General features: G+C 45.1%; 8 protein-coding genes across 23 annotated transcripts; 4 read left to right on the plus strand and 4 right to left on the minus strand.

Annotated features, from left to right (window-relative positions):
• Positions 1-833: 833 nt before the first annotated feature.
• SYNM (synemin) lies at positions 834-22839 on the plus strand. The gene is made up of 4 exons (XM_050309000.1): positions 834-1657; positions 7023-7147; positions 13272-13345; positions 14834-22839. Exons 1-4 carry the CDS (start codon positions 872-874, stop codon positions 18454-18456), a joined length of 4608 nt encoding a protein of 1535 aa, XP_050164957.1. The 5' UTR covers positions 834-871; the 3' UTR covers positions 18457-22839.
• Positions 22840-40063: 17224 nt separating this feature from the next.
• LRRC28 (leucine rich repeat containing 28) lies at positions 40064-90712 on the plus strand. Of its 4 annotated transcripts, none has more exons than XM_050309024.1 (10): positions 40064-40133; positions 42539-42756; positions 46657-46697; positions 49263-49300; positions 50022-50159; positions 71676-71882; positions 78111-78213; positions 81629-81804; positions 83971-84130; positions 86290-90712. In XM_050309024.1, exons 2-10 carry the CDS (start codon positions 42574-42576, stop codon positions 86360-86362), a joined length of 1119 nt encoding a protein of 372 aa, XP_050164981.1. In that variant the 5' UTR covers positions 40064-40133; positions 42539-42573; the 3' UTR covers positions 86363-90712. The 4 variants fall into 4 exon arrangements, with proteins under 4 accessions (XP_050164981.1, XP_050164980.1, XP_050164982.1 ...); XM_050309023.1 differs by lacking the exon at positions 40064-40133 and adding an exon at positions 40958-41363; XM_050309025.1 differs by lacking the exon at positions 40064-40133 and adding an exon at positions 67643-67691 and having other exon boundaries at positions 42687-42756.
• Positions 90713-167948: 77236 nt separating this feature from the next.
• Positions 167949-212515, plus strand: MEF2A (myocyte enhancer factor 2A). 6 transcript variants are annotated; one of them, XM_050309018.1, is made up of 11 exons: positions 167949-168147; positions 171252-171455; positions 188315-188446; positions 188512-188649; positions 191472-191691; positions 191842-191901; positions 200799-200989; positions 202601-202624; positions 206088-206214; positions 208315-208441; positions 208833-212515. In XM_050309018.1, exons 1-11 carry the CDS (start codon positions 168094-168096, stop codon positions 209179-209181), a joined length of 1626 nt encoding a protein of 541 aa, XP_050164975.1. In that variant the 5' UTR covers positions 167949-168093; the 3' UTR covers positions 209182-212515. The 6 variants fall into 6 exon arrangements, with proteins under 6 accessions (XP_050164975.1, XP_050164976.1, XP_050164972.1 ...); XM_050309019.1 differs by lacking the exon at positions 202601-202624; XM_050309015.1 differs by lacking the exon at positions 188512-188649.
• LYSMD4 (LysM domain containing 4) lies at positions 210653-221103 on the minus strand. 3 transcript variants are annotated; one of them, XM_050309033.1, is made up of 3 exons: positions 221058-221103; positions 218321-218605; positions 210653-214839 (listed from the first exon to the last, which is right to left on the minus strand). In XM_050309033.1, the coding sequence occupies exons 2-3, from the start codon at positions 218588-218590 to the stop codon at positions 214297-214299; spliced, it is 813 nt and encodes a 270-aa protein (XP_050164990.1). In that variant the 5' UTR covers positions 218591-218605; positions 221058-221103; the 3' UTR covers positions 210653-214296. The 3 variants fall into 3 exon arrangements, with proteins under 3 accessions (XP_050164990.1, XP_050164991.1, XP_050164989.1); XM_050309034.1 differs by lacking the exon at positions 221058-221103 and adding an exon at positions 219942-219963; XM_050309032.1 differs by lacking the exon at positions 221058-221103 and adding an exon at positions 219917-219936.
• A 14690-nt stretch (positions 221104-235793) lies between these two features.
• ADAMTS17 (ADAM metallopeptidase with thrombospondin type 1 motif 17) lies at positions 235794-393394 on the minus strand. The gene is made up of 25 exons (XM_050309744.1): positions 393325-393394; positions 390194-390310; positions 389703-390020; positions 388761-389242; positions 380599-380764; positions 370395-370567; positions 361687-361770; positions 361009-361166; positions 355068-355111; positions 336129-336234; positions 317875-318015; positions 316644-316794; positions 305094-305195; positions 303691-303836; positions 301254-301420; positions 299439-299566; positions 290121-290241; positions 283242-283322; positions 278717-278874; positions 274677-274836; positions 272693-272828; positions 260722-260926; positions 256587-256739; positions 242717-242894; positions 235794-240514 (listed from the first exon to the last, which is right to left on the minus strand). The coding sequence occupies exons 1-25, from the start codon at positions 393392-393394 to the stop codon at positions 240363-240365; spliced, it is 3897 nt and encodes a 1298-aa protein (XP_050165701.1). The 3' UTR covers positions 235794-240362.
• A 10191-nt stretch (positions 393395-403585) lies between these two features.
• Positions 403586-443579, minus strand: CERS3 (ceramide synthase 3). Of its 2 annotated transcripts, XM_050309022.1 has the most exons (12): positions 443473-443579; positions 442553-442801; positions 428702-428884; positions 427160-427277; positions 425004-425122; positions 421316-421373; positions 420387-420437; positions 419380-419472; positions 419020-419148; positions 417501-417607; positions 415986-416142; positions 403586-404831 (listed from the first exon to the last, which is right to left on the minus strand). In XM_050309022.1, exons 3-12 carry the CDS (start codon positions 428881-428883, stop codon positions 404700-404702), a joined length of 1146 nt encoding a protein of 381 aa, XP_050164979.1. In that variant the 5' UTR covers position 428884; positions 442553-442801; positions 443473-443579; the 3' UTR covers positions 403586-404699. The 2 variants fall into 2 exon arrangements, with proteins under 2 accessions (XP_050164979.1, XP_050164977.1); XM_050309020.1 differs by lacking the exon at positions 442553-442801 and having other exon boundaries at positions 443473-443507.
• LINS1 (lines homolog 1) lies at positions 442984-454317 on the minus strand. Its single transcript, XM_050309010.1, is given in 9 exon segments — positions 442984-444565; positions 445498-445678; positions 448144-448204; positions 448206-448735; positions 448981-449122; positions 449933-450022; positions 450118-450625; positions 451529-451752; positions 454238-454317. Coding segments are annotated over 7 exon segments (2343 nt in total). The 5' UTR covers positions 450568-450625; positions 451529-451752; positions 454238-454317; the 3' UTR covers positions 442984-443676.
• A 429-nt stretch (positions 454318-454746) lies between these two features.
• On the plus strand, positions 454747-485282 carry ASB7 (ankyrin repeat and SOCS box containing 7). Of its 5 annotated transcripts, XM_050309028.1 has the most exons (6): positions 454751-454768; positions 455418-455521; positions 460866-460964; positions 464450-464710; positions 471462-472067; positions 481989-485282. In XM_050309028.1, exons 4-6 carry the CDS (start codon positions 464500-464502, stop codon positions 482126-482128), a joined length of 957 nt encoding a protein of 318 aa, XP_050164985.1. In that variant the 5' UTR covers positions 454751-454768; positions 455418-455521; positions 460866-460964; positions 464450-464499; the 3' UTR covers positions 482129-485282. The 5 variants fall into 5 exon arrangements, with proteins under 5 accessions (XP_050164987.1, XP_050164985.1, XP_050164988.1 ...); XM_050309030.1 differs by lacking the exon at positions 455418-455521 and having other exon boundaries at positions 454747-454768; XM_050309031.1 differs by lacking the exons at positions 454751-454768; positions 481989-485282 and adding an exon at positions 478957-481884 and having other exon boundaries at positions 455160-455521.
• The last annotated feature ends 2305 nt before the right edge of the window (positions 485283-487587 follow it).

The raw sequence follows: 487587 nt of genomic DNA on the forward strand, positions 1-487587 counted from the left end.
GCCTTGGGAAGAGGGCACAGGGAGCTCTGGCTGCAGGCGCCTCGGCCCCGCGTGGAGCCCAGAGCTGGGATGCTTTTCTGTTGGGAAAAGGTTTAGGAGTGCGACACAAGGTCAAACTTGGAGGTGTTCCACTTAAAGGTGGTGCTATGAAGTGGCTTTTGACACTAACATAAAGTTAAGCCCAGCCTCGCTGCAGTGTCAGCAGCAGGTGGTCACAGACCGGGTGAAGACACGAATCCCTCCTGGGGAGCAGAGCAGGGGCTGCGGTGGGAGCACAGGGTGAGCCTTGGGGGGAGGACAAGGATGCCAAGGAAGGGGGCCACGAGAGCAATGCTGGGCGCTCCCTGAGCGCGACTTGGCTGCCCGAGTGGGGCTTGGCTCTGTCAGTGGGGCTTGGCTTCTCTTTAAGCAGGGTTTTGCTCCCCAAGTGGAACTTGGCTCCCCGAGCCCCTTTTGCTAACCCAAATGGGACTTGACTCCCTCAGCCCATCTCTGCTCCCTCAGCCCATCTCTGTTCCCTCAGCCCATCTCTGCTCCCTCAGCCCATCTCTGCTCTTTCAGCCCGGCTCTGCTCCCTCAGCCCATCTCTGTTCCCTCAGCCCATCTCTGTCCCCTCAGCCCGGCTCTGGTTCCCGCTCAGCGGAGGGTGGCGGGAGGCGCAGGGTGCCCGCCAGGGGGCGCCGCAGGGCAGCGGCGCGGGCCGGGGCGGGGCCTGTGCCGGTGGGCGGGATCGTAGCTCAGTGGGCGTGGTCTGTCGCGGGCGGGGCCGCGCTCGCCGCGCAGATCCCGCCGATCCCGCCGATCCCGCAGATCCCGCGCAGCTCCCGCAGCCCCGGGGCCACCGCGGCCCCGACCCCGCCAACCCGGCAAGATGTGGCGGCGCTGGGAAGCGGGATGGGACGAGAAGAGGGAGCTGCAGGAGCTCAACTCCCGGCTGCGGGTGTTCGTGACCCGCGTGCGGGAGCTGGAGGAGGAGAACCGCTTTCTGGCGCGGGAGCTGGCGGAGCTGCGCGAGCAGGAGCTGATCGGGCTGCGGGTGCCGGAGCAGGAGCTCGCCTGGCTGCGGATGCAGCTGGAGGAGCTGAGCCGGGCGAAGCTGGAGGCGGAGCTGGAGCGGGACGGGCTGCGGCGGGAGCTGGAGGAGCTGCGGGCGCTGGGCGCGGAGGTGCTGGGGATGCGGCGGCGCCTGGAGCCCGAGCTGGCCGGGCAGCGGGCGCTGCTGGAGCGGCTGCGGGGCGAGTGCGTGGCCCTGGAGGAGCTGCTGCTGGAGCTGCAGGCCGAGCACGGGCACATGGCGGAGCGGCAGCGGCGGGAGGCGGTGGAGATGCGGGAGCTGCGGCTGAACCTGGCGGCGCTGCCGCCGCCCTTGGCCGGGCTGAGCCTGGAGGAGCTGGAGGAGACCTACGAGATGCTGCTCGGCCAGTGCTGCCAGGAGACCCTGCTGCGCTACCAGGAGCAGATCCAGATGCTGCAGGAGCAGGAGGCGGAGCGGAGCCGGGAGAACGTGGAGCTGCTGCGGGAGGAGAGCCGGCAGTGCCGGCAGCACCTGGAGGATCTGCACCGCCAGGGCCAGGAGCTGTGCGCGCTGCGGGAGCGGCTGGAGCAGGAGATGCTGGCCCTGCAGGACCGCCACGGCGCCGAGGTGGAGGAGTACCAGGTGGGTGGCGGTGCCCGGGCGATGTCCCCCGGTCCCGGGCCTCTCCCGCTTCCTTCCCGCCCTCCCGGTGCCTGTTTTAGGGCTCCCCTGGGACTCTTTCTGCCCTCGCTTTTCCCTTCAGTTTTGGCCCATCCTGCTATGTGAGCCCGGTTTCCCATGACCCTGGCACTCCCTCCCGCTCCCTCTGCTCCGGGAGGTGCCAGGCCCCTCTAGCTCTGCGTGGTCTAGGGCTTACCCACCCCGCTTTTCCCCCTCGCAGCAGGTTTTCCCCAAGCTGGAAGAGGAGATGGCCGAGCAGGAACGTTTTGCTGCTGAGTCCCTCTCAGTGTGGAGCGGGGATTCCCTTGGAACCCCCTGGGGGTTTAGGGAGGGCTGGGTGCGAAGGGTGGGGACCAGAAGGGGACAGTGACCCCGAGGACATCATCTTGGTGACAGGTGCTCCCTTCCCAACCCGCCCTCGGCAAGTGCCCAAGAGCATGGAGCTGGCACACGGGGCTTGCCAGGGCTCCTGCTGGGCTTGGCATGAGCACATGGGACACGGAGCAGTCCCTGGGAGCAGAGGAACCGAGTCCCTGTGCGGTGGGACACGGCCCATCCCATCCAGGCTGGGGCTTGAGGGCGGCCCGTCCCAGTCAGAGAAATGGTCTGAGTTTTCTTCCCGTTTTACACACACATTCCTGTGTGCCTTGAGCCTCGGGGGAAACTTGTGGCCCCCAGACTAGTGATGGAAACTTAGTTGTTTAAAGACAGGAAGACTGTGCTGAGGGCGCTGAGCAGTGAGAATCGTTCTGAAATAAAACTTGAAGGCTGCAGGTGACAGGTACCTGTTGGAGGTGTCGGTGTGGTTAAACAGCACCTGCAGCCCAGGATTTGTTTGCTCTCAGGGTGACTTTCGGTGTCATGATGTGCGTGGGAAAGGATCAGCGGCTGCCGGAACGGTGAAATATCCGCTCATCAAGCTCCGAGTGGGGAGCACGTACTGGATAGTGCAGCCCATCCATCCCTTTCCCCAGGGCTACGCTGCTTTTGTTCGTTGTTAGACCCTTTATTAACACCCTGCTGTTTGCCTGGACCCCGCGTGCCAACGGGGGCTTTGTGTCCAGCAGCCCCAGTAGATTATGGATGTGTTGGCAACTGGGAAGGGACTGGGACCTGTTGCTGTGAGCGTGTCTGGTTTTTGTACCCTGCTGGATTGTTTGGAAGTTGCATAGTTTGCAGATGCTGTGAACTGAGACAGATTAGGTATGTGAGAAGTAATCCCAAAGGCTCTTAACTTTTAAATAGGGTGGGTTTTTTCCATCTTTGACAGGACGATTCATTCCTCCAATCGTGTATGTAAACATTTCCAAAGCTTTAGAAGAAGGTGTCATATCTAAATCTCTCATTAATTAAGTCTGTCCAACAGCCAAAGCCAGGTGAAAATGTCAGGAAGAAAAAAAAAACTCTTCATTTTTACCCCCTGTCTTTTTAGGTGCATAAGTTTACATAAATATACACAAGCCAACAATATTTAAAGTTTCTTTGATTTCCAAAATACGGTCTACTTGCTGCCTCTATTTGATATTAGGGATTTATAATGGAAATGTCGTTGATCTTCAGTCATTATTGCTCCATCTGAAAACCTTTGAATATGGAGTTGAGAGCATTTTGTACAGCTCACTGTCCACACTACCAATGTTTCTTCTAAAGCCAGTTAGAATGGCTCTTATTTAACTCTTTCAGGTGTTTTTATAGCAGCTGTGTCTGTATCTGGTTGTATTTTGAAGAATTTTATTCAGAAGAGCAAGTGGTGCAACCTGTTGTAGAAGGCAGATAATCAAAATCAATGGATGCCCTTGAATTGTCCTGATTCAATGCTCCAAAATGGATTATTTTGATACCAACACAACAAACTTCTCTTTTATTCTCACAACTATTTGGTGTGCTTTGGATATTGCAGGAAAAAATGGCTTTAAATCTTAGTAATACAAGAAGAGCAAAAAAGTGCTTTGAAAACATGAAAACGTGTGAGCTGTCTTGCCATTTCCACTAGAAATTAAATATTATCTAGATATATATGCAAAGATGCCATAAGGTTTATTTCTTTTGAGTGGTTTTGTATCTAAGATGTTCAGTTTCTAATGAGAAAGGCCTTTTTCAGTGGCCAGTCTCCTGTACATGAGAAATAAAATCTTCTGCTCACATCCAAGAAGAAAAGTTACAGAATGTGCACAGGCAGCTGTTCCTGGTTTCGTTTTTGTGATCAAAGCCTTTTTTTCCCCCTCACTCATTTCTTTTACTGGTTAAAGGATGTTCAGCATGGGTTTAAACCACTCTTTAAAGAGCATCTATTCCATGCTTATTTATTGTAGAGTGTCACAGAGAAATGATATGTATGTGCAGATTAGAGTCAAGTGATTGTTCTTCATTGCAGCTGCAATGGCAATTAGATTTATTCATATTTTCCATATATCATTTGGTTGCCTTATATGTCCATCTTTGCCTCCTGCACTGCCCTCGTCCTCACTGATCTTTCAGCAATGTTAAATAGAAATAAAAGTGTTTGGAGTTACAATTCAGCTGAACCAGGCAAGCTGTAAATCATGCACTGGAAAAAGTTCACAGGTCCTGAGTGCTAAAGGGATGAACTCAGTAGGTCTCTTACTTCCATAATTTTAGCTGTGTGCTGGGAGAAAACTCTTGCAAAAACTCCTGCTGATTTCGAAAGCCCCATACTTTTGGGATGTGAAAACATCCACGGCTCATCCTGCTGCTCTGAAACCAGTCAGGTATTTTTCAGTGATGCACTGGGTTTAGATCAGTTCCTGTGTCCAGTGTTGGGAGCTCCAGAGAAGAAGAAAAGCATCTTGTCAAACAAACATTTAATGTCATCGTGTCACGTGCATTTTCCTGTGCACCAGTTCCTTGCCAGCCAAGTGCAGTGTCGGTCCCTCCCCTGCTGAGCCACTGAACGAGCTTTGGGATCACTAAATAGGACCAGATGGAAAGGGCTGGAGCCTGGAATCCTCTCTTGATTCCCTCAGTAGGTACAGCTTGGACAACCCAAGTAAATTCTTTCCCCCCTACTGCCCTTCTAAAATTTCCCACTGCTGCCTGGAAAGGAACATCTGAAGGGTCAGAAAATAGTTTCTATTCTGTTATTTAGTTCTAGCAGGACATCACTGGGATTTGGGGGGCTGGGATTGATGGGGCTGAGAAGCCCTTCCCAAGGGAGTCCTGCATGAAGCCAACGCTGCTGCCACAGCACAGGTTTCCTTTTGCAGAGTGAGTTGGTTGGATTGCAGCCTCCTGAGCTTTGCCAAAGTGGTTTATGTACCTTTTGGCACGCTTGGAAACAGGACTGGAGACCAGTTGCCCTCTGCTTTGTGTTTAAGCATCAGTGAGTGGAGGGCTGGGTGACTGGCTGTCTGCCTTCCAGTCTATGCAGTGTCTGCTCCTGGTGGAATGAATTCCTTTGGAACTACTGCTCAGCTGGCTGAGTTATGTAGCCCCTTATGGTAATCATTAACTCAAAGTTCTGGATCCCCAGTGCTCTCCAAATCCAGTGGGTAGAATCTAAGTGGCTTTTCCAACCCAGCCTGCAGAATATGGGGCTGAGGGGCTGAAGTTCCTGTGTTTTCAGATAGGTTTGAACATCCCCAGAACTTCAGAGCTCCACACACTCTGCAGTCCAGCCTACAGATTTCCCATATGGATTTTTCTGGGACTGCAGCACTGGGAAGTTCTTTTTAACACATGCATGCACATGTGTAGGTTAACCTCTGTGTTTAATCTGGGAGGCAAGAAACACCCCTGAATCACTTAATTTTTGTATCAGAGCTCTTAAGGGTCGGTCCCACAGAGACCCAGTCTGTTGTCTTTGCTCCTTTTGCTGACTCCTGGTTCTGTCAGCACCTTGTCCAGAATAGAATTTTCCTTTCAAATACAGAATTTTCAGTACAGAATTTTCCTTTCAAAAGCAGGGGCTGGTCCTTTTCTTCCCTTCTCACCTTGGGATTTTCCATTGTGTCAGTTGTTGAGCACGGTTGTGACCTCAGAGCTCCAAAGGTCGATGGCTCTGCCTGTGTGGCTGTACAGGGTGGTACCTCCACTGGGGCTTTTTCAGACATGCAGATGGGATTTGTCTTCTGCCATAAAAAGGGAGGTTTGTCTTGTCAAGCAAAACAGCAGTGAAATAATTAAACAACAGCTGCAAATACAAATGAAGAAATAGATTAATGTGTTATATAGAGCTGTACCCACATGTGTATGAAGATACAGGCAGCTTCCTTCATAGAGCTTTCTTTTACTTTTACTTTAAAAAAACACCCAAAATACTATTAATGTTTGAGTGCCAGCACTTGATAGTTCTTAGTTCTTAGACCTTACTTCTGCCTTGCCCATCATGCTGGCATTAACTGATCTGGGGAGTCCTTGCTGTATCTTCATTTTTATGCTATTGCTTCTGTGGTGGTACTTGAGCACTTGCTGCATATCAATTATATATTTTGAATTTTTTAAAACTAGGCTATCAGTGCCTTGGTTTTTCCAGTTTGTACTGGAGCATCAAAATGCAGAGCACTTATTAGGATGCAAACTGAAATTCTGAACACGAGATGTTGCTCTTCATGGGAGAGGTAGCACTGCTGATTGAAGCACTTTCTACAATTCTTTTTCCTTCTTATGCCATTTAGTATAGATATACATAACCTCATGTATTTAGTTGTATTGTACAGGGTCATATTTAGTTATCAGGATGAAAATGAGCAATCCCTTCTCTGCCTTCTGAGTAGCAGCAGTTCAGACAGAGGTGAGTGGACCTCAAAGCACGTGTCCAAATACTCTAGAAAAATTTAAGGAACCACTGGAGGTTCTTCCTTCACCTTCTGGGCACTCTGAATGTCTCCAGGTATTAGAATTCCAAAACTGGTTTGGACCCACCTGTCTGTGGAACTGAAAATACTGATAAGCTTCTTATGGCAAAGCAGCCGCTGAAATTTCTGATCTGAAGTATGATCTCAAATAAGATCTTAAAGTGACAAAAGGAGTCACATTTAAGTCCCACTGATAAAGGAGCATATTTTCCTTGCTGTGGATACTTAATAACTTTTGTGCAGGCCATCTGAATGGGTTTTACTGAAGTATTTAACTGCCTTATTAAGGCATAAAATTAACTTGCAGCATAAAGCTCTGCTTCAGTAGCACTGTATTTCAGCTGGTATATGGGGAAGGTTATAGAGATGATTTGCTCTGGTTTTTAGAGGGATAGAACATTTTGTTGCTCTTTCAGGTTACACTTTTTTAATTAAAGGTTTTAAGTTATTAGGCATTAAAGTGTACAGATTTCTGTGTTGATTCAAAACTAAAAATCAGTGTTTCTGTTTAGAGAATAATTGATGCCCTGGAAGAAGAAAAGCAGTTCCTGACCATGTCGATCACGGATTACCTGAAGGACTACCAAGAACTACTGCAGGTGAAAGCAGGACTCATCCTTGAAATTGAAACCTACAGGTAAGAGTTGTGGTCACCCTCTGTTGTCTAAGTGAAGGATAATTTAAATCCCTTTTGTAGATACAGGAGACCCATCCATGCTCTTCCCAGCCTCTCCAATACAGACAGGTACTTGGAGAGCCTCAGGGCTCTAAAGCCAATATAATCCATGTGAATCCCATTAACTTTGTACAAATATAGTGATGAGTAAGAAACCTCTGTGGTCCTGGTCAAGTGGATATCAAATTGATGGGAATTGTTGGTGCCGTGTTTGATTACGAGCTGAGGAGCCAATATCCCTAAATTGCAATCAGTAAAACCTGAGATACCATCTTTCAACTCACCAGGAGCCTTTCATTGTTTAATTATGCTGATTAGTGAGCACCTGCAGCAGTGAGTTCCCCATCCTTGTTTCAGCTGTAGGACAGTGGGAAGATGACAGAAAAGCCTGTTTATTAAATCCTGGCTTTCTCCATTCTTGTTTTGTTATGGAAACATGTCTGGCATAAAACTGGTTTGGAAGGAAAAAAATCCCAAACAACCCAAAGCTGATGAACTGGAGAAAGATCCTTATTGCAAAGATCATGTGGGGTTTTTTTCTACAACAAATAGCACAGTATTTTCAACAAATTTCATTGAGATACTGATCTTCAAATGCAGAGGTGTGCAATTCTTACTGAGCCAAGGAATAATTTGCAAAAATTTCATGTCAGACTACCTCTGTATTTTTTAAGGAGACTACCTCAGTCTTTAGCTTGTGTACATGGGGTGCATTATTCAAATTGAACCTGCATGGGCAGGGGTATCTGTGGTTATAAATGATACATGCTGCTGTGTCCTACAGTATGAATTCTGTGCTCTGAGTGTGCAAGGTTCCTGTGAACCAATAGTAAGCACCAAGTCTGGATGAAGATGACCAGCTGGGTTATGGGTGAGGTGTGCAGACTAAAGCAATCCACACATGAAATTCAGTTGTAGTTGCATAACTAAAACCATGAGAAATTCGAAACAGTGACTTCTGAGTAGCCTGATCAAGATTAGTGAGCCAGGAGTGTCTGCCATTCATCCAAGAGCAGCAGTGTCTGTTCAAGATGCCTTGAGAGTTGTCTGCTGGGAGACAGAGGCCAAGGCTGCTTTCTGGATGAGGGAAGATCACAAGCAGCCTGTGGGACAAGGGATTTGCAGTCACTTGGTGGGCAACAGCACCGAGATGTTGTTGGTGGAGTGGGATCCCTGTGATCCTTGAAAAGCCAGCAGTGTCTGGAGCGTTCCTTGTGGAAGAGAAATGGTGGCCAGCTGAGATCCTTTATTAACTTTGCTAAAACATACGATTCTTTAACTTTAATCCCAGCTCTGTTGTTGACTTTTACTGTTGTTGTTCAGCTTTCTCCCTCGGTTTATTCGTCTGTGAAATGGGATTAGCACTGTCACAATAACAGAATTATCAGAGTGGTTTTGATGATTGGTGTTCATCCAGCACTAGGAATGATAATGCCCAGATAGTCAGTTGTTTGAAATCCTTGTAAGCCCATGAAATTCTGGAACTTCTCCAGAGCTATATCACTGATTATCTGAGCATTATTGGTTTGTTTAAGGATTCCCTGCCCTGCTTAGTGACAGGACAGTTCAGCATCACCCACAGCATGTTTTTGTTGTCTAAATAAGAAGCTCCTGTAGGGTTTCTTCATCTGATGGCAGTGATGGCAAGGCAGATGTCAGCAGACAGATGAGCATCATCCTACTGAAAAAGATCTAGAGGCAAACAGAGAATGGGCCTTGCTCCAGATCAGAAAACATGTTGTGTAATGCCTGCAGACAACATTCTTTTAACATATCAGAAGCTGCAAAGTGAATGTTTTGTGTTTTTACATTTATGCTGTCTTAGCTATTCCTCTTTCCTGCTTACTCTCCCTTCCTTAAAGAAAACAATTCCTTCCTTACTGTGTGCCTTTATCAGCCCTGCTGTGGGAGGGAATCACTAAGCTTTGTAGCAGAACAATTCTGGACAGCTCATCCATGTACATTTTCAAATCCTGTTCCTCTCCCAGGTCTTTTCACCTGTGAAGAGCAGGGCATGTGAACTCACCCAGCTCTTCAGTTTGTTCTCACTGAGGATGCTGCCATGTAGCCTTCTTCATGCATTCTGGACACAGAGGGCACCTGTTCACACTAGTTCAACATCCTGAACCTTCCATGGAGGCCCTGGCATCTCCCCTCCTCCTGTGGCATTATAGGCTAAGGGTGTGGTGGTAGCTGGTCCTCTTGGAGCTTTTTGTCCCTCCCACCCTGTGTTTTCTCTTTGTTTTACAGCTCTCACAGTTAGTTCTGTTATAAAGTCAGTTCTTTCCATTAGTCACCATTGCTCTTGGAGTGGGAATAAAGATCATTGTTGCAAGGAACACCCTTCCCTAAGGTCCGAGTGTGCTTCCTCTCTGACTCTGCTCACCCTTCCTGCTCTGGGAGCTGGGACTCACTGAGGAAGGGAAAAACGTCTCTTATGTGTCTTTGTAAAGTTACACCTTATGGGAATCTTCATCCCTAATCCCCTTTCACCACTGTTGAAGTAAATATTTATCAAGTGCCTTGCACTTTTGTTCTGAGTTCTTGGAACCCTGCAAAGCCGCAGCTACTTGGACTGTGCTTGAGTTTTATTTCCGAAGAGAAGTGGTGAATTAGTCACTGTCTAAGACTCTTGATTTTAAAAGGAGATAGATAGAAAATCTGCCTGGGATTAGAATTACTCTCAGGTCTTTCTTCTTAGTTATCAGAAACTTCTTTTCACGTAGCAGAGGCTTCACAGAGACTCATTCAATAGGTTAAGTAGGTTTCCTGTTAAAAGGTTTTACTTTGAGATCCTTGTGTCACACAAGTGTTCTGTCCTAGTTACCACCCTGCATTCTGAAGCACAAGTTTGGTTTTTCCATTTTATTTCTTTTCCCCCTTTTATTTTTCACTGAGGTCATTTGTCAGGATCTCTGAATGCACTTGCCAACACATTTCCAATCCTCCAGTTGTGTTCCTCCATCAGCACTTCTTCTGACCCTTTCCGTGCCTCCCTTCTCACAAAATCATCACCACCATTAAGGCCTCCTCAGCTCCTCACCTCAGCTTTTCCACTCAGTTTCATTATTTCCTCTTCATAATTTGTGCCATCCAAAATGTCCTATTCCTGCATTGGTTTTATTTTGAAAGCACCCTGAGTTTTCCACACCCAGGGAATTTAAAATGCAGTTACCTGCTGTTCTTCACGCTCCTTGACCTCCCATTCTGTGATGGAAAAAAAGATGTGGAGTGGCCTTGACCCCTAAAAATGCTTCTTCCATTCCACTTCCTGGAGAGGTGGGGTTTTGTTGTAACTCCTTAGCAAATACCCAGGATGGAGAGGATGAATTTTTACAGCCTGCTGGCCAACTGCTGCCATCTGAGATTTTGGGTTTCTGTAGCTGTGACGAAGCCACTGTGTTGGTGAATAACCCCAATAACATTTGCACTGTATCCTTTTGTTTTGCTGAGTTCTCTCTCTCCACCCCAGCCAGTTTATCTCCTCCTCCTGCTTTCACGGGGTGGTTATTTCTGTTGTCATCCAGCACAGGCTGACGAGTGTGTCACTGCTAACTTTAGATAAATGACATTAATAATGAGATGAGTTAAAGGTGCAGTCGGATTATTTACTGGTAACACTTAAACTAAGTGCTACCAGAATATATTTCATTGGGATCTGATTTCCAGGAAGTAGCTGACATGGTTATTTTTCAGAAGAGTGCTGCTTGAAGGAATGTTTTGGGGTGTTTTTTTTTGCTGTTACTGTGAGTACTTAAGAGTTCCTACACTTGAGATTTTCACCCTGTCCTTCAGGCAGTTTAAATCAAGTTTAAAAGCAGACCTCACCACCAAGAGGTTACAGTTTAAATCATTAGTATTGAGAAAGGATACAAAGGCACAGAGAAGCAAAATGACTTGCAAAAAGTCAAGTTATGGTCAAGCTGGGGAACACAGCCTGAGTTTTCTGGCTGCCGAGCCAGTGCTCAGTACAATTACACTGCCCTTTCTCGTGCCAGGTGATTGAGCCAAACTCAGTGAAACGTTTTCTTGGTTTTCTGATAAGCCTGAGAACTGTTACAGTCAAACACTGACTCCCTGTCCAGCTTTACAGAGGTTTCAGGGAGCTTTGCCTTTCACTTTCAGTAGCAATATTTCAGCTGTGGCTTTTCTGTGGGCTGTTGCCCTTTGCCATATACAGTTACCTCCTGGAACTTATTTTTAGTGACTTCATAGGTTGCTGCAGCAACTGAACAACTGTTGTTTTAACAGCAGCCAGAAATCCTTAGCCAAACTACCCCCACATTCCTGGTTTCCTTCATCATGGTTAACGCTTCCACTGCCAGCTCCTGGCTGTGTTTCTGCAGCGTCACCACCAGCTCCTCTGGTGTGTCTGTCAGAGGGATTTGTTTGGCACTCACTGGATTCAGCAGATCAGATGTTTGGTCTTGGGAACTTTATACGTGTTGAAGTCATCTAGTTCCTAACAGCCTCTCTTAATGTGGAGGAAGATAAATTGCTTTTACTGTTTTGTTTGGTGTTTTTTTTGACTAAGGAGATAGAAGGAAGGGTGCCCAGCCGAGCCTGGTTTAAGGGAGAAGTGACCTGTAAATATGTCAAGATAATTCTAACCTGTCTTTTCTTCTGAATCCAAACAAATCCATGGCGGCAGAGAAAACCTTGCTGGTGATATTTTGCTGATGTAGTGCTGTCCCACTGAGCCCTGAGGCAGTGAGAAACCCAGAGAAGCCATAAAATTTCCAAAGTGATGAGTCACGGGGAGCGTGAAATGTGCAGGTGGTATTTAAAACACCTGCTTTACTTGTGCCAGGAGTGCCCAGTGGTTGTGTTTATACCCCAGCCCTAAAGTGCTTCCAGCTGCCCCTGCAGGGAGTCAGAAGCCTTGGCTATCACGGTCCTCCAGCCTCACTCTTGACAGCTCTGATGTTGCAGCTGTGTGTTTATCAGTGCAGAACATCTGGCCCTCCCAAAACCGGGTATGATGCCAGTACAAGTGAACACAAACCCACCAGAGTTACTGTGCTGATTACAACGTTCCCTTGCCCGTGGAGAGACCCTGACCTGGAATTTCTCAGCTGCTGCACCGGTGCTGCCTTGCTGGGATTGCAGAAGCTGCTGGAGCGTTGCTGTGGAGAAGGGGGAGGGCTGAGGAACAGAGGGGACAAACAGAGATGTCACCAAAAGAAACCAAAGAAGTTTCTGTCAGAGAGAGTTTTCCTAGGCCTTTGGTGTCAAATGTGTTGTGCTGATTTCCTGTGGAACAGGAGTTAATTTACTGCTGTCAGTTGTTTCCTCCAGCACTAGACGGGGTTTGGCAGTACAAGCAATGCTTTCCTTCACTCCTCCTTTGAAAAGGGTAGAACTTGCAAATCCTGGCTGTACCTGTTCCTTCACATCACACTGAAACACCACCTTGTACACTCTGTTATGAGCAGGAAGGCTCTGCTTGCAAATATTTTATCTAATTTTTGCCTTTTCTTTTATAAAACATCTTGTACGGAGAAGCTGTGACTGCCCCATCCCTGGAAGTATTCCAGGCCAGGTTGGCCAGGGCTTGGAGCAACCTGGGATAGGGGGGTTGGAACAGGATAATTTGAAGGTCCCTCCCAACCCAAACCATTCTGTGATTCCATGATCTCCATGTGTGTCTCTGAGAAAGCTTTACTGAATATCTGTCAGATTTTGTGTGGCTTTGTTTTTTTTTTCATGGCTGTGTTATAAGACCATCATTCTGGAAAAAGTTACCATCTTGTATGGTCCCATAGTGGAAATCAGTGGGTCTTGTCCATGCCAGAAGCAACACGTTGGCTGATGTGGAAGATTTGATGTAAAATTGCCCTGTGTGTGCTGTTGTCACCTGCTGTAAGATCATTGCTCCGCTCTCACAAACTGAACTCTGCAAACTGAGAGCCTGGAAGATGCCAAGGATTTCTCATTCCCAGTAATAAAACCACAGGGTGTGAAAAACACTCAGGATCTGACCTCGCTGCAGGATAATTGTTCCAGTTTCTAAGACTAATAAATATTAAATATTGTGCTTATCCTTCCCTGTATTTTAATGGAATGCCCTTTGTGTGTTTTGCAGAGCTTTGTTAGAAGGGGAGAGCAACCAATGGATTATTACATGGAGAGAACAGCTTGCAGGGAAACTGCCTCAAGGTAAAATAGGAATTTTAAAAAAATTAATTTTGAGTGAAATGAAATATAACTGGAAATGATTGTGTTATAGTTTTCCTGAAGAATACTTTTATGAGTGTATTGCAGAGTGAATGTTGAATTAGTTTTGAGTGTTAATATTTTAAATGAACATACTGCCATCCTATATGAGATCACTTATAAAAATTATGAGTGGAGAAAGTAAGTAGGGAGTGATGTTTTATGGCTCTAAAGAACTTCTGGATGCCCACAGGTCTTAAGAGAGTTTTGAAGTATAAAGCAAGAGGTGTTTAACAAAACCTGTAGTTAAAACCCTGGAATTCATCATGCTGAAGCATTTTGAGTGTTAAAAAGGGGGTTTAAAGAGATATTTTAGCAGAGTAATGAAAGACAAATCAAAGGCTTACTAAACATAAAGATACCATTTCTATCTTAGGAGCTGCAAATCTCTGGAGGCTGTGAGAGTATGCAAGGGAAGTATCACTATTTACTTGCCCTGTTCTTACACTCTTCCCTGTGTATCTACTCCTGGTCACTGTGAACAGATTTCTGGATAAGATGGACCTTCAATCTGACTGCTCTGGCCGTTGTTATTAGTAACAAAGTTAGTCCCAGTAATACTGCTGGTCCTAAAATCATCAGAGTAGCACAGATACTACCCCTTGAAGTGACTTTAAGGCTGTGTCTTTAGTGGTAAGTTAAAAAAACCTCAGGCCTAGGCACAAAGATTTGCCTGTGCTGTTAAACTGTAAGCAAGGTTTGTCCTGGCACAGTTGGGATCTGGACTAGCCAGTACTGCTGCAGACAGGGCTCGAGCATATTCACGGAATGTGGAAGGAATTACAGGAATAATTACCAGAAATCATACAGGAAAGGCTCCCAAAAGTCAGAGGAGATGTGGCCAGCTTTTTAGGAGTAGGGGTTGTGAGTGGTGTGGTACTGGTTGGTCTTAGTCAGACATTCCTGGTACCTTTTAGGTTTTAGGTTCTTTATTTCTCTCCCTTGTTGTATCTTGTGGCTGTGAAGGGTTGTGTTTGCTGTCTCCAGTGTGTGGTGGCAGATGTGCCATTAATTCTCAACAGGAACTGAGAAACTTCAGACCATTTATGGTAATGAAGCAAAAAAACCCAGCCTAGGCTATCAGCATACATTATTTCATATGGAGCTGTAAGTGAACATCAGGATAAATATGAAAGGTGTAAATTCTTAAGTAAATGGCACAATACCCAGTAGTTCACAACAGGTAAAATTAGCAAGGTCTTGCAACTCAGCAAAAAGCTTTGCTTTCTTTCTAATGTAATTTATGCATAAACTTAATTATCATGAAAACCTACAGGAATGCCTTTACAAAGCTCCACTGAAAACGAAGACACTATTTCTTTCAAAAAATGTAGTGCAACTTTTCTCAGTTCAATGCCCTCTGTTTGACATTTATTTTAGATCCAAGCCGTTATTTTAACATTTGGCCGCCTGTGCTCTCTCTTTTTGCAGATATTATAAACACTTCATATAACTACACTGATATTTACTCTACTTATCAAGAAAGAAATAGAAATAAAGCTCCCCCAGCTCCCAGGGTCACTGACACGAGGCACAGAATGGCAGTGACAGACACGAGCAGCTCTGCACGTTACTCCACGCGGGTTGGATCGCAGACAAGGACCGGTGGAAGAACTTTGGGAAGAGATGTGCTTGGTTCAACGTACCGCCCTTCAGCAACTGTGACAAAGGATGAAAGGATTATAACAGACCACAAGGAATTAAGAACATTCACTCCATCCTACAGTAGCTGGAAAAAGACTGAAACGCAGCAAAAGACAATTCCAGAAAGAAAGAAAATAGAGGTTACAACTTCTTCCACGGTGTCAACACACACCGAAAGATCAGACAAGGACCACAAGACTGATGCTGAAAATACAAGAACAAAACCAGGCTTCACTAGATTTCCAGCTTATGAGCTGATTACTGATGCCAAACCGTCTAAATATGAAGAAACTATAACTGAGACTCGGACCATATTCAGAGATAAAAGAGGAGGCAGCAGCAAACCAGCGGAAGAGAAAACATCTCTGCCGAAAGAAAAAGATAAGCTGGAGAAACAAACAAAGGATGAGATAAAGAAAACAGATGAGAGATCTTTTATAGAAGATAGTGTTGGTTTTGGGAGGAAGACCGAGCAGAAGACATACATCCGTGAGGAAGTTAACCAGAAGGTATCAGGGAGTGACATTTCTAATGCAAGAAGTTTGAGGAGTGAATCAACCAAAAAAGGTACCAGCGTGACCTCAGAATCGAGAAGCAACGACGTCATTGAGATACCAATCACTCTTGAAAGGCCTGCTCCTGACAGAGGGTCTCAGAGAAATAAAGACATAAGGGTGCACGGTGTTAAAACATCCACAGGAGGAGAAGCAGATGACCACCTAACCGAGTCATCTGAAGCTCACCGAGTGAGGATTTCAGAGGCAGAGTCCAGTCTGGAAGGTGAGGAGAGAATTAGTGATGGAAGTCATAAAATGGGAACTCTGCCAACTGAAAATATAGCAGAGAACATTGTGGCCGACATCCTTAAAAGTTTCACGCAGTCTTCCAGTTCACAGACATCAACAGACACCAAAGTGACCTATTTTAGTAAGGAAGAACAGCCAGATGATGGGAGAATAAAGACCAAGATCACAGTGCAATCCCAAGTTCAAGAGGACATAGATATTTCTGATGAAGGTGACTTGGGACGTCTGTCAAACGAGGATGTCAGAAAAGTGATTCGAGAGGGTGTTGAGGGAACTCCTTCCAAAGAGGAGATAGAGGACATTGTACATCACGGCCTGAAAGGAAGCGAGGGGGGAAAGAACGTGTCTGTTAACGTCGAGATTGTAGAGGAGCCACTGGATTATGCCACGGATGAAAGGAGTGATTTTTCAACACCCTTTGAAGTGGAAGAAGTGGAGGACTCGTTCCCTGAGAGGGAGAGGCGTTACGGTGAAGAGGAACAGAACGTCACGTTCACTTATGAAGATGTCAAAAAGAAGAAACCACGCCACGAGAGTTTCACTCATGTGGAGGAAGTAACTGAGGACGATGACTCGCCCATTGAACAGAAATATTTTGTGTCTGTTCCTGATGATCATCCTATTATTAGTGAAAAAGATGATGACTCAGTATATGGGCAAATTCATATTGAAGAAGAATCAACCATTAAATATTCCTGGCAGGATGAATTTTTGCAAGGCACGCAAAGTAAGAGAGAGGAAGGTGTGAGCTCTCCAGAGGAAACCTATAAAGTGGTAGGGGAGGAAGCAAGTGCCCATATTTTAAAAGAGCATCCCGATGGTGAAACATCCCATGTTGAATCTGTTGTTATTGAAAAAGAAATCAAAATTCCCCCTGAATTTCAGACTTCCATAAAAGGGCTCTTGTCCAAGGAAACGAAGGACCCTAAACATCAGCTGAAGGAAGCTCTGGAGCAGTTGGAGGGCAGTCTCCCAGACAGCGTGAAAGAGGAGCTGTTTGCGTTAACAAAAGAGAACAAAGTTGATGCCAGTAACTTAGAATTTGATATCAAAAAAGTTGATCAAAAGGAGGAGGGTGGCTTGGTGACAATTGTTGCTGAAGTCAATCTGTCCCAGACCCTCAATACTGATGAATTTGACGAATCTCAGCTGGGTGAAGTAATTAAAAGCGAGAAGGAGAAGGCGACAATACAGTCCCTGAAAAAAGAGAGCTCGGAGAGAGTTGTTGATGGTAGAAGCAACATAGAAGTAGATGCTTCTTCTCCCACTTCGTTGGCTGATCAAGAAATCTACAACTTCTCCACGACGAGGCGGAGTGGTGGCACAGGGTATCACACCACGGAAAGAGTCGTTTATGACGGTTCGGTTTTGGAAACAGCGGATTACGGAGAAGTCTCTCACTCACCACAATCAGCTGAGGAGACCACATCCACCAGGCGAGTCAGGGTTGGCCCAGCAGAGGTTCAGAGCTTCGAGCAGGTCGTATACGAAGGGCCTGGTTCGCAGACGCTGGAGGTCAGCGCTGCGGAAGGTCTCGTTCACACAGAGGGCTCGTCAGAATTCAGCCAGTCTGTGAAGCATTTTAAACTGGGCCCAAAGGAAATCCAAACCACAGAGCAAGTGGTTTATTCAGGCCCTTTTACTACAACCATAGAAGAGATTGATTCTGGAAACCTTTCCCAGAACTTCTCAACGGACTTCAGCAGGTCCACGAGACGTGTCACGGTAGGATCGAGGCAAATAACTGAAGAAGTCTCTTTCGAAGGGTCTCTTTCGGACTCTCTGGCACTGAACAGCTCAGAGGACCTTTCTCAGGCAGAAGGGTCTGAGGGTGTCAGCAGTACAATAAGGCACTTCAGGTTAGGCCCAAGAGAGGTTCGTACTGAGCAAGTCATCTTCGAAGGGCCCATCTCCGGGAAGGTGGAGGTCAGCGGCGCCAGGGACTTCTCGCAGACAGAGAGTTCAGTCAGGCACGTTCAGTTGGGTCCCCAAGAGTTTATGACAGCTGAGAAGATCATCTACCACGGGCCTGGCTCTGAGCACACCGAAATCAGTGAACTGGAAGACCACAGTCTTTCAGGAGGCTCGAGGTCTTTCAGGCACGTTAAAATAAGCCCTGTAGAAACTCACACCAAGCAAATGGTCTTTACAAGACCCGTTTCTGGAACGCTGGAGGATCTGTCGCAGACAGAAGGGTCATCTGAGAGCAACAAGTCCGTAAAGCATATTAAAGTAGGATCCACGGAAACATCTTACACTTTCCAAATGGACGTTTCCAAAATGGGTGGAGTATCTACAGTGAGGAGCGGAGAACAAGCAGTGCTGATATCCAACCAGCAAGAGCCTGCTGCCAGTCAGTCACACGTCATAGTTCAGAGTGACCAGACTTCAGCAAATGAAAACACAAGAAGTGGCTACGTTCTCTCCAGTTTTTCCCAAGATCACGGTGGAAAGGTGGTGGAACAGTCCTATTTTGACAAAACTGTGCAGTTGCAAAGAACGGTCGACCAAAGGTCAGATGTTGCTGAAGAAAAGAAAGTCGCTCTTCTCTACCTGGACCATGAGGAGGAGGAAGATGACGATAATGATGGACAGTGGTTCTGAAAGGACTCTTTAATGAAGCCTACTTAGCAATTTGTTTATACATATTTTTTATTATCCTTTTTTTTTTTTTTTAAAGAGAGAAAAAAAAGGGATGGGGAAACAGTCGAGCTATTAGATTATTAATAGTGGACTGAGAAGTATTGAATCAAAGCCTCTATTCAGCACACTATTTTATTGGAAATTTTATTTTTGGGAGAGATCGTGCTATTAATATTTTTTTTTCCTCAGAGATCTGTGTCTAATATTTTCAGATTTTTCCACCTGTAGAAAGAGGAATTTGCTCCTGGGGAATTGAAAAGATTCTATTTTTTTGTTTATTTTTTAGCACATCAGTTATTAAGTGTGTGCTCGAATAGGACTTTTCAAATTAATTTTTTTCTTAATACTGTATTGTACTTGGTTACTAAAATATTATTATGCAATTCTATTTAAAGCTCGAGCTACTAACCACAAATTTAACAGAATGTGAGACTAATAAGAGTGGTAGTAGCTGATTTTTCAGTTCCATTTCTGTGTGCTTATATGCAATACTTAATGAATACGTTTTAAGAGACAGTTATTACAGCTATAAAATTAAATCATGTCCTGTAGGATCAAACTAAGCATAGCAAGAATTGACTGAAGTGATATTATTTGTACAGCTGGAATGCAGTGCAGAAAGGAAAGAGGTAACTCTGAAGCAAGAGTTTCTCTCAGTATTTCCTCGTGAGAAATAGTGAATTTGATGGTTAGACAGTAGTACATTTAATATCTCTAAAAAGAAAACAGATCTAAACAATAGACTGGATAGAATTCCCACTGAGGTAGGGAGAACTCCTTACAGGCTCAGTGGCTGTGTACATTAGTAACCTCAAGTTATTTTGCAGTAAATGGGGTACCTTGATCTGAGGTATTGCTCGAGGTGAGTGTGAAGTGTCACACCTGATGACACAGTGCCTAATTTCTGGACACAGTGAAATTACCTGATCTGTGTCCTGTTAGAAGGAAACTTGTCCAAAAGGCGTTGATGACACTTATGATCATTGTGTGTCAGCTCATTCCCAGATGATCCTTTCTTTGTTTACAAATGAGATGCCCTTTTCAATCCCTTGCCCTGCAAGCCTAACCTGAGATTTGAGTTTATTTTTTCCTTCTTTTCTTTTCTGAATGTAACATGTGCCTCAGGCCAAAGTTGCCTTCTACTTAAATCATTTGAAAATAAGCTAATTTCACTCGGATTGCACATTGGGTGAATGAAGGACATCATTTAACTTTGTAATCCAGTGACTTCAAAGCTCAGCTCAGAACCCAGCCCTGACCTGGGCAGTGCTGGCAGGAGCAAAAACAGCAGCTGAAATGTTTTTGTCACTGGGGTAAGAAATGCCATACTGGACACATGTGAGAAGTAACATGCACAGATGAGAAGCTGCTGTTTCTGCACACACACACACACACACACATACACACACACAAACACACATTTCACTCCCTGTCCCCCACCTTCCCTGCAGAGCAGACCCTCACCTGGATCCGGGTGGCTTTGCTGTGCCAGCCTGGTGGGGAGTTCACTCCCAAGACTTTTTTTCCCCCCTGTGGTTATGTAAGCCCATTTTTGTGTGTGCTGATCCATATTAGAATCCAGTTAAACTATCTTAGTCTGGCATGACTGGTCACTTTTCGGATGCCTTGCTATTAACAGAGCTAGATTTTCCAAACCTGACTGCTGCTTTCTGTATGAATGTCAATGCCCAGCCAAGGAGCAGCTCGTGCTGACTGACATACCCTGCTGTTTCAGAGATGGGACAGCTTAATCCCTATGTGCCTTAGGAACTAAGTTTGAAACTGTGCAAGTGTATTAATCTTCCAAAGATTAACTCAAGTTTGCCTGCACTGCAAAACCTTCTGAATGTTTCCCTCATCCTGTATGAAATCATTTGTTGAAATTGAAGTGCCGCCAACGGCTGGAAAATGAACAGGAAGCTGAATTGTGTAGAAGCCCTAAAATCATGTATCTAAGCTTATTTATACTGTTCACTGTGTGACAGGTAATATTTTTTTCAAAATTGTTCATATATGCTCAAGATCTCGTGTTTTCAATTATTATAAATAGGATGTTACTGATTGTAATGCTTCGAGTCTCATCCTATACTTGTGTTTCCTTAGTTGACCCCGTATGATTTTAAAGATGGCAACATCTGTGTGTTTAATAATCATGTCTAAGCCAGAATTTTCCAGCTAGATGCCTGACTGCAAGCAAGCAGGTTTTATACTTCAAGTATTAAGTAACTGCATAAAGGAAGAAGTCAGGTCTACAGTAAGCAATAGAGGTAAAAATAATCAGTGTTAGTTTTTTTTGAATTTTATTCTTGGCTGAAATGGTAAATTCTCCATGGAGAATTTACCATTCTCTGTAAAGCAGATATAAAAATATCTGCAGAAAATACATTTAGCAACCAACAAAAAGCTACTTATGCCAAACCCATTTATTGGTATGTTATGGAATATTTGACAGACGTGGTCCTTAGGAACAACAATACCAAAACTCTGTTCTGTTTATCTTCACCTGCTCAGAGGACTGTAATGTCACCAATAAACCACTGAGGAGCAAGTGAATCATAAAATGTAGGTGGCCTTAGCACTGAGGGATAAAAAAAATTAATATAAAAATAAGTAATTGTTTCCACTGAGGCAACAACAGCTCTAGAAATTCCTTTGCACATCACTGTCAGATGCAGTAGGTTATAACCAGATATATTTCTATTTTGATTGTCTGGAGGGAAGAACTCGTTCAGTGTACTTTAGTTCTATTTAAGATCAGCATTTTAATCAGTTTTTGGAAAGCTGATTTATTGTAGAGAACTGGAGATGTGCATTAGCATGACATTAAAGGAATATGCACAGTTCCTTTGCATGGACCCTTTCAGGCTGTGAGAACAAAGTTGTCTCACTTATAAAGGGCTTAAGTTTTAAAAATGTTTTACAATAAGCAGCCCATTTTCCACTTAGCTCTCATTAACCTGAGACCTCTTGGTGTGATGACTTTTGGATAATTCGACCTCCAGGCAACAAAAGGTATTTAAGTGAACAGTCACATCCTGCAGGCCCAGTGGGTGCTCACATTACCACTAAGAGCAACTATAACCTACTACCTGGAGTACTAACTCACCCTGCACCACCACCTTGGCATAGGAATTCTGTCCTGTGGCTGAAGGGGTGGGTGCCACACCCTCAGTCAGCATGCACTTCTGAAGCTTCCTCATATCAGTTATGCTTTTCATTAAACATAAATAAGAATTTCGCTGCGTTTGGATTAAACAAAATGCTTTTAAATCATTAATTAGTAATTTTTGGGGGGGTGGTGGCTAAAAACTATATGCTGGTATAGATCAGAAGTGGAGCACTGCTTTCCAAAGTGTGTAAACCACTGGTCTAGAGAGCAAATAGAGCATGAAGGACGATGTGTGAGATACCAAGAGCTCTGTACTGGCTGATGTTTGTGAGTAGCAGGTGTTTCAGAAGACGGTCAGAATGTTGAACCTGGGGTGGTGGTTGTTGTTGTCAGCCGTGTGAAACTTTGCAGGCAAGTTGTGTTTTGGTCATTTGCAATGAAACTGCATTTTTTGTGGTGGTACAAGCTTTGTGATTTTACACTTTTTCACTCTTGAGTATTAAACAATCAAAATCAACGCAGATGTTTGGCTTTCTTCCTTGTCTGATGTTTTCAAGGCTGCAATCTCAAAGAAAAAGGACTTAATGTCTATAAATATCTTGCTCAAAGGCCTCTCGGAGTGATGAGTTAATTTTGGTTCAAAGAATGATTTTTTAGAAATTATGGCAAAACATGGCATATTCTTTATTGCAACCACAGCCAGGCAGTGGTTCTTGAGTGCAACAAAAGGCAGTGGGAGAGGCAGAGTATAAAGCAGCAGAAGGTGGAATTCCTGGAATTGTCAGCATCAGAGCTCTCCTTGGATCCTGGGATCTGACCAAGGTAAGACTCAACTTCTACCCTTTTCTAGCAAAGACAACCATTTTATGCACTCTTAAGACTGTTAATGGAAAAGGATATTTATGTATGTATATATTTAAATGATACCTCTCTAGTACTGAGAAGTTTATTTTTCTCTTTAACCCCACGCTGTATTTATAAACAAGAAAATATCATGCCTTTAACCCAGTTTTCTCTTAATTAAAGAAATGGGTCGGAATGAGTCAATGTGAAAGGGTGAGACTTTCTGAAGAAAATAAAGACTTTCTGAAGATATCCTCCATTTTTAACACACTGAGGAGAAAAAAACCCACAGTCCTCCATTTCTTGCAAAACAGGGGAAAAAGTATCTGCAGCTACTGGCTAAATCACAGCATATTCTGCAGGTGTTTAAATGATCAGCAAAATAGTTTCCACTGAAACTGGCCTCTATCAGAAAAATATGTGTTCAGAATTCACCCACTAAGCAAGGCAGTGTTTCTGTTGCAGCTCTCGGTGCTGAAGATCTGGTTTCTCTGAAACCTGAAGCGTTTCCCTGAGCAGCAAGGAATGGACTCCCAGTGGGTGGGTGGGCAATACACTGAGATTTCTCTCCGGTTTCCTGCTTTTCACACACTTGCCAGTCGTGATAACTTTTTTAAGGTGCAGCCAAAATGCAGGGGTTTCTCAGTGTTACATTCTAGAAAGGAATGTTTAAAGTTAAATAGGAATAAAAGGGGTTTACTCATGCTCCAAATTTAAATAGTTTCCAAGTTGAAACTCTTTTCCTGATGTGTCTCTGCAACCAAATTTGAGCAAAATAACAAGCAGCCTGCCTAACAAACAGAAGTTTTTCTTCAGCAAGGAAAAACTCTGGTTTTTGAGAATGGTACCTCTGGCTGTTGGGTTGTCACAAAGCACTAGTACTGGCTTTGATTTTTCATTTCCAAATCTCAGTGTGAAGTAGGCGTGGCAGGAACTTACAGCTGGAATCAAGCCTGCTTGTTAAGCTACAGATTAATTTCCCAGAAAGTTAAGAGATGCTGAACCCTAACAGTAGGTGGAATTTGCTTTATGTTTTATAAACCTGATAGGAAAAGCAAGGCACTTCAGCCAAAATGTCTCTGACAAGCTGGAATTTCTGCTTTCATTTCTCATGGTGTGATTTGGGTGAGCAGTCAGAAAGAGGCTCGTGATGGGTCGATGTTTCAGTGTGTTGCTCTGTCTGATTTGGTGTATGTTTTGCCAGCTTTTTTGGAGTGCTGAGAAACGGGAGTTACAGGTGGTTGTTTAATATCAGGTCAACGTTGTTTGCCATTTTAGTTTTGTGTTGCAAAGAGCATGTGCCTGCAAGACACTCACCTATTTCACACAGCCTTATAAAATGGCAAATTATCTTATTATTTGGAAACTGCTGCTTTTGACTGGTTGATTTTTTTTTTCCCCTCTTAATTTTGTCTTAATCAATGCCATTGTGTCATCCTGTGAAAGCACCAAGATGCTGTATGACCACCTCTGTCACTATTTGCTGTGGTCACTTCAGCAGAGGAGTTAACCAGGAAAATTACTGATTTTCTTCCTCTGGCTTGGGAATGACGTTGAAGGTGACCATATCCTCTTACTTTTCATTTGCTGCTTTGGTTAATCAAGGGGGGGTGATGGTGGCTCGTAATCAAATCTCTGCAGGCACTGGCTGTTAAATCAGTGACACATCTGACATTTAGTGGAGGGAAAAGCCTGGGGATTGAGTTTGCAGTGTGAGCTGCTGCCCTGGGAACTTCCCAACAGTTTGACTCATCCGTCTTTTCCGTCAGGCATTTGTGTGACTCCTGTGCCTGAATATCTCTGAGGAGTGCAGGGGAATATGGATTCTAACAAGATGCAAAGAGATGCTCAGCCAAGGAGAGATCTAATTAAAACCTCACTCTGGATATGTCAGTGGTTTCTTGAATTGGCATCAGGCCTTTTTTTTGTTGTGGGTGCCAAGGGAGATTTGGCAATGAAGGCAGTCCAATGTATAATCCTGTGATATACATTTCTTAGACTCTCACTGGAGAAAACTGATAGAGAAAACTCAAATACATCTATTTTCCACTAGTATATATGTACAGATATATATATACTGTTACTCTGAGTAATACAGCTGGCCCTGGGACAGGCTAATTAAGGATACAGCTAATTTCATTAAACCTCTCCTGAAATCTTTGCCCCTGGAGCTGTGCCTTGTGGCAGGAGTGGGATTAAAGTAACTTTTGATTTGCTACCACGTTACTGGGAAGTGAAGTGCATTTATTGTAGATGCTTTGACTGTAAAGGGGTGAACACTTACATAAATACTGGTTGTTCCTTAGCTCTGAACCACAGTGCAGAGCAGGTCCTGTTCAGCAAGGGGGGTTGGTGACAGCTTGGCCAAAGGCTTCTATATTTTGTTCCAGGTGAAGGAAATTGCTTTTACAGCAGAGTCCTATAAATTTGCAATAGGATTTTTTAAAAGAAATTATTCTAAAATCCTCGAATTACCAGCCAAAGCCAGGAAAAATCTTGCAGCATCCTGCAGTGGTTTGGGGAGGGAGAAAGAGAGGAAGCAGGAAGGGGAAAAGGAGGGTCTGGAAACTGGTACTGTAAAAATATGCTACAGAACACCAGAGAATACAGAGATATCCCCTTGCCTTGAATCCTCCTCTAATAACAGAATCCCAGATTAGGGAAGAGAACTGAAAAGCTGGAACTTTTTCAGATCAGTATTTTAAGCTACTCCTCTAGTTCAGCAGTTGCCACACAAGAATAGAATAGAATAGAATAATCTCCAATGGCAGACTGTACTCAACCAAAATTCAGATATTTGTAAGGTATTGCCCTGAGATGGATCTTGGCTAAACAACTGCATTTCTTTGAAGAGGGGAAGAGTTAAAGTTTGGAATTCCTGTAACTTCAGAGCTACCAGCATTATAAAGATGCTCCTCTGCTGGGTAAGTTGTGTCTTTGCATCATTTATTTATCCCATTAGAGCCCATCTCATTGCATAGTAAATAATTTGGTAGGTTGGATAGCTGGTCATCTTTCCTTGTGCGAGAGAGTGTTTATAGTGGATATTTTTTCTTTATTATGGGTATAAAATAATTTTTTTCCTGAAACCTTATTAGAAATCATTCTAACTTTAGGCAGATTATTGGACAATTTGTATCCTGAGAGGGGGGAAAAGAAAAACTTGGGGAGGAGGGGGAAAGAAGACTTGGCCTCATTTTTATACCACTCTCCAAATGAAGCCCCGTGGAACCACCCCGGTGTTTCAGAGCAGATTCTTTGAGCTGAAAGCTCCAGGCTCGGCTTCCAGTTTGCTTTTTATCCTGAAGAGCCACTTGGCTCGAGCTCTGAACCTACATCTGCAAAAGCTTCTATTGAAATGGTTTTCCAAAGAGCTCTGCTGGAATCTCCCCCAGCAGCTGCTGTGATGATGCAGAATGGGCTGTTCAAAGGCCACAAACCCAGCCCGAGCTGAGAGACCCCTGGCCTGGCTGTTTGAGGGCTGAACCGAGCAGTTCTGGGGTTTGCTTTTAAAGAGAGAAAATAAGCAAGATATAAAACATTATCCTAATTCCTTGAAGGGAAATGTACCACCACCCAATTTTTCTTTCATAACTAACTATCCACCTTCATTTTCCATCGTGGTTCGATTAAGATTAATTAACATAGCAATGGGTTAAACTGGTGTTATAAAATCTAAAGTGAAGGTCTGCTGTTTATTCTTTGTGACCCGAATATGGCTTTGCTTACTTGTAGCTGAAAACAGCTGAACCTCCTCTGAAGGATGAGCTTCGCTTTAAATGTGCATTAACAGCAGGGAAAAAGAAAAGGCAGTAAAACTTGTGCTAGCATTCCTGAGTGGACACAGTTCTCTGTCAGGACAAAAACATAGGGTTCTGTAATAAATGTATTAGTTTGTCTTTTTTGGGAACCTAGAAAGGACATGCTAATTTTTAAAATCAACCCACTGAGTTGCTAAATTAGAGTAAAATCATTACATGCAAAGCAGTCGATATATTGATGATTTACTGATCCCTCTTATCCTGACATAAACACCTTTCAGCCTGGGGCAGAAGACAAAACATGGGGTTTAGCAATTATTTTTAAACGGTATGATTAGCAAAGAATGGCTGATCCTTGGGCCCTGGTCTCATGGCATTAAAATAAACAGTAAGTGGGACATTAACTTCACTCAGGAGATGATCAAAGCCATCACCAGGTAACCCAGTGACTCCCTTTTAGGACTCGAATAAAGTTGAAAAGATTATTTTTGGAAAGCAAGCAGAGACATCTCCTCTCCTTTTGTCTTGAAACAGAGCAAATATTATGTGATATCATAAATAAAACACTTCCTGCCGGCAAGAGCGGGGGAGGAACCTCCCATTATCCCATTATCAGTGCCTGTGATCCAGCAGCCAAATTCCCAGGAGTGTAGGAGGCCTCTGGCACATGGGCCCTGTCACTTGAGGAGATTATTGCCTCCAGTCCTCTGCCAGAAACCATCACTGTGTCAAGGACAACAGGAGGGGAGAGGTACAACTCCTCCTGCTTGTGGAGTTCTCAGACACGAGGGTCAGGGTCAGGTGAGGCTGAGTAGGGTTAAATTTCCCTTCAAGCCACAGAGCTGTGAGTTCTGGATGTGCCCTGGGCACTGATGCTCTGAGTGGTGCCTGCTTGTTGCCCCAGTGCCATAACCCCCAGCAGTGTCCCCTGGGGACAGGAGTTCCTGCCTCCTCCCACACTGCTCTTTCCCAAGTGCTGACAGAGCAGCTTAATATCAGATCCAGAGCTGAAAAGTGTAGCTTTTTCCATGAGTTATGGCCTGCAGATGCCAGGGTCGGGTCCTCCAGCAGAGTCAGCAGCAGCTACAAATATGGGATTTATCTGCAGTTCTTGCTTTTGCACCTCCCTGGTTCTGGGGGGTGACTCGGACGAGCCAAGTTCCTGTTACCGAGATGAAGAGGTTCATTACAGAGCCAGCCAGAACAGGATCTGCCAGGGGATGAAATGCCTATCTGAAAAGCATCTTTATAACCCTGCCAGCTCTTCAGCTAATGGTTGTACCTGCTTAGGTTTCATGTGTGCTCTATTTGTGTGCCCTTTCAGCCATTCAGTCACTTCCAGGCGCCCCTCTGTCTTGGTTCCCTCTGGGCTGAGATTCCCGTGCGAATTCCTGGCCCTTCTTTCAGCAGCCCAGTTCCTTCTTTGTGAGAGAAGTGACCAAAACATTTGAGAACTGGTGGTCAGAGAAGAGAGGGGGGGGGAAAAAAATATCAGCTCTTGCTCGAGCTGTTTGGCTTCAGTTTTTCTGATGAAAATAAATCCTGCTTATTACAAAGTCCAAATGTTCCCTGTGTGTGGCCTAATCTTAAATGCTTTTAGTTGAGACAGGACACGAGCACCTAAAGCAGATGTGCAGGACAACATCAGGTGTTGCCCCCCTCAATTTTATTTTTTTTTCATTTTAACACAGAGGAACCATTAAAAAAGGCAAGGGAAAAAAAAAAGTTGACTTTCTGGGATTGAAGTAGGATAGGGAATAGTTGCCTGTGTTTCTGCCAACTTGCTTTTGGAAATGGCCTGAAGAGAGTGAAGAGCCTGCCATTGTCTTCTGAGTTCAAGTTTGGGACTGTAATTATTATCCTTACATGTAATCCAAATGTATTGACCAGAGTTTTTGTCTTTAAATCCCCTGTGCACATATTTACAAAATACAGAACGTTGAAAAATGCAACTAAAGGTCTCTATTAGTGACAATCAGAGAAGTAAATTGTGGCTGAGAAAGCAAATTCTGGTTGTGAAACTTTTCCACTGTGGAAGGGCTCTCCCAGCAATTCAGGGTGAGGAAAAAGACCAAATGATTACCTAAGTTTCTCCTTTTTTTCTTGTATTTTCTTTCTTTCTGTTCATAGTAAGCTGAGTAGGAACTTGGCATATTCCATGGAAAGGCTATTTAAAAAGAGTTTATGGATAGCTTAGTTCTTGATATATAAAAAAAGCATTGATTAGTAATGAACTAAATATCACTTAATATATTTTTAATTATAAAAAAGGCTTTTTTTCCCAAATACATTTTTCAACAAACTTAGTAAAAGAAAGCCTATTTCCAATAATCTAGTTTCCAGTTTTACTTTGGATTTGATTTGAATTTTAATGGAATTGTAAATTCAGATGTTGTTTACAACCAGCTTTGCTAGGAATCTGAGTGAAACCTAGTGTAGCTCTTCACAACAGAGAAAAATAGAGCAATTTGCTGTTCTTCAATATAAATGGTATAAATTGCCTATTGCAAAGGAAAAAAAGAAAGTGCAGAGGTTTAGCTTTTAATAATAAATCTATAAGTAAACAGTAAGAGGAGCAAGTTAAAAATATTTAAGAATTTCTGAATACTGAATGATTTCATTGGATCAAGGTATTAGATAATGCAGAATTCTTTATTTCTACTGGAATGTTTTTGCCATGCTGCTTGAAAATGAGCTCGGGATGGAAAAACAGTTACTGATTTCTTTGCTGTGAAGTGAAAGAATCACAGAAATTTCCCATATAAATTCTTCAGGGTTTTATTGAACAATTGTCCCATTAAAGAACACGTTTCAGGGTTTTTCCTTTCTGCTGTGTGCTGTCCCTGTGCCCTCAAAACTGTGGATATGTTATGTTTTCTCTGCTGTGTTAAATGCTTTGTTTACCTTTCAGCACACTTCAGACAAGCTTTTCACTTGCTTCCAGGGAAGTTTAAGTGCAGCAGATGGGTAAGGACAGATCTTTGAAAGAGATATCTGTAAATTCTGTGCTTCATTTGCTGAAACACAAACAAAATTAAATAACCTGTGCATGTACCTCTGATATCCTTATTTTTTTTTCCCAGCAGAAAATGAAGCTAAGAAACATTTAACTTGGTCCTGTTCAAAAGTAAGGATTCAAGTGATTGCTGAGCATTAAATTCTGTTCTTGGCTCATCAGTTACCTCATAAGTTATATAAGATTTATGGTCTTGTTTGGAGCATTAGCTCACTTTGTAAGCCCTTGGCATTTGGGCCAGGCTGTAACTGGTACCTCGGGGGTGGGGGGGCTATTTTAATCTTTCCTGTAATCCCTGCTGGCCACCTGGGGAACTTAAGGAGCTCTTTCCCTAATTTTGTGAGAGCTGCTGTGCAGGTGGAAGGAAATGGAACTCCTGCAGCTCCTTGGAGTTATTTAAATTCCGTCCATGGCAACCCTGCCCCTTGAGGAAGGGCTTGGTCCCTATTTCCACAGATCTGTGCCATTTACTGGTGCACACAAATGAGACATCAGAAGTGCCTTCCTAGCTTGTGGTACTCAGGCACAGGCTATTTTAGGCTGACATTTTCCAACCAGGCCTGAGGGAGCGAGATGGCTGAATTAGATTCAGTTTGACTGATTTGGACCTTGAACATCTCTGAACTGAGATCGTGGTCACAGACAGTGGGGCTGGGCTAAAACAACATTGTCAGCTCTTCGTTAATGCAAAAAATTGACATATTTTTCCATTTTTTTTTCCCCACAAAATGTCCATAGAAGTGAATTATGAGTGCAAATATAGGACTTGAAGCCTGGGATAATCTTTTATTAGGTGAATGTGCAAGACATAAACATGCTGGAAGTGAAGCTTCCATAGTGTTAAAGCCCCTCAGCTGTTTTAATTTGGAGATTATGTGAGCACTTCCTGTGAAAACACTATACTGTTGTTGATTTAAATAAGTAGATGTGTCTTTTACTGAGTGACAAGCAAGTAATTCATTGTTGCTGCTTCTCTCGTGCAAAAGAATTGGTTTAGATCATCACACCAAAAGTATAAAATTGTAATACCCTAATTTCTATAATAAACGCTCAGGAAAGTACTGGTGTGTTTTGCACAGCATAAGGGACGAGATATATAAGCAGGAAATACAAATTGTGGAAGTTTTTACAGCAAACAGATCTGATTCCAGCATGACTGTGATCTGCTATGGAAATCCAGCACAGTTTGCCTGGTACTGAACTGGGGCATCATCAACCTGGGCAAAGAACAGCAGAGTTAAAGAGCTGTGTCCCTGCCTGGTGCCTGCTGTGCTGTGCACGCTCTGTGTGCAGATGCTCTTTAAAGAACACGGCCTGGAAGTGGCTCAAGGGTTGAGAAGCAAAGAGGGAAACAATTCCTAACAAGGCTGGCTGTGTGCAGCTCTGCTCTGCTATCACCCTGGGAAGGTTTACACTGAAGTGCTCTTCGCCTCACCAGCTACTTCAGACTAATATCATTTATGGGAAGAGCTATAAACAAGAGGGAAATGTCTTGAATGCTTTTCAGTGCTGGGGAGGAGTGTTATTATAGAAGTCTGACACCAGCTGACACTGCCCACCCTGGCAAGGCCATTCTGCCTCAGGTCATCATCATTTTGCCACCCAGCACAGCAGAAAACAACTCCAAGGCTGTAAATCCATGGACTTCCCCTCTCCAAATTTATAGTGCGTCCAGAAGTGTTGAAATGAAAAAAATACACCAACATTTGCCTGATAGAGCTGTTTCTGCAGTCATCTAAAGCAGTATGAGCAGTTACCCAACACGGTCTGTAAAACCTGGAACTTATGTTCCAATAAGGGAGAAAATGTCCTTGTATTCTGAAGGCTTTGGGAAGATGATTGTGGTCTGTGTGTCTCTGGAGTATTGGGAAGTCTAATAAATGTTAGTCACAGTGATAACACAAGAATTGGTAAGTGACCTCAGAATGGATATTTATGCCCTTCTTTTGAAATGAGCTGAAATTTAGGATGGGTGAGGTTGCCCACATATTCTACCCCAGTGTGCTCTCCCAATCTGCTTTCAGAGCAATTCAGTCACAGTTTCTGAACCCTTGGTGTTTTGAGAGCTGGTTTTTACCTGTGTGATCCCCTCTCATCAGCAACAGCATGAAAGTCAGGACACATTCCTTTACATTTGATGTCATCTACAACTGTCTGTCTTCTGGAATTGATGATGGGAGTCTTGGCAGAAAGTTCTCACCTCTGGGCACGATAGTCCAGAACATTCTTAATGTTTTCATCCTCTTTGTCCAATCAGCCCAGGAACAGAAGGATGATCTGACTGTCAGGACTTTTCTGGCTGCAAGAAGAGAAGTGGCTTTTCTTACCCTTTTAAGGAAGTTCTCCCTGTGGTCTCCAAGACTTGTAAATAGCTGCAGGAAATTAAAGCTACCTAATGAAGGGACAGCCCCAATTACAAAGAAATACCTTGCAGGAAGGCTCTAGGTGTGAAAAAAAGAGGTCAAAGCTATTGTTGTTCACAGTCAAAGCTCTTTTCACTACCACAATGCTCAGCCAAAATTGAGAATTTTTTGCTTTGGAGTCATTGCTGTGTTTCTTCTGAATTTCTTGGAGCAAGAAAGCAAAGCTAATAATGTAACTGCTAAGTCAAAATGAGGAGGCAAATACAGAGAAGCACGAGGGAAATCAAATGGTTTATTGGCTAAAATACTGATAGGATTCATGTAAACTTAGATATGAGAGTAAGTTTGCTTTTCTGATTAGTACATACTTCTGTTTCTGGAATTTCACTGGACTTTATATTTAAGCCTTTTGAAGATAACTTATCTCTGGGTCTCCAAGGGACCTGAAAACAGTGGGGACCATGTCCAAGTGCCATGAACAAAATGAGAAGTTTGCTTTTGTCTGTCATGTGGGTTGGCAAAGTCAAATTCCCAGAAATAAGCAGAGTTTCTTCCTTGCCCCAGCATTCACTGGAGTTTGCTCTCATTGGACAGCTGAGTCTGTACAACCCCTTGGACATTCCATGTTATGGGAGCTGTAACGTGGAATGCAAATTACAGAGCAAATTGCAGAGTTATCTGCATTGGGCTGAATTTCAGTCTTACCAATTCATGGGGATTTTTTTTTTTTCCCCAAAAAAGATCCTTCCTTATTCCAGCTTTGTATAAATAACAACACAGAGAAATATTACTCGCTTTTGAGGCGTGCTGCAATGTTCTCTTTTCGGTATTTCAGGAGGAAAGATAACACTAAAAAATCCAAATGAAATAAATCAAATAGGACAACATGCTGTAAATAAGTTAACAGAGTGCCTGAGGACAAATGCTCACTGCCAGCTCTCTGAAAGGTGGTGCTGCTGCCTGAATATCACGTGGGGTGAGGGGCTGGGGAGGAAACACCTGCAAAGGGAAGGAGGAAAAATTTCTCTGCACCAGGGATGGCCAAAGTCACTGAGAGCTGAGCCCTCTCACCAGGGAAATACAACATACCCTGTCATCAACCCATGCACACTTGACATATGTGTTAAAGGCTGGCATAAGGGACCACATCCATCTTCCAGGGAAGTGGGCCTCTCCATTTCATAATATCAGTTTCCTCTTTCTCCCTTTATTGAAGGGCATATTGAGGCTATTTAGACTGATTTTTTTTTTAAAACATAAAGTAGAGGCCAAACCACGGTGTGTTTTTCCACCTGTTTACCCAAATAAAATAAGGAAAGTATTTCAAAATTTAAAAAAAAATAAATAAATAAAATTCATAGCTGTATGGATTTAACAGGTACAGGATAAACCAGCAACAAAATCCAAGTGAAAGCAGGGTTCATCTAAGCTGTATTCTTCATTTCCTAGCTCTTCCATCCTTCCCTGCATTTTCCTGTACATCATTAAAGATGTACATGTTAAAACACCTGTCATGTTTTATGCCAGAGTAAAATCTGTGAAGGTCAGGAGTGACATTACAGATCAGTCACCTCCAAGGACAAGATATACACAGAGAATACCCATTTTCCAAAAATATAAACCACACAAAACATCTGGTATATATTTCTCCTTTGGTTTTAGATGTTTTTTCAAACATCTAAAGAAAATTCATGTGAAATATTGGTGGTTTTTTCCCCTGATAGCAGCGTGCCAAGGGATGTCTCCCCACAGCCCCACCCAGTCATGCAGCACTCAGCACTGGCAGGGCTGTATTCTCCCAACAGGCAGATTTTGTGCTTTGGAAGTGTTTGTCTGGTAGGGTTCTATTTTATGAAAGAAACACATATTAATTTCAGGATTGTAATGAAATTGTAGCTGGTAGGACTGTCTCTAATTTGTATCTCTGTGTGTCTCTGGATTACCACTGTAAAGGTGCCATCACTCACTGGAGGAGAGCTGTTTTAAGTATATAATGTGTATTTAAGAAGCTTGAAGTCATTGAGTGTGTCTTCACTAGGTCACTAAAAGGGTTTAACAGACCTAATTACTTCCCTGTCCCAGAATTATGGGGTATTAATCTCTGGAAGAGGGCACAAGGCACACAGCTTGTGATAAAAAGCCTTTGGTAAAAAGGGAAAACAAGTTACACTGTGAGGGTCTGGTTGTATCTGTAGAAATGACTCTGAATTCTCCCTTTCTGGTTTTGAATGAAGGCTGAACGAGCTCCTTTTGTCAGAGAGAACATTATCCCACTCCAGACACATGGCCTGGAATAGTTCCTTAGGGGCAGGGTTGGTGCCAGACACAAGTCCATGTTGTCCCAAACACTCCTTACATCAAGGAAAATGGGAGCTGGGCACTAATGCTGTGCCATGACTTTATAATCCAGAACAGTCTTTGTCGGTGTTGTGTTGGAAATGTGACAAAACCGGGAAGGAGGGAAGGACTTGGAAAAAAGTACCTGCACTGAGCGGGCACTGCTGCAAGACTGTTACCTGAGCACCACCTCAGAGCCTCCCCAAGCCAGGTATCCTGCCTTTTTTTACCTGTTTCAGCTCCAATTTTGGCTATTAGACAGTAACAAAGTGCTCAAGAATTCACAGGAAGAGTTTCTGAGAGGATATGCAGGGCACAGTAAGAAAAGGAAGATCTTTGACTTTCCTGGTTTGCTCCGGAGAACTAAAAACCCTGCATTTATGGAGTGTCTCCCCAGCACGTGGGACATCCTGCCAGGTGTTTCAGCTGTTCCTTGTGTGCTCAATAAAATCAAAGGTCAGGTCCCAGCTGTGACCAGATGGATGGTTTACATGAAAAGGAGAAACCCTGCAAGCTCTCTAAAAGCAAATCTCCCACTGGTCCCAGGAAGAGAAGATTTCTATATCTGACTGCACTCCCAACAGGTTCCACAATATGGTTGCATAAATCAAAGAGCTGTGTGTGTGCACCACGCTGCCCCCCTTCACTATTTATATACACTTGGAAAGAAAAATAGCTCACCACCTGCCTCATTTCTGTCAGAATGTAACAGGTCGCAGAGTTAACGCCCTTCTGAGATGAATGGTGGAATAAAATTACAAAAGCGGTCACCTCACCCAGCCAAAATATTTGGCACCTCACTTGGAACTTTCCCATGAGAAATACAAACATCTCATAAATACATAAAATGTTATTTCAGGTATGTGTATTGTCACTAGAAGTTCATTTCAAGCTTAGGTGTGCTAAAAGTATGAAGGAGCGGATGAGAGTAGGAGGATTTAATATTTTATGGAAGTTTTAAAGTAAATTTATGGCAACAACGGAGCTTTGCTGATGGTGTGAAGTCTCTCTACAAGATATAACTTTCTTTTGACACCAGAAGAGCATGAGATCTCTCTCTCTCAGAAAAAATAAATGGCTAAGAGAGGAGAAAGAAAATTACATTAGACAACAATAGATATGGATTAAATAATTGGAGTAAATTTGGTACCTGGAAGAAGGAATAACTTCAGAATAATTAATATTTAATGTTAAAGCATTTCAGTTGAATGGTTTATTTAGATCCAACGAGTCATTAGAAATACTCAGGACTCTTTTGACAATTACTGTGAACTCAGCAAATCTGTCAATTGAACTGAGGGGAAATGAAGATGAAAAGAAAGCAAACCCTGGGCCAGGCAGAAAGATGGGGAAATAACCACCACACAGCTTCAGTGGCAGCAGAGGGTGGTAGTAAAAAATAATATTAGTGGGGTCATATAAAAATAGACCCAAGAACGTTTCGTGCTGTTTGCTGCCTGAAGTTAATCAGCATCCATGTGCTGTCTAAATTAGCATTTTAAGTTTTATTACTTTACTGGTTTGAAGTGAAGCAAAACTGGAGATAATTCTAAGTGGCTTTAATTGAACAAAATCAGTCAAGTCTAAGGAGTTTCATAAAGTGAATTCCAAACAATAACAACATTTTATTCCTTAATGCATTTGTGACATACAGCAATGCTGATAAATTGAAAAATAATACTTGGTTAATCAAAATTAATTTGAAAGTCGTGATTAACTTGTCAACAAGAGGTAACACAAAGTATCTCCACATCAGCCACGTGGCCCTTTCTCAGTCTGTAAAGGACCAACAGCTGAAAAGCCATGGAGAGCTGGCTGGTTTGTCACCTTTGCCATATTGAGCTTTTCCAATGGAGCAGAGGCAGAAATGTTGATTCTGCCCATTGTTATATTTGCTTAACACATTAACAGAGGAATTTGGATTCTGGGGCAGTCAGTGAGGCATTGTTCTTTTTCCAATTGAGATTAATTAGATCAGTGGGAATTCAGAATGAGCAGAAACTGCATGATCAGGGACAAAATCCACTGCTGGCTTGTTCCATGTTAGGGTTGTTCCATTCAAAATGCAGCTCGACCAAATGACTGGTACTTTCCATTACTTCCTAGGAAATCTATAACACAGCAAAATCAATGTGATTACCAGGAAATTTCCCTAAAAAAAAAAAAAAAAACCAGCAAGAAACTGTTTTAAAAGCTTCTATTTCGAGCAATGCTGATCTGAACCCTACCAGGCAGTACAAAGAACTTCCTTTGAAATCAGCTTTTTCATTAGCATTACTGTGCCACTGAAAAGGGAGTCAGTTCAAGTTTAACAAATACAATAGGAAATAAACCGAAATTAAAAAGTCCTAAGCCAAAGGTGGACGACGCCTAAACGTTAAATACTGGCATGCTGGCACTTGGCAGGCAGGAGCTCCATCTGCCTTCCAGCTTTTGGTACTGCTGCAGGAGCCAGACTTAAAAGTAAATTGTTCGTGGAATCAAAGTTAGCAGTGCTGTGATGAGACACTGTAACTTTATTCCGCTCAAAAAAGGCAGCTTTGTCTTTGTACTAAACCAGAATTACTAACTGGAAGTTATGAAAGATTTCCTAAGAAGAGCCAGGGCTTTCTGGAGGATGGATTCTTTCTCCATGAGTAAAAACCGAACATTTTAGAGGGTTTATTTCTTTCTGCTGTGAGAGGCAAATCAATCTTTTGCAAAGGCAAAAAACCCTCCTGTGCAGAGAATAGATGCAAAATTCTTGAAATTGATACCAATTGAATCTTTGATCGTTGTCTATATGAAACACCCTTTTCTTATCATGTATCAGTCACAGTAAAGCTTCCTGCTGCTAAAAACTGACCTTTAATTGCTCACTGGATATTTTGATCATATTCTAAACTTGCAAAGTCTAATTTAATGCACATGATTCAATGTAAGTGGTATCCACAGCACTGGGTGGAAAAGATTCAGCCAGGTTCAGGGAGGCTGAACCTGAGTGTTCAGAACTCAAACTCTAAAGCTCAGTAAGATACTTTCTTTGCATCTCCTCGGTCTGTGGCACTGAGAGCAGGAATCCTGTCACAAAAAACCTCAATAACAATAATTTCTCCGTGTTTCACTTGGCAAAATAAGAGGAAATGTTTGCATAAAGCTTAACTATACAAAGGTATTTCCAACTGCATCTTCCCGAAGTTGTTAAGCCTCAGGGAGCTGCCTTGTGTAATAAATCTGATAACACATCTCTTTTTATTCACACTACATTCATCTGGCTTGTGTGATTTCGGCACAAACAAGGGATCAGCAGTGAAGCTGAGCCCATTTGATCCAATTACTGGATTTGCTCCAGTAAACCACGGGATGGTGGTGGGTCTTGAAGTCACCGACAAATGCAAACGACTCGCACAGATCTTCAAAGTGGTGTTTCAAAGCAAGTTTTTTTAGTTTCTATATGTGGGCACAGATAAGATCAGTCATCCTTCTGAGCAAGATGGAAATTTCAAGCCCCTTTGTTCCTCGCTCTCAGAAGCACAAAACTAAGACTTAAATTAGGGTAAGGAAACAGTAAAAATCTACCTAGCAAAGAGATCCCACTAGCCTGACTGGCTGGATGGGAATGCCTTGGCAACTGTGAGGCAAACCCTGAGATTCCAATGTGCCCTGCTCTGCTCATCGTTTTTAGCCTTGTGACTCCACAGGCAGGACCGTCCACCTGTGCTGGGCAGGATCAGAGCTCTGGAGATCAGCTTTCAGCTCGGAGAGAGCAGAGCTTTCCAGAGATCATCACGGCACTGGTCGAGGGGAAAAACTGAGAATGAATGAGGGTGAAGGGACAATAAAGAGAGAATCCTGAGTGATTGTTTCAGGGGGAAAGACACAAGATGGCTTGATGTGTGGTGATGTGAGCAGAAGAGAACAAACAGACAAAGGTTTGCTCTCAAAAATACCAGAGTGCGGTAATCTTATCTCCTACCTGTTACTGTCTCAAAAAATCTCCAACCAAAAAACCCAAACCATCACAACATACGTGTCAATAAGCACATTAAGTGTCCTGGCTCTGTTAGGAGCAAGTCTCCCAAGGAAAAAAGCTTCATCTTTCCTGTTAGTGTTTCAGTAGAAGACAGAAACACAGCTTCTGTCCTGATCAATGATTCAATATCCCGGAGAAGTACATTTGGTTTGACACATCACTGAATTCTCTCCGAGGAACGTGTTGCTAACCGTGCTCGTATTCAGCTTCTACTTTGGTCTGAAATATGCTTAACTTTTAATTTCTCGGCTATTTATAACGTGAGACCGAAGTGACATTAAGAAGTGTGATGTAATTGCTGTTTTTAAAAGCGTGGTGGTACACAAGCAGGCCACTTCCTGGCATGCAACATCCAGCTGGGAAAAACAGACAAGTACTGTCAACCACAGTAAGAAGCAATGTGTGCAGTATGATATGATAAATATGGAGGATGTTGAATTTGGAACGGTAAATTATTTCATCTCAAGTTATTTCAACAAAATCCAATCTATTTTTCTGAAAAAAACCCAACTCCAACAGGACTGCAACTGGCAAGTAAGATGGAGCAAATGTACTTGTCACAATCAATTATTGCCTTTCAAGTGCAGGAAAATGACAAATGAGCCATTAAGGATTTGCTATTCCTGATTTAGAACTGAAAAGGAGAGAAATGAGTCTCCAAGAAAAAAAACATCTTAAGCTTTTTTGCATGTTGCTTTATTTAAAGAGAAAGTTCTGTGAATATATAGAAGAAATGCCTTCTGCAAGGTATTCATCCTCTTGGTTCCCCTGCAGACCTGTTATACGAATTTTGTTAGGACAAGTGTATGTTAATTAGTCCGTGGAAACTAGAAAGAGGATTTCTGCACCTGGGATTCCTTTTTTAGGCAGCTGTAAGGGCTAATCTTCAGCAAAGAACAACTTTTTAATCCCCAGAGATGTTAAATACCCAGAGCATGAGGGAATTTGCTGTCACCAGAGTAGCGACAGAACACAAGCCTTTCTCTGGGATGGGATTTCCGTGTTGGGTCATTTTAGTGTGCATGGGGACGTGTCAGCAGCAGGGGTTGTGTGAACACATGGGGAAGCAAGTGCAGCCAATGCATTGGAGCAGGAATGGTGTGGCCAGCAGGACCAGGGAAGGGATTCTGGCCCTGTCCTCGGCACTGGTGAGGCCACACATCGAGTGCTGTGTCCAGTTCTGGGCCCCTCAGTTCAGGAAGGATATTGAAGTGCTGGAGCGTGTCCAGAGAAGAGCAACGAGGCTGGTGAAGGGACTGGAGCACAAATCCTGTGAGGAGCAGCTGCGGGAGCTGGGGGGGCTCAGCCTGGAGAGGAGGAGGGGACTTTCTCTCCCTCTACAACTCCCTTGGCTGGAGCTAAGTGGGGGTCAGACTCCTGTCCCAGGCAACCAGCAGTGGGACAAGGGGGCACGGTCTTAAGTTCTGCCAAGGGAGGTTTGGGTTGGACATTAGGAAGAAGTTCTTTGCACAGAGAGTAATCAGACATTGGAATGGGCTGCCCAGGGAGGTGCTTTCTAAAAAGAGACTGGATGAGGCACTGAGTGCCATGGTCTGGGTGACAAGGTGGTGTTGGGTCACAGGTTGGAGTCGATGATCTGAGACGTCTTTTCCGACCCCGCTGATCCTGTGATTCCCTCACGGAGAGGGGAGGGGACACCGGGACACGGGGAATACCGGGATCACCGGAGAAGGAAAGGGACACCGGGACACGGGGAACACCGGGATCACCGGAGAAGGAAGGGGACACCGGGACACGGGGAACACCGGGATCACCGGAGAAGGGACACCGGGACACGGGGAACACCGGGATCACCAGAGAAGGAAGGGGACACCGGGACACGGGGAACACCGGGATCACCAGAGAAGGAAAGGGACAGCGGGACGCGGTGAACACCGGGATCACCGGAGAAGGAAGGGGACACCGGGACACGGCGAACACTGGGATCCCCGCGCCCCCCTCACCCCGCCGCCTGAGGCGGGCGAGGCGCTGCGGGGGCGCCGCGCTCCCATTGGCTGGCGGCGGGGAGGCGGGAAACGGGGCGGGTTTGCGATTGGCCGGTGGCCGCGGCGGGGCGGGGCGCGGCGTCTCGCGAGAGGCGCGCGGTGGCCGCGGTCTCGCGCGGTTCGGCTCGCCCCCCTTTCCCCCCCTCCCACTCGGGTCCCTCGGCCGGCGGCGCCGCTCCCGCTGCGGCCCGGTGAGTGAGACGGACGGAGGGAGCGAGGGAGGGACGGACAGACAGACAGGGTGATCGGGTCCTGGCGGCTGGGATGGTGTGTGGGGGTGTCTCTGGTGCTCTGCCCCTGCTCTCTGCCCGCCGGTCTCCGTGAGGGGGAGCTCCATGGCCGCCCTTACCCCCTGTCCCGCTTTACCCCTCTCTCCCCGTGTCCCCCTTTTCCCCCGTGCCCCTCTCTCTCCCCGTTCCCCCTCGCCCCCTGCCTCCCTTTCCCCCCCCCTTCCCCCGTGTCTTCCCCTCTCTCCCCTCCTGTTAACCCCTCTTTCCCTCCCATGCTCCCATCTCTTCTCCGCGCCCTCTTCCGCAGTCCCTCCCTTCTCTTCCCCGTTCCCCCCCGCCCCTCTCTCCCCCTTTTGCCCCTTCTGTCGCCCTGTTTTCGCCCCCTCTCCCCTCCTGTTCCCCCTTTCTCCCTCCCGTACCCCCTTCTCCCCCAGTCTCTCCCTCCTCCTCCGCCCTTTCCTCCCCTGAGTGTCCCCACTCCTGACAAGGCCATCCCTGGCTGTTATCACCCCTCACCCTCCCCTCTCACCCCCCTTAAAGGCCGTGGTTGTGGCTGTTCCTCTTTGCCAAGGCTGTGTCTCATCCCTGGAAGAAGATTTTTTGACAGAAAAAGTTGGGCTGGAGGCGGAAGGGAGTAGGAGGGGTTCGCTTTGAAGTCAGAGCCAAAGTGGAGCAGGTTGTGACTGGACTTTGCATCCGTGGGGTTGTGTCCCCGAGTGTGCCATGGCTAAATGTGCACATTTTATGTGGAGTCACAGCTCTGGAGAGAAGCCCACAAGTGCAGAACAGCTAAAAGGCACCTCTGGACAAAGTGGAAGCCTGTTGGGTGTTTGTGTGTGTGTTTTGTGACTTCTCCACCTTTTCATTAAAAAAATAAATGCAGGTCAAGATGAGCTTTCCTTTACCACTTCTTACATTGTAGCAGTTAAGGCACAAATACTGAGTACTCAGGTTATGCACCTTAAAAATGTTAATGCTTTACCTTGAACTGTTTTAATGCTGATCACAGGAGTGGAGTTGGGAATTGCATTGGCTTAATTTCCTTGATCTCCTGAGCTAAGGGAGCTTTACTGTTGCCAGTGCCAGAGTGTATGCCCCGTCCCCCAAGACAGTCAAGGAAGGCAACTGTTAAAAACTCCTAAAACAACCAAAACCAAATGCTGTATTCTTCCAGAAGGACACAGGTCACCGGTAAGAGCCGCTTATCAGCAAATCAAGGGAATTAGAGGAACTGAAGAGCAGTTTGATTTACAGGGATTTACAGGTTGTGGGTCTTCAGCTGGAGTTTTGTTTACAATTACTATTAATAAGGTGGAATTCTTGATTCAGGACCTTCACTTCCAATATCTGTTAGGATTAGAAAACTCCTTCAGTGAGAAAATGAACTAAGAGAGTGTTTTTGGTGCAAAGCAGTTACAAATCCTTGCCTTTCGTTAACGCTCCTTAATTTGTACACACGAGTCGGTGGCAAATTGGTAACTTTAAATTAGCAAAATAGCCTGGATTTATTGTGTTCTGAGGCAGTTGAAAAGGTGCAGCATTGCTGCTGTTACCTAAATCTACACAAACACAATAACAACTGGAACTTTGGTTGTACACGACAAACGAGCTGAATAAAGCCAGCTTTGCCATACAAGTTAATTTTTAATTTGTCTTCCTGCATTTGTTTTGTGGTTTTGAAATTGTCAGTTAAAGCTTGACACTTTGTTCTTCCTGGGTTTGTTTTTAGTAAAGAGATGAAAATCTGTCATATTTTGCTCTTTCTAAATTTTCTCGCTGTAAGTCTCGGGTTTCTCATATGTTAATTTATTATTTTTAAATGGCCTTTGTGGCTCTCCATCCCCAGTATCTTTTCCAACTGGTAAATTCTCCCAGTAGTTTTATATGGGCAAGCTTAACAAACTTGAATTGCCTTTTGTCCTTCTGGCTTAAAAGATACATAACAGTGTATTTTACTCTAAGAAGTCCTTTATGAATTGTGCGTTTTTCTTATCTGTGTGTTCTGTTTTTAGCACATGTGACAGAACAGATGTAGGACATCAGTAATGGTTAAGAGAGGGTGCTTTTTTTTTTTTCCTTTGTGGTGGCAACTTAGACAAAATTATCTGAAAGGTCCACTGACCATGGATGAAGCACAAGATATTATATAGGACTAAAGATTTTATTTCAGGTCCTGTAACACACTAAAACTTGATTCAGAAAATAGTCAAAGACTTGCTTCTGGTGTGGGTGTTCTGGGTACTTTGTATATTAACTGGAACAAGTGTGTTTAGATAAATTATCAGATAATGAGTAACTCTTCCTGCAAAAGAATGCATGGCACACACCTTGATAAAGTTGGGTTTTTTCCTCTTTTTGTCTCCTAGAAATGGGTCTGCTTCCAGAAGATGAGATGCACTAGATGTGGTGCTTAGTCATGGCATCAGAACTGTGTAAAACAATCTCTGAGGCAAAGCTGGAAAGGCACAAGAACTTGTTCTTAAATTACCGGAACCTCCATCACTTCCCCCTGGAGCTACTGAAGGATGAGGGGCTGCAGTACTTGGAGAGACTTTACATGAAAAGAAATTCCCTGACCACATTGGTATGACAACCTCTTTATTGCAATGTTTATTGTCTGTATGTTTAGGAATTCTGAGTTTGGGAAGAGAGAAAACAAGATAAAAAAAAAAGAAAAGAAAAATCTTAGAGAAAATCTGCCCCTGAATGATGTCATAACTGTGAGAGATGAGTAGTTGGGTTGTACTGTGGTTGAACTTGCATAGGTAATGTAGAGAATAGGAAATGAAAGTTTATGGTATTTTATGGTCACCCTTTGGAAGCTCTGAAGATCTGCTGGGGGTTTTCTTGTCAGGCTTGTTGTTCTGTTGGGGGGATTTTAACTGCTGTAAATTTTACTCACTCCGTGGTCAGGCCTTTCTCCTTTTAAGTGGTACTGTGTAGTTTAATCTACATCCCTTCATTAGGCTGAACAGCTTTTCCCTTGGATGTGTGCCTAATTCCAAAGGTATTGTCAATCCCAGGGTCTAATTCCAAGCAAGGTGCCAGTAAAAACTTGGATCTCTGGGCTGCTGTTGATGGAACACAGTTCACATCAGGGTTGTGGGAATTCTCCTTTGAGATCTCTTGTTTCAGTTTTTCCCTGAACTGAAGGAGTTCTCTCCCTGAGTGAATGTTGTGACCTCAGCATTCAGTGTGGGGCAGTTCAGTGACTGTGTGAGCTGTTCTGAGCTCATAAGGCTGTAGAGAACAGAGTCAAAACTTGCCACTGTCAACAGGCTCAAGTCTTCAAGGCTTCATTTTGTTCTTGTTGTTGTTTTTTGTTTGTTTTTTCTCGGGCTCTTCCACGGTATTAGAGGTAAAATAATAGCCAGGGCAGAGGTGCTGGAGGGCCTGACCAAAAAAATCAGCCAAATTATATGTTTTTAAGTGTTTCCTAGTGGAAGTCCACTACTCCATTTTAAGAAATGGTGTCTAAAGCTTTTGCAATGATGCAAGAGAAACCCTCAATAAAGGTTTCCCTCAGTGGGCCAAAAGCTGAAAGGATTCTGAAGATTTTATGCCTTTTCTTTGTCTTGAATGAATCACTTAGGTTGACATGTGCTGTGGAGAATTATTTTAGTGCTCTGGTTTTGAGCAGTAATTTATTAATGTGTATTAACTGTAATGGGAGGACAGGATTCATGATTACCAGTTAAAGCTGCTATCAAGTCAGACTGTAAACAGTTCTACCTTGACACTCTGTGACATGCAGTGATAATTTAGTGGTGGAAGGTTCATCAAGTTTGCACTGCTCAAAAGATGGAACAATAAGGAGAGTTTTACATCTCACTCTTCTCCATGTCAGTGTTAAGGGCCTGGATGAAGGAACTGGAAAAAAAAATGCAGATCATACTTGGACAAAATGACTTCAAACAGAGTGAAGTAGAGCATGATTAGATTGACAACAATCAGGATAACTTGCTCATAATGTGACTTGTTGGAATCTCATTCAAGTGCTCAGCACTATAGTTGGAACAAGGCAATTAAAATTGGGTCTCATTCAGTGAGCATCTGTTCAGCACAAGAGATGTTGGAAGTTGTAGTGGACCAAAATAGATCGAGTCAGCAGCGTGTTACAAAAAAAGGCAGATGTCTTTTTGGCACATGGAAAGTTTCACAATCTCCATTAAAAGCAGAAGGAAGTAATTACTGGATACTGTCAGAGGATAAGCTGGAGTGGAGAGTTTCATACTTGAGATCAGCTGGGGTGACTTGGAGAGAACCTGGAGAGCAGCAGTGAGGGGGTTCAGAGAACTCCTGTGCCCTGTGAGAGAGGGTTGAGATTGAGGTTAATTCCTCTGGCAAAAAGAGAAGATAGAGAGGGAGAAAATCTGAGGAATGGGGGAGAGCAGAAATCATCAGTGTTTTCACAAAGCAGTATTTTCATAATGAGTTTGGTTTGTGTCCACAAGTAATGCTCTCACGTTAGTAAAGGAGTAGTTAATTGTGTACATTGGGTGGGGCAGAAATCTCACCTGAGAATAGTTGAAAACAAGTTACTGAAGGAGGAGGTCTCTTCCTTACTCCTTTGATTCCATGCAAGGTGATGAGCATTAGTTAATCAATAAACATTTTAAATTGTATGAGGATTATGAGCAATCATCAAAACTAATCCTGCACCATATTTCTTTAAAGTTAGGTGATACTTCTGTCCCATCAGTTCATTCCTTCAGAATTCTGAAAACTAATTCAGCTCTTGTTCTTTGCAACTCTGAAATGACTCCTGTCCTTGACAGATGAGTCCTGTGAAAATGTCTGCAGTGGTAACACTGACAGAATTTACCTTGCCTAAGAATAATTTCATTTTTGTCTTCATTGGCAAGATGGAAATGATGGAGGGCTGTGACATAATGAATGGCTCAAGAAGCCATAAAGCACACCTGTGTATCCCAGGGTCAGGTCTTCCCACTCCTCAGCTAATACTGACTGATACCAGGAACCTTCCAGTACCCAATTTCCCCTTCTATCAAAAGGAAATAGCTGTTTGTCAGAGGCAGGATGTGACCATAGCAAAGAACAATTTGTTCTTAATTTATTAACTCAGAACACGCAGTGCTGACCCGTTCTGACAGAGCAGCTGATGAAACAGTGACAGCACTTTGTGGTTCAAATTGGCATCCTGAGCGTGATAAAGAGGGAAAGGGAATTTTTGTGTTGTTTTTTTTTTTTCACGCTTCATTTTTGCAATTGAAGCTTGAATTTTTTTGCAATTTCGCCCAGTTTCAGGTTCTCGCATAAATCCCGTGTGCCGGGGAGGCAAACGCGCTGTGGCGAAGCTGCCACGAGGTGGCAGCGCCGGATCAGGGACAGCCCGGGGCTGGGTTATGACGTCACCTCAGGCACTTCTTGACGTCACCTGTCAGTTCTTGACCTGACCCATCATTTGCTAATCCGGAGTTTACCCTGAAACAGTAATGTAATGATATTCTCATGTAGCAAACATCCACCATTGGTGGATGTTTGCTACATGAGAATATCATTACATTACTGAGAATACATGAGAATATCATTACATTACTGCTTCAGGGTAGCATATCAAGTTAGGAACACAAATTTCTGTATTTTGGATAATGGTACACCAATTTAAGGTATCACATGTCACACAGTTCACATGAAATTGCTAATTTTATCAGGAAAACGATCGTGTGGTTGAGCTGCTTTTAAAACCCGTTTGTTTCTGCGTGTTACCTGTATTGAAAAACCCCCCTTTCAGTAAAACATAGCTATGTTTAAAGCAGGTTTCTCAAGCAATAAAACCCTCTTAACCTTGAATCATTTTGAGTACAGTTCCCAACATGACATCTGAAACTTGTGAAGTCAGTTTTGTGATACGTGTTCGCGGTTGTAAATGCCGTCAAGGCAAAGAATGACTGCCAGTTAGCAGTTAGAGAACGATATGCATGTTAATATGGAAATATGGAAATCTAGATTGATGGATTCAGCAGTTCTGGCTCGGTGGTAATTGATTAAAGCTACACAAAGATTGTAGGTCATTTCCCAGTTTAGCAGCATTGTAAAATACACATTATGGTTACACATCTTGTGTAGTTCTTGTTCTGCTCTAAGTCTTTAAAGGCTGCAGCTTCTCAGCAGTCTCTTGCCTTCAACAAACTCATTTATTTGAATGTATTTTCAAAAGTAAGATTTTGGTAATCCATCCTTGCAGCCTCAGAAATCTGACTCCCATTTTGCTGGGGACCACATTAATGTCACCTCCAGACTGCAGCTTTGTTTCGGCAGTGAATTGCTCACCCTTGACACATCCCACATTGCCCTGATGGAGAATGTTTGGGGAGGTGGAAATAGCCTCATACAGAGGCTGCTTGTTGCCATTTTTCCTGCTGACACGTTTTAGTGTGGTTATTAAAACGACTTGGGTACTCAATATGTGTGTCTTGTTTCTTGTTTTGAAACCTAAAAAAAATCTCTAACTCTCTTTCAGCCAGAAAACCTTGCACAGAAGCTTCCAAACCTCGTGGAATTGTGAGTTTGTGTAGGAGTTCTAATATATTTTTATTGTTATATTTTTATTATGCTGATCCATCTTATGTTAAAATCTAGAATGTATTAATTGCACATAAGCTGCATTTAAAGTGTGAAGGGTTTTCTTGAAAGGCAAGAAGGGGTCATTTTAGGAGGTATAACCAGATATATTCAGTCCCTTTTGAATTTTATTTTTTTTAAACTTATACAATAACAAGAACCTTTATACAAGTGTCTGTGCTGCTGAGGGAAAAGATACCCCGTTGTCACACTGGAACCTCCCAGTGCAGTGGTCAGAGGGTTGTGACAGAGCCAGAGGAACAGGTTACTGCCTCCAGCCCATCCCTAGTTGCTCATTCCCACCCCAGCTCCCAGGGGTTTTATGATCTCAGCCTTGCTGATTGTGGTAATCAGTTTTTTTGGATCCAAGTCCCAGATTGTCAAATAGGAGCAGGGATGAGCATGTCGGGGTAGGAACTGTGGAATGATGATTGCTGTAGGCAGAGCAGTTTATCCAGTCATGTCCAAAAAATGGATGTCCCACGAACTGTATTATTTTGACAATTAATTTGTGAGCCCCTGAGACAACGTTTTCTTCCCTCTGCTTTTTCTACGGCTGTGATTTCCCTGTGTGACAGCGTTGGCAGAGGGGGGTTAAAAGCCTCGTCCTCTTTTCCCCTTCTGACTCCTTTGGCTCAGTGTCAGCTGTGGAAGTGCTGGAGCATCGATCCTGTTTGTTTAATGGGAAGCTCCAAACGGGAGGTGTTTATGTGAGGAGTCAAATCCCTCAGCTGTCTCATCTTGTCATCTTCCTGTGGCCCTGAACCCCCACCTTTGTGCTGCACGTGGCCACAGAGTGACTGAACTGCTTTGTAGGTCACTGCAGCCTCCAACTTGCCTTAAGAGCCAGTCCTGCCTCATCACGCCCCAGCCTTGAGAGTGTGTTTATGCTCTCAAGCAGTAAAATAAATATTGTTGTATTTGATATAATGATTTGCCCCGGGGCACCAGGAAATCTCAGGGTTAGTTGATGGTGCCTTTAGGAAAACCTGTCTAAATTACAGCTTGAAATAATTTCTTACAGACAGTGATTTGTAGGAGTTAAACCTCATTATTTGGTGCTCAGAGAGCTCAGTTGCACCACCACGACCCCACTCACTCTGGGGGTCCAGAGGGGGCTGCAGTGGGCCTGTGGTTGGTGTAGCTCTAAGTGGACAAGTCCATTTTTGATCAGACAATAACAGGTGCTTTGTTGACAAAGAAGAGACCACAAGATAAAGATTTACTTATAAAAAATAATTTGTTACAGTAGCCTTCAATTTTGAAAGACAAACTTAACTGATATTTATTTTCCTAAAAGTTGCATCCTCAGTAATTTCTCTGGTTCTTTGTCTGTCATTCCCCCTCGTGCTGGGATAGCAGCTGTAGATCCTCATCCTGTGTACTTTTCTAGGTTGAATGAAATAGTTCACAAATACTTTCAGGAACTGCAGCTAAAATCAGTAGGAGAATTCTCATCCCGAGGTTATATCTAAGCATTTCTACATATCTGCCATTCTTATGCTTGTTGTTAAGTTTTTAGCAAATATCTGCAATTTTTAAAGAAAAAGAGAGGGCTCAGATGCTCGATGCAGTTGAAATGTTCATCTCTGTGTGTTTTCTTGTTCTGTCTCTGTATCCCTGAAAAGACAGGCTCCTACTTTTTAGGAAATGCTTGTGGAATAGAGTGGGAAAAAAATGACCCTGTGCAAATAATTCCATGTGTGCCTAAGCTGTTGGACACCGAGTGCTCAGTATCCCTTTACAATTCAATATCAATCCTGGACAGTTTTGTTACTCTTATTTTCTACAAGATCCAACTGTTTATTTGCAGCAATGATGATGATAAAGGCTGAAATGTGTAAAATCTAAGATCAGTTTCTGTGTTACCAGTAGTACTGGAAGTGCTCCATCAGAGGGTGCTGAATATTCTCAGTGAGAGATCTGACCACCCTCTGTAACTACAGAAATATCCATGTGTCAGATTGGGTTTCTCTTTTGAAAACATGTACTTTAAGTTTGAAAAACTCCCTTGCAGGGAGTATATAATGTGCTTGTTTCTTCAGTCTTTAAAGGTGGGAGAGTTCATGTGCAGGGGAAGGTGTTTGTAAGTGTGTAATTTGGGTGGGTGTGGGTGTTTTCCTTTTCTTGGCTGGCATTGAGTGCCAAATAACCTGGAGATCCAGTGTGGTTCACTCTGGCTCTTCTGTCTGCTTTATTCTCTCTCCATTTTGTTTCCTCTTGTGACTCTCAAAACTAAAGCCCATTATTGCTGTAACTGTGAGTGGTTTGTTTTACATAATTGTATGTAATTTTCCTTTATGTTAATCATTGAATAGTCTGAGTGAGACTTAAGTACCTGTCCACTGCCATTTTATGCAGTTTCCACAGCTTTTGTGCTAATGGGGAGGAATGGCTTTGAGGGGGCTCTTTCAGTCTGAAATTGGATATTTTGCAAACTGATTATGCAGCAGAAGTCCTTGAGGGTAACAGGTGGTGTCCTCTGCTTTTCTCTCCTCCCCCCAGGTACCTCCATTCAAACAACATAGTTGTTGTACCTGAAGGTAAGTAATCCACCAGCTCACAATAAGTGGCAGAAATCATAAAATATTCATTTTTCTTCTTTGAAGAGGCCTATTTGTCCTTTATTTTCCTATAAAACATTAAAGATTTTCATACAAAATATACCAGCGTAGCTCTTAGTCAATAATATCCTTGTTTCTGCTATGTTAAATTCTTTTAATGATCCTCAAATGCACCTAAATGCTGTTTGCTCCAGTTCTAATTGCAGAAAGTGAAAAGGCTAAATGGCCCTCATCTGCAGAACAGAAATCCAGAGTGTCTGCTGCTTTCAGGCAGTCCCCACACGATGCTCTGCTGGTTTAGATCGTGACAGATTTGAAACCTAAAGGAGCAAGAACTTGTACTGGTTTTTCTCAGTAACTGCAGAGTTACGTGCCCAACTAGAGGAAATTAAACTCTGGGTCTATAAATTGGATAGACCCAGAGCAGAGGAGTGGGGAAAGTGATTTCAGAGCAGAATTGTCTGAGGAAAATCTAGAAAGTGTTCTTGTGTTTGTTATCTCCCTGTCTCGCTGCCAGCAGAACTATTTGTTAGTAAGATAAACATTTCCACAACTGACGTCTGGGTTGTGAGAATGACTTTTAACACCTCTCGCTGTGCTCAGACATGGGGTACTGAGGCTTCTTTACTCTCACAGCCCTGTTAGGACTTTAAGGTTTCTTTTGGGTCACATTCCTGTTTCAAATGTGTTCTCTCACAAGCCATTGGCTCCCTGGTTAAGCTGCAGTTCCTGGACCTCAGTGACAATGCCCTGGAAATCGTGTGTCCGGAGATCGGCCGCCTCAGGTCTCTGCGCCACCTTCGCCTGGCCAACAACCAGCTCAAGTATCTGCCTGCAGGTGAGTGATGGGTGAGGGCTCACAGCAGTGACCAAGTCATTTCACCTTCATTTACCAAGTGCTTTGGGTTTATTGGTACTGTACAGTTGGGACAACTTGCACTGAAAGCCCAGGCAGGGACTGACACCGTTAAATGTGCTCTGGGTACTGGCAGAGTCCTGGAAAATGCTGCTGAAGTGGGGAAAATGTGTTTATTTAACAGCCTTTGCCATCGTATCAAGAAAATATTGAACTTCCCTGAGAAGACACAAAATGCCAATGACAACTGTCATTATGATAAAATGATGTTGCTTCCAGTTTTCCACAATATAAAGGATTCCAGTCCTTCCTTCCCTTCTCTTCACCCAACAGCCCTGTTCTCGTTTTTTTCTAAAAAGACACATGTCTGGTAGGTTTGCCTGTGGCAGTTCTATCTCATTGTGACAGTAGATAACAAATGTTTGTCTTGCTAGTTTATAGTACAAAAGCAAAATTTATTCAAAGTAAATGTGACACAAAGTCAGAAGAAGTTGGCCATAGGCAGATTTTGAATGATTTTTTTTTTCCTTCTAAATACTTTGATAAGCAGACGTAACATTATCTTCCAGATAAGATGATGGTGATTCTCAAATATTTTTAATTTTATTTTTAGTTTTTCTCTGGTGTATTTGTGTTTTCTGCTCTTCAGAGATGATAAAAATCTAAGGCTGTGGTTTCAAAAGCCTGGTCTAACTTAATCTAACAGGATTAGCTTTTGGCTCTAATTTTAACTAACTTCTCAATGTGACCTTCATGTGTTTGTAAGTTCACATTGTTTATTCCCAAGAAATACATTGCAAATGCTCCTTGAAGTTTTGGGTGCAGAAATCTCGCTGTCCTTTCTTTGACTTTTCTTATTAAGCCTGGAAAAGTGAAAAGGCTGATTATGATTAGAAAGAAAAAAAATGTATACGACTATGTAAATGCTCTGGAATGAAATTAGATAAACCTGTTAAACATTATGACCCAAGGCCAATAAAATTTCCATCAATTTTCAGATGTCCTACATTCAAAAGAAAGGAGTGACTTGAGTGTGCTTTATGTTCCTCAAAGATAATTTACCTTATGGTGCTGTACCATGAAAGAAAGACTTGTTCAAAGAGAAAGTGACACATTTTCTGCAAAACTTCACACATTAACTTAAAAAGGTTCCAAAAAAGACTTTCAAAAGGATAATTTACATTACTGAAGAGCTGATTTGGAGTCTACCACATTTGATTAGGAACTGGTATCAGCTGAGGCTTTGCTGCCTTTCATTCCTCCTGAAGTTTGTACAAAAATTTGGTGCTGGGCATTGTCCCCAGGCGTGTTTAGTTTTGTGTGCCTGGCAAATTTGCATGCTTGGGAATAATACAAGTGTTGAATTGGAGAATCCAGTGGTGTGTGGTGTCTCTGTTTGCTGGTGGAGTGCCATGTGCCGGAGCTGCTGTCGGTGTTAATCCTGTCACTGTCACTGTGGCTGGATGTCACACAGCTCCAGTGCCACCAGTCTGAGCAGGATTAGCCTTTCACTCACACTGAATAGTTTTGCCCTCTGGAGAGTTAATCTGCTGCATTGAGTGTTTCCTAAACATAACAATTCACAAAGAGGGCCTCCAAGCGTGTTTTCACAGTTGTTGTTTGTGGAATTGAAAAGATTTCAAAGACTTTGTGAGGAAAAAAAAAATTGAGTTTCAAAGTAACACATATGTTCAACAATTGAAAAAGTGGAGCAAAATGGTAAGTTATGATGAATTGTTTTATCCTTAATTATCCTGGTAGCATGAATCTTCGTAATAGTGTTAAATAATGGTCTGTCAGGAGAGCTGGCAAAGTTAACAGGATTAACTGGGGTGGGATTTCACTGCAGTGCATCATTTCACTGTGTGTGCACTGCTGTCCTTGCAGCAGGTCCTGCATTGCAATGCATTCCTAGGGAAAGACAGCTCCTAATGGCTTTAAATTTATAATAAGTAACCATTCAAGATATAATTTAGCTTCTACTAGTGCAGCTTGTGTGGAATGTAAAGATGTGCACTAAAAATAGCTTTTGGGTTTAGATGACACATTTCTGGAAGTAACTTCAGAGTGGTTGCCCTGTCATTCCTGTTGGATCTCCATGCCCAGTGTCTGGTCTTACAAATACCCTCAGTTTTTTTAGAAACTCCATGGATATCTAGGAGGATACTCTTAGAAATATCCTAAACCAACTGCTAAAAATGTCTTCAGCACAACTGCAGAACAGTTGGATGGTAAATGTTTGTCATTAGATGTTCAAACACCCCCACTGTTCTATTGCATTTTAATTTTTAAGAATGATTCTCTGTTGTGTCTTCCTTAATTGTGATTAAGAGCTGCAAGAAACAATGCAATTAATAGCATATGTTGATTCATTATCCATTTTTAATTGTTTTGTTCCACAGTTGTGCTCTTAACATTCATTCATTAGTGTTTAAGATTTGCCTTGTAGAAATCAAATTTTAAAACAATTGAAGGAGTAGCATTTAAGATTTAGATTTAAGCCACTAGTCTGATTGTGGACATTCTTCAGACCCTGATAGAGGTTGGGCTGTGGTTTATCTTCCATGGGATGGGCAAGATTTTAGTCTCTCTGTTTCCATAAAACTTGTGAGAGTTTAATAACAAAGAGCACTCTGCTTCTGTCAGGATTCGGTCACGATTGTCCAACGAGTTTTAAAAAGTGATTTTAAGGGAGGGATTGAGGGAGAATGATAAAAGTATGTGCAGCCAGTGTGAATCCATGAGCTGGAGTTTCCTGAAGAAATCAGGAGGAGGAAATGTGGGCATCAGGTGCAGCAGGGAATTGTGTCCCTCGGAGGGGAGAAGGTGCTTTGTGTGTGGTGTAAATGCTGATCCTTCCCCCGTGCTCAGCAGACACTCCCAGTCGGTGTCACCCCAGGTGAGATCCTGTGCTTTGGCCTCAGGGTGTGAAACTTGGGCATCCTCTGGCTGTGGGAGCTGCAAAGATGACCCTGCTGAAATGGAAATATAATAGAAAAGAGCTGGAAGAAAATGCTGTATAAAATTCTCCTCATGTCATAATTTGAATATACTTGAAAGAGTGGACCAGCTTCTGCCTAAAGGAGAGTCATCAGTGTCTAAGATGATTTGCTGGTAATCACGATCCCTAAGAGGTTCTGCCTTTCAAAGGAGGGCTGATTAAAAGAGTTGCAGACAAGTAATATGAGATTTAACGTTACAAAGTTCTCTTGAGGACTTGCTTTCATTTAAATGCACTTTTTTTTTTTTTTTTTGTAAATCTTGTAGCTTCTGTCTTTAGCAGTCTCTTGGTTTGTTTATTTGGCTCTGGTATATGTAATTCTTGAGCATGAAGTCAAGTTCTGTGAAGTTTTCTGCTGTTTAACACTTGAATAATCTTAAATTCTTGAGGGCCATTTGGAAATGTGTAACAGCAGAGATCTTACTGAAAAAAATCAGCATAAACAAAAGATGGTTACTTCATATTATTTCATTAGTTCATGTGTAAGCTTGACTTAGAGCTGACATTGTGTTTTCACAGTAGCTTAACTTTTTTCTTTTTAGAGATTTCTCCTTTTATGCAGTGAATTGATGTTTCATTTTAATTTAGAATTGTAGAGTTATCCTATGTGAATGTGCTGTCAGAAGTAAATTTTCTGAATCTTCTCACTTATGAATGATTAATTAGAAAGCTCCCCTTTGTTTCTGATGTTTATAATGCATATGATATTTCATCTCCTTTCATTCTTGAGAAGTGATATTTATTTTCTCTTTGTGTGAGAACTACAGCATCATTTGCATAGAAAAAAGGAAAAAAATCCAGTGAAATGTACTATAAAAATTACTTTTGAGGAGTCCCAAAGCCAAGGTTATCCCAGTTTTCCAGTGTTACTGTTTAGATTTGGGTTGATTTGGAAACTTTTGATGTGCAGAGGGGGCTCCTCAGGTTCACATTTTGGTCTCGTAGTTGGTGAGTGCATGTTTGGAGAACAGATGGCTTAAAAGAGGGTGGGTTATGCTCAGATTTGGACTTAAGTTTCTTATTTGACAAGGATTAGATTTTTTTTTTTTTTTTATTGCACGTTACTTGAGAGGTACTTCTCCTTAGAAATGGCAAGTTGTAGCATCTTGTTCGAAGATTTAATTAAAAATGAGGTTATGTTTACTCAGCACATGCTGGAGTTAATTATAGATTTACTAAAATGAAAAGCTTCATGTTTTGCCAAGTCAAGAGCAAAAGCTAAGTAATTAAAGAAGAGGGTATGGTTTATGGTCCCAGCCCATCTTTTGGCAAAATTCCCTTTAAGAAGGGTGGGGAAAAAAAAATCAGCAGTTGTCTTTCCATGGGCTGGAGCAAAGTTCCCTTTGTGTTTGCTGTCAGGGAGCTTTAAAAATCAGGAGTTGAGTGCATGGATCGAGCAAAAAAAAAAAACCCAAAAAGTGGTCAAATGATTTAAAAACTTGCTGTAAAGTGTGGGGTGGTGTTTCTGGAGGGGCTTTGCAGGGGAGGGGGGGCAGCAGCAGCTGCTGAGGGGGTTCAGCTCTGAGAGACAAAGGCAGGTTCAGCGAGTGCCCCAGAGAGGGAATGTGTGGCCTCCAGTTCAGTTCCTGTGGTGTTCCCTGAGAATTCTGCACCTTTCCTCCGCTTGTTGCCATTTTGCTTCCTTTAGGTAGAGTCTGAAGGAAAATGTCTCCTACTTTTGATGTCTTTAAAAGTGCAAACTTCAGCAATATCAGGGAGGTGACAGCACATGGACTCGTCCTTTCGTTTCTCCTCAAATCCTTGCCCTTTTTAAGTAAAGCAAATTGTTTTAGAAATACAGCCACTGCAAGACTCATTAAAATACATTTGTAGGCTTATAAAACTTCATCTTCAAAGCATTTGAGAAAGATCCTGTGAAGCTGATAAGGGAGTGTTATCCTCATTTTACAGAGTGGAAAAAAGTGTTTTTAACAGAAGTGATTTGCTCCAGGCCACAGCAGGAGTCAGTGTTAGCCAGAAATAGAACCTGGGTGTTCCCATTCCATTTGTTAAGACCACACCTTTTTTGAGGCTGATCATGTTTAATATTGGGGAGGATTGAGTCTCTCCACCCATTATTAGGAAATTAATAATTATCTCTCCCTAATGAATAACCCTCGAGTTAATAGGAAATTAATAGCGGGAAGATCAGTGAGCCTTTGTAACTGAAACTACTTGAGCTTCCAGGAGGCTGGAAGAGGCCAGGAAAATGAATTTTGAAATATATAACTTAGAGATAAATCCTAGATAATTTTCTCATGCATAGGTAACTTCAGTGGTAGTGTCAAGAAAGGTGCAATCGTTATTCAAATTATAAATGGAGTGATAATTGTTGATTGCTGCTTTGTTTATACAGTAACTCTCAGAATGTTGAGTGATTATTGCAAAGCTTTGGAATTTGCTTTACTGATTGGGGGCAAGGGAAACTTTCAGACATGCAAACTGCATATTCACTTCTCTCACTTTTTCAATGTTGCTGTAAAAGTACAATATCTGTATTTACTATTCATAACCAACATTTCACTGGTAAAGGCTTCTTGAATACCCAACTGAGTAATTCTGAATAGAGCTCAATATAAGGGATTTCAGTAAATCTTAATTAAGGGCATATAAACATGACTTCTTCCCTCCCTCCTTTCCACAGTAGATTTCCACTGATCATGGGCACAGCATGCCAATAATTCTATTCTTACTCTAGACCCTGGCATGAAAATGCGTCGTCCGAACTCATTTTGTTAAATCAAACTGTGGAACACAAGTTTAGAGCCTTCAAAATGGAGGGGGAGCAGATCCCTTGTTTCTTCCCTGCTCCCCCCAGATCTCCCTTCTGCTTTTATTACCGTCTCAAATTTTTTTTTTTTTTTTTGGTGATGATTGTGACTTTAAAAGCAAAGGCACAAACCGATGCAGACCCTGTTCTTTTTTTCCAAGTTGGCATAACCTTAGTCCACTCTGCTTTCCTAATTTAGTAACAGGGATAAAAATATGCACGACGGGCCAGGTTTGGTTCTCCAGGCACCCATCCAGGAGCGTGGTGTTTTTGAGTAAATGGACTTGTGGGGATTTGAGGAAAACACAGATTAGGTTACATGAGCTCTGCACTCTGGAAATAGGGGACTATTTAAAGCAGCATGGACTCCTAAATAAAAATATGTTAATTATTATAATAATATGTTGTTTTCCTTGAAGTAGTTGATGCCTAATTATTAAAAATAAGGTTTTATTTGCACAGATCTGTAAAATATGTGTTTTTTAATAATTAATTTCTAGCTTCAATTTACTGTATAAACTCCAGAGTCAGCATACTAAGGTTTACATTACCTCTTAGGTTCAGCACCAGGTAATTATTATTTTTTTTACCTACATTCATATAAAACTTCCCCACACTTGCCTGTTACTGAATCATGTTTTTCACTTCAGGATTAGTATGGCTCAGTAATTACACTGTATTAATGCAGGAGCCCAGTAAAAATACCTGATAGTATCTCTAAGACATTCTTTGGATTTCTAGGAGGAAAAGTTTTTTTCAGTGTTTTGATCTTGTATAAACTCCAGCGCAGCCCAATCCAGGCAGCCTGGAAGGAGTGAGTTTTCTGTGGGACAGATGAAATTACAGCACAGAGGAGTGGGGAACAAAATGGCAGTGGTTGGGATTGGACTTTGTGACCTGAGGAGAGGTGACCAAAGCACAGGGCAGTGCTTTGTACAGTTGGTATTCCCGATGGATTCACTTCCACGCCCGTCCGAGCCCAGCGGTACCCACGGAACGAAAGGGTGTTGGTTGCGTGAGATTTTGTGACAAGTCTGCCTCGCTCACACATTTGGTTTGGGTTAAAATCTCAGGAGGACCACTAGTACTTCGGAGTGCTTTAAATTTATGAGGAGGGAAGTGAAGACAGAGAATAAAAAAATTTCCACTAAATTCCTGGAAATTTTTGTTAACTGAAGTTTTTCCTGTGTCCCCTCACCTGTATCGTGTGTCAGAGTGAGTCATCTGGGCACGGAGCTGCTCCCTCTTCTCTCTTTGTCTGCTTGCCCCTTTATTTTTCTTCCCCTTTCCCCCCCACTGAGGGGGTTTTAAAAGCCCCTTTGTTGCTGTCATCCCACATTTTTTCAGTATAATTCGTAATGTCACTGGATGCTGGTAACAAATACAGTATAAACATACAGTCAGAAAAATTCTAGACCTATATTTTCTGCTTAAAATGTTCTTCCAATATATGCCTTTGTTCCAACACTTCTTCCAGATGGTCTGTTGGGCTCGCTGGAACTGAAATATTTCCCGTAACTGCAGCAGAAATGACGTTAAGAAACGCAAAAAACCCCACCAAAGTGTCTCTTTCAACAATGGCCTGTGGTATTGCTCATTCTGGGGTCTCACAGCAGGTCCTCAGCAATGCATGTGCTGAGCATGTATGTGTTGTAATTCATTAATCTGCAGACTAATAGGAACCAGTTGGAAGGAGCCATCAGTGTCTTTCCTTGCAGCATTTGAATTATGGATTCAAATCTCGCTTTGTGTCTCCCAGGCTCGTTGGACTCGAAAATTCCATCTTAAAATCTGCTATTCTGATTTAGCACAATCACTGGGAAAAAGTATTTGGAAATTAAGCGCCTTTAATGAGCATGTTTTTAGTTAAAAAAAAAAAAAAAGTAAAATGGGTTCAGTGCATTATATTTCCCAGTACGTGCAGTTTTCTAAAACAGATTTTAACTTTTGTGGTCATCACATATCAGGAAAACAAATCAGGGACAAACTGAACCTGGCACCGAGGCTTCACAACAGTAAATTGATGGCTAAAATCCTATTGTAGCACAAGCTGTTTGAGTTTTCCTAATTAGTTTTATAATATTTAAAGGTGGCTCAGAATTGTAACATAACTGTACTGATTTCGGGTTTTTTTCTTATTTCTTGCATATTGGCAAAATGATAATGATTTTGCATCGATCACACCTTTTTTTAAAGCCTCCTCTAGTTTTGGTGATGCTTTAACATGGAAAAAAATCTGTGCCTGGTTGAGTTTTGACTGTATTTTAAACACGAGCAGATGTAATTCCTGAGTTCATTAACAGATCTGGGAGTGTCTGGGAGCAGGCTGCTGTCCATCTCAGACCATCCTGGTTTGGTTGGAATTCTGACCTGTAAAGATTCCCTTTTTAAGGTGACAATTCTTACTGGCCACCAAATTTTCGTGAGAGTTCCAGTGTAGAATGAAGGTGGTTGTAGAGGGTCAGACTGTGCCAGGCTGCCTGTGACCTGTTGCCCAGTTTCTTCATTCCCAGTTCTGAATCCCGGATCCCTATGGTTTTAGCTTTGAAACTGGAATCTGAGACTGGGTCAGTGTTGCCACTTGTTCCCTGCTGTTCCATGTGAAATCCTAGGGAAAGCTTCCATGCACTAAACTCGAAGAATTACCCCCTGCGGTCCCTCCCGGTTCCTTTCCTCCTTGGACGAGGAGTTGCTAAGAAACCTGGTGAGGTGTAGGTGAAATCAGGATGCAGCAGGAAGAGCCCAGCCAGTTATTCCCAGTGGTGCTCCTGGCCCTGCAGTGCTGGTGGAAATGGGAATCCTTGCAGGGACACGTCTGTTTGGAGCTCTGGGCCATGGGCTTTCCCCCATAGCTGTTCCCCTCCAGGGCTCTGAGATAGGAGATAAAGGACTTTGAGCTGCTTCTAATGGAGGGTGCTTGGATGGTTCCCGCATTCCTGAGAGGATGGGAGCAGATTTAACTGGATTCTCTATTGTTGAGGGTTTGGTGGTGCCTCTCTAATCCCGGCTCATTCTTCTGCCCGGCAGTCCTTGATTTCTCTCCTGACTGTAAACCCTGTTTCTCCAGGGGTTTTCCTCTTGTTTGTGGAGAGGAGACAGGAATTTTGAAGCTGTTTAGAGTGCTCTGACAAACATCCATCTGAAGCTTAAAACTGAGATGTTGGATAACTGTAGAAATGTGGTAGTCATGATGCATTTTTATGCCTTTTTATTAAATAAGGAGTCCTAAGTACATTTCTCATTTCCACACAGTTCATTAAACATAAAATTGCATAACATTTTTCTAGTAAACTCCATTTGAGATTTCTCAGTGAATTGTTAAAATACAGATTTTTTTTTTTCTTGCATGTCTTAAGTAACTTTGAAACTTTGTTTTTAAAAGCCAATCATGTGGCATATGCAAAATAATAAATTGAAAGGAATTTAAAATGAAATATTTTAATAGTAGAGTGAGAAATAGTGTTTAGATGATAATAAAGTGAGTAATAGGGGAATGTGGAAGTGCTGCTACCACACACAAATAGTTCATGGATTAACATACCACGCAGTCATTCAAACAAACCTCTGCCAGAAGAAATGACAACCTGAAGTTTCTGGGGTGTTTGAGAACAGAGCCCTGATGGAATTATCCCCCCTTGCTCTACTCCCAACTCCTGCCAGGGTTGGAGCTGCCACTTGGGAACTGAGGGCTTTGGAAAGAAAGTCTGACCTTTGAATAGACTCCCAATGACAAGGGGAGCCAGAGGCCATGAGACAAAAGTGGGAAGTTTATGCAGCAATATATAACTTTAAAGAACATTAAGTTGTCATTGCTGCTTTGATCAGTGATAGGGTACACTTTGATAAAACTCAGATAAAGGGCTGCAGGCTGTAGCATCAAAACAATGCATTCTGTTCCTTTTAGTTTGAGAAATGTATTTCTACAGTCTGTTTTTTAAGAAGTGGAATGCGCTCGTGAGAGCTGATTAGACCTGGCACACAGACCTAAATAATGAAGGTCAACTAGAATTATTTGGGGTTTGTGTTTTGATTGTTTGAAAACTAGGGTTTGAGGTTTATGGAGAGGACTCATTGTGACACAGTTATGTACTACAGGAAAAAAAAATCACTGTGTAAGTGGCCACAGTTGTGTTTGCATTCAGTCATTATTCCATTTGTGGTGTTTGTTTTATGCAGGTTTATTGACTGCAGAGGAGAGAAAAGAGAAATGGAGGGTCTCTGGTTGCTTTTGGTCAACCTTATTCTTCTGGAGTTGAATCTAAGATGTAGAAAAGCAGATTACCAGGAATTTAATTTTGTAGGGATGCAGTTCTGTGGTGTTTTCTTGCTTGGGAGTGTTGGAAGGTTTTAATTATATAAATGTATCTGGAAATCCATAAAGACTATAAAACCTAACATTCCTTATTACCTGCCTGGGCTCTAAAGCTCTGTAGATCATTACTCTGTCCATAGCTTTGGCAAATCCCCTTCCACCCCCAAAATTGCTCGTGTCCCCTTTGATAATCTTCATGGATGAGAAGGTGTGATGGCTCCTTGCTTGTCTGCCTGGTTTGCTGTACAACTGTCAGCAGGACTGCTGGAAATTCATGTGATCACCCTTGTGTATGTTGTGATAGAATGCTTGGATCTGTGCTAAGATATCGTGGAGAGGGTTTTTTTGCTTAACCCAAAAAGGAATCTTTAGGATCTTTTAACTTTATTCTTGTGTTCAAAAAAATCTAGAGCAAAACAAAATTCACATAAATTGCTGTAACTTCTTTTAAGGTGTAATATTCACGTTAAGTTGCTGTGACTTCTGTTACGGTGCCATTCCCCTCCTTTTGAAACTTCTTCCCTCAACATGCTGAATCCTTTACTGAGAGCACAGCAAAGCCTCATCTTTGGAATTTAATCCAGGGGTTTTTCCGTGTGAGGGCTGGCAGGAGTCACGTTCTGAGCAACCCCAACACAGCCTGGGGCCCTCATGAGGTGGATTCTCCTCGAGTACCAGCTTGTCTGCCCTTGGGAGAGGAGGGGTGCTGGACTTCTAGCAAGGCTCTTCCCTTTGACTCTTCTTACAAAAGTCATCACTTCTTATTGAGGGCATATTCCCCCAAATTAACCTCAAATAATCATACAGTGCCTCATATCAGGCTGGCTCCCTGAGTGAAGGAATTGCAGAAAAAGTTGGTTTCTAACTCATCTGTCGGCACTGAATTCTTGATGTTGATGATCTGATAGTAAAGATAAGGCTTTCCTGGTTACACATGTGAGATACATGAACTCACTCCTGCAACTTCAAAACAGATGCTCTTTAAAATACTTGTAAAAGTCTTTGGTTTAGAGCTGTTACCCAAAAGTAAAACTGAACTTAAAAGGAGTTTTAAGGGTGTCTCTCGTAAACGTTTGCCAAGAGCTGTTCACATGGGTGAAGACAGATGTGTATTGATAAGGCTGAGACTAAACCTCCAGAGCTGTGGATGTATTTTGAGAGAGATGTTTCATCTACAGATGGTGTTTGTGTTTCTGTAGTATGAGAACTTCTTTAATACCGACAATCTGTTCAGTGGTGTTTAGTCAGGCGTTCAGAGAACCTCAGCTCTGAACAGATATTAAACTGCAGCTCTTTTTTTCTCTGGCATTTCTCAGCAGTTTGTAAATGTGTGTAGTGACTGCTTGGCAAAGGCCAGGTGTACCTTAGGAAGGCCTTACTGAAGTCAAGTGTGCTCTGCTGCCAAAGGGCTCTAACTTTGCTTTGCTGCACTGACTTATTTTGGGAGGGTCCTAAGCTGAGATCAAGTAAGCTATACAAGCAAAACCAGCCTTTCAGGGGGTTATGTCCATGTTTACTGCCTTTACTGACATTGTCTTAAAATAAATAAAGAAATGGTGAAAACTCTGGTTCACTGTATCATTCACCACCAAACCAAGGTTGGTGGCAGTTAAACAGTGTGTATTTGCTGCAAACTTGCTCATGAATTTCAGTAGTGGTTAATTCATAGAGCCCACTGAGCTATTTAGTTTTCAGAAGATAATTACCTGTTAACTAATTTGCCAGTCATTTTTTATGTAAAACCTCTTACTAATTCCTAATTTTTGAGATCTTCATTACACCAAATTAACCTTTGTGAGAGTTAAAAATCAGCTCTTGAAGCTTAGTTTTTGCAGTTTTTAGGATTGGGTGTTAAAAGTTAACTTGTTTTCCCCCTAAACTCTCTAGTCTTGATAAATAAAGTTATCTAAGAAGGTGCTTTTGTCTCTTGGTTTCCTTGGGGGTTTTATCTTTCCCTGAGCTCTCTCTAACCTATGTGCAGTGATTAGCTGTATTAACAGGTAGTTGATTTTACTTGTGCATTAAGCAAATGCAATTTAGTAGTAGGGATTGAGTGCTCAGGGGAGCTTGGAGAACAAAGTCATCCAGTCTTTGCAAGTGAACAAACACAAACTGTTAGTGCTGTGCAACAGAAGAAATTTTACAATGTATCAATTTCCACTTTGACCTTGTTGATCAAGTATAATTTTCTTTTTTACGTCCCATTGTGAGAGAGTTAAATTACTCCTTGTTATTGACATCCTTGTTTCTACTCAGCTGGTCTGTTGAATGAATTGAGGCAAAATAAAACGCGTCATTTACTGACTCTAAATCTAAATGGAAAAGGCCTGTGAAGGGAGTGTGTGGAACTGGAGGTACGAGGTGGGATTAACCTTCCTGTGGTTCATGTCACACACACAGAGTCTGATACCTGTGTTTCAGTTCTCTTAATGTTATTGCAGTGACATTGTCCAAATCTGCATCAAATTGTCATTCTGCATGAAAGGCTTTGATACCAAGTGTACTCCAGTTGGTAATTATTTAACATTTGAGAGCTTTATGAACTAAGACTACTTATTTGTGTAGCTAAAGGAATGCAATTCGGGATGACTCGATGGGGGGTTTGGAGTGTCATTGCGAGCCTTTCTTGTCTACTTTGTGCTGATTTGAAACACTGAACAGCTGAAAGTGCCACTGATTAACACAAGGCTTGCAGTTGTTCTCAGCATTTATAAAATGCAGAGACGTTGCTAGTGTTGTTTGAAGTCATAATGTGTTCTTTTTATTGATAATCTCAGATAGAAACTGTTAGTAGTTGGTCCATACCGTTTTTCTCGGTAGTAACCACGTCCTTAAAGCAGCTGCTGCCTCATCAGCCAAGCTGCTGGTTCAGCACAGGCTGGACAAGTGAGGAGGGGCAAGAGCATCTCCTGCTGCTGCTAGGAAAGGACATCTGGACCCATAGTTTTCACCTCTGTTATATTGGGAATATTTCCTGTGAACATTTAATCAGTCCCTCCCCTGTAATTACTGTTGCAATTTGTAGTAGTGACCTGGAAGAACTCTTATTTTCATAGGACTTCAGACAGTCCCATCCATTAGCATTCATTTAAAAAACAAATATGGTGACTCCACTGCCTTAAACATGGTTCCAAGCTAAAGCTCTTCTTTTGAATCTTTTCCTTGCCCTCATCCCACACAAATTTGTTGCTTTTTTTTTTTTTTTGTTCTGAAGGCAGAGTTTGACCCGAGTGTTGTGTGGTATTTCCCAGTAGTACAATAATCAACCCATAACATGGCTTGATACTAATGTTCTGCTTTTCCACTGAAAGATGAAACTTGAACCTGCACCTATTGCTTTTGTTATGCTTTTAGTGGAGAAGAATTAAAAGGAGTAATCCTAAGTAACTTGAAGGAAAGGAAGAAAGCTGTGTGTGTTGTGAGTTGGTTGGAAACGGTTGATAGCAACAGTCACAACAGAAGGGTCTTTGCCTGGATTATTTAGACACCACTGTAGGAACGGGGTGGGAGCCACTGATCTGTGTTTGTCAGAGAGACCACTCTGTTGTGTTGAGCTGAAGTTTTTCCTTGGAAGAAGAAAGGGAAAAGCTGTCCTAGAATTTACAGCCAGGACTGGCCCTGTGTCTGTGATTTCCTGAGCTCTCCCTGCTCTCTCCTTAGGATACTCCTTCGGTTTGCCTCAGTTCTAGCTGAGCACTGGTTTGTTGTGCTGTAGTGGCCATCTCTGATGTCCAGCAGCTTGAGTTCAAATCAGCAGCTCTGTCTTTTGAGCACAAAGTTTTTCTGGAGGGCTTTCCCTCCCCCCCCTTTCCATATTAGTGCACAGTGAATGGTAGATGATGTGCAACAGTAAAGATAGTCAGACATAAACAAAACAAGAGGATATAACAGGTCTCATGCTTTATTCATGTCACATTTGTTTATGTTCATACCACCCAGGAACACCCAGAGAAAGGGAAACAGCTGCTCCTCGAAGGAAAGACAACAACAAAAATACATCACTCCCTAAAGAAGAGACTTTTTTCTGTAAGGTGCTGGAAGAATTTTTCATGCCCATATATTTGACAAAGTACCATTCTGTCTCTTTACACTTCATTTTGGCTGCTCTAGTGAAAAATTGGGATATCAATTAATAAAACCATAGAAGAAGAATAATATATTTCACATCTCTAACTTGTTTGTGCAGCAGCAGTACCTTGCTGTGGGGCAGTCAAGTTCTAGGCAGAGCACATTAGAACAAAATGAAAGGATAGGTTGTCTTCTGGAAAAAAACAAACCAAACAAACAAACAAAAAACCCAGGACCAAACCAAAAAAACAGCCAACCTGATCATTTCATGGCCTTGAGTTACCTTTGTGAATAAACAAATTTTTCTCTCCCTATCACCCACCTTCTCCACCTTTCTCATCTAGGATAATTTCTGGTATTTTTATCACCTGATTTGTTCTAACTGTTCCCATTGAGACCATCAAATTGTGGGCAGAAATGGAATTCCAAACCCGCCCTGAGGGGAAATAGGGAGCACAGGCTAATAACCACTGTGGATCTGTGCTCTCTGTGTGGTGCTGAGGGGAGCACAGAGCCCAGGACATACAAACAGCTGCCACTGGTGTTTAATTGTGGTGCAAGATGGGGAACCACTGACCTTTAGAAGGGTTTGACTTAATGAGACCCTCATGCCTGATGTCTATTTTCAGCCATTTTTAGCTGCCCTAAAATTACTGTTTAGCAAGATTGGACTTCAGGGAGCCACTTTTCTCACCTTTGCTTGTGAATGATGGCACCAAATAAATAAGGATTGGTACTAAATTGGCGTGTGACATTTAGCAGGGTTGAAAGGGGGAAAAAAGATTCTATTTGGAGTCTATTGAGTAGAAGTGTGTGTATTTTTCATTTGGTTTTGGGCTTTGTCTGCTGGTGAAGTGTTTTGGAGAAGAGTCAATGTAGTTTATGGCTGAAGGAGGTGAAACCACGAATTGGGAACAGCTTTGAGGGGTGTTGCATGACTATGGTCTGTTCACAAAGACTATCCTGCCCCAGAAAAAAAATCTTTTTCCCCTGTTCTTTCCAGCCAGAATATTTGTGTGAAATGCAGCTGTAAGTATTGCTTTAAAATTAATAGATTCAAGTTTGATCATCTGGGATAGAGGCATTTTTCTTCCATAGAATTTTTATGGGTTTGAACTCATTCGGCACCTTATTTAAAAATGAGTTATTCATAAAAGAGTTGCAGTATCACAAGATCTCTTCCAGTACCTCTTCTTTTTTGTTCTTAAAATACTAAGGAAATACTGGGCTTTATGAGAAAAAAAGACAAGGAAAATAATCTTCAGGTCTATTAGACTTGAGAAACAGAACATTTTTCAAGCTCTCTCACCCAACACAGAAAAAGAGCTGCATAGAGTAGTGTTAAAATGTAAATGGGATTTGATTTGCCTGCCCCTTTCACTGTCCTTAAATCTAATGATACCAGTTTTCAGTTATGGCCAAACTTCCTTGCTTGAAGATGGCACAGGTCTACCTTAAGTGTCAATTTGTGCTAGAAAATTTAATTTTTATAGGCTATGAAATGTGAGCTGTGTGGTAGGATGGTAAATGTAATGTAATATATAATAGGCTATTTAATTTGTTTTAACCATCTTAAAGTCTCTTTAAGTCCTCCTGAGACATCCTGGAGCAGATCTAAAGGAGATCTTTTCCATCACACTCTCAGCAATATAAATTTATATCTCCTGTCTGTTACAGTTTTAAATTGATAATAGAATCCACTTCAGATTCTTGGGAATGTAGAGACTTGGATTTTTTTTTTCTAGTGGGACAGGTTGTGAGCTTTGTGAGTATGAAAGACTTCAAACACCTTTTTCTCATCAGCACGTGATTTTACAGGTCTGAGAGGAAAATGCATCTTGTGCTCAGGCTCACGGAGGTTGATAAAAACATCATTTCAAGGGTCAAGGAGGGGGAGCCAATTTTAGCACCTTCTGTTCCTATCCTGGAGCAACCAACATCCATTTTAGAACCCAGGAAAGGGAGGGATCACTGGGTGCACGGAGTTCACAGTCACAGCCACTCCCCACAGAGCTCCATTTTGTCAGGATTCATAAGGATGTGTCCCTGTGGGTAACACAAGCTGGAAACCATCCCTGCATGGTGTGTAGCAAGGATTTGTTAGCACAGAGTGCTGCAGCCCTGGAACAGGCAGTGCAGGGTGGATCCATCACCTCCTGTAGAACCCTTTGGTTGCAGGGTGTTTGTATGATCACAGCAAGCCCATCATTATTCCCTGCAATAAAAAGGAATTCACATACTTCCTTGCTCCTGATGTAATGCTGTGTGTAGAAATTGCCTTATTTTAACTAGGGCTTGTTGCTCTTAGGTCGTGAACAAGTAGACTTAGTCCCTCTCTTCACTATTTCAAGCAGAGCCCTGACTTGCAGCCCCTTCTTATCAAGCTGATTTTGTGTTCTTTATCTTTCCATTTCTACTACTTAAGTCTTAAAGTTGTTGCTCTTCTTCCTCTGTGACAATTTTTTGCTATTTATTACTTTAAGTGCTTGTGTGATAGCAACTCAAAAGTTAATATTGATTTTTACCCAGCTGCAAAATGGAGGGTCTGAACAAAGCAGAGCCTGGAGGAACACCACCACTAGTAATATTTTCTCCATCCCAGTAATTTGCCATGAGATGTGATACTCATGTGTTACCAGTAACCAGGAAATTTCATCAAAGAACAGTGAGCCAGTGTGACATGATTTACATTTGAGAAGATCTGGGTTGCATTTTCATTCTGCTCCCTGTTTACCTTCCAGTCACTGGTTGCTCTTTCCCCTTAGCACAGTTGTTGTGAGATGCTGGGGAGAGCTGAGCTCGCATTTACAGGGCTTTTTGAACACAGGTTCTACATTCCTTCTCCAGCCCTAGGCTGCTATCCCAGAAAATGTCCTGTTCATTGAGAATCCTCGTGCCTGAGTCTGCAATTTTGATATATAACCCTTTTTTTTTTTTTTTTTTTTTTCCAGTATTCTGGGATGGAATTTTTTTAAGCAGCCTCATTTCATTTTAGTAATGGATGTGGTAATTTGCAGTGCTTTGTCCTTGTTCCCATGAGGTATTCCGTCTCTGTCCTCATACACAGCATTATTCTTACAGGAAAAAATGATGCAAAAAGCTAATTTAATATTACATTTGTCCTCCTCATTTCTACCCCTTGTTGACACCAGTTCTTCTTTTCTTGCTCTTTTATTTCTGGTTGAGAAACCTTTTGTCTGTCTGTGGGTCCCCATTTTCCTGGCCTCCTGGCAGTTTGCATTGAACTTGTGCAGCCTGACCTCCAAGTGCCAGAGCTCTCTTTGCTGATCAGTCCCTTTTTCCATTCCTTGTAGGTTCTCTGCTTTCTCTTAATATCCTGCTTTGAGGTGCATTCTCATGCAGGTAGGTCTGTAGCCCTTTCCTGTCCCCCTTTTTTTAACTTTACTGCGATATAAAGACTCAGATTTAAAGTAAACCCATGCCTTCCATACACCCCAATCCAACTGTGTATGTGTTTCATATATCTTTGGATGAAATTCTGGTTTATGGCCCATCAGGGAAAGGTGGGATTACTCTTGAAATGTAGAGAAAACTGTTAGTTATTTTTGGGTCGTGCAGCTGGTGAGGCCTGTACCCCCAGAAAGATTAAGGAAGTTTGAGTTGCCTTTGGCAATTATTCTATTTTGTATAGGCTGCTTATTTCCAGATGGGTTTTTTGTGTTTCTTTCACATAAAGCCAGGGGAATTAATTTTAAAAGCTGGCATTTGAACCCCCTGAATGAGACATGGATTTTTTTTTTTTTCTTGTTTCTGGGTATGTTTACACAAACACAATCAGTTTTCTTAGAAGGTTAGTCATTTTGGAAATTTCCTGAAATTCTTTCCAGGTTTTATGTTAAAAAAAAAAAAAAAAGAAAAAAGGTATACTGATGTTTCTTTGCTGATGTTTTTTGGGGGTGGGGACAGACCTATCAGGCAGTTTTCTGTTGAAAACCCAAGTGCACGACATGACAGTTCACTTGTCCTTTTTCCAAGTCGTTGGGAAAACTCCTCACAACAAATGCCAAGGCTGCTTTTTGGGAGCCTCCAGAAATCACTTCTGAAAATCTGCACCTTATCAGGGATGCAAAAGGTGGAATTTATTACTCCCGGGCTGACAGTTCTAGAATAGATCCTGCAGGGTTTCTGTGTGCCTCAGACTCCCCTCAGGGGGCAGCGTGAGGGCACCGGCCCGGCGTGTCGGGGAGATGGGGCCGGGTGTGGATTCACAGCCTGTCAGCCCTCTGTGTGTGCCCCACGAACACGTTGGTGCCAGATGGAATTGCCTGTGGAATCGCCCAGCCCCGTGTGATGGCAGGAATCCATGCACATGGACACGGGTGAAACGCAGGGCCAGGAGCCCACACGGGAAGGTCGTGCTGGGGCTCTGCCTCCACAGGGCTGGGTCTGCGGCTCAGCTGAGGATTCTTCGCTGCCTTCTGACACCAGAGTGGGGGCTCAGCGCTCTGCTGGGCTGGGTCTGATGGTGTTAATTCTGGAGCTGATGGAAATTTTAAATTACACCTCTATTAATCTGTTTAAATGCAGTTGGAGGTCCTCAATGGGGTTTAAGGGTGATGTGTAATTCTTGTCTCTTTCTTATCCTTGGGGAGGTGGGGGGAATCTCTGCAAGTCCCCTCATCAACTCTTTTTCCATTTTCCTTTCTGGATCTGCTGGAAATTTCCAAAGTTCACTTCTTGTGTATCTTTGTGCTTGATGAGGTGACAGCAAGGGAGGGATTTGCAAATCTTTCACTGTGTTTGTTAGCCAAGGCTTCCTCCAGTATTTATGTTGCAAGGCTTTTAAAGCATGGATAATAGTATTTAGTAACTAAAAGCTTGAAAAACCTTATTAATGGACTGTTTATATTTTGTGTTATTCCTCTTTATTGTTTTCCTTTGCTTTCATGAGACGGAAGCCAATTTAGTGTCATTAGTAAATGTCTGAGCACGTTCTTCAAAAAGAGCTTTGAGCACTGGAGTGGAGAGTCTGGGGGTTATTGCTTTAATGTGAGGGTTATATTTTTAATATGATGGCACTTGGTGTTGTTTGGTTTACTCTTTAGCTTCACTGTGGGTCGGGGGTGTTTCTGCAACATGTGGCACTGTGTGTTGAAAGTGGATGTTTACATCTGGTATGCATTGGAAGATTAAGGTAGAGAGGATGAAGTTTTGGGCAAGTATGTGTTTTTTGGATGAAGGATAAAGTGAGAATACTTTTATTTCCTCTTAGATTTGAAACATATCATTCTAGCAATGCCTTTGAAACTCTGCCAGCTTTGCCAACCGTAACATTTATGGGATTTTGGACCTAAAGTGAACTAGAGAACTGTTTTTAGTGGCAGAGAAAAAGGTTAGTGCATGAAAATAGCTGGGCCTATTATTGACTGCATGTGGTCAGTGGTTTGGCTGAATGTAGGTGGCTCTTTTCCTGTCACTGTTTTCAAGCATATGGCTTTGTGATGAATATAAAACTCTTTCAAAATGAGATCTGCTGCAGTTCTTTGCACGGTAGTTTTGTGCTATTTAGTAGCCATTATTTTGCTTTTGTCATTTATTTTCAATCTTGTTAAAAAAAAAAAAAAACAAACCAACTTTTTGAGTAAAGCTTATTATTCCTGATGACATAAAAACTGGGAGGTTTGAAGAATGTGGTCATCTGTCTTCAGCAGCTGCTTCTGTCAGTAATATTTATAAAGGGATGCATATACTGTGTTGTTGAGTATTGTAGTTAATGCTGGGATTGTTTGCAGCGGGCAGAAACTCCTTTTAAATGTGCACACACATTTTGTTTAATTACTGTGTGAAAATCTCTAATGCTGAATTACAGCTTCCCTTTGTTGCCTTTTCATTCTTCCAGTCTTGAAAGTAACGTTTAGAGCTGCTTTTTCCAAAGTCAGCTTCTTTTCCTCATTGTGTAGAAGGCAGCTTGGAGTTAACCTGGTGTTTTGTTTCCTTCTCTGGGTGTAGTATATACAAGGTGCTACCTCAGAGCTCGGGGAACAGTGAATTTTCGAGTTCCTGCTGCAAAGAGCTCAAGGGCACAACAGGTTCTGTTTCGCTTTAACTTAAACAGCGTTACCCCTATTTATATCTCTGTAAGAAAATCTGGGAGATGGAGCTGTAAATTGTACAGATTGTGGAGATTGTCTGGTGTTTTCAGTGCAGAAAATTCGAGTGAATCTTGTTTTTAGCAGCTCTCAGATGCAAGAGCTGGTTCCACTCAGCTGAGAAGCAAAGTACATTTGGGTCTGCAAGATGCTGAGAACTGCAGGGAGGATTAGGGGGCACTGAGCACGTGGTGAGTTGGTTCCACTGCTGTGAAGTATTGAAAAAACAAAGGCAAACTGTTCCCCATGTTTTGGGGAAATAATTTATAGAATTATGCAGTATGTAAAAGAATAACTAAATGAGCAATTAGATAACCTGTAGGTCTGCTTAATATATTTTAAATGTATTTGTCAGGCAGTCCTGCATCCCGGTTCCACAGGCCAGGCACAGGGAAAATCACTGTTGCACAAGTGAAAGTACTTTCGTGATCACATCTTGCAGACTTCTAAGAATGCAATTTGTTGCCTGCGTTAAAAAAAATTATACAATGCTCTTTAAAACAGAAAATGTACTTTTAAATTCTTCAACCAATAAAAACAATCTCTAGAAGCTGTGGTTACTGCAACTGTAGCTTGGAACTTAGTGAAGTATCTTCCTACAATATAACTTTTGTAACATTATAACTGGTTTCAAGAAATTTCATTTCTAATTTAAAACAGGTCTTCTGAATTGTATTATGAAGACAGAGGTGGTGCTCCTGGGGGGAAAGGCTGTCAGTGAGCAAGAAGTGCTGTGCATGTGTTTGTAACTCTCAGTGGAAGAGAATCTTAATAATCCCTCAATGCATCATCCTCAGTGGTCGAAAAACCCACTCATTTCACTTGAATTTGCGTGACTTTGGGGTCCTGCAAAACACCCTCAATATTAGCAAGCTTTTTGTAATATGTTTTGTGTATTTTGGGTTTGTTTTGGGTGGTTTTTTCTAGTTCTGATTTAGGACTAGAAAGATGCTTAATATTTTTGATGGTAGGAATTGCCACAACTCAGGAATGCTCTGTGAATGATCTCATTTTTGAACACACAGCCTAACTGATAAGTGTTCCTCATCAGAAAGGTTTGAAATACGAAGATGATGGAGATTTTTAGTGTCAGTTCTCAACATGGATTGATAGAACAGTATTTTAAGAAAACGAAAAGCAGCACAGCTCGCTGATGAACTTTTTTTCAGTTTGAGATATTTTCTTGTGGTGGTCTTGTTGAAAATATGTAATCATTAACGCCTGTTTGGATTTGCAGAGGTTGGAGACCTGAGGGAGCTGCAGACCCTGGACATCTCCACCAACAGGCTGATGACTCTCCCGGAGCGGCTGCACATGTGCCTGTCCCTGCAGTACCTGACGGCGGACAGGAACCACCTGTGGTACGTGCCCCGCCACCTGTGCCAGCTGCCGAGCCTCAACGAGCTGTCCATGGCCGGGAACCGCCTGGCATTCCTGCCCCTGGGTGAGTCACCCCCTCCCCGCGCCGGGGGCGGCCGGAAAACAAACTTTCTGTCCCCAGTAATTAAAAAAAAAACCCAAAAACCACACCAACCCAACAAGTGAGTCTCTTCGGTGGTCCCCCCGCAAACTCTGTTTGTGAAGTTGTCACCGCCGGTGGCGTTGTTGGAAAATATGTTAATTTTAAAAATGCAGGTTAAGGTTTCGTGGCTTTTTTCAAGCAATAAGGCAGCTATCAAATTTGCTTTATTTTTAGCTAGCTGAGGGGAAAAAAGTTGAAATGATGCTGTGCTTAAATATAGTAGTGTGTAATCTGAGTTCCACCACTTTGGGGAATGATCTGTTTCTGTTTGCTGGATCTGAGGATTTAACCAAGATCCTTCAGCAAGGGTTTAAAACTTGCTGTGGAATCCCAGTAACTCCCTATAAACTGTGTTTCAGCATTAGGAACATCAGCACCACATAATCCAGCACAGGCTGAGTTTGTGCTGTGTACAGGCATCCATCAAAACTTCCCCACAGTAGTATCCCAGGGAAGAATTCCTGTGCCTTTTTCTCAACCCTGCCAAAGTTTGGAAGTGTGGAAGCAGGTCAGGAGCAGGAGGTGCAGTCAGTGTGTGGGGTTTGCTCTGGGCAGTCCCTGTGTCTTCCTTTGGGAAAGACAAGTCCTCTTCCCTGGATTTGTCACTTCTCAGCCCTGCCAGGGGCCAGAACGCTGGAATTCTCTGCTGGAATACAGACACACATGCAGCTCTGTCCTGTCATTTGAATAGCCAGCAGTAGTTTTGCTAGAATACAGAGTTTGGTGTTAATTATGTGCAGATGAAATTACGATAATCATGTTGGAAAGAAGCTGGAAATTGAGGTGGCTGAAAATGAGATCGTGATTTCCAAATTAATTACATTGTATAGCTTTGACTTAATCTTTTCAGTACTAGCAGTTTTAGTCTTTGAAGAGCTTCATGATCTTCCTGATTTTCCTATCACCTTAGTTTGTATTACTGGAAACCAAGTGCAGATAATGTCTCCAGACACAGTGTTTCAGTTGTGTCCCAGCGTGTGTCACTGTATAAATGAGAATATGAGTCCCGGGATGCACCATCCAGATTCCACACTACTCATTAAAACAAGCAAAGTAACTTCCCCTATTTTAGCACGTATTTCTACCTCCATGAGACAGGAAGTTGAATATTTTCAATGTTGCAAAAATAAGATGCTGTTCAGTATGATGAGATGTGAAATATGAAAGGATAAAAGTTTTTGCTACTTTTGCACTGGTAGGTTATCTGTGAGTGAACCATGACCTGGATGAGCCACAGATCTGCTGAACTGTTTTAAGTTCAAAAGGAGGAAATAAATCTCTAATGTAATGACACACCTTCTTTTTTCTTTATTTTTAGAGTCAAATTCAAAACATTCGAAAGGAACTTTTAAAATAACGGGAAACATCAAAGACTGTCAATTGACCTTGTTCAGTAGTTCTTAATAGTGACTCACTGGTGAACATTTGGAGATAATTTGCTATCTGTGGATATGAAACTGAATCATAAATCCTAGAGTTCAGAGGAAAAGCAGCACAGTATAAATGTAAATGTTTAATCCTTCCTCTGAAGAATCAGAAGGCTTCAGAGTGGTCAAGATGTGCTGAAATAAAGTAGAAGAGAGAGTGCATTGAAAAGCAAAAAGATTAAATCTGTCTTCTGTTGCATGGGAAAATATTTTTCTTGGAGTATTGCTGGAGTTAAGGCATAATTGTGGCATTATTTCTGCTTACTGGCTAATGGGGGGGTTTGTGGGTATTCTTACCTCCAACTCCACTTCATGAGTTAATGGCTGAGTAAGGACCTTAAGTGACAGTGGAAGGTACTGCAGAAATATCTGCAAGTCATACTCGAGTGAGTATTGTCACAACAGTTCTTTGCAATTGGGGAGTTGTGTTGAAAAGCAGATAATTTATTCATCTCCTGACAGAATGGTTGGGGTTCTTTCTCTTGTTTTTATTAGACATATCCATGTTAGAAGAGTTATGTTTGGAACAAATGGCTTAATGCTTTTTAAGGCGTGATTTACTTTATTTATTTCACGTGCTGGTTGGCATCTGCTTATGCCAAGGAATCCGTTTTTCCTTGTCTGAGTATGTCCCTTGTAGAACCTCTTGTTAAGGGTGATGGAAATCTGCATTTTCCTGTTCCTGGACTGATAAATTAGATTTATTCCAGTGGTAGCACTGCACTGCAGGACAGGGACTAGGGAGGTTTTTTTGCTCTCTACATTCTTGTAAGTTTGCAGCCACTTGTGTCTTAAGAAAAACAGTGTAATACTGTTAATTAATTTTACAAAATGCAGTAAAAATACCTGATCCCACTCTCTGACTTGCAGAACTGGTACATAAACAAGAAGGTGGGTAAACAATAGTGAATTAGTAATTTGTCTTGCAGAATACATTTAATTGCTGGATATGCCAGTAGTTTATGAAAATTATTCTTTTTCAGCTCTGAATATTTCAGTTTATATTCAAAGAAATGAGACACTGTGGATCTGAGCCTTTGTGGGCCTTCCTAGGAAACTTAATTTTTAAAAACAACCCCACAAATGGTGTGTGTAAGTTGAACTGGAAGCTGCATCCTGGACAGTCCTGTGATTGTCATGGTAACTTCGTGCTGCCCCAGTAAAAGGTCTGAGGAAATCTGCTGATCATTTTATCTCAATCTGCTTACAGTATAAATTAGCCTTTGACAGAAAATTAACTTAAAATTTCTTAGCTTTAAGAGATGCTCCAGTGCCTGAAAACAAATTCCTCTGCAAGCAGAAATGTGAATCTGATGACGTCGCAAAAAGAAAAAATGATTTATGTAATTAAGTACAAATATAATTAAAATAGGCCATAAATTCTCAAGTGTACTGACAGTACAGGAGGGGTGTTATGACAGCAGATATTCAGTGTTATATCACTTTATTGAGGGCTTATGTGCACTTTTTGTTTAGAAAATGGGTCCAGTAATTATCAGTGCCCAGTAAACAAAGGTCTTATTCTACCTCAGTATATGGTGCTTTTGTGTCCTTGCCCTCACAGTATGGTTAAAAGAGCATCAGTGCAGCCACACAAGAGCTTTTGTTCCATCTTCAGCCATGTGGAATGCATATGCCAGGGCCCTGAGGTTAGAGGGGAAAAAAAAAAAAAAGGAAAAAAAAAAAAAGAGGGAGAAAAAAGAAAAAAAAAAAAAGAATTGGGGTTTGTTCAGGACTCATGGCATTTGGTCATTTCTGGGAGAAAGGTCTTTGATCTGGGGGAGCCTGGAAGGAGGAAAGTGGAAATGTTTTAGACACAGTACAGTGCTTGCAAAAGCCACATGAAAACCTCCTTTGTAGCTTTAGCCTTTTCAGAGCCGGGCAGCTTCCTCATTGCACAGAGTCCTTCAGAAGCGTGGCTTTTAGAGAACTTTTAACAATATTTGTTGACTGATATAAGACATAAAAATTAATGTGGAGGGGATACAAAGAGCTTTTCAAAGTGATGATTTATTTGAATTTCAACTTCATGGGTAGTGTTTGAAACTGGAGGGGGGGGAGAATCTTTTGGAGTGTAGAAGATGCTTGGTTATTTAATGCAAAGAAACTATATCAAAGGAACATTTATAGTTACAGGCTATTTGGCTTTGGGAATTGAATTTTTCCTACTGAGATATTTTGTCTAACATCCAAAAATTTGCTTTAATTACCTAGGAAATGCAGTCAACTCAGAACTTCGAATCTAAACATAGCCTAAGATAAAGACAGAGGGAAGAGATGAGATGCAGCCTCACTCCCCCCTCTCAGTGCATATGAAAAGAACAGCTTTAGGGCTTTTTTTGACTTGCCTGATTTTCAGCCCATTTGCATACATCTGTGTAGGAACCAGCAAGATGAGCCTCTTTTAAACATTTTCTGCCATTCTCTAAATTAATAAGTTCAACTGTAGCACATTCAAGCTGCCCCAGCAACCCATAGTTTTCTGCTGTTTTGGGGGCTAATTTGGTTCTGCAGCACGAGGGGACTTTCTCTGAGCATTTTATGTCCCATCCACCTGCTACCTGCTATAAATTTTATTGGCTGGTTCCTCACCAGCCTTACAGTAATTTTATGGTGTTGCAATATTTTATTTGTTGTAGGATAACAATGTGGGTTGTTGTTTTTTTTTGTTTCATCTCAAAATATCCCAGAACTTTACTATTTACTATTTTGAGCCCTGCAATACTGAGCCCAAAATAAACCATCTTTTTGAGGTGCATCTCTCAGCAGTGCCCATCAGTCAGCAGAGGGATTTGTGCTCCCTTCTTGGGGCAGGACAGTTGATGGAAGCAGCAGATTTTTCTGTGAACTAGAAAGTCTTTGGGACGGGCTCAAAGCACCATGTGGTGGTCAAATTGTGCCCCTTGATGTCCAGTGATTCTGGTTTAAACAAATCCCAAATTGTGGTCCCTGAAACCTCCACAGACTGTTGCAGAGCAAGGGGCCTGTATTCAAAGTCAAAAAAAAAAACCCTCCAAAACTTATTTTTTCTCTGTCTTTATTTCAGAAAAGGAATCTATCCATTTTCTCTTGGTTTCATCACTTGTTCTCTCTATCAAAGCTTTGATAATGTGTCACTCCTCAGCGTGAGCTTTTAAGGTTTCTGGTGCTCACAGCTGCCACTCAAGTGGGTGACAGCTGAAGACATTCAGTGTATTTTAGGATGGCCACACATTTGGGGAGGGATCACTCAAAATATCTGCACTGGGTGGTGTCCAGAGATCTTGTGTGCAAGAAAACTATTCAGTAATAAAGGGCTTGTATTACCTGTTGTCACAGTAGGGAATTAGAAGAGATGGTTGTTCCAAATGGAATTTCTGAATAGAAATATCATGGGAATTGTTTTCATTTTTGTTCTGTTCTTGCCCACAATTCCAAAGGGAACAGGAGCTGTGCCCATCCCTCTGGTTACCCCTATCCTTCTGCCAGCTGAGGGAGCTGACAGTGGATAAAGATGGAAAGTCAGTCAATATGAGTATTCACTTGGCTGATCCAGCCAAATGCTTGTTTGTCTTAGTTTCTCTAAGGTACCCATCGAAGTTTTTTTTATTTGTATACAGATTTTTGATTTGTGTTTTTCCCTGATGCAGTTTGTCTGCTCTCAGCTCTCCCCTCCCGGGCAGAGGCTTTAAACACTGTTCAGTGGCTTGTGCTTTGCATTGAACACAGATGTCTCTTCCTGAGCCACAGATGAGATGGGCTGCCCAGATGATCCCACACATCAGTCCCAAACTCTTTTACGCTCTTCTTTTTAGTTCAGTTTGGTGTCTTTTTAAACATCTCGTATTACTATGTTTGTCACGTCTTTTAATAGCAGGTGGTTTTACCACTGACTCGTTCTTGTTGACAAGCAAAGTTATTATTTCTCAGAATTCTTCCAAGAAGCCTAAATTTAATTTTCTAAACAAAACAAAATTCATTCCATACCTATCTGCTCCTATCTCGAGGTATGTTAATAGATTTCTGGTCTGTGAAGGCACCACTTAATCACGCTGTTCTGGCTCCTTTTGACTACCAGCCATGAATATTTTAGCAGCAGTAATGCAAGCAGCACACCTTCAGAAATATCGACCACTTACTGCACCACAGCTTTGCGTGGAGAACATCCAGCAGTTTAATGCCTTTTGTTACCTCGTGTTCTTTAATTTACTGCATCACACGGACTTGTTTCTGGGTGTTTGCAGTGCTGCTTGGTTAAGGCTGATGAACCCAAAAGGATCCTCATGGAGAAGTGAGAGTGGGCCAAACACATTCCTGCTTTTGTCTTTACCACTTTCCCCAAGCTGTGATTCCAGTGCCACGAGGCCAGTTGAGGAAAGCAGGTTTGACCTTGTGAACTTGAAGGATGCACTGAGGATTTGAGATCAATTGTCCCTTTGCTTCTTCAAACTGACTTCAGGGTTCGTCGATGTTGAAATTTAATTACTTATAATGGGATTTTTTCAGGGCTCCTGAAAGGGGGCTTTGTTTTGTTTTAGTGATTTTTAAATGCTTTCCTCTAAACAGCTTTTCAGCTCATCCATAATGAAACCATTGGCTGAAATTTTACTACTGAGGAGAGCTAATTTATGTTTGCTTGCATTGAGGCTGATTAGCTTATTTATAATTAAAGGGAATTGCTTTACTTATGATTGTTACTGTGTCATCCCTTCTCCTCCTGACTTTTTTTGTTTTCTAAACCCAGATTTAGGTCGTTCTCGAGAGCTTCAATATGTTTATGTGGATAACAATATTCACCTGAAAGGCCTCCCATCCTATCTGTATAATAAAGTCATTGGTTGCAGTGGGTAGGTATGAATTAATTCAGATGTCTTGTGTACCTGTTCCTTGTAAAAAATCTCCTATATTATACCACTGATTATTGTTTTGTGTGTCTGTGATTGATCCAGCACTGATGTTACCTTGGGGGATTAGTGCAACTCCCAGTTCTGTTTTACTTGGTGTAAATTGCTGATTTCCAGTATTTTGGTGTTGAGTTGTAGCAGTCAGTGCAGTTACTCCAAGGGAATTTGTAATGATAATCTGAGACCTAAAACTGAATTTAAAGGTTGGCCAAAAGTGTAGCCTTCACAGTTTCCAGAAGTAAAGACTGAACAAAATATATTTTAATGTGTTGCAGCATGTTTGGTCCTGACATTTCTGTAAGTTATGGGCCATCTCTTGGAGTGCCACGTGCAGCTCCTTCACTCATTTTACATCCCAGCATCAGCTTCTTGTAGGTCTTGGTACCTACTAACTAACCTTTTTTAGGAGTTATGGATTGACAGGTTTATTTTTAACATGTGGATTTTAAAAATATCCCAGCCTGTCTCATGTTTGTGGTTAGGATGCAAGAAAAAAGTGGTGTGTGCAGGACACTGGCTCAATTCTTTCTGCCCTGACAGTGGCATAAATAAGGAGCAGCCCCACTGATGAATGGAGCCTTACTGGTGTAAAACTGATCAGAAGAGGATTGTCCCCATTACCCTCTAATTATAAATTTCTGGTATGCTCCCCCTCAGCAGATCTTGCATTAAATATAAATTCCCTCTCTGCACTCTGCTGCAATATGGGAGATGCTGAGTCTTGGCATTTTCAGGTTTTTCTAATATTCCCGTGTCAGCTGGTAGGTGATATTTAAATCCTTGCAGTTGGATTACACTTCTGAACTGGCTGCACTCTCGAGCTTCTACCAGTTTGGTTTTTCAGGAAAAAGAAATTCTACCCTTTGTTCTTTCAGAACTGATTGTAAATTGTAAGACAGACATGAAATTAAACTTAAATGGGACAGAGCTGTATTGACTGTGACCAGAAACACTAATGACAGTGCAGGAAATGTTCCAACAGGTTTGGTCCAACCAACCTGCCTGTTTCAGGTGATTTCATACAACCATGTCCTTTATTTTATTTTATTTTTTAAACCTTTTAAGATATCATTTTATACTTAGTCAAAATAATTTTATCTTTGCACTGACCTTTTGTGAAGATCCTACCCGTTCTCCTTCTGTCATTACATGTGCACTGCTGGTGAGGCCAACTGCAGTATCTCTGAGATTATAAATCTAATATAGAATCACACAATCTGGTATTTTAAATCCAGCATGGAAGAGACTAAAAAAGTTGCAAGTGTTGCAATTAAATTAATTCTTGTAGTGCTTCTGTGGAAGAAATTGGTTTCCCCTTAATAAGAAAGAAAAGAGGTTATTTTTAGTAAGAAAAATAATATTTTATTTGTGCACCAAACAGATATTTGTCTTTGTTGGGAAACCACCTTCAAACATTGTAGATTTCTTTTAAGAAAAATTTTCAACATAGGAAGAGCACTTATATATGTATTCAGAAAAACCCAAGGGTTTTATTTGATAATGTGCTGAGTGACTTTAAAATTGTGTAATAATGGTGATGTGAAGAATTTCTGTGTTCTTTCCAAGAAGGCATTAGTAACCAGGCTGAGGTTTGCATGGGTCAGGCAAGAGCTGACAATCCAGGCTTTAGTGCTCTGTCTGGTCATCCACTGGAGAATAAAATCTGACAAGCTGCTGTTACTAACATAAAGCTTGATTTCTGAAAATAGAATATAAATGGCATTGTGGAAGTAATGGATCTCTGTCTGGGCATCCTGCAGTCAGACTGACTGACAAAAAAAAAAGTCTTTTATATGAGAGGTGATGATCTCAGCACTCAAAATAAATTTTGATCTTATTTTTTGCAGATTGGATTTCATAGGCCCCAGTCAGGGATCTGTCAGTCTTAGAGAAGGCAGCCAATAGGTGGTCACAGCTTTTTATGCCCCAGTTATTTATTCACCAGGGTTCTTCTGCAGCTCATTTTTTTCCCCAGCTGTTTAGTCCATTCTCTGTTCCACTTTCTAACCTCCCTGGATTTTGTGTCTGGCATTAACAGCCTCACCCCTTACTTAAAGTAGACAAATGGCCCAGCTCTGAACTGCAGAAACTGCAGGGACTACATTTATGGGTTTGTTCCCTTGTGAGGGTGGTAAGGGGTTAATCAGCTTGAAAATAAAACATTATAGGTCCATTTGTTGTGATTGATAACTCACTGGATCTGGATTGCTGGGCAATGGACTGTTGGGACAGTGGATCTCCGAATTCCCAATTATATTTTAATCCCACTAATGGCTTGTAGGAAAGTATTAAATATTTAACAAGGGGCATATTGACTTGCAGTTTGATGCTGCTTTTTTTTGGTTGTTCCTCTGGGCTGTTCCTCCTTTAACCAGAGGGGATGAGGCTTGATTTTGTCAGGGACATACCGTGAGATTTCTTTCACATCTGATAAGGTCGAGAGTCGTTACCTCACTTTTAGGTCCAATATCTGGGAAGGCTGACAAATCTGTGTTTCTGTTCCATTTGTTAGGACTGGCCCTAACAAGTTGCTCTTGGCTTCACATTTCAGTTGTCATAAACAATTCCAATTCCCCTGTTGACTTCCCCAAGCTCTGAGTCGAATTTTCCTCTGCGTCTCTCTGCTCTGATCACTCACAACAGGCGTCACGTAAAGAGTCATTATTTTTACTACAAGCTAACTTTCTCTCCTTGGATCCAAATAACCTTCCCTTTCCATATATGATTTAGGAAGGGCAAGGCTGGTAGATTTACTAGGATATCTTCCCCCTGTTGTTGTTTTTCCTTCACCTCCAAGGGGGCTCTGTGGATGGGGAAAGGTGTAGAACAGAATCACCCAGTGGCACTTCAAATGTATTTCTTTGAGGTTGGAGTTTGCCTTGTGTGTTAAAAATGAGAAATCCATGACTGTTGTCAACTGGTTGATCCAAGACACGGGAAACAAAGTTGGGTATGAAAGGCTCCACTACATTAAATGTTTAATAACAGTGGAATTCAGAGGCTAAAAGATTAGCACAAAGTAAGGGGCACAGAGTGCATTTGGTTCACCCCCTTGGGATTGGGTTCTCATTGCTGTGTGTTATTTGATAAGTAATTCCTCCAGATGTCCCATGACTAGCACATCACAGAAGGTGATAAAATGTATGTCAGCATAGAAACACAGAATAGTCTGGGCTGGAAGGGACCTTTAAAAAGTCCAACCCCAACGTGTCCTGCCCTCTGCAAGGAATCCTTGAGGGCTGCACTGGAGAGCAGTGTCAGGCATACTTTGGGTTGGTCATCTGGGTTTCCCCATAAAGTTACTTTTATGATTTTTTTTTATTTCTAACCACTTTCTAAATGTCTTGTGTCCTTCTAGTTGTGGTTCTCCAATTCAAGTTTCAGAGGTGAAACTGCTCTCTTTTTCATCAGGCCAGTTAACTGTGTTCCTGCCAGCAGAGGTGAAATCTATAGGGACAGAAACAGATCATGTGCTGCCTTTGCAAGAACTGGCCATGAGGACCCTCTATAACACCTACTACAGGTTTCTGAAAGGTATGACATTTCTGCATTCCTCACATTACAGAAACAGTGAAAGTGCTTTTCTGGCAGTGGGAGGAACGTTTCAAACAGTCCTTCAAAGAGTTGGGCGAGGATTTGTATTTTAAAAGATGCATTTAATCAAATTACATTTGAAATGCTGTGTTAGAACAAAAACGTCCAATATCAAAAATCAAAGATCCAAAGACTATTTCTGAGGTCAAGTGGTGCTTATAAATTAGTTGAAGGATGTATAAAGAAGGATGCTTTTTTTTTGCAGGAGAAACTCTTTAGTGGAAATAGGAGATGAGAAATACAGTTCCCGAGGCAAGATCAGATGCATCAGCCAACAATGCAACTCCTTGCCAGGCAGCACAATCCTAAACTGGCAGACTTGTTATACATAAGGCAAAAGAAATGTGAGCAGCCCTGGGCCATTTGAGCACAGCCTGACAGCTGAGCTGCTTTAGTTCTGCCCCAGTTCAGGCTCAGCTCTAAAGTGGCCCTTGGCTCATCTGGGTCTGCATCCTGCAACCACATGAGTTAGCAATATCTGATGGTAACCTGCAGATTCTGTCAGGTTTACATGTGCTGGGACTCCCCCCTGTTGATGCCATCTTGGGAATTCTCAGCTTTAAAGGTCAAAAAGAAAGCAGAAGGGTGGAGAGCTACAGTGGGAAGATTAGAGGGTTTATGGTAGGGGGTCACTGCTGAACCACTGCTTTGCCAGGAAAGGTGTGCAGGGAGGTCTTTTCTTTCCTCACCCAGTTGTGACTTACACAATGATTTTTGGGGTCCAGCTGTGTGAATGTGGTTCCTGAAGATGCTGGTGAAGTTTGGGATGGGAATAGCAAGGTAGGATTGCAAAACCAGGTTAGGAGATGGTTTCTAGGTGGTCTTTACAAGGCTGGGAGGATTATACCTATTTGCAGGCAAGGTGCAGATCCTGAAAAAGATGGATTTAAATATACATGCATACAAACACATATATGTCCTATTCTGAGTGACCTTCCTAAAGACTGGGGGTGTTGCCACTGGAACACCCCCATTTTGGGGAGGCAGGAGAAGTGCCTGGTTCAGACAGGTGGAGTGCTGGGGAGGCAGGTGGCACTGTGTGATTAAAGCAGCAGATTTGATCTGTCACTGCTTAAATTTGCAGTTTCAAGGGTGCTGTTAAATGCTTGGTGGCTGCTGGGGAAGTGACAGAAGTGACTGGACTCCTTTTCCTCAGCCTTTGCTTGGCTACAGAGTGTGACCTTTTCTTTCTGACGCAAATGTCCTGTTTGTCACCTCGCTGGAGCTCTTTGGTACATTTTGTCTGGGGTTAAACCTTACAGGGTTTGAAAGCTGAAACCAGTGTGATACCTAAAACTGATTTATCAGGTACTGCATCTTGTCCTGATTATTCAGCACCTAAACTCATTCACCTGCCTTGGCTGTCTCTCAGGTTCTAGATGGAGATTAGCATGTGGGGTTTAATTTCTGAAACACTCTGTGGCTTGGGCCAAGCCTGGGAAAATGATGGCTCTTTCCCAAGAAATGACCCTGGAGTTCCATTTGGTGAAAATGATGGCATCTTGTAAGCTGTGGGGGTTACATTTAACAGATTAGGAATGTATTGATCTTTTTAGAGTGGTCTCTGTGGTTGGGCCTGTGAGAATTATGCTGGGCTAGGCTGTATTTCAAGTCATTCCAAATATTGCAGATCCCTTTTTGCTGATGGTGGAGTTTGGGCTTTGTAGTGGGTTTAGCTATCCTGCTGGATGGCTTGTTGAAACATTTTAGTAAAATACTACTGTTGTCCTTTCCAGAACGTTGTATTAGTTACTAAACACCTTTCTGTGTCTAAAAAATCCTTTATGATCTGTTACTGTTTTCTGTTATTTGCTCCTGCTGTAATATTTTCAGCTGGATATTTTGGCCCAGTCAGTCTCACTCCCACAGATGCCAAACTTGTGCATTTAACTTCAACTTTTTGAACTTGCACACGGAAAGCACCGTGTGCTTCACCCTAATTGTGGTATTTTGTATTAACCTCGTTGTTGTTTTGACAAGGCCCTAAGAATGTGAGGCAGCTGTTTCCTGAACTGCTCATGGATTGTGCTTGTTGTGTCTGACTTTATCATGCAATCCTTTTGTTACAAATATGTTGGGGTTTGTTTTTTTTCTTTTCTCCTCCAGATTTGAACTTTCTGACTCCAATCTCGCTACCCAAAAGCCTCTTGGAATTGCTGCACTGTCCCCTGGGACACTGTCACCGCTGCAGCCAGCCTATGTTTACCATTGTCTACCCAAAGCTCTTTCCCTTGAGGGAAACTCCAATGGCAGGATTGCATCAAGGGTAATTATACAGGAAATTACACTGGGGTTTCATTTGGGAAGAAAAACACCTTATGGAACAAAGCATATTCTTAAGGATTTTTTTTTTTTTTTTTAAACTTAGCAGCATTTCAGATCTAAAGGCCCTGGGCTGTGGTTGCATGTAATAGTTGAGAATTATTTCATTCACAAGACAGCCAGAATACTCCTCTTGAACTGTTAAAAAGCATCATCAGAGAATTTTCAGCTGGTTCTACTTCTACTGTTTGAAAAGTAATAAAGGTTTAAAGCTAACTCACTTAGAGTTAAACAAGCAAATGTGATGTTAGTTCTTGTTAGAGAGTTCAAGTCAAGCCATTAAGTTACAAAGCATGTACCTAAAGATGGGGAGCAGAAAAGAGAGGGGCTTTAAAAAGAAATGTTTCTGATGGTTGGTGTATATAATGCACCAGAACACCACCTGGCCCCTATCCTGCTGAAATCCATTGATTTGATAGTTGGCTTCCATAAAAACAAAAGACTGCTTTTCAATAGGAAGATCTTTAAGAAATCAGACTAATTGGTGATGCAGGGTGGTGGTACCTGTTTCACTCTGTGACATAAGAGTATTCTGATCTGTCAGCACTTCAGCTTTATGAAATCAAAGCAACCTAGGTATGCCAGATCTGGGCAGCAGCCAGAAGGCTGCATAAATGCTATTTTGGAAAAGCCATCTTTCCTAGAAAGATCTGATTGCAGAGCTTGTGTTCTTCGACTTGCCACTCTGTTACACGTCAGTCAAACTCAACGCGTTTCACGGTGAGTGAAATAAATTGCTTCCACATTACAGTCATAATATTCATAGGGGCATAAAATGCTATAATCATGCCATCAAGAATTTCTTTCAAGCATTAAGTGGTGTTATTTTCTAAGGAATGATGGATCCTGCTTGCTGGTCACTAAATCTGTGTGTTACCCAAAATAATCCAACAACGTGAGAGTTTGGAGTATTTTTTAATTAATTGCTAAGCATTGCTCGTTGTAGAACTTTCAGTTATGAGATGATAGACATATCAGTAGGCATCCTTTGGAATTATTACAACTCAATAGAATCATCCTTTAGGGCTATTTTGGAAGAACACTGTATTAACATTCTAAAATGTAATAATTGAAAATACACATTTCTGCATGGTTTTCACTTGTTTGAAAAATGGTTCTCATTCCTTCCCCGAGACAAGAATGTAGTGTGTTCTGCAAAATGCCTTAATGGATACAGTCTTAAGTAGCTGACATTTGATGCAAATCCACAGAAAATGAGATCTAAACAGGGCAGCCTGTCATCCTTATCTCCGTAGCTCGTGCACTTGTCATGGTAAGATTATGTGGAATTGTGGAGGTGTGATAGCTGCTTTAGAGAGATGTGAAGGACGGGGTTTCTGTTCTAAAGAGCTTAAAGTGACCATGAAAACACGCAGGGTAGGGATCCTGATTAGCACATGCCACATCCATGCCAGTAACTTCTGCTGGATTTCCGTAGCACGTCCTGTATCCTCTTAGAGGAGAGGATAGTGAAGTGTTGAACTGGATTTCTGGATCTGAAAAAGCACAGATGCCAGGGGTGAGGTGTGATTTCTGGGTTAGTCGAAAACAGATCTTTGTATTTCTGAGGCAGATCTGTAGGTTCCTGCCAGGATGGGGCAGAAAGGGGGGTCACTGTGAGGCTCATGTCACACTGCCCCGCTGCCATCCCTGCCGTGGGACGTGACACGGAGTGACAGCACTGCCTGTCCATCATCCTCTCTGAAGATCTGGGCCCAGGGAGGACACTGGACTGCAGCTATTTCATGCCTGCAAGCACTAATTTAAGAACCACATGAGCAGGGCTGAAGCTGCCCAGCTATTTTCCTGTCAGCTGTTAAACCTGCTGGCTGTGACACCGAGCCACACCCTGCACCGAGACACAAACCACACGCTGCTGCTTTAAACCCCATGCAGGAGAAACCAGGAAGGTCTTGAGAACCCCTGCAGTGTTTCCCTGCACTCAGAGAGCGCAGATGAACCTGCTTTTTCTGGAGGGTGGAGATGTGCTGATCCCACATTTCACAACCCAGCCCATTGTCTATGTGGAATGGAGCCAGGAGCTTTAATCTTTACTGACAACTGTTCCCCCCCTCCCCTGTTTTTTTTTTTCTTCCCTTCTAGGAGGACAACTGTTAGTTTTGTGGCATACTGCTGCTCCACCCAGTGTCTGCAGACTTTTGACCTACTGAGTTGATAAACATTTCAAACCACTCAGGAGTGCTGCCAGTGTAAAGCTGCATTAGATGTCATATCCATTGGTACTGGAATACCCTGCGTGTGCTCGTGTGCCAAAGCAGCAGAAGTGCCCAGTCAGGAACACTCTGAGGCACTTGAGTCCTGCCCTATCAAATTTGGATGAGCTGCAGGAACTTTTCAGAAGTGTAAATACCAAGCTTTTAAAAGTATTAACTTCTCTCTCTCCTCCAAGGCAGCACACAAACCAAACACATTCACAAGCTCTGACTTCAGGATTTCCAGTATTTTTCAAATGTGTCTGTCTTCGGGTTGACCCATTGCATCACTTGGGGCAGTTTCATTCCTCTAACAGGGGAAAAAAAAAAATTGTTTAATTTATGGCAAATAAGTTTTCAGTTACTCATCCCAATCCTCTTCACCTCTGCAGCCAGAATCAGGTGTACAGCTCTAAACCTACAGAAACCTTTGATGGGATCCCAGTGACTTTTCCATAGATTTCAGCTTTATTTCCTCCCTCTCGTGTCAGCATTTCCCCCAGCAGATCTATCCCAGTTGTGTACCACGTCTTTGACAGTTATTTGTGGTATTCAAATCCACGTTCTAAAAGCAGATCTCTCTTTCCAGCATCATTAAATGCCACACTTGATTTAATTGGAGTAACCAGGATATGTCTGGAGACTGAAGATGCTGTTTCAGTGAAGGCTGGTGCTGGTGCCTGCACTAAGGGCTCTTGCTCCAGCCTTTTGAGGGTGCATTTTCTTTATTTTCAATGTTTGAATTTTTTTTTATTTTTTTAAAAAGAGTTCCCCTTTCGTTTCTTTGACTTCTTCAGGAAGGAGATGACTTTTAAGTAGCAATTTCCCTTGGGGGAAAAAACCCTAGCAATATGATGGTAAATGTTTATATTTATTGTATTTTTACGGTTGCAGAGTGTTGATCTGCAAAGAGCTGGTCTTGGATCTTTTTTTAAATTCAGCATTTGGCTGAGTTGTCCAGGTGTGTCAGTGGATTGTGTGCCTTGGAGAAGGCTGGAAATCCAGGGGCAGGTGTGTATCTCCACTCACAGGGATAATCCTTACCCAGATACCTGCTCAGAAGGGCTGTAACACTTGTTTTCATGTACCAAGGGCAGATTGGGTGCAAATTCCCACTCACTGTCCCACTTGTGGGAATCCTTCTTTGTTAGATCTTGTTCATTTTAAATAAAGAACAAAGGATGGAGAAAAAGGCTCAAATTGCCTACTTGACTTAAAAATTTGATTTTATACTGAAACGGTTTATAGAAAATTAGCCCCTCTTGACTTGTTTTTGAATATACAATATTTTTTTAACATCATGTGTTGGGCTTTTTTTTTTTTAATTTCTATTTCTTAGGTATAAACTACTTGTTGATTTAGCACAGTGTGCTACTCTGTGCAGTAGGTAATTACAAGCTGAAATAGATATGAATGAAACAGTTTGTTATAAAAATGGCAAGATAAAGAGACTTATTTGGTAGGGTATTAGCATATGTTGTGGTGAGGTGTGTGGACTTTGAAGGCAGGAGGCATTAAAATGTTTTCCTTTTGCCAAAGAAGCATTTGTTCCCTCTGCAGGCTTCCTGGCATCTCTTCAATAAATAGAGCATCTTAAGAGCTTAAAAGTGTACCAAAAAGGCAGTTTTGAGGGTGGAATTTTTAGGTTGTGCATGTTACTTGTAAAATCTTTGCTGGTTTTACTGGGTTGGTTTTTAAGAGAGTTGAATTAGCAGTAAGAAATGTAGAACTTAATCCTTCAGGAATGCAAGTATCATCTACTGTTTAAGAATTGTGAAACTTTCTAAAATAAATCCCATTTATTAACTCTGCTTTGCAGCAGGAGCCGTGGCCAGGCAGCCTCGGTGCTATTGGATTTCTGACTGGGTTTGGATGTGGCTGTCCCAGCAGACCTGCCCACCCCACAGGGTTCACTGCTGAGGCAGCAAAAAATCCATCCTCAGCTTTGTCCTTTTCCTCCAGCACCCAGAGCTGAGGTGGAAATTGCCCAGGTACAGTTAGAGCTGAATCACAGACAGAATCCACTTTTCCCAGTCAGGCGATAAGAGAGCTGTGGTTTTGTTACAAATATCGATTTTGATACAATAGTCTTGATCAGGAATTTTCAGTATTATTTTTACTGTGGCTTCCTCTGTCTGTGAAGGAGATTTTTATCTTGCGGGTTTTTATAGCAAGCTGTAGACTTTAAATCACAGTTCATATCACAATTCGGTCTGTAAATATTGTTTTGGAGTTAAATCTTGTGATCACCTAAAAGGCATTAATGTTTGTTTTATTAGGAGTCAGATAGGAAGAGTGGAGCTTGATTTTATTATTATTATTATTATCATTATTTATTTATTATTTTCTTTCTTCTTCCCACAACCTAATTATTTCTTATTGAGTCCATATCAGTCTCTTTATTGTTGTCTACAAGTGCAGTTCAGAAGAAATTTAGCCTGTTCTATAAGCAGGATGAATCTTAACTAACACTTTGATAGATGATATTTCAAGGATGGAATGTTCAATGAATAAATGACTTAAACATGCAATTGAAGCTGAAATGTCATACCCTATTTTTATAAAACAAGGAAGAGGAAAGCCAATATATAGACTGAAAATGCAGCTTAAATTCGTGTTTCTCTGATGTTTTTTTGGTACAAACAGTGTTTGTATTCATCTGTATCTTTGGGTGATATTGTTCTAGATTAAAATAACTCCATTCTCACTTGTCCAAATTTTTCTAAAGTTGTTCTACTGTAAGAGTATTTCATAACCAGCAAACATGAGAGCCAGCTATGCAAATTGCAGAGGGGAGAGGGAGCTTCTTGGTGAGTGGTGTCACAATGCTTGGACTTCTCTTTAATGTTTGGGGTTTTTTTCTAGGTAATTTTTGATTGGTCTCGTTTGTCAGGTTAGTTCCCACCCAGATAAATTTTCCTTTGTACTACAAAAAATCTGGTTCCAGCAGTTGAAAAAAATGAGCATTTAAAAAGACTATTTTTTGTCATAAAAGTAGATCTTAACTCTTCACTTGGTTGGGAGCAGGAAAAGTTTCTGTTGTTTTGTTTTTTCTAGGCATAACAAAGAGGTGCAGGAGAGAAATGAGATAAAAAGTCTTTAACCCATTGATATTGTTACAAAATTTTTCTGAGTAAAGATTAGCTCCTATTATAATTAGGGAGCACAGGCATCATTTTTGTTTAGGTTGTGATAACAAGCACCATGTTCATAAAATTGGAGCCCTATACAGAGGTAACTTTTTGTTCTGGCACGGAGGAAGTGGAGGAGTCTCTGGCTTCGTCTAAAAATGCTACTGGAGTGGTTCTGGCACTGTTAGATTTGCAGCACTGTTCTTGGGAACCTGCCTGTTCATCCCCCAGAGGAGCAGGAATGCAGGTGTCCTTTCCTGTGTGAAGAACAAGGTCTGACATCAAGAAATGTGGATTCCTCTGTTTTGACCCGATGCTTCTCTTGGGCTCCTACCGAAGTTCATTTACAACCCTTCTATTTACTTGGTGAGGTTGAGATGTTGCTGTGAGCAGAGCAGAGCTCTTCATTGCCAAGTTGGCTTCAATTCTTCCAGATCAAATTCTGCTGAATCCCTTGTTCTGGCCTGGAGGGAGGACAGGACTGTGCTAACACGCGGGTGGCAGCGGCGTGTCAGGTTTTACTGACATCACAGCCGAGCTGGAGACTCGAGAGTGACAGCCCTTTCCCCGGAGAGGATGACCAGAGTACCACTGACAACACACCAACTTTTGCCTTGATGTCAGTGGCGGATGGATCACCTTTAACTGATGAGAGAGGAGAACGTTTTACCGTCTTTGCATTTCTTGCAAAAACTGGGACAGCAACACCAGAGCCCAAGGCAGCCTCTGTCTGCAGCTGGACTTGGATAATTCCAACTAACTTTGCCTCTTACCTCCCTCTTAATACTACCCATGTTGTTGCAAAATGTTATAGTTAACTTGTGATGGAAGAGGCTGAGTAAATTGAATCCAGAGGTTTTTATTACTTTTTGTATTAACAGACCTATTTTGTAAGAGACCAAAGGTCTGGTGGAAAGAAGTGGCAACGCTCATGTGAAGTCTTCATTGCTTTTGCTTTTATGTGCCCTTTTTCTTTTTTTCCTCTTTTTCTTTGGATTATAACGAACTTGGTTTGCCACTGAGCCCGTTCTGTGTCTGTGGGAAGCACATGTGAACTGCTTTCTTGCTCTGTATTAACCAAATGTCACTCAGTGTGAAGGTGAGCTTGCTAGATGGTTTATTTAAAGTTAGTGGTGCGATTTATTGTATGTGCCTGTTAATAAACTATATTTTTGGATAGAATTACAGTCCATTACAGTGAACTAAATTCTTGCTCCTGGGGCTGTTAAGCTATGTTAGAATGTAACGTTTAATTTACATTTCGCTTCATTTGCATAGTAATTAGCTAATAAGTCTCTTGTCCCAAGGCTGAAGAGGTGGGGTGACAACACTTAAAACACTGCCAAGTCCAAAACACCACTTCATTTCACTTAATCCTTTTGTCTCAGACAATGCAGCTCATCAGATCTTGCATAATGGCAACAAAAGCCATATGGAAACTCCAGACCCTTCCACGGACTGATCAAAAGAAAAATAAGCTTCTGTAGGACTGTTTTGCCACCCTGATAGTCCAGAGGCGTGGCTGTGGTTCATGGATTACGTCCTAAGCAGCATTCAGCAGCTTTTCTCCCTCAATCTAACAGATATCATAGGAACAAGGCTGCCAAAAATAGGTAGAAATTAAGCATCTGTTTCTCGAGTTATTTCCCTCCTTGCTCTGCAGCACTTTGCTTCAGTCAGAGCTGCTGCTCTCCACGGTGTGATGAGGTCTTTGAGCTGGATGCTGTTTGAGTTACTGTATGGGGTGAGTACCTGCAAATCCATTACGGAATGGGACCTGTGCTGGTCAAGGTGACACACCAGTTGTAAACCTTGCAGGGTTTAGGGACCATTCAGACTCCCCTGATGCCTGGTTTGTAGTTACTTTACAGTGACTTGCCTTTTTAGTGTTTTACAGGTGACAGTGTGGGTTTTCCTCCCCTTGTGATGGAGGTAACCTCAGTTTACCCACCGCAGGAGGAGGATGAGTCCCTTAATGAGTGAGATGGGGGGAGAACAGCCCTCAACCTCTAACTTTTACCAACCACTGCTGCGTCCCTTATGAATTAGAAAGAAAGAAATGGGAGAGCTTAACATCCTTTTCCTTTGCAATTAAAAGTACTTGGCATAAGTGCAAGCTAAGTGGAAACTTCAGTGGCTGAATAATGCTATTGTATGCAGGAAATGAGAGGAGCCGAGATCTCACTTGGAAAGGCACTGGATGTTTTGTGACTTCCAAGCCAAGATTTAGGGCTGTTCTATGTGGTGACATTTTGGGAACTTGAGAGCAGAATTGAACCACTGCATCTGTGTCCCTCAACTTCAGCAATCTGAATGGTCCAGCAGAGTGTTCTGCACTGAAGAATCCTCCTGGTATTCCCTGGAGCTGGCTCTGGAATATCAGATTGGTGTCTGCTACTTCAGCAAGAAAGAGGGCAAGAGTTGACCAAATCCTTTCTTTGTGTTTTCACATTTTAAGTAATAAAACCCTCATGTCAGGCTTTTCCAGCACCCGTTGTGCCCTTCAGACACCTCCAGCTCCCAGGGAAAGACCTTGACACATCTGGGACTCGTTCCTGGAGCCTCAGGAGCGAAAGCAGTTCTGTTGTTGGAGGTGCTGAAGTGATTTGACTTTCTGATGATGCCTTCCAAGTGGCAATCAAGGGCTAATTTCTCAAGTACCCTGATGCTCTTTTGTATGTTCACGAGGAATGTAAATATTGACTGGCTCTTTCTGCCAGAGAAAGCTGTCACTCAGGGGTGCCTGTCCTGTTGCTAAACACGACTGTGGGATGGTGCTGTGAAGGTGTTCTGTCATCTGTGAGCCTCACCAAGTTATGTCTAAATTGTTTTCTTCAGGTGAGTTGAGACAGCTTTCTTGTAATGAAAAATGTAGTTTATGTGTTTATTGGTTGTTGCACTATGAATGTTCTCCAAGTGTGCTCTTGTAACAGCAAATTGAACCGTTTTATTAAGGAAGCAAAAAATGCATTGTTAAATCCCCTTTTGGTGCAGGCAAGGTCCACTGGAACGTTAACATTTTGTTTAAGAATGAGAGCACACAATTCATCATAAAATGCAGATACAGCCTGAAGATGCTGATGACATTGCCTGAATCTCATGGAAAAAAAAATGTGTAAAAAGATCACCAGTATTTCTTCTACAGGTAAATATTAACCCATGGTGGTATCAAATGTGCCCCATTCTGCTTTTGTTCTGCTGCTGGATCCTAAAATTCTGCACTTGTAGCTATTACATCAATCTTATTAGGTTTCCTTTATGCTACAGAGTTGCAACCATTGATTTTTGTTGTCAGAGCAATTAGAGGAATCAAGCTGAATATTCTTGGGTCAGTTTGTGATAACTGTGATTGCTTCCCTGGCACTGGAGTTTCAGAGCAGTCTGAGCAGGGACCTGGATTTGGCTGCCTTTGCCTTGTCTCTGTTGGCTCTCTGGTTTCATTTTGCAAAAAGCCAAATCAATGTAGATGATACATGAAGAGAAGAATTACCAAGAAAAGCAGCTTTAACTTTCTTCAGAAAGCCTGCCTTGGAATAGGGCTGGCAAGGTCTCCTATCTGAATTCCAGGTAAGTGTTCCTTTTAAAGCAGGATGAAAAGCAGGGAGTTGTCCAGGCAATGGGTAACCCCATGTCTAAAAGTACCAGGATTAATTATTCTGTATAGTCACAACTTACTGTTATATATTTTTGTTTCTATAAAAACTGAGCAGCTGCCACGACAAGGAGTTATTTGTATCTTGCCTCTTTGTAGAACTGAGATTTGAATTTATAGTTTTGCTGAGGCACTCGTTGCTCTCACAGTGTAATTAATGCCTCTCCTGTTTCTCTGCCTCCATGGTTGCAGATAACAGCCCTTCTTTCCCCTCTCAGTCCTGACCAGAAGATGATGTTCCCCTCTCTGGTCAGTCCAAACCCCTGATGTGGTCCCATTGTCACCAATATTAAAGCAGTTTGTTACCTGCACAGTGACACAGGTCTGTGCTGCACCTGACAGCACCACCTCATCCCATTTCTGCACAGTCACCCCCCTCACAAATCCATGTTCTGGCTGCAGGTGAACTGAGGAGATCTCACCTCAAGTAATGAATTCATTTATAATAAATCAGTACTTTGTATCAGGTTTTTGATCTAGCACTATGTAATCCTGGCTCTAAAGCCTCCACTATGAAACAGGGGGGCTCAGATTTCTCCAGTAGCTCGATCTAAACTGTAGCCAAACTTGTGTCTGATCCCAAGAGAGATTATTTGCGAGGTTTGAATTGAAAACCTCTGATTATCTCCTTTTTCCCTCCTTCCTCCAGGAAGCTCAAATGGTGCAGGAACTGATACCTACTGGCTAGAAATGTCTTCCCAAGCCAGTGCTGCTCCATCCCCTTCCCGTGCCAGTGGCTGTCCCTGCCCAAGCTCCTGCTCTCTGGCCCCAAGCTGCCAAGATGAAAAATATTGATTCCAGTCCATCTCATTGAAGTATTGTCATGAGGTGCTCACAGACATGCTGGGACTAGTCATTTACTTACAGGCACGTTTATCCAGGCCGATCTGGTGTGTTATGTAGCAAGAAACTGCAAGAGGCAGAATGAATTTACTGTTTTCACTTACAGTCGGTAGCCTGAGACCCTACTGTGGCTTTAGCTATTCTTGATTAATTTCATATGTGGATGCTCCTATTCCAGAATAAAAGTGCCTTGTTATGAAAGAATTTAATTCCCTTAATTTCGTTTGGGAATAAGCACATCCACACACCTGCTATTTAAATCCGAGATAACTATTTTTTTTTATGCATTTACACCCTGCTCTGTTCTGAATCAGATCTCCTGTGTAGGTAAATCCTTGTATTTATTTAACCAGATCTGATGTATTGCTAAAAAAAAAAAAAATTTCTTTTGGGAAGTACCTGGTTGGAAAATAGAAATTCTGCTTACAAAGGTAAGATTGGGCTGGGGGAGGCAAATTAAAAATTCTGAAAACAATCGTTTTGGAAGCACTGCATTGGAAAACGTTGTTGCATGTCAGGTCTTATTCTGCTGTTTTATTCTAAAACATCTGGCTTTTGACACTTCAAAAAACATTTATTTTGATATCTCTCAAACTGAGAAACACAGCTTCGAAACATGGCTTGGAATATTTACATTTCCTGCCATGAAAATGTCTTTTATGTCTCCATCCCCATATTTTCTGAAGCAAACACAGCTGGCAGGAATGGTTGGGACTGGCTTTGCATTGCCCACGTGTCAAGGTAAGGAGCTGCCCTCACAAGTCCCTCTCTCTCCCAGCCCTCCTTGCTGGATGTGTGGTTTGAGTTCCCCGGACACCACCCGAGGCAGCTGCTTGTGTGTCCCTTGTGAGGGAGGAACCGAGGAGGGGATGATTTTCCTCTCTGGCCTGTGCTGCTCATGGTGTCCTCGGGCCTGCTGAGTGGCAGGGGGGTGATGGGAGCGTGTTCCCCTTGCTGTCTGTGCCCCAGTGTGACTTGATGCTCCTCTTTCTGCGTTTCAGCTGCTCTGGTTTCTGTGTTTTGGCTGCCGGAGGGGTCTCGTCGTCAGTGGCAGGATGTGCACTCTGGATGCACAATGCACATGCACAAGGGGAGAGCTTTCCTCAAGATGTATTACTAAGCTCTTTAAGATTTAATACTCTCTTGAAGTTCAAACCAGTGTAAGGGAAGGCTTAAGCAGCTTAATGGGTTAAAATGATCCATGACTGTGTCCTTCAGACGGTTTAAAGACCCTGCAGCAACCCAAGCGGGCCACCTGTTCCTCTCCCAGACAAACAGGTTCCCCCCGCTTGACCTTTATTCTGCCACCCTTCAGTTTTGCCTGGCCTGGCTCCATGTGTGGAGTGATTGTTCTGAAGTTTGTCATTGTTTAAAATGCCACTTGCCAAAGTTTAATGTGCACAGCTGCAACCTGAGCCGCCGCCGTGTGTTAATAAGACTAAAACCATTGGACTGCCACCAAAAGATCTGCTTGCATTTGGCATGTCATAAATTAATATCATTCTTACCTGCCAGGGATGATTCACTGCTGGCCCAAAGCATACTTAAACTTCAGAGGATGCCAGCAAACTGGGCGGTGGTTTGACCTGCCACGTGGCCCGGGACTGCTGCTTTTCCCTGCCTGCGCCTTCCCGCTGTTGCAGAGTGTCGGGAAACAGAAGCTCTTTATGGCTTTATGAGAGCTTGTGTTTGTGTGCTGCCCTGGCCCTCCTGCCCCCTCCTGCCAAAGGGCTGGCCTGTTTGTGGGAAGATCTCACTGCCTTTCAAATTCCAAACTGGACTCTTGCTGCCGGCTTTGGGAGCGGTCCTGGGGGTTAATGCTTGGCTGGACTGTAGCCTGTGGTTGCAGCCGCTCCAGAAAGCTTTCATCCCACTGATCCTGCCCATCCTAGGCAGGCAGGTTGGGATAGCCTCTCAGCATCCCAGAAACTGCAGATAAATTCCATGTTAGGGGAGCACACTTGACCAACTAACAGCTCAGAGCAGGTGGGTTAAGCTGGTGCCCAAGGCTGGGGAGGGCCGGAGGTGGGAAGGGATGGCCCTGTGGAAAGGATGGAGATCGGATTGCAGGGTTATATGTCAGAGGTTGAACGTGCTCCCCGGAGCCCAGACTGTCGGGCTCCAGTGTGACACAGAGTGCCCAGCAGGGAGGTCCTGGTCTGTCCCCAGGGACGTGCAGAGAGGGACACGGTGCTGCTCTGGCATTTGTTCCCTCACTGCCCTGCTGCATCCAGGGAACTGCGGGGTTGGATACTGCAGTGCAGCCCTGGGATCGGGAATGGTGTCCCTGGGCTCTTGTGGGGCAGAGAGAAATAGGAGATAAGAAGGGATGGGAGACAGTTCAACGTGTTTTGCCCTTCCTCACTTAATTCCATGGATGGGGAGAGGTGGGTGTCTCTGGTGGACTGGGGAGATACACATAGATCTCTTTTATATAACGACTTGAGATTTGTCTCAGTTTTCCCTCAGGGCCGATGTGTTCCTCATAAAATAACGTGAGGGTGTAATGTGTTCCCTCAGCTCAAACTGCTCCCTTCCTTTCCACGGTGTCCCCACTGCCTGTTTACCTTGGCTCGGCCAAACCATTTGTTAAATACCAGGTTTGCACAAGCAGTCCCCTCTGGACTTGGGACCCTCAAAGCCCCACTACAGACATCAGGAGGGGCAGAAACACAGCCTGAGTGAGATGTGTTTCAGTCTGGAAATCCAAGTGTTGTACAGAACAGGGTGTAGCCATGATTTGGTTAAGGGGTAATTATGGTCGGCGATGCCAACAGCAGCCTGCAGTCCTCTTCCTGTTCCCCACCACAACTGCACACAGCTTTAACCCTGCTGTGACTGTTGCATTATCCTCACCATTGTATCCACTGGCTCTTGTTTCCTTTTCCAGCAAGGAAAAAAATAAATGACAAGGTGCCCACTGTGTCTGGATAAACAGTGAGGAATCCTGGAACAGCAGGAGAGGAGACCCAGCTTACCTACTGACACGACTGTGGTCACCTCCTGAAGCGCCCTCAGAGCTGGAGCAGAGGTTAGACAGTGTCTAGCACAAGGATTGCAGCTCTGCTCTGCTCAGCTTGCAGACACGTGGTGCCTGAGCTGCATAAAGGCTGATGCTGTCTATATTTTATTTTGTGGGTAGTGTGGGCTGTTGGGTTTTATTATTTTCTCTTTATGCAGGGCTGACATGGAGCTGGTTGCTGGGCAGTGGGGACTGCAGTTGGTAATAAAGGTCTGTTTTCTCACTTCCTCTATTTTTGTCTCTGGGCAGGATGAGGCACATCAGGGGAAAATGTGACTTGAAACAGAAGCTCAATTTTTAAGCTGGAGTTAGACAGTCCTGCTGGGAGAGGTTTGCTCACACCACAGCTGTCTGTCATCTCGGGGCACACGCTGTGGCTGCTCACGCAACAGCAGCCCCAGGGGGTGCCACGTCCCTCCTGGACAGGTCTAGGAGGGGGCAGTGTTACTCCAATCCCCTCGTTAGTTTGCCAAGTGACATTTCGATGCCTTGGGCAGGATGTCTGCCTGGTTGTTCCCAACCTCCTACAGGTCTTGTGAACGTACTGAAAAGGTGACATACATCCTCCTGTAAGGAGGGAATGGTCTTTAGCAGGCACTGGAGTCAGGACTCCTGGGTCTTACACCTCTTCTTCCCCTCTCCAGCACCTATGGAAATTCTGTGTATCCTGTCAGCACAGAGATGTCTCCCTGTGTGTGTGTGTGACCCTGCTGGTGGTCTGTTATTTGCAGGAGGACTTTTGCAATCACCAAGTGCAAACTGCTCTTGGGAAGAACTCTGATCTTGGTACGAACCTCTGAATCTCTCCAGGTGAGTCTGTTTTCAGCAAGGTCACCGGATATCCTCACATCTGCTCAGATGAGGAGATGAGTGAATCCAGCTGAGCTGCACTTAGTGTGTGCCCTCTCTAAAATAAACTGCAGAGCTGATAAATCCTTAACCCCTCGCCCCTGCCAGCTCTGCAAACTGCAGCTTCTTCCAAAGCTCAAGTGAAAAGTGCCGGGGTGCCATGGCACCACTGCAAGTGTCAGCTGAGGGCCAGGCTGCAGCAAGCCTAGACATGTCCCAGAGCCACTGCCCAGCCTGGGAGGGGGAATGCCAGTCCCTCTGCTCCAGGGACAGCACTGGGATGTGGGTTTTTTGGTGGAACTTGAGTTTGAAGCAACGGAGAATCAGCGCTCGGCACTGCTGGAGGCAGAAGGGAAGGGCCCGTCCCCTCGGAATTGCTGGTCAGTGGTTGTTGCAGCAAGAGCCTGCAGCTGATATTAGTGGAGTTGGGGTTTTGCTGTATAAAGGAAGATCAGAATCTGGCCTGGGGTGAGGGTGTTTGTGCTTTGGCAGTGGGTGTGAAAGGAGAAACTCCAGAGGGTTGGGCGGCAACACGCTGGTTCTGTTCTCTTCCGTAGATGGCCTTCCGGAGACACGCTGGGTGAGTGGAAAATGTAATGAAATTCCCAGAGCCTCCTGGTGCACTACCAAGGTATTCCTGCCAGCTTTCCAGCCCGAGATGTTGGTGCAGCTGTAGGGGCCAGGGCTGCAGATAGAGCTGATTGCAGATTAACCCCCCGCCCAGAGCAGGGTTTCTGAGGAAGAGGTTTTCTTCACCTGTGAAACAGCCCACACTGGAGCCACAGTTACCTTTGGGGTAAAATGAGCTGAATCAAGGGCCCACAGTAGATCAAGCTCCTTTCAAACTGCCTTTATTTTTTTTTTTTAAAGCTCATTTGTTTATTCTGGTTCACAAACTGAGCAGTACAAACAACAGTAAAAATGTGATGCGTCCCAAATTCTAGCTGCGAGTATGGGTTTCGTGACCACTGCAGCCTGCACAAGGTCCTTAGATCCAAACCATCTGTGGGGCTCAGAGTATGCAAACTATTCATGTTGTCTTAAAAGATTTACCAGGGAGCAGGGCCTCAGTGTGCCAGAATCTGTAAGAAAACAGAGACCTGCACCACTGATGGTCCTGAGGGTCTTGTTTTAAGCTTCTGTTGAATAGATTGATCATTGTCCTGCAGCACTTAGCGGTGGAGAGAGAAGCAGGGAGGGGATTTAACAAGTGTCTCATATGGTTTGTGTTGTCTCAGCTATGCTGAACCTTTCTTTCTGCTCACACAGTGGGGTTTTGCTTTGCCTCTGTTTCCTTTGTGCAGATGGTAGCAATAGGTTTCGTTTCCCCCCCGAGCCGTCAAATTAACAGCCTTGGCGAGCTCTCCTCTGCTGGCTGGTTTTGGGTGGTGCTGGAGGATTGCTCCACTCAGTACATTTCCAAGTCTGGCTTTTTAAGCCAAGCTCTATAAAAACAAACTTTTTGTTGTTGTTGTTGTTGTTGTTGCTTGTTTGTTTGTTTGAGAGAAGGGACCTTGGGAAGGCAGATATGAAATTTGCTCGGAGTGTATTCTGTCCGCTGAAGGAGTTGGCTCTGAGTTGCTCTGGAATAGCAGATTGGCTTCTTGCATAAATCTCCCACAGGCAACGGGCTGAATTGGGAAAAGCTGGTGGGCAGAGGTACTGGAAACAATCCTCTGAGTTAAAGCATCTGCAGGAGGGACTAATGAAAACTCTGGCCTCCTATCTCCAGACTCCACAGTGAAGCTTTTCCATCCGCCCTGTGGTACTGATCAGCTTCAGAATATCACAATATCCTGAGCTTGTGAATTTGCAGTGTGATTTTCTCTTTTTCCCAAGACGATGTCAAGGAGCAGTTGCAGAATGGCAGCCCCTCACTATCTCCAGTGGCATTAATAGCAATACTTAGCTTGCAGAGAAATTAATGATCTGAACTGCCCCATCAATACTGATGCTGATGCAAGTGGGTCCTAACCAGAAACAGGTGAAGAATTAACTTCTTTGTTTCATAAATGTAACAACCCAACCCAAAGGGAGACAGGAGCAGTAGGTTTCCTAAACCTTTACAGAAAGCCTCTGGGAGGGACATAAACCTGAGTCCAGTGCTCCTGAGTCCTTGTGCCTTTGCTACATGTAAATAAATCGTGTGTATATTTATAGTATATATAGTTTATGTGCTAAGGGAACTTAGCACACATCTGAAGTTCTTTCATTGCCTGCCTGCATGCCTTTCTAACTCCAAAAGCTCTGCTCTTGGCATCTTTCTGTAGTACAGCAGCATGTGTGGGCACATCAGGGTTGGAAGCTTTGTGCATACTTGGTGCATCTTCACCTTTGAGGGTTTGCTTTGTGGCAGAGACCTGCAATGTGCCAGAGACTGCAGGACCCAGGCTTTTGGCCATTTCCTCTGTCTTGAGGATGTAGTTTGAAATATTCACTCATCAGGTGTTTCATTTAAACTTGGTTCTGCTTGAAAAAGAACCTGTGTATCCAACATACTGCCATGCCAGGAACAACAAAAGATACAGAGCCCCTGCTCAGCCTCACATTTGTTCCTCACATGTGTTCCAGGACTGCTCTCCTCAAACCTCCTCACTGCTTGTTTTCCTCTGTTGCTAGAGCCTTATGTCTCTGAAGGAAGGACCAGCTCTGCCATTTGAACAATCCTCCTCCATCTGCTGCTGCTGCTCCTGTTGCTGGAGCTGTGTGTGAAGTGGCAGCTCGGTGACGCCAGGCCTGCAGACACCTCATCCCTCTCTCTGTCACTGCTGGGGTGTTCCCAACGAGCTGTGCTGGCTGAGGTCATCACCAACCTGCATTTCGGTGCTGGCCTTCAGTGGTTTCAGTTTGTCAGCAATAGGGGCACTGCCACCAGCAACGGGGCTGGCTGGGTAAAAATTCCCTGCTGCTCCTGCTGCTGCTGTGAGTTCCCTCCCAAGTGTCTTTACAATCCTGCCCTCATTGTGAGGAATAAGAGCAGGGACAAAATCCTGTCAGAGCTATTGCATAGTTTCAGTTCTCTGTAGGCTCAACCCATGCTCCAGGTTTGGTTCCTACCTCTAGCTGGACTTTTGTACCAGTGGGAAGTACAGTCTGCACTCTGATCTCATGGGGGTTATGCAAAAAGGAGTCAGAGACGCTTCAGAAGTTTTCTGTCCTTATTAATGGGCAATATTAAGGGTAAAACCAGGCATCTTGTAGAACATCCCAGAGGCCAAAAGGTCTCCTTTGCTCTGTGTGGGGTTTTGTGGAGATGGATGTGGACTGCACAGCCTGGAATGCAAGCTGCTTGTTTTCATTTCCAAATTAAAAATAAAACCATGTTTGTCTGCATCAGTTGAGGGGGTCTTTTGCTCACAGCTGCCTGAACAGTGGGCTCTAGCTGCCAGGTAAAATGAAGTTTAATGTTACAACGTGCACTGGGAAGGGCAGAACTGAGGATTACTCTGCCAGCAGCAAGGCACGAGGAGGTACAACCATAGAAATCCATGGCAGTGCAGAACTCGGCTGTGGGTTGTGACAGATGCAGGACTGAGGTGCAGGAAGGTGCTGCAGAGTGTCAGGCACCTGCAGGGAGTAACCCTGAGGCTGTGTGGGTGAGGGAGCCATGTCCTCAGGGAGGCCCTGAGGAGCAGCTCTCTCTTGCCACACACCAGCTGCCAACCCCTGCCTGGCATTCCCATTGCAGATCACTGGTCAGAGGGTGGCTGGTTTCCCTGCAGTCCTCTCTTGTCAAGCTTTGTGCTCTGGTGAACTGCTGTGTTGGGCAGTGGTTTGCTCCTAAAAATTGATGAGGAGAAAGCTCATCTTCTGCTTTCTCCTCTGGCCGTGTGGACGTGTCCGGTGTCTGTGAGGTCTGTGGGAGCTGGGCACCCACAAGGCTGCAGGCAGGACACTTGTCAGGGGGGCATCTGGTTTTTTTTCATGTCTGTTTGATGCTGATGAAGTGGTTTGTGGGGCAGTGATGGCTGGTGTGGTCTGATCTGACTCATCTGGTACAGTGGAATAAGTGAGCAGGATCTAAATGCTGCTTTACTGTGGCTGAATCTGAGAGCCTGACTATCAGTGCAGGCAGTGTGGGGTTAGGCACTGCGTGTATTTACAGACTTCCCCTGCCTTTAGGGGATAAATGCAGGGAAAAAGAGAGGAGGCAAAGCAGAGAGAGGCTGAGAGAGGCTGACCTGTTTGACAGCTACACGCAGGGGCAGAAGTTCAAGTCAGATCCTTTGACACCTCCCAGAAAGACTGTCTTTCCTCTCGTTAATGACAAGGAAACATGGAGGAGTGTGGCTGGTGGATAGCCCAGCTCAGATGGAGGCAGTGTCCTCTCGCAGCCGGCTCTGTGTTGCCTGACCTGAAGGAGGGACGAGTCCTGCCGAGCAGCGCTGTCATTACCTGCCCCCTGTGGCACGGCGAGGCTTGTGCCTGCTTTGTGCTGGTGCAGCCTTTTGTGGCCGGCCCTCCTCAGCTCTGCGCTGCTTTGTGACCGTCATTTAACAAGGCACTTTGCAGTGGCTCTGACACCATTTGGGTAGATGAAGTTGGCTCAGAAATCATCCACCCACTTGCTAAACAATGCCTCAGGCTCCGAACGCATTAAACTTGCTCTGCTCTGCTGCCTACATGCAGCTTTCCAGGTGGAGTTTGTTTTTGATGTTATCCATCCCCACTGATGGCTGGTGAGCTGGCTGACTCTCACCCCACCTCCCATCTCTCCTGCCCGTAATTTGTTTTCTCATTTTTGGGAGCCTGCTCGTTGCAAAGCCTTGCACAAGCGAAGAATGGTCTTTGCTTCAGAAATTCTCTCTTCCCTTTCGGCTGGTTGGTGAGGGCAAGACCAGAATTAAGACTTTAGTGAAAAATCAAGGGACGCTCCACTGTATATCTGTTGTAAAACTCTGAGCCCAGTTAAGCACTCATCTCACAGGGATGACAAAATGCCCTGGGTTATTGCAAATTCTATCCCTGTTTTGTTTGAGAATCGGTGACTTGGTGCTGAATTTGACTTACTGGAACTGCAGGGACATGAAATTGTTGAGAAACCTTGATTTAAGTTCAGTTGGATGTGACAGAGGCTCCAGTTCTGAGTCAAGCTTTAAAAAAACCCCAACAATCATCCCACCAACAACCAGTTTCTTTTTTTAACCAGAAGCATATAATCTTCCTTGGAACTTTCCTGAAGCACCAGGAGGGCAAAGAGGTGGATGCTGTGAGCTAGAACAACTGGTGGCAAGGATCGTGCTTTTTTGGACTTTGCTAATGCAGGTCAGCGTGTGTAAATGTCGAAACTCACAGTGAGTAAAGAACAAACAGCTGTCTGCCATCCTGCCAGAGATGGCTGGGAAATGGCCCAAACATAGAACAGCCTTAAAAAAAAAAATAAAAAAAAAAAAAAAGGAGGAAAAAAGGGGAAAGAGGAAAGTCTCTGTCTTCAAGTATGTTTGAAATAATGAAAGGAACTGATGTGCAAAGCGATTAAGAGATCTTTGAGGATCAAAAGCCTTGATTCAGTTTTGCCAATGGAACAAAACTTTTCATCTGTTCTTATGTGGACCTTAAAGTAGGGCAGAAGGGTGTAGTTTTTAAATTATTTCATTTCAGGATTTACTTTGGGCCGAGGGGAAAGGGTTCTTTCTGTTTGTTCTTGCTCTTGTTATTCAGTGTCCTTAACACAAAAGGCCAGCCTGGCTCTGAAATGAAGAGCAGGGTCGTTCTATGAACTGGTGGTTCATTAGTCTCCTTTTGATATGTCAGAACAGTAAGGGACCCTTTTATTTTTCCTTCCCTTTCTAGTAATGTCTGTGTTCTCAAAGCAAGACATCTTCCCTCATCACACTGCAGTGGCTGAATCTTTTGCAGAGATTTCCTGAGTGGGCTGTGCCAGTAACACTAATCTCGTGCACGCAGAGCAGGGAGTCAAAAGCTTGATGCATAAGGAAGCCAAACCCAAAGGTTTTCAGTGCTCTGTGCGGTAAATCCTACCCCCAGCTCTGTGTTCACCCCCCACCAGGTTATCTCTGTGCTTGTGTTCCCTGGCAGCCTCTTGCCAGCAGGACCGTGGAGCAAGGGGAGCCTTGGGAAGGTGGGTGAGGGAGTGCAAATTCCTGGATTCCAGCACTGCCAGCTTGGGATCAAAGGCGCCCCTTCTTGGGGAAGGGGTGCTGGAAGTAGCAGCAAAAGAAGATGAAGGGATCTGGGGCTGTGAGAGCAAAGACAAGAGGTTGGGAAGGAGAGGACAAAGCTCAGGAATGTCCTTGTGTTTGGGTTTCTGCTGGGGACAGTGGAAGAGCTCCCTCTTCCTGCTCCAGCCTGCTGTAGCCATTGTGGGAAAAGCCTCCCTTTGCAGGCTGGAGTGTCTCCATGGTCCCAGCAGCCATGAGATGGTGTATTCCTCCCAGCATGGATTGTCAGAGTGGAGGATCCCCAGGACAGTGGGGTTTTGCTCTGCAGGTTCACCACACACCACCAGGGATGGGCTGGTTTCCAGAGCGCAGCTGCAGGTTCGTTGGGTTCAGTGGCAGGAGGCAGCTCAGTGGTGGAGGTTGTGTGCTGGTCCTGCCTCACTGCAGAAGAATTGGAGGGAGCAGAGGGGCTGAGTTCCTGTTGCCACTGCAGATACTCGGGAGTTGGCATCTGGCGCCACAGGTGCTTCCTGTGACCTGGAGCCGAGGCACTGCTGAACTGTGGTTTCCTGCTCTGTCCTGACCAGGGCCAGGTGGGAGCTGTGCTCTAACCCCTTCCCTGGGGCAGCTGTGGTGAGGACACCATCACCACGAGCCGTGTTCTGTCCCCACGGGTGCAGCGGGGATGGCACCTCCCGTTCCTGCTGCTGCGGGAGCCACATCCGAGCGCTTGCACAGGCTCTGCCACGCTCTGGTGACAGCCCAGCAGCAGGAGTGGAGCCCTGAAAACAACCCCAGCAGAAGCTGAGAACTGCGTGTGACAGAGCCAACGCTGTTGGTTGGTTGCAGGCTGGAAAAGTTTTGCTGGTAACATTTTCTAGCAAGGTGTGGGGACTGCAGGATGAATTAATCTGCTTTCTTCTTCGACCTGCTTCTAGATGAGCTCCCTCTGTCTGATCCAGCGCTCCTGTATCCATATCCGTGGCAGGAATTAAATGCCACCATTGATACAAGCCTGGTGTAAAAGTCTGTAATTACAAGCCTATTTTGTGAGCAATGTGATGGGTGAAAAAATGACCTCCTATGGGCTGGTGATCTCCACCCTCTTGGCCTTGAAAGCAGGCATACATTAATTTACCGCATACATTAATTTACTGCATAATTTTTATGCTGCTCTAACACCATCATAAGCATGTGTCATTTCAGCATATTATCAATTCTAATACAGCTGTGAGCAGCAAAAGGGAGTGAAGAGAGTCTTGGTGCCTGCCTTTGGGGCTGAGGGTGGAGATTAGGTTGCCCATGTATTATGTTTCAACAGTAGCTTCTCCCTCGGTGTTCACGTAAATAGTTATTTTTAGGAAGATCATATATTTCCCAGTAATTGTTTTAAATGCATCAAAGAGCTCCCTGATATACAGCCTGTGATTTATGGGTTCCCGCTACTTTTTAATAGCTGAACTTAAATCCTGGATTCACTGAAGCCATTTGGAAAATTGGGATTATTCCAAGCTGGAGCAAAGGGAGGGAGGCTGGTATTTTGCCAAGATCAGCAGTGATTCATTCCTACATTCGTGCTCAGCATCCAGTGAAGGGCAGGAGCTGGGAATGCTGTAAGGAGAGCTAGCAGGAGATTATCATGTTGAAGGTGAATCTGCCCTCCCTGCTGCCTCTGCTGCTGGGTAAGGTCATTTGAATGAGAAGGACCGAATTCTGTCACGTTTTTCTTTCATCCCCTCCGAAAGCTGATTTATTCATAGAAGCTCCAAGCCAACCAAGTCGCCTCCTGACCATAAGGCACAGAGAGAACTGAATTTTGGCCGTCCCAAGGATGTCCCCAGCGGGGTGAAGGACTGGAGAACACCTCGGGATAAATATCCTTTGGAAATCCCTTACAAAGAGATGTTTCAGTGCCTGCTTGGAATGAAGCAATGCCTGTATCAGGTTAGCCCAGCAGGCTGGGGCAGCGTGAGCTGGGGCCCTCAGGGCCCTGTGAAGGGACAGGGTGGACCCAGCACTCACTGCTGGCACATTCTGTCACGCTCCAGCGGTATTTGGCCCCTGAACACCCCGAGTGAGAGGTGATCACAGAATAAATTAGATTGGTGATAGTGTCATTTAGGTTAGGAGATAAATCTTGGAGTAGTAGAAAAAATGGAAACTTGCTGCGGGTCTAAGATTCACTGGGTTTTGTTTTGCCTGAGGGCATTTATGCTTTCAGTGCCTGCACCAGGGTTCAGACTCCATCTCTAGGACACACAGCCAGGCAAATACTCCCAGATGCTCACTAGGACAGGGGTGTGAGGGATGAAAGGGGCTGTCTGTCCATCCAGGAGCCAGCCCTTGTCTGTGTGTGCAGCTCACAGGGGCTGAGCTCCAGCTGCACATCCAGTAGCCGGGGCCGTGCTTATGGGGAGGGCAGAGCGTTCACAGCTGAAATACTTCCCAGTTGTGAGCCCCTGGGGAACTGCCTGCCCTCAAAGGGTTCTGTCCTCCTTGTCCTCGGGCCAGCTGACGCTGGAGTAAAATTTCTCATCGTGTTTTTGCTCTCCCAGCCCTGGGAGAGAAGCGCAGGGAGACGGTGAAGTAAATGGACCAAGTACCCCAGTGTGGTTCAGTCCCTGCAGAAAGGAAAGGACTTTGTCTCTTCAGTCTTGCAGAGCAGGGGCACAGCCAAAACTGTGTTTTCTTCTTTTCCTGACCTGGTCGTTCCTGTTGTGTATTTTTGGAATGTAACAGCTCTGAGAGAACTGCTGTTGTGATCAGGAGACGCAAAAATAAGCGAATTTATGTTTGCAGATAAAAGGCAGTAATAAACCCCTGGACTTCCAAACTCATAGAGGAGCATTGACATCTAAATACCAGGAATTCTAAGCCCTTACCTTGCTAATTCATGTGGTATTTGGAGGGGCTGTGGATTTTTATTTCATCCTGGCATTTGTGGTATTTCCTGACATTAGTATAGGAAAACCCTTGTGTGGTAAATGCCGGCTTCTTTCCTCCGCTGGTGGCGGCCACTGAGACTTGGGTTCATGAAAGGCAAACCATCCTTTTCAATACTGAAGGATCTCTGAGGTACCTGGGAAGGAAAAAACTCACTGGGGTTGAATAAGGCTGTTGGCACCGTGACCAGGCTGCCAGCTGAACCGCTCCGAGCAGAGTCACGTCTCGCCTGCAAGATCCAAGAGTCTGGGGCCTGAGGTCCATTGGGTGCTTTCAAAAGCTGTAGCTTGGAAATAGCACTGGGAGCCGTTTTATCACAGCCTCTTGAAAGTGATCTGTGCATAAAGGTTCTGGGTACAAGTGCTGACCCTGAGTCAGTAACCCGGCCTTCAGAAATTGCTGTTTTTATTGCAGATTAAACTGTAGATTTGGGTCGTTTGGGTTTGTAATGGAAAAATATTAGCCAACGTACTTTCCTCCCCTCCACCCTCTATCATCAGGGCATATATCAGATTGCACTGTCTGGCAGGGACTTCCAAATGTTATTTGAGAAGAGAGAGGAATGCGAGCGATGTCAGCAGAAAACAGCTGAGTAGCGGTTAAATTTCTTTGGCCTGAACCTGCTCCACGGGGAAAAAGAAACGCAACAACTGGACTTGTCTCATTTCACCCCAGCACAAACCACCCTTTGGAAACAGATGATGTTTGTGAGCAGCTTCTCCTCAGGAGCTGGGGTTTGGGGATGCTGCTGGGCGGACAAATCCTGCTCCGCTGTGGACGTGGCAGGTCGAGCTCAGCGGGGCCGGGACCTGGCAGGGCACCGGCTGTTACTGCTCCTCGTGCAGCTGGAGCCTGTTACTTTAGAGGGGCAGCTTTGGGTTGCATCTCCGTGGCCTCTTGAACTTTTTATCTGCACTGGCTTTAAAGATAAAAGCCTTAAGAGCCGGCTCAAGTGAACTTGCTCGGCGCTGCGAAAGAGCAGTGGAGGTGCGTGCGAGGATACTGTTAGCTGAGAACTTGGGCTGAGTTAAATGGTACCCTTAATCCCCTTGATACGGGCAGAGTCAAGTTAAAAGGTCTTCCCCACTTGGGGTGAAGGCTTTGCACGTGCTGGTTCACGTAAGGGCAGCCCTGTCTCTGCAGGGAGAGCCCTCTGCTCTGCCGGCGTTCACTTTGCTGCCGAGGGAAGGAGTTGCTTCTGCAGGGTCTCAGTCACAAGCGTGGCATTTTTGGCCCATGGAGGCTTTTAAAATAAGCAGCAATCAGCTAGAAATGGGATGGCTAAACAGGAGAACATGAAGTAAATACAGCCCTTCTTTCAATTCTGCCAGTCAGCCTGCAGTGTGACCTGGTGTCTTTGCCTTGCACTCCCCATTTTAGCTGCATTTTGCCTGGTTATTCACAGAGCTGAGACCCACGTTTTGCTTCTCATCCTCACAGCTGTTGGAGACAACAGAGTTGCAGTCCCCTGACATGGTCTTTCTTGGGATCCTCCTTGTCTGACTGGGGTTTAAGGTCCCTTCCCTTGCTGTTTTCCTTAGTTTGTCCCATTTCCTGCCTCTGGGCTGCTCCAGTGGGACAGTTTGGTCTCCTCTCTGATGAAAACCCAAGTGAGCAGGAGAACAGGAGACAGCTTTGCTTGGATCCCTCCCCAGCTTTGTTAAGGCTCCCAGAGGGAGATTTTTCAGCAAGGGCTGAGATACCTGAGTCAGGTTTTTAAGTAGCCCCTGGTCTTCAGGGTTGTCTCCAGCCTAAAGCATGGGCTGTGCTTCACAAATGTTTCACACTGAAATATTTTCCAGGTGTAGTGTCCAAAATGCATCAGGTACTTGGGCCTAATTCCCATTGACTTCAGCAGGAGTTCTGCCACTCTCACTGCAGGAAGTGTGGACAGGTGTTAAAAGTCAATTTGGGGGAATTTATTTTTCTTGCCAGCGTAGAATAATTTCTTAAACTGAGGAACTATTCCTGATAGTTGAGATCTTCATTCTACACTAGAAACACTGGGGCTAATAATTCATATTGTATAGGAAATTAAATTCTTTAAAAAATACGTATGACCAGTTTTTCATTAGGGACTGCAGGAATGGCACCGATGCATTGAAACGGTACCTGCAAGATCTCACACAAAATCCTGCTCTGAATCTTCTGCCTTTGAACGTGTTTTCCTCCCCTCCTCACCCCAGTTGCTGGAGCGCTGGTTGTGTTGCCGAGAATGGCCTTTTAAATGGAATACATTTGTATTTGCATGCAAATTGGTAGGAGGCAGCTCGCCTGTAAATACTGTGCTAATCACTGCAGGTTCATCAGGACTCTGATGCCTAATTGGCTGCGGGATCGGTGTAACCCTCCGTAGCCTGATCCAGAGCACGAGGAATTGTTGCATCTCCATAACAAAGCGGCTGAGCTGGAAGGTGAGCGAGCAGCTACTTGGGATGTGTGTTATCGTTCTCATCAAGGTCAGAGACGGGTTTTTTTCCCCCCTTCCAGATATACATATTCATGGCACCTGTGCACAGCTAATGAGTCGGAAGATTAAATGGCCGTGGATTAAGAACAAACCCTCCTGTTCTGCTAATTAGATTGGAAGTTACTTGGTTCATCTGATTAGAATTCTGAATTCAGACCCGCTCCCCACACAGGACACAGCCTCCTCAGCCACCTGCAAACTCTGAGCATGAGAGTCGGGCTCAGGGATGGGTTAAGCGTTTCATGCAGTCCCCACAGATCTCAGGGATCTGCAGGATCACTGGAATACCCCCAGAACTCCCACAGGGAGAGGCTGACCCGGGGCAGAGGGGCTGTGCCACCAGGGTTCGCTCCCACACAACATCTCCAGCCGGGATTGATTTCATGTCAGGGGTTTTTTTAATATTACAGCAGGGCCATCCCTTCTGGTCCCTGATAAAGCACATACCACCTGAGATACTGAGAGAAGTCTTTGCTCTGAACTGCCCTGCGTTAAAATATCTGTTCTTTCAGCATATACTGAGTTATATAATGAGCAGCCATGACTCCAAGGAGTCCTTGCCCCGAGTGTCACTGCTTTTCCCTAAGCTTGGAAGCAGTTGTGCTGTTCCCAGGGCTTGGAAAAGGCCTGCAGCATCGTGGGGCTTGGAGAACCTTGGGAGACAAATGGCCAGGCCTAACAATGGGTGTGAGTCAGCCCCCCTTTGCCATCAGGTGATTTGGTTTCCTGTTTCTCTGCTGTCTGGGCTGCTTGTTTTGGGGAACAAATCCTTACTAAGGATTTATCTGTAACATCCTCACTTCCACCAAAGGATCCCTCTGTGCGTTGTTTTCCTGGCTGGTGCCTGCAGCACTTCCTCCTGCTCCCCAGCTGCTCCTGCTCCAGCTGCCTGTGCAGGGCTCTTGGCACAGCTCCTTCACGGATCCTGCTCCAAGATGCTTGGCTTGACTTCATGGCACCCAGGAACATTTGTCCCTTCCCTCTAATCTCCTGAATTGCAGGAACACTGGGGATTTGGGCTTCAGATCCTGCCTGGTTTTGTTAAGGTGTGTAAGAGGGGGGAAGAGAGGCTGTTTAAATATATAGGAAAAAGCCAATGTTTTGGGGCTACACTGTCCTAGTTATTTTTTTCCCTTTTTTTTTTTTTTTTTTTTTGTATGCATGAATTTATTTTAACTTCTCCGTTTGAAGGGTCTGACCTGTGTGTTTAACAAAAAGAGGGCACTGAGTGAGAGGATTTCAAGAAGTTTTCACAGGTGTATTAAAACAGTATAAGATTCCTGTTTCCTTAATGAGAATGGGAGCAATGTGTGTCTTTTTCCACCACAGATATGAAACAAAGGGAACTAAGAAATGTGTTGGCATTCAAAAGAACAGGAAAGTAACACTGTTCCTGTCACTGTTAGAAGGTTAAAATCCTGCTTGGCAGCCTATAAACTATTTAAATGATCCTACAGAAATTCCACTGACTGAATCATTTTTGGGATTTATAGCTAAATCCTTCACCCCAATTGAAGACACAATGTACTCAACAGCCCTGCCGGAAAATACACCTTAATGAGGGGAAATTGTAAAACAGGACTGAAAAAAAAACCCCAAAAACCAACAAAAAACCACCACCCTCTTCAGCAGAGGTCCTTGCTGCAGTCCTCACTTCACATGGCCATTGAGATGATGGCAGCTGTGCTGCTGTGATCATATGTGACCTAGATTTTGCTCACAGTAGTCCTGTGCTCTCCCTGATCTTGTGTAGGCCTGAATGAATTGAATGGGAACATTTCTGGATGCTTTCAGAGAGCAGTGATATCCTTTTCTCCCTCTGTCTCTCTTCCTCTTCAAACCACAGCATCTGTTCCCCTTGTGGTTCGCTCCCTTTGCTCTCAGGGCTTGTGAAAGAGGACGGGGCCGGTGTGGCTTTAATTTGGGGCAATGGTGGATGGGGAAATCAGGGCAGGTGTGATTCCTCTGTGGTGTGCTGAGACTCAAATCTGTGGATTTTAGCACTGAATGTGCACAAAGGGGGGAGAAGGGCCCTTGGGAAGGTCAGGGGTGAGACCTGCAGCATCAGGGAGCCCTGAGGTTCTGCAGGTGTTTTCAAGAATGCTTTTAGGTACCATTCACATTAAGCTCTTCTTCCTGGGCTCAGAAATGACCCTATGCAAGCTCCTCATTCTCTGTGGGAGAGAAGTTGGAGAGGCTCAGCTCCTCAGTGCATGCCCAGGGTCTTGTTAATGCTGTTGGGCTGGATTAGGTGTGGGCAGGAATGAGCTCTTTGCATTACAGTGTCCAGCAGAATGTCTGGGACCATCCCTGGCTGCTGGACTGGGACCTGCTGCTCCTTGGAGCCTCTCTCCTCCTGGACATGGCTTCTGACTCCTCCATCCCCAGCTCTGGCACCAGCACTGCCCCTGGAGGTGAAGGACACCAAACAGATGGGGTTTGATTTCCCCTGGGGGGGGAGTGCAGGGTCCTGCAGCAAAAGAGGCTGAAGCAATTTGTAGGGCAGTTCCTTCCTTCCCTTCCTTCCCTTCCTTCCTTTCCTTCTTGCCTCCCTCCCTTTTGAAAATTCAGCTCTTCAGGAGCAGATGCAAACTTTTTTAAACCGAAGCAAGTAGCACTTACAGTCAGAGTCCAATGGAGACTTCAGGATACTGTTCTGGTGGGAATAAAAATAAACACTCATTCTCTGCCTCAGTTCATGTGTAAAATGAATTGTAATGATCCCATCATCTGCTCTGCAGAAGGCCCCGAGGATGACTCCTCTGTGGTGCTGTCTTCAGTTACAGAGCTGTTCTGACAGTGGCGAGTGAGTGTTACAGGTGGTGGGTGGGGGTTCCTTCCGAAATTTTATATAACTCCAATATTATCTGTTCCTGTGATTGACTTGACACATGAATTCAAAACAGTTGGAGCTTCTCTCCCACTCTGGTGTAGCAAACTGGATGTGAAAATGACACTTCCCCCCCCACCCCGGGAGCTGATAGTTTGCTGTTCCATGCATGGTGTTGGGTTCCTTTGTTCGCTCAATGTGGCACTTGGCAAGTGGTTTTTGCCACTTCAGGGTTGTCAGTTCTGTCTGCTACAGGCCAAGATAAAGCTTCGCAAAAAGCCTTTCAATCCAAACAAATCTTCTCTGTAATGCACTGACTCGATGACAAAGGGACAGGGAGCCTAGAGGTGGTTTGGATTTCTCTGCACCCCGAAGTGTGCGCTCTTCCCTTGTCACGCTTTTTATTTTAATGTGGTATTTCCTACCCTGCTGCAAACACCGGGGTGGTTTTTGTCTTGTGACTCGGCAGCGCTTTGCCGTGACATTCCTTTGGTAAGGAGTCGCTGATAGCGCTGGATGTGCTGCTGCTGCTCCCAAGCCTTATCGGGGGGTTGTACCCAGAGCGCTCAGATAATCCCGAGGGGATGCATGAGCAGCAGGAGACCCGTGTGAAGCACTGCTGGGACACATCGGGGACAGAAAACACGGGAACAAACCCGCGGTCCTCTGGAAGGCTGGGGTTTCAGTGCAGCAGGGTGTGAGGCAACGTGTAAAGAGTGGCCTGGTCCACAGTGGGAATGTTCCATCCACGAAGAGACCTCAGTTATTACCCACAGCACAACAAGGGAGCAGAGCTGGGCAGCAGCATCTGTGCTGAGCCCACTGTGCCCTGGCCATTGTTCCTGACAAATGTGACTCGTGAGAAATGTTCATGCCAATGGAGCTTGTTCGGGTCTTGATTTTAGTTGGAGAAAACAGATCAGATTTGTCATGGGGTTCACAAAGGTGCCTGAATACTGAGATGCTCAGCAGCCATGGAGCCATCTTAGTGGAATTTGTAGCTTTGTTGCTGTGAAGCCTCATTTTTCCTTGGATTTTACTCCGTTGTGTTATCCCTTCCACAACAACAGCATAAGGGATCAGACATGGATTCAGAATTACTGTCCTTTCAGATTGTATGCAAATGGTCTGATTGAAATAATGCATGGATATTCTGGATTGTTTTTACTGGCTCCTGTAACACAGAATGCAAATCCCAAACCATCCAAAGGTACTGGATCCTGTTCTGTGCTCCAGGCTTTTTCCATGCAGTTTGGCATTGTCTGAAGGCTCAGCTCCCAGTGAGGGAGTGAGGGTGATACACACGGAGGGACAAGGCAAAAGCCATAATTCATGGTCAGACAGGCCTGAAAGGAAACTTTTCTACTGGAAGGACCTCTCCTGTGTGCTGTGTCAGGACTGTCACAACCTCCAGGTGCCAGAACATCCTCCAGGGCAGTGGGATAAGGATCCAAATGCAGGAAGACAGCAGTAGTGGGCAATGAATCTGCAAAGTACACGCAGTCCAACTGCAGAGCCAATTATAATCAATGTAGGTTGTTTTAAGGGACTTTGCAGAAACCAGGATTTGACTTCACAAGATGAAATGAGAAATTTAACAGGGATGAAGAAAGGCGTTACCACGCTATTCATAACACTCCTTGTTAGAGGCTGCCAGCTCCTTCCTGCAGAAAATGAAGGAAGCTACAGGTGATGGAAAAATAAATTGGTCCCTGTGGGCACAGTGATTTTGACTGTACATGTGTATTGGAGATGAGGTCGATGTGCTGGGAGCTGCAGGTGAAATGGCACCTGGAAACCTGCCCTGCGTCAGCGGCGCCGGGGGAGCTGCTCGGGGATGGTCAGGGGGTAATGCTGTGTTTTTGTCCAGGCTGAGGCTAAAATAAACCTTCCCAAGAACGCAGGGATTGCTTGCTGGAAGGAGTAAATGGCAGGTTGTGTGAATGCTTCTGGGTTTTCTGTCCTCCTCTCACAGTTGCGCTTTGCCACGGGGGGCTTGACGAGGCTGCGGGAGGACATCGTGGTTTCAAGGAAAAATTGGATGTGGTTTTCCTGCAGGTCGAGCCGGATCCTCGTTGCTGGCTCGTCTCCTCGTGTGCACTTTGGAAGCACTGGGTTGTGTATGGTCCTGAAAAACATCTGCAGCTTTTAAAATCCCCCCTCCCCATCCAGGTTTGGCTTCAGTCTGGAGCAGTTACGTGGGCAGGGAGAAAATGCTCTCTGAGTGAATCCCTCACAAACAGAGCGCCTGTCCTGTAATGGTTGGCACTGGAGAACAACACCCTAATAAACCAAAGTCTTTTATTTCTCCCCTTCTTGTAGATCATGTGCTGAAGGCTTTCAAAGTGCTTCTGTCTCCCAGCCCTGAGCCTGTAGCAGAGACCACAAACTGCATTAGCCAGGGGTGCTGAAGGACAAGGATTTGCTGGCTTTGCCTGCACGCTCACAGCCAGGGGAGGTTTGGAATCTAATTGGGTGAGTCCAAAGGTTTTCAGCAGCTTTTCTTGTCTAGAATAGGAATATCTGACCCAGGATGCTTCTGACCACCCCCTGAGGCTCTCTAGTCTCAGGAGGGGTTTCTGCTCTGTGTTTTTCCCTGGATATTTAGCAGTTCCATGTAACATCCCAGAGCTGCTGCCGTGCCCATGGGGCCACAGAGAGCAGCTGTGACAGGACTGTGGGTGCTGGGCCTGCCTGGTTTTGTCTGAACTTGGCTGAGGTGGGTGAATGCTGACAGGGAGGGAACAGCCTTGTCTGGAGGACCTGGCTTTGCTTCCCAAGATGTGGAAGTCCAAGGAAAGTCCAAGAGATCTGACAGCTGCTTTCACCTCTGCTTGTTCTGCCCAGAGAGAACTGAGAGTGGCCAGATCTTGTTCCCACTGCAAGTTTCCCAGTGAGGCACTTTCCTCAGCCCAGTCCCACCAGGAATGTGCATGATGATGGTGTCCTCTTATCTTTCCTGTGGCCACTTTTGAGCTGACAGTTTCACATCCAAGAGCTCTCTTGTGATCCATGGACAGTTTTGTGAAGCTTCTCTCAGCTGTGTCACAAACATGAAGGTTCTCTCTTATGGTTCAGGTGCACGAAGCTAAAGAGGAGAATTGGACTTAGGGGGTTAATTTAGTGCCTCTTGTCACAGCACATGATGCTGTCCTTCAGAAATGGGAATCCAGGCTCACCTGGTGTAGTCTGTGCTCCTCCTGATGACAGTCTGTAGGCTCAAACTAGTTTAAGGGGTAAAATATCCCCTTCCAAGGGAGCCCAACATATATTCATGGTGCTGGAAATCACCTGGATGCTAAAGCAGTGCTGGAATTATGACAAGAAAGACTCAAAATTATGCACTGGGTATTCAGGTTCATTTTCTGCCATTTTCTCCAGGCTGATTTGGTTTTGTTGTTTATTGTATTAATTGTGCTCTATACCCCCAGATTAATGGCAAATTGGCTGTGCAGTGAGTTGCTGTTCCATTCATGAGATCCATGGTTGTGTTGAATTTTGGCAGTACCAGACTCTTCTTCCCTGGCCTCTGAACTCCTGCCTGGCTTTCCCCAGCCTTTATAAAACCATCCACTTGTCCTGCTGGCCAAGAGCTCCTCTGATCCCTGAGGAGCTGACACATTCCCTTCAAGTTGCTCTCCCATCTCTCTCCATCTCTTTTCCTCCTCACCGTCCTTGCTCTGCACAAGTTGCACCCAGAGTGGAGCAGCAGGTTTTGCCCAGGGGAGAGATCACACAGGACACATCCACAGAGCCTCTTCCTCTGTCCCCTTCCTCCACAAACCTTCTCTGGTCTCCACAGACAGAGAGAGCAGGAAAATTCTGCCTCCCATTAGTTTTCTCTGCAGTTCTTTCCCTGTATCTCCACACTTTGTCTGGATTATTGCATTTTTTTTTAATAACGTGCAGATAATATGGTGGTGAAATACAACATTTGGTAAGTGGACCACCTATAATCTTGTCTTCACAGCTCTTTTTCCTGTGCTTACATCTTGACTGTGAGATTTGGGTTTGCACATTTTCCTCCCTCCTCAGCTCAGCCACCCTGGTACAAAGCGTTGGCTTTATTGGATGTAACAGGTCCTAGAGAGTTGCTTAGATCTTGATTTCTGAGCCTGGCACAAATAATGTGGAATGAGCATTTTCAGGGCTGCTCTTGTTACGAAGGGAGAACTTTTCCCTGGCACTCTACAATAATTTTTAGAAAAGAATTGGGAGCAATAGGAGTGAGTGACAGCTCTCCCCCCCCCCAACCTTTCCTATTAGCTGACAGGAAGGATGCCATTTGCTTCCTTTGGAAATAAAATGAACAAAATAGTGAGAGCAATACCTGAAAATACCAGGTAAAAAGGGGTAGTGAAAGGCAGCCCTGGTGTCTCTTGAGAAGGGACATTGTTCTTATTCAGCCTCAGCCTGATGAGAAAATCACCTTCCAGACCCAACTGCATGACAGGCTATTTTGAGGAGAAAGGCTGTCTACCCATTGCCTGACTGTACTAGGCTTTTAAAAAATATATATTAAATGTAGGCAAAAGGATTCCAGTCCAAAAAGTCATGCATGTAAATGAAAGCTCCTCGAATCTTTGAAAAATCTTCCCTAATATTATATAATAAGAAATACATAACCGGGCCTATTTTTACCATCATTTTCTTTCATTTGATGACATTCAATAGTAAGATTTATTATTACCCACATGGAAAATATCCTGCCTGGGGGTGGTTGAAATAGATCCTGCAGACAAGTCATCAATCAGCTCGTGTTTATCTCTTCGGAGATCAGTGCTATCAGTGGCAGGAACAATTTCAACCAATTCAAGAGTATTTACTGATAATAAAGGGAAATGTTCCTGTGGATTTACACTGCATCTCTCTCTCTCTCTCTCTCCAGAGGTCACAGGGTGTTTTTGCAGGAGGGTTGATTTGCTGAGCCCTCATTTAAGGATGGGGCAGGGCCGGCTCTGAGGTGTCCCAGCCCTGCTCAGCCCGACACCGGCTCTGGCCGTGGCTCTGTCCCTGTCCAGAAGGTCTGACTCCCCTTGCAGAGGGTGGCACACAAAGGGCTTTAAGATAATACTGGCCTCCCTGTCCCCTCTGCTAATGAGTTCAGCTAAAAGGATTTAAGGCTAAGGCAGGCAAAAAGATCTTTTACCTCAGCTGAATTGCATGCAAAATGATCATCTTCCTTTTCTACCAGGTGAATTGTTGCCTCTGCCTGAGCTCTGCCATAACTCCAAGGCAGAAGGTCTCGTGGCTGTGTCCCTGATGCAGAGGTTTTTCAAAATTGTATGACAACATTTGGAATATTTATAGGTATTGACTGCAGGGTTCAGGACAAAGATCTGTTGTCCTTGAGGCAGAATAACAACCCTGACTTTACCTAGTCTTTGCCTCTCAGGGTAATCAGGCTGGAACTAAGACTGCAATTGGTACTTAACCCGTGTATGGCACAAGTTTTCTGTCTCTCACTTTTGCTTTTTTTCTTTGTAAAGCTCTGTATTTATACTCACTGAAACAAAGAGCACTTTGAATCACAACATGAAGAGTAACTTTTTAAAAAAAGTTATAAAGGGGGTCTTTTTTTTTGTTTGTTTGTTTGATTTCTGTGTTTTTGTCTAAGGACATTTACTGGAACATTCATTTCTGTTTGAGAGGAAACTTGCTCTGTGTGGACAATAAAGATGTTAAGATTAGGATGAATGTCTATGGCAGATAATAATAATGAATGAAAAAATGCACCAGTCCAGCACTCACATTTTCCAGGAACTGCAAGAACTCAGTTCTGGGCTGTGTTTTAAATCTGAGCCCCATTGTTCCTGACTGGGTTCCGAGTCTGTCGGAAAGACTCCTTCTTTGTTCCTTTGAGCCAGAGCATTTGGACCAGTTTCATATTTTAAGCGAAATCTTTAATCTGTACGTTGTATTTTCATTCTTCCAGCTTCGGGATGCAAAGCAAAGCATCTTTGCCCCGTTTCCTGCTGAGCATGAGCAGGGAACGTCGACACCGGTGAGAGTAATTCGACCTGCGGAGAGCCCGCGTGGGGACAGCCAGCAGCCCTCCAGGGACGTGACATGTGCCACTAATCCACTGCTCCTCCTGTGCAGGGAACATGCCTTGTGAGGCAGCAGGGCCAGAGCTTCACCCTGGGCACCCCCGAGCCCAACGTGCGCTGTGTGATCCCGACTGACACGATCTGTGCTCCCGGGAGACGCAAGGTGGGCGAGAACATTTTTTTCCCCTGTTGATGCTGTGGCACTTGGCAGCATTAATCACACACTCGTGTGGTGTCAGGGCCAGGATTTGGCTGTGCCCTTTCACAGGTGAATGCCCCAGCCTGGTGGCACGGAGGGATTTTTCTTCCTCTCTTCTCTTTCTCGGTCGATATGGAATTTTTTACGGAGCAAATGGTGCTTCAGCCGTGAAGCGCTGAGGGTGACCCACCCTGGGACACTCTGGCCCTCTCCCTGGTTCTGTGCAGCAGGAGCCTGGGAGCTGCTTCCCCTTCATGAGCAGCAGGATTTGTGAGTGGGTCAAGTTACTCTCCCTGTAAGATCAGTTCTCTGGAACCGCTGTCCCTCACCCTTTTAACGCCCACCACTCAAACTCCTTCCCTTTCAAAATGCCCACATAAGGATTCCTGGCCCAGCCCAGCACCCACCTTTCACCCCCGTGGCCCTGCTGCTTCTCCAGTGTCACACCATGTCACATCACGAGTGAAACAGCCTTTCAGAGCAGGAACTCCAGGAGCCCCACATTCCGTGTCTCGCTGCCTTTGTGAGCCCGGCTCTGCCATCCGCAGATTGCCGGTCTGTGAGGCGGCTCTGACAATACAACCTGGCAAGCACGAGCCTGCAAAACACTCAGGAGCTCGCTGCCATCAGCAAACCTGGGGTCCCCAGGGGTCGTTGTCAGCGTGGGGGTGAAGCCATCCAGGGGGGGATGGTGTTGGTGCCAGCACGGGGCACGAACTCCAAAGAGAGGGGACGTGGCACTGGCTGATGCTCAAGGGCGATTGTTGGAGCAGCCTGTGAACAGGCAGCCTGCCAGGGAGATGGGCATAGCTGTGGACAGCTAAGAGAGTGTCTGTGTGTGTGTGTGTGTGCAGGGCAGGCAGGATGCACAGCTGGGAAACGGGAGAGAGATTTCTATAAACTTCTGCTCCGAGGGGTGAGAGCACATTCAGGCGATGCCAATCCGTGGAGGAGGAAAGAAATGATTTCTGGCAGCTAAGACAGGTTTTTGGTCTGGCTGAATCTGACAGAATGCTGTGGGGGAGAGCTGGAGATGTCATGGTTAATGAGTATGGAAATTATATCAGTAGCTTGGCCATCTAGGTTTTAAATGTTGTCAATCTATAACAGGCAGTGCTTCAGTCTAACATTTTCTGGCTGCCTGGTTTAAGGCAGAAAGGCAGGCAGCCTCTCAGTAATGAGTCAGTATCTATAGACAGCAAGCTGTTGATAGCAAAGCAGAAATCTTGGCTTCTCATCTCAACAAGTTTAAATTAATCAAAAAAGATGGTGGGCAGGAGAAGAAGAGGGGTTGTTTTCTTTTGTTTTCACATTTTTGACGCACCTGACAAATTGAATTCCCCATGATTTTTCTGCCTCCCTGCTCAGCCCACAGGAGCACTGTCTTCACTCCCGTCTCAGCTGTGTGGACTCCAGCCCGTGAGCTACACAGTGACCCTCTTGCCCAGCTCATCTTGGCATCCTGGAATGAGAATCTGCACCGAATGCTGGGATAAGGCAAAACCTATTTACTGTAAGCGCATTCCACCCAGCACTTCAGTCCAGCAAGGGATAATTCCCAAAACTCCCGGACAAAGGTGTTGTGTCTCTCTTTGCTGGTGGAGGGAAAGGATCCTCTTCAAGTCTAATGAGCCTGTGGCTCTTGCAGACATCCAAGTGGGCCTTGCTGTCTCCAGAAGAGACAGAAAGTAACTCTGGGAAGGCAGAGTGTGGAATCTGACACTACTGTGTAATTGAGGAAAAAGAGGTATATGCATTATTTATGAGCAGAAGGCTGGGCCTAATGTTAACAAGTGAGAAGAAAGTGCCTCCAAAACACTGGCTTTTCTGCTCTTCCCTGTAAGAAAGGCTTCTGATTTAAATTGCTTGCATTTCAGAGCAGGAGGGGAGACAGAATGATATAACCCAGTATTTATAACCCAGCTGGATTTCATGTGTGTGTGTGGAGTTGTACAAGACCGAGGGAGAGGCAGGGCTTGCCCCAGGAGTGCACTCTGCTCACCCAGGCTGTGGGGATGTGTCATTCCTGCTGCCCTGTAACAAGCTAATCCCAATCTGCTCCAGGCAAAAGATTTCACTGCCAGGCAGAAACAAGCAGAGTTGCTCCTCCTTTGGCATTTCCATTGGGCACAGAGGGTTTTAAAAAGCTGAGGAATTTTCTCTGAATCACTCTGTCCACCCCATGCCCTCTCTTGGCAACCACTGCCCAGTGTTGGCGTTGGGTGGGTTGATTTTGTGGCTTTTGTCCTCCTGGGGGTCCCCCTGCGTGGGTCTGTCCTGCCTGGTGTTGTGGTAGGTGCTGGAAGTGGCTCGAGCAGCCCAGCTCAGGCTGCCACAGAGCCTCGCTGTGGAGTCACACAGATGTGCTGGGGGGTTGTGTTTTAGCTGCTTGCTGATGATTTTCTGAAGGAACCAGGCCCGGCTGGATAACGAAGTTTTTGCTCTTTGTGATGACAACGTGTGATTATGACACATTAACAAAAGGTAATGTGTTCCAAAGAGTCCAGGACGCTGAGCTGCCTTTTTTCCTAGGAAAACACAGCGTGGGCAGGGGCAGGGCAAGGCCCTCCCTGTGGAGAGATCACCTTCCCTACCCAGCAAATCATCACCATCATCACTGTCAGCCTGGCAGTCCCACCTGGAGGCCACAAGCAGGGCCTGGACTCTCCCTGCCCCTTCTTCCAGCCCGGCACATCCATGAAGGACCCCACCACAAAGGGAGAAGGGCTCTTCCTGCCGCTCCACCCAGCAGATGTAGGTGGCACTTGCTGCTGGTGCCCTGCCGACTGCAGCCCTGCTCGGGTTGGGGTCCATGGCTGGCATGTTCGTGCTGCAAATCTGGCACCCAGCACTAGTCCACGAGCTTGTGTTTCAATGCTTTGGCTTCCTGCAGGTTCCAAAATGTAAAAGAACCCCCCATTTCTTCCCTTTTTAAAGGTCACCAGCTTCTCCTGTCTCCATTTCTGTGCTACAGCCAGCATCCTTCCCATTGGTAGAAAGTACTTTTTTGCCTCCTGACTCCTCCCTGCTGTGATCCCCAGCAGCCAATACTTTGTTTCTGGGAGGAAAATGAGCCCTGTGGGGCAAGATGAGAATAACTAGGCCTCTGTAAAAGTCAGGAAGCAAGAAGTGAGCAGCACTGCAGTGGAACTGATGGGGGGAAAAGTACTCTGTTCCTTGATTTCTAACACTGCCTCATTGATTCTTCTCGTGGTTCAATCAGCAGTTACTGCTCCTCCTTAATCCAGGTTCATAACTTCTTAGTGGAGCGGGTTCTTAACAGAAATACCCCTGAGAATTCCTAACTGGCTGGAGGGGAAGCTGAGGAACACTGGGATCTTACCTGCAGCCCAGAGTGAGTGTATTTGAGTGGGGAATTGCTGTTTCTGATGGGCTTCCCTTGAAACTCCGGGGGGGTCAGGAGACCTCGAGCCAAGCGGTGAAAATGGGCAGAACCTTTTTCTGACATGAAAACGGGGAAATTGTTAAGTTTTCCCTGTCCCCAAGCCTGTTACAGCAAAGGAGGTAATGGCAGGAAGGAGCAATGAATAAAGATGACTTTTGTAAAGGTGGGATTGGAATAAGAGAGGCTGGAGGTGAGGCACAGCGGTGGGGGAGGAGGGAGGCAGCCCGTGTGGGGACTGGTGAGTCACACATCCTCCAGCAAGCACTGACTCACTGGGAAGATGATCACTCTGCTGTTCCCTTTCTGCTAGGGCTGAGGAATAGTCAATTGACACTCAACTTTACTCGGCAAGCTCCCTGGTTAGAGAGTGAGATGGAGCAGGGAGGAAGCTGGAGGCCGTGAAACGCTGGAGTGGGAGGCAGGGGTGAGCCCTGGAGCACAGCCTGTGTGGAGCATCCCTGCAGCAGATCCTGCAGCAGCCAGAGGGGAGAAATCCCTGGTGCAGGGGCTGGATGTGGAACAGCAGTTCAGCTCCTACAGCCAGGGTGTGCAGCAGAGTCCTCAGGACCTGTTTGTGTTCCCTTTGCTGCAGGCTCAAGGCTCAGGTGCTGTCAGCGCTGCTGCTCCCAACGAGGCACACGGACCCCTGGGAGCCAGACCTGGAGTGGGACACCTGGGACAGGTGCCACCCTGCCCAGCTGGGGCCTACAGCCCAGGACAGTCACTGGGGCTGCAGTTCTGATGCTTCTTGTCTCCTGACCAGCTCCTCATGCTTGAGAGGTGAGCAGAGCCAGCGCTGAACCTGCAGTACTTGTGGATTGCTAAAAGGAAATATATCTTTTTCCTACTTGTGTACCCGGGAGAGTGATCCTGCAGGGCTGAGGAGAGGGACCAGAGGGCCATGTGGTTTCTTCCTCGGTGAGAAAAGAGGAAAGAAAATGCCTAAAAGGAATCCAAAATGACCCTGAAAGCCGATTCATGCTCGGGTTGCTACAGCTCAGAAGAGATTCTCCTGAGCAAAGTGCAGAGAGCCCTGACACAAAACACATTGCTACCTTGAGTTCAGAGCAGGGGATGGCTCTGGGTGTGTTTCTGCAGCCAGAACTGAGGGAAAGGGCTGGAGCTGCCAGGACAGCCCATCCCAGCTCCAGGATCAGAACATGGCAGAGCAGTTGCAAGTCAGAGCTGCGATTTTCTTTCGCTTTACAAAGTTTTATGTTGGAAATGTAAAGTAATTAATGAACCAGAGCAGTGCTGTAGAGGGGGGATAATTTTAATACTGTTTTTAAAGAGGCTACTAAATCAATGGGGCAGTTTAAAAAGGAATGATAGCCTGGAGATTAGGGAGCTTAATGCGAGAAATTAGGCAGGGTTTTGAGAGCGATCGAATCTCAAGCTGCCAGGTACTTTGTGATCTGCTGCTTGGGCATTTGCATGTTCAGCACTCACCGGCAAAGGCAGAGCTTGCTGACTTTTTGGGCCTGACTGGCCAGACTGGGCGATCCTGGTCAGCAGTGAAGGTCCCCAGGACTCAGAAAAGACACGAGGAGACGGCAAAGCACGAGCGACGCTCCCGCTTTCCCCGGGGCAGGAGCAGTATTTTTCCACTCCTGTCATGGGTCTTCTGACTCCCAGCTACCCCAGCGATGTCTACATGGTCCTTTGAAGGCAGATCCGAGCTTACTCTGGCTGCTGGCCAAGGGAACCAGAAGCCACGGAGCTGCAGCTAATGCGCTCCATGCCCAAATTGCTGTGGCCTGCTGAGAGGCAGGATATGAGCTTGAGCTCGGGGCTCTGGCCAGCTCAGACCAGCAGTGAAATAAGTGTCCCTCTGCATGCAGAAAAGCATGGAGACCAGGATAACCAGCTTGTATAGGACACACAGAGACATTTTTATGATCAGTGAGGGCAGGTTAGCTGGCCCCACAAAGATCAGGCAGGCACAACTCGCTGTCCCCCTGCCCCAAGCGCGAGGAGCGGCACTGCAGGGTTGGCCTCAGAGCCAGCCTGCTCCTCTGTGGCCAAAGAAAACTGCTCTGGGAGCTGCATCCAAGTTCTGTGGGCCTCCAGTTGGCTATGCCTGGTGCAGGCATACCCAGCATTTCTCTTGTGTTTGGGATGGCAGTGACTCACCGTGGACAGGGAGGGTTTGAATCCGTCCCCAACCCCGGCTCTGTGAGTTCCTGCAGGAGCTGCACAATGTGACACCTGGTTGTCCCTGTTGAATTCTGAGCTGGGAAGGTGTGCAGGCACATCCATGTGTGTGTGCAGTCCAACTGGTAACAGAGGAAAGGCTGTCTCCATTTCTCATGGATATCTTTGCTGGTTTGTTTCTTATTTTCCCCCCCTAAAATTTTTTATTGTCTCAATTTTGGAGACTGATTTGTTTAAGAAATGTCACCATGTATTAATATTTAATATTAATGAGGGAAGCACTGTGTCTGTTTACATACATGTGCAGATGTAGATGCTGGTGCAAGGAAACAGGTATGTTTATATGCAAGTGCAGACTTAAAATTCAGTCTTTGTTGTCTTAGAATGATAAAGATATGAGGGATCCACAGCAAAAACTGTGCTAGGCAGCATCAGGGTGCAGTGAATCAGGGACCTCTTTTACCTGTCACTCAAAACGTAGCCCCCCACACACACTCCTGCTCTTATGTTTTCCCATCTGCAACATTCCTGGAACGTTAAAGCATTTTAAAAGCAGGAATTTGAGTAACTGTCTCAGTGAGAGAGGATAGAACCCGAGTCTGAACGGGAAGAATCTTTAATTAAAACAGACCCATCAGGTGAAATCCTGGCTCTGTCAGGGTCAATGGCACAACCCTGATCCTCCCCAGAGTCGGGATTTTGCTCGGATCTTGGAACATTTGCCTTTTCTGAAGCTGAGGCATTAGTCCTCACACAGAGTATATAAGCTAAAAATGGAAAACTGCCTGACCTAAAATAGTTTGACATCCATATCATAGTGCTTATTGTCTGGGAGAACATCTAAATGACATGTTGATTAATCCCGAAGTGAGGAAAATGCGATTCGTGGGAAAGAACTGGGATTGTACCAATAATTCAGTACCAGAAGCTACACAGCCATCAGCTCAGTGTGCAGTGTTTCCAGTAAAACTTTATTTGCAAGCTGTCAGATTCATCTGCCATTTTCCCAGCTACTTACTTTGCTTCCCTTCTGAGTGGCCCAGACAAAATAGTCCAGCCCAGCTCGTCTGGGCTATCAGCTACTTCACCAGAGCAACTTTTCCCCTGCCTTTTACTGCAAACAAAACCGTCACATCGAGTCAGGTTGCTGTGAGTGGCTTTTAAGAGCGATGTCGGCTGCACTTAGTGCACAGCTGGGGCCAGAGCAAAGCTGGGTAAGTGCCTGAGCTGTTCAGCTGGAAACTACATCTTGTGCAGGAACCTAAATGTCAAGTTCCCCAGTGCCCCTCACAGCCAGAACTCCAGCAACTCCCCTTTTTCCCATGACTCTTCTTCACTTTCCTGCAGATGCAGCCGGGCTTTCCTTCAGATGGGATAAATCTTCCATGGGAATGCCACAATCGAAGGGAAAAGGAGCTGTCACCCAGGACTTCAGATGACACTTAGCCACGTTAACGAGTAAACAGAGCCCACAGGAAAGATGCCTTTTGAAATGCACTGTTTGTGTCAGCAGTGCTAAAACTAACGAACCAAAACAATGAGGGGGGAAAAAAAGGGCATCATCAGATGCACCTAAAGCTGTAGGCTATGAAGTCAGATCGGTTGAGAGCAGCTCAAATATGGGCAAATCTTTGGGACAGTGCATAAATTATCATTTCCATAAGCAGTAAGACAGCGAACACTCCCGGCCCTGTGGTGAGAGGAGAGCACTGAAAGAAAGGCTAAATGTAACCATGTGAAGGGAAGGGAGCAGGAATGAATGCGTTTCTTATTTTGGAACCTTCTCATGGCAAACAAGCAAGGCTGGAGCCAAAATCTTCAGGACACAGAAGGAAGTTGGAACCGCTACCCCGGCTCGTGGCTCACGAGCGAGCTGGCACGGGGAGAGGGATCAGCTCTGCATTGTTCAGGAGCCACACAGAGCATGCAGGAGAACATGCATCCCCCAGGGCCTCTCAACACTCAGTGGAATCAGTCCAAGCTTCTAGAAATGTGGCTGAAAGATAATTTCACTCTTGGTGGCGGAGGAGCAAAAATGTGCACCAGAAAAAAAAAGAAAGAAAGAAAGAAAGAAAGAAACCGGTGGCAGGGTATAGAAATTGTGGTGGGGAAATGGCTTTGCTTCGGTTGCCATAGCTAGTTACTCTTGCATGGAACCACTTCTTAGACAATAATCCTCTGAAGGAACCTTTCAGGTCACTGGCACGATGAGACGAAACCAGGATTAGCTGCAGTTCTGCTGTTCGTGGTTGCTTCGTGTTGATACAAACAAAAGCGCTCGGTCTCGCGTTAACAATAGCTGTGGTTTAGGTTTGCTTCCCTCAGTGATCCCCAAATTATGCCTGTGTGCATAATTTGGTACTAGAGGCAGAATAAACATCAGCTCTAATAGCTGGATTTTTAAGGTTAATATTGAGGCTAAGTACGTAACATTTATCTTCTTCTGAGGAAAGCACTGTGCTCTGGTCGAGGGGGAAGATGAAAACCACGTCTGTGAGAGCAAGGGCCGAGGGCTTAGTTCTGCATGATAAAATAAATAACTTCGATTAACTTCAAGCTCCAGTACCTCAGATGTTTGTTGTCACAGAGGAGCAGCTTGGCTGATTGGCAGCTCTGGTTTAGTCGACATGTGTTAACAGAAATTGCTCAATTTACATGGAGTACTTCAATCTGCTGTTTTAGAAGTTTCTGTCTCACATAGACTGGCATTTCAGCTTTTGAATAGATGGAGGACTTGTAAGGGTCATTAAAGAAATTGTTAAAGCTTCTGCAAATGCTGGGGCCAGATTGCTGACTGAGATGCAGAGCATGCACGTGTCACTGCAGATACTTCCCAGATAATGGTGCTGATTGAGATTTTAATCTGGACAGAGTGCTGGAGGCAACTTTCCTTCCAACACTCAATTATCCTGATAATAATATGCTTATTTTTTTTCCCCCGTGTTCCAAATGTGTGGTCTGCTGCAACTGTGCAGGGTGTGAGCACAGTGTTGTGTGGAGGGGGGAAATCAGGGAACAAAACTGGTGCCAGGGCAAAGGGCTCTCCCAGCACAGCCCCACGGGGTGCAGCACAACGAGTGACCCCCCTGAGAATGCATTCCTTCCCACAGGCTGCAGGACAGCTCCTTGCTGGTTCTCAGCAGCCACGCAGGAATAAATGTGGAGCACTGCCCACTGCCAGGACTACCCAGGATGTTGCAGGGGCAAGACTATCATTTTATTGTGCATATACATCTTGTATCCTCCCTGGTGGGATGCTGATCCATAGCAGAGTCTTCTAAAATCTCACACAGCACAAAGAATTCAGAGTAGTTTCCCACGGACCTTCTCCTCAAAAGAATTTCTTAGAAGAGATAACTCATCCAGGAAACGGGAACTTGGGGGCCAAATTCCTTCATTCAGCTCCATCTCCCATTGGTAAAGGATTTAAAAGATTGTCCCTGTAGGACTAATCCCAGCTATGCTTCCCTAATTTCTGCAGCAGTTTCTAGAGATGAAGGGTAAAGCCATTTAGAGAAAATCAAGCTTTATTTGCTTTTTATTAATTAGAGATTTCTCTTCTAGATTGAGTTACTAATAACACTGTGGTTATTAAAATATATGAACCCTTGGTTTACTTTCCAGTATCTATATCATCTTCTCATCCTTAGTACTTTTCATGGAGCTCAAGGAAGGAAAACAAACTCAGCTGTTTCATGTTTGTTCAGAACTGACTTTTACCGGGGCTGTGTTAGTGTTGTCACATACTTGTTATTAAATGATGGCAGGGACAACACAGAATACTCACCCTCACCTTCAGCAGGTTACAGCTGAAAATGAGAGTGTCCCAAACCTTCCAGGAGAGCCAGAGAAGGTTCTGCTGCTTCCACAGCTGCCTCTGTCCCTCCCTCTGCAGGGATAGCTGTGAATTTGACTCTCTTTGTGTTGTATTTGTTGTTGGAAGTGAATGCACAAGCCCTCGGCAAGGCACAGAAGAAGATTTTTGGCTTTTCCTGGCTAGTTGAAAGTCTTTTCCATTTGTGTTAGATTAAGCTGTATTGGATTTAGTTAAGCTGGTGCTGGGTAGCCACTCTTATTCCGGCCTAGGAGTGATTTGTTAATTTACCTTAAATCCATCCCTAATTGACTTGCGCTGAACTGAACTAACACCTGATTTATGCCCTCAATTATCCCATTTTAACCAGCCTGCTCTCGGGTTCGGCCCCGCAGCGAGTCACCACACACCAGCTGGGGCCCGGGAGCTGCATTTCCCTCTCCTCACCCTGCAGCAAACGTGGGGCTGGATGTGTCAGCCCGACCTCGGGGCAGCCAAAAGAGGAGTCTGAACTGGCTCCTTCCTCCCGGATCGCCGGGGGCTGGGAGCGAACACTTCCCACACCCCACACCCCACACCCGGTCCATTCCCGGGGCTCCGCTGACGAGCGGGGACTTGTCAGGCGTGTCAGGACCTGAATGGGATCGCTCATTCGTGGCTTTCAGCCCCTGGAAGTGTCCTTTTCAGCCGGTGTTATGTAAACAAGTGTAACTATGGCTCTGGACACGCGGGACAAATTAGTGTGGGGATAACGAGGCTTTGTGTGTCAGCCTCCTCCATATGCATGAAGCGCTGGGTGATCTGAGGCAGCCTCGGCCTCTCTTGCCCAGGGGGAAGGTAGAGCTCAGGCACGGCAGATCCAGAGCCTGGCTCCCCTTGCAGTGCTGGGTTTAGCCTGGTTTTCAACAGTTCAGCTTGGCTGAAGTGTGGTGAAATGGATTTCAACCACTTCAGCATCAGGTAAATTGTACCTACTGTGAGTTTTACTCCTTGCTTAGGTGGTGCAGTTTTGCAGGTCAGATCTTCAATTAATAAGAGGCTTTCCATTGACTTTACAGAGCAGTGTTTTAGGGAGGAGTTGGAAGACCCTTCATTTCAGAGTCTCATTTTAGGATGAACTTGCACCTTTCTTAAGAAACACTGAAAAACAGACCCCAAGACAACAACAAAAAAGCCAAACCCAACAATCCCAAACTTTCAGCTTTCCTCTCAGACGACATCAGATTTCTTACTCTGCGCTGTGGGAGAGGGTCGTGGTTTCTAAGCAGAAATTTGCTTCTTTGAAGTGAGAAACACAACAGGATTTGCTAAAACAAAATTAAAGATACAAAATTAAAGATACAAAATTAAAGATACAAAATTAAAGATACAAGCCCTGGGTGAGTCTGGACCCTTTGGAACTGTGACTGAGGCCAAGGAGACAACAAGACTCCGTGTACTTTTCCTTTTAACTCGACGGCTTGAGCTCAATCTCGGTTAATCTTTCCCTACTCCCCTATGATGGAAGGAAAGCCGGGTCTGTGAGATCACGTGGATGGATCCACCACATGGCTGCAGGACCAGGCATTATTATCTTGGACACATTTTGAACGCTGCTTCTCACTCTGCTATCAGCCACCGCCACCTCTGCAGCAATGTGACAGCAAGAGAGGAGGGATGGGAAGGCGATAAAGTTTGCCCACGCAAGGAGAAGAGAACTTTCTGTCCAAAGCCAGCTGGCTTGGCTTGGGAATGAAGTGGCACTTTAGCACCAGGTGACCTGTTTGCACGTGCCCCAGGGCTCTGCCTCGGAACACTCGTCCTGGGTGCCACAGCAGGGGCTGTGGAGTGGTTTCCCGACAAAGCAGCCCCGGAGAACAGGTGAGCTGTCTCCCTGCCAGTTCGCCTTCTACACTGTTTGACAGATAAGAAACCATCCTCAGAGATTGCAACAAATGTGCTGCCGCGTTTCATGGGTAGAGCTGAGCGTATTTTTAGTAAAGGGTTGAGAAAGTATGCAATAATCCTAAATCACAGCCAAGAAAACCACAAACCCCGTAACAAATGCCTGCTCGGATTCAGAACTCGGAAATGTGCACCAGTTGATCCACGGGAAGGCTCCGCTTACATTCCTAGGGCTTGTTTTCCAAACTAAAGCAAGGCTCCAGCAGGGGATCTGTGGCAGTTTTGCATTCACCTGGAAGGGCCAGCGGGAGCAGGAAGGCTGGTGCTGTTGTATCCTGTGGGAGCACGGACCAATCATCCCCCAAAAATCAGTGGAATACACACCGTGTTTGTACTGAGGACTCTGGACACCTTTACAGAAGACCCAAAATGCTCCTTTAAACTGCCCAATTCCGTAAGTTAACTGCTTTAGGAGTTTCTCTGCTGTGCACAGTCCATCAGAGCAGGCCATGAAGAGCCACTGTGGGCTCTGGACGTGAAGGTTACAAATGTGCCTTTTCCCATGGCAGTGTAGTCAGTGAATTTATAGTGAAGCAAATAAAATGCAGGATAAATGACACTTAAACTTAGATTTTTAAGAGCAGATTGCAGTGGGAGCTGAGGGTGCTCTAAGTCAGAGCAACTCATCTGCCTTTTAAGAGTTCCACAAGTCTTTTGTTGCTTGAAGAGGGCCCATCAACTTCAAACCTACTTTAAAAAGTAGTTCAAAGACGTTTCAGGTATTATGGTCTCCTCTATCTATTTCTGTCCCTTTTGTTTCCTAACAGCATGAGATACTGACCACACATGCTGCTGTCAAATATAGAAATTAAACTTACAGGGGAAAAAAAGGAGCCATTTTCTTTTTAATCTCTCGGAAAAATTTCCAGTCTAAAGCGTAGCTCTTAAATTGATAATATCCCTTTAAGAATTTATTTGCCAGGTAATGTTAGAAGAAAAAAAATGATTTTAAGATCAGTCTGAACATTAAAAAGACCCCCTTTAAAATAAATTTCAAATCTTTATATTAGGGATAACGGCAGGCAGCATTTGAACAGGTCTCCAAATTGTGAAATATATTCTACACCTTAAAAACACAAAGGACTTCAGGATCCTTTTTTAAGTGATTTTCTAGCTCCTTGGCGAAAGGGCAGGATTTATCCATCAACAGATGAAGGCCCGTAGGCTTTGGACAGCGCGGTAAATACGGCTCCTTTTTCGGGGGGGGTGAAACAACACCAGCCCATCAGAAGGGGGAGATTCCACTTTAATCACGAAAACATCGAGCATAACTATTTTCCCTTCGGATCTGCTGAACAATCTGCGTGTTCTCCACGAGATGTCAAAGCCCCCCGGTGCAATGTGCACGCTTTGCTCTCTGTAAATACCCACGTGCACCACACATTGCTCAGCGCAGCGAACGAGCGCTGGGGAAACACGGCCACAATGAGGTTTCCTAAGAGAGGCTTATTTTCATTATTATTATTATTTTTCTTTTTTTTTTTTTCTCTTTCCAAGTTATTAAAAGAAGGTGGCAAGTGTTCACGAGGATATGAAAAATTTAAAGCCGTCTGCAGGAAACGCCGAAAAACCTCTGGTCGAGGCCGCTGCCAAAAAAATCTCAGCTATGTTATGTCAGAATGTTTAATTGCAAGCTGCAGTTTTTAATGAATGGAAAGATATGGCAAAAGCAGGAAGTTTCTGAAGCAACATGAAAATAAAATCCCGGAGGCTGGAATGCCGAGTGCTGTTGGAAGCAGGAATTTCCATCCACGCTCCGAGTCCCTTTTCCTACTGCCTGGATAAAGGGAGAGGTGCTCTGGGTATCATCTGCTCTCATCCAGGCAGCTCTTGTTGTGTCCACGTGGAGAGCTCAGCGTTTGCCACGATGGGTGTTTACAGAAATGCAGCCCAGCAAGAAGGGGAGGAAAGGCAAATGTCAGAGTGCACGGAATAAGGGATTTTCCTTACTTTCCAAGAAGCTTGCTCGCAGCAGGACGGTGCTATTTACATCAGATCTCCCAAACCCAGCTGTTGGTTCACGTTAACAGGCAGGAGGGTGAGAAAATCCCGGCAGAAGAGCGTGAATCCCAGGGAGACCTGTGGGGACCTATAAAATATCCCAAGTTTTGCTGAGGTCCAGCCTCCAGTGAGGCAATTCCAGCGTTTCCCGTGTTGATCCTGCAGCGTTAGAGGAGCAGGAGCAAAGCAAAACGAAAAGTGCCAAGTGCTGCAGCAGGAAACTCCGGGGAACTGAGCTCCCACCCCTGGCTGGAAGAGTTTGAAAGGGAACTTTTACCTGTAACTCAAAACTAGCAAATATACTGTACACCCACAGAACAGCATTCTTAGACAAGCTGTGTCTGATCTAATCTTATGTACCTTGGCCACAAGTTTTGGAAAAACAAATATTCCCAAGGCAATCAGATTACTGAGTGCACCATATAACGATGTGGAAATGCTGGTGGTTGACAGAGGGCACTTCATGGAGTGGAGTGAGGGAGTTTAATTCATGCATTGTCAGGCAAGCTGGACTTGGCTAAAATAAGGAAATCTTTACTTGATTTTATCTCTCTGGAGTGGAAGTCCAGAGCCAAAGAGTGTAACAGCAGCACTCCCCAGCACGGGCAGGGAGCTCAGGGGAGTTTGTTCCCAGCCAGTTTTCCAGGAGGACAGGCTGTGTCTGTGCTCAGGTGACCGTGGGGTTAACAGGGTTATATTAATGGCAAGGAACCATTGTCTGCTCCTCCCTGAGTTCCTGCCCCCTAGGTGGGACTCCCCCCTGCCCCCTGCCCTTTGTTTCTGGTTTGAGTTCCCATCCTGAAGTGCTGTGAGCACAATTTAGTTTTGTTGCAATCACCGGTCCTTCACAAAAATCTTCATTCATGGAGTATTTCCCCCTTTGTAAGTGAAACAATGTTAGGAATTAATCTGGCCTGTGATTTGTAGAAACCTTGTCCTGAAAACCTCGCTCTTAGACCCTCCTTCCCTTTGAAGGATAACTGAATTGTCTGGCAAACATGCAAAACCTACTTAACATCCCCTCCTCTTCTTATCTATGATTTTAGAAGTCCTGCATTTTGTTTTTAGGTAACATTCACCTCCAAAATCGAGAGGCTGAGATTTTTTTTTCTGCAGGACACAAGCTGAAAAATCTGATTTCGGGAACATAAGGAGCATTTGAAAGGAGACCTGAGGAACAGTCATGGTACATCTCTGGAGTGTTTTGTGAGAAGGTCCTAAAACGTAAGTTGAAAATTAGTGGAGATGTGATTTTGGTTGGTAGTGCCTCCAAAATACCTTGAATGGGTGGGTGGAAATGCACTGGAATAGAGATGCAAGGGAAAGCTTTATTGCCATAACAACTGCTGGATGATGGCTCTGTTCGACTGTGAGGCCATTTAGTTAAAATTAAGAACACTGGTATCTTCCTGTCGTATTTCTCTTTATATTTGCCGTTGCTCTGAGTTTATTTCTCCTTGGATCTCATGGAAATTACGGTGCCTGCAATTTGGCCGAGGGAAGAGATTTCAGGGGGTTCTTTTCAGTCTCTGGCTCGTACAGAAGATGGGCACAAACACATCCAAGTGGTTGTTCTCTTATCTCTCAGGAGTGATCCCAGCAGATGCTTGTGAGAATTTTCCCCTGGTCACACTGACACTCCAGTCTGATGTTCTCCAGGGCTTTGGTTGTGTTGCCGCTTCCACATCTCACCAAGGTTGTGATTTTCTCTCTGCAGCGTGGATTTCTCTTAATCACCCACAGCTTTGCTCCCCCTGGATTATCCAGGTGAATTCGGCCTTTGCAGCTGTCCTGGAAGTCAAACCTTACCCAGGACGGGGTCAGTCAAGCCAGGTGCTGGTTTTGGTCACTCGGATCCGTGAATTCCTCGGTGGTTTCATCCCTGTCACCCCGAGGGGTGATGTTTCCCACTGCTGCCACTGTGACACGTGAGAACAGCTGAGATGTGGCAGCACATGGAGAACATCTGGAATTTCAACGGGACGCCGAATTTCGCGCTTCCTTTTCCCGATCGTTACGCGGGGCAGCGTTTCCATTCCGGTGGGGAAGGCCCCGCTCTGCACCCCCTGCACTGCTGTTTGCAAGGCACACGTGGAAATCCCTCGAGCAGCACTCTCTGCTTATTCTTGTAGCGCCACTGAAAAGGACAGATTAGAACCAATTATTTATCTCTCTGGCTTCCTGCTCTATTTTTGCCAGCTTGGAATAATATGTGCTGAAAATAATTAATGAGTCTATCCAGAAGTCCTTGCTCAGGCCTTGCTTCGGTGTCTTACTCAGATTCCCACCGAGTTTTATAAGTTAAATATTCAGTGTTTGATCTAACACCTTCCCAGGGTGTCGATGCCAGGAGAGGATTTCATGGTATCAATCACTGGATTTTAGTAGCAGACCTTACAGATATTATGGCCAACAGGTATAGTGAGGAAGAAGAGAATAAATCACATTCATATAAAAATCGATGGTGTTTGGACTGCTCTTGTTGAGAATTGTAAGGGAAACTGTGTGGATTTAAATCTCATCCTGATTATTGTAGTTCAGTGACGGATGGAACAGATGATGGAAAAGCTTTGTGTTTGGCATTGTTTGTCTTTCTCACTGATTATAAAGCTTTTTCCCAGATCCACAGCAAGGAAGTGCCCAGCCTTGCACCTCTGTTTTGGACAAAAGATGGACGTTTCAGGAGTTGCTCAACTTATTTACTGGCCGTATTTTTAAATCCCAAGTAAAGTGGACGTGCAAAGCCCAGAATTTCTGAGAGCTGTGAATTCCTGCTGCTGTTTGAGCTGAGGAAACAGGCAATAAAAAATTAGGAAAAAAAATCATTTTTTGGGAATGGTCACGGAGGACCTGCCTGTTTCCATCCAGTGGTGTGGTTCTCACACCGTGAGATGGGAGGCTCTGTCACCTTTTCTCTCATCCTGTTTTCCCACCCTTTGTGGAGCTCCTTTTCGGCTCTCGGTGAACGGTAACATTTCCAAATAAAAAGAACACCTTTTTGATCCCTGTTTTTTCAGAGAAGGCCCCTTTGGCCCTCGTGTCCTGGAGCAGAGAATGTGCCCTCAGCACCAGTGATTTAGTGCTGTGAAATGGCTCCTGTCATTCCCCTCCCAGGCTGCGGGAATCGTGCAGGATAAATCTGGAGGAGCCGCAGAGAGCAGATGATTTTTTGGCAAGTATCATTTTTATCATCAAAATTTTTATTTTTGGGTCACTCTTCAGCTGCCGCCTTCTGTGAGGGAGAGAGACGCCAATTTTCTGCCTTTCATGATGTATTCCCGAGGAGTCTTTTCTTCTTGGAGCAAAATTAATGGGAGCTCTGACAGGGATAATGGGAGGTGGGGATGGATGGAGAGGGAGTCAGGGTGGACTGTCACCTCAGCCTGAACAAGGAGACAGAGCTCATGTCCTCAGAGAGCTGGGACTGGCACAGAAAGCCAGTCAGAAAAATATTAATAATAAAAAATTAAATATAATATATACTATATATAGACTATACATAGCATATATATATACACACACTATAACATATATATCCACATATACAGTATATATACACACACTATAAAATACACACTATATATATACAATATAAAATATACTCCCTATATCCCGTGCACACGTGTATTTTTATTTAGAGAGTGTAACATTTCACAGAATGTTCTGAGCTGGAGGGGACCCCCGAGGATCATCGAGCCCAGCCCTGAAGTGAATGGCCCATACAGGGACCAAACCCACAGCCTGGGTGTTGTTGGCACCCCGCTCTAACCGACTGTGTAATTATATACATAAAACCGTGTATTTATATATATGTGTGTAATATAGTGTATGTATTTATGTAGTATACATATTACATACGGTATATATGTGTATATATATAATAGTGTATATATATATACAGTATATATACACACTATACAGTATTTATATATTTATATAGATACAGTATAGTGCGTGTATATATGTATATATGTATATATTTGGGAGGTGGTGGTTTCTGAGGGTGCCGGGGGCAGCTGGGCTGTTCACGGGGGTAACCCTTGTAGTCTCCCGCTGCACCCTGAGGGCCGGGCTTCCAGGACGATGCGGGACCCCTCAACGAGGGTTATTTCAGTAAACCCAAAGGGGGGCCAATTAACGAGGGTTGGGTTAATTACCCCCCCTTTCCCCGCGCTGCGCATGCGTCGCTCGGGGCGGGCCCGGCCCGTTGCGTCACCGCCGGCGCACGCGGCGCAGCGCTCTGCGCACGCGCGGCCGCCCAGCTCGAGGAGGCGGGGCGCGACCCTCGCGACGAGCCCGCCCCCTCTCTGCTCTGATTGGTCTTTGCTTCCCTCTTCGCCTTTCCGATTGGGTACTTCGCTGTCACTCAAACCCTCCACGTTTCTCTGTGCACCGCCCACCAACTGCTCCGCGATTGGCGGGCTGTGCCGTGCGCGCTCTGTGATTGGCTGTGCGCGCCGTCACTCGCGGGCCGGCCGGGGGCAGCAATGTAGGCCCGGCCGCTCCCCGGACGCGCCAAATAATCCCGCGGCGTCGCCAGCGCCGAGCGCGGCCGTGCCCGCCCCACCGCGGGGCCGCCGCGCCCCTCCCCGCCATCCCCGCCACTCCCGGCGCTCCCGCCCCGGCCCCGCCAGCGCCCGCGAGAAACGCGCGGAGGGATACTGTGGGCAGCGAGAGTGTGACGGCGACAGAGGAAGTAGTTCCGGCCGCGGCCGGGCCTCGTTTCCCAAAAATAGCTTGGCGCGTATCCGTGCGCGGTGTCAGTGTCTCCGGAGGAGCCGCGGCGGGAGCGCAGCGGCAGCGGCAGCGGCAGCGGAAGCGGGCGGTGAGCGGCGGGGCCGGGCCCTGCGCCCCTCCTGCCCCGGCCCCGGGGCCGCGGCGGGGCGTGTCCCCTCACCCGGGGGCCGCGCCGGGTCGGGGCAGCGGCCGAGGGGCGGCTGAGGGTGGAGGGGCGGGGAGGGAAGCGAAGCGAAGGGAAGCGGAGCAGGGAGGGTCCCCCCGCCGCCCCCATCCCGCGCTGAGGGAGCGCCCCGGGGAGGGGGGTGCGAGGCGGGCGAGTTCCCGCGGCCTCCCCAGAACTTCCTGAGGGAGGAGATGGCCGTGGCCGGGCCGGGCCGGGCCGGGCTGGCGGCGCTGCCCGGGGGCCGTGAGGGGAGGGCGGGGTGGCGGCCCCGGGGGCGCGGGCGAGGGGCGCTTTGTGCCGGGGGAAGGAGAGCGGCGGAGCCGCAGGAAGAGCCTCGCCGGGAGCCCGTCCCTGGAATGCGGCGGCGGGAGCGGCCGGGGGTCGGGCGGGGGCAGCTGGGAACGGCTCGGGAGTTTGGGCGCCGCAGGAAGGTGCGCTGGGAATGGGAGGAGGGAGAGGGAAGCGAGCCGGGGTGTGCGAACCGAGCGCGGGGTGTTGTGTCCGGGGGGGACAGGGCGGGAGGTGCAGCCCGGAGGGGTTTTGTGCCCAGCGGCTGAAGTCGTGAGGAAAAAGGGACTGCTCCGTTTCTGGCTGGAAACACAGGAAATTTTCTTTCTTTTTTTTTTTTTTAAGTTTATGGAGCTCTGGTTTGCGGTAGATTTTTTTACCTGCTTTTGAGATGCTGAGCGGAATTGCTTAGGGAAAACTGACCCTAGCGCCTTGTTTGACAGGTGATTAATTCCGGAGTTGAGAAACTGGAGTTCTGTAAGGGGAGGAAAAAGATAACCCAGAAAGACTCTTCCTAAATTTTTTTAATGCTTAGTGTCAAATCAGTTTGTGCCGTAATCGTACAGCGACTAAATTTATTCTGACCCCTGAAGGAAAAGGGGTTCTGGGAGGTACAAAGGAGCAACGGAAAGGAATAATTTGTAAACAGTAGTAAGGAAAAAAAAAAGTGGTTTGGTGTGGAATTGGTGATGTGTTTTAAACCTTCTTCACAGTCTGGGAAATTTTTATGCAGCATAAGGAAGCCTATAAGCTTTCAGGCTTAATTATGTTGACTGTCTGTACATAATTGTTCCTTATACAAGTTTTCCCCCCATTTTTAGGAAATACCTGTCTGTATTTGGGTAGATATTTCTGCTGTGCTCTTACTGCTATCTAGAATTTGAACAACCTGTGCAAAAGGCGTCAGAGCAACATTCCTGTCATCTGTTCTGTCTTTAAAACCGTTTAAAACGTTTGCCTCTACCTTTTACACCTAAGAATGTAATATTTGGAGGTTTTTCCTCCTGTCGAACAAGTGATTTGCATTTGGGGGAGAAGTGTGAGGTTTCTCTTTTAAACTAATTTTTTTCCCATTGAGGTGTTGGAATATGTGCAGAATGACATGTCTTTTAGTTACATAATTGAGGGGAATTGCAACAAAGGACGTAATGTTGGCACTTTTGTTCACTAAAGGGTGTAATTATTGAACGATATTTTAAAATGCTGTGCTCGTTAAGCCAGCAAAACAAAAATGAGGGAGTGGAACAAATTGTCTTGGTGTTAAGGGATTATAATGGTGCTGGGCAGCTGGAGAGGAGCCCTTCTGGATTGAGGGCATTCAGTCTGGAATTTCAGAGGGAAAATAACCCAGTGCCCTGGGCAGTTCTTTTCCTCCTCCGTAATTCACCTCTAAATCTGTAGTTGTGGTCCAGCAGCAGAGGAGGATCATCGGGAAAGGAGGAGAACAGTGACAGGGACAGCTCTGGTGCACATGGAACCCCCTGTCTGCCCCTGCAGCTCATCTGAACCAGTCCTAATGTGCCAGCATTGCCGTGATTTATTTGCGAGCAGGCATTTACAGGTTACAGTGGGAATAAATCAGCCTTCAGCTTGTTCTGCTCCATTTTCAAGTGTGCCTTTGAACCCGTGTGGTCAGTGCTCCCCTCCTGAGTGACAGGGCCTGTGGAACGCCTTGCACAGGAGCAGATTATGGATTTATGAAGTCCTATATTAGGAGTTTCTTTGAAAGCACGGATGGAGAAATAAGTGAATGTTGAATTTCAGATAAATTCAGCTCCAGAACCGAGTCCTGTTGGACCAGAACGATGAGGAGGACGTGGCCGAAGGAAAGTTTGAAATAATTCCGGAGGATAAACCAGGTTATTATGGCAGAGGACTCATCTTCCTCAGAAACCCTCTCTGAGCCTCAGTGTGTGTGGTTTACCTGAAACCAGTCAGTGTGGGCAGCAAGGATTTTCTGGGTTTGTTTCGGAGTGTTGGCCGAGTTTCTCAGAGGACTTGTTGATGTCACTGCGTGTGTGCCGGGCCCTGGTGCTGCCTGGAGGCACCTCTGCTGTGTGAGCAGGGCTGTGCTGCTTGGGCTGCACCAAAACACAGCTCATTCATTCTCCAGCAGCAGCAGAGTGGTATGGTGTGGTGTAATGCTGGGTGGTAGTTTGGGAACTCAAGTGCTCTTCCTAAATAAGAAATATTTCCAATTAGTAATACAATTTTGTGTAGTAATAAAGATTTTCTTGTGCCTTGCTTGGGAGAGCTCTGTGGGTTTTCTTTAAATTAAAAAAAATATATTTTTTCTAAAAATTACCATTACCACATTTTATTCACCTTGCCAAATTCCTAATTTTTGTTTTAAAGGCCACAGGATTAAATACTCTGTGTAGAACTCAGGCTTTGGGCCTGTTCAGCCATGACAGCAGCCTGGGAAATGTGTGCAAAGCACCAGGAGCTGCTTTTCCTCCTCACTGAAGCAAATCTTACTTGGAATTAATTGGAACATCATGTGGCAGAGTATGTGCTGTGGAACTTCTCGATGCACAGCTCACCTGAAATTTCTCATTTCTGGTATTGGGAGGGCATTATTTCCCACGGCTGATAATGTTGATGGAATAGAACAAAATCAAAATTTCTGTGTGTGGCAATAGGGGTGAATTTGGTGCCCCTTGTCTTGAGCTGAGATTTGATTCCTTCAGCTCAGGTGGAGTAACCAGGGGAAATAAATGCACCATTCCCTTTTTTCCTGTGTGCTTTGCCCTGCCCTGGATGCCACAATCACCTGAATGGACTTGTCACTGTGTCACTGAGGTGGTGCCAGCGTGGGATTGGTTTAACTCCTTCTCCTGCCAGTGGAATGAGTAAAGACTTGGAAGGTGCAGTCAGGTCTGACATAACACAGCCCTGGCTCTTCCCCTGGATGTTGGGGAGGTATTTTGGGTGTCTTGGGAAGTTTGTAATGTGACAACAAGACCTTCTTTTGCTTTTTCCCCCCCAGATCAGTTTTGTTGACCTTACAGTAAAAAACCTCGGGAGTTTTTTTTTGACAGCTGATCAAAATAATTCCGGGTCATTGATACAGTGCCCAGTAACAAAACAAAACAGTAACAAACCAGGAAGTTTACTAAGAGTTAACCCCAGCCTTGAGCTGTGTAACAGGACAGTTTCCATCCCCCCCAGCATGTGGAGCACGGGCTAATAAAGAACGAGTTCGTAAGCTGCAATAATGTATTTGGCTTTGTTTATTTGAAAGTGAGCATCTGATCTGTGTTTCTACCTCTGGCCACCCCCCTCATATGGTGCATTCTTATTTTAACACTTGATCTTTCAAGTTGTTGCTGAGGGAGTTGAAGGGATTTTTTTTACATATTAAGGGACTATTTTTTTTTTTTTTTAGCAATGCATTGTTTTGGCTTCTGTTTGATGGTTCTGCAAGAGTTTTTTTAAGATTTTCTTTATGTTTAATGTATAACTCTTTCTTTAGGGAAATAAACCTCTGTACCCTATACTGTCATTTCCATTTGACACTGAAGAGGAGTTAATATCTTGCAAGACAACTCTGTTCCTGAGATGTCACCCCTGCCCCTCCAGGACAGTCACTGAGTTGGAATATTTTCAATTGTATATGTGGGGGTGTATATATATATCTATATCTATATATATATCTATCTTTTCCCTTTTATCTTTCATCTGAGGCTGCAGTGAAGAATTAGGCAGGGATTTCATTAGAATCAGGCTAAATTTTGACAGCAGTCTTTTACTAAAATTTGGATGCAGGGGCATATAGAGCCTTTTCCATGGAGAGCACTCTGCTTTCTGTTCCCTGAGTGTTGCAGCAGCACAGAGCTGCCTCCATGACGAGAAGAAAATACATCCTTCTTAATAAGAGTGTGATTAATTGAATTATTTTTCAGGGAATTAACTACTTTATATTCAAAATGTTAGTGATGCTTAATTAGGTAGGTCTCCCACTTATATTTGTCTCTGTCCCTGGGGAGCTTTTGAATTCTGCCAAAGTCCTTGTGGGCCAACCTGGAGACTTCAAAACGCGTCGTGATTTCTCCAGGAGTTCCTCAGTGTTGTTGCATTCCTATTTTAAGTGTGGTGAGATAAAAAGTGAGTGGTGGGGGTTATCAGCCCAGCAGGGTTGTGGAAAGGTGCCTGCTCTGAGTGCCTGTGCACCAGCCATTGATGACAAAGCATCTTTTACTTTTTTTCCTAAGCAAGAGCTAATTGACTCGGAGAAGAATGTGCTGTGGCCAGAGATCACCTCAGAGGGGGGTAGGAATGGATGGGTTTGTGCTCCTGATAATTTTATGATGATAATTCAGGGGAAGAAGGATTTTTTTTTTTTCCCATTTACTTCAAACCCTTTTGAGTGGTTTTTGAAATCTGTTTCATTTGAAAATCACATTGCATCTGACACTGTAATTTAGGATTTCATGGGCTGGACTAATGTAATTTTTGTTGTTTGAAAGCTGACCTGTGAGAATATGTGAAGCAGGTGTGCCTTTGTTACTGCAGTGACACTGGCAGGCTGTGGTTGGTGTCAGTGGTGGGTGCTGGGCCAACCCACATGATCTTGTCGTGTTCTGTCATCACTGACAGGGTTGGGAAGGTCAGGGGGGTTCAGTTATTAAACTTTGAGCTCTGTAGTTGTGTAAGCACATCTGTCACTGAGCAGTGCTCTGAAACAGTCCTGAACACACCAGCCTAGAGAGTTGGGAGAATTCAGAGGAGAGTATTTTAATATATCTCCTGATATGGCAGAGTTACAAACAGTTGGAAGAGGAGAGCAAGTGAGTGGCTGAACCTTGAGATGCACACTAAAGATGAGGGGTCACAAAGGGCAGAGCAGCCTTGTCTTGGCAGTGTCCATTAGAGAAACCACTGCAAGGTGTCAGGATGATGTGACTTCACCCCTGTATCACCCAAAACCTGCAATACTTGAGGCAAGAGCTGAGAAAGAACTGAAATTTTTTTTCCCCCTTCAGATACCCAAAAAAGCGACAGTGTTTTTAAGCACACCCTTCTGCAGATGTTTTGACTTGGATTTAACTGACCATCTTACTGTGCAGAGCTTGTGTGGTGGAGCTCAGAAACGCTGCGAGGTTTATCGGCGTTGGGGACATCTTGTTTTTGGTGTCATTCTTTCACAGCAACTGCCTCTTCCTGATATGAGTGAGTGCATCCTGTTTGAGAGGCTGTGAGCTGACGAGAGCAGCTCAGGGGTTGGTGTACAGAGCAATTAAAAAGTGTTGCTTTTTGCAGTGTGAGCTTTCAAAGCAATGAGCCTTCTGAGAGTATCTGAGAGAAATGGGATGTTCCATCGTCGTTTTGCTTGTGTTATCCTGGCAGGCACTGGGGGTGATGAGCTGAATTTGTCAGAGTTTTTATTTTTCTTCCGAGCTGTTAAAATTATTGTGTAATGATACGAGGTTTTGATTATGATTCAGGTGTCTTAAATTTATGCTGAGAAGCCCCTTGGTTTCAGGGTAAAAGAGGGGAAAGTCAAAGGTAGGGCACGAGATACCTTGTTTTACTTGATGCCTACAAAAAGGGAAAGCACTTTGTTGCTGGAATTTTGGAGCTTACAGGCTGTCAAATTATGTTTGTTAGTCTGAGTTTAATAATACACATATTTACTTGGATGGTTGGCTTTTGGGATTTGAAACTTCTGAGTGCAGAAGGAGGATTTCCTCTGAGGGACTTCCTTAATATCCTCCCGTGTTTCTTTTGAAGTGTTGGGGTTTTTGTGGTTTGTGTGTTGTTGGGTTTTTGTTACGTTTTGTCCTCTTGTTCTCCTTATCTTTGTTCGTAACATCCCAAATTATGTCTTTAACTTTCTGTCCCTGAGATCTTTGCTTTGAGGGCTGTTTGGCTCGACTGTGAAAGAAGTGGCAGCAGTAAAAACATTCCTGGTTTCCATTAAATTAGAACTCCTCCTCCAGGGGAAGGAGAGAAAATCTGAAGAGAGATCAGTAGACAGGCAGGAATTCACTGAATATTTGGGATATGGAATATGGGTGTGTATTCAGAAATTGTAGTTATTAACACAAATCCCTGAAAATCCCTGAGGAGTGTGTAGAGCGTGGAACGGCTTTGTTGGATATCACAGAATAATACTGAGTTTTAAGTAGGTGCTTGTTGTTTTCATTGTCACAAATATGAAAACTGCTGTCAAAAAGTAATGGGGAACTATCAGCTGAATTAACTGAGGTTTAAAACCTCTTTTATCCCTTGCTCTCAGTGAAGGGCAGGGAAATCCAAGAAGACTCCCAGACTTTATCATGGGTTTACTAAGAGATGAAATTTGAGGGGAGGGCAGAAACAACAATCATAAGATAATTGTTAAATGATTTTTTTTTCCCCCTGAAGAGAAAAAACTCATAGTCAGTGTTTCTATTTGTCATTGCTAATGCAGCATCTTCAAGGAACTAGGAAACTGTGGTGTTCAAATGATTGCAGGTTCTGGATTTCAAAACATAAGTGGATAATGTTCCTGAATACTGGAGTCATTTAGATGCTTTATGCAAAACAGGAGGGAAGTACCTTAAAAGACTTAATGATTTGTTGAGGAGGTGAAACGGGGCTATGGGAGAGTTGGGAATTTCAACTCCCGCTTGTGTTCCTGGCATTCTGATGCTCCTGCTGACTCCCGGTTGAATTTTTTCCTGGGCTTATCTGCACCGGAGCCTTGGATTCGGGGCAGGATGACTGGAACCTGATATCCCCCGTTATTCCACAAGCTGCTCTGCAGTAAATCTTTCTGGGCTCCTTTGCCCTCCACGGGAAGCCTCTCCCGTTCAGTGGGTGCCGTCCCTTCCTCCTCTATCTGCAGGTTCCCCGGTTGTGTTCGCTGACGAGTTGGACTCCTGGCCCGGCGAGTTAAGCCCGGTGGTGACGTGCTTGTTTTCCTGGTTCCTTTGGAGGATGCCCTGGGATTAGCCCCGCACCCCGGTGTTGTCGCCATTCCCGGATTTACAAGCAGCACATGTGAGCACAAGGTGCTTGTGTAAAACCTGCACGAGGAAATGAGAGTCATTCCCTTGGGAAGCGGCGATGGGAGAGGGGATCCAGACGTTCGGGTGCTGACAGACCCGAGTAAAACCCCGCTCCTTTTCCAAGCTGCGGGAAGGGCTCGCCCCGGGCGAGGAGGTTTTGCTGCAGCCCCCGATCCCCCGCTCGTCCCGTCGGAGCCCCTGCAGCTCCCTCTGCCGATCCCGCCGAGCCCGCGCAGCGCTCGGGGGCTCCTTGGGCCGAGCGAAACCACCGGGTCCTGCCACAGCACCCCAAAAACACGACCAGCTGAAACTTCGGCCAGCCTGGTGTTACTCATGGGGGATTCGAGGCTTTGGTGCCTTTTTTTTTTTTTTTTCTCCCTTTTCACCGTCTGATTTTTGTCTCGGGGGAGATGGGGAGTCACGGAGGGATCTGTCCTGTTAACACGGGCTCCAGGCAGCAGAACCTGTGTGATTGCAGGAGATAAAAGGATTCCAGCTCCATGGCTGGGTTGCTGAGGAGCAAGTGAAGCATCGTAGGGGGAAGGGTGAAGAACAAAGACAGGGTGTGTATGAAAATTTTCTATTCTGTGTACTATAGCCCTTTTTATTTAGGATATTAAAATATGGCTTGGAGAAAGTGTGGAAGTAAATTTAAAAATAGCCTGAACAGTAACAGTAAAGTAGTTTTGTATATAGTACAATTTACAGAATTTCCACTTGCTTTTTTCCCCATCTCTACTGCCATTCCCTGATCTTTCAGAGTATCCCATCTATTCATTTGATTTCCTTTCAGTTCTGGAGGTATCTTAAATGTTGTGCCAGCTGTGGGTGGACTGAGTGCAGGTACCTGCTGCCTCTCTGGTCACTGCAGGGCACTGCTTTGCTCTGGGGGGCTCTGCAATTGCCAGGGCAAAGATTCTGCAGCACTTTTATAAAATCTCAAAAATAATTGATGCGTTTGTTACGGCAGCTGGTTGAAACTGGCCAATTTAATCAGGAGCTGTTAATGAGGGAGAATAGGCTGTGGTCACATAAGCCTCATTTTAACAGAAAAGGAAGTTTAGAAAGCTGTGGGAATAGACAGTTCTCTCTCCAGGATTTTAGTGCCATCATTGATAATGCCCAAATCTTACATCAGAAAACTGTTAATTTCGTATTTAATTTTATGACAATAAAGATAGGATGATTTGAAACTCTACATTCAGTTTCTTAATTTGCTCTACTTTTAATTTTTTTTTTTGTTTGTTTGTTGGGTTTTTTGTGTGTTTTTTTTTGTTTGTTTGTTTTGTTTTTTGATCTGAAGGTCATACTGGGCTGGGATTCATTCATTTAGCAAAATAAATGTGTCTTCATCTCAATGATGCCTGTTTTGTAAGTGTATGGGAAGATGGTTGTGTGGAGCATTTGGGATTTCCTCCTGCCCAGAGAGTCTGGTCAGGAAGCTGTTGGCAAAATTAAGTGATAGTTTGGGGATTTTTGCAGGGAACTGACTGTCCAGCAGCATTTGTACTAAGGATTAGGTTCTTGTGGTCTAGAATGGGAGCTCAGTGTGTTGTCATTGCAGCTGACTGTCCTGCTTTTCCCTTCCCATTCTTCTGTAATAAAATATATTATTTTCTTCCACAATATACCTGAAGATACAGACTGACTAGTTCTCAAAAGAGGTTTCTACCTGCTTTTCCATCATGCAGCCCTTTAATGAAATGTTAATGAGAAGATGATCTGACAAACTTCTTGAAAACTTTCAGTGCACCAAACTCCTGACTGAGGATTTTTCTTCAGATCTGTTTCTTTTCAGACACCCGAGTTGGTTTCTGGAGCTGTCTGTCTTGCCTGGATAATGCCTAAGAGCAAGGCACAGAGATTTTGGTGGGTTGTTTTTCTAAGGCTTGAATGACTAATTTTCTGAAGGTGGAAGGAACAACAGCCTTTCATGTGAAGTTCCTTTTGTGCTTGTTACAAGTGTTAAAAGCAGGAGAAAGTTAAACACAGGCTGAAATGCCGAGTTTTGCAGCCTGGTGAGGAATCCTCCAGGCTTCTTATCTGCAACAGCTGAGATCATAATTGTTGCTTCTGTCTTACCTGCACTTTGCTGCCTTTAATTCTTCGTGGTCTCTTCTGCTTAATCTTAGTGGCTTAGAAGATTCTTCAGTGGCGTAATTGGCTTATCCTAAAATAGTCTGATCTGTTGGGACAGTGAGGGGACAGCCAGCCCAGCCCTGCCTCGCAGGTGTTGGCCCCCAGGGATGTGTCTGTTTGGCCCCTGGGGAGGAAGGAAGGAGTAGGTGAGAGTTGTTTTTTTTTTTTTTTTTTTTTTTTTTTTTTTGCAACTTTAACTGGATTTTGAACATGAATCCTTCAGCTCACCTGTGCTGGGATTTACAGATGTTTTCCTTCAGGAATTTGACAACAGCCAAATAAAGAGAAGGCAGCTTCTGCTTTGTTTCAGCCAAGACACGAGTGGAATGAGGATCCAAAATTCAGTTCCTCTGCTGAGATTGTTTTTTGTATTTGTAGCTTTAGTGTGTCTGGCTCTACTTTTATTCAACCCTTGTGCTTGGGGGAGTGTGAACCTCCTCATCTTAACTCAGACTCCTTGTTTCCAACTCATCCAGGACGTTACTTGGGATGTGATTTGTTCCGTACTTTCTGGAAGATGCCTTTTTATTGGAATTTATGTAGAAGAGCACTTCTTTTTCTGAAGTCAGTAAAAACCTGAAAGTTGTGTGCTAAGTTGCCATGCTTTTTGTTGATTAAAAATGGATTTCAGCATTTTATTTGCAATTAGCTATGTGGTGAAATAGCAGCTCAGTGGCTAATGCGGGGCACACTGATACTGCTGCTGACTCCAGGGAGAAAATGGAGTTCTTTTATTTCAACATGTAAAATCTTCTTTTATTTCCACATGTACAATGCTTTTTTGGGGGGAAAGTTTGTTCTATTTTTGGATTGATAGCTCTGCTCATTCTGGGGTTTTATTAAACTTCTACGTTGATGCTTTTAAGTCCTGTGTTTTCATTTCTCAAACCCTCCCAAAAAAACCCCTTGTAAGACCTGCTTTGGTCATGTAGTGTTTGCAGGCCTTCACTGAAAAACTGATTTGGACTCTGCAAGACAATGAAAAATTCCTCCTGGTAGTGTCTGAGTTCTACTTCCAGGTGGATTTGATGTCCTACCTGAGTGCAGGAAGTGAGAAAAGGAGTTTTAACTGTACATGAATATCTTGCCTACACTGCAAGATTCCTTGGGCAGTCACCAGGCAAGTCCTACGTGTAGTTTAATGTTTAACCTCAGTTTTATTTTGCTGGTATGGCTGGGACTCTTACTCATACAGATAGAGCTGCCCTGTAACTGAGATTGGGAGGTGGAACTTGCCTCTCTTCCTGTTACATTTTAGTCCAGTTCAGTTTGTTACAACAAAATCATTTGGGTGAAACTTCACCCCCGCTGGGATGAACTCACCTTTCAACGGGGTTTGTGACATTTCTTGCAGCACTTGGTTCTTTGTGCTGTGAGTAGAGTTGGGTTTTTTTCCCCCCTTTTCTTTTTTTCCTGGTTTCTCCCACATTCATTAACTGAGCCTGCAATGAGCTTGCAGTGAATTAGTGTCAGTGTTCCAGTGAAATCCTTGGCTGGATTGATGACGTGAGCGGTGGGATCTTACTCTGGCTCCTCGTGTCTGTTAGACCTCTTTAGATGCAAATGCTGCAAGCTTGACATTGCCTCTGTGCTTCTTCCCTGCTCTAATATTAATATTTATGTCTTAGAAGTATTAGTGGAGAAATTATTAGGAGAGGAAGTTTAGCACAGAAAGGCTTCCTGTGGATGACTTGCAGTAGTGGTGAATTCTGACAGGGTTCCCATGGCAGTGAATGTGTTTTCTTTAATACACATTAGTCAGATCTTGCTATTGTCTTCTTTATAATACAGCACTTTGGCTCTATTGTTGTCAATACACAAGTTGTCTGAGCAAAACCTTTTGGAGCACAATAAAAAAAGATGTAAAACCATGTTGGGCAAAAAAATGCTGAAGGGTTCTAATGAGTGTGCAGGGAACAGTCGTTTTCTCTTTTGGCATTTACATCGACTTTCTAATCCAAGTCTTTGTCTCTTTCTCCTCTGCTGTATTCCCATACAAAATTCAACTATTTAACTTTTATTTTAGCAATAGGAGACAATTTGAGCATAATTAATGTATCTGTCTAAATGAGTGATACCTAATTGGATTGTCAGTGTTTGGAGAACCTTCACAGTCATTCATGGCAATCTGTACATTTCTCTTTTAGAGCTACAATAAATATTGAAGTCTCACTGTTCAATCTGATGAATGTAGCTTTACATTTGCATTTTCACTGCCACTCTCAAGTTCCAGGGTGCTCCAGTGGGTTGAGATGCTGCTCTGGAATTCCTGATGGCAGCCTGACTGCCCTGGGTTCATGCTCTGCTTGTGGAAGATGCCCTGGATCCAGAGAGGCTGGATGATGAGTGCAGATAACTCCCATATAGGTTTTTATTAGAAGTGTTTGAGTTCTAGTGCTGTTTTGCTGGTCTGAGGCAATTGATGTATGAAATCTCCTAAACCCAGGAGGTTCTTTACCCAAACCTCAGACCTGTGTATCCAAAAGGTGTGTGCAGAGTGCTGAGCTCTGGTACAGCCTCATGTACAGGCTTCACAGTTCCTGTACAGCAACATCAGTGGTAAATCTCAGTTTTGATAAATGCATGCAGACAGATGAATACAGGGCACCTTTAAACTAGTTTCATGTCTCTCTGTGTCACTCAGGGGCACGTGGGGAAGCCACACAGAGAGAAAAACTTTGTTTTTTTAATCCCTCCTGCTTAAAAATGCAGTGTTTCTCACGAACTGCTCTTTAACTGTGGCACCTAAATGGGGCAGACCTGCTCCTTAATGGAGAGCACGTCTGCAGATGAAATTTGTCATCATCAGGGCTTTGGGAAGTGGGTTAATGTGTTCAGTCCTGACTCTTCGGCAGCCAGATGTGCGTGGCAGTGCACCTGCACTTCGGGGTGGATCTGTCTCTTCACGTGCTCTCGTGTGGTTTGGAGCTGTGAATTCCTGTCTCAGCTCTTCTCTGTGTCTTTAGCAGAGCAGAACTGGAACTGTTTGATATGTTCCAGTAAAACAAATGACAGCCCCCCACATCCCCCCCCAGCTTTTATTTGTTTCTTTATTAGATGTGGTTTGGTCACTTCTTGTGTGTTGTGAGAATGTTTTTTTTGAATTAGCAAGTGTTGCTGCGTGAAATGCCCTTCAAAAGTAGACTTCTGTGGCCAATTTAAATCAGTCATCCTTAAAAAAAAAACCAAACTTGTTTGTGTGTTTAATTGAGGTGATTAGACTACAGTGATTGTGGCTTTCAGTAAAACTGACTGTTCTGAAACTCAGCTGTGGTTCAGATTGATGCCTCTGTTCTGAGAGGAAAAGTTTGCCTTGTGTGGCCTTTCACAAATCAGGAAAGCTGGGGAGGCAATAATTTTATTTCATTTTGGTCTGTCTGTGTGACAGAGGCTTCTGAACTGCCCAGGTACAGGTCTTGTGGTGTGATAATGGTGGGATGGTGATGGTGGTAGTTTCTACCTGTTGTAGTTTGTAATTCCATCAGCTCTTGCTGGTTGTAAGTGTGGAAGGTAAAAAAATTAGAAATAACTTTCTATTGCAGGTGCCTTTTTGCCTTTGTTTTCAGTTCTCCAGTTGATACCTGTAAATTAAATTGTGACCTGGAGAACTTTTGTGCCTCAGGCTTATCTGCTAATCCGTTACTTCAACAGCAAATGTTATTTTTATTGGCAGACCTTGCCTTGTTTTGAGGGTTTTGCTGTTGAGGAAATTTAAGATTGGTGCCTTGCCTTTGAATTAGTTGGTGCAGATGCCTTAATCTTTGTGTCCCTGCCCGGGTGGAGCTGAACAATCTCTCCTGTTCCCTGTCAGTGTGACAGGGCAGGGCAGTGTTGTGTGCAGGAGGAATGGCCTGGCTGAGGTGCTGTAAACTGTTGGTGTGAGGAGCTGCAAGAGTCAACGTGTCAGGCTCCAGCTGTTTATTCTCTGTAATTTTTTGGGAGGTAGTTGCAAGTAAACAAATATTTCTACCACGCCCAGCCCTTGTCTTCCTCTGCTATTTTTTTTGAACTTTCATTCATTTCACTTCCTAGTGGGTAGATGGTGAGATTTGTCAGATTTATCTACTCAAGTGCAAGTGGGGTTTCTCCTGAGAAAGCCTCGTGAATTCTACTCTCAGCAAGTATCTCTTTTTTTTTTACTTATCAAAAAATCTTTCCTTCCATTTCTGATTTGTTTTCTGATGCTCTCATAAATAAAGTTCCAGATCACTCAGCTGGGTTTGTTGCATGAACATATTTTTATTTCTTGTGTTGTTTTTTTTTTTCTCACATAGAATCTTGAAAAGCAGCTGCTCCAAAACAGTCCCATTATGTCCCAACACTTTTAAGAAACAAAACAATTACTCTCTGCTCTACCAGTCAGAGCATCTGCATAACTTTACATTATGCAAGCTCAGCTTTCATAGATAATCGTGCTGGGGAGGTTTTGATTTCTGTTGATGCTGGGTTTTGTTTGCCTCTGGAATAAGAGCAACCTGTAGCACATCACACTTGCAGATAATTTAATTCCAAGTCTGTCACCAAGGTCAGTGGTTTGGTTGTTTTTTTTTTTTTTTTTTTGTGCTTTGAGCATTAATTGTTCTTACTCCAAACTCAGTCATGTGATCTGTGAGAACTTTTCCCTGTAACCCCTTAATATTATTTGCTTGCAGTAGAAACACAATTCGCTGAGTTTTTACTGTGTTGATAACACTTGGAAGCTGCATTTTTGGCCGGTGCAGTCAGAAACATGCTCTTTAGAAAGGTGAAAAACACGTTTTCCCAACACAAGTCGTGTTTGTGGATTCCACTCCCTAGTTTTGTCTTCATATTGAAGTTTATTGGTTCAGTTATTTCTTTCCTTTTCTGTGGTTTTTTTTTTTAATCAGTGTAGCTCTTGTTTTTAGTTCTGTGTTTGTTCTCTTTACAAGAGGAGTCTGGTGTGTGTGTGTGTACTGTTGAGCACTTCTAATTGTTAATTATTTTTAATATGCTGGGACTTTGCTAATAGCAGGTCAGAATGGTTTGCAACTCTTAAGTCATCAAATATGGAAAAAAAGGTTCTGTCAGTGTATTATTTGATAAATGCTGGTGTGCTCTGCAGACTAATTAAGGAATGACTCTGGATAATGGTCTAGTTGAAAGGATCATCTCAAAATCCAAGTATATCTGTCCTTTGCCTCTCTCTGTTCTCTGGATGTGCCTGTGGCATATCTCTGTGGTGGATAACTTGGTTACTTGATGGTAGCTGTGGTTTCCAGGTGTCCCCAGCCGCTGGAGGGGGAGGACCAGGGGTTCAGGAACCACCTCCTGAAGTTGTTTTAGAGGAACAGTGTCAGGATGAGCTTATGGGATGCAGCAAAGGTGCAGTAGCAGTTTAAGGAGGTGTAGGAGAACTTAGGTGTGGCCCCTGTGGATGTGGCTGCACTGGAGCAGCAGCAGCAGAGATTTTGATGTGAGTTCTCTGCCTAAATATTTACCCAAGGTCAGGGTGATTTCCTTGCCTCCAGCCCCTGTGCTGAAGCTGATTGTGATTTCAGCCCTGCTGATGAGTGTGTGAGGTGGGCTTTCCTCCGTGCTTAGGCAAAGAAAAGGGTTAATATGTATTCTTCCAGCAGAATACAGATAATTTTCTCATCTCCTGACCTCTGTGATGGAGTCTATTCTCCTTTTATCTTCATTCTCCAAGTCACCAATCTGAAGCCACGAAACACATGATCTGAAACATCCCCCTGTGTTCATCCAGAGGCAACTTTTAGGAGACTTTTCCTTCCTTCCCACACGAGGCTGGAATTCTCTGGAGTGTGCCCTCTCTTGTAGTGTGACAGAGGAGGATAAAATATTTTTAGAGTGTGGTCCGTTAATTTTGACAACTCAGATTTGTTTGCACTTTCCCTGTGCCAGCGTGTGTATTTCTAGATATGTCAATATATGTAGAGACAATGTGGGGGGATTTTTAATGATGTGTCACTGTCTTTTATGGAGAACATCTGCTGTGAGATTGTTGGAACAATAGGCAATGATGCTTATTTAAAATGTGTTCTAGGAGTTACCCTGTGCCCAGGCTGTTTAATAAACCAGTAAAAGATACCAAATACAGTTGAATGTCCTCCCCAGTTAATAATTCTACTTGGAATTTCATCAGTCTTGCACGTCACATACGACAGACCATAATTCTTGTGACCTTTTCCTTAAATTTTCATAGCAAGAGACTCGCTCTGGAGTTCTGAATCTTAAAAATTCATAATCCAGAGAACACAAATGCAGGGCTGGCCGTGTGTGTGTGAAAATAGTAAATGGGTTAAAGTGGCCCAGGCACGCTCAGGACCGTGCTGGCACAGTTCTCCCTTCAGATGGCAGTTGGGAATGTGAAGCCTCTTCCTCTCTCTGTGCTGTAGCAGAGCTAAACTCTAATGTCACTTATAGGAGAAATTTAATACAAGCAGCTTGTGCAGAGCTGACCTGCTGCCATGGCAGCGTGGAATATATTTAGCATGCGTCTGGTAACCACGAGGGGATAAAACACTGGAACTCGCCAAAGTTAACGTTTCTCTGAAGGTTTGCAGAGTTCCTTTGGTCAAATCAAACCTTAGCCAACTGTTTGAAGAGATTCAAAATTCAGAATTGGATTTTTTTAATCTACCATAATTTTTTTTTTTTTTTCCCTGCTGCCACGATGACTGGAGATTAAAGTGGAAATGAAATCTGAAAATAGCAATCTGATCCTCAGGTCCTCCATCTCGAAGAAAAGCCACGGATGCGAGTTTTTTGGCAGCGCTGTTATGTTGTCAGAGTTTCTTGGTATCATCTGTGCTTAAAAGCTGAAGTGTCAGTTATGTGCCTTCTGCAGCTTTAATGGGACACCATTTGGAAGCTGATAAGCAGGGAAAAGTGCCACACATAAGTCTGCTCCCAAGACAACGTTAAAAAGTGGATAATCTCTTTAATGGAATATAATCTCGCTTATGCAAAATCCTAATAAAAGTTGAATATTTTCTGCACAGCAAATGTGATGTTGATGTTGGTTTACACTGTAAGGGGGGTTTTTTTTTGATGTCTTGTGCTGAGCAGGAGTGGGATGACTTGCTCATCTCCTGTTAGTGGCAGGATCCCGTTTTCCGTGGTGGTTCTTGCACAGCTGTGGGTCCAGACAAGGAAAAACCTCCTGGCTTGGACCTGAGCACCAGATGCAGCTTTAGTGCTGATTATGGTGTTTCCAGCAGCGCAGTGCTCAGGGATTTACTTAGTCTCAGACTAAGGCTGCATTCCTTAGGGTGGAAGATTCCAGTGGGTTCTGGATGCTTTGGGAGTTCCCATCTTTCCCAGGTCAGGTGGTCACATGTTGTCACCAGTGAGTCTGGGCTGAAGGAGAGGAGGGAAGGGTTCCACCTTCCCCCAGCTGTCACTTGAACTCTTGCATCCTCCAGCTGGGGGCTTTACCCACCTCTTCCCTTTGGGAACTCTATGTAGGTGGGCCATCATGGACCACTGAGCTCCTTCTAACATGGGAGATGCTTTCCATCAAATTCAGTAGTTTTGGGAGATGCTGCTCTTGCAGGGAAATTGCAAGACAGCCCAGTGAGTTTTCTTTGGAGTACTTTAAGGACACCCATAGTAAGGCAGCATTAAAATAACATCAACCATAAGAGAAGTGGCTTTAATCCCATAAAGCTTGAGGGTGTGGGGTGCTCAGAGCTCTGCACCTCAGCACATGTGCCACTTCCTACACCTGCATGGTCCTTTCAGGTGTTTCAAAATATCAATAATCCTCTTGCCCAAGCTCCTGAATTAGTAACACAGGAAAACAACAGGTTCCATTTAGAATTCCCATTTTGTTTTTCCGTGGCAGGGCTGGACATGAGACACTGCAGAACCACCAGTGGAAACTCAGACCTCTAGGAAAAGCTGCAGCCTGTTTGTCGTGGGTTTGTCAGTGCTATTGGCAGCTATTTATTAATTCCAGCTTCAGGATTTACCTTTCTTTTCCTTATGGCTCTTCTAAGCAAAGTTTTGTTGCAAGAACCCAGTCTTGTGCTTGATTGATTTCTCTTTCAGAAGGCCAGAGAATTCCATGTGCATCCTTGAAAGACCTTCCCTTGAGGTGAAATCCTCAAAAGTGAACCAGAACCTGTTTTAATCTACTAAATTTAAAAAGCCAGGTCTGTGTCTTTGTTCTACACTGTGTGGCATCAAACTGGATAAAATGCCACAGAGAAAAACTCCCTACATATAAACTTATTGTTAACTCTTCCTGCTGCTGTCCTCTGTCACACTTTTTGCTCTGCTTTTGGGGACTTGCTCTTCTTCCAGCTGCGTGGGGTGAGCACTTCACTGAAAAGGAACTGGACTCCTTCAAAAAAGAACTAACAGTGAGACTTGAGAGCATCATATGTGGAAAGATTTCAGGGAATGCTACCATCCTGTTCAGGAACATTTTGGCTTCAGTTCCACCTACTGAAAGAATTAGGCAAGGGCACCCATTTGACTGCAACATTTTGAGTCAGGAGTCAGTAGATGGATCAAATCCTCCTTCCTTTCCATGGGCTTTGGCAGTGTTGGGATGTGGGAGCAGAATCCCTGGTTTCCTGTGTTTAAACCCAAAGTGTTGTTGTTCCTGAGCAAAGACCCGGCTCATGCATCTCTGACTGAACTCTGCAGTTGTGGTGGCCTTCAAATTTCCTGTGGTGATGTGGAATATTAAAGGGTTTGTGCTTGTTCAGGTTTGTACTGCATTCAAAGGGGAGCCACCCCTGAAGGATTCTGAGGTTGTTAATCAGATATTACCATCAGAATGAAGCCCATTCAGGGGCAGAGGAAGAGGAAGGAAATCCAGCCGAAGCTCGAAGGAAGAATCCCCACAAGTGTGGGGTTGATGTGAGGTGCTGGAAGTGCAGGGTGAGCTCGTTTCGCTGCCGATCTTCCTCTGAGAGCAGGAGTGTTTACAGTGTGGAGTGTCCCCGCCCCCCGTGCAGCCGAGAAAACGATACCACTGGATGTTGGGGAACTCTTACAAATCTAAACATAGCCCACACTCACAGGTGTGTCTGTGCAGGGTGAAGATGTGTGAGCTCCACAGGGAACCACGAGCTGCAGTTTTGACTGCGAGGTCCAACTCAGTGCTCAGCATTCCGGATCACACTAAGAAGTCTTTGTTTCAGATCTCAGTTTAAAAATCTGTTGGCTTGGCAGCAGGATGGAGCCTGCTAAAAAACCAGCTAGTCTGTCTGGATGCAGAGGGAATTGCTGGAAAGTTCCTTTCTCCCAGTGGGAAGACAGAATTTCGTAGTCTTAATATTTTGTTTTCAGTTTTCCTTAAACAAGTCTGAATGCATTTCCTTACAGCTTCTGTACCCTACCTCAAAGCAGGGGAGAACTGAGAGAAGTAGAACTCAAATCATCAATAGAGCTTCCTAATTAAAATCCAGTTCACTAATCCTTGCTTCCATTTCTCCTGTGCTGCCAGGAGTATCTCAGATTTTGGCATCCAGCTGTTGCAGCGTTTGCTCTGACTGCTTAGTTTTTCTTAAGCAACGTGTGGCCTCATGTGCAAGACTTGCAGAGCATCCTGTGAGAGCCTGGCAGGATGGAACTGGCTGCTGAGAGGCCTTGCAGCGTGATTTGTGGAGCTGTGTTAATTTATACCTGTGTTGCAATGCGGTTCAGCAGAGAATTCAAATTTTCAGGGCGGTCTAGGAAAGCAGAAGTGCTCAGAGGTGTGTTTGAGGGGAAAACAGACTCCCAGTGCAGGCAAAAGCAGCAATATTAGAGCTGATCAGGCCTGGTTCTGCTGCCCCTTGCAGGCTGTGCCTGTGCTGAGGAGGTGAAAGCAGAGCTGGATCTCTGGGATGTGCTGTTTGCCAGCTCCCTGTCAATATTTATTGCTTCAGCTGCTGTGGGGCCTCCAGTCAGCAGGGAGAGGCTTTCATGTCCTGAAGGCCCCGAGTGCCCAACAATGGAGGTTTCCAAGGGGAGTTAGGATTTCTTGCAGGTGCAGCAAAGCTTCTCAGCAGGCTCTTGAGGGCTGTGTGTGAACTGTGTGCCAGTTTTGTTCATGTAACTCCACGTGATCGTGGTCATAGGTTATTTACCCAGAATGAATAAAATGAGGTAATGTAAAATAGTTGTTCAAATTGCTCTAGTGTGCAGAATCCACCTTCAGGAATGTATTTAATATCTAATATTTCAGTGGTGTTTTTCTTAGGGAAGGAAGTACATAGGCTTTTTTTTTTTTTCAGGAAGACAGAATGCTCCATTGCCATACCAGAAAGGAATGGAAAAGGTTGCAGATTCTTCCTCGTGTTCTCAAGTGATGCTGTTAGATAAAGAAAATAATTGCCGTGCCTAAATAAGTCTATCACTTGCCGTGAGGGAGTTTAACACTGATTTTAACCACTCACCTCCAAGCTCAAGGGTTGACTGAGGTCTTCTGAGGCAGTTTCAGAGCTGCTTCTTGGTATTTCTGGCAGTTTCTTTGATAGAGTGAGGATAATTGTTTTTCCTTTCTTTTTCTTCCCCCCCCCCCATTTTTAATGCATAATTGCAGGTCTGGATGGGCAGCTGTATTTGTAGTGTCTGATTCCTGGTGGATCCTGGTTATTGTCAGGTCTAGGCAGTCGTGGCATCAGATAGTCCTTGACTGACTCAGTAGAGAAGATGAAGATGTTCCCTTGCACTTTTCAAACAGCTCCAATTTGCATCTAATGTTTCATGTCAAAGGTAAACCAATATACTTGTTTAAATGTAAGAGATTTTCAGGAGGGGAAGTCTGCAGTGATCTGAGCCTGTCTGGGCTTTTGCTTCAGCTTCCTGGCTACTTAATGCAATTGAAAATAGGCCAGCTGCCCTTTGGATCCACTCAGATCCAACTTCTGCATTATCTTGCTTTTCTCAGTACTCCTGGCTCTTGTTGGGCTGCTCACTGATCACTTCATCTGTGCAGTGTTCCAGAGGGGCTTTGTGTATTTGTGAGTGGGTCACTGACTGCCCCTTGCTTGGGACCTTGATTAAAGTTTCTTTGGGCCTTCACTCAAGCCTCTGTCAGCTGCCTCTCCCCACCCAGACCTTCCTGGTGCCTCTGCTGCTGTAACGTGTTTGTCAGGGTTTGTTGACAGGAAGAGAAATTGAGATGTTTTTTTGAAGGATTTTGAGGATTCCTGTTTGTCATACAATAATGGGAACAAACGGATGAGAACACTCTCTTCTATTTATAGCCATCGAGTCTTTCACTCCAGAAGCTGTTAAATGAGATATTTTGATACATCTTGCTCTCCACCACTTGAATCAGGGGCTTTGCCGTGAAGCAGTGATGTCACTTAGGGTCAAACAGCTTCATTTTCTATTTGCAGCAATCTGCAAGAAAGGTGAAACAATTAGATCTTATCATTTGCTCTCTCTTGCAGGTATGGCAGGTAATTGAGTTACTGTAGCAGCCTGAATTTCCACTTACCAACTAAACCATATTAACTGGGTATGCTCTTTTCTTGCCATTGCTAAGGAAAAAAATAGTTTTAAAAGTTAACTTTTAGAATTAAGTGTCTATTCAGATTCAGGTTCTTACCTGAAGAAGTCAATGTGCTGTTACCAGGGTAGTGTGGGTGACATTTTTGCAAGAGAATCCCAAGTTGGCTGGGTTAATGTTAATGACATGTGAATGCCCAGACTACCACACGTCACCTGCCAAGAGAGAAAAAGACTTATATGCAGAAGCAGAAAACATCCTGAATAATATTCTCCCTTCTTTTCTCAGCAGAAATTCAGTTTACCACACTAAGTTTAAGTGTTGGGGTATTTATATTAATGTACTAAACTTCTGGTGGTGATGGCCTGCTCTGTGCTTGATTGGGACAGCTTGTGATTGATTTTCAGAATACAGACGTCCAAATGGAGGGCAGTGACACCTTTGAGGGGAGGGTTATGGGGTACCTGGATCAGTAAAATGTTTTGGATCATAAGGAAGTTCCCCCCCAGGTTGCTTTTTAAAGTGGCAGCTGACACTGGAGAGCTGGTGGGGGTCAGACACGAGCTCTGCTCAGCACCCTCTGCCCCAGCCCACTGGTGTCTGAGTTCTGCCTGTGGAACACATCCAGTTTTTCAGTAGAGCACAGCTGAGGTGTGGCTGAGCGGATTCATCTCACTGGGACATCATTTTAGTGTTTGCCACTTGTCTGCCTTGGGTTCTGAAACCTTTGGATTGTTCAGAAACTCTCTCCATGGATGTCTGGAGAGAACCTGCCCTTGGATCTGCTGTGGCTCCCCCACCAGCAGTAATGGGGGGTTATTTTACTTAAATATAACAGGACTATTTGCCTAAAAGGATTCAGGGAAGGGAGTAACCCCTTGAAATTTGGTTTGAATATCTTACAAATAGTCCTTTTTTTTTTTTTTTAATTATTTAGAAGTTTGAACTGGTGGTGTATCTGAGTTTTAACAGCAGAGATTGAGTTCTGAACAAAGGCTGTGGCAGCTCCAGAGAGAGAAACTTGCCACTGATCTCGGTTAGAAACACGTGGGCGTCTTTCTGGTTTGCTGAGTGTCTTTGTGAGCCTTGCAGGCTGTTTGAAGCATTCTGTTGTCGTGTCTGTCTGGTTTATAATTGTTGCACTTCAACAATATGACTGCGTGCTGTCATTTAATCAGACATGGCATAAATTATCAAGAAAGCTTTCTGGATAATTGTTCAGTGATTTAAAGCTTCTTATAGATTCTTTGATGTGTGATATCTCTTTTGTTTTTCTCGGTTTTCCTGTCCTGCTCCTTTTAAAAGGTGGGGGGGGAGGGGGGTGCCTGTGTTCTGTGGAATCCTCTGGAATACTGGAAATGTGTATTTGGAAAGGAGGAGAAATGGTGTGGAGAGTAACCTGTCACAGCAGGTAAATAAAAAAAAAAAACCCAAACAGAAAAACCACAAATGGGAGTTGGGCAAGAACGTTGGAGCCTGTGGGTTGTGCAGGGCAGAGGGAAAGCTGATCCGGAGGATCAGGAAGAGGCAGATAAGTGAGGGTGAGCAGAACCTTGGCAAGAGGTTTCCCAAGTGCAGAGCAGGAGCACACGATGCTCTGCGTCACAGAGCCCAAACTTGGAAGCCCAAACCCTTCTCGTGAGGGCAGAGCGTGCACGAGGAAGAATCTTGTTTATTATCCTTCGGTTTTCCATTCTCTCATCTCCTCACACTTGTCCCCTGCCGAGAACTTCACTAAAATCTGGCCTGAGGACGAGGTGTGAGCACAGAGCTGTGGCTGCCTTTGTGTCCCAGCCCATTCCTGCTTGCCCAGGAACACGAGCTGCAGTTGCTGTCCTGCATTTCCTCAGCAGTTTGTACTTTGGGGACAGAGGACTCTTGGTGAAAAGTAAGGAATAATTACTGGAAGTTTAGTCCCTATAAGTGTTCAGAACTTGGGGGAGTTTTAGAACTCCTGCTGCACATCCAAAAAAATCAGTTTGCTGAGGTACCAAGCTTTCTGCACTGGGTGAACTCTGTGTCAAATAAGATTCCCTCATAATTAATGTTCTATGTTTGGGTGACTTTTGGTTTTTTTCATTAGGAGAAACTAAAAAACAGAGGCTAAAAAAAACCATTCCTTTTCTGTACATCTTTCCTAAAGAGAAATCTGCTGGGGTTTCAACTCAGCTAATTCCACACCAGTCAGTTCTAATAGAGAACAGACACTGTTTTACCTGACTGGAGAATTTGGTTTGGGGTTTTTTTGCAAGCTAATGTAGCTGTGAGATGGGGTTATGGTGAAATCAGAATTTATATAGAAAGGGATATTTTTGTCTGGTTTTGGTTTATGAATGTTCAGTTCTTTACATTTAGGTTATTTGTTGAGGTTCTTAATGGTTGTAAAATAAATATCTACCCAAAAAAGCACACAGGGAAAACTTCAGGACTCCCCAGAAAAGATAATCTGCTGAAATCATGTTCTCAGAGACCAAAAGAAGGACAGTGCTCCTTATGGAAAAGGATGACCATGTAGAAATGGAACCTGGATTAAGGCTTAATCCTGAATTAAGGTCTAGATCCTGGACTCAGTAACCTGGATCGAGTTGACTTTGACATTTTGCTGCTGATGTTTAAAGTGCTGCTCCCACTGGGTTACAAAAAAAAAAAAAATCAGAGCAAAACTTTAAATTGAATTATCTGTGAGATGATGCAAACGATGAGTCACCACACACACACAAAAAAACCCTCACGTGAAGCAGCTTGTCTCGAATTTCGGAGAAATCTGAGCGGATGAATTCAGGACTTCAGAACCCAGCCGTGAAAACGTGTGGTGTCCCTGTCGAGCGGGCAGGGCTGGGGACAGCGAGTGCTCTGCTGATTGCCAGCCCGATAACCAGGGAGAGAGGAGCTGTGGGGCTGGGAGAGCCCACAGATAACGAGCTGCACCCCTGCCAAACGCTGTTGCCACGTGGAATGAGATCACCTGAGCTCCCCGATCGGCTGATAAACTCACGTGGAGATGGCAGGAGTCCCGAGCCGAGGTAGCTGTAATTAAAGCTGGAGTGTCACTGTGGCAACTGCTGAAATATGAAGACTTCTGGAAGTAGATTTCCCAGTGATGCTTTTCCTTTAAAGCCGTGACTTAACGGTGTGAAACACGTTTGTAGGTGTTATCTGCAGATGCATCGCTGAGCCTGGAGATTAATGAAGTGTTAAGATGTTGCAAAACCAGAAGAAAGTTCCATTTCTGGTTGGTAAACACGTGAATGGGAAACTGCGCCATCCTACATGGTAAATGTATTTTATTTATTCTCTTACTGTGAGAGGAAGAAAAACATGAAAATGAGCCTTCGGATGGATCACACTGCGAGGTGCTTGTTGTTCAGTTAATCACCAGAGCTCGTGAAGGTGTCTGTTCTCACTCTTGGAGTCATTGCAGTGGCTTGAAAGAAAGGAAATTAATTTCCCTGCTGAGAACAGCAGCGAGGTTCTGGTGATCCCCACCCCAGGATTAATAGGAAAAAATTGAATTTCACGGGGTTTTGTCTCTCATGGCAAAGGAGGGCTCTCCTTTGTGAAACGATGTACAATTTGAAGCCATCTCTGGTGGACTGTTCTTATCAGCATTTTGGGAGGCACAGCTGGTGGCTCCCTTTGTTTGGGCAGAAAGGAGTTGTGACAACCCCACAAGTGGCTCTGTGCCATTTTTTGGGGTTTTTTTTGGCCACCTGGTAGCCCCTACCATTACAGGAGCCTGAAAACATCGAGGCAAATGCTTTTGGATCTCGAAAACCACTTAAATGTTGCTTCAGGAAAGAAACCTTCCTTCTGTGGCCTGTCCTGCACAGGTGCCTCGGGGGTTTAAAACCCGGGTTTCAATGCCTGCAGTTCCACCCTGAAAGTTATAAAACATGTCATGAGTTTTACACCAATTAAATACCTGCAAATACCCCTCTGCTTCCTTATGGAGCAGTCGCTTCTAAACTGAAGTTTGAATTTCTGTATTTTGTAATTTGTATTTGTAATTTTTAATAGCACTGATTTTCCAAGAGCTGTAAATGGTAAAAAAAAAACCCAAAGGGTTTATCTGGTTAAAAGCTGGGATCCAACTGACAGAGCTGTTGTCAAGGCTGTGGTTCATTCACTAGGAAATGAGGCTTTTTGGCCACGGCTTGAAATGCTGGGGTTTGTTTTGTTAAACAGTGCCCCGAATCATCTTCATTTGTGGCTATTTTTGTATACCATGGAAAAGTCACTTCTTTCAACAAATTACATGATAAATTAGGAACAAGTTTCTTGAGAAACTCTCTGGAGCATGTTTTCCAGACAGCTATTCAGTCATGCAGTTGTTTTCTTAATCTGTTTGTAGAAGTCTGGCAACAGAATTCTTGTGATTACTTAATAATTTACATTCTGCTTGTAACTAAAATTGGATTTTTAATCCAGTATCGAAAGTTCGGTTCTCTTTCTGGGGTTTTTCTGTTGGCTCAGCAGTTCCCACATCTTACTTTCCAACGTGTTTTTGAGAATGCAGAGATAAATTATGGTAGAAAACATCAGGACCAAATTTATGGAGGGGAATACTAAAATAGAATTTAATGGCACTTGAAAACACAGAGTCAAGATATATGATTTTCCAGATAGCTTAAGAATGGCTGTTTTGTTTCTAGAGAGTATCAGTTATAAATGCTCAGAATAGGATGATAGATATTTTTTTGGACTTCAGCAGTAGGACAAGAAAAAGCTCATAGTTGGAGTGCTGAGTATTATTGAAATCTTAACCCATTTAATTGAAAATAACTGGAGCAGGATTCCTGCCTGTCCCTCATCCTGGACAGGGCCACTTTAATCATGTTATCCAGGAGTGCATGTGCTGTCACAGGTGATGCTGATAGCTCTTGAAAACCAGTCTGTTGGCTCAGGAAAATGTATCTTTTTTTAATAAAAAAATCTGCATTCTAGGAGTAATAAAACTCGTGTTTAAAGCAGACATTTGAATTTTAATCCATCTTTTCATACAGCTCAGGTGTTTGTGCAGTTCTGTTGGCAAGAAAACACAGTCATTCCACTTCATCTTAGGCAGGACTGATTGCATGGAAGAGAATCTCAGGAAAGGCCTTTGGAGCAACAGTGGATTTGAATGGCACTTGGAAGGTGCAGCTCTTCAGTAAGACAATATTCTTCCAAAATACTTCATGATTTCTTTTCTGTTACGCTTTCAAAACTTCATTTGAAAAGCTGTGTAACTTAGAAACCAGAAGCTCAAAAATAGATTTGCTGTTCAGCGGGGAAGCTGAGGACCATGTTTGGTTGCAAAAACTCCCCAGATCTTAAAAGTACCGTTTATTTAAATTATCTGGTCCCAGGGATGTGCCTTGTTCTCCCCAACCCAAAGAAACAAGTGTTTTATGATGCATAAAACCAGAATATCAATAAAGAATTGTTTATGGCTTCCTGTTTTTTATGTTGTCCCACTTTAAGAAAAAAAAAACAAACCAAACAAAAAAAAAACTAGAAGAAAAAGTTCTTTTGGCCGAGGGTTGTGTTATTGTTTTCTAACAATGCTTGTGGATCACTGGGTGAGGAGGACCTTGGAGCTGGGAGGCCACTCTGAGTTACTGAGGCTCTGCCTGCCTGGAGAAGAATGGGAAACTGAGGATGGAAAAAGGATTGATTTCCTCAGATTGTGGGGCAGCAAGAAGGGAGAGAGAAATGACAACGTGTGCCCTTGTTCTGGAAGGGTGGGATTGTTTTACAGTTGGATCTGACCGTACTTGGAGCGATGTGCGGTGACAGGGCCGTGGAAATGTGGCCGTAGGAAATGTTTTTATGGCTGTTTTTTTGCACACCTCTGCAAAAAGCCAGCCAGGATCTGAGTGTGGTCTCTGTTCAGTGCAAACATAAAATCCTCAAAGCCCATTTGCTGGAAATCCTCGTTCTCAAATCCAGCCCTGAGTGGTGGCACTGATTTCTGGAGCGGGGCTGGTGGAATGGGCAGTGATCACATCCCGTGGCTCTCAACGTGTCCAATCTGAATGTATTTTGTATCATTAGTTTGGGGTTTAGGGAGAGAGGTGTCTGCACTTGCACAGTTTATGTGGGTTTGCATTCTCTGTGAGGTTCTGAAAATATGCTCATCTCTCTCTCCTGGGTGGTGGAGCCTGAGAATCGTGTCTGACCTTGCTCCATGGAACCATTCAACCAGTGGACTAATTATTGGGGTTGAAGACATTGTTTGGCTCCAGGTTTTTCCTCCCTGTTTCACTCAGTGCTGCGGGGCAGGAGGAAGGACAGGGCCATGTTTGCAGGCACTGTAGGAAAATGAGGTCCTCTGTTGGTGTCCAGCAGCCACCACGTGGGATGGGCCTCATCTCCGTGTTCCTCTGAATGGGAATATTCATATTCTGGCCACATCAGTGTGGGAAGTGTTGGAATAACCACGAGTGTCCGTGGTTTGGGTGCCCATCAGATCAGCTTAGGGGCCAAATCTCCAAATACATCTGCACAGGCTCCTCGAAGGCTAAACCAAGACCAGCCAATCTTGCTGCAATAAAACCGATCTGGTGTTCAGGGCCGAGCAGAGGGAGCTGCATCCCTGCGGATCTTGTGTTTCCATGCAAATACTCTGACGTCAGGACTCTCGTTTCTTTGTGTGCACTGCAGTAAACGAGCTGTGAGGAGACAGGGGCTGTCACATGGAACCTGTAACCACCCAGGGAAAGGGAAGTTTCGAGTCAGAGGGAAAGAAAAGGAAAATAAATGGAAGGAGCAGAATTCTGACACAGTTTTTTCCCCCCCTTCCCCAACCTGTTCTGCCAGGAGGCTTCCAGACCTCGTGCAGCTTTGCACAGATATAATTTGTTTCCACTGAACCCTTGAAAGAAGCTTTTTAAATAGGTCAGATACAGTTTCCTTGCTTTAAAGTTACATCTCTCTCATGCTTTGTGGAACCATCAGCAGAGCTGACAGTGAACTCATCTGAATTCCTGCAACTGTGCAGTTGGGGGGGTGCTTTTCTGTGTGTGGCTCTGCTGTCTGTCAGCAATTAGTGTGGTGTTTTCACATGTGCTGGGGAAGGGAATAAATCCAGAAAATTTGGAGTAGTTTACTTTAAAACAATAACAGAGGCTTTTGCTTGGGCAGCTACAAATACAATTTTTCTTGCTATTATGACATTATTTTCTGTCTGAAGCTCATCATGAAGCACGTGGGTTTTTTCCCTTTTCTCTGCTTAGCCTTAAAGTGTTGTTTTCCAGAGGCCTGAAGTCCTTCTTCAAAACTGAATAACTTTTACTTTTGTGTGCCCATCTCTGGTAGCTGGAATTGGATTCTGTCACTTAAGGAAACAGAACTTCATCAAGGGCATTTCATGGTACTTCCACACTTGCCTTCAGAAATAATTATGTTGATCTTTGTCTGCAAGTTTTCCTTTATTTGGGCAAAAGTTTGTTGATAATTTAGATCAAATGGCTTTGTAAATTAAGAGTTTGCCTGGTTAAAACTTTTGCTGGTTACATTTTTGGTGTAACCGTGTAGTGGGCACAATCCTGTATCTTCTCTTGCACAGTTTTGTTGCCAGTCAGGATGGAAAATAAACTGGAACTTTGATCAAGAATTGGAAAAGGAAAAGTCTCCAAACATCACGTGCCTTTGTCAGTGGGGGTAAATTCCCACTTGGATGTTCTGAGCAGGGAAAGTGCCTTTTGACTGCAGTTTTCTCTGATTTTGGAGAGTGTCGAGGTCCTTTCTGCCCTGAGCTCAGCCAAACCTGTGTGGCAGTTCTTAGCTTTGACAATCCCCTGGTGAGGGCCTGCAGGGTGACAGGGGTGCTGCACCTCCTTTGGCAAAGGCATTCCCAACTTTCTGGTGTCAATGGCAACCTGTGGGAGAGGGAGCAGAGCCTGGCCCTGGACTGGACAGACGAGCAAACAGGAATTGGGAATTTCTGAGGAGAAAAGCGTTGGAGGTTGAAGGAAGCAGCAGATCTGAGAGGAGAGGGAAGGTGAACTGTCATAAATGGGAAATAGCTTGGTACATTTATGCCTAGTAGAACATACTGAAACGACACCCCAAAACCATAACAAGATGTGGATGGAAATTGCTGCCAGCTCTCCCATTTGTGATGGTACACAGAGCAGATAATAGTGTTTCCCTGCTACTGTTGCTTCCATTAGCTCATACCAAACATTTGTGCCTCTCTTATTTTGCATCCCTGGGTATATGTATTGCATAATCTCACATCATGTGTATCTTATTTTATTCACTGCACGGACTTGCTTTTGAATGTGTTGCAGAAGGCAGAAGGACTCCAGAAGTTCCTGATTCAAAAATCACTTCATATGATGGAGAACGTGGTTTATAAATACTGCTTTGAAGTGATATATGTGTTATTATTCTACTCCTGTGTTCTTCCTTCACCATCCCAGTGATATTTGCTGGTAGCCAGGGATCAAATGCTGGACCAGATGGATCTCTGGGCTCCTGTGTGGTTGATGTTCTGTGGTGTGATGGTGGGGGCTTTTCAAGAGTACATGGTGGGTTTAAAAAATGAAGCCCTGCACGAAGGAGAAAACAAATTCTCAGAGGTGGTTCGAGACACCCTTTGTTAGGTACGTTCAGGGGAGGCAACAGCCAGATTTTTGCAGAGCTAAATTTAATGTGTGATCGTAGCACGAGCTGAGAATTCTTCTCTTTTCAAGCAAGTGTGGCAGCTGACTTGAGCTGAATGTCCTCGGGAACTGAAGCTTACAGTGCAGTGGATGTTTTTTGTGTGTGTGTTCCTTTGTTTTCTTTTAAACCACCCCAGTATAAATCCACGTGGCTGCTGTTGCTTGCCCTGTGAAGTATTTCCCGTGTGCTGTTGGTTGTGTGGAGGTCCCTTCATCTGCTCTCCTTCAGCTGGTAATTCCTTCTCAGCAGCACCTTGGGAGACATTTTTCCCTAAGCAAACAAAAGGGATGCAGTGCTGGTGCAGCTTTCAGGTGTTTTCCTCTCTAAGCAGTGCCCAGTGCATGTCCTGTAGCCCAGTGGACATCTCCCAGTGCTGCTTGGATTTTAAATTTTCAAATTTCACCCAGCAGTGTTTCCAAACGGGGCTGGGGCGTTCTGGGCTGGTTTTCCACAGCAGCCCTTTGTTGCTGTCAGGTAAATAGAAGATGACATCCCTTTGTTTTGTGATGTTCCTGCACCTCTGTTTGTTTGCTCGGTGTAAATTGGATGTGTTGTGAAGTGCAGCCTGTGACTAATCGGCTCTCGCTGTCTCTGCTCGTTAAGTGACTGATGGTGATGTGGCCCGGAGGACACGGGGGTGACACCCCTGTTAGAATATGCAGGGCTTGATTTCAGAAGGTGTTTTGGGTTGGAAAGTTAAAAAGGTTATCAGCTAATACTGGGGTTTAGCCCTTTCCATGAGTGTTTGGTGGCAATAAGATGAATAAGCTGCACCTATTTCACGTGTTTATGTTCTGATACACAACAGCTCGTGTTCTGGAGGTGATTTATTTTAAATTGTTCTTCAGTTTTCTTCAACTGATGTTGCCCTGCAGTTCAAGCAGTGTGTTTGGAACATGGCTTAGCAATTTGTTTTTGCACTGAAGATGCATTTGAAGTTTGTTGACTATTCCAGTGTGATGGCACGTTGGCTTTTTGAGCTGCACGTGCCCTTTATCTTTGCAAACAGTATAAAAAGGAACAGGTCCTGGGTATTGGCAGATTGTAATTTACAGGTTATTGTAGAGAGAGGAACTGTCAAAAATCTTAATTCTTCAGTGGTGTCTTGGTAGCCGTGAAATAGTTCTGTTGCAAAGCTGTTTTCTGTGGTCTCTTTTTAAAGTGAAGAAATTCCCTGTTTCCTTCTCCCTCTTGTTTCCCAATAAAACCTCAAATACTGTCTCACAAAATGAGATGTGATTTAGTTTTAGGAAGAGAGACTTGGTGTTCTCATGGCTTTGTTTCATTATCTTGATGATAATTTTGCGAGAGAAGCAGGAAACACAAAGCGTTTCTCTTTAAAGTTTCCCTAAATTATTGAATGGGATTTACCAAAACTCGGTGGGTAAATGTTTGAAACCTCAATCGAGGCCTAAAACTTAGAGTGATGAGCATCACCCCTGTGACAGTTGTATTTTTAAGGCATCCAGTTGAATGTGTATGGAATTACTGGTCATTTCAAGTCTGTAGTTTGTAGGTGGAAAGCTGCAAACCACTTGGAGTCTGTTTAATGGGAACAGAGTCTGTAGTATAATCTTTTACTCATGAAAATACTTGATTTATCACTGAAATTCTATGATGCACATGTTTCATGGCCCTCCAGGTTTTTAATGGTGCTTCCCCTTTATTTATGGATTCATTTTTTTTTCAATTCTTTTTTTTTCAGGTGCTTATAAGAAGAAATAGGAACCGTTTCTCAAGCTGAAGACAGAGTAAAAGAAAACTGTATCATGTGTTAGGATACTGGAGAGGGACATTCCTTGGATTAGTACATTTCTGGATTGCAAAGCAAAAGAGAGAGGAGGCCAAAAATGGGGAGGAAGAAAATACAGATCACGAGAATAATGGATGAACGGAACAGACAGGTGAGGAATAAGAAATCTGCATGAACAAGTTCATCAGGAATCCCCAAAATTATTGGAGAGCTGGAATACATTCATCTTAATTCACTGTTCTAAAGCTGAACTTTCTCTCCATCTATCTATAGATACCATTGCCGGAACACGAATAAGAAATGTCTTATTTATGTTTTACAACTGTTGGAGGGAAAACTGTTCTTTATAAGTAATACCAGTCAGCACTTTAAATCATATTTCCTGTAAAATTGCTGCTCCTGTTGAAGTGATACCCTGGGCTGTTCTCCCAATAGATTGGAGGAGTGTTTGGAAACAGTCACCTCACTTGATCTGTTGGTTCTGGGAACATTTGCCACTGGAGCTGCCCTTGCCCTAACACAGAGCTTGGGAACTCCCAAAGGGTCATGACTCCAGCAGCAGTATTGCCTCTTCACTTCTGGATTACTAATTGAGATACCGAATAAATTTGAATTTTATATTGAAATACTGAGAGGGATATCTGGAACCTCCCATTTTTAAGGAAAATTATCGTAGGAATGTGATCTTTAGGACAGTCCTGGTGGCTCAGACTGAAGGCGTCTCCTGTCCGGTGACGGTCACAGGCAAATCCGTGTGGGCTGGAGATGCACATGTTACACCACTCTAATCCTCTTCCAGCTCCCAACTATTCTTAGCTCAGGGATTTCCTGAGCTCTGGATGTGGTTTCCGTATATTTAGTAACCATTAATGGATTTTTTTGTGTTTGTTTTCCCCGCCCCCGCCAGGGAACTTGGTCAGTTCTCCTCTGAGCCCTTAAACGTGGCAGCATTTACACCTTTTGTCCAGAATTTCTTACAGATCTGTTGCTTCAAAAAACACCTTTTCATTACCCTTTGTCTTGGTCCTGCCAGTTCCTCAGTTATCCCACACTCTGGTGTGGAAGAGCAGCAGTGACTCCCTGTGTAGTCTGTCCACGTTTCTGTTGTTTGGTGAGATCTTCCAACTTTGTTTATTTTCTCTTAAAATCAGCTTTTCAGGATGAAGCCTTTCCTCTTTACTTGTTTTAATACAGTTTGTTCCACACCTCTGTCAGCTTACCCCTGAACCTTCTGGAGTATTACTGTCTTATTTTTGGTGCCCAAATGGCCCAGAAATTCAGGATCCCTGGAAAACATGGACTTCCATAGTGGTGTACCCCCTTCCTGGTCTTTGATTTGCCTTTTTTAACTTCTGAGCACCAGCTTGTGCTGGGGCAGCGTCAGAATTCCACGGGACTCTCTCACTGCTGACACATCAGCTCAGAGCCCTTTTGTTTTGTTTGTGAAATCAGGATTGTTTTCCTCCCTGTATCACTTTAAAGCCATGTAAACGCTGAGAAGTCTAAATATAGCCAGAAAAGTATTATTGGAGTTTGGGAGCCAGCCAAGTATTGTGTTTGAACAGCTTTAATCACCCAGTGACTGTGTGTTTGATGGAGATAAATGTCTCAAGTACACGTAGTAGAAGGGGATGAATTAATAACTTCAGTGCTTTTTGGGCCTTGCTCTGGAATTTAAGGGACACTGAAGAGGTGGAAACCGATCCCCCTCATCCCTTTTTTAACTTTTTTGTGTAAGTTGCACAACCTTTGTTTTGTTCAGCTCCAAATCCAAATATCATTATATTCTACCATAACTTTGAGGTGTTTTTTTCTTTCTTTTTTTTCCCTCATTGTTCAGATTGAAACAATGGAGAGGAAGAGAATCAATGCATTTGTATCAAATTTTAGCCCACTTGTACCATTGCTGTGACTGAAGCAAAATATGCAGATTAAATTATTAGTTTTGTTTCTGGTTGGTTTTTGGCCAACATCTTTTTGGGCTTTTTAATGACTAGGAAGAGGTTTTAGGCTATAACTTAAAAATTGAGTTAGACATGTTTAAGGGTTTTTTTTGTTGGAAAACGTAAGTGGAAGGAGACAGAATAAGTTCATGTCATTTATGTGGGAAGGGAAACTACTGTTTTGTCAGAAGCATCTTCTTTCTGAGGGACTGTATGTGAGCTCAAAACAGAATATATAGACCATTACTCCAGGGGATTACAATTGTCAGGAGACTGTCATTGTATTATTAATTAAGCAGCCTTATCTGCTTGAATGAGCTGTAGGACATTTATCTTCATTAAGCTGAAGAGAATCCAGTGCAGTAAATTAGATATCAAAGGAGCTCAGTCTTGCTGCCTTTGCTGTCTCCTCCTCACCCATTTTATTTTGCTCAGGAATATTAAAACAGTGCTGAGAAATTTCATTGACCTGCATTAAAGAGCCATGTTTTTGGTTTTGGTGCGATCCAAAATGGCAAGGAAAAAAAAAAACCACAACAACTTGCAGAACTAATTTAGCTTTTTTTTTTTTTTTCGTGGCAAACACTGAGCAGTGGTACCTCTCTGTGCCTGTGTTCAGTGCTCCTGTGTCACATGCACTGATACTTTTATAGCCTTAACTGGTGTCTGGTGAAGGGAATAATTTTTTAAATTTTTTTTTCTTGTAATCAGTGGTAACTTCTATAACTGTTTCCTCCTTCCCTGATGGGCAAATGCTCCTTTGGGATGGTCTGTAATGGATTTATCCCCCCCTGCCCCCAGCAGTTCTAACAGGACAGAACAATTGTTTTCATGATGTTTCCAGGTGGCAGAAAATGAGTCAGAAGTATAAGTGAATCTGATTAGATGACTTAATAGCAACAAAATAAGAATATTTGTTAGCTTAGCATAGTTAGAAATCATATTTCATAGTAACAGTGTTACTTCCATCGCTGGTGCTGTTTTCCCCAATTTTATTAGAATTAAGGTTGTAAGTACCACAGAAGAAAATACTGTGATACTTGAACAGAAGGAAATAACAGGCAGATGTAACTCTCCTTGGTGGTTGTTTACCAGTGGAAAAATTAGGAGTGTGTGACTATTTAGCTCAGTCTAATACAGATCCCTGGGCCCTAAAAGTGACACCAAATTTTACAGTCAGCTCTTCTGTTCAGCTTGTGCCCATGCTGGTAGGAATAAATTAGTGTAGGCTCATATTCCTTAATTTATCATCCCTCAGACCCTCGTCACGTGTTGTGCACAACAAACCAACCTTTATTCTTTCCCTCCCCAGGTCACCTTTACCAAGAGGAAGTTTGGGTTAATGAAGAAGGCCTACGAGCTGAGTGTACTGTGTGACTGTGAAATAGCACTCATCATTTTTAACAGCTCTAACAAACTCTTTCAATATGCCAGCACTGACATGGACAAAGTGCTACTAAAATACACAGAGTACAACGAGCCCCACGAAAGCAGAACCAACTCAGACATCGTTGAGGTAACAATTTGAAAAGACACGTCACTCTTTATCTCCTCTCTAGTCCTTCAAATGCAGAGCAACGCAGACTAATTTTAAGATCTTTTAAACCAGATGTTCTCGAGTTATTGAATCCTTTTGTCATAAAATGTGCACTGCTGCTTTTAGCCTGGTTACTCTGAGGCACTGAGTTGTCTTTCCAGCCGTGTTGTTTTCCCATCTGCCCTCCACCCCCTGCCAGTTTCTGGGAAGCGTGTTTGGTTTCGATCGCATTTGGCAGTGGAAATAGAGGTGTGAAAGATGGTTGTTCCTCTTGGGGGTGGGAGGAGGAGAACTGTTCAGGGTTTTAATTGGGGGGAAAAAAAATAAAAATCAATTGGATGGGAAATAAGGTCAGAAATGAGTGTCCTCAGCCCAACAGACAAACAGGGTTGGCCCCTTTTCTTTTCTCAAATCAGTCTCAGATTTGACTTTACCAGTCAAATCACAGATCAAATCACCCACAGCCTGTTCAGCCAAAAAAAAACCCAATAAAACCCAAAAAACCAACCAAACAAAAAAAGAGAATCTGTGGAACACACAAAATGAAATGTGTCCAGACACTTTTTATGTGAGTTAAACCAGCAGCAGAGCGACTGCAGTTTCTGCAGTAATAGAATAGCATGAATATATTTACTCAAAGGTATTGGTTTCATCTACTTTTATAATGCTTGTGCTTTAAATAGAAACTCTTTTCAGTACATAATTTCTAAATTAGGTGCAGTGGAATTCAAGGATTTTCTTGGCAATTGGAGCCTTGATGTACTGTAACTGCATTTCAGATCAGTCGTGTCTCCAGCAGTCCTGTAAATAGACCAAAACAGGTGGCTGACTTAAGGGTTTCATTTAAATTCTGAACTTGTCTTCTGAACAAATGCCTTGCTTTTTAGGAATGATTTTGGAATAATGATTAGCCTTGTATAGCTGAAGAGCCTATTGCCAAGGGATCAGAGCACAGGGATGATACTTGCTGATCTTGTAAACGAGTCTTCAAGCAAGAATCAGATTGGCAAAACTGAGATACACACAAATGCCTTGTTTCTGCCTGACAAGATTCTCTGCTAATTTGTCAGCTGTCTTTTGTGATCAGGAAAAAAACCCCTCCCCAACTTCTGTCTTCAGCCCTGAGTTCTTAAAGAGGGATGATACAAGCCAGGAAGAGTAGAAGGCTTATTACTGAGTTACTGGATTAGCATAAATAAGAGATGACCACTGCAGAGGAGGGGGAAACCTGATTATTTCAGGATGGGCTTTTGATTGTGACAGTAGTGAGTTTGAGACAGGGGTGCAGGCCAGGCTGAGTCTTGTTCTGCATCCAGGGCCTCTTGGTGTTACGACTCGTGGTAAAAGTGCTCCTCCACACCACGAGGGACTGAGGGCTCTTTCAAAGTAACTCTACACAGGGTTTTTTGGGTTCTTTTAGTTGGAGGGTTTTTTTCCCAGTGTCAAGTGTTTGACCCCTGCCAGAGAAGTGCAGTCAGTGTGGCAGTGCCCCTGTGCTCTGGGGGAACGTGCAAGGACTCATCTGCAGATTCTCCCTCCTTTTCCTCGGTGGATTTTCTGTGTTACACTGGTGTGGCATTTGGGACTTCACTCCCGTTACTCCAACATAGTGTAATTCAGGAGTGCATCTTCCTGTCTCTTCAGATTAGCCCTGTGTGCTCTTTGGTCTGGCTGTGAAATGTTTTTGGGGTTTTCTGTTTTTTTTTTCTTTCTGGATTGATGGGTGCTTGGAGTGTGACAGAGGCTGAGTTACGTCCCCAGCAGTTTGGAAACACGCTGGAAGGACGATGTAAAATGGCTTCTCTTTATTGTATTTGCGTAGAAATTCTATTTTAACAAATGCAAATTCCAAAAAAAGAAACAAGCCTAAAATCTGTCAAATTGGAATAGGTAATAATGAGTTACAGCTGATGTCTAGATATTAATTAAGAGTTTAGTCATTCCCTTTCCTCCTTGGACGTGACAAGTGGCATTTATTGTGGTGTGGGCTGCCCATGGCACTGGTGTGGCCCCACTGTGGTCCTGGGTGGGTCTGAAGGAAAGCTGATTCCACACAGCCCAGGAGCCGTGGAAGGGAAGGAACAGATCTGCTGTTCCTTATTTTCGGTGCAATGTTGTCGATGATTAAGTGAAATCGATGAGACAACTTCCCCTCAGAGTTGTCTCCTGCTCAGCTTTGGCAGAGGAATTGCTTGTAGATGCCCAGAGCTTGGTGTCTTCTGTCGCTGCTGGAATGTTTGGGAAAACATAGTAGGAGGGAGAGCACTGGCATCTTAAATGAGTGCTGGGATTTTTTTTGATACGTGCCCTTATGTCTCTCACTGTACATGTTACTGGAGATGTGAATGCTCTGTTGCTGTCCTAGACCTGTGTGTATTTATTACTCCCATTTTTCATTTCTATTAATGTTTCCTTGCCCTCCTTTTCCCCCACTCAATTTCTAAGCACCTGACCCATCAATAAAATGTTGATTTATTCGAGAACCACCGACTGGTTTGGGTTGGAAGGGACTTAAAGCTCATCTCTTCCCAAACCCCTGCCATGGGCAGGGACACTTTCCACTAGGTCAGGGGGCTCAAAACCCCCTCCAGCCTGACCCAACCCAACCTCATTTCTTGACCTATTTCATGTCATGGGTTTTTTCATTGGAATTTTTTCCCTTTCGTAGCTACCTGGTACCCAGTGACTGCCGTGGGTGTAAGGAAGGTGGTTTTTAGGCCATCTTGGCAGAATCAGACTTTGGAATGGCTGGAATTGGAAGTTTGAAGTTTTGTTCTAATGTAATTTTAGTTTTCTAATGTCAGTAGAGTACTTGGGAATACACCATTCTTTGCCATTTGGTACATTAAGGGAGAAGATCCTGTGACAGATGGCCTGGAATTTGTGTGGCATTTTGAGCTGGATCTCAACCTCTGTGATCCTTGATGTTTTTTAATTTTTTTTTTCTGTTTGAATCTGTTTAACAGTGTTAAAAAAAACCCCCATGTGAACAGGGTAAACAGGATGGTTTGAAACCCCCAAAACCTTCAGAACATCCACATGTCTGTGCAAAAAAACCTCCTTGCTTGTCAGGATCAGGCACAGTTGGTCCGATGGGTTTATTAGATTAGTTTGTGCACCCCTCTGGAATATGGGAGGTGAACACAACTGATACTGGAGAGGGCTGTTCTTAGGATTGTAAAAGGCATTTATTCCAGGGGTGATGAGTGGAATGTTTTCTTTAAGCCTCATGAAAGAGGGGGAAAAAAAAAAAAAGAATTATCTTTTGCACAGGTTAGATGGATCTTGTAGGGATATTAAAAAAAACAAAAACAACCCAGCTGAGATTTTTCAGTCAGTGTGTGCTTTGAATTCCTGAAATCCCAGCATTGTGTATTTAGCTTTACAAACCCACCCTGGCACAGTTGCAGGTTGTTGCACTGAAGAATTTGAAGGGCTTGCTGTAGGTGGTAAAGCATTTTGATGCTTTAATATTCATGGATTTTTTTTAAATTTTTTTTTTCTCCAACAGATTACTCTTGACAAGTAATTATTTTTCCTGAGGAAAGTAGTAGTTCTGCAGAGCAAAATGGGAATAGTTTCAGATTTTATCAGGATTCTGTATCTGTGTGGTCAACAAAATGTTTTAATGTGTAAAAGACAGTTGAGAACTTGAGTGTTCATCATTTTTAAATCCGGAGGAATACAGGGAGATGAACAGACACTTTCTTTAGTGCAGGGTGTGTTAAGAAAATTACACCTTCTGTACAAGCTATCACTTCCATTTTGGCTCCTTCCACCCTTCATGAGACTCCCAAGAAAGCAGCAGTTGCTCAGCCATTCCCTCTCTTCCAGCCTCACTTTTCCTGGGAGTCAAGGCCTGAAGATGACTCTTCTTGCCTGGCCAGCTCAGCTTTTTCCTCTCTTTGCCATGTTTTGATGTTTTGATGTTCCCTGAGTGCTGCAGCACGGCAGGGTGGATTTGCCCTCCCCGTGGCCGTGGTGGGTTGTGCTTGTCCCATCCCATCACCTCATCAGCCTGCAGCGAGTTGATTTTTTGGGAGCCTGTCTAAAATGTGACCTACTTTTCCAGTTGGCATCTGTGCCCAGGAGAATTCCGGGTGGGTGTCAGTTAATGAGCCTCCTCTGTGCTCTGCAGTGGGATGGTGTTTGCAGGGTGGTGTAATGTGCTGAATAAGGCTGAGCTTGTACCCCAAATATTGACAGCTGTCCTTGAAACAGGCAGCGGCCTGGAGTGAAAACTGGAACTAAAACTCTAAAAGAAACCTCTCCTAAACTGTATCATGTAATTATTGCAAACATTCTCAGGACAGCAAGTGGTTTGGGTGCTCGTATTAAATGTCTTACCCTGGGAAATGAGCGTAGTGCGGAGGAACATCAGAGGTGGCTCGGTGTGAGGGTGGTGCTGCCACAGCTCAGGCAGAAAGCAGGTAACAGGCAGCTGGATCAGAATGCAAAAAAGGGCATTTTCATCTCTGCCTTGTCAGAAAACCTTAACCAAGAGGTGTTGGTGCTCCTCAGTCCCAGGCTGTGCCAGGGCTGGGCTCGTGGCTGGGGTGAGCGGGGCGAGCTCAGCTGCACGTGGAGAGCCCGCGGCGGGGAGGAGCAGATGCCTCTCCCCAGCCAGATGGAGCATATGCCAGGAGACAAGTGTGACAGTGTGGGGAGCATAAACACAAAAGTTGGTGTTGAAACACTGTGTTTATAAACCAGAAGCTCTCTGGGTTTGGTTTTGGTTTTTTTTTTTTTAATTATTTTATTTTTATTTTTATCCAGCTTTCTCCACCTCCTCCCAGCGTTGCTGCTTTTCCAGGCCTGGAATAACCAACATGTGTGTTTTGAACTGTTATTGGTGGAGGTTTTTTTTTGGTGGCACTTGAGTTGGTTCATTGCTTCTTTTAGTTGAAATTTGGGTGGGTTTCCTATGAAAAGGAAGATCTGGGAGTTGTATCTAAATATATATGTGGATTAGATGAGAAAGACCTTCAGTTAATTGATCTTCCTTCCTTGATGGGTACCTGGTGTATCCCATCTAGATGTGGATTTGACAAGCAAGTTGGGCTTCCATATTTTGCTATTCAAAGCTAAAAATTAGGGTGGGGAAATTGGGCCAAATTCTTCAAAAATGCTTATTTCTTTGAAATGCTTCAGAAGACAATTACATGGAAAGCTTTTAACTGTGTTTTAAAAGGCTAGAGAATGCCCTGCAACCAGCTTTGGTTGAAAATGAAAACTGATGCTGAATGTGGGTGACTAAAACCTGCAAATTTACATGAAATGCCAGCACAGTTTTATAGAACTGAGATGGTGCTGCGAGGTGGGACCAGGAATGCTGATGGTTAAACACACACTGGAGATTGCAGGCAGGTTGGCAGTGCTGATACATGAACATTGTTTGGCATTCCTTCCTATTTGCTGGATGGAGAACTGCCAGAAGTGGGCAAGACTTAATGGGAGTAAAGAAAGAAAAAAAGCAAAAAGCTTTTGGGCTGATGGGAGGACATGTATTAGTAGGAATATTATGTGTTTGTGTTGTTCAAACCACTTGGTTTGGTCCCCAGTCACTGTGGGAATCAGTGTTACACATGGAAAAGAAGGAGGAAGCTTCAAAATGTTCTCAGTGAAGTAAGGAAAGGACTTGGTAATCTGCTCATGATGCTCAGAAAGTGTAGGCATTATTGGGCTTGATTTGCTAAATGATTATGTAAATGTAATTATACTGCATATAACATCTCAAATAGCTTGAGATGGCACACAAATGCCTCTGAGACGTTTTAAGGAGGTGATTGAGGAGGATTTATGGATGGTTAAGGACTAAAATCTCTTTGAGCTTACCTTAAAAAGAGAGAAGATACTTGAAAACTGAAGTGGTCTGGAATATGAGTCATCAAAAGCTCATATATATATATGTGTATATACACACACACATTTTTATATATCTGTGTATAGTGGTTTGAATCTATTTTTTTTTTTCTAGTAGAAATGTTTACTATAAACCTGACTTGTCACCAGGTTATGCTTTGGGGTTTGAGTTCCCACTCCTGGTTTAGGAAGAAACAGCTCCCTTGAGAAATGAAAATGTGGTCAGGGTGGCAAATGTGTATTTTGAATGTAGTGATAGGAGACACACATTGTGTGTTTTGTGCTGAACAGAGCAGTTACCACTCCTCATGGTGTCTGTGCCTTATTCCTGCCCCTCCTTTTGAATTTGGGAGATTCCATTCAACACTTAATCCCCAAAGTAACTTGGGAATATTGTTCTGCTTTAAAATGATTCTGTTAATTCTTTGCCCGTGCTGAAATTGCCTTGGACATGCTGGTGACTAATGTTGACGTGTCTTTTTACTTATTTATTTTGAAATGACAGATTGTTGGTGACTTGAAGCGAGCTGACAGTGCTAGAAAGTTTTTGTTCCTAGTAAATGTCATTGTGCATTCCTTCATTGCTGAGACATAAAGAATTGCCAGGAGTAGGATGGACTTTGATTTTTTAAATTTTTTTTTTAAAATCTCTTTGGCTTACCTGCAAATACTCTAAATCTGCACTTCCCTTGAATCTAAACCAGTGATTAAATTTGGTGTTTTAGGGTTAAGAATGCAACGTTTCTTCTACCTCTTATAACAGTGCTGGTGTTTTAAATTTACCATGCTCTACTGGTATTCTGAATTTTGATGAATTCCAGATTTAGTCACAGCTTAAAGCACACAGATACCTGAGGTTTGTCTAGAATGCAGCTTTTTATGGAAGTTTCTCCTGCTGATAGTGATTGTGCTTGGCTGGTGTGTTAGCCCCAGTGATTCTGGGTAGCTGCAGCTCAGGTGGCTCTCTCTGTCCTGTGCCTTTCCAGCTGGGATTATTGTCCAGCTGGGAGCTGAAATCTGCTGTGGTGCTCTGGTTCTTAATGAGCTCATCCCTGGGGTGAGGGGTGACAGCCTAAGGGCTGGACATCCTTGGGATCCCAAATCCACGTCAAATACTGGCAGAGGACCTCTCAATGGTACCTGCCTCCCAAAAACTCTGCCCTACAACAGGCAGTGCCTCTCCTCTGTTACGAAATCCTGAATTCATTTCCCAGCTGTGCTAGTGATGTTTTCCCAAGTGATGCTGCCCAGAGTTTGGAGAATGTTTTTATGTCTGAAATCAGGGCAGACGCACCGAGTCCGGTTCTCACACCCACCAGGAGTCAGGGCTGGATTTAGCTGCTCTGGAGACGCTGTGTTAAGTAGGATTGAAAATTGACTCCAAGAAAATCTGTAACAGCTCAGAGCTTGTTAGTGCTGGAGTTCATGCAGGCAGCCACACAAAGGCAGAATTATTGTATGAACGGGTTCTTCCAGCTGTGCTGGTCTCGTGTGTTCTGCAGCCCTTGTGTTGCTGCAGGATTTGGTGCTTTTGAAATCCTGTATTGACAGAAAAAAGTGTATTTTTACTGTGCAATTTCCAAGCAAAGACCGAGGCATCTGTTAATCAAGAGTGAGTGACTTTACACAAGCTGTGCCTGGAAAGAACAGACCCAGAACAAAGCACCTCCTGCAACTGCAGTGACACAAAGGGCTGTTCTTTCTCACCAGAGCCTTGATTTCAGTGGGGAGTTGATGTAAGCCCAGCTTTTGACTTCCAAGCTCGTGGGTTTGGGAGTGTCTTCTCCCAGGGATGAACCACCTTGCAGAAGGCACAGCAGAGGTGCTGCTGCTTCATCATCTGCTCATCACTGTCAGAAGGAGGGACAGGGTCATCTCCAGCTGCCTTTTGGGCCTCAGCATCTTTACAGGCTCCGTCTCTCTCGAAGTTTTTGATCCTTTGCTTTCAGAGAACGTTTGGGCCTTAAACTGATGGTGCTTCTGCTCAGGAGTCTGTGCTTTGTTCATGGCCAGGGTTTTACTGCAGGTAGACCCCGAAGGACACATTTCCTGTGGGTGCTTTCACCTGGGGTGTTTTGCAGAGTGACTGCAGCAGAACCAAGAAGATATTTACGGTGGTGGTTCTTGTGCCACAGACCTTTGAATCTCCCATATCATGTCATCCATCACAGCATATCTTGTCATTCTTGTTGTCCCTATACCTCTGAACCAAGGCACATGCAGTGCATTTTGTGACTTAGTAGGGAAAATTATTTCACCTTAATAATGTCCTGTTGTGTAACATTTCATGTTGGAGCTTACACCATCTGTAGTTCAGAGTGTGGAATGCCAGTCAAGGTAGTTGAATTGGCACTTAACTAAAATTATGTTTTACTGGAAATATTTATCAGATAACTTCGATACGAAGTGAGTAATATATTTTTAATGAAAAACTCCAAAATTTATTGGGAATCTGGTGAAGACCTTTCAGATCAAAGCTGTTGCACATTGTCCCACTGAAAGCTCCTCTATAACCATAACAAAGTGATGCCATTTAAAGCCCTGCTCTTTCCTGCAAATAACTTACAGTTCAGTCCTTGCTGACTGCAGTAAAAAGACAAATAATCAATCATGCCAGAGCAGTTCTTTGTCCCATGCTGACATGACTTACACATAATAAAGCTTACTCATTCCTGTACAGCCTTTTCTCTCTGTCTCCAGGTCCCACCTTTGTTTTCCCACCCCATTTTTAAAGTCAGGACACCCTCCAAAGAGGTGCTTTGGCTTTTGAATAATCCACTCCCAGTGAAGGTTATGCAAGGGGAAAAAAAAAAAAAAAAAGCAGTGTGTTTGACACACAGCTGGGAAGTTCAGTACTCTAACCAGAAATTGTGACACACTTGTTAGAGCTTTGTTGCCTCCAAGCCCTGTACTCTGATTATTTAAATTCAGGAAAAACAGAGCTGTATCTGTTGGACCCTCTCTCCTTATTTCCTGCTGCACATGCTGATCTCAGCTGGGCTTCCCAGGTACTGCTTTCAGCTGTCCTATTCAACTTGCTCATTTTTGGGGTGATTTTTGGGGAACAAGATGGCAGTTCTGTACAATGTCAGCAGTAATTGAAGCTTGTGCTGGCAGGCAGTGCAACCTCTTCTCATCTTCTTGCATGTGAATCATGTTTTAACAATAATATAAATCCTTACAATCCACTGAACGTTCCTCTGGGAATGGTTTGTGTTGTAATATTTTGATAACACTCAGTTATCTTGAGCACCAAGACTTTGAAATAGCTTCTTGTTATCCTTTCCAGTTTTAAAGCTGTAAAGAACAACTCAGGACAAGAAATATTTGCAATTACAACCCTGCATAGGCAGGTGGACCAAAAAGAACCCCCGTTCTTTTTATATCACAGAATTGTAATTGCAGTTTAGATTTTTTTTCTTTTTTTTTTCCCCTTGGCAAGCTATGAGTAGGAGATAATATTTTTTTTTTTTTTCCTAAAGAACTTCTAAAAGATTATGAAGGATATTATGCAGATGGATTGCTGCACTTGGAAACTTTTCATGTTCCATATGGCTTATCTGCAGTGCACTGGTGCTGAAAGGAGGCCTTCAGTCGGCTACTGCTGCTGCTGCTCTGTGATTTAACCATTGCAGGCACATGAAGATCTATTTATGGGAGGATTTGCATGTATAGATATGTTATCACTTGGATAAGGACTGAAAAAATGGCATTTATATACCATAAAATTTCTCTTTGAATACATTTTGCTCCGTTTTGCCATTAATTTTGTTTGCTGCAACCTGCATTCCCTGAAAGGACTACAAAATATATTTTGGTTGTATGCTGAGGAATAGGTTCTGCTCCCTTAAGGTGAATATCAGTATATTCTGCCCTTGATTTTTACCAAAAAGATTGAAGAAAGATCAACTTAAAGTGGCAGTTTAGGATTGGCTGATGGGAGAGCCTGGCTGGTGGTACCAGGTCAAATGGAAACCTGCTCAGGGCTATCAGGCTGAATAATCTCCTGAGTCATACAGAAAGTGAAACAGGCAAATGCAGCAGATATTGGACTTTGAGAGCCTGACTTTGCTGTCACTGTGGAAACAGCAGTGTCAGTGCTAATGGGTTATTAATCATTGTGAGTCTCAAGGAGTTCGTTTGGGACCCAGCAAAAGCCTCTTTGTGGCTCGGCTTTAGAAAGTCTCCAGTTCACAATTCCCCCCAAAATCCCAGATCCAAGCACAGCTGCCCTTCCCATCCCTGCTAGTGCAGGGCACTGTGCAGCGTTCTGGGGTTGGAAAGGAGAGTGGATTTTATAGCCCATAAAATCCTAATTGTTTGGTAATTGCTGGTGGATGATCTCGTTTACTGCTCCGGGCTAGAACTGGAGCTTCGTGCCACGGCAGGTCTGCAAAACCTTGGGCATGTGTGATTTTAGGGAAAGGAGAGTCTGAATCCTGAGTGCCATCTTTATCATCTCAGGGAGGAATTTGACAGCTCCCTCTCATGTTTGGCAGGCCAGGGATACATGTTAAAATTTGCCAGATGCTGGAAGGGCTCCAACAGTCGAAACGAGACGGTGTCTTTTCTTAGAGTGGTTTAGAACAGGGACACTGATAAAATTGCAAATCATGAACGTTTTTCAGCTGTAAATGCCGAATACCTTTGCCTAAAACTGAACTGAGAGCATTGCTTAGAGGGCTCTTTGTATTTTACGGCCTAGTGTTAAGGCAGGCTTATAATTTCTTTTTGCTTGTTTGGAAAACCCTGGAATAAGTAATTAATCCCAAACCTCCTGTTTTCCCTAACAAACTATAATATTTGCCCAAAATATAATAAATGTAACAAACTTTAAGTGCAGCACTCAGAATTTTTGACATCCAGATATTTTTGCATAATATCCATCATTTGCTTTTTAAATATCACTGCTAATTGAGCACAGGTATGGAAAATGTTATTTAAGTAAGCTGAAGGCAGGGCATGTCAATTGTTCAGATTTTCTGTAGTGAGCATTACTGTGGCTGGGGAGCTGCCAGGAAGGCTGGGGAGACCTTGTTCTTTAAGAAGTTAAGCTCTCCAAGTTGCTTAGCTCATGGAAATGTCTGTCATAATCTAATTTGGCCTCTCCTGCGTTTCAGGGAAGTTTTGAAAGGCGGGCACCGCTCCTTGCCTGGGCTGGGCTGGGCTCTCTGTGTTTGGGGCTATAATTAGAAGGTGAAATTCGAACTGATAGCGTGGCAAAATGGGACTGAAAATGTGTCAGGGATCCTGAAAGGAGCAGGATCAGGATCAGGGCTCAGCTTAAGTAGCCTCCCAGCCCAGAGGACGGGAAAACAGCTCCATGAGGCAGCTTGCAGATGCTTCAGTGGTTGGAGTTGGGAATATTAGTAGAGCCTGAGGAAAATATATCGAGTTTGTAAACATTACATAAAACAATCCACTGCATCTGAGTGTGGAAAAAGAAATTTCAGCCTACAGAAAGAGTGTTGAGCTTCAAACACAAAGCACTGTTACTGAGTTGATTTATCTGGATTTACTCTGGCTCTTCTCTTTTGATGTTTGTGCTGTGCTTGCTGTGCTAAATTCACTGCTGCTTTGATTTTAGGCAGGGGTAAATTCATGTGCCCAGCACTGCAGGGTCAAACCCCGACTTTGCAGAGCCACGTTGTTACTGTAGGGAAAAGAACCAGAAAAGAACGAGGCCTCTGAAGCCAAACTGACCTGCAGGAAGTTTAAAAACTAAAAATAGCCTTTGGTGACTAAGAATACTCCTCAAATACTTGAATATGTTTTATACATAATAGGGGAGACATGCCTGCATCTCCAGGATGAGACACTGGGGCATTGTTCAGGCTGAGGAAAGTGGAATATTTTGTGCTGCAAAAGAAGAAAAACCCAGCTTGGTTTTGGGCTCAGCTTCTCGGCAATAACATGTACCAGGAAGCAAATAATAAAGCAATTGTCGTGGTTTCAGCAGGAGTTTCTGCTGTGTGTGAAGTGATTGATACGGGTGGTTCTTGCCTGCTGAAGTGTCTCTGCTGTGGGCAGGGGGCTGAGCTGCACTGAGGGAACATGCCCTGCTTTCTGTCTCTCATGTTTCAGGTATTGAGAGTGAAATCTGGTTTGCTGTCACTGCTGTGCCTGCCCTTCATTTGGTGAATATCTCAGAAAAAAAGGTGTGGCTTTTCATGCGGGATGTGATTTATCAGAGGTGGCTGCTGCCAGAGAGGACAGGCCATTCCTTCTGCCTCCCCTGGTGCTCAGCCCACACCTTGGAAAACCACTTATTCTTGCTACAGCTGGATACAAACCCAGCCAAAAAAAAAGAAAAAAGAATGACCAAGGAGAATTTTCTGTCATTTTAGTGAAGAAAGAAATACTCTCCATTAGAGCATCAGGAAATTATAATTGTTTACCCTTCTGATGTCTGTGGTGTAGGTGCCTCCTGGAGCAGCAGTAATGTTTGGTAGGACCTTTACTTTAGGCCTGAGGAATACTTACACTTTGAAAAATTACAATATTTAGAAAGGTTTTACTCCAAATTTGCGCTGCTTCACAGCTTTTCCGTGCTCTGACTGCAGGAGCAGAAGCAGCTGCAGGATTGAAGTGAAAGGTTTGCCTTTTCCAAGGGAAATCACTTCCCATCTCAATCTTAGTCAAATTTTGGACATGGTTTTCCTGATGATTTGGGATGAAACACCAGCAAAAATCCCGTTTGGCCAGCTGCAGTAGTGAGTGCAAAAATAGAGCTGTTAACATGATCCACGGGAGCTCTGACAGCAGCAACCATTTCCTTTTTGTGTAATATTACCAGAAACCCAACACTCAGTGTTTTGACTGACCTGACGCTTTTTTGCACATGAGGTCACCCCGCGTTCTTGCTTTAAGGCAGAAAAATATTGTTTCCTGATGTGACAGTGAGCACAGTCAGGTTCCCTGCAGTTCTGCCAGAGCCCAGATCTGCCAGATCACCAGGATCAGAAAGCTCCAAGTCCCTGGATCTCAGAGCAGAGAACAGGCCCACTGTGCCTGTTGATCATGAGCGCCGTGTCCTTTCTGATGCAGCCCAGGGTCTGTGATGGGAGCACAGCTGGGGGCTGTCCTTCATCTCTGGCAGCAGGGATCCACCTGTGTGTGTTGGTTCAGAATTCCTGGTTCCCAGAGCTGTCCCTGCCTGGATCCCCCGTGATCCCGTGGGAGCCACTGAGGCCGCGGGGCTGGAACAAGCTCAGGGAAGGTGGTGACTTGGGCTCAGCAGGCTCAGGGCTCCTGCACTGCACGTGTCTCTGTGGGATTCTGGGGAAGGAAGCTTATGCTAATCACGCTCTGATGGTTGGATATCGTCTTTGCTTCCTCCTGGATCGAGCAATAAATGGCTTTGTTGTATTTTAACACTCTTGGGTATCTGGTGTTACTGGTTTCAGTAAAATTTATGTTGGATTGTAGAGAGAAGCCAATTATTCCTTTCTGTTGTTGTTTTGCAAGAGGCCCTTCTTCTGTTCATGATTCTGGCATGATTCTTTTCTTAAATTAACAAAATGCAGTGCAATTAAAAAGTACTTTGCATATGTGTGGGGAAGTTCAGGAAAATATTACCATGTGCTTGACTGCAATATTTAAACCCATCATAGCCAGTCCAGCCTTTCTCATACACTGTTTTCTAAGCTCTGCCATTCAAATCAAAATAAATCAATGTTAAACTAATAGTTATAATATTCACATGGTTCAGTTTTACAGAGTGGAACAAAAGCATTTAAAGCTTCAGGGTCGCTCTGCAGTATCAAGATGACCACACCTGTCTAGAACTTCATGACAGAACTGTATTGTTCTATTTGCTCCATTCTTTTGAAAAAGGTTTCACACTTGCCTTGGCTCTTCATAAATACTTTAAATTGTTTTCTGACTGAAATCAGTCCTTTTCCCTCCTCAGTGTAGTTAGTGCAGTCCAAGATCAAAGCTGCACAATCTCAGTTACTAGGGCACAACGCAGTGCATTGGCAAACATGTTGGAACGATTTCCAGTGATTTTGGCTAAGTCTTAGAGGAAGTGGAAAGTAATAGAGATTAACTGAAAGGGCTGCACATTTCCCTTAGATGATCTGGAAAACAAGACTTCGCACCAGAAGGTAACTGCAGTGAGCATCCAATAGCAAAACTTGGAATTTAATGTTCTTTCCTCCTCTTGCTGTTGTAAGAAAATTAATGCCCCATACTTAGTAGCCTCAACTGTAAAAACTCCTGGTTCTATTCTAAACGAGCCTGTGTATCACAGCAGAGAAATAAGGCTCTCTTCACATTACACAAATTATTTGGTCTCACCAACTGGCATTTTATTTCTCAGAGTGGGTAAAATTTCAGCCTCCACAGCAATACCTTGGGAATAACTCAGAGAGGCGACTTATTTACATGATTTGGAGAAATAACAGATCTTTCGCGCAGGAGAATCTGGAGGGCGGGGTCAGCCCTGGTCGATGGCTTTCCTGGGTCCCAGCAGAGCGATTCCCAGCAGTGTGTCCCTGCTTGTTTTCCCTGGAGCAGGGCCTGTTATCTGTGAGAACCCGCGCTGGGCTGGCTCGCGTCCGCCTCGCCTGCCCGTGTGAACAGATTGCAGCATTCCCTGCCCCGCAGCTGGAATGTTTTACTATTGTGTTACCGGGCACTGATAAAACTTCGCAGGCTTTTTATGGTCAGGTCCTCAAAGTGGCACTTGGTGTTTGGGTGATAAGGAGACAGAGCTTTGGCGATCAGGCCCGGCCTGATTATCTGTCACGCTGAGCCTGGCTTAAATCCCCACACAATGACAGGAACCCCATCTGGAGTGACGCTTTCCAGAGCCCCAAACGGGAGATACTGAGGCATTTTCCTTCCTCATGAGTCAAAGCAGAGTTAACCCCATTGTTAGCGAAAATAAAAACCCTGCAGTGGCCAAGAGGAAGGAGGTATTTTTGTGTTTAAATCTCTTCCTTTTTGCTCAGCGTGGAGTGTAATTTTCGGGCAGATCCGGGGGGATGAATTGCCACTGTTGTACCTAAAAGCTTTCACTGGATTGCTTTGGACTATGGAAAGGAGCTCTAAAGAAACTTCTGCGTGCAAGACTTAAATTGCTTTAAGGTGTTTATCAAAGGAGGAGAAGTAACAGAGAGTGGAGTTCTTGCAAGACCTTTGTGGCGACTGAATCCAGCTGGTAATCGTGTCCCGGGTAAAGACATTTGGATTCTATTTCCAGAGTCCCGTGGGCTGCAGGGGTTAAGTGTAATCCAGATTATACAGTGTTAACATTTTCCCTGCTGATACCCAAGTGCAGCAGCCTGGCAGGCTGACTTGTTAGGAAGGGCCGGGAGAGAGGGATAACAGCTCCGACCTTGAGAGGCCGAGCCTTGTATGGCCAAGTCCATTCCCGTGTCCAGCTGATTGGTCGGGGCTGCGGGATCGGGATGGGGGCCGTGACAGGTGCTGGAGGAACCCACACCTGTTTCCCCCTCCTCCCCCCCATATGCTGATTTAGTGATTACATTTTTGTGGGAGTTCCAGATACTGTGTGGGATTCGCTGAGCGAGCCAAGAAACTCGAGAAAGGAATTGCGGCTTCTGGTGAACTGTGATATTAAAGAATTTCAGGCGGCGAATGGGATGCTTGAAAACTGCAGGAGGAATAGGCACTGTTTTGCATATCTATAAATAGGGAAGGCTTGTGCACTTTTTATTGTACTAAAAAATCGTTAGACAAGTAATAAAAAAAAAATGCTGGTGAATAGTATAAACTAAAATATTTTGCTTTAGAAATCAGGATTTCGGGGCGTTACGGAAACGGCTTTTATAGGAAAACGTGGAATTTCTTTGTGGGGCTGGAAAATATCGACTTGCAGATTTCTAAGATCTTTAGGGTTTTTTTTAGTATGAAATTCATGGAATATAGATAATTTTTCCACAAAAAGGAAACACACAACCCCTTCACGCCTGTATAGCCCTGCTGCTGCCTTATGTACTGATAATGTGTATCTGTATAAAATTTACATTGCTTTCCTTTTGATACTTTTTAAAACAAGATTTTTTCCACAGGTAATATTTTAAATCTTGTTTTGTTATAAACAAGAACTTGCAGAGGAAGATTTCTGATTGTGTAATAGATGAAAAAAGAAAAACAAGAAATACAATTATCTCTTATACTTTGGTCACAAGACCTGTAGTTTCACATCCTTTCTCTGATGCCTGGACTGTAGACAAGTTTGCCTTTTTTTTTTTTTTTTTTTTTCTTTTTTTCTTTTTCCAGGGGATGTTGGTGTGAGTTCTCCATCAGAAAACAGGAAGTAGCCCAATAAAGCAATTGCATCAAGTTAGTCTAAAGGACTCTGAAAAAGCTTATATTTAGCAAACTAAGTCATTTCAGAGGGGGATTATGTAATTTCTTTTTATACTTTTTTTGCAGTTGTTGTTGTTATCATGCAGGATGACAGAAGTGCAGGAAGATCCTGCCTTTATCAACTGCAGAGAGTGTTACAAATATTAATGTCCCACAGTTGTTGAATTGGAACAAAAATCTCAGCCACTGTGTTTCTCAGAATGTAACCCTGTGCTTTTTAAAATGTGCATATTAAAATTGGGAGGCTGAAATCAATTCATCCAAGATCCACTAAACTGGCTTTTAATTACCAGTGGATACATGAACTGCTTTGCCACAGGCTTGAATGTTCCTTGTCAGGCAACTTTGCTCCATCAGCCCCTGTCTAAAAATGGTTTTCCACGGAACGCTGGGGAGGTGAAGTGGCTGTAGCTTAAATTTCCCTGTGAGGTGGCACCTGGGTGAACCTTCTGTGTACTTTGCCACTATCTGGACAGACTAACCCTGTGTGTTGGACAGTGAGCTCTGCCTGTGAAAATCTGTAGTTTCAGGGGCTCGGAATGATTGGGTAGTGTACAAAAACAAAACAAAACAAACAACAAAACTTCTTGGCAAGTTAGTATGATCTGTGTGTGAATTTTCCAATTGTATTTCAGACCTTAAGAAAGAAAGGCCTTAATGGTTGTGAGAGCCCTGATGCTGACGATTACTTTGAGCACAGTCCGCTATCGGAGGACAGATTCAGCAAACTAAATGAAGATAGTGATTTTATTTTCAAGCGAGGCCCTGTAAGTACTTTTATTTTATCTCTACTTTTTATTTGTTGATCCTTTTTATTAACTTCATTATTTAGGCTCTGAACAAGAAGGAACACAGAGGGTGCGACAGCCCGGACCCTGACACTTCATATGTGCTCACGCCACATACAGAGGAAAAATATAAAAAAATTAATGAAGAGTTTGATAATATGATGAGGAATCATAAAATCGCAGTGAGTACTAAAGTATGGTTTGTGCTTCTCTTACATGCATGAGAATTTTCCTGGTTGTGTGCTTACCACTGAGAACCACTTCAAAGGCAAGAGGAGGATGTGATGGCTTGAGAAGGGAACAACGTTATTTGTTGAGGAAAGATGAGGTGCTGCTACTTGATCTTGATGAAATACATTTTATCTTAAATAATAAGAAGAATTACCTCTAGCTCTTGTTTTGCACTCGTATCTTGTGAAGATGAGATAACATTTCTAAATTTCAGGAGCCTGGCTGCATTACCTAATTCTACCTAAAATACATTCATAAAGACAGATTTTTGTCGTGGGCTGTAGGATCATTTATTTACATCTTTTGGGTCTTTATCTGTCTGTTGATCGAGATTTTTCAGCATGTTACTAGCAGGCAAATAGAATTGGACTAATTTTGTCCTCTAATCAGTAGAATTTTATTTTGTTCAAGTCTGGGTGTAGAAACTTATTTAGATATTTAGAGATCAAGACTGGTGTGCACAATGAGAGCCTCAAAAGATTGAAATTCCAGCAGATACTTCCTTGGACACTGAAAGATCTTGGAGAATTTTCTCCCCCTTGTGCAGCCCTAAGTCACTTGGCTCCAGAACTTCAGTTAGGGGATAAAAGCAGTGCTCATGTCACATGTTTTTCATGGAGGTGTTCACCATGACATTTAATTCCCACCTACAAAAACCAATTAGTGTTGAGTATCACAGGGCAAGTATTTTCTGAGAACACTAATACAGGGCTCTGCCACAGCCTTTGAATTTCTTAACCTGGCAAATCTTGCAGCAGTTCAAGGAGATGGCCTGGCTTGGTTAATCACCACTGGGGCATTTGAGTGGAAATCATTTCATTGTTAGGGCAGTGACTGCCGTGACACCCAGCACCACTTCTTTTAGCACCTTATAGCTGAATGAAGCCAATCTGTTTTGGGTTTTGCCTTACTTTGAAGCTTTTGACACCCAACATTTCTGTGCTTGAGACCTCCCCAGGCCTCATCTCCCAGCGTGTCACAGCTCACTTGCTCTCCCTCGCAGCCCAGATGTCTGTGTGGACACGAGCAGAAATTAAAAAAAGGCAGCGTTATTTTTTAGCTCTGTAGCTTCTGTATTTATAACTTGGATTTTGGGCTGTTCTGTCCCCATTCCCAGCACTTGTGGGGCTGGGTAAGAACACAGTTGCCCTTGTTCTCTGCACTCATTACTGGCAGGGGACAGCAATGAGGCAAAGCGTGAGGAATTCGGTCGTACCCAAATGAGCACCAGAGATGGGCAGGGACAGCCTTTGTTGTAAGGTGTGGGGGGAGCCTGTCACTCCTTCCTTCTGTGTTGAGAAACCTACAGGAAAAATGTCCCAGCTGTCACCTCCTGCCATTGTGCTCAGCACTCTTCAGGTATTTCCAGTTTAGTTTGAGCTGCCGTTTAAAAACAGCCTTTTTTTTTTTGGGAGATACTGAACAGTTTCTTCGAGTAGTTCCTCCTGAAAAACAAGCACCAGTGAGGTTGTCATTAGTTAGATACTGTGAGTGATTTGCTGATGTTACATCGTTGTGCTTCATTACTTTTTCCTTCCATCTGTGCCAAAAATTGATAATTATTCTTAGAATGCCTGAGTGGGGACGTTGTTGTTGTTGGCTCTCACCAGTAAGAGATTTTTGTTCCTTGTTCAAAATGTATTCTGCTCTTTTAATTACATAGTTATTGTTATATTTCTAGTGTTATCCAGATTTTCATCCAGAACTATCATTCTAAGTGGTTTTTAAGCTGCATGTGATGAAATTGCATTTTTTAAAGTGTTCTTGGTTGGTCATCTGTGTTTGACCTCTAAATCAAAACTATTATCTCTCCGTTCTGTCAATAAATCCTACTGAGTTTCCCCCCTTAAATTGTACCTGTCATGGGTTTGTTTCCAGTAATTATGAGAGTTGTGAAAGAAAATAGTCCCTTTTGTTTCAGAAACTCATCCCTGTCAAAGGATAGGAATGAGACAAAGGCCAAAGAAGTTAGTCATGACCAAATGAGTACCATAGATGGGCAGGCATCTCTGCTTTTGATTCGAATAGCTGCTGAATAACAAACATATAGACTGCCCCAAACCAACTGCCTCTTAAATAATGCTGTAAAAGTTAAAATGTAAAACAGTGAGAGGTGCAAAAAAAGATGGAGTGGTTATTCGAGCAGGGGTTTGTGGAACCTGAAATGTTTAAATTCAAATGACTGAACTGTGACTTTCTGAAGACTTGGCTTTTTGGTTTGTTTTTTTTTAATCTGTTGAAAAAGGAAGTTTTAGAGATTAATAATATTTTGGCAGGTTTATTAATAGAAAATATATATGAATAGAAAATGCTGTTACTAACTTTTTCTTTTTTGTGTAATAACTGACTGTTTTGTAACGTGCATGTTTATTCTTACATTTTGAAGGTACAAGTCAATGATTTGTAGACATGTTTAGCTTGTCGTTGCTTTGTAATAATCCAGATTAACTGGTTAATTTGTTGTATTTATGAGCTTGTGAATTCACGTGAATATTTTCAGTTTTCTGTATTTGAACTTCCAGTATTTCAGAGGTTTTGGAACTGTTATTTTTGTGATGTACAAGAATTTAACACCGTCCCTTTACAACAAATGGGTGTTTTAAAACCGTCTGCTTAAAAGAGTTGAAAAACTAACATAATTAACTTGTTTTTGAGAAAGAAAAGAACCTGAATGCTTCTTGGCAGACGTGACTGTGTGTTTGTGTGCAGTGCTGTGCGTGCAGTCGATGCTAACGGCCTTGTCTCTCTGTTCCTCATCTTCTCTCTCCCCCAGCCCGGTCTGCCCGCTCAGAACTTCTCCATGTCGGTCACGGTTCCGGTGTCCAACCCCAACACTTTAACCTACAGCAACCCAGGGAGCTCCCTCGTGTCCCCATCCCTGGCAGCCAGCTCCTCCCTGACGGACACCACCATGCTGTCCCCCCCTCAGAGCACCCTGCACCGCAACGTGTCCCCCGGGGCGCCCCAGAGACCTCCCAGCACCGGCAACGCAGGTGAGGGCCCCGCGGGCTCCCCCTCCCAGCCCCCGTGCTCTGCTCACTGAATCCACCCCCCAAAACACCCAGTGACAGCCTTGCACAGCTTGAGCACAGAGGGTGGCACAGCCTGATGGCACAGTGGGTTTGATGCTCTTCTTTTACCAGGTGCGATGCTGGGGACGACCGAGCTGTCAGTGCCAAACGGAGCTGGTACCAGCCCAGTGGGTAAGTGCAGCCTCGTGTCTGTGTTGGAGAAGCTTGTGGTGCCTTTCGGTCACTCAAAAGCAGTTTTTTAGTTTGGCTGTGGGGAGGGCAAAGGTCAAGTTGTGTGAATTCTTATCAGGCATTTTAACTTTTCACTGCTGTGCCCTTTCCACTGCAGTGACACTTGCACTTTTTGTTTTAGTGGTTTTCGGTAGCACCACGCTGCTCCTGTTTTTATGTATCTCTACAGGTGCAATTGCCGCATTCTGAAAAGATCTTTTTTTTGCCAAATTTCTAATTTTTGCAAAAGAAAGTTGTAGAGATGAATATTTTGGCAAGGTTACTCATAGAAAAGGTTCTTGCTAACTTTTTCTTTTTTGTGTGATAACTGGCTGCTTTGTAATATGCACATTTATGCTCGCATTTTGAAGGTGCTTGGTATGAAAGTCTCTGAGCTTTACTGAACTATTGCACCAAATACAACTCAGCTCAGCCCCCATCTTCAGTATCTGCAGGACCTGGATGTTTGATACTGGTATTGGTGCCAATCAAAATGAGGCAAATACAGACTGTATTGTTTGTATTGCCATGTGTATCTTGCTCATCATTTTGTAGCGGTTCTATGAAGAAAGCAGTAAATCTTGGAAGCTGATAGCTGGGGTCTGTCTTCATGTTGGATGATGATCAGAATTCCTTTTGGAAACAAATTAAGAGATCTCTCCAGAAATCGAATCCCCGTATTTTTTGGTCTTCAGTAAAAAGATACAAGGACATTTTCTCGTTTAGATAATATTTTGTCTCCCCTAAATATAAAATGGAGCACTCTGAGAGAGACCAGGCAGCCATGGACATTTAGTGCTCCCCAGAAAGACAAAATAAATGGCAGTTCCCCCACTTTGTTCACGTTCCTGCTGTGACTTTGGGTGTCCTGGTGCTGAAGGTCAGTTCTGCAAACACAAGCAGCTCCCCTTGGAATGTGTTCATAGCAAGGAATTAGAGAAGCAACTGTTGAGCTGTCAGGATTTGCCCACTGGCTACTTAGTCTGGCAACTGGGAAAAAAGGTTCTTTGAACATCAGGTCAGGCAATTGAATTGATGAATAAAAAATGCTGCAGCTCCAAGGCTGAAAGTGCAGGATTGACTTTCCACTCTTCCTCCATCCTTTGGCCGTGTGCAGCAAAGATATGAAATATTAAAGAGTGGTTTCCATCAGGTAAGCAGGATTTTAAATGGAGGAAACTTCCTCAGTTGAGAAAAAGGTGACTATTTTTAGGAACTGTGGAGGTCAGATGATGATTTCCATAGTAGTTCTCTAGTCAGACTAAATAAGTTTATTATCAGGCTGTCTCAGGCCTCTCCTCCAAAATCAGGCTTTAGTAACAGCAGCCTCAGATTTAAGATTCCTCCTTCCAATAAGCAAATAAAACAGTTGTTTCCAGCACTTCTGTGGGGTATTAAACTCTAGAAGTGCCCAGTTCCTGCAGCTTGGTGAATGTATTTAGTGCAGTAAAATGTTTTCCTTCTTGCATTTATTAATAGTCTATGTAAGAAGTCAGAATGCATCACTTATCTCTTACTTTGCAGAACATCACACCCAGAATGTTATACATGTACCCACTCACTCCTAGAAAGGTTTGTCATGCAAGTGAGAGTTGGGGCTGTACAAGAACAGGGGAACATCTCCAAGAAGCACCTCTAGTGAAGCTCAAATATTGGTCAACACCAAAATGCTAAACCAGAGGGTGCCCTGAGTTGTCACAGCTCTACTTCCTACAACTTTAAAATAGTGACAGGTGCCCAGGAACCTTCTCAGTGGCAACCAAAATCAAGACACCATATGTAACCAGATTGATTAAATCTGCTAATTTGTCAATTTGAGCTTGACAGCTGCTGTTGAAATGTATATCCTGTTAATTATGTCTGCAGACAATAATGGTTTTAGTTTCTTGCTGTGTTTATTGTAGGACTCCAAAAACCCCCCTATTTTCTTCTTTTAGCTTTCAGGATTTTTCTTTAAACTCCTCAGGAATGGAGAATTCTCCTATGGATGTAGTGAAAGGTCATGTGCCAAATGTGCAGCTCACAATCTGTAGGAGTGATGTCAGAGGTAAAAAAGATGGAGCACTGGCATAGCCATATTCCCAGATATTCCCTTATAAGTAAAGGAAAAACCCATCTTCTACAAGCTCAAGTTTTGGTGCATTTGAGATTTTGTTCCCATTTCCTTGAAAGACACTTAAATGCCTTTATGTCGGAGTAAAAAGCAAGTAAAGGTTATCTTGCTTATTTGGGACCCAGTTCAAACAAAGATGTTGCATAAAATGGCTCATATTGAGTTCACACGAGTCTTTTTCTCAAGTCCTGTGTAACTTGATTGGAATGGAAATGATTTGCTTTGGCAGTCAATCTGCCAGCTTAACAGTTTTTCTGTGGAAAATAACTTTGAGTAAAAATATCTGCGTGTTGTAGCAAAGATTGGTAGGTGGTTTTTTATATCCAGAACAGAAAATTTTGTGATCACTTTATAATACTGAGAGCTTACTTCACATGCAGCTGTCACAGCTCTGAAAAAGCATTCTCATTTTTGTAATATTTTTAAAATCCTGCCCACCACATAAAAAACACTTGCTGAAGATTTTTACTTGGCAAATAGATCGGTTTCGAGAGGGGAAGAACGTCCAGCGTCATGACAGTGTTTGCTTTGGAGCCAATTTATTTCTTCTGTTAATCAGATCAAAGGTTTTTGAGGTAGAGCTTTGATGGTAGAGCTGCTCCTGGTCGGTGTTAAACCCTGTTTAATTTGTGATGGGCATCAAAGATGCTTCAGGGCTCTTGTAGCACCAGGATGTGTAGAACTTGCTGCTTGTTGTCAGCATCATCATGGCTTGATCATCCATTATATGTCTGCTATTAGTGCCTTTAAAGGGCTGTGGCTTCTAATTGAGCAAAGTGTAGCCTCACACGAGTCCCCAGATATTGGGGAGAGTTTCTGTAACTCTGAACTGAAAGGACTGGATGGATGGATCCCCTTCCAGTTTGCCATGAGAAGATCTGCTTTGCTTTGTCCCGGTAGATTTGGTGTCAGACCTCCAACCATCCGGAGGCTGCCTGTGAAATGCACTTCCAGTGACCTTGTCCCATCCCTTAGGACTGAGAAGGGCTCGAAATTACCGCAGTTATCCATCCTAATCTTCAGGTTCTGGGAATGAGAAGTGGCCTGAGGAACACTGAGTTTCTTTGGGATGGAACTGGAGCTTGCAAAGCTGTGCCCTGTGAGCCGTTGTGTCTGTGCTGAGAGAGCTCCTGTGTGTGTTGTATCCTGGCCTGAGCAGGGGCTGTGCAGAGGTGCCACTGACAGCTCCACACCTGTAAACTGCTCGACAGAGAACTGTGAAAAGCCACACCTGTCAATGGTCTTTTGTCTTGAGGGCTTGGCTGATGGGGAGAGCTGTCTGTGTGTGTGTCTGAGGATAAAAGAGTCCTGGAGCTTGGTCTTGCACCAGTCTGACTCCCCTGCAGTTCTGGAGTGCACAGGAGGCTTCAGATATTCAGTGTGGCAGGTGGGATCTGTCCCAGCTGGCCTTTCACTGGGCAGAGCTCCCCACTTGTGTTGGAAGGGCTGGGACTGCAGAATGTTTGATCATCACCTTGAGTGCACAAAGGTTCCTGCTCTGTCGTGTCACTGATGTCAAGGCATCGTCGTGGTTTGCCCTCCTCTGATCTTTAAGGTTACCCAGGGAAATTCAACAGTCAGGGTTTCACCCTTCTCCAGGGAAGGAGTTGAAGGATCCCTGAAGCACATGAGACCAGCCTGCTCACTCCTCCAGCCTCCAAGCTCTCCTCGTGGAGAAGGAGCTCTGGAAGTGGCTGAGGAGCAGCTGTTTGACAGTGCAGGCTGAACCCTTCTCATTTGCTGGACTGTTGTCAGCACATAACAAAGGTTGATCCATCCATCCCCCTGCGATTAGATCAGCTCACAGAAAAGATGACTGGCTGAAATCAGCATTAAAAACATGCTGGTAGAAGAAAGCATTTTAAATTGTAGCTGTTTGTCCTTGGAAACCACCCATCTGCATGACGTCAGTTCAGCCCCTCGACTACCCTTGGATTTGAGTTGAAATTTCATCTCTTGTGTGTTCCTAATCTTACTGTAATTGCTGATTTACTGAGAGCTCCACGACAATTCTGGTTAGAATTTGCCATGCATATATCAAATTATTAATTTCCCAGCTGGATTAAAGTAATTACCAACATTTCTGTAGCGTCCCCTTGCCCAGGATGCCACACATCCTCAGGTGTTCTGAACACGCCACTTCTCCATCCTTTGCCATTCTTTAGGGTGGCTTTGTGTAGACACACAGAGACAGCAAGTTCAGGAACTAACCTCTTATTTAATTAGCTGGTAACTCATCAGTTGACAAAAGACCTAAAAGACCTCCAGTTGCCACTGCTAATGTTTCACGCTGGCACAAAAGCACGATGCTTTCATTTAGATTTGCTGTTGCATCCTGAGTAATAACCCTGGTTTGAAGAAAGCCCATTTAAATTCTGAATATCCTTGAAAATTCTTTCTCCTTTTATGTAGCTTCAGGCAAAAAAAATTTCCAGCAAACCTGGGAAGTGAGGGTTTTTTTTTTTAAGTTTTGTAACATGAGTAAGCATTCCCTTGACATTTAGTCATGTGTATTTCTTTCTTTGCTGCCTTTTAATATCTAAAGTAGTGCCTTAGAAGTATAAATCTTACATGGGAGACGTGTTTCAAGATCTTGTATTACTGTCAAAGGTATCTTTTAATTCTGGTGGTATTACCTGACACCTTGATTTGTGTAAAGATCAGTAGAAATTACATTTATTGCAGCTTCCTTGAGATACCATCGTGAACTCTTTCCAAGGCTAACACAGAACTCGGGCTTTATGGAAACGGTGGTAGAATCAGCAGTGACTGCTGTGCAGAGCCTGAAAATGGTTTCAATTTCCACTTAAATCTGTCCTGCTAAACCCCAGAGTAAACAGATTGAGCAACTAATGCACACAGAAACGCTGTTGTTGTGTTTACTTGCACTGTGTTCCCCCCCCCCCACCCCGAGGTTTTACACGTAGATGTTTTCCCTCAGTAGATTTTTATCTGCTCTCCTGATGCCTCCTGAACGGATGGCTTCTTGCAAACCCAATTTTCAGCTCCCTGCTAACGGGTGTGATGTCTGTTGGGGTCGTATGATCTCACTGGAGGCATAAATATTTATCACCATCCTTATTTTTGCTTCACCTTACACGTGGCTCAGCTGCTTGCCCACAATTATTTTCCAAGGCTCTGCATAACTGTCCAGTTTCTCCAAAGGTGAACCACAAAAAAAAAAAAGAAAAAATAAGAAAAGAAAAAAAAGATTAATGGCATCAGTGCCTGTAATTTATTCCTTGAGTAGTAATAAGTACATGGAGTACTTTCCAGCCACGTGTGTTCATTGTTTCAGCTGATGTGATTTATGGAGTGAAATATGAGTCTGGCTCGTGTAATTGAATGCTGTGTCTTGGGCTGCAGGACAGTAAATGAGATTAAGCTGTATTATGTCTCTGAAGGCAGAAGATCCAGTTGCTGCAATGGGTGGGTTGTAAGGTTTCTCTTCAGAAAAGAAGTTGCCTCAGAAGTAAACACTTTTGTGTCTGAGCAAGAAGTGGGTTAATGTGGGCTGGCAGGGTTTGTTATCATGAAATCTAATTAAATTGTGATTCATATAATTGAGAGCTTATCTTTGCACTGGTGTCTGTTTTCCAGAGGACTGTTTTGAACATGCTTTCACGTCTGTTTTAAGGAATTAGAGTTAAATAAAACTCTTCCTACGGGAGTAAAAACAGTCTTATTTTTACACATATGTAGGATTTTATATTCCGGTTTTCCATGTTCAGTTTGATGATGAGAAGTATTGTCTTTGGGGAAGACCTGCAGTGGGTGGGGTAGGAACAATTTCTGTGCTATCCAAAGGAGTGAGTAGAATTTATGGGGTTATTAAAGCCTCCCCTTGGCAAACAGCCCTGGAGTTGCATCATCCTGTGCTCATTATCTTTTTCTGGCTCCTGACCTTGCTCTAAGAAATACCGTGTGTTTGGTTACCCTCTCGCTCCTCACTGGTAATTTGATTTTATTATTAGATTATTAAAAGGGAAAAAAAGGCTTGAAGTTTCATACTCAAGCTGAACATTCTGCAGCCTTATTGCAGCCCCAGCATATGATTCTTCAGACAATCAATAGAGACACTCCAGTGTTTGCTGAGTGTTCGGTGCCAGCTCTTCATCAAAGGGCTGCTCTTGGTTCAGGCCCTCAGCACTGCACACTTAGGACACTTTTTATGGTTTTTAATACATTCTGAACACTCCCTTTAAGGGCTGCTCAGCCTTTTGTCTGACTGAATGCTGTAACTCTGCCCTGTGCCCCGTGACAGGGGCAGGGCAGGCGGTGGCAGGGAGCTTGTTGTTTTTGACAGCACCACTGCAAGCATGAAATGTTTCTGGAGGATTGGCAGAGCCTTGGAATAAGGGCTCAGGAAATGACTGGGTTGGGTGTGGGAGAAAGACACTGTCCAGATTTAACACAGGGGCTACTGGAATACTTGAAAACAGAGGACAGGAAATGGGATCATAGGATGGCCCAAATTGCTGTAAATTCTGTACAGAACCCCATTGTTTGGACAGAGCGGGATTGTTGTGCAGCTCAAACTCGGCCCAGGACACCACAGCCTTGGCATGGAAAGGTACCACTGACAGCCCAGTGAGTAATAAAATCTGTTATTACACTGAAACCCAGGCTCTGCTTCTGTTATAACAGTAAGTTGTTTAAATGTTCTGGCATTTTTGCTGAAAATGGGAGGTGCTGTGACAAAGTTTTAGGTGTAATTTGGTGGAAATTATGCCATTTGCTGAGATTTTTTTTTTTCCTCCCTCATGTCTTTTTCCAGATCCATTTGACTTTTACCCTGTCCATTGTGTAAGATTCCTCTGGCACTCTGGTGCCCTGTGGGTTGTCTGGAATTGAGGCATAGCTTTGTGTTGAACAAAATCAGGATTCTGCAAAGGCTGTCTCAGTTGCAGGAAGCTCAGGGGTAGCACAGAACTCCATTTCTCTTTCTGGCTGGTGCTTTTTTCCACGTGACCCAGCTGAGCTGAGTTTTCTCCTACCAGTCCAGAGCATCTTTAGCTCTCGTGTGTATTCTCAGCTCCAGCAGCCACTCCCAAGTAAATGTTATCACTGACAGGAGCATCTGAGTGAATTCTGCTGTTTTCTGCTGAGGAATGGAGATGTTTTAATCACAAAATGAGGTTTTGAGGTGGTTTTTAATACAGAAGGAAGAATGCTGACATAAAAAACTTTTTCTTTTGTGCTGTGTTCCTTCTTCCCCCCCTTCCCCCCCATGACTTCTAAGTCACATTCCCATATCTCCTATACAAATGCTTCAGGAAAGTGCTAAATTAGAATAACTCCTCCTTGCTCTGCTAACCTTGGAAAGCACCAGGGACATCTCACATTGGCCCTGTCTGGTCAGGCTTTTGGCACAGCAGGAGATCCACAGAGCAAAGAAATTTCCTCACCATTATCCTGGTGAATTCACACTGAAGTTCTCAGTGCACATGGGATATCTCAGTAGTACCAGTCACCCTCAGGAAGTGTTGTGCTCCTTGCTGAGCTTTGAAAGGCATTAAAAATGTTGCTACAGAAGGTAGAATGTGACACTGACAACTTCCTTATTTTAATTGCTTTTAGATTAATATGTATTTAATGCAGTAAAATTGGATTGGGCATAGGGGCCTGTTCAAATTAAAATAATAATACAAAATCCGTGCCCGTGTGGCCCTACGGGCGATTAGGGGAGAATTTCCCACACAGTGAACTTTGTCTCCCAGACCTTCCCCTGGCTGTGAGTAGAAAAGCTGCTTTCAGAGCTGCAGTGTCGGTGCCCACAGGATCTCCCTATGAATTGTGTTTATTTATGCACACACAGGTTCTGTAGGGTGAACTGTAGGGCTCCCTGTTGTGAAATTCTCCTTAACAACTATTTTTTTCCCCCCCTCTATTTGCAGCTGAATAAGGTGTGTGTATTTGGGGGATTGTTGCTATAAATATGAATCTGGGACTGGAATGTGGCTTGAAAATTTTTTTCTGAGAGAGATGTTTTGGTTAACATGATTGGTGCTTTTGTGAGTACAGGAACATAGAATATTGGGCACTTCAGGGATTTACCTATTTCTGATCAGTTCTGAGTGTGAGCCGAGGCCTCGAGCATTCCAGTGCTGAAGCCCTGCAGGCTTTGGCTGGTCTAATTCCACTTAAAATGAGTACCAGGAGTAAGTGTGAGAAACAGATTGATGGGCATAAATGACACATATAGCTGGAGTGAACTTGAAGGGAGAGGATTTGTTTTCCTTATTGTTGTTAAATGCAATAATTGGTATATATTGATGATACTGAAATTAGTCCTGCAGATCTTGAAAGGCACCTGAAGAATGCATTTTAGAAATAGACACTTTGAGAGCTGGTTTGTTTTTTTTATTCTCACCAACAAAATCCCTGTCCTGGTGGGGTTGGGGCCCCAAGTGGGCTCGTGCAGGAGCCCCCACTTTCCTGCAGCCTGGAGGAAACTCAGAGGGCAAAACAGAGCCGACGGATGTTATTAGAAATAGTTCTTTGGCAATCTGCTCCTCTCAGCATTTGAGCTGCCACAGCTGCCCTTGGAGTGATATTCCCTTTCCACATTGATTTTCTGGGGAGAGTGGTTGGGGCCGGGTCGATTATTCAATGCGGAGTTTGTCGTCGGAAGTTTTGCGAAATAAATATTTCAGAATTGCTGCAAAAGCACCGAAACTCTCGTTGTGGACCCTTCCCCCTCAGCCTCACGGGTCACCTGTTTTTTTTTTTTTTGCCCTTTCAGGAAATGGGTTTGTGAACTCTCGAGCTTCACCGAGCCTGCTGGGCACTGGTGCTGGTGGGAACGGCCTGGGCAAGGTGATGCCCACCAAGTCCCCCCCTCCCCCCGGGGGAGGCAACCTGGGCATGAACAACCGCAAGCCCGACCTCCGTGTCGTCATCCCCCCCTCCAGCAAGGGCATGATGCCACCTCTGGTGAGTTCCAACTTCTGAAGATTTTAAGATTCTTAAGTTCTGGGAGTGGCTTTGTGAAAATGTTGCGTTCTGTCCACATGCATGGGTGGGGGGGAAAAACTGCCCCACCTGCTCCCCGTGGGCTGCAGGGACACAGAGGGGTTTGTGTTCTGAAACGTCACTGCTCAAGGTCCAAATTATGAATTGTGACCTGGGCAGTTTGTTACATTTGTAAGGAATTCTTTAAGGTGTAAAATAAGTCTGACCTGAACACGGTTGGGGCACAGCCCTAAAGACAGAGACTGAGATTTCGGTGTGTGCATTTGACGTCTCACCGGCTCGGCACCGAGAGCTCTCTGCTGGTTTGGAGGATGTGGCTTTTAAAAAGGGCTGTGCATTATTCTGTGGAGGATCTTAGTGGTGATGTGAGCTCTATTAACGTGCCCTGAAGCACATTTTGTACCTGTTTTTCCTGGGCTGTAATGGCTGTGGGATGTGAAGGATGGGAAGTGCAGCTTCAGTGGTAACGACGGTCTGGGAGAGGCGCGTGTTTGATGTGGGCTGTTGGAACGTGACCTTGGGCGTCCTCAGTGGATGTTGTGCCTTCATCCAGGCCATGAGAAGGAGCTGAGGTGCCTGTCAGAGCTGCTGGGCACTTTGGCATGTTGGCAGTGATGTTTGTCCAGCCTGGATTGGGAATAGCACACGAGTTTCGTGGCAGCCACGGCCCTGGGCCCAGAACTGGTCTGGCAGGAAGGGTCACTGCCTTTCTCCTTTAATTTAGTTGGCCAGATCCTTTGGTCTTGGTCTGCTGCTGTCAGGTAGAAATTCTCAAGCTCTCTGAGTGTGGAAGGATGGACCATAACCAGGAGGAGCAGGATATGAACAGCACGAGGGCTCTCTGCAGAGTTCCTGTTTGGTTTTAAGCCACCACAAGGGCTTCCATTTGTTACTGGTGTTCATGGTGAATAATTCCAAATTAATCCAGGTAACAAAGGCTGTAATGAGCCTCAGAGTAATGAGTCTGGAAGTTTTGGGTTTTTCCAGGAATACTGAAGTGTTGGAGAGATAGGAAGTGTGGGAGAGATAGGAAGTGCACTGGCTGACCATTAAAATGGAAATTACACTTTCAATTAGAATCAGAAACAAGAAGAGGATCTTGGTAATGCAAGTCTGATATTAGTGGGGTACAGCACCTATTTACTGTTGTGTTGTGAAGAACAACACAACGCTCAGCTTTGGTTTGGGCTGTTTTTGAGGGAACTGGGAAGGGATTTCAGAGTGGGATTTCACCTGGAATGGTGGTTGTATGTCAAAAGTGTATTTGGTTGCTGAGCTGGTTTATTGGATCAGAGACTGCTCTGCTCCATCTCCACCTGTGTTGGTGTCCTTGTGTTCTCCTGCACTCATTTCCCCACAGCCACATGTTCCTTTAACACACAGCTTTTATTTGACAAGAATTTCACCAGGTATCACACCTGAAGTCGTATTATTTACAGGTCTAGGTGTCGAATTCACATTATTAATTAAAATGACAAAAAATCCCGAAGCAGAAACGTGATTTTTTTTCTGTCATTTGAAAGCAATGCTATTTTTAGTAACTGTGTTATCCCTCTTGTTTGCTGAGTACAGTCGGAGGAGGATGAATTGGAGTTGGTGAGTTGGGGCTGCTGTTTGCTGAGAGACAGCAAGATGCTGGAAATGTCTTTCACTACAGCTTTTTAACTGCAGTTTCATTACATATTTTAAATAATTCCAGTGTTCCCTTGGTAGCAGACAAAAATACATTTGTTTTATCAGACTCAAAACCCGACCAATTCAAGTTGAAAACACATCCAAAGTCAGCTCTTGCCATTTGTAAACTTGTATATATATATATATTTATATTTTTTTTTCTCCTGAAAATGTTTCTGTTTTTCTTGGAGGGAACATTGGAAAAGAGCCTTACAAAGTAACTGTCCATGTGTGTAGGATATGTCCTGGCTTTTATGTAAAATATAAATAACCACTTCCCACCCCCTAAATTATTGGAATATTTTTAGCAAGTGGCTTCACTTGTGAAGTTCTTGAGATTGTAACACAAGCCCTGTGTTACTTCTCGTATTTTCAAGATGACATCATTGCTGGTGAGGTCACCTTTTTGGAGGTTGGAATTATTTCATTCTGCGTGAGATTATCAAACCACAGGGGTGTTCCCTGTTTACCAAAAGGAACAGGGGATTGCAGATGAATAATTCTACCTTTTTTTTTTCCCCAGTGGAAAGATATTCTGCTTTTGAAAGGAAACTCTGGGGATTTGGGTATTTTCCCCCCCCTTCCCAAAAGGTTTGAACATTTGGCATTCTGGCTGGAAAATCAAAGTAAGGCTAAAATAATTCCTGACTTATTTTTAGAGCCATTTGCAAATTGTTCAGCTGCTGTGGCACAAAGCAGGCAGAAGATGCTGCATCAGATTCACAGAGAAATCAGCCCATGGCAGGCCTTGATTTGTTCCTGAACATGGACCTGTTGCTCATAGGAGGCTCTAACTGCATGAAAGCATGAAAAAATAGTAGTGGTTTAGCTCCATCCTGTGATTGAGTGCATGCTCTTGGTTGATTGTTGACCTAAACACAGGCACTGATTTCCAAAAGCGAGGGAAAGCGGTCAGTGCTGAAGTTTTCCCGGGGCCGATTTGCTGATGGAACGCTCGGACGCGTCCCTGTCCCATGAGGGGAGCGTCTGGTTTGCAGTGCAGGGAATAAAGCTCAGTGTCCAAACACTCCACCAGGGAATCACTGCAGCTGGGATGAATGCAAACCCTGCAGGGATTCAGGTGTTGCTGCCTCCCCAAACTGCCAGCATTGCTCTGCAGTGGGATGAGCCTGGGCTTCCCAGCCCGTGTGGAGCGTGGGCCATCTAGTGGCTTTAAAACCTGGCATCGGCCCGAGGGGGAGCAGCTCTCACACAAAGGAAAGGTGATGTGGCTGCCTCAGAACACGGTACCAGCCACCCCTGCAGTGCTCTGCCTCCTGTTGTGCCACTTCCAGTGCTGGGAAGTTCCAAATCCTGGCTGTGAACGCTCCTTGTGTGAGGTTGGACCTGAGCACTGAACATGAAAAGCAGCCACAGAGGGTAGTGCAGCATAATAGAGTAATTAATAATAATAAAATAATAAATAATAAAGATACTGAATTCTTCCTGTTACATTTGCACCAGTTAAAAAAAGTTAAAATATCCTCAATTTGTCATGGACCTCCGAGTACAACAAATATTGGCCACATCTAAATATTTCTCAGTGTTCAGCAATTATATTCAGTAATAAATTACCTCAGAAAACCACCTTTATTAGCCACTCCAGAAAAAAAAAAAAAAAAAAAGAAATCCCACGGGGAAATCCTTTGGTCTGGATTGTTTCCCAGTATATTCCTCTTTACTTTTCCATTATACAGTAATCCCAACTTTATAGGCTGCCATCCAAGAAAGCTTTGGAGAAAGGTCAATTCCTGACAGACACAAAAATCTGCTCTAATAACATCTCTTTGTGCCAGATAAACTTGGTCTGGGGGGGATTTTCAGAAGTACTAAAGTGATTTAAAGGGATCAATGACAGAAAATCGGAGGGGCTTGCCCTGGGAGCTTTGGGATCTGGGAGCTCTGAAGCACCGTGGGCTCATCTGCCAGGGGATGTGTTTGGCAGCTGATCCCAAAGAGCCCCCAAATCCCTGGGAGGCTCCAAAGTGGGAGTAGAGCAGCAGGAGAGGGGGGAAGGTGGGAGGCTGTGGCTGATTTTAATGTGGAAGATGTGGTACAAACCTCTTCCTTCAAACGGGAGGGACACAAGATGGATAACCCTCAATTCATCTTCACCCATCTAAGGTTAAAATTGAGCACAGCCCCATCTCTGTACCTGCTTCCTTCTGAGATTAAGAAGGGAGTGATGCATTTTTAATGCTGCTCCTTCTCTCAAGATCAGAGTGGAGGGGAGAAAATGGAGTGGTGCAGATCCTGAAATCCCTGTGTCCAGAAGGAAAGGGAGAGAAGTAACTGCAGTCCTGCAAAGGTGGGAACTGGAACCTGCCAGAGAGATGAGAACCTACTCCTTTTGCAGCAAACGTTTTTTTTCAGAGGCAGAGAGAGAGGTTTGCCTTAAAAACAGCAGATTGAAACCCAGCTCCCTGAACTGGGAATGGTTCTGGAGGATGGAGGAAGGCAGGGTGTAGACACTGCTGCCACTGCTGCAGGTGACAACAAACAGTGGAGAGCTGTCTCAGTTTTGGTTCCTGGCAGTACCTGGCGTGGCCAAACGGTGCTGAACCTCCTGTTCCGAGGAGGGTTTGCAGTTGGTGCCGTGGGAGCAGCTTTGCTGGTTAATTAACCTTCTAACCAGCAGATTCGGTCACAGCTTAGGCTGAGTGATGTGTTTGCTGCAGATGTTCGTTCCAGCGTGCAGGAAAGAAAGGCTGTCACCAAAGAGCCAAATTGTGCCCACAGTCAGATAATGTGAGACAATCTAGTTTAGCTATTTTCCCTGTCAAGAAGCGCAGTTGCTCTGTGTGAACTCCAGTGTCATTTGCTTGGAAACATTTCTGCATGATAACAAGTACTCTCTCGGTTTCTCAGGAACCATGGGAACAGCAAGATTATTTTATCACTGGAGTCTTATCAACACAAATTTAGAAGATCTCTGTGTTCCTTTCAGGACAGGTGTAGTCAGCACAGTGTCAAAACTGGCAGCTGAAATTTGGAAAATTGGATAAACAACTGTGAAGTGGGAGAATCTCTTCTGGTGGAACTGCACCTCACCATCTGCACTAAACCCCCTTAAAACTCAAACCTCTTAAATCACTTCAGAACTTCTGAGAACTGTCGTGTGTATCCCTAAGAAATTGCATTTGTTTGTGTGTCCTTACCGCTGTTGCAATCTGCATGCTCTGGAAGTGGCCCAGTGAGTTAATTAATGTTTCATTTCAGTTTGCCAGGATCATTTTTGGTTGTCTTGAAACATTTCAGCTTGTTTAGAAAATGCACCCTGATAAAAAAACCCTATTTCCTAACTAAAAAACAGCGCCATGTTTTAGTGGAATGCTCTTCTGCTTTCCCACCCTGGTGTCACAGTGGTGTTTTCCCTCCCTTCCAGAACACCCAAAGGATCAGCAGTTCTCAGTCCACGCAGCCTCTCGCCACCCCCGTGGTGTCGGTGACGACCCCGAGCCTGCCCCCCCAGGGACTCGTGTACTCGGCCATGCCCACGGCCTACAACACTGGTAAGGCTTGGATTGGGATCTGCAGCACTGGAAGGCTTGGGATCAGGGCTGGGACTGGGATGGCCAAGGCTTTTTTGGGATTCATTAGCCCAGGGCATTGGCATTTCTGTGACTCGTGGCTTTGTTTTCCTGTTTGATCTGAGTGAAGCTCTCATTGATCAAAACTGAGCCTTTTGCTCGTGAAATGTGTGAATGTTGGGACTTCCACGGGGAAGGAGCTTCCAGTCAGGCTGCAAGCCAGGGACAGGGAGAGACAGGGACATCTTCTGCCCAGAGCAGCGCCATTCCAGCCATCCAGCCAGTCCAGGAATACTGGAATGCCTCACAAACAGAGCTGCTGTTCCTGCAGGACCCTAAATCTGCTCTTGCCCAGGCTGGGTGTGATGTGAGGAACTGGGTGATGTAACAGTGGTAAGTTGGTTTGCTGGTTTGGGAAGTAGCTCCTGAGTGATGGGACAAGGGAAATGGCCTCAAGTTGCACCAGGGGAGGTTTAGGTTGGATTTTAGGAAAGATTCCTTCACCAAAAGGGTTGTCCAGCCCTGGCACAGGTACCCAGGGCAGTGGTGGAGGAAATAATCCCCCAGTTTGCTGTTCTTTAGATGTTAAGTGTTCAGGGTTTGGGATTTTGGAAGGGGGACAGGGACACACCTGCTGCAGGGGTGGCTCCTCCAGGAACAGGGCAGTGCAGACAGCTCCAAAGGACCTGCTGCTGCCCCCTGGGGTGATGTTGTTGGTTGTTGTGTTGGTTGGCAGTGACCTCGTGGTCTTGTTTTGTGCAAAGATTGGGACAAATCACAGCAACCTTCAAGGTTTGTACAAAAATGGCCAAAAGCTGAGGGATTGAGAGGTTTTGTTGTCTTTGTTTCCTGCAAGGAGGAGCATCACCAGGAGTCCCTGATTTGGGAAATTCATTTATGGTCTTTCCCCCCACGCTGAGGATCCCCTGTTGCCTGACAGATCCCTCTGTTCCCTCACAGGCTGATGTTTCAGGAAGCAGCACTGGGTGCATCCCTCATCCAGAATAACCTGGGAGATTCACACATGCAGCGGGAACCTCAGGGAGCAGCAAAGACAGTGGAACTGGTGTCGCTGGGATGTGATTTTAAAGCCCAGCCCAGCCCATTTCCTCTGATAATGCAATAATTTGTGCAAAGCTTTCAGCCTTTAGTGGTTTTCACACACTTCAGAGTCATTTCTATTAGATTGAGCCTTTCAGGGGATTTGCAGGAAGAAATTTGATGTTGAAACCAAATTGTCATCTGGGGATTCTCAGGGCAGTCACCACTTACGTAGCAATTCCAGCTTTGCAGTTCAAGGACTAAGATAAAATTTCAGTACCTAAATTGTTTTTCTGGATTGATGGGGTTTTTCTTCTCCAGGGCTGGAAGGGAGAGATTCAGCTCTTGGATCCTTAATTAAAACACTGGGTATCAGTTTTCCACAAATATCCTATAATGTGCTTTGCTGGAGAAGTGTTCCTTCTGCAGAGAAGGGCCAGAACCAACTGAGTCACTGGTTCTAAAACATGATGTGTTTTTACTTTTAGAAAAGAGGTTTCTTTTGTTTATTTGATGTGGAGATGCCAGTTTAGTCAGAGATTCAGGAGTGACGCTGTGGGGAGGGGAGGGTGTGATGTGGTGCAGTGAGACTGCACTGAGGGGTCCCTTGGCAGTGACTTTGGCCCTGCTGTCCCTCGGGCACCCAGCCCCTGTCCTGCCTTCCCAGAGGTTCATTTTGAAATGTCCATGCAGACAAAACCCTTCGAAGTGTGAACAGTGTTACTGTCAGGTGCACATCTGGATACATAAAATGCATAAATCTGTTGTACCTGTGGTTTGCAAGAAGCTCTGAGCAACACGTAGGAACTGAAAGCAGAAAAGCTTGTCTTTTGGAGCCTTCTGTCCTGTCAAGCTCCCTGGGAGGTTGGGAGGATTTCTCCCAGACTTCAGAGTTTCCATGTTTGGATTCCTGTGGATCAGTTGCCTGTATTTGTTTTGGGCAGAAAGCCTTTGTAGGTGTAACACATAAACTCTTGTGTATTTATACATCTGTGTGTATATACATAAATCCCTAAATGACTCTTGTTTGTTTCCCCTTAGATTACTCCTTGACCAGTGCAGACCTGTCTGCCCTGCAGGGGTTCAACTCCCCAGGAATGCTGTCCTTGGGGCAGGTGTCTGCCTGGCAGCAGCACCACCTCGGTCCCGCGGCCCTCAGCTCCCTCGTGTAAGTACCGTGGCCCTGGGGGTGCTGCCTCCTCCAGCTGCACCATCTGCACAGGGGGTTCAGCATTTGACCCCTCTCACCTTCCTGTCTGTGCTGCAAAACATTCCCCTCCCTTCGGTCAAACACCTGAGGGGTCCCTGCAGGCCCAGCTTCTTCCCAGGGAGGCACCTGCTGGTGAACCGGAGTGTTTGACAGTGGGAAATCTCTCTGTGTGTTCTGAACTTCTGTAAATGCAGCTCAGACCTGTGTTTTCCAGCGTTGTTCTGACTTCAGGGAGGCGCATTTGGAGGGTGCTGAGCCCCAGGGCCACCCCCTCAGACACACCTGAATTGCCGCTTTCCGCCCGCGTTCCGCGTTCTCTCACTCGTGCCTCTCCGCGCTCTCTCCCCAGCACTGGCAGCCAGATATCTCAGGGTTCCAACCTCTCCATCAACACCAACCAAAACATCAACATCAAGTCTGAACCCATCTCCCCTCCCCGGGACCGCGTCACCCCCTCGGGGTTCCCGCCGCAGCAGCCGCAGCCGCAGCAGCCGCCGGCGCCGCCGCCGTCGCGGCAGGAGCTGGGGCGCTCCCCGGTCGACAGCCTGAGCAGCTCCAGCAGCTCCTACGACGGCAGCGACCGCGAGGATCCCCGCAGCGACTTCCACTCGCCCGTGGTGCTGGGGCGGCCGCCCAACGCCGAGGAGCGGGAGAGCCCCTCGGTAAAACGGATGAGGATGGACACGTGGGTGACATAAAAGCCGCGGGGCCAGCCCTGCCGTCCCCAGCACGGACTGTCCTGACATATCCACACTTATAAATAAGGACGTGACGAAGTCTATTTATATGTATATACATACGTGCATATATATATCTCCACGTGCATATATATGTGCTAGTGTGTGTAGCATACACCGATCATCAGGCACTTACGACAAACTCGTGTATAGCTGCAGATGTCCCCTGGTAAAGCAGAACAATCCCGTAGGTTTGATCTAGTCTGGCACCTCCCTGGAGTTGTGTTTGGCCCCAGCCGTCGGCAGAGCGTTGTCCCCGCAGTGTCTCCTCCTCCTCCACAGCCCAGGGCTCGCCTGTAGTACCGTCCCTGTGTGTTAGTTCAGCTCATGGTTACTCGTAGTTAAGAAATAATTGCTTTGTAGCAGCAGAGCAGTAGAAAAGCAGGAAGAAGAAAGCAATACTGTACATAAACTGACCTTTTATTACCCAACCTGGCATGGGTCTCTATTGCAGAGGGTGCATGGAGAAGGGCTGATGCTATAAGAAGTTAAAAAAACAAACAAAAAAACCAAAAAAACAAGAACCCTGTTTTGCACGTGCAAAAAAAAAAAATTAAAAAAATAGTGTATTGGGTCAAAGAAGTGATTTTTTTAATGAGTGAAAAGAGAGACATAGAGAACTCGCATGAAATATTCAGAAAATATTAGCCTAGAAAATAGAACATTAACAAAATAAAATTAATATATTAAGTTATAATTGGAATATGTTTGACAAATTTGTTTTTACGTTCATACCTTTGAAAAATATAGAAACGGATTTTAGCTCATGTATATTTTATATTAAAGAAAACAATACCCTAATGAATTGAAGACTATATATAAAGTTATATACAGTACTTTTGAACACATTCTGCTATGAATTATTTATATAAGCCAAAGCTGTATGTTGTAGCTTTTTTGTAGAGTATAGTTTTATCTTATTTTGACTTTCTAGTTTTTGCTTTCAAAGATGAAAAGGAAAAACTTGCAGGCGGAACCTTGGGGGAAAAATAAGCCATGAACACTTATATGTAAATTTAAATTTGAGCCAAACTCTTTGTGTATATAGCATCCTAAATATATTATCACCTTTGGTGTAAGTACCTATGTATTGTACGGTCACCAGATTAAAAAGTATATTTTTGTGGATTGACGCCAACTTGAAACAAGGCGAGGTCCTTATTAAGTAGAGTATTCACTGTTTAATATTTACTATTTTGTTAAATATACTGTACTTTCTTTGGATTTTAATTATTATTAATATTATTATCCAGATTTTTCAGAGGGTGTATAAAGGGGTTGGCCCCCTCACTGGTGGTGAATGTGTGCCGTTCAGTTGTAATCTCTGTGCTGTATGGTTAAGCTTCATTATACATTTTATATATATGTATATAAATAGCAAAGTGGCAAAAAAAAAAGAAAAATCCGGTGTTAAGTTCATCCTGCATAAATATATATATAAAAAAAAATCTGTTACAACACATTTTAAGGCATCATTTTAAAGCTGCCTCTTCTGAGGAGGGAGGAAAAAAAAAAAAACCAGTGGAAAAACTTGACCTAATTTCTCATGATAGGGAAATGACACATATCAGAGGAGCACAAAAGGTTTTGTGAGTTGGCAAGTGGTTTGGGAAAAATGTGCTGCTTCCAAGAGAGAGGAGGAGGATCCAGAGCCCCCTCGTGCTGGGTTGGTGTTGGATTTGGGGCCCTGATCCCACCTGTCCCGGTCGCCTCCAGGCTGGCAGTGCTGGTGCTGGGGAGGAAACTGCAGTGGGATTATCCAGCCTTCCTGGTTATCCCTGGTATTTATTAAACTTCTGCTTGGGCTTCATCTGTGTGTAATGGTGAGTGCCCCAGGCTGTGACAGGAGCTGGGAGAGGGGATCAGGCGGCACCTCCAGCTCATCCCCCATCGTGGCAGCGGAAAATCTGCCAGGCTCCAGTCCCTTCCTGCCCCTTCCCTGGACCTGGATCCCTTTAGTTTGGGATGGTACTGGCTCACAGGGCGTGGGGTCAAGGCCTCTGTGCTCCCAGTGACCCAATTCACTTGCCACCCCCTGCACCTTTTGCTGCTCCGACCAGTGGTGTGAGTTCCATGATTTATGCACCTGTATGACCTTTGCTGTACATCGAGTGGGAGTTCTGCATTCACATTTACTGTCTATTTTCTTGTGTGCCTTATCAGATGGCTTTGCTGACTGTATCTCAATAGTCTTTATTTCTATGCAGGTTTTTAAACAGTATTATTACTGTTTTCTTAAAGACAAAGCTACACAAGGGTTAGAGTTTGTACTGAAATTGCACCAATGAATTAAAAAAAAGAGTATTAAAGAATCAAAGTTCTAAAGAGCCGGGCTGGGGACTGGCCCTGTGCTGCCCCAGCCACGGCACAAATGTCCTTCCACAGCCCTCCCGTCCTGGGGAGCAGCTCCTGCCATCGAGGAAATGGGAATCCTGGTTTTTAGTAACAAGTAACTCACTTTGGAACGTACTTTTTTAGAAATTGTAAAAAAAATGTTTTATAAAAAGAAAAAAAATAATTATGACATAGCACAGATATTTCAACAGGTGAAAAAAAATAATAATACTACTTTTTTAAATTCTCTCTCTGCTGACTGAAGTGCAAGTGGATCCAACCCTGGGCTGAACCCAGTCAGGTCTGAGTGATTTAAGATTTTTAGCTCTGTTGTGACAAATCACCTCCATCCTCGAGCTCTCACGGTAGTTTTGGGAACGCCACGTTGTCAGGGACTCGTCAGAACTGCTTTAGCCTTGCCCTCCCCTCAAGGACACTAATGCAGCAGGAACTCCGAGTTACTGTGCGCACAAGAAATACATAGTAAATAAGGAACAAAACAACTCCTAACAATTGATCCTGGGCAGAAGTGAAATCCGAATGTGAAAGAAAGACTTAACCAGTGTAAACATTTAAATCTTAGTAGAACCTTTCTTCACTTTGCTGTGCAAGAGAAACACTGCTTTGCTATATTTAAAATGGCTTTTTTAAAAGAGATTTATGTATTTGGTAAATGTTTGTAGTCAACAGTTCACAAAGAAGCTGTTCACGGTTTAATGCTGATAAGCCGTTTGGCGGCACAAGCTGGACTTTGTTGCCATCCTTGAGACGAATCTTTTAAGAAAAAAAAAAAAATAAGTTAATCTCAATTTTTTTTCCCTGAATGTGTTGTTTTTTCTTCAATATACAATAAATATTCTAGTGAACTTTTTATCAAATGGTTAAGAAAAATGCTAGAGGTTGTTGTAAAATATTTGTATCCTGCATTCACTAAAGTAAAGATACTGGCTTTTACTGTGTACTCCAGCCTCTCTCGTGGTCCTGTCTGGCGTGTCTGTGCCCCCTCCAGGTGTCCTCTTCAGTCAGGCTGTGCTTTTAAACTGCACTGAAGAGATTAAAATCAACAGGGATTTTTTTGGGATATACACACACACTTGTTACTACACTCAAGGTAAAAAATTAATGCTTGGTAAGAACCTTCTAACAAAAAGAAAAACCTGGGTCCAGCCCCATCCTCCTGTCCCTCTGGACACTCACCTTTCCTTCTGCTGCTCCCACTCCTGGTGCCTGCAGTGGGTGCTGAGGGATCGTCCTGGGGCAGGTGCTCAGCACTGTGCAGTGTGGGAACAAAAAAAAAAAAAAAGGCACAAGTTTTGCCCCTTGTGCTTTTATTATTTCATGTGGCTTTATTTAAAAATGTAAGAAATTCCCCCCCCCGCCCCCAGAACAAAGAGATACAGCTCTTCACAGAAGAAAAATACAAGTTTTTGTTCAGTATAAGATACTTTGGAGTCCTCGTGTACAAAATTAGGTTCCCTCAGGCTTTCCCGAGCGCTTTTTTTGAGAGCTGCAGGTTGTCATTGTAACATCACACAGTGCTGCTTGTGTGGGGTGGAAATCCCTTAGTGTTTGGTTCCAGGAAGGCCTGGAATTACCTCTGCCTGCAGGCTTGGAATTGATGCATCCAATTTCTGAGGCCAGTTGTGCTCTGCAGCAAAGCTCCCAAAGCCTCCCTGCTGCTCCTCCCTGCGATGTTCAGTGTCCCACCTGGAGAGCACAGCCCTCTGCCCTCCCAGGCTCCACCACTCTTCCTGCACCCTCAGCAGTTCTGTAATGCACATCTGCAGGTCACAGAACGTGTCACCATCAGCTCAGTCCTGTCCCTTCTTTCTGTGCCTTGGGCTTCTGCCCTGGCCCTTGCACCCTGTGTGGGACACTTTGCTCCTGTGAAATCTGCACACAGGGAAACCCAGCCCGTGACTGGAATCGGGTGTCTGAGATGCACCACTATAGACTGTTGTTAGTGTTTTTAACAAGTAATACTGACTAGACCCCCCTGCCAACAGAAGAGCCCTTGAGAAGAGTGTACAAGTCCTCTCCCTGCTCCCAGATCCTCCTCCAGCCCCCTCTGCAGTGGCAGGGCTGGCTCGGGCTGCACCCTGGGGACAGCGCGGATCCAGCACCGAGATCCCATCCCTGAGGGGTTTCCTGCAGGGGAGAGGTCTGGGATCATCCTGGGGAGGGGCTTGACATCAGCCTAATAAACCCAGCCCTGTTTGCTCAGGAGGAGGATGAGGGGCTGTCCCAGCTTAGAGCCATCAGTTTAGGGTTAAGCCAAAACCACCACGGTCTGCAAGAGATAAAAACAACAGCTCCCAGTAAAAGAGCAGCAAAAAGTGCTGCTCCAGCAAAAAGTGTTTCCTTAAAATGCAAACAACCCCCAGCTTTCCAAGCACATTAATACTGCACTCTCTAGCTCAGCAGCAAAGGATTTGCTTCCAGACACGGCATTAAGAAACACCTGAAGCAATCACATTGAGTAAAATGCTACAAAATACTTTCCCTCAGCAGAGTTCCCAACTCTTGAGCCACCTGCTCAGTGATCTGCATAAGCAACAAATCATCCTTATTTTTCCGTCACAATCACATCACCTCACTTTCAGTCAAGTTCAGGATTCCATCATCAGCTACTTATAAAAATAAAAATTATCTGTATCATTATATCCCCCTGGATGCACTTGGGTCAGTCACGAGCGTGTGGGCACCACTGCTGGAGAGGCTGGAGGGGTCTCCCCTCTCCCCTTAGGACTTTTTTCCTACAGCTGAGCTTTGTGGTAATTTCCCTTCCAATCCAGCTGTTGAAACATTTGAGGTTACTGTTGCATTGGAAGTGTGGGTCACCAGGCCTTGTGTCTTAAAATAGATGATATAAAATACTGGCAGCACAATTCCTATCAGGAGCATGATGAACACGGCGTTCCACCACTGGATCCCGCAGTCCGCACCGTTCCCGGTGTCCCGCTTCCCTGGCTCGGGCAGAGGCCTCTCCAGTGGCTCCCCACAGTACTCTGTGTTCAGCTGCACCTCCACCTGCACGGCGTCCTGGATGCTCTGGTCGATGTCCCTGAAGTAGTCGCTGAGGTTTTGGCCGCTGGATCCGCCCGTGCTGGGCTGGGGCTCCGGCAGCTCCACGCGGGTCAATCCAGGCTGGGCCGGAGGGAGCGGCCGCAGCTCCTGCCTGCCCTCGGTGAGCAGCCCGTGCGCCTTCACCGGGATCTTGATGGACTTGAGCGCGTACAGGTCCTGCTCCCGGATGAAGTTGTTGACCCGCTTGATGTCGGCGACCTGCAGAACCCAAAGGACATCGGTGTTAGTGCAGCACAGCCCGGGACCGAAGCAGGAAGCAGCTCCAGAACCAGCGAGCAGCTGTCAGAGAATAAAAGCAACTGGCTTGGGGTTCTGCAGAGATTCCCAGCTCAGGGGGCTCCAGAGCCTGCAGGAGAAGGCCAGTCCCTTGTTAAAGCAGCCTATACCCTCCTCTGGTGCTCTTGTATCTGCTGTACTTCGCTTAGTACTGTTTTTCCTTCCCTTTGCTTTCTCTGCTCTTCCCTCACTTACCTTCCAAGTTAAGGCAAGAAGAGTCTTTGTAACAGATCCTTTTTAAATACACAGCGATGTTTAAGGTGAGAGGACAACATCAGTACCAGCAGTCCAAACCCTCCTGCTCAGAAAGTGCTTTCAGAGTGAGCAGAGCTCCACCTCTGAAATCAAGGTCCCACCTGGCGTGCAGGTGAGCATCTCCCACACGGGCAGAGCATCCCGTGCCCAGGCACCCCCTCTCCTGTGCAGCACAGCAGTGACCCAGCTCATTCCTGCACAGCTGCTCAGGGCTCCTGCTGAGGGGAAACACCCCCGTGCCCCTGAGATGGACTCTGGGGGTTCCTGTGCAGAGTTCCCCTCTGTGACCCACATTCCCACCCAGCAGTGGGAAGAGCAAGAAAGAACGAGCCACACGTGCAGAGTCAGTCACAGGGTCAGTCCCAAAGCAAAGGCAAAGGCAAGGTAGTACTTCCTAATTTAACTTAAATAAGAGATGCTTAAAATTAACACAGTGTTCACTCACAGCCACCCAATAAGTGCATCAACTTCTCGGCTGCCCTAAACCCTCTGCCAGAGAAGACAAACAGGATGTCAAGTGCGCAAAGAGCTCTCCACAGCAGCCAAGGAGATGTGAAAGAACCTTGAGGGAAAGGCTGAGGACACAAAACAAACCAGCCAGACCCCAAGCCAAGGAGAAAGGCAACACAAGCAGCTAAACCACCTCTGCTCCATCACACCGAGCAGACAGTGTGGGGACTGTGCCTTGCTCTGTCAGAGATCACAGGATGACCTGCATTCACTGGGCACTCACTCGAGGCTGCCAAGGAAACTGGGGAGCTGAAACAAAACAGCACTTCACTTCCCAAGCACTTCCCAAGGCAGAGATGAGATGGATGCCTCAACCTCACTCTGCAAAGCCTGAGAACTCTGAAAACTGCCCATTTAAAGCAGGTCCTGAGCTGGGGCCCCCGAGGCAAAAGGAATCCTCCTTTGCTGGTTCAGGCTCCTCCCAGGCTGCCCCAGCGTAACCCCTGCACTTGAACCCTGCACAGCTTCTTGGGTATGAAATAACAATCTCACCCAAAGCCTCCCAACTGAGGTGCTGCTTCAATTTCTGGGTTTGTTCCAATGAAAACAAATTAGTGGGACAGTAAATATCCCCCCGTGGTGTCTGCAATCAAACACTGCAGTGCTGTGCTGGGGCTCTAGAAACAGAAAGTGGAGCAGCACTCACACAGAAACAACAAACAAAGCTGATGGGAAGCATTGGAGAGCCTGGGCTGCACAAGCCTTTTAGGTTTATTTTCTGTACTCATTTTTTGGCTGCAGTTTGCTGCTCTTGTCCCAGCTATGAACAATGCCAAAAGCAAGCCAGGACTATAAATGGTCAAGAGTAAAAATGAGGATTTTGAAGTGCTTTCCATCTCTGCCAAGTTATCTGTGGCACATACACACACACAGCTGTTTGTTGCACTCTCTTCATACCCTGTCCCCAAGCAGATTCTGAGACCAATGTCAAGTTCTCATTGATTTCAAGGAGAAGTTCGTCCTGGGTTTTTTAAACACATTTGCATATGTATTTGTGGCTACAGTTCTTCCTCACTGCTGTCCTGGGGGCCTTTCAGGAGCTGGTTAATTGTGCAAATAAAACAAAACGCAGGAAACGTGAGCAGTGCCTGTAAACAGACACATACACAGAGCTCCCAGGATAAAGATTTCTGTACCTCTCCCATTTAACTGAACTAGTCAGGATTGCCCTTTCTGGAAGGCAGGGAGGCAGCAGGACAGTTCTTCTCCTGTGGGAGGAGAACACCTGACTACCTGGTCCATCCCCACCAGGTTTCTTTCCCTCTGGACGGGCCCAGCAGCCCTCAGGTGGGGCAGGGATGGGGCAGCAGAGGTAGCTGAGCAGCCACAGCAGGGACTCCTCCTCTGAGTCACGGTGCCAGAGGGCACAGCAGGACTTTTCATGCCATAAACCAAAGAGCTGTTCAGAACCTTCCTCCTCTGAGCTCACAGCCTGCTGTGACTGTGCCCAAGTGGCAGCGACACAAGAGCTGCTGAGAGAGGAGTGCTCGGTGACAGCTCCAAAGCCAAGCAAAGCTGCAGCTCTGCTTTCCCAGGCTCCCCTGGTGCCAATCAAGGCCTATTCAAGTCCTCCCAGACTCTTCTCCACATGCACCAGGCCCCTCAGCAGAACCTACACGGGCACCTTTTTTTGTTTTGTGTTTGTTTCTAAGGGAATGGGAGGGGAGGAATTGTTGCAATCCCTCTAAGCCCTCTTGCCTCAGCTGCACCAGCAGCTGCTTTGTGGTGAAGCAAGACCAACTGCAATAGCAGTGCAGCAGCAGAGCCAGAGCCGTATCATCATCCCACTCCGGTCTCTGTCCAATTGTTTGCATCACGGAACTTTCGAATCACAGCCCAGCCTGCAGATAAAGGAGGCTCCAAAAATGCAGCTCCGACTGCTAAACAAGGGGGGGCTTCTCGTGTTCAGAGCAGGTAATCAAACTTTTCAACAGTTTTTCTATGAAGTGCCCTGCTTTGGAGCAAAGGGAAGACACTGTGCAGTGTTCCAGCTGGGAGGCAGCTCACCCTGCACACCCTCCCTCCTGCCCGCAGGCAGCCCATGGAGCACTTTGGGCACGACAGCAACCAACCAAAACCCGCACACAGACAGCACCTGGACTCTGGGACCTGAACCTTGGCACCTCTCCAGCTCCACCCCTCACACTCACACCTTCCTTGCAGCTTGTAAGCTGATACCTTTGGAAGAATAACCCCCAGTCCCACTCCGGGCCAGACCTATCCCAGTGGTGTTTCTTTGCACTGCTTTCTTTATTTGCTGCAAAAACTCTTCGTGTTCCTTGGGAGCAGAGCCCTGACCCTCATTCCTGAGCTCAGCTTCCCAATGTCTGCCCTCCCTGAAATGAGGTAGCACAACCTGCACTTAGTCACTCAAACCAAACAGGAAAGCAGGCCAGGCAGGGTGTGAGGCTGACAACACCTTCCTCAGCTGTTGGCTGAGCAACTCTTTTTTTTGTGCTTGCTTGGGATTTTTTTGCCTTTCTCCAGTTTCCCCCAGATATTGGCCATTCATGAAACACACAGCGTATTTTCAGTGCCAGAACTGTCAGACACCAGAACAGCCCCCAGTCACTGTGGAAAGTGACGCCCCCATGGAACAGCTCTGATGTGATAACCCCCCCCCAGAGCAGGCTCTTACCTTACAGCCGTACTGCAGGGCCAGCTTGTTCAGGCTGTCCCCCTCGGTGAGCTCCCGCTCCAGCAGCACCACCTCTGCAGGCCTGTCCCTGTCCCTGCCCCGCTGCTCCTTCCCCCGGGGCCGCAATTCCATGACGTTGAGCTCCTCCTCCTCCGAGGACTCCTCCGAGTCGGATGGGCCATCAGGGAACACGTAGACCTGCCTGCCCGGGTAGTTGTGGACCGTGACAGGAGCCTGGAAGGATCTTGTCCGGCTCTCATTCAGCCTCATCTTCTTCACCAGCACCTGGAACAAAAAGCAGACGTTTTTAATTCCCTCCAGTACCAGTGTTTAGTTCTCAGCACGGGAGATTCAGAGGATGCACAGAAAGCACAGCAGGGTGTGAACACACAACCCTTGCCTCTTTCCAAGGGTAAAAGTCCCATTCTAACAGTCATATCAGAAAACTTATGTACAAACTGCAGCTATACATTATTACAGTAGATTATTTATTATTATTATCACAGTAGTAACACATTTTTAATTATTATTATAGGAGATTATTTCCCAACCTTTTCTTTCGTGTCTGCCTGTGCAAAAAACACCCCATAAAACCACTTCGCACATTTTAAAAGGCACTTTTTATAATTTCATTTAAAAAGCAACAGCATCACTTGGAGGGAAGTATCTTTCATTATAGTAAAAAAACCATGGAACATATCAGATCCTACCAAAACACTCAACTAAATTATCCTTTTAGCCACCTTTCCTTAAGTCCTTAGTTCTCTACACTTTGAAAATGCACATTTTAACTTTTTTTTTTTTTTTTTTTTTTAATAAGGACAGCTCAAGCTACACTTAACTTCAACCTGACTGACAAGGCCATTTCGCTGCATAAAGACAAGAACCTGCCCGAGCACTTTAATTACTGCTCAGCCTGCAGCTGCCGGTTGTTATTTTTTGTTTTCTTCAATCCTCAACTCCACAAACAATTTGTTGTCAGGGCCGGGTACACATAAGAAAACCTCACATTCTCATGGGACCCCACTGACCTTAATATTCTTTCCCCTAACCCCTAATGGATTCTTCAGGCGAAACCACGGCCATTTAATGGCATTAATTAGCACCGGGCAGGGCACCCACACTCAGGACGGGCCACCTCGGCCTCCCCCCACACACTGCCCTCTCCAGAGGGACAAACTCGTCCATGAGCCCCTCAGGGTGTCCCGAGATCCCCCAGAGCCTCAGGGGGTCCCGATCCCCCCCGGGATCCCGATCCCCCCATCCCCTCAGAGTGCCCGGCTCCCCACGGCACCTCAGGGGTGCCGCTCCCCTCAGCACTTAAAGGGACTCCCGGTCCTCCCAGGAGTCCCGCTCCCCTCACAGTGTCCCCGCTCCCCTCAGAGTGTCCCTCTTCCCCTCAGGGTGTGCCCTCTCCCCTCAGGGTGTCCCCCTCCCCTCACGGTGTTCCCCTCTCTCCTCAGACTGTCCCTCCCCTCCCCTCAGGGTGTCCCCTCTCCCCTCAGAGTGTCCCCTCTCCACTCAGGGTGTCCCCCCTCCCCTCAGGGTGTCCCCGCTCCCTCCCCTCTCCCCCAGCCCCGCGCCCCCCTCACGAACCCGCCGCCATCGGCCCCTCACCGACCTGGCCACGGGCTCACCCAGCGCTCCTCCCATTGGCTGGCGCCGCCGGGGGGCGGGGTCCCAGCGCCGCTCGGCCAATGGGCGTCGGGGAAGGGCAGGGGGAGGTGCGGGCGGAGCGAGGGCGGGGCCTCACTTAAAGGGGCCGCGCCGGGCGGGACCGAGCCCGGGGCACGTCACACACCGTACAGGGACACGCGTGACACCTGTGCGGCCCGGGGGTGTCACACACCTGTGCGGCCTGGGGGTGTCACACACCTGTACGGCCCACGTCACACAGCTGTACGGCCCATGTCACACACCTGTACGGCCCGGGGGTGTCACACACCTGTACGGCCCATGTCACACACCTGTACGGCCCATGGCACACACCTGTACGGCCCCATGGCACACACCTGTATGGCCCTGGGTGTGTATCACTGCCCTGTGACACGTCTCACCTGTACAGCCCGGGTGTGGTGTCACTGCCCTGGTCCATGTCACACACCTGTACGGCCCACGTCATACACCTGTACGGCCCATGGCACACACCTGTACGGCCCATGTCACACACCTGTATGGCCCTGGGTGTGGTATCACTGCCCTGTGACATCTCACCTGTACAGCCCGGGTGTGGTGTCACTGCCCTGGTCCATGTCACACACCTGTCCAAGCATCACTGTTGTTTTTCAAGCAGCAGCCGTTGCTCCCTCACAACCCTCCCCTGCCCACACACCTCTGTGGGCTGAGGGATTTCGGCAGGGCTGCTCTTCCAGGCAGGGCTGGGGCTGAGCCAGCACCCCATCCCCGAGCAGGGATTAGGATTCCCTTCCCTCCATCCCTGGTCTGTGCCATCAGCAGGTGGCTCTGGGGCTCAGCCAGCTCAGGCAGTTTTCTGACCCAACAGATAGGGATTTAGTGTGCTGGAGAGGGCTCTGCAAGTGAAGGCACTAGATGAGATGTGCCAAAACTCCTTCCCTGAGCCACTTACGGGCCTCTGTGACTACTGAAGTTCAAAAGTTACAAGTAATAATCACATTTTGTCAAACAAATCCAGGTTGCTCGGGGTAAGCTGCTCAAAACTGGAAAACACAACTGTTGAGGTGATCTGGAAACATGGGGGAGATAATTCTGGGCTTACTTGTCCTTGATAGTGCTTAACAAGAAATAACTGCTTTGTAGGAGTGCTATTGTTGGCTCCGGGTCAATTGTGTGGATGATGTCGTCATTCCAAATAATTGGAATATTTTTGTCCTTAGCTGATAGACTGTGAGAGCTGCAAAGCCCCAAACAAGTGGAGTCTGTCTGAGAGCTCAATGGTTCAGTCATTTACCCACATTCAACCAACACAAGGGTCAGACGTGCCCTGATCTCGAGCAAGAAATCCTCCTACCCCTGGCTCAGGTCAGAGCAGGGGGCACCAGAACTGAGGTCTTTCCCTCAGCCCAAGGGTTGGGGTGATGCTGGGCACCATCTGGCCTTCACATCCATGCCAGCTCCTTCCCAGGGCACAGCAGAGTTAATCCCTCTGTGACAAAGAATCCAAACTTTCCTGAAGGTCTTGGCTGGGGCTCTCCAAATAAACTGGGACAGGGCTCTCCTCGTGGCCCTGTGATTCCTGGAAGCTCTTGCTCAGATCCAGAGTTGCTCTTCTCCTCCATCACTTTGGTTTTGTCCCTCTTGGTTTTTTTTCAGGCTCACTTCAGAAGTTTCCAAAGTGTCAGACGCAGAATCCTCGTGAGTTCTTTGCTCCTCTTTCTGCAGCCCTTCTAAGCTCTGCGATAAAATCTGTCATTTGAATGTCAGATCCCTCGGTGACAGCCTGCTCTCCACCCCTGGGGAACGAATAAATTCAGGTGTGACTGGCAGAAAGCAGCTCCTGTCCCTGCTGTGCAGGTGTTCCCTGAGCTCACCTGTGCAGAGCTGGGCCATTTCACACATCCCTGCACTCCTCTGTCAGCAGTGCCAAGGGATGCTCGGGCTCCAGCTGCTCAGGATGCCACCTGACAGTTCCCAACTGTTCAGGGCCAGCAGGAATAACAATTGCCATTCATAAATCACCTGGGCCATCATTAATGGTGACTTGATCCATAATTTGGGATTAATCAAAGCAAGGCAGAGTGAAATCATTCACCCTGTTCCTTCACAGCCATATGGGCCATTACCAACACAAATATAGAGTGTACAGTGGATATAAAAGATGAAGGGGGGGACCCTCACAAGCTGTGATCTCCCATCCTGAGATGGAGAGCAGTTACAGAAAATATTATTGAGCATCTGCTTCATATCAACTAATTATTCCTGTTTAGTTTAGCAAATACAGGAGAAGGCTCCCATACAGCACTGTAAGGCAATAGAAGTCTGCTAACACTTCTGGGTTATATACATGTAAAGAGAAAAAGATGAGTATTCCTTTCTTCATTTCATTGTTTCCTTGTGGGAGACTGGGAAGGCAGCTGGAGCAAACCTCAGCCATGCTCAGGACATAGAAATGATGATGCCTCTATTGCAAATAATGCATAAATGCTGGGCTTTGCTCTGGGCTAATGCAACACAACCAACTTCAGTGAAGCCACCCCTGTGTTAAGGCAGAAGGATGAGCCAAGCATCACAAAATAATCCCCTCCCTGGTGCCTGCAGTGACTGATCTTATGTGGGTACTGGATGTACATTTGAATTACATACACTGTGAGTCTAAGAGGCTGATACAGCAGGCACCCAACACAGGGGAGAAAACCTCAGTTAAATTAAATTAGTTACAGGAATATACTTACTGCAGTTAATCGAGCTATTGGAGGTTGCTCAGAGTGCATGTTTGGTGCCATCAGGTTGCACCTTGCCCTCCCCAGGCAGGGCCCTGCTGCTGCTGGCATGAGAAGAGGGATTTGTCACCCTGAGAGCGAGCTGTGAGCAGCTGGGTACCCTGAACCTCTGCAGCAGCTCCTGCCCCACCCTCTCTCACGCTTTGCCTCCTGTACCAGAGCAGGTGTGACGACAGAGCCCCAGCCCATCATTCATCCCCTGCTCAGACATCAAATTACTGCTACCTACAAGAACTACATTTGCAGCTGCCTCACGTGTGCTGTGGCTGTGAGGAAGGATCCTTTTATCTCGGGAATGGGCAGGATGCAGATCTGAGCAGCTCTGCTGTCTCCTGCAGGAGATATCGTGGCCCTGCTCAGAGCCCTCCTTCTATCACACAGCTCCACTTGGCAGGGGCTGCCTGGTTTGTGTGATAGCAGGCACTGAATTACTTCAGAAAAAGAGAGACTTAATTCTTTATATAAAAACAAATGACTAATTAAGAGTGGTTTTGATTTTGTAGTTCATATTTTCTTGGGACGGTGCCAGACTCTCTGGAGTCCACGCCCCACACCCTGTCCTTCTGGAGGAATTTGGCTGGGGAAAGCACTGTGAGATTTGTTCCCTTTCCTCTCCCTTACTCTTAAAATCCCTCCTCCCCCTCCTCTCTTCCTGCAACTGGTAAATTGTGAAGAACAGGAATGTTCCTGGGAAGGAACCCAGGCAGAGTTGCATTCAGAACAAGTCGAAGATTTCTCGCATAGCTGGAGCATGTGTTTGCAATCCCCGACTGCCGGAGCACGTCAGCCCTGCCAGGGAGTGCTGTTCCCTTCAGATGTTCTCAGGGAGCTCCAGGCAGTGTCCAGGGCAGCCTGTGGACAATGCTCATCAGCTCAGGCCCATCTGCTAATGGTGCCAGGGCCAAAAAGGCTCTGGGTGAAGGGATGGCAAAGAGCCAACCCTTCCTTTCTGAGGGGCTGTGTCAGGGATGGTCAGAACCATCGAGACACAAACTGGTTCCATGTGAGAGCTTGGCTGCTACCACCAACCTGTCAGCCCGGGCTCCAGGCAGCTTCTGGGATTGATGCTCTCCAGAACAATTAGCATGTGCTGCCCCAACAAAGGATTGCTCAACAAACCACGAGATTCCAAATTATAACTGCTGGGAAGCAGCAGAGAGTCAACAACTACAGACTGCTCTCCCCTCAGCTTGAGAGGTGCCACTGATCCAGAGGGAATGGAACTCTGCCAAAAAGGTGCCCTTTAATGGTTTGAAGCTAGAACCAGGGCCAAGAAGGATGGGAGCTGGGGGCTGAGACACCAGTGGAGAAACAGCTTTGAAGTGTCTGTGAGGAAGCTTTTGTGCTTGGCACTGCACAGAGCACAGGGCATGGCAGGAGCACAGAGTCAGTCCCTGCTCAAGCTGGTGCTGATGCTGCTGGGGAAAGGCAGGTTGATGAAAGCATCACTTGTCTTTCTAATGACCTTATCATGGGAGCTCAGCCTGCCAGGAGCTGCCTCTCTCTCTGTCTCTGTGCTACTCGTGGTCCGAGCCAACGAGCCTGACCGCGCCGTGCCGGTCTCTGCGATCGCTCCCATCGTGGGAGGTTGGACAAACAGCCCTTCAGGGCTCTGGGGGTGCACACACCCCCCTTCAGAGCAGGATGATGACACCTCTGTGTCTTTGCTCTGCCTCCAGGCTGTCTCCAGCCTGTCTAAATCCAAACTTGTCCAATCTGATTTTGCAATTTTTAAAATATAGGGTGCCTGAGGGAAGGCCCTGAGCTTGAGGGAGGAACAGAAGAATCTTCCAAAGCAAGATCCCTGACCTCAGCAGCTGCAGGGCTGTGCTGGCTCCTCCTCGTCCTTGCCAAGAGGGTTCCCAGGTCTTTCCTGGTGCGTGGCAACAATAATGAGCAAGGAACACGTGGGGGCAGCAGAAGGCTTTGCTGCCTGGTCTGGGAGTCTGTGGTTTGTAGCATCCTCACAGGATCCCTGCAGAACTGAGGGGCTTCAACGTTTGAGGGTCACCGTGGTGGGCACAAGCCCAGAGTGACAAGTGCAGCTGCTCAAACCCTGGGAGGAACATGTCACAGGACACAGGGGCTTTGAGGCCTCCTGGGACAGGATGTCAGCACCAAAAGCCCTGCTTTTTGTCAATGCTTCTGGTCCTTCTCCAGCTCCTGCAGGCCCAGCCCAAGCACTGCTGTGCTCATGTTACAAAGCACATTAAACCCAACTGCACCCCACAGGATCCTTCACGCCCCTCACCCCTTGCTGAGCTCGTGGTACCACAGGCAGGATGGAGCTCAGCACGTCCACCTCAGGGAGCTGAAGTGAAAACAAGCAGCTCTCATCTCCCTGCACTGCGAAGAAAGATGAAGGTTCATCTGATACCATTTCTTCTCTTGGAGACCCAGAATGCCCAGGTAATGGTAAAAAGCCTTGATCTTGGCTGTGGAGGTCTTAAAAAAATGAAGCTTTTAGACAGGAACATTTCAGACAGGGAAGTGGCCATCGTTTACACAGCAAGGCTCTGAGGTTTTCTGGGAGGGCTCTCTCCAGGGCAGGGTGTCTTCTGTCCTGCTCTGGGTGAGCAGAACTTCATGACTTGCATGTCCACCTGACATTTGCCTGATCACTCACATCAGTGCTTCCCACCATGAGGAATGGGGTGTCTGAGCGGTGCTGGAAATGGCAAAATTTAAAAAAAATCCAGCAAAAGCCCTGTCACCAGAAATGATGATGGATTAATTATGATAAGGGATGGGGAACAAAACAGCTCTGTGCTCCATGAGTGATTAAAAGACAATAAAATCAGATAAATGCCCAGATAGGAAAAGCATTTTCTGTAAGTGAGGCCGCTACTTTAATTGGAAAATGCTGTTAACACAACTGCCTGACCGAGGTGAGGGCAAGAGCACAGCAGGGCTGGTGCAGATCTGCAAGCAAACAGCTGAATTGCAACTCTCAGCCTCAATCTGCAAATTTCTGAAGCCAAAAGAACGGCTTTAAATGTAAAACTTCTGCTGGAGCTCATGCTTCAATTGGGCTGTGTGCCAGGACATGCAAAGACTTAGGGCATTAAAAGTCTTGTGGAGATGAAAAGACAGCAGGGAGTCATTTGAGTTGGCCAGTAATGCACTAAGCTATGGCAGGATCTGCCTTCATTCCCTTTAAAACAGCTCGTGGGGAGGAAAATTGGGAAAACTGACATTTTACCACTTGTAATAGTTGTTACAGCAAAAGCTAAGGCCCTGCCACAACTCCTGTGTCCTGCAGCCCAGCAGAGGGGTCCCAGCCTCAGGCTGGCCCAGCCCTTGCAGCAACTGGGCTGTGAAGGAGCCCCTGAAAATGCCCCAAACCCCACACTGCCCACCCCAGGGAGGTATGGGCTGCTCTGCTGGCTGTTGTCTTCCCTTCAAACCATCCTCTCAGGCAACCCTTTTAACCACAGAGCAACAGAACAGCTTTGCACTTACCCCTGTTCCTCCAAGGAGCTCAAAGTGCTTCAGGAACCCACAGCCAAGCAGTGCTGTGGTGGTTCCTCTGCCAGTGCAGTGGCTCCCTGAGCTGCAGGGCAGTGAACTGGTTCACCCACCTGCCTGCCAGCACAGCCCAGAGCCAGGGAAGCTGGGAAGGATTAAGCAGGGAAGGATGTGCCTGCCTGTCAATAATGACCCAGAGAAGCTGCAGCTGTGAACTGGGAACAGCAGCAAAGTGACAGGAACACGAGCAGGGTGTGATCACCAGGTGCCAACAAAGCACAGCTGGCCAAATCCACTGCCAGGGAAAGGCAGGGGAGCAGAACAATGTCTGTCACCGTGTGGGCTGTGTCCCTGCTGGTTAATGCTGCACAGGACAGCCTCAGATGGACAGGCTGAGCATCACTGCCAGGAGTCTGTGAAATCCTTGGCTGGGACTCTTCACTGCCAGAGGCTGCTTTGCAGTATTCCCAACCATCTCCCTAAGTATCAGCCTGGACAAAATTAAAGACAAATCAATTCCCTTGGGTTTCAAGGCCACTGGGAAGTCACTAATCAGGCTGAGTGCAAGGGAGAACATGGTTAGCAATGCACACAGACAAAGCTTCTCTAACTGGAGCCATGGAATGGGAATGTGCTCCTGGGGAAACCTTTGCCTTCCCTCAGGACCACGTTCACCAGGAGGAGAGGAGCCCCAGTGGGCAGTGGGGGCTTTTATCCCAGTGGCAGGGACCTCCTCAGGTGACAGGAGGAGACAGTCAGTGAGATACCTGGGTGCATGGGAGCTTGTTGGCCTTTCAATCTGCCAGGACCCTGGGCTTGGAATGCTAAAATCAGAGCAAGCACAAGAAACGAAACAAAAAAGGGGAAGAGGAAATATTAGAAGAATTAAAGGGACAAATGATCAGATAAAAGGTGCAAAGGATCATCTTTCTTTTGCGTTCCCAGGTGGGACTTTACCAGCAACAGAATGAATAGCACACAGAATCAGAGGGCAGTGGGTCAGGTAAGCCCTCCCCTGCCCCATTCCTTAAAATTCAAAGCACACAAATGCTGAGATCTCGTCCAAAACAAAGCATTGTCCCCTCATGTCACTGTCACCTGTAACCCAGAGCCTGTGGATAGCAGCTACAGTGAATTAACATGAGAAAAGAGTAGCAGGATTGAATTTGCTAAGGGAGAAAAACGAATCACAGGCACATTGCTAAGGAAGAACGAGCACTAATTCTGTTTATTCTGATTCATTTTGTTTGATTGTGCTCGGCCCCAGGAAACGTGAGAGCTGGTGGGGATCATATCAGCAAGGAAAATGGAAGAGCAACGAGCTGGTGGTTTAGAGTTCACACAAACACTGGGCCAGTCACTGAACCAGAAGAAAAGAGCTGGCTCAGAGGCAGCCACTAAACTGAGGAAGGATCTACTGATAAGATACCCTGGGGAAGCATCTCAGAATGACGTGAAAGAGAGATGGGAAACGGTGCTGCAGAGCTAAGCCAAGCACTCAGCAGAGAATACAGCATCATTTGGGTTTTTTCTTTGCTTTCCTCCCCATCCTTCCCCATTTATTACTAAAAGAAAACCTGTTCTTGCCTGCAAAAATCTCCGTGCCTTAAGAGGTGACACCGGGGTGCGCTCCTGCACCAGGGCTGAACTTCTGGGGAGCTCTGCTTCAACCTGCTAGGAGAAAAATCCCAGTAAAACTATCATCTCTGGCCCTCTGGATGATCACTACCTCAGCTTTAAGCACCTACACTTACAAAGCCCGTGTTTGTGGGGATAAAACAGATCACAGTGGTTTCAACTCACCAGCAAGTCACTCCCAGCAGCTCCTCTCCGTGGAAGTGTCAAAGGAAGGAGGTCAAGTCCCAGGTGGCCACAGAACACAAGTTGTGGCTGGGCAGGTGGAGAAGGTGGTGTCTTAACACGTGGCACCTGGAGAGGTGAGGAAATCCTGGACAACCTCTCGCTCCAGCAGATAAACCTTCCCACCTTTCTTGACAGATGTGATGTGCTTACAGATGTGATGTGCTTACAGATGTTCCCTGAGAGGGGCAGTAGAGACCAAACCCACAAGAGGAATAGGAAGAGGCATCCTGGTCAGGGAGAAATAGAAATACAGAGCAGGGATTACTTGCAATGTTTCTTTTCCTGGGCATTCAGAGGCTCCATCATGAGTCCCCTCAAACAAAATCAAGGGGAGCTATTTGGGCCAAAATGGGGCTGATTGGTAGGATCTCAGTCCACTCTGAGCTTGTTTCTTTCAGTCTGCTTTTGAGAGCAGGGCACTAACCCTGCCCAAGGTGGTGCAGGGGGGTTCAGGGGTGTGTGTGCATTGTGGAGCTCTGTGTAATGCACCACTGAACTCCTGGGTCACCACAGCAGCCTTTGGGGTGGCTTGTTGGCAGGGGGAATTAATAATTTGGGAAGGGTTTACACTGTCAGGCTCATGAGTACCTAAACCACAGCTCATCACTGACACAACCTGGCTGCCACCCAACCCTGAGGGGAAAAGAGGTGCTGAGAATATCAAGGTTCCCAACCACCCATGTTGGTGTGAAGCTGTGAGGCAGGGAAGCCCAACCTGGACCACCTTTACAATCTCTTCAGGCTCTCTTGAACCACTCAGAATTAATTCTAGAGCTGCTTCAAGCCACTGCCTGAGGGAAAAGGCACAGGGATTCACCTGGAGCAAATCCTGTAAGGTTTTCTTCTTTGAAGCCACTTGCCCCTGGCTAATCCAGCCATGGGCCAATCCAACAGGCACAAACCAAGCATCCAGCCTCTTCATCAAGGAATTTCTGGCCCCAGAATAAAATCTGAAAGCTTGAAAGCAAGCAGGGTGCAAGGTGAGGTGAGAACCCAGCTCTCTGCAGCGCAGGAGCCGAGGCAGGAACAGCTTTATCAGGAAACCAAGAACCCTTTTGTGGTCCTGCTCTCAGCACAGCTCAGCACACCAGCAAATCTGGCTGCAGACTGAAATCTTGGCTCCCCCTGAAGCCAATGGCAAACGTCCCACTGGCTTCAGTGGGAGCAGGACTTGATGCCAGATCTCGTGCTTCCCATTCCTTTGCCGTAGCCTGAGAGCAAACTTCCCTTCCAAGGCTGTGTCTGCAACTCAGGCCTTCAGGAGCACAAGAATGGCTCTCCTTGCAGCCTGAGAAGTATCAATGGGAAATGAGAGGCTCATTTTTAACAGAAATGGTGACTGTCATAGAGAACAACCTGCTGGAAGTTATGGCGCTCTCTGGAGCCCCATTTCTTTCTCTCTGATAATGTTCCCTTAGGCATTAACTGCCTGTTTTCCCTCAGGCTTTAGGGGTGCCCAGCAGCTCAAGCACACAGCTTTTGGCTGTGATGAAATCTCTGGTGGGGAAAGCGGTTTGAGCTGGGTTATGCACCCACAACACTCCTCTCTCCCAGCCTTAACACCCCTCACCCATCCCTGCTCCCACAGCAGCACCTGCACACAGCGTGACTTACAGCAACACAGCAAACGGGCAGCAGGTGAAATGTGCCCATTTCTGCTTTTATCATGAGACAGTTGACAAAGAAAGGTGAGGAAGAGGGTGCTGGAAGAGCTGTGCACTGACCACACAGGGCTCTACATCTGCTCTGGCACGAGCCCCTCTCTGCCGAGAGGAGCATCCTGAGGTCCTCGAGATATTTGTGAGGTGGCAAAGGTCACCTCTCTGATTTCCTGCAAATCTTTGCTTTCCTTGGCAAAAATGAAGGGTTTTGTCAGGGGGATCTTGGTGGGTGTTTTGTGATCAGTCAGGCACAGCAGATTACTCGAGGGTGTATACAGGACCTCCTGTCTTCCGGACACAAGAAAATGAGTGCTCGCTCCACGAAATTCAGGAGTCACCAGCATGGTGCTGACCACCTGTATTATTCCTTAGGTCAATGTGGCATGTCTACTGGACAGATTGATGTCTGTATAGCTGACTGTTTGCATATCAGTTCTAGAGGCAAAGGAAATTCTTCAAATCCCAGAGCACAAATGTGCACTGTGGCAGAAAAGCAGGTGGAGATGTGCCAAGTTACAGCTCCTTCGCTGCTGCCCCTGTAAGGAATGCCCTGCAAGGAAAACTAGAAAATATTTCATGAAAGAGCAAAGATAACACCAGACAATCTGGCAAAGGGTAGAATTTAATATTAATGGCTTTCCTTTAGTCACTGTATTTCCTGTTCCTAACTTAACCCTCTCAAATCAGCACTGGTCAGAGAAGGGCTATAAACTTTTGCACATCTAAAAAGTCTTTCACTGAAAGACCTCAGAGCACTTTGCAAATGTTAGGGACTGCTGAGGGATGGCTTTTCCCTGAGGAGACTGTCCATGTAGCCAACGGGCAGATGCTGCTTTGGCTGCTGAGGCCCAACACTGAAATTTGGCTTCTGCCTTACTCTGTAAGAACATCTTTCTTCCTTGTCTCCCAGGTTCCTGTCATCACAGGAACCCAAAAATGAGAGAAGCTGGGCTTCCCTTGAATTCATTGTGAAAAAGCCCCTTCCTCGTGGACAGATGGGTAACAGACACACAGCAGTGATGGGACTGGTGTCATTTCAGCCCATCAGCCACTTCAGGATCTCATCCCTGGAGGTTCTCAGGGACACACGGAGACAGCTCCTGGCTGTGCATGGCTCTAAACACCACCATTAAACAACAGCAAAAGGAACTCTGCTTCAAAAAGAAGCTGGACCTGCCCCTCCTCCCCACCCTTCCCTGCCAACTGGTGCTTGCCTGGAGGAGTCCAAAATCAGCCAGAGCAGATAAGAGATGGACAACATCCCACCCCTGAGTGCCGCGGTCCTTCGCTCCGAGGGGATCCTTCCGTGCCACCCACATCTTCCTTGAACCTGAAAGCACCTGAGTCACTGAGCTGACCTGACAAGAGGGATTTAGGCTGGAAGCATCTCTAGAAAGATGTCTCTCATTAAGAGCAGAGAGCTGGCTGGGGCACAGGGCTGGGGAGAGGAGCTTCAGTCGTCGCCTGCCTCGCGTGGGCCCTGCGGAACAGGCTCCTCTCCTGGAAGATGCTCTGTTTTGCCTGTGTGACTGCTGGCAGAGCTGGCTGAAAGTCTGCCATCAAAACAGTATTTCTGCTTTGCCAGAAGACAGTTTAAAAATTAAGTGGAAAAATTAAGAGAAAAGAGCCTGGGTTTTGGCTGACGTTGTTGGTCAAATAATCCCAAACTTGAGATTTTTTAGCCAAAAATGGAAGTACTTGTGGAAGGCAGGGGAGGAAAGGGAGATGCCTGGCAAGACTTGAAATACCTTGAAAAACATCTACAAAAACTTTGACAAATACGAGGATGTTTTTGTCAATTTTGTCAATTTTTTTTTCCCATAGCGAAGGATGCTTCTGCTTTTAGATCCATTCTATGGGGAGGCTGGAAGCAGGAAAATAAGCCTTTTCCCTCCTATACATACGGCTTTGGATACTCCAGAGCTCCTGGTTTAAGCACAGGCAGCAATCCCTCAAGAGAGACACCTCAGAAAGGCCAGATCTCTCCCAGGAGCTGCCCAAGAGCCTATTAGCCAAAATTGGGATTCTCAGAAAGGGACACACAGAGAGCTGGTGCTGCTGTGAGTTTGTACAGCTGATGGAAAGCCTCGATAACCCCTTGGCTGCCTTGCACACAAATAAACCAAGCCATGGGGATGTGATGGATGGTGCTGTGCACACAGCTGTTGCAAAACCATCGTGCTGAACGGCCAAGCAGCGATGTTTTTGCAGAGGGAACGGCACATAAATACCTGGGAACCCACACAAGGCTGTTTTCCATCTTGCTTACTCAATAATGTGGTTTTTCTTTTTCCCCCCTTTTTGAAATTGTTTCTTCAGCAAAACACAGTCAGGAAAAAAAACCAAAACAAAACCCAAAAAACAAACCCAAAGCTGAGCTGGAATCTTCCTTACCCTCTGGGAAATGTGGTTGTCAGCGTTTCTTGGGCTCAGGGTCACTGTTCCCTCCTCAAGGAATCGCTGGAGATGGGCAGTGATGTGGGGAAGAAGCCGAGAGCGAGAGTGTCCGGCAGCTCCGGGTGATGCCCAAGGAGAGCACAAGGCCAGGACTTCAGCAGGACCCTCCTTCCTCCACACAAACCTGGGCACGAAGCAGAGCTGACAGCGCTGAAGCCACCACAGTGAAGTGGCACAGAAGGTGAACCAGTTCTGTGAGAAAAGCAAGATGGGACAGTTGTTACTGAGCAGTGGGGAGCAGGGGAGGTTCGACTCATGGTGATTTCCTAAGGAACCAGACCACGACTCTGGACAGGATTTGTATTTTAAACAACACTTAATTTTTTTTGAAGGGCTAATTCAATCTAGATGTGGATTTCATACCTTTTCCTCCACGAGAGCAGCAGCAGGGGAGGTGGGCTCAGAAGTCCTGACGTGTCCTGGCAGGGGCTCCACCTCGCTGACAGCCCGGGCTTGACTCTCATCCCACCACAGCCTGGGGTTACAGTCCCAGCCACTTCCACCACAAGCAGTTCTGGCTCAGAGCCCCCAAAGTGATAAAAGACTTCTTGTGTGATCATCTCAGGAGGGAAGTTCGGTGCCAAAACAAAGCTGCAGTCTGGTTGGGTCTTTTTTGTCATTAGAGACAAAAATCAAGGGGAAAAATACAGAGCTGGGGAAAAAAATGGAAGCTGCAAAATGTTCAAATAATGTTTTTTTTCCAAGAAAATAATAAAAAAAAAACAACCCAAGTGTGGCTTGTCTGGTTTTGCTGGGCAGGCTGTGATTACACTGATCTTGGTGCAACCTGAAGACCCTGTTAGAGGATTCCCCATTTTTCACCAATCCCTCAGCAGTTTCAGTGCCTGTCTCCAGCAGTGCAGTGACCTTACAGAAAACTGTCAGGGATCTTTCAGCAGCTGCTGGTTTTTGGGGTGGTGGAGCCAGGCTGTGCAGACTGGTGTGTTGCCAGAGCTCTCCTGGTGGAAAAGGAACATTTCCCTCCCTGCCAGCCCACGTGCAGAGCAGTGTCCTGGCTGGTTTCTGTCAAGGGGCATCTCTGAAGTGATGTGAATTTTACCCTTGGCTACTTCCAGTAACAAAAAATATGTCTGAGGATATAAAACCAGTGGGGAATATCCCTTTCCCTTCCCTTCCAGAGCAGTAACCACAGCACAGGCTCACTCACTCGATTCACGCTCATCTCCTGCCTTTGCAGACTCCTGCTGCCAAGAATCCCACTTAACTCCTCTGGGAATCTGCCTTCTACCCCGGACCACCTGCAGTCTCTTCAGGGAAGGACCATTTCTTTGGGCATGGCATTCCAGCATCCACATGTCTGTGTGGAGATTCTTTAGTGCCACTGCACAGATAATACTGAATAACTACAAAAAACCTCAGAACAAAAACCATTCAAAAAGCAACAGGGAGGGGAGTCACAGGAGTATGATGGGAAAAATAGTTTTCTTCAGAGGGTTGAGGGAGGAGGTAAAATGCACTTGAGCAGATGAGGGAAGGTATTTTGTACAGATCCCTGAGGTGGTGAAGTTTCTGGTGGGTGCAAAGGTGACACGACCCAGACAAGACCCACTGGAGGCTCCAGCTCCACCCAGGCCACAGAGGGATGAAAGGATGAAACACCCAGCCAGGAGCCACTCACAGCCAGACAAGAGGAGCTGAGGGAAGCCACAACTCCCAAGAAAGCCCAGGGCCAAGCTGGACACTCACCCCAGGCCACGTGGACACGGTGTCTGGGCTGTGGTAACACTCAGGGAACTCCCAGGCAGGGCCCAGCCACAGCTGCAGGACTCTGCTAATTGGGACTGTCTGTCTGGCTGTCTGGCCACCATTTGGCAGACACAGCAGCTCTGACAGAGCAATAAATGTGGCCCAATGCACCTCCAGGCACCCTTCATGGGGTCTGTCACATCAAAGTGGCATGAAAGGAGACGAGGTGATGCAAGACACACGGGGGTCAGCTCTGGAGACTCTCTGATCACCCTCAGGGTAGTTACTGCTAAGGGGAATTGGTGTCCCTCCCTGCTTACATAACCTCTTGTTCAAACTCTCCTTCTATGAACAAACAATTCCTCCCATCTGAAATGAAGATGTCTCAGTCCTGCTCGTCCAAGGCAGTTCTGTTGCTGGGAAGTCTCTCTCCAGGCAGCCCTGCCCATTTCTAAGGAGTGCAAAGACAAGCCACAGACATGATAAAAAGACCAAAAAAAAAAAAAATATGTGCACACAGGAAAGAAAACTGGTCTTTGTGCTTTGGCAGCACTGGAGGAACTCCTGTCCTCTTACTCACCTGCCTCCAGGTCAAGACAACCAGGAGGAAGCTGAAGTGCAAGTGGTCTGGAGAGGTGCAGTCAAGCACAGGCCCAAGTCCTTGAGGAAGAAATGCTGTTCAGGAGCAGCTCCCACAGCCTGTCTGTTTCAGGGAGCACTGTATCCCTACAGCAGCAGGACAAGTGAGACAAACAACTTGCCACCAGGGCTTCTTACCACTGTCAGAAGTGTGAGTGCACTGAACGTGAGCACATCTGGCACAGTTCTCCTCTGCCTGGAACTCCACAGCATGTTGGTGTTTGTGCTGACACCCCTCAGCAGGAAGAAAACATTCCTTTCCGATGGAAATGGACCACGTGGTGTTGGCGAAGCACAAAGGAACGAGCAGTTTTCACTCCACCAGCAGAGCAGAGTCCTCCAACAGCAGCACTTCCAGTGAGCACAGAGCTGATGTCAGGATCAAGTGTTCCACACTGGGCCTTGTGGAAGGAAAGTTCCTCCCAGAGAAGGCAGGGCCCTGCAGCTGAGGCTGCCATGGACACCAGGACTTGCAGAGTGGAGGGAGCAGGTGGAGCTGGTGGAGGCAGAAATGACCTCCAAGGAGCAGAGGAAAGATTATATTTTCCTCCTGGTACTTCTGTGCCAGAGCACTGGAGCCATCTGACCCCACCTGCCTTTAGTGATCTTGGCTGGGGTGTCTTAAATAAATAAACCAACTGAGCTCACAGGGAAGGGCAATGGCTTGGGAAGGAGGTGGGGATCAGGAATAAGAGCAAACCAGCAAATGGCTACATGCAAAATAGGCAAACTAAGCACATAAGCCTGCTGGATTTATAGATGAGATATTGGCACATACCAGGAACATTTCAAGCCAAATGTATGACAGCATTCCTTACACCCCTCCCTCCCATTGCCATATCCCAGCTTAATGTAAAGCCTTTTGGCTTCCAAGGGCTTAGAGCTACGTTTTAGTGTTCAAACAGGTCAACAATTGCAATCAGATGTTGACTCCGGGCAATGCGCAAACACGATGATCTGTTAATGTGCAGCAACACTTGGACGGGGTTCCAGCAGTTCTGCTGCTGTCAACAGTTGTGTGTGATGGCAGCAGGGCCTGGTGTCTCCTAAGGAAAACCTCGGAAAGCCAGGCAGCTGATCCACGTAGTGCCACGACAAAGACGGCAGTGTGAGATCAGTAAATGAGCTCCGTTACTGGAGGGAGCAAAAACCGCGCTGCTGGAAGTCATTTGGGGAGGAGGACTCTCCCACCAGCTGGGCTTTGGTTTGTTATAAAAGCACGGAATGGTTTAGGTTGGAAAAGATCAGCGAGTCCAACCCTTAACCCAGCACTGCCAAGTCCACCACTCAACCATATTCCTGAGCCTTTAGGGCTCCTTTAGGAAGATGCTGCTCCCATCTCCAAGAAGTGTCCTTTTAACAAGGGTTGAGCTGGACTAGGACACAAACAGTGGCATCTTTGGGATGAGAGAGGATCCTCCAGGTGTACCCTTGTGCCAAAAACATCATTACCATGCTGGGGGGGAGTTACACGGCACAAAGATTCTGCCTCGGGCCTACAACAAAGACACCCAAAGCACTCAGCACTGGAGTAATTCCATTTATTTCACACAGGGAAGTGTTCAGCCAGGTTGTGTAGAGACCTTCCCAAGGCATGGGATAGCTCCAGTATCAATGCCCACATGCTCAGCAGTGTTCATTAGCAGGTGGGGCCTGGGGAGCTCTTCCCCAACAATCACAAAGGCGCCGCACACGCGGAAAAAAAACCACCTTTCCCAAAGGCACCTCCGGAATGTCCCACTCCCCAGGCACAAACTCCAGCTCAGGCACACCCAGGGGTATCCCAAACAGAGCCTGGCCTGCTTTTTCCAGACAGGAATTTTCTACTCTTGTGTCACTGAGCACAGACCTTGCAAGGCATCATTCAGGTGTGAACATCCCGTGCTTTATTTTGCAACCCGACCAGGACAAGACCCATTATTTCCTGATTTATCAGCACACACTGGGAACTCTGAGATGCCAGGATTTTACTGCCTTTTACACTGTCCTTTTACACTGACCACAGCTACTGAAAAACTGGCTTAGATTTAACCAAATCCCAGTCTCAGTCCAGTATTAGACAGATGCACAATGTACTTACTTACAGCTTCACTCCTCTCTCTTCATTTTCATGCTGTTTGGTTTGCTTTGCATTTTTGTTTCAAGTTCAGAAACCTTATTAAAGTTGTCATGGAAAAAATAAATTTATTACTCAACATCCTCAATTTGTTCAAAATGAAATGATCCTCTTTCCTATTTTTTTTTTGTTTGCTTTCATTTACAACTGGTTCCATTCAGTTTGACTGTTTTTATCTTTTCTATTTATAACCAGCACCAAGAAGAAAATTACCATGGATACAGTACATATGCAAATTAGCTAATGGAAAAATATATACATTTCACTCTGTAATGAGAAAACTTAAATGATATTATTGCCATGGAGAATATATCCCTGTATTATAATAAAATATCAAGCAATAATCGACTGCTAAGATTCTTTTCCACCAACAAAAAATAGCACCATACATGAGATAGTGAGAATCTACACTCAATAACACAATTGTGCAACTAGAAATGTACAGTACTTTAGTAACAGTACAGAGTATTGTTTACAATATGGAAATACCACCACTGTAATCAAAAGAGCATCAGTCTCTTACCAACAACTAAAAAAAAGTATTGTCATAGATACACTGACACAAACAGCTTTTCTTTTCACCAGAATGTGGTAACTGAGGGCAGAGTAGAGCTGTGAATTCGCAGTAAAGCTCCTATAAAATGATACACAACAGAAGTGCAGGAGTATTGGAGAGAATTAAATTTGTTATTGCTATTTTTCTGGCTATTAGAAGATGGGAAGGTTGTCACCATCTGAAGTAAGAGAATGGAATAACACGGAGCTGTGTTGCGCCACCAGTTTTTAATTAATGTTGGGTTTTGATTCTAAAGCATAAAAGGTTGATGCATGCTAATCTGTGAGAGCAAGGGAGGTGGTTTTTTCAGTGCTCAGACAGTCGAAAAAATTCCTTGTAAATTCATGTTTCCTTAGGTAAGACCCAGAACTCGGACCCAAATGTCCTTTGGGTCCAGAACCCAGGAGAGCGGGACAGGCCACAGGTTCTAACTAGCTTTGTATCCTGCTCTGGACAGTGGCCAGAAGTGAATTATTACTGAAAAACAGAAGAACTAAAATCCTTCCTTCTCCTATGCACCTCTCCAGGAGCCCACCTTTGCCTAGAGAGGGTGACAGAGCAGCACCAGAAGGAAAATGTTCCCTGCTGTTGAAAAGCACCTTTGATTCCCAGCAATGATAAAATGCACGTGTTACTGTGCCAAGAAAATGGAGAAACTCGATGGCAAATCCTTCCCCAGCCCAGCCTGAGCGTTCCTAACGCCACAAATGTTCAGCAAGGGGGTGGCATTTCAGTGGGCTGGGCCACTTCGTGGGCAAATGTTGCCCCTTAAGAGAAAAACAGCAAACTCCCAGCTGAGTGAGGGGTGTAAGGGAACCCAGAGGTGGCTGTGGGGGCAGGGAGGCAGCAGGGACAATCCCAGTGTCACTGCAGGCAAAGGGGAAAATACTGCTGTGAATTAGCAATATAAACCAGGTCCTCCAAGCTCTGATCTCTTGGAACTTTCTCCTGAGCAGTTCTTCTACCTGTTCATTTGCACCACTGAACAGCACCCTGGTATTGCCTAAATCTTCCCTGTCACCCCTGCCTGCAACGTTTTCCACTGATTACTCTCTGAGTAGCGTGTTTGGGTGACAGGGTGGGATTAGCAGAAAAAAAGAGGTCTGATCCTGATTATAAGTTGCCAAAAAGACACCCAGTACAACAAAACCCAAGCTGGAATCATTTCCCTGACAGAGAAAATCATCTGAGGCATCGGAAAGCAGATTTGTTTAAGACAGACACTTGAGAAAAAAGGGTGTGCAAAGGTGCCTTTGGCATCAGGCCAGCCCTGCTGTGCACACACTCCATTGGCACTAATGAGCAGAAATGCAAATGTGAAGCCCACACAGTGTTAGTCTGTGCTGAACATTATCCTCCTCCTGTGCTTGAAAAATTTAGCCCTTAGTAAAATGCTAATGGGTTATTGCAGTGAGGTCCTGGATGTGGAAAGGATTGCCACAAGGAGGGAAAAGTTGATTTAAAGATATGCTTGGTACTAAGAGTCTTTATCCCTCTTTGCACTGAAAAAAAGAGACAACAGCAACAAAGACAACCTGGGGCCAGGTGGGAGCTGCAATCCAGGGGCCAGGGGAGTAGCTGGGCTCGGTTCTGTGCTCAGACCCCAGGAGTAAAACAGTCCCAGGCAGTTCTAGAGCGAGCACAAAGCTGCAATTATCCAGAGGGCTCTGTTCCTGGCAGGAGGAGGGAGCTGAAACTTGACCATGGCCCCACTGGCCTTGGGCCCCAGCACGGGAAATGATACTCGTTGGAGCAAGGTGTGATAGGGAGACACTGATCTGTGTGTGACAACAGAGGGGACAGCCCCTGACCTGGGCAGAGCTCCTGTTTCAAGCCTCACATCACAGAGAGGAGTTTGGTTTAAAGTGCAGAGACATGGAGGGGGGTATCGTGTGTGCAGCACCTGCCGAGCGCTCCGACAGCACCGATCCGATAGCACCAAACCTGACAGCACCACAGCAGGGGCACAGGGAGCACCCAAAGAACCCAGGAGACTCCCAGCCCTTACTGAAAACAGTGGGAGTCTGAGCTTTAGGGCTTCCACAAGCTCCAGGTTACACTCTGAATGTCTTGTATCCCTGACTACTTTCGACTCAAAAGGCTACAAAACCTCAGCTGTGCTCAAGAGCCGAGGGACAGGAGACACCTGCTGTGCTCCCCACTACGTCCTTTTCACAAAGGTTGTTCCAAATCCAGTTTCTGTTCCAACTTTATCCAGTTTCACGGTCCTCATAAAAACCAACAGTCTCATTATCTGATTGACTGCTAAAAACTGGAGAGAGATTAGGCCAAGCAATCCCTCACTGAGCTCTACTGCACGGAATGATTTCTGGCTTCTCCCATCTCATGTAAATGGTTCTTGTTTAAAAAACCCACTATCTACGGCTGTTAAAAAGCTTCCACTTCATTAAGCCCAGAGAAAAATTAGGCTTCATTAAAGAAACTCTATTATTCTGGAGGAAAGAGAGAGAGGATTGTTTTTTAAAATTAGAAAGAAAAGCAGTCCCTATTAGTGGCTCTAAAAATACGACTTGGAACGTTGGATATAATTATACTAAGTTTTCTGTAGGATTTTCAGAGATGTCCATCCTCTGCTATCAGTTTTAAAAAGCTTTTACAGCAAATCCTCTCTTTAAATTAAGCCTTTCATTCATGCACGTCCCTCCAAGCCCACCCTACAGTGGGATAACTGCTGGGAGTCGAAAACATCAGATGAAAGCCAAGATTAAAAGATTAAGTAATGTCTCTACCTTTGCTGAATTACTTTGCCAGAGGCCTTCCTCCATGGAGGTACCACAACCTTATCCAAAGTGATCGCTTTGCAACTCTTGTCCTTTCCTTTAATGGTAGCAAGCCATCCAGTGGCTGGTGATTTAATATATTAAAAGTAAAAAGCATTAATGAAAAACGTAAGGATGTCAAAAACACTCTAAAACGATTGGCTCCTTGAGATGACCCTTTCTGGTTGTTGTTTTTCAGGTGGATGAGCGGATGACTTTGGTATTATCCAGTCTGCAGGGTTGGTTTCAAGTCTCACTGGGTTCGCTTTGGGATCCACCGCACGTTGTAGCAACTCGTGAAGTTCCAGTACTCAGACCTACCAGTCCGTGATTTACACACCACCAGCTGGAATACTCCAGGAAGCAGCACAGGTTCATTAACTCTTCTGCTGCATCTTGTTTGCATAAAAGTCTCTGCAGGTCTGGCAGCAGCGCTGGTACCACCGCATGTCCTGGCACAGGTTCTTCTCCCGGATCACCCTGCAGTACACTGTCCACTGGTCCCCCGTGCACTTGTAGGTGAGAGCAGCTTTGGGGGAGAGAACAGAGCACAAACTACCACATTAGGCAGGGGACAGCATGGCAGGTGTGATCCAAACCCCTGTCCCTGAGGGAAGAGGGGGCCACCCTCGCTGGCAGCACCGCGGAGTGGACGATGTTCTTGCTACTGAAGCATCTTGGAAGTGCTTCCTTCTTTCCTTGGACATGCAAACCTCCTCAGGTTGCTCCTGCTTTGTCTCAGGGACAAACAGGCCAGGATGAACAAAATGACTAAAGCATCAGCCCAGATTTAAGCCCAGGAACTCCTCACAGTCAATGGGAAAGAACACCTGAGACAGACCTGATGAATCTGAGGTGAGACTTTCTATAATAGAAAATGAGCCACAAACAAGGCTAGGACTAATATTTTAGAGGTCCAAGGTCCCTCAGAAGTTGTGAAGTAAGACAGGAAGGATGTGGGGGCAGTGACATGGCTCAGATGCTTGAGAGACAGGTAAACCCCTTTTCAGTGAGACACAGATGTAAGAAACACATGAGGTGACCCCCACATTTAAATCCTTCTGCAAATGTTACCCAGGATGAAAACCACTGTTGAGTGGGGACAAGGCAGTCATGGGTTTTGTAGACTACTGAAATTTTTTTCTGTGTAATTTTTTTTTTTTTGGTGATGTTTCCATTGCAGAAAACAGAAAATTCTGTTTAAAGATAATCCAATTAGAATTGTTTATAAGCAAGAAGAGCAAAGCACTCAATGGTATATCTTTCTGTTAATATCAAATATCACTGTTTCTGGCCCTGGTGATTCCAAGCCTGGTTTAGAAACAAAAGCATCCCAAATTACTTGCAGATTATTTTCAGCAGGGACTCGAGCCTCCTCAGTCTTCTAAACATGTGAGCGTTTTATTGCTTTGTCCTAAAACGTGAATTAGGATGGATTTCTTGTCTCATCAGTGTATCAAGGGCTTACTTCTCAAATGAAATGTTTTCCTTCCACTATGTTCTTAGTGCTAAAATATCTGGGAAGTGCTCTCACATGTTCTTTACCAAGAGGGGTTAGAAGCCCCCTCAGTGTGACTGACTTTGCAAGAATCAAAGTTCCCCCTTTTTTTTTTTTTTTGTTTAAACATCTGGTAAACTTTTGGGAAACAAATTTCAGTTCAGAAGCTTGAAGTCCATTCTTAGTTTGAGTGTTATTTAACACTGGGCAGTGCTGTTAGAAAATGGTTCTCTATTATTTAGCAGCTCTGTGTTTTGGGTGTGTTAGAGGCTTCTTAGCCTACGAGACCCACTCAGCTGTGAGGGAGGAGGTTGTTCTTTCTGGTAAGTTCTCAGAGCATTGTTTACAACCCACACTCTTGCACCAAAATATGATGGGAGGCACTGATGTGGCTGTGTCAGTGCAGCTGATTCATTAATTCAGCTTCACCTTACTGGTGATAATGCGTGAAATGTAAAGAAACCAACTTGGTTCTTGGAGCTGTGGCTGAACACACAGGGATGAAGTTTGGAAAGAAAGTGTATTTATATTTTTATCCCCTTATAAACTGAGTAAATATGATGTGGAAAATCATGGGGTTCCCACAAATTTGTATTAACAGAGACCTTAACAAGACCTTTTTTAAATCCAGTGTTAAGGTGTTTCAGGAAACAGATGGCTTATCACCATATTCCCACCTCAGCCAGGGGCACAGGGGATGCAGGAAGGGTGAGGAGAAGGACAGAGACAGAAAATCACAGGAAGAGGCTTGATTTGCCTCCCTGGGCAAATCAATTCATCAAACCCCATTCACGTGGCAGCAGATGAAAGGGAAAAAACCCAAACACTGATGCTCTACTTTTCAAGGTCATGCAGTTCCCTTGGGGCACTGATGAACAAATGATCACACTTTGCACTCACTGCAGCACAAGGCGAGTGTGGAGGTGTTTGTGATGGAGAAAGGTACACCTGTCAGCTGCCTCACCTCTGTGATCAACCAATCAATCAATCAATCACCCACCATTTGTGTGCTCCTGTTGCTCTCTCCAGTGCTCTCTCCCCAGTGCTGAGCGCTTGGGCAAAGCCTAAGGCAGGGATTTGCCAGGACATACCCACACTGGAGCTTTAGTCTGTCTGGGGGTGCCCTCTCCTAATTTCTGGGCAATCTCTGAAGCCCCACTGTCACCACCCCGGGCTTTGCCCGGCCCTTCCCAGGCGGCACCTTCACCCTCCCGCCCCAGGACCCCGACTCACCGAGCCTGGGCGAGGTGATGGTGTTGACGTTGATCCTCTCGTTGCAGACCTCCTGGTGGCACTGCCTGTAGGCTGCTGGCTTGGCCAGCACGGGGCACTCGCTGCCGTGGCGCCCCGTGACCTTGTGCATGCACTGCACCACCCGCGACTGCAGCCCCTTCCCGCACGTGGAGGAGCACTGGGGGAGAGAGGACAGAGAAGCCACTGCCACAGCTGAGCGTGCAGCAGAACAGCAGCTCACTGTGGTGCTGGGAACTCAACAGCAGGGTCAACCCTGTCAGCCAGGGACCTTCACACGGCTGCTGTGCTTGTCCAGGATGGTTCTGCACCTTCGGGGGAGCTCTGAGCAGAGGAACTCTGCTGGCACGGGGAAGGAAGTTGTTGTCTTTCTGTCTGGACTTGCCTTGAGTCTGTCTACTCTGACTGTCCCTGTGGATGCCCAGGATTCAAGCAGGCAGAAATGCAATTCCCTGCACTGGCCATGAAGAGGCAAAGCTGGAAAATGTGCACTGCTTAATTATGGACCGGCAGCTTCCACCTCCCTCTCCAGGAGGGACAGAGTGGTACTGGATGCCTTGGTTTAAAATTCCTCTCCAAGACTTGGATGGTCCAACAAGGTTTCCTCCACAGACACGATGACCATGGCCAGGCACTGCTCTAAGATAAATCCCAGGATTGCAGCAGAGGCTGGCAGCTCCTCTGAGAAGCTCTGCCTCAGACAGGAGAGAACACATCAGGTATTCCAGCATTCCCTCCCACCCATCCCTGCTAACTGTCTGGCACTTGTCTGTCCTCCTGGGAGCGATTGCAAACTTTACCCAGGAGTTCTGGCTGCCATCAGCCAGGAGGCCCAGGTTGTTTATGTGCTCTCTTTGTTGTCCTACAATGGGAGTCCCTCCCTCTTCCTCTGGCCCAGTCATTTGTGATTTACAATGTCCTACTTGCACGCTGCTCAGTTTTAATAAAGCAAACACAGGGAGCACAGGGAGGTGCACCAGCTGGAGTCAATAAAAGAACCTCGTATTTAACATAAAGAAACAATGGGTTGCAGGACTTGGGTAAGATTCCTGTTTCTGCTAAAGCCACACGCAAGCAAATGATGGGGGAGAGGAGGAGGTGAGGGAACACTCAGGAGGTATCAATAGGATGATGTAAAAAAGATGATATTTTTTCTGTCCTCTGCTGTTCCTGACCAAAGCCAGGACACTGGAGCTTTCTCCCTGGTAAACACCATCACCTCAGAGTGGTAATTCTCAAAAGGAGAATGCCAAACATTGAAGAGGCTCAGAAGATGAGCAGCACTGAGGTTGGACTGAGGTCCAAGTACAAAGGATGTGTGTGCAGTGTGGATGTTGTAAGACTGGCACCCAAGGGTAACACACAAGGATGTGTGTAGGCCTCTTCTGCCATCCATGAGGTGAGTACAGCAAAGATGTGGTCATTTTGTTCTGCAGGTACCACAAGAAACCCCTACTGCTTCTCAAAGACCACCTGACACAGCAGTAAAACTTTGCTCTTCATCTGATTATCTCCTTTAGTCACTCACATCAATGACAGTTTATTAAACACATTTCTTATATTTGGTGAACTCACCAAGTTTGTATTTGCCCATCTCTTAATCTTCCCCCGTGCTCCACTGCTTTTCACTCCTATTTTTTCTCCCAGTGCCTTTCTCTAGGACTGAATTTCTCCATTTGGAACAACCTCTGGCTCAGACCCCTCGTGGACTTTGCCACTGAGTCATCCTGGGGTGCAGCTTTACCTCCCTGTTTCCAGCTATGTAGCCCTCTCCAGGACCTGGAATGTTTGAATTCTGAAGGCAGTTGTTGTGCTATATTAAAATTCTACATGTATTTTGGAACCTAATTTTTTGAAAAAATAAATAATTCTGGGGTTTTTCTGTTTACAATCTTCTTTCAATTTAGGGTCAACTAGTTTATGACAGGTACTTCTACACTTAAATTTTCAGATGTTGGATTTAGTCACTGTCTATTAATACCTCAACAGTAGTTATGGATTTAGGATTATGCTGAATGAACCCTTCCCCTTCCATTCCCTAGAATGAGCTATTCCAAAAAGCAATTGTTAAAGTCCCTTATTGAACTCCCCCCTTCATAACTTGAGCTTCTGCAGTGAGATCTGGGCATTCCCTTAGTTTTGGGTGTCCCTCTGCTCTTCCCCAGCACTTTGTGCCCTCAGTGACTTCCACCAGCCTGGAATCCACCCACTGGATTTGAAGTGAACCGTTTTTATCCTGAGAAATGCAACTTTTAGGCCCTTCCACATCACTGGCCAAATGCAACCTCTAATCCTCAGGATTTCAACGGCACTTTTAGCTTTCCCAGTGCTTCCCTAATCCTAATCCTCCCCAAACTCCCTGCAAGGGGAGCGAGTTGGACATCCCTTTTACAAACAGAAGAGCTGTTATCACACAGGCAGAAAACACCCCAGGCCAGGGGGTTCCTTCACATGATTGGAACACGGTGAGTCTGAAACCTCTGCCTTGGAAGCGCTCCCTGTGCTTACAAATGCTCTTAACAGAGGGTGACAGGGCGGGGTAAGAAGGAAAAAAAGGGAAGAAACCAGCATTTTTCTCATCAGGTGAATCAGGTGTTCAGATACCAACGTCCAAACACTCACCTGCCTTTGTCTGTGTTCCTGGCTCTGCATTTGGTAACCAGCAAGGAAGGCAGGCAGTGAAACCTTTTTCCACACACGCTGCCAACTCCAGTCCTCAGACAAATAACAGCAGAGCTTTTGCCCCAAAGCAGTTTTATTCCTTCTCCTGGGAGACTGGGATCATCACCTGTGCTATGCAATTCGTTTTTCACAGCCAGGAAGACAGATTTTAACATCTTTCTTGAACTCTTTAGGGCTTGGCAGCTAAAGGAAGGGTGGACATCTGGCTTATTTTAAGATGAAATTTTCAACTCTCTACTTGGATAGTCTCTTTCCTAGGAATTTCAGTAGGAAGTAGGAATAGATACAGAATACATACAAAGGGGGAATTGTTACTGCTGCACTATGAAAAGAGGAGATCATTAAAAGAGGCATAAAAATCAAACTCCAACTGAACAGCAAATTCCCATAAATACCTTCCCTCCTCCTCTGGACAGCTACAGGCTCTCTGTTCCCAAATGTTTATGGGGCAAGTAAGCAAATCCACAGAACAATTTTTGGGGCTGGATTCACTAAGGAAAACCCACCAGCAAGTTGCCTCCTCTGGGAAGCTGGGACTTGGACAAGGGGTTGAGCAGAGATGCTGGTGACAAAAAGAAAAGTGGATTTTCCCTTCCTCCAGGTACTGACAGAGATCCCTGTCAGGAAAATGGCACGTGCAGAATTCATGGAGTTTAACCATAATGCCCTAAACTGACAATACAGCCATTGTAAAGTGGAAATCCACCCCCATGCAAAGATCAAAGTATTGCTCAGCACTGTAAAATAGAGAGGGTTAATGAACAATTACCAAAAATGGACCTAACGAGAGCCCCCAGTTCAAACACTGCCTGAGAAGGCAAAAGGAAGACAAAAAGGCCTCAATTCACATTCTTTGGCAGTAACATGCAAACCAGTGGGGATATCCAGAAGGAAATAAACTCACAAATTGTCAAGGCAGCAGCTGCATTCATCAGCTCAAAGAAGATTTACTCACTGCAAAACTCCAACCTGAAGAGCGAGCTCTGGTTTTTTGACTGGAATGCTATTTCCACCTTAGGATACTGATCTGAAAGCTTGCACCCTACCAAAGGTGCTGACAGATGTCTAATTGCTTTGAAAGCAAACGCCTCAGGAGAATATCAGGTATTAAAACAGAATGAATTTACAGCAAGCGCTGAGATCTGTCAGGGCCTTCATCAACTCCTGATCTACAAAAGACAGACAGAGAGGGGAGAAAGAACGGATGAAGCCAGGGCAGAGCTCAGGAACACATGAGAGAGACCAGGCCAAAGAACCCCTGTGTTGTCAGAGGGGACAGAAAAGGTACAGATTTTCCACCCCAGAGGACAGGCCATGATCCTCTCAGGACAGCCCATGATCCCTTCAGGACAGGCTGTGATCCCCTCAGGACAGGCCATGATCCCTCAGGACAGGCTGTGATCCCTTCAGGACAGGCTGTGATCCCTCAGGACAGGCTGTGATCCCTTCAGGACAGGCTGTGATCCCTTCAGGACAGGCTGTGATCCCTCAGGACAGGCTGTGATCCCTCAGGACAGGCTGTGATCCCTCAGGACAGGCTGTGATCCCTTCAGGACTGAGTGGGATCATGGAGGGGCTGCTGGCGAGGCAGGGATACACTCAGACCACACATCACCTCTAAAATGTCACTTTTCTAACCTCTAAGGGACAGATGTTACCCTTTTTTTATAAGACACTTGCTTTTTCCAGCAGAAGGGCACAGCACTCCTTCAGCCAACCCTGATTTAGAAGGCTGGTTTCTTGGAGGCAGACACAGTTCAAGATGACAGTCACAGCTAAGCTGCAGGCAAGATGTATTTTTCCTTGAAATTCATCACTCTGCAGCCATCTGACGTTCAAAGATACTGGTTTGTCCCCAGTTTGCTGCAAGCTGCTGAAGCCAAGGACAACAGCGTGGCCAAAGCTCCAATACTGAGTGATCCAGTCACGCTTTACTGACTTCAGAGTTCAACTATTTCGAGGTGTTAGGGCAGGGGAGAGTGTTTTTTTCCCTCAGGGGGCTTATTTCTTGCCTCTGTGAAAGTCAGAAAGAAAGCAAGACAAGTTCCTATCGATAACATTCTGACCCAGCATCTGAGATGAATGACAAAAGGTCCTGTAATTGCTCCATTTCCCGAGATCTTAACGATATACATAAGTGTGTTTTGAAAGCCAGTGCTCCACACACCTTCACATCAGGCTTTTTATGAGTATCACTAATTCAAACTCCACAGTTCCAGCTGAAAAGCAGTGTGCAACACGCTTCCATAAACACCAGGTCAACTTTCACCACGGCATCATGCTAAAGAAAGAAATATCTGCCTTCTCACTGATAAGATCTAATCAGCCTGAAGCAAACTGTAAGCTGTTTTTCAAGCTTCCTTGTTATTTTCTTTTTTTTTTTTTCCTCTTTTTCTTTTTTGTTCTCCTTTTTGAACCCTAGATCTGTAAAAGAACATATCTGGTCTTGCTTACAGCAAGCTTTCATTTGGAAACTTTTGTGAAATGACTGATTTGTTTAATTTAGCCATGGAACAAAAAAAAAGCATACCCTTCTGACTCAGTATGGGAAGAAACAATAAATGATGGCAGCAAATGCTCGTGGCTGATGTGACAGCGTCTTAGCAGGAAAAGGGAGAAGCAATTTTTGCAAACTGCCTACAGGGGTGCTTTCAAACTGCTCGACCCCGAGACCTGAGCAGCACACCCAGCTTGTCTCAGTGCACAGTTCAGGCTGACTCTGCCATTCTGAAAAGTTGCTTTGTGTACAGAGAGTTCAGAGGGCTGAACACATGAATATTCTGGGCAGTGACAGTGCCCCCAGGTACCTGTGCAGTGGAGCCCAGGTGGATGCTGAGGAGGAAATGTCATTTAATCCAGCTTAGAACTCAGGTAGAATTTACTTCTCATAGGGTTTCAAACTGGATTTCAAGAGCAGGATCAAGCAGAGCTGGGAAATGATGCAGTACTGCCCACGGGGTACCACATTCTAGCATGTCACCTACATGTGCAGGTACAAAGTGGAAATACTCCAGAGCTTATTCCACCTGAAAAACTCCAAGTGTAAAAGGTGAAATGAAGCTCATTTTAAGTAACCCAGACAGGAATGGACAGCCATGTAACCCTGGGATCACAGAACTCAGGCCAGGCTGGATGTTCACAATTCCCCATCCCACAGCAGCGAGTGCAAGGCTTTCAGGGGCTACCTGAGCTCTACTCCCACCCTGAGTCCTGCCCAGATGCCAGCCTGGAAGAGAATCTTGGGAGCTGAAGCCCCACTGAATGCATCATTAGTTATTATTAGTTATCCATCAGTTAATGATCAATGCTACCTCAATGCAATTTATTAAAAGAAGTAATTAAAGCAAGGACTCCTTCAGGATTATTTAACTCCAGCAAGAGGCTGCTCATCTCTGCCATCTCAGTCCTGCCTGAGCATTCTCCAGACGTGGAGCTACTCAGCTTTGACACGTTGCTAATTAACACTGCATTTCATCTCTCTGCACAGCCAATCAAGGGACCACCAGCAGACTGATATTAATTGCCCCTTAAAGGTGTTCTGGGAGACTGTCACCTTAATGCCTCAATAGTCATTACAAATCTCAGAAGGCTACTGGAAAGGCTGCAAAATTGCAGCAGTCCCTGCTAATAATATATATGGTGTGCTGTAAGGACTCGAGGGGAAAATCCTCTCCACATAAGTACTACAAACTTTAAATGCTGAATTTAAAATGCTCACATGTTTTAAAAACATGATCCCAGACACTGTAACATCTCAAAAGTAACTCGGAGAAAATGAATGCCAATACATTTGAACAGGCTTGTCTTTCACTCTTTCTTCTCTTTCACATTAAAAGGAAAGCATAAAATAGTCATGAAGGAATTTCATTTCCAATCCACTGATCTTGGTGTGGAGGCTTTAACTCTCCATCAAAAAAATGCACTTAATGGACCAGGCTTTAAAATAAAAATATATATAAAAAAAAGGGAAGTTTACTCTTCCAATTAATAGGATCACTGGAGGCTGCACTGGAATATGAGACAGTAACACCAAGGCAGAACGTGCTCCACTTCAAACAAAACACTGATTGATCTGGTCTTTTTATAGTACAATCTCCTTTACTGAGGAACCTTCAGAATAATTTGTGCTATGGATGTCCCCAGCAGAGGTGAGCTGTGCAATTTGCTGTGCAATCAAGGAGCAGTCAGTGGCTCCTGGAGCCAGCAGTGCCCAGGGGAATGGCATGGCCAGCACTGCAGTTGGCATCTCTTCCCTATCCATGCCTGGCTTTCCAGCTAGAGCTGCACTGACCGGGGCTGGCTGTTAGAGCAGGCCTAGACCAAGCTCAACCTTGTTCTGGTGCCATAATGCAACATTTACCCCTCTGAGCACAGCTGGAGACATCCCACAGACGTGGGGACAGAGAATCAAAGAGCAAAAGGGGTGGGATTCACCTCACTGATGAATTGTGCAAATTAAAGTGCTTGGCTGATACAACCAACTCTGGGCCAGAGGAACAAACCACAGGGAGCCACAATTCAGAGCAGCCCATGGACTCAGATTCAGATGCTCTGGCTCCTGGTCATGTCTAGGAGCACAGAAGAAGAGGATTTGAATCCTAGAGCTTGCTGGGTCCTCTCCTGTCACATCCAGCTCCACCACCTTCTGGAGAACACCTGGTGTGCACCAGTGAGGCTGGAGACAACCTCCCAGTGCTGCTGAATGCACACAGATCATGAGGCTGTTTGCTGAGGCAAAGTGGCAGGGAAGGGTTTGTCAGCTCTGCTGTGCCACTGCAGTTTGAAGCCACCATCCCTCCTGCAGAGTTTTCTCTCGATTCAACAAGAAAAATTATTTTCTCCAAGGTAGAAGATGAGCTCAGTTATGACCTTAACGAAGAATTAACAAGTTGTCCATAGTTTATCATAAACAGATGTTGGGTCAAGCCATGAATTTGTAATGAATGTTAGAACAAAGGGCAGTTTTGCTTCTATATTTGTAACAGCTTTGAATACACCTCACAAACCACAGCTGTCCTTGATTTACTCTTCTTATCATGTAATGGGAATTAATCATTAAAAGCGAGGCATATAGAGGATTTTGTTGATGTTCCCAATCATTTGGAACTTGGAAAATATGCCTTCCTGGCACTGGAAGATTGTAGAGTACTTTTGGAAAGAAACCAAACCCCAACCCCAACATGTTTTCTGGTGCACTGCAAGGCTGAGGGTTTATCTCTCAGAGAATAAGACCTACTGAAATCCTGCCAGAACAATTAATTTGCAATTACAAATCCTTGTTACCACCCACTGTGATGAATGACTGCTGATCTCCTGTATGAAACACCTCAATGTCTGGCACAAAGCCAGCACTTTTCTTATAGGAAATTTGGTTGTGTTTTTTTTTTTCCCTCTCCCTATTGTTAATATTCTCCTGGGATGAAAACCCATAGGCTCAGCAAAATACTGTAAAGGAATTGGCAGCTACTGATGCTCAGGGAGGGCAGGTGGCTATAGGTGGTTTTTCAGATGTGCTTTATCACTGCTGACATTATTTGGCAACAAGAACATTGTTTAATGTAACGCTTTGCCAAGCTGATCCTCACTAGTGCTGTCCGGTTTCTGGAGCGTACAACCTTCCTGAATCCAGTGAAAAGTTGTGCCAGGGGGTTCTAAAAGATGCAAAGTGATAGAAAAAAAGATTTCTCCTCTACTTTCTCTCCCAGCTGAAGCCCAGCTTGAGGTGTCACACATTTATTGTCACCTCAGAGCGCGGATCTGGGATGGTTCCTATCCAAGACCCGCAGATTTTGCACAGTCCATCAGGTCAGATCCTGCTCTGCACGGCACTGGCACAAGCCTGCATGAACTGAAGTGCCTGAATTAATCTGGATTTACACTAATGTAGGACAGACTGATATCTGACCCACTGTGCTGAGTGAGATCCTTGGCTTGTGGCCAGTGGGTTGCAGAGAAGAATGAAGGACAGTTACCCTGGATTTACATTGGGTTATCTGAGATTAACACAGGCTTTAGTATTTACAGAGCACCTACTGTAACTGCAAAGAGAAAACATGGCAAAGCCAACATGCTGCAAGGCTCCTATGTGTCCTTCCTCTTCTAAAAATCTTTTCATTGGGCCAGGTAATATAACAGGTTAATGAGCTAAATTGTTGCCTGAGGGACAGAAGTTGCATGTTTAAACTTCCACCCATGGAGCTGAAAATGCCCCTTGTGAAAGTCAGCGCTAATGATGGAGTCTGGAATTCCACCTTCCTTGACATAATACCAGTTTAAAGGAGAACAGTAAAAAAAAAATATAACTGGGAACCCTGAACCCTTCTTTGCCCTTGGCTCCAAATGCAGCCACAGGGCAGAGTTAGAGTATGTTGAGGTATGTAAAATACTCAGACAATTAAGTGAAACTGGAAATGAAGAAAAATCCATAAAAATCTCCTGCAGAATTGCTCTTGCTGTATAATCTTGCCCCCCCTAGAAAGAGTCCAAAGGCCAACTGGGGGAAAGGAACTCAAAAAACAGGCTTGGCTTGTACTTGTGCACGTGAATGCCTTCACAGAACCATAAGGGTTGGAAAAGACCTCCAGGATCAAGTCCAGCCTTTGGCAGAACACCACCCACAGCACTGAGTGCCACCTCAACTTGACTTTGTGACACTTCCAAGGGTGATGACTCCACCAATTCCCTGGAAAGCCTGTTCCAACTGAAGAAAATGTTCCCAATATCCACCCTGAACCTGCCCTGGTGGAACTTGAGGCTGTTTCCCCTCATCCCATGGCCAGTCTCCTGGGAGAGGAGCCCAACCCCATCTCAGCACAACCTCCTTTCAGGTGGCTTAGAGAGCAGGGAGGTCTCCCCTGAGCCTTCTGTTCCCTGTCACATCACTGCTGGGGCAGAAAGGGAGAGAGCTGAGGACACAGGGGGAGTCTTGGGTAGCTAAAAAGCAGCCCCTGGTGCTGTTCACCCTCAAGCACCGCAGATCTGTCACCACCACAGGCAGGCAAAACTCCATCTGCCCACAGCAGGCCAGCAGTGCATCCCACATCACGAGGGACACGTCCTCCACGACTCCAGTGCCAAGGCTGAGTCCTGAAACTGCTCCTTCCAGCCCAGCCTGGAGCAGGGAATGGTGCAGCCCCGGGCTGTGAGTCCTGCTCAGCTTCCCAGAGAGCCACACGCCCGTGAAGACACGCTCTGCTCCCAGGCTGCCTGCATTCCTCCCAGGAATGGGATCCTCCACAGAAAGTTTGTCAGCAAAAATATAATTCATCACGAAAGAATGAACTACTGTCTTGCTAAAGCATCAAGAGGCACATTCTCAGCAGTCTGGGAAGCTGAGGCAAGTGTTGGGAAACTGAGCAACCTGTGTTTGTTCTTCTGACCGGCACAGCTACAGCAAAAATGCAAAAACGCTTCCAGCACTAGAACATTTAACAGCTCAGATTTCAAACAAGGAGGAACTATTTCAAAGTAGAACGAGTGTACAGAGATGTTTGTTTCTTTAGCTGAATGCAAACTGGATGTGGAATTTCCTCTTGGAAGAAAGGACTGGATGGGAGATGGCTTGGACTCCCTTTTGCATATTGCATCATATATAAAAAAGGATGATATAAAGAATTGCAATTCTAAAGAATCCAGGCAACAATAAAAGAATCATTTCAGGTTAACACCTTCGGTGGGTCTTGCACTGTGCAATCCATCTTTCTATTTTGGTTCAAAGACCTGGGGGCCACAAACAGTTTATTTATGAACCTTGTAATACCAATGCTGAGTTAAATGCTAAAAAATAATAATTACATCTCTTCAAGACAAGAGGTTTAAAAGAGAAGTGTCAGCAATGCAGAGAAGATTTGGAGGTTCGCAGTAACAGAACAACTCTCTGTCTTCAGAATTACAGCACAGCCTGTTGATCTCAAGCACTGGGCTAAAAAGACATTTAAATTAAGTTTACAGACCTAGCCTTATGTGTTTGCAAAGCAAAGGAGATATATCAGTTCCTCGTGCAACACTTGAAATGTGCTGCAAATACACTGGGAATATTCAAACATGACAGCCAGGACTGCTCCCCGAACCTGCTCAGTGAGCTCCAAAAGCTTTTCACAGCTACAACACACAGCAAGGACCACCTGCAAATAAACCTGAGCGAAAATGGAATAGAATTCCTCTTGCTTAGGGCATGGGCAGTGGCTGCAGAGCCCTTGCTGAGGGCAGGGGACGAGGTTTGGGCTGGTGGGTGCAGGTGTTAGACTGGCACAGCCTTGCCTCCAGCCCTCACCTCCCCTACACAGGGTCTGAGAACACAAAACCACAACTTGTCTGGCACAGGTTGGGAGGTTTTACTGCTGCCCATCTGCTGAATGCAGCAGGATCCAGGATCTTACACAGGATAACCACATCCACTGCTGTCAGGAGTGAGTTATTTACATGGGGCTGGGAGCTGTCCTCTCACACCCAGAGTCCGTGTGCTCTGCAAAACAACCACTGCTAATACAAAAATAACACTCTGTCACTGCCACCCAAACAGCCTGTTCTGTTTACAGGTTGTATCTGGGCCTGACTTCTTTTAAATGAGGTTCTGCCTCTTTCTCACACGACTTCTCGGCATCTTCAAAGGATCTTGGTTTGGGAAATGAAGGATCAGAGGCCAAATCACCAGGCAAGCTGTTTGCACACAAAGCATCAAAGCCCGTTATTTTAATCCGTGGTAATTACCACTGTTAGCTCAATCTTGCCTCCCTGATGATTCTTAACAATAAATAACAAATGCACAAGGAAATTAACTGCACGAAGCTGTTGCTTGTTCTGAGATCAATTTGTGTTAACAGAAAAAGTTTCCATCTTAGTCAGCACAAAGCTTCCTCACAGTGATTTGTACAGGACTGGGAACAAACGTTTTACCGTGGAATTTTGCCCTGGAAGGATGAATTTTAAAGAGTTCACTATAATCTAACTTCTACAGACTTTGTCCTTAAAGGAGGAGTTGTTTTAAGCTGGAGTTGCTGATAGCTGTAAAGTCCCCCTAAGTCCAAGCCCTGCATTCTGGATCCTCATGATGAAAACCCTCCTCTCAGGACTTGTGAAGAATTGAACTCCACACCAAACATCTCAGCTATCTGTGTTTCTGGAACAATAAATTCTCTTCTAAGAACTGTCCCTTCCCATACCCTTCTCTAGCAATCCAGTGGTGCCTTTTTTTTTTACCCTTCTACTCAGAGAATAAGAATCTAATTGTGTGACCTAAGTGTCCAGTCAGAATTAACCAATATGTCTAGAATTTTAAGTGCTCATTATAAACCAAATCCAAGTCCAAGAACATCCTGCTGGACTCACACAGGGTGAAATTCCTGGGGAGCAGAGCACTGGCACAAGCTCTCTGCAGACAGAAGCAGGACACAAAATGCAGCACAGAAGTTTTTTGTGCCCTCCTGCACAGGGAAGATCCTGCCCCTGAGTTAAGAATCACAAATAACAAGGGATTTTGCACCGAACCTGCCCTGCTCACAGGCAGACATTAAATCTATCAGCAGCTCTATTTACTGTGACCAGTGTACAAGTGCAGCCTCCCCAGCAGCGAGCCAGGGTCTTTATCAGATTGGAACTATTCACACAATGCTGAACTTTGGATCCATGTAATCAGTGGATACACAATTATTTCATATTCCTCCCTACAAAGAGAATCCAGGGCAATCTGCACACCAAAGCTTTTTAAAATTCCACAAATAAATAACTAACTAAATAACGTTATCTCACCTGTTAGCACGTGGGGACTGTTAGTTCTGGCCAGCCTGCACAGGCTCTGAGTGCCAGGTAATGAATAAAACAATGTTCAATACTCTAAACATCTTGTGGTACAAATTCCTGGCTCAGCATAAATGCAGACACTTTGCATGTGGCAGGTTCCTCCTGCATTCTCCAGCACTGACACCATTAAACCCCTGTATCTCTGACAGGGCAGATACATAAATAATTGCAATTCCTCCAAAAAAATGCAGTCCCTGATAAGCCAAGTTGCCCATCCTGGGCCTCTGCTTCCTTGGATTTTGCTTGCTGGAGTTTGGGTTTTTGGAAAGCGAAGTGCAGCTACTGTATCCCAGTGGTTTCTTGCACATTCTGTACATTCCAGAACACAAAGTAGGTTTTTTGTTTTAAAGAACAGGACAGTTAGAAAGATAAGATAAAACCCAAACTGGACTATAACATTACTGGGAAATTACAGTTCTTTATGCAAACGCAGAGTCAGCAATCAACGGACTGCAGGTGGTTGGAACGAGTCTAGGACTGGGTAAGTCCCAGACTAGGCTGAAATTCAGCTGCTACTCTTGACCCCCTGGTAATAAAATAGTGTATTGTCTGGCTCTGCATGCAGGAGCTGCACAGGGGAGAGGGAGGGAATGGAGCAGGGAGAGGGAGGGAATGGAGCTGGGAGAGGGAGGGAATGGAGCTGGGAGTGCTCTCAGTACCCTCTGTCCCTGCTCAGGCTTCCCTGTGCCTCCCCCCAGCATTATTCAGCTAAGCAATGGTTCTCCCAAACCTCCAGATGAATCACTTCTCAGCTCCACAGTGATGCCTTGAGGGACACAAAACTCTCCACAGCCCCTTGAGAGATCCCCCCTTGTCTCAGTGAGCAGGTTCTGAACTCTTTTAACTTTTTAACATATTTACACTCCAGGGAACCAAAATCCTGCTATTTGCTTTGTAGCTTGCCCAGGCTGGACACAGGACACCTCCTTAGTTCACTGCACTCCTTTCCATAGACTTCAATCTGTTAGAACTGTTCAGAGTCTGCTTTTTGAAACAAGAAAAGCACTTTCAGCATCATTTATAAAGCAGCTTTTTGACAACAAGTCCACCTGTGGTGTGAGCCTTGTGTAGATTTTGCCTTTGGATGGTTAAGCTGTCAATTCACACTCATTTTTATCCTGCTTGGAATACTTTTCTCTGAAGTGATTTCTCTTATACATTTCTCTAAAACTTGGTCATATTCATGAGCCTCTGTTGCAATGTTTGGTTTGTAAATGGCGTAATGGGTGGGTTTAAAGCCAAGCAATACTTTCCAAAGCCAGTTAAAACCCTTCCTTAAAACTTTAAATTAATACAGACAGCTCTATGAGCACCTTTGCACTTATAAAAAAAACAAAAACCAGGTAGTGTTTGTTGTTAAATTTGTTGTTACCTTGGACCAATCGCCCGTTTTCCACTCGTAACAGCCTGTGTGATCCTCACACTCCTCCTCATCTCTCGGCCTGGTGGCTGCATCACATTTGCCTTGAGAGTTTGTGCAGGTCACTGTTCTTTTCTGGATCCCCTTCCCACAGTCTGCTGAGCACTGCAAAACAGAGTTTGGGGTTTGTTACAGGGTGCTTAGAAACGACAACTTTTACCTTGCTAACACAGCTCAGAGGAAAAGCTGGGGGGGTGAACACTGAGGAAAACTGATAATCTGTAAGATTTTACTACAATAATCTCAGCCACTCATAAATGAGTCATTTGGAAAGCATTGTATCTGCCAGTGAAATATTTTACTCGTGAAAAGGGGCAATTCTGATAAAAAACCCTTCTTTGAAAAATATCAGCTGGCTCTTTGCTGGAATTGGTGTTACAGATGAAAAAAACCCACTAAATCTGGTGTTTAAGAGCTCATCATCCATGCTGAGAAAGCTCATACTGAGATTTACAGCACAGAGCTGCCACATCCCTTGATGTATGATGGGTGATAAATGGTGGTGATAAATGCAATTTTAAATCACAGCAGCGTGGGACCACTGTTATAAACGTGTTTCTTTAGTACAGATTGGATTTATCATGGCAAAAATCACAGTTCTCACGTGAAACACATCCATCACCTTCACTTTCTGGTTTTCTGTATGATGGTTTTCCATCACTTTGTTAATTCTGAAGGATTTTAACAAACCAACATTCATGGGAGCGGGCAAAAATTACCCACAAATGCTTTTGTGCCTGGGCTCTATGGAAGCAGCTTCTAAAGAGCAGGGAAATCTGGTCAACCAGTTGCTATCTTTGCCAAAGGTTGGCTGGAAAATCTGTCTTAATGGAGAATTTGTCTTGATTTCCTTGACCAGGTGGGAAAATGACACTGGCAGGGATGGAAACCAGACTTCTGTTTTCAGTAACCAGGTTGGTAACAGAGCACCAGATCTGCTGGTGCTGCCACAGCCTCCTAAATTCATGTCCCCACTCTGCCTGCTCTTCCCTCTCGTGCCACTGCAGCGGTGAAGAGTGAGGCATTTTCTTGCAGAGCCACTGGGGACAGGTGGGTGGAAAGATGATCTGTGCACCAGCTGAGATAAAAACCAACCTCCTCTGGCATGTCAAGTTTCTCCCCTTCAGGGGATCAGCAGGGGGAAGACAGTTGATCTGACACTGAATAAACAGTGAAGAGATGAGATACTCTGTGAGGTCTTTTGAACGTGTTCCAAGAAGCTTCTCCATCCAGGGGGTCTGTGCTGGGAACAAGCATCAGCTTGATAGAAACGACATCAGATGGGCAAATCTCAGCATGCCTGTCTAACCATCCTAAAAACACAACCCGGGCAGTTCTGACCCGCTGCCCTGCTGAAGGACGTGAATGACAAGCGTTTATGAGCTGGCAGGCAAACAGACATGCCCTGAAATGCTCCAGGGCACCGCAGAGTGACTCCCTGAAAATCTGGGAAACCTTCCACTCCATTTACCGTGTGAGCCCCTCAGGGATGGAACATCTTTGTGACCAGCACGAGGCACAGTTCTGCTGGGCACAGGGATGGATTTTTCCAGGCTCTGCAGGATTCCAGGAACTGCTTGTCTGGGCTCCTCAGAGCACAGGACCTGCCAGAGATCCCCACATGGTACCTTAAAGCCACGAATTTGCCCCGAGTTGTCCAGATTTTCCCAAATTATCTATCATTTTCCTCAGTCCCCAGGGCTACACTCGTTCATCTCAGACTACAAAGCACAACACAGAAAATCTTCCAAGCGGTCCAATTTACTGCAAGTAAATCAAGCTGAAGTGGGAGTGCTTTTCACAGTAGGAGAAATCTCTAGGTGGGTTTTACAAGCAAGTCTGGGAAAAACACCAACTATTTGTTCTTCCCACAGCTTTTAAGCCATTCACAGATTAATTCTGCATATACTTTCCTAGACAAAACAGCATGTGCAAGAAAGGTTTCCAGCAGATCTTTGGTGGTCACATATAAATCACCCCCTTTAAGAGTGTTTTTCCTTTCCTCAAGTCATCTGTTTTCATGAAGAATTTTCTAATATATATATTTTACAGACAGTCCACAAATGTGCAGTCTGTTCACCTGAGATCATTATGTCTTATTTTATTAACAAATTACTTAGTTTTAATATCACGAGTTTTTGCAAAGGAGCAATGCAATTTTGTAGTTAAAACACAGCTCCTTTATCTTCAGAAAATCCCTATTTTTTAATCTACTCTAGTTCCCTGACAGTAGAAACATTCACCTTTCCCTGACAGTCTCTATTTTTGTCATTAAAAATGGGTTGAGCGGTGCTTTGTCCAAAACAATCCCAAGTGTTTGGCAACACAAGGGGAACTTAATTTTTTCCACGATGAAGATTGCCTTGGAATTTGCTTTGAAAACAGACATTTTTGACTGGGGACCAGACATCAACTGTGTTATATAACCAAGGCATTCAAAAACACACATTAGAAAATTGATTTATAAAACGATACCACCATTGTGATATTTATTCCACAACATCAGATCTAAAATGCCAAGGAATAAAGTGATTATCACTGAAGAAAAGTCCCAAGTATGAGAAGTGTTCACACTGGCAGAGCATGAAATGTGTCCTGGAGTCAACTGTGCTACATAACAGCACAGAAACGTGCCAGAATAACAAATTTAAAAGCACAAGTGGACAATTATAGCCCCAACACAAGGTAAACAAAATTATCAACGTGAACCATTTTGAAAAGAAATGATCTAAAAACATTGTGTATTTGTATGTGAGTTGTGTGGTAACAAATATGGAAGGTTTCCACTCTGGATTTCCACTTTTCTCTAACTTGACTTTGTCCATTCCACAGAAAGGAGAGGGAAGTCCCTGGGATTGTTCACAAAAGACTCTAATAAAAATTCCACACGTACAACAGGTGGGAACTGCCCCATCAGAACAGCATCAGCTTTGATATAAAGAGGGCATCACCTGAGAGGGGAACATCTACAACACACAAAAGAGCCATCAGACAACCTATTAAAATGTTGGTGTGTTTCTCCACACCTTTTCAAATGAAAGCACTCAGGAAGAACCTGAATGTCTTGCACAAGAGAACAGACCCAGCACCCCCTTAACAGGAAACTTAACGATCACCTCTCCTGCCAAACCAAGATTTCCTGTTCACAAGGGGCACAATGGGATCCCATGATGTTCCTGAGGAGACACTGCTCCTCAGGATCCCCTGCATCCCGAGCTTCTGTCACGTTTAAGCACGTTTCTAACAATAATATTTTGCAAAAGCTCTTTGACAATGTTTTAAAGAGGAGTTCACTGTTTCAAACAGAGATGAGCAACAAGGAATCCTTCTCACAGAGAGGGCTGTTGCTGGACAGAGCCAGGACACAGCCAGGCTGGAATGAGCCTGGGAGAGCTGGAAGTGCTGCACCAGGAGTGAAAGGATCTCATCGTTCAGAGGACCCCAAGAGATACAATATCAAAAGCAACATGGACATCCTATTGGGACTGTTACTCAGAAAGTACAGACAAATTGCCCTGCATTAGCCAAGTCCTGGTCAGGAACTGCAGGTACACTCCCAGCCTAAATGTCTAGGCCATTCATCATTTACATCAGAAATGCATTTATAACACCTGGGAAAAAAATTTAACTCTGTAACTACTCAGAGATGCACCTTTTATATGAAGTATAAGCAGCTTTTTCATGTTCCTGGAATTACACAAAAGAAGGCTGGATAAGGCCCAAGGATTGTACATTCTCTGCAACATGTAGATGCTTGATAAATCTGGTATTTGCTTCATACCACATTTAAATGGAGCCAGAAGTCCTGGTGGGTTGCTACACTTCTGGCCTCAGGTCAGTGAAATGTTTTTTCCTTCCTGGTCAGAGTTTTCAGATGGAAAGATATAGTTACTAAAGCATAACTAAACCCTGCCTTAATAACTCATCCAGCATGGAAATCAAACCTCATCTCCACAAATAACAGTCCTACCCAGTGCTCCAATGCTGGGAGTCTGCTGACCATGAGAACATGCTGAATTTTAAGCACTCAGCTGGATTAAGGCAGAGCTCTGTGCAGTCTGGCTCCTTTCTTGAGTGAAGTTCCTACCTTGGACCACTCTGATGCTTCCCAGATGGACAGGCAGTCCCTTCCCTCACAGCTCTGCACCGGGCTGGGTTTGCTGCCCAGGCAGTAAAGGTCCCTCGTGTTGACGTAGGTGCCGTTCTGCAGCTGATAAACACAGGTCACCTCCCTGTGCTGGACACCCTTCTCACAAGTGGCAGAGCAGGGACTCCAGTGGCCAGTCACCCACCTGGGAAGGAGCCAGAGAAGAAATGTTAACAAACTGTTGGGATAAAACATTATGCTTCTCTAAAAACCAGTGAGAGAAACGGGCAGCTCTTCCCGGATTCGCGGGTGCTTTGATGGTGCTGAACCATCATCACACTGAGATCACTGAGGGGTGTAAAGCAGAAGAGCGTCAGGATCCAAGTGAATATTCCCTCCTGACTCCATGCCAGGCAGAAACACAAGCTCTGCATCACTCCCTTCAACCCCACTCTCTCCAGTGTGGTTGTGGTTTTCCCTCAGATACAGACAGATTTGTCTGCAGACCATTCTACCCCACAAATATTCCTGCCCTTGAGAGGTACCTGGGCTACATCTGCATGCACAGCATCACTGCAGACAACCTGTACTTACTGTGTACAGGCTGGGATGTGCTATGGCCAGACACCTGGCCCTACACAGCTTTCCCACATCCAAGACCAGAATCAGCTTCTCCAGCCTTCCATTGTATGACCTCAAAGCATAGAAATCCTCCACATCCAGGACCATTAGAAGGCAAAGACATCTCCTGCCTCATTTTTCATTCACTCTCTGATGAGATTTCACTTTTTGTAGCTGGGCTTTCCAGGATGTTTAATTGGAATCTCATCTGTTTGAAGTTCATGGCACTCAGGGCTTCGAACCTGGCCAGGTTCATTCATTCTTGGCCAGGTGCATTCTCAACTGCATTTAACAGCCAAGGCTCAAGAAGTATTCAAAAAGACAAGATTTTCTCTAGAGAAAGGATCCCACAATGTTGTTTCCAAGCTGCTGCAGCTCACAAAGATGTTCCACAACCCAATCTGGGTTGGGGTGGGGGTGTTCCCTAAGACCATCATTCCTCTGAGCTGTGGGATTCATTTACCTTGTGAGCACATTTCAGTTGCCATTTCCTTCCCCTTCGATCAAAGTGTGCTGGGAACAAACACATGGCCTTTTTTTTGTTGTTGTTTGCTTTGTTACGTCTTTAAAGTCTCTTTGGCAAACACTCAGCCCAACACTGTGAGGGTTCCTCCCAAGTAGGGAACATACTGATGCCACGAGGGAAAGGAGGCATCCTCACCCCTCCACCTTCCAGCTCCCACTAATCCAGCACCACTGTGGTCAGAGCTGGGCTAGGAGGCAGTGAATAAAATGTCTGAGAAGAATCTGGATTGGGAGGGACGTAGGGAGGGACACTTTTTTCCTGAGGACAATCAGCATCGATCTTTACGCTTCCTGCGACCTGTCAGTGAGGAACATGTTCTCTGTAATTACAGGCATTCCTGGATGGAGGGAAAGGCTGGAGCAGTAACTGTGCAGAAGGCCTTTCTCACCAGGCAATTGACCTTCTAGCCTGTTGTTTAGGGCTGTCATCCAGATTAGTATCCTCATACCATGAATCTTTTACTCGTCACCCCATCCTGGGCTGTCTGTCACGATAACTGGCCCCAATGACACTTCTCAAAAACAAACCTGCTCAGAAATGCTATTTCATTCTGCTGAAGGCTCCTGTAGTCCAGGCAGAACAACATTAGTGCTCAACAACTTATTAACCACATTTCTTTTGGAGCTGTCGTGTAACTTCTCTGAAACAAATCCAACAACTGTTTCCCATCTTCCCATTCCCGAACGGGGAAAAATCAGTTCAGCACGACTTGAAACATCTTCACCCGGTGTAAGTGTCATGAATTAATTTGCAAATGCCATGACTGATGACCTGGTGTGACAGCACTGATGACTGAGCTGACAGGGAAGGCAGAAACCATTTGGTTTGAGCAGGACCAGGCCACCTGTCTCTTGTGGAACAGAAAAGTGTTTCTGTGCTTTAAAGCAGTTGACTGACACATCTGTGAATTCCTGTTGGCTAAAACAGCTGGCAAGACACCAAACTTGTTTCTCCAGACTGCAGTTTTGGTGCATCTCTGAGGCTCAGCACTTGGCACTTTGCTCATGGAATGGGAAAATGGCAGCTGGGAAATCAAATACTTGGGCTGGAAGTATGACAAAACCAGCCCTGAAGTGCAGAAATCAATGTTTATGAGGAGTAACAGCCAGGCCCCCTCGATATCAGCTGGGCTCTGCCCTGTCACAGGTCCATGTGGGTGAGGGAACCTCTGAACAAAGGCAGGCAGGGGATGGAGTGTCTGTGCCTTACGAGCAGGACGTGAGTCACAGGGCCAGGAGCAGCTTCTGTCCAGGCTCCACTCACCAATACTCACTTCAGCACTGTGCCCTCACTGTGATCTACAGCCACTGGCAAAAGAAAAAGGGACTGGAAGCAGAGAAAGATAAAAATCCATTCTTGGCAGAGGCTGTGAGTGAGCTTGCATTTCGGATGGGCAGCACACAGCATGCCAACTATTCCCAAGATGATTAAGAAGCAAAGTTATGGCTTTCCTTTCAGGAAGGAGAAATCATTTTTAGTTTTTTTTTGTTGCTCTTGTGGAGGGGAGAAATCACCTTGTTTCTACCCGGTTTGGTGGTGTCTAGGTAGTGCCACTCTAGTACAAATATAACAAACTGGAAAATTGGCACAGAAAACCTAAATATTATCATCATCATGAGAATAATGATTGCACAGCACGAGCTGAAACCCAGGCTATCAGTACAAAGATGTGTTTGTGGTAAAAACACAACCTCCAACTTCAGCTGCCAATCCACTACATCCATCCCTGATCCCAGCCCAGTGCTCACAAATAAGGAGGAGCAAAGCTGGAAGGGATCTCTGAAACCTCAGAGCCCACCCTGTCCTGCCTGTGACAACTGCTGCTAACATGGAATCGAAACATTTAGAAATGAAAGGCTCTTTTTAAAGCAGTGGGTTTAGTTTCATATCCAGGAGATAAGTGACATTAAATGTCTCCATAGCAATAATATCAGTTAAAGTAGGTTATTTTCAAAGGCACCAAGGGGAGGATCACTTTGACCACAAAACTCCATCCTCTCAGTGAAATCTCTGCCTGGCAAACAAGTAAAGGTGAGTCCCATGCAGCCCTGGCAGTGCCCTGACCCCCCCCCAGCTCCCCCAAAGTCTCCTTCACAGGCAGCTGAAAATATTGTTTTGGTGCCTGTAACACAGAGAATCACTGCAATTATGTCCCAACAGCATCGTTCACAGCCAAAGTGGAAAAACAAGGGATTTATGGGTAAAGTGACTGAAGATGAAAATTCCTGCCAGTTTCATGTTTAGTAAGGAATGTGCATCAAGATATCAGCAGAATTACTGTCTGCAAGTAAAACACACAGGGGAAGGAAAATGGGATGTACAAATAGTATCATGGGATGGTTACTATTAAATTACACCATGGGCAGATTTTCCTCTCTACGCTGTCTGAGAACACACCTGCTGTGTTTAACAATGAGACTTACTTATAGGGTGGCTTTTTTTTTTTTAAAGAAAAGGGTAAGTATTCTTCTTATGACAATGTAAAAAATGACTCCAGTGTTCTAACTCCAGACCCCGAGCTGGCTCTGTATTATTAACTAAGCCAATTAACTGCTGCACACTAAGCCCTGTGTGTATCATATAGAGCTCTTGGCTTCCAGTTACACTTTAAGCCTGTAAATTGATCTCAGGGATTGCTTCACACCAGAGCTTGTTTCGGTTTGGTCTTTCCCTGCCAGGTTATAACCTGCCCTCTGTGGGACCAGGGGAGAGCTCCAGCTGGAGTCCCTGGAGAGCCTCTCATTTTGCCAACAAGCCCTGATTTACGTGACAAACACACTCGTCTTTCTCACAGCCACGGGGATGGCTTTCTCTGTGGTATTATTGTTTGTAATCTTACCTCTACAGAAGACTCAAGAGCTCAATGAGCCCTGCTGGTGGGCAGATCCAGGACGAGAGTGATGAGCTTTTAAGCACAGATTTTAACCCAGTCAGTGGCCTGTCTTTCCAGCAAAAAAATGCCCAGAAGGGTGTGATTTTCAAAAGCCTCAAAAAGCAGGGATGGGCAGGACATGCAATCTGAGAGGGCTGTTCTAAATCTCTGTCTTCTGAGTCTGCCTCAACCTCTGACCTCCCAGTATCTCTTCTGAGGAATTGGGAGTTCTTCTTCTAATCTGCTTTGGCAACGCTCATCTGGCAGGCCCCTGGAGCAAAGTTGAAATATCTTTTGGAGATTCAGTTCATCATTTGATCTTTCCATGGTCAGGATTAGTCATTAACCTTGAATTATCTACACTACCTGCTTGCCTGAGACTCCCACATTTTCTAGGAAAAAAAGAGTTGTCTGCAGCACTATGTACAAAAACCCAGGGGAGGTGAATGTCTGCAAATGAGGGCTTGTAGCTGAAGATTTGGGAAAAAAATGGATCAAGGCTGGGGGTAAAGGAGTTCAACAAAGAGACACGGGGTCACTTTTCAGAGATCTGTAGCCTCTTATAACACAAAGCTATTTCAAATCCTAGGGTAAGTATTACAGCCCACATTTCTGCCTTGAGCCCTTCAGAAGAACAGTGCCTGCAAATGGGTTCTCTTCCACTAACTAAACACCCAGGACATATTCACACATCCCCTCACCATCTACAGGGATTGTGTTACTTTTGTTCCCTTCCCAGTGCTATAGTGACATTTATTTCCTGCTTTCACAGCAATAGCTCAGATGTGACCAAAGACATGTTTGCAGTAACACTTTTTTTCCTGTTATTAAGCCCAATTTTTTTAGATCTAGTTGTAGTTAAGAGCCTGTTCTACCACAGAGTAAAGTGTCAGATGAAATCAGCTCATCTGAAAAAAATCCTTGTGACAGAACCTAATCTAAAGCCCTGTAATCTGAGGGGTTTATTTCTAATAGATTTTATTGAATAACTTTTGGTTTAACACACATTGTTGCATCTAACATACAGGTGAGGACAACCCCACCTCCAGTTAGCACTTGGTTGTCTTCAGCACCCATTTGTGATGCCAAAATCATGCCAAAGTCATTGAAAAGTTACTTTTCTGAGGCACCTGTGTGAAACCGTGGCTCTGCTGATGTCAGGCAGAGCTCAGACCGACCTGCAGCAGGGCCAGCATTTCACACGGGATAATTTTAGCAGGGAGAGCTGGAAAAGGTTGCTGAGAATCAGTCACGTGGAACTGACAGTCACATACACTTTGCTGACATCTATCAAACTCAGCTCATGCTCAAATATGCAGAAGCAAGAAAAACTCTGCTTGCAAAAGGACTCAAATGATTTCCACAAAATACGCACACTCTGCTGCTGTATCGACCTGTCCCCAGACACCACCTCTCTGCTGTACTGGGGTCAAAATAATCAGTTGAATCTTGTATTTTGGGAACAGGTTGGTGCCACACCCAGTGACTAGAAGGCTTTTTTTTTTTTTGGGGGGGGGGGGGGAAGTACAAGGAATCTAGTAGAATAATACAGCTGCTGATGTCGAATGTAGGACTCCAAGACTAACATTCCTGTCTGATTGCCTTTATAAACAGTGCTCAGTAATTTTCCAGTACAGTAGTCATTCTGCTAACAGACTTGCCAACTTTCACTCACACAGGTTTCTATTTCTCTTTAGTGGTTATCATTTTGACAGGTTTGTTTTTTAATTTCCCACCAATAAGACCAGCCAGGGGGACAATGTTTTATAATTTCCATGCACCTTGGGAAGTCCTTCTTTTAAATGGGAGCCATTGTTTTCTCCCTCCTCCCCTCCCCAAATGAGCAGATCACTCTGAGTTTTGGAGGACTCAGTGTAGGGTTCTCAGCACAGATCTTTTAACATTTTAAAACAGGCCAATGGACAACCACAAGGTTGTTGAGTCAAACATTGGTACTGGGGAAAACAGTGAAATAAGGCAGCCTGGGTGTTTACATCAAAGCTGAGGAACCTGTCTCCTGACTCCATGTGAAAACTAATGCCAAATTAACTCCTCCCCATCAGGTTAGCTTGGATTATTTGATTTAAACACATTTAGCAGCAGCCAATTAACCCTCCTCATTCTTCTCTCCATTCCCCTGCCTTCTCTCAGTTCTCTTCCAGAACTGCTCCACTGAGCTGAGTTCCTGGACTGCTTGAACACATCTTTTTGTCTTTCAGTGGCTCCTGAAGCCCTGCCTGGTACCTGCTGACCTGGAACAGGTGATTCTGTGTCCTCCCCATCCCCTGTCACAGCAGGACACCAGGCACCCCCTCACAAAGGTGCCCAGCAGTGTCTCAGGCTTCTGGCTCTGCAGGATTTTGGCTTTTGCTGCCACATCCCAGGCCGGTGTCCCCGAGGAGCAGCCACCAGAGCGCAGCATTCCCGGCTGGCTCGGCCAGCACAGTCCTGGCAAATCCATTAAGCTCCAACTGATTCTGGAGATCCCACCTCCAGCTTTGGGAACTACTTCAGAATGAGCTCCTACGTGGTGCCTCCTTGGATCAGAGGGTGCTAACATTGCTATTTATGCCAGATTTCCAGGCTAAAATGATTTGAAACTCTCCCCATGGCTGCTCCTTCCTTTTTTTTTTTTTTTTTTTTTTTCATGAAACCAAATCCAACACACACCAAAGATGTTTCTCAGCACAGGGCACAGACAGGGTTTTGATCTCATGGCCACTGAACCTTGTGGATGATAAACACTTGTACAGCTCCCAAAAGAGCCTGAGCATTAATGGAAGAACAGACTTATTTGGAACTACGAAATGTCCAGCTCAGCCCTTCAGTTCACAGAAATCCAAAATGTCCCTTAAATTTAGTGTTATTTCCACACAGCCCTGTGAGCAATTTGCTGATACACCCAAAAAATCACACTGCTCCCCCCAAATTCTACTATTTGCAAGTCTTTCACCACACAAACTAAATTCAGAACCGTTCTTCTCCCCATCTACCTGCAACGAGAACACACACAAATGTGGTGCAAGCAGACCAGAATGGGGGAGCCAGACTGATTTCTGTGTTCTGTGTGGTGATTTCTGTGTTCTGTGTGGTGATTTCTGTGTTCTGTAAGTTCTGTATTCTCTGTGGTGATTTCTGTATCCCTGGGCTGTTAAACAGCACTGCCACAGGTACATGGTGGGGTGTGAAGGGAGAGGAGGATTCCCAGTCAGCAGGGTCATATGGACACACTGCATGAGCTGAAATCAGAGCAGGAACCCAAGCAATGGGCACTGTCACCCAGCCCACACCAAGGCACCATTATTTTGGCAGCCCCCAGCCTTTTGGAAGGGCTGATGAGGTGCTGAGCCAGCCTGAGGGGCCTTGGCTGGCTCTTAAATCTGGTTTAATTTTCTCTCCCCAGGCACCGTTGTGGTGTTTGAGCCCTTGGAGAGGATGGAGTTGGATTCCAGCCCACGGATAGAAAAGTGAAAGTGGAATAGAAGAAAGAAAGAAGGAAGTGATCCATGTAACCACAGCCCTGACCTCAGCAGCGTGCCAGCTTTCAGAGAGGATTTGGAGGGCAACAATAATCAAGCACACAGTGGTAAAAGGATGCAGGACAGGTTTCCTTCAGGCAAAACTCACTGGCTGCGTTTCTTTGACTAAAATAACTGGTTTTCCAGACAAAGGAAATGTGGTAGATTTAATCTGGTTGGTGAAGAAGTCCTTTTGCTGCATGGGGAATGTTTTACTGGTGATACCCTGGGAAACATGGATATCATTGTGCAACCTGTAGTACTGTAAAAGAGTATCAGGTGTGAAGGGAATTTAGATTAGCCACTAGTGGACTTCCTGAAAGATCTGTCCTGCATTTGATCTAACTCAGTCTGTTCATTAATGACCTTGGCACAGGGAGAAGAAAAATGCTGAAAACTTAGGGAAAATGCTGACAATACAAAGTGTAGAAGCACTGTCAGTACCTCAGAGGATTAGGATGTCATACAGGAAGGACTGAATAACCTTGAGTACTGCAATGACAAAGATAGGATGGAAATTAATGGCACAGAGAGCAAGGCTGTGTGCTCAGGGACTATTAACAGGCATCTCTGTGTTAAAGAAGGGTTTGTAAGCTGAAAAAAATGAGGAGGAAAACATCTCCAATGACTGTAAGCCACAAATATGATGCAGCCACGAAAAAAGCAGTAAGAAGTTAAAAGAAAAGGAATGGATTTAGCCCAGAAAAATGATGGAAGGAGGAGATACAATGGTTTGCTGTCTCCTATGGCACTGAGCCCAAGGCAAAGAGCAAGGGAGGGAAAACGCTGTATAAGCAAGGGAGAAGAGCTGATGCACAGAAAAAAGGCTGAAAAACGACAATGAGTAATTAAGGCTGGAAATAAAAGATCCTGACCCACATGAACAGCAAGGTCACAGCAGAGCCTCCCAGTGAGGGAAGGAGACTGTGGAGCAACACCAGGTTATGGAAGGGAGTCTGTAATGCTGCCAGGGGGTTCAGAGAGCTAACCCTTGGGCTCAGGACGTATTTTCAAGTCCTAAACAGTGAAACTACAAGCTCAGGTCTCCTGTGGTTTTCTGCAGATGCAGGCAGGGATTTCTGGTGCAGCAACAGCACCCATTCAGCAGTTCCCTGAAAGAACTCGACCTCCATGAAAATCCACGAAGAGCAGATGAACGACCAAGCGTTTGCACACAGACCGCTCCATCACCAGTCCAACAGTTGGGAGACTTCCCGTGGTTTTGGCTCTTTTCCTGCACTGGAGGGGAGCAGTTTGACACTCACAGCCCCAGCCCTGCCTGCTGCAGTTGTGTGGCCACTGGCCGACCCGTGTTTTCAGTAATAACAGCTGATGGGATCTGCGATTCCCCAGCCCGGGGCCAGCCCGGCGTGTTTGGGTTGGTGCTGGGAGCGCTGGAAGCAGCCCCTACTCACCACCCAGCAGGAATCCAGAGCCCATCTGGTTACAGCAGGGTTTTGTAAGAAATACTTCAAGAGCTAGGCAGAGGATTAGAATAAAGAGGTGCTAATAGGGTGCAGTTGGGACAGGAAAGGAAGCTGTAAAGAATTTAATGGAAAAAGAGGGTCAAGGAACGTTAAAAAATAAAATAGGAAGAAAAAGAGGCATTTTTTTTTTTAAAGGTGAAAGAGTAACAATAATAAAGAATGAAAGATTCTTTTCTTTTTGCCAGTTTCAACAAAACCCTTTAAGAAAATTCTCTTCTGTGACGTTTAATTTTAAAACATGTCAGTGTATCCAACCCATTTTTAAATCCTGCTTTGTTTTTCTCAGATGCTGGGTTGCAGTTGGAGAGTTCTGATCTTCTCCTCGGCCTCATGAAACTGCTGTCCCCTGCCCCACATTATTTGGCTCTCCCAAGAGGTGGCTGAAGTTCAAAGGGATATATAATTTACAAAGCACTTTGGGATCGTGCTGGAAGAAAGACACAGTTATTATTAACATACCCTTTTTTCTCCTGATCACTTTATATAATGTGACTAATCTTTTTTTATTACAATCTCAATAGCACCAGCCTCTTCCTCCATTTAAACAACATGACCTCAGCCCATCCCAAAGAGTTTGTAATCTGGGTTATGATACACGGATTGAGAGAGGAAACAAAGGGACAGCGTGGGACGGTGAATTAAAGTCACACAGCACATCCAAAAGTGAAACAGAGACTGGGTGTCCCCTGACCTGATCCTGTGCTGGCCATGAGACCCCTCTCTAGAGATAAACACTCTGTAAGGTGATTCTCTTGAATTTTGAGTAGATAGAAGGTGTAAATGTAGTTCAAAATGCCCAAAACAGAGCAGGTTTACCAGAGAAAGGAGAGCATTGTTCCTTCTCCTGAACTCAGGTGAAGGGCTTAGGTCTGAGTGGAAACGGGAAAGGACCGTATTGTAACAAGATGCTACAATAATTTTACTTGAAACCCTAAAACAAATTCAGGGCTCATAAAAAAAGCATTGACATGGTGAAAGAGAAGGGTTTCTTTAAGATGTTCTTGGTCAGAGAATATGCTAAGCATGCATTTCTAATGTCTGGGTGGGCAAACGCAAGTGGAAATTTAAATTCTACAGAGGCACAGAGAATGTGCTTCTGAAAATGTTTCCAGTTAAAAGCATGTTGAGTGTGAAAGTGCAGCCTACACGGAGGGAGGGAGGGAGTGTGGTCTATCAGATCATCAGCAAGGATTCTGTGGCCTTTCCGGGTGCTGAGAACATTTGGTGTCTGCTGTCACCAGGACCAACAAGAGGGACACTGTGCCAGAGCTGATTGTTCCTGGGGAGAACTCTGCTAGACTGTGGCTGTCAACTGCCTGGCAAGCCCACAGAGAAGAAGAGATACCTTGGATTAAGATTAAGGGCTGGACCTGAATCCCCAAAGGAACAGTCTGGTTATAGGAATGGAGTAATCCTTTCTCAGGAGGCTTTGTGTGATGTACCCCCACCTGGACAGGCAGCAATGCCACGGTGGGTAACAAAGAGGAGACTTATCCAGGGGCTCATGGTCATGGAATCCCCCTGAGAAACAGCCCTGGGGGTCTCAGGGCTTGAACAGACCTGATGGCCAGGACCTCCCTTTGCTGCCCTCCTAGTAAAGGCAGGAGCTGCCCACGTCTTCCAGAGCTTTTCAAGTTGCTTTTCTTCATCTCTACCACCTTGAACCCCTCCAGGTACCTGCCTGGCCTCCTCCAGCCTCCTCCCAGTGACTTCATGAAAGTTCTAGAAGCAGCATTTCATGCCAGGGTACAAAAAAAAAAGCAGATGCTTTTTGTTTCCACCTGAGAGTGACTCGACAGCAATCCCAGCACCACTGGATTTAGGAAACTTCCTCATGGAAATGACAGTTGTTTCCTCCAAGCCCCTGGGAGTTTGGCTCTCCTTACACACCCCTGGGAGCTCAGGAGGTATCTCATTAAACCTTCCAGTACTGAAAGCTGTGTGGCCACAACTGTACAGCAGCAACAACAGGAGAAACTGAAACCTGAGCCAGCCTGGCCTTCCTGATGGATGACCTGGCACTGGGATTTCCCTGCTCCAGGGCACTTTAATCAGAGTGCAGGTCTAAGGAGAAGGAAGTGTGCTGGTTGCCATTTCCCCTCTTGTTTCTGCAAGGAGGATTAGCTTTGTAGGTGCATTTCCCTGGCTTGCCTGATTATAAAAGATGCAACAGCCAGCAGGTTGGTTTGAATGTGATTTTTTAGGTATTTATCAGCTTTATCCTGAACTGATTTTATGTTAGAACTACTATGAAAATTGGAGAGTCTGTAGTAGCCTACAATGCTAAAGGTTACTGAAGAGCAAGAGTGAACTTTTTTGTTAGCGAACAAACTGAACAAATTAATTTACCTTTCTACCTTTTGTCATTTTGGCCAGAAATGTTTTTTTTTTTTACACAACGCAGATCTAAATTAATTCAGCTAGAAGTGCTTGCCAAATCAGAAAGAGAGCTTTTTATTGCTTTTAAAACTTAGATCTCTAATTACTCCTACTGAGGGGAAAAGCACCTAAAATGTGTTTCATCATAATTTCTTGAGTTCTTTTTTTTTTTGCAGCACTGTTTGACAGTTAATTAGACCCTATTCTGTGCTGATTCAGGAAAAAATTAGATATTTAGTCATTGGACTCTTGTCTAACTTTACACTGCAAGTTGCTCTGTCTCCCAGGAGGCAGCCAAGGGGAAAAGAAAACCATCCCCAAACAATGCCTGGAGGCAGCTTGCAGGGAATCTGGCCCTGCTGGCCACAGATTAAATGGGCTTTGTCTGAGGTAATGAAAATCTGACCTGCTCAACAAAAGGAAATGAATATTACAGCTGCTTACTGTGGCTAACAATGTGTCCCAGTACTTCCAGACATTTTCACCGTGTTCAGCAGATGGAGGCTTTGGAAATGGGTGATTTCTGAAGGGGAGGGATATTGGTTTTCCGTGGTTTTGAGCTCCTTACCGTGACTGGCAGGGGTGTGTGTTACATTTCCTGACCTGGGGCTCGGGGCGCGTCACTCGCTGGCAGTCACTGTCATTCACCACTGTCATGGTCTTGTTAATAATTCGGGTACAGGACACAATGGTTTTCCTTTCACCTGCAAGTCAGACAGAAAAGAACTCTGAACAAAACCAGGCCAACTCCTTACCTAAATCCCAGCAGCCTGGAGTTCCCTGCTCCCTCTGCAAGGTGTGTTCTACCACCCCTGCAAGTGATTTTATTCTCCACTTCTGCCTTACCTTTGCACTCTTATTTTTATTTTTTTTTCAGAGAAGCTGCAAATCTTTCGCCAATAATCCTGCAATTGGCTCCTTCACAGGAACAGCAGGTTGGGCTTTCTCTTTCCAGTGTTTAACGTGGAAAAGATCTTGAAAACAATTTGCTTTCATTGCTGGTTCCTCCCCCACAGGTAGCTGTGCCCTGTAATCACCTCAGACAGATGTGCTGGAGCCACACAACCACCCACCCCTGTGACTGATAACCACAGGACAGCTGCCTCTTGCTGCTTCCAGGCAGGAACTGTGGGGTTGAAAAGGAGTGATGGAAGTTCAAGAGAGGTTAACTGGGCTCGTTTTGCTTCACAAAGAGCTGAAATTGAACCTCCAAAGTAAAAAAAAAAAAAAATTCTCATCTTTTGGTCCTCCAGATATACTGCTTTAAAAATCCTGCTAGTAGGAGGCATCTCAGCATTTCTCACATCAACTCTCTGTGCATCCCCAGTGTCTTTCTCCAGTGTGGCCCTCAGGGCTCAGCCTTCCCCTGTGTGACACCAGGAAGGCTGGGCCACAGGGCAGCATGACCACGACCACATGTGACAAGGAAAATGCCACCCCTGCACTGTGGGACTTGGCCTCACTGCTAATTATTTTGGTTCCTCAGAGCCTCTTTCTAACCCTGAGTCTGCATCAAAGGGAGTTTATTCACGACCTGCAGCAGACAATAAAAAATAACTCGAATTCTGTAAATAAAAAATTTGTAAAAGTCTGTATGGAAGGGAAAAAGAGAAAAGGCCCTTCCCAGTTTGGATAAGGAGTAACAGCATCTGGCAGCCAAAATAAAAGATCAATTGTCGAGCTATTACTGGTAGGAGCCATCTTGGTAGACATTGAGTTGATTAAAATACGTAGCAGGCTTGCAACAAAAAATAAAAGAGCCACAAACAAATTTCCTACTCATTCATGTGAGAATTTAATGGCTCAGGAGTTATTATTTTAATGCATGAGTAAAAGTAAGTGTTTATTTTAAAATGAGTTCTATTTGCAGAAAAAATAAATCCCTGGTCTCAATGCACTGAGGGCAGTGAGCCTGCAAATGTGAAGATGAGCCCTCTTTCCTTCTGTCACGTCATATCATAACTAACTGGGTCTGCTGGTGAAGAAAGACCGGCCAAAATGCATGGAAATGATCTGTCCTCCTCAGGGAACAACCTAGTCCTTCCAGCACTGAAGAGTCAATGGACAGTGGCTGACAAACCAGTCTCTGGTTTCGGCAGATCCTGTGGGCAGTGAGCTCTGCGTGTGCTCCTGGACCCCCAGCACGTCCACCCTGGGGCTGTCACAGCAGCACTGCCCCTGCTCCAGCCCTGGGGGAGGGGAGGTGTCTCTTGCTGGACGTGCCCCAACACCTGGGCAGACTCTGCTCCAAGAATGTGCCGGGGTTTGAGATGTGGGGCTGCGGCAGCGCCTGGAGCCATCCGAGCAGCACAAATCCAGGTGCAGCTCCAGCCTACGGTGAGGAGCTGACACAGCGAGTCCCTGCCAAAATCCCGGGTGAAAATTAACTGTGGGGATGAGATGAGAGCTGGGAGAGCCAGTGAGAACGAGCTCTCATTTGAGTTCATTATGACAACATCCATTCCCATGGCCAGTTTCCATCCCCCCGCTTTGATGCCTGGTGTCTGCAGACCCCGCACAGCGAGTCCCACCAAGCTTCCCGAGATCCCTACCTCCTCCACACTGCACACTGCATCCTTCCCATCCACTGTGTGTCCAGATGTACAAGGAGTCCTGTTGCTTTTCTGGCTCGCTCCTGTTTTCAGCAGTATAGTTTACAGGAATGGTGTATTCATAATGAATCCCATAATTCTGGTCATGAAACAACAGCACCTGGTTCGGCAGGAAAAGAAAGGCAGTTACAACACACTGCACTGGGAAAGCCAACAGACTGTGGAGACAGTAATGCTGCAAATGCTGGCTCAGGCCAAGGTTTCTAAAACATAAAATATAAAATATACCTTGTGAAAGGCAACCGAATCTTTACCCAGAAACCTGAAATTCCAGTGGTATTGGTAAAACGGGGCACTGCGGGAGCAACAACTGCTTATGATTTGGGAATATTTAAAACAGTCGTGGGGATGTCTAAACCTGGAATTCAGGGCATAACTTTAGGCCTTCTGTGCAATCAGCAGGCTACTGACTACCCAAAGAGAAGCACTGAGACAACAGAAAGCATAAATTCAACAGTTTTCATACAGCAGCGATTTTAAAGAGCATCCAGAGTTAACACATCTGAAAGGTCAAGGTGATCCTTCCCAGAGCAAAACCAGCTAATGCAAAAAAAGTCACAGATCTCCTGGGACATGTGGCACTCACAGTGAGTGTGACTATTCCTGCTGACAAGCTGTGGCAGCAGCATTTTATTGCCTCAGAAGCCTGAGGATGACAAGGAAGAGCCATCATACAACTGCTGGCAGCACGTATTTACACAGCCTGCATCTTGCCAGAGGAAGGTGAAACCTGCTCCCAGCAGCAAGCTATTTCCCAGGGAGTCACATGTGATGTCTCCAGTGTTATTACTCTAAAATTCACTAACTATTAACAGAGGAAGAGAAAAAATGCTTATTTTTTTCACCGCAGGCAGATGAGGGTTCTGGTCCTGTTTTGATTTACATGTTGGGCTTCATCTGGATCTCACTTTCACTGGCTTGAGTCAGAAGTGACTAGAAAATATCCAGTGGAGTGTGAGGTCCATGGAATCCGAGCTACCACACTATTAACAAATGCCATAGAAGTACTCCTGTAATGCTGATGCTGGGGCTTTAGACTTACTTATACTAATTATCCCATAATCTCAGCAGCACTAGCCAGGTGAATTGTGCTGGCTTTTGACACCCACTGAAACAGAAGCAATGCCTTACCCAACAAGATATTTTAAGCAGGGCTCTCACAAGTGAATCAATCAGCTACCCAATTAAAAAAGACAAATTTGCAAATGCTATTTTGTCCCAACAATGATTGTTTCCCCCTCCAGATTTGCACAAATCATTCCTGCTTAACCAATAATCTCACCAAAGCTGTCAGGAGCTCGTTTAACCAAACAAATCACTCTGTGCTCAAAGAAGGGGTCCTGGCAGACTGTGCATGAACACTGGGGGCTCCACAAACTCAGCACCCGTGAGCTGCTCTGCACCCTGGGCAGCAAAGCCTCTTCCAGAAGATGTGGGGAACAAAGACAGGCTTTTGCTTCAGCTACAGAGGGAGCCTCACTACCAGGACTGAATGCTAGGGCTCATCATTACAATTTCAAAGATAAATGTTGGTTTTTCAAACACAGTTCAAATACCAGGCCGAGGCAGAGAGCTCCTCTGGCTTTCCTGAAGTGCATGAGATACAAACAGCTTGTTCTACAGAACTGATCCATCAGCCTTGTCTCGAGATTCCTCCTGCTCTGGGAGTGTTTGTTGTGAGAGCAGGACTAGCACAGGCCTAGTTACACAAACACTGATTTCTCCAAGAAACCCACTTACAGCAATGCACTTGGAGAAGTGCCTCGAGTATTAAAAACCAGCTCCTAAAAAGAAAATCCTTATTATCTCAATATGGGTGCAAGACTAGTGAATCTAAAGGCCCATATGAAACCAATTTCATGCAATTTTGTAGCCATGTATAATTGGGGGGGGTGTACGTGTGTGTAATTGGTTTCAAATGCAGGTCACAAGGCACTGACTGAAGCTTCTGGCTCCTTGTCAGTCCAGTGTATTCCACCACTGTTTGAACAACAGTTTTCTATTTAGGGGGAGCTGGTAACCATCCTGCCTTTCTTGTGTTGAAAGAATGAAAGCCACTACCCTGTATCAAGGAAAAGATTAGTATCTGATTCGAAGCAAAGGCTTCCTGTGTGCTTTGTTTACCACTGGCAGGGATTTCAAGCCACGTGTTTTTTCAGTGGTCTGGTAATTTTTACTTTCCCCCGTTTTTAATCATTTCTGTGAGGGAAGGTGAAGAAGGAACATTTCCTCTGCTTATGTTTGCTGAAAGTGCCAGTCTGTACCTGGAAAGGTTCCCCTGGAGAATCTCATAATCACTGGTTTCCTATGTTAGCTACTTACTCCTGAACGAAGGAGAACTGAGTATTTCTTTAAAGCCAACCCTCTACTGGTGCTGAAGTTCACAAAATGTTGATAACCAGATTTTACTGCACTAGACCTCAAGCTAAGTCATGCCCCAGGAGGTTCCAAGGGCTGCCAAAGGAACCCTGCAGAGCACGTTCCCCAACAGTACCTGAGCAACTCCTTTTTCTCACAGGGGCTTAGGAAGACCTTGGCAGTACAAGATACTTTGTCAGAGTCCTGGTTTCAGGAGGGAAGAACTTGTGTTAAGGCCAAAGTCAAGCAGAAGCTGATGTCTCTGGTGATGAAGAAGGTGCCTGGACACACCTCTTTCTGTGGGAAGACTTTGAATTACATGGCTGAGCCAGCAAAGTGCTGGTGTGCCCAAACCTGCCCCACTGACCATTCCAGCTCTTTGAATCCAGATTTACACTGGTCTGTGAACCTGGTAAACTCACTCCTCTGAGAAAGCAAAGGCAAAACACCTCATGTTCTTATGTGTAGGATATATTTGGACACACAGAAAGTACTGACAAAGTGGTGTGTAACTGTTATTTTTTGTGTAGGGGGAAAACTTTGAGCATCTTTGGAGCTTTTCAGACTGGGTCAGGAAATGTTGCACAACGAACATCAGCAAGCCAAAAAAAATCAGGTGAGGAAAGGGAGAAAATGGTGATTTTTAGCAGTGCTTAGAGATGGCCTTCAGTGAACAAACTGGCAAGAAGTCACAAGGAAAAGAAACAGCACAGAGAAAAATGCAAGTGGATAAAAAAGTAACAGGGAACAATGAATACATTAAAATACTCTGTGTTTCTAAGCAAACCTTGCTATAGAAACTGTAAGGCTTTCTGCAGACTTTCAACCAGGAACACAAATAAGAGACAGGCATCATCATCATCATCATCATCATCATCATCATCATCATGGCTGTCTTACAGATGACAACATTAAGGTTACAGCAGCGTTAAGGGCCTGGCCCATGGGTCACCCCATCACCCACCAGTGACAGCTCAGGGACTACAATCCTGCTCTTCTCACCCCTGTGGACTTCCCACTCCTGTTCTCCCACAGCAGCCATGAGGGTGTTTATAAAATGACAGTGTTAACAGAAGGACTGTTGAACATTAGGGAAAATTTTTAAAAAACACCTTAAATTACATACAACTGAAAAATCAATATAAAGAAAACAAGGAACATTTCTGCGTGTAATTAAGTCACTACTTAGATTCAAAGTCATGTGTGTCATCTGTACATGCCAAATGTGCATCTCTTCTGTTAGAGAACAGTGTATTAAAACACAGAATTATATTCTGGCATAAGATGAGAAGTTATTTCAGCAAACACCCTTTTCTGTGTGTGATCAGGTATGCCCATGAAATAAAAAAGGTCTCTGGGAACCCACATCCTCTGGAATGGATATGTCACAGAGTGTGACACATCCCAGGGGTATCCTGCACTGGACATGAGTGTACTGAGGCACTGCATGTTCTCCCAGGATAGAGCATCACCCATTTTGAAGCAGAGAGCTGAGATTCTCCAGCCTTTGCAAAAAGAGGGGCACTATGAGGGAGCAAACAATCAAAATCTAACTTTCAGCAAGGACATAAACCCTTCATGTTGCATCATTTAAGAAACACAAACAAAGGATATAAAGTTACCATCAAGTGCAGTGGTATTTTAGTTGGTCCTTTGGCAGAGATTTTCTCCCACAGACCCCTCCGCACGTACCGGACAGTAGTGCCTGCGATCTGAAACTCACCGGGAAGCTCAATTTTCCAGTCGCTGTTAATGGATCTCTTACTGGAATCTTTTAGAGCTGCAATGAACCAAACACCAGAGAATGAGAGGCAAGCAAATTTGTAATTGCAACACAGACTACTGAGTCTTCATCTCAGGCTACCCGGAGCACAAGGTGCAGTAACCTCGTAACAGGTGTGAGTTCAAAATGAAAACAAAATGCACTTTTAGGTGACTCAATGTTTCTAACTTGGATATATTCTGTATTTCAGTTGATGAAGGTATTTCAAGCATTAACATAGAACTCATAGATCATTTATCTCTAAACTCCCCTTCCAAATGCAACAAGATAACTCTGCAATTCAGTTTCCAAGCAGACCTTTTTTTTCTTTTTAGTTTCCAGCTTTTGAGACTGTACTTTCCTAAAGCGATCCTGATATTGTGTTTGCTCCATAATGCAAACAGTGAACACGTGAACATTTAGCTGTCACAGATGGAAAGAAAAGCCAGGTTACAAAGCAGAGGCTGGTCAGTGGACAGAACCTGGCCACCCTCTTTTCAGAGTCCATGAGCTGGAAACACATGCACAAGGTCAGGTGGTTTAGGATCACATCCATCCTGCCATCAGTAAGGCCAACATGAAAAGCTCTACTGCTGAAGGAAAATGACTATTGAGAAGACAAGATACTTGGAGTATCTTTAGTAGTTATGTCCTTTCTTCCAGCACAACTATTGCATCAGGATCACTGATATCCTTCAAATCCTCAAGGACAACTCCAGCCACAAGGACATCCCATTCCTGCTGACTCATCAGTGCAAGCTGCCTGAGGGATTGATGTGTTTTCTCCCTTAGAACGGAAGCACAGCTATCCAGAGGTCGCTGTGAGGCACTGAGGGAAGAGAAAATCGGCAGCTCCTGTTCCAGCAGGAAGTGCCAGGCCCCTTTGTGGAGCTCCATGAGCGTGATCAAATGTGCCCTGACAGCAGACAGACAGAATATCCCCCGTGTTACTGGGCTTCCCCAGTTCAAGGTTCACTGTGTCCTTTGGCTAAGCCTCTAACAAGGTGTTTTCTTAACCTCCAGCATTTCATGCCTGTTTTATTCTCTTCCAGCACAGAACGCAGCCTTGGCCTTCACTTAACTGAGTGTGATGCGAGGGTGTGAGAGGAGCTGTTTAAAGCCTTTGGAAGCCAACTGGGAATCTGCCACTGTCACCTCTTTGCTCAAGCCTCCACAGCCAGCAAACCCTCCTAGGTGTGCTGAGGGCATGAAAATCATCTGCAGTGTCTGAGCTCTGGGGGAGTCTGGAGCAAGTGGAGCTCACAATTCTCTGCATCTGCATCTGCCTTTCTGAGGAGCTGCACCCTGGGGAGCTACTGGGAAAAAGGTGGAATACCTTTGTGTCCTGCCACACACAAACTTCCTGGCAGCTCTTCTGGTTCCATTAGAGGCTCCAAAGTCAGGGTGAAGGGAAACTGCAGGACTGGTTTCCCCAGGAGAAGTGGGATGTACGTGGGAGAACGTTTCTTTCCAAGGAAAGTTCTCTCTGGCACACAGCCTGGGGGTACGATGGTGTCCTGGTATTTGCATGCTACAGGAATAGAACTCTGTCTGAGCCTCACTTCTCCTCCTGCTTTGTTCCTCCATCTACAAAGTACCTTCTGCAAGCTTCAGACAAAATTCTGAAGCAGGACTGCTTCCCTCTGCCAAAGCCCAGTGGCTTCCAGGCAGATCAAAGCGGCCATCGGGCTGCCTTGAGGAGCTGTGGACGTGACTAATCAAAGCTGGGGATGAGATAAAGCTCTTTCCATGGCTGACTAGCAAAGATATCCCAGCACATGCTCAAAATTGAATGACTAAACCCATGCTTTGGTTCCAGCTCCCCATCAAAGGAAGACAGCTTCCTGATGAAAACCGAGACGTTTAATCTTCGTGAACCTCTTTTCTGGGTAAGGTTTGATTTTGAGTGCTGCAGGCACCGCTCCCTCAGTCACTGAGGAGATGAGGAGTTTGGAAATAGACCTGTTCCCAATGTGAGGATTGCAGGAATTCTACTGGAGGCTCAACAGAGCGTCTGGGCCAAAGTGTTTTCACCACTGTTTGCCTCCACTGCACCAAGTGCCCCACCAGTGGAGATCGATGCTGCAGCTGTAAAACCTCCATGTATCTTAAGACACAAAGAACTCCTTTTCCTCCAGTGGCTTTTGTCACACACTGCTATTGCCTGGCTCTGCCCAGCCCCAGAGGTGACAGAACTAAACTCAAAGCTGTGCAGTAGAAGAGCAGAAGGAACAGCAACCCCAGCAACAACCTGCAACTTCTGTTTTCCTTGTTGGCTGGAAGACAGGAACTGACCCATCTATTTCTAAAGCTGGCATCCAGTCAGATCTTTATTTCCACCTTGGGTCTCTCCAGCTTGCTCCCCAGCCTGTGGACACAAACTGCCCAGGCATTTCCTGTTCAAGGTGGTTTTTCAGTGCTGCAGCCAGCCAAGGCAGCCAGCGTGGGTTGCCTGGAGGTGGAGGGAAATTCTTCAGGCACTGCTCCCAGCACATGGAATAATGATTCCAAATTATGCTGGGCTCCTTTCCAAAGTGCTGTACCCGGTTCTGAGTAGAAATAGGGCCTGATTGGACTCAGCTTTGTCAGTGTTTTTGAAACAGAATATTCCTCCATACTTAGACCTGTATTTAAGAGACTTATCAGCATGATGGGATTTTGTTTTCTTGGTCATCTTTACTGTCCTACTGGAAGCCCATTACTGCTATTCTTCACCTTAGTTTATAGCAAGACATTGGGTATCTCCTCTTTGTGTCCAGTGTTCCTTGAAAGAGAAAACCCTGGAAAGCTTAGGGAGGTTCTCCTGGCTCCTGACCACGAACCAAAGAGCTAAAAGCACTCAGAAGCTTTAAAATAGCCAGATTTTTATCTGTCTTTATGTGATGCACACAGGGCCAAGTCCTGCTCTCAAATATACACAACCCTAATCTTCACCACCCAGTGGGGAAACATCTGCTTCAGTCCAGGTTCCGTTGGCCCAGCGAAGGGCAGTCATTCAAGACTTCTGAGCTCCACTATCTGCCAAAGCCCAAACCCCGGACAAATACCCTGAGCAAACCCCACCAAGACAAACAAAAAGGCAGAGCATTTGCAAAACCCAAGGAAACACTGGCTCTCATTGTTCCATCAGGCTCTGATACGTCAAACACGTTAGGTGTAGGCGGAACCCCCTCCCAGCAGCCCTGGCTACAGCACCGGTGGAAATACCAGGGGAGGGGTACGAGGCACAAATGGCAACGGTTTGGACCCTTCAGAGAGTGACAAGCTTCGTAATCCTCCCAGAGTTCCTACCACAGACTTGAGGTATCTCTGGAAGCAATTCCATGGCCATGTGGCTCTGAGTGTGCAAAGGACACTTCAACGTGCTGGATGTTTTTCTGGATCTTGGACAACTTTCCTTGAGGTCCCTGCTCTGCCACAGGCTCCCTGTGTGAATCTGGGGCCATGGGGCATCAGCATTTCTGTGACTTGGTCTCCCCTAGAAGCAGATGGGAGATAAAGCCCTTCATCTGCTGCATGATAATGACACAAAAAAGGAACTCCCCAAACACTGGAGAGGAGAGGTAGAAGACCAGACTGACAGATGTTCAGTGTAGCTGACTGGATGCATTTTACAAATGCCCTTCTAACCTTTAATCTAAGAAATTAGTAACTGAACATCAAATTCCTTGACAGACTGCCCTACAACAACCTCACATGCAAATCCCAGCCTCACAGCCATGTCTAATCCTTTGTTTCCAATAGAAAAAGGAGCAGAGGAAGCCTGTTCCCCTCAAAAGGAATGCAGAAGTAGAAATGAGAAGAGGATTAAACAAATTGTTTGGCCTGAGAAAACAGAGGTAAGAGGAGTAGAGTCAGCCCATCTCAGAGTTCAGGATCAGGTTTTGGATACAGCATCAAGTGAACATCTGCTGCTGCAGGAAATGGCACAGGCAACCTCTTGGTCAGTTTATTGAGGGATATCATCTGCCCTGTCCTGCCTCTGCTTCAGCCTGAGCTGGGTGCCATCCTATCTGTGTCTCTGCCATTTCTTTCTCCAAACACGCTGTTCCCTTCCCTGCTCCCTCCCCAAGTGCTGTGTGCTCCTGGCAGCTGTGTCCAACCCACTGCCAAGTTCTGTTCAGGAACTCTTCTGTCTCTATATAAAAGTACTCTCTGGCCCTTTCAGGTTGCACAGGGCCTGTAAGTGTCACAAACGATCACATCAAGCAAACATCATGAAACCAAGCCACAAAAGCAGAGACTGCAACAGGAATGAAATCAACAGATGCTTCCCTGGCAGCGACAAACCCATCCTCTTACAGGTCAGTTATGGAAGGGTCATTTTAACAGAAAACAGAGCTGAGTTGGAATCAAAACATTCTCTTTTTCTTTCGTCTTTTTACCCAGAAAGCTGTGAGCAGGTTTATCCTCAACCACTCTGATGCGCCGGGCACCCGCAGGGATCACGGCAGCTTCGATGTAACCTGTGCCAACAGAGGAGAGAGGGGTGAGAGCAGGGCAGAGGCAGCAGCCACTCCGTATCTCCCTGTGGAAAACTCAACTCCAGGCTGGGGACTGAGTGAGAAACATTTCAGATGGGATCTCTGAGCTGGCAGCCAAGTTTCAGTGTCGTGCCACGCACGGTCCTGACTCACATTTCAGCCTGAGAAGAGGGAGAGAAACCCACGTGTGCTGCTCACTTGTGACTCCAGGCTTGATTTGGGCCTGACCTGATCTGCACCCTCAGAATCACCCTGGTTTTCCTGCAGGACTGACTGGGATGGATGTCACTGTCAGGAGCAACAGTGCACAGAACAGACCTCTGAAATGAAGTTCCCCACAGACGCTCCTGCTTTCTCCTCAAAACAAACCCCAACCCTGGTCAAGGCTGTGGTCGGTGTCAGGAAGGACTCACTTCCACAAAACTTCTTCATGATGCTAAAACTAATCAGTGGGAATTAGTGGGACACTTCAGCTTTGTACAAAAACTCTGGAGGGTATAATGGTAACGGTCTCCTTTGCTTCGGGTTGCTGATCAGAATTCAGCAGCTCAGATTTAATGCAACAAGAGAGCTGAAGGTTTCTCAAGGACTGATCACTGCTCACCTCTAAACAATTTTTCTAACAGCAATTCTGACTAACAGAATAACTGGGAGCTACAAGGAAATGTAGCCTATTTTCCCCTACTCCAGAGACACATGGAGTTACAGGCTTGTTCCATGGGGTGGAAGAGGTGCCTTTAAACTACAAAGCAGAACATGGGGCCCATTTCAAAGGTCTGGGAGCCAGGCAGAGTTTTTCCATTGGCTTCGCTGGATTTTGAATCAGCTCTCTGTAAATGACACTAATCTCATCACAACCATGACTTGATTCCTTCTAATTGGCCACCCAGTTTACTTTGCAGTGTATCACTTGGCACCTTTTTGGGGTTATTGCTGTCCCCTTTCTTTTAGATGTTAAGCAGCTTATCCTGTATGTTCCCTCGTCCCCTTTTTTGCTTTAAAGGGCTCTGTGAAACTGTTGTGTGTCACTGATGCCTTTATGGGAGTTGTGGGAAATCCAGAGCAATGGGTTAGAGAAGTGCTGGCAGGAAGGGCAGTGACTCCTCTGCATTCAGCAATGTTTGGGGAGCTATTTTAGGGATGTAAGTGCAGCTGAAGGGCTGTGCTGGTACAGGGGGGTCTCAAAGGATGGTGACAGCCTTAAGCATCTCAGGACTAAGTGATTCTCTCACCACTGTGACACGGGGTGAGACAGATGGGGATTTTGGGTCTCAGACTGTGGATTCATTTCCTGAATATGCACTTCATGAAATAAGGCTTGAGCTCTTGGGTTTCATCAGGTGCAGTGGGTGGAAAGATGACCTGGGACAGACACACTCCCATGTGAATGACACTTTCATCTGACCCTTCAGCTCAGTTCTCTCTGCACTTCTCCCTCCTTACTTCTCCCTTCCTCAGGATATGCCAGGAACAGCCAGTCCTCCCTTGCAGGAAAACCAGAGAGAGGGGCAGCAGAGCTGCAAACCTTGTCTGTGAACAGAAGCCACAGCAGTGGCTCTCCCATCTGCTGTTACACACTGGGATTCATCAGGAAAAATCATTACTTCCAGAGTAATTTTTTAAAATTTTTAAATCTGTTATGAAATCAAAGCAAGCAGATGTTGGGTTTTATTCCAGACATTGCCAGGAGTTGGTTTTCCATCAGCTGAGATACCAAGTTACAGCCAAACCTGAGTGTTTCAGATACCAAACATCCTCACTGCACCCCATGCACCTGCACAAAAACCCAACCCACCACCACCCCCAGACATGAGCACACAGCAAAGCTGTGGTCAGGGACAGTCTGTCGTGGGGCAGCAGCCCCTGAGACTCATCTGAACACCCCTCTTAGCAAGCCAGTTTGGAACATGCCCAAGTTTCAGGTAATTTAATGTACCTGCTGGGGGACTATTTATTTACTTACTTATTTTTTAAGCCACGTGCCAGATACAAAATGCCCAGAGCTAAATCATGAATGGGATGGAGATGAGGTTACTGTGAATTTAGTGGAAGCCAGTCACTAACTCAGTGAACTTTGGATCCATCCCCTGACCCAGCAGCAGCCAGGAGTGTGTCACTCTTCAGAGGTGAGTGAGCACTGGAGCTGTGCTGGAGGCTCAGCTCGACCCTTAAATACACTCTCATTTCATCACCGTGCCATGAGAGAAACACCACGTGGAAAAGTTGATTTTTATGTTACTTTTTACAATAGTAAATAGTGAAGTGTGTGCTATTAATAGTGTATTAGTTCTGGGGACTGTTTAGCTTGGTCTTATACCAGATTTTTCTCCTCATGTAATTTCTAATCCTGATTGATGGCTTTGGGGGGTTGCATTCACAGCTCCTGAACAAGGAGAAGCATTCTGTGTTAACTCACTGAGATCACGTGGCACAAACCTGCCTGCTGACCTTCCCTCTCCTCTTAGAGAGCTGCAAACTGCTTTGCAGTTGTATGATCCGACCTGCCCCTTCAGAGGTGAAGCAGAACTCTTGGGCATGTCCCACTGGCAGCATCTTGACCCTCTCATTCGTTACCTCCAGCAGTGTTGTGTGAGTTAGTGGTCAAATCCTACTGCAAACAGACTAAACATCATCCATGCAAATCTGCCACAGGTACAACACTCAGGTCACCACCACCACTCCACTCCTGGGAGCTGGTGTGAGGCTTCTGGTCACAGATTCCTGATCTTTGAGATAACTGCACCGGGAGACACCTCCAGTGTTTTCCAGGCACATTTTATTTAGCAAAGTGTAACTGCAGATTGCCAGAGAGATTATCAAGTGTCAGCTAGAAATATCAAAAAAGGTCTCCGAGCTGGTCCTGAGCCAAGGACTCTGTTGGGTCTGAGGGTAAATTGTCTGCAAGGTTGGGCTTAAAGCTCTGCTTTAAATGAGGAACTGGTTAAGGACTGATGAGATTTGGCAACTATTATTTTTAGTAATTTCGCCCATAAATCAGCCTGTTAAGATGAAGCTTTGAAAATACAACAGGAGAACTTCATTATTTGATAATTTATAGGGCTGTATGCAGCATACTCCACCTTGGGAACAGTTACTTTGGCACACACCAATCTTTCTGGATAATCTGCATTACATCAGTGTCCTCAGGAATGTAAGACTGTGATTGAAGCAAATCCTAGATACAAATTATATGGTGTAACTCGTATTAGGAGAGACACCAGAACAAAGAGGTGGCTTTGTCATCAAGCAGATTAATATGTGAACAGTGGCTACTGTATCTTCATTTAAATGCTGGAGAGATTTGCAAGAGGAAAGCAGCCCACACAGAAAAATCCATTGTTAGCCATTGTTATTACTCCCAGAAATAACAGAAAGTTTAGTGTGAACTTCAGAATGTCACTGAACTGCTACAAAACCGTTCTTCTGGTTCACACTGCAGTGAAGGACGGACTCTGAGGTAAAGGAAAAATTATCCCATGGCTGGAAGTCCCAGTTTCTGGGTATTGTACCTTCACATCCCATCCCTGTACACACCAAAATCAGGAGTGAGAAAGTCAACAGGGCTCACCCCCATCACCAAACTTCCCAGAAAAAGTGCTTTGAACCAAGATCTCGGGGGAGAAGCCAAGGAAATCAGGCTGCCCTGCCTCCCTCCCAGCCATGGCCAGCACAGCCTCGGGATTATTTTAGGGATAAGCATCATCAGGGCATGTCAGTCTGTCAGCCTCCAGGACCCTTCCCACCCTGCTCCTTTTGCTGGGTGCTGTTTGCTGCAGTGGAGTGAGAATTATGTCTCTGTTGTCCAAACAGTTGTGATGATTCTCACTTGCTGTCAGCTTGAGAATAAACCCTCCCTCAGCACCTGAACACTTCCAGCCATGGGATAGCTCGTTTGGAAGGAAACAATTTCACTGGAGAGCCATGGATAGATTTCAAAGCCTCCTACTATTGCTGTGAAGTTGGGATTTCTAACTTGCATGTGCTGCTTAAACCCTTATAAATTGATATATATATATATATATATATAAACTTATAACCCTCAGAGTTAGCCCTAGGGCTCTGTTTTCTCATCATGTAAATGTAAACCCTATTGATACAAAAAGGCTTTTTTTTTGGTGTGGGCTAGAGATGCTTGTAGCCAGCACTCCAGCACTGCTGTTCACATTTCTTTGAAGTAAGTGCTGGACAAGCAGCATATGCAGTAAAAAGCCAGCTTTTCCACTACCTTAAAAAGAAAAATTGCCAGCAAAGATGTACTCCATCTTTCCCAAAATGATAATTACAACAACTGACACATCTCACCTTATTAAGTTCTGCCATTTAAAAAAAAAAGAAAAAAAATCCAAATATCTTTAGTCCTTCTCTTGAATCAAAAGCAAATTAAAATCTTTATGTGGCTGAGAAAAATGAAGAGACAGATGCAGGTCTGAGTATTCTGGGCAGAAGATAAACCAGGTCCCCAACAGGCACAAGTCAAAGAGCTGTCCTTCATTTCTAGGTGCCCTGAACAGTGGCAGGGTGACAGGGATGGACTTCAGAACAACTCTGTGTTTGTTTCTGAAAAATTATGTCACAGAAATAGGTACAGGGCAAGCTGCCAGTCAAAAGAAAACCTCAGTCTAAACAGTGCATTCAGCTGGGCTGCTGTGTATGTGATGTTCAGCATCATAAATAAAGGCTTCTGACCTCCTCTCCAACAGGAAAAGGGAATCCATTTCCAGTTGGATCACCCTGGATCACAGGTGGTAAGATCTGAACTGCTGGACCTTCTATGAGGCACTTTGAACATTCCACCATCGTGTCCCAGCAGGGTGTCAGAACCTCTGGGACATTAAAGTTGGGTGAAAAAAAAGAAATAGGCCTGGTTCTTTTTGCTGGGTTAATGAAAATTTGGCTGCCTTTCATGCAGGTTCTCTATAAGAAAAGGATCTGTACTTTTATCTCTGTAAAAGGGTTTGAAGTTTATCCATGGCTTTTGATACCAATTTTCCCCACCTAATCCAACCAAGAAGACAAGGAACCAACACCAAAGGATGTCACCAACACCCAGTGCCACTGCAAACAGCATTCAAGTATCTTACACGAGAAACACTTGGGAACAGCCTTTGCCTTTGCCATCACACATGTGGAAACCTTCTTACAATGACTATTGGTTACTGAGAAACAGAAAGGGGTGGGCAGGGGTTTAGTTCAGGTCACAGGGCTCGACATCATCATCTGCAATCCCAGAATTTCTCTTCTGAAATAATAAATTGGGGTGTTGGCCTTGACTTGGCCAGGATGGCAGCAGGGTCGTGGGGATTTGCAATCATTTACACATCCAACCTCGGATCTGTTACCACAGAATATTGTGGACCCTCCTTTGCCCCAGCTTCTGTCAAATGTTTGCATACGTTTGCTTAACTGTCAATTTGAAGAAAAAAGGCCATTTTTTCTTGAATAACCTCCTGTTCACTTGTGATACCCCAGACCCAGCCCTGGAGCTCTGCCCACTGCACGAGCTTCAAAGAGTTCACCTGAGGACCTGATCCTGCAAACCAGCCGTGTGTGAACAGGAACTGATGGGAGTAAACATTAAATTTAATCACCTTTCAAATTAAACTAAAAAAAACAAAAATAAAATCAAAGCATCTAATAAATGTTTATGAGATTATAACTGCAAGAAACCCAATAAGCCAGTTAAGGCTCCAACTGTTCTGTTCCTACAGCCTTGCAAAGTCACCACCCTTGAGCAGCCTGTCGAGTTGGAAACGGGTGCAACCTCCTGGCAGTGACCCAGAAATCTCTTAGTTATCTGCACAGGATGTTTTGTGGACTCATTGGAAAAGCTAACAGATAATTACTCTTCAGGAGCATGTAAGAAGTTCATGAAAGCTCCACAATCTGCTACAGAAATGGAGAACAGGTGGGTTTTTTTCAATAGAAACGTGAAAATTTTCCCACCGTCTGCATCAAATGTAAATGCCTTGACAAAAGCAGGTGGAAAACGACTGGGACAGAAGAGTCAAAGGCACTGATGGAAGACAGAACTGAGTGTGTGTTTAAAGAGGATCTTTATGTGCTTTGTGGAACTGAGTCCTGGAGTAGCACATGTTGAATGTGGCAATTCTGTAGCTATTGCACGTGAAATAATTTTTTTTCTGGACAATTCCCTCCTCTTGGAGCAGCTTGCAAGTTCTGAAGGTGGCTTTCCCTGCCTTTGGCTGATTAGGATGTGTGATAACAGGTTTCTCAGAAATGCAATAGAGAAATCCTGGAACAAAGACTAATTCAAACACCAAGCTGTACATACATTAATGTTTAACAAGAGAAGGGAAAGTCTTAACTCCAAGTGGAAGCTCCTGTATCCTACACTGGATACTACTGCTGGCAGGCAATCAGTAAAAACATTCAGGGGGGAGAGCTCTTTCCTTTAGCTGAGATATCCTGATTATAACATGACTCATGTACCACATGCAACGTGCATCATTCTGAGCTCCCAAAGAGCTCCAAGACGGAGCTGAAATCCAAGCTCCCTCCCACCGGAGAAGACAGTGAGATTTTGTCTCTTACTTAAAATCATCAGCACCAGCAGCACTGAAAATGAGAAACACAACTTCATCCTGAGTTTCACGCAGAGGCAATGCCTGGTGTGTGGATAAGAAGCAGGCAGGGCATCCCACCTGAAGTGAGATGGGTTTTGCTTTGTGTTTGCTGTGTGTGCACCAGAGCAGATGAGCCCAGGGCTATCCGAGGAGAGCTGGTACCAGCACTCTGAACCCCCTCTGAGGGTTTACTCACCCATCCCCTTGGTGTGGTTGAAGTCTCCTTTCACCACCTTGCAGGTTTTGCCATCTCCACTGCAGATCCCACAGCGATCCTCCTTGGCAGCCGAGCCGATGATGCCATCGCAGCCGATTTTCTGGTGACAACAACCACAGGACCCCGTTATTTTGTGTGCAAGGTTAGAGCAGCTCTAAGAGCTGAGGTCAACACTAAGATCTGACATCTGACTGCAAACCTGAACGGGAAGAAAACACTGTGAGTCAGGGCAGCACTTGGTTGGAACGGTGGTGAGTTGGTGATTCCCTTCTCTGACACTCAGAGTACAAACTCTGATTCAGATTGAACTGGAGAGAGTCTCACAAACACTGGTTATTCCAGATACCATCACACATTTCATTCTGTCCCACTCCAGCTTCCTTCAAACTCAACAGATTATAACAGGTTCAAGTTTGTAAAGTGATTTCCACCTGAGGAGCTCGAAGACACCCCAGAGAAATGGACCACAGAGGGAAGAGAAAACGTGATTTCCTCACATGAGAATTAACCCAAGGAATAAAAATCCTGGTTGTAGCCCTTCAATGCACAAAAATTCAGAGTAATTAAAATTCCACCAAATGAGTTTTGGAGGGGGATCTTAACAGGAAGGGTAACACTCAGTTCTCTTTACACTTCTGCAATACCTGAAAAAAGATCTCATTAATCAGATGGCTCAAAATACCTGCAGTGCAAGAGCAGTTCAATGGAAGCAGGTCAGGTTCATCTTTGGCCAATTCATACCATGAAATAGCTTATACAATTATGAAATTTTCCAGGTGCTCGCATTGTACAGACATTCAATTGTAAAATAAATAATAAATGCTAACAATTTCACTTAATTTTAAATGGTATTTTCATCATTTTGTCCACCTACCTAAACTTTTTCTAATAAAAACCTGAAACTTTGCTTCCACAGATGGGAATTCCTAAAACAGTCCCAGTATTCTCCCTGTAGCTATCGGGATTATCACCTTAATCTTCCTTATTCACAAAGCATTTACAGGTTACGATGGCGAACATTCCACATCTGTAGATCTGGATGTTGACAAGACTTGTTGTCATTAATCTACATAAATTGTATTCTGTCCACGTAAGACCCTCTAAATAATCAGCAGTTCACCCTTTAATCATGAATTTCTCCTGAAATAAGAGCTGCCATTATACAACTTATTAGTGGAGACTGCAGTATTAAAAAATGAGTTAAAAGTTTTCTTCTGTGCAGATATAAACAGTTCCTTGGCAAATGAATTAGCAGGACTGTCACTAATAAGACTTATTTGAAGAGGGCTGTTGGGTCTCTCCCCTCTTTGCCTCGCCATAATGGAGCCAGAGGAAAGTTGGAGAGATATCTTAGGGAACGATCAAAACAACAAACATTTTGAAAAATAGGGGAAAGCAGGGAAATATTACGAGGCCGTGGGTTGTTTACCCGAGCCCGTCTGCGTGTAAGCAAAGTGATCCGCAGCTGAACTCCAACATTCCCCTTCTTTCAGGAGGCACTGGCCACTGCCCGAGTCCAGATGTGCTTCAGGGATCAAAGGCTGCCAGTGCTCAGACGTGTGCTGAGCAGAGCTTGTCTGGGTAAATCATTAGAGGCAGCCACACGCTGAGAGAGGCTGATCATCCTCAGCACCGAGCAGGGAAATGCTGCTCATTAACCAGCACCGCACGTACGTGGGGGCAAAAAAAACCCTCCAGAAATGGGAGTTGGAAAAGGTGGGAAGAAGAAGAGCGTGGAGTTCCTGGCAGTTGCAATTCTCAAGTCTGAACTTCACACCCGTGTCCAACAAATAATTTTGGGATATTGAACGTGATTCTGCCCCCAGAACAGGAGGATGTCCCAGCAGTTCTCCTTCCAGGAAAATTGGGATGATTTATTAACGGGGTTGCTGAAAGGCAGCTGGAAAGCAATGCCTGCCTGCCACCCTGCTGAGATCCTGGAAAGGCTGGGTTTCATTTCAGGCTCTGGTGCTATCTTTTCTTGGGCTGCATTGTTATTAGCACTATGTGAGCACACACATGAATAAAGGGAATATAATGAGTGTTGAACCGCACTTATTCCCAGTGCTCCAGGAGGAGTCTGCAGGGCTCGAACGGAGGCAGGGGAAGAATGGGGAGTCAGCAATCACATGCTCTGCATTTACACTGGAGCTTCCCAGATAATGGGAACCAGTGCAAGCCAGCAAAGCCTTGGGAAGAATGAATCCCCCCTCCTCTGACACTGGGGTACCAGACAAGCCCTCTCCTCCCACATCCACTTGGTCACCGACGCTCTTGGACTTGGGAGACTCTCTCCGAGGGCATGGAAAGAGCATCCACTGAATCCACAGAGTACAACTCCCAAAACCTTTGCTGTTTTTTTACCTTTCACCTTCATCCTGATTCCCTGTGAGTGAAGGAACTGGGAATGGCTCTTGCAGCCTTCCCTTCAATGGCATCACCTCTCCCATTCGCAGGGATTGATTTTCTTCAATCCATTTTGAGGACTGAAGCCCCCAGCAGACCCAGGCCAGGAAATGGCTTCTTACAGAGGAAAATCTTTCAGAGAACATAACACTTTTCTTTCTTGGCTTCAAGATGAAAATTGGTGCATTCTTGATGCTTTATGGGGGAAAAATACCTTGGAAGCACTTTAGTGTTGTCTCCATAAATATCAGAGCCCATTTCCCTCTCCCCAAACCTTCCAATCATTTCCAAACTGAAAGTGCATTTAACAACAGCACATTTAATAACAGTACATCATGAAACAGCTTTGCTTAAGATCTGACAACGGATTCCAAAAGCTGCAAAGTCATTTAGAACCACATTACAGTGACCACCTCAGTCACTCAGATCCTTCGAGGACTTCCCACGTGGAAAACACGGCCACTCCTAAAACAAGGGAAAGAGAGGGGGCTGGGAGGGCAAAACACAGTGGGCATCACCCTCCTGGGAGGAAAACACCTGCCAGTCCCTGTGCTGTTAATTGAGAGAGACAGTCAGGTTTCTCCAAGGTGTGAGAGCCTCTGAGATTCCAGCACTGGGTGGAAAAATTGGAGCCTCACCAACCTATCGAGTCTGTCCATCATCAGCTTCTCACCGACATTACTCTGTTTGTGTTTCACTGTCAATCATTAAATACAGAGCTGTCCTCAACCTGCTGAAAGCTTTCCAAAAAGTGAGGGCTTAATTAACCACGTGCAAGGGGGAAATTCCAAGTTCCCCTGCTCAAAAGTCAAGTTTTCATAGTGCAGAAAGAATCCCTTAAAACCCAGACAGTTCAAGGGAGTTGTTTGATCTTTGCCACCTCTCACTTGCTCTGTGCTGCTCCCTGAACAGTCCAGTGCCAACCAAGGTAAGAGGATTTACCAAATTAAGAAGCAGAAAGGGGAAGCTTCACATCCTGAAGAAAGAAAGACCTTTTAAGTAACATCCTGGGTGTTTTCTGACCCAAGAGGTATCCGTGAGTCCATGGACCAGCCCATGCAGTAAGAGCTGGATACTTTCAGTTCCATCAGCCTTGAGTGGACTGGTGAGGAGGGAAGCAGTTTTAAAACATGGGAATGCTGGCAAGAAACACAAAGATAAGTCTTTTGGGGATTCAAGAGCTCAGCATGGACAGTCAGAAATGTGTCCACAGGTTTCTAATCCATCCTCAATCCAGGCAGTCTCCTGCTCTGACACCACACTCTGGAACTATTCATTGACCTATGAATTGGCAGGTAACTGCACATTTGCTGAGCCAAAGGGCTGAAATTAATTCTCCTTAAGCTGCTATCTCAGTCCACCCTTCCTTCTCTCCCTCTCCCTTCTTTTCATTTTTATAATTAAAACATCTGAAAGTACTGCTTGTTGGGTGGTATTTCCAGCTTCAGTCATTGCTGGCTCCAGCATAGGAAAACTCCTCTTCTCTTCTGAATACAGATCACTTGGATTCTTCTGTGTGAACCATTTTCTGTATTGCTTGGCTATTTTTTAATGATATTTTTATTTGTATTTTCAATGGCTGTGCAAGAGCTCAATTGATACAGCCTGTGTGAGTATGTTTTGCTACATAAACACAATTATTTTTTGTTATATACACCCACCCTGTGTAAGAAATGACATTGTAGGCTCACAAAACTGTAATGCTTCCCATATGCTGAACTGACTAGCTGTCTCAATGGATCAAATATAAATATTGATGCAACATGTGCCATTTTACACAATTAATCATGCACAGAGCATGCTGGTTGTGACAGATTCACCCACAGCGCCAATTCTTTTTGTCCATAATATCCAGTGTCCATTGACACCTCCAGGGATGGACCACATGAAACAGGAATTCCATATGAGAGCAACTGAAATTCAGCTCTGAGGGGAAGAGGATTCTTATTTTTCTGTTTTAAGCACTTTTGCCCTTGTGGAGGGTTGTGAGGGGTTGTACAGGAGGTGAGTCCTGGTCCCTAATCAAACAGTTCATCTCTGAGCTACTTCTAGTTCTGTTACACATGAAATTCAGGGTGATGGATTGGAGTCCATGTGGAATTCAGCTCAGGAAATATCCTCCTGTCATTTCCCAAGCCTTCAGATTTCCTGTGAGTCAGAGCAGCTCTGTTGGAACAGGAGCTGGACACTCCTATTTTAAATCAGCATTATCTCATCTGCTTTGGATCTGCAGTGACACCTGAGCACTGACTGTGCTTGGATCCCTCAGCAGCTCCTGGGGTTCTGGAAACAACAATTCTTGATAACCACTTATTCACATACAGAAATTGAAAGTTTTGTGTCAAAGCCCCTGTGAGAACATGCAAATAATGCCAAGCTTTTTCCCATCCCAGGAACTCCTTTGCTTCTGTCCTATTATATGCTTTTCGTGGGATAACATGGAAGAAAAATAAGGGCAAGCAGCATGTTTTACTTTTTCTCACACCCCACTGTAAAGTACATTCAAAAACTAGTTTTGTCTTGGTTTTGTCTCGACACCTGACTCACCAAAAGCCCTGACACTCTTTTTAGCCCTCAGATTACAGGGCTACAGACCCAGAAATGGGGAAAAAAAAAAAAAAAAAAGGCAATTACACAACAGGTTCCTGTAGTTCAGACAATCCTTCTGGATTTTGTGCACATAAACTAAATAATTTATCAAAGCACAATGCTAAGCCAAGTTGTTGTATGGAGACGAGCTACCCAGTCTGGAACATCTTGTACCACAGTTTGTAGTGCAGGAATATGAATAATACATGGAAAACACTCCAGTGAGGAGACAAAGCCAGAACTGGATGCATCAATCAAGCGCAAAAAGTGGGTACTGAGTGTGCAGAAAACTTGTTTGCCAGCAGCAGGTCCAGCAGACCACTTCAATTTCTCCTCTGCCACCTGTGGCCTTCAGCTGCCCCTCTGCCTATCCAATCTGCAGAAACTATGTTTGAAAATCTGTCCATTTTCCAATTTATGCTCCCCCTTCACACTGTATGACAATCAGTTAAAGGAGGTGTGATCTGACAAAACATCAATGAGAAAACCACAGACAGAGCCAAAACATCTTCACCTCTTCAACTGCTAAATCAGAGCAAAGACTGCCCTTGATCTCCAGCCCAGTCCTGCTATAAAAGCAGGTCTCTCTTCTCAAAGAGACCTTAGATGACACCCTCAAGTAGACTCTGTAGCCCCCACTGGAAAGTTCTCATGCTATCATGAGTCTCAGACTAACCCTCCTTCGAGAAGAGCCAGCACAAAGCCCTGTGCGTCACCACACTCAGCTGGGCAGCTGCTCCTCTCCTCACACCACTGCCCTGGCACATCTGACACTTTTTTTTAGCTCTGCTTCTGCCTCAGTTTTGTGCCAACCTCAGCAGCACAGAGTGAAGGTCTGTAAGAGCTCAGAAAGCGCTCTGAGCGTTCCCTCGTGGCACACCCAACGGTCCTGAGGGAGAACAAAACCCTCAGGGAATCCTCTCTCTGCTACAGATTTTCTGTGGCTGAAAAAATCTCTGGAGAAAATAAATTCTCCTTTCCAGAAGAATTCAAGAAGGAAATGTCAAAGCCCTGCATCAACACTGAACAGGGGTTCTGGTCTGCTCAGGAGGTGGTAAAGGATAAGTGCACTCCAAATGTTCAACCTCAAAATCAACTCTAATAAATAAGGACAGGACAAAATCGAATGAAGAGTTTATGATTCATATAAAAAAAGCAAGGAGTAAGTGTATATAAATCAACAAGTCTGGTTGATTTAGGAACTCCTATGCTAAATTTAGGGCTGACTTTGCTCTCTGCTGCTTCTATGCTCGATCAAAGTAATAACCAAGTTTACTCACTCCAGCTGCCTTCAGGTGTAAGGGATAAATACAGGGATGCTGCTGCTTTTGATGATTTTATTTCAGAGATAGCAAGGCTGACACCAAAAGGCTTCATTCACACTGTTTAAATCTGAGCTCAGCTCATGGCTTCAAAATGAAACTGTAATAACTTCACAAAGCACAGCTGAAGGAAACCTCTCTTCCCTTAGAGCCCAAATGCAGCATTTGGAGGCTTCAAAGAATCTGTTCCTGCTTTCCTTCTCAAACCCCTCCTCTCCCTGCAGCAGCTTTTCCTCTGCCATGTTCATCTACATCCATTCATCACCCAGCAATGATGCATGAGTTCCATTTAGGAGCATCTAATGAAGGGAAAAGATCTATTACATTTCCTAGACTAAACGTTCACAGGCAATGGTTACTGCTAATTTGTCTGTCACGCTGACAACGTGTCATTCCTGCCTTTAAGAGTCTTTAGCTGGAGGGATGACATAAGAAAATAAATAACAGTAATACCACCCTCTGATTTCAGCACTTCTTCTCTCCTCCAGGCCCCCTGCAATGCTTGTTGCCAGGCTTTGTCTGTGCTGGGTGAAGAAATAAGGAGGAGAGTAATTAAAGGGATATGCCAATTAAATTGGTTTAACAGGCAGCTGGTTAGACAGGGATCTGTGGCAAATGGGGCACATGTGGCAAATCTCAGCACTGCACTGCGTGGAAGGCAGAAGAACATTTATAACTCATGTTATAAATGAGCTCCCAAGGCTTTCAAATCTGCTCGGCTTCAGCTGATCATTTCACATCCTTCCTCAGCCAGATGCAGATGGACTGAATGTTCTGGGCTGTCAGCACCTCCCTGCACAGTCCCAGGCAGTTGCCCCCGACTCAGGGTGCAATTTGCTGTTCGTGCTGCACCTCCAAGGCTCTGTGCTCCTCAAGGAATTCATCTGGAGGGAGCTGCTGCTCCTGCCTGCAAGAAGCAGACACTGCCATGCTGTGTCATTTCCCATCTGTAGCTGCTCTGAACTGCTGGGGCAGCAACACTGGCCAGCCCAGAGGAATGGTCAGTGGTACACAGCTGCAGGTGCACAGCTGGCCCCACTAGAAAAGGTTATTAATGGGGTTTTTTTCAGTTTTTTTTCAGACACAGCTGAAAACAGAGAAAAATTGAGGAACTTGAGATGCACCATGAAGCTGGCTCTGTGCAAAGCACTTTGAATTACAAAGGACCAAACTTGTACTGGCTCCCCAGACTCTTGCTGTTCAAATTAGAAAGGCTGAATTAAAAATGTCTCCTCAGCAGCATTTGACAGGAAACAGTGGGAAGTGTCTCCTGCAGCAGTGCAGAATTCAATCCAAAGATTTGTCACTTCTCTCTTTGCATTGCTATTAGTAAAGCTGCTTTATACCCCCAAAGCCTCTCTTACACCCAGGTGAATATTGTGCTCATCCATCTCCCTGCCTGGAAGGCTCCAAGCAATAAACATTGGCAGCTCTTAGTCCCTGCTCACAGAAATCAGAAACAAAGCCAGATTTGGTGTGCCCTGTACAAAGAGGAACTCCTACCACAGGATACAAATCTAGATGAGGAGAAGCTCAGAAGAAGAAGTGCCAGGAATAATCCAGCACTGACAAGGTTGCAGTAGCCAAGTGAACTGCCTTTCACATCACTCTCGTGTGTGCAGCAAACTCTGAACATGAGCTACGTGATTAGGAGAGAGAAAACCCACCAAGTGTCTGCCCTGTCACAGTGCCTGTGACAAATGACCCGAATCCAACTGCAGCACATCACTAGGAACACCCACAAATGACTTCCTGTCATTTATGATCTTTAAATAAACATTTTCTCCTCTCCCTTCCCTTGTCCAAACCTTAAATCTCCAGTTAGGATGGGTCTAACAACTCCATTACATTTTCAAGGGAGCTGTAAGACCAGCTCTAAGAGGTGCCCTCCCCAAGCATTCAATGTTCTGTCTGAATGCTCAGCAAAACAGAAGAGTTTGATTGCAAAGATCTCCCACACCTGATTTTGGTTCTGTATGTAAATTAATTAGAGAGGAATAATCACTGCAATGGTTACAGGCCCTCACACCTTCACTCTAAGGAAAAGGGAGCCAAATCTGAAGACTCTGAAGAATCCTCTTCATTTCCATCCTTGACTTGTCAGACCAGAGGCAGAAGGAAAAAGCACGTTCAGGGTTTGGCCAGTCCACCCAGGGACAACCAAGGGGACATTGACTGTCCCACCTGCAGGACAGCAGAAGGAAACCTCCCCTACATTCTCTCTGGTTTGCTCTTTATGTGACCCCAGCAAGACAACACAGAGGAGAGGCAAAAACCCCTGGCTCTGTCTGTGCTCTTCATCCCTAGCTGGAGTCCATTCTCTAGTGTGCAGCTTTAAATCTCATTTTGTGGGAGAAAGGGACCCTTTTTATCACTGCAAGGGCAACAGGCCTTTCAAACAGCTTTGATGGGCCCCTCCAGTAACTCACCTTGGCACTACAGAATAACAGTCAACAAAAATCACACAGGGGAAGCTGCTGGCTCGAGCAGCTGCAGGAGCCAAGGGGCAACTGGTATTGAAAAGCTTCCTCAGTCTTTCCAGGCAGGAACCAGGTGGACCTGAAAAGCATCACGATTCTGGCAACCTACCACATGTAACAGGGCAGTGACAATTTGTAATCCAGTTTGCAGCTCCAGTGTTTTAAGCAGTGATTCCTTTAATAGCCAAAAAGGAGCAGTTAAGCAGGCCAAGATTTCCACGCCCATCTGCTCCCCTCACAGAAGTCCCTTCCCACCCAAGCCATTTGATGACTACACGCAAGCAAATGTGATCACTGAACATTCCCAGCTGTTCAGCAGTAATATCATAACTGGGGCATTTCAATTCTTAGCCCAACACTCGGGACTGAGGAGCACTTGTAGTGGGTCTGATACAACAGGGTTGTGCTCTCACCTCAGAGACAGCCCCCCAGCCCCCCACAGAGAGGCTGCCCCAGGCTGTGCCTGACAGTGGAAATAAAACAAGAGAAGGTTACTCCACCTGGCACTTGCCATGCACACAGAGGTCGGTCTCGTAGGGCCCACAGGGAGTCCCATCCAGGACTCTGTCTGTCACCAGCACGGGAGAATCCTTCCCCAGGGGAGAGCAGAACAGCTCACATGGCTTATCTGGAAAAGGAAACACAACAACTGGCTTTAGGAACAGCACAGAGAAGTGTTTGAGGCAATGGGGATGCATTGTCTGTGTGAATGGATTTGAGTGTCTCATCTTCGAAGGAACATCAGCCTGTCAGTTTAGGCCTGGCATTTTACCACTTCAAAATATCAATATTCAAAGGGTTACACTGGAGAGATTGGGCTTTTAAGGTACAGAAAACCATGCAGTCAATGCACATTCAACAGTCTGAGAAGAATGATCAAGTGACTGTGTGAGTGTCTCAGGCTCCAGCCAGTGATTTCAGAAGAACAAGGTCTCCACTCCATTTCTCCTCCTGACAGACCAACTTCTTGCATCAGTGTGCCAGTAAGAACTCTTAGATACCTACATTTAAAGCATTCTTGCATTCATATTACTTACTATATTCTTAAACTGCTATTTGTGGCCCTACAAACATTCCTGGCAGCAAACTATGCTGCTAGAACAGCTAGAGAAAGAACCCCCAAATAGCTGGAAATACATCAGGAGAGAAAAGTTGCATCTTTCATCCTTGCTAATGACAATCATTATATATGGGAAAGCTACTATTATGTTTAGCTAGAGAAGGAGTTAAGTAAAAAAAGCCTTTTCAAACATTTGTATTATTAACTGGCAGCATTCAGCAGTGTCAGGGTTTGCTGACTGCCTCTGCCATATGTTTAAGTAACAGATATTTAGGCAATATAATGTTTTTCCTCTGGAGCTGATTCTGCTACTCATGGACTTCATCCAAAGAAGGATCTACAGACCCTCAGCAACCCAATAGTTCCTGACTGGAAATGGAGACGGGAATGAAACAGCTCACCCCTGGAAAAATCTTGGAGAGTTTTCTGTGACTGAAACGAGTCAGGGAAGTAGCTCTGTATTGTGCATTCACCCAGCAAAACTGTTCAGGAAGTGGGGCAGAGGGGAACAACGAGCAAAATCAGCCTGTCTCCTGGGGCACTTGAAGGAATTGTGCTCTTGGGGGGTCTGCTGTGGGAACTGAAGCGCTGCCTGTGCTCTTGTCCTGGTATCAGACCTCATCTGTCAGTGCTGGCACAGGAAAGGGCTCATCCAGTGTCTGGTCTTCTGGTGTCAGTTCCAACACCACCCTCCTAAAGGACGTCTTTGGGATGACCAAGTGAGACCAGCCTGGTGTGCTTTTCAGCAGAGTGCAGGGAAAGATGTTTATTCCTCCAGAAAGGACATTATTTCATGTCCCACCAACATCTGGTTGAACAGCAGATGAACAGCGAGACCCAGCAAAGGAAGCATTAAAGGAATGTAGGTAGGATAGTCAACCATGCTGACATGCCCCAAATTGACAGACATCAAAAATGTCCCAGGGAACCCATCTTTTTTCAGTTCCAAACTAACTTGAACTTTGTGATGTTTAAATTCCCAAATCCCTGCCTGTTCACACCGGGAATCATCAGGTTAAGGCACTTCTCTCTCAGCACTGCAAAAAGAGGAGCAAAGAACTGACAGCTCTGTTAAGAAGGCTCAAAGAGCAGCAGGGCAGCACCCAGAACAACTCACTGTAATTAGTCTTTCAGCTGTAGCTTAGGGGGACATTTTCTAACCTTCTCACCAACGAATGGGAGTCCCGTAGATGAAACCGAGAAGCTGCAGTGAAAAGAACAGCAAAGAATTCCAGAGGAAGATGAAAAAACTCACCATCAACGATGACAGCTGTCAGGAGGCTTTTCTTCTTGTTGCTGTACCTGTCATGGGCCTGGCACTGCTGGTCCCTGAAGCTTGGCACCCCTTTGGGGCAGGGTAAGTTCTCACACACCGTGTGCTCCACGCTGGCTCCACGGCAGTTCTTCCCACCTGGCCCTGGGCTATGGCAGGAAAGACAAACCCAGGTCAGCACCAAACACCCAAGGCAGAGGCAGCAACCCAGAATATTTCACCTTTCTCCTCCCACCATTGGCTTTGCCTCTGCCTCAAACACTCGGAACAAAGTCTGCTCAGCACGTGCCCTCTAAGGTTGTCTTCAGCAGTTTGAAATTAAGATAACACAGAAGCAGCAACAACCTGCACTGTAAACAGAAAAACACCTCAGCAGCAGATAATCTCCCCCCATGAAAACCACTCTATCTTACACGTTTGTTTTCTAAACATGCAGGAGAGGCCACCACTCCAACATCTGGGATTAAGCACCTGCAAAACTTATTTGTTCTTATTTATGAATCCCCAGAGAAGAAGAAGAAAACTCAAACTCTCAACAATAGCCTGCATTTTCTTTGCAAAATAAACCAATGCACAAACAAAAAAACCAAGTCTTGGCCATCCTAACAGATGATTTCTTTAGCTACTTGCTGACACTCTCCTGAATCTGTCACATACCCATCTCTCCCCAGCTGTAAGCAGCAAAGATGGACAAGGTCATGTTCTTACTTTTCTTTAACAGATGGCTATAAAAAGCAACTCCAGCCAAATTCCTGCTTCACTTCATTTGTGTGGGTTCATCCTCATGTCCCTTGCACCTTTCCAAACGCTGAGGCCCAGAGTTTGGGCATTGGAAAAGAATCCGAAGGGAGAGGTCTCTGTGAGCCCAGGCCCTGAGCCCCGTGTGCTGTGAGCTCAGGCACTGCCTGGGATTCCCAACAAACAGAGTAATTCCAGCCCACCCTGGCACGTGCCTGAGACAGGGACTGTGTGAGATCTCCTGGGAGTGGTTTTCTCTTCAACCCCCCTGTCCAACAGGAGTCCAAAGCCCAGACAAGAGCACGAGGCAGCACAACTCCAAAGGCTGCACATGCACGGTGGCTCATGACACAATCCCCACAACCATGTGGAGGCAGTGCATGTAACCGCTCAAAGAAATTACAGAGAGGAAAAACCAAATCAAACAGTGAAGCAACTGGTTGAAAAATACTGATAGTCCCACAGGCTCAAGAGTCAGCTGGCAGGAGTAGAGATTCCTGTTAAAAAAAAAAAACACACAACATCCCAAGACCAAATATATATAAAATAAAAGATAAATCCCTCAGCCAGTATTTTTGGAGAGTGAATAAACCAGCTGCAGGAGTGGGCTGATGCCAGGAATCTGAAGCAAAAGATCACGTGTGTATCCCCAGCCAAGAATGTATATGAGCAAGAGAAGTTTAAAATCAGCGTGCAGTGTTGGAGGGAGCATTTCCTGTGATTTAGGGAACGATGATGAATGGATTAAGGCTTGGTCAGCACTGCAGCTGACAGCAAAGCAACCAGTTCAGGTCCTTGTTCAGGAAAATCAGCTGGTAAGAATCAAACCTGGACATTACAGACATTCAACTGCAGCTCGGTGTTATATAAGGAGAGGAATAAACAAAAATACCCCTTTCACATGAACACAGGTCAACAGCAGCCAGTGGGAGCCTATCCATCATCCAGGCATGCCTTCAAAGGGACTGTGCTGCTAGCCAGAATCTCAGCCCCAATTTAAAAAGCAAAGCTTCCTGGGATTTTTCTGTGGAGGAAACCCCAAAATCTGAATAAAATTCGAGGTACAGCACTTAGAGGGCTGCTCCCAAGACTGGGAGAACTTATAATGCACATAAACAGTGGGGGCAGTTAAATGGCACCATGGCAACCTGTTCAGGCCTCCCATATGAGAAGGAGACTTTCAGATGGGCCTCAGCTGACCTGATGGATGAAGGACAACACACAGGAGATAACAACACTTCCATTTTCTCCTGACTCAGAAAAAATCCAAGCAGAGAGCATAGAGATTATTTGTAGTCACTGTTCAAGAGCTGAACAGCACCCATGGCACTCTGTGAGTGTGAAAACTTTCCTTTTCTCTTATGCAGCACTTCCTGACATACAGAATAACTCCAGGTGCTTTGCCAACACAGCTCTGGGACACTGTGAGGAGCAGTGTCAGCCACTCTTCCGCTTCCCAAGCCCAGAGCCAGCACTCCCTGCAAAGCTGATCTCTGAGACACCCACTCAGTGTGGTCTGTAGAGCCAGATCAGCCCCCTTCATTCACTGCAGTGCTGGAAGGGAAACACAGCACCACCTTTTCTGCCAGACTACATATTTTCAGTTCAATTTTATCTACGTTTGAATCACTGCAATGGGGCCACTTCCAGTGGAGAGAACCCCGCTGAAGGGAGGACTTACGGGGGGTTGTCGCATTTCCTCTGCCGGAAGCGCACGCCGGTGCCGCAGGTGCGGCTGCACATGCTCCACTGGCTCCACACGCTCCAGTCCCCATCCACGTGCTCGGGGATGGGAGTCTTGCTGACACACTCCCCAGCTCGGCACCACTGCAAGGGAACTGTGTTAGCACAGCCTGGGAGGAAGCCCCAGTCCTGCAAACATTCCCGCTCGGGTGGACTTGAGAGGGTGTCGGAGGGGTTCCCACAAGCCCGGGTTTGAGTTTCCAGGGGTTCAAGGTGAGAGGGAGGTGGCAGAAGGAGAAGGGGAGGGGGTGAAACATAGAAATTGAAGTGTCACTCTCAACAAACCCCTGAAGGCAGTTCTGTCATTAAAAAATACAATCAGAGAATTGAGGCTCTTGCTTTAAAAAGCAGATTATTACCTCAGTGCAAAGACTTAAAGCCCCACTATTCACAGAAACCGAGTCCAAGAAATTACACCCCAAAGCAATGCCTTCATCAGCACCATTCCCAGGATATACCAAATAATTGAAGTATTTTGGTCCTAACTTGGCTAAAGCCCCAAAACCCTTTGATTCCAATAGGTTGTGCTGGCTCCTGACCAAGCAGCAAACTTGGCCTGTCCAGGATGTGACACTGCTAAGAGAGTCACCAAAAACTCAGATCTAAAAACCTTTTGTCTCAGTTTCCTGGACCCAGCTTTTTCCAGGACCCAGCTTTTCTTTTCACTGTTTATTTGCAAGCAAAGAAAAATTCTTTAACCTTTGATTTCAGCAACAAGCTTTTTAATTCTACCCCTTCTTACCTCCCCAACCATACAATACACAAAAAATATTAGAGTTCAAAACCAGTTAAGTGGTGGGTGGCAGTCACCAAACCAGTCAAGTTCCACAATATATTCAGCAAATTGTACCTCTGAAATAATGGAACATCACTGAATTTGAGCTCAAACATTTTGAGCTACTATTAGAAACTATAAAGCTTTTAAGTGGCTTCTTTTTCTTTCCCCACCTTTCTCCACTCCTCAAATGTTCTGCACCCTTTCCACCTCAAATACAGCCCAGAACACAACTAGCTCAGCTCACACTGAAAAACACCTCCCTGAGGAAAGCCCAGTATCAGCTCTGAGCAGAGGTGACAGCAGAGGTGACAGCAGGGAGTGGCCTCAGCAGCGAGCCCTGGGCTTCTCCTGCAGTCTGTAGAGTGCCTTGACCACAACATCCTCACCACTGAAACCTCCAGAAGCTCCTGAAATTCAGGAAGACTTAACCCAACCCAGCTGCTAATTGAGCAGTTTCTCTAACAGAATCAGCAGAAAATACAGGTTTATGGTAAATGCAGAACATCTTGGAAAGGTTATTCCAATGGTGGAAAGCCAGCAGTGCTGCTGAGCAGTTTGATTACCTTGTCTGCGCCACACTCGGTGCCATCCAGAGGGGGGTCCAACTTGGTTTTACAGGAGGTGTCTCCTTCCACCAGGCACCAGAGCCCAGCACACATCAAATGCTGCAATCACAAAGCAAGGGGGGGGGCAGTTATGACTTTTGAAACTTCAAAGCTCAGCAGACTTTGTCAAGTGAATCCAGAGGCATCCACTTGGTTTGGGAGCAATTATTTTTTAAGGCTCGACTGGCATTAAGTGGTGGGGCTGGAAACATGAAAGAGATTGATGGATGCCACCGACAGGAACCTTCCCAAACCAAGAAGTGTGTGTTTTTTAAGTAGATTTCTTTTCACAAGAATAAATCTGGTTCCTTAAAAAAGGCCAAGTTGGGTGCTTTGGAACTACGCCACTTGCTTAGATGTCCGAGATGCTTAATTAGTCCTGTTTTTTAAAAAAGATACTCAATTAACACCTGGTGGTAGCAATAATGAGCCAGCAATGCCCCTTGGGGGAAGGGGCAAGGAGGAAAGGGAGTGCAGGGATGTTAGTGCTGACCACAACTCTGGGATCTGCCAGATCGACACATTCTCAGAATCTGAGCAAAAGAACCAGCAAAAGGGGCCTTTGTGGCATCAACACTTTCCACAGCATCCACCGTGCTTTGCATTCCATGGAAGTGGATGATTTCAGTACAGTGCTGCATAGCTGAGTATCAAAAAAAAAAAAAGAAAGAAAAAGTTACATTTCTTTCCACTATTGTTCACATTTCAATGTAATGGTAAAAAGATGAGAAGCCTGACTCCAGTGCCAGCTGGTCTTGTCAAGATTTATTGCACCTCATTAAATAGTTGAGTCAACACACTTCAACCTTATGGGTTCTTTCCCAGTGTAATGTAAGAGGCTGTGGGGGCATGTGTGTGTTTTGTGTACAGGCATGTTGGTATGTCTGTATAAAACTGATCATGTCCATATAAAAGAGATCTGTACAAGAGAGGGTGCAGACCAGATAAATCCCAGTCCCAGTGATGATGTAGAACATACTGAAACAAAACAGTTACCCCAGCAGTATCTGCATCCTGCTTTATTTCCACATTTCTTTTCTGGAAAGAGGATTTTGCACTATTTAAACCCAAAATCTGGAAGGCAGACGGCACAATCCAGCGACATCTGCATTAACCACAACACAGAAAGCCACTGTCACACAAACAAACAAGCACCAGCAAATACACCAGGGAAGCCTGAACCAATGAATTTCCAAGACATTTTCCCTGAACTAAGAGAGCATATGGGAAAATATCAGGCTTTAGTAATTTTGACTAAGTGACTGTGACTAATTAGTGGTTTACCCACAGCTCTGAAAGCACTTAAGCACCAATTAGCCATAAGGACATCACACAGTGTTTTATGGATAGGTACAGTGAGGCACAAGCACTGGCAAGGCAGAGATTTCAGAGCTTGCTGAGAAATCCTTTGGTCCACACCAGAACTCCCAGATTCTCAAAACCCAGCCTTCTGGAGAGGACTAAAATCCAAAGGTACACCAATTAACTGCCCAAAGGTTCTACAGAAAGAACACTAATCCAGACAACAAACCACAGTGTGAAAGCACCACCAGCAAGGCCTCCTTCCAAACTGTGGCTGGGGAATATCAGTGTGTAAAATGAAGGGAAGCTTTGGAGATCAAGGATGCAGGCAGCAAGTATTTCCACTTTTCCAAGCCTCAGTCCCTCTCTTTCTTAAAATCACAAATTCAGAGCAGAATGTGAGGAGAAACACTCCAGCCTGATCTCCTGAATGACTCAGACAAAAATCCTGCCCCCAGAAGGAAAACTTCTTTTTTCTTCTGTTTTCTCTCAGAAAGACATCCTGGCTGAAGATGTACTGGAATTCCCTACATCCCTAAAGAAGTTGTCCTGGACACACAGGAGCACCATTGCTAAATAGCTGTGGCAAGGCCAGTGTTTGTAAAGCTTCAGCTTCAAGCCCCTGGATCACAAACTGCGTGTAAATTGGGGTTAAATTCCCCTCTCTGATGCAAAACTGGGAAGAGGAAGGGGGTGATGATGGAAATAAAAGTCATAAAAACGAAGCAGCTTTTTGTGCAATTTCAGTTAGCAAGCAGAACTCCTCCAGAGCCCAGGAAAACACGGAAGGTGATAAAGCCAGCTGACATTCCCAGGTATGAGCCACGGTGTGGGGATGCAATGGGCAGAGACCACCTCAAAAAGTGTGTCTGTACCTGCAGAACTCCAGGACTTGGCCCAGACTATGAATTATGAATACAGAGGGTGCAAATATTTACATACATGTGTGTTTGTGTATATATAAATGCATATATGTGTGTGTGTGCTTATATATATATATATATTTCTGTGTATACACACACAGAATTACAGGGAAATAAAGGAATCGTCTCTCTCAGCAACACCAACCTTTCTGAAACTTCCCATCTTCGAGGTATGGAAAACATTGGATTTTTATAGCATCCCTGTGTTTGATTCCGAACCCTAAATGCAAAGCACATTTCAGGAAACACTTACAGAAAAAGCTCTGTGTTCTGGTGCCACACCACTACAAAGCCTCAGCCCTCGTTAGTGCAAGGCATTTAATCGAGCTCTCAGATACCCCAGCAAAGATGAAACCATCAGCTCTGCTATTGTGTGATGTTTTATCATGTTAATAGCTCATTTCTAAAGAGATCATGTATCCTCCTCGGCTACAACAGAGACCCAAACAGAACTCCCCATCAAGCAGAGCTGCAGGGAAGCAGTCGCAGTGAGTGACTTTTTAATGGTTAAACAGCCAGCAGTTGTGGGGAAATATCCAAGGGAGAAATGGCAGGACTTGAAAGGAAGTTGTTGTAGGTGAGTGGCAGCTCGGAGCTGACACCGATACAGCAGAAGCCATCAAAAGAACCGTATTGCTGATAATTCTACACTCAGCAACCAGCTCTCAGATGGCAGCTCTCTGCCTGCAAAGTGTTCAAAAAGTGCCAGTGAGGATTTTCCAGCGCTAGATATTTTGCGCTGGAAAAATATTGATTTGTTGAAGCTGTCTGTGGGGAAAGGTCATCTTTGGATCAGCTCCCAGTTTGAAATATTTCCAAGGGGAAAATAAAATTTAAAAAAAAAAAAGAAAAAAAGAAAAAAAGAGAGAGATGGCTGTTGAAAAGTAGTATTTCAATAAAAATTTTAAATTGCTTGTTTAAAATAAAATGAAACTCTTTTTCAACCGAACCCTTAAGGAATTTTATACAGAGAGAAAGTAAAATTTAAAAATGGAAATAGAACAAAATTTTTATACAGGTCTCTCAGAAACTCCTGGGAGATAGGAAAGCTTGTCTGCACAGCTGTTAAAAACCAGTCCCGAGGGAGGTGACAATCTGGAAACTCCCGAGCTGGACGAGATCTGCTGGGCAGGGGAATGACCTTCCAATTACAGCTCTGACAGTGGCATCCACCTGACAAAGGGGCCTGACTGTGCCAGGTGTTTTCTCCTCCTCAAAGAACCTGCAATCCAAACAGACTCCTGGGAGCTTGGAGATGAAGGAAGTTTTATCCTGCTGTTACAGGTGGAAAGATGAGGAACAGAAAGGGATTAAATGTTCCTCTGCTCAGTGTCACAGCCACGGGCTCCCACCGCCTGCTGCAGCTAAATCCAGGGTAAACCCAGAGACAGCTCCTGGGATCCTCCCAGGAACATGTCTGGCTCTGGGCCTGCCCACCTTTCTCAGCTTTCCATACTTTTTCACCAGACAGGCTGTTCTGAAGACATTGTTTGCCTTCCCTGTGACTCCCGCCTACGTGACGATAATTTTGTTTTTTCAGAACTTACAGAAACTCCTGTGCACATTACGCTTTAGAGATGAACAGGACCATCAACTTGCCTGCTTAGAGCCAACAAATTTAGAGCTGATTCCCCTTTATATGAGTTTTATCATCAGTGTGATTCCAGTAACTCAGTGAACAGCCTCTTCATGAACTCTTGCGTGCGTGGGAAGTCACCAACATCAGACACAAGTGTTCAGAACCCCAAGGACTGTTTGAACTCTTGTGGAAATGGCCCTTGACTGGTAAAGAACTCTAAGGAAATGGTCCTTGAGAGATAACTGCTTTCCTGTGCTGCTCCTTCCCTTGTAGAACAGCACAAAAACTCGACACACTCATTTCCCAGATTTGTTCTGTATCAGAGAACACAAAGCAACACGAAAGCAGCGAACACGGAGGGTGTCACGCTGGGTTTGATCCTCTGACCTCGGTGACCTGACATCCATTACATAAAACACAACACCCTTACACATATTCAGGGATGCCAAGGGCTTCTCTAACCTACAGTTAAAACACATAAGAATGTTTTTCCTTCATTTTTCTGGGAGAAACACTAACTGTGTCAGCTCCCAAGACAATAATTTGCCACAACATACTGCCCATCACAGGCAGGTTTGGATGTCTGAGGTTCCTTCTGTGGAAGGAACTGGTTACAATCCTCAGTCAAAGAGACAAAAGCTGAAGGATCAGAAAAACCCATTCTGATGTTTTGACAGCAGAAAAGCAAAACCAGGCTATTCAAGAGCGGCCCAAAACACAGAGGGGAAGATGAGCCCTGAGCTCTCCAGTGGGAATCTTTTGCCAAGTGTGCCATCACCTCTCACAGTAAAACTGCTCCTGGGGCTCTAGGAATGGTTCTGGGGATAGATGGGAAGTGCCAGAGAAACATAAATATTCTTCTTTTGAGAGAGGTCTGGCCTACTGCAAGTTCTTCACCCCTTCCTGTGAGGAAGTTAAACTGGAATTTATTACTTTTATACTGGAAATGCGCAGTGCAGTATCTGGAGATTGTTTCAGTCAATAAATGAGTATTTTGGGAAGTGAAGAGTGGTTTGGGGATGCCTGACTGGAAATATTTCAATAGGGGAATCTTTCACAGCTGACAGAAGCTCGAGGCTTCTGGAAAACCCTGCAGTTTCTCTGAGACTCAAAATCAGATGCCAAAAAATGGACATATTCAAACTCATTACTTAATGTGAAACTTTAAGGCCATGATTAAACCTCCTTAACAGGTATCAGGATGAAAGAAAACCTGGTAATTTGCAGGGACACAGCACAGAAATGCAGATGTGAAGGGCTGGTGATGGATCTGGACACCAGGAGTTCAAGAAACATGAAAGGATCCTGCCAGTCAAGCAGAGGGAAACACCCAAACTGCCAGCAAGGCACAGGGAGATAGAAACAATTTAAAAAAAAAAACAAACCTGTACACTGGGAAGCAAACATTGAAACAGGAAAACAGAGGTGTCTGGTTTATGCTAAATACCCAATGCCTTTAGGGCACCCCTGACCAGCTACAGGGGGGGTGTGGTGATGGAGGGCAAGAGCTTTGGGCAAGTTTCCTCATCAACCTGATCACTCCCCTCAAAATGTTGTGTTTGCAACTTTAAAGCCTAAAAATTCTGACTTTGCACTTTGGAACATCCAACCTATGCTGCCTTCACTTCAGCTCCCAGTGAACTCCCCAGGCTTTGACACCCAACTGGAGGAGATGCAAAGAACTGCAGGTTTTTGAACAACAGGCAAAGTTGTCCATTAAAAAAAACCCAAACAACCAAACGAAACAATAATAACAAAAAAAACCCAAACAACCAAACAACAAAACAATAATAACAACAAAAAAAAGGAAATTAGAAGAATGAAATCATGGGTTGTGTGTCTTGGCCACAGGAAAAGAGAAGGAAGGGACAGTAAAATAAATACAGGGATGGTACACACACGGTTCAGATGTGGTTGTGAAGATGATGGGAGTTTTCTCTTGAAGTGTTTTGCAGATGGGAAGTTCCCAGAAGGCCAATGGGAGAAGTCTGAATGCCCTTCAAGCTTGTTATGCACTATTTTCAGGCTGATACTCAATAGTATTTTGGCTAATTTTGTTAAGTTCAAACTTGAGCTGTAGATGCCACATCACAAGGCTGTGCTAATTCTCCCTCCCATTGTCTCTTAACAAGAAGAGCAAGATTGCCAAGCTCAAGTGTTTAATTCTTAATAAGCTCCTCTCTATTATTGTTAAGAGTTTATTATGTTTATATTCTTAAATTTCCACGTTGTATTTTCATAATTTTATTTTGGTTCCCCTCTCTCCTTTTATTTTCCTTTAAACCACTGCACCAGAATGTGTTTTGACCACCTTCCAAACTGAAACACGTACAAAAATTTCTGAAGCATTCCAATAATTGTAAACTGGGCTGTGCTGCCCAGGCAGGAACTCTGCTTCTCTCCTGTTCTTTCTCTCTCTCTCTTAAACAAAAAGTATTTCCACTGAAAATAAAGAGAAAAAGGTCTTTTTGCAACATACAGGAGCAGTGAAATAGGGCACTTTGGTTTCACAGAGACAGGCAACATGAAAATAGTCTGAATTCTCACAACCTACATGAGGAAAACTATGAACTATAGTATGGCAATTAAGCAAATTGTTACCTTTACTTCTCAAAAAAACCTCATTTTTTTTTAGAATTGCCAGGCTCAAGAAAACCCAACCCATCCTCTTCCACATTTATTAGTATTATTATGCAGACAAAGTCCCTGGTTGTACAGAAAACGACAATGCAACCTATTATTTTCAGGATAAATCAGTTTTCAATCTAATTACCACGTTCCTGTAAATATTCTACACATTACTAAATCACAGGGCTCGGTATCATCCTTGGCATCTTGCAGAGAAAAGGCAGACAGAGGCCCATTGATTCCCAAGGGTCCACCCCACCAGACTCTCTGCAACATCAAGACCACAATTGCCAAATTGTCCTCACCACCCCACCCTCAAACATGAAAACTGAAGGGATACATAAAATCCACTGGATCATCACAACTGCTGCTCTTTTCTTTACTTTGATTTTTCATTCATCTCCTTTTCCATATTAGCCCAGAAATCCAGTCAGGCTCCTCTGGCTTGAGATCAGCTTTGCCCTCCTGTTCTGCAGCTTGCAGATACTGGGAAATGCCTACATTTGTTATAAAACAACTTAAATATAGAAAAAAACACTGGAGCCAATTCTAGCTGGTTTAATTTTTCCAAAAACAGTGTCATGTCAAAATCCTCATTCCCAGCTACATCTGAGCTGACAGTGTCCCTGCTCAGAATAAAAACCTCTGGAGCAGTTCTAATCTCTTCCCATGTGCCACTCCAGCCCGAGCCCAGCTCTGACTCAAAACAAAACAAATGGTTATGTAAAAACCCGCAAAAATGTGTTAATAATAAATAAGCCAAAAGGCTTATAAAACAAATAGGAAAACGCTGGATAGAAGAGACAGAAATCCCTTTTTTTTTCCCCCATCCATAGGACTTCAGTGCAAAAGCCTCTGTTGGTGGGTGTGCCAGTCTGAAAAATAACCTTTAAACATGTGTCATCTTTTCATGGGAGTTTAATGGCTTTGATGCATTTCTGGTGCAGGTTGTGAAGGTGTTTTGATGCATTTCTGGTGCAGGTTGTTAATGTGCTGTGATGCATTTCTGGTAGACAAACATCTCTGCTCTGGGAGAGATTCAGTGCAAACCACCCCTGCTGTTCCTCTCGGAATAAACCCAGGGAAGCAAAGAGTTAACTGCTGCTCCCTGCAGAGCCTGCACTGCCTGGCTGGGGCTGAACTTTCTGTTTCCTCTTCCACAGTGGTCAAATGAATTCACAATAGTTGATTCATAGCTCAGTGTGGAGTTGAAGGACAGAGGTCAGACAGGTTGAATTGCCTGTAATTTGCACAACTGCTTCCATGTTAGCCCTGGGCTCATGTCAAGGCTGAATCCCCAAAGATCCTGGAGTCTGGGGGGCACTGATAATGCACTTTGCAGTGTCAAAGATGCATTCTTGCTCAGCTTTTTCCACAGTTACCCTGACGTTGCTCAGAGCTCAAGAATGACACAGTCACCTATTTAATTCCTGTTAAAAGCAACTTGTCTCCCTCAAAATAAAGATCACTGTGCAACCTCTTGGGTGGGCCAAAGCTCTGCTGGCACTGCAAGGGGCATGGCTGGAAGCAGGCAGCATGCCTGGCATGGCAGAAGCACATCTGTACATCCTGACAGACAAGCATTCACATGGATCAGATGATGCCTGACATTTACAATGGGAAAGATTAACAGGAAGCACCATGAGAAAGCACTGGAGAAAACTGTGACTTAGACATGAAGGGGGAACTACTGAAGGGTCTTGAGTGATTTATTAGCATATGTGAAATCACAGAACCACAGAATGGTTTGGGGTGAAAGGAATCTTAAAGATCATCTTGTTCCTATCCCCCCTCAGGTTGCTCCAAGCCCATCCAACCTGGCTTGAATCACCTCACTTGAGAACTGCCTGATTCTGTTTTCTTACCCAGTTCCACAGATCAACACTAACTCTTCCAGGGAGCCATGGAAACCTTTGCTTTCCTGAGGGACTCACCCATGCAATACTCAGGTTAAAGTTAATCCAAAAGCAGGCACCTGGATTCATCTCAAACCAATAAAACCATAAGCAGAGCACACACCAAAATGGAGTTGTCTTCCCTCGAGGGCCTGGCAGGTTATCTTGCCATTCATTATCCATACTGTGTAATAATAGGAACAGTGCTTCTCAAATGAATAAAAATTGATTGCTCCCTGCCTTACAAACATCCAACCTAAAATTGATTCACAGCTCTTCAAGAAGGTGACATGCACTGGTAAATCTGACCCAACACTGATGTTACAGAACCAGATCCTAAATTACACACCTTGGAGATCACAGATTACAACAGGTCACAAATCCTCTGACTATCACATGTTCACTCTGCTAATTAGTTCATTTTTTAAAATTTCAGAGTATTAAAATGCAGATGCAGTGTCCAAGCAAAGGAAAAGGGACTGTCAGGAGGTTCAGAACAGGTAAAGCTGAGCCCTCCTCACACCTTCTGATCTCTGTTCTGCAGGTTCGGAGCAGAACAGCTGCAGGACAGCTCATCTGGCAAACTCAGCACTGTGAGAACCACAGTTTTGTTCAATGCATCTGAGTTATCCTCAAAAACAAACTGGAAGAGGAATTCTGGGGATGCAATCTCAAATAATCAGATGAGGGTGAATGTTCACGGATTACCCACCTGGCTGGAGTGGTGTTGGAGCTGCAGGCACTGCCGAGCGTTCAGGCACCTGACTCTCTGTGCAGGCAAAGGAGGTTCCATTCCTTTCAAAATGTGGGCTCTGAGGCCTTTAAAGGAGATATTTTGCTGCACAGAAAGTCTCTGCAGCTTGCTGAAATTTTGGAATTCTCTAATCTCTGAAGTTTGCTCAAAACCAAAGTGCATGGCATTTCTGAACACAGGGCCTCCAGTGTGCCTGACATAATTATGGAGCTCAACTATCTCCAAAGAAATATGGTAATGGAGCTCTTTTATTATATAAGAAAATAGGCAGTAGACACATGTAATCATAAAAAGATTGAGCAGGCTCATTTCCTGACGTTTATTTCCTCTTTGTAACAAATATTTACTGTCAAATGTTTATTGCTTTTACATTTGGATTTTTTTAATACTTTATTGAATTAAAAATACCACATTACCATTGGCTAGAAGAGGAGACAGCTGTAGTTGCCAGTAATTTCTACAGCTAATGCCAGTGACCAGTGCCAATTTTTTTTTTTGGTTCATATTTTTGTAGACAGCTTTGAGACTTATGATACAAGCACTGTGCAGATGAAGCCTGAGAAACACAGAGGTGAAAAGAACACAAACTTGAGAGGTCTAAAAATCAAAAGTGATCATTTCCTCTAAAGAATTTCCTTTCGCTGCCTTCAAAAGCCAATCCAGAGCAGCATAACAGGATGCAAATATTTACTTAAATGAATGGCACGTGACATGACTGATCCAAAGCTTCACAGGGTGAATGCTCACTTTCAATGCACATCTGCAACAGGAAGAATTCTCAGTGACTGCAAATTGGTTTTAATCTGCTGAACTTCTACAAGGCTTTTCATTAGAAAGTACTGAGGTCCTCACAAAATATGCTTTTCTTGGGGAGACACTAAAGGAGTGATGGAGCAAAAGAGCACAGCTTTCGTTGTGTTCCAAAGGTGCCAAATTCTAAGACTGGTGAAAAATCTTGGGAGGCACAAACACCTGCTGTCTGTGTCTTGCAGAACTGTGCCTCTTGGCACCTTATTCTGGCAAACAACGTGTCCCTGAAGCAGCTCCAGGCTGGACATGCAGTCTGTGTGTGAGAAAGGCTGACCACCTACCACTGGGCTGACATTCTCATTAGGCACTGGAATATCCAGAGACAGAATGTTTTTTTTATCCCAAGAAGGGAAATAGCAAATATCTCTTCCAACAGCAGTCAAGCTGGGTGACACCCACACAAGTGGAAGAACTTGAGTCATGCTGGGGAGATCTGGGGTTTTCTTCACAGACCTACAACACTTCCCTTCCAGTACAGTAGTCCTGGTGGTCTGCGTTTTCTTGATGGAGCTGGGAAATACAACCTATCCAGATTCTTTTCTTATTGTTTTATATTAGCTAGTTTCCAAGTCCAAAATAAATAAAACAGCTAATGTGAAACTAAGAGCATGTTCCCAGGGCTTGCATGTGTTCAACAGTTTTAGTAATTTGGCACTTGGAAACCCTCAGTTATCGCCGAGTATTATTTTATTTCCTAACACTGATTTAAGATCCCAGGCTTGTTCAGAGTGGGAATGAGGGACAACTGGAAAAGACAAATGGCCAGTTAATGACAGTAAGAAACTTGGCTGCTTCTTGCCTGTCTATAAAGGAGGGGATGTCGGTGACCCAACACGGTGCTACACGATTTTCTTCTGGGTATCTCCAAGGCCACACTGGAAGGAAGCACATCCCCAGTCCCTGCCTAAAGTGGGATGCAGGTAAGATCCACTCAGAATAAAAAGATCTTAGAAGAAGTTCAGCTGTCTAAATTCCAGGGGACAAGTCACACAGCCTCATCTCAAATACAACCTGTTTGCATTTTGCCAACCAGCCATGTGATTGATACAAGCCACGCTGCACCCAAACCCTGATCAAACATCACATTGCTCAGAAAACACACAGGATTCTGCACAAGATTCTAAATGGCCTCATCTAACAAGCAGTTATGAATATTTTCTCAGCACAGAGTTAAGAGTCAGCTCCTAAGAGCACTGCAGAGGACTGAAGGTGAAGTCTGCTGAAAGATCCAGACAATCACCTAAGCTGACTCTGCGAAAGTAGCCAAGCACTCTTGTGAGGAGAGGCTTTCACCTCAGCTGAACTTCCAGGAAAACAATCTCTGAGGAGTATTTCAGCAAAACAGTGTCAGGAGGGAACAAAGTGCAAACACCAGCTTTTCTGGGTCTGCTTGAGGAGATTAACAAGGGCAGTGTGGGGAAAAGAGGAGAAGTGTCTCTGACCGTGCTGCTGACAGGGAGGTCCGTGGGGGTTTGATTTTCTCTCAGCGGTGCTGAACGCGCTGCAGCTCCCGTTAGGCAGCTCTGAGGAAAGCACAGATCTCTTTCCTCCCTCAGTGCCTGACAGCTTTATTTCCACTTCCCACCCTGTCTGCAGGTCCAGCCCACGGGCTCTTACCTCCATGTTCTTGCAGAAGGTGGCGTTGGTGCCGAAGAGGATCTGGCACTGCTCGTCGGCGCTGTAGTGCATCCCCGGCAGCTTGTGGGGGAGCCGCACCGAGAACTGGCTCCGGGGGTCTGTCACCAGCAAACACGTGCTCACCTTGGACCTGCCAGGGCAGCAATCACACAGGCTTTTAAGGGAAAACACCCCTGAATTGCAGAGAAGAAGAAAACAACCCTGCTGCAGAGAAGCTGCTGCCCTCTCTTTAACATGAAGGAACGGTGGAGATTTTTCCCTCTGGAAGCTTCCAAAGAATTGAAAAAGGTCCTTGGGAAGTCACCCTTGGCCCCAGACCCCAAGGCAGAACAGACTACATAAAAAACTTTCTGGGTTAACCATTCATCTAAACTGTTCCTAAAAATCTCATGGAAACTCAATTCTGCCCTCAGGTTATCCAGCCCAAAGCTTCACGAGCCTTACAGTGACAGCTAAAAGTCTTCTGTCACGTCTCACCTCAATCCCCCCAGCTGAATTTTGAGCCCTTGACTTCTTTTCTTATCCATCACAGGCACAGAGGAAAGATTTTTCTCTTTGCCTTCACAACAATCTTTTACAAATTAGAATATCACTGTCACCTCTTCCATCTCAGGGACCAGATGCAACCACATGAATCAGATGCAACTTCTCTTTCAGCTTCATGCTTTTAATGTAACAGCAGATGCCCCATTTTCTTTCATCATTTTCCTTTCTTTGCCACCTCTAACCCCAGGGTTGAAACAGTGGAAAATAAGTTTATAGTGGACCATTTTAGACCAAAACTCACTGAAGAGTGAGAAAACATATTAGAATTACCTACAGGTAAAACAGAAATTAAATTAAAATAAAAGCTACTTAATAACAAGATAGACAGTAAAAGCCACAGCACAAAGCTGCAGCATCCTCCAGCAGAGATTTCTGCAGGCTACATACACACAGATTTCTGTCATTGCAACCATGAAGGGCACTGTTTGTAAAATGAAGGTGATCTGGAATTATATTTAAGAAATTATCAGCACATAATTCTTGTGCCTCTCTGCAATCCTCAGCTGCAAAGGGGCGACTGTAATGGAGACAGAATCAAACTTGCACACCCTAACGACACAAGCACACGCTCTTTTTTGGAAGGAAAATTCTTCATGCTTTCACTTTCAAACAACACACTGCATTTTTGCCTGACAGGATTTCTGATACTCGGCACAGTCCTTACTTTAGGAAGTTTTCCAGGTCGTCACGGCTGCACGAAGACCAGGAGAGGTCACTGGGGTTCCTGCCCTTCACCCACTCCCCAGACATGATGTGGGACCTCCCTGCACAGGGCTGGTGGTCATCATCGTGGCTCATCCCCATGCTGTTTGAGGAAAACAAAACAGGACAAAAAAAAACCCTATCAAGTTATGATGTGGGTTTCTCATTTCCTGTTAAAATTAGTAATTATAGTCTTAGCAATTAACACCTCGAAACCAGGCTGCACATACAACACACAGTTGTTCACCCACTGCTCTGGGCACCTGTTAAATTAATAAATATAAATACACTATAGGTTCCTTTAGTTTATCCATTGCCTTCATTTCACAAGGGGTTTAGTGTTGATGTGTTCGAATATCTAAAATGGGCTTCTTATGGACTTTTCTACCAGAAAACGTGAAACTATTTGAGGTTCACGAGGAGTGACCTGCAGAAACGATGTAAGCCCAGTGGAAGGATATCTGCTAGAATATTAAAGCTAGTATCTATTGAAAATTTGGGATTGCTTTCCCAAATCTAGTGGATGTGATCCCTATAATCACATTGAGGGAACAATCAACAAATTAATACCAGAGATGGGCCAAATGTATCGTTAATACACTGTTAGAAAACACATTTCTAAATTTGGTATTGTACAGTCCCTCATCTAACTTTGAAGCTGATCCTTCTTTGAGCAGTGGTTGGATCAGATGGTCTCCAGTGGCCCTTCCAACCTAAATTAGCCTTGGCTCTGTAACAGCAGTGCTCAGATAGGAGCCCGAGGCAGAATCAACCCCATTTCTCCAAGCACTGTCCAAAAAACACCAACAACAAAACAAACAACCATCCCACGGTGCCTGGCAGTGAAAGGTTAAGGGCTTTCCATCCTACTCTGAAATCGTCATTAAACCCCTTTCTTAGAACCAGACAGAGCAGTAACTCTTTGAAACATTAACAGTCCTCCTTCAATTCCAAGATGAAATGGAAGATGAGTTTCAGATAAAATGCATCTTGTATGGCCAGTGTCACGTTCTAGTGAAATGTCACCAACTTGGGGCTGAAACCTCAAATTAACAAGACCTCACTGAGTCTCCAGCTTGCTGGCTGGAGCAAGGTAGGAGCAGTCCCTTTAAATATGGAGCTGGACTCTTTAATCTCTGCTGTTTCTCTGCAAATCAGAGGCTCCTGTTTGCTTTCTGACTGTGCTCTTGGCTTTGCTTGTCTCCAGTTGTGGGGCTCGACTGTTCAAAGCCCAAACACGACATCCATTCCTAGTTGCAGTGAACCAAAACCAGCTTCAGCAGTTTGATAATTATGGCTTAGATTAAACCACCATCTCTGCTATTTTTAGTTTAAAGTGAAGATTATATGGTGCAGTCTATTATTTTAGGTTTATCTCCAGGGACATTATTATTTCTAGCAAAACTACATTTAATATAATTTTTCGACTCAGAAGTTCATGATTATTCTCCTTTTCAAACCTTTGTGGGTTCTGAACCCAGCAGAAACATTCACATTTTGTTTGATGCATGCAGGAATAACCTAACAGTCTATCAGTAACTCCAACTTCAAAACAGCAAAGAGTGAAATTCCTGCTCCACTGAAGTGAGTGGGAGTTTTACCACTGACTTCAATGGGGCCTGGATTTCACTCCAAATATTTCACCCATGTTGTTTCTGCACACAGAGAAAACTCTTCACATGCTAGGAGGAAAGTTCCACCAGTTCCTCCAATGCAAATAAGCCCATCTAAAGATCCTATTCCTAAAAGTCAGGACAGGAAGGGCCCAGTACCATGAGTAAGGTGTGTAAGGTGGCTGGAAATCTTCCAGAGGGAAGTTTGCCATAAAATGCCAGTTTGGAAGGCTCCTGGGCGTGGAGCAATCCTGTCAAGTTTTCTGATGGAGATAAGACAGGTTTTCCAAGGTTTCTTGGAGGTTCCTGTGGGATGGGATCTGGCAGCCACCCCATTCTGGTCAGCACATCAGTTGTTCCACTTCAAAGGGGTGACAACAAACCATCTTCCTGACTTTCCAAGTGGTTTAGGCTTCCTGATTTTACCCCTTCCACAAAACAATAGTGTTTGGTCTGGGTTTTGTTAATTAAGAAATGCCTTAGCTTTCTGATAACTTCAATTATTTTTTTGTTAAACATGTTGAAAGTGGGATTCTGCTGGTGAACAAGGGTAACTAACCAGTACATTCCTGTCCTTAACTTTATTTTAAACCTGGTCTCACCCAAGGTCTGCGCCTGGGAGAAATGCTGAGGCTGCCACTCATTACTCAGCTTCGATTCTGCAGGGGGGTCTGAGGCAGATAAAATGTATCCTCTATAAAGACTGAGTCAGAACCCACACCTCCAGTTATTTACAGGTTTCTTCGGAAATCTGTTCCGTTCTTACACGCGTGGAAATCGACACCTTCCTGAATCGTTCCTGGTTCCTGCACAGGAATCCTTTTAAAAGTCATAAAGTCGTAAGCATAAAGGAACTGAGCCTGAAAGGAATACCTTTATTGGAATAAAGCTCTGCTAAGTCCAAAGAACCAGGGCAGTTTATATTAGCCTGGGATCTGGCCTCAACCCCTCCTGGCCCCTCAGTGATGAGTTTCTGGTAGAATGAAACCAGCAACACCTTTGGAGCCTGTTTTAATTGGCAGTGCAGAACTTTTCTCAGCATCCACTTTACCTTACAATGACTCACTTGAGAAAAGGATTAAATGACCTGCAGGGCTCAGGCATACCCTAGCATGCTAACACATTCTTTTCTGAAGTTCAAGGGTCCCCAGCTACATCAAAGGGGCCAGGTTTTCCTACACGTGGTAAATGCAATGCCACGCTGATTCCTTTCACTAATGAACAGTCCCCCTCCTTTTAACAGAAATAAATGGGACAGAGCAGTATTTGTTTGTCCTAAACAGCAGTGCAAGTGCTGAATCAGGAGTCTGCATTTCCTTTGTGATCCCCCTAATCTTACCTGCTATTCAGAATTCAGGAGGAATTAGAAGCAGGTAATCAGTCTCTTGAAATACTCTGCCTTAGGAAAGAGTTCTATTCTTACATGAACAGACCTTGAATAAAGAGCTGACAGGAAAAGCTCTTCGATTAGAAGTAAGAATGTCAAAATGGCACTGCATTGCCCTGCAAACCCACTGCCCTCTGTGCTCTCCCAGCCAAAAATTGTCCATTTAATCAGGAACCACAAACACAGGGTGCCTCTCACCCTTTACAAAGCCAGCAGAGCCACGATGGATGAGCAGGACTCATCCCTCTGAGCTGTTACCGCCGCAGTAACTCCTCTACTCTGACCCCAAGGTAAATCTCAGCCTTCAGTTCACCACATTCTCCTCCTGAAGGCAATGACATCCCACAAAGGCAAACAAGGACAGCGCAGACCGTCAGCTCTTAAACTCCTTTCATTCAATGTTTATTCAGAGGAAGCACCCTGGGATCCGGTTTCACACTCCAGCTTCTTTCCAAATATAAATAATGCATTGGTTACCACTCCAAGAAGACACCACAGCCTCACCAGAGGAGTCCTGCAGCCTATTTATTGTTGCTCATCACATGTGAGCCCAGAAACAAGCTGGCTGACTGTGAACATAATCACAGCAAGGCAAACTCTATCAAGAGTCACAGGGAGGCAGCAACAACAGATCTCTCTGATGCATTTTTCTGGAGAACCAGACTTCGGGGTAGCAGTGCCATGAATAAAATACAGCATGCAGCCCCTGTGCTCCCTTCCAGGACGCTGCTCCCCATCAGCAGCGCTCACAACTGGGTGGGGATGCCAGAATTACCCTCCAGGTCAGAGCCGGCCAGTTCCTCCTGTGACTCCTTTAAACTGACCGCCGATAATTACCAGCCGTTTGTTTTCCCCCAGCGATGCTAAACCCCTGCACTTGCTTTGTTTGCTTCGGTCATTAAGTGGAGCTTCTCCTCTAGACAGTTAATGGAACTAAACTGCTCTGTTTACCCTCGGTGCAGTTTTCCAATATTTCCTGTTATTCTTTAAAAGCCCGAGCCAAAGTGCACCAAAGCCCGTGGAAAGCCTCCTATTGCCTTCAGTGCACTGAGTGCTGCTCCTCCGAGTTCTCAAGGTCATGTACACAAACCCTCATCAGAACCACTACGGCTCTCGATGGGTTTCCTACTAAAAGCCCCAAATCTGAGTTGAAGGATAAGGGCCAAGGGCTGGGGGAAACTGATGTAGGAGATGCTTCAAATTTCTCCAACAGCTGCAACTTGGTGGCTGGTAAGAGACCACTTGAGAAATCCCCAGGACTATCACCATACATTCCCCTTCTGGTGGGGAGAGATTGTGAAGTAGGGACAAGAGGCAAGTTTGACATTAAATACCAAGAGTAAAAGAAGAGCTTTTCTTTAGAAAAAGGGTAGCAAGCGGGGAAAAAAAAAAAATATGAAGAAGGAAAGCCTGAAAAAACCACACCCAGAAGTGGAAACACCACGAGGTTCTGCAATCCCTCTGTTTCAAATAAGCACTTCAGCTGGCTGGTAGAACAACCTTTTCCATCACCTCCCTCTGGAAGTCAAACCATTCCATTTGTCTGCAAACAATTCAGGGTGAGCCAAGCACTGGATCACTTTAGGAAGGAGTGACACTTGTGGCTGTCAAGGCTGCCCAAGGTGACCTGGCTGTCACCTCAGCTGCTTATTAAATGTGAGCTCAACACACAATTGATTGCTCTGCACACAACTGCACTTACCTCAGAGTCTCCACTTCTCCAAAGGGCACTGAGGACATCAAGGAAATGAGGACAGGGGATGGCTCTCACTTCTACAGACAGAACTCCAAAGGTGAGTATTTCTCTTCCCAAAGAACCAGCTCAAAGGGTGGAACTGTGTAAGGTCGGCAAGATATTCAAAAGGAAGAGCTCCTTGGGGCCACCCCTGCAGACCAACACAGCCTCAGAGAGCTGAGCAAAGGGCCCATCACAGCCCTGTCCCAAACACAGAGGGGGCAGGAGAAGTGATATCTCACGCTCCAAGTGAAAGGTGCAATGGGGCCACTAAGATTTTGACATCCTTGGCTGATATTTGTTTGCTGGAAAACATGTTTTCCCTACCTGTGTTTGGAACAAATGTTCTCCTCAAGGCTCCATTTCTGTGGGGGAACAGTGCACTGCTGGGAGCTGCAGGCAGCACCAGGGCACGTCACCACTGACCTTCTCAAAGGGCAGTGTGAGAGGAGCCGTTCCCTGTGACCCAGCTTGCCATGACTCACCCACAAGTAATCCAGCAGTAATTGCAGAGCCAGGATTAAGCACAAGATTTCTTTCTAAACCCCACTGGAGAAATATAAATGCAAAGGGAGGGCAGACTGGACAACATCCTCACAGAGTGCGAGGGGAGGGAGAAGGGGAGCTGTAATTTATCCACTCTGGCATTTCAGTGTGGGCAGGATGACAGTGCCCCACGGAAGGACTGCTCTTTAGACACGCTGTGGGCACAAATGCCATCTGTTTATCCATAGGAAGGGCACAACTGAAGGACAACATTCCTCCCCCTTCCCAATTCTCAGTCAGGTCTGAGAAGGGAGTTCTGTCTCTATAGCCCATCAAATACCAACCACAAAGGAAGATGCTGGTAGGGAAGGAGGTTACACAGCTTGACAGCTGAGAATACCAAACATGGCCATTAAACCCAAATCGACCCAGGTCACTAAGCAGAGAAGGAACATCAACAGTTCTGAGCAGCTCCTGCCCTTGGATTGGAACCAGCAGTGGGAGACCATCCACCACATCATCAGCCCGTGAGCCGTCCGGTCCAAAATTGAGTTGGATGTTAGGAATTTTTATTAATGTTTGAAATTGAAGCTGCGCCACTGGAAAGATGCCTATTCTGAACTGGTTCAACATGTTTAATGTTCCAACATAAAGTGCTGGTATCTTGCAAGTTATGAGGTTTCCATCCAGTTGAGAATAAAGGCACAGCAGAGGCAGGAGTGAAGTGGGGGTGCTCATTAGAGCTGGAATTGTAACTGGAGCTGCAGTGCAAAGTAAGGACAACAAGTTTGAGAGAGAGACACAGGAAGGTGACGCCTCTGCAGAGCAACCCAAGAGAGGCAGAGGGGTCAGAAGGGGTCCAAGGGGGGCTTGGAATGAAGGGCAAACCAACAAATCCTGAGGAAACACTGAGCTGAGCTCACTCTGAGGGAGGAGGCAAGGAAACACCTTATGCAACCTTCTTACAAAACCACCGAGGCTCTTGCCTTAATGGGAACCAGGCTTCGTCACCTCGTGCTTCTCAAACACGCAAACACTGTTCCCTAAACCTCAGCTATTCCAGAAGCTGTCACAAGTACTTTGGGAAGCTGTGATGAAGAGAGGGAGATGACCCTACTTGAAGCATTTGAAGCAATCAAAGCTGGTCAGTGTGTCCATGTGTTGTCTCGAACAGGGACGTTCAGGACGGGTGCTGTACTTTTGTGGGTTTTTTTAATCAGGAAAGACAACATTTAGAGGGAGCCATGACTACTGGACTCTTGTTTTCATAACCAAGTTTATGTCACTCTCCAATAATGAAGTAACCAGATATTTTATATGGTTATCTGCTCATCAAGCAGCCAAGAAGTCAACAACAGCGAGTGGGAACACACGATGTTATTCACCACGTGTTATTCACGACGGTGAAGAGCAGTGTGGAAAGCTGGGGTTTATTCAGCTGCTTGACAGATCCCAGCCCTTTATGATATGGTTTTCATTTAAAAAGAATTAGTTCTTTTGCCCTGGAATCTGGAAGGCAGCAAGTATGAGCTTGTGCCTCAAGGGACAGATAGCACACGGAGCCCGACATGGCAGGGATGGGCAGTGTGGCCTCTCACTCACACATCTGATCCAAAAGCTTGCTGCCCACACTGCCCTGGATGCAGAACTGGCCAAAGCCCGCTGGCATCACTGTCAGTCCTTCATATGGTTTGATCAAAGTTTGGCCAAGGCCATGAAGAAGAGGGTGAATCACCTACGATTTTCTCCCCAGCAATAAAATCACACATTCACGGTATTGACTCCATCTTCCTGCAGACATTTGCCCATGGAATTCTCTCTCTCTCTCACCCTTGCCCCTTTCCCAGAGTGGATGATTCACAGCAGGGCAGGCATTGCCTGATGTATTCCAAGAACTCTGGTGAGATGAAGGAATCCAGCTGCAATGCAACCGAACACCTGCCATTCCCATGCCCTGCCTCCACTGCTGCTGATCTGTGGGACGTGGCCCCAGCAGAGAAACCTTTTCCTGCAAAAGCTTCCCGGTGTTTCTGGTAAGAGCCAGCAGGTTCTGAGGCTGCAGGAGGCAAGGAGTGCCCCACCAAATACCAAGTGCTAGAAAAAGCTAAAGCTGATCAATAAATGTACAAATAAACTTGGCAGAAACTCGGCACTGAAGATGTGGCATCACCTCAGGAAAACACCCTTCTTCCTCCTGATCTCAAAAATCACTCCTAACACAAATCCTTCCTGGCCCCTTCACTTCCTTAAAGCACTACCCCATCTCCATGCACTCATCCAACCAGATGCTCAGGACTTCTAAAGCCCTTTCAGATGCTTTGATACATGTCAGCAATGCACAGCAGGTTTCTGACACAGCAGCAACAGTGGGAGTCAAGGATTGCTTTAATTCCTTCAATCCCTGCTGAAGAAGTGAAGACAGATACATCAAAACCCACTCACTGTAAAACATGGATCACTGGGAGTCGCTTGTCTCACTCTGGCTACTTGTCATGATCACAGCTGAGCTGTGACCCTAAAGTAATCATAAAGTTACCTGAGGGCCAGAGGATAACACCCCCAAGAAAATGGATGTACTAAGCTGTTTCCTCGCCCTCCCTAAGATTTAATCCACTTCTTGGACGTTAAAAATCCTCTCTTTCTCACTCGCTTCAGTTTGGTTCCAGGGAAACATGGAATTGCTGCAGAAGGAGCACAATGACTGTGAATGAAGCAGCGGTGGGCAGAGAACAACTGCTCATTTCAGAGGCTGCTGTGCTCCATCTGCGGCTCCCTGTGTTTGGAAAGCACCCCGGGGCATCCCAGCACTAACACGCTGAAGGGTAACAAGCTGTTTGCTTTCAGCACTGCCTGAAGTGGGTGAGAAGGAGGCCTCTGAAAATGTGACACGCATTTCCTCAGAGGATGAAAAGGGAATATAAATTGTAGGGTGGAAAAAAAAAAAAAAAGACCAAACCCTGGGTGGGATTTCCCACCCACTAGGGAAGAGAGACAAAAGCTCAGTGAGCAGGCTGACAGCTCTGCCACTCACAGTGTCAGCAGCCCAAGGGGAAGCTCTTGTGTGCAATCACTTGAGTGCACTTTTCCAAAACTCCTGTGAAACCAGTGAAAGCCTCCAGTCAACTGCACTAACGACCAAACCTGACTGGAGAGATGCAGAACGAGACACCCTTAAAAGAAAACCAAGGAGAAGGGAGAAATGGAATGTTTGCCAATTATGTGCAACACAAGTAAGCACAGATGTCCCACACTCTGTCCCATCAGGAAGCCACCCACTGCTGAGAGCTGGGGAAGTGGGACAGCCTGGGGAATGCACTGTGGGAGTCAGGAATGCTTGGCTGCCTTCCCCACACTGGGAGATGAATTCTCCAGTCCTGGAGCTGGGAATGAGGAGATGGCCAACATCAAAAGACAAAGAGGTGTGAAGTAACCATAGCATGTATAAATTCTATCAGCATTGAGTCCTGTGCAGTCCCAGACAAGCCAGGGGGTATGTGTTTCATGGTTCCCAGAAGTCCTTTTCACAGAAATATTTTTCATCCACTTTCTTTAATTCTTCTTTCCTGGTCCAGGTTGTCAATCACTGTGGGCTCACAGATTCAGTGCAAGAAAAAAATCCATCCTATGTGATCCCCTTTTACTGATTCAAAAAAACCACCAGAACTGACTACAAAAAAACTTGCATGGGAAGTGCACAATCCAATTCCACGACCTGCAGTTGATCCCTGGCAGTAGATCAGTCTGCAGTAGTTCATCTGAAGACATTTACTTTAAGGATGTGACATTTTCAGTGGTATCCCTGTCACAGTCACTGACAACACTCAGGAATGCTCCCCTTCCTTAGGGAAACTCCATTTCTGGTGGTGATACTCCCACACCAGCTCCCTAAACTCTTGGGATTTTTCATAATGGTGCAGCTGGGAAATTAATTTATAACACCAGAACCACCTGGCCTTGGCTGTTCATAAATGATTTGAAAAGTTCAGGAAGCTATCTCAGTCTCACTCGTTTTATCAGCAGGGAGAGACTCGATATCAAACAGGAATGTTGCAAATTATGGCTTGGTATCAAAGCAATTTGGAAATGATATGTTCAGACCGATACTGGAGTGAAATTCTTTGGGTAGTGGGTGTGCCTGGCTGCCTACAAACCCCAAGGCTAAGTTTGATTTCATATTGTCTAAGAGAGTGACACGAGGAAAGTTAAAAAGCAACTTGAAAAGAGACATTCTTGCTTTGAATGACTTCGGCTTGAACGTGCTGATGTGAAGACAAATCAGAGAGAAAGGAAAAAGTCTGTTATCTTCACAAGAAGATGCCTCTTTAGAGGGTTTTTAGCTGATAAGAGGTGCAGGGTGCATGTCATTAAACTGGTGACAGCTTTCTGGGGACCCTGTCTGAGCAAGTTGGGCTTTTTCTCTAAATGGAGAGAAGCCTCAGGGTCATATCCAGATTAGTGCTGAGAAGGTAAAATAACTAAGAAAGAGGTAAAAAATATACCAAATGGAGATGATGAGACTTCACATGAACAGATGGGAGGAGTGTGCACACCAGCAGAAAAGCAGATGAGAAAGTCATTAATAGAATGCTCCTGCAGGAAACCCTAGTTTGCTGCCATTACTTTAAAGCTACTGAATGTGGGCAAATCTGCATTTTTATCCCCATCCGACCACTCCTGGCTGTGGGGGCTCAGGATGGATATTAGGGAAGAGTTCTGCCTTCTTTGGCCAAGTCTATCCCATGTTACACAGCAAGCAGCTTTGCTTGAGATAAAGGAGGAACCAGACAGGAAAGAATTCCCCCATTGAAAAGTGCTGGGGGTTGTGTTTTCAGGAGGAAGAAAGGAAGCTGTGCCTTTCCTTTGAAGGAAAGACACTTTTCCTAAGTACAGAGACTACCCAAACTGCGAAGCAAACTGTTTCCAGGGAGCAATCCTTTATCCTGTCTAGCTTCCTTGTGTGTAATTAAAATGAATATTAAAACCCCACATCAAGTTGGAGGAAGGGATCCCAGTGGGAAGCAGAGGGGTGAGCCAGGCAGGATTTGGACTGTCACTGGCAGGTGAGAAACAGTTACCAGAGGGTGGACATCAGAAATTCCTGAAAGGTCAAACTGTCCCATATGTGGGTAAGACCTGGTGTGCGAGATGAGTGTCTCAGTGGGGTCTGGAGCACAGAAAGAAGGTACAGTAAAAAATACTCATTTTTAAGGCTCAACACCCTGAGCTAATTAGAGCCCAGCAGGAAGGGAACTTTTCAAGTAAGTGAGAAAAAACCACTATGATCAGATTCCTTTTGCTTTGATTTGTTTCACCTAAACAAGCACAAAAGCAGAAAATTGAGAAAAACTGTGGGCTATTCTTCTCTTTTTTCTCGAAACTGGGGTTCAAGCAAAGAGGTAGATAACAAACCACCCTGCTGGGTTGGATCCAGCAATGGGAAGAGGCCCAGCACCTGATGTAGGGAGGATTTTGCAAATGGGAAGGGATCAGTGAGAACAAAGCAGGCCTGTTTATTTCATTTCTCTTGCAAACTCTCTCTGCTGAATTTTATTTCCCAACACAACTGTTAGGCCAAGAGGCAGCCGACCTTGTTCCACCACGGCACAGCCTTCCACTGACATAACGGTTCAAGGCAACCACATTTTTAGAGGTAACAACATTTCCACTGCTGCTGAGTTACTACTGAAGGCTTTTCCAAGTGACAGTCTGGGATTTATCACCTCCCCCAGCCCAGCAGTCATTTTCACCTGGAACCTGTTGAACTCAGCAGGCCAGGCAGACAGCACGGGTTACAGGCTATTGGAACCCAACTGCCAGTGGAAAAGTAAATATTTCATCCAGACCACTGCCCTTGTATAAAAACAAATGATTATTTGGGAAATGGCACTTACAAACCTAATATTTCCTGTGCTGGTGTGGGGTGAGAGGCTGCACAATGGGGACTTGTCCTGTCCCCACGTTTTGGGTCGCCGGGTGCACGAGGCCGCTGCCAGCAAAGCCAATGGAGGATGAAACCAGAACTCTCGTAGCAGGAAGCAGATGCAAGATTTGCCAAATCATTACAGCCCAGCTACTTAACGTGGCCTTGGCTGACTCAGCAGAGCAAAGAAAGGCAGAGCTGGCAAAGCTACAAAGCTGTTGATTAAACCAAAATCGTGTTCCTAAATGACCGTCGCCCGCCTGCTTGGTGCGGCTTCATTATGTCGAGCAGAGCTGTACAAGATGCTCAGAAACAAAGAAGTTCAGAAGGACTGCAAGGGATTACACAGAGATCCTTCACAAAGCAGAGAGTAAAACCATAGAAATCCTTGCCCAGAACCACACTAGTGCTTCCCACAGGAGTGCAGAAAGCAACGGGAGGTGGCCATTCCCACGCCCGGTTCCAATGGTATCGCATTCCAATCCTGTAAATAAACTATCAAACTTGGAAGACACAAGGGTGAGAAAAGAAACTCCTGGTAGAGGGAAGATACCCCATCAGCAGGCCAGGATTAGCAGGTTCAGTAACTGCACCTGGAAATATCTTGCAGCTTTACATAAAACTAAAAAAACACACCCAAAACCAGACCCATTATCCACACTCTGGCACATGATACTACTCAAACCTCTCCACTCCTCCTCCCTAATCTTTTTTTTCTCTGTGTGATTTTTCTCTATCCCACTGTCATTGCAAAACCAACCTGCCCAGATCAGGTTAATACAAAAGGGATATTCTACTTTTTGGGCTCTTACTTGGGTATCCTGTACTGCCTCACACTGGGCAAACACATCTTTGTTTAGTGGTGCTCCACCACTACCTCTTCCCCAGGTCAAACCATCCTTGCTGGCAGAAGTCTCCACTGATCTTTCTTTTTTAATATTTTTAGATCTGTATCTGTCTTTAATCTCTGCTTTCTTTTGATTAACTTTGCACACAGTTTTCAGAAAGCTTCTATCAAGCTCCTTAGGTACATAACAAGTTGTGTTGTCTAAACCAGACCCCTCTGTGCCCTAACCAAAGGTGAAAGAAGCATCTCCTGAAATTTTAGGATATACCTGGCTCTCTCTCCAAACCAGAATATGTTATTAAATCACTGCTTTGATTAGATCACACCAGTTCTGATGCACAAGAATATATGATGAAACAGGCAGTGTTCCACTGTGTCCTTTGGAGTTGTAACTCCAACTTAACTGTGAAAATGTGCTTGCAATTATCTGTGGAAGAATGAAACCTGGGAGGAGGGGAACACGAAAAGGGAGCCTGGGAACACAGAGAGAGAGAGAGAGAGAGAGATTCCACAACAGATTTACAACACAAATGGCAGAAAATAAAATTAGCAGCTCCAGGGTGGGTGCTGACTGCTGCCAGCATTTCTGGCCAGCCCCAGGGTATGTCTGCACAGCAGCCAGTCACTCCCAGTATTCCTGAGACTGCAATATATTGGAAAAGCTACGTATTCCTGTGGGATTTAAAGTGGAAAGTGCTGGCACCGGGAGAATATACTGGGGCAGGAACTCCCCAGCTACTCAGGCAGTCTTGGTGCAGCAAGACAGTCACTGGTACCTGAGCTTGCTGAAGTAAAGCTTGCATGGGATTGCCTCTGGCTCTGGTCCTCCTTGGGATCCAGCTGACCCTGATTTCCCACCCCTCCAAACGCAGACATGCAAGTTCCAACACGCTGGCATCTGCAGCGTGCCACAGCTCCCCACCACAAGGCACAATCTACCCCCAGACAGCCAGCAGAGCCACTGGAGAGGTTTATCCAGGCTCTGGCTGCATCCCTGAGCCATCCATCCATGGTCACTACCCTGCAGACCTCCACTCTTTGCAAGGTCTCTCTCCAGTAAAACACCCATTCACAGGAGTGAATAAGATGCCTGAGGACATGTGTTAAGGTAAAGTCTTTAAGCACATGCTGAAATCCTACCCTGTGAATGGAAGTCTGGCCTCATTGGCAGGACAGAGGGATCAGAGTTAAAACTGAAGTTGTCCAGATAACCCTGAAACTGAGACTTTGATGCTTCTACATGTTTGATTCTACAGCTTAAGCAATGCTGGTTTGGGAGGTAAGAAGTAACCTGGGGACACACAGCTCCCTGGCAATGAATTGCTGTATTTCTGCAACAGCAGACAAATTTTCCTTCCCCAGAAATTCAGGTTGGGCAGAACCGGCCTGATAAATGTGGGACTAACTCAGAGAAACACAAAAAGCAGCTCAGGTGGGAGCTTTTTTTGAAAATCAGGGTTAATGTTTAAAGTGAGGCAAGGACAGAAACTACACTCAGCTGCCCTGAGTTCAAGGGTTAGACCATGGGGAGCTGCTCTAAAACAGATAAAGAGGGTTGTTGGTCTTTTTTCTTTCAAAACAACTTCTCAGCTCCCACACCCTGTACCTAAATGTTATATTCCCAGATTAAAATGAGAGAATTTGTAGCAGAGGTTCCTCCATTTCTACAGGATTTCCAGAACTACTCTCCTTGCCCCACCACCATGGTTTGACTGCCTGGAATCCCAGAACACAACCTGCTGCAGAAACACAAACAGGTTTCTATCAGCACGGTGGGCACTCAGCATCACTACCTGTCTGCACAGCTCTGTGTCCCATTTACTGGGGTGGTGCTCAGCTTCCACATGAAAATTTTCATTTTTAAAACACATGATGACCAACCCTTTATAAACTGCAGGGCAGGGGAGAAGAAGGGGGACTGTTGGTTTCTTGTTTGGAATTAAACTTGTCTGGCTGCACCACACTGACCTGGCTTTGCCAGCAGCAGTTGTTACAGGGCATTATTCGGCACCTTTGGGATCTGCTCCTCCTCAGCCTGCAATATTTCCCTATTCTGACACACCTGCATGAATCTCTCTGCTGGTGCTGCACTACCCAGATCAGGGAGGCAAGTTTATTCACAGGTCTGTCAGCATAAACACCAGGCCACAAAGGGAACATCCAGAGAGTGCTTCTCCCTTACCTGCAACACCAGCACTGCTCCAGACACACCACAAAGGCCATAATTAATCATGCAGCAAATAATTATGCACCCTGAAGTCATTTGAAGCGAGCTCCAGCTATCAATGCTTAACATCTAAAGCAAATATTCACACTGGAGAGAAACCTTCTGTTTCCAAACTCTTCTCTTGTCTGATTCCAAGCCCAGAGCTGTTTGGTTTGTACATTAGGGGCTTTTTACCTTTGGACTCGTTTTTGTCCTCATCTGTTTCAGCTTCGAGTTTGAGGCCATGTGGTTTCAGAGTGCTGGCAACAGACTGCTCCTTGCTTATTGTCAGTTGAATTTAATTCCCTTTCTCAAGGGCATCTGACACGTTGTGGCTTCCAGCCATCCCACCTCGGGCTGTTCCCTCCCCGTCCAGGCAGTGCCAGGTTCCGCCAGCTCATGAATGGGAATCTTCCCTCCTCACCCAAGCCTGCCCCCAGCCCACAACAGCAAAGCTGAGGCTGTTGAAAGAAACAGGAATGGCAACAAAGCTGGCATTGTTGTCCCGAGAAACCACTGGCTGCAGCCCACCCGGCTCCGCTCAGGGGTAACGGATATAAGGATGAATCCCAGCTTTTGTCTAAAAAACTTCTTTGCCTTTTTTTTTTTTTTCCCCTCTTTTTCCTTTGGAGAAGGACTTGAAAATGGTAACAAAGGCACTGCTGTAGGCAAAGAAAGAACCAGGGAAGGGGGAAGTGGCGCTGTTTTCCTAGCAGTGGGTTGCTCAGGGTGGTCTTTGGGGTGTGAATGTCCGATCGACTTCCCGCTGGTGCCGTTCACGCAGGAGGAGGGAAGCACCACTCAGGGTTCCCAGTTTACTGATGGACATGCCCTGCTAGTCTGAGCAAAGAGGAGAGCAAGAAAGTGTTCAGTGTTCATACTGTGTTTATAACATGAAGACCTCAGGCTTGTACTTTTTAAGACCTCGGTGTTTAAAAGACATCCACTACTGACCCTGCTGAACAAAGGGATGGGGATTGCTGAGGGTCCTGTCTTGCATGGGAAGAAATTAAAGGTTTGCAGCCTTGCCACATATTCAGTGAATTCCTGTTTGTAACAGCCAAGATTCTTCCCCTGCATCCTTTTGTAGGGAAAAATTGTATCTAAGCACAAATGGGTGCTCCCTCTATGTCCATGGACCAAAATTATCAACAGAGATGGAAAGATTTGAATACAACAGATAAAAGTCATGGTCACTCAGCCCATCGTCAAGCAACAACAACCCGATAGGTTAAACCTGAAGATGAACTTTCATAGGACCTATTTATTCCTAATGGACCTATTTAATGATGTCTCCATGTTTTCACAGTGCAGCTGCCTGCAATAGTGTTTTTTTGCAGTCAGTCCAAATGACATTAGTGGCAGATTAGGAATCTGACACATCAATTAGTAATCCACTCACTTTTTCCAAAGTCCACATCAGAAACTATCTGTGAATGCCAAACTGGGCTTGTGATCTCCACAGACATTTGTTAGTCTAAAGGAAAGAATAATAAATCTCAGCTTTTCTACACTCATAAGGAAATCAGACTTCAATAAAGCTCACGGTTATGGCTCTCCAAAATTTATATTTTTGCCAATATGGATGTAAGTTTTGATTGGATTTTTTTTTTTTTTAATAAATTAAGAAACTTGCACCTCGTTTTCCTTGGTTTCCATTTTTAAAGCTCATGTCAGCTCCTTTGTGTTCATCTCTGCAGTGAGTTTCCTTACATTTCACTTCAAAACCATAAGTTTGTTAAGTAGAGTCTGGAAACAAATCTTCTATTTACACAAGAGGTGCTAAAACAGGGCTGCTCAGAGCATCCCACAGCAGTTCAAAACCAGAAGGGGAAGGAGGCCTCACACCTTGAAAGGTCAGGGAAAGGAGTCCTGCTGATCTGCAGGCCAGAAAGGCACCAGTCAATTAACCAGTCTGAAATAAGTAACCAGGCCACTGGGAGGTGACAGCACAGAGGGATGATTTTAAAGCTCAGGTTGGATGGTGAGGGATGGCATTTTTCCCTCTCTGATTTGGCACGTTGGGAGTTGACTATACATGACCCTCTTCTCTCTCATGGTCCCTCATAAACCATCCAAGTGGCTCATGAGGCAGCTCTGTTAGCAAATTCAGCCTCCTTTGCCACTGGTCCTCCCTCAGCTGCCCTCTCCATGTCAACTCTCCTGGGAGATCTATCAACATCCCACGATGGGATCTCAGCCTCCCCTGCAGCAGAAGGCTCCCTGCACAACAGCCACTCCCTGTCCAAACCCTGCTGGGTGCTCAGCACTCTGCCAACTCCTCTACACATCTCACACCACCTCCTGAAATCATTTTCCAAGATGGGGGCAAAGAAATGAAGGACCCGACGGTCTCACCACCGAAAGTGCCCTCAGAAAAGCAAAGGGAGCTTGCAGTTCTGTGCACAGATGGAGCTGTATCCGAAAGCACTACATCCCCTACGTATGGTGGGGATTTTTTTGCAAGGCAATATTAGGAGGAAGCTTGTCAGCTCTGCTGAGAAACTTGGCAAACACCAGGGCACACCAGTCTCACTCTTTTACACAGCTGGATTTTCTGCAGCTCAAGTGTTTTTCCCCTCTTGCTCTTGGCCCATCCAGAGATGAGTGCTGAATTTCCCCTAACATTACCCACAGGTTAATTTGTTATTAAGTTTAGGCTCAGTTTAACATCTTGGCACGCAATTTAAATAAAACCAAAACCAAATGTCCTTCATTTCTGCTGAAACCACCCTCGGTTTGGCTCAGCTGCCTTTGGTGTCACTGGAGGGTGAACAGGAGATTCATTTTCGTCTTGTCATTTTTGGTAGTAACCTAAAAATCCTCCATGCAACTCTGAAATACACTGCCATAAAGTAATTGTCATGGAATGAGATTGGCCAGGATCTGAACATGCTCCATTGACTCTGACTTAGCTGTGAAATACTCCCTACTCCAGGAATGGAAGATGCAACAGGCACGTAAACTGCTGGAGTCCAGAATGGTGCAGACAAAACTCGGGCACAATTCCTTACTACAGGAATGATGGGGGGATTTTCCACCTTCCACCCAGAGAAGCTGAAGGAAGGAGCACTGGAAAAGCCCACAGGTACAGTCCTGACCCCTGTGTTACTTTGTTCCTGGTCTAATTCTGAACCTCACACAGCCTGACTGTGACACAGTTCAACCAGAGGGATGTCAATGGGAAGGGGAAAAAGCTCCTCAGTGTTCTGAGTGAGTGCCTGTGACACCGAGCCTGGAGAGCAGGGAATGTGAGAGCTGACCTTTGGTTAACTCATTATCTGCACCAGGAGGATGCAGCTGACTCTTCCACTCAATTTTCTGCTGTCCAGGGGACATCTGCAGGCAGCTTTAAAGTCTTCAAAGTCACCTGCAGAGAGTCCCCAGTAATCTCACTCTGCACATTTCTGTCTGACTCGGGGTTATCACGTTCCTTCCTGTTTTTTCCCCGTGTGTTCAAAGGGTGCTCCTTAGGTGTGATTGAGCTGATAAATCAAGTTATGTGATTTCTTTCTGCTGATCAAACAGTAATGCCTAAGGGCATTTCCAAAATACTGATGTTTACCATTTCAGTCACAGCAGATTACTTCATGTGCAGAGATGAAAACCATTACCAAACTATTTAACTATTAAAGTCCTTGACACAGACACCTGAACTTCAGAGGAAATTCAGCAAGTTCAAAGATTTTGAAGTTGATGGTGGTTTTATGGACCTGCTCTACACAGCGAAGAAAAGCAGTATTTGTCTCTATTACCATCAATCATTTAAAAAATGAAGCCTCTTTGTGCCATTCAGAATCAGAACAGAGAGCAGAAAACAGGGGAAGATCAACTGGGAAAGATTTATGTGTGCTGAAATGAATATTCCTGTGAGCCTCCCAAAAACTCACTCAGGTACCAATGTGCCAGATTCATGAAATCACAACAAACATGCCACGCTGGGAATTGCACTTCCCTGGCTCTGAACAGAAATGTGCTACAGGGGCAGAGGGAAAGGAGGAAACAGGAGGACAAGCTCTTACTTGTGCCCAAGTTCATGTGCAATGGTAAAAGCCAGGTTGAGACCATTGTCTTCAGCAAGAACACACTTCCTCTTGGCACTGCAGACACCTCCCAGGTAAGCAATTCCTGCAACAGAAACACGGAGAAAGGGCCCATCAGGATCAGTGGCTCAGCCAGAATGACAAAAAAACACAACGAGCAGGAAAAACATCAGGGCAGTTTGCACAAAAAATCATCTGAGTAGTTTGTTCATCGTCCTATCGAAGAATCGGTCCAGGGTTTTGTCAGACAGGAAATAAGTAAAACACACCTTCACTGCTTTCCTTGGAAAATATATCTCACTGTCTCAGAAATATATTTCACTGACTCAGAAATTCATCTAGGCTTGTCTGTTAATGCCCTCTACTACGAGATGCAGTGAAGTATCCTGAATAAGCATTTAAATGGAGTTCTCCCAAATTTCAGGGAGAGGGGATAAAACAATAAAGCAGAAACTCTGAAAAGATCTTATATTTCCCCACATTTTCATAATCAAAAGACAGCAAGAGAGTCAGAGCCAGAAAAGCTGCCAAACTGCTGACGGTGAGTCACGAAGCCAGAGGAGGTGGCAGAAGTCCTCTGTGGCTTGGTGGAATTTAGGATTTGATCCCATGCACAGGATTCTCCAGGCCTGTGCGTGTGGGCACCACAAACGGTTTGAGGCTGAAGCCAAAGAGGAATTCCAAAGTTACAGCTGTGGAAAAACAATAGTCCTCAGATGCCCTTCCTGCACCCAGACTGTCCCCTCACAAAGCGCCACTGGCCTTGGAAACGCTGTGGTGGCACCACAGGCCACGCTCAGGATAATTTGCCGCTGAGATTTTATTTCATCTGCCACCTGGAAAACAGAGCTGAGCCACTGGGAGCTGGGGCACAAAGGTTAAAGGAGGGGTGTTTTGTTCAAACTCTGCCAAACAAGCCCCTAAAAAGCCACAGAACAGCTCAATGCACACACACAGAACAAGATTCCCAGATGGCACAGAGCAACCCAAACGTCCATCCTGCCACTCCACACATCCCCCTGGAAGGAAGGAAAGTGTAAAGACCTTCCCCAAACGCCTCTCAGTTTTTTCACAGTGGATATATTCGCTTGTATTTGTATTTAACAGGCACCAAGAACTGTTATTCCCTCCCTGGATCGCTGTTCCCACGGAGGGGTAGCTGGGATCTGGCTGCCTTTAATGAGCAGCTCCATGACCACTGCAGACAAGGTCTCTACTTTCTTCCTTTCTCTTTTTTTATTTTCTCCCCTCAGAGCTGACAAAGCTGCGTTTATCAGAGTGCTCATGTAAAACTTCGGACCTGGGAGAGGTCCAGCTCTGTTTTTATGAGTTTTGACAACAATAAGGATATGGATATTTGTTGCCAAGGGTGTTCTGGATGGAATGAAGGGATGGACAACAGCCTTTTACTGCAGCAGAGAGTGAAGGCAGAAATCAGACACTAACACTTACTTTAAAAGTCCTGACTGTGAAAGGCCAGATTTGTACCACGTGCAAAAAATGAAATATTTAGTCTTTTAAATCAACGGCCACAGAAGGCTGGGTTTCAGCACTTTAACAAACTGACTTGCTTTTTACTCACACAGTAATCCTAAGGATGTCAAGGAATTGCTCAAGAAGTAACAGACTTCTTTGAGAAGGATTTTTGAGGTTGCAACCTCAGTCCACACACCTGATGGCCTAAGGAATGTGCCACTTTTTGGTTAATGGGAAGCAAAAATGCAGTATTGGAGCCACAGAAGCTAGAGATGAAAAGGAACCATTATGGCACTCAGCCAACCTTCTGCTTCTTTACATTTGTGCCTCTGTGCATTTCTGAGTTCTTAAATCCTCCTTTTACTGAATATACACTGATATTTTGGTTCCCCCTCAGCAGATTTAGGTACAGCAAACAGCAATGACCAGAGCAGGATTCTTACCAGAAGTGTTTTATCCCTACCACTAAAGCTGATTATTCCACCTTCATCTTCCATCAACCTGTGCCAACATTCACCTCAGCTGTGTCTGACACACGAGGTTTTAACTGAGGAGCAACAAAACAGAACTGCATTTCAGGCTCAGGGGTCAATCAGTCAAGTCAGTTCAGCTGGAAATGATTTGTGCCAAGTTCAGACTTCATAAAATGAGGCTGGGTCTACGTTTGCCATCTCTTGGAGATGGGAGGGGGCAATATTCCCACGTTTGGGAGGAGTGGTGCAGCAAAACAGTCTAGAATTCTATCAAAGAGGTTGAACACCAGTTAAAATGTCACATACCTCAAACAGAAATTCTTCTGCAGTCTTTGTTTAGTGGCTCTAATCCCCACTGAACCTGCCAATACCCCTGCTCTGTGCTGAGAGCCTCACTATTTAAAGGTGGAAAACTTAATTAAGGATTTGTACATCCACCAGTGGCTGAAGAAGCAGTGACCGTGGCTCAGGTACAGACTCTCAGTCATCTATTTTTATTAGTTATTTTCAATGCTTAATGTGAATCCTGCGTGGCCATTTTATAATATCTGCAATGATCAATTAAAAAAAAAAAAAGTAGACATCTAAATTTAGTTTATTATTACAGAAATGGGCTGGGCAGAGAAACTCATAATCCTGGAAGAGCAGAAACCTTTGGAGTACATGGAATGAAGTCAGTAAGAAGTCCAGCTCATGAACTGCTGAGTGCTTATTAATAGGAGTCATTCTGGAACAGCAAGCCAGTTATAACAAATTGGTACAACATTTTAAGCCTGAAAAAGTTTGCCTCAAAAAACCGTTTTTGAAATATATATTTTCTATCAAATGATTTCCTAAAAGTATAATTTTCTTTTGGACCAATCCATTTCAGCATTAATTCTTTCATCAGAACATAAATAGCAGATAAGTTATTGATCTGCAAACATAATCCAGTTTTTTAGCAAATATTTCCAAACTATGCAGATAAATGCAATTTTTTGGTATCCCAATGCAGTGATCCATATCATTGATATGCAAAGAAAAATACACCTTTAACCAACAGCAACAGTAGCACAATGCCTTGGTAGCTGCATTAATATGATTTATTTTCTTCACTGGGATGAATGGAAACTGCTGGGGGTTTCCCTCTTAAAATGTCCAGATTTTAATCTGAGCCTTTCAAGTCTGCAGAACTGGAACAGAAACTTCCTGAATTCAGATATGTTTGTGAAAATCCTGGCATACTGTGGTTCTACCAGGCTGGGATTGATACAAGAGGAAATTCTTTTTTTTTCTTTTTTTGGTAATTTTGCTTCTGGCCCTGTCGGGGAGACAGGTTTGTGAAAAGGAAAAACAGCAAAGGAAGCTGAACTGGGTTTTTTGTTTATTTTTTAAAAAAACACTTCACACTTCTCATGTGCTTCTGCAAACACACAGACAGCAGGGAAGAAAGCCCTTATCTTTCAGATACACCGTCAGCAAATACCTCAAGTCTATTTTTAATATTAATATAAAAAAAAAGGTCAAGCAGGAGCATCAGTGCTAAAGGAAAGCCAACTCCTATTTTTACCATTCCCCAGCACGAGGGCTTTTTTCCTTTCTCTCCTGAGAAATTACATAATTACAGGCCATAACTCCTGTGCTCGGGCTTGAACAGGCAGAGCTCTCTGCACTTGCACAGCAAACCTTAGGACACAGGCAACTGTGTAAACTCACTTTTTATCCAAAAAGTTGTCATACATAAACAGTTTGCAGCTGTTGGCCTCTCTGCCAGCTAATGAGCCCTCCACCAGCAATATCTCCGAGGGGAATGATTCCATTTATCCCACCAGCTCAGCGAGGCATTAGGATATTACACACTTTGCCCCAGTGATGGCCAAAGCTGGGGGAACACAAGTTCTGGTGCGTGGGCTCCCATTTTGTCCCGTGTCAAACACCCGGGGCTTCCTCCTGACAGCTGGGGAATGTTCACTCAGCGAGTGGTTTGTCCAGGTACTCCAGCTTTCAACTCTCTAATGTCTTGTTTTCATTGCACTCCTAATACTTTAATCTCTTCTTTTGCCAACCACCTCTGGATACAGAACTTTTACTTGATTAAAACTTGGCTGGCTCCCCTCCTCTCCGTGTATTTGCTGTTGGGAAGGGAGCCAGGCTCCAAGTCCTGAAGTCTGCTTGGCACAGACGGAGACTCCCTGCACATCCACATGCTCAGAGCAGAGCTCCCATTCCCCGTCATTACCACTTCGGTGCTGAGCTGGATGTTTTTCTCATCCTCCCACGATTTCCAATTTGTGCAGCTCGCACATTGCCATCAATGACATTCCTGTAGCCTCCCTTAGCATCCTACACAGGGAAAACCAGGAAACCTCTGAAGTGATTCATGCTCTGCCTTTCCATTCAGTGGCAATGATATGTTTGACAGAGATGCCCTGCCTGTATTTACACACCAAGTCAGTCACCAAGGGAATCTTTCAGTGCTTGTGATACTTAAAATGAAAAATACTTCTCCTTTTCTATAAAGCCTACACAGAAAAGGGTCCAAATTTAAAAAAAAAAAATTCAAGAAGTACCATTAAACTGCCTCCAAGATAGGTAATCACACGATCCCTGTCCTACAGCTGAATAAACAGAGGCCTCAAGAGTCAGTGGTATCCAGGTGAGAAAGAACAGTATCCATGGAAGGACCTCTCCAGTGCACAACACAGACAGGCTGAGGCTGTTACCACTGACCCACCGGGCCTCCAGTTCCATGTCTGGTTTACAGGGATCATCCACAGGGTGAGCTGTTCCTTCATTTTACGAGAACGTCCTGATTCAAAGCTGGACACGCAATTTTAGTGGCACAGATTAATTTGGCTGGGTAATCATCTCGATGCCAATTCCTGTTAATCTTGCAGTTAACAGCATGGTTTCCATTAGGGTTTAATATTCATGTATGGAAACTGTTTTCCTTAGCCATAATTTTCATTGTTACTGTATTTAATGAAAACCACGCTGGAAACAAGACACTCATGATGAATCACAAGTACAGAAATTATAGCACAACCACCCAGTGCACGAGGAACAGCTACAGTCAGGTAGGAAAACAAGTTAATAATCACACCAAGTGCTGTATCCAGTGCAAATCACAGTATTTTGAACTCAGGTTATTTCTATAGAAAGAGTGTCTGATGCCATGGACCCTCTGAGGGAACGGGCTCCCAGGCACAGCACCATTCCAAAAAGGATATAACCCACTCTCTGTCTCATTCTCTTCATAAAAGAGACAAAAACAAGTCCAGGGAAGAAATCAGTCCACTATTCACTAGAGCTGTTGGAGTGGCAGAACATCCACTCCCTGCTCTGGGCTTCAATTCCCTCGATGGTTGAATGGTGTCAAGGAAACAAAGCTTTACAGGACTGGTCCAAATACAAACCTCTACACAAGACTGGGTAGGCACTCAGATAAAAAGAGAATTGATTGTCAAGGAAAAATCCTCAAAAGGAGTTTGTAATCCTGCAGAATTTAAGCAAGAACACCATCCAGGCAGGTGTGTTGAGTAAATGAGTTCCTTACTTCGAGCTGGTGGAAGAATGCAGGGGATGCAAGTGCCAGCTCTCATTTTTTTTTGAGCATTGGAAAGTCCATGTCCTTTCTGCAGGCAGGAGATGATGTGGATTCCTGGTAATCCTAGGAAACCTCTTGCTAAGGGCATGTGAGGTTCACTCACCTGACTTTGCAGCACACATTTGTTTTTATACACGGTTTTCAAACTGATATCCCAGCCCCTTTATCTCCCTCCCTAACTCACTGAGGAACAGGCAAACACCACACCAACCTTACAAAAAGTGAACTGAGACACTCAAAAATTAACTAAAACATTCAAATAACTGCCAAGATCCCACAAGAAGCCACCACTGCTCCTGAGAACACCCACCAGACCCTGATGTTCTGTACCCAGGCAACTCGCTGCAAATGTGTCCATCGTCACAAAATCATCTTCTCTCTCTGGAGAACTTACCTCATCCCAAAATTCAACAAGTTCCTTGCCCCCAAACCAGCATGACCTGCAGGGATGAGGCACTCTCCCAGAACTCAGTGTGCTCTGTGGTGGACACCTCCCCTCCAGGACTGACTGTAGTGCCCAATAAAATAACTCTTTTCTCATAACTCTGACAACACTGTCACTTCCAGTACACACAACTGCTGTCAGGATCCCAAAAGCCCAGCAAGAACAATAAACAGCTGAAACACAAAGTGTAGTTACTGTCTGAATCTCCTGATCTTCATTACACACACTCTGAAGGACTCAGCAATAAAATCCCTCCCTGATATTCCCTGTGCCAGCTGTGATGTGTCCAGAGCTGATAATGTAACACTGCTCAGAACACGAGGTCCTTACAGCCCAAACGAGTGAAATGCACAATAACTTTGGTTAGGAGATACTTTTCTGACTACTGGGAATAATAAAAGATACTTGGTACTGAATACTGCAATGGCACCCAAGGGTGTAGTGACTGACCCTGGAGGAGGTTCCACAAGCCCAGAGCTCTGACTGTGGGAGCCAAATTCAACACCTGCCTTGGGCTTTGTGAAATCACTGTGACTGTGGCACATCCACCCAAATTACAGCCCTGGCACCACTGCAGCTCCTCAACACCTTTCTGATAAAAGAGGCCAGACCTCTTCATGTCTGTGACCCTGCAGAGGCAGCAGGATTTAATCATTAGAGCTTAAAGGGAGCACTTCTGCTATCTCCTTTTTCTCTGTTTAATTACCCTGCAGGACAGCAATTAATGGGACATGTGGAATCCCTTCCCCAGCAGGGCCAACTCTCAGCTTTAGCTTTCAGTCTTTCTGTGAGGCTTTTATGTTCCTTGGAAACCCTCCTATGGTTTTCCAGCTTTAATGGATGAATCATTTATCTGCTCCTTTACCAACCTGCCCACACATAGATTCCCCCAAGATGGCAAGAGCTTTGTTCTAATGCTACCTGCACTGGATTTACAGTCTGCTGATTCACTGATTTAGGCAGAGACTCTCACAGTGTAACAGGAGATGCCCAGACAGCTGAAAAGCCCTAGAGGATCAGGACCTCTCCTGACTTTAGGGGTCCTCACCCACATCAGTAAAAGGCTGTTTCAGATACCAAATGCAGTGAGATAAGAAAGCTGACAGATATTCTAACACCTTTTTGGCCTGGAAGACCCTTCATCCAAGGCCTACAAAAGCATTATTCAGACTGCATTGGGCCAGTAAAGAGCAGACAACCCTCAGAAACCCTCTGAGGTTTGGCCGTGGGCATCCCTGGAAACCAAATTCCTTTCCAATGCCAGTCATGAGGATTTGTGATCACAAACAAAAACATTCACCAGAGCTATGGTGTTCACTGGATTTCAAAGGAAGCTGGAAACAAGCACACTGGTGAGCCTCATGGAGCAGATATCCATCAGGAATGACACAGGTACCGCTGATCTCCCCTCGGAGCATTGAAAAACCACCTGAAATTCTTTCCTGCCCTGATTCTCTAAGCTTTCATGAAAAAGCACTGGGATCTGAGACATCAGCAGAGCAGGAGATAAAAAGAAACACCCTGTCTGTTTGACATCTGCTCTTTGTTCAGCGTGACAAGTGCCATTAACGCGGCTCCTCCCTTGCAGCAAACCAGTCCTTCCCTGCGTGGCAGCAGGTTAATAAATCCATCCCCATCGCAGGTGACACGAGGAGTGGTTTAATTAACTGGAGAGGAGGAAGCAGGGTCTCATCTCCACGTTTGCTCTGCTTTGATATGCTAACAGCCACATTCCAGAGAGCTTCTCCCAAACACTCCCCAGCCACAGGAGCTGATCTGAGGCAGAAACACACCTCCTTTCTGCCACAGCTAAATATGAAGTTTGGGATTTTTAGTCCTAATCAGACCACCATTCCTGGGTCTAGATTCCCAAAGCCTGGCAGCCAGTGCACCATCTGCTTACAGACATCACTCCATGCTCACACACATCTATGGAATTACGTGGGCTTAATTACTCCAAGTAGGATATATCAGGACAGCTGTACCCCTGCTCAGAGGAAAGGCAGGAGGAGTGGTGGCCAGGTGGATGTGAGAGAGGGATTCCAGTTGGGAGGAGTTAACACACAGTGCTGGGAAGTATACAGAAGCCTGGAATAGTTCAAATTTAGTGAACAAGGCAGGAAGACAAATGGGAAGAGATCAGGGAATGAGGACAGACTGGGACAGAGAAGCAGCAAATGGAGATAATATGGGTTTTCCAGAAGGCTTCAAGAAACCTGACTTTGATCTCATAAGCAGCAGGGAGTCACTTCTGAGGGAGGCAGGGGTCAAGGAGGGCAGGAGATAAGATCAGAAAGGAAGATGAGCTCTCTGAGAACTTGTGTATATTTACTGCTGGAGAAAAATGGACCTATGCCCCAGGTCACATCTCTGGAATCCTGGGTTCACTTGAGGAAAGGCAGGATCTGGACTGCAGCAAGACCTGGGAAGGGCATGGAAGTATTCAGGCAGGGAGGAGAGGGCAAAACCTGGCCCTTGGCATAAGGGAGGGACAGCTGTTAGAGCTGGGTAGACACACAGCTCTGCCCTGAGGCACAAACCACAGCAGGAAAGAGTGGGGTCCATGTGGGAAGGACCAAAGGAGCTGAGAGCGTCACCCCCTGCCCAGCAATCAGATACAGAGATGCCAACACGAGAGGGCCGTGCTAAATTCCCTTCCAATGCCAGTCATGAGGATTTGTGATCAGCAGGACTAAGCTGGAGACACCCTTTCCTCTCTGACTGACAGACACAGCAAGAAAAGCAAACAACTGGACACACAAGATAAGAAATGAGCGTACAGGGTTCTTACACAAAGATATAAAATCTAAATGCGAAGTAGAAATCTAACTTCAATCTTCTACTTTTCTGTCATTTCAAGAACAACAAACTCTGGTTAGACTGATGGGACTCGTTTTCAACAAACAAAAACATCCACACAGAGCTTCTTAACTCACTGGCCAGTCTTCTTATAAATAACTGCAGTGTTTACACTGTTTGTCTACTGCAGCACAAATATTGCTGTCCATGCTGGAGCCTGATGGATGACATTATTAAAACCAACAAGCAGACCCTCAGCAGAACATTCCTGTGTACCCAGCAGTCTGGTCGTGGCCAGGCAGAGCCTCAGTGCAAACAGCTCAGGCAAAATGGTCACACAAAACCAACAAACATCCCCAGCCTGCTGACTGCTCATGGCCACCAGCTCCAGGAGAAATCCAAGGCTAATTCCCAGCTAAGCAAACACAGAAATCCTTGGCATTCGACAAATCACGCTGGAAGAGCAGAGGAGAAAGAGACTGGCTGGGTTGAGTCTGGGGTTTTGGTAAATCATTATTTTAATAACTTCAGTGTACGTCTATCAATTGATCTAGAAGGGGAAAATTGTCGAACAAATTCAGGGAAACAAAAACCTGGCAGATTAGAGGATTTTGAACCTGAAATTTAAAAATCTACACAGCAGAACCCCTGTGTCCAAATAACATCCCAAGGAATTCCAGTTCTTTTCAAAGGACAGTTTATACACACACACAAACACAGAGATATATTTACACCCCTCAGTAAGAATCAGGCTAAAATTTCACCACCTCCAGTCACTTTCCTACCTAAATTGGCAAGAACTTGGTAAGGAAACCCCAGTGTTTCTGCAGGGAAGATCTGGTCAAATTCCCACATGTAAAATTCACAGTGCTCTGCTGTGCATTTAGAGACAGTCATTTTTTTTTTCCAGGATGTGTCTGTGCATTCTTGGGTCAGCTCAGATTTTCATCACCTTTCCCACAGCACCTGCCATTAATATTTACAGCCACGAAGGGGGTTTGTGTTGGACCCCAGTTGGCTGGAGGACACTCCCTGCTGCATTTTCAGTGTCTGGTAAACACAGGGAATGTTTTCAGCAGTGCAAAGTCCTGTTACAAACCCAAATCCTATCTGTTGTTGCACAACTGGAAAGCTTGGAGCTTGTGCTGAGGGAGTGGAAGTGGGAGAATTATTACAGAAATCCCAACAACATTCCAGGGATTTAAAGTGACTTTCAATCTATTGAGTGCATTTGGTGTAGCAAAATCCTTCCAGGACCAGACAACCCTGCAAAATGGGTTAGGTATTACACCAGGTCAGGTTACCAGATGGTTAACCAAAGCTGGAAAGAAAACATACAAATTAAAAAAAATATCAGTGCAGGTCAAACTCCCTTGTTGGGGATGGGAAGAGTTTTATGCCCGTTCCCCAGTGGGGTTTTCTTGGTTTTATCACCGATCAAATCTCATCTCCCCGTTCTTTAAAACTTGCTCTCCAAATTGCATTCAGTCTTGGCAGCTGCACGACAAGAGAAATGTAAAAGTGCAGTAGGCAACTGTCCTTCATTTCCTTCCCTTACTCTTACATATCCTGTGTGCAACTGGAATGCTCCTATTTGATTCTCCAGTGGAGCAAAGGCCACAGTGAATGCAATCCTGCCTTGTTCCCCTCCATGTCTGCAGCCCATTGCACAGCCATGGACAGATGTTTTTACACAGCTTGGTGGTTTTTTTTAGCTACAGGGTCTATAAAACAATAGGAACTATCTGAGATGTTTTCCAAGCCAGCAAAGGATAAAGGCACTGTAAAGCAGTCAGCTGGATAAAAGCCATCCGTGGTCTGACAGGAGGAGAAGCAAAACCTCGGAGGTTTTTCTTGATTCTAAACACGTCAGCTCTGGGGAAGGGCTGCAGCGAGCAGCAAACTGAGCAGGCAGTGGAAAGGAGAAACACAGACCTCTGGCCTCTTGAAGGGTTTAATCATTACTTTACTGACCTGAAGAACTGGCTCTGGTGCCCAAGGAAGTGGAGCTGCCACTGGGAAGGCCTGGGAAGAGGTAGCCTTGCCTCCAGCTGAGGGGCTTGGGCTGACTCAAGGCTGGGCTCTGTCCCTTGGCACGTCCTTTCCCATCTTCCAGGCTTCATTTCCTCACCACTACAACGGGGATCACCCTTCTGATCTCTTTGGTGAGGAGCTCTGACTTTTGCTGAGGGAAAGCCCTATTTACAAAATTCATTTCCTTCTCCTCTCTCAATAAATTCCTTTTTACAAATGAAACAAAATGCAAACCCCACTCAATGTGCTGTTTAACGGCACGGGTCTGTCAGGGAGGCACCGGGAATTAACGGGGAAGGCCCTGGGCTGGAAGGCAGGATGTACAAAATCATTCCATGCTCTTGGAGAAGAACCAGTGAGAAATGGTTTTATGAGTCCCACGTTTCCCCTGTCCACTGTATCACAGCAGAAAATCCTGCTTTCAGCTGCACAGATCCTTGGACTGGCATTTCCAGCCCAGATGGGTTGTTTATAGTGCACTGACAGCAGGTTTGACACGGTGGAAAACAAACACTATTTCTCTTTCCACAGCCTTTTATTACAAAAAGGAAAGGAAGAAGCAGGATGAGCTACGAAAGCAGAACTGGCGATTTTCTTTACTTTATGATGACTGTTGTGAGAATCCCCCAGAGAAACAAACCCTCAGCAAGGGGAAGTGATGGAGCTGGGGGGTGAAGCAGTGCAGAAAGCAATAAAATCTCCACTTCCACGCACAAGGCAAGAGACAAGAGCAGAAATCCTGTAAACCCCAAAAGACAGAAGTGCTCTGTCCACAGACCAAACACAATGAGCTTGTTCTGCTCGTGTGTGCCTCGAAGGCTGCTCAGCCTCACGCACACAGTAGCCAGGAGCAGTTCCAGAGCTTTTCCTGACAGTTGTTTGGCAGTGGAGGCTGAGCTGGACATCAATTAGGCTCCTGCCTTCAGCCTGTCTGTTTGCAAACACAATGACCACTTTCTGAGATCAACAGCAGAGATTTCTTTAAATCATCATTAAATGCTACTTAGCCTGGGTTCTCAGGCAGCGTCCCACAAATCATCTCTAATTTAGAAGATAATCGAGGCAGAGAACTGTCTAGGAGATAAAAGTGCAGTTCAGAAGTTCTAGCACAGTGTATTCAAGTGAATCAAACCTCTCAGAACCACCTATCACACAGAGGAAAAGGGTGTATTAAAATCTCATGCTTCTGGTTGTCTTTTACTCCATGCTAACATGAAAATGTACTGAATTGCTTCTGAGGGAAAGTATACCAGAAATTCATTGGGAACTGTTAGGTAAAACAGTAACAATGAGCCCTTTCTGATGGCATCTCAAAGCCTCAGACTTAGGAAGGAGGGTGAGGGGTAAAAAGATGGGGAAAGGAACATCTTGTGCAGGTATCTGCCCTTTAAGCTACGAGACAGAAATTCCCAGGTGCTTTGTGTACACGTCTACATAATTTCACACAGACAGAAAGGGCCCTGGAGTGGAATGCAGGACATGTTTGCACCTGCACCAGTCACACTGCACTATGATTTAGCACATAAAGTGATTTATGACACGGAGTTGAAATGAAAGAATGAAGTCAGAGTATCAGAATAAATATCAACAAAGTCATGGCAAATGTTTTCCCTCATGACTTACTGCTTTTAATAAAGTAACAGAGAGGAGCTGAGTTACCCACCAGTTTGACAGCAGGCTGGGATTTGGGCTGGAGTCCTGGATGCCTGATGGGAAAGTGCCCCAGCACAGTTCTGGTGGCCAGGGAGTTTTCTGAAGAAAGCCAGGTTGGACAGGGCTTGGAGCAACCTGGGCTAGTGGGAAGTGTCCCAGCCCATGGCACAGGGTGGGATGAGATGATCTTTAAGGTCTCTTCCAACCCAAGCCAGTCTCTGGTTTTGTGATGATTCTATGAAGATTTATTTCATTCAAACAACAATCAGTACCCACTCTGCACAACACCCAGGTGTGATGGCCTGAAGGATGTTTACTCAGTAATGTGGTGCCTGGTAAAGGAATACAGGTCCTTTCCACAGCACTTTAAACAGTTTTATTCATCCAAACCCATTCCCATGAGCCAGTAGTAAAACCATGGGAGAAGGTAAAGCTCTCAAGCTCAGCTAAGCTTAAACATCCTGCACCAACTTTAGAGTGAGCCACAAAAAGGAAGAAAAAAAGCTCTGTCAGAAAGCCTGACTGGACGGTTTGAGAGAGCAACAAGACAAGCAAGATTTAGGATCAGCAGAGATGAACAAAAGCAGGGTGGTGAGCTGCTGAGAAGACTCTGGACATGCTGCCTTAGAGCTGACAATGACCAAGTACATATTTCAGCTTAGACATCTCTGACCATTCATTACCAAGAGCAGTTTGATGTGGAAGAAATGAAAGGCCAGACAGAGAGCAGGAAGGGTGTTATCCCTCCCCACTGACAGTGTTTAGTTCCAACTCCCTGAGAAGCAGCTTTGAACACATCACCACTGTTCTATCTTCTGGGATGGTGCTGACTAAGAAGACAGACAGGCAGATAAATGATAGGAAAATAAAAGTATTGAAACACATCTTGGGGCTGCAAAAGGAGAGGGATGTATGGAGGATGGATAAGGAACTGCTGGAGGTTTAGGAAGACTGAAGTGGAATAAATGTAGGGAAATTCCATGACCTTGGATGGGCAAGTCCTGCAGTGACAGGAGACAGACCAGTCAGGACCCTCTAGGAAGAGCAGCCCCAGCCTGAGCAAAGAGGAGATGAAGGACCAAAACCAAGCAAGAGCTCCTGAGAGCTCTGAACTAACCCCAAAGAGAAGCAGACCCTTGGGAAAAAGGAAAGGAGTTAATCATGAGAGCAGCTGAGGGTCTGTGAGACCTCAGAGCCTGGGACTGGAAACACGTGGAGAGGGAACAATGGCAAACACAGAAAACCTGTCACTCACCCTCCCTTCACTAAACACTGTATTTATTTTAAATATGCAAGTTAGTTCTTTCACCCAAGACATGAAACAGAGAGAAAATGAAGGAAAAAAAAAAAGTGGAGACAGCTGGAAATTGAGCTGATAGCACTCACAGACCGATACATTTCCAGAACAGAACAGATGGATCAATCACATATTTTCTATAAAAACCCCTTGCAAAGGGACAACAGGAGCTCCCAAATAAGGTCAGTATCTCATGTTTGGCTACTGTGTCTTTTCCAGAAAGACAGGCATTTTTCAGCTGAGGAGGCCAAGAATCCACCAGTGCCATTAGTATATGGAATGAATAAAGACAAACCTAAACAAGACTACTGAGCTGCAAAACAAACCCAAAGGCAAATGGAAGTCAAATGCTCTACTTTCCGTAACAATAAAAAACCCAAAATAAGTCTCTATGAAAAAAACACCTAAGAACAGGACCAGGGTCCTGACAAGCCCTGAAATCACTACCAAAACTCTCCCTGAGTCTGGTTAATGCAGGGTTTTCCTCTGGTCTTTAGTGCACCTGGGAGGCAGCCTGGCTGAAGCCAAGTCCCCAAAATAAGAAGGAAAAGCACACTCAGGGACTCTGGAGCGAGGAAGGGCAAGGGTTCCACCAGCAGGAACCCCTCATTACCTGGGTGGCTTCTGCTGAGATTTGTGCCATCTCACTTTACACTCCCTTAGCACTCAGGTTTTCAGTGGGAAGCTGGCAGAGCAGGGATTGCTGGCTGGTGAAAAGGAACTGGAAGACTCCTGTGGGCAGGGTGGAGCCTGGGAGATGGCAGGGATGAATGTGCCCAACAGTTCTGCACTGCCTGGGCTGTGCAGCCCAGCATTTATTCCCTAGCAACCCAAAGGCAAGGGAAAAACTCTTCCACTGCACTGCACCACAGCTCCCTTTGGCTTCCCAAATCCAGCAGCCTGACTCCACTGCCCTACAGAGCCACAAGGGACAGGAATCTGCAGTGCTGCAAGGTCCCTTTCCTTCCCAAACCCCAAATCCACTCGACAGCGTTTCCTTAAGGGATGTTTTTAACCTCCAGGATGTTCATTTTAACGTATTAAAATGTGTGTTTGGGTCTGGGCTGAAGGACAGACCCAGCAAGGCTTTTGCTAAAGCCAGGCACTGCTGCTCTAATGAATTGTTTGAAGCAGCAGGTATTTCTATTTATTCTGGCAGCAAATAAAAACCCGCCCTGGAATACACAGAAACATTCAACACCAACCACGATGGAAAATGTTTTTAATGTGAGAATTCCTTTTCTTTTCCACTCACAGCAAACCAGCTAGGCTATTCCCTTTCCTTGGGGATGAATTCTCTGCTGTGACACAGTCAGGGGACTGGAATCAATGTGCCATAGGGAGGGAGATGTAAATGCTCAGGACACAGTACAGGCAGGACAACCAGAACTGTCCCTCGCTGTGGACAGGCCACCCAACTGCAGAGGCAAAAGGCCCAGGTAAAAATGTGCAGTCCTTTATTCAGGTGGTTTACATGGAATAAAAAAAACCTACCTGGAGACCCAGCCCCTCGTCTGCCAAACCTGGGCATATTTTGGAGCACTTCACTATGACAAACAGCCAGGAGATGGGAATGCTTTTCACAAAACACTGAGTCACTTGTGGAAAGAGTTTGGAAAACTACATTTCTCAGTCACCTCCACTCTCTGCTTGGCTGTCTCCAGGCAGCTACTCCTTCAGCTCAGCCTGCACACACTTACTCTGCTTTCTTTTCCCCCACATCAAGCCACAGAGAAGCACACGTGACTGCAGCAGAGGTAAAGCCATTTTTAACCAGGGCAATTTAAGGATATTTAAGACACATTCTCGTTTTCCATTTCCCAATTCCACACTGCCCCCACTTTTATTATTATTAGCTGAACACAGGGAAGCTTCAGCTTGGATCTGGGGTAACATGTACACCGAGGAACGAGGGCCAAGCTCTGCCTCGAAATATGCAGGATCATTCCTAACTAACCGTAGAGCTGCTTCTTTGGCACCAGCAGTGGAAATACTGAAGGAAAGGGGCATTCTCAATCTGCTTATGTCACAGAAAGGTTGGATCCTGACACTGTGCAAGGCTCCAAACTGCAGCCTGATATTAATAGCGAGACATTAAACTTGCAGTTTGGCCGCTCACCGAGGCAGCTCCGCTGGAACAAAGATTCTCCTGCAGGAAACGGCCGCTCTGCTTGGAGTCACAGCACGAGGGGTGAGCCTGGAGCAGCCTCTGGAATTCTGAGTGCTGTGTGACAAGGCTGTGTCACACAGAGCAAACCTTTCTGCTCGGATTCTCAGAGGTCCCACAGCGGAGGCTGTTGGAGCACCTCCTCTGGAATTCATCCCTTTTCTCCGGGCTGACTTACCCGCCCAAGCGGGGCTGCGAGCATTAACAAACCATTTCTTGCACAAATGTGGCTCTGTATCACTCCACAAAGACATACCTACATATTTTTTCCCCCATTTTTGAGCTTGTTTCAGCCATTATGTAACCCTTCCACCCTGCCCTGGCAGCTGGGCCAAAAAAATTTGAACCAAGTCCCCAAAGCAACGGGTTTCAGTGAGGGGCCCCTGCCAGAACACAAATACAAACCTCCTGCTGCTGTTTTCTCTCTGTGTCTGCATGGCAGGCAAAGATTCCAGACAGGTTTTCCAATATGGATCTTTTAGAGCACAAATGAACTCCTCTTATGAGCCGTTTAAACTTCATGATCCCACCTCCCAACAGCAGCTGGGCCCCGGGGCTTCCACCAGGGAAAGTTCTGCTTCCGGATTTCTCACAAGGTAAAGAAAATCAAGGCATAGTCATTAAAAAAAAAACAACCACACATTACCTAGAGCCCTCTGAGCCCTCTTCAATCAAAATACATAATTTAGGAGATTCCTTTCAGTCTCCTGAACATGACTGAGCAATATTAGATTCTGGACCCCTCACACACCCAAGAACACCACGCTCTTTACAGGAGGCCTCCCTAAGCCATGCAATGGCTCCTGTAGCTTTGCACTCAAAAATCCCCAATTCACAGAGGTAGACAGAAGCTTTCAGAACGTCAGCGACTTGCCAGATGTCACACAGTGAGTCAGTGCCAGAGCTGGGAATAGAAATCAGGAGTCTAGAGCCCAGATTCTCTGCCTTATATAGAGCAGCAGCCTCAGTCTCAGAGTTCAGGCGAGTTCCTGCTCACCAGAAAGATGTTTCTTCCTTTACAGGATGGCAGCGTTGCCACTGCAAGGGCCAACTTCACCCTTGAGCAGGTACAAAAACACACAGGCATCTGCTGAGACCATGCTCCTCATCTATAAAAGTGAGGCATAAGGCAAAATGAACAGAAGACTCTGTGGAGTGCTGTAACCTCAGCATCACCTCCAAGACCAAAGACAATGTCACTCATTTTAACCCCAAGTAAACACCCCACTACATTGGATAACCCAGGTACATTCACAGGGCATAAAATAGTGGCTTTTAAAAACCTATTTCTCTACAATCAACAGCTGTTTTTCCCTGTTCTGGCTAAGGAGGAAAGTTGGAGAATCTTTCACAGGGTTAAAATTTAGCACTGCCAACACTAAGCACTTCCTCAACCAGGTGCATGTCACAAAAGTACATTCATTCAGTGGGTTTTCCTCCACTATGAAAAAATGTAAATGGCACCACAAGGCCAAACGGGGCACAGAAAATGCAGAAGTGAAGATACAAGTGCTTTGCTGCCACATAATCAAACTGTCAGAGGGGAAGGAAAGAAAAGCAGCATTGAAGTGAGCAAAGAGGCCAAACTGCTTTTATCCCAGGAACATTCACCTTCTAACTGTCTTGGAAAACTACCCTGGAAAGAGTAACAAATGAGTTTAATCTTTATTTCTGTGGCCATTCACTTTCTTGACTGGAGCCACGGCCTGCAGCAAATCACTGCACAAGAAATAACTTGGGTATTGTAAGAACAGAAAAGAAGTCATAAAAATATTTCCTTAGTCATGCTGTCTCTGGTAATATAATTCCTTGAATAGAGACCTTCAACAATACTGTCTTGAAAAATGGAAAGAGCTCTGACTTTACTCAGCATGTGTCTTCCATCAGCTTCTCTCTTTTCTGCTTTTTTTAAGTTCTTTATTGTATCTCCCCACAGCCACCTCCAGGTGCAGGTACACAGCACAAAACCCTTCCTCGGTGGAAGGTTGTTTTCCACTGGACACAGAATGAATGCATTGTGAGGGATCCTGACTGGAAAGAAAGCTTGGGATGTGGAGGCCTGTCCTTGCTCATGTGTGTGTTTATTCCAGCTCTGAGTTTCTTCCTTTCACCTGGTCAGTCCCCACACCACAGAGAGGGAGGACCTGCATTCCAAGAGGAGCCTCCTCAGCTGTTTCAGAGCTCCTGCTGGAGGTACTTTCCCCATGCTCCTCATCACCCATTTGCCAGCAGAGCAACCCCTGGGTCTGCAGGTGTCTCCCTGAAAATCAGGATCCATCCCCAGTTTATAGAGAGTTCTGGGATAAGGGGCCATTTGACTTTGAGGCAATTCTAAAGAAGTTAATCGTGTGATCACCATAAAGATGTTGAGCTGTGCCTCCAAACACTGCTGCTGCTGTGGGGGATAAAAAATACACCAGGAGAACAGACACAGTGAAGGTTCTGCTGCCTGAGTGAAATAAATAAACCAAGTATTTAATGTGTGAGCTGTAAGGACCCTGTGTATGCAAGGTTTGGATGTGATTAAAGGCAGGTAGGGAGCAAGAGGCAGAAAAGAAGATTGAACTTGGCTTTCCCACAATGAGGGATTCTTCTCCAGAATCAGAATTTGATCTGGGAGTGTCACACGGGTTCTCACGATGGGAAATACATTCCTCAGTTAGCAAATTCTTGGTTTAGGTGAGAGAGAACTTAAAGGAACATCATGCAGACACACTAGAAGGCAGTTTCTTCTACATCCACTCCAAAGAAGGAGAAATACTTAAGATTAATTCCTGAACTCCCAGACCTCCAGGGTTTAGAAGGGGTTAAAATTTAATGGCCTATTCATAGTTCATAGCCTGCTCAGCTAACCCATATTTGTATCACAGAGGTACACAGATTGCAAAACCAACATTACAGCAAACCAAAGAATGAAAGCTTGCCCAGAAAGCTCCTCTTGGCATAGAGCTGGCTCTCAAAACACCCTCCCCTGCTCCTTTGACTTACCCACAGTGTCACAAGGCTCGTCTTTGTGTACGCAGAAATCTGTCCTAGAAAGAAAAACAGAACAGAAGTGAAATGGATCCTGTGCCTCCAGACTCCAGGCTGGGAAAAAAGCACTGGAGCATGACTCACAGAGCAGGGCTGCTGAGCTTTGGGGATTTTTTTCAAGCTGCTGTGCAGTCTACACGATGACAACGCTGATAGCAGCCCTGATTGCTACTGGGAGGTTATTACAAGCAATTATGGGAATCAGCTCCATCCTCTACAGTCAAATTCAACAGATTGAAGATTTAGCACCTAAAAGAGCCCTGCCTCACTCTGTGAACCCAGACTGCTTCAGCAACTGGAGTAAAACTGAATGAAGCTCTTTGTCACAAGAGAATTGGAACAAAAAGGAGCAGACACCCTGTGATGCAGCAACACCATCAGAAGTGGGAGTAGGAGATGTGTGGGGCACTGCCTGAAGGCACAGAACTAAAAATGTACACCCAGAAATTCTCAGTTCTTCAGGTTTTTTCTTCTTCTTGCACTAGAATGGAAAGGGACAAGAAAGAAGCAGAACTAAACAGAGAATGACAGATGCTGACATGGAAGAAGAAAGAGAATCTCAGGATTTGCCAGGTAACAGGTAAATTGGCTTCAGCTAAACCTGCCACAGTCAGATTTGCCATTTTGTGACTTGAATCCAACACAGAGAGGTTCAAGAGGCTTCACTTGGTCTCTGCTACTCCCCCATATCTCATCAAGGCATGAGAAGACACTACATATGGCACATGCACCCACAAATCAACAAGGAACCCACGGAGCTGTATCAAATAGAAACAGAATAAACAGCCTTGAAGCTCCCCATCAAACCAAAGACACTTCATGCCTTTGTAAATGAGATTCCTCATGACAGAAAATCACCTGTGGGGGGAAAAGGTATTTTATAACTAAATTAATTGTTTGAACACATTTCAATAAGCACTTGGACCTAAACTTTCAGGAGCTCTCTTCACCAGCCCTGCTCTGCAGTGGAATCCACTGTGAAGAGGAGCTGGAGAAAAACATCACATGTGCTAAAACATTTCAGAAGCTCCTTAACCCAAGGGGAGCTGAGGAACCATAATCTCTGTCATTATGGCTTTCCTCACCCTGTGGGGAGGCTGGTGAAAGAATCCTATTAGTGCATTTGGAGTGTGCCTTTTGAAATGCCTGAGTCCTCATGGGAGTCAGAGTTTAAGAGTCTGGCAGGAGGAAGATCAAAAATACTTAGTGAAAGATAAATACTCGGAAAAAGAAAATACTTAATACAAAAATAGATAAATATTATAAATACTGTTTCCTTGAAGAAAATTATGAAACTAGGATTTATAGGAAGATGGACTTAAGGCCCTGGACTGCAGCTGATAACCCAAACCCTTCATACCAAACTCCTTTGAAAGTCACAAATCAAGTTGTCAAAGGCTTGGAAGGAGACAAACAAGCAGCCATTTCCAGCTCTCGTTAAGCAGACATTGAAAACTCACCACGCTTGAGTGCAGAAAAACCATAACAACCATCGAAGTGTTAAAAAAAAAATCAGACAGGGACAAAACAAAATCGGAAGCTGCGACCACACACCGGCCCCAGCCTTCATTTTTCCCCACAGCCTGTGTCTCGACACCTTGGCATTCCAGCCTTTCCAAGGAAGACTAATGACAGTCTCCTGACGGAGCTGGCACCAAGCTCCTGCTTGAGCTCCCAGAGCCAACTTGACAGAGGTTTATTTAAGGACTTATTATGTTATATAAACTGGTAAATCAAACAGATGCTTTTCTTGTGACAACAGATAGCTGAACTATTAGTCGATGGCAGGAGGCCACTCCTAGAAAAGCCTCTCTCTTCAGGGGCCATCCAGCCCTGCAAATAACACACAGCAGTTCTGCTCCTCACAGGCTGCCCGACACCAAAAGGTGTCTGGCACTTCCAGGCAGCTCCAGGGAGGAATTGCCACTGTGCCATAAAATGAGGGGTCTGTACAGGATCCAGCACAACTTGCAGACACTCCTACAGAGGCAGAACAACTCTAGTCTGTGATGCTGTTTGGTCAGGGAAGGGCTTGAAACACGTCAGCAGAACTAAACAGCTGCCCAATTCACCGCATGGGGCACTCCAAGTACGAAACCCCCTCAGCCCAGCCTTAAAGCTCCAAGGGACCCCATCCTCATATTCAATGACCCTGTACCAAAATGCCAGGCTTTAAATCATCCAGACCTATTGTAAGTGTCTCACCCCAAATCCCTGTGGCCAAACAGAAAAGCACATCCAAACCTTCAGTCACAAACGAGCCCGGTGGGTCTCAGTCTTCTTCCAAAGGCAAGGAGCCATTCCATCCCAAAACCTCTCCCTGGAACTCCCAAACTCCTGCCCTGACAATCAGAGGGGAGACATAGCCTGGGAAGGTGTTAAAAAAGACCTGTTTCACCTGTGGATCGGTCACAGCAGTGATTTCCATCCTGCCACCTGAAGCTTATCTGCTGTTCAAAGGGTTTCAGTCACAGGTGTCACGTTCCTGAGCTCAACTACATCTGTGTTTTTGAAGTGAGAGCTGGACATGGCTGATACTATAACAATATGTAATGATATAAAGGAGATATTTTAATATTCATTGCATGTGCAATGGTCTCTTATCACACAGATGAAGTTTTGTTAGCAGAACCTTTCACAGAGCTCTGTTGGAATAAAACTCTGACTCCAGGAGCTGCAGTTCAAGCTCAACATCTTGACCTTGTCCCACTAAGTCTTGGATAATTCTCTTCACCTCTATCCACCTGAATCAAGCAGGACACATGTTCTCATCTTCCAGGGGCCTGTGAAAGTCTCAGCCATTATCAGGTGTGGAACTGAGCAGAGGGTTTCCATCAGCAAACTACAACAATTCTTCTCAAAAAAATGACAAGAAGTCAGTTGTTTTGTTCAATAAAAACAGCCAGAAGAGCTCAGAACTCCTCCTACAGTCACTCTTCCATCTGGCTCCCACCAACTGGAAAAAAATACCTAACTGTGCTCAGCTAAACTCTGCAATTCAAGTCCTTCCTGTAAGAAAGGAGGACAGTAGTTGAACTGTGCAACAGGAATAAGAAGTATTCTGTTAAATGGCCATTCCCAGCATCCTTCAAATGACATCTTTTGACCACTTTAACCCTGCAGGGTCATAAAGCTGAAGGACAGGGGAAACTGGTACAGCCTAAAACCTGCCAAAACAAACTTTCCACATCCATGTGTACGCTCAGGAGCACTGTGTGCCCAGTTTCCTCCCTGCACAGTGAATTGCTCCATTTGCCCATTTGATGGAGAAATGTGAAAGGGAGGAGCAGGCTGCAAAAGGAATAAATACACCACCATGACAGGAAAAAAAAACCCAAGTCTTTGCTTAATGACAGCTCTGAACCCTGTCCCTGTCAGTGCTGTGACATTCTCTGCTCTGCTACCACATGACCTGTGGTCTAATAGGTGACCCAAACACCTCCAGCCAGGAGCTGGGACAACAGTAGTGAGTCTGAAGATTCCCCAGGGAATGCAAAACACAGAGGATCAAGAGTGGGAATGTGTTTCAGATGAGACATGCTTCTAAAATCACTAAGGTACAGAACTCTGCAGACAGAAGTTATTCTGGTCAGCTGCCTGTTAAAATATGAAGTACATTATCTGTAGATGCCAGAGATCTGAATTTCTGCAGGTTCAGAAGCAGAATTTGAACAAGAAATGATTACAGAGACCACAGCACTGTAGTCAGACCTTCAGGGCTGTGACAGATTATTCCCACTGTCTCACTTATTTACTGAGCTGGACAATGGTACATCTTATTTCACAGACACAACGTGCCTCTTACCTGGAACTCAGGTGGATACCATGAAAATCCCCCAGGAGGGGCATTTGCCACCTAAATAATCTACTTGTGCATACAAATGAGGACATGGGGACCATCAGTTAGAGGTGGAGCTTCAAAAGGCAAGTGTGCCTTGGTGTTTCAAATGAACCCAGCCAGATTGGAACCAGAGGGATTTCTTCAGAGCTTGACCCCAAAGAATCTGTTTCTAGTCCTAAAGCAGCTGCAGCTGCTGAAAATTCAGCTTCTGCTTTTCCTGGCGCAATTGCTCGTGCTGGACATGCTGCTGCTCCCACCTCCTCTGCCACTGGTCCATCTGCACAGTCTGGGGAGGGTCCAGGGACACACACACACACTTCCAAAGCCAAGAGGAGAAAAATTCATTTCCCTGACACAGGAATGGGGTGCTGGGCCAGAACTCTTCCAAACAATGCAGCACCATCCATGTAGCAGATGCAGGATGAGTTAAGAATGACAAGGCACAGCAAGAAGGAAGGAAAGCCTACAAGTCCACAGTGCTGGCCCATCCAACAGGAAAAATGCTCCTCTGGTGCACAGAAACGTGCTCTCTGGCTTTTCTCACCAAAGCTGAACCTAGTTTTTAACCCAACCAAACCTGTACTTCTGCAGCCATTCTGACTGCCAAACCCTGCAAATCTATCGAGCAATTCCTCCTAAAAATTCTTTCTACAGTTCTTCCTCAGACGCCTGAGCCCAGCTCATTTAGCCTGGCATTTTGCATTCAGTTTTAAAAGCTGCACAGGTGAAATGCTCTGCTCCTTCCCTCCACCCCACACTCTGAGCACATCAGAAGAGATTCTGTCTGCCTCACTTGTCAGGCAGGACAACTGGATGCCCAGATGAGTTTAACAAGAATGTTAGTTATTTATTTAGGCCCTGATCCAGTGAAGCACATGCTTAGCTATAACCAGGATATGCAGCCCACTGACTTCAAAGGAACCATTCACCCTGTCTAAACTGTTAAGTATCTGTAAGTGCTTGGTGGACTACAGTGAATACAGAGAAGAGAGGAGGATTTGGGGGCACTGTCTGTGCAGGTGCATTCTTAGGGACTCTGCTGGCCCCATGCCCGGCTCACCAGCTATTTTACTGAACACTCAACACAGTCCCATGGAGAGTTTGCTTTGGGAGTGGTAACAAAATAGATTATTGCAATCAGGGTGGCAGTTTATGCAAAACCATGTATTTCTACTTACTTTGTTGGCAGAGAAAGAAGGTGAAAGAGGTGAGTAATATTGAACTGCAACACAGACATTTCCTGTCTCAAACTGGGGAAGGAGGCACTAGGAAGTAGTGTTTTTCTAGCACAGTGAGCATCCACATTATACTAAAATGTTGTGCTCCCTTTAATTATTCAGAGGTCATTTCTGTAACAATGAACTCTTGATTTACATCTTAAAGGATGCAAACAAGTTAAAACACCAAGGACTTGTTGCTCAAAATTTATGGTAACTGTGAGGAACATTGTACTGTGAGGCTGAGCTCAGGTAGATAGAGGAAAAAAGACTGTTGTCCCTACAACACCCTGTTTCTCTCTTTATCTGATGTGTTTGATACATCAGTAAGTGCAAGAGCTCCAGGGTGCAAAGAATTTTGCTCAAGTATTTATACAAAGATTATTTCACATCTGAAATAAATGCAGGAGTTTCCAATTACACAAACAAATTAGGACTGACACTCCTCCTCCATCTCAGTTCTTACAGAGGAGGGGTGTTACAGTGGTTATCTCCTCAGGCAAAGAGAGAGGAAATTAATTCAGTTTATGGTATTCATCTTTCATTTTCTTTAGGAGATAACTCCCTCACCACCTCCCCACTGCTGACACGCTGTCTGCTCCTCTCAGACTGTTCAGCTGATTCATCCCTAATTGCACAAAGACCACTTGAGCTCTGCTGTGCTCTTAATCCCACATTTTTCTTCTGGGAAGAAGGGCTCATGCTCCAAAACTTCATCTATTTCTTCCTCTTACACCAGGTGGTGTGAGAAAAAAGGCATCTCCTGTCTCGCCTGATCCTGACTGGGACATGTAACGGTGACCACGACCATGACAACACTGTGGTGTTGGTACCATACCTGGTCACAAAAACAGCAGCATCCACAGGAGGGGTGTCATCCCTTGCACCAGGAACTTGGTTGTTTCCAAGGTATTTTGCTCCACCGTATTCTTCATTTTGCCACTGGCAGAAGCTCTCCAGAGATCTCTCTCCATGATGCCCGATAGACAACTTCGCCTTTTTTTGGGGGAAAAAAAAGGTACAAGAGAATAATTATCAACCACAGTCCTTACAAAAAACACCTCTGATGAAAAATCACAGGCTCAAAGATATAGATGTGATAGAAGTATGAAATCAGCTTTGTCTGAGCAGGTGAACTCAGGACTGTGGACTCCAAATTCTACCAGCTCAGCAGTCACAACGTTCTAGCACAGCTCTACATCCAAAAGCCTCCTGAGTCTGGAATTTATACATTTGATACCAGAGCCATGTCATTTTTAATCTCTGTAAGAGTTAACTCCTGAGACCAGTTCACAACTATAAACAAAGACTTACCAGGAAGGATAAATGAAAGGACTGTAATTCCTTTCACTCCCACAGCCCCCTGCACTTCCCACCTTTAGTGCTGCCTGGTGAAGTGTGACAGGCACCACTCACCATTTGTGATCCAGACAGGCCCCACTCCCCCCTCCCACCCTGCTCTGGGAGGCACCACAGCACAATTACAACAGCAGGGCAAAAATGAGTTAGAACTCACGGGGCGGTTGTGGAGCAGGACTAGTTTGGTCACTCGAATGTTGACTTTAATTCCAAGGCTTTGATGCTGAAACATGTTGTACACCTGTCAAAATGCAGAGAAAACATCCACAGTGTAGCAGCAACAATACCTAGTGATGATTGAGGAAACTAATTGTGACTAAAGTTAGGCATTGGTCCTGAAAACCTGACACAGAAAAACTTTAAATGAGTTCAGTAAAATAAAAATTTTTTAAGAGCTACTGTGTTTCCAGCTCTAACAGTTCCACACACCACAGGGTAGCCAAAACACCTGCAAAACCAGAGCAGGTTTGCTCCTACCTCCTGCCCTGGGCTTCCCCCCCTGACCAACTGGTCACAGACTAACCTGAGCAAGATTCAGCATTCAAGGATAAAAACCATTAAAAACAAATAAAAAATGCACAAGCCGGTTGCTGAAAAGAAAAGAACCCCAGCTTTTAACTGGAATAAGCAAGGTAAAAAAATAATGAAAAGGAGAAAAATATTCCAAAGGAACTCTACGAAACAAAGTCTCAGGAACATGGACATACATTATGAAGCACCCAACCAACATGGATCTTTTAAATATCAGAGATATGTCAATGAAAGATGAAATAATGGTGTGGTTTAGACTTCAGGAAATAGAATGGAAAAGCAATTTCCCTCTGTTATTTTCATATCTTATATAAGAGAATAGTAATAAGGCAGCACATGATGACACAAGCCTCAGGAAATACAAAAATAGCACCGGAAACTACCTTACTACTTTCTCCAGATTTTGCATTCCAGCTCAGATACTTCACCTCATTTTCAGAGGTTAGAATATAAGATTTTAATTGATGCCAGAATTTTACTCCCCCCATTTCTCCACGTACAAGTGTTTTAACCAGACCATATAAAAAATGTGAGGGAGGGTTTTATTTTAAAAAGGTGTAAAATACCACATAAAAACCACTGGATGAATATTGTATTCCCTATTTAGTAAAAACAAAGAAATCAAGACCACTGAAGAGAGACTCCTGACAAATGGGAGGCAGGATTTTGCCCCAGGTAAGCTGTATTTCTTACTCATCTGGCTACAAATATCACAGAGGCTCAGCTGACTTCCTACAGTGAACCCAAGACACGAACACATCTTGGATATTATGTTTTCAACGCTCAGTATTTTTCCTATTTGTGCAAATACTCAGGAATGTGCTCAGTGTAAGAGTGTTCTTAAGCTCTTTAGTGTTTGGGGTTGGATTTAAAGCACACACGTAAATGTTTCCTACAATTTAGGCACAGACTGCAAGACAGAGCTACTCAGTGTTTGACCCACTGACCTCCAGTAGGAGCACAATGAGCCATTTATCTTCCCTGGGGCTGGTGTACAAACCCACACAAGTGCTGGGACTATTTGCTCAGCTCGGGGCTGTGTTGGTAGAGCAGCTCAGGCCTCTCTCTACAGACCTGGGGGGGGATAAACTTGACACTTGCAGGGAAGGGCTCTGACAGATGACCTCTGTGTAAACAGAGACCCGGACGTTCAAGCTGGGAGGGTCAAGGGGGCATCAGGCTGAAATCGCTCCTGTACCACTACAGGAGCCTGACAAACATTTGCCTGGGATGGATGCCTTTGGTTTGCCCAACCTGCTCTAGCTCTGACCATCCCATAAAACGTTTCCACTCACAAAATGAGGGTAAGTGCAGCAAACATGTTCTTATCACTGAGCCTAATGGTGCTTGCCTTCCCATCAGAGCAGACAAGCTGTCTGCCTCCAGACCTAGCACAGACCATCCAAACACCACTGATCTCAAAAGGTGGATTTCCTTGGCAAAACCAGCTGCTGGAGAGTTTAGGATGTCATCTTGAAGGCTGTCAGCCCTTATTCCTTTTTTGTTGTGCTCTCTGTCCCAAGGATAACTTTGACTGCACTTGTATTTGCATCCATCACCAATCTCAGAAGAGCTCAACCTACCAAGAAGCAGCAACAACTGGATACCAAACCAAAAGGACACCAGGCCTGCAAAAGAGGCTTCACTTTGTTTGTTTATTCAAGCTTTGTTTCTTATTTTCTTCAATGAAGACCAAAGAAGCCCCAGATTGAGGTAGTTTGCATTGCCTATGCTGAACATTAACCTTTCCCTCCAGGGAGATCGCTTAACAATTACCATCATAGGCAACACATACTTGGTGAAAACTGAATTTGCCAACTAAAATAATTTGTATACAGAGAAAGAAAGATAAATTAGAACAACACTATCCCCTCACTGCATTCTATGACTTTTTCCTAGGCCCAGCCTCCCTCCTCCATTCGTGACTCCTTCCCCCTTACCTGCAGCCATGCAAGGGGATGTGGTGGGTTCATAACAGCTCCTCTCTTCTGCTTCTTCCTCCTCCTACTCTTCCCCTGTTGCAGTATAAATCCCTTCCACAGGCTGCAATTCTTGTCAGGAAAGCCTGCTCCAGCACAGGCTCCTCTCCTCAGGTCACGATATTCCTCAGGGAACCACAACCATGGTCCCCCACAGGCTTGCAGGGCAACCTCTGCTCCAGCACCTGCAGCTCCTCATCCTCCTGCTCTGACCTGGGTGCTCACACGGATTTTTCCTCACACTTTTCCCCTCACTTTTTTTCACTACACAGCTTTTTATTGGCCCTTTTTTCAATATGTTTTCACAGCAGCACCGCCGGCTCTCCTGAGGGGCTCCGCTGTGAGGGCGGGAACTGGGTCTCCCCTCAGAGCAGCCCCTCAGCCCCACTGCCAGCTGAGCCCCACACACCGTCCTTTCCTACGGAAACCCACACTCAAATCACGGGTGGAAGGAACCCCAGCGAGAAAACAGACTTTTAAATGACTTGATAAAAAAATAAAGAGTCTGATTCGGCACAGGTTGTTCACAGCCATTTTGGCGGGACACAGCCGGCGTTAGACCAGGCCGCGCCAGGTAAGCTGTGCCCAAAGGAAGCACTGTCACAGAATCCTGCTGTCTTTACAATAAAAGATTTCAAATGCAAAGGTCTTTCCTGCTTGGAATTGCGATTCCATCATGGCAGCAACAACCTCCTGCCTTTCTCACCCAGCCAGCAAGGAAACCATCACCCGTGGACTTAGCACGTCCAAGCTGTTCAGACACCACGTCCAAGCGTCCATCATCATCCCATCAGCTAATCACGCCAAGTGAGGTGGCTGGGATAACTGGTACCAGGGGATGAGGAATGGGATTTCCCACTGCAGATGTTCTCAAGATTTCCTGCTGCACGGACAGCGTGCATTAACAGAGACACTGACTCACAGACACCTCCCTTCCCACTCCCAGTACCACGGGCCACCCTTCCTCAAGCCTGCCATTGCATCACACCCTTGAGTGAGGCTGCTGTGACCACTTGCAGCAGGGGAAAAATAAAAATATTTGGGGTATTTTAGAAACTTCTAATAATATAAGGCAGCTGGGAACACGAGTTCGGTTTCACGAAACCTGCTAACACGCTGCCATGGAACAAAATACAAAGGTTGCTGGTTTAGGACATCACCACAGTGGCAGAAAGCAGCTTGGCTGGAAGAGAAATGGAGTTTCTTGATCCCTAGGCTAAAGGGAAGGGATGGGAAAAGTGGTCAATGTGATTGAAGTGTTGTGGTTGCCCCACTGCAGATGAATTTCTTGCTGTATTGACTTCTCTGTGAGGAGTCATCAAAAGTAAGAGTGAGCTTTGAAAACACAGAGAGAGAGATGGTAAAAATTATCCAAACAGACAGAAAAAATGGAAGGCAAAGTGTAGAAAACCAAAAAAAGAATAAAGCCTGTTTCTGACATTTCTCTCTTTCATCTGCACTTCTCTGACAGAGCTTTGCTACACAGAATGCCCTGAAGAAAACAGGAGGGCTTGGAGCCTGGACCATCCTGCCCTGTTTGCATTCCTCCTGCCTTTCTTCCTCCTGACAGCCTTGACGTGGAAGGGGCAGAATAAATGCAGTTTTTGCCATAAGCTGTCCAGGCCTGCCCCAGCATGCATAAAGCACAATCCAGACATAAGGAATTGGGCTGAGAGAGGAACTAAACTACAACATTTTAATTTTTTTTTTTTAATTCTCAAGAGCTTCCTCTGCAGGTGGACGGTGGGAGGGAGACGTGTGTGTTTCAGATGTTCTGGAGTTCAGAACAGCAACCCTGAGGGTAAATTGACTTTTTTTTTCTTTTTTTCTTCCCTAAGCATTGCACTCAAGCAGGAGCCTTCCCATTGCCTTGGCTGCTGGACAAGGTTTGGACAGCAGGAGCATTAGTCAGGTTACTGAGGTTGTCTTTCACTTGTTTTGAAAAGTGCTATAGGATTTCTAACACCCACCTAAAGCCAAGCTTTCAAATTACTCCTTTAAACATTATGAAAAAGAACATATTCATGGCTCTTTATAAGATACAGTTGACATAACTCTTTCTCCTGGGGCTGCTGGAGCGAAAAGAGAAATCTGTAGACAGTGATCAAACACCATTTATATCCTTTTCCCTTATGTCCCTGTTCCCATCATGAAAATTCCAGATCAGGGTAAGGGGAGCTGATTATCAGTGGCAGCTCTGGAGCCTCAGTGTGCCAGCCCCCAAGAGCACAGATATAAATCCATCAATGCATGCATGATAAAAATGATTTTATCTGCTTCTTTAACATAAAAAAACCCTCACAGGGGAAATCCAAAATGAAAAACAATCCGTAGAGCGTAAAATCAGGCTTCGGAGAGTAAAACAGTATCACTGCTAAAGAACAACATAAGAATTTTCCTTCTTAATGACATCCAAAAGATCAGTAACTTCAAGTTCCTGCTTGCTGCAGCAAAGAGCTTCCACACTAATCTCATGGCTTAGAAACAGCTGCAGGAGAACTAACACTCACTGCAGTAACTTACCCCTCCACACTGGATTCTCTGAGAAAAAGGCAAGCTCAAAACCAAGCCACACTTGTAATTTATCCCAAAACCCCAAAAAAATGCACTTAGGGAAGAAAAAAAAAACCAACCCAACTCTATTTTTTTTTTAATTTCAAACCCATAGAAAGCAGCTGTTGAATTCCTATGTTGTGGTCTTGGAAATTCAGACATCTCTGTCACTAAATGCTCAGAGGGTCAGTCTGGGTGGGACTTGGTTTGCAAAGTCAGCTCTGCACAACTGTGAGGAGCTAACGTTCACAGAGTTCAGGTACTGGCTGAAACCAGTCCCTCCTCATTATTAAAAACACTCCAGCCGTGGACAGAGCTTTCCAAAGGGTCTCATCCTCATTTATCATCCGTTCCAGGATCATTTCAATCGTTCTCCTCCAGAAAGCTCAAAGCCTAAACCATGAAGAGCAGCCAAGTAGAGGCCAGTGCAGTTTCTCTGTGAGGACACAGAATATTTTTGCTTTTAGATGAGAAGAAGACACAAGAGGAAATAAAAGCACAAAAGCCCTGCAAGAAAGAACAGAACATCCATCCTAACAGCTCCACATGGGTGAAAATTATAGCTGCCAGATGCAGACTAACAGAATGGCTGAGCACAATGAGCATGTTTTTAAGCACCTTATTTACCACCAAGGCACTGGGTTTCGGAATTTAAAGAAGTTCTAAACACTGGTGACTACAGAAGGATGTGAACAGGAGATGCTCTCAAGCCAAAGGATGCAGAGGTGAGACAAGAACTGGAATGTGAACACTGCAACACTGTGAAAAAAGCTCAATAACGAGGGAGTCTAACTTAGAAAAATAAATCAGCACCTCTATTTAAGTAGCTGGGTTTGCATTTCTGTAGTTCTGCTGGTATCTCTCCCTGTCCATGTCCTTAACATTCCACGTGCCCACAAACTCACTGCCTTGCTAAGGCTGCAGATGTACATGGTGGCATTGGACAACACCTTTATCACCTGTTTGGAAAATCGTGCTAAACCAAGCACCTTGCCAGAAAACAAAAAGGTTTCATTCTACCAGTGGTGACTTTAAAAAAAAAAAATCAACTCAAATCCCTGGAGCCATGCTTGTTCCTACTCATACATAACAGGGCACCTTGGAGGGAAATTCTTCCGTGATCTTGGAAAAATCTGTCTTACAACTTCAAATATTAGTTTAGTAAATGGAAGAATTTGCACCTCTACAGTGACATTCACAAAAAACCAAGTGCTTTTAATGTGAGTCCATTCTCTGTTCAGGGGGATGGGCAGACCTACAGAATACCATTAAAAACACAGCATTTGCTACATGAAGTACTACCTGTTATTTCTGGGTTCCAGAATGGGTCTGCTGTGTTTTTGAGCTGTTATTCTAGAGGAGGGTGGTGGGTTTTTCCCCCCCTCAGATCCTCATTTAACAAGGGAGCAATAAACCCGTATTTTGTAATGCTGACTTTTTTTTTTCCCCTTCAGAAATTCTTGTAACATAAATAGATGTTAAATACTTTAAGGCAGATCACTTTATTTAAAATGTCCATAAATATAAAATGCATTAATAAGACCTCTTAATGCTTGTTTTGTGGTTTGACAGTAAACGTAATGGCTTACAGAGAGGAGTTAAGTTAATATACCCCTGACCAGTAATGTTCTATTTGCCTAAATACAAGCACCCAAGCCAAAATTAACATTCTGGTTTCTTTTAGAGGCAGCCTGCCATCCTGCAGCAGAGCTGAATAAGCACTGCCTAATATCATGGGGCAAATCCTGTCCCCCAGCTAACAGTCACACAGGGCTGACAGGGAGGCAGGGCAGGAAAAGTTCCCAACCAGTCAAGAGTTTGGCCAAGACCGACCCAAACCACACAACCGACTCTCTGAAATAAGGTTTTTCTGCACTACTCTTCAGCTTCTTTTGCTGGGATGAAGATCAGCTTCCATTATGCAAATGGAACATTAAAATCCCCTTGATTGTACCTTTTTTTACAATAAAGGACTTATGCAACGATGCCATCTGTGTGTTTGCCCATCATTATTCCTCAGTGTCTTTTGGCCTTGCCAGTCACTCACAACCAGTTTCCTCAGGGAGGCAGAGGCCTGAAAAATTGTGTTCCTACCAGTGTGGGAATGCAGGTTATGATAAAGGAGAGAGACTCTTCCATTGCCCCTCTGGAGGCTGGAAAACTGCAACGTAAATTCAAATCTGCAGGCTAAAAAGGTGAAACATAAGTCCAAATCCTATCAGACACCAGAAATAACTCACATAGGCGAGACCCTGAGAGCAATGACTTAACAGTGGGAAGCATTTCAGCTGGACTTTGCACCTTGGGACGTCACACTGGTGTGTTCCTCATCCAAGAGCCCCATCCACGTGCACTCTCCAACGTCCAGTAAAGGGATGAGCTCACACTACAGCATCAGAACCAAGCTTAAAAGTCCATCAGCTGAATCCACTGGAAACTGAGCTTCAGTATTTGTTGAATAAACAGGTTTAGAGAACCCAACCCATCCACCAGCACCTCTCCACACATGTGTATTCACCCCTGGAGAGATGATGTTGCTGAGATGTCCTGCAGCACCTCAGCCTGGACACACAGCAGCACTCACAGCCATCTTTTAAGGCTTGGTCTACCTGTGTACTCATCCCTAACAATTTTCTTCCTTATCTTTGTGTAGACATTTCCTACAAAATCAAATAACTGTAGAGCCACAATGAAGCCCCCTTAAGTGACCATTGTCACAGCACAGTGGAAGGCAAATAAAAGGGAGAGGAAGGGACATAGAAAAGCAGCTTGTTAATGGAAAAGACCAGTTAAACAAACTCCCTGCTTAATCAGCAAAGCAGTTCACTGCAGGAGAGCTCCCTCACACCAGTGCTTGATAAAGGAATACAAGACCTCTTAAAAAGCTGCTGTTCCAGAGCTGGTTTCTGCTGAGCATCCATCACTCAGCTCTTCACCGGGAAGCAGGACCAGGCAATTACTGTTAAGAATTGATGTTTTTTCCCAAGCCAATTTGCTGCTCATGAACAACAACAGAGACACGGTGAGGAGAATGAGCTGTTCCTGGGTATTACAATAGCATGGGCAGAGGAACAGGAGCTTCCTCCAAGACTTCCTTGTGCAAATGCCTCTGGAAGGACCCCTGCCGTCTCTGAGCAGAGTTTTCCATGTCCACATCCAATTTAGCCACTATCTCTTTATAGGCACTGCCAACAGCTGAGTGAGAATTCACTGAGGGAAGCTTTGTGCTCCCTCATCAGCTGAGGCAGAAGGCTTCACTGCAAGGACAGCTAACAAATTAACACCCACGCTCCACAGGAGCTTGCAATTCCCAAACATTCTCCTCACTCCTGACAAATTCCCTGTAGAATTTCTCTGATGGAAATCAATATGACTGCTGGCTTCAGTAACACTTGGACTGTCTGTGCCACTGATCCACAGAGAAATATCTCTTACGAAACAGGAATGCCACGGAAATCTTTAGGAACCCAAGAAACATCTTGTCAGACACCACCATCTGCCCACTGCTGGTCACTCTCTTCCAAGGTAAACCACAGCAGCACCAAAAACCTGGTAGAAAACACCACTACTCAACAATTATTTTCTAACTGAAAACTTGCAATTCCACTTTAAAAAAAGGTTTTTATTGTGATGTGCTTAGGCAAATAAGAGGAATCACATAAATGGAGAAGAGGAGGCACAAACAAGAAAACCTTGCTCACACCTCACGGTCAGAACAGGCCCCCATTTCGGCTGTCAAGCCAGCCCTGGATGTGATCTGTTTACTCTTGCTGCTGCTTTTGAGAGTGAAGTGCCCACTTACCATATTCATGACTGTGAGGATGAATCTCTGGGCAGCCTCTGCACCGTGGTACTGGACCATGTCAGCATCTGCCACCACCAGAGTCTCCACCGTGTACTCGTTCGTGAGGCGAATCGCGTTCCTCCTCTCCCTCCAGTCACTGGTTGATTTCATTTTCTTCTGTTTCTTCTTTTCTAAAAGTCAAAATATTCCTTAAGGCTGGCAGATCATAATAAAACACCAGTACCCCTTTCAACAAACATTCTCACGTTCAGATTGCAAGAACACTTTAGTTGAAGCGTTCTCTGCCGGTCAAAAGAAGCAACCAAGAGGTCCCATTGCAAGTCCATCTGCACCTCTGTGTGAGACCACCTGGTGACATGGAAGAGGATGGGAAAAGAGAAGTTCAAAAAAGCCAGAGTTTAACTGTAATTCAAACCAAGAACTCATGCTCTTGCAAAATATCTGAAAAACTGTTTGTGAAAGGAGTAACATTCCACTCTAATGGAGCAAGTGCTGATTGAGGAGAAGTCTGTTGAAGACAACTTTAGGATAGGGAACCAAAGCATATCCCATGGTTTGGGATGCAATGCATACTCTAGACTCTGCAGGTTCTCCACAGCCAGGGAAGCTGTAAGATATTCCTGAAGTCAGTATTGCCACCAGTGGCATTTTCACTTGCTACCAGCAAGTTACTAGAGCAGAGTAACAGAACAGGAGATAGTCTCAACATTTTTAAATGAAGTGGGATTGTTTGGGAACACAGGTTATTGGCCGGCTGCAGAAGTCTCTGGCTGAGACTCAGAAGTGCAGAAGGTCAGGTCAGATAAGACCTTCTCAAGCTCTCTGTGCTCATTTATTGCTGTTGGCCTGAGCAGCAGCAGCAGCAGCTGCAGTCACAGCCACCTACGAGTGGAGCTCATGTCCCAATTCACTGGGGCGTGTGACCCAAAACCAGGGGACTCCCCACACCAGCTGAGTTATGAACTTCAGTCACAAGAACCCGTGACATGAACTCAACTTAAGGACTGAGAGACCGAAGCAGGGATCAGCCTCCATTAACACAAAAATCAAACCACAGAAGTTAAACCTCCTTTCCTCCAAACTGATGGATCAGTAGTTTGCCTTCTAAGCTGAAAGGTGAAACGTGTCTCACAGCTCAGAGGCAGATGTGCAAAGCAGCTGAGGCAGGAACAAAGGAGAAATTAAGGGCAGATATGAAACTGAACCCGCTCGCTTCGTTGCAGTCACAAAAAACCTGTTGGTGTTTTCAGCTGTAAAATGAAAGAAAAGCAAATGAAGTCATGAAAACAAATTTATTTTTGCAATAAGAAAGGAACGGCCGAGATTCACTGAAACTGTCTCTGCTTACTGCTCAGCCTGTGGTATCTGATGGGTAAGATACACTAGTACCAAAGCTGGTTTTTTCCTTATGAAAAAGGGAACACACAAGTCCTGAAACAGCACTAACCCAACATTCAATACAAAAGTAACACGGGCTGGCCCGTAATGGATGATCAGGCACCTCTGATGTCACACAGCACGTGCTGCTCATTTCCCAGAGCAGAGAGTCACTTCTCAGTTTCCTCTGGGCTTACCCTGAGGCCCTCTCTGAGCAAAGCACCACTGAGCAGCAGGCAGAGCTGAGTTAGCACTCCCTGCTCCTCATTTTCCACTGCCTGTTTACCAGCTCTCTGACAGAACTCAGCTTTAATTTTCCTGCTGTCCCAGATGATCAGTTTTCCCTGAGTGCCCCTCCTGCATTCAGGGTGTTAAACCCCATCAGCTGGCAGACCCCTAAAACCCTGCCTTCCCTCATTCATATATTTTCTGTCTCGTCAGGATGCACATCTGCACGTGGCCATCCCACCTCCCTCTCCTGAGCTGTCTCCCAGTCCTCCAGCACAGCTCTGCACGTGCTTTTCTGCCCAAGGCATCGACTGTCAACACTCGGTACATATTTTAAACCGAGAAAACAACCATGAAATTTGATTTGATTTTTTTTTTTTTTTTTCCTGAACAGAGTTTGGAAATATCCCCCTGGGTCTAAAGAGACAGACAGGAGCCTATGGACAAGCCAAAAAAATGAAGAAAACATGGGGTGATCATAAATATTGGAAGCTTTGCCAGCAGCAAAGATGGAAATAACCACGTTTCAAGGCCTGTTTTCACAGGGACCCCAGGACAGCCACAGAAAAATGCACAATCATGACAAAGCTGCCCCAGAGCAGGGGATTTCTATGCTTCTAAGTGCTTCAGAAAGGCAATAAAATAAAAAAGGCTATGTGAGAAAGCAGGAAAGCAGAATGCACCTTTTGATTTGCCAGCTACGACACAGGGAGGACTTCACCAAACTTTAATTGAAAAGCTCACATTTTTGTATGTTTGTTTATTCACTTCATTCCTTTCATCACCCGTCCCTCCCTCTGCACAGCTCACACCTTTATCTACAGGTCTGCAAGGTTATCTGGTAAATACCAGGGGGAAAAGCAGAGAAAAAGGAATAGAAGGGAAAATTATTCCAGTAAAAACATTGACTTTTCGGGGTTTTGCTGCTAGAAATGAGAACCTTCCTGGAAAGAGCAGCACCTCCCCATCAAATTCTTATTTTGGTAATTCCCTAGGAAATAAAAAGTTTACAGCTGGTGTAAATCCCCCACCTATAGAGAAGCTGCTCTTATGGGGGGCTAGGCCTAGACTCAACCAAGTCTTAGTTGCACCCTCCTGCCCACCACACATGCAAAGTTTTCCAGCATAATCAAGCACATGGAAAAAACAAACCACTTGCGTGGATGAACCCTCACAAAGAAAGGAAATGCACACATCCCACACCACAGACATTTGGTGAAGAGGAGAAAAAAATCCGAAACCAACAGCAAAAATCCTCATTAAATGCATCTGCAGCTCACACCTGAGGCGAGGCCACTTTATGGAGGCATCCAAAAAAACCCCATCTCTAGAGCCTCACTGGAGAAACAAGTCAGCACAGAGGAGCCTCACTCCTGCCCTGCAAGATTTATGGCCCACGGGCAGAGAATCCCTCCATGAGTGCATGAAACCCCAAACTAAAATAAACATCAGCCCTTAAAAACAGGGATTAAATGCTTGGGGGATTCTTCACTTGGACAAAGCGATGGTACACATTTCGTGGTGCAGATGTGAAGTGTTAGTGTGAAGGCCTAAGAGGCCATAAACCACGGGCAGGAGCCTGTCAGAGGAGTTTACACTGTGGGGAGCACACAGAATCAAAGGGAGCACTATTTTAGGAGTCAGGTGTTCCCTGCTTCAGAGGTCAGAGAACTTCACGTGAAATATGAGCTGAAAGAGTCAATCCCCAGCACAGCAGGTCTGTGCTGCAGGTGACTGGGCACAGTCACCTTGGCAGTGTGTTACACAGCCTAACTGGCCAAAAATTCCACAAAATTCAGTCCTGTTAGGTGAAATGAGAAGGGCAGTACACCTCCAGATCCTCAGTGTGAGATGGCTGTGACACTGCAAACTTCACTTGCTGGCTATTATTTCCAGGTTCTTGCCTTTCCTTGGCTCATCACCTGCAAAGCAGCCTTGAAATCTCCCTCAGAATGGCAAGAACCGTAGTCCCCACTGTCAGCAGGAGCACCACAGAGCTCTTCTGAGGCCTCTGCAGAAAACTCCTTATGTTTAGTGCTTTTTATGGCAACTCAACAGATGTACAATTCCAAAGCAGCTGCCCCAAATGACCTTTTCCTATTACACACCAAAAGCACTGTCTAGCACTGTCTGGCTTTTGGCAGATTCTTGCTGTAACTGCAGAGCCCTTTCCTGTTCCTCCTACCTCCCTTCCAACAGTATTTCCCAGACTCATCTGAAAAGCAACCTCTTCCCCTACAGCCTTCCACCTTTCTTGCCCTCCCTGATCTTTCCCTTCGTGATTTCTGCTGCCCCACTCCAGTCAAACCCACTGACAGCTGCTGGATGCAGTTCAACAAAAGCCACGAATAAGAGGAAAATTGCAGAGTCCTTTCTGCAAGGCCAGACTTCCCTCTGGAAGCTCTTTTCTGCTGCTGCTTTAAAAACCCTCTCCTGTTCTTCCTCAGGAGCCCTTTGCTGACTTCCCTCCTCCCCTGACCCCTTTAACATCTCCATACACCCCTGATGGAGGGTTTTATTCTATATTGTTGCTTCAGCAGCATAAAAAGCAGGAGAGAAGCGGGGCAAACAGCTGAAATTAGTTCTCCCTAAGCCCCAGGAGTCTCCACAGAAACTTTCCCTGGTACTCACATCAGGCAGGTTTTATTAGTTTCACCTAAAGGTAAAAATCATCACCTCTCCAAAGGAAAACAAAGAAAGAAGCAGATCCTGCACACAAACCAAGCCTGGCAATTAAAGGAAGGAAGTTCCTGAGGTCCATGCTTACTGCTTAACCTACAACCACATGTCAAGCTTGCTGAATTATCAGAGGGACTGGATGCCACAAGGCTTCCCTGGTGCCAGCAGCAGGATAGAAACACCTCTCAAAAGGCCAGATGGAAACATGGACCCCCCTCCCCTCTGCCAGGATGCAGCACAAGCATTGTCCCTATCACACCTCCTCCAAAAGCCTGGAATTTCACATTTACCACAGCCACACGGTGCCAGTGGGGCAGCCTGAAGTTCAGGAATTACAAATGGCTGCCCCTTGAAAACACAGCTGATCACAGACTGTCCTCTCATTTTTAATGCCCTGCCCTACAAAATTGCACCTCCAATTTCTCCCTGACTGGAATGGCAGACAAAATCCTGCCTCAACTGCTAGGAAAAATTCTTGCATAGCAGAATGAGCCATTACTCCCCTAATTCACCTTCCAAAAATGGCTTTGTTTTGCTTTGGGTTTTTTTTTTGTTTGTGGGTTTGGGTTTTTTCCCCAAACAGTCACTTTCATAACAAATCACAAGTTCATGACTATTTCCCTGGCACAGCAGCAAACAAGAATTTGAGACAGAAGTCATGAACTCTGCTGCATCTCAAAACACCACAGAGATTTTACAGCAAGGTTTGTTATCCAAGTTAGTCTGTGGCTTGGACACATCACTTAAAACCTTATTCTTCTGCAAAACACACTCAGTCACCAAAACAACACATCTGTCTTCAAAGGCAGGTCTGTGGGACAGCACAGGATAAGCACCACGAGCTCCATCTCCTCACTGGTTCAATTGGTCACCAGGATTTCAAAGTTTCCTGGTGACAAAGATGCTCAGAGTCCCGAACTGTCCTATTAAAGGGACACTTTCCTTGTGGGAGAAACAAGGACTCCCTCATGGCAGATAAACAAGACAGTTTTTTGCAGGCACAGAGAGCAGGGCTTGATCTGGGGATAATGATGATATGGAAGAAACAAAGACAGCTCAAAGGTGAGCAGTTAAGTCTCCTTGGAGCCACCTGCCTGCATTTCTAGCCAGAATGACCACTGAAATATCCAGGAATATCCCAGGAAAAGGACAGTGTATGCTGCACACCCGAGCTCTTCACTGCCAATCCACTGGATTCCAATGGAAACCAACACCAAGGTTTATTGGGAACCAGGCAAATGAGCTGTACAGCTGCTCTGGGAGGGAAAGAAACCCACTGACTGTGTATTTACACATCCTCTTTTTGTGTCCCTTTGCACCTTGGCAGTAGAGGAAGAAGAACCTGGAGCCCCTCCGTGCTCCACATTATCCACACTGCCCTCACTGAGGGCTCCATCCAGAAGAGATCCAGGCCAGCAACAAAACCTCACTTGCCACACGTGATGGAAAAGGACACTCCTGACTGTCAGGCTGCCCCAAAAGGCTGCTGGTTATCAGCCACAATGATACAATCAATGATACAATTGTGGGAAACAATCCCCACACTCACAGGGAAAATCCAGGGAAGGACCTGGAAAAACCAAGGGGTTGACCCCCATAAGTGAGACACTATCCTGAATTTCTGACACAGGGAATCCTCCCGTGCTTGCAAACACTTAATCACATTACATCTTCTGCAGAGCCCATTGTTGAAATCCTGCCTTAATTCCTCAACAGCTGCTTCCTAATATGGCCTAATACAGGTTGCATTACATCTCTCTATTTTTAGTGCACGTGTTTTTGGCCATAACAACTGGAATTTCGGGCCAAGTCAAACCTGCAGAGAAAACAGAGCTAAGAGACAATGATTAAAGATGGGGAAATGCAACATGTGTTTAGGATTTATACCTGTTCAGGGAAAGCCTTCCCTCCATTTGATACCTGCACACCAGCACTTACTTAAATTATTACCAGCTTTGATAAATTGTTCCAACAGGTCGAGAAGCAACTGTACACAGGAGCAATTCCTTGTTTTGTGAATTAAAACACTGATCTTCCTGTTATTTCACTGTATGTGCAGCACATTTGCATTCAAGGAAAACTGGTTCATTTAAACTGACAAAAGGGTTTAAAGCAAGCCCACATTTAAGAGTAATTTATGAGGTCTGTATCATAAACATGAAATAACAACCTTCCCTCCAAAGACAAGCTGCTCTCCCTCATGCTCCTGGACTGTATTTTATATCCAATCCCTTCTATGTAAGGAGACTTTAATACATCACTGGAGACCTTTGGAAAAGTTATAACAGAACTTACTTTTCCCAAAGAAAGAGAAAGTTTTATGACACGGTTAGAGGAGATTCCTGTGCTTTCACTACATGGTTTCACTCTTTAACATTGGTATTTGCTCAAAATCAAGGAAAAAAAATGAAAAATTTTCCCCCATCTTTGAAGGCAGAGAAAATTTGCAAAATATGTGTCCAAATGTCAGTAAATAGTAAAATTACTGCTGCTCCACGATCGTTAACATAGCTATATCTATTTACTGCAGCTGAGGCTGTGGTGGATATTGTCACATATTTTACCAACAGCTTTACTGTATATGACACCAGGTCACAGAGAGACAGGGCAAGGAAAGAACCCCTATTTCAGGGGGTTTCTACCCCCATTCTGAGCTACAGGGGCTTGGGCACCGCAAAAAATTACACATGACGCAGCAGAAGAGATCTTTCTGTCCTGCATGGCTCATCTGCAAAGAAAATCTTACTTATATGTACTAAAACCTACAAACACAACTCCCTGTGGCTCCCCTCTCCCCACAGAGGGACCCCTTTCTCAGGGACCTCTGACAAGAAAGTTGTCAAATTTGGTCTTAAAATCAGAGCAGGGTGTGAGTGCAGCTCTTTACACCCCAGATGCAGCCCAGTGTCTGGAGATGAGAAGTGTTTCACCTCACTGGTGTGAAGCTATTTCCCCTGCTCCTCACATCTCCAAGCTTCAGAGCCAGTGAAACCCAACCTTTCCATTCCTTCCCCCTGGCTGCCTGCGCACCTGGAAACCTTTTAATGGGTTTTCTGTTTGCCTCACAGGGGCTCATGTTCATGCCTGGGAAGAAATGTGCATTGTGACTTGAACTCCTCCTCTTGCTGGATGACAGGTGATAAAAATAATACACATATCATATGACTGACAACAGCACCTGGCCCGTGGTGATGGGATCCCTCCTCTGCCTGCTGGAGCCCTCTGGAATTTAAACAAAGGGATTAAAACATCGGCCCTGGGTGTTTGGTTTTTTTTTTTTTTTAACCCTTTAGTGGGCACTTTCAGACTCAAATCTCAAGGATCCAGTCATGCAAAACCTTAAGTACTTTCCCATTCCTGACTACAGGCAGATTAATCCTCTTACACAGATTATTCCAGGAGAAATTTGGCTCCCACAAAGTCCTCCTGCAGCTCTAAAAATAATTCCGAGTGCTGTAGGACATGTTACGCCACTTGGGCTGAAGGAGTTGTTTTAGAGATTTCAACCACCACTTATCAAACCTTGCCCTGCCCCAAGGAACTGCTCAGCTCAGCTTCCCTCTCCCATGCCTGGGGTTTGCAGGGAAAACACCACATTTCTGGGTGGAACCCCAGCTCAGCAGCTCTTCTTGACCGAGTTCATTTTGCTTTTCTTAAAGTGCTTTCCTCTTCCTCCTCCTCCAAATGCTCACACAAGTCATTACATCACCGACCATCTCTGTTTTACAGGTAATTAAGCTCACATATCACAGGAAATTTGCCACTGAGCCATTTAGCCCTGTTTAAATTTTAATGGCGCAATCAGGAATTAACATTAAAAATTCAGCATCCGATGCTTTGTATTTCATCTGACTCCCAAATAACCCCAGATTATGCCAGTTACCACTGACTGATCCACAAGATTTTAAGAAGAAAAGACGAGCTGAGGTGATTCTTGTGTGTTCAGAAAACAGAAGAGCAGCAGCACAGGACTGGAAAATGCCCAAGCATGGCAGTTCTGTGCCTTAGAAAAATACTCTGTTTATATTGTATTCACACAGACATGTATTTTATTATGTCGTTCCACGGCATAGGATTTGTATCTGAAATGTCCAGCATAGGAATATTCCCCACGTATTTACAACCTCCATCCTTTCCTGCCAAGCTTTAGCCTGGCTGAGCCAAATTACAAGTGGAAAACAAGCTCTGGTGCAAACCTGATCAGTCCCTCACTCAGCCCGTGTCGGTGAGTGCCACAGCAAAGACAACTTTTCCCAGGAGAAGCTCAGGAAGCAGCCCCTTAGGTCCTCACTTCCACACAGTTCCATCAGGAATGGGCCCTTTGTGTGTCAGACAGGATTAATTTTTTTTTTGGTTTCTAAACTCCTTGTGCACCAAAGTTAATCCAAACCAGACAGGAGTCAATTAGGTCGTTAACGTGCTAAGCCTATTAACAGCCACGACTTACATTTCTCTCCAGCAACAATGGAAAACATTCAGGATCTGCCTTTAAGTGGCAGAGCCCCTGAGCAATTGCATTATTTTCTGCCAGGGCTCCTTGGGGTAGGGGCTGTTTGGTGCACAACGGGGGCTTTGCTCCCATTTTAGCACAGCCAACTGCACCCAAGGGGGAGGAATTCTGTTCCCAACTGGTTTGCAAACTCCAGGGCAGGGCAGGGAGTGACACAGTCCCAGATTTTCCTCACCTAGTGCTGGGAGAGGGACTAAAGCTGTCCTGCTCTCACCCAAAGAGCCCCTGCTCTTCCCAAATCCCAGTCCTTGCTTAGCCCCTCAGTTACCCTCAGGCTGGAAAAAATCCATCACAGACCAAGATGAGTAGCCTTAAACAAATTATATATCAGGCTATCAGCTTCCCTCTGCCCCAGAACTGCGACACACACTCAGCCCACGTGGCCTTTCCACAACCTGAGCTGTGGTTGTACTGTTTGCATGTGTGTGCATGTGTGTGCATGTGCCCTCAGCCCACCAAACGTGAAGGACTTCAACAACCACCCTTGCCACAGGAAATCCCAGTTCCATGGATCAGGAACCCAACAGACACAGAATTCATTCTGCTGACACGGATTTAGGCGCAGTCACACCGTGCCAGACCAAGGGCCCACCCAGCCCATGCCATGAGGTCCCCCAAGTTCAGGACCTGCCTGTTGGTCACCTCTGGGATCACCTGAGGAGGACATTCCCTTTGGACAAAGCAGGAGAGAGCAGTGGGTCCTCAGAACCCTTTAGGAAGCAGTAGGTGCTACTGGAAATACTTCTTTTTTCAGTGTCTCCTTTCAGTATCTTTGTACTCACTCAGCTCCTCTTCCCCTTTGTGATTTCATATAATTTATTACCCAATGTCTGCCCAGTTTCCTTCCTTCAGTCCCTCTTCCCAGGGAGGGAATTTCAGCTCTGCCAAGGACAGGCAGCGCTCCTGCCCCTAAAGAGGAGGTCAAAAGGATCAATGGCAAAAGGATGAGGGTGATTTCCTGCCCTCATTTTGGTTCAATTCAGCTTTTAACTGAAGTCTGTTTTATTTTACAGGGTAAGAATTCTGTAATGCATTTGCTATGACCACAGAGCTGCAGCACCTATGGAACTTGGCTGGGAAATCAGAGTGGTGCTGAATTCTGGTGTTTTCTCTAAAAAAAGAGACATAGGGGATCTGTAACTCCAACCAGAACCAAGACTTCATACTCAGAGAATCAGAGAGAAGATTGGCTTAGTCTGAACCCCTGAGAAAGATAAACCTGCTGAACCATTAAGAGCTCAGCTCCACACAGGAGAAAACAAAAGTCCTGGCTTTGGGATTTGCCAACGGCAGTGCCAGCCGGGACACAACCTGTGAGCAAGGACAGGCCTGGTTAAACACAACAACTGGGATACAGAGCCTGAGGGATACAGGCATAGATGTTCTCTCGAGCCCCTTCAAGCTCACCTGCTACAACCTTGCAGTGCTCGTCGGGACCGTGCGGCTTCCCGGGCTGGCTGGGTTTCGTGGATCGTCTCCGCCGGATGAAATGTTCTTTCCCACTGAACGAGGTCTCAGATGAGTTCACGGGCTGTATCAGCATGTGCTCGGATCCAAGCTGGATATAGCCAACCTGTGCAGGGAGGAGAGCAGAAATGCCATCAGTCTGGTATCCAAACCTTGTCTATCGACCCAGCCCGAGCCCAGACCGTGTCCCTGCAATCAGTGTTTACAGCGGGAGGGAATTCTTAGGGTCGTTCTCAGTCTGTGCAATACAGACCAAAGAACTTCATCTATTTGGTTTTGATATCACTGAGTATTCAGAAACACTGTGCACTGTACATGTACAAAGGTGGGGGGTCTAATCAAACATCTTTGTCTTCCCTTTTCCCTCTCCCTCTAGGTACAGCCGGACTCTGTCTGGAAGCACAAATACATGAGATGCTCAGCTCACAGGAGGACAAATTTAAAAGAATCCCCTCAAAATCACCTTTCCAACTGCCAGGATTGCACTGCTATCAAATGGCATTTGCTGTCTCAGTAGAGAACACAGGTGGGACTGCAAACAGGAGACCACCCACATGCGTCGACACTCAGGGAATTGATGTCAAGAGTAGGGCCTGCAAAGCCACGCACAATTCTTGGGGACCAAATACCTCTTCTTGGCTACATTACGGGCCACATGGCAAGCACTGCTCTCCCTGCCAGCCATGGGTTGGGTTTCAGAGGTCAAGTCAGGAATGGACTGTTTCCTCCATCCCTGAAATAACCAACAACACCAGGAAGGCAAAGACCTCCTCCAAATAACTCCACAGGCTCCAGGTCAGAGCACTAAATCCCTGCCTTCCTTGCACCGAGTCCAGGCCTTACACCAGGGCTGGCAAGAGCACCTCTGGAAGCCAGTTCTGCCCCAGGAGAGCCCTCCTCTGCTCCAACCCAGAGCTTTTAAGGTCCTTTAATGCTTTTTCCACTCCTTTTCTGGCACAGAAAGAAGAGAGTGAAAGCAAAGGTATCACCTTAAAACTTAACAAAGCCTCCAGGTTTAATAATCAACACTGAGGTTATAACACACTGCACACAACAAGGGGCTCTGCCTTCCTTTTCATTGCACTAATCCAGTGATTATTTATATTGCAATTAAAAGCCTCGAAGTGCATCTCTTCCACGTACCCCCCTGAGAGAACTCCGTGGGTCTGATCCAACTTCTGCGAACAAGAGGCCTTCCCTGGCCTGCCAGGAGGTGCCTGTGCTGCACCTCAGAGGTAAAGGTACTCACCAAGAGCTCCAACACCCATCCCAGGCGCAGAAAAAAAAGACACCAGACCCCTTTGGTCCCCCCTCCCCAGGTCCTGTGCCAGGCAGGCACCGCTCCAGAGAAACGCTCTGCACGTCCATGCGAGTGCTGAGTGTTCAGCAGCTGAGTGCTCTACCATGATTTATAGCACACATTACATACATGCTGCAGAGCACACATTTCCACCCCTCCCTGCCAAAGCCAGGCCTCACGTACACCCAGGAAATCCCTTTGGCCCAGTATTTCCAGCAGCAGCAGCAGCAGCAATTCCTGCCAGCGGGAACGAGAGCTCTGCTCTGCTCTGCCGGCCGCAATGAGCTGAGCAACGTTCAGGGGAAACCAGGACGGCTCAGGAAGGGTCACCCATTTCCAAAGTGCACTTGAGGGGGGTGGAAATAAGATAATAAGAGTTGGTGTCTCCACTTGCCACGGCTGCAGAGCACAGCGGCAACTACGAGTCCCTCATATCTAAAACACAAGGGACACCTCTTTTGGGGTCTTGCAAAAGAGACTCTGCCCTTGGGGCAAGGTCACTGCTTAAGTTTAAAATGCCTTGACACCTCGCAGAAGGGCTCCTGTTTACACAGCAAATCTGACATTATTTCCTGGCCCTACGAAATGCACACCAGTTTACCAGCCCCGCTCTGCCCTGGGGTTTCCAAAGGGCTGCCTTTTCATTCCAGTTACAAGCTGGGCTTCGTCAGAATTGCTTCAGAGACAGCAAAAGCTCCAGTGACTTGTTCTTCCAGCCTCCTTTACGATGCTCTCCACAACTTCCCCTCCTTCCTCCAGTCTTCCAGCTGGGAGGTAGCCCCAGCCCCCTTTTTTAATATAGGCTTTAATTATTTAGAAGAAGGGTTATAAATCTGGTGCCATGGCACTAAAAGCCACACCAGAGCTCCTGAAAGGCTGCCAACCACTTCAGCTGGTGCCAAAAATATGTAAGGAGAAGTTGGTTCCATCACCACCCGACATTATCCCAACTTTCTGGCATCGAGCGTGAAAATAATTTAAACCATTGGAAAGGACTTATGTTTCACATTTGCCTTGGAATTGTGAAACCTATGGGGGGAAAGAGCCACGAGTCTTCACCCTAGAATAGGTTGGGAAGCAACCTCAAACTTCATCTGACAAGGCAAATAAAGAGTTTCAAGCAGGAAACATTTGCAGGATTGGGCCTGTAAAGTATTCCTAGGGAGGTAAAATTTTCCCCGGCCTTGCCAGTTGGGTTCTAGAGAGTCCTCAGAGCTGCTGGTCCAGGTGAGATCTTCTGGACCTGATCACTTGAATAGTCAGGTCGTTAGGTTGCTTTTTCCATCAGAAATGCATTCCTCGTGTTGTGTCCCTCAAATCCCCTGACTACCAGACCCTACACTGGGCTAATCCAGCAGGAGATACCAGCCAGCAGCACTGGGCAGATACTCTGTGCTTTTCTTCTCTAGTCTTGATGTTCAGGGACTGCAGAAAGCTGGATTTTGGAGATAAAGAAATAAAACAGGCCAGGTGACTCTCAGAGCTATTTTTCCTCCATCTCCTGAAATCATTCCAATTAAATAAAATGCTTTGGATCTGCCAATTCATGTTTGCCTGGGGAGGGATACTCCCGCTCATCCTTCTTTCTCTGTGAGAGTAGAAACAGAACCTGCCACTGTTCCAGTCCCCAGGACTGCTGAATTTTGGGAGAAGTAGCTGCTGCTCAGCCCCATCATCCAGGAGTCATCAGGTAAAATTCAGTGTAAAAGTAAAAGGTCATCACCACCTGCATTAATAATCTAACCTGGATTTTACAGTCAGCATGGCTGGACAGAATCCTGCAGGGAAAGCCTGGAACGATTTCAGCCCCACAAGGCACACTGACAAGTTGATTAAAACAAACAATAATCCACACTTCCCACTACAGCCCCACTCACCACTGTGCTTAACAGTGGCCACATCCTTCACATCAAGGATATTTCATATCCTGAATTTAGAAGTCAGCTCAACATCACTCACTGGCCAAAAAAAACAAAAAAAAAAAGGTGCTGTTCTCCAAAGCACCAAAACACTCCCATGTGCTTTTATCCAGAGTTTTATACACCCAGTGGTCACTCAAGCAAACTGTTCACCCTCTGATCTACTCCTGTACTGCCAGTAGTTCCCTTCTCTTCCACACATCGCTTTCCTTGCCCCTGGAGCTTTTCTTGGGCTCAACGACAGCAGGGAAAGGAGGAAGGTCCTCACGCCACATCACTGAAATCACAGTGGTAACAGGAACGTTGGGGCAGGGTATTTGCAATGACACTGCCCTGCCTGGCTGGCACTGCTGTGTCTCTGCCCCCTGGTAGTGCTGGTGGAGCTACAACAGATCCAAACCTTCAGCGTTCTCCAGTGGTTCTGGACCTTCCCACATGTTAACACTCTCCAACAGTTACACTGTTTTTCCAGCCCTTTTTTTATTTTCACAACATCTTTGAAGGAGATCCTGCGAACTGCTGAATCTTTAACAGATTTTTCTTTTGCTCCTCAGCGCTCATTAGTTACATACACACGAACAGGCCGAAGAGAGAACAGATTTAAACATCTGACAAATTCCATCCCCTTCTCAATTTCTCAACTGTTACACTGTAAATCGTTGTTTAACCATTTCCTCCGAGTCAAAAGGAACTTCGTGTTTAAAGTGAAGAACAAAACAACCCACAAACACAGCTTAAGAAACTTCATGCGGGTTTTAGTCCTGCCCTTATTGATAACCACACTTCAGCTTTACTTGGTTTTTATTTACAAGGGCAATTCTTGCAAACTGAAAAGAAGAGCTTTAAGTTAAGTCTTGTTGCGTGTCATTTCAGGTTTACACTCAGTTTCGAGAGCAGACCATCCCCAGGAATATCTGCCTGCACCTCTGCCCTGGCCTCCAAGTCTGCTAAACAAGGAAATCCCAGCATGTTCTCCCTTTTGTCCACCGTGGAAGAGGAAAGCAAATCCCAGCACACAGAAACCCGGCACGGTAATTTTAAGAGGTTTAACTTTTCAGCTCATGGCCCGGCTCTGGGTAAATGCCAGACAGCTCCTCTCCCAGACAAGGGAATTCAGCAGAGCTGAAGGTTTCCTCAGGGGAAATAGTATCATCTTCTAACCCCAGCACGCCTGCACTCCCTGCCTCCCACAGCAGAGAGGCTCCTGCAGTCACCTGAAGGGCAGCACCATCCAAAACACTCCCTGCCACTGGCCAGGGACTGAGCTGCAGGAATCTGCTCTAAACCAGCCCTCACCTCCCTCTGCTGCCAGTGAAGAAAGGCAGCTCCTCCAGAGGGACAATTCACCAACCTAAAGTACCCAATAAACAGGATGAACCTCATCTTTATTGCTCACTCTACAGCAGACAGGCTTAAAACCAACAGGCTGTGGGTTCTTCCACGTTCTTCCTCTTTTTCCCAAGGGTAGAGCAGATTTACCATTTCACCAGGAGCTCCTGGAGTTACTGCTGATTCCCTGGAGGCTGCACTCCAGCCTGCTCAGTCCTCTTTGCCCTGACTGCCCTTCCACATGGGATCCAAACCCTCACAGAGACACCCAGGTCCTGTGTAGGCACTGACACCCACCTGGAAATCAGTGGGAGCTCAGAGACCCCACAAGAAGTCCAGATGGATGCTCTTGTCTCCTTGCCCACACCTGCCAAAGCTTGTCTACATCTGCACCCTCACAAAATTCAGGGATCACCCCAAGTGAACAGGACACGCCAGAATGAAGAGCCACCACTCAGAAATACTTTAACAAGCTGGAAGATTTGTCCACCAGGAGTTGCCTGAAGTTTAACAAAGATAAATGTACATGAAACTTGGAAGAGAAGCAGCTCTTTTCCTCTCTGCATGGATTGTATGAGACAATACCACAAAATGTTTAGGGTTTCCCAACTTACAGCGTGCATTGCTTAAGGGACAGTTTCAATTAATTTATTCCATCCTATGAAGAGGAGATGCACTGTTGTCATTCCATGAACCCCTGTAATGTGCATCATCCACTTCCACCAACCCAGTCTGCACAAGGAAGTCTTGCTGAGTTCAAAGGAGACAAAAATGAGTTGTGTGAAAATGTTACATGAACTGGCCTGATCAGGGGGAGCCACGAGCCCTTCTCTTACCTCAGCTGAGAAGGAAAATCCACTTTAATTACAGACAGGACAAAGAACAGTCCTAAACCCAAAACCAGAGATTCTGGATTTTAAAATGTAAGAGAAGTTACTCAGAATTAAAACTCTGTCTCTAAATGCATCCCAGTGATTTTCAGCTTTTCAGATATGGTTCCTGAACAGAAAAGAGCTTTCAAGTTCATTTCTAAGTCAAAACCTAACGTGCATTTTAACACGAATCCATGATCCCCTAAAACTGGAGATGTTAAAAGAATGGAGGTACAAGAGATATGAAAAGCCTACACCTGCTGTAAGGTACTGATGCTGCAGTCCAGCACTTCAGCAGTGACAGGGACTCTGCTGTGGCTTCACAAAGCTGCAGCTTCCCAAAAAAGGGAGCAACTTGCTCTGCTGGCTATGGTCTTGTAGGCACAGGAGCTGCAGAACTTTGCCTGTGGGTGCCCAGTCCTGGGGTCTGAATCCTGGGGGTCAGCTGGACCTAAATGATGAGGCCTTGGGTAAACCAGTCCTGCACACAGACCTGTCACAGCTCCAGGAGCACAGCCCACCCTTCCAGGAGCAGCTGGAAGCTCCAGCAGCCTCACACTGGTTAACGGCAGCATCTGCGAGCAGAGTTTAAAAAACAGAACCCAACCTTCAGATGCCACACTGGGAATCCGATATCATCACCAGGAAGCAATTGCTCAGTCTGGCTGCAGCTCAGTTTTCGTGCCACTGTGTCAGGGATTTTGTTTTTATTAGAACTCCACTTGCCCCGACCATTTTATATCACTTTTGCTATGATTTATGGCAGGGCTGAGGAATACAATTACAGCAAAGTCTGAGCCAGCTGGAGATCAGGATCCAGGATAACTGCCCGCTGTACCTCTCAGCAACCAGCTTTCCTGAATGAGATGTCCTGATCACCCAGTTCCAGCCCAGCGAGCGCTCCCGGGCTGGAGTTTTCAGGAAACCTCCCACTGCAGCACCAGAACTGCTCAGAAGAGAAATGCCAGGACAAACAGGCTGCAAGGTTTTCACTAGCAAGGTCTTTCATCCATCTCAAGTTCAGGTTCATCCTAAAGACACTCAAGTTTTCTGTTCTCTGGTTTTGAGCTCCCAAGGGTGTTATGAACCTTAACACACTCGAATACACTGGGTACCTGCTTTGAGCCCTTTCCCATTTCTGGTGATTATGTGAATGAAGAGTAAATGAATGGATTCCTCCAAGAGGAAAGGAGCATCCCAACATGCAGAAACACCTCTCTCCCACAACACACCACTCCCAGCACGCCCAGGACCAGATGCATGGGCAAAGGCAAGCAGAGCTTTACCAACACTGTCACTAACGCTGGGCTTTGGTCCCCAAGAGGTGCCACAAACCAGCAGCTTTGACACCAATCCCTTTTTGATCCCAAGTTGATCTAGCTCAGCTGTGCCAATTTAGTCATTGCTTAGAGTTCCTATGACCCAGACAGATGCTGCAACACTGCAGTTCATATTTAGAGTAATGAACAAAGACTACCTAGTCTTGTTTCTTTTCCAACTTTTCTACTGGGAATTTCGCCAATCTTTTTCACCCCCTCCTCCATTCCCTGATCTCAGGCAGTTAATACTGTGCCTACAACTGCATTCCTCTTTTTTTAAAGGTTCCTTCTCTGCCTGTTTGTGCTCTCCAGCTCCATTGGAGTAGGTAGCTTTGGAAATCCAGCACTTCACGAACAGCATTAACAAAACACGCCTGGTGACAAAGGCACAGAGCTGTCAGTGATTTAAAGCCTGAACCAGAGATATCAGTTTTAAGCCTCCCTCAGTGGAACTCGGCTCAGTCTCCAGTGCCACTCAGACACTCAGCATCTCTCAGCCAGTTTGTTGGGGTTTTTTTTAATCCTGAGGCACAGCGCCCTCAAATGGCTCAGGAGCAAAGGCTGGAGCCCTGAGGGCAGAGCATGAACTGCTTCTCACTGCAGTTTAAGGCTAAACCTCCATCAACAAGTCTGTCTCAACAAGCAGCACACACCCCAGGATACACATCCCAGGACCACGTGCTGGGAATCAAAGCTTAACGCCCCGCTGACTTCCTGAAGTACTTCCAAGTTATCAGCAATAATTGCACACTACTCATCGTCTCAGTCTTCACCCCTGAGAAACTTTCTGTCCCACACAAGATCACCTGCTCCTACCAGCACGCTCAGAGGAGAACCAGGCCCTGCAGAGCCACCTACAGCCTCAGGTAGACAAATCCTGACACGTGTGGTAGGAGAAACATTCCTGAGTGGGATGGTTCCTCCAGCCACTCCATAGCACCAGGTGTCCTCACACTGCTGCTCCCACCCAGCGCCCCGACACCGACGGCAGGAGCCAGGTGGGAAGGGCTGAGGAGCTGCACAGCTGCGGCTGGAGTGACCCAGGCGGCCAAATCACCCACAGCGGGACTCAGCCACCTGCCCGACGGGGACACAAAATGTTCCCTCTGCCAGGACACTCCTCTGCAGCACCCTCAGACCCTGCCACCCACCCAGAGCAGAGCCGCGGGAGCTGAGGCTCCTCAGGGATGGCTGGGGCTGGGGCAGCTCCACAGTGGAGAGCTAGGGCGAGGTGAGGGCACAGGAGGGTCCCTGCGCTGAGGGGAGGCGAGGCAGGGGCATCCCTCATCACTCCGGCTGAGGGGAAGAGCCCGGTGGAGGGGAGGCTGCCTGCACCGAGGGGAGCGGGGCGGGATGTCAGTACCAGCCCTGCGCAGGTGCTGAGGGAGGCGAAGGAGTCGCTGCGGTTCAGCGCCCGTCCCGTGTAGAAGCAGAGCCGCTCCCGCGGGGGCCGCCGCTGCTCCCCGGGCCGCTGCTCCACCGCGAAGCCCCGGGCCAGGAATCGCAGGTCGCGGCGGAGGTGCAGGTACAGCTCGGCGCCGGCGGCGGGCAGGCGGAGCAGCACAGCCTCCTCCTCCTCCTCCTCCTCCTCCGGCCGCGGCAGCGCCCGCCGGCGCCGGGGGCCGCCGCGATCCCCTCCGGGCGGCAGCAGGTGGATCTTCTCCAGCGGCACTCGCTCCGGGATCACCACTTCCAGCTCCGCTCCGCCAGCTGCAGGCGAGAAGGAGACAGGCTCAGGCGCTCGCACCCCGACGGGGCGAACGCCGGGGTCCCGCGGGCCGGGACCCCCGCACCGAACCGGGACAGCCCCGCGCTCGGGTTCCGGCGCTGGGAACTCCGAACGGGCTGCGGGGACAATGGAGCCGGCGGAGCGGAGGGGTTTATTGCTCCCTTTATACACACATATTAGAGACAGGAACGTGCAGGGAGGAGAGGAATAAAGCAAACGCTAAAGCTACTTGTATCATTAAATACATATATATATATATATATATATATATATAGCTCAGACACAAGCATCGCATTTCACCAACCCCAATAAAAATCTGCAGGGAGAAGGGGAAAAGCAGAGCGAGCCGCAGACGCAGCCAAGGACAGTCAGCAGCTTTCCACATGGAACGCTCCGGCAGCAGCAGCAGCGGCAGCAGCGGGAGGACAGGAAAAGAAAACAGAAAAGCTCAGAGCGATTCATCCCGCAGGCAGGGGGATGCGGTGCGCGCCCCGCGCCCGCACGCTGCCGCCCGCGGCCGGACCCGCGGCGCGGGGCGCGCCTCGTCAGGACAGCCGGGAGCCCGGGGAGCGCTACCTGTGCCGGCGTGCAGTCCGCAGAGCAGCAGGCAGGGCACGACGAGGGGCAGGAGGCAGCCGTCGAACATCGTCGTGCGGGCGGCGGGGCCGAGCGCGGAGCGCGGCGGCGGCTGCGGGAGCGCGGCCCGAGTGCGCCCTGCCCGCCCCCGGCGCAGCCGCGCGCGCCCGGACACGCCCCCCCCGCGCGGCTCCGCGCGCCCATTGGGCGGCCGCGCCCGCCGGGACACGCCCCGCGCGCCCCCATTGGCTGCGGGCCGGCGGGGAGGGCGCACGTGCGCGGGGGGGGAGGGGGGCGGCCGGCAGGGGGCGCCCTCTCCTGCCCCGGGAGCGGAGCCTGAGGGAGCCCCGGAGGGACCCCGGGAGGGACCCCCGGCTGGGTCTGAGGGAGCCCCGGCTGGGTCTGAGGGAGCCCCGGCTGGGTCTGAGGGAGCCCCGGGAGGGACCCCGGGAGGGACCCCCGGCTGGGTCTGAGGGAGCCCAGCCCGGTACTGAAGGAGCCGAGGCCGGGTCGGGAAGCGGGGCCCGCTCCGCTGTGGCCGTGGAGCCCCTGAGAAGATCCCACCCGGATCACCACGGGGCTCTGGTACAGGGCAGCCCGCTGCTGGTCTGCCCCGTCACGTTTTCACAGAATCACAGAACCTGCCGACTTGGAAGGGACCCACAAGGATTGTACAGTCCGACTCCTGGCCCTTCACAAGCCCATCCCCAAGGGTCACACCATGCACCTGAGAGGATCATCCAAACGCTCCTTGAGCCCTGGCAGCCTTGGTGCTGTGCCCACTGCCCTGGGCAGCCTGTTCAGTGCCCAACATCCTCTGGGGAAAGAACCTTCTAATATCCACAACGTGACACAACTCCAGGACCTTCCCTCAGCTCCTGTCCCTGGTCCCCACAGAGCAGAAATCGGTACCTGCCCCTCCTCTTCCCTTCCCCAGGAAGCTGTAACTGCACTGAGGTCTCCCCTCAGTCTCCTCCAGCTGAACACACCAAGTGCCCTCAGTGTCCTCACACGGCTTCCCCTCCAGGCCCTTCACCATCTTCATTGTCCTCCTTTGGACACTCTCTAATTGCTTAATATCTATCTTTTACTGTGGTGACTTAAACTGCACCCAATATTCAAGGTGAGGCCACCCTGGTGCAGAGCAGAGCAGGACAATCCCCTCCCTTGACCGGCTGCGTTACCCCTTTTTCATCACCAAAACGATTTTGACACTGCTATGGAAGCTCACTTGAAAAACTCACCTATTCTTTCCCTCCATCATCTGCAGGATCAATCCCGGGGCTCAGAGGACCAGGAAAAAACCAAAGTTGGCAATATCACAGAATCACAGGTCATGTTGGGGCATCTGGTCCCACTTCCCTGCTTAAGCAGAGTCGCCTTAGAATACAACATATGAGCACACAAAGATTTTGGGCAGTGATCTCACATACTCCTGAAGCACTTACCACATGGATAAAACAAAAAACAAGTGCATAAAGCTCAAGAGAGATAAAAATTCCCACTTTCACTGAGGTCCTGCAGCCACCAGAGCTCCTTCCCACCTGGTTGGGCCACATCCTGCAAGTCCTCAGCTGTGCAGGAGTCAGGAAAAGCCAGCTTGGACGAGGGCTGTTGAAAGCAGTAGGGTGATTTCCAAGAGCAAAAGGTTTCCACTGCATTCAGTGGGCTTTGGATTGGATCCTGGCATGGCTGAGTGGTGGAAGGCAGTCAAGACCCAACCTGTTAGCAGCTTTAAACTTTGGTGGCCCAGCAGAGCAGTGTCTTAGACTTTAAACTTCTGCAAAAATCTGCAACTTTGTTCCTGAAATTGTAGAAGAATTCAAAGGAAGACCCATAAAAGAGTGTGAATGACTCTGGCAGATCTCCCTGCAGCACTTCCACCAGAGTTGTCCGGAGCAGTGCTAACAGTGGTAATGGCTTTGAGTCACAAGCAAGAGGAATTAGATTTGGATGCTCATCCCTGGGAGGGCAGGAAGCTGGGGGAGTGCTGAGAAAAGGGCTGTTTGAATTTAGGAAGAGGGCTGGTGAGAGACATGAGTGTGTTCATACCTTTTTTCTTTCTTCCAGGCATCGGACAGGCAGAAAGAAGCACGTTTTCCTTGAGAGCTGCTCCTGTACAAGGAGAGAGGCAGTTTGAGATCAGGTGAGATTTAACAGCTCTCTGTTTCCCTCTCTCTTTCAAGGCTCGCTCTGCTCTCTAATAAGAAGTTCCTAAAGAAAAGGGACTGGCCCAGATTCATTCAAGGGAGACAAAAACTCACTTTGGGGCTGCCTTGCTCTGTGTCAATAGTGTAACATAACATGGAAAACAAAACCTCAGAGCCTGAAATTCCCTCCTGACCTGCTGTGAACCAGCAATCTCAGTGTGTCCCCCCAGGGCCAGGGCTCTGGCTGGCACAGCAGCTCCCCCACAGCCCTTCCACCCGTGGCAACCCTCCACTCCTGAGAACCACGAGGCAATTTGATTTGTGAGCTGCCAAACCTGGCCTGAGCCCTCAACAGCCACGTTTAAACCCAGACCACCAGCTGACTTCATTTGCTGAGGGATCAGAGCTGGTGCCTTGTCTCTGCCCTCAGAAGGGTTTGATGGGGAAGGGGGGGGCTTAGGTTTGTTTAACTTTCTAGTAGATCCTTTCTCCCACCTTCCAAAGTCCTCTGCCAAAACATAATAACAATACAGAGAAAGAATAAATTTAATAGTGTGGGGGAAGAGAGGCACTAATAAAGAGAAGTCTGTAACTTACTGCATGGAAGAACTCGCTCAGTGGCTGGGCTGGCTGGCACAGACTGCACTGGAGCAGGGATACTCCCTGTGGAGCATCCCAGACTTTCAGAGCATCTGGAGAGGAGCCCAGGAGGCTGCAACGCCCCATGACAGGGGCAACATCCCAGGCAGACCTCGGTGCTGGAGCCAGGAGCGAGGGACAAGCCCCCAGAGGTACCCACACAACAAAAGAGGAATCTGTCTTAGGAGTTGGGTTTATTGCATCCAAATCCCAAAGCTCCAGTGAGACACAGACTCTCTTTATTAATTGAACACCACGGGCTTTTCAGAAATGCCTCGAAACTGTTCCTGATAAGGATAAACTCGTGTGGCTGGAGGGGGCTGTGGTCCTGCTGTGGAGGTTGCACTGCTCCCCTGCTGCCAGCCCGTGTGTGGGGAGGTGTTTCTCCTCTCACCATCACAGAGCTGGATTTGGCCCTGCAGTTCCTAGGAAACAAGCCCTCTCCCCCCTCCGAAAATGGTGTTGTATTTTTTTCTTTCAATTTTAAACGTACGGCGAGGAAGCCAAGTTTCATGGCCATTATTGCACAGTTAATAACCCTTTGGAGACTGCAGACATGTGTTATATCCATCTTCCCGAGCAGTCACTTGGCTCACTGCCTGGAAAATGCCAGCATGGGAAGGGTTAACTTGGCCACTGCTCAGCCTTCTCCCCTCTCTCCAGCCACCCTTTTCCAAACCCTTCCTGTCCTGGTCCTAAGTGGGCAATCCCAACCTCACAGGTGCTGCTCTGCTGCTGGGACACTCTGATGCTTTCCCTGCTCTCCATGCAGCTCCTCTCCTGCTGGGACACTCCAATACCTTCCCTGCTCTCCCTGCAGCTCCTCTCCTCACCAAGGTCTTTGGGCATCCAGAATTTCTTCCCCTCCAGAGGCTGCAGAGCTTGGCCAGGCTGGTCAGGCATGGTCCTGACAGGTGCTGCTGTTACCTGTGCAAATGACCCCCCAAAAAACCACGAGCCAGTTTTAATGACAAGTAGGGACCAACAAAAGCTCTTTTGTAATTTAAAACCATCAACCAAATAAACACAAGTAGTTCCAGAGGTGCCAGCAGTGGGTTTCCTACAGACTGGCTTTACAGAGGGAGCCAGAGGTTCCATTAAAGCTTCTTCCCTGGATACAGGGTGTTCCAGGCTGTGCTGCTTCATGTTGGGCTCACTTCTTACAGGTGGTCTCAAGGATCTTTAGGGTCTTTTTCAACCTAAACGATTCTAAGTGGAGTCTCCAGTGTCTGGAACAGTTCATGCAGCCCTCAGCAGAGGCAGTCAGGAGGCTTTTCCTTCCAGCAGACTGAATTCTTCCAAGCCTGCAAGAGAAAAGCTCCCTCTGGGACATCTCTGTCAAGTCTGGCTGAAAATGGACAGTCTGTTCATGAGCTCCTGGGGATAAAGAGCAGAAAGAAAAGTGACTGTGACACTGGAGGTGGCACCTGTGTCCTCAGGGGAGCACCCAGCCTGCTTCAGCTCAGGTAAGTCCAAGGCAGGAGTCCCTGTTAATCAGGGAGTTTATTCACGGGCTGACAGGGTCCCTTTTGTCACAGGGAGTGTCCTTCCACCGACTGTGTCTGTCGGACAAACAGCCAGTGCATTCCATGAGGTTTTCCATGAAGATCCTCCCCACAGACACTTCCCCCCTGCCTATCTCCAGCAGTGGGGAAAAACACCCTATTTCCATGGAAAGCAGAGAAAACAGAAGGAACCCAACCACTCCTGTGGGATGGGGGCTGAGGAATGGACTCCTGAAATCCCAGGCTCACTTCACACCTGCCCCCACGAGATGGAGGTCTGGGACATTCCCACCCTGGTGCTGCTCCTGCCTGTACAAAACCTCCCAGGCCTCCTTGCTGCCCATTTGGAGGGATCAGGGGGCGAGAGGAGTCAGGGATGGGACAGCACGTGCTCCCATGGGAGCTGCTCACCTGCAGGGGGGCAGGAGAATCCGCTCCCTCCCACAGGCAGCGCTGCCTGCAGAAATGTCACTGTCCCCCCACCTCCAGCCTGGCCATGGTGGGGCTTTTGACCACAGACAGGGCCAGTGCAGGGGCTCTGTGGGATGGGAGAGCTGTGCAGATACCATCACCCAGGCCACTCACGTCACTCCCCAGGCATGCGGGGACAGGGGACAAAGGAAAGAGCTCTCGTTGTTTGGGGCTGACCCTAAAGTTCAGCCAGGCTTTTCATGAAGTCCAGTGTTGCCACTTCTGGTGATGTTATCAGGAACCTGGGAATAGCTGGCACTTTCTTTTGTTCCGATTTACGGTTTGTTTGGGTTTTTCCTCTCCAGACCTTGGCTCCTGCAATCACGAGATTGATTTCTCATTTAACTCCATCACTCCGTGTTTGACCCCCTGACAGGCTGGGAAATGTGAGCTGTGGGAAGCCTGGAGGTTTATTGCCCAGGAGCAAATTAAGAAGTTCTCAACCATGGGATTGTTAAAAATAATCCTTTCTCAAAAAATTTTGCTGTTGCTTCATTTTTTTTTTGGTATGAAGGCAAAAGTTCTGAATGCTTGGAGCTGACACCAGCAAAGCCCTTCATGCAGACACCACCTCCCTCTGTCCCTGCACTCTTCCTCATCTGGCCATATCCGTATCCAACACCTGCCTTGGACAAGGATCATCCCCCAAACCCACATATTCCATATAAGGCTCCTCCTTCTCTGTGTATTCCTTGCAGCAGGGCACAAGGAGCCAGAGGGGGAGGTTTGTAAGGCAGGAAGGTGGTGCATGGCTTGGAAGAGGGACAGAGGCGATGCCAAGGGCAGGCACAAGGCAGGTCATCCATCTGCAGGGATGGCTACTGGAGCCTGGACCTGGTGGCCCAGTGCAACTGCACAGACCTAAAGCGGCTCCTTTTCCCCCTTGAAAGCACTAATAAGAGGAACTGCTGACTTAAAACACTCTTAATAATGTTTTGCTATTTCTTTAACACCTCTCCCTGGAGCGCTCTCTCCTCCCTTCACAGCGTCTTGGCCAATTGCACTTGCAAAACAAACACAACACTCGATATCCCCACGAGCGCCCATTGCCGGGTCAGGGGCCCACGGCAGGAGGGGGCTCCGAGGTGGGTCACGGCACGGGAGCAGGCTCTGCTCCAGCCAGGAAGGCCCCTTCCTGTCCCTGGAGATGGGAAACCACAGCCAGGCACTGTGGGGGGGACAGGCCAAGGTGGGAAGGGCTGTGCCCCAGGCCCAGGCACCGCTGGATGGTGGCACAGAGCTGGGGAAGGGCTGTGTCCCAAGGCCCAGCCCCTCTGGCCCCCTGTTTTACAGGGTCTGTAAAACACCCCTTTTCCCTTGTGGAAGTCAAACAGCCCCAAGCCCGTGTGCTCAGGTCACTAGGGCTCTGGACTTTTGCTGTCTAACCCTTCTTTTGTCTCATATTCAAGCTTTGTCAAAACATTTGAACTTTTACAGCAATCCAGCAATCAAAAACCTCCACCTTTTATCCATGAGCAGTGACAGGACCAGCAACATTCAGAGTTACTCCTCCCCTCAGGACCAATTCTTTACTGTAGTTTGTGGCGATTTTCCTCGTTGCTCCCAGTTTGGATGCAGAGCTGTGCAGAAATTTTACTGCAATGCCATTGACAGAGGCAGTGCAGAGTTCACAGCACAAAACCTCTGACTGCCCTCTCCCCATTCCTGGCTGCTCTGCACTTCCCCCCTTCTGGACCAGTTGGTCCAGAACCTCTCCCTGACACTCCAAAGTGAGTCAGGAAATTCCCCAGTGCTGTCCCACAAACCCAGCAGGAAGGGAGCTGGGGGCACTCAGCCTCGAGCTCCTGCTGTCCCACAGCCTTTACTCTGAGCTCCACAGCCTGGAGATGCAAACTGGCATGTCTGGTTGTAGGATCATAGAATCCTAGACTGGTTTGAGTTGGAAAGGACCTTGAAGATCATCTGGGTCCAACGTTCCCGCTGCGGGCAGGGACACCAGGTAGCTCAGGGCCCCATCCAACCTAGCCTTGGTCAACTGATGTTGACATGAATGTTGGGTGTGTAGCTTAGGGGTCACTTGGAGCACCTATTGGGGAAAACAGCCCCATGTTCTGGGCTCTTGAGCTGCCCTGAAGTACCAAAAGCGTGTTTGTTCTCAGGGGACAAGGGAGCAGGGCAGGCAGGACGTGCTGTGACCACTGCAGGGCCACATTTACACCTTGACAGGGGTTGTGCCTGTCACCCCCTCCTAAGGGACAGCAAGGGCTGCCTTTTCCTCCACAGCCAGCGAGGAAACCCAGCTGCCCACGTCAGCACAGCCTGCCTGGAGTCACTGGGTGGGAAGGGCCAGATGGGGGGCAGTGCAGGGTCTGGAGGGAGCAACGCTCCTTAATCTGACACACATCCTGCTCCTAATCAGCAACAGCCACCAGTACCTCATCCCAGCCCATTTGGGGCCAATATTGTCATTTTTTTGCAAGGCCCTACAGTGACCCAGGAACAGAGTGGAGATGCTCCTCTGATGCTGGATCCTCTCTCCCAGCAGAGCTGGCAGCTCCCTTTGGCTTGGTCACAAGTGTTTGTTCGGAACAGCAAAACATCAGCGTCACTCCAGGACCGCTCCAGTGCCGGCTGTCGGGATTCCTGGGCTGGACACAGGCAGGAAAGGAGAGGAGGTGTTTTCAGGGCACCTGCTGGCAGTGAGGATTCCCACTGGCACCATCTGTGAGCTGGGATGGAGGGAACTGCACCCACAGCTGGGCACAGCCCATGGAAAACCCCTGATGGAGAGTGCCAGGCAGGCAACCTCGGAGCTCCAACCAGCAAGTCAAATCCAGCACTCCTGGCTCTGAACAGGAATCCTAGGGAAGAGCTGGGCTCACATGGGAACCACAGAGGCTGCCACCCACATTCCACTCTGTCCAAGCCCTCCTGTCCATCCACAGCCATGGACAAAGCCCATGGAAATTTTTCATCCTGCTATCAAAGCAAAGCAGTTCCCAGCTCTCTGCACAGCCATAGCTGAGCACAGCCTGACCATGAGGGCTGTGCCAAACGGGATTAAAGGAGCTTCTTTAGACCAAGGGATCCCTTCTCCCTGCTGATGCTCATGGGGAGTGTGGAGTGTGCAGGCTGTGTGTGCTTGGGCCATTGCAGCCAGGGCTCAGCACAGCTGGGAACCCCTCAGGGTCACAGCTTTCCTGGAGCCCAAGCCCAGAATTTCCTCCTGGCAGAAACCAGCCACAGCAGCAGTAAAGCAAGGAATACACACTGAGATCCTGAGACATCCCTGGGGAAAAACCCCCAGAACTCATAGATTTTGGTCTTAATTGTTTGTCTCTGCTCTGCATTTATAAAAAACCCATTTTGTCCAGCATTTAACACTTTAATGGGTGCTCAGCCTGAGGCTGCAGAAACCACTGCTTATGTGCATTGAAGAGGTTTGGGAACAGCTTTCTACAGGGAGCACTTCTCAGTGGTGACTCCTGACAGTGCATTGAGTTTTGGAGGTGTTTTAGGGCACATTAGGGGAGGTGATGTCCCACTGCTCCCCCCTTTGCACATGCACGTGCTGGACCTGGCCCAAACCCTCCCACCCTCAGAGCTTCGCTTCGTTGTTTGGCAATGGTGCAAAACACAGAGCACCTCGTTTGTTTGGGGTGGAGAGCCTGTTCCCGAGGTGGGACAGCACCACTGGAATGGCACTGTAACCCTCGTTATTCCGAGATTTACCGTCCTCCTTTGCATTACAGACATCAAGGATCTGGTTAAGAAAGGGGCTTCACTCACTGCCAGCCACAGCCTCTGTGGTTTGGTGAGTGTGCAGTTCAAAGAGACCATATGAAAAGATACAAGCAGTAAAGCAGCATCAGAGCAGATTTAACATCCTTTCTTTCCCAGCCCTCTCCCAGATATGCCAGGCCCAGCCCCAAGGGAGTCAGCAGGACAGTGCTGCACCTCTGGGAAAATGGCCAGAGGTGACACCCAGGCAGATGCCAATCCTTGGGGTCCCCTGGACTGGAACCAAACCCCTGGGACTGGAACTGGTACCAAACACTCTCAGCAAAATTTGTAAGCGCTCTTTCCCCAGCGACACACCAGACATGCGTTTCACAGGCAGAGATCGACCGAGTGGAAAGGGCCAGCTGCCAGAGTTTAGCGCCCCGATATTCAACCGAATCTCTGTTTCCAGGGGCAAAAGGACGGACAGCAGCGCTCCCCGGAGCCGTGTCCCGACGGGAGCCGTGTCCTGCTATTGCCACCTCGTGGGGCCTCGCAGCAATGACCAGGTCACCACCGCGGGGACGGCACAGGGAGGGACCGGGATGTTCCCAGCAGCGCTCCCAGGGCAGCCAGAACCGACGGGGAAGCAATCCCCGGGTTCGCTAAAAGCTGTGCATTCCCCGCAGAATCGTGGGGCTATAGAACAGTCCTCACTTCAGGCCAAAGGGCCTCCTGCTACGGTGTCCTGTGCTCTGCTCAAGGGACATCCTTGCAGGATCCAAAGGGTTCAAAAAAAGCTCCAAACACAACCCCTCCCTGACCTCACTGCCCCTTACAATAGGGAAATGTGTGAGACATTCTTTGGTTGCTGAATAATTCCTCCTCTAAACAGCAAAGGAACTAGGTAGGATTTGCACGGCCTGATAAGACTCAGCACAACCTGATAAGATTTAGCTCCTGCTTCCCACAGATTCTTGTCCTGAAATGCCAGGAGTTCTCCTGCACTGTTCACAGCCCACAACACAACCCAGACACTCACCCATAGGTGCACTAGGAAGGCCTTTCAGCAGCTTTCTTCTGCTCTGGGTTGCAGAAAGCAAACACAGAAATCTTCCAGGAGCCCTTCTAGGACTTCTGGGACTCTCAGTCAGCCAGGAAAAGCACCAAACCAACGCTGAGGTCCAAGGGGGAGTCAGGCTCCCCCAGCAACTGGAGGTGACCCGTGGGGTTGTTGCCACAGCTGCAGGTCTGCTGGGCTCCACTGGGCTCCTGGCCCAGCCCCAGCCAGTCCCTCCCTGTCCCCTCACTCACATACTGGGAGCTTCCTAAAGGAGCCTTTCCCAGATCCTCCTGCCTTCCCTCCTGCTCTGGGAGCTCATTGTTTGGGCTCGGCCTCAAAGGGCTGGTGCTCAGGGAAAGGAATTGTCCTGGAGGCAGAGCTCTCTGCTGGAAGTGAGATTTCTGCCTTGGAAAGGGAGGACTGCTTTCCCAGGAATGTCTTCCAAAGGATACGTGACCAGTTTGGGAAGAGGTGAAGGTGAGTGTCCTGCAGACAGAAGATCTCATTTCCCAGGGAGGATCCTGCTCCTGGGGCTGTGCCCTGGCCACAGGAACTCTGGATCCAATTCTCATCAGTGTCATGGGAAAAGCTCCTGTGAATTTCAGTGGGAATTTAATCACCTATTTTACTGCTCAACTTAAAACTTCTTTTAGACCAACTTCTTTTGTGGGAGGAAAACTACAGACTTTTTCACCACCTGAAACAACTGCCTGGGAGCTGTTTCTTCCCACCCGGCTCAAAGCAGAGTAATATTCCGTAATATTCCAGGCTGCAAGGCCATGCTTCTTGCACTTCAAAGCCACTGTGGAGAGGGTTTATACTTGTTATTCCACTTAATGTTCCTGACTTTGAAACGATTATGGGGTCTCCTCTGAATGCTTTATGGGGTAACAAAACTCAGGAGAACAGGGCTCTCTCCAGCTGAGTAAATAGAAGCTATTTTCATAAATCTTCGGACTATTGGAACATCAACAACATTATCCTATGTGGGTTGTTATGACTTTGTGTTTGCAGAGTCCTCTGCTGAAGCTCAGACTGGTGCTTTCAGCCTTGCCTTCTGTTGAGGCACAAACTTCAGGTAGTCCCACAGGGGGTTCTTTCAGTCAAATAAACTCTCAGAGCCTCAGCTGAAGCTCCCTGGGTGGAGTTCACACTGCTGTGATCACCTCCCTTTCCTCGACCGGGAATCCCAGTCCTTGACAAGGGATTGATGGCAGGGCTTCACCTCTTCCCTGCCATGCTGGCCCCTCGAGGACCACCTTGCTGTCCCTGATGGCCACCAGGCAGATTCCAGGCATTTCCCGAGCAGAAATCCCACTCTCAGTGGGAATACAGGTGCTCAGCAGGGAATGTCACCCCTGCCCGCTGGGGATGTGCTGCTCTTCAACGCCACAGCTGGGGAAAGTGCCTGTGGAGGTGGTGTTTTTCTTCCTAAATCAGCAACTTCTTTTTTTTATTCTTCACAGTTTGCAAGTTGCTTGTGGCCAAAACTCACACAGCCCTGCTCGATTTGTTTTCCATCTACTTTATTCTTCCTCATAAGCTTAAAAAAAAAAAAAGAAATAAAGAATTCAGCTAATAAAACCCAAGCATTCTGCTGCAGTTCATTATTTGGGCTGGAACACCTTCCCTTATGTTTGTTTGCCCGTGGGAGGAGATGGCAAGTCAGAACCTCTGCGATCCTCCCAGCCGGGGAGGCACAAATGGGAAGAAGAAATATGGAACAGCTTTTCAGCTGACACAAATCTGCACAGCTTGTTTTCCACTGAGCTTTCCTGCTTTTGCCAGCTGAAGATCCACGTCTGAGCTGCCTCAAGAGTTCTTAGGATGAGCCACTGATAATCCCACCTCAGAAACCAGCTGAGTAGAGATACAACCTCGTTTAACATTCCAGAGGGAGAAGTTCCTGGTGAACATGGGAGCACTGTCAGGTACTTGAATCAAAGCATAAATCTTGAATAATACAAATGATGGATGAGGCCCCCATTAATTTTCCTTCCTCTCCGTTCATTAATTGTTCAGGAAAACACAAGTTCATTTACAGCCATGGCTGTTACCTCTTATGAAGATTGTGGGTCATCCACCTTTTCCCAGGCAAGGGAAAAACCTGGAAGAGTAAGGAATTCATTCCTGAATGGGCTCTCCTTGGAAAGCTGGGAGGGAACGGACAGGGAAAACAAGGAAATCCTCACCTGTTTTTAAAAAATATTTATTTGTAATGTGTGTCACAACTGACCAGGCAAAGTCAGTGGTGTTAAGAACAACAAAAAAAGATAATTGTACCAAATAATATGAATTGACAAAATGAGCTGTGCAGAGCAAAGGAGATCTGTAAATCAAATCCAGAGCAGGCTGGTAAATCTAAGCATGAAATCAGTAGGGAGGCAGCGCAGGACACATGGACAGGAATACCTGAACCAAAGGCAGAGAAATGAAATGGAACAGAAGAGCTTCCCCTGAGTCTGATGGACTAAGATTTGATTTTCAGTCTATGACTACCAGAAATATTTTGGCATGGTCAGACTGACCCAGCAAAGCCAGAAGCACTGTACCATCCCACTGGCCCAGGCCACACTTTGTGAAATGGTGACAATGACATGGCAGAGTCTGTCTGTGCTCCCAGTCACACCTACGGCTTTTCTGCACCTGCACTTGGAGGCTCCATTCACACCAAGATTATAAAAATGTTAAGGCTGAATTTTCATTGCATTGCATTGAACAGACTGAAAATCTCGAAGCACCATGACATGGATTTCTTTGGCAGGAATTGTGCCCCTGTGAGCTCAGCTTCTTGTTTCTGGGTTTCCATCAGGAAAAAGTGGAAAATGAAGCTCCCGTAACTTCAGGAATGACCAGTGTGATGTTAACAGGGGACATACACTCCAGTCCCACTGTCAGAATCCATTCCCACTTCTTTCTGTGCTGTGGGTATTTATTCCCAGTTCCCAGAGCTTTGCCTTCAGAATGTTTAGGTCTAATCCCTGTGCGTGGCCACGGCAGTAACGCCTGGGCAGGGCCCTCATGGCCTGCCCTCCACCCCCCTCACTGCAACGTGGTGCAGTTCCTTGGTGGTTTCCTGTGCCCAGACAATCTTCACCCTCAGGATGTTGTTTTCTTCCAAATTCTTCTGTACTTACCCAAATTTTGCCTCAGTGCTTTACCTTTGAGTGTATTTATCTACCTTTTGCTCTTCCTCGACGACCCCGGTTTCACATGGACTTAGAACAACAGTTCTGGCAATTAGGTTGGATAACTGCAATCCAAAATTTTTCCTAGGCAAGACTCCAATTGAGTTAATTGGCTTCAGTGGGAGACTTGTCCTGAGCAGAAAGGGCAAGGTTTGGCCTCAAGGAGACTGTAAATTCCAGTTTAAAAATCAGTAGTTGTTCAGAGGCTCATTCCTGTGACAACATCATTCTTTGTGTTTCCTCTCCTGAATTCCTTTCCTAATCATAGGAGGAAAGCTTCTGGCACCAAAATGAAATGATAATACCCTGGCCACCTCCCAAAACTCCTTTACATCTCTAAGAAAGCACCCTTGTCTCTCCAAAGGAGTGTAAAGCCTCCAAGATGCTGGATTTCCATGTTTTGTTAGGAAAAGCCAGTGTTTTTCATGTAGGCAATAAACAGGCCCTGAGATTCAACTGTGCCCCTGCCAAACTCAGCAGCTGCTTTAGATGGTCCCATCCCACCAGCACACATTTCCCATCCTCCTCAGAAGCTGTAGGCCATGCTCCTTCCTCAGTGGAATTCTCTGTGTGGTAAAACAGGCACATTTGGGGTATTACCTGGTCCAAAATGCAAGTAAAAAATCAAAACACCGCAAAAAAAACAAAGCCTCTGTTTTCTACAGCTCCTTGTACCTGCACAGGAAACACTCCTCTCCTCATATCTGAGATCCCAAACTTTTCCCCTGCTTTCAAATGCTTCAGTCACTGAATTACATCCCACTTGCCAAGGAAACCTTGGGAAAACCAGTCAGTCATGTCCCAATTCCCACCCGAGCAGCCCAAGGGGAGCGGAGCCTTCCCGGCCCGAGCGCTCTGCTCCAGGGCCCTTCCAGCCCTGCTCCCCTGGCCTCCACCAGGCTAGCTGCACCCCAGATGATCTCAGCTACTGTGGAACCACATGCAGAGCCTCTAAAACGTGTGACACCAATCATTTACGGCCTTGTGAGCTCATGCAGCTGGAAGTGGGACTGGCACCACCCTGTTTACAAGGCCCAGGCTCTCCCTGGGAAGCCCCGGGACTGGAAATGCTGCTGCACTCACCACTGGGGTTAGAAAAGAGGGGCAAATTTAGGACAGAGGCATTTTGGGGAACTGATCAAACATCTGCTGCTCCTGTCAGCTGCTTACAGGAGTAGACAGATGTTTGATCAGTTCCCCAAAGTCACACATTCAAAGTTTGGCTCTAACTTATGCGATTCCCGATTTTGTAGCAGAGCAGAGATGGAAATACTGATCCTGGTATCAGATGACCCCACAGCACCGACAGTGGGACATTCCATGCCAGTCCCCAAACCTGGACACCTGCAGTGAACACTCCAGAGCCTCAAATCAGAATTTAGCACTCGCTCCAGGGAACACAATGGCCAAGAAGCACAAGAAGGGACTGGATGAGATTTGTTTTCAACCCTCTGGGCTGAAGATGTGTCAGGAACAGGGGGTGTTTTGAAGACAAGTCACCTTGTCTGCACAAGGACCTGTGAAAAGACCCAATTTCCATTCACTCTCCTCTCTCCCCACTGCCCCTTCTGTTCTAACACTGGGCCAAAAGGACTGAAAGACATTTGGGAAACCTGGAGCTCAGTGGAGAGTCAGGGTTGAGTTTTGCTGTTTTAACAGTGGTTTCCTTGACAGGTAAATCCTAGAACACAATATTGAGCTATCTATCATACAGCACATTTCAGAGAAAGACTGTATTTCTGCACTGAAGCCAACCCTTCACAGGCAAGTCATTTGAATTCCTCCATGTTTGCTTCCTCTGGCCTCCAGGAAATGAAATCTAACTTAAAAAAATATCATTTTTGATGAGGGTTTCAGCTGAAGAGTAAAGACTGAAGTGCCAGTCACTGCAGAGCACTGTCAGATTTTTCTCACATTGAGTAATGCTGGTTCCTAATGGAGTTCACACTAAGTTACCTACCCCAAAACATCTGTGATTTAAACTGTTTGATGGAATATATCAGACTGAAAACCAATGGGACACTGAATTATTTGATTCCCCTGAGCTCTGCCCTAGTGGAGCACTGTCAGAGTCCAAACCTCTTCCCACACACTTCCCAACGATTCAGAAAGTGGGTCATTAACACATTTTGTCATTTGATGCAATTTCTCCCTTCCCTCTAAACTGGGCTTTTTTCCAGGTCCAGTAGCCAACAATAAATCAATCACAGTCTCTCACAAGCCTTTTGACTCAAATTCTATCCTCTAGGTTGGGCTGAAACCAGAGCAGAAATGGCTGCAGGAGGTGGGGCAGGACAGGGCTAGTGGTGACTGCCACTGAGGAGGTGTTTGCTGGACCCACTGCTGCTCTTGCTGCCATTCTTCGTGGACTCCTCCTCAGTATCCGTGACAGAATCTTCCTCCTCTTCATCACTGCGATCATCCTTCAGGTCCTGGGGAGAAGAAAGCACTGTGAGCACGTTCTGTTTGGCAGGGTTACTGTCAGGGAAGTTCCTGGAGTGCTGTTGTCAGTGCAGACCCTTCAGAAAGACCAGACAAGCTTATTATTAAAGTGAACTGAGTATCTGCATCTTTAGAATCATATAGATTCTTTCTAATGTCTTTAAAAAAATAACCAATTTATTTATTACTCAGGCAGCCCCATTTGTAACTGGAGAAGGAAAAGCTGGTGAATGAAAATTTTCGAACATGAGACATTCTCCCTTCTTGGAAATTCACCATCATCCTCTGGAGACAAAACTCCTCTGTTCACCATTTGCCTCAGAAAAAATATGTGCTAAAGTGAACAAATGAAAGGGGAGCTCTAAATACCCTAGAGAATATCAAATCTGCTCCCCAGAAACACCCCCTCCTCTCAAAAATGGAGCCTGACATCCAAGGAGAGACCAGTTAACAACACTTTAATCTTGCAAAACCTGATGTTCCTCAGACAAAACTGCTTCCATGACCTTGAACTCTTCTTTCCTCCTTTCTGCTTCTCCCTGTAAAGTGCTACTATTAATCCCTGGGTGCTGTGAGATTAATTAACCACTGGGAATTGCAGGGAAGATGAAAAGAATATTGTTTAAAAGCTAAATGTGATGAATACGCTCACCCAAACACAGGAGCTGAGAGGCTGCCTGCTCCTGACAGGTGTAAACCAAACAGTGCTGAGCTGTGCCAGCATCTCCCAGCACCAGCTTTGCTCCCAGACACTTGCTGATCCCAAAATACCCTTTCCTGCTCCTGGTACACAGCACATCATGTTGTGAACAGCCTTGGAATACCATCCCTAAGGATTGGAATACCATCCCTCAGGGAACTGCCAGGCAGGAGAATGGGGATGAAAGGGGTCAGTCAGGGAGAGTCTGCCTTTGGGAAAACCCCTCCCCAGCTCCATAGGAAGATGCTCCTTTGGCAAACCTTTGCCCTCCTGTTGTCCCTGCTCCTGGAGTGCCAAGGTCAGGGCTGTGAGGCAGGAAGGAGAAACCAGGGCTGTTCCTGCCCATCCTGCCTCTGCTCTCGGGGTGAACCAACCATTGCACTTGCTCAGCAGGCTGCTCTGAGGTCCTTCCTAAGCACCAAACTCATGCAGAGAAGATAAATAACAGCTCAGTAATAACTCATCCGATTGCCATCTCATATCCCCTCCCAGTAAAAAGTACAGGGCTAGAAAGCAAATTACAGCCCGAGCTCTGTCTCATCACAAACTATAAACTTCCTGGAGATTTTCCCCTGCCTTTTCCCCTAACAACATCCAAAGGGTATCAAAACAAACAAATCTCACTGTAAATACTGTAAAATAAACTTGGCATGCCATCAGTGAGAGAAAAGGCAAGGCAGCCTTTCCCACACCAACAATTTATGAGGTTCTGGCTCTTTCAGATCCCCTCGCTCCCTCCTGGTAGTGTTGCCGTTCGGATTTGCAGTAAAACACCAATGCTGAGGGGCAGGGGGAGGATTGGGGCTTTTTTTCTGCCACCAGAAATAAAACAAATCAAACAGATCCTAAGCACAGTGTGTGATGCTGAACCCTCTGGACTCCCTGGAAGTGCCCTCATCCCCCTGAGGCTGCAGGGACAGGGAGCAGCACTTTGGGGCTCGGTGGGAATAGTCAGGGAAGTTTGGGAGTGCATATTCCATCTGCAGCCCCTCCCTGTGCTCCACACGAGCTGCTGCTGCTGGAGCCCGAGATTACAGCTGGCAATCTGCTCTGCTGGGAGTGACAGCCAATATGGGCCATTGATTCCTGTTTCCTGTAGGAATGAGCTGGCATTTCCAGCCCAGAAACTCGGGGAGAGTTTGCTTCCCAGTTTTAATGGTGTCAAGCTGGATGCTCTGATTAAAGGCATTATATGTAGTAATTAAAAAACGTGGCATGTTTTTTTTCCAGCCCCCTGGAAATCTCTGCATTTGAGGGAACGTCTTACAGGTTTCAAAGCAGCAGGAATTAAATTCCCTCCTATTCTGAAGTAACCACTGCAAATTTTCTTGATGTTACTTCTGAAATCTTGGCACTAATCAGAAAAAATGCTGATAAATTAAATCTAATTTTTCTTATATTTTTAATAATGAACTTGCTTCCTGACCAAGTGCCTCTTAAAATTCCTGCTTTAGGAGAGTCTGGCCATTTATTGTCGGGCTTGCTTAAGTGACAGGACTTTAAACAGCAATAGCTTCATCTGCAACTGGAAATCCAAACAAACCCGTCTTTGCAAACTGTTATAAATATATTAAGATCTCCCAAGTGAAGTTTGTGCTTCTTGACTGCGACCTTCTCAGAATAACAAAAATTGTGACGTTTTCTGGGATTTTTTCCCTGCTTTAGCACCAAGATGTTTCCTCTGAGCCCCTCACATCACACATTACAGTTGTGTGTTCCAGCTCCAAGGCTCTGCTCCGACTGTCCCCGAGCAGCAGCAGATGGATGCACCGACAGGAACGCAGGCAAACCGTGAATGCCCCAGCTGAGGCATCACCAACACTCAGTGCTTTGGTTTAATGGCACCGAGTGCACGGGTTGTACTTCAGCTGGTTCAGGGTAACAGACAAAGTGGATGTGTACGTTCGGTGTTCTGGATGACTGACCAATTTCATCCTTCAAAATGGATGAGTGGTTTCAAGGTTTATGAGAAGCAACACTAATGCTACAAAGGCTGCAAGTGGGCCATTTGTAGTGAAGCCAAAGCCGCAAAACTTTTATAATCTTTTTTTTTTTCCTTTTGTTTAACCCTTTGTTTAACACCTGCTGCTCAGTCTGCCTCTTTCAGCTAAATGAGCCGTGTTTGTTAAGGTAGTTTTTGGCTTCTTGCATTTCACTGCTGTTGGAACATGTAGCATTGAAGTCATCGGCACGACAGGACCGGCAAAGGACCTTCCAAGAGATTTCACCAGGAACTTCTTGAAGTTATGGGATGAGCAAATCCGTAGGGCACCTCCCAGGCTCTTGTAAGCAGGAAAATACTGGTCAAATCTCCATCTAAACTAACAGGGCATTTACTCCTGGTTGTACAAGTTTGTCTCTCCATAAAGCACTCAGAGATCACCTCTCCCTTAAGTTGGAATTTCCTGACCCTTAAATGTATGTTCTATCAAAATCAGCATGTTCTAAACCTTGTACCCTAATTCTACCTTAAGGATACTTTCGTTTCAACATCTACAAACACACTGACTAGATCTTGATTTTTCAATGTAAAGACAATAAATTCCACAGCACCTGCACATATGGAAACAACTTGAAGTACAAAGATGAAAGATATTAGTCAGGTCAGCAACCACTGCCTCAAATAAAAGAGATAATAAACAAGAGAGATAATAAAAAGTCGGTCCAAAGAGATAGAAGGGGGTACTTTTCTAACAAATAATACTATAAAGTTGATGAATCTCTGAGTTCAACATGTTGAATTCAACATCAATAATTCAACTCAGCTGACATATGACTTAATAAGCCTTTACTTTCCTGTGGAGACTAAGCAATATACATTTGGATTCAAGCAAACCGTTCTGTAGTTCCAGCCTGGAAGATTTTATTGGGAAATATATTTCCCTTTTCAGCTTATACACACCAGGCAACATAAATAACGTTCATCTTCCACGGAAGATGCACAGTTGGACTCTGCTTTCTGCAGCTTTCAAGTGAAGATGTAGAGTTCTTACATTAATTGCAGTGGACATCTTGTGGCAAAGACTCCTCTTATTTAATCGTTCTCCTCTATGTAATAGTCATTCTCCAAGCTTTCCACTGGCAGTTCTCAGGGGCAACTCAAAGAAGATGCATGAAAAATTAAGAGAAAAGTTACACTAATTCCTCAATTCTTGAGAAGAACAGTCTCATAAAACGAGATGTTACTCCCAGAGCATGTCCCTGGTCGTGACTGAAGGAATAAATGTGACCTCCAGGAAACCTCCCTGGTGTTGTCACTCAGCACAGCACACCTGGAACTGCAGCTCTAACGCCCTGACTGTTGAGGAGGACTAAATCATAGTTTACAGCTGCCCAGGGTCTCTGTGCTTTCAGAGTGTGAGTTATTGAACTCAGTGCCTGAACCTCGCGCTCGGGGCTTTACGAGAACGTCCAAAGCCCAGGAGGTACTGAGTGAGTCACAACGTCCCACTGCTTTCTGAATTATTCCAGTTTGAAATCCACAGCTGGCAAGGAAACAAAGAACAACACAACAGGCATTTGATGCTGTTCTCTGTAGTGAACTTCTTTTTACCCCAGGACAGGACTCAAAGCCAAGGGGTTCAGTGGGATGAACTTTTATCAGAACACGCACTTTTACTCCTCGTAAAAGGCTGTTTTGGCTACAGAACAGCTGATCAGACACTCGTGCTGTTCTCAGTGAGGTCTGACACTGCTCTTAAAATGAATGTTTTGAAGCAATACAGCTGCTAAAGAGCATTCCTACAGAAGCCTTACAGCACCACTGGACTAACCTGAAACCTCAAAGGACACAGCCAGGCAACAAGAGGCACTTCTGTCCAACTGGGCCACTTCTCTATTTCCATCCTTGGGAACCATTCCATTCCTGCTGTGATGTATCTGAATTTTATGCCCATACTTAGACATCAATCTAATTTTCAGTCACCTACCTACCAAGTAACATCTTTAAAAAAAAATATATTCACATATATCTCAGTACCTAAAATCATTTAAGTTCTTTCCAAACACCCCGATATCCAGGCTGGATACAGAACACTTTAAGTAGTACCCAACGAACAAAGCTGGATGTGGTTTCATTCATGAGCCCAATGACACAGAATTCTCACTGGGGACACCACAATTCCTTGCCTGGTTACAGAGGGAGGCTGGAATTTGAGGTAGGCACAGCCCAAGTTACACAGGACAAATCCCACCCATCCCTGCTCACACAGACACTGCTCAGGCTGCCCGGTTTTGTTGCTGCTGGGGTGAACTCTGCAGTGTCCTGTGCCTGCTCTGAAGTCACCAGAATTGTGTCCCAGAGGACAGAGTGCTCCTTTTAAGGATTTCCTCCTTTCTTGCCACGTAACAAGGATTATGGAGCACTCCTAGGAAATGTATTTTCTTTAAACACAATTCAGAACAACTTTCTTTCTCGTTTGATATCAACCTATCATTAACTGGCTTTATTCCAATCTTTTTTAATCAGCTCAGCAGATTGCAGTTCAGTGACTCCCTCTGAAAGTATAAGAGTTATTCACCTCATAACAAAGTCACAATTCAAGCCTCTGCAGCCTATATTAAAAACAGTAAATGAAGGCATCAAAAGCTCTGTAAAGGCTTAGGGGTTTGCTCTCTGAATTGATTTTTGGCAATTGAAAAAAAATAAATGCATATGCACACTATATTACATACATACAGTTTTTATATAGGTGTATCTCTATAAAACTAGCAAGAAATGGAACATTTCATAAAGATCCTGCTAGAAAATGAAAAGATACGAGCAGTTAACATGGGAAGCCAGAAAATCTGCCAGTGGGTAGCAAGGTAAAGCAATTAATTTTAAAGCAAAAACTTCACCAACATTTGTCTTTGCCCTGAGTTAGGAACTTTCACATCAAAAGATTTAACTGGATTTCAGTAGAAGCAGAGTTGCCTCGTGCCAGGGAACATGTGGAGAGGGGTGGGGGGGCTTGTTTGGGCAGATCCATTGCTGGTGAAAAGCGACACAAGCCCCTGGGGCCGAGCTCATTCCCACCAGCCGAGAGCCTGGCCCTGGATCAGCACCACGGGAGCAGGCAGGGCAGGGAGCCCTGGCCCTGAATTCCTGGGAGTTGGGATGTGCTATTCTTAGAGGCACCTGCAGCTCCTGCTGAGGTCAGAGCCAGGGGCTCTGGGAAGAGCAGACCGGGATTGCAGCGCATCAGCCCCGTTCGTGGCAGGGCTGACAACACAGGGGGGGCAAAGGGAGCACCCACACCCCAGCTGGTTGGATCTGGGGCTGAGGCTGCTCCTGCACAGCCCCAGCAGGGCTGGGGAAGGGGGCACTTTGGCCCAGGGCTCCCACCCCAGCCACGCCTCCACCCCCCACCCATTCCAACCAAACGCTCAGGAATTATTGCCTCCAATTCCTCATCAGTTCTTTCCTCCACAATGGTCATAGCAGCCCTTAACCTGAGTTTTCTAACCTGATTTTTATATAACATACAAGTGGAAGGTGGTGTGGAATTAGGGGCATTCTAAACAGAGTTTATAAAAATAATTAAAGAAAAAAAAAATCAAGAATCCAGCAAGGAACATTGTTGCTGTTTTGAAACCTGAGGGGTATATTTTAGTGTAAGGTATAACACACATTGCATATATATGAGCATTTATAACATACCTCCTTGGAAATTGCTGCTCAGCTGCAATTTCAGAACGTGGAGTAAAAAAGTAAAGATTTAAATAGAAATCTGCCTTTTAACTCTCAGTCCCAGGAAAACTGGTTGAAGGCCAGGAGGAGAGAGGGAGGGAGAGAAGAACTGGTGGCTTTTCCTCTTTCCCAAACTCTGCTGGGCTGCCCACTGTGACCATATCCATTGCTGGGATCAGCCTGGAAAGGCAGGAAGGACTCCCAGGCTCCCAACAGCTTCTCTCCCCTTTGCCCATCCCTGTCAACACCAGCCAGAAAACCTCGTACTCTTCTGTGCTTCCTCCTGCCTCTCACCCTCCTCCCTGGGATGGATTTGGCAGCAGGAGGTGGGAGATGCAGCCAGGCTTTGGGCTGGAGCAGAATGGGGAATATGCAGATGAAAGAAAGCCCTAGCAGGAAGTAATTTCCCTTTTCCTGGGGCAGGAGCCTCCACGCTGCTGACCTGCCTGGCCAGCTCCCTTCTCCAGGCTATGGAAAAGCTCCCATTCCAAAGGCAATAATTGTAACCAACTGGGAAGGCTCCCAGACAGGCTGGTTTTCAAGTGTAAGAGGGAAAAGCTTCCATTTGTCCTATTTTGTTCCCCTAATGAGAAAATCTGCTAGAAATATTTACCTGTTGAGAACCAACAAATTCAACTTCTCCACGACCCCTTTTCCTTTAAAATGGGGAAAAGGCAACCCCTTCTCATCCAGTTCAACCTGTCCTGGGTTTGTGCTGATCCTCCACTCAGAGAACCTGAACTCCAGAGCAGGACATTTCACTGGCATTTCCCAGCCTAGAAGCACAAAATCTCCAGGGAAAGCTTTTCCACAGCTTCCCATTTCTACAGTCAGGAACTTGTAACTAACTGGATGATCATTATCCTCCAAAATATGTTACTGCTTTTAAAGCCACCACTTGGAATTAAGGCAAGTGCACCTCTTGGTCTGTTTTACCACCACCCCAGGGCAGCACAGGCCTAAGAAAACATCTAAGTAAAAAACCCCAAAAGGTAGATGCCTCAAGGATAGGAAATAAACTAAATAAACCCTGTTTATTTAATAAATCCTGTAACATGGCAGTTTTCCCAACTGAAGGACTTCCCACTGAATGTGCTAATTCTCATTAAACTTCATTTTCTCATAATAAATGTCCCAAAAATATTTTTTTTTTTTATTGCTTCTGAAAGAAGGGGGAAAAAAATGAAATCAACTCAAGGCCTGACTTTTTAGGAGCCCAATAAACTGCTGTGCATGTGAAAACTGAATATGCATTTAATTTTCCCATCCCAGTAACTCCACGGTGCATGGACACACAGTGTGGTTGGTGATGACCCTTCACAGCTCAAGCTAAGTCTGAGTTTATCAGCTGGAGAAGTCAAGCTCAGCTCAGCCACGGTTGTCTGAGCTCACCCAACACCCAAAGCTCAGGAACACAACCATGAGGGTGCAATTTTTTTTGCCACAGAAGAGATTTAAAATGTAATCTCTTTAAAGGCCATCCCAGAGGGTTTTTTTTTCCCCTCTCTCCAGTTTTAAAAGTAGGATTTCTTTCTGTTTTTAGGATTAAATATCCCAAGTTACTGCACAAGTGCAGAGAGGTGACAGGACAGGGGATTGTTCACAGAATTGATGAGTGACTCTTGTTTAATTCAGACAAACCAGCAGGTTTTAACCCCTGTGGGTCCATGGCCTGATTCTAAAGGATGCAGATCCTGAAAAACTTCTGTGCTTCAGGAGGAGGGAAGAACCGGAGTGAATCCAACCAATCTGACACTGAGGACTCCTAAATAGCAGCAACCATCAGTGAGCAGCTCACTGTGTCCCTTGGAGGTGCTCTGATGGTCTCATCACAGTCAGTTAGGAACCTGCCACTGCCCTCCTTCGATGGGCTTTGCATCAGCCCTGAGGTATCCCAGTCACGTGGACACCGTTCCCATTTCCTACAACTTACACATTTTTTTTTTTTTTTGAGACTTAAAGCACCGAAGTCTCAAAGCCTTGACTCAGTGTGTAATGGGTTTAACATGTATTTTACATCTTAATTTGCCATAATAATGTAGCTGCAAGCTGCTGTCATTCACCCCCTTCTCGTGACCTTGGAAATAAAACGTTAGATCTCCCCGGGATTTTCCTGGCGAGATGGTTTGAATCAGTGCACATGTACATCCTCCTCTGGATGTTTTCTCAATTTTCCTAAAATATTCTCATATGTGCAGACATGATGACTAGACATGTTTCAGTGGTGCTTGAAACTCGATACAAGTGGGTAATTTAACCATGTAATTGAACAATATTACAGAAACACAGGGAGTCTCCTAGCAACAAAAAGGCCTTGGACATCAAGATGGCAGCAAACATTGCAATTGCCTGACCTAACTTGAAAGGAAATTACTCTGAAGAATATTCTCCTTCCTCTCCCAAGGACAACTGACACCTGGCTACAGGTCTGACCTTGAAGGGCTTTTCTTGCATGTCTTACTCATCCACAGGGTCACAAATGTCATGTGGGAAAGGGCATTCAGGGAATATTTTATGTTTTCCAGAAGCAAGAATAATTGATTCGAGAAATTCACTTTTCTTGTCCCCTCAAGTTTACCACCATGGAAAATAAAGAGCTGCTTAATGTGAAGTAGCTGAGTGCAGCTCAGCACGTGGGTACAGAATTCCCCTTTGTTAGAGGGGGAATTCCTGGAGGACTTTGCCAAGGGAAAGGTGGCACCAGTCCTGTGAGCCTGGAGATCACCCAGTGCTGCTCTGTGCCACCAGAGAGCCCCATGGCTGAGGAAACAGGACACAGAGGGACAGAGCAAGATCTCCTCCCTTCTTCCCTTTCCCCTCATTTTCATTCATCTCTGGCTGCAGCGTTTGGGACGAGGAAAACCACAAGATTTTTTTGTCCAAGTTCCTTTTTGCTGAAGCAAATCAGTCAGCTGAGCTGGTATCCCAGAGGACTGAGGATAACTGTGCCCTTCACTGGTGCAGAGGGGAGGTGGCATCTGAAATGAAGAGCTTCTGAGCAGCCAGGCTCAGTCAAGAGCCATCTCCTCCTGCATGAGGAACCGACCCTCGAGGCTGCAGTGACCCCAGAACCCCAGGGTGGCTCAAGGCACAGAGGGCACCGAAAAAATTCCTCACACCCTCCTATGCTCTGAGCTTCCTTCAGCTGAACAACAACATGAGCCTCTCTATTCCCAGTTCCACCATGACTTAATTTTTCCATCTGAAGGAGCTAAGGCTGTTGCTTCAAGGAAAATACCAAAAACTGCCTGTTTTCTGAATGAAAACTTTAGAGCCCCGGGCAGAGAGACAAACCCCTTCTGACACAAGGATGATGGTCTACTGGTATTTCCCTAAAATAGCAGCAGCTATTTGTGGGGAGTGTGTCTCTAACAAAGATGTTGGTAGAAAAACACTGCCTTGCCAACACCATTCTTGTCAACGTTCCCTTTCCAGCTCTGGAGGCACCGGCCGCTTTCACAGCCAACTTTGCCACCGCTATGGAAAACAGGCTGCACATGCAAGCCAGCTGAAGTCATCCAGACTGAAAAGGGCTCAGGCTGCTGCTGCTACCACTGTAAAAATGTTATTTGGAAAGCCTTCTTCTCAGAGAGCTGTATAAGGAATCAGAAATCCGTGGCAGGGACGCGGGCTCGGGGCTTGGCCGTTTTTCAGCGGTGACGAACGCGACGGAGCTCAGAGCTGGGAACGAAACATCTCTGCCCCTCACAGAGGCCCTCACGAGCAGGGCAGGGTGGCCTCATAAAGCTGGGCTGGCCACGTCCTCTGGGCCACCTTCGTGCACTCTCAGAACTCAGCCGGTGTGGATGGAGAGCTCTGGGGCAGGGCAGAGGGAAGTGTCTCCATTTCATCAGAGGGGTTGAGCAAGAACAGCGCAGAGACACGGCCAAAATCACCAGAGAAAACAAGAAGTAAATCCCTTTCACACTCCATAAGTCAGGCCAGAAATAATTTTGTAATTAGTCAAACAGAGGTCAATGACATGTAAAATTTACAAGCTTTCCAGTGTCTAAGGGAACAGAGAAGCTTGTTTTAGCAGCAGAACGACCCAAACCATTCCTTCCACAGATTTGTCCCTCATGTGCAGCTGTTTGCTGAGTTTGGAACTCCAATTTTCTTCCAGGGCAGACACTGGGTCTCCCTGTCATACCCAGCTGTCTATCTGCATAAGATCTGATGGAATCCCATAATTATAGGATGGTTTCTGCTAGCAGTCAACCAACAATTAAATACAGGAGAAAGGAGTATTTCTATTTCCTTCAGATTCTTCACAGCATTAACTGCTTCAGAGAAAAGGACAGAGTCAGTTCAAGTAACTTTTGCCAGTTCAGCTTTAACTACTGCTGAACACTTGTAGTCAAAGATCTCATCACTCACCTCTCCTCTCCTTTTTTGGTACATTCCCACAAAGTCCAGTGAGAAAGGATTGCTTTCACTTGGAACACAGGAATTCCCAAAGAGTTCTGCACCACCTTTGGGCTTCAGTTTTTGGGGGAGCTCATTTCTCATTTACTATCAGTGCAAAACATCAGATACAGACCAAAAAAAAAAAAAAGGTTCTAGTTGAGGTTTTGATGTTCTGACCCACGACCTGGGGTCTGACAATGGAAGGTACAAAGCACATTTGAACATCTCTGTACTTTGTAGATCCCTGTAAAAAATGCTGACATGAAAGTTCAGGAAAACATTAATAAATTCCAAGTTAATCTGTTGGAAGTACTGGCATCTGTTTGATACTTCACACACCTTAACGAAGAAGCAAAATTTTCTTACCTTCAGGAAAACGAACCTTTTCAAAATCTTGAAGATTAAGTAACCCCAGTACAAATGCAGGCCTTGGAGGATCAACAGCATCCCATTGAAAAAGAAATAGGCTATGACAGGAGTTGTGGAATAGTAGGTTGGCTGATACAGGGTGGCACGAAGGATCCTAAAAAGTAAAGGTCACTGTTAGAGTGCAAGATTTCTGCTCTATTTACAGTTATTTCTAGTGTCATATTCCCAACTGATTAATATTAAAAATGCTCTGCAAAGATGGCAGATGAATTAACAGGCTCTGTCTTAACTAGATTATGCATCTCCATTGAAATATAGACTTCAGAAGGTGAGAAATCTGAGTTCTGGCAGGAAAGTATTCTAAACGAGGTTAGAAGAAAAGCCCTGTTTTTCAGATCTTCATCTCTGTGTGGTCTGGATACCGTGCAGCTCAGAGCTTGTCTAGGCCTTTTTTAATGTAAATTCTCCCTAATCTGAAATCCACACTCCAGAGAAAATCCTACAGGCTTTGCTACAGGGCTTTTTGTTAATTAACATATGTTTTGTCCATCTTCAGACTTCACTACTTCCATATTATCTGAGGCTTTTTGAGTCCCCTTAATCTCACGTTTTGCTCCTGAGCTCAGGAACTGAAGAACAAGAAACTCGGTGAAGCAAAATGATTGGAGATCGCTTGTACAGTTAATCAGAAAATCACAATAAAGTACAAGACACCAGCCTTTCTGAAGGAAAATGCTACAGGAAATGAAAGCCTTGTGCTGATCAATGCTCAGAACCATTAATTTAAGCAGCTTGAGCCTCTGAGGGTTTGTCCACGTGCAGGGAGGGGCACGAAGGCAAATCAGGGCTGTGAATGTGAAACACATTAAACACTTTGAACAGCTAAACACACACTAAGCACAGTGAGCACCCACGTGGATACTGCAGAGCAGATTAAATTATAGCACTGCAAAGCCATCCAAGTATTTAGCAAGTTAAGATTTATTTGTGGTGACCCCATGAATTAATTGGTTCACCTTCACTTCTCTGAGTGCTCCTCAGGTGGGTGAGTGGGGTGAGGCACCACCCAAGAACTGGGGAGCAGAGAGAAGACCCTACAAAAATGGATCACTGCAATCACATACTCTGACTCTGCAGCTACAGCAGGAGGGGTGGAATGAAAGGGAAAATGATTTCTCCTGGTTAAGTAGCTCAACCCCCTTGAAAATGCAGGAGCTCAAAGAATTTAACTACGATTTACAACAAGTTAAATAATACATAAAAGCCTTTCTCTAGGCTAGCAGATCTTCAAGAGGCTCCTTGAAGACTGTTTGCACTTAAGAACTTTTAAAGAAAATGACAGTTTCTGTCAACTCCTCTTGCTATCCCTTAACAGCCAACAACAATGAGAATTCTGCTTCTGCTCTTTAAAGGCCAATCCATCCCTTCCCTTTCTCCATCCCAACCAAGAGTAACCTCTCAGGGGAAGTGGGAATGAAGTGAGAGCCTGTGACTCCATTAAATGTTGCTTACCAGAAGGGGAAGAGGATGATCCTGGTGATGAAGAATGCGATAGAGAAGATGATAAAGAGGATATTGCAGGTTTTCTCCCAGTGAGCATAATTAAACATTTTGGCTGCCTGCAGTGAATAGAAACCACCAAATGCATTGTAAATACTCTCTGAAATAAATTCTCTGCTTTCATAAATAAAGACTCATCTTCCACCTAAGCAGGAAGAAAATTTCCTGCCAGTTTGACAAGTAAAGCAATCGTGTTACTGGTACCTAATAAAGCAGCATCAGAACAGATTCTTTGTTTATGTTTCTCCTCTCATCCTAGAGGAAAGGACTCTGTATCAAAGGCCTAAAGAGCAGCTCTCCAACCAGAATATGCAAGTGTTGTGGGAACACAAAGTGCTCTTGCCAACAGAGGGAATTCCTCATTTTTCTACCAGATTCCAGACAGGCTTGAGTCCAAGAGAAGCTGCTCAGGAGTGGGGGTGGCCCCTCTAACCCAGGTGTTCTGGTGCATCCCTGTTACTGACCCTCCTCTGGGCCTAATTCAGCTTCTGTTTTCTCCTTTTTGAGAGCAGGAGACCCTAAAGTTGGTCTCTATCCCACTCAGAAAGGTTATAATTGCTGCTTCTCCCCTAAATGAACCCTACAGAGCTCTCCACGTTCCATTAGGACCCCCCCTGGGCACTGCTGAGCAGAACAGCTGTTCTCAAGTGTGAGCAAAGCTGCAGGTGCCAAGCTCAAATTTTAAACAAGCAGTTTGATTATTCCCCCCCCCCCTTCTTTTTTTTTTGAGTGGCAGGATTAAGTCATTCTGGTACTCAACTTCGGTTTCCATCCAAGTGCTGTCCTAGCAGTTGCCAGCTCAACTGTCTGCAGGGCCACACAGTTAAGTGGAGCACAGAGCAGTTCAGGATTAAAGGTGATTCAGCAAAAAAACCCCCATTTAATCTGGGATATCTCATTCAGGGACAGCTTGAGTGTCTCCAGCCTGAAGTGTTTAATGCAGAGGTCAACAGTAAAGCCAATTTTGAGGGTCACAGAATCATAGGAGAATTAGTCAAAATTTTGGCTGCTTAATTTGCAGGGAGCTGGTGGAGTCCCCAGCCCTGGAGGTGTTCAAGGAACAACTGGATGTGGCACTCAGTGCTCTGGTTTAGCTGACCAGGTGGTGATTGATCAAAGGTTTGGACTCAGTCTTGGAGGTCTTTTCCGACCCAAATGATTCTGTGACGATCCTGGTCTAATTTTAACAGTGAAACAAGAACAACTCAGGGAATCAGCTGTATTGCCAGTCCCTGTTCTGTACTGTAGGACTCCTCATAATGGATTCTGCAACAGCATATCAGCTTATATTATCTAGAAGCTCCTTTTTATCTTACAAGCTAATTCGTGTCGGGGAGGGATCGCGTGGAACTTGCGGCAAAAGGATTAAAACGCCACCGAAAATAACCTGAGCGACAACAAAAAAAAAACCCTAAAAAAACTAAACTCAAGCCAAAAAACAAACAAAAAAAAAGGTGGAGAGCAGAGCTACCTCGAGCCAGAAATCTGCAGTGTCGTGCACGAAGATCACCAGCGTCCCGAGGCGCACGTAGTTGCCGCACCAAGAGCCGCTCATCAGCCCGATGGCTGCCAAGTGATGGACAACGTGAGCCAGGAAATCCTGCCGGGGAGAGCCAAAAAACAACGAGGTAAAGCCAAGCAAGCACAGCCCTGGAGGGTGTTATCAGCACCCCGGGGGATGCCCTGGCAGGAGATGGGTGTGCAGGTGTGCCAGGCACAGGCTGATGCTGCCCTCATGTGGCTGCACCAAATCCAGGAGCCAGGCGAGGATTTTCCTCACACTTTTTCAAGGAAAGGGAGGTTTTAGCTACAAATAAGCACCACCACTTGCCTTCCTTTTGTTGTCAATCCCAAGGGTAAATAAGAGAGACCAGTAAAACCCGATCTCAGCCATGTAGTACCAGTACTGGGATGGCAGCAGGGTCTGCAATGAAGACAGGCACAGTTAACTCTGGGAACAGCCAAACAGTAAATGCCACAGAAATTACTTCTTTTTTCCTTCCCTGACTTCTCCTGCTCCTCCTTTTAAACAAGCTGAGTCTTGCTTAAAAAATTAAACTAAACTAAATCCCTGTTCTGGGCTTCATTAAGAAGGATGTTCTGGGAGCCAAATATTTTAACCTTTGCTCAGCCCAAAATCTCAATTTCTGCAGTTCCTCCCCCACCTCTGAATTTTAACATGCTTTTCTCCACGTTTTTGTCAGAGAACTCCACACAGAGTCCTTCTGCATTTGATTACAAACAACTGCAAACAAACCCCCTCCGTTTTGGTGAACGATTAACATATTAAATATTCACACACCCCACGTGTGAAATGTCAGTTATTTATGCTAAAATCCCATGGATCTGCTGAGGGCAGGATGCTGGGCTCAGCTGCTCCCTTGGGTCAAGACACTGCCCAAGTGGCAGGTGTGTACAGGGAGTTGGGAAAACTCAGCTGGGAGGCAGAATTCCTTTTGTTCCTGGCCCTTGCCTAGGACAGGGATAAGAAGATTTATGAAACTAAGAATGCCCTGAAGGATTGCTGGGCCTGGAGCAGTGCAGGGGTTCTACACTGAAACTTGGCACCACCCAGAACATCTCCAGGGTGCAAGTGGTATCCTGGGGTGGGTGGAAATAACCATGGCTGGGCTGGAGGGGTGAGTTGCAGCACAGGCAGATGCCAGGGAAGCCCTGGAACAGTCAGCAGGACTTCCCAAAAAAAGGCAACAGGCTCTGGTGCCACACCTCTGTAGGTGGTGCCTGTCGGGAAGGGAAAAGGCTGCTGCAGATTGGGAGGGGCAATGGGGAAATACCTGGAACGCCTGGAGGCCAATGGCCAGATCCCAAAAAGCTCACCTGAAATGGGTATCCAACCCACGTCTGCCAGATGTCGTAAAACCAGGGTTTCTGGGGAAGACACAGCATTCAGAGTCTGCTCAGCTCAGCAACAATCACCACCTTAACTCACAGCCTTCACTGCCTAAAATTTCCCCAAGCAGAGCAGGCTAAGAAGCTGCAATCTTGATAACTGTTCTCCACCACTTCCCAAAGGGGAATCTCACATCTCAGATTTATTATATTGGTCCCAGGTTTCTGGCTGCCTCTCAGGACACCTGAAACGTTCCAGTTCATCATTTCATCATCCAAAGCAGTGGGGGTGTGGTGTTTTATTACTGCAATTACTCAAGATGTGTTGCCACAGCGGTTGGATTCGCTGTGTTTACCAGTCCCACACTCCACTGGCTCAGGAGGATAAACAGTGTTTGGGGAGAGGAGCCAGATGAAGGTGGACACGCCGGGATCTGCTCCGCTGCTCGGGGGAAGCGTTAATGGCACCCCAGGCAGGGCTCACACACTTACAACCAGCACTCTCCCCTGTTATTCCCAACGTGTGACTCAGCAGCAACACCTCAATAAACAGCTGTGACCCCCCAAAAATGCTGCCAGAAGAAAGGTTTATGGCTTCCCCTGAGGGAGGCACAGCCATGTGATGGGTTTGTAGGTGTTAACAAGGCATGCTGCAAAACCATCTGCGTGACTTCTTAAAACTTGCCTTACAAATACTGATTACTCATAAATTCCTTTATCATAGAAGGTCATAAGGTAATTTAAAAATTAAATCTCGGTGCATATTGCAGCCCATCCTCTAGATTACATACACCAAAGATGTGAGCACACAGAGCCACTGAAACCCCTTGGCTCTTTCAATGGGCTTCAAGGAAATCCAGAAATCAGTCCTTATTTTGTTAAAAAAGTGGTATCAATCTTTCAGAAAGTTAACTTACATCATACAGAAATATAAATCCAACAATGGAGGATGTCAGATAGAATGAGAAACGCCAGCTGCAAAATTAAAGTGAAAAAAAAAATCGTTATATTTTGTATAGATATTGTCCTGAGCCAGGATTACTGCAAATCATTGTGAGCATCAGGCAATCTTCACATAAATGTGGCCTCACACTCTACCATCAAGGGTTGTCACACATCAGCTGCATCTGAATTATTCATATTTAAATACTTAAGCTTTGACTAATTGCTAAGGTAGCAAATTCTTTTCCATGATCACGACACATATTTGGATTGTGATGACAGCAGTAATTTTCCAGCCAGGCATGAACTGAGTAAGAGGACGATCGCAACAAGTGTAACAAATCCCCTAAAAATTCATGTTTGCTAACTCCAACCTTTCCCATTGTATCAATCCCTCTAAACCATTCCCACTGGACTGAGAACTCCCCACAGTTCCCTGAGTGCAGAAGGTGTCTCAGCCCACACTTCCCAATCTGACCAGTCTCTGTGTGCACCAAGAGGGACTCGTTCCACTCACGGGGTTCTCTTCATCTCTCAACACCCGTTGTTGACAACAGGGGGATCTTATGAAACTTCAGCAACTACAGGATTAGTTTATGTATTACTACAGAGGTCTGAATTAACTATAAACTTCAATCTCTCACTAGGTGTGCCAGAATTTAGCCTGATCTAAGCTGTCTGTGGATTACGTGGATATCCAGCAAGGCAGATAAAACTTCCAGGTTTGCACCATGGATCTGCTCTGTCAGCAGGGGGGGGGAAAGCTCTTGTGCATTGTCAGTGAGCTGTGGTGTTGCCTTCCTGGGTGTCAGAGCAGGGTGCTGTGACTCGGAGCCAGCAGTCCTGTGATGACTCTGGAGCCTGTGTGGGAGGGATTGTCCCTGGGACTGGGTGTGGCTGCAGCCTCAGCCCAAGCGTTCCCACTCCCACCTCTCCAGGTGATGGAAAACTCCTTCCTTTCCACTCTTCCCCTTGGCAGGAACAAGCCTGACCCTTCCTTGGGGAGCTCTGCAGGATCAGCAGGGAAATACTGGAGGACTTCACATGCAAAAAGAAGGGTCGTGACCACATGGCCCCAAACCTGCTGAGAACTTGTTCTAGAACGAGAGGAGAGCGGCCTCCCAGAAAACCTAAATACGAAAAGAAGGAGAGAGCACCTCAAGAACACTGCGCTCGTGGATTGAGAGATGTGTAAAATGAGATTGTGGTCTCTGGCAAACATTAATGAAGTGCCACAAGAGACAAGGAGATGAGAACCTGGGTGGTAAAAGCAGCCCCTCCTTCCTGAGCCCCACAGTACCTGCAGGGTGATATCCCAGGTGGAGGAATGAGATGTTCAAAGACTGAGACGGCACTTCATGAGAAAAACAACAAACAGAGGATGAGGCCATGGGATGGTGGAGGCGAGACAAGATAATGCCTCTCACGCCTGGGAAGGAGCTCAGGAAACAATTACAAAATTGCCACCTGATGCACAGGTGATAAACAGTTGGTTTCCTTCTCAACTTTAAAGCCTCTTTCACCAGGTGATTTGGAAATAACTCTGCAGAACACCCACAGCATAGACAGGGAAAATTCCGAGGAAAGTCGGAGAGCAAATGGAAGGGGAGAGAGGGAACCACAAGTAAAACCTGGCTCAGAGTTAACCAAGACATGCTAGAAAAAACAACCCTGTGGCACAGGACAGGCTTTACACAGGGGCTGGTGCTGCCCTCATGGCTCCTGTTTCACACAGGGGAGCTGTGAGTGGTCCAGTGGATACGGCAGGACTGATTCCGTGTTGGTTGTAAAGGGATTTTCTGAATCAGACCCAAAGCACAGAGCACCTCCGAGGCTGTGCCAGGAGTCCCCAGCCCTACAAACATATATTGAACACACCTGGCAACAAAGAGTGCTTCAGATGAACTCACTACACTGCCAGACTGCCAGAGCACTACCTCATCTTGCATCTAGCCAAGCTCCTTTATGAATCTGGTGAGCAAAAGCTAAGGTAAAACTCATCCAAATTGACCGAATTTTACCCAAGTGCATTTTAAACTCTTGAGCCTTGCCACCAGGGAGAGCACTGAACAGCAGCCATCCAAAAGGATCTTCTGATTTGACTTCAGGAATCTTTTCTCCTGAGCTGAATGTAACAGCAAAGAACTCAGCAGGGGAAGCTGAAGGCTGGTAAGTCTCTCAGTGCAGGGAAGGTTTCATGCAAAGGGCTTTCCAAACCCCAGTGTTGCTCAACTGGGAGCGCTAATGGCTTAAGTATGGCTTAGATCTGGCTCATCAGATTTTCCTTGTGATTCAGAAAAATGATCCAGGAGATTGCAGGCTTTCAAAAAATTTCATAACGCTCCTAATACCGACTACTAGGGTGGAATAACTCTGTTCCTCGGTTTTTTTTGCCTAGAGAATTATATTCAATTAAATTTCCCTGGCATAGAGCAGAGGAGGGTTCAGCAAATTGCACAAGAGAAACCTGTTTGCTTCATTCTCACTCGAGCTGCCAGGCAAGTTTGAATCTCAGTTTTCAGCTGTGTGTTACTGGAGACACCCGTGGCAGGCAGATCTTTTAGCACTAGCAGGAAATCTTATTGCCACATGTGAAACAAAGCTAATTGATCCACCAAACAACAGCAGAAATAAACCCTGGAGACTGGCTTGCCAGGAGAGTTTACTGAAGTCAGACTTCAGAGAGACACACCTCTTGTCAATCAACTGGATTTGTGTCCCACAGAGGGACTAAATCATCATACATCGATTCACACTGAAAATAATCTTGATACTCAGCTTTGAGCTCTGCAGCTGTACTTTTAACCCCCAATTCTACAGTAACAGGGGTTAAATATTACAAATATTACAATGAGGTGAATTTTTGCCAGTGTAGTTACACCAGTCAAAAACCAAATACACAGAGCATTTGGGAAGTGTCTGACAGGGGTAGAGTTAATGTCAGCACCCAAAAGGGATGAGCTATAGAAGAAAACCCATTTGGGGATTTGCAATTTGTAGGAGATTTTGGGCCCCACTTTAATTATTTAAAGTGTTCAGGTATGAGGAAGCTCTCACAGATGTGTGAAAAATCACATGCAAGAGGTTTTGTAAGTCTTTACATATTCATTACTCTCCTTGGCCCACTCTCATCAGTGTGTTTGAGCTCCTGCTTTGCACAGTGTCCCATGACCAAGCTGTGACACCTGTCATTTACTCAGGATGCCACTTTTCCTGCCCTTGAACTCACTTCAGCACACATGATACCATCCCAAAATGACAGCGTGGGCTCATACATAAACCAGAGTAAACAATTTTTGTTTCCCTATAATTACTGGCAGACAGGAAAATATTTTCCTATTGCCTGCATATTTTCATCCAGCACTTTGCAGCAGGAGCCTACAGATATATCCATTATCCCAAGAGGAGGAAAACTGTAAAATATTTTTAAGTTTGTTTTTTTTTGTTTTCAGGAGAAGCAGTGAATCTAATCTTGTAATCACTATTTGGAGAAATGCTACCGGATCCTTTCAATTCATTTGTGCTTTCACAAACCAAAGCCCTCATCAGACAGGCCCAGCTTTCTGGAAACAAGTCCCCCTTAAAAGATACCTGAGAAGCTCAAATTGTTATTTTTCTTAACCAGTCAAGCACATAATAACCAAAAACATTGTCTTTTCTTACAAAGCCTCCTGGAACTTCCGAAGGACTGTTGGGATCTCCAGGTTCCGCCGTCTCCTAAACCATTTCTCCACCAAGTGGATGGTACAGTTGCACTTCTTGGCAAGGCCCTGAATCTCTGACTGCAAAAGAAATGGAACAGTGTCAGCAGCAAGAGGCACTCCAGTGTCACTTCCATGTGTTTTGTAGTTCACAGAACAGCTTCCCCAAGATCAAAAGTATCCCAAATATGAAGTATATATGGGAGTATTTTTGAGTGACACTCACAGAAACCCTGGATTTTTATTTCTACATTTATTTGATTTATTTATACGGATATATAAAATATAACATATAAATTATATGTTTGTATTGATATAATTTATTTATTATTTATATAAATAATATTTCTATTTATTTATTTATATAAATAAAGCAGCCACGAAATGAACAGATCCACAAACTGTGCTATTGTCTTTCTGGTGGTTCCTGAGTTTCAGAGATGCAACTTTTACTGCTAGACAAGAGGTTGGGCTGGAGAGGGAAGTCCCAACACATTTGGACACTGTATCTAATATCTTACCTAATTATAAATAATTATTTGTTTATATTTAAATGAGTTTGGCAGACAAGAAGTGGCCTGGAATTAAGGTGACCTGAGCTCTTGTTCTTTAATCCATCCCTCTTCCAGTGTGCAGAGCAAGTCAATGTGTCTCAATGAGCAGGACCCAGACTGCCCCCTTCAACTCCTAAAATAAATGAGGGGTAAAGCACGGCCTAGAAGTGCCATGGGAATGGCACACTCGGTGTTTCTGCATCTTGAACTCGGAGGTGGGGCAGCCCTGCTGCACAGCCAGCCCAGCACGTGCCTCCTGCATTCCAGGGTGCTCAGGGCCCCACGTGCAGCAGCCTGGGGGTTTCCTCCCTCTCCTCCACCCCTAAGAGTGGAAGGTGTGGGATGACCCCCCCAGGGGCTCAGACAAAGTGTTTGGTTCATCCCTGGGGAGGTTTTTTCCTCCCAAGGCCAGTGTGTAAATAGTGGGTGGCGGCAGCAGCGCCTCCACCAAGGTGAGTCCAGTTCAGTTGGTCTCCTACCCTCAGGGAAACCTCTGGAATGTGAGCTAAGGCACCTCAGCTGCTGAGGAGGGCAGGAGTGCCAACAGCCCGTGTCCAGCCCATCCTGCTGGCCGGGGAGCTCTCCACTTGCCACGCAGGAATATCGACTTTGTGTTGACCGACAACAGAGCCCAGATGCCCTCAAACTGCCAGCCAGGCCTCTGCAGGCTTTCCCAGGCACACTGATCCCCGAGCTGGACACCAAAGGAGGCAGCCTGGACCCTTCCCATGCACTCATGAGCATAAAAATGCTGTGCTTCCTTTCAGAGATCCCATTGTCAAACTGTTCCCATGCAGAAGGAAGGAATGAAAGAGAGACTGGGATACTTGACCAGACAGAGAACACCAATACATTGATTCCTGATGGTATCAGGCAGAAGACACAATAAAACAATGGTAGAGAGAGGGATAGAATGCAAAGTTCCACGTACCCATAATTAATAAAATCCCTCATTACTAGAAAGCCTTTCCAAACCAGTGTAGGAGCACTGCAGTCATTTAGGAACTTGGTCAGTGAACTTTCTGAGGCTGCACTTCCCAGCAACAACCAAGCTGCCTCACTTTTGGAGATGACAAACACTGGCTATTCTTTTTTCTCCTTGTTCAATTTTCAAAACAAACAGCAAGGTAACAGAAGGATTGCTTTTCTTTCCCACATAAGCCAGGATTAAGTGTGTAGCAACGTAACGGATCAAAAGGCTTCCATGCCCACCTTCCAACATTATTGCTTGCAATAACTATGATGCCACTTTCCAACAAGAGATGTCAGCTGATGTTTTCTCCAGGCAGAAATGAATTAAAGATGGAACACTGATCTTTGCTGGAAGTATTATTAACAGTGTAATCTGGAACAGCATGCCAGGAATTTAAACATCTTAAATGTATTTTCTGTTTCGGATGCCGTAAACCCGTGTCAGCAGAACAGCCACGAAAACCCAAATAAATTAAGTCATCTGTCAATCAGCTGGAACTCATCCCATGATGTCATTGCTGATAGCTGACTGAAACAGTAAGAGTGGGATTTTCCAAAACCAAACCCAGTTTAAAGGAATGAGGATCCTTACTTGGGATGGATGTCTGGAGCACTCCCGGAAATAACTCTCTAAAACAGGATTAGGCTGTGGCTTCACACGTCTTACATTCTTTATGCCCAGGGCTTTTGCCAGAGGAATGGCAACATATCTGAAAAGACATACCATGAGAAACTTCAGAAATACAACAGAGATACAAGCCCTTGGCTGTTCTCATGACAGGATCTGAAATAAATAGGTCTGATGCAATTTACTCCGCCAGTGCTCTGTGAGAGAAAGGGATCTCCCTCCAGCTAATCCCAAGAGGGAACCACAGCACATCAGCAGTTACACAACGAAGCAGACCCAAGGACTCCAGTTTGTGGCCATGAGATGATACAAAACTAAAGGAAAGAAAAGGATACAAAGGTCAGGATGTGTTCTTTGGAGTCAAGCAACAGTTAAGGGAGGGCACCACGAGATCAGCTGCTCTCTCTGTGGGCTCCAGGATTGCCCCTGGGCCGCTTTCTCTGGTGGCAGAATCACTGGGAATGCACTTCATGGGGCCACCCCTGCACATGGCCGTTCCCTGAGGCTCAAGGCTTCTCCTTCTCCCCCTTTTTCCAACCCAAACCGCTGCAGGGTGTGCCAAGGGCTTCTCCCTTCTGCTTGGGCAGGACTTGCTGCAAAAGCCCTGCTGATATCAGCAATTGATTCCTCATTACTCATAGCCGTGGTCAGTTTTCCCTGGATTCCCTGCAGCCAGATGTGTGGGCTAATTATCCACACCAGTGAGACACTCTTGGGCAAGCCTTTCCTCAGGAGACACTGGGAATGGTTAGAAACATATGATCCAAATTACTTTAGATTGCCAACACGAGTGATCTTATCTGCTCCCGTTTTAAGCCTGTCCAACTTACGACATTCCGAATTTCCTCATTCTATCCTGAAATAATTATAAAAACCTACTAATCACATTCTTTAGGGGAAAAAAATAGGAAAAAAAGGGAAAGGCTCGCAAAAAAGGTACAAATAAGTAAGTGAAAGCACTGCAAATCTTAATATAATTGTAGCTTTCTTCTGTGGAGTCAACCCCTGCCTGTCCCCTAAGATTGCAGCTGCAGAAGCAATCCATCTTTCAGTGCCAAAGTGAGGGGGGATAAAAAGGAATCAGCTTTACTAGATCTGCATAAAACGTTCACACGAAACTTTGAGCCCCCTCCAGCCTGCTTAGCTTGGCCCCAGATGGACACCTGGGATCCATCAACAAATACCTTCACCCTCCCACCAAAGGAGGGAAAGGAAACCCAAGGGGTTTAGAATTAATGGTATCTCCGACAAAAGGAGATAGAAGTATCCCAACACTGTTCTAAGGAAGTTAGATAGAGATGTTTTCCTCCTAGATTGGAGCACAGCCACCTATTCCTAGCAGGGAGAACATTTCCCAGTTTTTCACCTGCCCCGTTATCTGTACCAGATCTTTCTAGCAAACCACCAACTAATCCTCCTTCATAAAACAGGAGAACATTGATCTAAAGATATTTGTAGCATTAACGAGGATTAACATCAGCATCAAATAGCATTTCTGCCTCTTACCTTTCACTGAAGAAGCGGATAATCAGCAATACAAAGGCATATGGGATTGTGGCATATAACTGGTGTGGTTTGGGGAAGACAAGGCCATCCCGGTCTACAAAATCTGCCCATGTACAATTGATTGGCATCCAGATGTTCTCCCACCAGAACCAGCTGTTGAGTGTCCTTAATATGTAGGCCATGCTATGTTAAAAACAGAAAAAAAAAAAAAGAGATAATTGAATTTATTCTTCATGTATTGAAAAGAAAATGCCTGAAATAAAACATATTGTTGTGTAGAGCCAGTGAAGTCAGTTTGCTCAGGGAAAAAAATAAAATCACAGAGGAAGCTGAAACCCTCTTGGTGGGATTATAACCCAGCAGAAGATGAAATAATAGAGCTGAATTTTGAGTTGGTGTAAACCAATGCAGGCCTTTGAAATCTGCAGGGGGGGAGGTAATCTGGGGCCTCATTTCAGTCACTCACACTGGACTGCTTAGCACCTGCTCTAATTTGCAATAATCATTTATAATCTATCACACCAGTACTAATGAGAACTGATCTTCCCCTGGCTGCCTTCACAAATTAAACATAACAGGGTCAAGAGTGGAAAAGAAATGAGGAAGTACAGGGGGAACTCAATTCTGTAATAATAAGGACATTTTGCTGTTCAATTACCACTGTTTAATATGCTAATAGCAATATATCCTGAATTTGCAGACACCTGTGCACAGGAACAAGCAGAAAAAAAAATACAGTGCAGAGCAAGTTTTCCTGGGAATTGCAGGAAGTACCATGATGAACAAAATGTCTAAAATCACTTCTGGAAGGAAAGAAAGATTTCACTTCAACTAAAATATTTCATTCCTGTAAAAGTCTCATTTTTAGCCTTTGCATTCAAAATTCTGTATTTAGAAATTTCTGGTCTCACTCATTTAGCTGTAAGGACTTCACAGTTACAAACATGTTATATCAAATCCTATAAAAATATCCTAACACTGAAGAAATATAGAAGTTACAATAATGTTTTCCACAAGGCTGAAATACGTCATTTCTCTATCATTTCAAGGAATAATAAATCTAAATACATTTTTCCATACCAAGATTTTCTGTAAACCAGGAAAAACACGAGGAAACAGCTGATGCCATTGAAACACAGATCTGCTGAGGAAACAGCTGAGCTGGGAGGATTTTAAACAAGTGCCCTCCCAGCATCCCACTGGAAGATCGTACAGCGGTATCTTTGGAGGGGATCAAGTGATGAGATCAAATCATGCTGAGGTCAGACAGTAGTTCAGAGTTTTTCCTGTCCCTCCATATCTGAGCAGGGGCCACAGGACTTTAGTTGTGCCTGGAGCTGGGTCAGGGCACGGTGCTCAGTGCGGTCACCCCGGCATTCCGGATCAGGAGTGGATCCCACTTTAATTAACGGCCAAACGAACCATCCCTGGGCTTTAGGGAGGACATTGGAGTGTGTTCAAAGAAAGGTCTGGAGCACAAGTGCTGTGAGGAGCAGCTGAGGGAGCCGGGGAGGCTCAGCCTGCAGGAGACCTTCTCACTCCCTACAACTCCCTGACACGAGGGTGGAGCTGGACAGGGATCAGTCTCCTCTCCCAGGAACCGGCAGCAGGACAAGAGGGCACAGCCTTGAGCTGCCCCAGGGGAGGTTTAGCTTGGACATTGGGAAGAAGTTCTTTACAGAGAGAGTGATCAGACACTGGAATGGGGTGCCCAGGGAGGGGGTGGAGTCACCGTCCCTGGAGGTGTTTAAGACAAGACTGGCTGTGGCATCAGTGCCATGGGCTGGGTGACAAGGTGGGGTTGGGTCACAGGTTGGACTCGATGATCTCAGAGGTCTTTTCCAACCCGGTTGATTCTGTGATTCTGTTTCCACTGAGCTGGAGAGTTGCAGCAGATCTGGGAAACAGGGACCTGGACCCACCAAACAGCCACTGGGGACTCATTTCCTGGCCAAGCCCAGTAGTCAGAACTCAGCCATTAATAACCCACCATTTAAATCTTTTTAAACACCAAAAGGGGACAGTAAAAACCTTCCCAATGAATCACGTGTGTAGAACCAACTGCAAAAATAAAGGAGGGAGAAATCACAGTGGTTCCCCCACTCAGACTTTATATGCCAAGTTTCAGCCTAGAGCAGTTTTTTTACTGCTGGATTATAAACTCCTGGAAGTGGGGATTTATCCCAGGGCTGCTCTCAGACCCTTAACAACAGCTCACAGGCGCCATCAGAGCGAAGCAGGGCTTTGAAACAGGACATTTTGGGTCAGACAGAAAGGCTGGCAGACAAACTGCCCTGGAAGAGCAGGGGAGAGACTCATTCCACAGCTCTGCCTCCTCACATCTCTGTATTTTTTAACTAGACCGTGCACTGCAAACTACCCCGAACTGGAATAAAAAGAGGCCAGTCTGTTCCAGCACAGTGGAAAGAGCACTCCCAGCTGGATTGTGGGAAGCTGGGTCAGGATAGAACATGCACCCAAAAACCTTAGGAGAACCCAGCAGAGCATATTTTCATATTGGATTCCTGGGATCTCACCAGTTCATGTTTTCCTTCCACACACCATATGATTACCTCTTAAACTAGTTAATAGAGCACTATTAAACTAAGCTCATAAGCACATGCTTGGTCTTAAAATTTAAGGGAATTCCAGGATTTGAGGTCTGCTCCAGAGTTCACAGGTTTCAGGAGAAATCCTTCCCCCCACAAACACAAGTGACTCACTGGAAGGTGGGTTCTCTGAAACTCTTCTTTTTGTAATCCCTGGGTTTGTACCAGGACTTGCCTGGCACAGGGAGGGGGTCAGACCATCCCTGGTGAACACTGTCCAAGTAATTCCTAGAAAACTGTTGAGGAGATTCCAAATCTGTCTGCAGCCTATTCTTAAGTTTCATTACCCTTAAACTGGATATTTTCACTGCTGCAAATCAGGCCATTCCCCAGGAAATCTTGAAGATTCCCATCTCCACAAGAGCAGCTGTTAAGTAAATGGGCTGTTTTCCTGTCTCCCCTCAGGTCTCATCATGAGGTTCCTGGAGCAGCTGGAAGGTGAGGAACACCAGTGGCCACCCGTTCCAGCACTGGGATCAGGCTGTAGATACCAGATTTCAAGAGCAGCTCATCTTTTCAGCTTGCACAAAGTTGTCACAAGTTGCTTCCAAAGAAGGGGCAGTGGATGAAAAGGCCCAGCTTGGCCTGATTTGGGACCAGCTCTAAGGAGAAGCTTTAAAGCCAACCCAGCCTGAAGCTCCTACTGCAGGTGCTGAGCTCAGAGCTTGTAGCAGCACCAACAACCAGGAGTGAGAAACGACAACAGCAGGTGACTCATATTCTACCCAGCCAAGGCTGAAAAAAAACACCCTCTGCCTCTTCCCAGCTCCCAATCCGTGCACCAGCACTGTCAGGATTCACTGACAAAACTGGAACTGTAGCTCTGGAAGGGACTAAAATTCAGCCTAACAATAAAATGAAGATATTTAGGAAAACTGAGGTTCCTCTGCATCTCAGAAATTAAATACTCCCAAGTAAAGAAATCTAATCACCTCCTTGCTACCGAAGCCTAATCTAGTTTTAAATGGGTTAGTGCAAAACAGGAAAATCAGGAATGATTGCTTCAGGAACTGCATCCTTTATAATTAGGGGAAAGCCTACACAGTTGGAAAGTACCAATGTGAAGTCTCTTTCAAAGCCCTGTTTCTTGAATCCTTGATACATTGGATAAAAGAACCCAAAAACCTGACTTTTAATACCATTAAGCAGAAAAAAAAAGAAGGAAAAAAAAAAAGAAAAAAAAAAGGCACATTCGGGTTTGACAAAAGCTGTGTGGTTGCATTTTGCAAAACAAATTCAGGAGCTGCTTTGAGGTGAAATTTCTGGCTGCTGCAGTCTGAGGAATGAATAAAAAGAAACAGAGCTAAAGCTTTGATTGTATTCTCTGCACAAAAGAACTTGCGTGCAAAAACTGCATTTTCAAAGCCAGGACTAAGAGAAGGTGATACCCAGGTTTGCAGGATGTGATGGGAGCATTTCCCATCCTTATTTACCGAATAAATTAGAAAAAAAAAAAAAAAAAAAAAAAAACCACAATGGATCAACAACACGAACGTGCAAGTGAAAGAAACCTTAATTTTTAAGCATCTTATCAGTCTCCTCTGTGGCTCCAGAGGTGTAACAGGGAAAGAATGTGATCAGCAAAAAGCAAGAATAACATAATTCTCCTATTTCACTCATAATTTGGCAGAACTGGTAAAGCTGGTGCAGTGAGTGTTGGGAAAAAAATCAACTCTCTCAGATATCAAGAGATAGCAAAGCTGTTCCGGGCTGTTAATCACCAACATTTAATCAGAAGTGGTTTAAAACAGTAAACAAAGATCAGATGCAACATACCATGACTTTGTTCTGGGTTTTGTTGGAGGCTCTGAAATATATCCAAGAGTAAATACATGAATTTTAGCAGCAGATCGGTGTTTTGCTACAGACATTCACGTGCAGGAACAGGTGGACAGATGTGGGTGTTTGGTAGAGCAAAGAGCTGACGGGAGGATGTTGGGTCGATGCCACCACCCCTCTGCACGTTGTCCTTCCAAATGTGCAAAGTTAGGATTCCACACAACCCGAGCCCAACATCCCACCCAGCCCACACGTCCCACCCGTGGCAGAAGGGAAAAAAAGGAGCTGCAGGAGCCGGGGGATCCTCGGGTGAAACGCTGAAGGGCTCCACCCACACAGAGCAGCTGAACTGAGATTGCTGCGAGACCTTTAACTCCACTTTTCCTCCCTCACTTGTACGGATCTCAGCTGTGAGCAGTTTAAGTGCCCACTTACGGGGCAATTACAGCATTTCACTTCTTTCACTGTCCTTCTTGTAGCTTGGGCACTACACTGAGCAGGCTAAAGCAGCACTTTGAGTAAATCTCAGTTAAGGTGGCAAGTGAGTTTTCTGCTTTTCACCTGTTCTCTGGGTGGGGAGGAAAATAAAAATATATATATATATATATAAAAAGTGAACCAGACTTCTTTGAAATGATTCATTTTCTGGGTGGAAGTTCCCATGCTGTCTCTACTTAAAGGTAAATCATTTTTGAGCAGCTGAAGTGGTTTTAGCTGACAGCAGGTTGCTGAAGAAAGTGAAATACAGTTCTCTCACCATCCAATTACAGGGCAAACTATGTCCATTTTTAAGCTTTAAAAATCCATAACATGGACAGAGTGGAATAAAAAGCTATGAAATAACTCAAATATCAGCAATAGTTTTAAGATAAAAGTAGTCATTGGAAAAAACCCAAATCCCATCCAAAGTGCAGGTTCTTAACAGATACTTAATTCATGAAAAGTTTGAACAAACCTAAAGGAACAACACTTGTTGCTTTGAGAACTTGGTAACCACTTGTCAGAATGCAGGGAAAAATCTTTTAAGTTATGACACTTTTCTTCAAATTATTACTATTGGGGAAAGATGCAAAAGAGATTTTTTTTTTTTTTAGTAGCTTAACAATGTTCTATTTGAAATAAGAACCTGAAGTGCAGCTTAAAGTGCTGTTTTATAATGGAGATTTTAACAGAACTGTGACTCTTCACAGTTATTTCAAGTAAGAGGTAAGGGCAGAGAAGAATCGAGTGGCACAGGGGTACAGAGTGATCTGGGTAAGCACATTATTAAAAGTACAGCAGCACCACAGAACGTGAGAAAACAGTAGGAGAGTGAGTAACTAAGAGAGACCTGAGGGTGCAGAGGCTTCTCCACCACCGGTGGATGACTCAAGGTTTTCAATTAGCCCTTGGCAGGTAGGAAAGGCACTGGACTGGTGCATTTGTGCTCTGGAAATCTCTATTTGAGGCTTCCTGAAACAGAGTTTTCAACCATCCAGGCTCTCACCTGGACTCCGATGGTCTCTACCCGCCCTGACCCAGCAGTTCCCCAAGTCTGGTGCTCTCCACTGTTCCCAGCTCTCCTCCTGGTTCTCCCCCTTCCTTTGCAGCTTAACCTGCCCAGACATTCCCCACCCACAAGCCCGGCCGGAGGAGGAGCCACAACGGAACTGGTCTTTCATTATTTCAACCACTCCGACATCCTTTTCGTGTCCTAACAAATGCAAGGGAGATCCTCAGCTAAATGTGCACCAGCAAAGCCTCTTCAGCAGCAGCAGCACCCCAGGTGGAGGGCTGAGCTAGGAAGGTAGTGAAAATTAGAAATACACTGCAAAAAGGGAGAGGAAAATGGGACTGGGGCTCCTCCCAGCTGAATGTTGTAGCATTACTGTGAAATAACCCTTCCTGGCACTTGTTTAAATGTGTTATTTATAGCACCAGCTTCCTCAGAGCTTCAACAGGTAAGTCTTACAGAAAAAAACAAAACCTCTGTTAAACTGAATTTCTTAAAGAACATTTTTTTTTCCCTTAGCATTTCACAGAAGAAAATTAAGGTGTACCTTTTTTAAGCACCTTAAATTCAAGGTTTTTTTTCTTTCACATTATCACATCTATATCATTAATTAACACTTTTTTCCTGTTAATAAATATAATAAATACTCCTCCCTTCCAGTTCAGAAAGTGCTCTTAGAAGCACTTAGGATAATGATACAAGAATCAGGAAAGGAAAATTGTTACTGTAACCTGTATCACCTTCTTTTTTTTTGCCAACAAAAAGCAGCTCTCACAGGTTGGAATACTTAGTGGCAACATATAAATCTCATTAAGGGCATCCCATTCTGTACCTGAAGATGATATACTCTAAGAAAACAGTGTTAGACACCAGCACACGCTGACAATTCACAGCAGACTGTGATGCAAGGAGAGGGGAAATCCCCAACCCAACAAAACCCACTAGAACAGGAAAAAAAAGGGAAGGGAACAAGAATTCCTACCTTTATGATGTTGCAGCCAAAGAGACCATAAGCACATTAGCAGGGAAGAGGCATCAGGCTCCCTACTCTGACCGAGGTAAACACGCCCTATCTCCAGAACCCTTTCAAATTCCTCCCGGACCCACCCAGCAAAGCTGCGCTTCAAGATTTCTGACTGAGGGCAATTCCTGATGTCATCCCCATCCACTCCTGAAAGCCGGGAGCAGCAGAGCCTCCCTGCCTTCCCTGCTGCTCCTTTCAACACGGGGAGATGAAGAAATGTTGGAAGCCACGTGGTGTTTTGTTGCAGGATGAGAATTGGTCTCACCTTGTGTTGCTCCACTCGCGCTCCGGGAGGACGCGGCGCCTCCGAGGGGGCAGGAAATGCCAAACGCATCCCTTCCCTCTGACAGCTTTTAGGTGTGTTCTTAGATGAAGTGTGGGGCTTTAAATAAAGTTAGAGAAAGGTTTCTACTCCTGTTGACCACTCTCAGCAATACTGCCAGCCTCAATCCGCTGAATGTTTTACAAGTGTTCCAGTTCCTCAGAAGATACAAAGTGGAATTTCTGAAGGCAGCACACACTGAGTGTGTGTTTGCTTAGAGATCCCATATAAACACATCAGTTTTACTTAAACCTATGTGATTTTTAATTTTTTTTTAATTTTTTTTTTTTAAATTCCCTGAATAAGGAATCAGGATGAAAGTTGCTCCTCAGCAGCTCTCAACCATTTCAAATACTAAATAACAGCTTTTGGGAGGGTTGGCATTACTTTGCATTCTGGTGGGCAGAATATTGTTGGAAAGGGAGAAGAAAACCTCTTATTAGCCCTTTCTTCCTGCTTTGCAGTCAGCAAACATCAACCCATGGCATGGGAGCCGAAGAACAGAAGAAACATCAATCAGTAACCGAAAATGCCCCCAGCCTTCACTGGTTTGGGCTCCAGGACTTCCTAAATCACAGAGGGTGTCTATGGAAATAACTCCAGAGAGTTTCCCCCCAGCCAGTCCTTCATTTCCACAACTCCTTTTGAGCATACTGAAACTTTCATTTTAATCCATAAACCTGCAGTGAAAGGAGATGTGACCCAGAGAAAAGTGTGGGTTTGTTCACATGGGTTTTTTTTCCTTTGAGGTGTTATATCTTGCAGCTATTGCAGCTCTTTGGTCCTTCCATAAAACTGGGAGTGGTGTTCAATAACCTGATGCACCAGAGAAGTATTACACATGAAAGATCATTTCAGAAAGGATTTGGGTTTTGGTGTTGCTTTAAGTGATCTCCATACTTTCTTTCCCACATCTGAACAAACCACTGCTATGAACCAAGCAGGAGATTTAGGAACCCTCTGCCAATTAGGAAAGCCTAGAGCAAGCTGATTCATATATCCCGTGCCAGTAATGGAATAGCCAACTGGCAGCAGCCCCTTTCTTATGCCTAAATCCACAATTTCTTCACTGTTACAGTCAACTGCAAAAAACCAAGTTTGTTTGACTGGAGCAAGTGTGGGACTGCTAAAAAAAAAAACCAAAAAAAAACCCCCATGTTCATCCTTTTTGAGGAGCATTTGTTGGGTAGCACTCACCACCTACGTAGGAGGCTATTCCAAAATTAAAGATATTACAAGGTAAATGCCAAGCTAACCATACCCTCCTGATCAAAGTGCCCACTGGCCTTGCAATTACCACTGCACTTTCGTAGTGATTATCCTTCAGGTATCTTCAATTTGAATGCTGCACAAAACCCCAAAAAAAACCAAAACCACCCCCTAAACCCCTTGAATTAATCTGGGGAGCCCAAAAAAAAAAGTTCTAAATATCCTGCCTATTAGTGCCAAACTGTTTTTGCTAATTGATTATCTGAATAGCAGTTAATCAAATCTCAGTCATATGGAGTAGGAATCAATTTGATGCAATACAAATAATTTGGCCTCTGAATTCTCTTTTCACCACCAGTGGAACCCACCTGCTTGCCATTCCTTCAAGATCAAAGTAGAGAAACTTGACATTCCTATATTTTTTTATTCCTCAAGACTCAATAAATACCTGAAAATTAATCATTCCGAGGACATTCATACCATAACTCACGACCTTGCAATCTGTAGTTTAAAAAACAAGCTCCTTTCCCCAGGAATTCCTACCTTCTCCTAATATACCAAGCTTTCCCTACATAAAAAGGGATGGAAAAGTCTTATTTACCATCTCTCAAAAAGCTTTTTCCTCAAGCCCTTTCTTACCAGTATGGCCTGACTCATAATCCAGATCCTTACAGGGAGATGTTCATTAAGGAGTGGCTTCGTCATTAATTAATTAGTAATGCCACCTGTCATAACTGAAGGCTAGAAACCTGATTTTGAACACAGCAAGCATTAAGGTAATAAATATTTATCACCCATGAATGCCAGTGCAGGGCTTAATCAGGAGGAGACATGATTTGAACACACGGGTTGAAATCTTCTAAACTCTCCAATCTTTTCAAATCATTGTTTCAGAATTTAATTCCCATGAACTTTAATCAGAATTAGAAAATTAATACTTTGACAATACGGGCTTTAACAATAAGAAGGAAGATGACAACTGGATAAAGAGAGGATGTCAACAGCAATCCTGGAAGGAGAAAGGGAAGGGAAGGAACACCAACACACTCTGCTGTTGATCCCTGCTGCCACAGGCTTCGGATATGCCTGAGGAAAAAGGCTCCAGGAAAAGACATTGATAGTACCTGGGGACTGCCTTCAAACCAGCTTCTCTCACACACCCAACTGAGGGGCAGGAGCACCACAATCACACTCCCTCTTTCAAGTCCCAAAGCCTTGGCTGTGTTTAATTTAAATCCTCAACACACTGTGTATCAATAACACTCCCGGACAGGAAGGAACAATCCCCTCATACCCAGAGGCACAGAGATGGACATGTGATTTGGTTGGCTTGCTTTATGCAAAACCCTGGTCCTGCTTTGTCTTGAAATTATCCTTGGTGAGGAGGTTTTTTTTTCTTTCCCCTCAATTTAGCAATCAACTTGTCCATACTTGCCAAATCCCCACTTCCAGTAACCAGAAAGTCCAGAGCAATTCAGAGATAACTGCACAGCTACAGAAGGTACTTGCACTGAGTTTGTTCCAAGAAGAGTAACTCTGGGTGCTTACAAAGCAAAAAAACCCCCAAATATATATATATATATAAGGATTGACTCTATAATTCACCCTTTCCACTCCAGATACTGTATTCCCCCAAATCACACTCCTATCTTAAGATGCAGGAGAGTAACACACACAATTTTCAGGCTGCAACACCAAGAGATTTATCAATTAATCCAATCAATTCAGAGAGTTTCTTAATTTGTTTCCAACAGTCCAAATAACACAGGATTAAAAAAAAAAAAAAAAAGATGCCTTGTTGGTCCTTGGAGCTGGAAGCACTGGTTTAACAACTGTATGAAAACAAACCTCAACAATTTGTAACACTTGCAGGTAGGACAATGCTGCAAACATTTGATTACATTACTGGGACACTCTCAGAGCCATCAATCTCCAGTCCACCCACAGAGAACACAAAACACAAGCATTTGCTTGGTTAAACTGAAAGGCTTCACACCCAGCAGTTCCCACCTCTGCAGCAGCTCCTCAATGACAACTCCGGGAAATATGGGCATCATGCTGGTCAATAATTTTAGCTGAGGTGAAGAAATACTCCTTTAGAGGGATCAGTGAAGGTGACCATGTACTGGATTTTCATTCAAGGAGATAAATAATTTTTAAAAATCCTGGTTGAGTTTTACATTTGCTGTTCAATGGATCTTCACCCACCTCTCACAGAAAGAGAATGCTGCTTTCACACATGATTTTCTCGAAGTATATAAATACCATCAAGGAAACCAAGTACTGCAGGTAAGTTTCCAGAAAACATTAATTTCTCTTTCAGTTAAACCCCAAAGGAAAAGAGCCCTAAAAGGTCTGCAGTGACAAAGTTGTTCTAAGAGCTGACAAACCCATTTGAAGGTTACATTTGAAGATAAAAATCAGCAAGCAAAGAAATAAGGACACAGGATTTTGTCATTTGACAACACATCTTTTTTACTTGATCAGTATACTCTATTGTTGCAAAATGGACTTGAAATTATTATTCATTTTTTAATATGTAGCTACTTCTTCCTTCTAATTAGCCATGGGCATTTGGAACTTCCTCTAAACTCCATAAAAAGTGATCAGGTTTCAACTCTTGAGCACCAGGACAGATGGGACAGATCCTTGGACAACTCCAATTGGCAGCTACAACTCCTGACAGAATTTCAGGATGTGTACATGGAAACCTTCCCTCCAAACTTTCAGGGAGCCAACATTCAGCACTGCTCACTTTAGAGGTTGTGTGTGCTACTTTCAGACATTTCACATTCTTTTCCAATCTTCCTCCTAAAAGGACACTGCTGACTGACAAAACTCATGTTTTGGAAAGCAGGAACCAGCAATAACGAAGGATATTGTAAATTCTCCATGCAAGATTTTTGCCAGAAAATATATTCTTGTATTCCTTCCACCGTGAGCCAGCAGCCAGCCAGCTCTCTACTAAAGAGCACCTCTGACAGTTAACAGCAATAAATTCATTTACACAACATTTAAGAAGATAATGGCTAGGAAAAGCTTAAATCCCTGAGATGTTTCTCAAGCAAGTCCAGGGCCGTGCCTGCTGCTGAGCTGGTGACAGTGGAAGGCTGCCTGTTATCCACTCTGACACACACTGCTGGCTTCCAACAAGGCATCAGAGTCAACCAGGTGGCCTAAAGGAGTTGTACAAAATAGATCCAGAATTTACAAACTCCTCTGGACAACTCCAAGGGAAAATACAGAGAAGCAACGCTGTAATGACCACAATATTTTCACTCCTACAGGCACTGATAAATCCCTGATTGTGACCTCAGACACCATCCCACACTGACTCTGGAAGAAGTACAAACAAAGCTTATCCTGCAGTGATAAACCAGGGAACAACCAAGGCCCCTTATTCCCAGCTTTACAAGGCTATCATAAGTATAGAAATTCCCAAGGTTGGTTTTTATTCTTGTATTACAGGATTAAAACTTGTACTACAAGTCCTAAAAGTAGAATGGAAAGCAGTCATAAAATTATTGGAGAAAATCCAGTTTGAAGAACCACAACCTGGATTCAGCTGTAACTGCTGCAATCAAGCTCTAGAAACATCCAAGTTAGAAAATATTCTTTTTAAAAAGCACATCCTGTAAGCAACTTCTAGTGCCAACTGCTTAGCTTATTAAAGCATAATTTATTCTGTTGATGTGGAAGATAAAAATCCTCAAAACAACAGCAAATATGGGGACTGGGGATGTTTCAGAGTAAGTCCTCCCATAGAAAACTTGTCTCTACACAGGCCACCTGATTTGTCCTGTGTCTTGCTTTGACATAATACAAGGAAAGTTGAGAGATATCAATATACAAAGGTAAGGCACATCAATCTCTTAGTAATCAGTGACCTAATTCCTAATATTTACAGTGGTAATACGTTCTGCAGCTGAATTAATTTGTTCTAGCAGTGAAATAACAGCTTTTAGGTTGTACAAAACCCCCAACCACTCCACCTTATAAAGTCACCAATGGATTAAAACAAATCCTTTTGCAAGGTGCTTTCTTTGTGCTTGGCTTTTTGAATACAGCCATAGAACTAATACCCACCTTCATGGCTCACACTCCTTTTATGTACAATAAAAAACAACTTGACTCACATTGATTTAACTCCACCTCAGCTCCTACAGTTCATAAATGGTAAAATATCAACACATTAAGGTATCTAGTTGCCAGACAGAAACCACATTTACCCACTTTCACCACTGAGACATCCTGAGAATTGAAACAATGGCTTTCTGAGAAGGGAAACATGTGGGAATGATCATTACTAATAACCAGCTGGGCACACAAACAGCCTGTAAGAATTACACACACTTGGATTGCAACTGAATTTGCTGCATTAAAAAAATCAAGCTGTGGCTCCTACATTTCTTGCTAAATTCTACACACTGTTCTGAGAGGTCTAAACTTTTTACTTGAAAAACATCTAGATAGTTGTAGTAATTACTGATAAACTGGAAGACAAGGACTTATCCAACACTATCTCCCCATTTTACCTTTCCCACCCACCTTATCCTATCAGTGTCTGAGAAACACTTGCAATTTAGGTCCTTCCAACTGGCAAAGCACTGACCAAGAAATGCTGAATACTCCAGTGAAAACACGGGAATTGCTCACTTTAAATAAACTGATCAGCAAAGGCTAGATTGGAAAAGGAGTGAGGATAGTGGAAAAGATTTCCCTGAAATGCACCTCCCTCCCTCCCTCCTTCTACAGTCGTGATCCTGAGAAACACCTGCTCAACCACCTTGCCAAAGGCACTTCCCATGTTTGAACTGTAAAGTTCCCAAGTTGTCTGGAGCTGCATCTTTGAACACGCCCAGAGGGATTTTAGTCCTGACAGAAAGGAGCAACTCGGCACCCAGAGCACAGCTGAGTTCACACAGTGCAGAGGAACCAGGCAGGTCTGTGACCTGGACAAGTGCAAGGGGAGTTCTTATCTAAATATCTGCAAGGCATGAATGGAGAGGGTTCCACTCCTTGACATTCTCACCCACTCCTCTGCACAACAGTTATCTCAGGAAGAACCCAAAGTGCAGTGAACACTCAGAATATTCAGATCTCCTTCAGGCCAGTGGAGAGGATCACTCCTTCCCATCTAACTGCCAAGGGATTAGCACTGTCAGTCACCCTGGAGAGCACTGCCATTTCCAGCTAAATTATCCCAGAAGCCTCACCCAGTTTTCTTCCCCTGCCAATAGTGTTGATTCACCAGTTCAGAGCTCAAGACTAGAAGATGGCCACAGAGATTTGTGGGTCAGTCATCTGCTCCACACACTGTTTGTCTTACCTCAGTATTTATTTTAATTTAACACTAAATAGCTACTTAAGTGGAAGAGAGGACATGTTCTGTTCTGATTGAGAACCAAGTACTTACCTTCAAGGGAAGATCCTAGAAGGAAAACTCCTTCTCACAGTTCTGATGAGGTCTGAGATGTGTCCAGCACTCCTGTTGTCAGTACTTTCCCTCTGCCCAACCCTTGCAGGATCACTACAAGCTGCTCTTTAATGTCCCAACATGAGGTGCCTTCCTGCAAAGTGCACACACTGAGCTGCATCCTGTTCTGAACTTGCTCCCCTCAGGCAAACTCTCAGACACTCACTTTGCAGGTTATTCAAATTACATCTAATAAAAAAAAAAGATATAATTTAGTATCTTCAATATCCATCTCACTGCACTGCACTCAATTTTAATTATCTTTCTGAATTAAAAAAATGTAGTAAGTGTACATTCTGTACTTATATGAAATGCACAGTGGATGCAGGAAATTCTGCTGGAATTGCACTTCTGCATTACCTAAACTTAATTAAGATATAATCCTGCAATGAAGTGTTCCATAATTAGACAATTTAGGCATTAGTTTCACGTCTACCTTTTCTTTTAATTAAAGTTATATACACATGTGAAGGTGCACTGAGAGCCAAGCACTGATGCTGAACACACAGCATAAACACCAAAACTGTCCATTTGATTTAGCTCAACCTCTAAGCAGTCAAGACCCTGAGATGAGCTCAGCTGCTCAGAGCACAGTGTTAAAAACACCAAGGTTGTGGGTTTGATCCCTGTCCAGGCCATTCATGCCTCGATGATCCCTGTGGATCCCTTCCAAAGGGATACTCTGTGAAGTGTGGCATTAATTCCACCCTGTAGTCCATAAACCACTACCAGGACATTAAGTATAATTGACAATATTTTAAGTATCATGTATTTTTTATATGCTTTCACATCAGCCATTTATTATCAAATTTTGAATGCCTAACAATTAATCCTTCTATACTGTACACTGCCATACATACCATGAATAGCCCAGGACCCTCAGGTCATGGATCATATCACTGGCTCCAACTGTAGATTTTTAAGGTGTCAACCAAAACCATGCTTATCCTGCCTGAAGTTAAACACACTGACTAGGGCAAGAGGCATGAGCTGTAGAAGTCATTAATCTCATGGCAATATTCCCTGGTGTACTAGTTAAAAAAAATCCACCAGAACACTTTGGATTATTGCGAATTCATGTTTTTACTCATCTTCTCAACGTGGCTCAGTAGTTTCAACAATGCAGTCGGATTATATGGGAAAAGATTTCTTCTCTGCAACCTAGAAATAGCTTGTTGCAGCTCTTCCAAGCACTTGGTTGACTTATAAAGCATTATTCTGAAGGGAATGATGTTATCCAAGGACGTCACACGAGTCCAGCAGGATGAGGGACGAGATCCCTCCTGTTCCAGAGGCAGCACTTCAGACGTGCAGATTTTCCAGTGATCAGCTGTGTAGCTGCAACCTGTTCCCCTTCTCGTCGTCTCACCCTCACTGTTTGAAGGCACCTGCTTTGTGTTTACCCAGCACTCCTTGCCATCTGATTCCAACTCGGAGTCCTCCGAGCTGTCGTAATCAACGAGGCTTTGAAGGGAGCGGGGCAGGGCCGCGCTATCGGCGCTGATCGGTGAGTCAGAGTCGGCTTCATTATCACCTCGCTGAGCTGTAAACACGCGGCAATCGGCAGAGGAAGCCAAGGGCACCGCAGGCCGTGGGGCTGGGTCCCGAGCGGCGTCTCGCAGACTCTCGGCAGTCCCACGGCTTTGCTCTGCTCGGTGGAGGAGCTCGGAGGGACACGCGGATTGAAAAGCGCTGTGTTTGGTATCAAAGTGGTCACAGACAGCCACGAACCGGGGCCACTCTCTCCCAAGAAGCTTTAAGTACCTCACCAGGTACTCCAAAAAACAAGTTTCTGATGAAATCAAAAAATCTAGAAGTACTGAGGAATCAAAGGCAATCTTTTCCAGACAAAATAAGAAGATGCAGTGTGGATTATATCCACCTGCGTGGCTCAGGGAGTCCCAGGAGTCCTCCTCTTTTGGGCTTAAGTTTTCATCAGCATCGTGTCGTAACCTGGAAAGTAAATCATGAAATACACTCAACGAAATGGAAGTTTCCAAGTTTCTTTTTAAAAACAGCCATGTCCAGAAGGTGGTATTTCTTGCTCTTTTTAATTTTGTCAAAAATAAAAACAACAAAAAGAATCAGAACGAGAAAGAATGAAGGCACGTGGAGCTTGGAGATCGGACAGTTCAGGAAGCCAAAGCACTTAAAGCAGGGCTTAAAGGGCACTACTCCTTAGGGAACATCCTGGAATAATCAAGGTTACAACACTTCAACTGTGTTTTAATATAATATTAAATCAATATTTTTGTAAACCTGAACACTTTCAGGATGTTGAGCACACTGGAAGAGTGGCCTACTTTAGGTAAGTGTCTAAGAAGGACACTATCACTTCCAGATCTTCACATTTGAAGCTTGAGGGACTCGTATAAATTAGGATAATATCTTGTCTGGTAATTTAAACAACAGTGAAGCACTGAATGTCCAGAACAAATCCATGAAGAACACATTTCAGTTGTTAGCAATTAAGTTTTTATCAAGTAGCTACGATTCCTGTGGGCCCAATCCTTGGAAACTTTGTCAGAAGTACTTGAATTCTTGAAGTTTAATATCCCATTCTTGTTTAACTCTGTGTTGCAAGAAAACAGTGTTGCTTTTTATCTGTCTAACCATTATTTTATGTGTGAAGTCAATTATCCTGAATTACAGGATATGAGAAAGTATTTAGTAAGAAATTGTTTCACAACTCCCCTGCTTCAATTAAAAAAAGAGACTTATACAAATTATCAGCTCTTACATCACACATTATTACACTGCCCTAAGGTTTGGAGGGTTTAAATTATCAAAAATAACTTTGATTTATATAAAAGTAACCAATGGGAATGTTATTTATATCACAACAGCCTCTGTCCAAAACAAAAAAATAAAAAAGGCACACTAACCTATCCAATTTTAAATAAATGAGTAATAAAGCTTTAGCAGCTTCCCACATGTCATCATCTTGCTCTATGAAAATCAAGGAGAGCCATTCACAGTGATGCACAATTGGCTGAGACTGTGAGGGAGGCTTTAGGTGGCTCCTCCAGAACACCAACAGCTGGGACATGGAACTCTCAAAGCCTCCTGAAAAACAAACAAACAAACAAAAAAGAAGTAACCGTGGACTTTGTTATATGTTTTTTTTTGTTGCCAAACAATATAAACACTTACTATTTTTCAAATTACAAGTGAACAACAGTTCATGAATGCATTTACCTTTCCTTAGCTCAACTGATTTGATATAGCATCAAATTTTCTAGGTGAGTTCTTGCCATTTTAGTGCAGTAGCTTACTCATAAAAATAACTTTATAATCATTAGAGAGGCTCCCTTAAGTCAAAAACCTTACATCTTCCATACTAATAATGTACTAAATACCAGTTTTTGAGGTACCACAGCACACATTCAGTGTTTAGAAAACAGAAGAACTTCCTGCAACATTGAAATTACACCACATCACTATGCCATTTTCCTTAATGTTTGACTTTAAGATTTGCTTTTCCTCTTAGCAAATAACAGGAACACCAAATTATCCGTGTTATCAATAGTTACTATTCAGACTGAAACTCTTCCCTATAAATCAAAGCTACCTGGAAGTAACTCTCAAAATTGAAATGAATTAAAGTTAAGCCACTTTAATTCATGTTAATAATAATAATAATAAAAAAAGATCAACCAGTTTCCCAGAAGGGGAGTTACCATATTAAAGCATTTTGGTGCTTGTTTTAACCACTTCATTTAATGTCACTAAAATAGAAGCACCATTCCCTTTCAACTTGAAATTCCTCTTGACAGTTGGGGTATTTGAACCTAATTAAAGAACTCATTTCTGTGTCACAAATCTGGACAGGAAAGGGTTTTTTTTCTTTGATAACGAATTTTCACAGAGATACAGATATAACCTACATTTGTTCTTTTCACTTGTTCTTAGACAATCTCATTCTCTGTACATTTTTCAGAAGGTGGATCATAAGTTAAATATTCTCTACAATACTTACAAACTTTAAGAATGCTCCTGACATCACAAACATACCATCTCCCAAAATCTGGAAGAAGTGTCAGCAGCTGTCTTAGGGAAGTCTGTGGCTCTTTTGCACAGATGAATTAAAAAGTGGCTTTTAGGCTTCAATCATGGAATCCACACGTCCACCTTCCCAGCACAGCGTCAGAAGCACATCATGTGCTTCCCAGATGGAAAAAGGCAAGTGGGAAGCTGGGATTCCAGGAAGGTCTCTGGGGCAAAAAGCCTCACCCTTCATTAGAGCAGGGGAGAAGGCTGCTCCCGGCTCCCAGGGTGACACAGCAGTGTCCTCCGCCACCGGGATCACATTCCCTGCCATCCAACCCCCTTCTCCCAGCCCGATCCATGTGCTCAGGACAGACACACTGAGGCAGGGAGGTATGACAGGAATGCTCAAGGTAAGCTCACACCTGCTGATGGAAGGGACAGAGCCCCAGGTCAGGGTGAAGGACACGACCGCTTCACATAAGGATGTGGACCTGTTGGAGCAAGTCTGGAGGAGGCCACGGAGATGCTCCGAGGGCTGGAGCACCTCTGCCATGGACACATGGACACATGGAGAGCTGGGGGTGTTCAGCCTGGAGAAGAGAAGGCTCTGGTGAAACCTCAGAGCCCGTTCTAATGCCCAAAGGGGCTCCAGGAGAGCTGGAGAGGGACTTTGGACGAGAGCCTGGAGGGACAGGACAAGGGGGAATGGCTTCCCACTGCCAGAGGGCAGGGTTAGATGGGATATTGGGAAGGAATTCTTCCCTATGAGGGTGGGCAGGCCCTGGCACAGGTTGCCCAGAGAAGCTGTGGCTGCCCCATCCCTGGAAGTGTCCAAGACCAGGCTGAACAGGGCTTGGAGCAACCTGGGCTAGTGGAAGGTGTCCCTGCCCATGGCAGGGGGGTGGAACTGGCTGATCTTTAAGGTCCCTTCCAACCCGAGCCATTCTATGATTACATGGTAAGTCCCATAATTTCCCCATGCCTCACTTTGGAGCTTCATTATTTTTATTTACCTTTCTATCACACTGCTGGTTTTGCCTCATTAAGTTACTTGTCTGACAGTAACACCTTGTACTTTCAATAAAATGAATACATAATGGTACCTAAAGTTCTACCTCCACGTTAGAAGAGTTACCTGCAGTTCCTTTCAGTTCCCCACCCTGAACAGATGCTTGTGCTTCTGATGAGATGCTCTCTTCTTTTCCAACTGGAGAAGAGCCTGGTGTTCCCAATCTGGCTCAGCTTTTTCAAGTATTAGCACACATTCTAAACAGGAAAAGTTTTCCATCCCAAATGCAGCTGTTTCGAGCCCCCCCCCCCCCAAATTTGCAGGGATTGGATAAAATTCAAGGAGACAACCAGTTAGGCAGGACACAGCAACAGCAGGTTCCTTGGGAGGGTCTTCTCTTCCCTCCTCCTCCCACCACCACTAATTCAGCTGAAATTATTTACAGCCTCAGTGAGCTGTGACTGCAAAACCTGAAAGCTTTAAAACTTTCTGCTTAACAAATAAAACTAAAAAAAGGTTGATTTCTCGATACCTTTGATTTCTGCTTCTGCTGCAGAGTTGTGTATCTTGAATTCCAGTGCTTTAAGCACAACCGAGACTTAAGGCTCTGAGAACAGTTTGGTCAGAACCACCTCGAGGATCATCTCCAGGAGCAGGTTCACTGCTTCCAAAGTAGCTGGACTTTTCATCCAGTGGGATCTGATGAAGCCAAGTTAAACTCCCGACCTGCAGAACAGCATTGCTCAGTGCAAGCACATCCTCACACACGGGCAGGGCTTGTGAGGACACCGATCCGCTTCCAGCATCTTCCCTAGGCTTGGGAAGGACACATTTTTTAAGGAGCAAAATGAATTTCTTCTTGATTACATAGGGAATTGGTGAGCTAATGAGGTTCAGGACATAAGAAACTTTCAGAAACAACACTCTCTGGCACCTCAGTGGTGATTCCAGTTCGGTTCTGGAAGCCAAAAGCGCTTCAAGCAGATCTATAAAACTGATCAGGTTGGTTGTAGCTTCAGAATAAGGGGAAGTGTAGTGGTGACTGTCAAAATGATGGAACAGGATGGCATTATAAAATCCTTCAAGCACAGCATCAAGAGGAGCCAACAACTTCTTCAAAATCCCTATGGCAACAAAAAACCACATTATTGAGCTGCAGTGTAACAGTCAGATAAATCAGTGAATAAGGAGCAAAAACAGGTGTTGGGACTGCTTTCAGATTTTAAGTGTGTTTAAACCGGTACATTTTAATAGCACTTTATCCCTCCCTTTCAAAGGAAGGGAATGGGTATTCCAGAGCCCACGGTCCCGAGGAATTCCAGGTGGTCTTGCTCCCCCTGGCGGTACCGTCACAAAATCGCCCCAGTACCTGCTTTGGGTAAAACCGCGTCTTTCAGGATCTCCTTGACAATCGCTGTCAGAGTCCACAGACAATCTGCAACCGGGGTATTCCCGGGAAATCCCAACAGAGCGTTCAGAGTAAAGCTGAGCCAGGTGACATTTACTGCATTCTAAGAAAAATGATTCAAAAACCAATCACATATGCTTCCAATTGCTAGGCAAATTAAATTAAATCCTAACACCAATGATTTTAAATTGTGCATTAAAAAGATTCAGATACAGGCACAGGTAGAAACAATCTCTCTGTCCAGTGCCTTTAAAGTACTTAGGCCTCTGGTTACAAACATCAAATCACACAGAAATTATCTGGATGTCCCAGAAAGGGAAAACCCAAACCTCCCCCTGTCACATGACCCACCCAAAATCAGATAATGCTGTGAACAGATCATATCTGAATTCATAACTCCCAGACCCAGACAACTTGGCAGGAAATATTAGAAACATAATTCCCAGATAAATCTGTGTTCAGAGAGGCTACTGTGGAGGCTGCAATATATATTCACTAAATACACATCAAAAAAAACCCTGAGGAAATTGGACTATTGAAATAAGAAAATACAGAAAAGCATTTGATTAACTTCCAAGAGGTTACCACTTGTTATCTGCTGCGTCACCTAACACATATCAAGGAACTGTAAAAATATTGATAAGGAAATACTTGTATTGCAACCTTAAAGGGAATATTTCTTTTCATCTACACACATTTTACCCTGGAAGAGTTTCACGAAATTCCATATTTTTAGATATAAGACATTCCCACACTTCTGCTGCACATCTGATGTCCTTGTTGTCTATATTCCAGGCTCCTCCTAATACACCTTAGTTCCTTGGAAAATACATGTGGAGTCAAATGGAGAAACCTGCAGGCACATATTCACCAGGTCATTTTTTTTCCAGTTATGAAGTTGTGCCATACTCACCTGTTCCTTCAGCTGGAAATACACCAGAGATGCCAGACTTTGGGAAGCCATGTGGGACAAGAGCCGGTCGCGAGGACCGAGCAGAGAAACCTGGGGACACGCAGAAAGGAAAAGCATCTCAGGCCCGTTCCTTTTTATTTTTCCTTCTCTCTCACAAAAAACGTCCACAAGTTCACAGAGCTTACCAGTTTTGAGTCAGTTTGTGCCTCCTTCAGAAGAAGCACAAAGATCTCACGGTACTTCTGTCTCGTGCTGGATTCGATGTGCTGGGACTCTGCTTTAGCCACCATCATCCTGAGCAGGGTTAACTGGAGCAGCATCACTTCCCGTGGGCAGAACGAGGAGCTCATGTTGGCAAAGCTGTTTGATAAATCATCTGCTGCAGGGACAACCACATCAGTGTCCTGGTGGCTCCCAGTCCCACCAGCAGGAGGTGGGAGATGCCTCTGGGGACAGGATTCATCTCCTCCTGGCGGCTGCTCGACACTCAGAGCGAGTAAAGAGGAATAATGATGGCTTTCCTTGGCTAAGGGAATTCCTGCCAGGACATCCTTGTACATCTGCTGCAGGAGGGAGATCTTCATCATGAGGACATGCAGTATTCCAGAAAATGCTGTTATTTCTCCACTGATCATTCAGTTCTATCCAGCAAGAGAAACAGAAGCACGACTGGGCATTTCTCTTCAAAGTTACCTAGAAATAAAATATTTTGCTGGTACTGGACTTAACAACCAACCAGAAAATAACAGAAGCACAACACACATTTCTGGAGTTAATAGTACCATTATTAAACTCATTCAGAAAATGCAAATTCAGCTGCACAGAAGTGTCCCAGTGAGACATTAAAATGAAGAATTACCACGCTGGGAAGAAGTTTACAGTTCCAATGTTATATTACTGACACCAAAATGACTTTGCTGGAAATGACAAAACCAAAGGTGACTGTTACTGGGGATTACTGCTAAAGATATGAGGACTTGGATCAAATCTTTCTCTCCACTGCTAAAACTACCAAAACCTAAATTCTTTTGTGCCTCCAGAAACAGGCATCAAATCTAAACTGCAAATGTTCAGAGCTCCATTAAGGCTGGAAATGGCAACACCTCTCAAACAAATGAAAACCAAAGGACAAGTCTTGATTTTCCCTGCACTCAGGCTCAAGATGGGCTGATCTTGAGGGCCCAGGGACTACGAAGTTGCAAATTACAAAATACTTTCAAAACAAAGTGTAAAACTTATGAAGTACCAATAAAAATACTTAACCCTATTCAGGAAAGGTAAAAAAAAACCAAAACAACTTTATTCCCATGTCAATGGAACATATCTTTCAATCACAGCACTGGAACATTCATTAGAGCTTAGAAAGAAGAGTTATTAAGAATTCAAATCTCTCCTTAAAGTGTGAGCACCCACAAATGTAAATGCCAAACAGATATCCCATCTCCCCAGAAAAGAAACATGCTTGAGAACATCAGGGTTTCTCTCTCACCTGTATTAAGAGTGATGCTCATCTGTAATATTTATCTTTTTAGGGCAGTTTTAACATGTTCTCCAACAAGAACTCTTTTAATTAAAAACAACAAACAAACTCATTACCTTTATCTGTGGTGAAGTTGGGAGTGGAACTTCAGTTGCTTACAGGGATTTTCTTTTTTGCATGATTTTTGGATTGCCATCTCTAGTCTGCCATAATCAACCAGGGAGACTTCCAGACAGGCTCCTGCAGCCATCCATCTGTATTTGGCTTTTATTTAAATGCAGCATTTCTCCTTTTTTTTTTTTTTTTTAACCAAAGGAAGAAAACAGCTCAGCCTTCCAACCTGTAAGAAATTCCAAAGGTAATTGAGAATTACACCTGCATTTTTACCACCTGGCTTTTAAAGTGCAACTCAAGCACTTACTGACAAAATGGCTTCCCAAAAGTTAGACCAAGATATTCTACCCATGCTCCTCGTTTCTTCCACCACCCAGAAGCATTTCCTGCAGAAGAGAATCTAAACCTTGAGAGCATGAAGTTGCCTGCAGGAGTGAGCTGTGATTCACCCAGGTGTGGTATTTTTAAAGGCACATCCAGCAATGGCTGAGCTGAAAACCCCAAAATGTTCCTGCGTGTTCCTCACATGAGAGGACGAAAAATCCTTCCCCCAGTCCTTCCCATATTCCACATTTTACGTGTTAAAAGAATAAATTCAGGCATTAAATTCCTCCTTTGCTTGCAGAATCTCTTTGGAATTCTACTTGAGGTGGAAATTTATGACCTGAAACCTCATAAAATTTCTGCAGCAACCACTCTGTGAATATTTTATATGGCTATTGTTCCTATCTTTGAGTTTTATTTCTTCCTAAATTAATACCTAATAAAATAAAATCATCTCAATGCATTTACTTCTGTGTTCAAGATCAACTTGAATTATCACCCTGCGTTGGTAAATGGACAGATCTGCACAAATTCACCAATCCAGCCATGTGGTTAAAGCAGAAGAGATTCACACCTTTTCTAGGACATTTCCCTTCACATGATACTGTGATTTCCTGATCCCACCATAACACATTTGTGTTCTACCATTAATTACTTTATCAAAACATCTCTAAGATAATGCCTCACTCACACCTGACAACAGCTCACAAACATAAGCCACTGAAGGAAATCAAAAATGAGGGGGCTTAGTTTGAAGAAATCGACTTCAAAGAGGGAGAAAACGTCAGACAAGGACTAAATTTGTTTCAGGCACGGCAAGAGAGCACCGTGAAAAGCTCAAAGCTGAAGAGCAAAGAAAAGGAGTCGTATTCACACACAAGAAATGACAAACTCCAAACCCTCACTTGTATTATTTATCTGAGTTATTCATGACAGCATCTAAAAACCAATTAAGGTAACGCCTCACAGTGCCAGACTCCTGCATAAACAACAGGAAGCAGTTCAAAAACCTTGTATATGGATCAGGCAAAAGACAGAAAGGAGAACTATACAGAGGATTAAAAAAAAAAATCCCAAATAAATATTTTGGTTTATGTTATTTTCATGGTTAATAAGGCTCTGAAATCAAAACCAAAGTCAAGTGGGGCTGCAAACAGAACGAGAGAAGAAACTTGGTGGGAAAGGTAATGAGGAACTGAAGATGAAAACTCGGATGTGGTGGCTGCAAACACCACCAGAATATCCTAAATCGGAGTTACAAAATACAAGGTGGGATATTTAATTTAGCAGGAAGTCATGGAAATTGATTTCACAGAATCCCAGCATGGTTTGGGCTGGAAGGAACCTTAAAGCCCATCCAGTCCCACCCCCTGCCATGGGCAGGGACACCTCCCACTATCCCAGGTTGCTCCAAGCCCTATCCAACCTGGCCTTGGACACTCCCAGGGATGGGGCAGCCACAGCTGCTCTGGCCAACCTGTGCCAGGGCCTGCCCACCCTCCCAGGGAACAATTCCCTCCTAATTTAACTGGATTAACACTGTTGATACCACATTTTCCTTTTTTTTTTTTTTTTTTTAACTAACACAAATGGCTTATGATGACACACAATTACTCAGAGATATTACTGAAGAGGCGTAATTATCTATTGTCAAGTGCCTGTGTTATTTTTCCCCTGTTTATATATACTATTAAATGTTAATCGCATGAGTAGCAACTGGGAGAAAACAAACTAGCCAAAAAAACCCCCACTCTGTTTTCATTAAAAAATTAGAAAAGGTAAAACGAAACCACAGGCCGTGACTTTTTGGGCGGGAGTCTGCAGGTTCTGGGTTTCTTTATAACGAAGCAGTCGAAATAAAGCACACTTCGAACTCCTTGTACCTGCAGCGACTTCGTGGGCTCATCTCTCAATAATCTGCACCTCAGTGGCCCCTCATCTCCCTCACCGGCGCTCCAGCAGTGCCGGGCTGGGCACTGGGACGAACTGGCCCGTCAGGGACACCCGGAGAGCAGGGATGTATCCGAGCCCTCCCGCCCCTCCAGCAACGCGGCTTCTCGCCCCGGGGAGTCCCAGAGCCGCCTCACGACCCCTCGTTCGCCCGCCCCGGAGCCGCCTCAGCTCCGGCCCCGGCTCCGCCTCAGCCCCTCCCGGTGCCCCCTCAGGGCTCCCCCTCAGCCCCTCCCGGCACCGCCTCGCGCCCCCAGGCCCCGCCCCTGTCCATTCAGGCCACCGCCTCTGCCTCGTCAGCCACGCCCCTTGCCCTCTTTTGCCCCGCCCCTTTCGCGCTAAACCACGCCCCACCCGCACAAAGCTCTGCCCTTATCGCTCCAGGCCCCGCCCCTCACCCGCCCCAGCCCGCGCGCCCCCGGCCCCGCTTTACTCACCCCGAGCCGCGGCTCGCACGGGTCCGGCCCAGCCCCGCCGCCCCTGCCGGGCCACGGCCGCCACTCACCCGCCCCCGGGGGCGCCGCAAGGCCCGAACTCCGCTCCGTCACAGCAGCGGAACCCCCGCCGCCCCCTGTCGCAAACCCTCCCTCCTCCCCTTTTCCCCTCGGCTTTACGGCAGCGGGGCGGGCCCCGCGGCGGGGAGGGGCGTGGCCGCCGTCAGCCCGGCGGGCCAATGGGGCGCAGCGGCGGCGGCGCGCGGCGGGGGCGGGCCCGCCGTCAGCGCGGCGGGCCAATCGGTCGCTCCGCCCGGCGCGCGGGCGGGGCGGGGCCGGCGCGGCGGGCGCGGATTGGGCGCGGCGCGGGTCAGGCCCGCCCGCCGACCCTGCCGCGAGCCGAGGGGGCGGCCCGGAGCGAAGTGTCCCCGCTCGGCTCGGCCCCCGACCCCCGCCCGCCGCCGCCGCCAGCGCGGGGGCGGCCGCGCCCAGGCCCCGGCCCGCTCCCGCCGCGCCGCCACACGGGGCACGCAGGTAACCCTGGCTGCCTCGCGGCGCGGGGAGCGGGGTAGGAGTGGGGGCGGGGGGCGCGACCCCATGGCCTCCCCTCGCCCGCAGCCCCCGTGCCCGCTCCGAGGGGCCGCCCTGCCCTCACGAGGGTGCGCGGCCGCCGCGCCGCCTCTGCGAGTGTCCCCCCGGCGCTCTCCGGGCCGCCCCCGGGGCTGCCCGCGGAGGGGGGTCCCCGTCCCCAGCCCCCGGTGCGGCCTCGGGGGCTGCGCCCGGCCGGGTTTTTGTGCGCGGGTGTTTCGCGTGTCGTGTGCGAGCGGCGGCGGCTCCCGGAGCGCGGACTCCGGCGGGCACCGAGGCGGTTCGGTCTCCCGGCAGCTCGGCTTGCTGGGCTACTTCCTGTCCCGTTCCCCGGCACTTGTCGGTACTTCCATTCCCCGCGGGAGCTGCCTTGACAGGGCAGCTCCTGCCGCTGTTATCCCTCCAACTCCCTCGCGCATCCCGGGAGAGTGCCCTCCTTCTCCAGGAGACATCCCGATTTTTGATGGATAGCCCGTTTCCAAATTTTTGAAGGCGCTTCCTATTGCTTTTGCATTGACCATCTCTGCTCTTCGTTCCTCTCTTTTACGTAATTGCGTGGCTCAGCTCTGCTTTTATTATTTTTTTTTTTTTTTAGGTTTAAGCCGCCTTAAAGGAGAATTAAAAATTGTGACTCCAAAGAATGAAATAAGACAGAAGAGAGAAAACAGCACTCAAAAAAAAAAAAAAAGCCCCAGAAAGGTGATGATTCATTTAGACTCTCAGAGTCATCCCTAGACACATGGTTTGGCTGGGACTGGGGCCTCTTGTTGTGTTTTTATGGATTTCAATAGGTAGCATTAGATTTCTTTGTTCTCTTAAAACCTACTTGCTGTTGACCTTTTAAAGTTCGAAAGCTCTGAAGCCCATTTGAAGCCCAGTTCCTCTGGTAACACTTCGTAATTTTCTAGAATTAATCCGCAAACGTTATTTTGATTATGCATTTCAGCTCAATGTTTTTGTTGTGACTCCCGTCTCGGGAATGTCACTTAAAATTACTTCGCTCCGGGTTGTTAAAAAGGTCTTTTCTTAAAGCCTTTTCACAGATTTATGGGTTCAACACTGGATTTGCTTCTGCTTTGATTCTAAAGTCTTTTTTGGGCTGGGTCATGGTAATTGCATTCTCTTGGTTCAGTCAGACCCAACTCCTGCCTGGGTCACTTTTTGTGTGTGTTGTGGAGCTGCGGGAATTGAAATTCCTTTAATTGGGCGGTGTTTGTTTACAAGTCGTTACTTTTTTTGGGCTGAGATCACAGAAGGAGATAATGCTGGTAGGTGCTCAGGGGAAATAATGGAAGGAGTCATCCAAACCAGCGCTGCTGGTAGGAGGAAGGTTCTGTTGCAGGGGGAGGGCTGTTCTTTGGGAGAATTGCGTGTTTTCTGGGGTGAGATGAGGTTCTAGGAGAGAGAGTGGGGGGGTGAGTGATGTCAGTCAGCCTTGTGCTGCATCCTGCTGTTGTGAGCTTCAAATGGCGGAGTTTCTGAGCGTTCTCTTCGTGCAGAGTCTGCCTCGAGTCCCTTCTAATCTGTTTCAAACGTAGGTGAGTTGGTTGCTTTGGCAAATACACCCTCTGGGTGGGCCCCTCTGGTCTTTGTGGTGTTTTCAGAGGTGTCAATGACTGCACCAAAACGTTGGTCATTGTTGGCAACCAGCTATTTTTGAGCATTAGCTGCAGGGGAAGGAGCAGGACCTGTTGCCAACAACCTTAGTCGAGGCTGGATCATTTTTCCAGGAGAGATGTCTTTAGCATATGACAAAAAGTAGCTGCTGCATGTCAAGGATTAAATAAAAATCCCTCTGCAACACAAGTGCAAAAAATTCTGGCATTTTGCAGGTGCAGAGAAGAAATGCTCCACGTTGTTTTGATAACACACCACAAACCCACAAGTAACAGTGGAACATGTGGACATGCCCAGTGTGGTTGCAGGAGGGATTTTTGTGCTAGTAGGTGGGACAGATGTGCATCAGTATGAACTTACCAGTGTATTTATGGCTCAGCTGTTTCATCTGAATTTGGTTTGTTGTAACTCCCTCTTCACAACCATCCAGTGCATCTCATGTCAGGGCTGGACCTTCTCCAGCAGGGTACCCAGAAGTCATGAGATCTTTGGGATTTATTCACAAAAAGGACATGTAAGTTCTCATTTGATTCTGGAAGCTCCTTCCTGATGTGAAATGCCAGTGCAGCAGAGTTTGATTCAGATGCAGAGACTGGAACTGAGCTCATAGGAATCAGGGAATTAACTTCTGGCAGAAACGTGGTCGAAACAAGGCTCAGAGTTTAATGATAGTGCTCAAGTCCTGCTCTTGATCTCTGGAAGAAATGCAAGCACATTGCAAGTACAGGGAAAGTTTTAAAGTCTGCAGGCTGTCAGCTCATTTTGGGTTTGTTCTGCCTTGCTGTGAGTTCTAAACCCTTAAAGGAAATGTGCTGTTCAAGAGACAGTTTTCCGTTGTTCCAGCAGTGCTTATAGAATGATATTATCCCAGTGACAATCTTGCTTCAGCCACTGAGGACATCCCACAGATTTTGTCCACTTGGGTTCTTCTAGGCTGTATTAAATAGAAGTGCATATCAAATACACTGACAGAGAACATGGAGTGGCACAAACTCTGTAAGCAGCACTCAGTTTGGTCATCAGCCATGCTTTGAGTGTTAGTGCTGAAGTGAGTGCTTTGATGTGGTTTGAGATGACCATTGGTTCCTGCCTCTGTCATTCTATGCAGTATTGGTGTTTGGGTTCTTTAATGATAGAAAGTCATGGTAAAATTCCTAAATCTTAGTCATTAGCACTTAATACAAATTATTATTTTCGAGGCTAAGCTTTCATCTGACTTCTACAGTTGAACACTTTATAGCAGCACCACTGGAAGTTGGAGGAGAATTTGTATTTTTTGCTTGCTTACCAGGGGATCTCCAAGCTCCCTGCAGTTTGTCAGTGCATGTGCTGAGGGTGGAGGCTCTGGCTGTGTGAACCCAGTGCAGCATTCTCTCCTGAAAAAGATCCCTAAGGCCTTGCTTAAGCATTAGCATTGAGGCTCTGGATTTGGAAGGAATTGCAAAGGAGGATTTTACTCACTGGGTTCCTGGTTAAGTTTGCCAGTGTATGGGTGAGGATGGTTAATAGCTGGAGTGCTTTCTGAAGGTGAGGTTTCCTTCAGGTTTGCAGCCCTGAAGTTACATCAGCTGGGTGATTTCTCTGGTTCTCCATCAAGCCCAGAAGTCAGACCTCCCAACCTGTGTGTGTGAAATGGATAATCACTGGTAAAAGGACACCTCTGTGCTTCACTTTCACCCACCTGCAGAAAGCACAACAGCTGCTTATTAGTATGGACCACCATCCACGGTGCTGCAAACACCTGAAGCTGGTGGGGGCCTTGCAGATTAACTCTTTGGGTTATTTTAAATTGAGTGTGTCCAAGCTACGAGATGGCATCGCAGGAGCTCTGAGGAGAAACGTGTAACTTTTAATGACAGCTTGTGAAGAGTGAGGGCTTCTTGCCTTTGAAGTGGCAGCTCCTCTGTGATGTTCTGGATTCATGCACTGTTAACTCATTGCTTTCAGACCCAGCCATTCCCCATGTGTTGCTTTGGTGATTTTCATCTCAGCCACTCAGATACCTCGCTCGGTGTCTGTCTGGGGCGTAGCTCGGAACCTCTAATAGGAAATATATTCAGGGTTATAAGGCTCTGTGAAATTTTAATATTTCACATGTTATTTGCAAACTTCGTGGTTGTGATGCGAGAATGCAAATAATTCCATAATTGTTCGCCTTGTTCTCTTGTCTGAAGAGCTCCTGATATAGGAGGCTGAGTGACAGATGAAGGTGATGGTGTGTTTAGTTTCTTTTTCAAACATATATTGACCATTTATAAAACGCCTTTTGAGTGAGAACACGTTCAGCTTGCTCAAGTTTGGAAATGGGTGGGAGAAGTGAGTTGTGAGACTTGATGAGGGCTGACGTGATTATCCTTATTCCACAGAGCTTTTTCTTTTATTTATTTGATTTGAATGTCTTGGAATGCTTCAACCACAGGCAACTCAGATCTGCACTGATTAGGTCTATGCCAAATACTAAATGTCTTGTATAATGGTGCACTTTCCTTGTAGTACAGAGTTAGGCTGACATCAGGAAATGATGGTCCTTATTCAGCTCTTGGGTGTGTAATCTCAGGGTTTAGGAGTCAGGTCTATCTGCCAGGGCATCTCAGTGAGCAAAATGCTGTATTTTAAGGTCTTGCTTTTGGTAGCAACCTTTAACTTTCTTTAAAGTAAGTATGTACATATGTTGGAATAAATTTTCCACATGATGTTTGCAGTGACTTTAAAGAAGTGACACATTGATGTAGAAAAGTCTAAGATCTCTTTGACAACATGAGACATTATCAATAGATAATGAAGATGTTTGTCTTATTTTTATTTAGTGCTGCTTCTACTATAATTATTAGTATTTTAAGCAAACTTTGTTTAGTCATTGAGTGAGAGAGCTTTACTTCTACTAAATATGACTTCTTTTTATTAAAGTTGCAGATCTTACTCTTGCCATATGCAGCTAATTTTCCTTTGGGGGGAAAAAGCTTGTTACTTTTTTAGTGGAGCAATCTGTTACCTTGTCTGTAGTCTGTGAAGTCAGTGCAATTCTAATTTGCATCAGCTAATAAAAAATGTGTGGGTTTTAAAGTGAAAATCATGCAAAAATTTAGGAAAAAAAAAAAAGAAAAAGGTGAACGACTGATCATCTATGCAAAAAAAACAAGGCTGGAAATGTGATCAAATTAGGTCATGGCAGTGCAGTTTTGTGCAGGGCTGGGAGCATTTCTGAAGACCTTGTATTGCTTTATCTTGGGAAGCAAAGCTCTCGGAAAATGCGCATGAGAGGGATGAAAAGAGCTTTTTTTTCATCCTCCTCTTTGAGCCATCGTCAGGAAAGCACAATTTCACGTTGCATTAAAGTGGCAGAAATTTTCACTTAAGCTGAAAGCTGCACCGTTCACGTAGCTGTTGTGCTTGCAGAAGGAAGGAGGCACAGTTGGGTTTGTGTGATCTGCTGGACAATTAAGGTTTAATGGGTTTATTGTTTGTTGGGTGCTCACGCAGGACAAGGGGCCTGGCACTAAAAGCTGCAGCCGAAGGAAAGGAAAGGTCAGGGAGAGGTGTACAAAGAATTAATGGAACAACAGCGAGTCCAGGCTGTGAGGAATGACCTGGGACTGATCCTGTTAAGTGCAGGTGACGAGGGAGGAGGATAAGGAGGGTTAGTCTGAGGGAGGAACCTGGGTAGGGATCGTAACTGGTGTTGGGTAAACCTTGATAGTAAAAGGGCAGGTTTTATATGTGAAGAAAAGGGTGAAGATGGCATTTTGCTTGTATGGTGAAGGTGTCTTTAGCTGTTCATGAAACACAGCTTGTGTCAGCTCGAGCTGTCACATGGGGGAGAGGAGACTCCAAAATCCAGCTGAAGGACAGGAGTCAGTGCTCTGTGTGCTCGGGTTTTATTCTTTGGATAGGGAAGCAGAGATGGGGTGGAGATTTAAAAAAAAAAAAAATCAAAACCTTTACCAAAAAAAAAAAACCAACTAAAAACCCTCAAAGCCAAACAAAAAATACCACAAAAATGGTTTGGGAAGAACTGAATGGATCCTGAATGTTTTTTCTGGCATCTGACTCCCACAGGGTGAGGTTGAGCAGTCAGGCAGAAATACCTACTGTAACCTTTGCATCCATTCTTGGTCCATACAGGAGCAGATAATATATAATCCTTACAGAAGAGTTTAGACCATTCCTTCAAGGTTTGCTCCAGACAGGAAGCACATCTCTCTTTTCCCTTGTCTCCCAAAAAATGTTCTCTGCAGCCTTTTCCTCATCTGGCAGAAGCAAACTCTCCCCACCCCAACCTCTGGAGGACTCCTGGATAATGGAAGAAAACACACTTCAGGGGCTTTTTCTGACATAACTGCATGAAAATGTAGCATTTTAGCACCAGTACAGAACGAAACTCTCGCTTTTATTCTTTGCAACTAATGAGAAATATCGTTTTTTTAAGGGGTAGCAGGTTGTTTGACACACATGGGCACAGAAGATTATGAACAGTGAAGACAATGAAGAGTGGGACATCCATCAAAGAGTAGTAACCTCTTATAAGGTAATTCGGGACCACATTGAATTCATCCTGTTGTACTTGCAAAATCAATTAAGTAACTGTTTGTTGTCCTCCATTTTCATGGCACTGGACAATCGTTATAACCAAGAATATATAGGTACATTCTTCCCCCCTGTGCTTCATTTAGCTTTTTTTTTTAACTTCCATGCAGAAAGCCAGTGTGTAACAACCCAAATGCATGCTGTGCTCTGAGTGAGATTGATTACAGTTGCAGAACATTAAATATTAAATGCCAGAGGGCTACTTCCAGTAGTCCTCCTTCCCTTCTCCAAAGATTGATGTCTTCAACGGGGATTGGCAAGCAGGATTTTTAAATGATCTATGGAGCAGAAGTGAAAATGTTTCCAAAGCTGGTGTGTACCTAAAACTGTCCTGAAACCTTTAATGTTATGGTTAAGTATTCTTGCAATTTGAATTTCACTGCTTGCCACAGGGGCGAGATGGAAGAGTGGGTATTTACAGGAACTGTGCAAGTGATAAAAGGAGCTGCCTGACTTTGTCTTCTGCTTTGTGTGTTTTAGTACTTATGTACTTTAGTACCAGCTAATTTGAATAAGCTCTGCTAGTCACATGCAACATATGGGGCCAATGCCAATTTTTTATAATGCTGCATTACAAATATACCCACCAGCTGAGAAGTGTGAGAGAGAGCGCTTTGCTTTCTCCTAACCAACTGTCTTCGTGGAGAGTGGCAGGGGGGATACTGCTGCCCCCTTAAATGAGAAATCCCAGTTCACTTCACCTCTTTAGTCATCCTTCCTCCTTCCATAGCTTTCTGTCCAGCTGTTCTGACCTTCATTTTCAGGATCACAAGAAAGGACTGTAAAAATGGCAGCAGAAAGTTTGTCTGTATTGACTTCTGAGCAGATATTCTCAGTTGGAGAAAAACTGGATGTTGTAGATAAAGGGACACAGTCTGAATTGTTATTTTTAAGGCTTTCCCACGAGTTATCCTTATTATCAGTTAGACTTTACAGTCAGTTTTCACCTGCAAAATCCAGAGCAAGATCTGATTCTTGTAGCTGGAATTTCATTAACAGTGCTGTTAGTGGGTGTGATGCAGAATGAAGGCAAGCTGGCTGTCCTGTAGGTGAGCATGTTCTGAAGTGCTAATTGGAGTTTAGAAAAGAGCTTAGCAAAAGCTTATTAGAGTCAATAGAAATACTTCCATTGCCATCAGATTAACCAAGTTTGATTTTTGGAATATGCTGCAAAAGCTGACCTGGTGAGTTAGCAGTTGCTGCTTTGTAAATCCCCTTCCTTTCCAGTCTCAGATAATGAAGTTCACACTGTAAAACAAAACAAAGCCAGTTCCTGAGCCCTGTATAACATATGGAGCTGAAAAGTCTTCTTTAATAACCCTGTGCTGAAGTAGTGATTGTTGCCATACATGGTAAGTTGGAGCATTTATAAATGTCAAAGACAGGCATTTGCTGTGTGTCATTTCCATATTTGCAGTGTAAGTAGGGTCACTGGAGCTACCTGTTAATTATGAGTTTATATCTCTCCAAAAAGCAGATAAATAACTTCTCTGCCGTGGGCACAGCGAGGTTAGAGAAGAGCAAATGCAGAGCTGTGTCTTTATCTGCAGAGATGGCAGTGATTGATGTCTTCACTTTCCTCTTGTCTGTGTGTATATCTGGATCCCAGGAACACAAGTGCCCAGTGGGATATGGGGAGTTGATTGCAGTGTCTTTTGAATGACCTGTGGATCACGAGGATCTGGAAATCCTTAGGATGTTTACGTAAAAGAAGGTTTAGGTGATGATGTGGGATCCTGATACACCAAGGTTATTGGGGATTTTAAGTTTTCTCTTTATAACTTTTCTCTGTAGTTTAATCTTGATTAACTTTGCAGCAGTTTAAATACATTCCTCTTTTTAGTCTTCTAGTTCTGTGTTAATATCCATTGCAACAGGTCTTGAATGTTCTCTGAGTCTCCTATTGCTCAACATGGCCTTTCCCATACCCTGCTTTTATTCTTTCTTCTGATACATTCCTTTGCATTCTAGGACTGTGGGATATAATGCACAATGTATGTGAAAATGTGAACACTTTGTGTACTGGGGAAGAATCCCTAAAAAAAACAAAACAAAAACCTGTGTTTTTCCTTGTCCCCAAGCAGATGGGGACTTTTCAAGCAGAGCATGGAATACAGTCCTTCCCTCTTTCCCAATGTGTGCTTATTTCTAGGCTCTTTCACAATGGCTATTTTAGATAACCTTTTGGCCCAGCTCTCATGCCCTGTATCAAGGTAATTATAAATTGAATAGTTCTGGTACATGTTCTCATGGTGTTTGACAGGGCTGTAGTAGCTGCACTTAGGGGTGTTTTCAGGTTCTTTGCAGCCTTTATGTACTAAGTAAGAAGAACACAAGCCAGAACACAGACAGTAGACTCTAATTAAAAAAATGAAAAACAAGGGTGAAAAGGAAAAAAAAAATTAAAGTTTTCAGCCCAAACATCTGTGTTACTAATGTTCACGTGCAGTAGGTCACAGGATTATATTAGTAAGATAGAATTATTTTCACTGAATGCATTTCTAGAAAAATAAAGATTATCCTAGTTCAGTTGCTGTAGCAGTGCAGTGCTGTTTCATGCAACAGTTTGAATCATCCATCCAACCAGTATATCTGGAGTTAGTGACACAGAGGTTGTGATTTTTACATGATTGTTGAGTTCTGGAGATTTGTCATTTTGTTATTGATCCGGTGCTTTGATTGTGAAATGCTGTCATTTCTGAAGAAAAGGTTGACTATTTATAATGTGTAAGTGTCCTTTTCCTTTGCAGTTCAGTGATGTGACCCATGTACTGTGATTTCCTAATAACAGATTGTTTGGATTTTATCCTGTGTGTGACGCGACTTTGGTCAGAATATTGAGAGAAATCTTAGCATTGCATTTTATTACGGAATCACGGAATCAGCTGGGTTGGAAAAGACCTCTGAGATCATCGAGTCCAACCTGTGACCCAACCCCACCTTGTCACCCAGCCCATGGCACTGATGCCACATCCAGTCTTGTCTTAAACACTTCCAGGGATGGTGACTCCGCCACCTCCCTGGGCACCCCATTCCAGTGTCTGATCACTCTCTCTGTAAAGAACTTCTTCCCAATGTCCAAGCTAAACCTCCCCTGGGGCAGCTCAAGGCTGTGCCCTCTTGTCTTGCTGCTGGTTCCTGGGAGAGGAGACTGATCCCCATCCAGCTCCACCCTCGTGTCAGGGAGTTGTAGGGAGTGAGAAGGTTTCCTGTGCAGGCTGAGCCCCCCAGCTCCCTCAGCTGCTCCTCACAGCACCTGTGCTCCAGACCCTTCCCCAGCTCTGTTACCCTTCTCTGAACACTCCAGCCCCTCAATGCCCTTCCTGAACTGAGGGAACCCAGAACTGAACACAGCCCCAACTTGCGTGCTAGAAACCTCTTTCCTTGTCCCCATCCTAATTTCTTCGCGCTTCCTGTTGCTCCAAGGTGACCGGTGTGCCCTCATGAGGCTCCTGTAGAAGCCAGATCCAGCTAGGATGTTACACCATCACTGCCGGCGGAACCCTGAGCTACAGGAGGAGCTGCAGATCCAGGCTGCGGTGGCCGCCGGCGATGTCCACACCGTGCGCAAGATGCTGGAGCAGGGATATTCCCCCAACGGTCGGGATGCCAACGGCTGGACTCTGCTTCATTTCTCTGCAGCGAGAGGGAAGGAGAGATGCGTCCGTGTTTTTCTGGAGCATGGAGGTGAGTTGCCCAGGGAGGAAAAAAATCTTCATGTCCGATTGCTTTCCATCCCAGTTTCCGTTGTAGGACTTCCCAGCACTGATGAGATACCAGACTGCTGGTACAGATTATTTCTTGTAATTATTTTAGTGATTCATCTCTGTTTACTTCTGATGCGCGCTCTGAATGAAGCCATGGATTAGCTCCATGCCTTAACACCTTGCCTTTTTCCCCCCACCTCTCTAGAATTGCCTAGGAATTGTTAAAAGAATGAAAAACGTTACGAAAATAGGGCAGAAGGGCTCATTATAAAATTAAATCTGCTCACAGCACTCCTTCCAAGCTTTTCTTCTCTGGTGGGGGGTATTTTTAGAAGGAGGCAGGTCCTTGAAATGAAATCTTAGGGAAGTTTGTTTCAGAATTCTAAAACAAGTGAGCAAGTTGGGTTAAAGACAGTTTCCCTATGCTTTTTAGCAGAGCCTGTTAAACTTCATAGAAACAATACTCTGTGCCAGCTCATCCAGATGAGTTTACAGCTCTCCTGCATCCATCCATGTTGAAGTTTTATTTTCAAGAACTCATGGAGTTTTGTTGATTTAAGTAATACTCATGTGGGTGATGAGTTTTATCCCTCAGGTGGTACAGTCAGAATTTCTTGCTCCTTTATCATCTTACAGGGCCGCCTGAAGTTTTAGAAATGGATGGTTTTAATCTTTGAATGTGCTACTGGAGAGGAAAAGTACAAATCAGTAGATATTCTCCACATTCTGATTAGTGCTCTTAAAGAACAGCATCCTCCAGCTCAGCACTGTTCCTACCAAATGAGTTCTGATCTGAGATGTTTTCAGTCTCAAGGAAACGGAAATGATCTCTTTGTGTATCTGAGGCCCCTTTTGCTGTCACAGTGTTTGTCAGCTGTTTGGATCACCCTGAAAATGGAATGGTGTTCATAGGCTGTGGTGGTGGCACAACCAGTGGTTTGTTCCTTAAGAGCAGTGGTGAAATACAGCCTGAGCAGCAGGACCCTGAGGATGTACCCACTGCAGATTGTAACCACACAGAAAGGGCAAACCCTCGTGGCCTTATTGGAAAGGGGAAAAAAAGTTCCATATACTTTTTAAATGTAATATATGTGGATAATCTCAAGCCTTCAGTTTGATAATTCAGAAATTTAAGGCTGTGAGTCAAATATCTTGCTTTTAACTTTTTATCTGTAAATTGAAAGACAATCAGAGAAACCCTTCTATATTGCTCTGTATTTTCCTTTTATAGGTGTTGATATTACATAGCTGCTGATGCAGTGTGTTGTTGTTACTTTTTGTTGTTACTCTTTCCCACATGAAGCACCAGCTGAATCTGATGCCTCATGAAAACTGCCTCTAATGGAACACCCTTGTCCTGAAGCGGCACAGAGTTGAATCACCAGGATGAGAAAGTTGAGTAACAAATAGTGTGAGGGTTAGTCATCTGCAGCAGCTTTCCTGTAGCTGAGCCTCACTCCTGAAAATTGGCACTGCTTTGTGCCTTGCCTTGTTTTCCCTCAAAACAGAGGCATAAAAATAATGAGTATTTAAAACATAATCATGTCACAAATGAGTTAATAAGCAGTGAGTGAGTTGACTCTTGCAAGCTGAGTTAATCACAGCAGCCTCATTAGTGAGAGAGGTTTGTGTCTACCTTTCCTCACTTGGCCTCTCCTTTCCTCCCTCTGAAGTGGATTATTTTGCTGTTGGTGCTTAATCCCTGTGGACCAAAAAAATACTGGGGTGAAGGAAAAAGTAATTTTCTGGTGTGAATCTTATGGTAAAGAGAGTATTGAACTGACTGTGCACTGGTAATTCTGTAAGCAGATATTGGGAGGGAGTGTGTGGAGTTCTGGAGGGAAGAGGGAATTGAGGTGCTAGTGGGAAAGAAGTGGTAATTTTGGATGTCCAAAGGGATGGTGAAGCTTAGCAGAGCTGGGAATGTTTTCACAGTTCAGGACTGGGAAAACCACTCTGGGTTGTTGGTGAGGGTGGAGTGCTGTGCCTCAGATCTGAGGTGCTGGGAGATTGTTGCCAACACAGCCCTGCATGAGAGTGGGATGGAGATGGAGTTTGGCCAATAAAGGCTGAGAGGGAATCTGGTCACTAACCTGGAATTAAAAGGTGGATTCTTAGGGGAGTCATGACCTGGCTGCCTCCTGCTTTTGCTTTTTCTCTTCTCTTCCATCACTGCTCAGCAGCAAAGCAAAGAGCCAGAGGACAGTGCTGTGCATCAGATTGGCTGATTGGAGTGGAGGTGGTGGAACAGGAGGAAGCTTTTTATTATCTCCTGAGTGAGGAGACACAGATAGAGGGGGGGAAATGCAGAAAAAAATCCAGTCCAGACTAAAGGATGAAGCCAGCAGAAATACCAGCTAGATACAGAGGTGATAGGTCAGATTATAAATATTCTTTAGCAACGGATAAAATGCAGAAAGTTCATCAAAACCATGGCAAGAAATAGTGAATTTGACTTCCTCAGTGTATTTGTCTTGTTTGAATAAAGTGAGGATTCCATGAAGCCAGCTCTTCCCATGCATGGAAACAGTCTGGAGCCACAAAGCTCACCAGGAGAGCAACACAAAAATAGGGAGCGTAGTTTTTTAGTAATCTTGGATTTTTGTGTAACAAGCCTTTTTCCCCTTTAGTGTAATTTTTTTTAGTTTTCAGTATGACATATAGAGACAAACACTGGCAAACAGCTATGTTTTATTAATTCCCAGCCACCACTGTTAGTGTTGCAACAAGTTAAACTCTTAAAATAAGTGTGTAGTGAGCTGTCCCTTGGTGATATCTTCCCCATACAAACTGAGAGGACAGTTCCTGGTTACTCATATTAAAGTGAGGAAAAGATCCACTAAAGCTCCTGGAAATGGAAGAATGAAAGAAAGAAGTAGCCTAAGAGCCCTACTTATTTATTTTTAGTCTTGGCTTCAAGGTATCTGAATTTTAGTGAGGTCAAGCAGAATCTGGGAGGATCTAGAGAACACCAAATGCTCACCCCCCTAAGCTACTGAAGTGCTTCTGTCTCTGAGCAGTAATGCTCTCCTGGACAGCTTTTATATCAGTGTTATCTCAGGAAATTCAAAACAGAAGCTACATGTAACCATGTTGCTAAACCTTGTGGTCAGAATTAAGCCTTAGTTGGGGGAATAAGCTTGAAATAATAGAAGTAGTCTGTGAAGCCAGAGCTTTGCTTTCTTGGCTTCCCAAATTAGACTGGGATAGAGTGACCTCAGGAAGACGTCAAGAAAGAGGGGAAACCGTCCCACCAAGCTGGGAATTGGAACTGTGAAATATTAGACTCTTATTTAGGAAACTGTATATCCTCCAGATTGCAGCATTGGAAAAGAGTTTCATTAACAGTAGAGTTTAAGTTACTAGTTTAGGTGCCCAACTTCAACATGAAATAAAATAATCAGAGTATCACTCAGTGTTGCAAATTTTCCATCTCAAGTGAGCCTGATTGCAGTAATCGGTACCCTTGGTAAGCAGCTCAAGGTTTCTGCTGTTGTATTATGTCTGATATTGAAGAACTTTAGAAGTGACCAAATGCAGTTTTAGAATCTGCTCTCCCCAAATTAATGGGAAGCTTGGAAATAATTGTTTGACAGTCGTGGTGGAGACAAGATATTCTGGCAAGTTCTGGCTTTAATCCCTATTTAGCTAAATATACTCATTCCAGGGACTTTTTTTTTATCCCTCTGGCAGATTCTAACAAGTCAGCTTTGTGATGTTACTGTTACTAAGACAGGGACTGAAAGGATGTGGAGTTTGTGTGCAACTCAGTGCGGGTCCAAACTTGTGAAGTTCGAAAGTTTTCCAGGAGGTGGCAGCAGGACATTGATGGAACAGCAGCCGCCGTTCTGAGCTTGTTCAGATCCTTTCCCAAATCCCGGGGCAGACTGGCACTCTTGGCTCACCAGAAATCCATAATCTTAATGGGAATTACAGTGTTTTTTCACGAGGTTTTTCTAAGGGGTTTGTTTTTGGAAGGGTGTTTGTGTTGCCTGGTTGCCCAGCTGAGATGAGAGGCTTTTTTTCCCCTGTCCTTGCTGAGATGCTTCTCTTACAGGACTTAGTGTTTTTGTGGTTCACTTTTAACTGTGAGAACCAGTGACGTTCTGGGAGTAGGGAAGGCGTGCAGAGTGCTTAAAACAATAAGTAAAGGGCATCTTTATGGTGCAAGGGAATTGTTTGGCTTGGATTATGAGTAGTATAAAAATGCATCCACGTGCACACACAAAAGTTGGGGCGTATCTGCTTGAATTTGGAAATGGCAGTGGCTAAACTGGGGGCAGTGTCCTGCCCTTGGGGTAGAAATGATTGACTTGCATGTCCTGTGCTGCATGGGAGCAAGGAGGCACAAGATGAATATTATTTCTATTAAAAAACTTGGGTTTTAGTGGTTTTCCTGCCGAGCATCCATTACTTCAGCTCAGGTTGGTGTGACTTTACAGAGCACTCAAACTAGGAAAGCTGTCACCAGCAAAAGACTAAACTTTCCTTAATCCACCTCGTGGTATTTCTGTGTTTATTCCTGTTCTATACACCAGAGGCAGTTCTCACATCTTATTTCTCTCTGTAGTCAGGCTGTGTTGGGATTTATGTTGGATTTTTTTTTGTTAGTTTGTTTTCTTCTCTCAGACTTCACGTTACATTTAAAAATATCCTTAAAGTTGCCTGATCACCTTTGCAGCTGTATTTTCAGCTGGTTCTTGCCAGCTTTTTTTATTTTGGTGTGATGTTTATCTCAGGGTTATCTGGGTACGATCACAGGAGGTTGGGAAGCTTGTTCCTGTTCTGTGTTAGCACCTTGGTGTGTTCAGGTGTGTTCAGCCTAAGGTAGCCTGCAGTTAATTTTGTGTTGTGAGCTTAACTAAGAGCAGATCTGCTGGTATCTTGTGCAGATGGTATCTGTCTTGGGTTGGGAAGGTGTTCAAACTTCCAGGAGCAGCATCTACGGATGGTGGAAGGAGAAACCTCCCAGCCTGGCTTGTTCTCTGGGCTGAGAAATGGCACCTTGCCTTGGGTGATTAATTAGTTGCTCGCTGTACAAGTTTGGGTGTCCTGAGGAAATGAAGTAAATCGATTTATTTTAATTTTTTCAAACCATAAATCACTGTGAGTTTTTGTGCTGTGTTAAGGGGAAATCAATCTGGGTAATTACCTGTGTTCTGCACTAATGTGCACTCCTTTCAGAAGTGGGCGCTTACACTCTCATAAAAAGAAATCTGAAATTTTGGTGAAACTTTATATTCAGGACAAATTCTGAACAGATTCACCATCTCCAAAAACAGACTTTATCAAGATAATCTGAAAAAAACATATATCCTACATGCTTTGGAAATCCTGCAGACCACAGAGCAACATTTTACCTAATACAGCATTACACCCTAAAAACAATCCAGCGCTGCCAGACCACAAAACATCCGCAGTTTGGGACAGCAGATGTTTCTACACATGCTTCTTTTTAAGCCCAAGAAGCAACACAGGGGAAAATAAAAAAGCTGAATATTGAGAAAGAAATGTAATATTGTAGAGCTGGAGGAAAACGGGATGGACAGGGAGATTTGAGTAATTAGCCCAGGAGTTTGGAGGAAGATGTGGAAAAGTATTTGTCAAACGGAAACGTACGGATGTGAAAGAAAAAAGACCTTTTTTGTGTGTGTGTGTGTAAATAATAATAAGTAAAATTTTAACTTTGTCTTAAAAATAGAACAAAAAAATCCTGTCATGCTCTGCCTAAAAAGATGGAAAAGCAAAGAGTTCTGCCTCGTGTTCTTGCTGCCTTTATTTCAGGAAAAAGTGGGTTTTTTTCTAGTGCAAACGATTTGAATCACTTCTGTTTAAATCTTCTTCACGTTCCATGTACATTTAGACTTTTACTTTAAAAGGGGAATAATTTAAAACAACTTTGTTCAAGTGGGCTTTTGCTGGACTGCTTATTGCCATTTAGTCTGTTGTGAAGATCCTGGTTTGCACTCTGTGGTGTTACACTCTAATATTGAACCTTAAGGTCATTGTATGTGAGCAGCTTTACAGTATGTACTGTCTATTCTAAATGCATTTAACCATTATTGTTTGATATTTTTCCTCTCCTCTTCCTCTCCCCTCTTCCTCTCCCCTCTTCCTCTCCCCTCTTCCTCTCCCCTCTTCCTCTCCCCTCTTCCTCTCCCCTCTTCCTCTCCCCTCTTCCTCTCCCCTCTTCCTCTCCCTCTCTTCCTCTCCCCCTCTTCCTCTCCCCTCTCTCTCTTCCTCTCCCCTCTCTCCTCTCCCCTCTTCCTCCTCCCCTCTTCCTCTCCCCTCTTCCTCTCCCCCTCTTCCCTCTCCCTCTTCCTCTCCCCTCTTCCTCTCCCCTCTTCCTCTCCTCTTCCTCTCCCTCTTCCTCTCCCCCTCTTCCTCTCCCTCTTCCTCTCCCTCTTCCTCTCCCCTCTTCCTCTCCCTCTTCCTCCCCCTCTTCCTCTCCCCTCTTCCTCTCCCCTCTTCCTCTCCCCTCTTCCTCTCCCCTCTTCCTCTCCCTCTTCCTCTCTCCCTTCCTCTCCCCTCCTCTCCCCTCTTCCTCTCCCCTCTTCCTCTCCCCTCTTCCTCTCCCCTCTTCCTCTCCCCTCTTCCTCTCCCCTCTTCCTCTCCCCTCTTCCTCTCCCCTCTGGTTTTTTTTTGGTTTTTTTTTTTTTTTTTTTTTTTTTTTTCAGCACTGTATTGCTGTACCCCCTTCTGACTCTCCTTAACTTTTCTTTTCCCTCCAGCTGATCCCACGGTGAAGGACCTGATCGGAGGCTTCACGGCGCTGCACTACGCGGCCATGCACGGCCGGGCGCGGATCGCGCGCCTGATGCTGGAATCCGACTACAGGAGTGACATCATCAACGCCAAGAGCAACGACGGGTGGACTCCCCTGCACGTCGCAGCCCACTACGGCAGGGACTCGTTTGTCAGGCTCCTCCTGGAGTTCAAGGCTGAGGTTGATCCGCTCAGCGACAAAGGTACTACCCCGCTCCAGCTGGCCATTATCCGGGAGAGGTCGAGCTGTGTGAGAATCCTCCTGGACCACAATGCCAACATCGACATTCAGAACGGTTTCCTGTTGCGATACGCTGTGATCAAAAGCAATCACTCCTACTGCCGAATGTTCCTCCAGAGAGGGGCCGACACAAACTTGGGGCGCTTGGAAGACGGACAGACACCCTTGCACTTGTCTGCTCTTAGAGATGATGTGCTCTGTGCACAAATGTTGTATAATTACGGAGCAGACACTAACACAAGGAACTATGAAGGACAGACCCCACTGGCTGTTTCAATAAGTATTTCTGGAAGTAGCCGACCCTGTCTGGATTTCTTACAAGAAGTGACAAGTATGTATGTAAGAGAAGTTAATCACAGGGCACAATGTCCTCTAAAAAGCCTTCTTTGAATTTAGCCCCAGAAAAAAAAAAAAAAAAAAAAAAGCTTACTCTCTGCCCCTCGATGCTTTTTAAATGCACTAGAAAATTTCGGGGAAGGAGAAGGGATTGCAATGCTGGGAATCCTTTACTCGGCAGAGGTGCTGCTGTTAAGTATTTTTCCTTTAATTAATTTTGTTTAAATATCTACAGGAAGCATTGGTTTTAAAAGAGTGAACTATAAAATCTCATTTATCGATGACCTCAGCACAGAAGATTTTTTGGGGGTTGTTTTGTTGTTTGTTTAGGGTTTTTTAGTGTCTTTTGTTGTTTTATTGCCATGCAAACCCCCTGCAGTTCCTGGCTTTTCCCTCTGCGCTGCGAGGAGGGCAGGAAAGAGCTTTGGCTGCTTTGTGTTCTCCCACATTCTCATTCCTTTCCCTAAACCAGGCAACAAAATGCCAGAGTTTATTCCTGCAACTCGAGGGGGTTTCATGTGCTGTGCAGCTTTGATTTGATTTTGTCGATGTGTTTGAAATACGAGAGATCTTTAACTCGTCACGACTTCTGATACTTTGAAATAAGTATCAGGCTCCTAACATTCAGGTCCCTTTTGATTACTAGTTTTTGGTGTACTGGATCAACTTTAAGTTTTCTCTTCCTCTCTCAACATGGAATGCTGTAATAGCGTTTCATAATTATAGTATTGCCTAAAGCATTTAGGAATTGCTGATTAGCATTTAGCAGAGTTTGCCAACTCAAACATGTTAAGATGGCCTGATAAATCATTATCCAACTAGAATGATCTTTGCACTACAGAGGACGGGGTATTTCATATGTCCCTTTTTTCCCTCCTAAAGCCCCTTTTATTTTTATGGATGTGGTATTTTTTTTTTAATGAGAATTGGTCTGTAAAGAAGCTGAAAGTCAGTGTGGGCTGGAAATGGATCAGCTGAGATTTGGTGTCAGTAGCTGACACAAACGAGCATTTGGAATTTCATTTTTGCCTTCATGGTTGGTGGTGTTGGTTTTGCTCGTATGCGAAATTGCAGGAGAATTTTTGGAAAGGTGGAAGTTGATAATAAGAAATACAAGCGATTAATAGATTTTTGGTTGAATTTTTTTCTGCTCCTTCTCATTCTTTCGGGTTTCCTTTTGGGGAGCCTCTTTTTGGAGCACTGTCAGGGATTTTAGGGGTGATATAATATCCAGACTTGAATTTTTTCCCAGTCTTAGGATGTATCAGTAACCATCAAGGCTTAGGCTGCTTCCCTGTTTCCTTGATGTCTAAAGACTAATGGGAAGGGGTGCTGTCACTTTTAGTTTTCAGATTCCACACCTTAAGGGTTGATTGTTAAATGAGAAGTAGATCCTGCTACAAAAAAAAAGGAGCTTTAATTTCTGGCCAATGTAGCAGTGTTGGAACTATCCCAGTTTTGTGCTAATGGAGGGAGGATTGGGAAAGCAGTGCTGACAAAAACAACTTCAGCTCTGTGCTTCTGAGCAAAATAATTATGAATATATGTTTACAAACAGCTATAAACAAACTCTGCTGCTGCCCTTATTATAAACATCCAAACACTGCTTTCCCTGGTTTTCATGAGTAATTACTTTAATAAGATGCTGTATGAGGGATGAGATGGATAAAGAGCGAGCTGGGAATTTGGTAGTGGAGTTCCCAGTTAAGCCTGACTGTGTACAGGGAATTGTTGAGATCTTGTGCTGTGGCACTTTGGGGAAGAATCTTGTTTATGTGTCTGCTGCAATATGTATTTTCCAGAAGAAAAATTTACACAATTTTTAGGGAATTCTTCCGCTGGAATTCTTCCTGAAACACTTTTGTGGTTGGTAACAGTGCCTGGGTCATGGGGCTTAATGGGAATTCCTAGTTTGTTTATTTGAACGTTATAGTAAGTGCTTAATATAGAAATCCAGAGCTGAAAGTTTTCTATGTGAAGTTTTGAAGAGTATATTCGATAGCAAAACAGGAGCTAGTTTTTATTTTTACAGCAGATTAACATTTTTAAGCTTAAATATTAATAGCTATTAATTACAAAAGTTGATCTGTCTTCAAGTGAAAGCAGATGAACGCTGCATATAAATGGGATACTCTTTAGTGGTCTGCATGTAAGATGTGAGTGGCTGTTTTTTTTATACTTGGAAAACGTATTTGTACATTTTCAGTTCCTCAGAAAACATCATCTGTGAATTTCTTTTTGTTTTGGTAGGTATTTAATCGGTAATAAGGGCAGCCTTTAGCCCAGGTCCCCCGTTGGGAGTGACAGGCAAGAGACCAAGCTCTCAGAAATACTCAGTATTGGCCCTGAGAGTCTGCAAGAAGATATTGGATTTTGGGGTTTGAACCCTGAAGGTCTGATATTCTTCCTGGTTACAGGTAGAGATTCCTTTGCTCCTAGAATAATTCCAAGAGGAAGTTATTCTATAGTTGTGTTTCAGTATTTAAAGCTGGAATTTAGGAACAGCAAAGCTTTTGATCTTGAGTCTGCTCTTGGTTTGGTGTTCAGACAGTCACTCATGTATTTTTCTTTCTCCCCTTCTCTCTTTTTTACAATACAACAATAAGTAAAATCTCCCTGTGGGAAAAAAAACAATATTGAAGATGAAAAATAATGATTTTATGGATCACCTTTCTTTTCCTTATCTGTGTTACACTTTCCTACTCCAAAAAACATTTATTGGCAACCCCTATATATATATATATATATATATACACACACACATAGAATAGTACTTGAGATCATCTGATGAAGGGTTGGTTTGGAGCAGTGCCATGTTCAGGTTCATGTGGTCTGAACCTGCCTCTTCAGGAGCATTAATGGGTTAAGCTTGGAATGCAATTCTGCAAATTAAAATAGAGATGCATGTAAAAATATATAGATACAGAGAGAGACTTCTGTTGGCAGTGTATATATCTACAGAATTAATGTGCAGTCATCCTGGATGAAATTATATGTTTTGAAGCTGAAGTGGAACAAGATGTGAGAATATTAAAACTTAAGAGAATGAGGGAGGTAGGAAAAATGCGAGTGTCAGAAAAACACTTCAGTAAGCTCTAAGGTACTGGAAATTCTGTTGTGATCTTAAAAAAAAAAGAAATTTAAAAAAAAAAAGCTTGGAAAACTTCCCTCTCTCCACAGCTCTCCTTTAATTGAATCCCTGGTCAGATAAGGGGGCAGACTGTGAGGAGCTGTGTCGAGGCAAAGAGCTCAGAAAATGATCAGGGCAGAGCAGTGTAATGTGTTGGTAACAGGTATCAAAGAACTCATTTCAGATCTGGAACAAGATCTAAAGGTCACCCAGTGAATTCAACTACAAATATTTCAGCTGCATTCCTTTATTTATTTTTTTTTTTTTTAATTTTTCAAAGGGCAGGTCTTTGGCTCTGACTAGAGAGTGTCATTTTGTGTTTAAATTCATATAGCACTGTAAATGTGCAGATAAAACTACGAAGTCCTGTTAAGGAAATCCTTGTACATTCTTTCTCTCTGTCCCTTTGCTAAATCAAGATAACTTCTCACTAGAATTTTCTTCTTTAAACTGCAAGAACAGTTTAAAAAGTTTCTTTGCATACTTTAAACTTTTGTGGATACAGAAGTGTCTTAGTTCAATTAAGTAGATTTCTACATATTTTACTACGTGGATCACTGCAAAGGAAATGGTATTTTCCTGTTTGTTATAACACAGGACAACTTTACTGGAATCCCAGGCTTTGACTGCTTGTTTCCTTGAGTGCTGCTGGAAATCTTGCACTGATGATTGTGGTTTGCTTTGTCATCCAGAGTTACACAGGGAACGGGGATAAAGGGATTATTTAATAGTTTTCTACCACCTCATAGTGCAGTTGACTGTGCTTATGAAGTAGTTGAATCACTTGGTGTAGCTGTGGCCAGTTACATACTTGGTAAGAATTTTTTTGAGAGGCCTATGCAAAAAAAAAAAAAAAGTGAAAAAAAAAAGTTTCTATGTGTGGCATTTAAAGTACAGCCATGCTCCATTCCCACTCATACACCTATGCTTTATTCTGCAAAAATAATGTAAAAATAGCATAACAATGCATCTGAAGCCTGGCTTGGTGTTCAGAGCACTTTACTTACTGTCTGCTAAAAATGGATGAAGGTGATGGTGTTGAAATCCTTCGCTGGATTTCTGAAGCAGTTTCAGTGACACTGAATTTACAACCACGTTAAGATTTAAAAAAAAACCCAAACCACACATAAAAACTGTGCAAGCATATTCAAATCTTAATTTCAGTGCTAAATACACCTGTTAAGTGTTTAACACTGAGCTTTACTGACGTTCTGCTTTTTCATATATAAATTTCCAGTCCAAAATACACTCCTTAGGACGCATTTTCTGTGCCAGACACACCGAAATTCAATAGACCCCTCAAACTCACTGTGGGGAATTGTTTTTCAAAGAGCAGTGAAAACATTCTTCAGGCTCAGGCATTCTAACAGAGGCACACTGAACACAAAATTAAATTAGCACTTTTATTATATCCATTTTAAAAAGAATTAAATCTCAGTTTGTCCCGTGGAGCTGGGTACGGGTTCGAGGAGTTCGTTCACTTTTCTCAATGAACACCCTGAAATTCTTCCTCTCTGCATTCAGCCCTGCATGCCTTATATTAATATTTTTGGATATTAGCTTTTTCTGACATCTGCAATGCTGGAAAACCAACTCTTGTTGTGCTGCTGTTGTTTTTTTTACAGAGTCCAAGCCAATGCATTTCCTAAAGTGTTTTATCCTCTTGCAGCGAGCAGCTGAATTCCTGTTCAGCTCAGCCACCACCATTCCCTAGGTGATCCCGTCCCCTCCCCGTGATCCTGTTTGTCTCTGCATCCTCCCCAGTGTGTTTCTTGGTTGATAGATATGAGTTTCTAGTTTATAAGTTTAGTTATCTTTTTGTTTTCCTCCCCCCCAAAAAAACCCCTCGACAAACTCCATTTAATGCTGTGTTCCTTCACTGCTGTGAAATAAGGGGTGGATTTAAGATTTAGCTGCAGATATATTCTGATTTTCTGGAGGAACTCAGCTGCTGCCAGAGTGCATCAGCCTGGTCTCAACATTTTTTTTGGTAAAATGTTGGGAAAAAAACCCTTTTATTTTTAAGTTCCCTTTGTAGCTAAAAAGAAACTACCAAACAGTTTCTTGCTACTGTTTTCAGCCTTTCACAATTCCCAGGGGGGGCAGAGGCTCAGTTTGAGAAATACCACTGTAAGCTTTTTTGAGAGAAATGCATTAATATTGTAGAGAAAACTGTGGGCGGCTTCTGAAAGATGTCACTGATGTTATTTTTCATTTTTTAATTTATTCACCAACGGCCTCTCCGGTTCAAACCAACGACACTGATTGTTTGCTTTAAAAGTACTTTCCTTTTAATAGTCAGAACAATACATCAGAGAGGATCTTCTTGCAGCCTCCAGTGTATTCATTTCGGTTATTCCCAAGTTTTCTCTTGGGTAACAGAAAGGTCAGGCCGTGATTTTTGCTCTGTGTGTTGCTCTGTATTTTCAGCGGAGAAAAAAAAGGGTGTGGGGATTCCCCCCTTTCCACCTTTTTACAACACTGGCTGAAAATCCCCAAAACTCAGTGTTGTCAGGTCCAAAATGCCTTAATGATGCTCGAATTTAGACCTATGAGGTGAGTTAGTGTTTTATTTCTCGGGGAGGGCGAAGGGGGCAGGCACAGGTGGGATTGCAGCAGCTGCAGAGCAGTTTTAATGGTGACCAGAGCTCTTGGTACAGGTGATAAATCCCAAATGGAAGTTTTGTCTCTCTCTGGGCTAGAGCAGCAAACTCTGAGACAGAATAAGCAGGAAAAAACCCTTAGAAAGAGTGGGGAGTATTGAGTGGAAATTTGGATTAATTGTAATAATTCCTTGCTGTTAAAACATGCATATTTTTTTCTTTTCGCTTTACCGGCAGTACAGCAAAGGAATCTATTATAATAACTTAAAAGGCTCATTTCATTACTTGAGTAAAATAATTATTAATTATTTAAGTGGGTGGAAAAAAGCTCAGGAACTGACTTTGCTCGTAGTTGAAGAACTGATTTAGAAAAATGCCTAAATTTGACACATACTCAAGCCTGCTGCATCTAGATAGAAAAAAAAATGGCAATTCCTCTTTATTCTATAACTTTCTTTTGTTTGGGAGAAGCTTTTCTGTCAGTTTTTTGGGACACTGTACCCAAGAATTGCACAGGGGGGAATTTCAGCTTTCCCTTAGAGCACAGAGGGAGGCAAAGGATGAACTATACATCTTTTTTTTTTTTTCCCTGTAATTAATACTTCTGATTTATTTGATTACTGCTCTAAAGCTTGCCAAATAAATTGACTGAGGTATTTAATGTTCTGGTGAGCACAGGAGTAAATCTCCAGCTCCAGCAGGTGTTTGGTGCCCCGAAGGGACCTGGGGTTGTGTAACAGCCCAACAACCACCCGGGGAACGGGGGAACGGGAATAAGGTGGCCCTGTATGGCTCAGGGATGTGTTGGGTGTTTTTAAGGTGATCAGTAGTTTTATGGCTCAGTTTTGCATGATAGTGGTCATTAGGTCAACGGTACTTTTCATGTCTAAGTGGTTTTTTTTTTTGTCCCTTTCTCTTTTAATTCTCTTCCTTTCCAGCTTGTTTGCCCTAAATAACTCCCCAGATTTGAGAGCAGGATACAACCAAAGTTGCTGCTTCCTAATGGTTTCTACACAGGACTTTATTCCTCACTTAACGTGTCTTTAACTTTGCCAAATTACTAATAACATTTTTTTTCCATTTGCCAAACTAAGGTTCACTGACATGGGTCTGTAATCCTTTATTTTTTTTTTTTTTCTTTTTTCATTCAGATGCAACCAAGAATGAGTAAGTGTTCCAGACACCGTTTCTAATAAATCACAAATGCATTAATAACCCTGGAATTTGCAAGGCGTGACCTAAGACACCAACAGCCACTAGATGTAGCAACTGGTGCTTAACACTGGAAATGTCCATTGTTAACACATTCCCCAGGAAATATTTTTTAGGCTTATCAGGGGAAAATGTCATACATTTGATAATCGGGGTCTTTTGGAATTAACTGATGACCGATTTCTTTCTGGGTGTTTTAAGTTGTCTGTTCCTTTATGTTCTCAACCAACCCGTAGGGTGTTAATTAAAAGGCATTTATTTCTGAAACCAGAAATCAGTGTCTCATAGCTGATTTATTGTGTACTCTGCTACAAAAAATGCACAAAGATCTCCAGTCCTTTTTAACTTCTAGTGCTGCTGTTTGCACTTAACTTTTGAAGTGGTGCATCCCTTCTTGAACCCTCTTTGCCTTCACATTTAAAGCAGTAGAATAATTCTTTTTCCCCATAAGTTACCAAAGTACCTTTCCTTTCTCTGAAGCTTGAACATTCAGCTGCTGTCCAAGTTGTCTAAATTCTTTCCTTCAGGTGTGGGGGGAAAAATTGCTAAGAAGAAACCACCAGTGAACAAAGTAATTATTGGTCTGTATTCTAAGTCTTGCACGAAGGATATAACTAAAAATAAATTGACATTTAGGTGTCGTGGTGATAACTATAATAAAAGTATTTTCAGTTATGTGAAGGAAACTCAAATTTTCCTGCTCTTTAATTTCAAATCTAATTTCTTTAAAAGCAGACTGAGACTCTTCTTGTGCATTACTTCTGCTGGCTTACCTCAGATAATTTTAGTGCTTAAGATAAATCCCAGTGTGTACCTGTCTGTCAGCCCATTTCTATAGGAAAACCCACGCAGGGGGGAAAGCAGGAGGAGCTCTCTGCAAAGGGTAACTGAAACCTTGGGACAAAATGCCCAAAGTAGAAGACAGGAAATAGTTTCATAATCTCTCTACTCTGTGCTTAGCAGGAAAGTTTAATAAAGCCATAATGTCGATGCTTGGTTAGCTGATAGATTGTTTGTTGCTGGAGGAGGAGGAGGAGGATGGAAGAAGGGTGAAAAAACCCTCCTAACAGGTTGAGGATGGGTAGTTGACAGCAAACACTGCCCACCTGCACCGAGCCCTGTCCAGAAGGTATTTCCTCTGGAAAATGTCCTGCTTAATTGGTGGCAGCTCAGGAGGGCTAATTGGGGACTCCATCAGGGCTATTTAAAGTCTCTCTTGTTGGTTTTCTTGCTGCTTTTTGGAGAAATGATTGATTCAAGCAGTCAGCTCAGTAGAATCACCTGCCTGCCTCTGCCTTTTACCATTGACTGTAACATATTATAATACAGATATATTGTCAGGTGATAGAGATATCTTATTATACAGATAATAAAAGACCACAGTAAGTTGCTCTGTTGACAACAGATTATCTTGATACCAACAGAAGCACCTGTGGTGTTCACGGTGCTGAGTATTTTGACTTGGACAAAGTCAAAATAAAACCATCAGGTGCCATAACTGTGTCATGGCTTGGAGAAAAGAAAAAAAAAAAAAAAAGAAAGAAAAAAGAGGCTTAACGTTGCTAAGTGGATGATCAAAATATTGATTAGCACAGCTTTGATGTGTTACTGGAATAACTCCAAAAAAGCTATGGCAGAATGGGGGGAAAAAAAGCACAAAGACAGGCAGAGATTTGGAGTGGTTCCCGTGTTGGGGGTTATTAACTCGAGTTTTCAGCTTTGGGAAGAGGTACTGAGCATGAGTGGAGGACAGAGGTTTATATAAAGGTATGTAAATCATGACTGGCGTGGGAACAATTATTCATTATTTCTCTTGTAGCTCCAAGAATGGCAGGCATGCAACGAAGCCATCAGGAAGCAGATCTAAAATAAATAAAAGCACTTTGTAGTTTTCCAGCCAACGCCTAATTACATTGTGAAATTTGTTGCCACAGGATGTTTTGGATACTGAAAGTATGAATGGGTTCAAGAAACATTAGGCAGATTTACAAAGGGCAAGCTATTCACAGCTATTAAAGACATAGATCTGTGTGCAGTCTCTGGGTTAGGAAGGCCCAAAGGCACCGGTGCTGAAAGCTGGAAGGGTTTATTGGGACAGGGGTTTCTCAATGTCTGTTGTTCTGCTCTTTCTCTCTTTTCTTTCTGCCTTGGATCCGTTGCTGGGTGCATTCAGATAAAAGGCCAGATTAACCTTCCTTACGTTTTCTTTGCATAGGAGACCGAAAACCAACCGGTTTTCAAGGTGTTTTGAGTGGTTTGCTGGTAAGAGTTTGAAAGAGAACTGATTGTCTTGGAAAAATCCTTGCCAGAAATGCTGAAGGTTGTGTGATGTCAGCAAAGCTTTTCCTCTGTGGACAGTGGTTAACTAACGTTTTCATCTCTTTGTTTGACAAGGTTTTGGCTGCATCCAAAGCCTGAAGGCTTCATCTTTTCATGAAAAGGGGAAAAAAAACCCCAAAACCTCAATCTTAAATTCCGCCATGCGATCTTTGAGTAACTTTTATAAGTCCTCACTCTCTAAAGAAACTTCCCAGTCCTGTTACAGTTCAACTTAGAAGTTTTTGTCTCATTGCTTGAGAGAAAAGCAAGACTGAGGGTTCCTCCCTAAGTTACAAGGGTTTTTCTCCCTGTTAAAAGGATAGGAAAAAAAAATCCCCAGAAAGTTAAATGGAGGAGTTATGCTGTTCTACAGTGCATAAGCATAGGTTGCCACCTGGTGGGAATCCTCATATGGATAATCTCACTTTACACTGGCATCAGGAAAACTGTGTGCATGTAAAAATGCCTGTAGGATTCATCCCTTGATTTCACCGAGTTCATCAGGAAGGTTTTAACTCCCATCCTTTTTCTCTGGTAATTTTTCCCTTCCCCCCCTCTTAGAAAACAGCAAACCCCAGTGACTTTACTGATGTCTTAAAGTACGTTTGAAGTGTGATCATTGTGCTTTTATGTGTTCCTTTTGTCTTTTCAGGACAGCCCAGGAACTTGCAAGATCTATGCCGAATTAAAATCCGTCAGTGTATAGGCCTTCAAAACCTCAAACTACTTGATGAACTACCCATTGCCAAGGTCATGAAAGACTACTTAAAACACAAATTTGATGATATCTGATGTCCATGAAGAGGAGAACTCTTGAGCGAGTTTAGTTCTATTCCAGATACTGAAGAGGCTCGTTGCCTTGCACAAAGTATATCCTATGCAAATTCTGATTTTTCTGTGAAGTCAGAAGGCAGGTATACACTTCCTTGGGTTTTTTTATACCACCCGCTAGAAGGTCTTAATTTTTGGTTTCTTGGTCCAGGTTTACAAAGGTCCAAGCTTTCTATACGATGTTGCATTTTAAAAAAAAATTTGCCGTTGGTTTTCTGTTTGTTCTCACCTTACCTGGGCAGTGGGGATGGAAGGCGGCCCCTCGAGGGGAGCGGTTGCTTTGAGTTGGATGCTGAGCGGTGATGCGAGAATAATAAAGTTTGGAAATCAAGGCAGCAGTCCTGCAAAAAGGATACAGAAAGAGCTCCAGAGCCCTGTCTGTTGGGCCCCTTGTGTCTGCCAGGTGTATGTTTTTGCAGGACAGAGGGAAGAGCTGATTCATCGACGTGTCCTCGGGTACTGTATGAATAGAATTCGGAAGGTGAAGGAGAAATGGCAGTTACCCTGTTCAGTTTGAGGGTCTAAACATTGGCTTTTTTTACCATTTTCTTTCCTAATTACTCTAGTTGGGATGCCCATAAAATGCAGGCCCTCTCTCCTGACATTCCCTGTTAAATGGGTGGCTGTTTGTAAGTCTATTTTTACCAGTGACAGTACACTACAGAGAGGCGTGGCCTCTGGATTTTTTACATTCACTTAAGAGGAAACAAATTTAGATTTTTTTTTTTTTGAAGCCAGTGTATTCTGTTGCTCATACAGTGCCTCCTGTGCAATAATCTCTCTGATGTATTTTCCCTTTATGTGTGATTCCCCCACTATTCCCCGTTTAGTCTCAGTGCATTATTTGTGAGAACAGGAGCTGCTGCCTCTCTGTAGTGTTGATGTGACATTACAGAAGTGATGCAGCAGTTGCTGTTCATTATTGCTCCCTGGATTTCATGAATGTATAACCTGCTTTATTTCACTTTCAGTTGGAATTTCATCTACGGGTTCTCAGCCAAATTGTGTCCACTTTAAAAAAAAAAAAGAGAAATTGGCCAAATCCTTTTGTTTTAAAAGCAGTGACGGATTTTTCTTTTTTTTTTTTTTTTTGGTTGCTGTGAAATTGTTTCAGGTTTAGAGAGTGGGAAGTGCACAGAAGTTACTAGGATTTAACATGTGCATTAAAAAGAAAAGCCCCATTCACACTGAAAGTTTAAATTCATCTGAAAGGAGTACTGAAATCTGGGTGCTGAATGTGGTTCTCATACTAGGTATTCAAAGAGCTGTTAAAGAGTTTTGTTTCTGATCATAGGAAAAAAAAAAATCAGTTTGCTGCTCAAAAGAAGATTGGCCCAAGATGTGCAGTTGTTTCTCTGTCTTTATTTTCAAGGCATTACAGACTCATCATAAGGTCCTTGCCAGTGTCCTCTACCTACCTTTTGGCATCCAAAAAAGCCTCTCAGATACCAGGAGTGTTTTTGTACCAGTGACACCAGAGGAGGCGGGAGATGAAAGGAACCGGTAGTGGCTTTTAAATTTCACGCCGTCACTTCCAAAATATTCAACATTAAAAATAGGAAAAGCAAGGTGAAGCAGGTATATATATATATATTATTTAAACTGTGCTAGTTCCTTTTAATATCTCCTAACCCCGGTGTGCAGCTCCTTGAAGAGGAGGATGGATGCAAGGAGGATTATCCCTCCCCGTTTTGTGCCCTGAGATCAGGATCTTCAAATTGCTTTCTTAAAAAGAACAGAAACAAAAAGCAAACTCGGTATTGCTCACTACATTTTTTTTAAAGTCGTTCTAAACCAATGTCCTTCCCCACTGAATTTTTACAGTCATATTTTCTAAGGTAATCTAGAGTATATTTTAGTTGCAATCTATATTAAGGCGAATTATTTGTTCTGTCTGTTGCTGTGACTGAAGAAAATTATGGGAGACTTTGTTGGTAACAAGAATGCTATTTAATGAAGAAATGTGTAATTCCATTATTTATTGTTTGAGGTTTGTTTTTTTGTTATTTCTTTTAAGTAAACTGACATCTAAAGGGAACACACATAACGTTTCAGGCCAGTAAAAAGCCTTTCTCTTCAATGAGTTTTCAGCCCTCACCCTTTTTTTACAATGCTAAACCATCTCTTGTAGCTGGTTTCTCACCTTAATTCTAGAAAGCACCTCAGCACACGTGTCTCTGAAAATACTGGCAGTCCTGCTCTCTATCTTCAGTTATCCGTGTGCTCAAGTGCAAAGGAAGTGGGATTATTCGTTGATAATCCTATCCCAAATTTCAGTAGTAGGGAATCTGGTCTTTTTTTTTTTTTTTTAATTATTATTATTTTCAGTGTTGTGCACGAATAGTTTGAAGGACAAACTGAGCTTTGTTTTTCATTTGGGCTAGAATGTGGAAGGAAAAGTGCATAACATGGACTTGTGATGTAGCCTCGTTCCGTTACCTTGAAATTTCACGGTTGAACACTTTTAATAAACCTTAAAAAATTGGCAAACACACCAAAGAATCAATATGAGTAAAAGACTCTGATCATTAACAAACTGCAAACCTCATCCTTTAAAACAAAGCAGAAAGTTTTTGTAAATATTTATGTTTATAAATGTACAGCAGAGTAAGAGTGTTTTTTAGATTATTTAATTACCATATTTCTAAACTATTTACATTATAGACAATACTTGTTAGTTTGAAAAGCTCGAGTGGGGGTTTTATTTGTTTTGTTTTGGGTTTGTTTTCCTTTTTTTCCTTTTTTTTTTTTTTTTAAATTCATTATCACTCATGCTTGGAATAACTCTGGCTTCCTTGGAATAGCGTGGAAAATTCAGTTTTCTGGCTCTGGCTGGCAATCATGTGAGAAACACATCTGGACGAACTCATCAGATAAATACCCAGAGGCAAAAGAAAATAATGTGGTGTGTTTACCAGGGTGGGCTGGGCTGGATGAAAAACCTGCCCACAAGTCCAGCTTCCATAACTCTGTGTTGCTGATACCATCATGTATTTTGTTCTTCCTTTGCAATGTAAGTTTTTTTGCTTTGGGTCAATTTGAATTTAAAAAAAAAAAAAAAAGAAAAAAAAAAGAAAAAAGTTAAACCTGGTTTAAAACCTATTTTTGGTTTATGTTCTGTTTATTTCTAATGTAATGTTTTAATAACATAATACCACTTTACACCTTTTCTCTCAACGTTTGTCTGTCTCTTCTGCTCCTGTTCCCTCCTCTGGTGTTGGCGTGATTTTGGGGAGGTGTTTGGGATTCAAATGGGAGTTGCCTCATGAGCTGTAAGGTGACTTTTTACCAGTAAATACGAGCATAAAAGTCATGGAATGGTTTGGGTTGGAGGGGATCTTAAAGCTCATCCAGTCCCACCCCCTGCCATGGGTGGGGACACCTTCCATTATCCCAGGTTGCTCCAACCTGGCCTTGGACACTCCCAGGGATGGGGCAGCCACAGCTTCTCTGGGCAACCTGTGCCAGGGCCTGCCCACCCCCCCAGTTAAACAAACCCCACTCCAGAGCTGGGCTTTGGAAGGGGAACAAACTGCTCCTTCCTGGGAGTGCTTGGGTTTTCCCTGCTCTCATTCCAGCTCAGCCACTCCAGGGTTTTCTGACAGATTCCCTTTTCTTCCTCAAGCTCGTTTACTAAGATATGAGAATGGACCAAAGAGAGGTCGTGTTTTGCTGTCTGTTTACTACTTGTAAAAGTTGAATAAGGGGGTGCACATGAATATTCCTGGCACACAAATCGTAACTTGGACATTTGGTTTTGGTCGTGGGAATAACGCACAACCGAGAGCTGCAGTGAGGTTTTTAAGACCCTAAAAATTGGGAGTGGAAGGAGACTGGATTTGAAGACATTGCTGCTAAAGGGTAATAGGGAAAAAAAAAAGAAAAATAATGTGTATTTCATTGCTCAGTAGCAAACTACACAAACATCACTGGGAGAACATTCACTGTCCATCCACCAGTTGTGTTTAGAGCTGTGGATGGTTGTAACTAACAGACAGGCCAGGCTTTAGCTGGTCTATTTACTGAATGCTGTGCTAAAGACTTTGTTCCTGTTTATGTATCGTGTTTCCTGTTTTGAGTGTTCACTTGTTAAGTTTAAAACAATTAATGACTAATGCTGCCATTTAGAAAAACCTGATTTACAAGCTGTTGACAAATGACCTGTTTAGGATATACAGTCTCTATATTGGCAGAAGTGGGTGAGAGGGAAGTGTGCTTATTTTATATGGCAAAACATGGGGGGCTTTTTGACCACAGTGAGTCAGAAAGAAAAAAAATTACCAGAATTACCAGAAAAAATTACCTTTGAAAGAAAAATTGCCAGAGCAAAGAACAGTCTTTCCCCAAAAAGCCTGGAGAGGAACATATAAATTCTCTTTGCTCTAGTCTCTCCCCCTACTTTGGTTGGGGTCACCTGCACCTCAAAGGTGGTGGTTTCTTTGAAACTGGAATAGCATTGAAAGGCTAAATTTTGTTCTTTTTCACCAGCATATTGAATCTTTTCTCTGTGATTCTACTCCTTGACTTAATGTCATGAGCCAGAGTAGAGCTCAACGTGGGATTTAATCCCATGGCAATAAGAAACAAAGCAGACACATCCATTGCTCCATGAAACCAGGCTACCAGGAATTCTTCAGCCGGTGCCTTCCCCGGGGAACCACAACGTGCAGCTGGAACAGCAGAAAGTTGGGATCGAACGCTGCCTTCTTGGCTTTTATTGGGAAGTCTCCAGCTGTCTCGGGAAGAAGTCGGAGCTCCAGCTGTTTCCTCCACATCTGGGCTCTCTGGTGCTGCCGGCGGCTCTTTGTGGGGTCCCAGGTAAGTTTGGAATGTCTTGGTGGTTGCAAGGAGGATTTTTGACCCCGAGGTGCTTGTGAAGGGTCTGTACCCCTTCTGTGCCCTCTCCAGGCAGGTTTCTCAGGGTGGTGCAGTTTGTTTAGACTGCTTTTTGCAGACTCCTCAGCATCCCTGAAATACCCCTGGAAAGTCTGGGAAGGGTGAGGGAAAATCAAGCTTATAGGCAGTAGGTTATGCAAGGGTAAATGCTTTTAGGAGAGAATTTAGGTCTGTAAGTAACAGATCCACAGCAAAGAGCATCTATTCTTTGTTACAGAGCACAAAATTGGCCATAACTCCTCTCTTCTGACTTGCAAAAATAGAGTTTGTTTGCAGTCTTAATACGCTGCAAATCTAGCAGATCATCTCGTGTTCTGTCACAATTAAGTAGGAATTAATGGAAGTGCTCTGCTGAATTCTGTCCTCATTTCTGACTTACACTGCTCTAACTCCCCTGAAGGTGGTGGTTACTCAACATTTAATCTAGTGTGAAAGAGCAACTAATTGATTTGGTTGGCCAGCCTGCAGTCCTGCTCCTTGTTTTATGGCCTAATGAGGAGAGTATTTTTGGAAGGTATTTGCAG

The sequence above is a fragment of the Myiozetetes cayanensis genome, unplaced genomic scaffold (assembly GCF_022539395.1).
Source record: "Myiozetetes cayanensis isolate MyiCay16 unplaced genomic scaffold, myiCay2020 scf14, whole genome shotgun sequence".
Classification (NCBI taxonomy): Eukaryota; Metazoa; Chordata; class Aves; order Passeriformes; family Tyrannidae; genus Myiozetetes; species Myiozetetes cayanensis.

Excerpts from the sequence above, each read along its gene's own strand:
- LYSMD4 (XM_050309033.1), bottom strand. The coding sequence starts at position 218,590 with ATGAGGCTGAATGAGAGCCGGACAAGATCCTTCCAGGCTCCTGTCACG. Across the intron at positions 214,840-218,320 it reads CCCTGCAGTACGGCTGTAAG|GTCGCCGACATCAAGCGGGT; the intron begins GTAAGAGCCTGC and ends TGGGTTCTGCAG.
- ADAMTS17 (XM_050309744.1), bottom strand. The coding sequence starts at position 393,394 with ATGCCTGACCAGCCTGGCCAAGCTCTGCAGCCTCTGGAGGGGAAGAAA. Across the intron at positions 380,765-388,760 it reads TCAGCACCTGCGCAGGGCTG|GTTGGCTATATCCAGCTTGG; the intron begins GTACTGACATCC and ends CTCCCTGCACAG. Across the intron at positions 299,567-301,253 it reads GACAGCTGTCATCGTTGATG|ATAAGCCATGTGAGCTGTTC; the intron begins GTGAGTTTTTTC and ends TTCCTTTTCCAG.
- MEF2A (XM_050309018.1), top strand. The coding sequence starts at position 168,094 with ATGGGGAGGAAGAAAATACAGATCACGAGAATAATGGATGAACGGAAC. Across the intron at positions 168,148-171,251 it reads TGGATGAACGGAACAGACAG|GTCACCTTTACCAAGAGGAA; the intron begins GTGAGGAATAAG and ends TTCCCTCCCCAG. Across the intron at positions 202,625-206,087 it reads AGGAGGATGAATTGGAGTTG|AACACCCAAAGGATCAGCAG; the intron begins GTGAGTTGGGGC and ends CCTCCCTTCCAG.
- ASB7 (XM_050309030.1), top strand. The coding sequence starts at position 464,500 with ATGTTACACCATCACTGCCGGCGGAACCCTGAGCTACAGGAGGAGCTG. Across the intron at positions 464,711-471,461 it reads TGTTTTTCTGGAGCATGGAG|CTGATCCCACGGTGAAGGAC; the intron begins GTGAGTTGCCCA and ends TTTTCCCTCCAG. Across the intron at positions 472,068-481,988 it reads TTTCTTACAAGAAGTGACAA|GACAGCCCAGGAACTTGCAA; the intron begins GTATGTATGTAA and ends TTGTCTTTTCAG.
- CERS3 (XM_050309020.1), bottom strand. The coding sequence starts at position 443,507 with ATGATCCATGACCTGAGGGTCCTGGGCTATTCATG. Across the intron at positions 425,123-427,159 it reads GCTCCAGACATCCATCCCAA|TCAGAGATTCAGGGCCTTGC; the intron begins GTAAGGATCCTC and ends TTTCTTTTGCAG. Across the intron at positions 421,374-425,003 it reads CGGAAGTTCCAGGAGGCTTT|CTGGCGTTTCTCATTCTATC; the intron begins GTAAGAAAAGAC and ends TTAATTTTGCAG.
- LRRC28 (XM_050309024.1), top strand. The coding sequence starts at position 42,574 with ATGTGGTGCTTAGTCATGGCATCAGAACTGTGTAAAACAATCTCTGAG. Across the intron at positions 71,883-78,110 it reads CCTGGCATTCCTGCCCCTGG|ATTTAGGTCGTTCTCGAGAG; the intron begins GTGAGTCACCCC and ends TTCTAAACCCAG. Across the intron at positions 81,805-83,970 it reads CTACTACAGGTTTCTGAAAG|ATTTGAACTTTCTGACTCCA; the intron begins GTATGACATTTC and ends TTTCTCCTCCAG.
- SYNM (XM_050309000.1), top strand. The coding sequence starts at position 872 with ATGTGGCGGCGCTGGGAAGCGGGATGGGACGAGAAGAGGGAGCTGCAG. Across the intron at positions 1,658-7,022 it reads CCGAGGTGGAGGAGTACCAG|AGAATAATTGATGCCCTGGA; the intron begins GTGGGTGGCGGT and ends GTTTCTGTTTAG. Across the intron at positions 13,346-14,833 it reads TGCAGGGAAACTGCCTCAAG|ATATTATAAACACTTCATAT; the intron begins GTAAAATAGGAA and ends CTCTTTTTGCAG.